The 556640-nt window shown below is 42.2% G+C and overlaps 9 protein-coding genes, 1 long non-coding RNA gene and 1 other non-coding gene across 33 annotated transcripts; 5 read left to right on the top strand and 6 right to left on the bottom strand.

The window, feature by feature from the left end:
• Positions 1–21242: 21242 nt before the first annotated feature.
• On the bottom strand, positions 21243–27683 carry DNAJC28 (DnaJ heat shock protein family (Hsp40) member C28). Of its 4 annotated transcripts, none has more exons than XM_077819125.1 (2): positions 27567–27683; positions 21243–24412 (listed from the first exon to the last, which is right to left on the bottom strand). In XM_077819125.1, the coding sequence occupies exon 2, from the start codon at positions 24375–24377 to the stop codon at positions 23238–23240; it is 1140 nt and encodes a 379-aa protein (XP_077675251.1). In that variant the 5' UTR covers positions 24378–24412; positions 27567–27683; the 3' UTR covers positions 21243–23237. The 4 variants fall into 4 exon arrangements, with proteins under 4 accessions (XP_077675251.1, XP_077675244.1, XP_077675267.1 ...); XM_077819118.1 differs by lacking the exon at positions 27567–27683 and adding an exon at positions 27020–27442; XM_077819141.1 differs by lacking the exon at positions 27567–27683 and adding an exon at positions 27169–27442.
• A 6231-nt stretch (positions 27684–33914) lies between these two features.
• Positions 33915–79246, top strand: LOC144259081 (trifunctional purine biosynthetic protein adenosine-3-like). Its single transcript, XM_077807259.1, has 21 exons — positions 33915–34059; positions 36941–37036; positions 39210–39384; positions 41423–41534; positions 42252–42320; positions 43271–43396; positions 47313–47400; positions 48868–48953; positions 49794–49962; positions 57359–57590; positions 57730–57824; positions 58771–58880; positions 61401–61599; positions 62230–62481; positions 62840–62992; positions 65382–65585; positions 66588–66737; positions 74470–74603; positions 76487–76628; positions 78193–78308; positions 79001–79246. The coding sequence occupies exons 1-21, from the start codon at positions 33915–33917 to the stop codon at positions 79244–79246; spliced, it is 3099 nt and encodes a 1032-aa protein (XP_077663385.1).
• On the top strand, positions 51581–51653 carry TRNAT-UGU (transfer RNA threonine (anticodon UGU)). Its single transcript has one exon. It is a non-coding gene; the product is annotated as a tRNA-Thr (tRNA).
• A 13701-nt stretch (positions 79247–92947) lies between the features above and the next one.
• On the bottom strand, positions 92948–153286 carry GART (phosphoribosylglycinamide formyltransferase, phosphoribosylglycinamide synthetase, phosphoribosylaminoimidazole synthetase). 2 transcript variants are annotated; one of them, XM_077819099.1, is made up of 22 exons: positions 153226–153286; positions 147924–148072; positions 138233–138328; positions 136787–136961; positions 135708–135819; positions 131098–131166; positions 129503–129628; positions 128540–128627; positions 127823–127908; positions 121668–121836; positions 119908–120139; positions 116783–116877; positions 115634–115743; positions 112824–113022; positions 110109–110360; positions 109602–109754; positions 107558–107761; positions 107098–107229; positions 106382–106512; positions 99185–99326; positions 96825–96940; positions 92948–94608 (listed from the first exon to the last, which is right to left on the bottom strand). In XM_077819099.1, exons 2-22 carry the CDS (start codon positions 148066–148068, stop codon positions 94411–94413), a joined length of 3030 nt encoding a protein of 1009 aa, XP_077675225.1. In that variant the 5' UTR covers positions 148069–148072; positions 153226–153286; the 3' UTR covers positions 92948–94410. The 2 variants fall into 2 exon arrangements, with proteins under 2 accessions (XP_077675225.1, XP_077675233.1); XM_077819107.1 differs by lacking the exon at positions 138233–138328.
• Positions 153287–157520: 4234 nt separating this feature from the next.
• SON (SON DNA and RNA binding protein) lies at positions 157521–219267 on the top strand. Of its 6 annotated transcripts, XM_077819069.1 has the most exons (13): positions 158374–158660; positions 159398–159564; positions 162206–173573; positions 173751–175258; positions 178507–178670; positions 180762–180902; positions 189929–190111; positions 200576–200686; positions 201521–201637; positions 210730–210877; positions 215650–215718; positions 215821–215936; positions 218078–219267. In XM_077819069.1, exons 1-13 carry the CDS (start codon positions 158536–158538, stop codon positions 218234–218236), a joined length of 14376 nt encoding a protein of 4791 aa, XP_077675195.1. In that variant the 5' UTR covers positions 158374–158535; the 3' UTR covers positions 218237–219267. The 6 variants fall into 6 exon arrangements, 4 of the variants coding, with proteins under 4 accessions (XP_077675187.1, XP_077675199.1, XP_077675195.1 ...); XM_077819061.1 differs by lacking the exon at positions 158374–158660 and adding an exon at positions 157521–158056 and having other exon boundaries at positions 162206–175258; XM_077819054.1 differs by having other exon boundaries at positions 162206–175258.
• Positions 219268–222468: 3201 nt separating this feature from the next.
• Positions 222469–235121, bottom strand: DONSON (DNA replication fork stabilization factor DONSON). The gene is made up of 10 exons (XM_077819094.1): positions 234825–235121; positions 232040–232120; positions 230196–230399; positions 229590–229768; positions 225932–226110; positions 225708–225828; positions 225501–225596; positions 224027–224225; positions 223259–223465; positions 222469–222879 (listed from the first exon to the last, which is right to left on the bottom strand). Exons 1-10 carry the CDS (start codon positions 235119–235121, stop codon positions 222742–222744), a joined length of 1701 nt encoding a protein of 566 aa, XP_077675220.1. The 3' UTR covers positions 222469–222741.
• Positions 235122–238843: 3722 nt separating this feature from the next.
• CRYZL1 (crystallin zeta like 1) lies at positions 238844–271150 on the bottom strand. Of its 9 annotated transcripts, none has more exons than XM_077818979.1 (15): positions 271006–271117; positions 270506–270803; positions 268966–269037; positions 266042–266119; positions 264483–264555; positions 263287–263331; positions 259815–259883; positions 254995–255128; positions 252324–252435; positions 250024–250044; positions 247786–247884; positions 246572–246693; positions 245988–246093; positions 241069–241114; positions 238845–240366 (listed from the first exon to the last, which is right to left on the bottom strand). In XM_077818979.1, the coding sequence occupies exons 3-15, from the start codon at positions 269029–269031 to the stop codon at positions 240267–240269; spliced, it is 1071 nt and encodes a 356-aa protein (XP_077675105.1). In that variant the 5' UTR covers positions 269032–269037; positions 270506–270803; positions 271006–271117; the 3' UTR covers positions 238845–240266. The 9 variants fall into 9 exon arrangements, with proteins under 9 accessions (XP_077675135.1, XP_077675143.1, XP_077675105.1 ...); XM_077818972.1 differs by lacking the exon at positions 271006–271117 and adding an exon at positions 269970–270079 and having other exon boundaries at positions 270506–270524; XM_077818990.1 differs by lacking the exon at positions 270506–270803 and having other exon boundaries at positions 271006–271150.
• Positions 271048–497136, top strand: ITSN1 (intersectin 1). Of its 5 annotated transcripts, XM_077818952.1 has the most exons (39): positions 271636–272031; positions 317107–317166; positions 319981–320073; positions 321756–321819; positions 345054–345214; positions 349462–349641; positions 350348–350441; positions 354965–355065; positions 357262–357325; positions 365378–365515; positions 366241–366356; positions 368334–368596; positions 369472–369621; positions 369910–370050; positions 381753–381840; positions 382434–382573; positions 395530–395654; positions 402043–402266; positions 407605–407726; positions 421127–421371; positions 425068–425227; positions 426697–426902; positions 427753–427835; positions 439412–439578; positions 443304–443349; positions 454694–454815; positions 458489–458606; positions 462621–462812; positions 474226–474347; positions 475710–475816; positions 477514–477697; positions 479386–479484; positions 481824–481991; positions 489664–489876; positions 490408–490529; positions 492629–492711; positions 492815–492898; positions 493368–493541; positions 494942–497136. In XM_077818952.1, the coding sequence occupies exons 2-39, from the start codon at positions 317139–317141 to the stop codon at positions 495088–495090; spliced, it is 5136 nt and encodes a 1711-aa protein (XP_077675078.1). In that variant the 5' UTR covers positions 271636–272031; positions 317107–317138; the 3' UTR covers positions 495091–497136. The 5 variants fall into 5 exon arrangements, with proteins under 5 accessions (XP_077675064.1, XP_077675049.1, XP_077675056.1 ...); XM_077818938.1 differs by lacking the exons at positions 271636–272031; positions 474226–474347; positions 475710–475816; ... (7 more) ...; positions 493368–493541; positions 494942–497136 and adding exons at positions 271048–271103; positions 280975–281072; positions 463129–464618; XM_077818923.1 differs by lacking the exons at positions 271636–272031; positions 474226–474347; positions 475710–475816; ... (7 more) ...; positions 493368–493541; positions 494942–497136 and adding exons at positions 271223–271372; positions 280975–281072; positions 463129–464618.
• On the bottom strand, positions 335920–356212 carry LOC144265951 (uncharacterized). Its single transcript, XR_013346392.1, has 3 exons — positions 355975–356212; positions 336650–336752; positions 335920–336311 (listed from the first exon to the last, which is right to left on the bottom strand). It is a non-coding gene; the product is annotated as an uncharacterized LOC144265951 (long non-coding RNA).
• Positions 402275–404486, top strand: LOC144265942 (myb/SANT-like DNA-binding domain-containing protein 7). Its single transcript, XM_077819034.1, has 2 exons — positions 402275–403202; positions 403862–404486. The coding sequence occupies exons 1-2, from the start codon at positions 402680–402682 to the stop codon at positions 403924–403926; spliced, it is 588 nt and encodes a 195-aa protein (XP_077675160.1). The 5' UTR covers positions 402275–402679; the 3' UTR covers positions 403927–404486.
• Positions 497137–510483: 13347 nt separating the features above from the next.
• On the bottom strand, positions 510484–519447 carry ATP5PO (ATP synthase peripheral stalk subunit OSCP). 2 transcript variants are annotated; one of them, XM_077818903.1, is made up of 7 exons: positions 519316–519447; positions 518829–518879; positions 514021–514131; positions 512914–513043; positions 512569–512681; positions 511017–511103; positions 510484–510672 (listed from the first exon to the last, which is right to left on the bottom strand). In XM_077818903.1, the coding sequence occupies exons 1-7, from the start codon at positions 519394–519396 to the stop codon at positions 510559–510561; spliced, it is 687 nt and encodes a 228-aa protein (XP_077675029.1). In that variant the 5' UTR covers positions 519397–519447; the 3' UTR covers positions 510484–510558. The 2 variants fall into 2 exon arrangements, with proteins under 2 accessions (XP_077675029.1, XP_077675038.1); XM_077818912.1 differs by lacking the exon at positions 519316–519447 and adding an exon at positions 517766–517847.
• Between the last annotated feature and the right edge of the window lie 37193 nt (positions 519448–556640).

The following is a 556640-nucleotide window of genomic DNA, read 5'->3' as shown; positions in this document are numbered from 1 at the left end:
TTTTGAGGTGCTATTATTTAACATTTTAAAGTTTTTCTCAGCAACCATAACTGCTAGAAACTATTTTTCTTTTTACATAAAAGCCAAGACTTTCATGTAAGTGCATTATTCCTGAGCTGGGACTCTAAGAAAAACATCAAATGTCATGCGATTTGTGATAAAATCATGACAGTTGGCAACACTGACAAGCCCAAGGCCTGGCCTTGTTACACTCCTACACTATCCCTCACTCAGGCATCTCAAAGTAACCTTCCCTTTTTTATTTCTTTATAATTAAGGCTGCATGTCTGTCATGGAGGTCACGGAAGTCACAGATTCCATGACTTTCCATGACCTCCTTGACTTCTGCAGCGGCTGGTGTGGCTGGCTCAGGCAGCACATGGGCCAGTTGAACCGGTCCCTGCTGGGGCAGTCTCAGGCCACAGCTTCCTCCCCCAATCCCCAGGAGCAGCAGCAGGAGTTTGGTGTGGGAGGGGGCTCAGGGCTGGGGGTTGGGGCATGGGAGGGGGTGAGGGCTCTAGGCAGCGCTTAGCTTGCGGCGCTCCTCAGAAGCAGTGAGATGTCCCTCCCTCAGCACACGGAGCTAGGAGCTTAGGAAGGGACATGTCACTGCTTCCGAGAAGCTGGGTGGGGAGTTTGACAGCTCCTCCATTCCCCCCCCCCCAGCAGGGGTTCCAGACCACCCCCCCTGAGTACTCGCGGCACCCCCTGGACCGCCCCCCTCGAGCACCTGTGGCCACACCCCACACGGCGCCCCCCTGGGCCACCACCCCCCCAGCACCTGCAGCACCCCCGGGCTGCCCCCCCTGAGCACCAGCGGCACTCTCAAGATTTAATCAGAGATATAGTACAAGTCATGGACAGGTCATGGGCCGTGAGTTTTTGTTCGCTGCCCATGACCTGTCCGTGACTTTTACTTAAAATACCTGACAAAACGTAGCCTTATTTATGATGTATAAAGAAGCCTGCAAGGATGGTTTTTTTTAAAAAAAAAAAAAAAATTCCCTAACTCCCCTTTTTTAACCTTAGAATATGAGGAATATCAAGTCTGCTTTGGAGGTCTCAGAGGACTGGGAATTTCCTCTTTACCAACAAGAACTTTTATACCATTTGTAGGATACTGGGGTTAAATAAAATTAACTTTTAAAAACAGTGAATAAAACGTATTTCCTTGCACATTTAAGCAGGTTTGGTATGTATGATAGTTGTGATGTCATAATCATACTAATTGTCCAGTCAACCATTCAGTCCTCTAGGGAAAACAGCAGCCAAGACCTGAATTTATTGTTAAAAAAGAGGGGGGGAAATAAAAATAAAAGACCCCAAAAGATGTCAGGCCTTCTTTATATACCGTAAAGAAGAAAAGAGGGCAATATTATTTTTTGTTCCTTTGCAGGTTGCTTTTAATAACTGTAGATTCATAAAGTGAGAAGTGTCCTTTTTCTTTTTTTTTTAATCTGTAACACGGAGAATGGAGCCCACTCTGGAATCTTCAACCATTTGATATTACACCAGTCACTTTCTTGTGGATAAAGCTATAAGAAGCATTTTATTCCATAATACGACGACTGTTATTCCCTTACATTCTGGTTAGACAAAAGGGTCTCCTTTTATTATAATTACCTGTAACTGGAATTCCCAAAATGTCCACTTGGAATAATATCTAGAGACAAATTCTGTTTTCAGATATGTACATATGTATACCTCCCATTAGCTTTCATATGATTTGGGAACGTATATTTGAGGTGAAATTTGGCCTTTCGCAGTTAAGGCTCTACTATCTCCCTTAATCTTTCACACAACATCTCCTTATTTCAATTAGAGTTATACATGTTGAACAAGGATAAAATATGATCCTTAAACAGTTCCTGTATGTTCAAAGGCCTTACTGCACATGTAAACAACCCTAAAACACTGGTGAATATTATCCCATTTTATCAATCCTGTGTCACAGGATTGACTTGCCATTTACAGGATTTATTCTCTGCCCCACCTGTGCCATGTCATTTGGTCCCAGGTGATGGATTTAGGCCAGTGGTTGGGTCAGTGACCAGGCCTAACATGATCATCACAGGACTTGGTGGTGCTGGGAGACTTCAACTACCCAGACATCTGTTAAGAAAATAACAAAGCAGGGCACCAATTATTCAACAAGTTCTCAGAATGTATTGGAGACAATTTTTTATTTCAGAAAGTGGAGAAAGGCACAGTACAGGAGAGGCTGTTCTGGATTTGATTTTGACAAATAGGGAGGAACTAGTTGAGAATCTGAAAGTGGATGGCAGCTTGGGTAAAAGTGATCATGAAATGATGAGTTCATGATTCTAAGGACCCTATAGCCAGCAGCCACATACTGCCCCTCCTCCTACTCCACCATCTGTTTCCCTGGGCCACTTCCCCACCTTCTCCGCCCTTGTATCAGGGCGTCAGTCTGGCAGCCGTCAGGCTGGAGCTCCCTCTTGCTCCCCTGATCCTGCCCAGCATTGCTCTGTCTGTGGTGCTGTCACTCTCAACCCTCCTACAGGGCAGTCAGTCCTCCTCCCTTGGCTACCAGGGAGAGACTGCCTCTGTTCTGCTCAGCAGCCGTTCTTATATGGGCCAGCCTGGCCCTGATTGGCTGCTCCACTAAGCCTTCTCCCTATTGGCTGGCTCAATAAGCCCTCTTCTAATTGGCTGGGTTCTGCGCAGTCTCCCCAAGGCTGTCTTAACCCTTCTTCTGCCTGTGTGGGGCAGCCGCCGCACTACACACACTTTTGCAACATTGCCATCTCTTTCTCACTGACCCTAGTCAGGCACAAATCTCTGCGAACACCCAAAGCATGGTCAGTGTTGGCGGAGGCGGGGGGCGCTCTACATGGGGAAAAGTGCACACTCTTGACTCTTTGCAAGGGTCGTGGTGCAGCATTCTAGGTAACAAACTCTAAAATTCTCCCACACTTTTCCACAGGTGGGGTAATTCTAGCAGACATCTCACTGTTAAGGGTAAGCAGGGAAACGAGGATACATCTACTCCATGCTTGTGGCTTCTGTCCTCCTCCCTATGCTGCTTGCCTATATGCCACTTTGGTCCTTGCACAAGTCATTGCTGAATGGCACGGGAAAGCTTCCCACAATGGGGGAAGAAACAAAGCTGCTTGCCACGGAATCTTCGGCAGAGGATTACTGAGTATCTCCAGGAAACTTTCCTGGAGATCTCTCTGGAGAATTCCTGAGATCTCGGCGTGCACCAACACCATTCTGCTGTACTGATTAGCTACACAGGGAAATGTGCAGCTTAAAAAAACACAGCCAGCCTTCCACATTTCTACACCCTGAACCCATCTCCACACTACACAAACCACAGCCACTTACCAGAAGTCTCATCTCCTGCTTCTTGCTCGCCGGAGAGCAACTGCTGAGACTGGCTAGACACCTCTGGAGCGGAGAACAGTTCCTGGCTGCCTGCCCCACCGGGTGACCCCACTGAGAGCTGCACATCCTCATCTAACTCCACCTTTTTATCAATAACTTCATCCTCTGTGTTAGGTCCTCTTTCTGCCACCTCCATGCCCCCCGAAGTATCCATGGGGCTCTTGGTGATGGAGGTGGGGTTGCCACCAAGGATAGTGTCCAGCTCCTTATAGAACTGGCAGATCTTAGGTGAAGCACCTGAGCACCGGTTTGCCTCCCTCACCTTATGGTAGGCCTGCCTCAGCTCCTTTATCTTTGCTCTGCACTGCAGCGTGTCCCGATCATAGTGCCCATAGGTATCCCAATTCCTACAGCTCAAGCGCAGCTGGGATTGCACAGCTTCCTTTTCCCATATACTCAGCAGATCCAACAGCTCTGCAGTGATCCAAGTGGGAGAGCATTTGCTATGATAACCCGTCATCTGGGAAGATGCAATGAGACCTCTCCACATCGAGCACTCATGTCAAGGTTCCTCCCCCACTCTGAACTCTAGGGTACAGATGTGGGGACCTGCATGAAAAAACCTCCTAAGCTTATCTTTACCAGCTTAGGTCAAAACTTCCCCAAGGTACAAAATATTCCCCCCCGTTGTCCTTGGACTGGCCGCTACCACCACCAAACTAATACTGGTTACTGGGGAAGAGCTGTTTGGACGCGTCTTTCCCCCCAAAATACTTCCCAAAACCCTGCACCCCACTTCCTGGACAAGGTTTGGTAAAAAGCCTCACCAATTTGCCTAGGTGACTACAGACCCAGACCCTTGGATCTTAAGAACAATGAACAATCCTCCCAACACTTGCACCCCCCCTTTCCTGGGAAATGTTGGATAAAAAGCCTCACCAATTTGCATAGGTGACCACAGACCCAAACCCTTGGATCTGAGAACAATGAAAAAGCATTCAGTTTTTTACAAGAAGACTTTTAATAAAAAATAGAAGTAAATAGAAATAAAGAAATCCCCCCTGTAAAATCAGGATGGTAGATATCTTACAGGGTAATTAGATTCAAAAACATAGAGAACCCCTCTAGGCAAAACCTTAAGTTACAAAAAAGATACACAGACAGAAATAGTTATTCTATTCAGCACAATTCTTTTCTCAGCCATTTAAAGAAATCATAATCTAACACATACCTAGCTAGATTACTTACTAAAAGTTCTAAGACTCCATTCCTGGTCTATCCCTGGCAAAGACCAGCATACAGACAGACCCAGACCCTTTGTTTCTCTCCCTCCTCCCAGCTTTTGAAAGTATCTTGTCTCCTCATTGGTCATTTTGGTCAGGTGCCAGCGAGGTTACCTTTAGCTTCTTAACCCTTTACAGGTGAGAGGAGCTTTCCCCTGGCCAGGAGGGATTTCAAAGGGGTTTACCCTTCCCTTTATATTTACGACACGCCCCCCAAATCTCAGCTAAGGTGAAACACTGGCTGGGATTTCTTCCTGGAGCTCTAGGAAAAACAGAGTTAATAAGACACATGCATCTCTAAATATACTACCAAGTACATAAAGACTAACAATATTTTCCACATCTCAAGGACGATTTTAACCAGTTGATTCTGGGAAACTTTCACGGGAGAGTGCATCAGCCACTTTGTTAGAAGCTCCTGAGATGTGTTGGATGTCGAAATCAAACTCTTGGAGAGCTAAACTCCACCGAAGAAGTTTTTTGTTAGTTTCTTTGACGGTGTGAAGCCACTTCAGTGCAGCATGGTCGGTTTGCAGGTGGAAACGCCGTCCCCAAACATATGGGCGTAGCTTTTCCAGAGCGTAGACAATGGCATAACATTCTTTTTCAGTGACTGACCAGTTGCTTTCCCTCTCAGACAGTTTTTTGCTGAGAAACACTACAGGGTGGAATTCTTGATCAGGTCCTTTCTGCATTAAAATTGCTCCCACACCACGCTCGGACGCATCTGTGGTTACTAGGAACGGTTTGTCAAAGTCTGGGGCCCTTAGTACAGGGTCAGACATGAGTGTCGCTTTAAGCTTGTTAAAGGCCTTCTGACACTTTCCGGTCCACTGAACAGCATTTGGCTGTTTCTTTTTGGTTAGGTCTGTCAGTGGGGCAGCGATCTGGCTGTAGTGCGGTACAAATCGTCTGTAATAACCGGCCAAGCCTAAGAAGGATTGAACCTGTTTCTTTGACTTTGGGACAGGCCACTTTTGGATAGCATCCACTTTGGCCTGTAGGGGGCTGATAGTTCCTTGACCCACTTGGTGTCCAAGGTAAGTCACTCTGTTTAGGCCTATTTGACACTTCTTAGCCTTAACAGTTAGTCCTGCCTCCCTTATGCGCTCAAGGACTTTTTGTAGATGTTCCAGGTGGTCTGCCCAGGAATCCGAAAATATGGCCATGTCGTCAAGGTAGGCGACTGCATATTCTCCTAATCCCGCTAGGAGACCATCTACAAGTCTTTGGAAAGTGGCGGGTGCATTTCGCAGCCCGAAAGGGAGTACATTAAATTCATACAGCCCGAGATGTGTGATGAAGGCTGACCTTTCCTTGGCAGATTCATCTAGCGGTACCTGCCAGTACCCCTTGGTTAAGTCCAAGGTAGAGATGAACTGGGCGCGTCCCAGTTTCTCTAATAGTTCATCTGTGCGTGGCATTGGATAGTTGTCTGGGCGAGTTACAGCATTTAGCTTACGGTAGTCCACGCAAAAACGTATTTCTCCATCTGGTTTGGGAACTAGAACCACTGGAGATGCCCATGCACTTTCAGAGGGGCAGATTACACCCATCTGTAACATATCCTGGATCTCCCGTTCTATAGCAGTTTTAGCTTGAGGAGACACCCGGTAAGGTTGGACCCTAATTGGGTGAGCATTACCTGTGTCAATGGAGTGGTATGCCCGTTCAGTCAGTCCTAGGGTGGCTGAGAACGTTGACGCGTAGCTAGTGCACAGCTCCTGGATCTGCTGTCGCTGCATACGCCCAAGGATCATGGAGAGGTTCACCTCTTCCACACCACCAGCACATTTCCCTTCGTAGTAGACACCTTCGGGCCACTCAGCATCGTCTCCTCCGTGGGCTGTAAACTGACAAACCTTTAATTCTCTGGAATAAAAGGGCTTTAGAGAATTAATATGGTACACCTTAGGCTTTCGGTTGGAGGTGGGGAATGCTATGAGATAATTAACAGCTCCCAGGCGCTCCTGGACCGTGAATGGCCCTTCCCACGATGCTTCCATTTTCTGGGCCTGGAGCGCCTTTAAGACCATGACCTGGTCTCCTACTTTGAAGGAACGCTCTCTGGCATGTTCATCATACCAGGCTTTTTGCTCTTTTTGAGCATCCTGTAAGTTTTCTCTAGCAAGGGCTAAAGAGGTTCGGAGGGTGTTTTGTAGGATGGTTACAAAGTCCAGAATGTTAGTTCCTGGAGAAGGTGTAAATCCCTCCCATTGCTGCTTCACCAACTGCAATGGCCCCTTAACCTCACGGCCATATACAAGTTCAAATGGGGAAAACCCTAAACTGGGATGTGGTACAGCTCTGTAGGCAAAGAGCAACTGCTGCAACACTAGGTCCCAATCATTGGAGTGCTCATTTACAAATTTATGTATCATGGCCCCCAAAGTTCCATTAAACTTCTCCACCATGCCATTTGTTTGATGGTGGTAAGGAGTGGCAACCAAGTGATTTACCCCATGAGCTTCCCAAAGGTTTTTCATAGTTTCTGCCAGGAAATTAGTCCCTGCATCTGTGAGGATGTCGGAGGGCCAACCTACCCTGGCAAAAATGTCTGCTAGTGCCTGGCACACACTTTTAGCCCTGGTGTTGCTTAGAGCTACTGCTTCCGGCCATCGGGTGGCAAAATCCATGAAAGTCAGTATGTACTGCTTTCCTCTGGGTGTCTTTTTCGGAAAAGGACCCAGAATATCCACAGCTACTCGCTGAAATGGAACTTCAATGATGGGGAGTGGCTGGAGAGGGGCTTTGACCTGGTCTTGGGGTTTTCCCACTCTTTGGCACACCTCACAAGACTGGACATAGGTAGAAACATCCTTGCCCATTCCCTCCCAGTGGAATGATCCCCCCAAACGGTCTTTGGTCCTGTTCACCCCAGCATGGCCACTAGGGTGATCATGGGCTAAGCTCAAGAGCTTGGCCCGGTATTTAGTTGGAACTACCAACTGTCTCTGAGGATGCCAGTCTTCCTGGTGTCCACCAGAAAGAGTTTCCTTGTATAAAAGTCCTCTTTCTACCACAAACCTGGATCGATTAGAAGAGCTGAGAGGCGGTGGGTTGCTCCGTGCCGCCGTCCAAGCTCTCTGGAGGCTTTCATCTGCTTCCTGTTCGGTCTGGAACTGTTCCCTTGATGCTGGGGACATCAGTTCCTCATTGGATTGTGGACCTAGGCTTGGTCCCTCTGGAAGCGATATAGGGGATGGAGCTGTTTCTGTTGACTGTGAACCGCTCTCCCCTGGTGCACTATGTTGGGATTCAGGCTCCGGCTGAGCCTCTTGGGTCGGGTTATCGGCTGCTGCCAGTTCAGGTTCGGTGGGGCCCTCTGGTGTTGAGGTTGCAAGTACTGGATTCAGTGCTGGCACGGGGTCTGGTGTTGGTTGTTTGGCTGGTTCCGGTTCTGGGACTGGTTCCGTCTGGGTCTCTGGGACTGGATCCACTACTGCTGTTGCAGACATTGGCCTGGGGTCCGGGTCCATCACCTCTGACTGGGTCCTGATAGAAGTTTCCGGAACAGAGCTACGCCTCACGGCTTGTTTAGCCTGGCTGCGGGTGACCGTTCCCACCCTCTTGGCCTGCTTCACATGATTGGCCAAGTCTTCCCCCAACAGCATGGGGATGGGATAATCATCATAGACTGCAAAAGTCCATGTTCCTGACCAGCCCTTGTACTGGACAGGCAACTTGGCTGTAGGCAAATTGAAAGAGTTGGACTTGAAGGGTTGAATCGTCACTTGGATCTCTGGGTTGATTAAATTGGGGTCCACTAAGGAAGCATGGATAGCTGACACTTGTGCTCTGGTGTCCCTCCACGCGGTGACCTTCTTCCCGCCCACACTCACAGTTTCCCTCCGCTCCCAGGGTATCTGGGAGGTATCTGGGCCTGTGGACCTCTGGTGTGATTCCGGTGCAATGAACTGTAACCTGTTGGGGTTCTTGGGGCAGTTGGCCTTTACATGCCCCAGCTCGTTACACTTAAAACATCGTCCAGCTGACGGGTCACTGGGGCGAGGAGGGTTGCTGGAGAACGGGGTGGTGGGACGATAAGGGGTCTGGAGGGTTCTTTGGGAGGTAGGTGGGGCTTTGGGTGGCCCCCGGTAATAGGGTGTGGTCTGGGGTGGTCCCTTCTGGTCTCCGCTCCAACTGCGACCAGTTTTCTTCTTCTCTGCCACCTCCACCCATCTGGCTCCAATCTCTCCTGCCTCAATTACAGTTTTGGGTTTCCCATCTAGGATGTATCTTTCTATTTCCTCAGGAACACCCTCTAAGAATTGTTCCATTTGCATTAGGAAGGGTAAATTTACTGGAGATTCAACACTTGCTCCTGATATCCAGGCATCCCAATGTTTCACAATGTGGTAGGCATGTCGGGTAAATGACATGTCTGGTTTCCACCTTAGGGCTCTGAACCTCCGACGAGACTGCTCGGGTGTTATCCCCATTCTGACTCTCGCCTTGGATTTAAACAGTTCATACTTGTTCATGTGTTCTTTAGGCATTTCAGCTGCCACCTCAGCTAAGGGTCCACTGAGCTGCGGCCTCAGCTCTACCATGTATTGGTCAGTAGAGATGTTGTACCCAAGGCAGGCCCTTTCGAAGTTTTCTAGGAAGGCCTCAGTATCATCGCCTGCCTTGTAGGTGGGGAACTTTCTGGGATGGGAAGTGGTACTTGGAGAAGGATTACTAGGGTTTGTTGGGATATTCTGCTGAGCCTTTATCTTCTCCATCTCCTCCACATACTTCCTCTCTTTTTCCTTCTCCTCCAGTTCTTTGTCCCTCGCTTCCATAGCTCTCCTGTGAGCAGCCGCTTGGTGTTGTTCTGCCTCCCTTTCTTGTTCCTTCTTCAGCTGCATGAGTTCTATCTGTCTTTCATGTTCCCTTTGTCTTTCCTCAGCCTGAAATTTGGCTAATTCCAGCTGTAGTCGAGCTGAGGATTTGGTCATTCTAACCTCTCTGTTTTTAACTAACTTTACACCCGAGGTTTAGAAATAAACAAACAAAACTTGGCTGTAAAATTTTGCTGTGCTGGAATAGAATACCTATTCTCTGATAGTGATTGTCAGCCTACAGAAAAAGACAATTCCCTTGTCTCTGCTCTGGGCCCAACTTAAAGCAAAAAACCTCCAACTACTTGGAAACCTGCTTACCCAGCCCAAAGAAAAAGCAAATGGGTAGAACACACACCCCCTATTTACTTTTAGGAAGAAAAGAAAAAAAAAACCTCTGGGTTGGAAGACTGTGAATTTCCCTGCAGGAGTTAAGTACCCTGCCTCCAGGCAAAGAGAACCTGCAATTCACAAGATAATCCCCTTTTGTCTCTGCTTGGCCACAAAGCAGAGAAAAAACAATCTGCTTTCAGTTTCAACTGCTTTCTGGACTTCCTTTCCAAAGGAAAAAATAATTTCTTTTTAAAATCTGTATTTCTAGTTCAAAAAATCTCAACTGGATCTCAAAATGATTTCAGGTTAATCCCACCACTATGCCACCATGTCAAGGTTCCTCCCCCACTCTGAACTCTAGGGTACAGATGTGGGGACCTGCATGAAAAAACCTCCTAAGCTTATCTTTACCAGCTTAGGTCAAAACTTCCCCAAGGTACAAAATATTCCCCCCCGTTGTCCTTGGACTGGCCGCTACCACCACCAAACTAATACTGGTTACTGGGGAAGAGCTGTTTGGACGCGTCTTTCCCCCCAAAATACTTCCCAAAACCCTGCACCCCACTTCCTGGACAAGGTTTGGTAAAAAGCCTCACCAATTTGCCTAGGTGACTACAGACCCAGACCCTTGGATCTTAAGAACAATGAACAATCCTCCCAACACTTGCACCCCCCCTTTCCTGGGAAATGTTGGATAAAAAGCCTCACCAATTTGCATAGGTGACCACAGACCCAAACCCTTGGATCTGAGAACAATGAAAAAGCATTCAGTTTTTTACAAGAAGACTTTTAATAAAAAATAGAAGTAAATAGAAATAAAGAAATCCCCCCTGTAAAATCAGGATGGTAGATATCTTACAGGGTAATTAGATTCAAAAACATAGAGAACCCCTCTAGGCAAAACCTTAAGTTACAAAAAAGATACACAGACAGAAATAGTTATTCTATTCAGCACAATTCTTTTCTCAGCCATTTAAAGAAATCATAATCTAACACATACCTAGCTAGATTACTTACTAAAAGTTCTAAGACTCCATTCCTGGTCTATCCCTGGCAAAGACCAGCATACAGACAGACCCAGACCCTTTGTTTCTCTCCCTCCTCCCAGCTTTTGAAAGTATCTTGTCTCCTCATTGGTCATTTTGGTCAGGTGCCAGCGAGGTTACCTTTAGCTTCTTAACCCTTTACAGGTGAGAGGAGCTTTCCCCTGGCCAGGAGGGATTTCAAAGGGGTTTACCCTTCCCTTTATATTTATGACAACTCAGGAAATGGAATTTTAAAAATTCCCAGGGCTTCTAAGGGGGAGGGGTGAATGGTTGTTTTCCTGGCTGCAGGCAGTGGAGTTCAAATTGCTGACCAGAGCAATCAGGATGGGCATTGTGGGACACCTCCTGGAGGCCAATTAAAGTGATGAAATGAAGTGTGGTGTCTACACTTGCACTTTGTCAACAAAAATATAGAGGAAAAAGACGTAAATCTCTCCTGAGGGTGGATGTATTTTGTCGCCAAAACCAAGCATTCTCCCCAACAAAAGTCACCTCACAGTGTGTATGAACTCACTGTTTGGGTCGACAAACAGAAGTTTTGGTGACAAAACTTGGTAATGTAGACAAGGTATTAATGAATGCCAGTGAAAATGAGGTAGGATCAGAGGCTAAAATAGGAAAAGAACAAGTTAAGAATTACTTAGACAAATTAGATGTCTTCAAGTCATCAGGGCCTGATGAAACACATCCTAGAATACTCAAGGAGCTGACTGAGGAGATATTTGAGCCATTAGTGATTATCTTCAAAAAGTCATGGAAGATGGAAGTGATTCCAGAGGACTGGAAAAGGGCAAATATAGTACCAATCTATAAAAAGGGGAATGACAGATCAGTCAGCTTCATTTCAGTACCTGGAAAGATAATGGAATACATAATTAAGCGATCAATTTACAAACACCTAGAAGATAATAAGGTGATAAGTAACAGTCAGCATGGATTTGTCAAGAACAAATCACGTCAAACCAACCTAATAGCTTTCTTTGACAGAGTAACAAGCCTTGTGGATGGGGGAAAGTGGTAGATGTGGTATATCTTGACTTTAGTAAGGCTTTGTCTCGCATGACCTTCTCATAAACAAACTAGGAAAATGCAACCTAGATGGTGTGAGACTTGCTGGTTTGAGATCTGCAGCTGTAGTTCACCTGCTGAATAAATTTTCCTCCCAAACAGATCCAGTTTCTTTAAATCTTTCTGTTTGGGGGTAGCACTTGCTTGGCTCCATCTATCCCCCTCATTGGCCGCTGATACAACTAGGGATGCAGGAGGAGGGTGAGAGTATATAAGTATTCATACCCCTTGGCTGGCATGTCGTATTTCTCTGCCCTCTTAGAAGTGGGAGGGAGAGAAGATGGGGTCTGCCACAGGGACTGGACCCATTACCGCCTCATTATTGGATAGGGCCACCTTACATGGTGCTGCTGCAGCCAGAATGTCAATGAAACTGTGGGATGATTCCTTGAGCTCCTCAACCTCTAGTCCCAGGTTGGCCACTATCCTCTTTAGGAGTTCCTGGTGGGCTCTAAAGTCATCTTGGGGCAGCGAGCCACTTGGTCCTTAGGCAGCCTCACTTGGGGAGGAGGAAGAGGCCTGGACCGGAGTGCGAGCTTCCTCCTCTTCTGCCTCTAGTACCTCTATTGGGTCCACATCCTGTATATCAGTACCGGGTTTGGTACAGGAGTTGGGGTCCGGTGATGAGCAGATCAGTGTGGGAGCCCACCTCTTGGATGCAACCAAGTAGGACCGGTGGGATGACGAACCCGGTACCGGGGGAAAACCCCATAGGTTCCAGAACGACCATTGCACAGGCCACTATCCACCTAGCCAGGTTCCGGCAGGGGGACCTGCACCAGATCTGGCAGGATGTTAAGACCTATTACCCAAAATTGGGCCAGCTAGTAAGCTTAGGGAGGACTAATGACCCACCAGAGTTTAGCAGAAAGCAGCATGTTTATTATTCTGATAGCTAAGCTCAAAAGAATTGGGGGGGGGGGTCACACTCACACTCGCACACTCACACTCCCAGGACAGGCATGGGACTGGAGATGTCAGGATCCTTCAAGGTAAGTGTCCCACAGTGCAGCGATGGATGGAGCCCTCTGTGGAGAAATAAGTGGTTTGGGACTATTTAGAAAAGCTGGACATGCACAAGTCCATGGGGCCGGATGCGTTGCATCTGAGAGTGCTAAAGGAGTTGGCGGATGTGATTGCAGAGCCATTGGCCATTATCTTTGAAAACTCATGGCGATCAGGGGAAGTCCCAGATGACTGGAAAAAGGCTAATGTAGTGCCCATCTTTAAAAAAGGGAAGGAGGATGATCCTGGGAACTACCGGCCAGTCAGCCTCACCTCAGTCCCTGGAAAAATCATGGAACAGGTCCTCAAGGAATCAATTGTGAAGCACTTAGAGGAGAGGAAAGTGATCAGGAACAGTCAGCATGGATTCACCAAGGGCAAGTCATGCCTGACTAATTTAATTGCCTTCTATGACGAGATAACTGGTTCTGTGGATGAAGGGAAAGCAGTGGACGTGTTGTTCCTTGACTTTAGCAAAGCTTTTGACACTGTCTCCCACAGTATTCTTGCCAGCAAGTTAAAGAAGTATGGGCTGGATGAATGGACTGTAAGGTGGATAGAAAGCTGGCTAGATTGTCGGGCTCAACGGGTAGTGATCAATGGCTCCATGTTGGCGCCATTACTCCTTGTAGTTGGCAGCCGGTATCAAGTGGAGTGCCCCAAGGGTCGGTCCTGGGGCCAGTTTTTTTCAATATCTTCATTAATGATCTGGAGGATGGTGTGGATTGCACCCTCTGCAAGTTTGCAGATGACACTAAACTGGGAGGAGAGGTAGATACGCTGGAGGGTAGGGATAGGATACAGAGGGACCTAGACAAATTAGAGGATTGGGCCAAAATAAATATAATGAGGTTCAACAAGGACAAGTGCAGAGTCCTGCAGTTAGGATGGAAGAATTCCATGCACCGCTACAGACTAGGGACGGAATGGCTCGGCAGCAGTTCTGCAGAAAAGGACCTAGGGGTTACAGTGGACGAGAAGCTGGATATGAGTCAACAGTGTGCCCTTGTTGCCAAGAAGGGCAATGGCATTTTGGGATGTATAAGTAGAGCATTGCCAGCAGATCGAGGGACGTGATCGTTCCCCACTATTCGACACGGGTGAGGCCTCATCTGGAGTACTGTGTCCAGTTTTGGGCCCCACACTACAAGAAGGATGTGGAAAAATTGGAAAGAGTCCAGTGGAGGGCAATAAAAATGATTAGGGGACTGGAACACATGAGTTATGAGGAGAGGCTGAGGGAACTGGAGATATTTAGTCTACGGAAGAGAAGAATGAGGGGGGATTTGATAGCTGCTTTCAACTACCTGAAAGGGGGTTCCAAAGAGGATGGATCTAGACTGTTCTCAGTGGTAGCAGATGACAGAACAAGGAGTAATGGTCTCAAGTTGCAGTGGGGGAGATTTAGGTTGGATATTAGGAAAAACTTTTTCACTAGGAGGGTGGTGAAACACTGGAATGCGTTACCTAGGGAAGTGGTGGAATCTCCTTCCTTAGAAGTTTTTAAGGTCAGGCTTGACAAAGCCCTGGCTGGGATGATTTAATTGGGGATCGGTCCTGCTTTGAGCAGGGGGTTGGACTAGATGACCTCCTGAGGTCCCTTCCAACCCTGATAGTCTATGATTCTATGGTGCGATGAAGGTAAGTCTTCCTGAGGCACAATGGAACGCAATGCGAGTAACCACTGGCCAGGCGGTCTGGGCGAAGGGCCTTCACTGGAGGTACAAGCTTGTGAGTGCGCTCCTGAGCACATGGCCCCTTCCCCTTTTAAGGACCTGCTCCTCATGGCCTGTGACTAGAGATGACTTGGCCGTGTCTGGTTGGTCACACTCCACCTCGGGCAGTGACCCTGCAGTGGGTGTGTGAGTGTTGCCTAATTAGAGTCCCAGACACCTTGTCTACCTGGGAGCTCTTCTGATCTTCCAGCTGTTCAACTAACCCATTCATCCCACAAGCATTCCAGGAGGGGAGGGGAAAAGCCACTTCACAGGTATTCAAAGAGGGAGAGGAGACAAAAGGGGCCGGGGGGGGGGGGGAAGTGTAACAGACCTTTTGAGCATACAGGTTATACATAGCGTAGTCATACAGAGCATACAGATCACTGCTGCTCCTACAACAAGACCTGTACTGGAGGTGGCTCTTAGGCTGGGCGTAGAGCTCCATCTCAGACTCCGATGAAGCGTCCTCCCAAGTGACCATGGTGGAGTGGTTCCCCTCACTTCCTCTGTGTGGTACCGAGGATCTGAGGACTACTGCCACCTAGAGACGACCTCACTGAAGAAAGCAAGATTGGCTTGCTCCTTGAGGGTACCAAAGATTCCGGTGCCAGGAAGAAGCTTAGAGCATCATGTTCTCTCCTCCTCAGGCTCATCAGCCCCGGTGGTTGTCCCATCCAGGTCAGCAGTACCGTGGCCTGTGCAAAAGCTGACAGAGTAGAAGGCACTGTGATTCTGCTGGTGTCGCGATAACTTCCTGGCATCAGCAGGGAGTCCCGCACCAGACTCAACATCCCTCTGAAGGAGTCGATGGTGCTGCCCTGGGACCGGGGGTTTGAGGAGTGGCCTAATGTGGGTTGCACTCCATTGTCTTCCCCGTTTGCCCTTCTTCGGCACTGGAGAGTGCCCTCTGTTGGAGCGCTGCTTTTTATGTTTCTTCCTTGGCACCAGAGATGGAGAACAGTGCCAGCATGGGCAGTGGGTATTGTAAGCGGAGGTAGGCTGTGCCTTCCCAAACAGCCTAGTGTGGTCCTGCCCACGCTCCACCCCCAGGCCAGGCCCCTTCCTGCAGTTCCCAGAGTGCTCTACCTTGGTTGGCCCAGGGTGGCTGGGGCTGGCTGACCTGCCTCCCACAGGGAGTCAGGTCGGCTGGTGCTGGGGCTGCGCCACGCAGAGCACTAGGGCTGGGAGCGCTGCTGCATGGTGCACCGGGGCAAGCTGTGCTGTCTGGCTTCCCAGAGCACTGGAACCAGGAGCGCTGCTGCCTGGGGGACTGAGAGCACTGCTACCCAGAGCACCGGGGCCAGGAGAGCTGCCGCCCGGCGCACCGGGGCTGGCTGCACCGCCCAGAGCACTGGGGCTGACCGCGGCACCTGGAGCACTGGGGTTGGGGCCTTGCCCCCTGGCTGCCCGGTGCTGGGGCCTGGGTGGGGGTGCTCTGGGCTCCTGCAGGGGAAGAGGAGGGGGGCAGAACAGGGAACAGATAGGGAAGGGTGGGGCCTTGGGCACAAGGGGAGGGGCTAGGGGCTAGCCTCACCCAACAGCCGGGTCACCGGCCGCCCATGAGTGCAAGGAAGTGCGTAGTACTGGAGAAGCGCTTCACACCAAGGCCAAAGTGCTTGGTGCTGAATATGAGTGGCTTGGCTCTCAGGCAGGTCTAAGAGCAGCTTCCATTAAGATAGCCCTCAGTCTAGCCCAGTGGTGGGCAACGTGCAGCCCACAGGCTGCACACGGCCCGCCAGGGTAATCCGCTGGTGGGCCACAAGACAGTTTGTTTACATTGACCGTCCACAGGCATGACTGCCCGCAGCTCGCTGTTCCCAGCCAATGGGAGCTGCAGGTGGCATGGTCAATGTAAACAAACTGTCTCATGATCCACCAGCAGATTACTCTGATGGGCTGCATGTGGCCCACTGGCCATAAGTTGCCCACCACTGGGCTAGCCTCTGTTTTTCTTCGCACAAGGCTTAAAGTCACGACAAATCTGACAGCGCTCTCGTATATGAGCCTCTCCCATAAACTTCAGACAACTGCAGTATGAGTTGCTCATCGGCATAGGCTTACCACAGGATGCACAAGGTTTGAAGCCCGGGGATCAGGGCATACCCGGCCCCAGGGGCAAAGGGAGCCTCTCTATGCTAAATGACGAGGGCTAACTATCTACACTAGAACTATTTACACTACTACTATACTAAGACTAATAAACTAAGTTAAGAGAAGAAAACCACTGAAAAATGCCTTGCCGAAGCAAGAGGAGTTGTTCCAGCCACCGTCGCGGGTGGTAAAGGAACGGAGAGGGTGCATGGCAGTCAGTGCCCCTTATATCAGCACATAAGCGCACGGCACCCAAGAGTGCTAGAGCAATGGTGCACACGGCGCACGCACACCTAACGTGGAATGGACATTAGCAAGCACTCGAAGAAGAATGTATGATTCTATGATTAGTTTTCAAATGATACATCACAAGGCATATTTTGTACAAAAGATTTTTGCAGTTGTGTGTAGGGTGTGAATACAGGGGTGCTTAGTGTCACAGAGGGCTATCCAGGGAACCTGTAGTTCTGGTAGAGCTCCCCTACCCAGAGAGAGTGCATGTGTGCTGGGGCCTGGAGCCCTGATACAACAGTAATAAAGGGGAGACCTCTGCATGGGATCCAGAGGGGACCATGGGAAAGAGGCTCTCCCTACCAGCCAGATGAAAAGACCTAGCGAAAACTGCAGTGATGTGCTGAAACCCAAAGAGGCATGAGGAAGCACCAGGTGGAAGGACCTGGGTTTGGGGAAAGAATTGTTCAGTCCAGAAAGGAACTGAAGAAAATGTGGAGCGAGGGAAAGTCTTGTTTAGATTTAAGTTGACATTTGAATTGTGATGTTTTAATAAATCAGATTCCAAGAACTAGAAGTGCTGTTTGACTCACAAGTAGTTTGGTACAGTTTTTGAGAAGCTGCAAAAGGGAAAACTGTCTGAGGCAATAGCAGAGTTTGAGGCTGAATTGAGGATACATGCTGACTACCTGCAGTAGCTTCCTCTTTGTGTAAAATTACCCGTTATTGATAATTTTTATGCAGTTCCACTGGTGAGAGCACTAGTGTAGAAAATCCACCTTTATTGTAATCATTGTCTTCCAACACTGTGCAAAGCAGGGCTAGATGATACAGTGGTGAAAAGACTGGCATGCCAGCACTTTCACCATTGCTGCTGTTGGATCATATTAAAGAAGTTCTGTATTAAAATCACAAATGAGTTTGATTCCCCATAGTTTAAATTCCAGGGTATTACTAATTAAGAGGTTTCTTGGTTTTTGGTACTGTTTCTCTCCCTATGTGTGAAACTTGCAAGCTGCTAATTGCGTTAGTACATTCTAAGACAGAGTCTCTTCTCAAAGCAATTCACATAGAGAGAGACTCAAAGCAATACTCTGTAACAACAGAAACAGCAACCAGAGACTCCCCGCCCTTTTGTTGTATTAACAATTGTGATTAAAATAGAGCTAGAGGATGTATGTGGATGGATGCTTGGTGTGGATAATAACTGAATGATCAGGGAGGTGCCAGAGAATCTAGTGTCCATCGGCTGAAGAAGGCGTCAAGTGGAAATAACCAGAGGACCCCCCCGGAGGGCAGACTGGAATCCACCCAACAGCCTCAAGAATGGGAGAACCAAAGAACAAGATAACATCTAGCAGCATGGAGCTGTGGAGCCATCAGGAATGTGCTATCTGCTGATTGATTCAGCAACAGCATGATGAAGCAATTCCCATAGACTGGCATAGGAAGAAATTGCTATAAAAATAGACTCTAAAAAGTGAGAACTTTGGGGTCTGACTCTGTAAACCAACTTCCAGGAGCATCAGATGAGCAACTGACAAGGCCCTGCTCCCTCCTCATGTCCAGACCACCTGGCCAGTGGCTTGGCATGAGCAACTCTAAGGCTGGTAACTATGATAACAACCTTGCAGAACCTGTGTGTGTGTGTGTGTATGAATGAATGTGTGAATAAATATGAGATTGAATGGAATGTTATAACTATAACAAACTGCTTACTATGATTCTTCCTGTATTCACAATAAATGTGGTATTTTGCCTTTTCCCCTTTAATAAGATCCTGCTGGTTTTTATTTTATTGGTATAACACTACCACCACTGCAGTTGTTGTAGGTATTCCTAGCCCAGTCCACTGGGCAACCCTGCTCTGGAGCATATAAAGCTGAGTGCTCTCAACCTAGGAGACATAATAATTTAATGTGTTTTGCTGATTAGAATCCCCCCCTCCCCTGTCTTCCTGAATGCACATTTCACACTATCTCCAAAATTCCATAAGTGGGCTCTGATATTGATCCTGTTTTGTGTACTGGATCAAAACTTTCAACCTTAAAAGCAGAGCAGTGAAAAATTTGACTCAAGATGTCAATTACTAACTAGCTTCCTTCCTGCTTCCTGTACACATGATTTAATTAGCTCTTTATTTCTTGCTTTCTAGCCTTTTTGTTCTCAAAGCAAGAGAGAGAGACAAAAGAATAGATTAGCACCAATATATACTGAGAGATCTCTTTAAACAAAAAAAGAGTTGCTGGGCAATTGCCCATTATAAAGGACTTAATATGAACCAGGTTTTAGAAATCTTGAGGCAAAACACTAAATTTGGACTAAATTCAATATTGGAGATGTTAGCTGGCAGTCTCACAAAACAAGTGTTCATATTCAAATGACTGGTGTATCCACAGCAGGATCAGTCAAAAAAAAAAAGAAGTAGAAATTAGAAAGAGGAAGAGAGTAAACAAAAAGGGGAAGAAACTTTAAAGATTACTCAAAAGGAACAGAAACTAGGATGATGGGGAACTAAGAATGAAACAAAGACAGGAGCAACATAACCCAAGGCATATAGAGAGATGTCAAGTGGAAACAAACATAAAATGCAAAGACACTAAAGACAGACATAAGCCCTGATCCTTCAAACGCTTGTTTACATGAGTACTGCCATTAGATTTAGGTGTCTCAAACCCACCAAGGCATTCACAAATCTACCTATTCTTACCATTGTTATCTTCATCTCCTTCCCTCCTTCCTATTGTTTTAGACCTTGTTAGACCCTGATCCTCCCCTCGCTCACCCCCGACTCCCGCCCAAAGTTCCACTAATCTATGGGGTTCTCTCTATGGGCACAGGAATCTGCCCATGCAATTCAATTGTAGAAACAACCTTAAATAAAGCTTTTCAGAGCAGGAAATGAACCTTTTGTCAGTACAGCACCCGACCCTGATTAAAGACTCTGGGCACTACCTCAGCATAAATAAAGTATAATAATTATTACTGGATTGAAGCAGGAATCTTGCCTTATCTTCTACTTGTAAAGTGCCACACCAACTTTGCCACTAAGTAATACAGTAATAGTCCCCTGTCCATGTACTGCACCTTTCGCTACCGTCTCAGGACATCTATCTGAATTCACACCACCACATTCTTATCTTTTCCTCCAAGCATCTGGTGGTGCTAGTAAGGACAGCAGATGGGCAGGACTCTGATTTACTACAGAAAATTCTTTCCCAAGTTTCTCCCTGGCGGGTCTTGCCCACATGTTCAGTCTAACTGGTCACCATATTTGGGGTTGGGAAGAAATTTTCCCCTGGGTCAGATTGGCCAAGGCCATGGGGAGGTCACCTTTCTCTGCAGCATGGGGCACAGGTCACTTGAAGTTTTAAACTAGCATAAATGGTGAATTCTCTGTACCTTGAAGTCTTTAAACCATGATTTGAGGACTTCAGTAACTTAGGCAGAGGTTAGAGGTCTATTTCAGGAGTGAGTGAGGTTCTGTGGCCTGCAAAGAGCAGGAGGTCAAACTACATTATCATAGTGGTCCCTTCTGACCTTAAAGTTTATGAGTCTACGATTCCTTCCTCCACATTGTTCTCTGATACTGTTGCTGTTCTTCTTCCCCTGGTGGCTCACATCTCTTGAACTTTCCTCACCCCAAACAATGTTTGTGGCCACTTTCTACATCAGTTCGTGCTGCTAATCTCAATCGTGGGCAGGTGGAGGCCTCCCCATATGTATTATCCATATGTAAGAAGTGGAAGGAAAAGCTACACACAAACATGTGGAGAAGCAGTTTCAAATATGCAAACACTTTTTTCCCATGCTCTATTAGCTGTGTCAGCTGCTTCCTGCAAGAATGGATACTTGGCAACTTTTCTTGCCCCTTGCTTGTAGTGCCCCCCTGTTGCCTCTCCTCAAAACCTTCTCTGTTGGTTATTCAAAAGAAGGTGAATGGCAGCCCTCAAGACCCAATAATACCATTTGTGCAACAGTAGCTCCAGCAGGGATGTTTGGACTTTGAAACCCAAGCTCTACAATTACTAGAACAGGATTTAGATGCATGGTAATGGTCTAGCAATTCAAAGAAACTGAAATGCAGGTTTGGGTAGGAATGAGCAAAATACTGACACCAAGGTTGATATAGTCTATTCCAACAACTCCATAACTAATTTTTATTTGAATAGTAAGATCTCATATCGACAAGCCTTTCAAGGCACTTTCCATCTACTAATTATTCACATAACTCCCTGTACATGTAGGTAGTCAAGACACTCTTTGTATCTGGAAGTAATATCTTAATTTTATTATTTTTCACAAGTCAGACCTAACAGAGAACTGTCATCAATCTCAAATTAGAGGCCCATTATTAGACCTCACATGGGATGGAGAATTTACTGCTCTCTCGGTAGTTCTTTCTTGGGTTTGTATAATTCAGATACACTTCTTAGATATTATGGTGCTAGGGGCTTTAGAAATGCTGATTAGACAGCGTGATATTAAGATTTTATGGCCTAAAATATGCAGAAAACTGACATTTATATCAGTCTTTCCCCCACATGCCAGGGGCAAGTAAAATTTAATTTTTTTTATCATCATCAAGGTAAAGTGTGGAAAAGCAGATCTTGTGCCTGATAATTTTTCATGACCATTTTGTAAAGCTGATTTAAAGTACAAGGAATCTGTCCACATCTATTCAGTTTGCAGTTGAGAAATGAGCAATTATTTTGTTTGTACTGTTGGATAAGTTTAATTAGAAATGCCAGTCAAATTCCATTGGTCATCCTGACAAACAGAAGTTACAATATTTTTAATAGTATTGTGCGAAAAGGCTTTTATCTGCTGTAATTAAGCCCTAAATTTAAGCAGAAGTCTGCCTGCTCTGAAGTTTCCATTATAAACAAGAACTACTAAGTCACTTACACTCTTCAATGAATAAGCAGGCATTCATACAGCAGTGACACCTAAAATGAGCACACAGTTTGTGAAAGGACAAAATCTTCCCTGAGATGCTAAAATAATGTATTCAAGCATTCCATAGCTTTGAGTATTGCTATTCATAAGACAAAAAGGAAAATGTACCCCTTTCAGCTGTCAGTAGGGTCACTGAAGATTGAAAGGCCCTAAATGTGACCTCTTGAATTTTTCTTTTTAATGTCTAGACGACGATGAAAAATGATTATCCTTATCCTACCAAAACTAAAGGGTGCAGTGCAAGCTTCTCAACTGCATGACCCACCACCAATAAACTCAGCTCAGTGGGATTGCATATGAGTTTGTACACATCATACCAGTCTTTTACTTGCTCTGTCTGCTCATTTCTTATGAGGGGATGGACTATGGAAACAGACAAGAATCCTGGTCTCTGAAAAACTTGAGAGCCAATTTCAGCCTTTTGCCAGATCACAAAAACAGAGAATGCAAGGACAGCACAAAATGAGTGTGTGTGTAAACAAATGCAATAAATTCAGGTGTTGCTAGATCACCTGTCAATGAGCTGTGATTTTAATACTGTTTCAGCTTTCATTCGGAATGGTCAGACACTAGAAGCAACCATCAGGGGACAAAAAGTTGTGGTGGTAAGGATTACATTTTGGGCCTATCAGCTTTCTCAGTGTCCTTTTAACATATAAGAAGTATTCAGAAAACGGAACTAGTAACTAAGCTCCCAGCACTCTCAGGAAAATGTTCAGTCTGCTTATCTAAAGAAATACGTACTAGCTCATGCGAGCAGGGACTCTACTATTAGCCACAATTCCTTATACCAGAAAACAGTCTCTGACATAAATATTTTTTTATGTAAGACAATTTATTACTTAAAAGGACTCTTTTTTTTTTTACCTGCCCACTGTTCCTTGCTGTAAGCATTCAACCTAAGAGGACAGAATGGTTCAATGAATAGAGCACAGGATAGGAAGTTAATAAATATAGATTTTATTCTTGGTTCTGTCACTAACTTGCTGTCATTTCTTTGCACCTCAGTTTCCTAATTTGTAAAGCAAAGATAATGATACTTTTACGAGGTTTAATTCTTTCTGATTTACCCAAATAAAACATTGGTTCAATATATGAAGAAGAATAAGCTTGACAAAAGCAAAACTGGCCAAGAAAAATTATTATTCTTAAGCAGCTTTCATATTGACCACTTGGAGAGCCAGGTCAAGCAGCTAGATTCCTTCTAAACATTATAACATTAAAACAGGTAGGTTTTATATTTTCAGTAAACCTGAAAAATTCTCTCTCAAACTACAAAACATATTAACATGAATATTTAATCAAAACTGGTACATCCATTTTATTTTATTTCAACATAAGATTTATCCACTTCAAAAGGCCAGATTTAAGCCTAAACATTTTAACTTTTTCCTGTTCATTTTCCTTTGTATCCACATCAGTAGTCTTTGTTTTTTCCACGAGGATCTCATAAGCCTTCTGCGCTCGTGCAATTTCTTTGTTTGCATTAAAATGAACCATTTGTCTGTTCAGAATGGGAACAATTAAATTGAAGTCATTAATTCTTTTGTTTAGTTTCTTGATATCTTCTATTAATTGTTCACAAATCTGACTCCATTGTTTCTGTCTACATGGTGTCATTGGCTCGCCAAGTTTATTCCTAGATGCTACTATGTTCTTTCTTAGTTCCTCAATAGTTTCTCGTATTTCTTTCTGCATCAGAATCCATTCTGGTTGGTATCCATTATCTATTAGAATTCTGTTCAGGTTGTGAGTCATAGGATCAATATGTGGACAGTATGAAAATTTCTGCAATGGTTTTCCTTTACCACTGAGGTTATCAAAGTCTCCTTTAGCCATTGATTCCTGGATGAGGTCCTCAACCAAACGGTCAATTGCTTGGGTAATTTTTACCTTCTTACTCTGCCTTATATCTTTGGCTATCATAGTGTTCATAGCATACTGGCTCTCAAGTTTCTGCTTTCGATATTCCATCACCTGTTCAGCTGCACGGTCTACTCTAAACTGCATGTACTGTCTCTCTCTTTGACTCGGAGTCCCAAAACCAACACCTTCCAAACTTAAATACTGCCTGTGCTGTGGTGCTTTGGATTTGAATTTGGTTTCCTCTTCATTTTCACTTTCACTTGATTTCATTTTCTTGGCCACATCAGAAAGCACAGCTCGGTATGCTGCTTCTATCTGCATAAATGTTGCGGAATCAGCTGTGATGGAACCACTGTCTGGATGATACTGTTTGGCAAGATTTCTAAATGAACTTCTTACGTCATCTAGGGAACACCCCTCCTGAAGTTTAAGACGTCTGTAAGAGTCTTTGATGTTATTTTTAGATTTGTAACCTGACAACATTCTATGCTCAATGATATAGGGATAAGGAAATGTTTTTACTTTTTTGGGAATCATTGTTGAAAGTGCCCAGAGATGACATCCAATTTTTTTTGTCAATATGACACAAAGCCACTTCATATTTCTTCAGATGCTGCTACATCCTAAACAATGACCTATAAAAAACAACAACACTGAACATAAAATAAAACTAATGTGTTGAATTTTAAAAGCCAATATTATTTCTTAAAATCTTCTGACATTAACCAGTTATTTTCCTTTACTTTCAAAGATTATCAAAATTCAGATTAATTTTTATGTACAAAGATCTTTATTTTAGACACCAACTCTCAGTCATATACTTGCCTATATATATATATATAGTAACAGCAGATTAGCACTATTTACACAAGAAGAATCCTGTATATACTACAAATGAAAACTCATTTGCAACACAGCTCTCCCAATATCACAAAAGAGCAGTCCTCTTTTGCAGTGTAAATATCCAAGGCTTTACACAGGTACAAAGTTTTAGCATGTTTCTTAAAATACAGTTAGGTCCTCTCTATATTGCAGAGAGCTGTGCTTTATAACTATGTTGAAGACATGATTGTGTAATAACAGACCCCTGCCAATACAGTTGCAATTTAGTCAGGCTCTAAATGTAAACTACCCACCAGCTGGACTCTATATCCACAGTTATGAATGCCACAGGATCTATTTTCCAATGTATATTTAAAAGTTTATTGGACCAGACCCTGGAGTATTTTGCAGCATAAGTTAAAGCCATATTCATATTATTCAGTTATTTAGATGGCAAACTGCTGTTCACCAGCAGGACTCAAATATCCTAGATGCCAACCTCTTTTACTCCTGTTAAATAAATCGAGAACATTAACTTTTTAGTAAGAATAGAAAAGACCAATAATCCCTTAACTTTGATTCTTCTGAGAAGACTGGCTGCTGAAAGCGCTGGGGTCCCAAAGCAATTCTTTTTCAAATACTTACATAAAAAATAATTTTTCACTAAAAATCAACCATAAAAAGATACAAAGCAAGCAAAAACTATACACCTAATACACCACTGAAACAACCGATTATTGTTAATGAGAATCGTCAGCCTAATTCCTTGTACAGTACACCAAGATCATCCTCACTTTCATGGCCACCGCCACCACAAGTCTTTATGTCAGCTTGCATTTTAAGATATAAAACTGGACAGGTTGACTCAATTACTGTTATTTACATTTTCTACAGCTAGCAGTCTATCTATTTGGAAGAACCCTTCTGAAGAGAGGCAAGATTAGAGGCATTCAATGCTGATCATCTGTCCTGAATGCCTTGTAAAGGTACAACTCCACAAATAAAGGATCAAAGCACGGGTTTGAAATTTAAGATGAGCAGGGGGTTGTTTTATTTTCTAATCACCTTGCCTTGTTTTACTTTCTTATTATAAACAATACCACTGTGAATTCTTATGGCTTTGGTTATGCAGGAGGTTGGACTAGATCAGGGATTGGCAACCTCTGGCACGCAGCCTGCCAGGGTAAGCCGCCTGGCAGGCCGGGCCAGTTTGCTTACCTGCCGCATCTGCCGATTGCAGCTCCCACTGGCCGGGGCTCACTGCAGGAAGCAGTGCAGGCCTAGGGATGTGCTGGCCACCGCTTCCTGCAGCCCCCATTGGCCTGGAACGGCGAACCGCGGCCAGTGGGAGCTGTGATCGGCCAAACCTGAGGAAGTGGCAGGTAAACAAACCAGCCTGGCCCGCCATGAGGCTTGCCCTGGCGGGCCACAGGTTGCTGATCCCTTTACTAGATGATCATTATGGTCTCGTTGCCTTAACAAAGGCTGCAAACATGTTAAATAAGATCAGTAGACCATCTCTTAGAACTGAGTGCATTAGTCAGTGGATGAATCCCCTACAACTGTGTGTAACTGTTTTTCATATATTCACATTACTCAAAATAGTGTGTTGAAAGTTTTTATGCCTAGTAGCCACTTTGAGTTGCTGTCAAACTAAACAGATTAGGCTCAAAATTAGACCTGCTTTATATTTATAATCTGATTGGAAAAAAAATTCAGATTCTAAGTATCACTCAAAAATACTTGTACAATCTACTACTCATTACTATTGTTTAAATCTAAAAGTAATACTCAATTGTTGATAATTTTAAATAAAAGCTGCTACGATTGTGTATAACATTGTATACAGTGGAGTGTGGTGCTTTATGTAGGATAGTTATGTAAGACCTATGCAAAATGATATTTTGTACTATCATGCTCTACAAAAGTATTTAACTAAAATGTCATCCTCACTGTTATGGTGATTTTGGCCTTAATCCTGCAATTTTCATCAGAGAAGGACTTTCTTCTCTGATAGAGGCATCTGTGAGAAAAATATTATTGCTGTTTAATAAGCATTCATTAAACGAACATTTCCATCTGCAAACACTCAGGGCAGGTCTACACTTCAAATGCCGCAGCTGCACCAATGCAGCTATGCCGCTGAGCGTTAAAGTGAAGATGCTCCTGTGCCATCAGGAGAGCTTTTCCTGTCGGCGTAGTTAATCCACCTCCCCGAGAGGCAGTATAACTGTGTCAATGGGAGAACTTCTTCCATCAACATAGTGCTGTCTACATGTAAGGATAGGTCAGTATAACTACATTGTTCGGGGGTGTGGAGTTTTCACACCCAAGTGACATAGTTATACACCAATATAGGTCTGTAGTGTACACCTGGCCTCACTTTGCTCACAGCAGTAGAAGGGTTACTCTAGACTCACCGTTTACGGTAAAACTTGATTATCCAGCTCTAGAGCTACTTCTCCCGCCAGAGCAAACAATGCCTTCACAGCAGGAAGTGCCAGTTGTGCAGTCATGGGGGGAACTGCGGGGGGGGGGGGGACCCTAGAGATCAGTGACGCTGGCTCACCCTGGGGCAGCTCTTTCCTACTCCATTACGATGGCAGATTAAGAGCTCCGCACTGCGATCCGACACGCTGCACAGGGCGCGGCCAGACAAGGGCTCAGAGACCAGGGTGATGGGCCACTTCCGGAGCGGGCTAGCCGCAACCCAGGGGCCGGCCGCCTGCGGGCGGGCGCTGCCATGAACGGGCATGACCCCGCTTAGCGGGGGGAGGGTGCGCAGCATGGCGGGGGCAGTGGGAGAACTGACACTAAATCACACCCCCCCCGGGAGCCAAGGTCTCAGCACAGCCCGCCGGTGTCACCCCCACCCCCCCGGGGGCCGAGCCCTGCAGCGCCCCTTGCCCCGCCCCCACTGCCCCCGCCGGTCCACGCCGCCGCTGCTGTCCGACGCCCCCGCCTCACCTGGCCCCCCCGTCCCTGTGATTGGCGCATGCGTAAGGGAGCGGAAGGCAAGCTCACGTTGAGGGGTGGTGTCTGGAAGCGCGGTGGGAGGGGCAGCTCCTTTCACCCCGCGCTCAGGGACGGCTCCTAGTGGCTCTCTCTGGCGGCCCCGCCCCCTCCCATTCCGACGGAGCCGACGCGCGTGCCGCCTGGGATGGTGGGATATGTAGTCCCCACCATAGACAGACGCCTCTGGCCGCCCTGCCAACCCGTGACCCCGCCCGCTCCTGCGTCCGCCTGACACGTGACAGAGTCTGGGGTGGTTGTGACGCGTGGCCTGCGTGAGAGAAGTCGCCGGGGCTGGGCGTGCGCGCCACAGACCCTGGGGTGGGGGGGCGCTGAACGCTGTCCGGACAGAGTGGGCGGTGCCACCATCGGGGAGCGGCCGCGTGCACAGGGACTGGCAGTTAACTGGGCAGTGTGACTGTTCATGCCCCGGCCCCTGGTGATACTGCAACAGACAAGAAATTAACACCCCCCACTCCGACCCCCCCCCCGCCGTCTGTGATGTACAGCCAGCCCCTGAGACGGTGTTTAGCGTGTTCCCCATCCGCAGCCCCAGCCTGAGTCTTCGTTTTCTGGGTCTGCAGCCAGATAACCCCTGAAACTTATTTGAAAAGCCCGCGTCGCTGGGACCTAAATGCCCTACTGGAGCCCCCTGGGAAACAGATCAAGCTGTCAGGACCGGGCCAGCTGTTACCTTATCATGGTTAGAAACATGGTAACTTGGAAAGAACTGAGCATTCCCTATCCCGAGAGAGGTGCTGCGTGGAGGAACTCCCAGCGCTGTCAATGAGTGCTTCAGACTTAGGGTGATGGCCTCAGTCTGTCTCTTTGCTCTCTAACAGATGAACTCTGCCTGGTAGATGCTGAACTTTATATCTTTTAGGCAGTATAGCTATGAAGTGTGGTTTGTGCAGCAGTAGTTGAAGTGAGCTGTAGCTCACGAAAGCTTATGCTTAAATAAATTTGTTAGTCTCTAAGGTGCCACAAGTCCTCCTGTTCTTTTTGAAGCATAATGGTATCTTTTGTGGGGTAGTGGTTTCAATTTATCTGTGGATGGAATATTGGTTTTGAGATAACGTGTGCCAGACTCAGAAGTGATGTACATGGGGGTGTATCATGTTTGTAAATGGGCAGCAGCTGCTTTATGAGAGTGTAAATTATATTTCAGTACTGCTACCTCTTGTGATTTTATTGCAAGTTTTTCAATATTTGGTGTTTTTCTTAAATGTCCCACCTATTGGAGTCAACTGATTACATGATACTCAGCTTTTATTTAAAAAATTAAGTATTTAGCTCTAATGGTTGCAGAGAAATGCTTGAAAAAGTGAAGTAACTGCACCCTTAACAGCTCAGAACCCAGAAGGCAAATAACTCCACCCCGCAAAATTCTCTATTTTTTAAAATTCTCATCATTTTTAAGCCAATCTCATGGGATTTGTTGAGCCCAATTCATGATTTTGAATGCTTGGGGTAAGCAATATTGTACACCCAGTCAGTGAAATGACAGCATCACTGAAGCAAGAAAAGCCACTAATGTAAGTGTGTAAAAGGAAGCCTGCTTCATCTTATTGTCTTTCATCTTTACACACTTGTGATAGAATGTACCTGTTGTGACCACACCCCACATGCTACTGTAATAATCTTTGTACAAAGTATGCCTTGTGAGTTACCATTTTAAAACTCATAATTTTCTGTTTATTATTGTCCTGATAAAATGTGTGTGACAATTGTCTCATGTGAAGTTATAATATTCCACTTTATGATGTTATTAACACATTCCAAAGTGAGGTTAGCAGACAGGTCTGCCTCAAAGGAATGTGTGTTCTGCTTAATTAGCATTTAAGCAGTAAACGGAGTTATCAAGCAGGTCGGGAAACACAGGATGCTCAAACAGGTGAGGAAAAAGCAGCAGGGAATATCCTTCCATATAGACTCTTTTGTCTCCCGAATGTCATCTGGAGATGCATTCACAGCACCTGAAGGACAAAGGAGTCAGTGCTGAACTGGCAGAGGGATCCTGACCTAAGAAGTTTGGTGAGTAAGACTGCTGAAAGTATATGGTGAGAAACTATTTTGCTTGATTCTGATATAGTTTAAGTTAAGCACCATCAGAGTTATAACTTTGACTTATGCCTCATTACTTGTACTTACTTAAAATCTCCATTTGTAGTGAATAAACTTAGTTTATTGTTTTATCTAGTCCAGTGTGTTTAAACTGAAGTGTCTGGGAAACACCATTTGGAGTGGCAGGTTCTGTGCAAATTATTTCTTTTAAAGCAATAACAGACTTTATATAAACTTGTATTATCCAGGAGAGGGGTGGGTATCACAGGACATACATTTCTGGGGGGAAATCAAATACTGGGGGTGTGTTGGGGTCACCTGCAGTATAACCGAGGTTGGTAAGAGCCCAGGTGTGGCTAGCTGCAGCACACACACAGACATAGCTTGGAATGACTTTCATGCTGGAGGCTACAGCAGCAAAGCATTGTAAAGGGCACTCCATGTTAGAGGGCAGGAGTGACACAGCAACTCATTAGTCTGGATTGTACCCTGATATGTTGCTTTCCCATTGCATCTTTGTTCTCTTGGAGTAAATTACACCAATTTATGTTGCTTATGATGTTTTATGAATATGCAATTTATACTGCCACTTACATCCCCTCTGAATCTGGCCCTGTGTAGTTAGTTTGTTCTCCTTTTGTTTGATCTGTGTATGAAAACTGCAGCAAACCTAAACATTTACATGAAGTGGAAATGATGCCATGGAAGAAGTGTTTTTGTTTGGGTGTTAGACATTTCAACAGTTTTTGTGTCTCTTATTGTTCTCTCTGTTTATTATTGTATGTCTGTCTCTCTTTCTTATCCTACCTTAGAAAATGACTTGAGTCAGATAACTGCAGTATGTTGTGGGCAGTTAGAATGAATGCAAATTTTCAGTATCTTCCTCTTATGTGATTGGGTAAAAGAAGACAGGATTTCGGAATTGTGTGGATTCTTGTTGTGATCTACACTGCAGGATCCGTGTGAATGTAAGAAGAAATTATTTAAACATCTACAGACCAAATTCTGCCTCAGCAGTTGTATGCTTGTTTGATCGGATTTCAACTAAGGAATCTCCCACTGTTTGTCATTCACTAGAAGAAAGCAAAAGAGACGTGTGACTTGATAGGTGGTGATTAAGCTTATTGTAATGTGCATGGCTTTTTTTTACTGTGGTGCTAAAATCTGTCCATCAACATGTAGGGAATTGGAAGGTGTGCATATGTGACATTATCCTGTTTGTTAATGTAAATTTATTTATTTTAATGATGTGAGAGGAATGTATTGCATTTTAGAGAGACAAACTTTTATTTCTCACTGCCTCAGTGTGCACCTGCTTTAAGAAGTTCACACAAAGGTCTTGCTCAGTGATATATCAGCATGTTTGATTTATTTTTCTGAAAACAACTGTAGTATTGGAAACATGGTGTTAGTCATGTCTCTTAATGCACTACTGGAAGGTGTTCAAATACTATGGTGGTGAGGATGGTAAAAGAACCTATAAAGAATGGAATAGAACATATTACTTATTGTGCACCTATCTCCAACACTGAATAAACCTCATTTTATTTTCCACAAAGTTAAGTTTCCATGTCATAATTCAGGATTAAAGGAAAAACACTTAACTTTAATATGTGCTAGATATTAAAGTAAATTTTAAACAAATCTAAAAGTGTATTTATATTATTGATTTGAGGTTGTGGGGAGTTACACATGCACATCAAGGAATGACTCTTCAATATTAATTTAAATAATGTCTCTCCCAGCCTCTGACATCAGAAAAGAACAGTTTTTAACTTCTGTACTATTACCAAAGATGTTTGTGTTATTGTTATAGAAAGTTGCCTTGAGATTAATTACTTGAAAAGGGCCATAAAAGTGCAGGAAAATGGCACAGACTGATGAGTACATTGACCAATGTCTCAGTTTCAGAAATTATAATCTTTGTTTTTATAGGGAATATAGAGTTTGTGTGGATTACCAGCAAAAATACAGAACTGATTGGTGGAGAAATAATGCCATATTATTTTTTGCTCTCTTGTGAGAAATCCAAAGAATGGAGACTAGCAAATGTTACATAGTTTTTTGAGGGGGCACCCTGTTTTATATTGTTTTTTAAAGGAGTGAGTCATCTGCATTACCATCAGGAGTTAAAATAAGGGGAAGTGCAGCTCTCCCTCTTTCCTAAAAGGAGCATGGGAGCACACACTCTCCTCCTCGTCCGTCTCCATGGCTTGGAGAGGTTAGCTCCCCAAGAGCTCGTCGTCATTGGCTATGGGATCAGCTCTCATCACACAGAAGAATTTGAACTGGGAGCAGGAGGACGGGGTTGTATCTGGCTGGGGAATTTCTGGAGTCATTAGGTGGAGCAGTAGTGCCTGATGTGGCAAGTAGAGGTGTCTCAACTGGGAGTCCCCATCATATCTCCTCTAAAGTAAGTTCTATTCTTCTGCTAGCTCCCATTTCTGCCAAGATGCCTTTAAGTTGACTGGAAGAAGGGGGGAAGGGAGAGGAAAGCCCCCTCCTTTTTTTTCTTTATGATATGAAAAGAAAACATCTATTTTTTTTAAGCGTGAAGGGGTTTCTGCTTGTGTGTTTTCCCTGCCCCCACCCTCCATTAGAAATTTAGATATATTCTACCTTGAAAGACACTACTGAACTAGTGAAATTATAATGGGTCAAGAAGAGGTTGAAAACTGAATAACTGTGAGGGGAGAGGATTTAATTCAATTTTTTTTAAAACTTTTTTAGTTAACACCTATTTAATTCCAGTGTATACTGAGCATTTGGGATAAATGATTATTTTGTTAAAATGTCATGAACTTCAACCTTTTGCTTATTGTGAGCTCTCTTATCCTTTAATTAGTATTGTAAAATCCCCCCCCCCGCCCCCAAAAGTCTTCCAGCAACAACAGGGACGATCAGACTTAATATTTCTTATATAGCTAAGACCGAAGACGGGGGGGGGGGAGGGGCAGGAAAAAGAAAACTTTTGATAAAGAAGCAAAAAAGGGAAGAACCCAACTTTTAAAATTTTTTGCACGAAGTAAACTTTATTTCAAGGTAATCTAAAGTATGTATTTAGTGCACCTAATGTATAGTACCCTTATTCTGGAAAAAAAATGATGGAAAAGACTTATTATATAAAGTAATCCTTTTCTCTGTAGTTGCAGGATAAAGTCCCCTGAAAGAGAGCACATAAAACTTTTTATGTGGACATTATACTTGATCAGCTCAGTCATTTTGGAAATGTATATAATCAATAATTATTTTATCGATTATTGGTGCCATCTCTGCTAAGAACCAAAATCTCCTTCCTAAAAGGTTACAGTTTACTAAAATCTGTTCTTAAACATAATGCTTTTGTATTTAAATATTATCTCTGATTTTGTTTGTAAGCTATATAGTAAAATCCTCACAGATCATCTTTTCCTGAGAAAGAGTAATGTTGTGTTGGTTGGAAAGCTGACATTTTTATGGTGGTCTTAATTTATTATGTATCTTGTGGCTGTGGTTATGGATAGATGCTATTGACATTAACCAATCTTAAAGGTCATATTCTGGGATTGGTTTTGTTCATGACATTTATGTGTGCCCATTTTAATTTCATATTGGAAAAACTAGATCAGCAGATGTAAAATACATTGCATATTATAGTGTTTCTGAAATACATCAAAATTAATCTGCCAAGAAATACTATTGAGATAATTTTAAATGTCAGTGTATGGGGGTGGGGGTGTATTCAGCACATTATTCTGTCTTAGCAGCATTCTCACTGATTTTTATATTTTGACAATTGCTGTTTTTTAAAAATTACATATTTTAGTGCTCATTAAAGTTTCTGGATTGACATTCTCCATATTGAAGCCAGCATTAAAGGTAAGTTTAAAACCAATATTTGTACAAGCTTTCCCATACTGCCAATGTGGCTCAGTACTTCTGTGGAGGAACCAGATCTAGATGGGTAGTTCAGTCTCTACACGTTGGCCTGTACACTTAAGGGATTAAATCTTGACCCCATTGAAGTCAATGGTAAAATTTCCACTGACTTCAGTTGGTCCATGAGTTCACCCAGAAGGTCAGCACTGTTGCCAATCAATACGATGTGTGATGGTGTATTTTTGTCAACTGAATACCTATATGCTGAGAACTAGACTGAGGCTACGAATTATGAGTGGCTGTTAGAGACATAATTCATATGTTTTTGTTTTTTCCCATAGGACTCTGAAATAAGTACAGTGACTGGCTTTTCACAGACTGATGGCTGATCGAGTGCTTGTGATTGGCAGTGGAGGCAGAGAGCATGCTCTGGCCTGGAAATTGGCACAGTCTCCACATGTAAAACAAGTGCTAGTCGCTCCAGGAAATGCAGGAACAGCCAATAATGGAAAGATTTCAAATTCAGGTAATAGAAAGCAAATAAATGATATTTCAAGCTGTGCACGTATATAGATGTGTGAATATAAACAAAAAATGTTCAATATCATATGCTGAATCAGTAGAAATTGACAGTGTGTCTTATTCTTTTCTACAAAAGATACCACAAATTATACCACATGCAAATAATTTTTGCTGTGTGGTTTTTTTGAATTGTTGGATTATCTGATAAAACACTTACTCCTGGGGGAATTTTGTGCCACTGCGCATGCACAGAATTTATGTCCCCCACAGATTTCTTTGTTTCCCCACAGAAAAATGACTTTCTGACAGGGAAGCAAAGGAAGGCCACTAAAGCTGTCATGCGACCCTGCCCAGCAGTATATTTCAGGTGCCTAGGACAGCTGGCAGAGAGGTAAATCACCATGGGGCAGGAGACAGGACTGGGGAAGACCTGGCTGGTGGCTCCTACCCTGTGCCAGGCTCAGCTGTTTTGTCACAGCTGGGCTGGGGAGGATGGGACTTCCTCTTCCCCTGCACGGCATCTGGGGCCAGTTCAGACCCACCCCCAGATTTCTCCCCCAGCTGCAGAAAATTCTGCAAACTCTCTCTCTCTCTCTCCCCACCCCCCCGCTTCCTGCACTCATCGGGGATCCCTGTATAGAGAGCTACTCCCCCATCCACCGACCCCCCCGTACACCCAGATCCCCTCAATTCCAGACCCCCGCACTCAGAACCCCCACAGTGTGCCCCGCTCCCCCTGCACCTGACCATCCCAACAAGCCACCCGGATCTCTACCCCACCGAGCCCCAACCTGCTGTACCTGGATCCCTATCCCATTGGGTCCCACTCCCCCAGCATCTGGACCCCTTTACCAAGCTCTATCCCCCCCCCACCCCATTCTGAACTCCCCCTACTGAGCCCCAACCACCTTCACCTGAACACCCCTGCAGAGACCCATTACTGTTGCACTCAAAACCCCCAACAAGTCCCTGTACATCCAGATCCCCCCCGGACCCGGATTCCCCCTTGAGCCTCCCGCATCCAGAATGCCCCACACAGAGCCCTCTCAACGCACATCTGGATCCCCCCACACTAAGCCCACTCCACACTTGGATCCTGCCTTGCTGAGCCTGCCTGCCCACACAGATGGGCAGGTCCCTGGGGTATTTCTGGGGCAGGCATGGTCCTTGCGCTGTGTCAGGGTTGGGTGCAGCCTCACTGCTGAATCTGTGTCCCAGGGGGGAATTTGCAGAGTGATATCTCACCTCTGTGCAGCCAGTGGCCTGTGCTCCCCAGTACCATGCTGGAGCCTCCACATTTACTTGACAAGTAACATTTGCAGAATTTTAAAATATCCTACACATAATTTTTAATTTTTGGCACAGAATTTTTAATTTTTTGGTGCAGAATGCCGTCAGGAGTAAACACTGCATCATATGTATTTTGAAAAAGCGCCAAGAATTAAAGTAAACAACACATGAGACTTGAGGACAGCTGGATCTAAATGGATACTAACCACTCCCAAAAACACATACAAAGGTCCAAAAATTAATAGAGTGAAACAGATACAGTCAAATTCACAATGTATTTTAGGTTCTACCTTCTTCAGTGGTAAAAGATTTATTTCACTGTCACTGAATCTGATCGGTATGTGCTTTAATGCTTGTATATGTGAGAATGGTTTGTCTTGTCATTGTGCCTAAAGTACAGATCAATGAGAATCTTTCTACTGACTTCAGTGGTCACTGGATCAGGCTCATGATTTACTCCTGGAGGAATTTTGTGCCAAAAAATTAAAAATTCTGTGTCAGATATTTGAAAATTCTGCGAATTTTATTTATCAAAATAACACGATATAAGCATACCAGTTACAATTATTTTGGTAATTTATTTCAAAATATCTGTCAGCAAGTATGTCTAACAATACAGACCCTCCCCCCAAGAAAAGATTCTGGTAATTTTTTATTTTGATAAATCTATTCTTTACGAGGCATATTAATACAGAACTTTGTGTAATTCATTTAAATTACAATACAGAATTGTGTTTCCTGCACCTGTCGGAAGCAGTGCAAAGGCTTGGTGGAGTCAGGGGTAATGGAGGAGCTGAGGGAGAGGGACGGAGCATAGCAGTGTTGGGAGTGGGAGGGAGGTTTTTCTTTGAGAGGGGATTGTTAGGGTTTGGGAAGCCTCCCCCATGCAGATCCTTGCTGACCCCAAGCCTCTGCCATTCAGTCAGGCACGTCTGCCCCGTCCCCGCACCTCTCATCTCCATGGGTCTCTGCAGCCACCGTCCCCAGGCTCAGCGCTGTCACCCACTAGCTCCTGAGCCCATGCTCCAGTCCCCCCGAGTAGCCATTCTGAACCCCAGTCTGTGACTCTTCCCTCCCCTCCCTCCCCGCAGCCCTGTGTGCCCCACTCTGTCCTAACCTGGCTCTGTGAACACAGTGCTGTGATGAACTCTTACTCCTGGGGGAATTCTACAGCACCGGGTATAGAATTTTGTATTTTCCTGCATAAAATACATTTTGCCTAAGAAGTGCTGCAGTTCCACCTTCTGCCCACCAGAGGCCTCTGTGGTGCTAGAACGCCTTTTTATTTTTAAAATGTGTTAGTCCATTTGTATAAAGATGTTTTTAAAATGTTTACTTGGGCTACCCAGAATAAACATAGCGTGATTAATATTTAGTGAATGTATATTTATCATATATTGTGCATAACCTTCAGTTATCTATTCTGGACTCCGTTTTTAGTTCTTTTTCAGTTTTGATAACGTCTGTAAGGGCTTAGCACCCTCTAAGTTGTTCAGCTCTTCTTTTGCCTATAATATCCTATTCCAACACTGTATTGTCACTGTTTGGGGTTGAATTATAATTATAACTTAATTATATATCTTTATCCTTGTCAGCAGTGTTAGTCAGCAATCATACTATCCTTGCCCAGTTCTGCAAAGACCATAACATTGGACTTGTGGTAGTTGGACCAGAGACACTCTTGGGAGCCGGTAAGGTTAGAATAAATTCTCTTGTTAGAAAAAGCCAAGTGCCTTAAATTTATCTTAAAAGAAAAATAATCATATTGAAGTTCTAAACTGTATTCTACCTTAATTTAACTGAAGTGTAAGAATATTCTAGGTTTTTCCTCTATAAATGTAAGATTATTTTATGTCTAATTTTTGCTTCGTAGCTGTGTACATGTTAGACATCATGTGGGAAATGTGAGACCATCCAGTTACTGCACTATAAGGCTTTGTAAAATAGGATTAAAGATCTCTTGAAATCAAATGATTAAACAGGTAGCTTAATCCATTTGTAAAATAACATTTTGAACATTAAATTGTTCACTATAGCAAAGGACATAGCAGGCTGCTTGGATGGTGCTTTGAGAGGTATTTAAGAACATAAGAATGGCCCTACTGGGTCAGACCAATGGTCCATCTAGCCCAGTATCCTGTCTTCCGACAGTGGTCAATGTCATGTGCTTCAGAGGGAATGAACAGAACAGGTAATCATCAAGTGCTCCATCTCCTGTCTCTCATTCCCAGCTTCTGGCAAACAGAGAAGTAGGGACACCATCTAGTTCTTTTTTTGCCTCTATATAAAACCACATCTTGAATTCTGCATGCAGATCTAGTTGCTCCATCTCAAAAAGGATATATTGGAATTGGAGAAAGTACAGAAAAGAGCAACAAAAATTATTATGGACTTTTCTATTTTGAAAAGAGACTGCTAAGGGGGGATATGATAAGTCTATAAAATCATGACTGGCGTGGAGAAAGTAAATAAGGAAATGTTTATGTACTCCTCATAACACAAGAACTAGGTAGGGGGCACCAAATGAAATGTAGACTTCCATGCTAACCGTGCTCTGAATATTTTCAAATGAGGGATGAGAATAAAAATAAAATGGTAATACACACAAACCCATCAATAATGTAAAGATGTTACAGAATAACTCCACCAAACAAGGACGCTCCACTAGAGAAATAGATTGCATTATGGAATTGGCCACCCAAATACCCTGAGAGAACCTGTTTCCGTACAGAAGAACCCTCCAACACACACCCCTAGTTGTCACCTACCATCCCACATTGGCACACACAGGAAGTATCATTAAACAATTACATCTTATACTTGATGGGGATCACATCCTGAAAGAAATCTTTCCTGAACCCCCTCTTCTGGTCTTCAAACGACCCTCCAACCTTTCCAAGCTCATTATCAGAAGTAAGCTCCCCACAGATCAGGACACTCCAATTCAAAGCAGCACCAGGCCCTGGCATAACAACAGAATCAAAACCTGCAGACATATCTCCACTGCTACGATGATCAGCTCCCAGTACAACACTCCTTTCAAGATCCATGGGTCCTACACATGCCTCTCACAATACGTGATGTACCTTATCCAACGCACTAAATGCCCCAATACCAACTGTGTGGGTGAAACCAGACAGTCACTATGTCTTGAATTCACACAGTAAAAGGATAAAAGACAAAAAGACCCTCTCACCTGTGGGCGACCACTTTTAACAAAATGATCACTCCATATCTGATCTCTCAGTTCTCATCGTCAAAGGAAACCTGTACAACACCTTCAAAAGACGAGCCTGGGAGCTTAAATTCATAACATTGCTAGACACTAAAAATATGGTCTTAATAAAGGAACTGGATTTATGGCTTATTCCCAACAATGTATAACCCACTAACCTGCCCCCTTTTTGGTCCTATGACTGGAGAGTTGTTAACAAGCCACTTCACCTTGAATGGTCTCTTAGAATATGTGTTAACTACTTATGCTAAACAATCTGTGCTACCTTGTTTTTACTATCACACTCTTGAATATCTTTCCCAGACCTGAAGAAGAGCTCTGTATAAGCTCGAAAGCTTGACTCTCGCTCTCCAGAAGTTGGTCCAATAAAAGATGTTACCTCACCCTCCTTTTTATTATTATAGCTGTGGTTTTCAACCTTTTTTTTTTTTTTTTTTTCATTTGTGGACTTCTAAAACATTTTGAATGGAGGTATGGACCCCTTTGGAAATCTTAGACATAGTCTGCAGACCCCCAGGGGTCTGCAGACCACAGTTTGAAAACCATAGTTTTCTAGAATAAAAAGGCCATCTTCAGTAGACATTTGAATATTTGAGTGCATTTATCTTCTGGCACTTCTCAATTACTAGGAATTGTGGATGACTTGATGTCAGCTGGAGTTAGATGTTTTGGTCCCTCAGCCAAGGCAGCTCAGCTAGAGACTAATACAAGCTTTGCCAAAGCCTTTCTGGATTGTCATAGGATCCCAACAGCAAGATGGAAAGCATTTGCCAATCCTCAAGAAGCTTGTAGCTTTATTACCAGGTAAACCATCCATCACTTGAAGCTTATTCACTTTTTCAAGTATCTTGTATATTTGGTCTTACCCGTGGGCAACAAATACAATAGGCCAGGGAAGACTAAACCTCCCCTGGCAGAGCCGCTGCTGAGGGACAGTAGGTTGCAGGTTTTTGCTTCTTATTATGCGCTATTGCAGGTTCCAGGGCAGCTGAGGCAGCGGTATCTGCTATTCAGTTTCCTGGGTTCATCAATAATCACCCTGGATTCCAGAGAGATTACTGATGAACCTGGGAAGCTGAGTAGCAAATACCACCTCCTCAGCCGCCCCGAACCTGCAGAGCGCATATAAAAAGCTCATCGTTTGTCTGCTGGGCGTCTGGAGGTCTCGGGAGGCAAGGCGCACTGCCTTCCCAATTCTCCAGCTCAGGTTGGTCGGCCAGCACACGTAGGGCCAGCCTGGGGCTCCTCCATTGGCAGGGGGAGCGGATTGGTGTTCCGCCAGCCCGGGGCTTCTCTGGCCATGGATGGGGGGGCGCAGGGCTCCTGACATGGGGGAGCAGGACCTCGTTTGGAAGGGGATGGGCCAGGGGGCTAGCCTCCCCAAAGTGGGGGGTCCACGCACCGCCCATGGTTTTACCTCATACTTTCTTTTACTTGTTGATGCTTTATTAGCTACTAGCTGTCATTAATGTACTTTAATAATCAAAGACAAGGATGGCCATTGGGCAACTTTAATGGTACTAAGGGCCACAGTGGCAGTTTTTCAAGTTTCAGCTCAGAGATCAGAGAGGTTTTTCTCTGTTAAACTACATAAGGATAACAGTTGGCCATCCATGATAAAGGAAAAAACTGATCTAAGAAAAATAATGTTATATTTAACTAAAGTTTTCTTCAGATATTTTATATATGGATCAGGCTCTCCTGTGTGCCATCACAGGTTTCCGTGTTATTCCTGGAGCACTATGAAAGGATTCACATACTCACAGCTGAAGCTCGATTTCTTACTCGTTTAAGGCTAGATTGCATATTCCTTACTCATGTTGGTGAGCAGTGATTCTAAGTAGTCCCACTGAAGTCAATAGGATTCTTTGGGGGAGTGGCTCACAATTGTGAAGAAGGGGTTCACAATCTGGCCTTAGGTAGTGACGCTCCATTACCATAGTTCAATTGACCACAGAAGAAAGCTACTGCTGTACAACTGTTCTATTCTACAGCCATGCAGCCCCACAAATTGTGTTTTCTCTTATGTCATGTATAACATGTGGTAGTATCAATGAGAACATGCATTTTAAAAAAAAAACAACCTCTCTTCTTACTAATTTTACCCAAACAAGTTCTACTACGCTATTTTCTATTACAGTTATGCAAAGGAACTTTGATATGTAAACAATAAAAGAACCTTCAACACAAAGAAGAAAAACCATCCCAGATTGGCATGCCATGCATTGCATAATATGAGCTTTGTGTGCTTGGTCCTGCTCCCGTTGAAGTCAACAATTGGACTTTGTTGGAGTGGATTAAAATATGAAAAAGAAAACGTACTATATCAGAATGTGTGTCTGTTTGTATGTTGGTGTTATGAACAATCTGTTCAAATATTCCATTTAGTTTTACTATCCAATATCTGAGGGAGGAGGAAAGATGGATAAAATGTGGTTAAGCTATCTCTCGGAATTGGATAAATCATTTTATGCTCAAAGAATAAATGCTATAAAGTTGAGTAAAATACACGGTATTCCTCATGTAACAAAGTAGCTGAATCCCTGCTTTAAGTGCAAAACTCGGCATTAATTATGACTGTGACCTGCACAGTGAGCAAATGTCAGAGCCTGCACTAGACATCAGGAGTTCTTGGTTGCCAGTCCTGTGCTTAGGCCACAAAACCACATTAAGTCCATCTGAAAATATGACATGTAAGATTGGTACAAGCAGGTACATTTTAATGTATTATTCCTCAGAAAAAGGGGAAATTTTCTAAGTGTTCAGGTTAGAAATTTACCTTTTAGAGGATGCATTGAAGATGTCCGATCCTGACTCTAATGTGCCCTGCCATCACTTATAGCACAGACTTTCCTGCGCTGGTTGTAAAGGCTAGTGGCCAAGCTGCTAGAAAAGAAGTAATTATTGCAGCCAGCAAAGAGGAAGCCTGCAGAGCTGTGCAAGAGATTTTGCAGGTAAGCTACCCTTTATTTAAATACTGTGAGGTCCGATTCTCGCTGCCCAGTGACCTGGAAGAAGTTAATTTGGGGATCTCACTCCGTTCTCTAGACCTAACAGACAAGTGCTTTTCACCACAAAACCCACCACTTTGTTGGCCTGAGAGCTGAGTGGACCTTGAAATTTAATTATTTTCTTAACCTAGGGAGGTCCCTCCAGCTCAGGGCAGGTGTACTGGGAAGCTTACTCTGCTGCTGCCTATGCTATACCTGTTCTCTGGGTAAAAGGAAGGCTTCAGTCACCAAAACTAGCTGTTTCTTGTGACACTGGGCCATTTTCCTGATGCCTTGCCCAGGCACATAACTGGGCAGAGTTCCTCTGGGTGGATTCCTTTGACCCTTTCTCATGGCAATGTGTGTTGACCAGTGTTCTCCCCTTGGTTTCCCCCCTAGATCCCTCATTTTGTATCTGTGATCTTCATCCCTGTTTTTTTGTCCCATATGTAATCAGTTACGTTCTGGGTTCTGTGGCCCCTCTCTGATCTGAGGGGGGGGTGGTCTTTTCATTTCTTTGGTTGTCTCTGCCCACAATCCCAGGATTAACATAAACTGGCTCTTTTCATATATTGTAAGTATATGTTTCCTTCTCTTTGCGATGCTTTTCTTTTTTAAAGAGAAGACATAATCTAACTGATGGATGTCACAGCTAATAACTAAAGAATATTTTTAATGCAGGATAGAGTGTTTGGAGAGGCTGGAGAGACGGTTGTCATTGAAGAACTTCTTGAAGGGGAAGAGCTATCTGTATGTTCAGTTTTGGCTCAATAGTTTGGTCACAAATCCTTTTATGCACTTGTATTGTTGTTACACTTTTTGCCTAAAAGCATGAATTCTTCATTTTAACTAGTTTGTGTTTTATATGGCTACTACATAAATATGTAAGAGATGCAATCTGATGTCAAGTTAGTCAATATACATTCTCAGTACAACTCTATTCTACATTAACTATAAATATGCAGTAACTGTGATCTGGGGGCAGGGGGGTGAATTGATTCTCTAGAGGAGAAAAAAAGTGTTTGCTGATTTTTAATATATTTACTTTGCTGTAATTTTTACATTACATCCTAAATTGTTGTCCCAATGCTTAGTTCACTTTTTTTATCTGTAAATACAGCTGTGGTGCCTTCCTTGCTATAAACTATATGTTACTTCTCTTCAGGATAAAATGTAAGCTTACCTATGTGACACAGGTCTGGATGTTATGTCACAGTTATAAGATGAATTCTCTACACAAGATTTTACTCCATTACCAAAGATAATATTTTGCTCTCTTTTTAAACCCTGATCCTGCAAATACTTACAAACGTGCTTCATTTTAAGCACTTGAATGGTTCCACTGAAGTCAGTGGGACTACTCACATGCCTAAAGAAAGCATACATTTCAGTGGGCTTGTTAGATCAGGACCTTAATGTACCCAGCCCTGATAATTTAGTAGAAGGAATTCTTATATGCAGCCCTCACCAATCAAAACCATTGTCTCCAGAAATCTTTGTTAATACCTAAATAAATAATTAAGACAGGCTACTCCTTGTAGTCAGTGGAGTTACAACAGGATGAATTTGGCCCATTGTTTTCTAGTTTTGAACCTTAAATACTAATGACAGGGCTAAATCTATGGCCTTCTGAGCTGATTTCAGTTAATACAGAACATAACCATTTGAGTACATTCTGTGGTGTTTGTTTTTCTTTACAGTGCTTGTGCTTCACTGATGGTGTCACTGTTGCCCCCATGCCACTAGTCCAGGCTCACAAACGGTTAATAGATGGAGACGAGGGCCCAAACACTGCCGGGATGGGAGCTTATTGCCCGGCACCACAGGTTTAGTGATCTTTTGATTTTATTTTCCAAATTTACTTATGAAATGTAATTAAGCATTGATGAATTTGTTAATAAGGGCCCAATTCTGTTGCCATTATGTAGGCAAAACTCCCTGTGAAGTCAGTGCTTTGTTTGCATAAGGATATGGAGCCCCAGTCCTATTATTCATTCTTGGACTGGGAAATGGTCTCTCTTATGGCTTTTCTGTTAATTTTAGGAATGGTGTGCCTCCCACGCTGTTAGTAACTTTGGAAATGAGCATACACTTTAAAAAGTGGACCTGTGTAATTCCTGACATGTCTGGAGGCTTTCTGTATATTAAACATGACCTTAGTTAATGATTTCAGAATTGTTTTTTTGTTTGTTTGTTTTTGGTAACAAAGAATGTTTGTGACCAGCTGCTTAACACAGTAACATTAACCTGGGGAAGGAACACAAGCAAGAACAGGTTAAAGAATATTTAGATAAGTTAGATGTATTCAAATCAACAGGGCCTGATGACCGAGGATATTTAAGGAGCTAGCTGAAGCATTAACATTGATCTTCAGGAACCTGTGAAGGATGGGTGAGATCCCAGAAGATTACAGAAGGGCAAACATCTTTTGAAAAGGGGAAAAAAGAGGACGTGGAGAATTATAGATCAGTCAGCCGAACTTTGATACCTGGGTAGATACGGAAAGAAATTATTAAATGCATTTTTAAGCACCTAGAAGATAGTACTGTGATAAGTAATAACCAACAAGGATTTGTAAAGAATAGATTGTGCCAAATAAACTGAATCTCCTTCTTTGACAGGGTTATTAGCCGAGTGGATGCGGGGGAAGGAGGAGAAGAAGTAGATGTGATATACTGTATCCTGATTTTATTAAGACTTTTGACATAGTTCCAAGTGACATTCTCTTAACTACTAGGGAAATGTAGGCTAGATGAAATTATTATAAGGTGGGTGCACAAGGGTTGAAAGACCGTACTCAGAGAGTTGTTATCATTGGTTTGCTGTCAAACTGGGAGGACATATCTAGTAGGGTGCTGCAAGAGTCTGTTCTAGATCCAGCACTGTGTTTATAAAATTTGTGGATGACCCCAAGCTGGGTGGGGTTTCGTAAGCACTTTGGAGGCCAGGATTAGAATTCAAAATGACCTTGACAAACTAGAGAATTGGTCTGAAATCCACAAAGTGAAATTCGGTAAAGACAAGTGCGAAGTACTTACACTTAGGAAGAAAAAATCAAATGCATAACTGCAAAATGGGGAATAACTGCTAGTTAGATGGTAGTACTACTGAAAAGTATCTGGAGGTTATTGTTGCTTCATATTCAATTTGTGATCTACTAATAACATTCTTGGGTATATTAACCGGAGTGTTGTAGGTAAGACAAGGGACGTAATTGTCCTGCTCTGCTTAGCACTCCTGAGGCCTGAGCTGGAGTTCTCTGTACAGTTCTGGGCATAGGCGCTGAATATGCTTAGCGCTCACTGGCAGCCAACCTCCCCCCTTCCCCTACAGCGCCTCCCGCCCGCCGGTAGCCCTGCCGATCAACTCTTCCCCCTCCCTCTCAGTGCTTCCTGCCTGCCGTGATCAGCTGTTCTGCCGTGTGCAGGAGGCACTGGAGGGCAGGAGGAGAAGCGGGGATGGGGCATGCTCAGGAGAGGGGGCAGGAAGAGGAGGGGTGGAGGTGGGGTGGGGGTGGAGCTTGGGGGGAAGGGATGGAGTGGGGGGCGGGGCCTGGGGATGAGTGGGGGCTGAGCACCCCCAGGAAAAGGAGGAAGCTGGCAGTTGTGCTTCTGGGGCTACATTTCAGGAAAGATGTGGACAAATTGGAGAGAGTCCGGAGGAGAGCAACAACAATAATAAAAGGTTTACAAAACCTGACCTATAAGGAAAGTTTAAAAAAACTTGGCATATTTAGTCTTGAGAAAAGAAGACTGAGGGGAGACTTGATAAGTCTTCAAATATGTTAAGGGCTGTTATAAAGAAGACTGTGATCAGTTGTTTTCCATGTCCGCTAAAGGCAGGACAAGAAGCAATGAGCTTTATCTGTAGCAAGGGAGACTTAAGGTAGATATTAGGAAAAAACTTTCTATTATAAGGATAGTTAAGTACTGGAATAGGTTACTGAGGGAGGTTGTGGAATCTCCATCATTGGACGTTTTTAAGTATAGGTTAGACCAGAGGTTCTCAAACTGTGGGCCGTGACCCTGTTTTAATGGGGTCACCAGGGCTGGTTTAGACTTGCTGGGGCCTGGGGCTCAAGTCAAAGCCGGGGCCCCACCGCCTGGGTCTGAAGCCCAAGCCCTGAGTGGCAGGGCCCAGGTTACAGGCCCCCTGGGGCTGAAGCCTTTAGGCTTCAGCTTTGCCCCTGCACCCTGCCAGGGGTGGTGGGGCTCAGGCTTTGGCTTTGGGGCCCCCTGCCTGGGGCAGCGGGGCTTGGGTGGGCTCAGGCTTCAGTTCCCCCTCCTGGGGTCATATAGTAATTTTTGTTGTCAGAAGGGGGTCACATGGTACAATGAAGTTTGAGAAACTCTCGGTTAGACAAACACCTGTCAGGGATAGTCTAAGTATACTTGATCCAGCCTCAATGCAAGGCGCTTGACTCAATGACTTCTTAAGGTCCTGCAGAAATAACAAAGTATGTTGCGTGAAAATAGGCATATAGCAAGAGAATGTTATGGTTTTCAGGAGAAAAAGACAGTGTTGAAAAGAAATGTCGTGTGATAGACCAAAGAGAAAGAGCTTTAACCAGAGAAAGAGCTTTTTAATAAATAACATCTTGGTGCTATCTTACATTTTCACTGTAATTTAAATTCAGGCACTTCTTCTGGAAACATGACAACGTAACTGGTATAAAATAAATGGGTTATGTTCAGTGCTTTTTAAGAGACTCAGATGAATTAATAATAAGAGGAAACATACCATAAAAGGCTTACGCTCTCAATTCTTATCCTTGCAACAAAGCCCGTTGCCAATTGTGCCCACATATCTATTCAGGGGACACCATCACAGGGCCTAATAACATCAGCCACACTATCAGAGGCTCGTTCACCTGCACATCCACCAATGTGATTTATGCCATCATGTGCCAGCAATGCCCCTCTGCCATGTACATTGGTCAAACTGGACAGTCTCTACGTAAAAGAATAAATGGACACAAATCAGATGTCAAGAATCATAACATTCATAAACCAGTCGGAGAACACTTCAATCTCTCTGGTCACGCAATCACAGACATGAAGGTCGCTATCTTAAAACAAAAAAACTTCAAATCCAGACTCCAGCGAGAAACTGCTGAATTGGAATTCATTTGCAAATTGGATACTATTAATTTAGGCTTAAATAGAGACTGGGAGTGGCTAAGTCATTATGCAAGGTAGCCTATTTCCTCTTGTTTTTTCCTCCCCCCCCCCCCCCCAGATGTTCTGGTTTAACTTGGATTTAAACTTGGAGAGTGGTCAGTTTGGACGAGCTATTACCAGCAGGAGAGTGAGTCTGTGTGTGTATGGGGGTGGGTTTTTGGAGGGGGGTGAGGGAGTGAGAGAACCTGGATTTGTGCAGGAAATGGCCTAACTTCATTATCATGCACATTGTGTAAAGAGTTGTCACTTTGGATGGGCTATCACCAGCAGGAGAGTGAATTTGTGTGGGGGGGGTGGAGGGTGAGAAAACCTGGATTTGTGCTGGAAATGGCCTAACCTGACGATTACTTTAGATAAGCTATTACCAGCAGGACAGTGGGGTGGGAGGAGGTATTGTTTCATATTCTCTGTGTATATATAAAGTCTGCTGCAGTTTCCAAGGTATGCATCTCATGAAGTGAGCTGTAGCTCACGAAAGCTCATGCTCAAATAAATTGGTTAGTCTCTAAGGTGCCACAAGTACTCCTTTTCTTTTTGCTCTCAATTTGGAATTGCTCCTCAGATTCCTGAAGCTCTTCTAGAGAAAATTAAAGACTCTATCCTGCAACACGTTGTTGATGGTATGAGACAACAGGGAACAACATATGTAGGTAAGTGCTCACCTGAATGATAGAGTAAGCACATGCCAAGTAATTCTGTTGAACTACTTTTGAACTCCAAATTATCTCCATCAAAGAAGAATGCACTAGTTTCCCATCCTACTTTAAATCTCTCCAGCACTGAAAGTTTCAGATAGGCAAAGTAAGTAAAATGCTGCTTGAGAACCCATTAGAGTTTGATTTAAGGACATTCACTTTGTATATATTGACATGAGGTTGACAACTTGTGTTTTAACAGTTATAAAGCTTTTACTTTTTAAATCTCAGCATCTTCTGTCATTAAATAATTGTCTGATCCCACTCATAATTTTTCATATCTTTGAAAATGTAAATAGATTACAGTTTATTTTTAAGCTTTTTTTAATCTTTTTTGTTGAAACTATATAAAACTAAAATTGAGTTCTGCTGAGCCTAGCTATACAGTGCCACACAAATAAACAAATTTCAGAGCGGTAGCTGCGTTAGTCTGTATCAGCAAAAACAACAAGGATACTTGTGGCGCCTTAGAGACTAACAAATTTATTTGGGCATAAGCTTTTGTGGGCTAAGACCCACTTCATCGGATGCATGGAGTGGAACATACAGTAGGAAGATACTGCAATTCTTCAACAAAAAAACTTCAAAAACAGACTCTAACGAGAAACTGGAGAACTGCAATTAATTTGCAAACTGGACACCATCAAATTAGACCTGAATAAAGACTGGGAGTGGGTGGGTCACTACAAGAACTAAAAACTAATTTCCCCATGCTAATTTTCCCCCTACTGTTACTCACACCTTCCTGTCAGCTGTTTGAAATGGGCCACCCTGATTACCACTACAAAAGTGATTTTTCCTCCTGTTGATAATAGCCCACTTTAATTGAATTGTCTCGTTAGAATTGGTAAGGCAACTCCCTTCTTTTCATGTGCTATGTATATATATCTTCCTACTGTATTTTCCACTCCATGCAGCTGATGAAGTGGGTCTTAGCCCACCAAAGCTTATGCCCAAATAAATTTGTTAGTCTCTAGGGTGCCACAAGTACTCCTCATTGTTTTTACAAATAAACAAAAGTCTCCCCTGTACAGGAGGTATTCTTTGGGAGGTGTTTGTGCATTTTTCAAGGCCCCTTTACACCTTCAGGGTGGCTGCAATTAATGGGCTTTGTCAGAGGGCAGAATCTGCCCCTGTGTGTTTAGACTCTAACAACACTCAAATGTTTCTGAACTCGCTCTGTCCCTCTCTAGTATCTTCAGTAATCTATCACGGAATACATTTCTTATGGCACTGCTATGCAGTTTGCTGGATTTTTATGGGATTTTAAAGGGATTGCCATAGAATACAAACATTTTGCAGAACCCATGGTGAAGATTCCCTACAGTTTACATAAGTTTATCCCACATTTCAGTTTACTGCTTTTAAAGAAAGTGAAAAAACTGCTTTGAGCTAGCTTGTATAGTTCTGCTTTCTGTTCAGGTGTGCTGCAAACAGGATTAATGCGTACTAAAGATGATGTGAAAATTTTAAACTTTAACTGCCACTTTGGTGACCCGCAGTGCCAGGTGAGTGAGAGATGCTGGAAAGCTAAATATGCTCCATGTTCCATACCAGAATCTAATAACTTGCTACTAATGTAATTTACATAATTTAACAGGATGTATGTCATATCTACCACAAATATGGAAATTTACAAAAGAGCATCTTTGAGAATGTAACAGTAACTATTAGAAATTTGCTTGTTAGCATTTATCTTCTGTGAAATGTTCATTGGCTTAGTTTGCAATTTGAGGTTATTGCTCAAATTGTGGTTTTCTGAGTAGTAAAGGAGCCCAGACAAATTTGTGCTAAGTAGTTTCATACTTGGTCTCTACAGGTGATGGTTGCTTTCTGCCTGTTGCTAACAATGGATGAAATTTTCTTAGTGATAGTAAATTTGCCAAAAATGTGTGTTTGGTATACTGAAACTATCTGAATTCAGGTTGAATTCAGTGAACAGTTTCAGCTGAAAAAACCCTGAAAATAAAATTCTTGGAAATGTCAAAATGAGCTGTTTAGACAATGTAGTTTTGAAACAAATGTCAAAACAAAATGTTTTGATACAATTTTTGTTTTAAAACTAACCAATTTTTTTGTTTTCAGACTTTTTTTGTCCAGCCACCAAACAGAAAAATCAATTTTTTCTCAGCTCTAGTGTCTGGGAATAATTGCTGTAAATTAATGTTCACTGATTTTATTTCCAAATCTGCAAATGTAGCAAAATATTTCCTGTTCTCCAACACATTTTTTGCTCACTAAGGTGAGCTTCATGTGAGTTTTAGTTTTTGAAGAAAAGCTTAATAAGTTTTTGATATTTAACAGTTAACAAAAAACATTTAACTAAATTGTTTAGCATACTTTTGCAGGTAATTCTTCCACTGCTTAAAAATGACTTTTATGAAGTGATTCAAGCAACAATTGATGGCAAACTCTGCAGCTGCATGCCAGCTTGGTCAGAAAACCGTACTGCTGTGTCTGTGGTTATGGCAAGTGAAGGGTACCCAGGAGACTATGCCAAAGGCCTGGAGGTAACAGGTAACTTCTTCTTAAATTCCAGACCAGGACTACTGCAAGGGGCCCAGTGAGTTTCATTTAGCAGAGAGCCATATTGTTACTGGTCCTGAGGAGGCACATGGGGAGAAGGGACTCCTTGCACCCGTGCATGGGGGATAGTCATCGTCACAGAAATGTAGGTTTACACACCTGTCCAAAGTACCACAGGGGCTAGCAGTTTCAAACAGCGCTCTCTCTAAGGACCAGACTGTGGCTTGGGGTTGGGATGAGAAGAGGGTTCTAGTGCAGTGGTTTTCAAACTGTGGGTCGCGACCCAGTACTTGGTCGCGGAATGTAAGGCACTGGGTCACAGCGGCTCTGGTCAGCACTGCTGACCAGGCCATTAAAAGTCCTGTTGGCTGTGCTGCCTGGCTAAGGCAGGCTGGTCCCTACCTGTTCTGACCCCACGCTGCGCCCTGGAAGCAGCCAGCAGCAGGTCTGGCTCCTAGGTGGGGAGGGGATGCGCTGCCCCCGCCCTGAGCACCGGATCTTCACTCCCAATGGCCAGTTCCCGGCCAATGGGAGCTGGTGGGGACAGTGCCTGCGGGCGAGAGCCGCTTGTGTGCTTCTGCCTAGGAGCTGGACCTGCTGCTGGCTGCTTCCAGGGCACAGCACCATCTGCGGTGCCAGGACAGGCGGGAAGCCTGCCTCTGCACCTCTGCTGCACCACTGACTGGGAGCCACCGGAGGTAAACCTGCACCCCAACCCTGCGCCCCAATTCCCTGCCCAAGCCCCACCCCAGAGCCTGCACCCCCCGCCCAGACCCCTGCCCCAGCTCAGAGCCCCCTCCCACACCCTGAACCCCTCATTCCTGGCCCTACCCCGCAGCCCTCACCCCTGCACCCCAACCCTCTGCCCCAGCCCTGAGTCCCTCCCAAACCCCTCATCCCCAGCTCCGTTGGGTCACGGGCATCAACAATTTTCTTCAACTGGGTTGCCAGAAAAAAGTTTGAAAACCACTGGTCTAGAGCTCTAGGAGTTCCTGGTGGAATTCTGGCTGACCAATTCAGAATTTCTCCAGAGACTTTGTGGGGAGCACAAAATGGAGTGTCACCTTTGCACATGTGCTCTTGTACTAGCTCAGCTTTGCTGGCTTGTAGGTAAGGTGAGCCAGTTGTCTCAGCCAGACAATGCCATGCTAAAATTGGAACATCGCCACCTTGGCCTGTGTAATACTGAAAATTATTAACCTTTATAACAGGAGCAGAGTGCATTTCCCCTACACCAGTGGTTCTCAACCAGGGGTATATGAACCCCTGGGGGTACTCAGAGATCTTCCATGGGGTACATCAATTCATCTAGATATTTGCCTAGTTTTACAACAGGATACATAAAAAGCACTAGTGAAGTCGGTACAAACTAAAATTTCATACAGACAATGACTTGTTTATACTGCTCTATTATACGATCCACTGAAATGTAAGTACAATATTTATATTCCAATTGATGTATTTTATAATTATATGGTAAAAAGGAGAAAGTAAGCAGTTTTTCAGTAACAGTGGGCTGTGATACTTTTGTATTTTTGTTTGGTCTTTGTAAGCAAGTAGTTTTTAAGTGAGGTGAAACTTGGGGGTGTGCAAGACAAATCAGACTCCTGGCTCCATAGTTCAGGGGTTAGAACACTGGTCTTGTAAACCAGGGGTTGTGAGTTCAAAGCTCACTGGGGCATGTACAGTAGCTTCTAGCAGTGTCTGTTGTCCCTCAGCAGTGAGGTGCTTTCCTTAGATATTTATTATGGGGGGGGGGAAGGGGGAGGGATAGCTCAGTGGTTTGAGCATTGGCCTGCTAAACCCAGGGTTGTGAGTTCAGTCCTTGAGGGGGCCATTTAGGGATCTGCAGCAAAAATTGGGGATTGGTCCTGCTTTGAGCAGGGGATTGGACTAGATGACCTCCTGAGGTCCCTTCCAACCCTGATATTCTATGATCCTATGAAAGGGGTACAATAGTCTGGAAAGGTTGAGAGCCACTGCCCTACACCATATCTGGTCTGCAAGTCCTTCCTCTGCACCAGCTAGCAAGCCTGAGCAGTGCAGAGAGGAGTCCATGTTACAAAGCTCCCACTGCACCATATGTTCCTGAAGAAATTGTGTCTGAGTCAAAGAGTGCTGCTGTTGCATTCCCCCTCCTCATCCTCTTCCCGTGCAGCCAGTGTCTTTATTTTGCTTATCCCCGTGGTGCTCTGAAGAAGTGTATATTTCAGTTACAATAACCCTAAATCTACACATGAGTAATAACAAAAAACAGTACATGCAAAGAAATCCCTGGTTAAGTTTGACACTTTATTCATAAGCCATTGCTTAGTGTGCATACATTTAACCCCCTGCAACATCTAAACTCTTCAGGACAGAAGGAAATGAGAATCTTTGCATATCACAACTAGAATATGATTGCCCTATGTGTTTTTCTGTTGCTTACACTGTATGTAGAATGTGAAAAACATATGCCAGAATAAACTGTTCTCTTAAAACGTTAGGCACAGGAGTTAATTTGAAATCAGAGTCATGAAGCACAGCCAGCTGTCGTTAAGCTCTGACCTTCACTGCAGTGCAGCCTGCATAGCAATGTGACACATTATAATTGCAGCAAGTGGAAAGGGTTTCTTTTGCTGGTAAAAACACTTCCTTGCCTATTGTGAAATTGGGAGTGTCACGGAGTCCCCGGGTGATGCTCTGGAACTGCTCCCTATGAAGCCAGTCAGGACTCTGGGGAAGTCTCCTTTCTGTGAGCAGACTGTCTTCAGGACACACAGCTCACACCTTCCTGGGTCTGACCTCAGAGCATTCAGCATCCTCTGCCCCTCCGTGCACTTCCCACAGCGAGTCCGCCCAGGCAGGCTCTTGGGAAAGCCAGAGGGTCCTGCACCCCAACTTCGCAGTCAGACATGACTCTCAGCCAGCCAGTAAAACAGAAGGTTTATTAGACGACAGGAACATGGTCTAAAACAGAGCTTATAGGTGCAGAGAACAGGACCCCTCAGCCGGGTCCATTTTGGGGGGCAGTGAGCCAGACAACCACGTCTGCACTTCACTCCTAGTTCCCAGCCAGCTGCAAACTGAACCTCTCTCCAGCCCCCCCTCCTCTGGGCTTTGTCCCTTTCCCGGACCAGGAGGTCACCTGATTCCTTTGTTCTCCAACCCTTTAGCTCTCACCTTGCACGGGGGAAGGGCCCTGGCTATCAGTTGCCAGGAAACAGGGTGTCGGCCATTCTCTGTGTCCAGACCCCTGCACACACCTGCCCTCTAGGGCTCTGCAACGATCATACACCTTTACCCCACCACCTAGATACTTAAGAACTGCATAGGGGAAACTGAGGCACCCCCACACTATTCAGAGGAAGAACCTTAAGAACAGTCCCGCTTCGTCACAGAGAGTTGCTATGTTGGATTTTTCTGCCTAATGATGATAGTAGCAAATTTCTCCCTCAAAAATAACCTCAACAGTAAACCCCCCAAATCTTCTCCCCCCACCCAAAAAAACCCCCTTATTTTCTAGTATGTATTGAAAGAACTAAAGGTTTTTAACTTGCTTAAACAATGACTAGGGGTGAGGAGACAACCATCTACAAGTATTTGAAGGGTGCAGATTCTGTGGAGGGCGAGGAATGGTTCAAGGTGGTCTAAACAGTATAACTAGATGTAATAGGATGAAAATTAAAATACAGGATGAATATCAAGAAAATATTCCAAATAACGAGTTCTTCTGGCATGTGGAATAGTATCTCAAGGGAAGCCTTGTCTCTAGCATCGTTTAAAATTAGACTGGACAAGTTCTTCAAAAACATGGTGTTGAAAACATCTTGCCATGGCAGGTGGGTGAGTTTTAAATGTCCTAATACATCTCTCTTATTCTATGAACTGCTGCTCTTGAGGGCAGACTCAGCAGGAAGGTTTAGGATAGAATGGGCATGTGAAGTGAGCTACTCTCTCACCCTGGAAGTAATCTTTTCCGGATACACACATTGGTGAGGAAGTGTGTGGAGAAGAAGGATAAAGGAGTTTGAGGCGCAAGTGGTGTTCTCGTCCATCCTCCCCGTGGAAGGAAAAGGCCTGGGTAGGGACCGTCGAATCGTGGAAGTCAACGAATGGCTACGCAGGTGGTGTTGGAGAGAAGGCTTTGGATTCTTTGACCATGGGATGGTGTTCCATGAAGAAGGAGTGCTGGGCAGAGACGGGCTCCATCTGACGAAGAGAGGGAAGAGCATCTTTGCCAGCAGGCTGGCTAACCTAGTGAGGAGGGCTTTAAACTAGGTTCACCGGGGGAAGGAGACCAAAGCCCTGAGGTAAGTGGGAAAGAGGGATACCGGGAGGAAGCACAGGCAGAAATGTCTGTGAGGGGAGGGCTCCTGCCTCATACTGGGAATGAGGGGCGATCAACAGGTTATCTCAAGTGCTTATATACGAATGCACAAAGCCTTGGAAACAAGCAGGGAGAACTGGAGGTCCTGGTGATGTCAAGGAACTATGATGTGATTGGAATCACAGAGACTTGGTGGGATAACTCACATGACTGGAGTACTGTCATGGATGGTTATAAACTGTTCAGGAAGGACAGGCAGGGCAGAAAAGGTGGGGGAGTAGCACTGTATGTAAGGGAGCAGTATGACTGCTCAGAGCTCCGGTACGAAACTGTAGAAAAACCTGAGTGTCTCTGGATTAAGTTTAGAAGTGTGTGCAACAAGAGTGATGTAGTGGTGGGAGTCTGCTATAGACCACCGGACCAGGGGGATGAGGTAGATGAGGCTTTCTTCCGGCAGCTCACGGAAGCTACTAGATCGCATGCCCTGATTCTCATGGGTGACTTTAATTTTCCTGATATCTGCTGGGAAAGCAATACTGCGGTGCATAGACAATCCAGGAAGTTTTTGGAAAGCGTAGGGGACAATTTCCTGGTGCAAGTGCTAGAGGAGCCAACTAGGGGGGGGCGCTTTTCTTGACCTGCTGCTCACAAACCGGGTAGAATTAGTGGGGGAAGCAAAAGTGGATGGGAATCTGGGAGGCAGTGACCATGAGTTGGTTGAGTTCAGGATCCTGACGCAGGGAAGAAAGGTAAGCAGCAGGATACGGACCCTGGACTTCAGGAAAGCAGACTTCGACTCCCTCAGGGAACGGATGGCCAGGATCCCCTGGGGGACTAACTTGAAGGGGAAAGGAGTCCAGGAGAGCTGGCTGTATTTCAAGGAATCCCTGTTGAGGTTACAGGGACAAACCATCCCAATGAGTCGAAAGAATAGTAAATATGGCAGGCGACCAGCTTGGCTTAACGGTGAAATCCTAGCGGATCTTAAACATAAAAAAGAAGCTTACAAGAAGTGGAAGGTTGGACATATGACCAGGGAAGAGTATAAAAATATTGCTCGGGCATGTAGGAATGAAATCAGGAGGGCCAAATCGCACCTGGAGCTGCAGCTAGCGAGAGATGTCAAGAGTAACAAGAAGGGTTTCTTCAGGTATGTTGGCAACAAGAAGAAAGCCAAGGAAAGTGTGGGCCCCTTACTGAATGAGGGAGGCAACCTAGTGACAGAGGATGTGGAAAAAGCTAATGTACTCAATGCTTTTTTTGCCTCTGTTTTCACTAACAAGGTCAGCTCCCAGACTGCTACGCTGGGCATCACAAAATGGGGAAGAGATGGCCAGCCCTCTGTGGAGATAGAGGTGGTTAGGGACTATTTAGAAAAGCTGGACGTGCACAAGTCCATGGGGCCGGACGAGTTGCATCCGAGAGTGCTGAAGGAATTGGCGGCTGTGATTGCAGAGCCATTGGCCATTATCTTTGAAAACTCGTGGCGAACCGGGGAAGTCCCGGATGACTGGAAAAAGGCTAATGTAGTGCCAATCTTTAAAAAAGGGAAGAAGGAGGATCCTGGGAACTACAGGCCAGTCAGCCTCACCTCAGTCCCTGGAAAAATCATGGAGCAGGTCCTCAAAGAATCAATCTTGAAGTACTTGCATGAGAGGAAAGTGATCAGGAACAGCCAGCATGGATTCACCAAGGGAAGGTCATGCCTGACTAATCTAATCGCCTTTTATCATGAGATTACTGGTTCTGTGGATGAAGGGAAAGCAGTGGATGTATTGTTTCTTGACTTTAGCAAAGCTTTTGACACGGTCTCCCACAGTATTCTTGTCAGCAAGTTAAGGAAGTATGGGCTGGATGAATGCACTATAGGGTGGGTAGAAAGCTGGCTAGATTGTCGGGCTCAACGGGTAGTGATCAATGGCTCCATGTCTAGTTGGCAGCTGGTGTCAAGTGGAGTGCCCCAGGGGTCGGTCCTGGGGCCGGTTTTGTTCAATATCTTCATAAATGATCTGGAGGATGGTGTGGATTGCACTCTCAGCAAATTTGCGGACGATACTAAACTGGGAGGAGTGGTAGATACGCTGGAGGGGAGGGATAGGATACAGAAGGACCTAGACAAATTGGAGGATTGGGCCAAAAGAAATCTGATGAGGTTCAATAAGGATAAGTGCAGGGTCCTGCACTTAGGACGGAAGAATCCAATGCACCGCTACAGACTAGGGACCGAATGGCTAGGCAGCAGTTCTGCGGAAAAGGACCTAGGGGTGACAGTGGACGAGAAGCTGGATATGAGTCAGCAGTGTGCCCTTGTTACCAAGAAGGCCAATGGCATTTTGGGATGTATAAGTAGGGGCATAGCGAGCAGATCGAGGGACGTGATCGTCCCCCTTTATTCGACATTGGTGAGGCCTCATCTGGAGTACTGTGTCCAGTTTTGGGCCCCACACTACAAGAAGGATGTGGATAAATTGGAGAGAGTCCAGCGAAGGGCAACAAAAATGATTAGGGGTCTAGAACACATGACTTATGAGGAGAGGCTGAGGGAGCTGGGATTGTTTAGCCTGCAGAAGAGAAGAATGAGGGGGGATTTGATAGCTGCTTTCAACTACCTGAAAGGGGGTTCCAAAGAGGATGGCTCTAGACTGTTCTCAATGGTAGCAGATGACAGAACGAGGAGTAATGGCCTCAAGTTGCAGTGGGGGAGGTTTAGATTGGATATTAGGAAAAACTTTTTCACTAAGAGGGTGGTGAAACACTGGAATGCTTTGCCTAGGGAGGTGGTGGAATCTCCTTCCTTGGAAGTTTTTAAGGTCAGGCTTGACAAAGCCCTGGCTGGGATGATTTAACTGGGAATTGGTCCTGCTTCGAGCAGGGGGTTGGACTAGATGACCTTCAGGGGTCCCTTCCAACCCTGATATTCTATGATTCTATGATTCTAAGTGTAAGGAAGCGTGTACGGCCACTGCCTGTCCTGTACTTGTGCAATGAGGCAGAAAAAGAATTTCAGCTGCCAGCGCTGTCACCAGCATTATATTTTATTTAAAATAATGAGATCTAATTTTGCTTTCATTTTTGTAGGACTTCGACAAGCGAGAGAGCTAGGGGTGGAGGTGTTCCATGCAGGCACAGCCATGGAAGGTGATAAAGTGGTGACTAATGGTGGCAGAGTCCTTACGGTAACGGCTATCAAGGAGGATCTGATGTCAGCACTGGAAGAAGCCAACAAAGGAGTAGCAGCCATACGGTTCAAGGGTGCCATTTTCAGAACGGACATTGGTTATCGGGCTATAGCTTTCCTCCAGCGGCCTGTGTATGTAAGCAAGGGCACTAGCAGAAATAGATGCTTGCCTAGCCCACAGCCATTCATATTGTTCTGATTCTGTGATGAGCAACAGTGATGCAGAAAATGTCACTATAACCTCAAATGTGCCCCCTTTTCTCTTTTTCAGAGGCCTGGTACATGATGATGTAAGTGTATACACTCTAACCAGCAGTGCTTTGATTAATCAATCTGAACCACCAACTGCAACTGGTAGTAGATCAGGTAAGGTTAGAACAGTTCTGCAAACTTCCTCTATTTTGAATGAAACCTGAATTTCTCCTAAGAAATGAACAGACTGACCTTTCCACTCAGGCGAAACACCTGGCACTGGTATCGCTAATGAGGCAATATCACTTGTATGCAATTGAACCAGGGGTTTAAATCATCTTTACCAAAGAGAATTATCATTTTCTTCTGTCTTTCTTGTTTGTTAAACAAGGGGAATGACATTTTTTCAGTTACATCCCTGGCTTGACCTTGACACACTAGACAAGGGGAACTTGTGGAATGAGAGCTTGCTGTGAAGTGAAATGTTGGATCATCAATTTTTTAAGATAGTATGAAACCAGTAAAGTTTGGGAACCATTACACTAGATTACTGTAGTATAACAAACCTTGCAACTAGCTTTTTAGTAGAATATTATGTCAGTGTCCACTGAAGTAATGCTGTATTACCACTAGTCAACTGTTAACAGTAGTTCTTGTACCAGCTTCATATATTGTTTTAACAGTGTATGATATGCAGACAGGTATCTGTGATCTTGCTAATGAACACTGAATTTTGAGGTCTGCTGTTCACGCTGTGCCTTTTATTAGTAACAGTCATGTGGTCTGAGGAAGGCTTTCTGTTACATAATTAGTTTTTAAAGTGAAATAAGAAAGATTATCAGGTAACAAGGGATCAGTTGGTAAATACTGGTCACGAGTGATTTTTGCTGTAGATACACTCTAATTTACAAAATAATAGGCTGTAAATATTAGTTATGACAACGTGAAATATGTGATTTCAGGATCTGTACTTCATATGATTGTACATGTTTCTAGTTTAGTCGGTGAGACCAGTAATAAGTTGTCCAAGCTGTAATGATTTTCACTAGTAATGCTTGTTGTTGTTTCTTTTCCTTAGAATTACCTAAAAGTTGTCCTGGGCATTTTTTGTACTTGGCAGGCAGCCATGCAGATCTGGGAGGCTCTACTGATCTCTTTGACTTGAAAGCAACTGGTTATGATGATCCTATCTTGGTATCTCGAGCTAAAGGCATTGGAACTAAACTGCAGGTAACCACTGGCATGCCCATACCAGAGCTCATGTTTGCTGAGAATTTTAAAAACAGCACAATATATTATATAGCTTACAACTCTGAGCATTGTAAAGACACTGGAGGTATGTCTACATTGGAATAAAAGACCCGCAGCAGGCCCAGATCAACTGATCTGGGCGCAGGCTGCAGGACTAAAAATTGCTGTGTAGACGTTTGGGCTCAGGCTGTAGCCTGGGCTCTTGGACCCTCCCCCCTTGCTGTGTCCAAGAGCTTTGGCTCCAGCCTAAGCCCAAATGTCTACAGACCAAATTTACAGCCCCACAACCTAAGCCCTGTGAGCCCAAGTCAGCAGACTTGGACCACCTCTGGGTGTTTAATTGTTGTGTAGACATACCCTACAAGTCCACGCTAGTCAAATGATATGAGATGCTGCTATCACACACTCATAACAAATATCCTACACCCACCACCACCTGTCTCCCTACAGCCTCACCACCACAAGTATGTTGCACTTCCTAGATTAAGCTAATTGAGACTTGCGTATATGTGCGTGTACGTATTTGGGAGTAAATGAAAGTTCTAGAACAGCCATGATGATATTTTGACTGTTGAATGTTTCCTACTGGGGAAGCCTAGTACCACGCTTTCTCCCCAACAAATCAGCAGAGGACTGTCCCCAACTCTGTCTTACATTCCCTCACTCCCGAGACTCTTCCTTGGCTGACAAGAGTTTGTTAATGCCCATCAATGCTGTTTGCTAGCTGAACCAGAGGGATTGTTACAGTGTGACAAAAGATGCTGAATAACTTAACTCCATAGTGCTCCCAGTCCCCACTGGTCTGGGGTGAAAGAGTCCTGGCTTTGCAAACCAAACCCAGATTTTGCATGTGAACCTGATCCAGCACCCATTGAAGCCAATGGGAGTCTTTACTTATGTTTTCCGCTCAATCTTTCTGTACTGAATTGTTTTGTACTGGTGTAGCTACATGAGTGCAACTCCCTACTGTAGATAGGGCCAAACATTCAGCCCTACACAGAAATTTTTTCTGCTCGTTTCATCCAGTGTAGCTATCAGTTACCAGGGTAAGTTGCACTGATGCAAGCCCTGATTTGCATCAGTGCACTGTGTCTGCATTAGCAGTTGGCACCAGCGTTAACTGCACTGCCATAGCTACACCAATGTAAACAAACCCATCTGTAGTTACACTGGTGTAAATTTCCCTACTTTAGAGAAACCCTCAGTGACAATTGTTATGGGAAGCAGAGATGAATGTATACAAGCAATATGGTAATCTTAAAAATAAATAAATTCAAAGTCTTTCTTGGGGAAACCAGACTTAATTTTGTGTGTTGATAAATTGTATAATCAATTGCTTGACCATGCTTTGGTTCATTATTTCGTTATGAAATATACTCAAGGCCAAATAACCAGCGTCAGTCAGGTTTATTAATATGGTACAGGAAAAAGGTTCTATGGGGTACCAGTTTCTGAAGAGCAGTCCCATGCAGGTATGTTATATGCACCTTATGAAGAAAGCGTGCTCCCCAAGTTACACGCTTCAGCTGGTATTATTGATGTGGTTTTGCAAATTTTACGTTTCTTTACACATCACTAAAATCCAACTGTTTGATCCAGTTCCCTAACTTGTTGTCCTGTTGCTTCCTTATTGTCATTTTGGATACTAGCATTCCAGGTATTGTACTAAGACATAGGAAACTTGTCAAAATCAAGATACATACATTCATGCCGAATGCGTGCTTCAGCAAATGCGAGATGTTATGGGATACTTAGCATTAGTGAACAGGATTATGGGATAGGCCAGTTTAGGCTATATTGCTGTTACAATGTTTGTGCTTAATGTTACTGGTGTTTAATACCTACTAATATACATATGGTTCAGGAAATACATATTATTAACATGATATATTTATATCTAGCCAGCATGTATTAGTAAACAGTATGACTTTTAAGATTCCATTCAAGGCCCTGCATTCCAGTGGAACAGTTCCAAGTTGTCGTCCGTGACAATGAGATGGGGCTTCTTTATCAGAGAGGGTCAGTGAAATATCACTGGAAGGAGGAAGTCTCATCCCCTTTACACCTAATAAAGCAAAAGAAAGTTATTTAATGATGCTCTTTGAGTTTTGTTATGTTGTTAAATGAAAACAATAAACTAAGTAGTACAAAACGCAAAACCATGTTTGATGGATTAATTTTATATAGATATTGATAAGCACATACTGTAGTTATCATGAAGAAACTGATGGATGCCCCATCACTTTAGGACAATCTAATATTGGACTCGGCACACAATTTTAAAAAACTATATTGAAGGGACAAATTCTGCACAGGCAGAGAGCCAGGAGGTGAACTAGATGATCTGACAGGACTTTCCCATTTCTGATTTCTATAGTGGACAGCGGAGGTGATAAGAAGATTGTCTGCTTTTCTTTCCTCTGATGTGGCAACCATGTCAGAGCTGCTGTTTGCTTCCTATCACAGCTATAAATTGGTCCTCTCACTGTCTTGTTGCAGATTGCACAGATGTGTAAGAAACATGACACCCTTGGCCAGGACTTGGTTGCCATGTGTGTCAATGACATCCTGGCTCAGGGAGCAGAGCCCCTCTTCTTCCTCAGCTATTTTGCCTGTGGGAAACTTGACACTGAAGTGGCTCAAGCAGTTATAGCGGGAACAGCTGAAGCTTGTAAGAAGGCAGGATGCGCTCTCTTGGGTACGAGCACTCACTTCCTGTATGGGATTTGAAGGTTCTGATATAAAATTATTACTGCCATTAGTACGCAGACACTGAGCCTGATTCTCCTCCCTCACTTAATCTGGTGTAAATGGGAGCAGAATTTGAGGTGCTGGATTTTTAGTGCACTAAAAAAATGTCCAGTCCCTCTCCAAATAGAAATATCCAGTATGGGGAACTTCCCCTCCCCGCCCAGAGGTGCCATTTTGATTTTGTCCCAGAAATCTGTGCTCAGATAATACTTTTCCCCTTCCCACTTTTCATTTTTGTAACTCTGAGCTTAACTTTTTGGTGGTCCTTTGAAGTAAGAAACACTTTTCTGGATTTGTTTTGAAACATGCAGTTTAAGCTGTGCCTGTCTTTGTAGCAACACTGAATATGTCCCCAATATGAAAACTTGCATCCGATGAAGTGAGCTGTAGCTCACGAAAGCTCATGCTCAAATAAATTGGTTAGTCTCTAAGGTGCCACAAGTACTCCTTTTCTTTTTGCGAATACAGACTAACACAGCTGCTATTCTGAAATTTGAAAACTGTCATTTATTCCACATTAGAAATGAAATGCGGATGTGTTTACAGTTAGTGCTGCCTTCTTTCTACCTTCCCCTAGGAAGAGAGACTGCTGAATTGCCTGGTATATATTCGCCTGGAGAGTACGACCTTGCTGGCTTTGCAGTTGGTGCAGTGGAACGAGGCCAAATGTTCCTGCAGCTGGAGAGAGTTGCTGAGGGGGATGTCATCATTGGACTAGCTTCTTCTGGGATTCACAGCCATGGCTTTAGCCTTGTAAGGAAGATTCTCTTAATGTCTTCCCTGCACTACTCATCTCCAGTACCTGGTGGATGTGGTGACCAGCCATTAGGTATAATAATATCTGCTTTTTAAAGGTGAACCTTCCTGGAAGTGAATCCAGTTCAGTTATTTTCTTAAATAGACACTGGCAGGGTTTTTAGATCTCAAGATTGAATTTCCTAGTTATGGTTGCCACCAACCCAGTTTTAGGCCCATGGTCCAGTTCCTTGGTTTCTGAGATCTTTCATCCATTTCCCCACAGTGTGGTGACACTTCTTGCAGTCTTCCCACGCTACTCTTGGCAGGTCCTATGTCCCAGAGATAGCAAGAGGAATGCTGATAAAAGCATAACTTCTTGTATTGCCTGATAAAAGTGCTTCTGCACTGATTTTTATCTCTAATGAATTTGTAAACTTTTATGATCACAGGAGAACTATTGCTAACTCCAACCAAAATCTACAGCAAGGCTCTGTTGCCTGTCCTTCGTTCAGGGCACGTGAAGGCCTTTGCCCCTATCGCTGGTGGGGGGTTACTGGAAAGCATCCCCAGAATCCTACCTGAATCATTTAGTGTATTTTTGGGTAAGTGTAAAAAAACCTTTTCTGTTATAGGTAAATGACATCTAATACAGACCTGTTTTTTTTTTTAAGCCTGGTCTTAAGGAGACTTAGGGTATGTGTATATTCCACAAGCAGAGGGGGAGGGAGCAGGAATCCCAGTTGTGAATCTCGGGGCGAATCTCAGAGCCTGAGGCTACAGATTTGGCCTCATGCTACGGTGCTAAAAGTAGCAGTGTAGACATTTCTACTTGGGCTGAAGCCTGGGCTCTGAGACCTGCCCACCATGCTGGGTATTGGAGCCCAGACTCCTGCCCAAGCAGGAACAGCTACAGTGTTATTTTTAGTGCCATAGCGTGAGCTTGAGTCTGTGGACCCAGGTTCTAAGACTTGCTGCTGTGGGTGTTCTTTTGCAATGTAGACATATCCTTAGAGGTGAAGTACCATAGGTCCACAGCCTCTGGGTGGCTTAATGGGCACAAAGCAGGGGCACGGTCTATAAACATCTTGCTTAAAATGTTTGTTTTATAGTTTTAACAAGTTTCAGCAAAATCTGTAGCTGTTAAGGAGCATCTGTTTCTAGGAGGGGCTAAGAATTCATTAAGATAGCTTCTGCTTCTCAAACTGCGTACTCAGATTGAACGTTAAGCGCTTGGTAAGGGAGTGAAATTGTACACTTTGGGCTACTGTCTATATATATCTAATATAGTGTTCTGGAAAGGCAGTAGCTTCTCGGTTTCCATTACAAGTCTGATCTTGGCCACCAGCCAAAAGTCCACAGAACTGAATGTCAGACAGAAAATTAGTACATAATGTCTGTAGCTGAGAGAAAAATTTCTCTCAGATTTTAAGTAAATTGGACAAAGCATCTATAAATTACAAGATATTAAAAATATAGGTGTTCAGCAGAGTCCACAAAATCTTCTAACATTCTCTGTCCTTTAGTAGAATGAAAATAGAAAGGAAAGAAATGAAAACGGAGTATACTGTTTTCATTTAGTTATGCCCACGATCTAAGATTAGATGATAAAATTCAAATTTTATATAGTTATGTCAGAATGGTGTGTTGGCTCTGTCATCTTAAAATAGGCCACCAATTGACTACAGGAGACAAACTTTCATTTAAAAAAAGAAAAGTCTCTCTAGTTCTCTTCCCGTGGAGATAAATTTGCAAGGGAGGCTTGTCAATAGAGAAACGGTCTAGCAAAGCTGGAGCTAATTAGACAAGTTTGTAAATTAAGACACTAAAAAAAGGTATTCATCACAGTTAGAATATTCTGTCTAAAATTTTTGCCAGATCTCAGCTTGAGAGTGAACAGTCTGAGATAATTAAAATTAGGTCTGTTGGGTTTCTCTCTATTTGCAATATGGTGCATGGGACCAAGCTTCTGAACTTTACAATCAAGTTTTAAAGGTTACTAAGTGTTCAAATAGGAACATGAGGGCACAGCGGGCTATGACCAACATTGCACTGCTCCTGATGAACCTTGGGAAAATCAGTAGGGTGCTGATAAACTTTACAAAGTATGCTGACTGCTGGCTCAATGGCAGTGCACCAATTCACCCTTCAGTGCACACAATTACCTATCATAAAGTGTATGGCAGTGTTTCCCAAATGGTAGGTCCTGATAGAAAGTTTAGATGAGTCGTGAGGCCCTAGGTAAATATACACTTGTTCCAGCTTGATGTAGAGGGGAGACCTGGGAGGTTGGAAAATGGCCCTGCCCCATGCTGTCACTGCAGCAGTGGCTCCTGTCCTGCAGGGCTGGCCCAGCTCCCCACCCCAAGCATTGAGACCCAGCACAGGGTCACAGCCCCACTCAGGTTTGGCCTGGTTGTCTCTCCCCAAACCCGAGTGACGCTGCATCCCTCCCCGGCCTAGCTCTGTGAGACAGGAGGCACCATGTCAGTGTGGGATGGGCTCGCCCTCTAACCCCCTTTTCCCCACCTCCTGTCCACACAGGGCCAGTATTAGGATTGTGGTACCAGGGTGGAGGTTGCATAAATGTAATGGTGTGTCACAAAGAAAAAAAAGAGAGAGTGCAGTGGTGGGTTGCTTATTAAAAAGTTTGGGAACCACTGGTCAGTAGCAAACTCCTCTACTCTCTGAATTCAGTCACTTTGAGCCACTTGCACAGCACAAGGCAACCCCTGCACTTTCCACAGTGGATGTAAATGGCCTGGGGCTTGACGTTTCTGACTGATCTGGGACAAATGTCACTTTGCTCTATCACTGTTCATCTACAGCAGTATGTTTTCAATAGGCTGTGCAATGCAGTTCCCATAAGCTTTAATGTGTGTTGCACAGGAAGATAGCTGCCCAATGGTTTTAAAATGTAGAAGATATTATCGATTATACAATGGTTTATATCCAACACTTTTGCCAATCTATAAACATTTCAATCATTTTCAGATGCTTATAGTTGGCGGATACCTGAAATCTTCTCCTGGCTCCAAACAGAGGGGAACCTTTCAGAAGAGGAGATGGCCCGAACGTTTAATTGTGGGATCGGTGCTGTCTTGGTGGCAGACAAGGAGCTGGCTCAGCAAGTTCTGAAGGATGTACAGAGGCATGAGGAAGCCTGGCTGATTGGAAATGTAGTCCCAAGCCACACAGGTTACTGGATCTCTTAACTTGAAATAAGAAAAATGGAATTCCATTCATTAGGGCCTGATCCAAAGTCCACTGAAATAATGAAAAGCCATTAATTGATTTAAATGGGGTTTGGACCAGGCCCTTAGAGATACCCTATTTAAGCTGTATACCGACACAAAGTAGATCATTAAGGATCTAATCCTGTGAGGTTCTGAGCACTTATTAGGAGACAACATGCTTTCACGTGCACTTCTCCTCCACTCCACACCCTGTAGAACTGGGTCCTTCATTCTTCAGTATAGATCAAGTGAGAAGTAATTTGTTACTAGAGATGAACCTTACTAAGTCAGTGGACAGAAATACCTGAGAAATTGCTTGAAACTTAGGCAAATCTCCCTACAGTGTCTACAGCCATATAGGGACTCCTAATGTTATGGCTGCAATAAAAGAATTATTTCTTTGGGTCATATTTTACCAGCATTTTGACAACAAAACTCCCATATGACGATAGCAATAGTTATTTTGTGCAAAGTTTGAGGGTAGAAGATGGCTACTGTTACATGCTTGTATGTCTGCCAACTGGTAGTTAGATCATCCCCAGTTAGGTGAATCTCCATTAAGTAACTCCATCCACTTAGATGTGCATGCAGTGAGACTTTCACCAGGCCCTTTATGAGCCGCAAGCTGCAGCTTTAGTAAGGGAGACATGAGGAAGTTTTGGTTCAGTTGAGATCACTTTTAGCATCCCCTGTAGGGCAGCACGAGGTTGGGAGGAAGGGAGGGTAAGATAAATGTTTGATATGGGATGGAAGAGATCTGTTAATACATCTTTACTATTTTAGGTCCCAGTCTTGCAAACTGTTACATGTGAGTAACTTTCCACATGAACTCAATGGGATTAGTTAAGTTATTCACGTCTATATTTCAAATATTGCGTAAGTGTTGATGTTAGCATAAATTATCACTGATAGGTTTGCTTAGTTGATTCTAAATGGAAAGGTATTTTGATATTTTACTTTGAAGGATCTTCTCATGTCAAAGTCAAGAATCTCCTTAAAGCCTTGCAGTTAAAGAGATTCCAGTTTCTGCAGAATGCTGCTGATGTGGACAGTCACCTGCATGTCGAGCCCAAAAAAAGCAAAGTGAAAGTAGCTGTTCTCATCTCTGGAACAGGTGAGTTTGCATTTTTCATCGCACACAATGACATCCTAACACATGAAAGGCCAAATTCAGTCCCACTGTAAGCATTTGCATCTCCATTTACTTTACTGCAGTTGTACTTTCTTAAACCAGGGCTGAATTTGACCAAAGGTCAAAAAGATGTTCTGTACTAGCCAATGAAAAACATTACTTGTATGTCACAGGGTGGGTGGCCCTTCTATGAGGAGATAAGTCTTAGCCCATCTGTGACACAGTTGACTTGCCATCCCACACTGAGAGAATGAATTAGTCACATGACAGCCAGTCATGAGACTAAAGCAGCGTTCTGGGAGGGTAGAAAAACAGAGACCTGTGGACAGTCAATGGGGGACTGCTGAGTGAAGCTACAAGAAGAGAAGTCTCCTGCAGTGATCCCTGAGGAAGGAACTTGGGGCTGGGTAGAAAGACCCAGCTGGAAGATTTGTTTTCCGTTTTGGGAGAAGGCCAAAAAGGCAGGCCAGGGCTTGTCTTCTCCGTTGTCTCCAAGAACAAAGGAAGAGACAGTACCTCAGGGAGGAGGGGCTGTGCCCAGCTTAAGGCTCAGTGAAAGACTTTTTTGTGTTTGTTTGGAACTTTTTGTTAAAACCAGATCCCAGGATGGGCTGTTATTGGACTTGTGAAAGTCTCTTTATTTTGAGTTATTGAGTATCGGAGGGGAAACTGAGGCAGGGGACCACAGAGCCACCCTTGACCACAAGGGAGCATGTGGGAGGCAACTGACCTTGTTGCACACTGCTAATCAACAAATTCTTTAGTCCTTTTCCATTCGAGTGCTTGTTAAAGCAGATAGTACTTTCATGCATCCAAACACTTTGATGAAACATATGAGAGGATGCTAGTAACACATTGTCGCTACCTTGCCAAATCAAATAAAACCCATGTCAGTAGTGACCACAAATTATTATCTAATGGTTGTTTGGTGAACTGATGTGGTGCTCTGTCTGATTCTCAGTGGACAGAAACCACCACCACCACGCCTGGCACTAGCTGGTCCCCCTACTGTCACTCTCAGGGCTGGTCTCCACTTGAAAAGTAGATCGACCAAGGGCAAATCCTGCTCTTGTCCATGTCTGTCAGGGTCAGACATAGCTGAACCATTATAGTTTTGTTGTGTGGAAAGGGGCAAGATTTGGGGAGTCTGCACCCATTGCATACCAGAGCCCAGCTCAGTGGCATGTCTTGCTGTATCCCGGTACCGGGGAATGGAGCAAGAGTGGATAAGTAGAGGGGGCATGCAGTAGTGTATGGGGCTGTTGCTGGTATGGGGTCCTGAAAGCAGTCTGTGGAGGGACTTAACCCTCATTACCTGTGAGGCAAGGGAAAGAACCCAGTTAGTCTTGCTCTGAACTTGTGGGTAACTAATTGCCTCCTGGCCAGAGGAGGAGGAGTCTTGTAAGTAGACTGAGGGAGGTTAGTTGGGGAGAGACTGCTGAGGAGACAGGCCTTTCTGGTGTAACCCTTCTGCCCGTCAGAGTTGGCAGCAACAAGGGCTGGGTTCACTATCTAGGGGATCCATTCGAATAACACAATGCAAACCGGCTCGAGCCCCCACCCAGTGACCTGGGACAAATATATACCACCCCCGCTGGGCGCCTCCAAGAGGCAATACTTCCCCTCTCGCAAGCACATAGTCTGAGTGTAGCAAAAGCCTTTTAATAACAGAGAGAAACAATGTGGCATTATGTTGGGGAAACACCACCAACAGGATTCATAACACAACCCATGAGCAAAAAGAAACCCACCCCAAGCAAATTGGGGCATGCCCTTTTCCCTTTGGTTCTTGAGTCCAGCAACCCCAAAGTCCCAAAAGTCCAATGCCCCAAAAGTCTCTGTCCCTGGTCAGGGCAGCCCTAGAGTTCGAAAGTTTATCTGCGGAGCTTTACCTCCCAACCTGGGTGGAAATGGGACGGGGGTAAGAGGCACCTTACATGATCTGAAGCTGACCGCCCCATAGCTCCATAGCGGCGCTCCGCTCTGCCAGCCGCCCCACGAACTCCTTCGCTCAGCTGTGCTCCGCTCTGCCAGCCGCCCCACGAACTCCTTCGCTCAGCTGCTCTCCGCTCTGCCAGCCGCCCCACGAACTCCTTCACTCAGCTCCACGGCCCACAAGCAGCTCCTGCCATCCACAAACTGCTCTGCGTCGAACTGCTTCACCAGCCGTCCCGCAAACTGCTCCACAATATATCTTCAGGCTCCCCCACTACTTGACACAACACTCAGTGATTTCAGCTCTTAGGTGAATTCAGCTTGTAGTAGGGGAGCCCCAGTGCTGGTGCACTGTCAGCCCAAAATGAGCTCAGCAGCCTATAACTAGACTTCTAATGAAATCAAAATTAGCTCTGATATTCCACAGTGGAGAGAGGAGGAAGTGCAATTAGCATGTAAGGCCCTCACCAAGGGGCCCATGCCACCAAGTATTAATACTTGTCCCCAGCCTCTCTCCCTTCACACAGTTTTGGAACCCATGACCCTTGCCTAGCGAGTGCTACTTAGTTGATGGTGAATCCCTCCATCATAACAAAAGGCCACGTACAGTTCCAAGCACAGTTCCCATAATCAGGGTAATAACAATTTATTCTTCCTGCCCCAATAACAGAGACACTGGGGATCCCACAGCAGCCAAAGTGACCATTTGGGTAGCTATGGTCTCATTCTAGGCGTGGTGGGTGTGCCTATGCAAATGAGATCGGCCCCTGAAGTTCTTTTCCACAACTTGCCACACCTCACCACCAGATGTCAGGGTGGAGCTCATCCTGACACTGCTTACACTGGCAAGAAAACAAACAAATAAAAAAACCTCACCCCCTATCCCAGGGCTTCAAATAGGTTGGATACAATGGAGGGAGAATGCTACAGGAGCAAGTTAAGCTTCTGCAGGAGAAGCCCTGTGGTAGGGCCAGTAAGGGAACGACAGTAAAGCCCGATAGGGGCATAAGGGCAATTTTTTTGAAGACTCATTTGGATTAGTTTGTGCTACCCTGGAAAGAGTTTAGACTCTTATGTGACTTGAATGAAGGGCCAAGTCATACAACAGCCAGAGGGGGAGTTGAGAGAAGATGGGGGCAGAGAGAGGCTAAGGAACTAGCCACTATGGATGGCAGGGGGTGCAAGAGGCAAAGTCCTCTGCAACACTGCTTCCAAGGCACGAGGGGATGGTGGGACACACACGCAGCCAGAGAGAGACGTGGGCACGGTGGATTCCTTCCTCTCTGCCCCACCATTAAACTCCCTGAGCCACACCTGGTTCCTTGAGTTGGTGTGTGGAAGGGGTGTGTTTATCCCTTAAGGCCTGACCGTAAGCAAACAATTCTTAAAAACTGTTTCTAAAAATAGTATGTGCATGAGATACAGCAGCCCTGTGACTGTGGTTAGTTCACACAGAGTTTACCTCTTTTAATATAAAGGTTTATTGGATTGTTTCATGTTCATGTGTCTGAAGTGGAGAGTATAATCCTTTCAGACAGAAATAATGCTTTAGATGCTGAACAGTACTTAGCACACCACAAGGCCTTGATCTCTTAGGGGCTTCTGGGAACTCCAGTAATGTATGTATGAAGTGGTGATGTACGTGGAGCCAAGACAATGCTGGTGCATTAAAATACATAGATAATATAGAGAAGTGGCCATATTTTTTAGTAGGCATCATTTACTGCACCTGTAAAACTTACATGTGCAAACAGCTATGTATAAGCGGACATTTACATGCACAAAAAGGAACTGATGCATCCAAATAGGACACTTACCTGAACCAGGCACTGTCAGCATGTATGAATGTGGCTTGTTCTGTGTGGAAATGGATGTGCCTACACAAATGTTGTGGGCTTAATAATGGCAGCCCATGGAAATGTTGAACATAGTTTATTTTGTGGACCCCAAAGACATAATTTGTTGTATTAAGTTGTTAGGATTTGTGTTCATAGTTCCTATCTCTTTGTAACAGATATTCTTTTTTGAGTCGTGTCCCTATGGGTGCTTCAGGTGTGCATGTGCCTCTCAAACCTTTGATCAGAGATTAAGTGTGGGCAGTGTGCGTTTAGCCTATGCATGCACCCCATGCCTCCTCATGCTAGACACCGAGGCTATTTTGGGATGCGCTCAGTTACTTCTCAACCACCCTGGCCTGAGATAGATCCTTAGCATGTCAGCCTTGAGCGTGCTTCAGCTGTCTTTTATTGTACTTTTCTATAGTTTTGTTACTATCAGTTAGTCGTTAATAATTGTTATAGTTAGTTGGGTAGAGATAAGTGGTGAGAGGTGTGTTTTGCTCCTCTCTCCCCCCTCAGAGAGACTTATTTTTCCTGGCAGGGCATACCTGGCTTGCCACGCTTCAAATACTGTCTCTCTTGCAAAGAGGCTACACCTGTTAGAGACAGCCACTCGAAGTATATCCATTGCTTGGGGGAGTCCCACCTCTCCCAGAAGTTCAACGTCTGCCTGGCCCTCAAGTCCAGGGCAAGGAAGAGCAGGGAGAATGAACTGAGACTGTTGCGGATGGAACACTCCCTTTGGCGAGCTTCTGAGTCAAGTCAGGAGACACCCCCTGCCCTGTACATCTGTCTCTGGACAGATCCAGTGTCCTTCAACCACAGCACAGCCTTCCCTTAATAAGGGGAAGACATTGGAGGCTTCAGGGAAGACCTCTAAAAAGAGAGGCATGGAGGCTCATCTTAAGAACCCAGCTCCAAAAAAGCCCAGGTACCCACCAAGGTCTACAGTCTCAGAAGCCTCAACCTCTTGACTCTGCACCATTGAGTTGAAGGACCTCTCCTCCAGTTCTGGCTGGGCTGGAAGGACTTTGAGCTTGAAGAAGAGATACTGCTCCAACAGGGTCTCTGTACCCACCAGTAGAGACAAGGAGGGCAAGTGTAAGCGCTTCAGATTGGCACTGTCTGGCTGTTGGTACCTACCCATTTGGCACTTCAGTACTGAACGAGCAACTACACCAGACATCATCTGTGCATACGTCAGTATAATCACCATCAATAGCACCCTTGGCTTTGGCTACCAAGTCTTCACCTACTGCATCAGCACTGATCTACTTGCTTGTAATGGATGAACTGGAGGCTTCACTCATAGGTACTGAGAATCTCTGTATACCAAGACCCTGATCTCCAGACCACCATCCTCCAGTACCGCAGGACTCTTCAGCCTTTTCTGCGGGTGCTCTTTCATTGGATGATATTGAGGATGAAGGAGACTTCTGGTTCGTCTCTTCTCTCTCTGTTCAGGATTCTCCAACATATCCTTTCAGGAACCCATTCTTTGACAGCCACAAGGATGTTTGCACTTGTCATAAAGGGTGGTGGAACCAACCCTGCATGCCACCCCACTCCCATATGGGACCTCCAATGGCCATACTGGGACCCCGGGCTGCATATTGGTGGCAACTCACTGGACCACCAGTACCACCTCATAAGAGGCCACAACTGTACATTCCTCTCCTCCCCTACTAGCCCGCAACCCCTAGGAGGAGACATTGAAGGAGCAGAAGGCAGGGGGGAGGCCATTCCTGAAACGCCTATTTCAGTGATGCTGGTTCTGGTGGGACCCAATTGAGAGTGCCAATGCAAGACAAATTGCTTAAAGCACAGGACAGTTACAGCCCAAGGCTTGGGTTTTTCCGCCTCTAAGGCAAACCAAACCAGCCAGACAGAGAGGACTTTGGTTTTATGGTTTTACCCCACTGGCTAACCACAAGTCACACAAGCAATTCCCTTAGACACTGCAGTTTCCCACTATCACCACCAGTGCCACTCGTTATGGGGACAAATGGTTATGAAAACCAATACCCCAGTAAAAGAAAAAAGGTTCTCTTGATCCCAAAGGACCAAGCCCCAGACCCAGGTCAATATACAAATTAGATCTTACCCACAAATCATGCTGTTGCCAATCCTTTAGAATTTAAAATCTAAAGGTTTATTCATAAGAGGAAAAAAGATATAGATGAAAGCTAGAATTTGTTAAATAGAATCAATTACATACTCATTTACCTTCTGAGACCTCCATTTGAACCTGAGGTGACCTGTTCTCTGTTCCATTTATCTATGAAGAGGGCCTTTTTAGTAGCCATCAGGTCAGCCTGTGAGATTGGGGAGATTGGAGCTTTGATGGCAGGTGTCCCCCCGCCCCCATGGTATTCAAGGACAAAGTGTCTTTACGTCCACATCCTAAATTCTTACCCAAGGTTCTGTTGGAATTCCACTTTAACCAATCCATTCATCTACCAGTATCTGTTACAAAGCCACAGTTCTCTGCAGGAGTCCTGTTTTCATGCACTAGATGTTAGAAGGGCATTGGCTTTCTGTTTAGATATGACCAAGCAACCTCAAAAGTCACGTAGGCTCTTCATCTCCTTCGCAGATAGATCCAAGGGGTCCACGAGCCCTGGTTAGATTATTGAGGTTAATATCTGGATGTATTATTGCTTGTTATGATGCAGGCATTCATCCCTCAAAGTGTGATAGCTAAGGCTATGTTTTAGTCACGGGTATTTTTAGTAAAAGTCATGGACAGGTCATGGGCAGTAAACAAAAATTCATGGCCCATGACCTGTCCATGACTTGTACTATATATCCCTGACTAAATCTTGGGGGAGGGGAGGGTGGCCTGGGGGCTCTGCGTGCTGCCTCTGCCCTGAGTGCTGGCCCCGCAGCTCCCATTGGCTGGGAACCACAGCCAGTGGGAGCTGCAGGGGATGCGCCTGCAGGTGGAGGCAGTGCGCAGAGCTGCCTGGCTGTGCCTCTGGCTAGGAGCTGAGCAATGTTCCTGCTTCCGGGGAGCCCCCCAAGGTAAGTGGCACCTAGAGCCCTCACCCTCTCCCGTGCCCCAACCCCCATCCTGGAGCCCCCTCCCACACTCAAACTCTTGCTGCTGCTGCAGGAGAGGAGCTCGGTGGCCTGAGACTGCCCCAGCAGTGGCCGATGCAGCTTGTCCAGGGGCTGCCTGAGCTGCTCAGGCGGCTCCTGGCTAGCTGCACCGGCCACTGCAGAAGTCCTGGAGGTCCCGGAAAGTCACAGCATCCACGACCTCTGTGACAAACTCACAGCCTTAGTGATAGCACATTCAACCAGATCATAAGCAACATCCGAAGCGTTACTTTAGAACATGCCAGTATCTGAGATATGTAGGGCTGCTACATGGGCTTCAGTACACACGTTTTTTTGAAACATTACGCTTTAATCCATGCTGTCAGAGCTGGTGTGGCACTTGGTACTACAGTAATATCTTCAGTTCTAGACTTCGTGCCAAAGCTCCCTCTTCCCACTGGAGATACTGCTTGGAAGTCACCTGAAGTGGAGAACCCATAGGGAGACTGCTTGAAGAAGAGGTTACTCACTTTGTGCAGTAACTGCGGCTCTTTGAGATGTGTCCCCCTATTGGTGCTCCACTACCTGCCCTCTTCCTCGTTTGCTTCAGACTGTTCCATATGGGACATTCGGGTGCAGAAGGAACTGAGGGTGGTTTGCCCGTGCAACCCCATATAGCCTCAGTGTATGGCACGAGGAGGTATAGGGCATGTGTGTGGGCCAAATGGACCACTGCTAATGGAAATCTCTGATCAAGGGCTCAAGAGGCGCATGCAAACCAGAAGTGTAGCACCCCTAGGGGCACACATCTCAGAGAACATTAGTTAATGCACAAAGTGAGTAAAGTCTTCTTCAGCCTCCTGTTTATAAGACTACTTGTTCTTCTCTTTTAATTTGAGGTACAAACCTTGCAGCACTTATTGCATATGCAAAAGAACCAGCAAGCTGTGCACAGATAGCTCTTGTCATCTCTAACAAGTCTGGAGACGTGGAAGAATTGAGAAATGCAGCCCGGGCTGGGATTCCCACCAGGGTAAGGACATCCATTTCCTTTCAATCACCAGAGAAACAGCTACTGCTTTTACAAATCTGGAACAAGTTTTCTATAATAATTCTTGCCCCACATTTATTTAAACTTTTTTATGTTAAGTTGTTAGCCAAGTATAAAACAATGACATCAGATAACTAAGATCAAATCCAAAATCATGAAGGACCTGATCCAATGCTCATTGAAATCTGTGGAAATCTTTCCATTAACGTCAATGGGCATTAAGACCCCAATTCAGTAAAGGATTGAAGTGTGTGCATTGAAATCAGTGGGACTTCAGATGTGTGCTTGCTTTGCTGAGACCCATGCAGCTTACACCTTTAACTGCAAAGAGGAAGAAGAAATCAATAAAATGTCATTTTTTTGGACCACATGTGCACACTTTCCCTTCCAATGCTGCATTTATCCATCCGCTTCTTGAGCATGTAGTGAATATCGGCATAAGAAGACCTCTCTCTCACACCGTTCCCAATTACTTTCAATAGCAAAGTGAGTCTGATTCTGTTACTATTATTCAGATTAAGTAGAACCTCACTGCCCAAGGAGTCCCATTGAGTTCAATTGCATACCATAGGCATACAATGGAAAAAGAATTACACACATTGAGAACAGTGATACCATCTAGAGACTTCTGTCTTAAAACAGTGAGCCAAAAACATGTTCTTATAATAATATTTAAGATCCTGAACCATTCTCTGTTCATAGGGCTGTGGTCAGACAGTAATGAAGGACATAGTAGCATTTAGTGGTTCTCCCATGCATCTGAAAGTTTGAGCTAGCTCCCCCAAACTGTTAAACTGGAGGCTCATTAAATTTTCTCCAGCAGTATATAGGCTCATATCTGAAAACGTGTTAAGGGCCTTCAAAAGGTTTTCATGGGGAAGAGGAACACTGCTACATCACCTATATTGTTGAAAGTCGTCTTGAATGAAATTGAAACACTTCCCTTGGGTATCTGGGTTTTGGTCTGGAGTAGGGAAGAACAAAAACTTTGCTCATCTTACACACAATGTCTGATCAGTCCAGTGTCTTTTAAAATAAACTCCCTGTTGCACAAGTCAATGACTGTAAAAATTATGGTGCTGCTTTTGGTGAAACCATATTGTTTTAAAGTAAATCCATTCACTTTATACGCATTCTTTATGTGCATCTGGATTCAGGATAGGAGTAAGAACTTTATCAATCATATCTTCTCACATGAAAAAATCACTAGAAAACACCCTTTTAAGGAATACTGCTGCACTGGCTGGCAGGTGAACTTCAATGATGCTATAGATCAGAGATTGGCAACCTTTGGCACGCGGCCTGCCAGGGTAAGCCCCCTGGCGGGCCAGGCCGGTTTGTTTATCTGCCGTGTCCACAGGTTCTGCGGTTCGCCGCTCCCACTGGCTGCGGTTCGCCGCTCCCACTGGCTGCGGTTCGCCGCTCCCACTGGCTGCGGTTCGCCGCTCCCACTGGCTGCGGTTCGCCGCTCCCACTGGCTGCGGTTCGCCGCTCCCACTGGCTGCGGTTCGCCGCTCCCACTGGCTGCGGTTCGCCGCTCCCACTGGCTGCGGTTCGCCGCTCCAGGCCAATGTGGGCTGCGGGAAGCGGCAGCCCGCCCCGTAGTCCCCTGGCGGGCCACGGGCCAAAGGTTGCCGATCCCTGCTATAGATCTTTCCCATTTCTGCTTCCTGTGATTCTGTGAATTGCAAACACAGATTGATAGTACACATGAGCACTAGCAAGGCTATAATAACTTATTTTAAAATACTGGTATATTTTGGCATGAGCCTATTTTGATTTTCCTTTGTTCTCAAAGTAGTTACCCTCATTCTTACACACTGAGTTACTTTAGTGTTTTGGATTTGGTTGTTTTAATATTTTAGGTAGTTGACCATAAATTATATGGAAGCCGCTCTGAATTTGACTGCACAATTGACAGAGTCCTTGAAGAATTCTCTGTTGAACTGATCTGTCTCGCAGGATTTATGAGAATTTTATCCAGTGCTTTTATCAGAAAGTGGAATGGTAAGAAACCAGAATAAACAATTGTTAGCAATAGCTGTAAAAGAGGCATGAAAAATATCAATGCTTGGGGCCCATTCAGGAGCCTTGGGGCCTATCCAGTATCGCACACCATTACCACTACAGGGGAAGATTCTAATGCCTTTTGTCATATGGAGTAGCACAGTCTTCTGTATACAGTTGTATTTAAATCAGTGGGGAGTATTTTATGCTTTCATTCATGTAATTCATTCACTCAAATCAATGGGACTATGCAAAGGGTAAGATACTACCCAAAGAGCTAAGTTGCGCCCTGGGTATTGGGGTGGCAGGAGGGCAAAGAGGTATCCTGCATCATTGTAGCAGCAAAGGAAGGAAAGCAGGGTTTCCAGAGTCACTAAACTCCTCCCACCCCATGCAGGTGGGGGAAAAGGACTGGGGAGCAGGTGGAGGATTGGTTCTGTTCACTGCAATGCACTTGGTGGCATAGCTGTGCCAGTGTGTCAAGGGGCACATGCTGTGCTGGGTATAGACCTGGGGCAGTTACTCCTTCCCAAGAATAGCAGAGGAACTGAGAGTGAGACTGAATTCTCAAGTCCCTCCTGAGCTGCTCTATGAGCAGCAGAACAGTGCACTGCCCCTTACTCTGGGCTTGAGGTAAAACCATGATGGAGCCTAGAGTGAATAAGGCTATTAGAATCTGACCCACAGGGTATATCTACACTGCAACAAAAGACTTGTGGCACAGCCGTGGCTGGCCTAGGTCATCTGACTCAGACTGTGGGGCAAAAAATAGCATTGTAGATGTTTGGGCTTGGGCTGGAGGCCAGGCTCTGAGACCCTCCTCCTCGGGGGTTTTTGGAGTCTGGGCTCCAGCCTGAGCCTGAAAGTCTATACTGCTATTTTTAGACCCACGATCCTGAATCAATTGATCCAGGCTCTGAGACTTAGTTCCATGGGGTTTTTACTGCAGTGGAGACGTACCCACAGAGGCCAAGTTTCCAGTCACAGATGCCTCCGCCCAGCAGGGGCTGGGAATGCACACTCTCGAGCTGTGGAACCCTCTGTTCTGTTAACAATGGCCCAATTCCTGAGGCCTCAGTGAGAGTTTACTCACTTTTTATTCAGACCTTACTCAGACAACCAACTCTCCCCGTCCCCACAGGGAGCGATCTGTGTCACACTTTCCCATCTCTGTCTGCACTGGTACAATAGCAACCCTGCAGAGCGGGGTCTCTCTTTCCCAGCTCCCCTTATGCACAGAGTTGTGAACTGGGTATGCAACTGTGGCCATGGAGGACAAGTGACTGCAGCAGCTGCTGTACTTCGTTATCCTTGTCCCTGGAAATGTAATATTTCCTAAACTTTTCCCTCAGATCTGGCCCTTCTTAGCCCCACCATCTATGCTTTTGCATTTTAACCCTCGTGCACCCTTAGTAAGTTCTGATTGCTGGTTGGAGCCTTCCAGATTGTTGAATGACACCTGGTGCTATGAGCTCTGGCCGACAAACGTTTTATTACTTGACTATCATCTATGATTTTTATTTTAAAAGAACTTCAGCTTAATTTTTTTTTAAATGATTTTTAGGAAAAATTTTGAACATTTGTCCATCACTATTACCTTCAGTCAAAGGGGGAAATGCCCATAAGCAGGTGCTACAAGCAGGAGTCAAAGTCACTGGCTGTACGGTACATTTTGTACTTGTAAGTATTCTCCTGCCTCTAAGAATTATTCTAACTCTAGGCAAATGATTATTGTATCACAATAACAAATGCATAAATGTTATCCAGATAACATGAGTGTAATGAACTTGGACCTGGAAATACTGGAATTATTACCAATAAAATAGGAAGAGTTGGAAGTTAAATTTCTGTAGGAAGATTAGCTTATGAATAGGAATGTGCAAAAATGGGCCCCAGTCCATTAAAGACCCAATGCATGCTTTACCCAATGCATGTGAATAATCCCACTGTTGCCCTTCCCAAGTGATCCATCCCTTTCAATTGCCTTATTTCTATTGCCCTGTTCTCATTCCCTCCCTCACCCTTCTTCCCTTCACAATAAAGGCTTGTCCCAGTCTTTTCTATCCTGAAAAACTGTCCATCAACTATCTTTTTGCACCTCCAACTTAACCCCCCCCATTTCTCCCTTTTATCCCCACTCACTGAATGTGTGATCTGCAACTGATGCATTGAATCCTTCTCCTCCATCCCTTCAGTCTCCCTTCTGCCATCTTCACACTACTGAAAATGTTCTCACTAAGGTGCCTAGTGACCTCTTCTTGGTCAAATCTCAAGGCCTCTACACCATCCACATCCTCCACATAGACCTTTCTGCTACTTTGGATGCTGTCAGCCATCTTCTCCTAACAGATTTATAAATATCTCCCACTTAGGAGGAAGCTAATACAGGAGCAATAATTCTCCAGGAACCTGTCTCTGTGAACACAGATGATACCGAGGAGACCTTGTTGGAAAGGGTGAAAGAAGCAGAGTGCCGAGCCTTTCCCGTTGCCTTGCAGCTGGTGGCCAGTGGAGTGGTGCGACTAGGAGCAGATGGTAAAACCTGCTGGAAACAAGGAACCCATAGCTTGACGCATTATGAAAAGCAAGATTGCATTTCCTCCAGTACTACGCTCTAGCCACAACAGTACAATAGGAAAAGGAGTGCTTGTGGCACCTTAGAGACTAACCAAGGTACCACAAATACTCCTTTTCTTTCTGCGAATACAGACTAACACAGCTGCTACTCTGAAACAGTACAATAGGCTTCATTCAAATGAATGAACGTTCTACTCATTGCTCACTGGTTTTTCTCTGTCTGTTGTTTCTTCTGTCCTGATTTCAGGCAGACCAGTTTCATATCTTCCCTTTACAACCGGGATATATCTCCCCCAATCTAAAGTTTGTTACAGCTCCTTTGTTAAATCAGTGTTGGAATCTAAATTACCACCTCACATGTTGGGTTCCTGCATGTTCAGCTGTTTGTTAAAGGTGTGTGTGTATATGTGTGTGTGTGTGTGTGTATGTATGTGTGTATATATATGTATATGTATATATATATATACATAAAGCAAAGAATTTAAGGTGTGAAAATAATAATGGTTTATAAGGGAAATCTAGATGAATTCTGTTAAATACCAGTTTTGTCAGCATCTCCTTTTGATTGTTAATCTGATTCCAGAAAACCATGAGCTTCACAAATCAGCCCTATATGAATTGGGGCAAGCTACTGCTAAGCATTCTACCCCAAGCGTGGATCCAGTCAGATAATTCGGTCCCTACTTGACAGGTAAGGGAGATGGAAAAAAATTAGGCAACTTCTTAGGGGAAAAGTGCTAATTTTGTAGAAGGAGGTTGGTGTCTCTGTGAGTATTCTCCCCCTTTCATCGCCATAGTTGGAGGCTCCTGGGTGTGTGTCTGTCTTCTCCCTAGTGGGTCTGTAGCTCTATGTGATGGGAAGTGAGCCTGGTTGTTATGGCAGAGAAGGAGAAAAGAAGTGTTAGTTTGATCAGTGATCCACTCCATCTGCCTGTGATGTCAGAGCCAAAAATTAGCACAACTAGGTTTAGACATTAGTCATGTTTCTAGAATTAGGATCCAAGCTAGTGGTACTAGCAGTTCCTGGGACCCTGCTCTAAAATAGGTAGAAATGCAGCCAAAAAGTTGGAAGTGCCCAATTTTATGGAAAACCTTGAATTGTGTTTTCTGCAAAATTACCTAAGGCACTCATTAAATGTGGAGTGAGCTGACAAGCAGCAGATCCAAAAGCCAGCTGTAACAAGGGTAACTGACTTTGAGGGAAGGTTTTACAAAATGGATTACATTTTTACCAAGCAACCTTTATCTTGTTTAAGTTCTCAGGGAGAAGCTATTTTCCCTGATCTTTCCTTATCATGTAGGAGCATGTTTTGAAGGTATGTCAAAGCACAATCCAATTTCTTGAGCGGGAAGGGCAGTTTCCAAAGATTTTAAAACTTTACACAGGAGATTACCAGTATATATTGAAGAATCTTTTTGGATCTTGTTAAGGATAGTGAGAAGGACCAGAAATACACATTTTCCAGGTTTCTGATAGCAAGGAGAAAGAGGATGATTTCTCCTTTGAGTGACTGTGTGCACATACATTCCACTGTAAGGGCTTGTCTTCACTGCTGGGGTAAAACGATGTAAGTTATGCTACTCCAGCTACGTCCATGGGAGACGCTCTCCTGTTGACTTACCTTAATCTTCTTAGGGAGCTGGAGTACTGGGGTTGACTGGAGAGCACTCTTCACTAGACCCACTAAATTGACCCTGCTGCATTGATTGCAGCAGTGTCATCTCCCTGTAGTGAAGACCAGCCCTAAGTGTGTGCATGCCCAATGTACTTGAGACAGACTTTTGCCACCCATTCCAGCAGACAGTGCACAGGTCCCCCACTATTCTCCTTCCCTGAGCTGAGGGTATAAAGGACATGATAGCCACCCCTCTCCATTCCTTCTTACCACTCATGGCGGGAGTCAGAGCTCCCTGTCGCCCCTGAGATTCAGTTAGCCAGCCCTTTAGAGGCATTCTTGTATTATATATATTTAGTGTTAGTAAATACCAGATCAATTAACTGGGCAAAGATCCCCGATTTCAAATAACATGCCATGTGCGTGGCCATGATCCCGGCTAGCGACAGACATAAAAGTTGCCTTATCTGCTTAGGCAACAAATGTGAGGCACAAATGGCTTCTTTGTACCTCCTTCCCAACCAGAACAAAGAAACAAAGGGATTTCTGCCTTAAAGTAAGTCTTCTGGTAAAGGCGATGCGTCCCTCATCAGAGCCCAACCCTGATCCTGAGAGGACAGAAGGTTGGTCTGTGAGGAGTGCCCCATTGGCAGCCTCTGCTTCCAAGCCAAAATCTGGAGAGAAATGTTACTCGTCATGTTCTGTGGCCTCCTCAAACTTTTCCAAATCCTCCTCCTCATCCTCAGAGACTGACAAACCATCAAAGTCTCATTCTTCCTCTCACAGAAAGTCTCTGAAATTTGAGGTCTGGTCATAAGCACCAATACTCCCCAGCATCATTGATGGCCCTGCTGGTGCCAGAGTCAAAGACCAATGCCTCCTGCCTACCAGAGAGATCTTTGAGGCCAGTGCTGTTGGGTCCGGCACCACCAGCGTTAGCAGCTTAGCACTCACCTCTGATATTGGTGCTGTCGATGCTGCAGGCATTCTTCAACTATCTTTTTGTCTCTTTCTCCCCTGGACTTTCTCGTTACATCAGCTGACGCCAACCTTAATGCCTTCAGCTTCATCGGCACTGCCAGCACCAGCAACTTTGCTTACCACCATGGTTGCGGCAGTTCAATCTACTTTGTCTATGGGTGCTGCGCTGTCAACACTGACTCACCTGTCCTGCATTCTGACTGCCTTGTCTACCAGCACCATTGGATACATCTTCGAGTGCACTACCTTTGGGACAACACCATATGGTGCTGGTGCTGAGATCTTCCACTGATGCCTATGGGGATCGCTCCACCATTTACTGAAGAGTTTTGTGTTTCCTCCTCTTCAGACTCAACCGTGAGAGAACCATACCTCAGGCCTTCATACAGACAACATTGTAGAGAGACTCAAATTAGAGCAAGAACATTATTATAAAGATGTCCTAGTATGGTGCCATCCACCGTGGGCAGTACAAAGACTGGACAGTCCTCCTTGGCCTCCTTGGTCATTTTCAAGACTATCTAGGTTCCTATTGGCCACTCAATCAAAAGAGAGTCCCCTCCTCATGTACCTAATAGTGCCTAGAGACAATCCTCTTCCAAACACACAACCACCGGGTCTGTTGAAGCCAACAGACCCAGAAGAAACTAAGGATATTCCTGCCCTCCACCGCCCCAGTATTTCTTCCTTTTCTCCAGAGTCGACATCACCTATTCTTGGAGGACTTTAAAGTTTTTCAGGACCTCATTAGGAGCCTGGCCACATTTCTGGGGCTACAGGCAGCACTCATGCAAGACAATCTGCACAAACTATTGGATGTCTCTCAAATTCCCACTCCATAATGTATTGCCCTTTCCACAAATGAAGGCTTGTTGGATCCCCCAAAGACCCTCTGGCAGACACCAGCCTCTATACCTCTCACTGTCAAATGGGTGGACAGATACTCTAATTTTGGCTAGGGGACTATTTCTTTACAGAGTGGCAAACAAGCATCTGACACAGCCTCACCCTAAGGCTACCCCCCAAAAAATAAGGAATATGAGACTGGACCTCTATGAGCCTTCAAATTAGGGTGTCAAATTAGGCATTGTTGTCCAAATATACCTTATTAACAGGTCAACAATTTCAAAATTTTTGGACAAACTATCTCAGGAATACAGGGATCAGTTTTTGGTCATGGTATCAGAAGGTTATCTCACCGCTTGCATGTCCCTCCAAGGAGCGATTGGCACGTCAGTGCATCATGTTCAGTGGCTATGTAATCCTTCTGCCAGGGGGAGCCAGCCACAACCAGGGCTGGGTTCAGTATCTAGGGATTCCTTTCCATTGATACAACACAGAACCGGCTTGAGCCTCCACCCAGTAACCTGGGAAAATTACAAACCACCCCTGGGCGCCTCTGAGAGGCAATATTTCCCACTCGCAAGCACAGAGTCTGAGTGTAGTAAATAAACTTTTAATAAAAGGAGGGAAGTAACTGGGTGTTAATTTGGGAAAACACCGCAAACAGAGTTCATAAACATAAACCATGAATAAAAGACCCAACTCCAAGTAAGTTGGGCAGTGTCCTTTTCCCCTCTGGTTCTTAAGTCCAACAACCCAAAAGTCCCTTTCATGTGCCCAGCCCTTCTCTGCACCCCACTCACAGTTTTTGTCCTTGGTCAGTGCAGATCCAGAGGTGCATCTGCAGAGTTCACCTCCCCCCTGGATGGGGTAAAGAGGTACCTTACTCGCTCCACTGCTTGGGTACTCACTCGCTGCCCACCACCCTGCTGGCTGCACCTGCTCACTGCTCTCACTGTGCCTCTCCATCAGCTGCCCTGCTCGCTGCCTGCTCTCGCCATGCCATCAGCTGCCCTGCTGGCTGCTTGTCGCAGCTCTTCACTGCTGCCCACCATGCCTCTCCATCAGCCGCCCTGCTGGTCATTCATCACGCCTCTCCGCAGCACCAGCCACTTGTTCACCAGCTGACTGTCAGTCACCTTCTGCTGCCTCTCTGCTGTGGCATCTGCACATCAGCTCTTTGCAGTCCAGGCAGAAACACCGCCCCATCTCAAGTGATTTCAGCTCTCAGTGATTTTTAGCTCTTAGCAGGCAGAAGCATAGTCCTACCACAACTGATTTCAGCTCTGATTGGACATTTAACATAACAAAGAGGCTCGTAATTAAGCCTATTCAGCTCTAGCTCTATTCTTTGAACAGTGGGGTGGAACAGCTTAAATCAGTCTAGGGAGGGCCCTTGATAAGGGTGTGCAGCCTGCTGGCTGGGGATTCGTGTCTCCACCCCTTTTACTTTCACAGGGCTCTGGCATTCCACCCCCTGGCTTAACGATGTCCTTTCAGCTAAAGGTGACACCCCCGTCTCCCCAATATGGGACAGGTTAAGCATAGTCCTGCTTCCCTGTATTCCCACAGTAATTACAACATTTTGGTAACAGCATTTCACTACCCCTGCATTCAGTACTAATATGATTTGTACCCAACACCAGCCAAAATTGGTTACTTTGACACGGCTCTATGTGCTGAATATCTAAGCTGAGCAGGAGCAAACTGTGTTTACATAAACACACTCAAGTCTCTCCCCCTCCCAGCTAGCTGTCAGGGAAGCATTCATTCAGACCTGGCTTACATCTACATCCATTTCAAATGAAACACTCTTCTTGATGGCAGGCCTCTGGCACCCCCAAAGAGTTGCAAAATAAAATCACTTTAGATAAGCTATTACCAGCAGGGGAGTGGGGTGGGGGGAGAGACCACCTTTTGTAGTGGTAAACACCCATTTTTTCATGCTTTGTGTGTATAAAAAGATCTTCTATACTTTCCACAGTATGCATCCGATGAAGTGAGCTGTAGCTCACGAAAGCTTATGCTCAAATAAATTGGTTAGTCTCTAAGGTGCCACAAGTACTCCTTTTCTTTTTGCGAATACAGACTAACACGGCTGTTAGTCTGAAACCTGAAAATAAAATACAAGATCTACCATTTGAAGATGCTAAACTGTTTTCCCAGAAGACCTATGATATGGATGCAGATGTTGAAAGACTCTTGTGTGACCCTTCATTTGCTGGGTGGAAGCAGTTTAAGTCCCAAACCCAGTACAGACCCTACTATCAGCAGAGACTTCAGGATGTGTCTAAAAGAAGGTCCCTGGATTGGTGGTTAGAACCTTTCCTACCAGAACCAACTGTGACATTGGCAACACATGTCCACCAAGCACTGTGGGGGAGGGTCATTTGGGTCAATTTCAGGCTCAAGTACTTTAGACACCTTAGGAAATTTCATTACAAATAAATGTGATGGAATTTCACACTATTCACCAGACCTGCAAAATGTTCATTTCCACCATCAGAGGCTAGGTGGTTCAGGTTCTCACAGTACATTGCTAGATTTTTAATCTGAGAAAGCAGGGAGGTGCAAGGTTGTCTCATTTTATGCCAAGAAGCAATCTACTTGTGGTACTTTAGTATAAAGGACAATATCTCACTAACGGCCTTTCAAGAGTGAGGAGCACTATTCCATATTGCCTCGACTGGAACTTCATAGGCCACCATGAGTGGTCAATAAAGACGGTCATTCTGCAGCAGGTCTTCCATCAGTGGGGATGCCTGGTAATAGATCTCTTTGCAACCAGTGCAAGAGGTTCTTTTCCAGAGTAGGTAACAGCCTGGGTTTTGTGACCAGGTGCCTTTCTTCTTCCCTAATCAAGCTATCTGCTATACACATGTACGTGTTCCCTCTGATTCTGAGGGGGATCAGGAGGCTAAAAAGAGACAAGGCAACTTTAATCCTCATAACCCCTGCCTGGCCAAGGCAGTACTGATACACCAATCTACATCAACACTCAATTCATCCACCCACACCTCTGCCTTTAGTCCAGGATATCTTGTCTCAAAACCAAGGGAATCACTGCACTGCAGCCTACAGTCCCTTCATCTTTACAGCCACGGTGCTGCCTGGTGAATAACAGAAACAGTTTCATCAGAGCCACATATGTAGCAAAATGGAAAAGGTTTTTATCTGGGTGGAATCTCGTCAGTTATCACCAGATTGTACAGAAATTAGATTTATATTGGACTACTTATTGCATCTGAAATTCTCTGATCTCCATCAGTTTAGTGGGAATCCATTTAGCAGCCATTTCTGCAGGACACCCACTAGTGGAGGGGTTTTCCATCTTTTCACATGGATTGCTTTCTAGATTGATTTATTTATTTACTTAAATTCTTATCCGTGTGTTACTCTACGTCTGATCCAGTATCTTTATGGGACCTGAATTTGGTATTATCTTTTTCGATGGGTTCCACCTTTTTGAGCCCTTGGCAACAACATCCCTGCCACTGCCATCAATGAAAACGGTCTTTCTGGTAGCAATTATTCCTGCAAAGAGGGTGTCAAAGCCCTGGGCACTTATAGTGGGGCCTGTTTTCAAAGTATTTCACAAAAACAAAGACTTGCTTTGGCCATACCTTAAGATTTTGCCTAAGGCGGTCTCTGCATTCCACCTCAACTTGATCATTCATCTTCCAGGGTTCTTTCCAAAATCTCATTCTACTAAGGTTAAAGAAAAGCTTAATTCCTTGGACGTTTGGAGAGCTCTGGCACTTTACCTGGACTGCAAAGTCTTTCGGATCCTGTCTTAGACTCTTTGTAGCCTATGCTGAGAGGATGAAAGGGTTACCTGTTACAGTCAAGCAAATTTCACATTGGATTTTTGACTGCATCGAGCTTTGCTACAATCTCGTGAAGGTCCCTCCTCTACTGAGGATAACAGTGCACTCCGCTATGGCTCATTCCACTTGGCTAGCCTTTTTGGAGCAACATTCTTGTGGCTGTCACTTGCAAAGTAGCAATGTGGTCATTGTTGTATATACTTTCTCCAGACACTGTGCCATTACTTAGGCTTTTTGAGACAATGCCAACTCTGGCCATCTCCAAGTACAGTAGTCTGAAGTTCTACAATCTGTAAAGAAAGTGCTGGTGAATCACTTATGGTGGAATGAGCATGTGCATAGCCACTCAAAGGAGGAAAAAATGGTAATTTACCTGTACAATGATTTGTACCTATTCTTCTAGATGTTTGGTCAAATATACATTCTATAACCCTCTCACCTTCCCTGCTACTTCTGGAATTGTAGGTGTGCCTAGTGCACTCCTCTGTCTACAGTGGACTGTATTTGTGCACAACACATCTTGAAGAACATCAGTCACTGTACAGGTAAGTAACCATTTTAGTGACACAGGAGTCACCAGACTTGATTTGCAATGGAAGCTGAATCTCCATTTTCACAATGTCGAGCCAGTGACAGGCTTGGCAGTGCGGGCTTCTTCCTTTAATTAAACACTTTGCCCAAGTAGGCAGCTTATTTTAACTCTGTCAGAGTAATGGGCCATGTTCAAGTAAAATAAATCAGTGGGGAGGCAAGTCAGCCAAGAAATTATTGGAGAAGTTGGAAAAAGAAACAGCCAGAATTGAGCCTTCTGATGAAGGAGCCATTGATTGATTAGATCAGATCATGGACATTAATATCCTCTATGGTTCAATGAATAAACACTTTGTTGTGGAATTGAGTTTCATGTCCTGTACTTTTGGGGGCATATCGTAGGTCAGGCTCTTGGCTCTAGTGAGATATTCCAAAGCCTATGGCAAACTCCGTTATAATTTACATTATGGGGAGGGGGTATTTCATTTAGGTTTTGTATTTATGCTTGTACTGTGGTGAATGCGCTTTGGTAGCGGGGGAAGGTTAAGAAAACTATTCCCTACTGTTACCTCTTGTCTGCCTTTTAATATATAAGACATTTATGATTTCGGTATAGCAAATGATGGAGTTTTATTGTTATGATTACAACAGTGAACTTCCGTTTTCATGTTATCCGTTTCCTTTCTCCCAGCTTATGCTTAGGGCAGCTGGCAAATGCTTTTGATAGACACAGGATAAACATACATGATTATTGCTTCTGCTCTCTTATGGTACTGAATTGTATAATCTTGTTTAAACATATTCAAATCTAACAGTTATAACTAGAGCCTTACTCTTCTTATTTATGTATCTCCGATACTTCTCTGTCCCACCTTGCCATAGTATCCAAGCAACTCACAGTCTTTAACTTATTTTTCTTCATAACACCCCTGAAAGGTAAAATGCCCACTTTGTACAGATTGAGAACTGAGGCACTCATTGCCAGACTTTTAAAGGTATTTAAACACCTAATTTCCATTGAAAGGCCATCTGCTTCTTTAGGCACCTAAATATCTTTGTAAATCTAGTCTCAAGTGACTTGCCCAGGATCAAAAAGGACTAGGGTGACCAGATAGCAAGTGTAAAAAACCGTGATGGGGGTGGGGGGTAATAGGTGTCTATATAAGAAAAAGCCCCCAAAATCAGGACATCTGGTCACCCTTAAAAGGACTCTATGTCGCAGAATAGGGAACTGGACCCTCTGAGGCCTATAGACTGCACGTGTAGCATGGGTGAATTTCGCCATTTATTTTCTGCTAATACGTTAGAATAGTCTTAGCATCTACTGTCAAACTGTCTGCACTCTGACAGAATGTGAGCTGCAGGTGAGTCTTTGAGTGGCAACTCCTCCTCTCTCCTTGACTGATCAGCAGTGAGCTGGAAACCCTACTCTACATGTCTCCTGATTCCGACCCTGTGGGGCATGCACTAAGGTGTTTTGTTTTTACTGGATTAAGTCAGACCCTTTGTGGCCTGCCCATGTGCCTCTCCACCAATTAGTCTTGATCTCGGTCATCGGCTCACTGGTGTGTGAGTCAACTGGGGGCTGTGGGAGGTGCGACCTCTAAGCCCTGACCAACTAGAGAGTGTAATGAGGCTGGAAATTTGTCCTCTAGTTCTTAACCATTGGCTAGTTGGTAGCAGTATCCTAGAAGCCCTTCAGATGTGAAGGAGGCCATTTTGTTTGAAGAGCTCAGTTCCACTCCCACAAGACCTATTTACTTCAGCTCCAGTGGTACTTGAGGAGGAGGGGGTAGTCAGGGGGAGCCCCCTGGCCCAGTTGCTGTTAGAGATCCCAGAATGCAACTTTGGAGGCCTAACAGGCAGCCTGACGCCATATGTGCTGGAAGTAGGGGTGCTGCAGCATCCCCTGACTTGAAGTGGTTTCGATCCTATACAGGGTTTACACTTTGGTCCAGTGGCTCTCAGCACCCCTGCCTCATGCTTGAGTCAGAGCCCATGAACCCAGAGCAAGCCCAGAAATGTTTGGGGTTGCCTGCTGTTTTAACCATTGGAGGGGGGCAGGACATGTCGTACAAGGCTGAGGTGTCTCTGCCAAATGATTTGAGTCACGGAGCCAAGTTACATAGAATAGAAAATGTTGAAAGGGCTGAGGAGGGTAATGGGGATAGGAACCGATTGCACCTATGCCAGGGGTTCTCACACTGGGGGTCGCGACCCCTCAGGGGGTCATGAGGTTATTACATGGGGGGTCATGAGCTGTCAGCCTCCACCCCAAACCCCACTTTGCCTCCAGCATTTATAATGATAAATGTATTTAAAAGTGTTTTTAATTTATAAGGGGAGGTCACACTCAGAGGCTTGCTGTGTGAAAGGGAACACCAGTACAAAAGTTTGAGAACCACTGACCTATGTAAATCTAAAATGGGGCCTTACCTGTGTGTGGGAATGGGTGGGGGCGGGAGGAGGTTCTCTCAACAGCTGAGCAGTACCTTTCTAGAGAGCCTGAGTCTGGACAGCATAGATCTGTGGATATGGAAGAATTAGGCCAAAACTGCTTTTGTCCAGCCCTGAGACAGGGTGTTTAAGAGACTGCTGAGAGTGAAGCTGAAATGGGGAATATGGCTGCAGGGATAGTGCTAATTGAGCCTGTGTGACGACATGAGCATGTAAGAGCTGTGTGTGTTGTTGTGTGGTTCTGATTTGTTTTCTTTAAAAACAAACTTTACTCACAAAAAACCCACACACCTAAAAAACACCCTAAGACCTATTTTGTCAGCTTCAAAGTCAGCAGGAAGGGGGATACAGTAATAGTCAAGGTTGCAGTGCATGATGGTTTACTGTTTAATAATGTAAGAAGATCCTGTAGTGCTCTATTTCAATTAGAAACGGGAAAATAAAAACCCAAAGCAGCCCTGTTGTGTAGACAGGGTTTTCACCCACAGCTGTGGGGGTGCATAAATTCATCATGTACCCTAATCAAGTATATATTAAGAACTGAAGTATCAAAATAACATGCTAACTACAGATGTTAAAGTTCGATTGAAACAAAAGGTGCTTGGCGATGTCTTATTTATTTATTGGTGACCATCTCGTTACAATAGAAAGCATCTTGGTCGGAATAGCTGCTGGACTGACAGGTATATTGTATAATTCTGAATATACCTGATATCTAGCTGTGTCTGTGTGTATAAATAAACACACACACACTTTATTGTAGTGTGATCCATTTAGTGGGGAAACAGCAATTTCAAGCAGTAATTCACCAGAGCAAGGCAAAATTCCATTTTAACAGTGCATATGTTTTATATTGTTTTTAAACAGGGCTGTACGTGTGTTTCTCTAAACATGCAGTTTAAACAGTTAAGGAATATTATCATCTTAAATGTTGTTGATCATTAGGCCGAAGACCTAAATACAAGTGTGTAGGAGGGCGGGGGGAGAAATAGAAGAAACAGATACCAGTGTGCCTTTATTCTCCAGTGTGCAAAGGGCATGCAAGCTCTTTTTAAAAAATGGATGAACACCATCTGCCACTGAGGGAGCAACCAGCAGGTCTAGACAAAGGTAAGATGTGCTGGTAAGTCACAGTGAATTGCAGGATGACTACAAACCTAAATCCCCAACCTTGAGGGAGAGGGTGCCCGCCTCCAGAGAGGTGATGGCTGGAGGCCTGAGACCAACAGAGGAGTCCTTGAGCAGACCACAGGAGGCAGAGGTGTAGTTAATCTCAGCACTGTCATTTATAGTGGCAGTGTGTGCAATTTGTGACCATGGTGAATTACCAGTAAGTGCTAAGAGCAGCAAAAGCAAATATTGTAGAAGGAAAAATGTGTCTTGTAGCCTTTTCAGGAAAAGGCTAGTGAAAAGAGACAGCAAAATGAGTTATGAACAGCTGAAGAAAAAAGCCAGCAGAGGGAGATGGAGCTCTTGGAAGCTGACAAAGGCAGAGTTTGCTGACCTATGTATATTTTGAAAACCAGAAAAGCAACGATGGTCCAGAACTGTAAGGGACACAAGCATCACTGTTTCTGAACTCCATGTGGGGGAAGTTTTGACAGAGATCAAACTTACTCACTAGGAGATCCCTTGTGAACTCTGAGTACACACATTTAAGCAGAAGGTTTCTTTGCCATGTGTCAGTTTAATGTTCAGATCCATGCCTTCAACAAGTTTATCTTAAAAAGAGGTAACTGTAGAGCTGCTCGGGCAGCTATCTTCCTGCTCTGAGCTGACAGGTTCATCCACCTCCTCAACCCTCTGTTCTTGCCCTTCAGCTCTGCTTCATATTCTTCAGATGTGTCTTTGTAAAACAGGCTTGTGGAAAATTGTGTGGCAAGGGTGTTGTCACTGTAATTGAGCACCGATGCTGTAAAGGCTCTGTAAGGCTAACTAATATTGCTCTGGCTTATAAGACTATCTCCCAGAGTGACAGCCTGCTGGTTGAAAATGGAGGCCTTGAGGTAATTTACTAGTCCCACCTTGGGCCCCTCATTGGTTTGTAAAAGATGGAATCAATCTTGCAACAGAAAGATACAGTAATGTATTTAAATCCATATAACCTATCCAATTCCTGGCAAAAAAGTCAAGCAGGGAGCTTCTGCAATGGCTGATAAGAGATGGTGCTTAATGGTATATATTTTTTTTCTATGCTGGTCTGCAAGGGGGATATTTAGAATCATTCTAGTTTGAATTTGATGCATTCTTCAGCCTGATAGTGAACAAAAGTCATGTTGATTTAAAATCTTTTACCAGGTGAGGAGTGCCTTCCGTTCGCACTAGCTTCCTCTTGGCCTTTCACTTCTGGCTAACCCAGCATTTCAAAGCCTCTGAGCTTTGTTCATATAATCCACTAATTCAGGTATGGGTGATTAATAGCCTTACTATAGGAAGAAATGCCCTTTCTTAGCCCACAAAGGTGATTTCAAAAGGCTTGTTGGGTGATGCTGTTTCAGATTGTATTTCCACTAACTCTACCTCCCAGGCCCCTGGGAGATTACAATATAGTTAGTTAAAACTGCATAAATTCAAACTAGGGGTTTGTGGAAAATCCCCAAAGCTGGCATCACTGTGTTGATGTAAAAGTCACCACAGCTCTTTTCTCCTTGTACAACTAGAAGGTTGGAGAGTTGAGATGAGGCTTCCAACCACCTCTTAAATTTAGTGGGCTGACCCAACTATTTAACCAGAAACCATTTTTTCTCCCCCTCCCCTTTCCCAGCTCAAACTTTTTCAACCCTGTAAAACCTATCTTGTTCAGGTTTAACTTTTTTGGTAATTCTTGAGACCAAAAAGAATTGGTCTTGTCCTTGTAATCTTTTAAAGCCCTAGACAGGCCTCCATCCCTTGATTAAGGCTTCATCCCCTATGAATATTTCATCAGTAAACATCCGTTGATAACCTTTTTCAATGCTTCTGGCTTTATATAGCCTCATGGGGCCTGTTTCTGAAAGGGGACCCAGACTGTTTTATTTTAAAAACTGTCCCCATAAACCATTTTTCACAGTACCTGCATTTGCAGGATTTACCTCAGCCAGTCTGGTACAGAGAATTCTGTGAATATTTTGGCTGTAATGCTTGATAAGCTCCAGTAACATCACTATAGAGAGAGGTGGTGTGGGCTGTAAATATCCTCCCTCTTCAGGTTCTGTTAAATCGTTCTGCCATCCCAATGAAACCAAAGGATCAGCCATATGCTGCTTTCACAAATTGTTTAAAAGTTCTTTCCCCGGCTCAGGCGGTAGTCTTTGGAGAACGTACCCATCACCAACAACAGTTTGAAAGGTCTTCAGAAATTTTACCACCTGTCTTGTTTTTTAAGCCTAAGGTTTATCACTCTTAAGAGGGACTTAAAACCACTGTCATTTGGAGACTTGCTGCATATCCACCTGCTCTGCCTACCCTTGTGTATCCACATCTGAAATAGTTTGTTCCCTTTTAAACAGAGAATGTTTTAAAATAGTTTCTGCCCTTAATGAAAGCAAAAGAATCTAAGGAAAATATTTAAATGACACCCCTTTAACGTTGCTTTTTCTCAACTTTATTAGAATTGGATTTGAAATAACTGAGCAGTTGAAATTGTAACGCAGAAAGAACAGGAGGATGTCAACACAGGCTGGTAACCAACGTTTGGTGTCACTTAATGTATTAGTGACAGGAGGTTTCTGGTTTTTTTTTAAAAACTATGTAGGAGCAACTGAAGGAAGGTGCCTCTAGCTTGTGGGAAAAACAGATTTAAGTAAACTGTATAGTGACTAACATGTTTGCAGCTGCTAAAAACATTTAAAAAAAAAAGGGGGGCTTGTACAGAGGTAAGAGTTCAGCCATAATAAAAACATTCAAATATGCTTCTGAGAATAAAAAAACATTGGAGGGAAGAGGGGTAGGTAGTGAGAATAAAAAACATCAATCAATATTATTCTAGCTTAAACAGATGTTCCCAGAATTCCTGAATCTGGCTGTGACAGGATTGGTAAAGAATTTCATATAGGATTATGAGCACTGACAAGCATCTCATTCCCAATTCTACATTGGAAAAAAAAACAAAACCCCTCTGACTCTAAACTTGCTTACCTCTAGTGGACTATAGGTATGAAATGAGGACCCTAAAGTCAGACCCACTTACCCACAGGTAAGTGTTCATCAGGAGTTTCATTCTGTAAGTCATCTGGTGGATCACAGGTTCCACCTCTAGAGTTACTTGATATGTTGAGTACAGACCAGGTGCAATACTCCATGAAAAATACAATTTGCAGGAGCAAAATCCACTTCAACATTTTCTTTAAAGAAAGATTTTGTTATGAGGGCCACTTCCTTCCTTCCGGTGTGGCCAGAGCAATGCTGATCCATTACCACCACAGTAGCACCCACTTTCACCTCCATTCTATTGGTACTAACAGTTGTCCTGAAAAGACTTTTCACAGCCTCTGTCAACAGGCTCTTTTGCTACAATTGTGTCAAACAATTCAGGGACTAATACTGACTAATAAGCTTCAACTACTATGATCCTTTCATAGGGAAAGCCAGAGATGCTCAAATCTCTGATTCTTTGGCTATGCTAGTCTAAGACTACCAAAAGTAGAATAAAAAGTGTGAAATTATGGACAGAGGTCAGTGGAAAAAGCCATCATCATTGATGTGGTAGCTGATAGTGAGAGCTATGGTAGTCTTAAAAAAAAAAAAAATTAAAATCCCCTCCCTTCCCATTTTTGGCTTTCTCAGTCTTTACTTTGGAGCAGTAGCACTTGAGAATTTGGAGATCCTGCTGGAATGCCATGGGAAACATTACACTAAAATACACTCGATGAACAGAATAAAAGTAACTGTCCAGTTGCTAAGTTCTGCCTTCTGAATTATTGTCATTAGAACTTTAGTACTGTTGTTCCATCACTACAGCCAAGAGTCTTCTCAATTCCGCTGTTCTAAATTCCAGGTGATCTTGCCACTTTCTCCTAGGCACACTGCCTTACTGGCCACCAGTTGCAAGGCAGCAGGGAAGGCTCTGTGCTCCGCTTCTTTTACTCTTTCTGACAAGGTCTCCTCTGTGTCTCCAATCTCCACGGGAACTGCCTCTTGAAAAATTATAGCTCCAGCATCAACTTCCTCCTGAAAAAAGAAAATCAGAATACTGTAAACTGAAAGAGGGGGAAGAGAAGACATACACGTAGGACAGTTATTTGCTCTGGTTACCTTATACATAAGTGGTACCTACTTTCTGTGATATGTGAGGACTACAGAAAATACAATGGGGTCATACCTTGGTCTGCAGGGAACTGATGGGAGTCTGTTTCCAAGAATAGAAGCATGTAGGTCAGGGTGAATGCCGTGAAAACATCTGACATTTCTGTGAGGCTGAGGAATAGCGTCCCACAGAAAGCAGTGAAAGCCATGGCACTTAAGCCATATAAAACTGGACTAGACAAAATGCAGGTATATTTACAACAGAGAATTATCTTGCATTGACAAGGAGATGGATTAAGTGAGCCAAAAGACTTTTCCACCTCTAAACTATTTATTTCCCACGTGATCAGTAATGTTCCCTGCTGTCTATGAATTGTCTCTCAGGGATTCCTTCACTTGTGGAAATGCCACAATGATATACTATGGAGGGACAGAACCACATCCGTGTCTGGAAGAACCGAACTCCTTGCCTCCTCCCATGCCACAGTGCTGGCAAGAGTAAGAAAATAGATTTCTTATGCAGCTATAGGAGTGGGAGGATGATTTCAAGCATTTAATGAGGGAGCTACGTCCTGCTACTTTCAATCCTGATAAGTAAATGGGGGAGGGGGGGGGGAATCTTGCTTCTAAACTAATTGAATTGTGCAAATGCATTCTCCACAAATGGTGAGAAGTCAAGGCTCATCAACCCTATGGAGTTCATAACATACTTCTAAGATACCAGGGAGGGAGAGGTTAACTTGTAAATAAATTTTTCAGTTAATCGTCAAGAGAGGACAGAGGCATTTTAACAGGGGTCCAGCTGAGCAATGTTTTCTGTGGAAGCCAACTCTTCCAAAAGCCCCAGCCTCTCCTAGCATCATACAGGCCTACCACTGCTAGTTGAATGATCCAAAAAAAAATTTTTTACATGTTTTTAGCAGCTGCAAACATGTTAGTCACTGTACAGTTTACTTAAATCTGTTATTCCCACAAGCTAGAGGCACCTTCCTTCAGTTGCTCCTACATGGTTTTAAAATAAAAAACAGAAACCTCCTGTCACTAATACGCTAAGTGACACCAAATGTTGGTTGCCAGCCTGTGTGTTGACATCCTCCTGCTCTTTCTGCATTACAACAGTTTCAACTGCTCAGTTATTTCAAATCCAATTCTAATAAAGTTGAGAAAAAGCAACGTTAAAGGGATGTCATTTAAATATTTTCCTTCGATTCTTTTGCTTTCATTAAGGGCAGAAACTATTTTAAGACATTCTGTGTTTAAAAGGGAGCAAACTATTGTTTCAGATGTGGATACACAAGGGTAGGCAGAGCAGGTGGATATGCAGCAAGTCTCCAAATGACAGTGGTTTTAAGTCCCTCTTAAGGGTGATAAGCCTTAGGCTTAAAAAGCAAGACAGGTGTCAAAACAGAAATATCAGCATCAGGAAATTAGGTGTCCAGGTCTTCTGAATTTCTTATGGGAAGTCAAGAGCTGGGCCTAAGACCGTTGCTTATCCTGCTCAAAGCAGGTCTTGACAACATGGTGGCAATATTGCCAACTCCAAGTGTTAAAAGAAAAAAAATTATGACTTTTACAAAATTAATGTAGTTAGGGTTCTTTTCTTTGCCTGCAGGGGTGTGGGCTTTTAGGTTAAAGTCACTCCACAGTTTCAAGCTTTTCTCTGCAAGCATGAGGGCTGGAACAATTTTTTTTTGGGGGGGTAACGAAAGCGGAGATTCTCAGGCGTCCCTTGATTCCAACAACTGGAGCTTTAAGGAGAACACTAAACAGGGTGAGGCTCATGATCAAAACATAGGACTTGGAAACACGGTAGTGGGTAAAGATGTTGCTGATCACCAAGGCCTTGCTTGTGCTAGCGCTCCCACTGATATGACAACTGGTGGAGCAACACTACTGTTACCAATGGTAGGAAGCTGCACAGAAAAAGCAAGCGTAGATAAAGCCTGAATTCTAGTATAGTATTTATTTCCAATTCCCCCAATGCACAACATTCTAAAGAATTCCGCTCACTGTACATCTAACCATTTCCACAAACGAAGAGGAAAAGCAGAGATCATTTTGACACGGGTATTATTCCAACCAAGATTATTCACTGCAAATTTTTCAGAGCTGCCCATTGCTGTTAGAAATGGCGTACTTACAGCTACAAAGTGCACAGTACAGCCACTGATTCGGACTCCAGCTTGTAATACCAATTTATGGGCATTTGCTCCTTTAAAAGAAGGTAGTAAAGATGGATGAATATTCAGTATTTTTCCTAGAAAAGAATAAATGAAATCATCATTATCTCTTAGCTCTCAGCCCTCGTTTCACAAGTTTAAACAAGTAAATGCCTCCTTACTAACCAGAATGCAAAATGCTCATAAATGCCATGTCACGGCAGCCCAAAACTCATCAGGAATCTATGTTCTACCCGATCAGGGTTGGGAACAATAAAACATTTGCACATACATAGTACACTTCTCCCAAGAATCTCTGCCCTGACTATCGTTTATTTATAGCTCCTTCTTTTTGGTGGTGTTCTCTTCCCCGGTGTCATGGTTTGTTCTTCATCTGACTACAGACACATTCCTATTGCTCATAGTCCTTAATACCCACTCAAGTTAGTGACTTAAAATATTGGCCCATGGTTGCAGGGAGTGTCACACAAGCTTCCATGAAAGTGGTGAGATTTCTGCCTAGGTTAGTCTCCTAGCCCCTAAGGACTGTTCAGTCTTAACAGAAGGAACTGCTGCCTACACAGGAGCATCCCCCTGCCCGTCCAAAAAGCAGAAGCTTGTGTGACACTCCCTGGCCTCCTCAAAACTCAGGATTAAGGTGGCCCCCTTCTCCATGATAGTAGGGTTTAAAAGGGGCTGGCAGGGGCATTAGGAACCAATTTTGCTTTCTCACAGCAGACTGAAGAGCTCCCTACTCACCAGCCGCTAAGGCTGACACAAGGGGTGACCTTTCATCATGTTAACAAGGTTGTATGTTTGGTGTGATGGCTGGTTTCTGGATGCTCTAAAAGGTCCCTTGGACTGATTCTTGTTCACATGTTCAGGGTCACTTCAATTGCTTTGCTTGGGGTTAGGAAAGAATTTCTATCCCTGGCCCCACAAAACCATTAGCTGAGGTGGTGGAGGGGTTTTTTTGTTTGTCTTCCCTCCCCTTTTTCTGTAGCAACTGAAGTTAAGGGTGAAAGCTATGCACCTGAGAGCAGTGGGAGCATGTCAGATAAAGACACCCTGATGGGAACTTCAGCTTAAGAGCAACAGGTGTGTAGGTGACCTATCTGAGAGGTTCATTTTCATAACACAAAAAGGCGACATATAACCTAGGACTCTAGTTTTGGGGCGATCCCATCATAGTAGAAATCACTTGTAGTGGCCTCCTGTCCTGAAACTTGGGCACAGGTTTGGGAACAGGGGAGGCTAAGGAAAGGAATCGATAGCACAGAGCCGGGGAAGACATTACTACCTTGTGCAGATATTGTGCAGGGCATCCCATGAATAAGCATGTTTCTCCCCATTATTGGCTTGGTTGGGGATTTCCGAGCATATCATGTTAAAATCCTAGGCACATGATGAGTACTCAGGCCTTACACTTATTTGGGACCAGAGGGACGACTAAATGACATTGCAGCTTGAGCTATTTCGATAAATGCTACAGCCTCAGCCTTTGAACAAACTATCAGCATCTCATGGCTTATTCCTGCATCGTCCCAATCGTCATCACCAATGATGGGATCAGCAACCGGTTGGTTGGTTAGCTAATGATACACAACTGGTGTGTCACTTAAACTGCTTTAAGTTTCTAACTCCCCGTGCAACCAAAGAGGGTGCTTTAGTTGCAGTTTTGGGGAGAGGGAAGGTTTCTGTTCCAACCATAGGTGACAGGTATCATAGGCTGGGGGAGGCTATGCCTCCCCAAACTGCCTGGTGTGGTCCTGCCCATGCTCCGCCCCCAGACTCCCTCCTGCAGTTCCCAGCGCTTTGCCCCGGCCCAGGCTGGCTGGGGCTGGCTGGCTTGCCTCCCGCAGGGACTCAGGGCAGCTGGTGCTGGGCCTGGGCCTGCAGTGCCTGCCTGGCACTCAGACTGTGCCACCAGGCCCTTTGGGGCTGGCCACCCAGCGCACTAGTGCTGGGGGTGCTGCGGCCACGCCACCTGGCCGCCCGGTGCTGGGCTGGGGGCCGTGGTGGGGGTGCTCTGGGCTCCTGCGGGGGAGGGGAGGCAACAGTGGAGGGGGAGGAACATTGGGCACAACGGGTGGGGCCAGGGGCTAGCCTCCCCCAATGGCCAGGTCACCGGCCACCCATGGTTCCAACCTTCAGCAGTTTTGTACCTTCTTAAAAAATCCAGAATATAGTTGATAAAGGTTTTACTATTTCAAGTGGTCAATCATCTATGTGCACTTGGCTTGTTTTCTCTATATGTTTGCCAGACGAAATACAATGGTTAATTGCAGCTGCAAAATGTCTCCTGTTATGTTTAGAAGTATGTCTTAAAATAGTGTATTTACCATCCCACTTTTTGACAAAGGGACCAGACAAAATCCGCATAAATCCTGCAAGACAGATCAGTTCAACTGAGAATTCTTCAAGGACTTTATCAACTGCATTATCAAATTCTGTGCGACTTCCATACAATTTATGGTCAATTACCTACAATATCCAAAAAAGGAGAGAAACAGACATGAATGTGGGATTAACTGACTCTCTCATAAAACAAGAACATGCTGAAATACTACGCTGTGATCAAATAAAAATCTAAAACTCCATATATGACCAAAGAACGGTGTCCAGATACAACAAGGATGGGCACTTTAGAAATGCACGTAAGTAACCGTAGATCAAATCCTATAGTTTTCAACTCAGACCATATTCAGCCAAACTCATGTTGAAAGCAGTGGCAGTTTTGCCTGCTTAAACTCAGTTTAAGGCTACAGGATTTGGACCATTAACAATTAATTATTAATAATATCCTGAAAATTATAACAAGCACCCTAACTCTTAGACTGGCTTAACCAGCTTCAGCTGATATGAAGCCTTAAAACAATCTACAGGGTTTAAACCCATGCAAACCTTAGATCAGTTTAAATTGCAAACAAGATTCTCCCCTCCCCCGACCCATTTACAAAACTTAACATAGGACACCACAAAAGGCCAGAGGGCTAATTATAGTCATGTTAAGAAGGAACAGCTGGGTAAGGATGTACAAGGATGAGGATTGCTCCAGTTAAAGTTTTCCTTGCTAAGGTCACACATGCCATATTTAAATGTGAATAATTTTAAAATGAAACTACCAAAACTATTTTCTTAAAATATCCATAGCTTTAAAATAATGAGGCCTGTTAAATACCAATGAAATGTACCAAAAACAACTAAGTTTAAAGTCAGCACATTAGGTTTGAAAAGTTTATGCTAAATTGGCTGTGCAGTTGTTCAGTGCATTGGCAGTGTGGTTGAGTGGATAGGGCTGGACTGGCTTCTATTATTGCTTTGCTACTGACCTATTGTGTAACCCTTGACAAGTCACTTCACCTCTGTGAGGCTCTGATTCCCTTCCCACTCTGTCTTATCCATTTAGATTGTGAGCTCTTCAGGACAGACACAGTCTCTTAGGGTAGGATCCACAAAACACTCGCCGATCCCTGGAGACCTCTAAGCTCACTCGGCACTTATGTTTTTCAGGTCAAAAAAGGTCCCTGGGTGTCTCAGGCTCTGGGCAGGCGCACTGCTGCTTCCCTCTAGGCATCTGGACACCTATCTCCTGCTCCTCTAGAGTGATTCACGACCCAGAAAATAAGTGACTGAACGCCTAAGTCACAAGCGGGGTCCAGTGCTGTAGGCAACCTCTGAGCATGCCCCCACACCAAGTGTGGTTCAAAATCTGGCTGAGGAGGAAGCAGCGGTGATGCCATGCACCTGATGACTTTTAGCCCAGTGGTTAGAGCACTTGCTCAGGATGTGGGAAACCCTAGTTCAATTCCCTCCTCTCGAAGGGCAGGGGGGAGGATTTGAACAGGGGACTCACACTTCTCAAGAAAGTGCTATAACCCCTGAGCTATGGGATGTTCTGTTGTGAAGCTCTCTCCACCTCTCGTGTTGAAGCTTTTCCACTGTAGATAAATAATTAAAATGATTGGAGCACAAGGACTGGACCCCAGGTCTCCTCCCTCCCTCCCTCCCCAGCAAATGTCCTAATCGCTGGACTCCAGAATCATTCCTACTCTCAATCTGGCCCCAGGATTGTCCTCCTATAAATAGTCATTCGGCCAGAGAATGAGAACGCACGAGAATGATGCTGTAAGTCCAGTGGTTAGGGCACCCATCAGGGAAGTGGGGGACTGACTCAGGGCCCAGTGCCCCTGCTCCAATCACTCTTGCATTGTTTATCCAATGGGGAACACCTTCCACAAGAAAGGTAGAGTGCCCTGCATCAGATGATCCCATCACTTAGTGGTTAGAACACTCTTCTGAGAGGCGGGAGTCCCCCTTTCAAATCCTTGCTCCCCCTTTGCCACAGAGATGGGGACTGAATGTGGGGCTCCCACTTCCCAGGTAGAGTGCTCTAACGATTGGGCTAAAAGCTATAAGGTGTGCACCGCCACTTCCTTCCCCTCCCCCCATTTCATGTGGAATGAGTCAAGTGCCTACATCATTCCTGCAAGAAACCCCTTAGGCACCTAAGGTGCCTGACTCTACATGGCTGGTTCTCATCCGTGGATCTCTAAGTAGACCTTGATGCCTCCCTGCAGCCTGGACTTAGGTGCCTGTCTTCAAGAGAGGTGAGGGGCTTAGCTCTTGTCAGCTTCTCCCACTGGCTAGCTTAGACAGCTCCCCACCTAATATGCTGGCTTTTGCAGATTGTGTTCTGAGGTGCCTTTCTCTCCCTATGCATTGGATAGGGAGCCTCAGTGCCTAAAAGACAGTTACCTGTTCCGTAACTGGCGTTCTTCGAGATGTGTTGCTCAGGTCCATTCCGTATTAGGTGTGTGTACTTGCCACATGCACTGGTGCCAGAAGTTTTCCCTCAGCAGTATCCTCGGGGACCAGCTCTGGCACCCTCTGGAGTGGTGCCTACATGGCGCGGTATAACGGGCCCTGCTGGTTCCCTCCTCTGCTCCTTCTTAGCGGAAACTCCAGCAGTGGGGAAGGAGGGCGGGTCGCGGAATGGACACGAACAACACATCTTGAAGAACAGCAGTTATGGAACAGGTAACGGTCTTTTCTTCTTCGAGTGCTTGCTCATGTCCATTCTATATTAAGTGATTCCCAAGCAGTACCCCTGGAGGTAGGAAGGCGTTCATGGACGTGTTGATTGCAACACAGCTCTGCCAAACCCAGCGTCATCTCTGGCCTGCTGAGTGATGGCATAATGCACTGTGAATGTGTGAACAGAGGACCACATCGCAGCTCTGCACATGTCCTGGATAGGGACGTGCGCCAGGAAGGCTACTGAAAACACCTGCGTCTCGTCAAGTGGGCTCTGACAATCGGCGGCAATGGAACCCCTGCCAGGTCATAACAGGCCCTTATGCATGAGGTGATCCAACTGGAAATCCTCTGCGAGGACACCGGAAGGCCCTTCATCTTATCCGCTGTAGCGATGAAGAATTGAGTCGATTTATGGAAAGCTTGGTACGTTCTAAGTAGAAAGTCAAGGCCCTCCGGACTTCCAGGATGAAAGACGCCTCTCTTCACTGGTCTTGTGCGGTTTGGGACAGAACACTAGGAGGAAGATGTCCTCGTTCATATGGAAGGTAGAGACCACCTTTGGCAGGAAGGCTGGGGGGGGCCGCAACTGAACCTTATCTTTGTAGAAGACCGTGTACGGAGGTTCTGAGGTCAAGGCTTTAATTTCTGAGACCTGTCTTGCTGACGTCACTGCCAAAGGAACATGACCTTCGATGACAGATGGGAAAGGGAGTAGGAACCTAGTGGCTCAAAGGGCGGGCCAGTGAGCCTAGAGAGGACCAAATTAAGATCCCACTGCAGGACAGGGGCCTGTACCTGCGGGAAGAGTCTCTCAAGTCCCCTCAGGAATCTGACCATTATGTCAAGGGAAAACACTGTCTGTCCTCAGATTGGCGGGTGAAAAGCAGAGATGGCCACGAGATGAATGCTAATAGAAGAGAGTGTGCCAGGCCCTCGTTCCTCAAATGGAGCAGGTAATCCAGGACAGCCTGTATGGAGGAACACGGGGGAGAGATGTCCTCTTTGGACGCCCAGTGGGAAAACCTCGTCCACTTGGCCAGGTAAGTCAGTATAGTTGAGGGCTTCCTACATCCCAGGAGGACCTGTTGGACCCCTTCCGAACAGGTCTGTTCCTCCAGGTTCAGGCACGCAGCATCCACACCGAGAGGTGGAGGGACCCGAGGTTGGGGTGTAGGAGTCGACCGTGGTCCTGTGACAGCAGGTCCGGTGGGTTGGGCAGGGGCCAGGGAGGGGCTGCCGACAGGCTCATAAGCGTGCCGAACCAGTGCTGGCGAGGCCACACTGGAGTGATCGTGATAACCTGCGCTCTCTCTCTCGGTCTTCGCCAGGGCCCTGCTGATGAGCGGAATCGGAGGGAATGCGTACGTCAGGCTCCCTGACCATGACAGGAGGAAGGCATTGGAGAGGGAGTCCTTGCTCAGACCTTGCAGAGAACAAAACTGGTGGCACTTCCTGTTCTGTCTGGTAGCGAACAGGCCCACTTGCAGAGTTCCCAACCTCTGGAAGATCATGCAGGCTACCTCTGGATGGAGCGACCACTCATGGTGAGAGAAGTCCCTGGTGAGCTGGTCTGCCAGTGTATTCCTGATGCCGGGAAGGTGACAAGCTTCCAGGTGGATTTTGTGGCTGATGCAGAAGTCCCACAGATGGAGCGCTTCCTGACAGAGAGATGACGAGCGCGCTCCTCCTTGCCTGTTGATGTAGAACATCGAGGCTGTGTTGTCTGTCAGGACTTGTATCACCTTGCCTGACAGGTGTGGCAAGACGACTTCACACGCCAGCCAGACTGCTCAGAGCTCTTAGACGTTTACATGCAACCGCATTTCGTCTGGGGACCGCATCCCCTGAGTCTGGAGGATGCTGATATGCGCCCCACAGCCAAGGCCTGAGATGTCCAACACCAACTCTATGGAGTGTGGAGGGCTGTTGAATGGAACCCCTTCCAGGACTGTTCTGCGGTCGGTCCACCATCGCAGCAAGAGAAGTATCGCCTGGGGAATGGTAACTATCTTTTCCAAGGGGTCTTGGCGACTGGGAATAGACTGTCGCCAGCCATTGTTGCAGGGGTCGCATCCGGAGCCTGGCGTAGCGGACCACATAAGTGCACGCTGCCATGTGGCCCAGAAAGCGCAGACAGACCCTGGCCATAGTCAAAGGGAGAGCGGAGATTTCCGTGATTTGATTAGTCAACGTGTGGAACCTTTCCAGTGGCAGGAGCGCTCTGGCACAGGTAGAGTCGAGGACTGCTCCGATGAACTCTATCCTCTACACTGGCGCTATCGACTTTTTGTCATTCACCAGTAGGCCCAGACAGCGGCACATGGCTTGAAGCACCGCGACATCCCTTTGGACTTGAGACCTGGAGCTGCACTTGATGAGCCAGTCATCCAGGTTCAGGTAGATCTGGATACCCCAGCGCCTGAGGTAAGCCGCTGCCACCGACATGCACTTGATAAACACTCTTGGTGCTGTCGCCAGGCCGAATGGCAGGACCACAAGCTGGTAGTGGTGGGGCCCCACTGTAAACTGGAGGAAGAGTCTGTGTCCTTGAAAGATCGCTATGTGTACGTATGTGTCCTTCAAGTTGAGAGCAGCATACCGGATCCAGGGAGGGGATAACAGAAGCCAGGGAAACCGTGCGGAACTTTAGCTTCTTTAGGTACTTCTTGAGGTCTCGCAGATCCAGGATAGGCCGCAGACCGCCCTTGGCCTTTGGGATTAAAAAGTACCAGGAATAGAACCCCTTGTTCATGTACTCGCAAGGAACTTCTTCCATCGCACCCAGCTGTAGCAACCCCTTTACCTCCTGGGTGAGGAGACTCTCGTGAGAGGGGTCCCTAAAGAGGGAGAGGGAAGGCAGGTGGGAAGCAGGGGTAGAAAAGAACTGGAGAGTATAACCCTGTTCCACTGTGCTGAGGACCCATCAACCTGAGAGGGAAAGGTGGTTAGAGAACACTGGGAAAGATGGATCTGGGGACTAGTTTGGTAGGTTGCCCTCGGGTGCACCCTCAAAATGATTTGGCCCCCTGCTTATTCTGGGTCCAGCCCAACTGGGCAGAGGGTGGCTTAGATGGCACTTGTAGCCCTTGGCTCATTTCCCCTGGCCCTGTGGCTGCTGTGGTTTGAACCGCTTACGCGCTGGGGCTGGGGCGTAGAGACCCAGAGTCTTCAGCGTGATGCAGGAGTCCTTGAGGCCATGCAATTTGCTGTCTGTTCACTCCGCAAATAGGGCCCGGCCATTGGAGGGCAGGTCCTGCATTGACTGCTGGGCCTCAGTGGACAACCCAGAGAGGAGCAGCCAGGAGGCTTGCCGCGTGCAGATAGCAGAAGCCATGGTGCGAGCAGCAGCATCAGCAGTGTCTGACGCCGCCTGGAGGGCCACCCTGGCCGCGGTTGTGCTCTCATTGAGGATTGCCCAAAACTCCTTTTTGGAAGCCTCAGGGAGCGACCCTTCGAACTTGGCCATGGCTTGCCACATGTTGAAGTCATATCGGCCCACGAGGGCTTGGTGGTTGGCCACTCTCAGCTAAAGGCTGGAAGACAAATAATTCTTATGTCCGAAAAGATCCAGCCTCCTGGACTCTTTATTTTGCTGCGATCGATCCACCAGGAGTCGATTTAGCGGGTCTAGTGAAGACTGCCTAAGAGACAGGTGCTGTGACACTTTGAGCCTCGCAATGCCTCAGTCCCTTTGTGGATCTCACCCTTACTGTATATTCGTACGGCATTAGCACAATGGGGTCCTGTTCATAGCTGTATCCCTTTCTGTGGCGAGGGGAGGGAGATACTACCTCACCCACCTTGTCTCTCTAATGTCATGCAAATAGTAATAAAAATAATAATAATTAATAATTTGTTTAAGCATCAGATCCTGCTCTAGTTGAAATCAACGGCAGAACTCACATTGGGCCCGATTCTCCATTGTTTATAATTGATAAATATTTTTGTAAACCAAACAAATACACTAACCCTGAACAAGGACTCTCTCCATGCTATTTTTAAACTGCAGCCATGTTGGCTGTAGCATTGTCTGAAATGTACATATTTTCTCACCATAGCTGAACTTAAAAACAAAAAGAAAGGCTTTTGTTCAAACTTTAATAATAAAAATAATCACCTTTGGGGAGACCCCAAGCAAGGAAAATATTCGCTCTGGAAGTGAAAGGCAGTAGGTAGGTAGGTTGGTGGAGGTGTGGTTTTAATTTTAAGTGTTTTGCAACATTAACAATGGCAGGGGTTTCTAGGAACATCCTACAACAAATCCCAGTAAGACCTCTAGGATGGAAATAAGACATACTATTATCTCCATCCTACAGATAGGAGACAGAGAAGTTAAGTGACTTTCCTAAGGGCACAGACAGTCAGTGGCATAGAAGGTTTCTGTCTCCCAGTCCTGTGCTCCAGCTCCACCTCTCCCCTATAAATATTATTAATCCTTGGCTAGCTTTCCACAGCAGTGAGTTAGTAAAATCTGATTCAAAACGTAAAACATTGCTTACTTTTGTAGGAATACCAGCTCTTTCAGCTCTTCTTAACCCTTCCACGCCTGATCTGTTAGAAATGACGAGGACTATCTGTGCATAGCTGGTTGGCTTTTTTGTGCTGGTTATCAGGGCTTCAAGGTTTGTGCCTAAAATGAAAAAGAAGAAATGAAGACCAAGCATTTCTTGGAGGGTAAATATGAACATTCTGAGACAGCTTTTTAAAACAGTAACTTAGGAGGAGCCTGAACCAATGGCCCCTGAAGTCAATGGGTGTCTTTCCATTGACCTTAGTGACTTGGGGGTGTGTGTGTGAGAAATGGTTTAATAAGTTACGCATTTGTAAAACATACTTTCCAGTGCATGAATTATGCTGCATGAAAGTTTGGTCTGTTTGAAAATACAACACTGCATCCCTCTGATCAGCTGGTTGATCACCGAAAGGTGGTATAGATGTGTGTAAGCAAAAGTTACATACGTAGGTGTATCTCACAAACAGTTTGCAGCCGTGGGTAATGATCAGAGTATATCCAATTCAAAATGGCCTGGGCAAAAATCTTTTCTGCCTGCCCTGAGGAGCTGCCCCTTGATGTCGATCTCTAGGCACCTGACTGAAAGCTCACTGAAGTTCATGGAAACACTTCCAATAACTTGAAGCAGTTTTGGTTCAGGGCCCAAGTTTCTTTTTCAACAGCCTGTGTTGTACCTTGTAGCGAAGAATGCAAAAGCCTCACCTGTTCCAGAGATGAGAACAGCCACCTTCATTTTGCTTGTTTGGGTTTTGCCTTGGATATAGTTGTGCAAAAACTGTAACCTATTTGTTTGCAAGGCTTGAAGCAGATTATTGACTTCAACATGGGCAGATTCTTAATGGGGGGGAAAAAAAAAGTGTTACATGTAAACAGAGAAATATAGAGGACATAAAAAGGACTTCAGCACCTCTGAAAATTAGACGAATAGCATTTCTTGTTTCTCACCACTTCAAAGCTAACACTCATTTATCAAACACTGTTAAGCATGTGTTATATGTACTGTAACTGGAGTCTTCAGGACTAGCATTTTAACACACCTATGGAGCAAATGCAACAGAGTATCTATGGACCAGATCCTCAGCTAACATCAGTGGAGCTTCACCAATTTACATCGGCTGGGGATCTGGTCCTACTTTCCTCTAGGTAAATGAGAATCCAGTACCTGTGTGTCGGGAGACGACTTTCCCAATCAGCCAGGCTTCCTCATGTCTCTGTATGTCTTTCAGAACCTGCTGAGCCAGTTCCTTCTCTACCACCAAGACTGCGCCGATCCCGCAATTAAACGTTCGGGCCATCTCCTCTTCTGAGAGGTTCCCCTCTTTTTGAAGCCAAGAGAAGATTTCAGGTATCCGCCAACTGTGAGCATCTGAAAATGGCTGAAGCTGTAAATTGCTTGTTGAAGTACAAAACAAGTGTTTAATAGCAATGATTGTCTTGACACAAATACTCAAGTTCCTAGAATATCGAGAGCCAGAATTGCTGGACGTGAATTACAAATGCAAAAGTGATTAGACCTGGGGCAGTCTTAGGCCCAGTGATCTCTGCTACGATGCAGAAGAACTGGATTTAATTCCCAGTCCATGTCTCTTACTGCCTCAGTCAGCAGGGTCTGGAGTGTTGGAAAACATGGTTCAGCCCATGGAATGTAGGAAATGAATTACTCAACTGTGACCCATTAATTAATAATTAGGTAGGGGCTTTGAGGATACTTCAGAAGGTGCTCTTTTAGTCATCCTCTCTTCGGAAGATGACAGCTGAAATGGTAGAGAGGATATAAAATGAGGGAGGGACCATCAAAGTCCAACAGACAAGACCCCTTTCCCCCATGGCAAAAACTGATTGGCCCGCAGCAACAGCATTGCTGAACAAGCCAGCATGATGGAGTTAAAAAGGGAGTAGATTTCTTTTTGCCATATGATATTTTAAATGTTATGTCCTGGTTTTCATACATCAGTACTCAGAGTTTAGCATACAGAAGAGGCAAACTATAAAAATAAAACACAGATCTGATGATCTCAGTCTGTGGAAGAAAGCACAATCTATTATTTGGAACAGGGAACTGGGAGTCATGCGTTCTCTGTTTTATTCTGCACCTGGCACCAACACAATGTGATCCTGAACAAGACACTTAACTTTCCTGTGCCAACAGTTGCTTGCTTGTAAAATGGGAATACCATCATCCCACTGGGGACAGGACTCAGGGCAGAGCGAAGGGTGGGTGAAGAGGGCGCTTAGTCCCTGCCCTTGGGGTTGCTCTGGAGCCTACAGGGTTGGGGCGTGAACAGGCTGGAAATTGCTTCCCCCCTGCAACTCCAGAGCTTAGCTGAGGGGCGGAGAGGCTTCTCTGTGCCAGCGCTTTACGGGGCTTTGGCACAAACAGGGCCTAGAGGGTCTTGGGCTTTCCTGGGGCACTGGCCCAGCCAGAGGCAGTGGGGGAAGGAAGGAGCCTGCTGGCCAGGCTGTTGATGAGCTGAGCTCTCTGACCAGTGGCTGGGGATATGGAGGAGCAGCGGGCTGGAGGAGGAGGGGACAAAGGGGAAAAACAGCAAGAGGACAGCGAGAGGGGGAGCACATAAAGGGCCAATGAGTAAATAGCAGAGGCAACATGTAATCAGCCACCGCCTGGGGCCTGCCTGCCTGCCTGCACCAGCCACCGCAGCGTGCAGCCAGTGCTGGCAGGAAACCGGATGGGGGGCGGGGCCCTACTGGCCAAGAGCTGGCACACAGCGTGGGTTGCCCTGACGGACCAGTTGGGGGAGCAGCCGACCCCGTGCACAGCATCTTCACCCCACCACTAGTCTTGCACACACACCCCCATCATCAGCCACTGGATCCCGCCCCCAGGCAGCTAGTGAGCAGGGATCCAGCCAGAAGCAGGACCCACCGGGTGGGGGGGAGAACAGAAAATACAGGACAGTTTGCCCGTTTTTAAGAAAAAGCTGGGACACCTACAGGAGGGCTTAAATATGGGACTGTCCCTTTAAAAACAGGACATCTGGTCACCCTACTACAAAGTACTTTGTAGGTATTCTGAGCGAAAGGGAAAATTCAATAAAGATCAAGTAAAAAAATAAACTGTGTTCTAGACATGCAAACGTTAGACTCAAGGAAAGTGTCAGTTTACCTTATACCACACGACTGGGCTTTTCAGGTCCATCCCCACAACTGTGCATTTTTTTAATATGATGTCCATTTTGCTTCCTTACCTAAAACTACACCAAATGATCCTGGGAGAACTCGGGGGATATTTTCCAACAGACCTCCTCCAGTGATGTGGGCGTAGGCCTTAACACGCCCTGAACGAAGGACAGGCAACAGAGTTTTACTGTAGATTTTAGTCGGGGTTAACAATAGCTCCCCTGTGAATGTAAAATGAAACAGACTGATTACAACACAGAAATAAATGTCAATCAAATTAAACCAAGGAAGCCTAAAAATATTCATTTACCCAGATACTGAAAAACAACTGCTATATGATAGAGTAAATGGACTTGGAAAGAGAAGAACGCTCTGCTCTAACGCCTGTAGTACACACCAGTGTTATTACCCATCTGCCCCTCCACTTAATTTGTTTCAGAGTATTTAATTTAGAGAAAAGGGAAAGAAGAATATAGTCAAGTAATAGTGGAATCATAAAAAAAGTTATGTTGGGAAGACAACCATGACGTTTTGTTACATTTCAGGAGAAGAGGTATTCGTATTAGTGATGGTACCTAACGTCTGGTCACCAGAGCCAGCAACTGATGGAGACGTGAAATCTAAAGACGACTTTTCTACAATCTTCCTTACAAGGCTAAACCCATTGCTGTGAACCCCAGAGGAAGCTATTCCGATGACAACATCCCCCTCAGCAACTCTCTCCAGTTGGGGGAGCATCTGTCCTTGTTCCACAGCACCAACTACAAAGCCAGCGAGGTCGTACTCCCCAGGCAGATACATGCCAGGCATTTCAGCAGTCTCTCCTCCTGCAGGGGACAGGGAAGGAGAAAGAATAGGGGTGAAAGACATTGTGATGAATATACATATGATTTTTAAATGTTTCCAACCGGATGCGAAGGAATGCAGCGGTGTAAATAGGCTACATTAAAAAAAAAAAAAAAGGTATAAAAAAAAGACAATGAAAAAAATTAATTAACACCAACATTTGTCACATGGCTGTAGCTCTGGTCATTGGAACTGACAACAGGCAAATTGGAATGTTGTCAAGAAATCCTAATTCCTGCTGGCCAGGGTTAAAATTACTATATACCTACATTTGTTTATACAGATTTTTTCATCGGGTTTGTTATCTAAGTGCTAATATGGCTTCCATCACAGGAGTATCTGAGCACAGAGACCACCTCCTGAGCACGGAGCCTTAGTGAAAACTAAATCTATTCCTTTATACAGCAAAATATAAATGCTTAGATTAGCACTCTGAAGAATAACAGACAGGTTTAATTCCCCTCTGGGGTGTGGCTATGCTACACTAGGAAATGGATCCAAGGACGCTGAAAGCATTAAATAATTGACTGCTTCACTCGTCTTCACAATGGTTTAGCATATCCTTGTTTGGCAGAGCCATGCTGGCACATTCACACATAAAATGCCTTACTAACCTGGTTGGACCAGTCCACTCTGAAGTGTCGATCCCACAGTGCCCAGGACTGTTGCTGGGAGCAGAGCTGTTTCAGTAACTTCTAAACACATGGTACTGCATTGTGGGATGGAGTTAGCAAGGCTAACTGAATCAGTGCAGCTGCAATGCTTACGGCTTCCTGTCCACACTGGAGCGATACCCTTGTAGATTAGCTCAGGTATGACTGAAATGGTGCAAAGGCCTTTTCCTAGGTGTTGCAAGCATTTCGTACATGTAAGTTTTGCAAAGTGCATGGCACAGCTGCAGTGCATGGATGCAAAGGGTCATAGAGCTGTTTAGTCTGTTGTAACTTCTTTTTTGCCTAGTATAGACAAGACCCAAGGTATTTAAAAGTAGCCTTCTCATGTAACAAAATGTCTGGAAAAAATAGTGATTTTAACAGGTCTGAAACAGAGACAGTGATAGAATTCTACCATCCTAATGGCTACTTGACTCAGGGTCTCGGATATTTCTGAATATGAGCACGCAATGATACACAGTATTCCCATTTAAAACTTAATGATTAATCTCCACCAATTAATTTGTAAGTCTCCAGCTTCCTTTCTAACCTCACTGTCAGTGACTATGTTTGCAGTTGTGTACTAACTGTAATGGAAATTAAGCCCTGAATTTTAAACAATTTAGTCAATGCATGTGACAAGTTTTGATATTTAAATATGAGTGTATTTTAGATGCAGGGTTTGAAGTAAGTAGCCCATTTGTTCATATACTGGTATGAAGTAATGAATTAAGAAAATTTTGATTGGCAATACGTACATTGCCTGTTTTTCACGGACAAAGCTTGTAAAAATACCTGTAAAATGAGAGATCCCCATTAAGAGAAGTGTGAATGACTCTCTTCTTTCTATTTTTCAAAGATTGGGAAAATGGTAACTATCATAATTTTTAAAACATATGTAATGCAAGATGAGCTTATCTGATTTTGCCATCTCTAAGTGGTACATGAGAAGGTTTGTTTTGAAAATGTATTAAGCTTTGCTCCTGTATTTTTACTAGGGAAGATAATTACTTCTAAAAGGAGGAGAAATGTAAAAACAGAAAGAGGGAGCTGAACTTTGCTTTGTAGTTTTCATTCTTCTAAACTGCAAGCTTACGTTCTATTACTTTATAATGTAAGGATTCATATTAAATACTTGGATAACACAAGATTCAGCTAACAGAATTTGAAACATTAATGAGTTGAATGACTTTTAAAGGTTATATTTTTGTGAAAGTCACAAGTTAAAATGAACCATTATATGACTTTTATGTAACAGTAGCTTCAATATTGAATAATAGGATATGTACATAATTTACTAATAAAATATGATCACCTAGTGTATAATGACAGTTTGAGGGAAAATGCTTAAACTTACATCTTAACATCTTGGGATAAACTGATTTTGTGAAAATTTGGATACTGCAAACACAGAGTCTTCATCAGAAAACAAACATGCCTCTTCAGCACATTTATAAAGTGACTTGAAATATATAAATAATTCAAATATGTGAACTATTGGCAGGAAGGGCTTTATGGAGCTCATTTTTATGAAGTTAAATGAAGAGACAGGGAAAGAAAATTGTCAAAACATGGATTCCTGACCTACTCATAGCTTTTGTGAACAAAAAGCACCTGCTATGAAGGTGGATGGAGACCCTATTTCATAAAGCATAGGCAGTTAATCAGAGTCTCATCGAGTTTCGATTTATGAGACCTTTCAAAAATGTGGACACAAAACATTAAAAAGCAGTTTAAAAAAGGTGCAGCACACAAATTTTCAAATGCCATACAGGAAGTGAGTGCTCGTACCCAAGAGAGAACATCCTGCCTTTTTACAAGCTTCAGCTATTCCCGCTATGACTGCTTGAGCCACTTCAGTGTCAAGTTTCCCACAGGCAAAATAGTCGAGGAAGAAGAGGGGCTCTGCTCCCTGAGCCAGGACGTCATTGACACACATGGCAACCAAATCTTGGCCAATGGTGTCATGTTTCTTACACATCTGTGCAATCTGTAACAAGACCGAGAGAGACCAGTTTGTAATTTTTGCATGAATTAAAAGCACAAGAACGGAGATGTTTCCCTGACAATGGCAAGGGAAGGCACAAACGTCATATTGTTCATGTGAATACTTTCTGAAAATCCTCTAAAATTGTCAGTTCCTTCAAATTAGGGTGTATCCTTTCTCTAAGTTGCTTATTTTTGTGGGGAGGGAGATTCTCTATGTTTTTCACAATATGGGTCACATCTTACTAGAGAGGGTCTCATGGACACTTCCCCTGCCATTGGCAACTGTCTAACCTCCCTGTGGCAACTACAGCAATTGCTTACGTGACATTAGAAAAGAATTTCAGAGGTTTCAGCAGTCTTTAGTGCAATGTAGCAGCTGAAAACAAGGAAGAAAGACAGTATCATGTGACCGTCCAGCTCTCCCCAGACCACTAATAAGTAATACACGGACCACCAGATTTCAAGAAGTGAGAGAAGCTTTTTAGGGGAAGAGAATGAAAGATAAATAAAACTGAGAAGACTTGAAAAAAGATACTCTTCACTTCTAGAACACCTCTCATAAAAGGATCTCACAGTGTTTTGTAAACATATGCGAGATAAGCCGCACAGCACCCACCTGGTGGAGAAAGAGAATATTATCATCCCCATTGTTGTAGACTGAAGAAGTTGTGGCAAAGAGTGGTCAATGCCATAATTATCGACTTTGTGTGTCTAAAGCTTGGAGCCTAAAAATCAATAAATAAGCAGCCTGCTGTACTCCCAGCTCCAAACGTTACAAAAGCATAGCTAAAAATCATGCAATTTTAAAACAACTCAACTTTGGCTGTTTATTTGCCTACTTAGTTTCAATCTTTAGGTTACATTCATGTCACATTTTCAAGGTATACACCATAACCACCAGGGCTAGAATCTTACTGTAAAAATAATTATCAGGATTGATAGTCTCTCATAATCCCTTGCCTCCAGGACCTGGGGATTTAAGCAAAATACCAAACAGCACGAGACTTGTGATAAAATTGTGAGAGTTGACACTACTGAGACTGATTTCCAAGGCACTAAACAACCATAGCTCCCATGGAAGTTAACAAAGGGTGCCCACGAACCCTTGATATGACCAAATGACATGGCTGGATTTTAGTATGTCAGACATCAGCTGCAGTGATGGAGTTAGTGTGAAATAGCAGGTATTTCACAACTTTGCTTTTCTGGACCAGGCACAACAAGTACAAGAAACTCGTCCCCTATTTCCTAAGCAAAAGAATAAAAATGACAACCAAGTTCAAAATAGCTCTGATAAAACTGGATCTCTACATTATTAGTAGTAGTAACAGTAATGCAGTAGCACATAGAATGTCCAATCAAAACTGGGACCCCACTGTGCTGGGCACTGCATAAACACAGAGTAAGAGATGGTCCCACCCTGAAAAATTTACCATCTAAATAGGAGACAAGATACAACAGGTGGATTTAACGAACAATAAGAGTAAGAAGGGCAGGGTTCAAAAGAAGAAGAAGTGGGGAGAGCACAGCTTCCTAGTAATTGCCTTTTCCTGGCTTGGGTAAGGAGTGCTCCCACACCGATCCTCCTTAGTTGATGGGGAGAGATTTCCCCCCTCCTGTTTCAATCTACATTAACCACTGGAGAATGGCACTGAGGGAGCCCATTAAGATCATGCAGTTATACAGAGCAGGTAGATAGTGCATAATGTCGTTCTGAGTCAACGGGAAAGTACGTTTTGGTGGCTTTTTTTTTTTTTAAACTACAGTTTATTTCCACTTTAAAAATAAAAATTAATCTCAACTAAGTTTATTTTTGTTACCACTCTCTATTTCCATCTTTTCCAACTGCCAATGACTTGGACATAGAAAGGGATCCCTTGATTTTAATAATAATAAACGTTTATGAGAGCACTGAGATTTGGAATATCATTCATTTACAGCTCAATGTGCTACATTCTTTGTGCACCTGAAACTCCCAACAGGAGTTTTGGGAAACATGGTCCCAGTCTTTAAATCTCTGAGCTGGGAGCTCAGCTCCAAAAATTTCTCTGGTGTGAACAAGAAAACTGATGGGCACAGCAAAAACTCCAATTCATGCTGTCCAGCAGTAGTCGTTCTGCTCTGTTGGATACAGATGTTAAAAGACTATGGGCCAGATACTCAGCTGGAATAAATTAGTAGAGCTCAATGAATCTGACTTAAGATCTCATCTTACAGAATGTTCATTTTTTTAATTTAATTGGGGTGTACAAAATGCACTCAGAATGAAATGGTCCAATCAATGTGCACAAATATACAACGGCCTTTATATAGTCTTATTGTCTGGCTCTGCGATTGGACACTGTGTAGTAGAGATGGAGGCCCTGAGGTATTTAAATACGTGCCTAATTTTAAGCATGAGCAGTCCCTGACTTCAATGGGGCTTCTCACCTGCTTAAAACCAGGCATATACTTAGCTGAACAGGGGTCAGAAAGAGGATGCTTTTTGAAAGTATTAATGTGTATTCTTCTGAACACAATAAGCGTCCCCCATTAATAATCTCGGCATTGATGTGGACAGGTGTTTTGCTTTTAACCAGGACATTCCTTCCTGCACAGGTGTTTCCAGTTACCTTGAGTTTTGTTCCAACACCATCAGTTCCAGACACCAAGATAGGATCTTTGTAACCAGCTGCTTTCAAGTCAAAGAGACCAGCAAATCCTCCGAGCTCTGCATTGCAGCCTGCCAACCAGAAAAAAAAAAGACAAGGGAATTAAACTTACACTCCAATGGGATCCTGCCGGATCCTCCACCCACTGAAGAGATTCCTTCTGAAGCTTTAGTCAACAGAAGGGATCACAAGAGTCTCTCTTCCCTTCCCTGGCTCCCCAAAGACCAAGTGCACCTCTACAGCAGTCTCAGCCTCTATTAATAGGCTGATAGGGATTATTTGTCCCTTTTTGTACTTAAAAAGCTTTCTGTAAAAGCAGATAAGAAATGGCTGTAATAGTCTGAAGCCCATTCCTCCCTGAAGAAAGTTGCCAACAGGACATTTTTTCCCCACTGAGATGCAGTACCCATTTTATAATGTCTCTACCTACAGTGCATTATTACTGTCAAGTACATCTATGTTTAGCTTCCAGCTGTTAAGATTAGCACACATCAAAAAAACTAACAATGAAAGGGGCGAAGCTGGAAAGAAAAGAATTAATAATGCAAATTATTCACAGCTTTGGTAAATGTGAAAAAGATATAAAGCTATTTGAAGGTCCTTAGTTAATTTGAAAATTGAAATAAACTATATTAAAAAAAATGGCTGTATTCATTTCAGACCCATACTTTGTTATACCACCATTAGTGACTTGTTATGGCAAGGCACGTTTCTGAAACCAGCATGAGGAGGATCTGACCTGATAAGAGTTATCTGAGGAGCACATGGGTGTCTTGTATGCATAACTGAGGTAATTCCATGTACGATGTATGGGGAGCTTTACACTTTCAGTGAAAGGTCACAGGCTTTCAAAACATTTATTGTATTCAATTCTGTTGAACTCAAGGGGAGATGAGAATGTGCTACACCTCTCAGGTAATACGTTTTACAGGGTCATTTTGACAAGTGATTCTGTATCTTTAGGGATTTCTGCATTTTGAATATCTCTTGGATGTTTGCTCAACCTTGAAATTTTCAAGGCAGGACACACAAACATGAGCATTTGTGTCTGACATGTATGGCTGTCAAGAACTGAGCGAACCAGGAATAATGGTACAAATCTGAGCTTACCTCGCCTTGTGGTGGCTGCTGCTAAGGGTTTGATTTTCTGAACCAAGGTATTGCCAGCTGCGATGTCTACCCCACTGTTTTTGTAAGTCAGGCCTCTAAAAGATTGTTAAAAAAAAAGTTTAAAGTAACCAATTACTAATGGCATAAATGTGTTTGCCTTTTAGAGTATTTACTTTCCTACATTACTGTGATGCTGTGAGATTTAACGTAACCAATTACTAATGGCATAAATATGTTTGCCTTTTAGAGTATTTACTTTCCTACATTACTGTGATGCTGTGAGATTTAATTATATAGAACTTGATCCTGGCCTTAGTGAACTCAATGTGAGTTTTCCTAGTAGCATCATCCCTTTCATGTTTGCACAGGACTTTGCTAATATAGCGTACGCTGCAAGCATGATTAGAATAGCGTGAAACAATTCAGCAGTAGTGACACAACATTTACTATACCACAAACTTCAGAACAGCTCAGTAACTCCAAAGATTGATGCATTGCACTGCTGTTTTGAGGCTAAGCTCATGCACTTGGCTGAAGATAGGAACCAGGAGTACTGTGCTGTGTGATATATGAACACTCCTAGCCATCATAAGGACAGCATCAGAGACCAGAACATAAGCCAACTGGCTACATACCAAGATACAATTCGCACAAAGAGGACATTCAAAGGAGGGACAAGGGGCTTGGTTCTGCAGACACTGGTCCATTGGCTTCAATTAGATTACTCACATGCTAAAAATTAAGCATCCGCTTAAGTTCTTTGATGGATCAGGCAAGCATGCTCAGTGGCTTGCAGGAAACTCAAAATAACATCCCATAATAGCATCCCATACATGGACCAGCACTGCTCTATGAGAACATATCCTTCAACTTCAATTGAAGATTAGTCCTTTCTGAATCACTCTGGTGGTAGCAGCATAAAACATAGTGCATCTTTTTTTTTTAATTAATAAGCAAGCTTCCTTTTAAAAAAATGTCTAGCACAAGATTGCTTAAAGAATGCACATTTTTTAAGGCCCAATATATTAAATATACACATACATACATACATGCGTGTACACACACACACACACACACACACACACACACACACAATAAAAGGCACCCAATGAATATTTGGTTATAACTTGTACCCCAATTCAGGTAATGCATAACTGTATACACATTGGAATATACAGGTTATTAACTGGGATATAAATTATTACTCCCATATTCACAGGAAGGACGTTTTATTTTTGGGATGGTCATTGTAGTTGCTTTCAATGCTCAGTTGCAGCAAATGTATTTGACTCAGATTGAGCAATCTGAATTCTTACACGGTCATGGGTATGGATGAGATGGCCTAATAGATATTTTAGCTCTCTAATTTTTGTGATTCAGTGTTCGGTTTATTCTCAAGGTGAAGCCTGATACTGGTTGAGGAACAGAGATCTGTCAGAATGACTGCCCTCTTCCCACGGAGTCTTATTAAGAAAAACTCCCTACAAACAGCTGCATACACACACATTTCTGTTCAAACATACAAAGGGAGAAACATTAAGCATTTTCAGCTCCTAAATATATGCTGGGTTTTGTTTTTGTTTTTCTTAAAAAGAGTATTTTATTTTCAGAAAATGCTCTGATTGCATTATAGCAGTGGTGGGCCGCAGGTTGCCCACCCCTGCATTATAGAGTGAAATATTACTGCCCAAGGATTGATCCTGCCAGGTGCTGTGCACCTTCCCTGAGCTGCCCCCTCAGGAGCAGAGGCCTCCCAGCACCTTGCAGAATAAGTTCCTAGAGACTACTGCTGCACTTTATGGCCCAATCTTTGGTCCTTGTGACCTGTGCTCAACACAGGAGCCAAGGTGGGGCAAAGGCTGTTTTGCATCACCTATTTGTTCTGCCAGTACTTGGGATTGTCTGGCATCAGTCTGGCCTCCAATACACATTAAAGCAGTCTCAGGGCCACATGAACTTACACTAGCTCCCAAAGGGCTGACACATGAGCCGGGGATCATAAGAGCATAGAGGAATTCCAGCCATGCTCCCTCTCTCTCCATGTCCCCTAAGTTCAGTGCTTTACAGGGTCAGGCTCCTAGTGTCTGTTCAAATACACTGGTTTCTCATGTAATACGAAGATTTGATTATAATATTTTACTACAGCATTTTCACCAGTTATATGCTTTCACATAATTAAACAAATTCTCCAATGGTGTCCTGTACTCTCAGGAGAAAGAAGACTAAATACAAGCACTGTTTCACACTTTATTTATTTATTGATTATACACAGATGGCTTTACAATATACTAATCAAACAGTACACTAGTAGCAAAATAGAGACTCTTACTAACACAGCCTCTCATACTTTGCATAATGGTCTATTACCAAAAGTTATTATGGCTGTTAATGAACTCGGGAAGAGGCAGATGGAGAAAAAATGCTCCGTATCTGGTAACATCTGTTAAAAAGTTTGCAAGAGGTTCTTGACTACATCAAAAGGCAACCAAGAGACACTGCTCAAAAGAAAAACAAACACAAAAAACCCCACCTTCCCAGGATTAATAAACCTGTGTCTCACAGAACTATTTCAAAATAAGTTACAAATTATAAATGGGCTGTTAGTTGAAACCCAATAAAGCAGGAGTTCCAAAGCTTCTTGCTCCTTTTACATACATTTTAATAACCGTAAAAATGAATCCAAAAAAACAATCCACTAACATTTCTCCCATGAACAGAAGAGAGGACTCTAATGTTAGACTAATGGGTAAGATGAATTTAGTGCAGGAGAAAGTTACTGTTGTAAGAACCTTGGAAACTGAAGTCCTCGATAAACAGAACAGGCATAGTACAGACAGCAGCAGTGCAAGTTACCTTAAACTTGCTTTTTAGTGTGGTTTACCCCAGACCTGGAAGAATCAGCTCTAGGTTGAGAGAGTAATTCAGTTTCCAAACCCAGTCAGTTGCTGCCGTCTCTGCTGAGATCACTACAGAAATGCCAACTGGAAATTGCTACCTGCATCTGGGTACATCAGAAGCTAGCTGGAGACACCAAGTTAGGTGATCTTTTGAGTTACTGATATCTTTTGATCAATTCAGGTAGCACTAATAACAATCAATTTCAGGCAGTGCCTTCAGATATATACCTGGAATTGCTGAGGAAAGCTATAGCCCGATAACCAATGTCCTTTCTGTAAATGGCACCCTTGAACCGTATGGCTGCTACTCCTTTGTTGGCTTCTTCCAGTGCTGACATCAGATCCTTCTTGATAGCCGTTACCGTAAGGACTCTTCCACCATTAGTCACTACTTTGCCATCCTTTATTGCCGTGCCTGCATGGAACACCTCCAGCCCTAGTTCTTTAGCCTCAGAAAATCCTGTAATATTTTACAATATAAATATAAAGCATCAGTCAGTCACTTCAAATACTTTGATCTATCACTAATTATTAATTATTTGTATTTCAGTAGTCCCTAGGAACCGCAATCAAAGATCAAGATTGATTGGTTATTTGGGCCTGCACACTCTGGTAACTAAATACATATAAAGAAGCTAAATCCTGTGGACAGACAAATGTGTTAGCTAAATGCCCTGGGACGTGGAAGGAGGCATTTAGCTGAGACATCTGCTTACAGATTTAATTTTTAGTTGTATTTTGCATTACTCTACTCTTAGTTATGACTGTGAGTGACCAAAATAGATCAGCACGTCGCTCGGTTGGTACACCCCGCCGCGGAGTGTCGGGGCACGTGTGGTCCAAAAAAAGGGAAAAGGCTGTACCACAGCCAGTTAGTTATACTAATGACCTTTACTAGGGCCATGTTAAGTTTGGTTTCTAGAGGCTGGTGTCAACAGGGCAGCCCTTCTAGTCAGGGCAGCATGGCCTAATGGCCAGAGTCAGCAAACAGCCAGTCAGTTCCACTTGGGGCAATGTGGCCCAATGGCCAGAGTCAGCAAACAGCCCTTCTACACAGGGCAGTGTGGCCTAATGGCCAGAGTCGGTATAGTAGCCCACCTCTGAGAGATTGCATGGCCTGTTGGTGGAGTGCGGCACCGCTCAGGGGGGCATGGCACTCCGGGTAACGGGACTTGGGACCTCCCTGCCCCTCCGAGTCCCAGCGCAGGGCCCTGTCGGTGGTGGGAGTGCTCACCACCGAGTCAGCAGGGATCCTCCTGAAACATGCTGACTGGTTCCCTGGTTCATTCACCGTCAAAAAGTTTATGTTCCCTGGGCTGCTTCTTATCCTTTCCCCCTCGTCAGAGCTCCCCTGTTCCTCTGGGGTCCTCAAATGGCCAGGCTCCCACCGGTGCAGCCCCTTCTCAGGGCTTGTCGGGCAGCCTAGAGTCTGTCTGGCACTCTTCGAGTCAGGGCCTACAGCAACTCCCTGGAAAGAGCTCGCAGCCTGCGTCCTTCCCCTCCAGCAGCCTGCCTAGACTGAACTGGGCTGCTACCTTTTATATGCTGGGGCCGGTGCAGGGTAGGTACGCCTGTCACACAGCACCAAAACAACAACAGGCAGTGATGAATTTAGTACTTCCTCAGGTTTCACAGCACCTCAACAACATATTCCATATTTAAGAAACATAGGAGGACCAAAAAAAGAGGATGTTGTGAGTGGGAAATGCTGCAATTTTGGACACAATGCTTATAGTATGAGAGTAAACTCTCAGTTTTCCTCCCCAGTCTGAACTTTATATGAAAGGAAAGACATTCTATTTGACTAATGAAAGCTAAAAATCTAACTTGGGGCGCAGAAGGAGTGGAGGGGGGTGTTAAAATTCAGTTGTCTCTTGCTGATGCAGAGTCATAAATTGTGTAGTTTCCAAAACTCTATAATACATAGATTAATCTGCGCAAGGCATACAGGGGAAAACTTCTTGCATAGTTACTCCTGATGTCTTTACCTGTTATTTCCAAGCCCTTGGCATAGTTTCCTGGATAACCTTCACAAGCCATGACCACAGTCATGGCTGCACTGTCTTCAGACCAAACAGGCATGGAGCTAGACAGCTCTCTCTTGATCGTTGCTTGTATAACTTCATACAAATCACTCTTCAATAGTGGAAGAATTACCTACAAAAATGTAGACAAGTTAAAGAGACACTAAGGTTGAATTAAGTCCCAAATTCAGACTTTTTAAGAACATTGTGTTCTTTATAAAACACAGTTACTTTTTCTGTAACTGGTGTTCTTCGAGATGTGTTGCTCATGTCCATTCAACTTAGATGCGTGTGCTTGCCACATGCATCGGTGCCGGAAGTTTTTCCCTCAGCAGTATCTGTAGGGATCCAGCTCTGGTCCCCCCTGGAGTGGCGCCCGTATGCTATGGTATATAGGTCGCCGGCAGTTCCCCCCACCCTCAGTTGGATGCCGGTCACTCTGCCTGGAGACTGATCTGGAGTGGAGTCTTAGGGACCCGTGGCGCTCGGATCCGCGACAGCTTGGAGCCAGCGATCTAGGTCTCGCGCTTGACGAGTGGTGCTGGGATGAGGAGCGGGACCAGGAGTTGGAATGGGCCTGGTGTCGGGAAGTGCCTGCATGCGGTGATGCCCTCCTAAGGGGATCAGCAATGGTTTGAGGAATGTTGACATTGATCCCTCGACGGGTCCCTGGAGCAGTACCGCGGTCTCAGAGATATTGGGTGCTGGGACCGGTACTCCTGCCGGGGGGCGCATGACTCCAAAGGTCTGCACCCAGTGGCTAGCGAGCTGTGCCTCAATCCTTTCTGCCCGTGCCCAAGGTCTGAGGACCAAATGGGGCTGGGCTGCGTCTGCCTTTTGTGGTCAGATGCATGGCAGCTACAGCAGGGCGAGTGCTGGCAGGCCGTACCCTGCGATAGGGAACGATGCCACTGAGATGGGGACCGAAGTAGTCCAAATGCAAGTTTACCCTGTGACTAGGGAACTGCAGGAGCCGGTGTGGGCAGCACCGAGAGGGACATGCTTTCCTGTGTTGCCTGCAGGGCCTTCGGAATGGACGGCACCCGGAGCTGATTGAGGCCTCTGTCACTATCCGGGGTAGCTGGTGGGGAGCGGGTTGGGCTACATCGCTCCACAGGAGCTTGGGCCTGAGATCCCAATGTGGGCAAAGAGTTGCCCGGCATGGGACCTTGCTCACACCCAGCCTTATCCTTTCCCTTGCGGGAGGTTGGAGACCGGCCTCGCACCGCCTTCTTGGTCGGAGCCACGGATGGGGACTGGTGCTGACCAGTGGACGGTCCTGGTGGGGCGCTGCGTACCGAGGTCACGGTAGTTGGTGCCGAGTCGGAACGCTGCTCCAGTGCTGGGGTGAGGGCTGATTCCATAAGGAGAGCTCTTAAACGAATATCCCACTCCTTCTTAGTTCTTGGCTTGAAGGACTTGCAAATTTTGCACTTCTCATGAACGTGTCCTTCGCCCAAGCAACGCAGACAACTGCTGTGTGGACCCCTAATGGGCATGGGCCTCTTGCAGCGATCACAAGGCTTAAAGCCTGGGGACCGGGGCATAGTCCCATTTGGGACCTATGAAGTTTCTACCTATAGCTAAGGGATTTATAAATGCTAACAGAAAACTATACACACTATAATACAAGATTCATAGATTCAGACTTGAAGGTCAGAAGGGACCATTATGATCATCTAGTCTGACCTCCTGCACAATGCAGGCCACAGAATCTCACCCACCCACTCTTGCAATAAACCTCTCATCTATGTTTGAGTTATTGAAGTCCTCAAATCATGGTTTAAAGACTTAAAGGTCCAGAGAATCCTCCAGCAAGTGACCCATGCCCCATGCTGCAGAGGAAGGCGAAAACCCCCCAGTCTGCCCTGGAGGAAAATTCCTTCCTGACCCCAAATATGGCAATCAGCTGAACCCTGAGCACGTGGGCAAGATTCACCAGCCAGACACCCAGGAAAGAATTCTCTGTAGTAACTCAGATACCATCCCATCTAACATCCCATCACAGGCCATTGGGCCTATTTACCATGAATAGTTAGCGATCAACGAATTGCCAAAATCATGTTATCCCATCATACCATCTCCTCCATAAACTTATCGAGCTTAATCTTGAAGCCAGATAGGTCTTTTGCCCCCACTGCTTCCCTTGGAAGGCTGTTCCAGAACTTCACTCCTCTGATGGTTAGAAACCTTCGTCTAATTTCAAGTCTAAACTTCTTGATGGCCGGTTTATATCCATTTGTTCTTGTGTCCACATTGGTACTGAGCTTAAATAATTCCTCTCCCTCCCTGATATTTATCCCTCTGATATATTTATAGAGAGCAATCATATCTCCCCTCAACCTTCTTTTGGTTAGGCTAAACAAGCCAAGCTCCTTGAATCTCCTTTCACAAGACAAGTTTTCCATTCCTCGGATCATCCTAGTAGCTCTTCTCTGTACCTGTAACAGTTTGAATTCATCCTTCTTAAACGTGGGAGACCAGAACTGCACACAGTATTCCAGGTGAGGTCTCACCAGTGCCTTGTATAAGGGTACTAACACCGCCTTATCTCTACTGGAAATACCTCGCCTGATGCATCCCAAGACCGCATTAGCTTTTTTCTTGGCCGTATCACATTGGCGGCTCATCGTCATCCTGTGGTCAACCAATACTCCAAGATCTTCCTCCTCCTCCGTTACTTCCAATTGATGTGTCCCCAGTTTATAATTAAATTTCTTTATTAATCCCTAAATGCATGACCGTACACTTCTCATTATTAAATTTCATCCTATTACTCCAGTTTACAAGATCATCCAGATCCTTCTGTATGATATCCCGGTCCTTCTCTAAATTGGCTATACCTCCCAGCTTTGTATCATCCGCAAACTTTATTAGCACACTCCCATTTTTTGTGCCGAGGTCAGTAATAAAAAGATTAAATAAGATTGGTCCCAAAACCGATCCCTGAGGAACTCCACCGGTAACCTCCCTCCAGCCTGACAGTTCCCCTCTCAGTAGGGCCCGTTGTAGTCTCCCCTTTAACCAATTCCTTATCCACCTTTCAATTTTCATATTGATCCCCATCTTTTCCAATTTAACTAATAATTCCCCATGTGGCACCATATCAAACGCCTTACTGAAATCTAGGTAAATTAGATCCACTGCATTTCCTTTGTCTAAAAAAATCTGTTACTTTCTCAAAGAACGAGATCAGGTTGGTTTGGAACAATCTACCTTTTGTAAAACCATGTTGTATTTTGTCCCATTTACCATTGACCTCAATGTCCTTCGCTACTTTCTCCTTCAAAATTTTTTTCCAAGACCACGCATACTACAGATATCAAACTAACAGGCCTGTAGTTACCCGGATCACTTTTTTCCCCTTTCTTAAAAATAGTTACTATGTTAGCAATTCTCCAGTCATACGGTACAACCCCGGAGTTTACAGATTCATTAAAAATTCTTGCTAATGGGCTTGCAATTTCATGTGCCAGTTCCTTTAATATTCTTGGATGAAGATTATCTGGGCCCCCCGATTTAATCCCATTAAACTGTTCGAGTTTCGCTTCTACCTCGGATATGGTAATATCTACCTCCATATCCTCATGCTACCATTATCCCTAAGCTCCTTATTAGCCTCATTAAAGACTGAGGCAAAGTATTTGAATTAGCTCATGATCACTTGAACCAATGTTGTCCCCTACAACCATTTCTTCTATGAGGGCCTCACTATTCACCGAAACCAAATCTAAAATGGCATCCCCTCTTGTCAGTTCAGCAACTACTTGATGTAGGAATCCATCAGCTACCATATCTAGGAAAATCTGAGCCCTATTATTATTACTAGCACTTGTCCTCCAGTCTGTATCTGGGAAGATAAAGTCTCCCATGATCATGCAGTTCCCATTAGTATTTACTTCATTAAAAACATTAAAGAGGGCTCTATCCATATACAAATTAGATCCCAGCGGTCTATAGCACACCCCAAGTACTATCCCAGGGGAGGTTCTCGTAGTTTTCTTCCCCAATGTGATTTTTGCCCAGACAGACTCTGTCTTATCCATTCCATCGCTTCTTATTTCTTTACATTCTACCTCATCATTGATATACAATGCTACTCCACCACCTTTTCCTTTATTTCGGTCTTTCCTAAAGAGCACATACCCTTCAATACCTGTTGTCCAGTCATGACTGCTATTCCACCATGTTTCTGTTATCCCTATGATATCTGGTTTCACTTCCTGCACCAATAGCTCTAGTTCCTCCACTTTGTTACCTAGGCTCCTCGCATTAGTGTACAAACATCTTAATTTTTGCGGTTTGGCTTCGCTCACGTTCTTTACCCGATTGGGCACAGACATTCTACCGCCAGTATGACCTATTACACTGGTATCCACACTGCCCTTCCTCCTTATGTCCATTCTCCTACCCACGGCTGTATCCTTTCTTACTTTGTTTTCTTCCCTCTCAATGTTCAAATCTGGCGTGAAGATTACCAGGACATCTCCCAACCATCTCCCCCAAATTCCTAATTTAAAGCTCTCAATCAGTTGTGCCATCCTCCATCCTAGAAGTCTATTTCCTTCCATACTCAGGTGAAGTCCATCCCGAGAGAACAGTCCTCTGTCCATGAATGCCTCCCAGTGGCCATACATCCCAAAGCCCTCCTTATAGCACCACTGCCTGAGCCATCTGTTGATAGTTATAATCTTGTCACACCTTTGTTGCCCTTCTCTAGGAACAGGCAGAATCCCACTGAAGATCACCTGAGCCTCGATTTCCTTTAGTGTCTTTCCCAGCTTGTCATAGTCCCTTGATACGTTCCAGTGAGAATCTATCAGTATTATTTGTTCCCACATGAAGGACAATCAATGGATTCTTTCCCGCTCCCTTCAGGATCCTCTTCAACCTCAGGTCCACATCCCGTATCTTAGCACCTGGAAGACAGCACACCCTTCTGCTCTCTGGATCAGCTCTGGTTACAGGCCTGGCTATTCTTCTCAGTAAGGAGTCCCCGATCATGTAGACCTGCCTTTTCCTGGTGATGGTGCGATTCTCTGGTCTTTCCCCTGTTCCTTCTGGCTGCAAGTCCTTTCCATTCCTATTCTCCCTTGTAATCCTCTTCAACCCATCCTGTATCCTCCTGGGGCTCATATTTGGTGTTGTCTCCATTGACTCTTCCCCTTTTCCTATAGGGCTAGCTGCTCTTCTCTTCTTCCTTGCCCTTCCACCTTTAGTGACCACCTGCTGTGCCCCTTCGTTTTCCAACTCTACATACTTGTTCTTGAGCTCTATTTCTCCTTCACTAGCCCGTCTTCCTCTGCCTGGTTCTTTTAGTCATAAATAAATATTTTTTAACAAAGTAAACACTCCCCTGAAGTGTTTGCTACTCAAAACATTGTACACAAGAATCAGAAAATGAGACTAACTAGAGACTGAATATGAATGAGAGTGAAAGTGGCTGGTCTATTTATGTCATCCATATGGAGTGAAATGTAATTGAACGATCCGCATTAATGATGAACTCTAAATTACTAAAAATAATATTTTTTAATACCAAGAAAATCTATTTATAAAATAAGGCAAATGCTTACATTGGTGACCCGACACTCATATAAGTAAAGCCAAAGGGAATACATATGTATCTCTCACCAATGTGAATAAAGAGTTCACAATCTGGTCCTACATAACATTTAATCTGACAGTATCTCTTCAAAATTTTAACACTTTAATGTAAATTCAAATCCCTTCTAAAGACTCACTTCTTATGCAATTAAGATATATGATGCCTAGAACTGAAAATAAAGAAAGCAAGCTTTAAGGTATGCCATTCTCTAGATCATTAACTGAGTAGGTCTGGGACTCAACTATGTCGTTTGTTCAGTACTGAAAACATTTTTGGCACATAAACACATAGTAATTAATAATGTGGAAAAATACTAATCTCACACTGCTTTGAAGGAAATTGCTATATAAAACTCAAAATCTAAATTTTCTTTTTAAATCTTAAAACAATTAGGTAATTATGCATTCGATCTTTGGTTAAGTTTTCTCTATTTATAATCAGTGCAAATAAAGAAGCATAGGTAAAAGTGTGATATTTTTTCCATACTGTTGAACTATTTTCAGTCACTCACCTGACATTCTGGGTCACCAAACCTGCAATTAAACTCTAGAACCTTAGGCCCATCATTGGTAAGCATTAATCCAGCATATAGCACACCTAAAATGACAAACCACATTAAAACTAGTCTAAGTGACTGTACAGGCCATTTGTTTCAAAACGGTTTATAATGAATGTTGCATTTGCAATGCTATTATTAGGGGGCTGCCAGACCATGTTCACTCTAAACCTTAACTTCAAACAAACATTTGGGGCAAAAATTCTCCAAAATATCCTGCAGAATTTTGTCCACAATTATTTGTCTGCTGTTCTTTTAATCCAATCACTTGTGGATGCAAATAATAGAATGAAGACATGCAGTTACCTCATATGTGCAGAGACACAGAAATTCCATTACCTGCACTCATGAGTGATTGCCCTGTCAACATTACAGGCACAAATAATTGTGGACACAATTTTGCAGGCTACATTAGAAAATGTTGCCCTTCCCATTCTTGCTCATTTGGGGCCTGATCCATCTGACTCAACAGAAAGAAGCCACTGACTTCAGCGGGCTTTGGATCAAGCCCTTGGAACCAAATCCAGCTCTCAAAGAAGTCCAACTATTGCCATTAACTTCAGTGGGAGTTGGACTGGGCCCATAGCGGGAGAGTGAAGAAGGGAAGAGGGAGTAAGTTATGTTTGCTGTTTGAAGACAAACATCTAACAAAAAAAAAAAGCTTCCACCTACCAATGTAAGGGATGCCCTCTTCTTTCATCCCATCAACCGCTTTCTGAAGAATAGTATCTCTGATTTTCAGTAGCAAATCTTTGGAAATCTAATAAAATATTATTAGAAATTAATGTATTTTTTCCTAGTGTCATATATGTGCTTTTTTTCTTCTTTTCTTTTTTTTTTTTTTTGCATTGCTTTTAAGAGCCGTGCAGCAGTATTGCAGGTGTCTTTCACACTTGAAATTCAACAAGACAAAGCCAATATCTAGAAAGAGCATACAGCACTACGGACACTGACTCCAATCCCACAACATTTACACACATGCTTAACTCTCCACATGCGAGCAGTCCCTTTGACATAATGGAACTCATTTGCATAACGTTAAGTATGTGTGTAAATGTTTCCAGGAAGGGGAGGTCAAGACAAGTTAAGGCTGGAACGCACACAGGACATCACTGACTGAATCACTGTCAAATAAAATCAGCATAGTTATGTTATGATAAAAGGTTTACTTTTACCTTTACAACGGAAAAAGAAGTCAGTTGACCAGAATGTCAATTAAAAGAAAGTAAAGTATTTCCCTTTGCAAAGAACAGTTACTGCTCAAACAGAGAGACCAAATCATAATGAGACATATGGCAAAGGCAAATCATTCTAACTTAAATAAGAGAAAAATTGATCTTTAACCAGTTGGTACAGGTGACCAGGATTTAACAACACCGGCACAAAATGCAATATGGCAGAAAATCCAGACTTCCACCTTCACAATTAAAATGTAATTCAGTAAGGATACACCACTCTTTAGTGCGAGACATTTAGTAAATCAGTCCTGGTGAAACAATCCCTTGTGTCAGACTGTCATCTCCCTCTGCTAGAAGCCCTCTCTCTCCAATCCTGTTTTCCATGATAGAACAAATAATACACCCACACTTTTAATATTAAACTCCATCAAAACAGCTTCCCAATATCATATTACACCTGTGGTGCTGGGCAATAAGCTCCCATCCCTCCAGTGTTTGGGCCCTGGTCTCCATCCATTAACCGTTTGTGATCCTGGGCTGGTGGCATGGGGGCAACAGTGACACCATCAGTGAAGCACAAGCACTGTAAGGAAACATGAATAGTTACATACTCAAATGTATATGACTAAAACTAGCACCACTGGAAATGGTGAACATAAACCCAGTTTTCAGGCTTATAAAACCTGATTGTAAAAGCAATAAACTCCACCCCCCTAGTAATATAAAACACACATTATCATTCTAAGCACTTCTCCCCCTTTGCCCCCGCAAAAAATATCAACTTGTGCTATAGAACCCTTATATACAAGTTATTCTGTAGGAACAGCAGAATGACACTGTGGAAGCACACAGATGCGAAAAGCATCTGGAATGCTCCATTGCAGAGGTTACTCCTGAGGAAGGGAAGCATTCCATAATTCTTTTTCCTTCTTCTGTGATCACAAAAAACAAACTGACTTTCAAAATTACGTAGCTACCATATGCTTCCATGCTTTGTAGTGTCTTCAGAGAGCTCCCCCTGCCAGTCTCTTTTGGGAATTAAGTGCTGTCACTCACTGTTTGGGCAACTGCAAATATTGCTCACTCAGGACTGCTTACAAGAACCTTTTATAATTCCATTCAGAGGCAGGCAGGGGTACCCTTATAACACTAAGCAAAAAGAGCCAAACAACATATGTATTTCAGACTCTACAAAATTGTACTCACCCATGATGGATTATTTTTGACAACCAAGTAAAATACTATTTTTTGCTTTTTCATAGACTCGTAGCCTCTAAGGTCAGAGGGGACCATCATCTAGTCAGACCTCTTGCACATTGCAGGCCACAGAACCTCACCCACCCACTCAAGTAATAGACCTCTAACCTCTGGCTGAGTTACTGAAGCCCTCAAAGAACTTTCAGGTAAGTTTTCATGTTCTTGAACTGAAATCCTCTGATGTCCTTTTGGCTAATTAAGAGTATCACCTTGTACATACTTAACTTGAGAGAACCACCAGTCTAAGCTCCCCTTAGTTCCAGACCAGGTCACTCTAAAGAAGAAGACCATCTGATATCTGCAGTTCTGTTTTTCTTCAGGCAAGGCAGGATACTGACGTGGCCTCCGCTATGACTGGTCAATAAAACAGTGATGGCTATTTTTCATATATATCACATCACCCTCCAAAGCTCAAGTGTGCCTCATCTAATATAAGCCTATTTTAGCCCTGAGTGAGAAACCCAAGACCATACTTAGATTTCCTATGTTGCAGCGTTAATGCGAAGTTACACACACCATCTTTTAGAAACTGAGTCTGAATTCTCATTTACACTTAGGACTGTATACACCAGTCTGCCAGCGTTAAAGGGCCTTAAAGTGGGTGGAACTAGAATTTATGTCCGTTTCAGGCTTCTCTAGACTGCCAGAATGGTGTAAAGGGGCCTTACTGTTAACAAAAATTCAGGCCCTGATACTGGTTACTTGTACAGTATCTTCTAAGTAACTTGGTACAGTAGGTCCCTAAAATGTTCCTTCAGAAACCCAAACTCTTAAGAGGACGAGACGCATACTTACGGAAACCTCTTCTCCTACAAGAAGTTCTTCAACAACAACAGTTTCCCCAGCAGCTCCAAAAGTCTTATCCTGCATTAAAAATCATCTTTATTTCTTCTGTCTCCATTTCAAACAACCTTTGTAATCCTCCCAAACCAGCAAGGAAAAATACATCTGGAACCATCTGTTCTGTTTCCATTCTCCACATCAGACATGTAGGCAATATTGAATGCTCCCCCCCCGCTTTTCATAATACAGACATGCTCTTGAAAGTTTATAAACGCAACACTAATACCACTTGGGTTATTGACTGGCAATTCCGCATACCTTTTTTGTTTTATGTTTTGAACCAATATTATTTCAGACTGGAGCAATGATTCTCAGCCTTGTGGAGCAGAAAAGCCACTTTGTTCAGAACACATTACAATGGAATGCGAGAACATCGCTCCACGGAAATGTTTGCATGCTGACCACATATTAATGCAGTACACTGCCAAGGCAACTTTGTGGCTCTCTGAGGCCATGTCTACACTACCACTTTTGTCGGTATAACTTATGTTGCTCAGGGGTGTGAAAAAATTGACATTAGCGATTATCTTCGAAACCTCATGGAAGATGAGAAAGATGCCAGAGGACTGGAAGAGGGGAAATATAGAGCCAATCTGTAAAAAGGGGAATAAGGACAACAAAGGGGAATTATAGACCAGTCAGTTTAATGTCAGTGCCCAGAAAGATAATGGAGCAAATAATCAAGAAATCAAATTTGCGAACACCTAGAAGATAATAAGGTGAGAAGTAACAGCCAATGTAGATTGGTTAATAACAAATCATGTCAAACCAACCTAATAGCTTTCTTTGACAGGATAACAAGTCTGGATAGGAGGGAAGCAGTAGATGTGGTATATCTTGAATTTAGTAAGGCTTTTGATACAGTCTCGCATGACCTTCTCATAAACAAACAAGAAAAATACAACCTAGATGGAGTTACTATAAGGTGGTTGCATAATTAGTTGGAAAACCATCCCCAGAGAATAATTACCAGTTGTTCACAGTCAAGCTGGAAGGGAATATCAAGTGGGGACCCTCAGGGATCAGTCCTGGGTCCGGTTCTGTACAGTATCTTCATCAATGATTAAGATAGTGGCACTTATAAAGTTTGTGGACGATACAAAGCTGGGAAGGGTTGCAAGTGCTTTGGAGGATAGGATTAAAATTCAAAATGATCTGGAAAATCTGGCAAAATGGTCTGAAGTAAACAGCATGAAATTCAATAGGACAAATGCAAAGTACTCCACTTGGGAAGGCACAATCAATTGCACAAATTCAAAATGGGAAATGACTGCCTTGGAAGGAGTACTGCGGAAAGGGATGGAGGGGTAATAGTGGATCACAAGCTAAATATGATGCAACAGTGTAACACTGTTGCAAAAGAAGTAAACATCATTCTGGGATGTATTAGCAGGAGTGTTGTAGGCAAGACACTAGAAGTAACTCTTCTGCTCTCCTCTGCACTGATTAGGCCTCGACTGGAGTATTGTGTCCAGTTCTGGGTGCCACACATCAGGAAAGATGCGGACAAATTAGAGAAAGTCCAGAGGAAAGCAACAAAAATGATTAAAGGTCTAGAAAACATGATCTATGAGGAAAGATGGAAAAAAATTAGTTGGTTTAATTTGGAAAAGAGCAGACAGAGGGGGGACAAGATAACAGTTTTCAAGTACATAAAAGGCTGTTGCAAGGAGGAAGGTAAAAAATTGTTCTCATTAACCTCTGAGGATAGGATAAGAAGCAATTGGCCTAAATTGGAGCAAGGGAGGTTTAGGTTGGACATTAGGAAGCACTTCCTATCTGTCAGTGTAGTTAAGCATTGGAACAAATTGCCTAGGGAGGTTGTGGAATCTTTATCATTGGAGGTTTTTATGAACATGTTAGGCAAATGCCCGTCACGAATCATTTAAGGACTATTACTAGTCTGCCTTGTGTGCACGGGACTGAACTAGATGACCTCTCGAGGTCCCTTCCAGTCCTACACTTCTATGAGTCTATGTGCTTAGCTTTACAGGTATTCCACTGGGATTTAAGCACATATGTACAGTTAAGCATATGCTCACATGCTTTGCTGAATCAGCACCTATAGCTGAGGCTGCATGTTCAGTTTCAAGGACCTTTTTCTTTAGTTTGCCTTAGCCAGTTTAATCATAGGAGTACTATTAGAGTAAATAGTTAGAGTCCTGCCAGTTCTGTAATATCAGGGACACAAAAGGGATGAAGAAAAAGCAAAGCCACAAGGATGCAAGCATGAAAATGGGATCTTATTTATGCCCATAGAGATTGTGCCTGGAAAGAGAATGCTTTCCGAAGGAATAAAATATTGTATTAATTCATACACACCCAAATAGTGCAAGGACAATATGAGAAGGGATAATCTCAGACAACTGGTGGATAAGGTCCCATGGCAAGAAAATCTTGGGGGAAAAGGAGTTCAGGAGAACGGGTAGTTTCTCATGGAGACAATATTAAAGACAACTGCAAATTATCCAGATGCAAAGGAAGGACTGGAAGAATAGTAAGAGGACAATATGGCTCCATCAGGAGCTCTTTAATGACCTGAAAAATCAAAACGGACTCCTACAAAAAGTAGAAACATGGATGAATTACCAAGGAGGAGTAAAAAAGAACAGCACAAGCACGAAGGGACAAAAATCAGGAAGGGTAAGGCACAAAATAAGTTATACCTAGCAAGGGACATAAAAGGGAATAAGTAAAGCTCCTTTAAATACATTCAGAGCAAGAGAAAGACAAGGAAAATGTAGGTCCTCAATTTAATGGTGAGGGAGAGCTAATAACGGATTACATCAATAAGTCTGCGATGTTTAATGCCTATTTTGCTTCAGTCTTTGCTAGAAAGATTAACGGTGACCAGATACTCAACACAACTAATATTAACAAATAGGGGAAAGACAAAACAGGGAACAGGTTAAAGAATATTTAGGTAAGTTACATGTATTCAAGTCATCAGGGCCTGATGAAATTCATCCTAGGGTTATTTAAGGAACTAGCTGAAGCAATATTGGAACTCTTATCAATTATCTTTGAGAACTCATGGAGGACAGGTGAGGTCCCAAAGGACTGGAGAAGGGTATACCTAGTACCCATATTTAAAAAGGAGGACAAAGAGGACCAAGGAAAATATAGACCAGGTAGATACCTGAAAAAAATTATTAAACAATTACCTGGAAAAAATTATTAAACCAATCAATTTGTAAGCACCTAGAGAATAACAGTGTTATAAGGAACAGCCAGCACAGATTTGGGAAGAACAAATCATGCCAAACCAACTTAATATCTTTCTTTGACAGGGTTAATGGATAGGGGAGAAACAGTAGACATGATAGATCTTGATTTTAGTAAAGCTTTTGACACAGTCCTATATGACACTCTCATAAGCAAGCCAGGGAAATGTGGTCTAGATTAAATTACTATTTGGTGGGTCCACAACTGGTTGAAAGACCATACTCAAAAGAGTAGTTATCAATGGTTTGCTGGGATGGTGCATTTAGTGGGATCCTGCAGGGGTCAGTCGGGATCTGGTACTATTCAATATTTTCATTAATGACTTGGATAATGGAGTGGAGAGTATGCTTATAAAATTTGCAGATGACATCAAACTGGGGGGGGGAGCGGGGGTTTACAAACACTTCAGAGGACAGGATTAGAATTCAAAGTGACCCTGACAAATTGATGAATTGGCCTGAATTCAGCAAGATGTAATTCAATAAAGACAAGTGCAAAGTAATACACTTAGGAAGTAAAAATCAACAGTACAGAATGAGGAACTGGCTAGGTGGTAGTACTGCTGAAAAGGATCTGGGGGTTAGAATGGATCACACTGAATATGAGTCAACAATGTGATGCAGTAGCAAAAAAGGCATATATTCTGGGGCGTATTAACAGCAGTGTTGAATTTAAGACACAGGAGGTAATTGTCCCTCACTACTTGGCACTGGCGAGGCCTCAGCTAGAGTACTGTGTCCGGTACAGGATGCCACACTGTAGGAAAGATGTGGATAAGTTGGAAAGAATCTGGAGAAGAGCAACAAAAATTATAAAAGGTTTAGAAAAGCTGACCTATTGGGAAAGATTAAAAAACTGGGCATATTTAGTCTTGAGAAAAGAAGACTGAGGAGGAGGGACCTGATAACAGTTTGAAAATTGTTAGGAGCTGTTATGAAGAGGACTGTGATCAACCGTTCTCTACGTCCACTGAAGGTAGAATGAGATTTAGGTTAGATATTAGTAAAATCTTTCTAAGTGTAAGGACAGTTAAGCACGGAAATAGGGTACCAAGGGAGGTTGTGGAATCCCCATCACTGGAGGCTTCTAAGAACAGGCTGGACAAATACCTATCAGGGATGGTCTAGTTTTATTTTGTCCTGCCTTGGCATAGGGGGGCTGGACTTGCTGACTTTTCAAAGTCCTTTTTAGCCCCAAATTTCTATGCATCTATAAGTTGTGTTAGGCTAATGTATGTTCCATGTAAATCACACAAAAATGCCTGTGACATTTTGCTATCGTTACTAACGAACAAAAATCTCATGCAAAATGAGTATTTACATAACATTGCAACTCACCTGCATGATTTCATGCACAGCTTTGCAGGCTCCCTCTTTGTTAGTAGCCACAATTACTCCTTTGCCAGCGGCCAGACCGCTAGCTTTTACAACCAGGGCAGGGAAGTCCGTGCTTTAAAAAAAAAAAAAAAAAGAGAGAGAATGACTGAGGGATTCCATAATAACCTGTCAGCCTCTGATGCATTTTCAAGTCCAAGCCTCCTACCTTCATAGATTTGGAAGGTTGAAAATAAGAGTTCATATGTTCATATCACAGTAGCCATTTAACTTTGATTGAATAAAACACATAATCAAGTGTCTTCCCCTGCCAACCCACTTCACTACACTATTTCTGGTTGCCATTTCTTTCCACTGTTGTCTGACACTACTTTTCTGACAGGGAAAATAAGTATATTTTATTTCTGTTAGCACTGCAGACCAATACTGTTACTGAGCGAGCGGGTCTGACTTCTGACTAATGCAGTTGTGGGCAACCTGCAGTTCGTCAGGGTAATCCGCTGGCGGGCTGCGAGACAGTTTGTTTACATCGACCGTCCGCAGGCATGGCTGCCCACAGCTCCCAGTGGCCGGAGTTCGCCGTTCCCAGCCATTGGGAGCTGCAGGCAGCCATGCCTGCGGACGGTCGATGTAAACAAACTGTCTCGCTGCCCACCAGCAGACTACCCTGACAGGCCACAGGTTATCCACCACTGGAGTAGTGGATCATCAACAGGATTGTTAACGAAGCTTCAGTTGCAAAATTTGCATTACTAATAATACAGCATTAACTGGAAAGAACCCATTATGATTTTCAGATCCCAATCTGGATTTGCATGGTTGGCAAGAAAAACCTCCCACACCTTTTCCCTTGTAATCTGAGCACAGTTGAACTGCCATTAAAGAGAAATAAATGTAGAACTCATATTGATGCCATTTTTGCAGGGTTACTTTTGGAGTGTCTTTTAAATATATGGACATTGTGCCACTACTGAAAAGAATAACTGAATGATTAGTGGGTTGCCAACTTTAGGTGCTGAACATATTGTAAACACATTACTGTAATGATAATAAAAAAAGACTAACTATGAAAGGTTGTTTACCTGGTAATAAAGCTACAAGCTTCTTTCGGATTGGTGAATGCTTTCCATCTTGCAGTAGGGATCCCATGCCGGTCCAGAAAGGCTTTAGAAAAACTCTTACTGGACTCTAGCTGAGCTGCCTTTGCTGTAGGACCAAAACATCTTACCCCAGCTCCTGTCAAGTCATCAACAATGCCTAGCAATAAAGATATTTAAGAGTTACTATAACTACAGTACTGAGCTGGTTTATAAGATTTACAGGTTAATAAAGTTGTTGCTTCGTATTACCACTTTGACATATTAGTTAGTAACAGCTACAAACACTGTGCCATGTATAGGATACAATCATGGGATTGTGGCCATTTTACCCCATGGATCTCAAGGGCAGTGTTTGCCGTAGCTAGCAGGGGACGATCTGGGCTTTGGGATTCCTGGGTCAGAATTTGTTGTTGCAGCATGTAACTGCAATAACACCACTTTAACAGGTACAACTCCTTTCCCCCTTTATTAGAGCCCGAAAACTCCATGGTAATAATTGGGGGAGAATAATCGCATGAGGTGGCAATTTTTGATGATGTGAGAGAATCAAACTGAAAACTTATAAATTCTGTAGATAAGTCTCTATGTGCTGACTTGCAAATCAGTCAGTCATTTTCAGAAACATTACATTTAAAAAGTTAGTTAAGGTTGCTAAGTGACAACACTGACATATCATTTACAAAACCCAAGCACTTAAAAGAAAAGATCTAAATAGTTAAGGACATCATAAATTTTAAACTACTCGAATAAGAACCTTCAGAAATGTGCATTTCATCAGAATACAACCACCTGGAACTTCAAGGAACAATGGGCCTGTACCTATTCTCAATAAACACATTCGGAGACTTGCTATTGACTTCAATGGGAAGAGAAGAAGGCCTAATATTCCATTAACCTAGGGGACCCTGAAAGTCCCGTGCCCCCCCCGATATGAAACTGGCCCTCAAACAAAAACAAAACAATATAAAACCAAAAAATACACTGAGAATATTTCTTCAGCACAGATTATAATAATCAGGAGATTCTGGTTTCTATTCCTGACTGCCTGCATGACTTTGGGCAAGTCAATTAGAGCCTGATTTGCAGAGATACTGTGCCCACCCACAAATCCTATTAACTTCAACAAACATTGCAAGTATTCAGCACCTCCAAAAATTAGACCTTTAATCACGCTGTGCCTCAGTGCCATATCTGCAAAATTTGAATATTAATACCTCCCTACATCACAGTATAAATCAGGTAAAGTTTACAAGGTGCTCAGATACTATAGTGCCACAGAAAGCCTCTAAATAAACAAACAACAACTATCCTCAGCAGTGGTAATTTTTTCCAGCACATCTGATGCAATAAATTAAAACCCATAATTCCATGAACAGTTATATGGCAATAAGTGGGTGGAACTTTAACAACAATTTATTTTAAATTTACCAGCAGCAAGAGGAACTTCTGGGCCAACCACCACAAGTTTGATCTCATTGTCTTTGCAGAACTGGATAAGAGCGGCATGATTACTGATTGAGATGGCTGTCAAAAGATGCAAGAGAAATTTAAACAGAGAGTATAATGATGAACAGAAGATTTACATATAAAATAAAAGAGAAAGCTTCCAAGAGACTAAATATCAAATTGTGTGATGAAAGCTCTGCAAAGAGGCAATATTATCCCACGACTTTTATCCAGAATAAATAAATCCAACGTCAACAGTGGGCTGAGTCACCTGAACTCACACAGTTCTGAGCTGGATTGGTCATTTGCAATGCGAGTGACAGCAGTCTGAAGCTACTCTCGCCATTTGAGAAAAAGAGAGCAAAAGCATACATCCTCCTTAGTCCTGGAATATTTTGCTTTAAGCCTTTTTCTCTTTTCATGATGTAGTGTTGCTAACGAGGATGCTATGCTGCATGTTCACAGGACGGGAAATATACTGAGAAAGGTGAGAGTTTTGCGGTAGAGAGTTTTGCGGTATTTTAGGTTGCCACAAAAACCAAATTAAATCCACAGGATTATATCCTGATTGTTTAAACCCTTGAGATTAGCAATACTGCCACTGGCAAATAAAAGCATCATGTCAGATTGCAGCATCCCCTCTATGTGCACACCCCAGCTCCAGGTGAGATTCTCTCTTGTGCCCAGCTTCTACTAAATGCAGCCAAGTAAGGGGTGCTCTGTCAGAGCGACCTGACTATGGGTTTCTGATTGTCTGTCCCAGCACTGGCACAGGTTAGAATAGCTTGGGGAAAAAAATCAAGACATTATACTACTCCCTGTATTGTCTTCCTGCAGGACTCAGCTAAAAACAGACATTATGACATACAAAACGTTAGCAGAGGATCCACAGCATGTGCGAATGTCCCACCAAGAAAGAACAATGAATGAGTCATTTTGTTCACGTATTATTCCAAAATGCTCCTGTTTACTGTGGAACATAATTTTCATGAGGGTGTAAGCTGAAAGAGAATATTTTTGTATTCTTTCTGAAACCATTAATTTGGCATAGGACTATTGTATTCTATGCTGAAGAAAGGAACAGAGGCCAGAGTTTTCAAACCTGGGTGCCTAAAGTTTGACTCCTAACTCCATATTCAGGCACCAAAATAAAAAAGTCATCAGAAGTGTTGTACACCCAGAAATCCCAGTGAAGTCAGTGGGTGCTCATCATGTTTGCGAAACAAAGCACTTTTATTCAGGTGCCTAAATATGGAGTTAGCAGTCTCACTTCAGACACCCAGGTTTGAAAGTTTTGGCCACTATGACGAAAGTTTGGGAAAACTGGTATTAGATTATTTATTTATTTATTTAAAAAGATCTGATATCCTTTTTTACCTCAATGACTTGCAAAATAAGTTACCCATTAAGCCACTTTTTTAAGAGACAGGTGTTGTTTAACTGCGATAGTACTATAAACCTTTTGTGAAAGAGAAATTTTTTTTTAAATGTTCATTATTTCCTTTGAAAAAATCACGAGACATAGGATTTCAGTGCTAATTAAAGGGCATCTTGTGCATCCTGCTGTACATCACTGCCAAAGAGAGGGAAGGATAGACTTCCAGGAGCAAAACTTGATTAGACTGAAGTCAGTGGCAACACTCCCATTGACATACATGGGAAAAGGATTAAATCCCCATGCTTTAGAACATAATAAGGCTCACATGCCTCTGTGTAATTATTTCTTATTTTCTCACACATGCTGAAATCTAGACTGAGTTCCTGGCCCAAGCAGCAAGTCTTGGCTCTACAGAGATGCAAGGGGAGTGGGCGGAAGTGGGATGAAGCCTTCCCCCCCAGGCCACAGAATATGAATTCACCCCTCCTCACAAATCCAGGTTATGCCCCTTGAATGCCTGAAGGGGCTTGGATTTACCCCTTAACACACATTCATTGCAGCTCCAGTCCAGCGAAGTACTTAAACGGCTTTTGAGGGGACTACTCAAGTAGCTAAAATGATGTTCATGATTTGTTGGATTGGGGCCAGACTCTCCAGTATGTAGATAAATGCATCTTTTTTTACTGGGAAAGTGACAGAAAAGTGTAATAATTCTAACAGTATTCTTTAAATGACATATTTAATTTAATCATCTGGACCTCATGCAAACTGACTTTAACTTGATTTAACACAGGGACAAACCTCTTTGTTTAACATTGTGGATGCAGAGGGATCATATGATTTCCATGGGAATGCTCATTCCCTTCCCCTCACCCTCAAAAACAAGCAACAGATTTGTTCTGTTTGGTTGATGACACTGCAAATGGAAAAATAAGATAGAGAAAAATAAATATGGCATTTCATTGGTTGAACCCTGAGGTGGAAGTTACAGAGCAGTGGTTTTCAACCTGTGGTCCGCAGACCTCGGGGCGGCCGCAAACTATGTGTAAGGGATCCACAAAAGGTTGTCGTTACCACAGAACAATGGTTTTCAACCTGGGGTCTGCAGACTATGTCTAAGATTTCCAAAGGGGTCCACACCTCCATTCATATTTTTTTTTAGAGGTCCACAAATGAAAAAAAGGTTGAAAGGCCCTGATCAGAGCATTTATTTTACATTCAGAATGTGTGAAATCTGTCATGGCTCATGTTTCCACAGAAGGTGGTAAGACATACAAAAGCAGATTTTAGTCGCATGCTATACAAGGATAATATACCGTATGTATGTGTATATAATGCATATCTACTGCATTAATTTTCATTTTATGTGTAATAACATATTTTAAAGTATACAGTTTATAATATATTAGTTGAAATATATGGAAACATAAGCCAGTCATTAAAATATTCTCTGCAGCTGTGTGATCTAATGGAGTAAGTAATTCTGGCTCCCTCTCCTGGACTGAGTAATTATTCCTGCTCGCCCACTGAGCCCTGGTCTACATTAGGACTTTAGGTCGAATTTAGCAGCATTAAATTGATGTAAACCTGCACCCGTCCACACGATGAAGCCCTTTATTTCGACTTAAAGGGCTCTTAAAATCAATTTCCTTATTCCACCCCTGACAAGTGGATTAGCGCTTAAATCGGCCTTGCTGGCTCGAATTTGGGGTACTGTGGACACAATTTGACGGTATTGGCCTCCGGGAGCTATCCCAGAGTGCTCCATTGTGACCGCTCTGGACAGCACTCTCAACTCAGATGCACTGGCCAGGTAGACAGGAAAAGAACCGCGAACTTTTGAATCTCATTTCCTGTTTGGCCAGCGTGGCAAGCTGCAAGTGACCATGCAGAACTCATCAGCAGAGGTGACCATGATGGAGTCCCAGAATCGCAAAAGAGCTCCAGCATGGACCAAACGGGAGGTACGGGATCTGATCGCTGTTTGGGGAGAGGAATCCGTGCTATCAGAACTCCGTTCCAGTTTTCGAAATGCCAAAACCTTTGTCAAAATCTCCCAGGGCATGAAGGACAGAGGCCATAACAGGGACCCGAAGCAGTGCCGCGTGAAACTGAAGGAGCTGAGACAAGCCTACCAGAAAACCAGAGAGGCAAACGGCCGCTCCGGGTCAGAGCCCCAAACATGCTGCTTCTATGATGAGCTGCATGCCATTTTAGGGGGTTCAGCCACCACTACCCCAGCCGTGTTGTTTGACTCCTTCAATGGAGATGGAGGCAATACGGAAGCAGGTTTTGGGGACGAAGAAGATGATGATGAGGTTGTAGATAGCTCACAGCAAGCAAGCGGAGAAACCGGTTTTCCCAACAGCCAGGAACTTTTTCTCACCCTGGACCTGGAGCCAGTACCCCCCGAACCCACCCAAGGCTGCCTCCTGGACCCAGCAGGCGGAGAAGGGACCTCCGGTGAGTGTATGTCATAAATATAAGGGGAAGGGTAAACCCCTTTGAAATTCCTCCTGGCCAGGGGAAAGCTCCTCTCACCTGTAAAGGGTTAAGAAGCTAAAGGTAACCTCGCTGGCACCTGACCAAAATGACCAATGAGGAGACAAGATACTTTCAAAAGCTGGGAGGAGGGAGAGAAACAAAGGGTCTGTGTCTGTCTGTATGCTGGGTCTTTGCCAGGGATAGACCAGGAATGGAGTCTTAGAACTTTTAGTAAGTAATCTAGCTAGGTATGTGTTAGATTATGATTTCTTTAAATGGCTGAGAAAAGAATTGTGCTGAATAGAATAACTATTTCTGTCTGTGTATCTTTTTTGTAACTTAAGGTTTTGCCTAGAGGGGTTCTCTATGTTTTTGAATCTAATTACCCTGTAAGATATCTACCATCCTGATTTTACAGGGGGGATTTCTTTATTTCTATTTACTTCTATTTTCTATTAAAAGTTTTCTTGTAAAAAACTGAATGCTTTTTCATTGTTCTCAGATCCAAGGGTTTGGGTCTGTGGTCACCTATGCAAATTGGTGAGGCTTTTTATCCAACATTTCCCAGGAAAGGGGGGGTGCAAGTGTTGGGAGGATTGTTCATTGTTCTTAAGATCCAAGGGTCTGGGTCTGTAGTCACCTAGACAAATTGGTGAGGCTTTTTACCAAACCTTGTCCAGGAAGTGGGGTGCAGGGTTTTGGGAAGTATTTTGGGGGGAAAGACGCGTCCAAACAGCTCTTCCCCAGTAACCAGTATTAGTTTGGTGGTGGTAGCGGCCATTCCAAGGACCACGGGTGGAATACTTTGTACCTTGGGGAAGTTTTGACCTAAGCTGGTAAAGATAAGCTTAGGAGGTTTTTCATGCAGGTCCCCACATCTGTACCCTAGAGTTCAGAGTGGGGGAGGAACCTTGACAGTGTACCTTTTAAAATACTATACATGGTTTAAAAGCAAGCATGTGAAAGGATTACTTTGCCCTGGCATTCGCGGTTCTCCTGGATGTACTCCCAAAGCCTTTGCAAAAGGTTTCTGTGGAGGGCAGCCTTATTGCGTCCTTCATGGTAGGACACTTTACCACTCCAGGCCAGTAACACGTACTCAGGAATCACTGTACAACAAAGTATTGCAGTGTATGTTTGCTGACGTTCAAACAACATCCGTTCTTTATCTCTCTGTGTTATCCTCAGGAGAGTGAGATATAATTCATGGTCACCTGGTTGAAATAGAGTGCTTTTCTTCAGGGGACACTCAGAGGAGCCCATTCCTGCTGGGCTGTTTGCCTGTGGCTAAACAGAAATCTTCCCCGCTGTTAGCCACAGGGAGGGGAGAAGGTTGAGGGGGTAGCCACGCGGTGGGGGGAGGCAAAATGCGACCTTGTAACGAAAGCACATGTGCTATGTATGTAATGTTAACAGCAAGGTTTACCCTGAAAGAGTGTAGTCACTGTTTTATAAAATGTGTCTTTTTAAATACCGCTGTCCCTTTTTTTTTCTCCACCAGCTGCATGTGTTTCAATGATCACAGGATCTTCTCCTTCCCAGAGGCTAGTGAAGCTTAGAAAGAAAAATAAACGCACTCGCGATGAAATGTTCTCCAAGCTCATGCTGTCCTCCCACACTGACAGAGAACAGACGAATGCGTGGAGGCAAATAATGTCAGAGTGCAGGAAAGCACAAAATGACCGGGAGGAGAGGTGGCGGGCTGAAGAGAGGCGTGATGAGAGGAGGCAGGATTCAATGCTGAGGCTGCTGGAGGACCAAACCAGTATGCTCCAGTGTATGGTTCAGCTGCAGCAAAGGCAGCTGGAGCACAGACTGCCACTGCAGCCCCTCTGTAACCAACCGCCCTCCTCCCCAAGTTGCATAGCCTCCACACCCAGACGCCCAAGAACTCGGTGGGGGGGCCTCCGGCCAACCAGCCACTCCACCACAGAGGACTGCCCAAAAAAAAAAGAAGGCTGTCATTCAATAAATTTTAAAGTTGTAAACTTTTAAAGTGCTGTGTGGCTTCCCTCCTCCACCACCCCTCCTGGGCTACCTTGGTAGTCATCCCCCTATTTGTGTGATGAATGAATAAAGAATGCATGAATGTGAAGCAACAATGACTTTATTGCCTCTGCAAGCGGTGATTGAAGGGAGGAGGGGCGGGTGGTTAGCTTACAGGGAAGTAGAGTGAACCAAGGGGCGGGGGGGTTTCATCAAGGAGAAACAAATAGAACTTTCACACCGTAGCCTGGCCAGTCATGAAACTGGTTTTCAAAGCTTCTCTGATGTGTACCGCGCCCTCCTGTGCTCTTCTAACCTTCTAAGACACCCTGGTGTCTGGCTGCGCGTAACCAGCAGCCAGGCGATTTGCCTCAACCTCCCACCCTGCCATAAACGTCTCCCCCTTACTCTCACAGATATTGTGGAGCACACAGCAAGCAGTAATAACAGTGGGAATATTGGTTTTGCTGAGGTCTAAGCGAGTCAGTAAACTGCGCCAGCGCGCCTTTAAACGTCCAAATGCACATTCTACCACCATTCTGCACTTGCTCAGCTGTAGTCGAACAGCTCCTGACTACTGTCCAGGCTGCCTGTGTACGGCTTCATGAGCCATGGCATTAAGGGGTAGGCTGGGTCCCCAAGGATACATATAGGCATTTCAACATCCCCAACAGTTATTTTCTGGTCTGGGAATAAAGTCCCTTCCTGCAGCTTTTGAAACAGACCAGAGTTCCTGAAGATGCGAGCGTCATGTACCTTTCCCGGCCATCCCACGTTGATGTTGGTGAAACGTCCCTTGTGTTCCACCAGAGCTTGCAGCACTATTGAAAAGTACCCCTTGCGGTTTATGTACTCGGCGGCTTGGTTCTCCGGTGCCAAAATAGGGATATGAGTTCCGTCTATGGCCTACCACAGTTAGGGAATCCCATTGCAGCAAAGCCATCTACTATGACCTGCACATTTCCCAGGGTCACTACCCTTGATATCAGCAGATCTTTGATTGAGTGGGCTACTTGCATCACAGCAGCCCCCACAGTAGATTTGCCCACTCCAAATTGATTCCCAACTGACCGGTAGCTGTCTGGCGTTGCAAGCTTCCACAGAGCTATCGCCACTCGCTTCTCAGCTGTGAGGGCTGCTCTCATCTTGGTATTCATGCGCTTCAGGGCAAGGGAAAGCAAGTCACAAAGTTCCATGAAAGTGCCCTTACGCATGCGAAAGTTTCGCAGCCACTGGGAATCGTCCCAGACCTGCAACACTATGCGGTCCCACCAGTCTGTGCTTGTTTCCCGAGCCCAGAATCGGCGTTCCACAGCATGAACCTGCCCCATTAGCACCATGATGCATGCATTGGCAGGGCCCATGCTTTCAGAGAAGTCTGTGTCCATGTCCTGATCACTCACGTGACCGCGCTGACGTCGCCTCCTCGCCCGGTATCGCTTTGCCAGGTTCTGGTGCTGCATATGCTGCTGGATAATGCGTGTGGTGTTTAATGTGCTCCTAATTGCCAAAGTGAGCTGAGCGGCCTCCATGCTTGCCTTGGTATGGCGTCCACACTGAAAAAAGGCGCGGAATGATTGTCTGCCATTGCTCTGACGGAGGGAGGGGCGACTGACGACACAGCTTACAGGGTTGGCTTCAGGGAGCTAAAATCAACAAAGGGGGTGGCTTTACATCAAGGAGTGTTTCAGGCAGGACTTCACGGAGGGTTCCAATAAGAAATAGTGCACCTAAGTTATTGTTCTTATTGGAAAAAGGAGGTTAGCCTGGCCTCTGATTGATACATGGCTAGATTTACCTCGCTGCACCTTCTCTGTGAGTGACTGCAGTGTGACCTAGAGGAATGAGTCCCCTAGACGGGGGAGAAGGGGAAGCAAATGAATACAGAACAAATCTGGTGTATTTCTTGTTTTGATCCACTCCATCTATCTTTTACATCTTTGGCTGGCAGCAGACGGTGCAGAAGGACTGCATGCCATCCACATCTCATGGCTGCTCGGCAAAAGATGGTACAGTACGACTGCTAGCAATCTGTATCGCCTGCCTGCTCACCATAAGACGGTTCAATAGGACTGACTGCAGGACTAAAGAGAATGACCTGGTCAAGTCACTCCAAATTTAGTCCCTGCGCCCATGTCTGCCCAGGTGCTCCCCCGACGTGGCCAGGAGCACCTCGGACATGACGGTGACGGCTACCAGTCGTACTGTACCGTCTGCTGCCACAAGGCAAGGGGTTGCTGCTACTGTGTAGCAATGCCGTACCATGTCTGCCAGCACCAAGGAGACATAGGGTGACGGTTACCTGAGCGGGCTCCATGCTTGCCATGGTATGGCGTCTGCACAGGTAACTCAGGAAAAAAGGCGCGAAACGATTGTCTGCCCTTGCTTTCACGGAGGGAAGGAGGGAACGGGGGCCTGACAATATATACCCAGAACCACCCGCGACAATGTTTTAGCCCCATCAGGCACTGGGATCTCAACCCAGAATTCCAATGGGCAGCGGAGACTGCGGGAACTGTGGGATAGCTATCCACAGTGCAATGCTCCAGAAGTCGACTCTAGCCTTGGTACTGTGGAAGCACTCCGCCGAGTTAATGCACTTAGAGTATTTTCTGTGGGGACACACACACTCGAATATATAAAACCGATTTCTAAAAAAACGACTTCTATAAATTCGACCTTATTCCGTAGGGCAGACATACCCTGAATCATTGTGTGACTTTAGGAAAGTCACTTAAGCCAACATTTTCAAAAGTCACCACCAATTTTGGATGCTCAACTTTAACTCAGGTCTGACTTTTATAATTGATGACTACCAACAATTCCAATTCAAGCCAATGGACGCTGTAGGTACTTTAAAACCTCTGAAAAAGGTACCTAGAATTGACCTAACCTCATTACGTCCTGACATGAAAAACATGGATAAGAACATTTTCTTACCTACAGCATTCACCCTTAAAAACTTGCTAATTCTCTCAGATAATTAAATAAGCAATATCTCAACACAAACCTAACATTCCTTGTGGGCACAAGCGTGACCCAGATTACACACCTGTGCAGAGGAAATAAGGAAGCATAAGGGGAATAAGGCAGCACCAGAGTGGGATACCTGTGTTATAGGCAGGCTAGGAAGGATTTGATTTTTAATTGGAAAACGTCAATTTTACTGTATACACACACGACAAAATACTTCCATCATCATAACAGAAATTACCAGATAGGCGAAGTAAGAAAAATGCTGCATGAGAACTTATTGGAGTTGGATTTAAGGTGATTTACTTTATACATTTTGACGTGATGTTGACACTGTGTGCTTAACAGTTATGAAGCTTTAACGTTTCGAATCTCTGCTGTCATTAAATAACGATTATCTGACCCTCCCCATGGTTTTCTGTAACTGTGAAAATCAATACTTAAAAAAAATCCTTAAAAATAAACATTGATATTATCCGTCAAAATTATGAGCAGGCTTGGCAGAATTCAGGCATTTGTTTTATAGACAGCAGCCTCTGCAGGGCCTCTTGCTACACAAGAGGGTGGGTAGTGTCTTGACTCCACCTCCCCAAAGCAGCACCAGCACAGCTGAGCTGGTGCAGAGGGGGAAATAATCTGCACAAGATAAATTACAGTCTGAGTAAAGCTTTTTTAATTACTTCTCACCCTATCCAAACATCACCTTTATAAGCATTCAGGGTCTGAAACATAAGAACTCCTATAACACTAACAGATAGAACCCTACATTTATCAATGAACCAGTTTAGGCTCAACTATTGGTAATACACATTAAAAAAAATACTATTTTAGGTTCTCTTTTTCGTTTATTACCTGAATTTGAAATCTTTCCATTATTGGCTGTTCCTGCATTTCCCGGAGCGACTAGCACTTGTTTTATATGTGGTGACTGTGCTAATTTCCAGGCCAGGGCATGCTCTCTGCCTCCGCCACCAATCACAAGCACTTGATCAGCCATCAGTCTGTGCAAAACAACCAAAGTAATAATATTCAGGTTAGGAAAGCAACAACATCACTGCGTGCACTCAGCAACTAACACCTTTAGTCTGCAGAGCAGCAGAGGAACTCACTGCAAAGGCAGATGCCTTTTTTGCCTGTTTCACATGATTGTTGTCCTGCAGGTTTGTGTATAAATGTGGTGATCAAGAAAGCAAGGTAATGATAGCACTGGCTCAACCAAGCACAGCACAAATGCCACAGAAGTTTTTCCATGGAGTTCTGCCAGTGCACATCAACATGAACCTCCTATACTATTCCTGGTTCTCTCCTTACCAGACTACCCACTGTACCAAAATTACACAGTAGTTTTATGACATGGATAAATGTTCACTACTGACCCGGCTGTGATTAATCACAGGACATTTTATACTTGCAACCTAAATAGGTTTCTGAAGAATGTGAAAATGTCAAAGGTAAAGTCCCTTTGGACTAGTGAAGAATTATTTGCTAATCTGTCTAGTGGTGTTGCTAAACTAAATGGGAGAGCTCAAGACTTCTCACAAGTGATGTCTGAGAATCTTCTCAATACCTTATATGAAAATGAAAGGGTCAGAATGATGAAACAGGGAAATGTCTTCCAACCTCGATCTTCTTCAGGACAGAGCAACCGTATTCCAAACAAAACTTTACAGACAAACACATGAAGAGCAGCATGTCCTGATAAAACAAAAAGCAGCCTGACCCTGCAAGGAGCTAATCCGGGGTCTGTTCCAACGTTCCCCAAAAAATCAGTGGAAACACTCCCAGTGATTCATTGAGAGTTAGCTGGGGGAACCCCCAAATGAACTAAGACTAACCAAGCCCACCTGTGCCACAATTGTTTTCCTGCATATAAAAGCCAGGGCCAGTGTTAGGGGACAGCAAACAGGGCAGTTGCCTGCGGCCCCACGCAACCACATTGCTCAGGCTTCTGCTTCAACCCCGAGTGATGGGGTTCAGGGCCCTGGGCTTCAGACTTCTGCCATGGGCCCCAGTGAGTCTAATGCTGGCCCTGTTTGGTGGCCTCCCTGAAGCCTGCTCGCAGCCCCAGGACCCCTGGTTGAGAACTTCTGATCTATAATATCCACAGCAGACCAGTCTATCAGTTAGAACTTGAAAAAGCCATCCAGTAAAGGACAATTCGTCTAAGCAGAATGCCAGTAGCTACAAACTAGTGTTGCTAAGCCTGAATGTAAAAGGTACTAGTGGCAAAAAAGAGGTTTTTTTTAAAACCATAATACATACAAGGCAGTTGTTTATACACATATCAAATAGACAGAGTTAACAGTATTATTAAATAGTGAAAATAAATTTTTAAAAGCCTTTCATGCAGAGGGAAGCAACCACAACCACTTTAATTTAATTCTTTTTAATGCTTAACAATAAATTTCACGTGGTCAATAAGGGGGTCTTGTGTCTTTGCTGTCCAAACCATCTTACATTCATTAGGAGGAAGAACATCGATTAAATAAGAATTTTATTCAAATTGAAAAAACAGCACTTTGTTGTAATCTTAGCAAACATGGCACTTAAATCCCATTTGTCTTCCTGCATTTCTTCCATGAAGAGGTTGGTCACCAACCCACCCATGTACATGTGTACAGTTTCACCCAAAGCAGCGCAGATAAACATTTGGCACAGTATTCACGTTGGATATGCATCCATGCAAGCTCTATTTACAGAAGGCTAAAGACCAGAACTTCTATGTAAAAGGGTAAGAAAGAACTGTCAGAGAGCTAGTCTCCCCGCAAAATTCATAGATTCTAAGTCCAGAAGGCACCATTGTGATCATCCAGCCTCATCTCCTGTACAACTCAGGCCACAGAAATTCCCCTAATAATTCCGAGGGTATATCTTTTAGAAAAAACAATCAACCTTGATTTAAAAATTGTCAGTGATGGAGAATCCACCATGACCCTTGACAAACTGTTCCATGGTTAAAAAGTGACCTTACGACAGCTGTGACTGATAGCAGGTTTTCAGCCCATCAGCAAGACAAGGTATGTGCCTCATACCCAAATCAGCCATATTTCATGAGAAATGTAGTTAGTCTGCTGAAAGCATGACTCAAACCCTGCTACCTTCTCTCCATATAGCAGCTACCTAGTTTTGCTCCTTTCAAGGGCTAGACACTAGAAACTTGTCTTCCCTGGGAATTGTTACTATTCAGAGCATGGCTTCCACTACAAAGGGGTCACTTGGTTTAATATCATGAATATATATGAAAAAGCATGTTTTTAAACCTAAAAAGTCTTCATAGCAAATTATGGGCAGAAAGATCCCAGACATTTTTCAGAAGATATTTCAATTCTATATGATATAACATTTTTAAGTCTTGTACCAAATAGAAGACTCTTTCAGAGACCGAACATTTTAACAAAAACAAAAATAGAGTTTGAAGAATAAAGAAAACCCCTGAATAAATCATGAATTGTGGGGGGAGGAGAGAAGAGTTCAGAAAATTAAGCATGAAATACTTCACCATTAGCTATATAAATTTAGTTTTAAAAAACATATTTTCAGGTGCTCTAAACCGGTAGCTTTCCGAAACGACATGCTGATGAAACAGACACTTCAGATTTATATAAATATTTTTAAAATACATTGATTGCAAAGTGACGTGTCCATTTAAAAGCTATCTACTCACTTTCATGAAAAAAATTAATGTTTTTAAAAAATTTCACACTGGTCCTAGAGATGGTCTAATCAGCCTGTGATGGAATGAAAAATCATCACTTATAGTAAAAATGTTTGATGTGAAAGGTAAGCAAGTAAAAGAAAAAAGGGAAGAAAGGTTAAGGGGCTGGCCACAGTGAAGGATAATAATCTAAGAGGAAAACATTTTTTTCTTATTTAAAAATAATATAATGTATTAGACAGTTATCTCTTATTCCTAAATGAGTCAAATCCAATAAGCATGTTCCCATGGCAGCGTATGGAACCTCAGAGCACAAGAATACAGACTTGAAAAGCAAGGTTATCACAAGAGCCACAGAAATTAAAACACATTCTTTAAAGATTTATTCTGCAAGTTACTCCATTTGTGCTTGACACAGAGGCTGAAACCAGGACGGAGAATGTACTTAACTCTAGATAATGCTGATCTGAGAGAAGGGACACTCAGTAGCCAGACACACAATGACAAAAGAGAAAGTCAATCTCCAGTTAAATTGATGAACCCAGTCCCAATGCCACCGCCTTACTGACTACACCACACCAATGAGATAAAATAATCTGAGTTAAGAGTACCTTGAGAGAAGCTCAGCCCTTCACACACACACACAAAATAATAAAAAAGTATATAAAAAAAAAGACTGCATACGCTTAATTTTACACACATGAATAGTTCCATTGAATCAGGGGGATCTACATAAATAGCCTGATTTTCACAGCACTGAGCACCCCCAGCTTCTACAGAACTGCATTGAGTTTCTGGATGTTGAACACTTCTGGAAAAAAAAAACAAAACACAAAAACCAGACAACTTAATTATGTACGTAAATATGGATGTTAATTTAGAAGCCTATGAAAAGTTTGGCCGAGGCTCTGTACCTAGAATCTTGGAAAGAAGATCACAGAATTTAAACTTCATGTGTAGAGCAATGGGGATCCAGTGACTAATGACACCTATACCTCCTACCTAAGGCTTTTCAGCTATAGATCTCAAAGCACTTTATAAAAGGAGGCCAATTTCATTATTCCCATTTTCTAAAGGGGGAAAATGAGGCACAGAGAGCTGAAGTGTCATCCAGCAGGCCAGTGCCAGAAGTGGAAATAGAACCCAGATCTCCTAAATCCCAGTCCACTGCTTTCTCAGCAAAGTGACTCTAGAGGAGGGTGACATGGCTGAAGCAACAGATGAGAAAAATGACTTTGGCAGGGAGAAAAAAGGATTGGCCTTTTAGAAGGAACTCAAATCATTCGGTCATAACAGTTATACCTTGTCTCAAAATTCTTCCTAAAGTACAAGCAGTCACCTGAAGCCATATTCCGCTCCTAATTTAGGGAAACACACACTGGAAAACCAATACTAAAAATCAATGGGAATTTTGGTGGCCTCATCCCAACAGATACTCAAACCTGTAACCCTAATTATATTCAGTAAGAGGTCAGAGTGCTTTCAGGATCCAGACCTAGGTAAAGATTGCAGAATAAGGCCTAGAGAGAATAAAGGAAAGGAAAGAAGCATTTTCCTTCCTGCATAAATATTTTCAACATATATACTTACATATTTAAAGTAAATATACTTTAAAAAAAGATAACAACAAATGTCAGCAAATTTAACCACTAATTTCAAGCTTCCCTAGCTGAATTTAAAGAATTTAAGAGGACAATGCCAATTTTGGTAGTATCCCAAATTTGCAACTAAGGGAAAGAATAAAAGTAGGTTAAAAATCAAACCAAGATAGGTCAAAAGTTTAATATTCACTTTGTTAAAAGCCAAAAACTAAAACAGTGTAGCATTTATATAATACTAACATAACAAGCCAGTATGTGTGCATAATGAAAGAAACAAAATTTAAATTTCTAGTTTCTGAGATGCAATGCTGAGCAAGAGTAAGAACAGCTATTTTTAAATTCATATAAATAAAAAAAATCCTATTGCCCTTATAAATAATAAAACAAGCAGTAGAAGAAGCAATTTGCAGTTGCAATAATTACAATGCTATAACCAAAAAGAAAAGGAGTACTTGTGGCACCTTCGAGACTAACCAATTTATTTGAGCATAAGCTTTCGTGAGCTATAGCTCTATAACCACAGTTTTAAAATTAAACGCACCCACCCAAGTTTGTTCTAGCTATACAAGAACAAATGTTGCTCGTCTTACTCATGCAAGTCATTCAGTTGAAAGGGAGGGCTCACATAAATACAGTGAGCACGGGTTGACATTCAAAATGCTGTTCCTACAACAGTGAAGAGGAAAAGCCATTTTACGGAAGATCAAACAGCACAGACCAAGCACATGGCCATCTCTGAGATCACAGAATAAATCTCCTCCTACAAATTTGTCTCTTAAAACATTATTTCTTTCAAATGCCTCATTGCAAAACCTACACATGTGCAACTCCGCTAGCATGAATGCACAACGTGCATTAGACAGAACACATTTCTAAAAAAAACGAACGAAACACTTACTGTAGAAAGAGAGCAGAGCACGTCCGCCTGCCAGACTACTAAACCTTTTGCAGCAATTTCGGCAAACGACAGACCAGTTCCCAGAATTCTTAGCAACATCAAATGTTCATGCTTGATTAACCCTTTAGGTAGAAGAAAGGAAAAAGCAATGAATGGGAGGGATTGTAAACGGAGGAAGAGAACTTTTTATACTAATAAATCAAGAAAATAAGAAATAGAAAACTGATAGTGAATGCCACTAACAGTTCACAGTCTATCTGTGCATGAAGCTAGGGATTTTACAGTCATTTATTTACAACAGAGGGCTCTTTTGACACATGCAGGCCTTGGAGCTACAAAGAGCTCTGGACAGGAGGATCGATGTGTCTATGGGGTGCCCCATTGACTTCAATGCAGCTCTTCATAAATGTAGTGATGTGCTTATGTAGATCTGATTGCAGTATCCGGGTGGCAGTCTAATAGACTGTGAAATAATTTCCCACGGGAAGTAGTTGAGCCTCATCCTGGCTGCATTTACAACTAGATAGGACAAACACCAGAAAATGTACAACAGTGAATAATTTTGCATTGCAAGGTTACGGACTACAGCTAATAGATATTTTTCATCTCTAGATTATTTGATTCTATGATCTAATGGAGGAAATATAACATCACTGTATAGTGTAACATTGATAGTTAAAAGAAAAGGAGTACTTGTGGCACCTTAGAGACTAACCAATTTATTTGAGCATGAGCTTTCGTGAGCTACAGCTCACTTCATTGAGCTGTAGCTCACGAAAGCTCATGCTCAAATAAATTGATTAGTCTCTAAGGTGCCACAAGTACTCCTTTTCTTTTTGCGAATACAGACTAACACGACTGTTACTCTGAAACCTGTCATTGATAGTTAATTGGGTTAATTGGAAGATACCCTACTAAGACTAGTACTGTTTACTATTTTACTAGGGCAAATGCTCTTGGGAATATTATAGTATTAAATAACAAATAATACCTTATGCTTATTATATATATCAGCTTTAATTATGAAGAATTGTGTGGGTGCTGTAGCATGTTAAATTTAGCATTAAAATGGTACAAAGGCATAGGTGCTGGAACTAGGAGTGCTGATGCACCCCCTGTCTTGAAGTAGTAATAACCAATCCAAATACAATGTCTTCCGCCTTCAGCACCTCCATTATAAAAATTGTTCCAGCACCACTGCGCAAAGATGTTATTCATCTTGCTGCAGTTTCTTTGCTTTCCAAGAGTTGTAATATAGTTGTGAAGGACTCACTCTTTGCTGAATTTTGCTCATATCTTCATAGGAGTACGTAATTCCTCTGAATGCAAATAGTGTATGCATGAAAAATTATATGCTCTGAGAAGGCACAGTATCATGTTGCATCAGATCTTTTTAAATTATGAGTATCAAAATAAAATATCAGTTTATTAAATACTTTTACATATATGCGTAACTCAAAGAATCATTGGTTTAAAAAATAATCCCACAATCAAGCTCTGGAGTAGTTTTTGTCTTTTAAGTGGTACGATTGACTTCAATGGAACTATTATGGGGAGAAAAATTATTCCAGAGCATAAATGATTGCAGTATTGGACCCTAAACTGGTCAACAGTAATTGACCCATATATAATCACTATGGCCTTGTATGAACTAGAAAAATTATATTTTTTTAATTTAAGTTTGCTCAATGGAACTAGTTCAATTCAGTTGAAAATCTCATTTACCACCAATCTAGATTAAGTTGTTACACTGTCTACACTAGTGTTTAGCCTGGTTTTCAATTGAGCTACACTACTTTGATTGCGCTAACTCAATTGAAACAAACATCTTTTTTCAATCTAGCAAGGTCTACGTGAGCGAGGTTTGAAATAAATGATTCAGTCTGAGAATTTTTCACACCAATGAGATTTCTTGGTAATCCTCTCATTCTTGTCTAAAGTATGTGTAATATTGTCAGAGTAGTATCAAATGCTTTAATTCTTATTTATCAAAGGTTTCAAATGGAATGAACAGAACATGGCAATTGTCCATCTATGCATCCCATTGTCCAGTCTATGCATCTAGCAGTCAAAGGCTTAGGGACACCAAGAGCACGGGGTTGCAGCTGTGACCATCTTTGCTTATAGCCAAGCTTATAGTTTATAGCCATATTTTTTTAATCCAGTTATAGTTTTGGTCATGACAACATCCCCCGGGAGTGAGTTCCACAGGTTGACTGTGTTACGAATTACACCTGGTAGGACACGCACACAACTGCTGTGAATTATACCTTGTAGGACATGCACACCAATGCTACGAATTACACCTGGTAGGACACGCACACCAATGCTACGAATTACACCTGATAGGACATGCACTCCAATGCTACAAATTACACCTGATAGGACACGCACACCAATGCTGCGAATTATACCTGATAGGACACGCACACCAATGCTGCAAATTATACCAGATAGGTCACGCACAGTTCGAACCTAGGCTGAGGCACAGAAACAAAGTCCACAACTGCAGAGTTCCCAAAAGACACTACGTTTATTACGCTTGAGCGTGGTGCCCCCCTGCTAGCCAGGGGGGGACCCTGAATACAGATTTTACAAAGGTTATATACTTTTTAGCAAAGCATGTTGCCCTCGTGCATCGGAAACCTTAGCCAATAAACAAACCCTTGTCTTATCTACCACCTATCCCTGCTTGGTGCATTCCTCGTGCTATACCAGTATGTTAATTACACAGCATGGTCCTAAAGCCATGTATCAGTAACTTTTATTATCAGGATGGGAGGCCTCACATCAAGGCCAAGAGACAGTGAGTTAGAGACTGACAAAAACGAGATACTGGGAGTCAAGCCAGGCTGGAGACAAGGAGGAGGATTTTCACAGGGATTCAGTGTCTAAGGATCACTCCTCCTGATGTATGATGTGCTGGCATTTAAACAATGGTGGGCCCCAAACCAAAATGGAGTCACATGTGCTAACTTTTCCTTAACAACTGTGCATTGTGTGAAATACTTCCTTTTATTTTAAACCTGCTGCCTATTAATTTTATTTGTTGACCTTCAATTCTTGTGTTCTGCAAAGGGCTAAATAACACTTCCTTATTTACTTTCGCCACAGCATTCATAAGTTTATAGACCTCTATAATTGTCTCTTTTCCAAGATGAAGTCCCAGTCTTTTTAATCTCTCCTCAGGTAGAAGCTGTTCCATACCCTTAATAGTTTTTGTTGCCCTTCTCTATACTTTTTCCATTTATAATTTTTTTGAGATGCCTTGCATAATGACAGGTTTCAGAGTAACAGTCGTGTTAGTCTGTATTCGCAAAAAGAAAAGGAGTACTTGTGGCACCTTACAGACTAACCAATTTATTTGAGCATAAGCTTTTGTGAGCTACAGCATCCGATGAAGTGAGCTGTAGCTCACGAAAGCTTATGCTCAAATAAATTGGTTAGTCTCTAAGGTGCCACAAGTACTCCTTTTCTTTTTTGGGATGGGTGACCAAAACTGCGTGCAGTATTCAAGGTGTGGATGATTTATATAGCAGCGTTATGATATTTTCTGTTTTCTTATATATTCCTTTCCTAATGGTTTCTAACATTCTATTAGCTTGACTGCCACTGCACATTGAGCGAATGTTTTCAGAGAACTATCCATGATTATTCCAAGATCTCTTTCTTCAATGGTAACAGCTAATTTAGACCCCATCATTTTGTCTATAGTTAGGATTATACTTTTCACTATACATTACTTTGCATGTATCAACATTGAATTTAAAATGCCATTTTTGTTGCTCAGTCACCTAGTTTTGTGAGATCTGTTTGTAACTCTTTACAGTCTGTTTGGACTTAACCATCTTGTAACTGAAAACACAGTACTTTTCAGTTAGCATTGGGGCACATTCTGCACTAACACATATACTGCATATAACCACTGTCATCAAAGGTCTGCATGGGGGCAACAAATAGCACTGAATTTGTCCCATGGCACAGATTATAAATAAGACCTCAACAGCAATTGATTTGCTGACAAATTAGTGTAGGGTGGCTTTTCCACGAAAGCTTATGCCCAAATAAATGTGTTTGTCTCTAAGGTGCCACAAGTACTCTTTTTTCCAGAAACTGTCACACATGCAGCTTGTCTTGAGGAAATATACAATGTATAGACTTTACTTTGGGTAAATTATTATTTGAAAAATTAACGTTGTCACCCAAGAATGCAGAATCATCACATAACTGTATGCCATCACACGATTTGGCTATTTTCTCTCAGACCAAATACGGAAAGGGGTAAGGCTGCATCAGTGGAACACCAAAATATGTGTGTGAGAAAGTGCTTGGGGGATAATATCCCGTTTCTAGTGATGTTCTAGTAAAACATTGCCCAAACCAGGCATTGTCTGGCTAACGGAGCCGAGGCAGACGCTGACTTTCAGGTTGGGGTTTATTTATTTATCTGAATTTAGTTCTGGGTTCCGGTCCCCCCGCCAAACCTGCAGACGCAGGTCAGATCCAGGCTTCCTAAGAGCTGGGGTTTCCCTCACATGTCTCTCCGTAAACACGCTCTGCCCTGTGCGTGACTTTACACAGCTGCTGTGTGTGTGTGTGTGTGTGTGTGTGTGTGCAGCCACCAGCGCACGGAGCCGTGCCGCACCCCCGGCTGCAGCGGCGACCCGCCGTCTTTCTCTCGCGCACGGGAGGCGCAGGGAAGTGCGGGGCCTGGTGCGGCGCGCTGTCTGAGCCCCATGGCGCAGCTCCCACTGGCGGCGGCGGGCCCGGCCGGAGGCGGCGGGCTCGGGCTCCAGGCGGTCACGGCCCCGGATCCCCGGCCTGCGCGGAGGTGAGTAGGGCCGGGCAGGCGGGCAACCGAGCCCCCGCCACCCGTCTACAGGCGTACGCGATCCTGGGGCAGCCCCCGCCCAGGCCGAGCCCGTTTACCGGCCCGGTGGGGGAAAGGGGGGTGCGTTTCATCCCGTGGGGGGAGGGGCAGCGCGGCCCCGAGCCCGCCAGCGCTCTGTGTGGATTTTGGGGGGGGGGGGCGGACTCGGTGCAGCAACATGGCTGCCGGGGCCCATCCCCCTCCCCAGGCACCTGCGGGGGGAGGGGAACGTCCACGGTCCCCTCCCCCCCACTAGAGAGAGGCTGCGCTCTATGGTTCCCTGTGGGGGCAGAGCGGCTGATTGACGTCCCGTCATGCCTCTGGTTCCACAGAGGGCGACCAATGGCGGGAGGGCATAAAGGGACCGCGTCCGCGGCGGGGGCTGGCCCGTGGCTTCTTGCAGTGGTGCATTGTGGGGTAGTGGAGGACCCGCGTTGCGGATGGAGGGGGAGTCGAGCCGTGGGGCTGTCATGGCGACTAACATCGAGCAGATCTTTCGGTCCTTTGTGGTCAGCAAGTTCCGGGAGATCCAGGAGGAGCAGGAGCAGCAGCAGCAGCTGGGCGGGTAACGAGCCGGCTCGGGGCCGTGGGAGAGGCGAAGTGGGACGGGAGCCTAGTGTGAGCGGAGTCGGGGTGGGGGCGGGGAGAGGTGTCTGGGGGCAGTTGCGGGATGGGGGCAGTGGGTGGGAGGGAGGATGGGGGCAGGGAGGGATAACTAGGGGACAGTTGGGGGGGAGGGGCAATCTCGGGACGGGGGAGGGGCGGCCGTTGCGGGTCACTCGAACATACGGGGCCTGGCCCGGCGCTCAGCGGCGACATCCGGTTACGGGGCCACCAGGCCGCTGCCCCTCCGGGCGGTCCAGCTTTTCAGTGAAAATAACAAGTTTGGATGGGCTAATTTCGCAATGCTTTGATGCGCCTCACAACACGTGCACGCTGGTGTGTTTTCAGTCTGAAAAAGAGTGCTTGGTGGGATGGGATTTTTTTGTGGGGGGGTGGCGGGGGCGGGGAGAGAAGAGGGAAATGAAATTTCTGTGTTGTGAAAAGGCCTGGGATGAAACAGTGAGAAAATATTTTCCTCCCTTTGGCATAGTTCTAGTGGCTAACAAAGTATTTTGTCTAAGAACGCAGTAAGTAAAACAAACCAAAAGATGAATATTTCACTAAAGTGCAAGGCCTCTTCAGGAGGCCAAAATATTCTTTAGAAGGTTTGGCTGTAAGAAATGTGAATACATTACCTTTTAAAAAAATAAAAATAAAGCTCGAAATTACTTGAATTTTGTTAATATTTTTCTTGGTTAGTGGAAAGGTAGAAGGCCAGCAGAATGGTGAAACAATCCCAGCTGAGCAAGCAAACACTTCAGATGACACAGTTACGGGTGCTGGGAGTCTTCAGAATGATCAGATAGTTCAGAAAATAGAGGAAGTACTGTCTGGGGCCCTTGATACAGAGCTACAGTGTAAATCAGGTAAATGAAAATGCTTAAACATTGCAAATATGTTTTTCTTCAAGGGGACACTATAAAGAGTAAATCTAGTCAGTTTTTTGAAAATTAAATAAAAGTTTCCAGTGCTACTCTTGCCATGCACTTCCCTGATACTTTTTTAATGGTTTTATGATATTTTACAAAGGATTTTGTCTCCCCCTCATAGTGCTGATAAACCTACACAAAATTGGTCTGACAAACATGTATTCTATAAACTCTGAAACTGATTATCCACATAGTGCTGTCAAGTGCACAAATTAAGAGAAAAGTAATCTTCCCCTCTTATTTCTTTGTTATAGTAGTAATCAATTTTATTTGTGACAGTAACAGAATAAAAAAAAAATCAGAGAATATAATTTTTTTTCTTAGTTGACAAGTGCCTCTTTAAAGATTACTTTTGAAATAAGGCATGTGACAATTCATAAGTATCTTCTTCAAGGTATTGTTGTGCAGTTCTAACTCTGGCAGAACTTACTGAAACTAATGGAAGTTTTGCCTGAGTAAGGTCTATAGGATTACTCCTTACATCGTTTATCAAACTACAAAATTGTATGGCTAGGTATATTAATCAGATAGCAAGGTATGAAATAAAGTAATTCCTTGGTGGTGGTATTAGTGAATAATGTACTTATAATTGGAAAAAAACAGGCATTCAGCTTTCAGTTGCTTCAAATGTAATACACTAAATAAAATGGCTGTATAGACCCTCTGATAACAATGAATCCAGCAAAAACGAGTCCTGCAAGCATTGTCTACATTTGAGTAGTTACAGTGATTTCAATGGGATATTCACATGAATAAAGTTACTTGTGTATGTAAGTGTTGGCAGTATTGGGGTCCTGCTTGGTTACAAAAATGCATTTTCATTGTCACGGAAATGAGAGGACTGCTGTGCACTTGGTAAGTATATATTCTAAGTGTTTCCACAGAAGACAATGTAGAACTTTGTGGTTGATCTTTGATGTGAATAATCTCAAAGGCTACATTTGCAATTTTTTCTGATGTTCCTTCTTTCCGTAATGTACTATGGCTTTTCTACATTGAGCATTTTCAGAAATCTTCCTTGCAGTTGGTGTAGAACTGGTGTTGGTCGAATAGTACAAGGAACAGGAGGCGCACTAGTGCAAACTGGGCATTCGTGTTTTTAAAACTTGTCTAATTCTTCTCAAAAGAAGACTAGATAATTTGGTAGTAAAAAGACTTGCAACCATTATGTGATAATGCTCCCATCAGTAATAGTAAAGGTGAAGCTACAGCAGTGATTTGGGATTTATTGAAAAAGTTGTGCAGAAAAGGACACTGATCCTATATTATTGATACTCTTCATGGCATTCAAAGGAACATGGATAGAAATACCATTTTTTAAAATTAAAATACTTAGCTAATATAGTCCATAGTGATAAAAACACTCGTGTGTAAAGTTACATGCATGTTTTCTTGATCAGGGACATATGCGTTTTATAGTATGCCCATCATCATAGTATCTGAATGTTTACTTTTTATATCAACTCTTTTATTCCAAGATCACTTTCTCCTTTTAAGTATTGTTTTGAGGATAGAAGTAAATCATAGTCCTGTGATATAGCTTAGGGTTGCTGAGTTGCTGCAACGTACAAAAATTTTTTTTCAGTGCAATCATTTTTTTAAAGGAACCCGGCAGACTAGAATTATATACTGTATTAAAAATGATGTGCTTACTAATAACACTTTAGCGCCCAATTCTGCAAGTATTTACATGCTTACCTCACATGCCATTGGTTTCAGTGGCACTACTCAGTGCATAGTTAAGCACATGTGTAAATCTTTGCAGGATTGAGGCGTACTTAAGTGGGCTTTAAGATGTTTGTATACCTCACTATTTAAGTTCTTTGTGTATTTCTCAAGTTCTCTCAGACTTGGTAATGAAAGCTAGTGAATTTGAATTCAGTTTTATTTGTAGCTTCTGATCATTTTTTTGCTCGTCTTCATGTACAAGCAAATGCTGCAATGTGTGGTTGCAAAATTTTTATTTTATTTTTTTAAGAAACAGTGTTTCAGTTGGAATTAATAAATAACCTTGAGAAATTTTCTTAAATGTTTGTTAAGGCTTTTTAAACATACACATTCAATTTTAGGAAAATGTTGACCTGTCACTTAAAAAAATCTTAAAGACATGTATTTTAACAACTAAAGTAAAAGTTTTGTTGAAGTCTTTTTATTGGATCATGCAAATGGCACATTTTCTTTCCAGTTGTGTAATTTTGTAAGGTGTGCTATTTTTTTCAGGAATAGTCTTTGCACATTATAAGTGTTTTAGCTACTGATCAAAGGTCAGTTGCTATCACATCATCTTAACAGTCTTATTTGTTGTTTTAAGTGTAGAAATCCTAGCAAAAAATTGGCAAGAGGCAGTTTGAAGATTGGTTTAATGTTTTTGAAAGCTAAATTTTTGTTTTTTACCCAAACATTTGAAGCTCCTACTGAGGGAAAATGTAACTCGTGATGTATATCAGGAAAAAAATGTTGACTTCAGGTTGTGTATAACTTTATGTGCACCTGTGCCCAAATACTGGTTTAAAATATTGATATTTGAATGTCTTTTTATAAAATTAGTTTTAAATAAATTTCTCTATTTTTTTTTTAGGTGTAGAGGAAGATTCAGTGAAAAATAGCTCTCCCTGTACAAAAAGAGGCCCCACTGACGAAGTAGAAGATGAAATTCCAAGAAAAAAGTCAAAAAAGAACAAAAAACACAAAAGCAAGAAGAAGAAGAAGAAGAAAAAGAAGAAAAGGAAGAAAGAAAAAAAACATAAAAAGCAGCCAAAGGAATCAAAATTAAGTGCACAGTATGGAGAGCAGGCAGATTTACAACCTGCTTCTCACTCAAAGACAGAAAAATTGGGCTCAAAGTTGATCACACGGCATGGAGGACATGCAGATTCAGATCTTGGTGGTCAAATGCAGCCAGAAGAATTGGGCACAAAATTGAGTTCAGAGTACATGGGACATTCAATTAAAAGACTCACACCTCTTTTGCTATCAGATTCTGAATCATCTGTGGAAAAACTTGGGAGTGAAAAAACTAACTTGGCCTTGACTGATACACGCAGTACATTCAATTCAGAAACCAGCAAATTGGATACCCAGGAAGAAAATACTAGTACAATGAAAATTCAAGAGCAAGCTAATGTAAAATTATTGGTGAATAAGACTCATGAAAGTATATATCATATAGCTTTTAATATGAATGCAAAGGATGAACCTTTACCAGTTAAAGACACTGAAAATGGTACTGTGTCTACCAACAGAACTGGAGTTGCTGGTAAATCTGAAATTGAAAAGGATTTGGAAGCTGCTCCAGCCTCTGAGATAACTGAAGAACTAAAAGAGTCAGAAGCTACTCTGGAATCGATGGGCATGGTGGAGGTGAAAGAATTAAAAACAACCTTAGAATCTGAGACCATGGCAAAGATTAAATGTTCAGAAGCAATTCTAAAATCTCTGACTATGACTTCAGATGCCCCTCTAGAATCTGTAGCCATAGCGGAGCTGAAAGCAACTGGAGAATCTGTGGCTATGACAAATGATTTGGTAGTAACTCCAACATCTGAAGTTGTAATGGAGATGAAAGCTTTGGAAGAAACCGCAGGATCTGTTGTCTTGACAGATATGAAAGGTTTGGAAACAACTCTAGAAACTGTGGGTGTGGCTGAGGCAAAAAGTTTGGAAGGAGGTCTAGAATTTGTGACTGTGCCAAATGATTTGGTAGCGACTTCAAAATCTGTGGCCGAGGCAGAGGTGAATGATTTGGAAGCAACTCCAAAATCTGCGTCTGTGGTGAAGGTGAAAGATTCAGAAGCTGCTCTAGAACCTGTGGCCATGCAGGAGGCAAAAGATTTGGAAAGAACCCTAGAATCTGTTGCCCTGGGGAAAGGTTCACAAACAACCCTAGAACCTGTTGGGAATGCGAAAGATTCGGAAGCAGCTCTAAAACTTGTGGTGGAGATGAAAGGTTTGGAAGGAACTCCAGAATCTCTGCACATGGAGGAGGTGAAAGGTGCAGAAGGAGCCCTAGAATCTGTGGCTATGGCAATAGATTTGGAAGGAACCCTCAAACTTGCTCTTGTGGGAGAGGCAAAAGATTCAGATGCAGCATCACTGTCTCCGCAAATGGAAGATATGAAAGATTCAAAAGGGTTCCTAGAATCTGTAGCCATGACAAAAGGTCCAGAAACAATCCTAGACCCCGTAGGGGTGGCAGAAGGTCTAGAAACAATCCTAGAACCTGCAGAGGTGGCAGAGGAGAAAAATTTGGAAGGAATTCCAGAATCTCTGCACATACAGGATATGGAAGATTTGGAAGCATCCTTAGAACCTGTAGTCATGAGAACAGGTCTGGAAGTGGCTCTAGAACATGTGGCTGTGGTGAAAGGTGTAGAAGCAACTCCACTTTCTATGCAAATGGAAGAAGTGAAAGATTTGGAAGGAGCCCTAGTAGAATCTGTGGCAGTGACAAAAGGTTCAGAAGCAGCCCTAGAACATGTTGTCTTGGCAGAGAAGAAAGGTATGGAACCAACTTCACTATCTCTGCAAATGGAAGATGTGAAAGATTCAGAAGGAGCCCTAGAATCTATTGTCATGGAAGAAGGCTCAGAAGCAACCCAGGGACCAGTGACAGAGGCAAAAGACTTGGAAGCAATCCTAAAATCTGTTTTGGAGGTGAGAGGTTCAGAACCAGCACCACTGTCTCTGCAGATGGAAGATGTGAAAGGTTCAGAAGGAGGTGTAAAATCTTTGGCCATGGCAAAAGGTTCAAAACCAACCCTGAAAGCTGTGTCTGTGGGGGAGGGAAGAGGTTCAGAAGCAACTCTGCTGTCTCTGGAAATGGAGAATGTGAAAGATGATGAGGAAGCCTTAGAATCTGTGGCCCGGGCAATAGATTCAGAACCAACCCTAGAACCTGTGGCCATTGTAGAGGCTAAAGGTCTGGAAGCAGTTCTGTCTCTGCAAATGGAGAATGTGAAAGATTCAGAAGGAGCCCTGGAATCTGTGGCCATGGCAAAAGATTTAGAGGCACCTCCAGAACCTGTGGCAGAGGTGAAAGATTCGGAAGCAATGCTTCAGTCTCTGCAAATGGAAGATGTGAAAGAATTAGAAGGAACCCTAGAATCTGTTGTGGTGACAAAAAGTTTGGAAGCAACCCTAGGGCCTGTGGCAGAGGAGAAAGGTGCAGAAACACCTCCACTATCTCTGCAAATAGAAGATGTGACAGAATCAGAAGGAGTTCTAGAATCTATGTCTGTGGTGAAGTTGAAGGCTTTGGAAGCAGCCTTTGAGTCGGTAGTCATGGTAGAGGTGAAGGATTTAAATAAACCTGTACAAGCTGAGTCTGAGGTCACAGCTCAGTTTAAAGATTTGGAAGCAATTCCCAAATTTCTGTGCATGGAGGGAGATTTGGTAATAACTCCAGAATCTGAGATAACATCAGAAGTGAAAAACTTGGAAATAATTGGACAATCCGAATTGCTGGCAGAAGTGAAAGATTTGGAAACCACCCCAGAATCTGAGGCAGTGGCAGAGTCAAAGGATTCAGAAACAACTACAGAATCTCAGGTGGTGATGGAAGTGAAAGATTTGGAAACCATTCCACGATCCCAAGTCATGACAGAAGTGAGTGACTTGAAAATATCTCCACGTACTGAGGTGGAGGTGATGAAAGGTTTTGAAACAGCTACAAAGTCTGATGCCACTATAATGGAGGTGGAAGATTCTGAATCAACTCTGGAATCTAGGGCAGTAGTAGAGGTGAAAGATCCGAAAGCCACACCGGAATCTGAGGCAATAACAGGCATAAAATATTCTAAAAAAATTCTAGAATCTGAGGCCACCGCAGAGTTGAAACATTCAGAAGCTAGTCCAGAATCTTTACACTCGACAGACTTGAAAGATTCTGGAAAAACTCCAGAACCTGAGGTGATTCTGCAAATGAAAGATTCAAAAACAACTAAAAAATCTGAGCCCATCGCTCTGGTGAAAGATTCTGAAGCTAGTAGAGAATTGCTACATATAGTGGTAAAAAATGTGCAATCAACTCCAGAATCTGAGACTGTGGCAGTCGTGAAAGATTTGAAGGAAACTCTAGAGTGTGAGATGGTGGTGGCAAAAGATTTGGAAACAACCCTAAAATCTGAAGCAATCATGGATGTAAAGCATTCTAAAGCTGCTCCAGAATCTTCGTATAAAGCAAAGGTAAAGGATTCAGAAGCAGTCCCAGAATCTCTCTACTCATCGAAGGTGAAAGTTGCTGAATTAGCTCTAGAATTGGAGGCAGCAGCAAAGGTGAAGGATTTGAAAGAAACCCTAGAATCTAAGGTCATGGTAGACGTGAAAGATTTGGAAGCTGCTTCAGAATCTGTGATCAGGATGAAGGTAAAAGATTTGGAAGAAATTCCAGAACATTGGCAACCAGTGGATGTGAAAGTTTTGGAAGCATCTCCGGAATCTGAGAAAACAGCGGAGGTAAAATATTCAGAAGCAACTCCAGAAACTCAGGTGTTGACAGAGACGAAAGATTTGGAAGAAACTCTGGAATCTCTGTACACTGCAGAGGTGGAGGAGTTGGAAAAAATTACAGAATCTATGCCAATGGTAGAGGTGAAAGAATCTGAGGCTGTGATGGATCTGAAATTCTCAGCAACAACTCTAAAATCTGAGAAAACAGTGGAGGTGAAAATTTTGGAAGATACTCCAGAATTCTTGACAGTGGAAAAGATAAATTCAAAAGCGTGTCTCGAATTTCTGCACTCTGAGGAAATGAAAGATTTGGAAGCAGATGTAGAAGCTGAGGCTTCAACGGATCTGAAGGATATGGAAGGAACTTTGGGCACTGCACAGGTGAAATATTCAGAAGCAGTTTTGAAATCTGTGGGCATAGCAGAGAGAAAACATTTGGGAACAACTGTAGAAAATCCTAATGCAGTGCTAGATTTGGAACTGGTTTCAGAATCTCAGCTTACTGTGGATCTGAAATTTCCAGAAACTCCTCAGATTCCTGAGTTAAAAGTGGAGGTGAAAGATTCTGAAGCAGCTCTAGAATCTGAGACTATTACAGAGGCAAAAGACTTGCAAGCTACTCCAGAGTCTGTGGCCACAGTGGAGGTGAAAAATTTGAAAGCAGTTCCAGATTCTCTTCACGCAGTACACATGAATAATTTGGAAGCAACTCCGGAATTGGTGGCAGCTGCAGAGATGAAAGATTTGGACGCAGTTCCTGAATCTGTGGTGGTGCTGGCAGAGGTGAAAGATTTGGAAGTAGTTTCAGATTCTCTGCATACTGTAGGTGTGAAAGATTTGGAAGCAGCTCCAGAATCTGTGGCGATAGTAGCAGAGGTGAAGGATTTACAAGCAGCTCCAGAATCGGCAGCAGTGGTGAAAGATTTGGAAGCAGCTCCAGAATATGTGGTGATGCTGGCAGAGGTGAAAGATTCAGAAGTAGTTCCAGTTTCTCTGCATACCGTAGATGTGAAAGATTTTGAAACAACTCCAGAATCTGTGGTAGTGGCTGAAGAGGTGAAAGATTTGGAAGGAGCTCCAGAATCTGTTGTGACAGCAGCAAAATTTAAATACTCAGAAACAACTCCAGAATCTGTGGTGGTGACTGCAGAAATGAAAGATTTGGAAGCAGCTCTGAAATCTGTGGTGGTGGCAGAGGTGAAGGATTTGAGAGCAGCTCCAGAATCTTTGGCAGCAGAGGTGACAGATTTGGAAGCAGTGCTAGATATTCTGCGTCCTGTAGATGTGAAAGATTCTGAAACAGCTCCAGAATCTGTGGTGGTGGCTGAAGAGATCAAAGATTTGGAAGCAGTGCCAGATGTTCTGCATACTGTAGATGTGAAAGATTCTGAAACAAGTACAGAATCTCTGCTGGTGTCTTCAGAGGTGAAAGATTCAGAAACTGCTCCAGAATCTGTTGTGACAATGGCAGAATTGAAATATTCAGAAACAAGTCCAGAATCTGTGGTGGCTACTGCAGAAGTGAAAGATTTAGAAGCAGTTCTGGAATCTGTGGCAGAGATGAAGGATTTGGAGTCTGCTCCAGATGCTGTGGTGGTGGTGGCAGAGGTGAAAGATTTGAAAGCATCTCCAGAATCTTTGGCAGCAGAAGTGACAGATTTGGAAGCAGCTCCAGATTTTCTGTGTATTGTAGATGTGAAAGATTCTGGAACAACTACAGAATCTGTGATAGCGGCTGAAGAGGTGACAGATTTGGAAGCAGCTCCAGATTTCCTGTGTACTGTAGATGTGAAAGATTCTGAAAGAACTCCACAATCTGTGGTAGTGGCTGCAGAGATGAAGGATTCTGAAACAGTTCCAGAATCAGTGGCAGAGGTAAAATACTCAGAAACAAGTCCGGAATTTGTAGTAGTGGCAGCAGAGGTGACAGATTTGGAAGCAGCACCAGAATCTATGGTGACAGTGACAGAGGTGAAAGATTTGCAAACTGTTCCCATTTCTCTGGTGTTGGTGGCAGATATAGAAGATTCAGAAGGAGCTAGTGAGTCTCTGCATGCTGTAGATATGAATGATTCAGAAGCAGCTCCAAAATCTGTGGGGTTGGCTGCAGAGATGAAAGATTTGGAAGAAGCTCCAGAATCTGTGGTGGCCATGGCAGAGGTGAAAAATATGGAAGCACCTCCAGGTTCTTGGTATACAGCATATGTTAAAGATTCAGAAACAACTCAGGAATCTGTGGCAGTGACAGCAGATGTGAATGATTTGGAAGTAACTCCAGCATTTAGGGCGGTGGCTGCAGACGCGAAAGATTCAGAAGCAGCTTCAGAATCTGTGGTGATAGCAGCAGAGGGGAAGGATTTGCAAGCTGCTCCAGATTCTCTGGTGGTGGTGGCAGAGATAGAAGATTCAGAAGCAGCGAGTGTTTCTCTGCATACTTTAGATGTGAATGATTTAGAAGCAACTCGAGAATCCGTGGAGGCTACGGCAGAGATGAAGAATTTGGAGGCAGCTCCAGATTCTCTGTATACGCTGTACGTTAAAGATTCAGAAACAACTCAAGAATCTGTGGGAGTGAGAGCAGAGGTGAATGATTTGGAAGCAACTCCAGCCTTTGGGGCAGTGGCAGCAGCAGCGAAAGATTTGGGAGCTCCTCCAGAATTGGTGGCGGCTGTGGCAGCGGTGGAAGTTTCGGGAGCGCCTTCAGAATTGGTGGCGGCTGTGGCAGAGGCAAAAGATTCCAGAGTGGCTCCAGGATCTGTGACTGTAGTGAAGGAAAGCGATGAAGATCTTTCTAAAAAAAAGAAAGCATATGAAAAAAGTAACAAGAGTAGTGATAAAAATAAACAAGATGCAAAGAAATTAAAAAGGAGTAAATCTAAATCTCTTTCACGATCCAGGAAGCGGAAAAAGAAGTCCAGGTCACGTTCTGTCTCTAAACATTTGAAATGTAAAAGAGCAAGGTCTAGGAGCAGAAACTACTCAGATTCCAGAAAGAAACGTTCCACATCTTACGACAAGTCTAGATCCAGATCTGTTGAAAAAGGAAGGGGCAAAGACTCTTCCTGGAGGTCCAGACGCAGGCGCTCCAGGTCCTCTGATGGTCTCAAGTCAAGATCCAGATCCATTGATAAAAGGGAAGGCAAAGACTCTTCCTGGAGGTCCAGACGTAGGCGCTCCAGGTCCTCTGATCATCTCAAGTCTAAATCCAGATCTGTTGAAAAAAGAGAGGGCAAAGATTCTTCACGGAAGTCTAGACGCAGACGCTCTAAGTCATCTGATCGTTTCAAGTCTAGATCCCGATCTGTTGAAAAAAGAGAGCGCAAAGACTCTTCACGGCGGTCTAGACGCAGACGCTCCAAGTCCTTTGATCGTCTCAAGTCTAGATCCCGATCCAGGTCTGTTGGAAAAAAAGGGCACAAAAGCTCTTCATGGAGGTCCAGACGCAGACGCTCCAAGTCCTCTGATCGTCTCAAATCTAGATCCAGATCTGTTGAAAAAAGAGAGCGCAAAGACTCTTCACGGAGGTCTAGACACAGACGCTCCAAGTCCTCTGATCGTCTCAAGTCCAGATCCAGATCCAGATCTTTTGAAAAAAAGGGTGGCAAAGAATCTTCCTGGAGATCCAGACGCAGACGCTCCAAGTCCTCTGATCGTTTCAAGTCCAGATCCAGATCTTTTGAAAAAAGAGGTGGCAAAGAATCTTCCTGGAGGTCCAGACGCAGACGTTCCAAGTCCTCTGATCGTCTCAAATCAAAATCCAGATCCAGATCTTTTGAAAAAAGGGGTGGCAAAACATCTTCCTGGAGGTCTAGACGCAGACGCTCTAAGTCTTCTGATCGTCTCAAATCAAAATCCAGATCCAGATCTGTTGAAAAAAGAAGTGGCAAAGGGTCTTCCTGGAGGTCCAGACGCAGACGTTCCAAGTCCTCTGATCGTCTCAAGTCAAGATCGATATCTGTTGAAAAAAGAGGGGGCAGGGACTCTTCATGGAGGTCTAAACGTAGACGCTCCAAGTCCTCGGATCGTCTCAAATCTAGATCAAGATCTGTTGAAAAAAGAGGCGGCAGAGACTCTTCACGGAGGTCTAAACGTAGACGCTCCAAATCCACTGATCATCACAGGTCTAGATCCAAATCTGTTGAAAAAATAGGTAGTAAAGAGTCTTCACGGAGGTCTAAACGTAGACGTTCCAAGTCCTCTGATCGTATCAAATCTAGATCCAAATCTATTGAAAAACTGGGAAGCAAAGAGTCTTCATGGAGGTCCAGACGCAGATGCTCGAAATCCTTTGATGATCTAAAGTCTAGATCTAGATCCAAATCTGTTGAAAAAGGAGAGAGTAAGGAATCTTCATGGAGATCTAGAAGTAAACGTTCCAAGTCCTTTGAACGTCACAAATTGAGATCTAAATCTGTTGAAAGAATAGAGGTACAGGAACCTTCGCAGAGGTCTCGAAGTAGCTGCTCCAAGTCTTCTGAGTGTCACAAGTCCAGTTCCAAATCTGTTGAAGAAATAGAGGCACAGGAGCCTTCACAGAGGTCTCGAAGTAGCCGCTCGAAGTCCTTTGAACATCACACATCTGGATCCAAATCTGTCGAAGAAATAGAGGGAAAAGAATCTTCATTGAGGTCTCGAAGTAGCCGCTCTAAGTCTTCTGAATGTAACAAATCCAGATCCAAATCTGTTGAAGAAAAGGAGGCTCAGGAGCCTTCACAGAGGACTCGAAGTAGCCGCCCAAAGTCTTTTGAACGTCACACATCTGGATCTAAATCTGTCGAAGAAATAGAGGGAAAAGAATCTTCACCGAGGTCTCGAAGTAGCCGCTCCAAGTCTTCTGAACGTAACAAATCCAGATCCAAACCTGTTGAAGAAATAGAGGCTCAGGAGCCTTCACAGAGGTCTCGAAGTAGCCGCTCGAAGTCCTTTGAACATCACACATCTGGATCCAAATCTGTCGAAGAAATAGAGGGAAAAGAATCTTCACCGAGGTCTCGAAGTAGCCGCTCCAAGTCTTCTGAACGTAACAAATCCAAATCTGTCGAAGAAATAGAGGGAAAAGAATCTTCACCGAGGTCTCGAAGTAGCCGCTCCAAGTCTTCTGAACGTAACAAATCCAGATCCAAACCTGTTGAAGAAATAGAGGTTCAGGAGCCTTCACAGAGGTTTCAAAGTAGCTGCTCCAAGTCTTCTGAATGTCACACGTATAGATCTAAATCTGTTGAAGAAATAGTGGTTCAGGAGCCTTCAAAGAGGTTTCGAAGTAGCCGCTCCAAGTCCTTGGAACATCACATGTCTAGATCCAAATCAGTTGAAGAAATAGAGGGCAAAGAATTTTCACAGAGGTCTCGAAGTAGCCGGTCCAAGTCTTCTGAACGACACAAGTCCAGATCCAAATCTGTTGAACAAATGGAGGTGCCGAAGCCTTCAGGGATGTCTCAAAGTAGCCGTTCCAAGTCTTTTGAACATCTCCACTGCAGATCCAAATCTGTTGCAGGAATAGAGGTGCAGAAGCTTTCACAAAGCTTTCAAAGTAGCCTCTCCAAGTCTTCTGAATGTGTCACGTCTGAATCCAAATCTGTTCAAGAAATAGAGGCTCAGGAGCCTGCAGAGAGGTCTCGAAGCAGCTGCTCCAAGTCTCCTGAACTTCAAAAGTCTAGATCCAAATCTGTTGAAAAAATAGAGGGCAAAGATTCTTCACAGAGGTCTCGAAGTAGCCGCTCCAGATCTTCTGAACGTTACAGGTCTAGATCCAAATCTGTTGAAAAAATAGAGGGCAAAGATTCTTCACAGAGGTCTCGAAGTAGCCGCTCCAGATCTTCTGAACGTTACAGGTCTAGATCCAAATCTGTTGAAAAAATAGAGGGCAAAGATTCTTCACAGAGGTCTCGAAGTAGCCGCTCCAGATCTTCTGAGCGTCACAGGTCTAGATCCAAATCTGTTGAAAAAATAGAGGGCAAAGATTCTTCACAGAGATCTCGAAGTAGCCGCTCCAGGTCTTCTGAACGTCCCAGATCTAGATCCAAATCTGTTGAAGAAATAGAGGTGGAGGAGCCTTCACAGAGGTCTCGAAGTAGCCGTTCCAGATCTTCTGAACGTCACAAGTCCAGATCCAAATCTGTTGAGGAAATAGAGATGGAGGAGCCTTCAGAGAGGTCTCGAAGTAGCCGCTCCAAGTCTTCTGAACGTCACAAGTCCAGATCCAAATCTGTTGAGGAAATAGAGGTGGAGGAGCCTTCAGAGAGGTCTCGAAGTAGCCGCTCCAGATCTTCTGAACGTCACAAGTCCAGATCCAAATCTGTTGAGGAAATAGAGGTGGAGGAGCCTTCAGAGAGGTCTCGAAGTAGCCGTTCCAAGTCTTCTGAACGTCACACGTCTAGATCCAAATCTGTTGAAGAAATAGAGGTGGAGGAGCCTTCAGAGAGGTCTCGAAGTAGCCGATCCAGATCTTCTGAACGTCACAAGTCCAGATCCAAATCTGTTGAAGAAATGGAGGTTCAGGAGTCTTCACAGAGGTCTCGAAGTAGCCGCTCCAGATCTTCTGAACGTCACACGTCTAGATCCAAATCTGTTGAAAAAATAGAGGGAAAAGATTCTTCACAGAGATCTCGAAGTAGCCGCTCCAAGTCTTCTGAACGTCACAAATCTAGATCCAATTCTGTTGAAGAAATAGAGGTTGAGGAGCCTTCACAGAGGTCTCGAAGTAGCCGCTCCAAGTCTTCTGAAAGACACAAGTCCAGATCCAAATCTGTTGAGGAAATAGAGGTTGAGGAGCCTTCACAGAGGTCTCGAAGTAGCCGCTCCAGATCTTCTGAACATCACACATCTAGATCCAAATCTGTTGAAAAAATAGAGGGAAAAGATTCTTCACAGAGATCTCGAAGGAGCTGCTCCAAGTCTTCTGAACATCACAAATCTAGATCCAATTCTGTTGAAGAAATAGAGGTTGAGGAGCCTTCACAGAGGTCTCGAAGTAGCCGCTCCAAGTCTTCTGAAAGACACAAGTCCAGATCCAAATCTGTTGAGGAAATAGTGGTTGAGGAGCCTTCAGAGAGGTCTCGAAGTAGCCGCTCCAGATCTTCTGAACATCACACATCTAGATCCAAATCTGTTGAAAAAATAGAGGGAAAAGATTCTTCACAGAGATCTCGAAGTAGCCGCTCCAAGTCTTCTGAGCGTCACAAATCTAGATCCAATTCTGTTGAAGAAATAGAGGTTGAGGAGCCTTCACAGAGGTCTCGAAGTAGCTGCTCCAAGTCTTCTGAACGTCACAAATCTAGGTCCAAATCTGTTGAGGAAATAGTGGTTGAGGAGCCTTCAGAGAGGTCTCGGAGCTGCTCCAAGTCTTCTGAACGTCACACGTCTAGATCGAAATCTGTTGAAAAAATAGAGGGAAAAGATTCTTCACAGAGGTCTCGAAGTAGCCGCTCCAAGTCTTCTGAGCATCACAAATCTAGATCCAATTCTGTTGAAGAAATAGAGGTTGAGGAGCCTTCACAGAGGTCTCGAAGTAGCCGCTCTAAGTCTTCTGAAAGACACAAGTCCAGATCCAAATCTGTTGAGGAAATAGTGGTTGAGGAGCCTTCAGAGAGGTCTCGGAGCCGCTCCAAGTCTTCTGAACGTCACACGTCTAGATCGAAGTCTGTTGAAAAAATAGAGGGAAAAGGTTCTTCACAGAGGTCTCGAAGTAGCCGCTCCAAGTCTTCTGAACGTCATAAATCTAGATCCAATTCTGTTGAAGAAATAGAGGTTGAGGAGCCTTCACAGAGGTCTCGAAGTAGCCGCTCCAAGTCTTCTGAACGTCATAAATCTAGATCCAATTCTGTTGAAGAAATAGAGGTCGAGGAGCCTTCACAGAGGTCTCGAAGTAGCCGCTCCAAGTCTTCTGAACGTCACAAATCTAGATCCAATTCTGTTGAAGAAATAGAGGTCGAGGAGCCTTCACAGAGGTCTCGAAGTAGCCGCTCCAAGTCTTCTGAAAGACACAAGTCCAGATCCAAATCTGTTGAGGAAATAGAGGTTGAGGAGCCTTCACAGAGGTCTCGAAGTAGCTGCTCCAAGTCTTCTGAACGTCACAAGTCCAGATCCAAATCTGTTGAAGAAATGGAGGTTGAGGAGCCTTCACAGAGGTCTCGAAGTAGCCGCTCCAAGTCGTCTGAACGTCACGAGTCCAGATCCAAATCTGTTGAAGAAATAGAGATTCAGGAGCCTTCACAAAGGTCTCGGAGTAGCGGCTCCAAGTCTCCTGAACTTCAGCACTCTAGATCCAAATCTGTTGAAAAAATTGAGGGCAAAGATTCTTCTCTGAGGTCTCGGAGTAGCCGCTCCAAGTCTCCTGAACTTCAACACTCTAGATCCAAATCTGTTGAAAAAATTGAGGGCAAAGTTTCTTCACAGAAGTCTCGGAGTAGCCGCTCCAAGTCTCCTGAACTTCAAAAGTCTAGATCCAAATCCGTTGAAAAAATAAAGGGCAAAGTGTCTTCACAGAGGTCTCGGAGTAGCCGCTCCAAGTCTCCTGAACTTCAAAAGTCTAGATCGAAATCTGTTGAAAAAATAAAGGGCAAAGTGTCTTCACAAAGGTCTAGAAGAAAACGCTCCAAGTCTTCTGAACGTCACAAATCTAGATCCAAATCAGTTGAAAAAGTAGAGGGGAAAGAGTCTTCACAGAGGTCTAGAAGTAAGCGCTCTAAATCCTCTGAGCGCAAATCACAAAAAAATGATAGCGAATTGCGGTCTAGACGAAATCGGTCTCGGTCGGTAACACGTAAAAGACTCTCAAAATCTAAATCTAATCATCGGTCTCGGACACGCTCCCTGTCACGTTCAAGACACAGGAGGAGGACTCGGTCAAGATCAGTGTCAAAAAGGAGACGGTCTTTATCAAGAGAGAGACACAAAAGATCTCAAAGGAACAGATCAAGGTCTGCTGATCGACGAAGGAGGAGATCAAACTCAAGGGATCACCGAATAGTGCTCAGGTTACGGACCAGAAGTCGAACACCTATTCGACGAAAACGGTCTAGATCAGTGGGAAGAAGACGAAGCTCTAGCAAATCACCAGTTCGACTAAGGAGATCAAGATCACCTGGGAGAAGAAGGTGCTATAGCAGATCACCTGATCGTCAAAGAAGGTCCAGGTCATCTGATAAGTTTTCAAGCAGATCACCTAAACGTCTTACAGACTTAGGTAAGTAATGCTCTTTTCATCAATCATTTTCATGGCTGTGTAGTGTTGACCTATGTAAACTTCATCCTACCTCTGATGAAGATAATACAGTGCAACCCTAGCATTCATCAGGAATCTCTTCGAAGTAATTTTAAGCAATTGTTTAATAGACTTTCTGTTGGCATTGAGTATGCACTTATAGGGGATTCAAGTGTGTAGTCTGATTGAAAATGCAGCAGAAAAATGTGAAGGGTACAGGATTTTACAGGTTATTCCACATAGGCAGACCCATGATGAACCCTGGGGTTATGAGTCTATGCAGGTGCACAAGGATTTGTCCACACACATTGTAATCATAGGATCAAGGCCTTAATGTTTTTGTTAAGATGCAGTGATTCATCAGATTTGTTTTTTTTCCAAGAGCCTATAGCACATTATTTAAGAAAGTGGAAAACAAAATATACATGTGGGAGTCCTCTACGGTCAACATAATGTTTCTTTGCCAGTCATATTAATTCTCTTACCTCATTCACAGCTTCTGTGTTGCTGTTCAAAACTACTTCCTACTTATATGAAAACAGGCAGGACTGAGCAAGTAATCTGGTTAACAAAGGATGTGAGCTAGAGGATTCATGTGATGCACTCCAAATTTCCATGGGGGTTGAGGAGGAAAAATCTAGTAACTATCCCTTGCTTACTCCCCTTAGGAGCTGAGCTTGCCTGTATTGAGACTAGTTCTTTTAAGGTAGAACCCTTTAAGGATGCTGGGCTGAAATTTCTGAGTATATTGAATAGATCTACTCACTTTGCCACCATGTATAGGTTGTCAGGGTCCCTATATTCTATTCTGTATCACATAGTAAGGTGGCGATATATGGCTACAACTAGCTGGTTTCCAAGTTGTTAAGCAGCAATCCATTATGTTAACTACACGTTTCCACATAAAACTGGCGACTGAGGCAGCCTTAGTCAGAGGCAAGACTCAAGACACCTGGGATGTTATTCCAGATGCTGGAAAGCTGTAGTATGGAAGTTCATTGCTCCTCATTGATTGCTGCCTGCATCAGGAATGACTTCCAGATCAAGATGTGGAAGACGACTTACCTAGAAATGTGAGGAACTTAAAACTCTTTATTGAGGGCATGACCGTAACCTAACATCACATATATGATATAGCACTGAAAACGGCTCTTCAACTGTGTGGCAAGATGCAACAGATTTTGAGAATCTGATATGACTGGGGATGTCTCCTTACAGAACAATGGAGACCAACCAAAAATTAAGGCTAAAAGCAGTAATATCACACATTGTTTTCTTGGGTCCTCAGCCTCTTTCCTGCCACAAGGAACAGAGCTCCAATTTATTATCCTTGGGGAAGAGGAGGAATCCCCACTGTGAAGAATTGTAGTGAGGAGTTGATATTTCTTGAGTTTCTTTTTTGCTATTGGTTATTTAGATGTAATAGTTATTTTGGTCAGTAGCTGAAAGAAACTTCAGTATACTCCCACCCTAAAATAAAGAAGTCACTTATATATTTGCTTTATCTGTTCCTTTCCATTCTCCCTGATCTTTTGAATAGTTTTGTTTCTGTTCCTTATGTGTGTGCTCTGCTTCCTGATTTCACCTTGGGCCACATCTTATGCCCCTCACTTCACTCCTTTGTATTCTCCCTCTCTCAGCCACATTACAGGTGCCAGAGTAGCTTTATATTCAAAGCATTTAGGGAGGGAGGCAAATTCTTAAATTGTTCCCAACCCCAGCTAGTCTCATTGCTTGAAGAAATGAGAGGATGAAGAGTTGAACAGCTCAGCATGCTGACTTGTCCCCCCCATTCCACATTGTTTGAGCTAGTGGAGGGAGAAAATATCTGGAAACAAGAGCTGGTTTAGCATGAGCAGAGATGTAGCCCCTACTCAGCATGTTCAGCTTTTCCTGGTGGAGTGAGAGTATTTTTTGGGGAGGTGAGCTTCCGCTGTTGCAAATTCACTTAGACCTTCATTTGGAGGCCTTTCTGTAGCTGCAAGCTATGAAGCTCTGTGATCTTCTTTTTGATTGCTTAAAAAGTAAGGGGAATCTCATCCTGATATGCGAGGGTTTACCTGTGTAACTCTTTCCTTAAGGTGGTGATACTTCATTTATTTGGTTGTTGCAGGATTTTTTGAAAAGCAGTTTGAATCACAATTATTAGAATATACAAATATGCTTTGTGTATTTCCATTACCTGACTCCTCTACACATTAGAAACCACATTTATTATTTTCCATGAAAAAGCAAAATCCTGTCATGTTTAAAAATTTTTAATATGTAGTAATTTTCTTAACAGTTTGAGATATATATTCATAGTGTTTAACCTATGACATAAAATGCTTGTTAACTTCCTGATTGTTTTGGTTATAGTCTGTATATTTAATATTGTCCTTTTTAGTTGACTTTCAGTGTTTGAGATATTATTTCAAGGAATGGTTTAAAAGTGAGCTGCAAAGGATTTCAGAAGAATTGGGCTTGTGTCCCATTTTCGTTTTTTTATGACTTTTCTCCCTCACTTTTACTTGAGAAATATCAGGAGTGTCAACTCTGGTCTTCCATAGTTTTTGTGGGAGGACCTTTCCCATGTCTTCAAGGATGAGTATTGTGAACTTTCACCTTAATATAAGAGGCAATGATGTTGACTCTTTAAACAATATCTTCAAAATGTTAATTAGTCAATTAAGTTAAGTAGGCATTGACCAAAACACACTCTCACACAAAATCTGGAATTTTAGGTAGTCTTAAGGACTTCTTCCTTCCCTTCTCAGTTCTTATCTTTCATGTTTTCTCACTCTCTTGTAAAGTTTTTGTTTCACTGTTTCTCAAGTCTCACAGACCTGAATTTCTAAAGTAAGGACCAAGCAGAAAAAACTAACACTTTTTTTGGTGGGGGGGAACCCTTCAGGCCTTCTTTTATACAACATAAAGAAGCAAAAATAAAAAAAATGCACAGATGCAGTTTTTTCCTCCTGTGCAAGTCTCTTTAATTATATGCCTCCTGTGATATGAAGGAAAAGTGAATGGAATGTTCCATGTTACTTTTAAAAATACACAACATATTATTCACACTTTATATATGTATGTGCACTGTTTTTATTTTCATAAAGTTTGTTTGGCCTGGTGGAAAAACAGATTTACTATTGCAACTGGTCCTAAAATTATTATATATGTATATCTATACATATACGTTGGCCTTCAGAAATCTTTAAAGGCCCACTAATTAATATTTAATATTCTTATAGACAAGGCCCAGCTACTTGAAATAGCCAAAGCTAATGCAGCTGCCATGTGTGCTAAGGCTGGTGTCCCCTTACCACCAAGCCTACTGCCTATTATAGCTCCAGCAAAGAAGGAAGAGAAAGTTACTCAGAAGTCAGCAAGAGATACAATAAAGGAGCTCACTGAGGTAAGCAAATTAAATTTGAAAATAACTAACCAACTGCTACTGTTAATAAGTAGGTGTCTGGACAAGCTATAATTCTATATGTTTAATTCTCATGAAAGTCTGCTTGTAGGAAGACTGCAAGATTGAACCCTAATTGTTTAGTGTGTTCTCTTCACAGCTTATATTAATATGGAAAATTTAATATTTGTTGTTTTACAGCATTCAGTCACTGACTTTTATAATTTAAAAATATAAAAATTTCACAATTTATACTCAGTCAAATTCTATCCTTTACTGCACATACTCAGCTCCTCTCAATTTTGGTGAGACTTACCTATGCGTACCCAAGGACAGAATTTGATGATTAAAATTATGACCTGTACCACTTGCAGTATGTTAAAGTTCTTTTTAATCAGATCACAAAAGAAATCTTTGCACCTTGTTTCTTCTGTCACAGGAAACTTCATGCAGTCTGATTTTGCCTAGTTCTGGGATATGTTCTCATGTTTTCACACTGAAAAATTTCTATTCAAAGATGCCATTGTGACATTTTAAAAACTATCACAGTTCTGACATCTAAGCTTTTTTATAAAATAAAATCATAATTTTAGTGTTCATGGAAAAGATGCCATTTCACATAAATAAAGACTGAAATTTGACTATTCACATATTAGGTATAACATGGTATAGTGGCAGTGCAGGCTTCCCCACATTGCCCCACGACACAGATGTGCTTCAACCTTGTCTTGGAGGGACTTGACATAAATAGTAGCACAGTCTCCAAGTCTATTCAGTTTTTGGTTTCTGCTGAGACTGACAAGAAGTGTGCCATTGCAATGGTAGTTTTTGTGATATAGCTTCTTCTCAACTCCAAATAGGCCATCAAACAATCATCAAATGGTTACAACTTCTGATTGCTATTGATACGAACTGGAGTTGAACCAATAAGTTATAGATGATTGGATCTAAATCTTTTTACCAATCTCCTGAGCCATGTAATGTCTCCAATTTGTTACTAATATATAATGATGAATGGTCACATAGCAATAACACATTGCCACTGTTTTCTCTGCTCCTTTTCATGACAGAAAAACACCATTAATTATTTTGGCTGTCAGAATTTCCAACTTTATAATGTTCTCAAACTCACTTCAAACCAATGCATTTACAAATACCTTTGGAGCAAAAAGTACAAGCCAGTCTATAAATAATAAATAGTAATTTGTTATTAAATGCTAGTCCACCAGTTGTTTTCAGGAAGCTGTCTCTTCTCTGATATTCCAGTCATACTGTTACTGCCTACCCTAACGTTGCTTTTACATATTCCTGGAAGAGTAACAACTTGGACTGCCACACAGATTTGTTCTTAGCACCTCCCTACTTACTGTACGTTTTTAGGTTGCACTTCCACAGTACGCAAAATGGGATTGTCCTGTTCAGTTCTTGTAACCTGCAAAACATTTCAGAGGTGTCCCAATCTTTCTTTTAAAACCCTTGCACCTGGGAAGATTTCTGCACTACCAGTGAAAACCAGTAATTGTTTCTTGGGTTTTTCCTTGCAGTCATTTTGTGTGGAAATTTTGCAGGCCAACTAAATAAGTGAGCTGTCTATTATTATTTTATTTTATTTTATTTTACTTTATTATTATTATTATTACTACTACTACTATTATTAAACATTTATGTTGTGGTGCCTAAAAGCCCCAATCAGGAGAGGGGCCCCACTGTCCTGGGTCCTAGTGCTGATACAAGCACACAGTAAGAGACAGTCTGTGCTTTTGAAGAGCTCATAATTTTAGCCCTGGATCCTGCAAATAGCTCCATGCAGCCCCCTTTGATTATAGTAGGGCTCTGGATGGATGTAAGAGTAGAGCTCAAAGCCTATCTAGACAAGATGGACACACTTCAGTAGATAGATGAGGTACAAATAAAATGGCAAAGTTGACTTTTTTTAAATATTTCCCCAAACGATCAACTCCTCCTTTATAATTCTTTTATTCCTGATTTTAAATATTTATTTCAATGAATTTGTCAGAAAGTCCTATTTCTTGTAGAAATAAGGAATGTTTCTGTCCAGATGTTCAGATTGATTCAGAATTTATTTTTTGGTAGAAATGCAAGAAGATTGCACAAAGCACAGATGACGTGATCGTGAACAAGCCTCATGATTCTGATGAAGAGGAGGAAGAACGCCCTTTCTACAATCATCCTTTTAAACTCAATGAACCCAAACCTATTTTTTTCAACTTAAATGTAAGTACTTTCATCAATTATAGATTATAAGTTTTAATTTTGTTTTATTTTAGCAAACTTATGTAGGTACGGGAAAAACAAATTCGGTGACCCTTATCAATGGAGGAAATTTTAGTTTATTACAGGATTATAGTTTTAATCTTGATATGGATTTGCAACGGAATGTTAACAAAATTTCAACAACAACATGCCTATTTGAATGCTATAGTAAGAGACTGGTCCAAAACCCAGTGAAGTTCATGGCCAAGTTAAGAGAAACTTTTGGTGCTAGATTAAAACTCACTGTTTTTCTTTCTAGAGATATTGTCTGATTAAAATTAATATATTTAAAAACAACTGATTTCCTTTAACTAACAGTTTTTTAAAGCTAATTTTTCAGTATTTATAGTAGAACCTGAGAGTCACAGGCACCTTGGGAATGGAGGTTATCCGTGGCTCCAAAATGTTCGTAACTCTGAACAAAACGCAGCTCCAGCAGTTCACGCTCCACGCCAGGCTCCAGAGGCAGCTAGGCACTTCCTTGCAGGCAGCTTCTTTCCCAGCCTGGGCAAGCTTGTTCCCCTCCCGACTGGGGTGTGGGGGATGGGAGGGTGAAAACAGCACCTATGGCTTACAGGAAAGCAGCGCAGACCCCAGTGCTGCTCCTGCTCTGGCTGCCTTGGGCTGGCAGCAGGGGCTCACAGCTTTGCCTGCGAATTTCAGTGTCTTCAACTCCTAGCTGTAAGTGGGTGTCCGGCATATTGGGGTAGAGGTGGGGACAGACACCTGATGAGCCTATCTTTAAGATGCAATACAGGCAAAATACAGTATTTGCCCCCCCACCCCTTTTTTTTTTTTTTTTTTTTAAAAGAATAAACTGGGCTGATAATGAATGCTGTAAATTATTGAGGTTGCCTGACGCTTTCCATTATAGGATCATGGTTTCGGTTGCTTATAACTTTGCCAAACTTTAAGCATTTGGGCTGAAGTTTTTCATGCCAGATGGCTGCCTAAGGCTGAATATTTTTTTCTGGAAAATTTCAACCAAAATAGTAAAGCTGTTTCCAAAAATGAACCTAGGGAAAATGCACTTTTTTTGCCCATGTTAGAAGATTCTAACAACTATGTGGGTTTTTTGTTGTTGTTGTTTTTTGAACAGCTTTAGCACCCCTATGCTTTGAATCAGAGACTTGAAATTTAACAAGGATTTGACCTTTTTATTAGGGATGTGCCTCTTGCTATGTCCTTGAAAATCTGACCAAATATGGCCACGTTATAACCCTTTGAAAAATCTTACTTCACACATGCTCAGTAGAGATTTCTTCATATTTCATCTAAAATCTCTGAAAATTTTATCCTTACTGAGACTGCCTGAATCTCTCTCAGCTCCTGGTGCTGACTAGGCTTCACAGGGTGTGGCGATCAAAGTCCTGAAGAATATAAAATACCGTACAATTAAATGAAATATGTTTTTAAGGCTGGTATTATTTGTTACCCAGATAAGGCTCAGAATAATAAATTAGGCAATGTAACTGTGTAGAGACAGATACATATATACAGAAAACTAGCATGTAGCCTTTCATAATGCTGCTTATTTAATACAGCTCTCATGCTAGCAGCAAGTACTTTATAGTTTAGAATGCAAATAAATTTTTGTTACGGTTTCATGTTTTCATATGCTCAAAATGTTCTGAAGTATTCACCTTTGGGGTAAAATTTTCCCTGTTTGGCTTCTCCCCAAAAATGGATTTTTTTATTTTTTGAAAGATTGGAGAAAATACCTTCAGCTGTTCTTTCAGGTTTGCGTGAGTGGAAAGAAAATGAAATATAGGGCATTTTTTCCACTTTAAAACATTCTTGAATATGTGGAAAACTTGTGACTGAGGTTTGACATATAAAACTTGGCATGTGTATAATTTAGGGCTGTCAAGTGATTAAAAAAAATTAACCACAATTAATCATGCGATTAAATAATAATAAATACCATTTATATAAATATTTTTGGATGTTTTCCACATTTTTAAATATATTGATTTCTATTACAACACAGAATACAAAGTGTACAGTGCTCACTTTATTTTTATTTTTGATTACAAGTATTTGCACTGTAAAAATGATAAAAGAAATAGTATTTTTCATTTCCCCTAATACAAGTGCTGTAGTGCAATCTATTTATCATGAAAGTTGAACTTACAGGTTATATACAAAAAATAACTGCATTCAAAAATAAAACCATGTAAAACTTGAGCCTACAAGTCCACTCAGTCCTACGTTTTCTCAGCCAATCGCTCAGACAAACAAGTTTTTTTACATTTGCAGGAGATAATGCTGTCTGCTTCTTCTTTATGATGTCACCTGAAAATGAGAACAGGCATTCGCGTGGCACTGTTGTAGCCGGCTTTGCCAAATGTTTACGTGCCAGATGCGCTAAAGATTCATATGTCCCTTCGTGCTTCAACCACCATTCCAGAGGACATGCGTCCATGCTGATGATGGGTTCTGCTAGATAACGATCCAAAGCAGTGCAGACCAACGCATGTTCATTTTCATCATCTGAGTCAGATGTCACCAGCAGAAGGTTGATTTTCTCTTTTGGTGGTTTGGGTTCTGTAGTTTCCATGTCGGAGTATTGCTCTTTTAAGAATTCTGAAGGCATGCTCCACACCTTATCCCTCTCAGATTTTGGCAGCCCAGATTCTTGAATCTGGGGTTGAGTGCTGTAGCTATCTTTAGAAATCTCACATTGGTACCTTCTTTGAGTTTTGTCACATCTGCAGTGAAAGTGGTGTTAAAACGAACAACGTGTTGGGTCATCATCTGAGACTGCTATAACTGCTATAAACATATGGCAGAATGTGGGTAAAACACACAGCAGGAGACATACAATTCTCCCCCAAGGAGTTCAGTCACAAATTTAATTAACACATGATTTTTTTAACAAGCGTCATCAGCATGGAAGCATGTCCTCTGGAATGGTGGCCAAGCATGAAGGGGCATACAAATGTTTAGCATGTCTGTCACTTAAATACCTTGCAGTGACTGCTACAAAAGTGCCATGTGAAAATCTGTTCTCACTTTCAGGTGACATTGTAAATGTACATTATCTCCTATAAATGTAAACAAACTTGTTTCTCTTAGCGATTGGCTGCAAAAGAAATAGGACTGAGTGGACTTGTAGGCGCTGAAGTTTTACATTGTTTTGTTTTTCAGTGCAGTTATGTAACCAAAAAAAAAAAAAAAATCTACATTTGTAAGTTGCGCTTTCATGATAAAGAGATTGCAGTATGGTACTTGCATGAGGTGAAATGAAAAATACTGTTTTATCATTTTTGCAGTGCAAATATTTGTAATAAATAATATAAAGTGAGCAGTGTACACTTCGTATAGTTTGTTGTAATTGAAATCAATATATTTGAAAGTGTAGAAAAACATCCAAAATATTTAATAAATTTCAATTGGTATTGTTTAACAGTGCGATCAAAACTGATTAATTGTGATTAATTTTTTTGAGTTAATTGCGTTAACTGCAATTAATTGACAGCTCTACTATAATTACTGAGGACTATTCACATTGGTTGGTTTCATTTTCATCTACTAAAGTTAGGAGCATTTAAAAAATGCATATTGAGCACATGCAGTAGCTTTCTGTTATAACACTGGGAGGTGTACACTTAAATGCAGAGAGCATGCATTCTCAGCTTAGGAACGGCATGCTTTTCAAAACTCGTTTAAAAGTTTAGTCTGAGTGCTCCTTGTTGATCTGCACCCTACCAATTCTTGTCTAACCTTCACCTGCTTTGTACACCTTTCACAAAGCTTGAAGTGATCTAAATGTGTGGATCAATTTTAGCTGCCTAATGTGATTTAAAGGTTTAGATCAATTTAAACTGCAAAAAAAACATAATTTATTGAAATGGAGGAGCTGGAGTACTATCCAGGTGGGCATAGTTAAGCTCTTAAAAGTCTGGGATAATAAAAGTTAACCTTAATTCTGCCTCTTCTTTAAATTCAAGACAATACGTTATCTTAGGTGCATATATCTAAAGTGTATTTTTTCAATTGATAACCTAATTATGTGATTGCCTGCTATTTGCATAAAGAGGCAGAGTCAAGGTTGCATGGTTAACCTTAATTTTCATGTTTCTTGATTTTTGTTTGCCTTAATATTGCACTAATATATTTTTTTCTATTTATAATGTATGTTGTCTGGAAATAAATTTAAAGGTGGGTGATTAGGACACCAACTGAAGCAAGATTGTTTTACAGTCCCTCTAACTCTCCACTTACCAGTATCAAATATATTTTTAGCCAGTTTAGAATTAACGGATATTTAAACTGAATCAATATATTGACATTTTTTTATATGGATTAATATTCATTAAACGTGGTACTTGTGTAGATCACCTGCTGTCTTAAGAAGTTTGTTTCCTGGTCTTACAGAGTGTTTCCGGTTTATTTTTGCCAGGTTATCTACCATGACCAGGTGTCTGTGGAAATAGTGACTAGTTCCATCACAGACTAGTATAAGAAGCTTATTAAGAGGTAGCTGCACACTGCAGATGAGTGGCGTCCACTTTCTTACACCATCGTTTTCTGACCCTACAAACTGCATAACACTTCTTTTTTAGTACAAACAGAGCAGAGATGGCGGGACTGTTGAAATGTTCTGTTTCTACAAAAACACATTTTTCTCCTTGGTGAAATTTTTCACCAGATCTTGGAACTGAAAGGTGTAATCATTCTTTTTGACCACAGCTGGTAACCTTGTCTTTTTTATATTTGTAGCAGATGAGGTATGGAAGGATTTGACAGGTCCTCAGGAGTTCTGATTAAAGCTAGAAACTCCTGAAAACAGATGAGCCCTTTTTATTTAAACAGTTTTCCAATACAGCATATTTGAGGTTGGTGTGATGTGGTTTTTTTTTTTGTTTTTTTTTGTTACAGATATTGGTAGGAACACACTGACTGGCTTTAAATGAATTCGTTTTTAAATCAACTCGCATGGAGTTCAGCCACTCTTAATCTGTTGACAGTTTCAATAATCTCACTACACACCTTAGTTTCTTTTGAGGTTGGAGGAAGAAGTAGTGGTTGCCTTCTTTACATATAAAGCCCTCAATCCTGTAAACAGGATTTGGGGTTTCTGTACATGGGAAAGTTTCACCAGTTATACAGGTGTAGTTTAAACCGGTATCGTTATACTGGTATAACTCCCCATCTGGACACTCTTATTTTGGAGTAGGAATGGCTTTTTTTGGCTTAGTTTAAATCACTTCCAAAGTGAGTGTCCAGAATAAGTCTGTTCACACAAGGAGTTATATCAATATAATCAGTGGTTTAAATTTGTACCCTACTTTTTACTGGTGTAACTTCTCTGCATAGAGAAGCTCTTACTCATGTGTTTAGGTGTTCACAGGATCAGGACCAAACACCGGTCATGTGAGGGCTGAGCAAAAGATACTGACATTGCTGCCTCAGTATTGAAACTAGAGGCTTAAAAATAGTTAATAAGGGAGGGCTAAGTTTTTGATTGAGGTCCACTGTGAGAGTGAAGAACAGTGAACAGAGTACATCCTCCATCACTTGCCTTCATTTTAAATCAATCTACCAAAAGCACATCCTTGTTTACTGGGGACATTCGGCACGTGCTTCTAAAGTTGCTGAATTTTAATAGTCCTCTGCAGGTCAACTTTTATATAAAGAATCATATACATTATATACTATCTATGTATCATCATGTGTGTGTATCTTTGGGTCCATCGGCCTGCACATACATTTTGTGTGTGTGTGTGTGTGTGTGTGTGTGTAAATAATTGGCCAAAGACTAAATTTTCATCAAGGGTTTCTGATGACCACCTAAACAGAATGTTCCAGTCTTTGTGGTTGTCCTCAGAAATCCCAGGTGACATTTCTGTCTATTTCCTGGTTATCAGTTAACATATTGGAATTGTTTTAGATGAAATATCTGGTTTTCTATCTATACACCAAAAAGCATATGTATGTATAATATCCCATCACTTTTATTATGATTGTGTGATGTCTTACCTGCTGTATTATGATAATTTCCAGAAATAGAATACTGTATTGTGACATTCACACCAGACAGAGATACTCCTTTTGATTTTCTTGTTTGGAGATCCACATTTGTTGTCCATACTGATTTTTACTTATCCAGCACTCCCAGTCCCTGTTGGTCTGGGGAGTAAGAGAACAGTCTGTTCTCCTTTAAACAGAATCTATGCATGAATTTTTTAGACTTTTTGTTATTTCTGGCTCTATATAGTATTAGAAAACCTGATTATGCTGAAATGCAAGCCTTCTTCATCTAAGGAAGACTTTTTGACCGCATCACTAGGAGGCTAAAGAAGGGCACACTCAATCTTCAGCACCTTCTATGCCCAGGATTTTCATTAGAATCTGAGTGTTGGCACTTCAAAATGGCAATGTCTAAGTGTTTGGACTTGCTTCATAATCATTTACACACTGTTCTGGAACTTCTTTCAGGTACTGAGTGGGGGGTGGGAAATGCTGAAAAAGTTCTATGGCAAAATGGAGGCAGTTCTACAGTGGGTGAGTGACTTGAAGAAAGCTTCTTCAGATCATACAGATTTAATTAGTTTTATACAGGACAACAAAGCATTTCAAAATAATACTGATGGACAGAGGAAGAGTTTAATGGACTGGGTGTACCAGAGAAAACTGGAATATGCTTACTGAATGTCTGTCTTCTCTAAAAGACTTACCAATGTTCTAGGATCTTTGTTGCCTGCTGGAACTGTTGCCTTCATGCTGAGTGAAAGGCATCCCACTTAAAACAAACAAAACCCTTTTTCCTGGTACTATTTTCGAATGCAGAAATCCTCAGTTGCAACACAGACTGCTATAAATAGCAAGGAACTTAGAAATGCTGGAATTCGCATCTTCTCAAACTAAAATCTTTTTGGATTATATGTCAGCATTATTACAATACAAGAAGAGTTTTTATTACCTTAAACATAGCTCAGGGAACTCTGGGATTTTATTTTTGCTGTATCCACAAAAAACTGTTCCAGGAGTGAGGTGGTCAGCCATGTGTTTTGTAAACCTGAAGATGCTTCTGGTAATATATTAATTGTAGATGATAGAGTAGCTTTTTGACAGTACATTGTATTCTGTCTGAGAACTCTGATTCAGTTTAATTAGATCCCATGGTTTCATTGCTGTTAATCTTTTGTTTTTGCTAATATAATAGTATTTGGTTTTCATTATTCCTTCTGGGAGATTTAAATATATATGCAGTACCAGGGGAAGAGGGTGAGGGGAGTTCTTTATGGCAATGTGTTCTCTCTTGCACGTGTGATCAGATATTTAGAGGGACTGTACCTTGTGGGCACTTCCTGCCTTCTCATCTAGAGGTGGAGTCTGTTAATAATCCCTCCAAAACATCAATCCATCATCTGTGTACAACTCTAGCAGGTTTCTCTTTGGCTAGGTTTGCCTAAGATTTAATTGATCAAGATGATGTTACTATACTACTACAAGTGTACATAGTAATATGCAGTAGGTGAATGGTGCTCAGCCGGCCCCTGCCATTAAGAGCTGATAATGTAAAACCATAAGCAGAAAAATAATATGTTGCAATACACAGATAGAGGGGAGACCTGAGAGCATGGGACTTGGAATTAAGAACTCCGGAATCCTAATCCTTGTTTTGACACAGATATCCTTTTGTGGCCTAGGCAAGTCAGGTAGTGTTTCTGACTGTTTCCCCAAGTGGAAAATGGGTCTAAATCTTACCTACCTCACAGGAATGTTGTGAGGAATAAATAAAATTGTAAAGCTATTTGAAGATAGAAAGCACTATATTAGTGCTAAGTATTATTAGAACAAAGAGAAGTATATCATAGATGAGTTTTTAGAATTTTTTTTGGAAGAGAGAGACGGCGCTGTTCGGGAGTCAAAACTAGGTACATTCTTTCTGATATACTAATTATAATTGTTCTTTACGTACATGCTTTCCAAACAATGGTTTACAGCTGTTACTTTGTATAAATTTAATTGTAGAATTATAGTAAATTAATTTTTTATGTACTTTAGATGTTCTTTTGTCCTGTCTTCTTTTTATTTTGGATAAACTGTACACCGTTGAAATCAGTGATACCTGCACACTTCCTCTGTGTTCGTTTTATATATGTATATTCTGTGTAAGCGTCACGTGGCAGGATCTAGCATTGACAGTGCATCTAGGTCTTGGTTTCTTGGGCACACAACATTTGATCTTCTGTTTTTGTATGTTTTATTCCATAACTAAGTATATATAGCATTCTACTTTGAGACTCCATGTCAATAAAACACAAGTGCAAAATGTCTCATCTCTATGACAAAATGGGAATATATTCTCTTCCAGAACCAAGTAAAGATATGATGATGCTATTAAATGGTACTTTGAGTTGCTTAGTTTTCAGTTTCTTTATTTACCTGCATTTTCCCCACATTTAATGCTTAAACTGTACATGTGCCAGAAGATTTAAAAAGCAATCATTTTAATTGAGTGAGTACAACAAGTATTCCATTAATGTAGCTGAAGCATTTATTTATTTTTTATTTAGTGAAATGTCATGATTTTCTAATGTGGAGGGGAAGGGTCCAAAATCACATCTTGGGTTTTTCACAGAGCAATCAATATTTTCTTCGCTCTGTAGAATTGGGCATTTCCTGTATTGTTCTCATCATCAGCAATAATCATTTTAATTTATTTAGCACCTTTACTCCATAATAATTCTAGCACTGTTTATGAACTGAAAGAAAAACTACCCATTTAGATGTCACTTCACTCATCATATGTTTGAAACAAGGATCCAGTTTTAAATAACATAATCCCGATTTTAGTTCAGACACTGTATCTTTAGAGTTTTCATTTTAATTCCAGTTAAGGAGGGAAAATTGAAATAGTGTTTGGCACTTAGTGTTCACAAAACCCCTACAGTAATTGTTCCTATGGAATAGGACCTTGTATGCGTATTGTGCTTTATTACTTCCTAATCGCAAAATGCTTCTTTTTCTTTAAGACCACTCCTATCGTAAAACCAGCACCAAAAAATCAGGTAACTTTGACAAAGGAGTTCCCTGTCTCATCTGGGTCTCAACACAGGAAAAAGGAAGCTGACAGTGTCTATGGAGAATGGGTTCCAGTTGAGAAAAGCAAAGAAGAAAGCAAAGATGATGTTTTCCCCAAACCAGCTCTTGCACAGGTAGGGAAGGGAAATAACACATCTTATTTTACAAAAAGAAAGTTGTTACCTGCTCGCTCTGGGATCTAGTTGTAATCTTTGTAAAGAAATTGTTCATATCAGTAGTATTTGCCCTTTTAATGACTAAATCGGCTATCCTATTTTGGTTTTTGGAGATAGGCTGTTCATATGAGTGCTAATTATTGCAGCATATAGTCAGCCATGGTATTTCCGTCTGTCCATGGGTGACCTCTTAGTTTCTGTGAAATTTAATCTTTCACTTAAAAATAAAAACTAAGCTTCTAGCCCTTGCCATTGCCAAGAAAACCTTCCAAGCTTAGTCTTCCTGAACCAGAGAACCTAAAACAATAGTTACCAATGGCCTACCAATGTTAAATCAACATCAACTTGAAATGTAATCAATTTAAAAATATGATTTGAAAGTAGTTTTCAGTACTACATATATATATATCTGACTGTGTCTGCCCATTTCTGTAGTTTTACAATCACATTTTCCTAAATATTTGTCTTCTCTTGTTTTTTATGTAAAACCCACAAAATGTAAAGGAGAAATTGACTATGTATAAAGTGGTGCTGTCAAATACACAAAATAAACAAAGTGGAAACAATAGAATAGTGAAATAGTAAAAATTTTATTTAATCACTTTCAGTCAAAGTAATATTTTGTGTTTCTTGTAAATATAGTAGGCAAAACAAATATTTCACCTGCAAGTGTTGGTTTTTTTCTTTTTAAAAACAAAAGCCTGTAACATTTATTTTTTAATGCCAGAACTCTGTTAGCTGGCTGTTTCTTACTGAATTAATATATTTTTAAATTTGACAAGTTCAGTATTAAAGGACTATGTGTGAAAAGCTTCATTGAATGTATTTTAGTACTGGTTCAGAATTACATTGAAATGCAGTTGTTTTTTACTATTTATTAATTTAGGAAGTATTAACAGGTTTAGAATCCTTGCCATGTAAATATCAGGAGCAAAAGAAAAACATTACAACAATGAGCTTTTGTTTAAAGAGACATTATACCAGAATATAAACATCCGATCTCTATTTAGGAGGACTTTCCCATATTACAGAGTGATCATCATTACAATACCTATGACATTTTGTTTTTAGTTATTTTATTTAATTGAGTAAAATCTCCGATTACACATATTTAACAGACCAGGATGTCTATCAAATGTAAATATTAAAAAAAAATTGAACAGGTGTGGTGGGGGTTTTTGCAGGTCAATGTACTTTGTCTGAGTATTGAATAAAAGGTAACTAAATATCTAAGTATCTATTTGTCCTCTGTCTATTTTGCTGAGTACATAACTGGTGTGTTAATTTTTCTATAATAACCGCCTTCCATATTTTTGAGACATTCCTCTACAGTTGGACTATTTTTCTTTTTCCAATGAGAGTCTATCAATAACTGAGGAGCTACTAGCAGATGAGAGATTAATTCTTCATTACTTTTTATGTGATCATTTCCTCTAGGAAGTCACATGAGGATTACCAAAGGATCATTTGGTAATAAATATCCAAAAATATTTGGTGATGGATTGCATCCCAGTATTCTCTGGTGACTGGGCATGTGCACCATATATGCATAAAATCTCTTCTTTCACTATGATTTCTCCCAACATTTGTTCCCATTCAAGTGTGTGTGTGTGTATGTATGTATGTATGTATGTATGTATAACCTGACTGGTGTGAGGTACCATTGAAACAGTATCTTAAATAAATTTTCTTAAATAAATTTTTTTTTATTGTGCTGAAGACTGAAGTTGTTGGTACATTTTTCCAGATCAAACATCATTCGTCTGGTATAATTTTTCTGCCCAGGTCCTTTTCCGAGCATGTCATATATGGACATTTTTTGTTAGGAAAGTTGTCTGCAAAGATTGAATTAGTTATAACCTATTTGTTTCCTAATTGACCAGATGCCACCACTTCTATTAAAGTTAGGTTTCTGTATAAAACATTTTTTTCTAAAGAGTTGAAAGAAATATAATGTCTAACTAGAAAGTACTGTTACCATGGGAGAGTGGGCCAGTTAAAGTTAGTTTTGATCTCTAAATAAGTTAGAAACGTTTCTTTGCTCAGTAGCGGGTGAACCATATATATTCCATGGCTCTCCCAATTTTTAAAGCTCTCTGGTTCGTAATTTGGGTTAATATCTGGATTATTTGCAGTGGGTATCATTTGGCAAGATAAAAGATCTTCTTTTATATCTAGTTCTATCGCAAATCTGTAGAGTAGACTTACTATAGGATGTGTATAAATTTCTGGAGGGTGTGATTTTTTTTTATTTTTTTTTTTTTAATTTAATCCATGGTAGCCTAGTGATGCACACACCACCACAATGTTCTTGCTCTGTAAAGTGTTTGGATGGGTTAAAGCACCTCCTGTCCACTACTGCTTTGGGCTGGCTGGCTTGATAGTACCATAGATTATTTGGAACCAGCTAGTCCATCCTGTTTTAATGGGTTTGTACAAAGTTTCTGCAGTTTCTTTTGGTCTTATTCCATATACATTTTAACAAAATCCTCTGTATTCCTGCTAGGGTTTTATCTGGAATCATCAAAGAAATATTTTGAAACAAGAAGAGTATCCTTGGCAAAATGTTAATTTTGACCCTAGCTGTTCTTCCCAACCAAAAAATTGCATACTTCCCCAAGCATGCCGTTTGCTGAAGTTGTGTTTGACATTTAAATCATAGAATTCTTCAAGACTATTTAAGATTTGAATTCCCAGGTGTCTTCTAGAATTCGTTGCCCATTTGTACCCAAATGTTTTCTGAAGGAATAGCTTTTCAGAGTTGGACACATTTATAGCTAGGTTTTCGGATTTGGCAGGATTTACTTCAAATCTAACCCAAAGTCATAGATTTTTTTTTTTTTTTTTTAGAAACTAATTTTAAGGAAATATTTGGTTCATATAAAAATTACATTATCTGCATTTAAAGCTATTTTCTGATGTGTTCCTGCAAGTTTTATTCCTGTGATAGATTCCTTGTTCCTCATCGTTGTGTGAAAGGCTCCATGAGCAGTGCAAAAAGTAAAGGAGACAATGGACATCCCTGCATAGTCCCTCTGTATAATTCAAACATGAGATTTAACCCCAATAACTCGCACAGCTGCTTTGGGGCTGGTGTCGAGTAGTTTTTTTCCATTTAAGGAACTAGGGGCCAATGTCCCTATAGGACAGGGCTTGAAATGGAAAGCTCCACTCTGTTCTATCAACGGCCTTCTCTGCATCAAGTGATAATTAAAAAAAATGGATCTTTTCGTGATCTGGTATTGTGGATGATCCCAAGAACTCGCTGAATAATGTATGACGTTTGTCTATCCTTAATGTATCCACTTTGATCTGGATTTACATAAGCTGAGAGCATGGACTGCAATCAGTTAACTAGTATTTTTACTAAAATCTTTGTCATGATTCAACAGTGATGTGGGCTTATAAGAGCTGCTTAAGGTAAGGTCTTTTCCAGCTTTAGGGAGAAAAACCACAGTAGCTTCGTTAATAGGTTGTGGAAGTTTATCCTCTAACAACATAGCATTGAAGGTACCTTTCAAGGGACCCACTAATACCTCCTTAAATAAAGTAGAACCCCGTTTATCCGACCCTACGTTACCTGGCTCTCCGTATTAACCAGACAACTAGCGCGCACAAGTCCGGAAGTGGGCGATCTCTCTTGTGGCTGCCACATGGCGCTGCAGTCCCGCACTTTCCCATTCTCCCGATTATCCGATCTGGCCCCAGTTCGAATTAGATCAGATAAACTGGGTTGTGCTGTACCTTGTAAAATTCTTATGGAAAGCCATCTGATCCTGGAGTTTTACTACTTTTCATGACTTGCTTTTGCCACTCAGATTTTTTCTTTTTATTTCTTTATCTAAAGTTTATAATTTTTGTTTATCTTTGGCAAGCCTGCTACTTCCAGATATTTTTGAATAACTTTAGAGCTTGGAGTATCTGAGGTAAGAAGGTTTCATAATAAAAAGCAAAAGTAGCACATACTTACGCTCCCTGATGAAATACTTTTTTCTGATTGTTTTTAATTGGTGAAACAATATGTTGGTCTTGAATCACTTTTAGCTTTCAAGCCAATAGCCTATCAATTTTATTTCCTTTTTCAGAAAACATTTGCTTTGTATACCTCAGGGCCATCTGTCATGAACACATTCAATTTTCACATATATGTTAATTGTTCATACACTTTTTTGGAACCTGTGTTTTTGATGAAGGTCTTGTAGCCTTTTTATCTCCTGTTTTAGTTCTGCCGTTTCTTGAGCTCTTTCTTTTTTTCAGCTGAGAGGCTCTGCATATCAGTTGGCCCCTAACCAGTGCTTTACGTGCTTCCCAAAGAAGGCCTCTTTTTGTATTGTCTGTATCATTTATTTATACATCTTGAAGAAGCAAGCAGTTCATTTTCCAAAAGGTTAATGTTTGGGACCCATACCAGCTATCAAATATTGCTTCCACTGGTGCATATTCTGACCTAATGGTGCCAATTTCTGCAGATCTTGTCAGCTTCATTAAGGATTTAGAGATTAACATTCAGTCTAGTCTAGCATATAACTGATAAGTGTACGAATAACAGTATCTCTTTCCCCTGGGTGTAGTTCTGCTTTCTTATCCCCTTTCTCTTTTTATCAGATCTGTCCCAGAAAGGATTCATGTATAATTTCCCCTTCCCCAAAGTGTTGCAGTATTTTAAAGAAGTCCTTAAAAAAGGTTTTGGGATTTTTTTTGCTTTCAATTGGGAGCATACACTAAACCCATTGTTATTAATAACACAGCAATTGTGCTGTTCGACAAGATAAGCCATCCCTCCTTTTTCTTAAATTGAGTATTAATCTGAAAAGATATACGTTTAGCAAATACTATGCCCACTTTTTTTTTTCTTTTTTCTTTGGCTGAAGCAAAAAATGTCTGAAACCAGTTACCTTGCATGCCCATAATTTTCCCCTCCTGAAAGTGAGTTTCGAGAGAGAGAAAATAATCTGAGTAGTTTTTGTTTTTAAATTCTTTCAGGGCTTTTTTTCCTTTTAATGACATAATTTAGCCTTTTATCATTCAAAGACATTACTTCAAAAGAAAGAGCCATTCTTGTGATAATTCCCCTCATTTGCCTTATTTAATTCCAGAAATAAAATACCAGCAGGGCTTATAAATCAGCCACCAAATGATTGCTTTGCTGAATGCTAAATCCTCATACTCTCTCCATGAACACTTGGATTACTTCTCTTCAATCCAGAGGAGGTAATTCTGCCTTTAGGGATAGATTACCGTCTGATCATTTGAGTTACACAGGGGATTTACACAGAACCCTGCCAAAGTCTCCTCCCATCCCCTCTCTATTTGCTCCAATCTCCACCATACCTGGGACCTCCCTTTCTACAGCCCCTTATTGTCCTTTGTCCTTTATTTTCTCTACTTTTTAAAATAAAAAACACAGCTATCACAGTTATGATCACCCCAGTTGAAGCACATTTCATACTATTCCCCTTCTAACATAAACATAGTTAGTTTACAACAGTTCATTCTTGATGACTCCCAAGAAATCCCTTGTAGGTTATTTGTCAGGTATCTTTGTTCTCCTGTTCAGCTTCACTTCTGCCATTGCAATATGTTCTCTAGAGGCTCTTGTCTTTTCTTTTCCTATCTTCCTTTTTTGGGTTTCACCATCTGTCAGGATTCTAACGGCATTTTATCCTTGCTTTCTACCTCTGGAGTATCTGCTTGTGTGTCTGAGATTTGGAGTTCTATTCCAAGAGTATATTTCCCCCCTTGTTTAAAGTCTCTTACTGTGTGTTGCAAGTTGAAAGAGAATTTAAATGGGTATCCCCATCTGTAGCAAATATCTTCCTGCCTGAGTGCTGCTGTAATTTCTCCCAGTGCTTTCCTCTTTTTTTAAGATTGGGACAGAGAGAGTATGGAAAAATTGCAGTTTGTGGCATTTGAGTCTTAGCTTTGAATGCTCTCTGGCTTTTTTCCTAATTAAGTTTTTTGTCTGATAATGGTGAAATTTCACAATTAGATCTCTGGGCTGTTACGGTTATTAGACTCAGTTGGGGGCAACAGTGCTGTATGTGCTCTCTACTTTCACCCCTTGCAGAGAGCTGAGATTTAACAAATCCACAGTTGAAGTGTTTACATATTGGCTTCCTCTTTCAACGTTTTCAGGCAGTCCCTTAATTCTGAGGTTATTTCTTTTCACTCTGTTTTCTATATCATCCAATTTAAGATGCCTCTCTCTCTCTCCCCCCCCCCCCTCCCTCCCTGCCCCTCATCAGTGCCATGAAGCTCTGGAGCTCTGTCTGTCACTTGCTTCTTCTGGGCCATCCCAGTGCATTTTGTATCTGAATGATTTGTTTGTTAGATTATACACTTCTTGTAGCCAGGACCTTATTTTCTTCTTTACATTGTGCAGTACCAAGTACACTATTATTGGAGCTTAACTAATAGATCTAACAAATGTGAATTGGTCCCATTCGTCTCACTGTGTTAACAACTGTGAAACCTAATGGTGACAATTCAGATATCAGTCCACATTGGCATCAGGAATCAGAAGATCATGCCTAATTTGTGTGGGACATTTTTTAATTTACTGACCTAGTTTCAGAATAAGCTATCAAAATTGCCCCCTGCAACTAGTTTGCTGCTGACCATGTTAGCAGAAGTATCCAACTAATGTGATTATCCAGTATGGTTGGAGATGGGAAAAAAACATATGGTCCTTAGCTTTCTCCCAGCTTCAGGATTTCTCTGGAAAAGATGAATGCTGGTGGAGAGAGAAGAGTAGACTCTATGTACTAAAGATGCTGAGCCTATTGGGAAGTTTAGTGGCAGCTAACAAAGGAAGCATGTGGGGGGAGTTTTATTCTGCAGTGAACTCTAAAAGTCTGAAAATGTTCCATGAGAACATTTATTTACTGATTTACTTATTTGCTGTAGATTTGTAAAACTGAGAGGCACCTAGCTCATATTCTGCACACCCCTCACTAATTAAAAACATAATCTCTGCAGCCAGTGTAACAAAAAATCCAGCAGCATCCCCACAAAATATAGTTTGGCATATCTGTCTGCCAAAATAGTCCTCAGTGCTGCAAGATTTTGCATAATTTCTGTGGGGACAACATTAGTGTTGAAACTCAAATGGAGAGCAAGAGTTCTACAGAGGGTAAAGCATTGAAGTTGATACTATTGTTTAGTCAAGTAAAACAGTATCTTTCCTTATTTGAAGCATTTTCCGAGACCCAAAGCTACCATAGAGTAATACAAGCCACTACTGTCTCAAATATGGTGACCAATCATGAGGGGAAATTCTTTCTAAGTAGGGTGTCTGCTAATAGGCCCAGATCTAGCAAAGCACTTAAGTGCATGTGTACCTTTAACTGTGTGAATAGTCCTACTGACTTGAGTGCAGTGCTCACATGCGTAAGTGTATTGCTGGATTGGGGCTTTAGAAAGGAAGATAAAATGTTAACATTAAAGTTTATTAATGTTTAGCTTGTAGTCAGGATTCAAGAGAAAATTATTCTACTCACCAAAATTTAAGTAGCACTGTCAACACAAAAAAGTACATGTTGTACACAAATTTATTAACACCTTAGATTATAATTACTGGAATTTGTTTTGATTAACATTTTCACTGTTTATGCTGCTTGTTTATGTTCTGCAGTTCTCTGCAGAACACAGGAATTGTTTTACGGGTCCATCTAATCCAGTATCTGACTTGCCAGTACCAGATTCTTCACAGGTAGTTTGTGCAACAAACTACCCCGTGCACAGTTATGGAATAACTTGCCCATATGGAAAGATTCTTCCTAATCCCAGACAGTGAATGATTGTCGTCTTTTCCCCTTAAACATGAAGGTTTATATCCCATGTATAAAACTTAATTATCCTGTTTTATGTAATTCTAGATGTTCTCATTTTTCTCATTTCTCTTTTTCAAATCCTCCTAAATTCTTGGCTTTAATGATTTCCAGTGGCAGTGAGCTGTCAGTTAATTGTGTCTGTGTAAAGTATATATTCATTAGTTTTAAATTAATTTCCTTTCAATTTTATTGAATACCCTCTTATATTATGTGAGAGGCTAAATAGGAACACCCAGTTTACCTTGTCTGTACCATTCCTTGTACTGATGATTTCTGTCATGTCTCCTCTCTAAAGTAAACAGTCCCAGTCTTTTCAGTCTCCCTCATTCGGAGGTCTGCATACCAATCACCTGTCTCTGGACCTTTCTCTTTCTCTCTTTTTTGAGATATGGTGATCCAAAATGAACAGAGTATTCTAAGTGAGAGTGTACCACTAAAGTATATAATTGCTTTATACTGTTCTTATTTTTTATCCCATACTTGTACCTCTTAACACTTTGTTTTTGTTTTTTGACCACTGATGTGCATTGAGCAGAGGTTTGCCTGGAGCTGTTCCAGTTGGTTCACCCATGTCTCTTTCCTGAGAGTTTCAAGAACTCACTAATGTCTATGACAGAAGTTCTGATTCCTCTTCTATTAAAAGGCATTCTGGTTCATCTGTTTTTGCATTTAAGCTTCTTTCATTGGTGTATAGAAATTTATAATTTATTTTTTGCTCTGTATTTGTATTTAACTCCTTAGTCTGACATTATTTTCCAGAATTTTTCTGTGATTTCAGAAGTTCCACTGTAACTTTTATCCTACCCTTCACCTGATATACAGAGAGATTTAAATTATTAGCATTTAAGCAAATGTCTTTATCCTGAGTGCCCCCACTGCATGCATTGTATTTCCATTAATGCCTGTCAGTTTTTGGAGGGGATTATTAAATAATTTTCTGTGCCAGCAATCTGGTTCTACATTGGTTAATTGTATTTTAATTTTAGGTGCTCAGTATATCAGTCTAGGTTTCACACTTCAGGGAGAATATGTAAAAACAGATGTCACTGAAGTTAAGAAAAAAAATTCTTGTGGTCTTCAATTTTATAAAAGTTTGATTTTTTACAGAATTTAAACTTGGGGCAAATGTAAGTTGACTGTGTCCCTTTAGTAACTTTACATGAATTTGTCTGCTTGATGTGTGGTATCTTTGGCAGAAGAAATTTTTTGTTTCACAGAATCATAGAGGTGTAGGACTGGAAGGCACCTCTAGAGGTCATCTAGACCATTCCCCTACCGTCAAGGCTGGACTGTGTTTGTTTGTTTTTACTCTTCAGGAAAAAAGTGCCCTCCCTACTACAATCTGGTATAACTGTTTTGTTATACCAGCAGAGTTTTTCAGTTTTTGAGAGAAAAATAATTGTTTTCCAAAGCTGAACTCTTTATCAAAATCTTCAGGACGTTTACTGGTATAGTTGCCTTTGGTAATAGTTTATGTATAGGAACAAAATCTAAATAAACCTTATTTTTCTATGCTTTCAAAGTGAATTAACTTCCAAGACAATACCAGAATTTGGACTCATGTATCGGAATGCGATATTGGTTTGTACTGATTTTTTTAATATGGTGAGATCAGCCATTTGCTACCACCTCTTTGCTTCAGGTTAAGTGGTAGGAAACAGCAGTGTGTCATCAATAGGCCAGTCCCAAACCACTCTTCTTCACTGTGAAATTGATATGTACATGGCCTGCCCTCTTAAAATTTTGTCCCTGTTTCTGTTCAGTAGTGTGTTTTGGATGCCTTTGGGTTTTAGGTACAGCCCAGAATAATTTGCATTAGCTGGAGCAGCACATCCTTTGAAGTCCAACTGCAGCTGGTGGGGAAGAATCCTAATCAGGTTTAAGAATTAAAGGTGCTTGCTGTCTGTGAATGAGCAGAAATAAGTACATCCTTTTGAAGAAATGAGAAGCAAAGTGGTTGAGAGAGGAGAAGAGGTCTTAAGTAGATGAGTGGGACTAAATCCAGGTTGATAAAAGTGCATGTGATACAAGTATGAAAAGTTGCATTACATTGGAGAAATAATAGTGTGTATTAAAACATGAATCCTAACAGGAACTGCTCTTTATAAAGAAATTCTGCTTACATTTCTGTGGGACCTGACCGTTTACCTTTAATTAATTATTTCTGCATTCCAGTTTTGACAATATTAAATGGATTTATAGCATTTTTTAAAAATACTTTTCAGTTTTATATATCTTTGCTCTATTTCTCTTTGTTGAAAATAAATGTAAAATTTACGCTTACTAGGCTAACGATTGATGACCAATTTATGAACATGCTAGAACTGCAAAAAGTAATGCCACTATATTGTATTTTATCCCTACACAATTTCTATTAATTTTATAAAAGTCAGATTATACATGTTTAACAAGCAGTTGTCAGATTAATTTTTTTTGTTGAATCTGTTTTCCATTTCAATTTACTACTTTCAGATGTATAACACAACTTTTTAGCATATCTCCTTATTTTACAATAAACGCTTCTAGAGCAAGAACACATTATTATGGTCAATCTGTTTTAAAAAAATAAATAAGCTGTATTTCTTCCTAGACTGTGGACATCTCTACGGCAATGAATGAACGAACAATGGCTCAGAAGAGGCTTACAGAAAATACATTTGACTTAGAGGCCATGTGCTTGTTAAATCGTGCACAGGAACAGGTGGGTTGCGCTGTTTTTTCTTTATCAGAGTTTTGTGAAGTCAGTGAAAAATGATGCTAAGCTTCTTTTTAGATCAGGCCACTTTCTCTATAAATACCGAAATATGGATTTTAGGAGTCTGACTTTAGGCACTCATTTGAAAATTTTAGTTTAAATTTTTACCACAGAGTATTTATTGTTGGTGATACATAAGCCGGAAGTAAACTAACTTGATTTTCAGATTGCATGGCTGGAAGTTAAAAGGTGATGAGAATTTTATTTGTAAACACATGCCCAGAACAATTGTGATGAGCACAGTATAAAAAGCTAGGCAGAGTTCAAGTGGGAGTCCTTGAGAGAATGCTATTTTAAAAAACGATCTTTCATAGTAAAACAGTACTTTAAATATACCATAGTGTTGGATATATAAGGCATACTATGGTTTACCTGGTGATATTTCTGTTTCACATCTCTGATTAAGGAATTGATCAGAAATAGTTTTTCCTAGTCCCGAAAAAGATTATAATTATGGTGGAAAGAGGTTGGGGGCGACAGTAGTAATTTTTGTACTTGTCTCCAGAACAAGTACTTTACAAAAGTGATGAAAATAGTTGTACTATGGTGGTAAAGAATAGGGGGATGACTTGTTCATGGTCACGCTGTGGTTTAAATGTTTTAAAGTAAAAATAGTTCTAAATTATAGCCGTCTAGTAACTTTGTATTTTTTAAAATTTTTTATTAAACCGGGGGCGGGAGGTAAATGTTCTGTTTCATAACACAAATGGCATGGATCTTTACATTTGGGGGGAGAAGCTGCAGATTTTTATTTTGTTTTTATGCTGATCTATCTTGTAGATTGATGCCTGGGCGCAGTCAAACTCTCTGCCGGGCCAATTCACAGGAAGTACTGGAGCACAGATTTTGTCCTCAGATGAGTTGTCCAACAGTGGTCCCCAAGCCTGGATTAGAAAGGTAGATGATATGCAGACAGATATGTCCAAATATCACATGATAAATAACATTGAAATTATTGGAAGATACGAAAAATGGCACACTAAAGTTGTTAACAGTCTACTACAATGTACTTGGAAAATATGCTATACCTTTAACTGAATTAATTTACTATATGCGTTCAATCTAGGCATAATAACAATGCATATCTATCTAGCTATGCGTTAAGGTGTTCATATGAACAGGTTTTCTGATGCCTAGAGAGCTTGATAGGTGCATTATGGAAATTTAAAAAAAATCTGGCTGGTATTTGAAATAGATTGGTTCACGCATTCTATTACTGTTGATGTGCTGAAATGACATCCATAATCTTGGGTATGGTTGCAGTGGTAGGTCATCAATTAAGCTAATCCGTTTGGAATGTACTGGTCAGGGCCTGATCCTGATGTAATTGAATTCAGTGGTGTTTTGGCATTGACTTCAATGGGAACAGGATCAGCACTTCTGTCCCAAGATGAATTGTTCTGTTTGGATTAGTTCCATCCATTTACTTTCTTGCCTCAGTTTGCATTATATAACACCATTTCTGCAAGCCAAATATTTTGAAATATTAAAATAGGGGTTGCAACTGGTTTATTGATCTAGTATCATCAAGCACCTAGATATTTGTTAATAAGAGAAATAACAGCCTATCACCTGAGCAAAATGTGTCATACATTTTTATGTTTTTGTAAATTTGTTAATATTTTATATTTCGTCTTTGAAAATCAGTGTTGAACGAGTTCTGTTTCAGTGAATAAAACTGGGGAATCTATGAGATTTCCATTTTTACAGGCAAATAATCATGAGTAACAGCACTCACTCTGGCAATGGTTGCAGTAGCTGAGTTTGTTACAAAACTGATTTTGCTCATTCTATAATCCACAAAAAAGTAATAGGATTCTCAAAACTAGTAAGTTAGGTTTGAAGCTTAGGCAGAAATTTGACTTGAACTGAACAAGAGGTTCTTGAATTATGACACTCTAAAAATAGAAAGTGTTCACTAGAGTTCAGAACTCTTCCCCCTTTCCCCCCACCCCCCAAGTTTTTAGGAAGACAATAGAAAGGAAAGAGAGATACTTGTTAGATGGAAAATTTTCTGGGATCTTGATGAGACTTAGGGCTGAGGACCAACTTTAAATTAAGACTTCCATAAACTAAATGTTGTTTTGAATTTGTAACATTGCTTCAGAATATCAGCTCCAGTGATTGAAAAATAGAGTATCTACCTTTTTCCTGGCAGAGAGAGACTTCAAAATGAAAACCACTCAGCAGAGAGGCTTATGAGTGAGGAGAAAAAGAGAACTTTTCCACTTAAAGGCTTGTGAAAGAGGCCAGTAAGCCTTCCTAAGGCTCTCTGGGGTTCTCTTTTCCTGCGTACCTCAGGAGATACCCAAGACAAGGCAGGAGAATGCCCCTTTGATCTCCTCTTTCCCAAGCCCCCCGTTTTCATCCATCTCTCCTTCTTTGACATTCTCTGATGGTCTTCTGTGGCTTGCAGTAGCAGGACTGTCCTTTAACAAAATACATGGAGTGGAGAAGGCAGGTGTGTTTTCCCTCTGCCTTTTTCTCCTGTACTCCTGAGCTGCTTCTGAGCATGTCATCCTTCTCAAAAGATATTCATGTCTCTGCGGGGAGAAATATGTAGACAGGGCTGGCTCCAGGCACCAACTTTCCAAGCAGGTTCTTGGGGCGGCAATTAGAATGGGGCGGCAGTCTGTGTCCCGCGGCAGCAATTCGGCAGTGGCTGCTTGGGGCAGCAAAATTGCTAGAGCCGCCCCTGCATGTTGACTGTTGACCTCTGGCTTGAGAAAGCTTCAGATGGGGATGTGGAGTTCAGTAGCAAATGAGCAGGCAGGGAGAAACACTAGCACTTCTGTCCTTTCTCTAATCAATAGACATCCTGTGGTTTGAAGCAGCAGAACTCTTCTCTGGCAGACCATAGGATAATCCATTGGGTGGAGAAGTCAGGGAGGCACTCGTGCTTCCTCCACACTTTCTCCTGCATCGTTGAGCTGTTCCTCAGATTGACTTCTTTGCTCCTTTCAGCTTACCCATTCCCCATGTATGGCCACCAAAATTTTGGGGTTGAGAGGTAACCACAATCACAAACCCAATCTAAAGGGCTCTGGGGGCCCACACAAGTCTCTTAAAGCTTGCAAGAATTGTGGGACTGTTGACAAACCTCACAAAGCTTACTTAGAGGGTTGATGAACTTTACAAGGTGGACCTCAGCTCTGTGGATGAGATGGGAAAATCTCACACAAAAGGCAAAGCAGGCACACTGTGTTTTGAGTGCATATTATCTTTCAGGAACGGTAGTTTAAAAAAAAAAAATGAATGAACTAGTAAATACAGAGTTCAAGTTGCATTTCTCAGGCAAGGCACCTGAACGACCTTTAACTCTGCTTTTGTAGTGATGCCCTGAGAAATTAAACGCATGCTCAGTTATCCATCGTACCAAAATGTTAAATTTCTGTTAGTGACCACAAAAAGTAGAATGTCTTCTTCATAGCTGTGTAGCGATACTGCTGCTTTATGGCTGTCCTTACAGCTATACACAGCACGCACAAAGAAATGTTACATATTACTGTTACAAATAGCATACTGAAAGCAATCATGCCTGTCTTTACTAAGGGCCCTACCCTGCAAGGAGCTGGAGGCATGCAGCACTTGGCAGAATCAAAACTGTCAGTAGAGACAGAGTTAGTGTGTCTCCATATGCAGACATCGCACTTAGTATGACAGGCATGTATGAAACAGATTATAAAACCAGTGTGTGGTGTACATTTTTGATCCTCTAAATGCAAAGAAGATAATAGGCATTTCTGTGAGGCGAGCTAAGTTAGTTGGGGTTGCTTGTTTGAGAAATGCAACCTTAACTCTGCATTTCCTGGGATTTGGGTTTCCAAAAATTTAATTAGTATTTTTGGAAGGTAGTATGTAGTCAAACCGCTGTGTATCTGCAACCTTAACTTCACCTTAATAAATTTTTGTGTGGCATGTAAGTTAATTTACTTAAAATGGTTAATATGGCAGATTGAATAACTGTGGCATTCCAACTAGCAGCATTTTTATTTTCTTTCGTTTTAGCAGTGTGACTGATTCATAATGTTTGGACATTGGGTTGTTGAACAATATTCCCAAAAGAACAACATTCTGTAGGTTCCATTTTATCCCATTGATACAGTTGTGACCAATATTATTTTTTCTGAAAAGTGGATTTCTGTTTATCATCAATGATGTAATCAGTTCACAAATGTGGAAAATATTAACCTGTTACATATAGCATATATAGGATAGATTCTCTCTGGAGGCTGATGATTTGCAACAAAAGAAAACAAAACAAAACAGAATGTTGCTGTACAAAATATCATTTGAGGGGAAGTAGGTAAAATATTTTGGTCAAGCAAGTTCTTTTGAGGCTTACTCTTGTTTAGACTTTCCCAAAGCCACCAGTTGCTTCTAGATCAATAAACGCTACCACATGTATTGTACAACAAATACATTTTTTCCAAAACTAGGTGTTTTTTAGGTTTGTGTTTTGTTAACTGGGTTCTTTTTTATAACACATTGCGCAGTGTAATGGCTTTTTTGTTGATTTGTGCTATCTCTGTAAAACAAGGCATTTTCAGGGCTGTTATAAAGCTATATTTAGGGCTAGACATTCTGAAAAGGTAAAATCCTTTCTTCCACATTCCCTGGTGCTCACCACAAGTGAGTATAACTCCCTCCTCCAGTAGATGGAGACAAGAAAAAACAAAACTCTTGTGATATCACCTCCTCTTGAATGGAGAGTTGTCTGGCCTTCTCTGATCTTACAAGAAGTGGAGGCAGCCTTTCAAGTTATCACATGCTCATCACCTTCAGGCTTGTCTGCTACACTGTGCTTTGCTTGGGGATGAAAGTAAAGGCCAGGTGGTTTAACAAGACGCTCTGATGTGGCTTATGCTACGCAGGCTCCCTGTCCAGTACTGAATCCATTACAAGTCCCTGGATTTAATTTTCAAAGGCCTCCGAATGGACTGGCTCTGAGGCTTCAGAGACTTCCTTTCTCTCTGGCTCAGCACAACAGTTATGAACAGCAGAAATCCTGGAGGTGACAGTGCTCAGTTTTTAGGAGGAAGGGGATAAGGCTTCCTTTGTGGTGGACTCTTTACAAAGGAGTTTCCTCTGAACATAAATCACTGTAATCAGTACCTTCCCGGTGGAATGGAAAACCAGTATCTTTGCCAAAGTCTTTCCAGCTCTAAGGGATGATACAGCATCACTTCCAGAAGATACACAATCAAAAATACTCTAAAGCTTTATATTCTGTACAATCTAAAATCAAAACAAAAAGCCCACCAACAAAACTAAGCACTCAGTAATACCTTTGTACAAACAGAGGTGGTGAATAGTCCTTCAAACTAATAGGTGCTTTTCAGAATTTTGTTGGTACCCCCTTTGGATGAATGGGAATATAGAGGCCTTTTACTCCAGAGTCCAGGATTCATTGGCCCTGGGAGCAGGTGTTAACTCTCCCTTGTAGGAGTTTGACCTGCTGTATATCTTCCCTATACGTCTCACCATAGTCAGTCCTTCAGAAGATAGCCAAATTCAGGGAGAAGATCATCCTGGTATTTCTGGACTGGCTGGAATTCCTGGACTGGCTCGGGAGGTGGTAGCACAGTAGCTGGCTGGATCTCTTCTGTGATCACCCACTATGTTTCACTGTGGGTACAATTCAGCATGGAGAATCCCTTGTTCTTGAGTGAACCTGCATGAAGAGGGATTTATCGGAACTGCTTGGTAAGTGTTCAAAAGCAGATTAAGGCATATTTCAAGCTTGATGCAAGGCCAGAAGATTTAAGTTCAGTTACTAGTGAAATTCTGTTCTGTTTTTGAAAGGCCTGGAATATTGGCTTTTGGGGTCCACGCCACTCTAATACTAAGAGGCAAAGTTAGAGCATTCTTCTATGATGCACTTTTGAAGATAATGTTTTTTAGGACAGCTGACAAGCTAAAACTGAGATTTTTTTTTTCTCTGTCCCGATAAGATCTGTATTTCGTGCCAAATGCCCTCTCTTGTGCACCATTAAAGAGGGGTGAACATTTCTTTTCAGTTTGCCTTTTTGTTAGGAGAGAATGAGTGCTATAAGTCCTTTAATTCAGGGAACCCTGCCTAATTTTTTATCAGGACAAGGTAGTAATTAGGGTTGCTCTCAATTTCCTTCCAAGTTGGTTTCTCCCATCCACAAGGCTGTTCCTTCTCCTTATTCTGACTGGCCCTGTGAAACACTCACTGTGAAGGCTTTGTGTATCTTAGATATCTAGTGGTTAGAAAGTCAGATCCCGTGTGGTAGTCGTGTTTTTGAGAGTCCCAACCATAAAAGGCTTAGCAATCTGCAAGCTTCAGTGTCTTGTGTGAGAGGAACCATTGACCAGGATGAAGCAGCTCTGTTTTCTATGAAGACTTATTCCTTCAACATCATGTCTACATCACTGACAGAAGAGGAGGAGATTCTTCCCCTCCAGAACTGTGTGGAAAGGAGCCGGTTGAGCATATTTACATGCTATCTCAAATCATTCTGGACTTGATGTTTTAGGCTTTGCTGCTGCCATCTTCGGTAGCCAGGTCCTGCTCACTGTAATCCCTTACTCTATTTTTTGTAAGGTATTCGCCTTTTGTCTTGTTATTGACATTCCCACTTATCTCTGGGCTTTGTTGGCATAGCATAAAGCTGTAAAATTGTAATCTTTTACCTGTTAGTTTGGTTTTTAAGCCCTCCTGTGCCAGCCCAGGTATCCCACGCTTGTTCTTATTTTGTTGTTGGAGTTGAAACTGTTCTGAAGTTATTTTCCTATTGTAGTTTTAAGCGTTAAGCATTCCAAACTATTTGAGCAGGATCTGCCAGCCAGCCTCCTTTGTAGGAGAAGTAGTGTCACAAGAGCATTGCTCTTTGTTCATCCCCATCTGCTGGTAGGAGGAGATGTACCCACTTGTCTGGCCTGGCATAGGAGGGCTTGGAGATTAACAGGTGAGAAGTTGCCATTAAACTGTCATCTTGATGAACAATTTCTCTTGTAATACAATTTGTGAATAGAGATTGGGTAAATGGGAAATATTTTTTTAATCTGTTATGAAACTCATTTGACAATGGTAATGAAAAGAATTAGGAACATAGGATTTACTGTACCTGATGATCCTATTGGACTGTCTAGTCTGGTATTCTGCCTGTCTAATTTAAAATAAAAAGGAATTTGAATCTTCCACATGTCCTGCATCACTTGATTTTTTGATTTTTTTTTTTTTTAACACTTTCAAAGTTCATTACAAATATGGCGCTCTTACAAATACCCCTGTGAGATAATGGGGTGGATGAGTTAGTACGGTATTATCTTTGTTTGGAGAGAAGGAAACTGAGACAAAGAGCTGAAGTGTCTTTTCCAACATCACACTGTAAATTGGTGGCAGAGTGGACTTGGAGCGTAGTCATTTCAAGTACTTTGTTCAGTTTCTAGACCATACTGTTCCCTCTTAGTTCCATTCATTATCTAATTAAAAAAGTTAACATTTTATAAATGTCATTTTTCACATTCGCTTTAAAGTGCAGTTTCACTCTGAATGTAACTGTATAAATGGCATTGTATGGCTTCATGTTTTTCTTTTATGATTTCTATTTCAGTTATCCTCCATTTATAAGTAAAAGTTTTGTTTTGTTTTTCCTCTGACCTGCAGTACTTGTTCTCTTTAATTGGAATGTGAGACGAGCTGAACTCTTTATTTCTGGTAGTGATGTGTGAGAAACCAACTTTCTGCAGCCTGCAACGGGGTTGTGCAGGTGTAACTGTTTGCAGTGTAGTAAAAGGCTTTGTTAATGAAGCACAAGAAGGAATAGAATTCAGCTCTCATTCTTAACCCTGTTAGCTCTGTTGTGGCAACAGGAGTGAAAAGCAGTAAAAACATGGTCTGCCACTAAAATCAGCAGATATCAATACAAGATATGAATACACAAGAAGCAGATCTGAGTAAGAGGATGCCATATTTACAGTCATTTTGAAGTACAATTGCACTTTAAAAGTTTAGAGAAAGTTAGATTTTTTTCTAAGTTTAGGATTTGTTTAGGCTTTGATATTTCTGTCTAAGGTTGATGCCTTCATTTTAAGCCACGAAATGGGTATATTTTATGTCTTTTTTTTCCAAAATTAATTTGAAAATGTAATGGGAAAGCTCTATAACATGAAAGTGACTTCATCAAGAACTTGCTCCTACTCTGGTTGTGAACTGAATACACGTTGGTGATAATGAAACAGATGTTGATGTTGAAAATTCTATCATTGCAAAGCAGGTACAAAAGAGGAATCGGAACCCTGGGTGACATTGACTGGGGTTTGTATCATACTCTGCATGGTTGACCTTTTCTTATGAGAGGTTCCTGGAAAAGACAGGGGAGGATGAAACTGGAAGTAAGTAAAAGCCATTCTAGGTGTATAGAGTGAGGCAGCTGGTATCGAACATCAGCTAACTTGTCTCTGCGTACACATAAACTGCATGGCCTGCACCGATTGAAAGTTGAACTGGAGAGGTAAACTTAGCCTCTGTCTACCCTTCCTTCCGTCAGAGCACCTTGTTGTTAAACTCAACATCCAGTTGCATGGTTTCTAGGGATTTGTTTTGTTGCTTATATAGGTAAATATTTGGAAAACTATTCTTATTATACATGTTCATGAATTTTTATTATTTAACTTCTTAACAACAGGAAATGTGGGGGGTTATGATGCATATGTCCTTGGTATGTGCCATAAGTGCCTGTGTTGAGAGGCTAATAGTTTTTATTAAGAATATATATATTCTAAGTCTCCTGGAAAAGGAAAACTTCTAATTCTGCTTATATTTGAAACCAAGGAAATATCTGTCTTCGTCTCTTCAAATCTGGGAAATATTGAGTACGTCAAACACAGTTTAAAAAAAAAAAAAAAAGAAATAAAGAAATTTAAAAAGTGTTCCGTGAACTTACCACTATTTTGAAACATAGGTAAAGTTACTACAAAAATACTAGACATTGTACCTATTACCTACTGTGTGAGAATAACTGCGTTATCAATACCAATGTGTAAACTTGTATATTAAGTCAAGCAATTTGCTGCTGTGATGGAAATGACTGACTTACTTGGGTCAGTGGGTGGGGCAGAAGAGAGATGATAGTTCACAGAATAACCTGTGAACTTTCACCCCTCTATATGGAAACTTGTTTCAGGGTCAAATCCTTGTAGCTGCCTTCTTGCCACGGTCAATGCCAGCCCTACTATTCACAACACTGCGGCCATCGAGGCCTAGGTACGTAAACATTTAAGGAGTTTTTAAAGTTCTTTACAACAAAACAGATTTTTAAAAGTTCTATTTGATAAGCTTACGACACTTAACAACTATTATGTAATGATGATTTGAGACAATGATATTACAACTACTGCTGCTAAACTGTGTGGCTAAGTACCTTATTTTTGTTCATTTGTTTTTAAAGAAACGCCTGTATCTGTTCTATGTGGATTTTCAGAGTAAAATGTGTGTCTGCAACTGCTGCGTAATAAAGTGGGAAAGCATTATTCATATTTAAAATATGCCTAAACAGTATTTGAATGTTATTACTATATTTACTTGTATTTTGTTCAATAACTAGGTACACTTGGCACAAATGTTGCTAGTTAAACAATTAACACTGCCTCCTTTCACAAGATAAGAAGAGATACATTGGAACCAAAGTAATGTGTTTAAAAATAAACGTTGGTTATCATTTTATTACTTACATGTTTGAAACAGGTCAATGTTTAAAATTGCCATTTTTGACTTAAAGGATCTCATTAAAATTTTCTTAAGCTGTTCCTAGTTTGATATTTTGAACAAATTATGTGTCTAACTTGTGTGTTATGAACTCGGGTTTATACAAGCCATGTAAATGTATGTAAAGCTAAGGTATATTCACTTGAATTGATCAATGAAAGGTTGTTATAAACATTTTTGGAAGCTCCCAGTTATTTTTTTTAAAATCGAGTGCTAACTTCAGGACTTGTTTTACTTTTCTTTCTTTGGATAGGATCAGTTCTTAAGAGCAGCCCCTGTAACTGGAGGAATGGGAGCCCAGCTGATGAGAAAAATGGGTTGGAGAGAAGGAGAGGGGTTAGGAAAAAACAGAGAAGGAACTGTGGAGCCTATCCTAGTGGATTTTAAGACCGATCGAAAAGGTAAACTCTTTCCTTAAACCTTTTAAAACACTATAAAACTGATAATGGTTTTCTTTCTATTATAGCAAAGAATAGAATGATCATAGTATATGGAAATTATTTTCACTGTAATATGTAAATTACTATAAAATATTACAGTAAAAATAGTTGTATTGATGCTGGCCCCTTACACCCTAGCCTACATACATTTAGGCATGAGCTTAACTTTAAAGCCATAAATACTCTCATATAAGTCAATTGGGGCTCCTCTTCCATTTAAAGTTAGACACATGCATAAGCCTATCTGCAGAATCAGGACCCTACTGTGACTTACATGAGCTGCCCAGATTACACAATTGGGTATTTTGCACATATACACAAACTTGGCAGCAGTTTTATTTCACAATGCATGCTGAGGTATGCTGTGATTCAGAAAGAACGTTTTCAAGCTCTTAAAGTTAACATTTTAAAATGTGTTGCAAAATTCCAATTGACTTCAATAGAGCCTGGATTTCACCCATATTGTTTCATAATGTGCATTGGTAAACCAGATTAACATTGGCTTGTAGTTTAAGTAGAAAACTAAATATTTATCTGTTATTCCCTAACCTTTTTGAGCTTGCAATACATTACATAGATCACATTTAAGCTTACAGACATTTGGAGCAGAGTTTTCATTCAATCATAGTTTCACTCAGGAAAGAAACAAAGCACGTAAACTTAAACTTTATAGGCCTGATTTTCATAAATGCTGTTAAGTCAGTGAAAACTGCAGATGCTAAAAACCAGACCCTGACTGTCCACATTGAGATTTCCCAATAGTGGAATACTCTCAATCAAGCATTGAAAATAAGGTGTTAGAATCGTAAAAATTGTCTGTGTGGAGTCAGGAAATGGAGATCCTCAGAGTCTCACTCTTTCGTTTTACAAGTATAAGAATGAGATCCTGTCTAAAGTTTATAGCTCCTTTAGCAGTCTATACAATGGCTTTATAACTGAGCGATGAAACAGTCCACAAATACAGAAAAGGAAGCCATGAAAACAAATGAGTTTTACATATTAAAGTGTCTAAACCTGCTTTACAACTATTCATTTCTGCCAGACATCTTGCCAGATTGGGGAGGGAGGGAGAGAGTTTGGAGAAGAATTAGTTGACCGAGGTTCCAGGAAGAACACTTTTTCTGGAATGCCTTCAACTTGTTGAGCTGCAGCACAGCGTTGTTCAGCAGCTCTGTCCTCTAAACCTCTCATTGCTGATAACAGTTCTTTGAGTTTTACGTGGGTAATGTCGCAGGCATCAGGGAAGAACTATATAGATCTATAAGCTAAACTAAAATTCCTTCAAGGTCATTTCTCTTTTTCTGAGCATCCTGCAGAATGGGTTATCTGACAGGCTCACATCCATGATTAGGAGTACTAACCTTATTGAGTGTCTGGCAGCCTCTGTGTGGTATCTGATAACATTTCTTAACATCTGTAGAGTTTGACATTCAATCCCAATGATTATTTATATTGTGGTAAAGCCTGAAGACCTGAACCAGGACCAGGGCCTTGTTGTGCTAAGTGCTGTACAAACAAATAGGCACATATATTCACTGCCCCAAAGAGCTTACTGTTTAGTAAGATGGCCAGAGAGGTGGAGAAGAAGAAAACAGCATACAAGCAAAGTTATTAGTAAGATCTTAGTGAGGAGAGCTCTTGCCATGCATCTTCCCTTTCTTGGTATAGGTTCACCGACAAATACTGATATCCTTGCAGTGTGATCCCTGGGTTGTTTTAAAACTCAAAACGGGCTAAAAAAGGATTAAATTATCAGATAAATAATCCTACATCCCTTCAAGTCTGTAATCCTTTCCAACAGGCTCCCTAAAAAAAATCAAACCCAGATTGATAGGAAGAAGTGCCAAAATTTCGCTAAACCGACATGGGTGCTTCATGTTAAGATCATGTACGCTATAAAGAGGCAACTTGGGTTGTTAAAAATAGGTAGCTGAAGTGATTCTTGTACATTGGGAGGGCACTGAAGTGCATTGGAATGGACTGATGCTGCTGTTTATAAAATGTCAAATCTGTGCCATGTGCTGTGCAAACCAATATGAAGAAGATGTAAGGGAAGGGTTGAGGACAGCCTTGACCAATGTGTGTGTGTACTGCTGAAAGTCAGACTGGAACTTTATCTAGAAGGGGTTAGTGTTCTGGCTAGAAAATTTAAATGGACAAAGTAATTTTCTTCTTCCCTTCTTATAAAAGAACACAATTTTTGAAATCTTGTCTAATGTTATTCGAAAATGGCGAGTGTTTTGTCTTCTGGGAATTCACATCCAGGAACAGTCCATTAACTATGTTCAGTAAAAGCTATTTTGGGACACAGCAACAAGGTGTGAATCCAGAGCTTGCCATCCTTTCCCATGGCTCTGCACTAGACTAGCTACTCTTGGGCATGACCTGAACAGCTTCCAGCCACTAAGCTACTCTTTTGCTCTGTTGGCTGCCATTAAGCTGTGAGAGCTCCCTTCTCAGCCTCTGAAAGGTGTAAAAAAACACTGCTTCAATTAACAGTGGAAAGCAGAACATCATCTTCCCATTAGTTGGTTCAGAGCCATACTGCTTAAGCTGCCAGATGTGAAACATAATGTGCTGTAGGATCCCTCCCTTCATTGTAACCTCAGTTTTGTAATTATTTCTTATGTAAATAATTTTCAACAAGATAAAGGAAGAAACATCAGAGTTGTTTGAATTTGGAGATAACTTTGGGGCCATAATCCCTTGAAATAAACTATGTTTGAAGTTCTGAGCATGAAGGTATGGTGGTAATGAGGATGTGAGCTTAAAAAAAAAAAGGCGGTGAAAAACTGCAGTTATGTCCCCTTTACTCCCTTCATTCCCAAAAGCCAGGAGAGGAATCAAGTTGAAGGTAAGAAACAAGAAAAATAAAAGGAGGGGATTGAAGAAAAGGAAGTTCAGGGCCATTGTTGTTCAAATATTTTATTTTTACATGTATTTAAAAGTGTCACTCGAGAGGGAGAAAAGGGATTTTTGAAATTCATGAGGATAAAATGTTTTGTTAAAGGAAAACGGTGGGTCACCGTACACATTTCCTTATGCTATAGGCAGATTGATTGTTTTATTTTACCCTTTAAAATCTTGGGATTGGAAGGTTGGAGTGGAGGACATGGCTCACGAGAGGATGTCTTGTACAAAGTAATTAACAGAATGAAAGTTTGATAGCTACTGCCTCAGAACTATATAGAATGTTTTTTTTAATCACCTACTTATTTTTGTCCTTTCTCCTGAGAACAGACAATTGGAGCAGGTTAGGTTTTCCATTGACTTTCAGTGGGACTTGTACTCCTACATCACTTAAGCAATTTTGATAATCCCACCCTGTATTTCTGCTATAGGCTTGGTCTGTACTAAAAAGGTATATCAGCTTTGCTCTGTCAGTTAGGGGTTTGGAAAAAAATCACACTCCTGATTGACAAAGCTACGCTGACAAAACCCCCATTGTAGATGCAGCTTTATCAACAGATGAGTGCTTCTTTCGAGGTACCTAATGTCATTCAGGGAAGTGGTGTTCCTACACTGACAGAAAAACTCCTTCTGCAGTGTAAACTGCATCTGCACTGTGGTCTATACCAGCATAGTTTCTGTAATGTAGACACAGCCATAGACAATGCATAAGGCTAAGATTTTGTTATGGTTATTGTTTAATAAAAGTCACAGGTCACGGACAAGAAACAAAAATTCACGGAAGCCGTGACCTGTCTGTGACTTTTGCTGCTGCAGCTCCATGGTTTCCCCCCTCTGCCCATGGTGGTTGGGAGCTCCAGGGTAGCCATATTTCCCAAAGAGAAAATGGGACATCCCCAGCCGCTCGCCCAAGGTCCTGCCACCCCTGTGCAAGGCTGTCACCCGTCACTGGAACCTTGAGGAGGCTGTCAACCTTTGCTGAAACCCTGCAAGGGCCCTGCTGGCTGCCAGCTCCAGTCTTGCAGCCCCTGGGGCTGAAGCAGAAAATGTCAAGGAGGTCTCTGGAATTCACGGATTCCGTGACTTCCATGACATAAACGCAGCTGTAACAATGCATCATGTTTCTCCAGATGTGATTGACTTCCGTGTAAACGGCTATGAATCCAGACACAAGAAAACTCTGATCATTGTAAACCAAGAACAGCACATATGAGACAAGGAAGCCATTGTAATTAACAAATTCTCTCATATGACTAAATGACACTGTAGCGTGAACTATTATTGACAAAGATTTTTTTCAACAAGCTTGAAGTTCTTTAATTTAAAAGGGAAATGTTTCAACTAAAGTACATGGGGGGTGGAGGGGGGGGAGATTTTGAACATTGGGTGGCTTGCAGGAGCCCTGCACCTGTGCGTCTCTTGAGTTTTAGTTCAGCTTCTGCCATGCATTTTCCCCAAAGGTGACATGAGCAGTGAAGTACTGAGCTCTGTGAGGGGGAAGAGTGCCTTCCTTAGCATGCTTTGTGCTTCCTGGTGACTGGTAGACTAGTTACAGTCTCGATGGAACAGTTAATGGAACAAGTTGAGAAGAATGGCATGGTGTGAAGAAAAAGTACTATTGAAATGAAGGGAAAGATTAAAAGGCTTTTGAATGTGTGACTGCACCACAGTCGACGTTGTCCTAGATGCGTGTCATTAATGCATGCTGTGGGTTAATGGAATGAGAGAAACCCAGGCTCCAATAGCAAGAGTTCAGTGCTCACATCAGGTCTGTAGGAGTAAAAAGTAACACAAGATATAAACATGGTCCATATTTTGTTTAGGCCTTGTTGCAGTGGGAGAAAAGACACAAAAGAGATCGGGACATTTTAGTGTAATGAAGGATCTTTCAGGTAAGGCCTTTTTTTACTCCTTTAAAATATATAATTTAAGGTAACTTGTCTAGGAGTAACATTGGAATTAATTTAGAAATAAAATATGTTGTTATATTTAAGGTAAACATCCAGTTTCTGCATTGATGGAGATATGTAATAAAAGAAGATGGTCACCACCTGTATTCGTATTGGTGGATGATAGTGGGCCTGATCATCGCAAACATTTTATCTTTAAGGTAAGCTTGAATTCCCTTTTCTGACATGTCTAGTACTCGGTTAGAAATGATAAATCTAGAATTATTAATTTCATTTTTTTGTATTCCAGTAGTGCCCCCAATGTGCTGGGCATGGTCCAAACACATAGGAATACAAAGTCCTTATTCTAAAGGGAGCTTACAGTTTAACCCCAAAATCTGCAAACATGTATGCATGTTTGTAACTATGAAGAGGCTAAATGCCAATCTTCCCACTGCCAATTTAAATGAGTTAAACCAATTTGGAGTCAATCCTACCTGCCATAGTTCCATGAATAAGCTTTAGTGGAACGGCCCTTGTGAATAAATTGAGCAGGATTTAACCCTTTTTTATTGTTTAGTCCAGCTTACTCTTTCCACTTGAATCTTGCATTAGTGTTTGCCATTGAAAATGACTACTCTTCTGCTAAAGAACTGACAGAAATAGATCACAAAAACATATTAGTGTCTTCTCCGCTCCTTCTCTAGGAGAAAAATTCTCAAGCATTGTGGAAAAGATCACTGCAGGAGTCCAGGCCATAGCATCTTGTCCTATACTTAATTTCAAAAGTTTGCATATACAAAAAAGAAATTCAGGCATACACTTTTTCTGCCTTAACGGTAGTTTCTTATCAGTTATTTTTATTTACCCCCATCAAGTAAAACCTGTGCTCCGTAAACTATTAAGCAGTATTTTAGAGCTACATTTCTGAACTTATCTGGCTCCTAAAATGGAATAAATTAGTAGTTTTAACAAAACAAGAGTTCTCGCACTGCTCTATGAAGTTTGCTAAACACTGGTTCTGTTGTCCCCAAGGACCAGATTCCAGAGAAGTGGGCCCACCACTCAGAGTGCATTGCTACTAATCACAGAGTTCAATCACAAGACGCAAAAGCAAACCAGCAGACCACAACTGCCTGGAGGGGATATAGGGAGAAGGTCTCTCAGCCACATTAGGTCACCACCTTAGTCTTATTTAATAGATCTTTATTAAATACATTAACTAGCAACCTAATTTGCTTTGGAGCAGGGACTGTTTGTACAGTGCCTAGTACAATTGCACCCATTCTTAGTCGTTCCTTAGGTACTACTGTAATAAACATGATTAATAATAATAGACATCATATACTCATCCCCTTTGAGGGAAGCGGTTCCTTTCTGTATCACATGAGGGAGCTTTTGAATCCTTTTTAAAGGTAGTCTCAAGCATCATTTGTTGATATGATGGTAAAAACACCAAAGCCCTGTGGGTGCAACAGCTTTCGCTGGTGGAGCTGTAATAGTGCTAAATTACAACGGAAGTTTGCTATGTAGACTCCCATGGAGCCACAGTGTACCTGGTATAACAGGCTCTGCACAGGGAGTGGGAGGAAGAGTTAGGTGGGGCAGGGTTTTTTAAAATACTTGGATCTTTGCATGCGGTGTAGTTATTGCCATGTCAGTCCCAGGATATTAGAGAGAGAAGGTAGGTGAGGTCATATCTTTTAGACCTGAAGAAGAGCTTTCACCAACAGAAGTTGGTCCAGTAAAGGGTATTAGTTGGCCCTTTAACATTTTCCTAATATGTAGTCTATCAGTGTCTTGTATATTTAGATTATAAGCCTCTTTTGGGTAGGGACGATCTTATTTTGTGTTTGCAGTGAGACTCTGATCCTGAGTGGGGGCCTTGGTGTTACTAGAATATAAATATGAATAACTTACTACATCTGAATTATACCCATATCTAAAACGACAGAAAGGGAAGTGAAGACACAATTTCAAGATGCAAAGTGTGCCAGCATGAGAGAAAAATGTAGAGAATGGGGAAAACTTAATGAGTGTTTTTGTACTTCGAATAATAGTGAAGAGTTCACAGATTGATGTTTTTGAGGAACCTTAATTTCCTCATCCTCAGTGCAGCCCGATAGTTTGTACTTGCTTGTCTTTCAGCATTAAGATCCAATGGAGTTGTTTATAAATATCATAGAGACTTCAGCGAGGACATGCATGCATGTTGCAGGTGATGCTGGCAGCGGATTTTGCATACTTTTAATAGGAAGTTTGCGTATCGCTCTTTCTGGCTCTTATAAAGAACTTTTCCAGTACTAGTAACAAACAACTGGTTAAATCTCTTATTTTATTGTATGTTTTTTCTCTTAAACAGGTGATGGTCAATGGGCATGAATACAGGCCTAGCTTTCCCAGCCTTAATAAGAAGCATGCTAAAGCCACAGCAGCAACTGCGGCTCTCCAAGCGATGGGACTTGTACCAAAGGACAGCATGCCCAATGCTACCATCTTCAGGAGTGCCTCACACCGCTAGATATTGTTTTTTATATTGACATTATTTCAGATAATTTTATTCTGCACAAGAAAGGTATTTCCCCGTTTCATGTTGTAAATAAATTGGTGATTCCCACGTTGTAAAAACTGTACAGACACCTTCAAGATTTTCTTTTGTACCATCAAAAATGTATTTAAATCATACTTAGTTTTTGGTATGTTTATATTGTTTACATTAGTGATGTAATTATTTCTTAAATGACTAAATTCAACAGGCAGACTCTGGAGGGCATCAGTAATCTAAACCCTTGTTTTAAAACTCATGCAATTTCTCTTTGAAACTCATGCAAGTTCTCTTCAATATGGAATGTTAACCCTTTCATACTCTTTTTTGTACTATCATGCAGTTTTCCCTGGTCTTGGTAAAGCTACTGTTGTAGTACTTTTGCCTATAGCCAGTACAAGGCTGTGCAGCTTATCGTAGTCTAGAAAAAGGCTGGTATGTACTGCTGGACAGATACTGGGCCAGTAATGTTACCCCTCCAAGAAGGTAGGTAAATTGTGGCACTGTTGTACAATGCTAACATTACCACTTCTCTCTGTCTTGTTTGGGGTTTAAGTCAATGGTGTACTGCAACTGGTCATATTGCTTACTTTTTAAGACTAAAAAGAAAAGGCAAATGACCTGGCTTAAATGAGAGGGAGGAAAGTCAAGCGATGAAATTGATGAGAATTGCAGTGTAAAAGTCTCTCTCCCCTGCATGTTCTGGTAAGGAGATATGAAATTATCTATTCCAATCTCAAATTAACACACTGCCTGATGTTGATTGTATGAATTTGTGGTTAATGTGAATTTTAAGCTATAACAAATCTACAACTGGATGGGGGGTAGAATGATACTTCAATTGTTGTACCCAACTCAAGTCAATAAAGCCGCACAAGTTCATAATCTTAATCATTGGTCAGTAAACAGTAATTAAGATCTGTGCCAAAGCAGTAATTTAGAGAGTATGTATCAGAGGGGGAGCAATAGTGAAATGTTTTCAGTTGTTTATAAAGTTACCAAGCTAACTTTTGGCCTCATGTTTTCTGTGCTTGTACTCTATCACAAGATAAGGGTTTTGTTTTGTTTTTTTAAGTTTGATTCAAAATTTTGGCAGTTTTTGCTAACGAAGGTGTGTAGGAAAAATAGGCACTTTTTCTCTTTTTAAAAATAGCTCTAAACTGTTGACAGTGGGGGGTTTGCAGATTTGCAGTGGGGGAAAATAGTTCTCATGTCTTACATGGCTGAGTTATAAATCTTAGAAAATGGCCTAGTAGTTTGCGCATGCCTAGTAGTTTGTATGCTTAATTATTTCTTTAAATTTTTTTCCCCCCTCAAAGCTTGTATCTTGTCAACTGCACACACCTCCACAAATTCACAGGGACAAAATGGAGCTCCTCTTAGCATCAAGCTGTCCTTTGGTCTGAGGGGAAGGAGCTTTGCTCTAGGAGCCAGAAGATGAATTCTAGTCCCATTTCTTCCATGGATTAACGTCAATTCTCTATCCTTTGCACCTTTTTATTGAACAAAATATCAATGTCCCATGTCATAGAGTGACTGAAGGCTAGAAGTGTAGTATAAAGTCACCTTTGTCAAAGCTGGGAATAGAACCTAGCTGTGTAATATGGCAGATGAGTTCCATCCATGCTTGTCTGTTGGCAAAATACATAAAATGTGTGCTTTGCTAGGCTATTTGTGAATTGGGACTGTTCCTCCATAACCACCTGTACAAAGTGCTTTGACAAAGAGCTGAATAAATACTATGAAGGTAAAGCACTGCTTAAAAATAAAGTAGCATGCATGAGTCCCAACTCCATCCCCTGCTCTGTTAATTCACACTCCAACTCTGGAAGCCTTATATCCAGTATTCTGCTATCCTCTAAAACATAGTGGCAACAGGGGGTTGATTGATTTATTTTTTTTAAATTCTAGTTAAATAAAAAACCGTATGTTCAAAGACCATTTATGTTGCAAAGTGAGACACTCAAATAGGAAATGCTTGAATTAAAGATAATGCACAGGTAAACTTAATTACTTAATCATGCTTCCTTCTCCCTACCAGGCCCCTAACCTCATTAAATGAATGAAGCTGTTGGTTATGGGACCCCTGCTTCATTTGCTGCAGAAGTTAGAAGGCCTGTAGTGAAAGTAGCCTAGAAGATTGTGGGAGGTGACCACTAAATGTGTGTGTGTTTGTCTAGTTGACCACTTGATGCTTATAAGGTATTGTTTTCAGAAGTGCTCAGCGCTGTTCCAGCTGTAGTCCATTGGAGCTGTGGATATACCTGTGAAAAATCATGCCCTAGTTCAGGAAGATGAGCCTTGGTTGATTCCAAGATGATCTGCACATCAAGCTGGATTAGAAATGATTCAATGAAAACTTGTACTCTACTATAATGTGTAAAGGAACACTCCAATATAAGAGGGTTCAAATTCACAAGCCCCAACACTAACCTTTTTGCCCAACGCAGAAAATGAACCTTTTCACAGGAGCTGGTTTAGGTTAAATAGTTCCATATAAAAGTCTTAAAGGAATAAGGAAGCACTGCAAAAGTAGATACTAGAATTAAGGTAACCTGTGCAAGCTTAGTTCTGCTTAAAGGTGGAGAAATCAATATAGATGGCAGCAAGTCCTCTACAACCAGGGAAGACTTGATACACCTGGTTTTAAAGTTTAAAACCTCTGCTTGTTTTAACAACACTTTCAGGCATTTATGCATAAAATGCCAAAAAAGCATTATCACCTCTTTTAAAGTAACTTTCAACTAGTTAAACTATTAAGAGTTGTTTTAAAGTCATACTTAAAGGCCTGTGCCTAAAATGCATTCATTTTACCATCAGATTTGCTCATCTAAGTATCATAATAAGTTAGTGAGGACACTTTATTAGAATTAAAGGTTAATGATGTTATTGGAGTGGAGTGGTAGATCACCCCAGCCTACATGGATTGAGATAACAATTACACAAAGCTAAAACCAAGAGCTACAGTGACTAATTGACTTTCCAACTTCCATGGGGCAGCCTCTTCAGTGTTCTACATATTGATCTTAAGAGCTCATGATCTATCGTGCAGGAGCCTGTTTACCAGAAGTCTATGTAGTAAAAAGCATTCTACAGCACTTCAAGGATGTGTGTCAGTTTCTTAGAATTACTTTCAGCTAAAGTTGGAGGACAATATCCGCTATCTACATCAACCTAGAGCACTGATACTCAGACCTCTGTGGTTCAGAAGCCACATTAGCAATCAGCATTACCCAAAAGAGGTACAGTAGTGTGAATTCATAGTGTTTCTTTTACTATAGTACTACATATTGATATTTAAACAGTATGACAGGGGAAATAGTCATTTTGCTGTGAGGAAAACAAACTGCGTAAGTATTATTTCATCAACTACAACTGGTTAATATAGTAAAAGCATCCTGACAGGTTAAAGTCACTTGTGACTTGTCAGGCTCAGTCTGGTATCACTAGTAGTGTACTTTTCATTGTTGAATCCTTTCAAAATGTACTCAAAGTGACAACTTACCTGTCAGGTGAACATCTTAGTCTGTATTCTGCCAAAGCTGAACCATTACATAACGAAACAGCAGACTGATATTTAAATTCTATTGCAGGTAATGTAATAAATAGCATGTCAGAACAAAGCTATTCAGTTTGTTACTGAACATAAGTTTATTCAACGGATCTTACCAATAGCATTGAAATCCTTCCTTTTAGATGACAGTTGTGCTTCCTTTGAACTTTAGATGCTTCCAGTTACATTTAGTTACTGCTAAGAATAAACTGTACTTGGGAGGGATACCACTCTTTTTTGCTTTGTTCCATAGTGTAAAGGAGTTAAGTTCTCACTGGAAAAGATAAGTGTCACAACTTTTTATACTTAATATCTCATTTTATATCTTTAATGAACGGTAAAGGTTTAGGATTACATATACTCATTTAGCTATCATGGTTTAAGCACGAGGACAACTACTGTTTAATCCAATCATTGTCTCTAAGGTGCCACAAGTACTCCTTTTCTTTTTGCGAATACAGACTAACACGGCTGTTACTCTGAAACCTGTCTCTTTTTAAATACTGAAACAAGTAATAATTACTGACCTCCAGTGTCCACTAGCATAGGAGCTACTTCACCTTCTGTAGAAACTAGAAGTGGTTCCTCTAACAGTTCTGTACCTTAAAAATGGTGGAAATACACTAACCCTCACTCTTAATGCCAAACAGGAGAAAACACAAGATTACCTTGTTTATAAAACATTTTATTTAAAAACATTAAAGACAAATTCAGGTTTTGAAAGAGGCAGCGTTCTTGCTGGACTGTTCAGAATATTTGTTTTTCCACTGGAAGTTGTCTTATGAGTGATGGTGTGCAACAGAAGTTCTTCTCCACTACATCCAAAAGCTTTCGCAAGTAGGCGATTCTCCCTTCCTGGTACACAATAGCTTCTGTAGAGTGTTGACCAAAGACTACTAGCCTCATTTCATGAGCCAAAATAGCATACTTAGGATTTCCAGGTGTAAGCATAGTCTCTCATTTCTAGGAGTCTTATGGAAGATTTTCCTAATGTTGGAAGTTGAATCAATTGATCCAAGGTTTTAAGATGCAATCCACACTTAGTGAGGTCCTTGCACATAGTTTCCTGTGGAAATTCAGTTTCACAAAAGGTGTGCAAGATGCATTGGTTTCAAACTACTAATTCTATTTTATACCCATTTTTGTGCCAATGACCAGTAGATTTTGAAGAGCTGCCTAGTCTAGCGGTGGAGCAGCAGATAGGGACTGGGTTAAAGCCATCAGTTTAATATACATGCTTTTCCACTGTTATGACTCAGAATCCCAGCCTCCTCCTTACCACTGATAAAACCTTGTAAACTGGTTACTCTAAAGTGGCTAACAAATGGGTGTTAGCCATTATCCCAAGCCAAGAGCAGTTTTTCCCCCCACATTCACTAGTCTATTGTTTCTAGTGATAAGAAGTACTAACCCTAACATAGAAGACACCATTTCAGTCTACTTACCTTATTTAAGATTCTCTCTATATTAGTGTTAAACACAGCTGTTGGCTCATGGGTGTATAATACAGCAGAAAAAGCTCCCCTCTGTGCAGATTTGAGCAGCATGGTCAAAGTATGCAGACAATGAGGCATGACAGGACCTGTGATCTCCAAGCTAAATATATCATTATAACATGAGTGAACCGGTGTTTTCACATTGATGCTTCGAGCCTGAAGACAATAAATTACATATTCAGTGTATGAAATTACATATTCATATTCACATCAAGATTAGTGACAATCTTATTTTTCATCTACTTCAACATTAGCTTTAAGTCAAGGTTCTCAAAGTGCTTTATGAATTAGATATTAAGTTATTCAATATCTCTACAAGGCATAAGCTATAGTATGATTTTATTATATAATATACTAAACCCTCATACACAAGGAAACTACACAGTATGGTAGGTAGAGTGTGCAACTGCATGGGGAATGTAATTAGCGACCTTAGTGACTGGGAGTGGCGAGTATAGTTTTAATCCTGTGTCTTGAAGGTGAGACTATGTACGACTAAGGCTCCAAATCCTTTAAATCTGTGCTACCAACCTGAAACCCCAATAGAGAGGTTTGTAATTAAACTGCTAATTCAACATCAAATTATACAGCACAAATGGCACCATTAAGAAATATCGCTGGAGGAGCAGTAACCACACAAAGATATGCGAAGGAACAAAGCCTTCCCTTCCTGAAGACAGACAGCACCAGAAAGTCATTCTTTCCTTGGCTCTTTACCTTGAGCGTTTGCATTGTTGCACCTCGAAAAGCAACTGGGGACAACAGTGTTGGCGGGAGCCCTGCTTGAGGGCCTGCAGCAGCCACTAAACTCTTACAGTTTATCAAGAAGTTCAGCAATGTGAATGTGTTTGTTCCTTTCACTAACGCAACAGATTCAGGCTTGTGATCCACTTGCACTTCATTTTTCTCTTTACGGCTATGTTGATATGGGTCAAAGGAAACACACAAGAAGTTTAAGGGCATCAAATACACCAGACCAAGAATTAAAGTCAAGTAAAAATTCACTGAACAGCAGTCTATGCTAATTTACATTTGCTCTGGAAAGGTAAAGAACTCAAAAATAGTTTAGGCCTAAACTTCATTGAAATCATGAGGCAAGGAATGTTTTCCAGATTGTTTTGTAATTAAACTAAACAATTTTCCTTTAATGACCTGTTTAACAGCTCTTCAGGGACAGCTATTACTAAAACAGTTTTCTTGTGTTTATTAGGAAAATTGGAGTGTGAAAAAGTACTGTTCCCAGTTTTAGGTTTGTACTAGTACATTGTAAGTTTGTGTAGACAAATATCTTTAACCAAACCGTCCGCTTGTCTAGTAAGTCTTCCTACTGAACCATTCTGGGAGGTAACAAACAGCTTATGATCTGTAGGGGTGAAGTGTCGTTGATATTGTCACACTGGTCTGTACTATATAGATTACTGAGAAGGCAGTTGAACAAAGAAAATTTGACCTCGCTTGCCATGTATGGCTTTACAAGTGAAGTATGCTGATTATTCCTTGTCTTGGCAGAAACAGGTGGAATTGGTTCTTATATCAAAATATAAAAATGCATCAAATACAGAGACATATGCCGTAATAGGTTGGACATGGATGTGCAGAAATACCAGTTGACAGAAAACCTAGAACTGACATTTGTTTACATCATTTCATCACAGGCGCCCACCCTGTAGCTGTATAACAGGTACTATATTTCTGTTATGCTACATGGAATCTATACCGCCTAGTCTTGGGTAAAATTTATAACCAGATAAGCTTGAGACAGAAACCAGTTTTTCCATAAAAAGCAAATGTACTTTAAACACACATGTAAGAGAGAATGCAGTTACTATTACTCTCAGCCTAATCAGAAGGCAGATCAGTAACAGGTATATTTTCACTCATTACGTTTTATAATGTGATAGAATCTACATTAATATTTGGTACAATTAAAAGTGTAGTCGCTTAGTGATCCTGTAACAATATTTGGTGCTTTAAAAAAAGCAAAGCCAAAGTGTTAAAAGTACAGAAGGAGATACACTTTTTACAGTAAGTGTTCATAAAATGCTGTATCACTAACTGAAAATTCTACAGAATCATCATTATTGCACAGTCATTGATGGACTACGATTTAAAAACCACAGATCTTCACAGAGAAATGAAGTACTCCAATGCATGTTTTTTGATATAGTATATTCTGGTACTCAAAGGATACAGTTGGATAGAAATTGCATCTGGCTTTTTAATCTGGTCTTGGACTCCCATCTCCTCAAGCCAAGAGAAACTTTCATCGTCACTCACTCCTTGTTCCCTAGGAAAAACAGATTCAGATGGTTAAAATACTCCACATTAATATCTATTAAATTGTCTAGGCAGTGGCAAGTGCATTTAAATTCTAGACACAGACAGTTTTGTTACATACTCTCCATCTTCAGTGTTTTTGCCTGTTTCAGGACTGTTAACTTCTGTATCCAAGTTTGTTTCAGAGTTTTTCTGAGTCTTGCTCCTAGTTTCTTCTACCAAAGGTAAAGAAAATTCTATGCCTGAGTAGGAAAGATTAGCAAATGAATGGTTTATATACATAAATACCATACAAAACTCATGTTCTAACACAGTTAAATCTTATTGGAAGGAACTCTGCCTTACCTTCATTTCTCATGGCTTCCCTTAAACCCCTGGTTGTGGGGGAAACAACAGCTGTGATCACATCACTTCCTGCAAGGCCTGCTGCACGAAACAGCACAGTAAATTGGTAGGTACAAACATAGAAATAAGGACACAGCTTGGCTTTGAGAAGATTATATAGGGAAGTAAAACTGACAGACCTGCGGGTTAGAGGAAAGAGAAGTTATAAAATTTTAATGACCATCCTGTAAGACATTTTTTAAACTATTGCCACCTGCTACAACAACCACCTGGATCTCAAATAGGTTGAAATAAAATACTCCATAAAATGTTTAGTTTTACGGTATTTTAGATAACATGCACCTTGTATGATCAGGTTTGAAGGAGGTGGTCTTGGAACACCTAAGGCTAGATTTTCAGGAGTTATCATCCACTGTGCTGAGCTCTTTTGATAAAGTCTGGCCCTGATTGTGGGTGCTGAGCTCTTTTGAGAAGTTTACTCCTTAGTGTATTAATTCCCATAAAGCATTAATGGAAATTTGCTAATAGTTTTGCAAAATTCTCTCAGATCAACAGCTAGGCTTGGAAAGGCATTCAACACAACAAGTTAGCTGTAGAGTCTTAAGACTGCCTATTGAGCGTATTCAGCTCCCTTTACTATGATGGAAGGATTTTATAAGAGCTTTGCATGTCTGCTTTATGTAGCCATGAGAAAGAGAGGTTGGTTACTACAGTAGGACTTCAAATTTTACAAACACCTATCTTATGAATGATCAGTTTTATGAACCATTTTTCCTGGGGGGGGGGCAGGGGGAGGGCGAGTTAGCGGGACAAAATTAATCATGAATGAAAGTGGTGTCTATGAAGAACAAGTCAGTATCTTTTCACATTTCAATGCATCAGAAGTTGCTTTGCAGTGGTTCAAAGGCCAAGAAAGCAATGCACCATACTGCAACTTATACACTGTACCTATGGTAATTTTGAGATGTTCACTTTTAAGACCTCCTCAATCCCCACTAGTTTTTAAGATATGGATTCTATTGTAGTAACTATTGTTCAAGAGTTGCCTCTGTATTTACACCTGTAGAAATATGGTGTCCCTGGTGATAAGGTGTGAAACTGCCTTGATAGAGTTGTATGCAGTGCTGTTATAGCTGTTTGGACCCCAGAATATTAGGGAGACAAGGTGGGTGAGGTAATATCTTTTATTGGACCAACTTCTGTTGGCGAAAGAGACAAGCCATTTCACCTTGAATGGTTCCTTGAAATGTGTGTGTTAACGATGTATGCTAAACAATCCGTTCCACCTTGTACTTAGCTGTGTAGTAAGTTTTTCAGACCTGCAGAAGAGCTCTGTGTAAACACAATAACTTTTATCGGACCAACTTCTGTTGGAGAGAGACAAGATACTACCTCACCTACCTTGTCTCTTTGATAAAGTTATGTCCATTGGGAAAGACAATGAGACCCCTCACATGAGGGTCATCAGCCTACTCTACACAAGGGAGTGCAATCCCCCATCTGCCTCAGTTTCTTCCCCCAAACCAGAAAGGCCTGATGTTAATTAGAATTCCAAGGTAAAGAGGAAGGTGGGAGGACTGTCAGTGCAAACCCAGAACAGTTATCGGTAAGTAACCTTTCTTCCTAGAAAGTCTCTGTGCATTCCCCCTCTGGGAGATTAGCAAGCAGTGCCCCATCAGGATGGCAGACAGTGAGGAGTTTTTAACTAAAAAGGACTGTAGCACTGTTCTCTCAAACTAGGAATTGGAGTACAATGCTAAATCCAAGGAGCAGTATCTGGTGAAAGTGCATCAAACCCCAAGTCGCTCCTATGCGTGACTCCACCCTGGGAACCTTCGTAACGCTTGCTACTGACATGGTGGTGGCTCTCATGGAGTAGGTCTTTAAACCAGAAGGTACTGGATTCCTAGCTAATATCTATACATCTCCTTAACCAGTGAGAGTCTGTTTGCTAATGGGCTTTCTTTGGCATCTCTCCACATATGTGATAAAAAAACCCATTAGATTTTCGAGAGGCCATGGTCTTTTCTGGAGAGCAAAAGAGCACCCTCACTACAGCAAGGGTATGGAGGTAAGTTCCCTTGGGTAGGTATGGGGTCTGTTACGAACAACATGGTGAAGGGAAAACATTGATAGATGGGAACCTCAGATCACCTTAGACATGAAGCTGGGATGGGCCTAATGGCACACTTGTCTTTGACCACCAAACCTTTACACTGTGGTCCACAAAGCCCTAAGCTCACTAACTCTCCTAGCAACTGTATCTGCTCTCAGGAAGGCCAATTTGATCTACAAATGCTTGAGACACTTACACTAAAGGTACACGGGAAGGGCCCATTAGCTTTGTTAGACAAGATTTAGGTCCCACAACAGCAGAGGCTCCCTAAAAGTGGTGGGGGAAATGCATTCACCATGCCCTTCAAGAAACTGGAGATTGTAGGGAGAGAGAAGACTGGTTTGCCCTTAATCAGAGAAGAGTCCAAGTTAATGGGCGCGGAGATGCCTGGCTCCAGAGAATTGTGGAGAAGAGGTGACAGTCGTGTAGTTAATCTCCAAAGCCCTTGTGGGTTGGAAAGTATGAAAGAAGAAAGATGGTCCTTTCATCTCACAAGAGGGGCAGAAGTAGATGAGCTTCCTCTTCTATTGCCTTTTCCCAACAGGCACCTGCGTATAGGGGTATCTGCAGTGGAGGAGAGATTGGCATCAATGTCAAGGGCAGCAGTGCTGAGTGAGGAGTAGGCTGTGTGGCGGTCAGTTCTTGTGTCATCGCCAAGGCTCTACAGTGCTGGGCAGTGCCAGTTTGGTCTTGGGTGCTGCTTTTGATTTCCCAGCAGCGCTGGATAAAGGATTTGCTCCTAGAACAAGGCAGAAGAGATTCCATCTTGGGCCCACGATAGAAGGTAGCAGAGAGGCTGGACTGGCAAAGTGAGTCTTGTGTCAGAGAGCCTCAGCAAGAAGACCGGTCTAGGTACCTCCAACAGGGCCAGAGTATCAGGCTGTAGACATTGAGAAGCCAAATGAATCTGGAGACTCAAATGTCTCCCCATTCCAGTGTGGGGAGTGAAGGTGTGGGAAACTGCACAGTAGGTCATCGAGTAAATCTTGGTTCAGCTGTGGAAGGCACCAGACATGAGTGACAGTCTCTAGTACAATTTGGAGGTACGCCTCTTGAAACCTTTATGGGGCTCTGGCCTTGACATGACCCTAGAAAGGGGCCAAAGGCTCTTGAGATAAGGGCAAGCTATGTATACTAAACTATACTATCCTACTATACACCATCATCTTATTTTCTTGTAAGTTTGACTAGGGGAAGATCTAGCCTGAGGACAAAAGCAAGGTCTGTTTGCTTTCTCTGGTGGTGGCAAAGAAACTGAGGCCTTTGGGGTATGCACACACAATCCCTTATACAGAGTAGGGTGATGATGTCACCATCATGTGAGGTCTCTTTGGGGCACTGCTTTGAGGCAGTTCTGCAGCTCAACAGAAGGGATGCCACATTCTGTATTTGCAAATACAGCGACCCTCAAAATGATAAATATTCTTTGTGAAAGAAAGCGTTTTCCACAGGAATGAGGACAACAAATACATAATTAAATTAAAATACAGTAATCTAAGTGTTTGGGTTTACCAAATCCAGAAATTCGTCAGTTCAACGTACCACTCGCTCATTAGAACTTGTTGCAGTGCTTCATCATGTGACCAAAAACTAGTCTTTCCAGCTATTTTCCTGTCTGCTCCAATACGAGGGAATAGCTGTAGCCCTGGCAGTGAAGGGTGAAGCCAATAAATAAGACTTTGCTGGAATGCACAGCGGAGTTCCGTGGACAGCTTTGGTTCCTAGATTCCAAACACAGTGTTTAATAAGATTGGTAATATCTTTCTTCTCAGAGAGCTGGACAGTCTCCCTTTCCGGCACTTCAAGCATTTATTTTACACATAAACCTAAGGCCTTGTCTACTCTAGTGAATAGCCCCAATTCAGCAAGTGGTAGGCAGCAACTAGGGAACTGCACCAGTACTGTTTGCACCGTTGTACACCCAGTTGAAGGTATAAACCTTAATTTAACAACTTCACAATTGTTGCAAACCCTAACTTTCCTTTTTCTGCAGTAGGTGGTCAGCACTGGTGCAGTTACACCAGTTGCTCAATAAGGGATATTCCCAGTGTACACAAGAACTTAAAAAAAAAACCCCAAAGCCCAACAATAAATCCTCAACTCCCAGTATCTCCATTATATTTAACATGATTACAGGAGAATGATTACCTGTATGCTTTGTGGGAAATTGACTGATGTTGCTCTACAGTGCTGGGCAAATCCTTGAGCCTCTTCTTGTGCCTTTAAATGCTCTGCCCAAGTGAAAGGTTGAGAAGAAGTGAACAGAAGTCGAGTTTTAATACTCCAGTCTGCAGGAAATTCTGTGCTTGGTGAGGAGGAAACATCAGGTATGGAAACAGGTAAATGAAGATCCTTACAAAATAGAAATAATGTAAAGTCAAAATACAAGAAAAATATTTTTCATCTAAAAACTATCAGCCAGTGTTTTTGGAAAGCATACAGAACTCATGCTTCAAGGCATAAGTCAACCACTGACATGGGTTAGGAGAAGCTTTTTCCTCATGGAAAAGGTTATTTCATCATTGGCCACTATGGGGGTTTCTTGCACTTTTATTTAAAGCACCTGATACTGGCAAGCATATAAGATACAGGAATTGATGGACCACAGATAGGAAAATTATATGAGCTCTGAAGTACAGTAGACCATGCAAAGCATGGAAGTCCTTGCAAAAACAACTTTTACCTTTATTACACTGGACAGAAGCATTCCTTACACAGTGATTGCTATGACAGTAAATATAACAGTACCCAGTACTTAGTCATTGCAGAGGAACACACATGCAAAATTTAAGTTGTTCCTTGTTTACAAGTACCTTAAACTGTTAACATTTATGATCACTTTAGAAAAATGTATTTTCTATTTCAGTTTATATCCATTAAAATAGACTAGCCAAAATAATTGTTTTGAGTCACAATCACTTTCCAGCTCAGATATACATACTCTCACAATACCGCAGTGTTTGGGTTACAAACTGCAGGAGAAGGTTTTTATCCAAATAAAAACAAGTTGATTTCACTAACATTTTAAGAGACTTGTCTATGTATTTCTGTTTTATTATTATTATGTACAAGTTTAAGAAGATATGAATTCCATGCCAGATCAGACCAGTGGTCCATCTAAGCCAGTCACCATTGTTGGTGACTGGACAGTACCAAATGCTTCACAGAAGGTGCATGAAATCTTTTAGGCAGTAAGGGATAACTGTTGCCTTAGAGAAAGTTTCCTCCTAACCCCTGATAAAAGTTGGCTGAAATCTAGATTTTGACCATCAACTTGAAATCTAATGAGAAAAGGTGGGGGAGGTAATATCTTTTATCAGACCAACTTCTATTGGTGAAAGACATAAGCTTTCGAGCTTCCACAGAGCTCTTCTTGTTCTGAAAGAGCTCGGTGTAAGCTCAAAAGCTCGTCTTTCCTACCAACAGAAGTTGGTCCAATAAAAGGTATTACCTCATTTACCTTGTCTCTCTAATATCCTGGTACTAACACAGCAACAACACTGCATACAACTGGAAATCTAGTCAGCTTCAAAAAGTTAGTTTCAGGAATTACACCTTGCTTAAGTCGGTTATCAATGTTTGTAGTTTTACATTTTATTATTTTTTTTAGGGGTTTCTCTCTCTTCTGTTACAGCACTGAAAGACCAATAGGGACAACAGGAGACGTGAATGACTATACAAGCAGACAAAACTGTTTTAGACGTTTCTGTGAGAAGCGCAAAGTAAACAAATTGAAATAATTTTTCTAATCTCTTTCCGCTACAGTAAATGTACATGTGTCAAGTAACAGTAGTAAAGATTTCAGAAAAAATATGAATTTTAAGTTGGTGTCAACTTAATACTGAACTTCAAGGCATTCTAAGAAAAAGTCCTACAATTGTAACATTCTAGTAATGACACTGAACACAAACCTACAGAAAAAGACAAAATTTAAGCTTTTTGTGCATGATGAAATGTTGAACACCCCAAAAACAATATTTATGGCTTCCTACATTTGTTAATGTGGTAACATCTGCTCTTTCAGAACACTCTTCTTTCCAGGTGGATTTATTTTCTTGAAGAGGATCTAAAAACTAAAGAAAGAGTTATCAACTTAATCTAAAGTACAGCAAAGTTGAGAGTTAAATTGACAATTTTGTTTTAAGGCTGATCTTTAAGTGTAATTTCATGAGATATTTAAAACTGACCATTATAAATAGCACATATTAGAATATTTCACTCTGGTGGCAACAAATAAAAGGCATTTTGCAGATGTAAATACATTTGTAAGTTTAGTGATTTTCTTAAATTGTACTCCAAACGTATTGGAAAGTTTGGGCTTTGAGAGTCCCTTTCTTCAGCCAAATAGCTTGAGAATGATTAAAGATTGCACTGCTGAACACACACATCCTCCTTTGTGTTAGTATAGTATGAAGTACACTAAATGAGAGCAACAAGCAAATTTTCCTGTTCCTTTAATTGTTTTATACACAGGTACAATACTTTTGTGCAACACCCCTCCCCCACAACCTTAACAGATAATCTAGTGGAACCTGCTTCTCCCTACCAAAAAGCATTTCTTAAATTGTATAAAAGTGGCTTTAATTCTACATATGACTGAAAGCTTTAAAAAGCCTTGTAAGTAGTTCACAAAACAGCATTACCCCACTAGACACTTCTCCAACCATTACTCATAATGGAGCCTATCTGGGGGGTAAAGTTAGATTTACATGGCCACATGACACCAGGACAGGGTGTTAATCTGTAGGAGAATATATTTCTTTCCCCTTCTGAGATTTCACTAGGTCCAGGGGTATGCAGTGCTCTCTGGGTGTGGATTTAAAGTGGTTGACAACTTTTTGCCCACCAGTTTGCTGCCCCCCTTCTTTTTTGGGAGGGGGCGGAAGCGGGGAGAAAAGAGGGCAACCAAGTGGCTTTGACTGATTTTTTTTTTAAAGGACAAAAGCAAAGGTGTCTTTTAGGTCCCAACCAACGCTTGACTCACTTTTTTCCCTTCAGAGGGAAAAAAAAATTCCAACCAGGGATGAGATGGTATTTACTAGAGGTGGACTTTACTAGGTAAAAAGAAAAGGAGTACTTGTGGCACCTTGCGACTACAGACTAACACGGCTGCTACTCTGAAACCTTTACTAGGTAAAATCACGGTATTTACTGCCCCAGGAAAAACTTGTTAGTCCCAGTTGACGGCATTTTCTATTTTAAAAACCTGTTTAGCTAATGCATACTACCTTATATTTAGTTTTAGTTACATATTCAAATTGTCAGGTTTCAGAGTAGAAGCTGTGTTAGTCTGTATCCAGAAAAAGAACAGGAGGACTTGTGGCAACTTAGAGACTAACAAATTTATTGGAGCATAAGCTTTCGTGGGCTACAGCTCACTTCATCGGATGCATAGAATGGAACATATAGTAAAATATATAAACATACAGATAAACATACAGATGCATAGAATGGAACATATAGTAAGGTGTGTGTGTGTGTGTATATATATGTATATATATATATACACACACACACGTTCCATTCTATGCATCCGATGAAGTGGGCTGTAGCCCACGAAAGCTTATGCTCTAATAAATTTGTTAGTCTCTAAGGTGCCACAAGTACTCATTCAAACTGTGATTACATAAGTCACTATATTAATTTAGGGTTGTATAAATAAAAAGTAAAACTGCAATGGGCTTAATATATGCAATTATAATACTGAACATCAAAATGTCTGTATACACTTTGGTTTGGTATTTTCTCAAGGAAGTTGTACCTGTCCACTCATATTTCAGTTTTCAATATTATATAAACAAAAATCAAAAACACTTGATTGTATGAAAATGGCAATAATGCAGTGTTGTAGGCTAGAAGCATTAAGCAATCAGATGCATGCAGAGTTTCAGACTATCAGTCCAGGTCCATTTGGCCATCCAGCATTCTGTAGCAGCTTTCTGAGCCTGTCAGTTACTAATGGATGTACCCAAAGTTTGAAGAGATTCATTCTACCTTTACCAAACTGCTGGACCCTGATGCAATTCTTTCCCCCAGTTTCCTGATTTAAACTGGATTTAGGCCAGTATTTACCAGCACCCGGTCCTAAACTAGTTTTTCCTGGGAAATTGCCAGTGCTGATTCTAACCCCACTCCACCGCACCCCAAAACCTCCCATCATTTTTACAAAAATAAAGGCATCTCAGCCAACTCTAGCGCTATCGATAATTCCTAGCTCTTTTTATCCGCAGATCTCAAATGGTACGTCAACACAGCCATAAGAGACCAGTCGCACAGCCACACCTGGCCTGCGTCAGCTGACTCAGGCTGGCAGGACTCAGATTAAGGGGCTACAAAATTGCAGTGGGGATGTTTCGGGCTTGGGCTGGAGCTCAGCCTCTGGGACACCCTCCCCAGACCAGGTTTCAGAGCCTGGACTCCAGCTCAAGCGTCTACACCGCAATCGTGCAGCCCCGGCAGCCTGAGGCCGGGGAGCCCGTCACCCTACTAGGGGTCTTCTACGGCATTGTAGACCTACCCAAAGGGCTTTGCAAAGGTCAGCCGACCACCCCAGCGGGGGGGGGGGGGGGACTCAAAGCTCAGCGGGGTGCAGTGACCAGGAACACAACTCCGGGCTCCTGAGTCCCAGCCCACTGCTGCGTCCACTCGACCACACCGGCCCTCTCAGCGCTCCCCGCTCCCCCCCCACGTCTGCTAGCGGGGGCCTGGGGAGCAAACCCGACTCCACCCAGCCAAGCCGCTGGGGGCGAGGGCCCTGTAGCGCGGGCGGGTCGGTACCTGCCAGAGGGGGTGTTTGGGGGTCCGGCTCCCCGGCGGGGGCCGTGGCTCCTGCAGCGCGGGGAAGCCCGGGGGGCGGTGCGGGCCGGTGCCGGGGCGCGGCGCGTTGTCCAGGCTGGAGAAGGGATTGCGCCGCCCAGGTCTGGGGAAAGGGCGAGGGGTGGGGGCGGGGGCCGGGTCCGCCCGGGGGCAGGGCGGGGAGGCGGCCTCGCTCCTCCGGGCCCTTTTCCGCTTCAGCCGCAGCGTCTCCGGCGGCCTCTTGAAGCCGGGCGAGTAGCCGGGCACCGCGGCGCACATGGCGGGGCCGGGCCGGGCGCTGGCGGCGGGACCCGGGCTCCGAATTCTGGCGCGCAAAGCGGCGAGCCCCGCCCCGGGGCGGACCGGCGCCTCCGAGCCTCCCCCGGCCACGCCCGGGGCTGACGCGAGCGGCGACTCTCACTTCCCCCAGCGCTGCCTCCCAGCGGCGGCGGACGCCCCCGCATCGGTAACATTTGGTTCACGTTTGAAAGTTTTCTTTGCATCCAGTCGATGCTTTTCTAAACGAATTAAAGCTTAAACCCTGGCGCCCAGAACAGTGGCTGGGGGTAAGGTGTACAGTATACCCTGTAATTTGAATCTTGCATACACCCAGGACATTTGCGTGCATTTTATACTCACACCCTATGTGCGCCTCTCTTCTCTGACCCAGCCATACGTATACCATCTGCACAGTGTACATACACCACACACACGTGTACCTTATGCCAAACCCGCACGCCTACAACTACTACTCACTGTATGCACATCTTGTTAGTACCACACACCTATATCTCACACCAGTCATGTCCTGAGGTGGGAGCGACAACTCTTTTCTTTCATTGCAAAAAGTGTTCACAAACGGGTCATTTAAAATATAAACAGAATGATTTTTTTTTTTAATTTGCAATTTCAAACTGGAATCAATGTCTATACATTTACGCTTTTGACCTGCAGGGAGTGCTGCAGGACTGATGTCAACACTGGGAGGGAAAAAAAATCACTAAAAGTACCAAGATGCTGTTTTGCAACAATCCTGCATTTATCCGATATGTAAATAAAATGGTTGGCATGGCCTGGGCAGCAGCTGTATTTATCCGATAATGGGAGTCTGGCAAATTCCAAATGCTTCAAACAAGATGGGCGGAATGTGAGCCTAATCAAGCTTTAGAAAAAAGGAAGGTCTCCTACCTCATCAAGCACCAAGGGAAACAGGCTGTACTTAAAGGTAGAGGGGAAAATGGTCTACCAGATATTAAAACAGGAGGGTATACACTTGTGTTCTTATATTATACTACCACAAATATTGTGTAGGTACTGGCTAAGTAGAAGCTGTTTACTACTCCTTTTGCTTGTCATATACGTAATGGTACTCAAAGGGAGAATCTGGGTGCCACTTTTCACCAGCACAAGCTATTTTCATCTGCTCCTGTTACACTTCTGCAGTTCTCTGTCTGACTTTAGACTATATTTCCAAACTGCACCAAGTTTTTCCATTCCAGTGAAAAGTCCAACCCACACTAATATTAATGATGATCTCTTTAAAGATATTAGGAAGACAGCTCACTCTTGCCCAAGGAAAAATGTGTATATAAGAGTAATACAGAGGAAAGAAAGATTTATTTGAAGATATATCAAAGCTATTAATTACAGGCTATTTCCACAGTAACCTTCAGGTTTACTAGAATGGTATATGCTAAAAGAAGCAGAAATGTTATCTAAAGGGATAGAACAGGGAGGAGTCTTTCACACCTGGGCCTTGTCTACACAAGTGATTTTCCTGGCATTAGTTTAGCACTGTTGCCACTGCACTGTGGAGTGCGCTAGTGCAGACCCAGTGCAGACATTTTTATCACCATGTCAAAAAACCTACAGCCATTCAGAGACTGAGGCCACAGAAACAGGTGGATTCAACGCTCCTTTGGACAGACTAAAGCAAGTGTATTGTGCTGACCAAAGCTGCTACAGGAATATCCAAAGCAGATGCCATTCTGCCTACCAGGTCTTAAAAGGCCCTGCTGCCCCTCAGAGGAGAGGAGAAAGCAGTCAAGACAGCCTCATCAGGAGCTGTGGTATAAGTAGCAGCTTAGAAGCCAAACTGGTTCTTCCTCCAAGAAAGTGTCCAGATCCACATCAGGCAGCACTTCTGACTTAGCAGACTAGACAAGGCTGAAAAATCCCTTTAGGAGCCTTCATCTTCTTTAGTGGAAGAGACTTTCAAGGGAGGACAACAGGAGCTGCTGGGTGCTCAACACTTTTGAGAATCAGGTCTCTTTATTCAGATGCTTAAATAGGGATTTAGGAGCCTAGCTTTAGGCTCGTATTTTTGGAACTCGGCATAATAGCTACACTAATAGCTTTAGACTAATTTTAGGTTCTATACAAATATATCTAAGCTAACACTCCATATAGAAAGAGAATGAATTAATTTCGTAACTGCTCATGTTGATGGAGGTGCTAAGGCAAAGGTGGGCAAACTATAGCCTGCGAGACTGTCCTGCCCAGCCCTTGAGCTCCCGGCCGGGTCAGCCTAGGCCCCAGCTCCTCCCCTGCAGCCTCAGCTGGCCAGGCTGCCAGCGCTCTGGGTGGCGGGGCTGCGAGCTCCTGTCAGGCAGTGCAGCAGCGTGGCTGGCTCCGGCTGGGCGGCACAACTGCCAGATATGCTGCTCTGAGCAGGATGATAAGGGGGTGGGGAGGTTGGATAAGGGGCAGGAGGTTCTGGGGGGGTGGGGTCAGGGGGAGGTTGGATGGGGGAAAGGTTTGGGGGTGGCAGTCAGGGAGGGTTGGATGGGGCTAGGGCAGTCAGGGGACATGGGGGGGGCTGGATAGGAGGTAGGGTGCCTAGGGGGCAGTTAGAGGTGGGGGGGGTCCCAGAAGGGGATAGTCAGGGGCCAAGGAGCAAGGGGTGTGTGGATGGGGGGGTTCTGAGGGAGGCAGTCAGGGGGTGAGAAGTGGGAGGGAGCAGGCTGTTTGGGGAGGTACAGCCTTCCCTACCTGGCCCTCCATACAGTTTTGGAACGCCGATGTGGCCCTCAGGCCAAAAAGTTTGCCCCTGCCTGAGCTAAGGGATAGTTAAAAGGGGTGGGGCATTTATATCAGCAGTTTATTGTACTTAGGGTTTGAGGGACATGCACATACACCCTCACAGTCACTTACTGCTTTAAAAGTCTCCAAGGATATGTGTGTTGGCATGCCACTCCTACACTGTAGGTCTGTGGAGGAAATGTCAAGAAGGAGACTCTTCTGTCATTCAATGGACCTAGTTCATTCAAATTCACCAAAACAATTTGCAAAATGCTTCCCCCCAGCCCAATGTATGAGACCAACAGCTAAAATGTACAGAGTACAGTAAAACAAACAAACAAAAAAACCGAACAGACTGATAGTTCTAGGAACTAGAAGTCTCTCAATTTTTTTTCCCCCCTTTGCAATTTTATTGTTACTTTTCTAGTTTTGTTAAACCGAATCCAGTTTTGTCATTACATTTTTATTTCCATTCCCTCTGTTCTCACTCCTTTTATGTTTAGGCATTGAAACTGAAATGAAAGTGGCAGGAGAATACATAATAAATATAATACACTACTGGATGTATCCTGGGTTCAAGACTGATTTCAAATGAGAGAGATCAATGCCTTAATGTAATTTTACATGTGTATGTTCTGTATGAACCAGCACCTGTTCTCAAGATTGCATTGTAGCATAAATGGAAAAATTTGATTTTTTTCATACTTCTTATAATCTGCATTATAGGATTTACTGAGGACATGTGATAATCCCAGGGAGGAGAAAAACTGACATACTGTTACAGTCAAGAGAAAAGGTGGGTGAAGTAATAACTTTTATTGAACCAAATTCTGTTGGTGAGAGAAATAAAAACTCTTAAGGTTACACAGAGCTCTTCTTCAGGTCTGGGTAAAAAAACAAAAAAAAAAAACCACAAAATAATTCCCAAATTTGAAGCAGAGCTCTGTGTAAGCTTGAAAACTTGTTTCTTTTGCCAATGGAAGTTAGCCCAATAAAAGATATTACCTCACCCACCTTGTCTCTAATATCCTGGGACGAACGCAGCTACAACAACACTGCATATACTGTTACTCAAGATTAAATCTAACAATGTAATACCTAGATTTCAAAGGGCTAGTGCTCACAGTTTGAACCATCCCCTCCGACAGTGATATTTAAATGAATAGAACAGTTGGTGCTTCAGATCTCAAGCAGTAACAAGCAAGGAAGCTGTAGGCCTCACTGAAAGAACTGTAGGTTTTTTCCTGGAGGATGGATGCTGATGTGTGTGGTAGTGGAAAGGAGAATGGTGTTGGACAAGCTGATCTCATCAACATTAGCGTATGACTAGTTAAGATTAAAGAGCAAAAGTGACAGGGTGTAAAGGAAAGAACACAAAAGGTGTTTTAGGAATGATGTCAAAGATGGAAATCCAGTTTACATTTCCTACTCTTTAGCCATATAAAAAGGAACAAGTCTATGTGCAATAAAGAAAAGGAGTACTTGTGGCACCTTAGAGACTAACCAATTTATTTGAGCATGAGCTTTCGTGAGCTACAGCTCACTTCATCGGATGCATACCGTGAAAACTGCAGCAGACATTATATACACACAGAGATCATGAAACAATACCTCCTCCCACCCCACTGTCCTGCTGGTAATAGCTTATCTAAAGTGATCATCAAGTTGGGCCATTCCTTTTCTTTTTGCGAATACAGACTAACACGGCTGTTACTCTGAAACCTGTCAATGTGCAATAAAGTGCATTGAACATAAACATGAATTGAACACTAAAGCAAAAGACTGACCTCATATCTGTGTAATCTTTCATTCACATTTATCTATCTTAATTTTATAGCTAAATAAAAGTGTGATGTTATGGTCATAGAACAGTAATTCAAATCTTAAAAGGGACAAGATTAACTTGAAAACAAATCAGTTTGAAAAAAAAACGTTACAAGTTGTGCCTGCCGCTAGAATCCCTCCACCAATTTTTCTAGTTTTACTACTACATTTTCCTATTTTTTAATATTTTTCCTCTTCCCTGTTTAAAAAGAGTATGTCAAAGACTGAAGCAGACTACTATTCAGGTGCTAGCAAATGCAAAAAGTAAAATTGAACAAGCAGAAAAAATATTTTTTCTTGAACTCCAAAATAATCTTAGATGTTACTTATAACAGTAATAGGAGCGAAAAAAATCAGACAGATGTGATTTTTAAGTTAATAGTATCTCTTTAGAGTTGTTGATGGAATCATTCTATTAGATTTGATACAGAGAAACTGAAAGTCTCAGTACCAAAACATTCACAGCCCAGACACTATCTTCAGACACTAGTTACAGAACTATTTGAAGTTGCACACCAATTTACTTATCAAGTATATTACATATCTGTCTCGCAGTCTTAGAAACAAGGATATTGTGCTTCAGAATTGGATGACTTGTCTTTTTCTTGCTTGATTCTTCTGAACTATTTCCATAGAAACCTTGGCTTCATACAATGGGACTGGTTCATCCAACTGAGGCCTAAAAGGGAGCAATCTGTCAGAAGTGTCTGGTGTTCATGCTCAGATCAATAAGAAACATTCCAATACTATTGCTGTAGACTTTACATTTTACAACGTCAACTTTACTCCTTAAACAAAATGAAAATGTTATAGCTCTGCTAGGATCCCTGGAAGAACTGCAGAGCTGTAAAGCAAACAGGAAACACAAGTTTAATTCAAGATAGCCTGAATTTCTTTTTGGCAGGGGGGCGGGCTACTCTTTCCACTCTCTGTGTAAGCAGTGAGGGATCTCCCTTTCCCCCCCACTTATGGCAGTCTCAAATTCTATTAACTCCATCATTCTTCTGACAGAGGAAGCCTAGAAAGATCTCCATTTAGAGCCAGCAATACTCTTCATTCAGGTACTGTTGAGCACCACAAGGTATTCTCTCCCCACAAGGAAAGAATGTGCTGCCTCTGTTGGATTTCCAGACAGTGCTGATCCAGGGAGAGAAAAAACAGGAATTGGACCCAAGTTTTCCATGTGGTAATGCAGCAGGCTAGCCACACGTATAGACCATAAACAGCTTCATATAACTTATTCAGTAAAATTTCTCACAATGTAGTTCTTTGAGTTGACAGTACAGGTGGCAAGAGTTTTCTGAAGAATAGTTATTTCTCAGGTTAAAAACTCAGTATTAATCAATCAGAGTTTGTTTTCACTATGGTACTTCTGTCTTACCTGAAAATACTATTTGATAACTTTTCCATTACGTCTTCTAAGATACGTATCTGAGAGGGCTGTTAAGGTAACAATATATACACAAAAGACTGATCTTTAAGTCCACAGTTCTGCAGTTAGATTTGCCTGGGGTAGATCCAGGCATCTGTGCAGAGCTCCCAGGGTCAGGGATTAGATGAGATGATTTAAAGACTGAAAATAAAGTTAATCTGAGGTCCACGTTTGATTATGTGTTACAAATTATGCTTCCTAAAACAAAATAAAGAAGGCAGGTAGACGAATGCATCCTCTAACAAATAGAACAGGAGTTGATCTGCCACAGTACCTAGGAGTTCTAGTGCTGTATTATCTGTATGGTGCTAAAGCACTAGTTACAATGTCCATCATTAAACAGAGCATGGCACTCTTTGGAGAATAGGTATGACAGGTTTTGGTATGAGTAATCTGTATGAATGATGGATAGCTATTTGTCTGAGGTAAAAATCAAGACAAGTCTGGGAGCAGAAGAACATGTGAAGCAGAACATATGGATTTACTAAACTCTCAAGGACATGCACAGTGTATAAATGCTGTGCACATTTTCAAGAAATCTATTTTATTTGAACTAATCAGCAATACTCATTACAATGGGAAAAAGAGGGTTTTACTAAGACTGTCTACTTTACAGACCTTACAGTGGCACAGCTGTCCTGCTGCAGTTGGGCCACTGTAAGATCTCCCATGTAGCTGCTCTAAGCTGATGGGAGAGAGCTCTCTCGCTGGCATAATTAAACCATCCCCAATGAGTGGCGGTAGCTATGTCAGTGGGAGAGTGTCTCCTGCTGACACAGCGCTGTCTGGACCGGTGCATTTGTAAGTAAAACTTATGTCAGTCGGGGTGTGTTTTTTCCCATACTCCTGAGTGACGAAAGTTTTACCGACCAAAGTGCTAGCAGAGTCATAGTCGTAGTCTTCAGTATTTTTGTCAGTCACCAGAAAATGTAACTTGGATTCATTCAATTTTAAGAGTAATCAATTTAGTACTCAAAATGTAAGCCATTTCAGCCTGATCTTCATGTGATCTCTTCTGATTTTTTTTTCCTGCAGTATGTTTACAGTGCCCAGATCACATACATATGTTCAATGTTTCTATATAACAATTCAAGGTAATACTGTTATTCTGTTTGAACAACCTGTGGTAAATAAAGTACGCTCCTTGATTATAGGAAAACATAAGAGCTGACAAAATAAATCCTGTTTAGTTAGTTTAAGAGCTAAGAACACAAACTGTATTTCTCAGAATTATTAGTCATTTTTAAATCAGGAAAATTAATCGAGCTACACTGAAGTGGAATGTCAACAAATAACTTTTTAAAAGAATATTCATGATTACTTGCTTCCCCACCCCACACATCAATGTTTGTGTAGATAAGCCTTTTGGTGTGCTTAATTTTGGTTAAACTATTGTGCAATTTAGTTGGGGGGAGGGGGACTTCCTTTGCCCCAAGAGTCTCAATGTAGTTAACTCCCTTTTAGAATGCAGGAACTTAATCCTTACATTCCTGTTCTGCTGAACTGCAAAAAATGATTCAGCAGATCTCATGATCTGCAGCGCTGTGCAGAAGCAAGGAGGCACCTTAAAAGCATCATTAAATTTGCAACAAAAGGTATAGATATTGTTTTTTATATAAAGAGCCACTCATCTCTCCAGCAGCGTGCGCACACACACACGCACACAGCTCAACAGAATGTAGGTACATAGAATTTGCAAATAGGGTACAATTTCTTAAAGTACAGTTCTTATGAAGACAAAATTATAATAATGAGGTATTAAATATTTCAGTTTAGTCATTAGAATGCAACAGTTAAGATCTGTAGATGAAAAAAGTAATGCCTAGAAGAATGGAGAACAAGTACCATATATACTCTATCATGAGCTGGTTTGTTTTTAAGCCCCCCCCCCCCAAGATGGATAAGTAAAAATAGAAAAGTTTTATGACCCATTCATAAGCCGACCCTATAATTCAGAAGTTGGCAAACTTTGGCTCCCAGGTCATCAGGATAAGTTGCTGGCGGGCTGAGATGGTTTGTTTACCTTGAGCGTCCACAGGCATGGAGGTAAACCTAAGTAAACAAAGCGTCTATTGCTTACCCTAACAGGCCGGGACAGCAACTGGTGGGGGAATTTTTTGCGGGGCGGGGGAGGAGAAGCTGGGGGTCAGGGGAGTAACCCACATGACTCCACCCCTAGCCCAGGACCCCCCCATCCCTTCCCACCTTATCTGGGGAGGGCCAGGGAAGGATGTCTCTGACCTGGCCAGAGCTGCTCCGGCGGGTTGGGCAGCGCAGCCACAGCCTGCTCTGGTGGGCCAGACCGGGCAGCATGGCCGCAGCATGTTCCAGCGGGCTGGGCCAGGTGGCATGGCTGCAGCGTGCTCCAGTGGGCCGGGCGGCGTGGCCACAGCCTGCCAGCCCTAGAGCTGCAGCTGCTGCAGAAGCTGGGGGGGGGAGAGCAGCACGGCCAGAAGCAGAACACTCTGGCCCCGCCTTTTCCCTTCTGGCTCTGCCGCCTCTCCTTGCTTCCTCTGTTGGGGAGAGGGGCTGTGTCCCACCTCTCCCTCTCTATACCCATTCATAAGCCTACCTCCTTCTCTGATGCTTCCCTTTTTTACTAAAAAATTTGGCTTATGAACAAGTATATACGGTAAACCTTACTATCTAAAAGCATAGACAAGATTTGATTTAAGGTGCCAGATTCTCAGCTGGTGTAATTCAACACAACTACATTGCCTTCTATGGGGTTATGCTGATTTACACTGGTTGAGGATCTGGGCCCTAATATTTTACTTTCTTCAAAATATTTGTTTTAGTTTTCTGTTCTGTTTTTCCCAAAGTACAGTAACTCCTCACTTAATGTTGTCTCAGTTTGTGTTGTTTCGTTGTTACATCACTGATCTATTACAGAACATACTTGTTTAAAGTTGCGCAATGTTTGCTCATAATATTGTTTGGCCGCTGCCTGCTGGGGGCTTGGAACCAGGGTGGACTGGCAGCCCCCCCGCCCCGCCCCATCAGTTCTCCTCCATCACCACCCCTAGTAGTTCCCACCTGCCGGCAGGCCCCACAAATCAACAAATCTCCCCACCTTCCTCGCGCCTCCCACCTACAGCAATCAGCTGTTTCACAGTGTTCAGGAGGCTCTGATGGGCAGGAAGGAGAGGGGAGGAGCGAGGACACAGCATGCTCGGGGGGAGGGGTGGAGTGGGGGGCAGGCGTGGGGCAGAACCAGGGGTTGAGCACCCCCTGGCACTTTGGAAAGTCAGCGCCTCTGCAGCTGTGCACGTGCCGTCTGGAGAAGGGAGTGGTGCGCTCTAGTGGGATAGCGTGGGTTCATCATCATCACATTCAGTTTCCACAGAGAAGTGTTTGCAGCCACTGCCGTGTGTCTATTGTGTCTCCTCCCTCGGTGCCGACTTAGAGTATGAGGCTACATTAACAATAACGTGTTAACCCTTGAGGGCTCAGCTGAGTGCTAGTTTATCATTTAGCAGCAAGGCATTCCCTGGGAACTATCCCAATTGATCTCAACATGGTTGCTTTAGGAGAAGCTCATTAGCAGGTCCCCAGACAATCCTCTGATTAGAAGTTGTTTAAAACGTGTGTGTGTGTGCGCGAGAGAGATTGAGCTATATGTCTTGTCTGGTGAAAAAATTTTCCCTGGAACCTAGCCCCCGCACTTACATTAATTCTTATGAAAAACTGGATTCGCTTAACAGTTTCTCTGAAAGTCGCATTTTTCAAGAGCATAACTACACCTCTACCCTCATATAACGTGGTCCACGGGAGACGAAAAAAATCTCATCGCATTATAGGTGAGACCACGTTATATCGAACTTGCTTTGGCTCCCCCGTTCTTGTTCCAACTACTCCCTCCAGAGACCCCTGTCCCTAATCACCCCCAGGACCCACCCCCTACCCAACCCCCCTGCTACCTGTCCCCTGACTGCTCCAACCCCTTTCCACACACCCTGCCCCCTGACAGGCACTCACCAGCAGTGGCGGGAAGCGGAGCAACGCGGCCCCAACCTGTTCCACTCCACCAGCTCCCAGCCGCGGTGCTCTGCTTCCTGCCGCCGGTGAGTGCGGGGAGGTGGGGAAAGGACGCCCTCTGCACTCACCGGTGGCAGGAAGCGGAGTGAAGCAGCCCCAGCCCACTCAGTTTTCCTTGCCCTGGCCCCAGCCGTGTTGCTGTGGGCGGGGGTTGGGGAAAAGGTCCTGCACTCACCTGTGGTGGGAAGCGGAGCGTCGCGTCTAGAAGCTGGTGGAGTGGAGCGGGCTGGGGCCGGGCTGCTCTGCTTCTGCCACTGCGGGTGAGTGTTGGGGGGGATCCCTTCCCCCAAGTGACACGGATGGGGCTGGGGCAAGGGAAGCAGAGCGGGCTGCTCCCGGCCCCCCACTAATCCCCTGGGCCACTCAGACTGCAGGGCCCCTAAAAGTGCCCTGCCATAGCTCCCAGACCCTGGAGGGGGTGTGGGGGGGAAGGCCCTGACCGCCCCTAAGACCCTCTGCCCCTTATCCAACCCCTCGGCTCCGGCCCGGCACCCTTAACACGCTGCTCAGAGCGGTGTGTCAGAGCTTTACCGTGTTGTATGCGAACCTGTGTTATATTGGGTCACGTTATATCGGGGTAGAGGTGTATATAACATTAAGCAAGGAGATACTGTATACACTTAGAGGGAATCTACATTAAAAAGTGTGGTCAAAGCAATAATTTATATAAGAAAGTGATATTCCAAACAATGGTTAGGATGTTTCTGAAGTAGTAAAACATTTAACCATGATTAAAATTTAGCATATGCTTAGGTGCCTTGTTAGATCTCATCATTTTTCCCCCTCAGGCAGATTACTAGTTAGTGTCTAAAATCACCATTAAAGGATATAAAGATACTTCCCTTGTTGCACATTTGACAAATTCCATACTTCATCATTCAGAAAAGAGACTGTGGCTCCCTTAAGGAACAAGCAGTGGCTATCTGGAGGGTCCAACTTAAACAAATTATTAGAAACATCAATACATTTTCTCAAATGAAAATGGTATGAACCAATCAGATTAGTGGATGGTTGATTTATATTTACTGCTAAAAGATGAAAAAACCCTTCCAAATCTATCAGAAATTAACTGATTCATAATAGTCACAACAGTAATTTTTTTTTTAAAAAATGGTACTTTATGACTGGCAAATCAGTTCAATACTTTGAGCCAAACAACATGAACCCTTCAATAATGGTGTGTCCATGCTATTATAGTAATTTCTTTTCTACACCATCACCACTGCTCATAGAAATAAAGACATTTATTAATGTTGTTGCAGGATAAATACTTCCTGCTGCTTTGGAAATAAACATCAAGGTTTGTGTGTGCACAAACTGACTGATATTATTTTAGCAGTGGGAGACCATTCATCTGAGAGACAGTTCTAAAATACTTTGTGGTTAAGAGTAACTTGCAGTATTTTGTCCTTACCTGGAGGTTTTTCTCTGTGGTTACCCAGTGTCCTCCAGCACTAAGAAGTGTAATGATATCATGTTTGTGTGGCAGCAGTTGCTGTTTTAATGTTGACTCATCTTCTTTACTGTATAATCTCACTTAAAAAAAACAAAAAAAGGAATACAAGTTATGTACAATGCCTAACAAAATAAATTTTATGTTCAGTTTCCGCTTTATCAGAAAAATATGTTTTGCATGTATAAGAAACAGAATCTCATGAAGATTTCTCACTGAAAAGCACCTGGTTTGTTCATTTTACATTTTCCTTATTCTTGTTTTTTAGTTCAGTCTTAAATGGACTCTAAATGTATTTTTAATTGGGGGGGGAAAAAACGGTTTTTGAGATACACAGTTTGCAAATCAGTGTTGTAGAATACAGACAAAAACAGATGCATGGCAGTGATTTAAATACAGCTGAAATGTTTTTAGTGAAATATATGCAAGAGCAGAACCTCTATGAAGCAATACCAGTAATATATATTCCTTTTAATAAAAAAGAGCTCAGTGGAAGTCTTTCTAGAAAAGTCCCACAAATGTTTTAAAATACCATTAAATAGTAAGAAAGTTTGTCAACTGTAAAGCAAGTAGTATTCTCAGCACAGGAGGTTTATTCACGTTCACTCTGGGCTTTCACTGCTCATGCAAGGTGCTAACTGACAGCACTGGAGATTTATGTCCTTACTTTATCCACTAAACAGCAAAAACAGTGGTAGTACAAATTTCCTCCATGCTGATTCCTTTTCAGTTATTTCAAACAAACAAACAAAAAAAAATATATCGGGCAGGATTTAGAAGATGAATTTTATTTATTTTAATGATCAAAAAAGTCACAGTTTTAGTCATTCAGCATCATATACTGTCCATGGGAAATAATTTGCAACATAACTGTCTAAGGAGTTTTGTTTAAAAGTAACAATTAGTAAAATGTTCACTTAACAACTATTACTAATCTGTATGACTGTGCAGTAGTATCAGATACTTCCATTAAAGGGTGACATGATCGCATACACTTAAGGAGATCTGGCATTCTACCCAGCAGAGGCACAAGTACATTTGCACATTGTGGGAGAACAGACACACAATCGTTGTCTATTATGTAGGTGTGTTTTTTAGTTGAAGTGTTTTGCAATTTGTCAAAAATAAAAATATTTAATACCACTCAGCAGAGCAATTCTGTAGCAGCTACAAACCTCCAGCATCTAGGACAATATCCACTCCCAGCCCGCCTGTTTCCTCCAAACAGCTTTCTGCCACATCAGTCTTACCATTTGAGACATTAATGACTTGAGCTAGACAGGACAGGAAGTTTGGTCAGTTACAGTAAGAATCTAGAATTTAAACCCAAAGCAGAACACATGCAAATGGAGTTTCTATTCTTTAAAATGAGCTATGAACAAAATTGCAGCAAAGCAAAGAAATCCAGCAGTTTCTAGTCTCCAAATTATTTAAGACCAGTGACTGAATTTACTGAAACCAAAAACACTAAAGTATATTTAACAGCATTTAAGCTCAAAATGAAATATATAGTGGTGTTTATGACAGGACAGCATAAAAAAAAAAAAATCTATCCGTGATGAAAATTAGATTATATTAGGATTCTGAGGTAGTTAGCTATACCAGAGGTTCTCAAACTTCACTGCACCAAGACCCCCTTCTGACAACAAAAATTACTACATGACCCCAGGAGAGGGGACTGAAGCCTGAGTGGGTGAGGGAACGAAAACAGAAGCCCAAGGGCTTCAGTCTCAGGAAGCGGGCTTGTAATCCGAGTCCTGCTGCCCAGCACTGAAGCCCCCAGCTTTGGCCCCCAGCAAGTTTAAGCCAGCCCGGGCAACCCCATTAGAACAGGGTCACGACCCACTTTGGGGTCACAACACACAGTTTGAGAATCACTGAGCTATACTATAGAAGCAATATGCACTAGAACAGTGGTCCCCATGATGTGGGGCGTGGAAGAATGTTCAGGAAGGTGTGGCTGGGCCTGGGCCAGCCTACATGGGGGATGGATAGGGAGTGTCTCAGCCCCACTCTGCCCCCTGCTTGGCTCTGGCCCTGCCCCCAACCCCACCTGCGACTCCACAAGCCCGGCTCCTGGCCCCTGACCGTGGCTGGGCTCCTGGTGGGGGAGGAGGAGAGAGGGGTGCGGACAGGTTCCTTTGCAGGTAAGGGGGGGAGAAAATGTAACAAAAAATATTGGGGACAACTGGACTAGAGGAATGATCGGAAAGTCATCATTTTTAATCATGGTTGTGTCATTGACTTGCTTTGTGGTTTTGAGCAAGTCACTTCATAGCATTGCATCATTATCCTCATCTAAAATAACCTTGCAATAATGATAACACTTAATTACCTAACAGAAATGCTGTGAAGGTTAACATGTTACATTTTTGTATATAGCTTTTAACCTGTATGGTGCTATTATACAATATCGCATTAAAGAATGCTTTCTGACTTTCTTTTCAAAGCTTTATTGAAGAAAATGGTGTTTATAAGGTTTATGTTGCACCAACTATCCAGTAGCTCAGAGGTGGGCAAACTTTTTGGCCTGAGGGCCACATCTGGGAATAGAAATTGTATGGCAGGCCATGAATACTCACAAAATTGGGGTTGGGGTGTGGGAGGGGGCGAGGGCTCTGGTTGGTGTGGGCTCTAGGGTGGGGCTGGGGATGAAGAGTTTGGGGTGTAGGAGGGTGCTCTGGGTCTGGACCGAGGAGTTCGGAGGGGGATCAGAGCTGGGGCAGGGGAGAGGTTCAGGGGAGCAGGCTCTGAGCGGTGCTTACCTTAAGTGACTCCCAGAAGCACTAGCATGTCCCTTCTTCGGCTCCTACACAGAGGCGCAGCCAGGCGGCTCTGCACGCTGCTCCATCTGCATGCACTGCCCCTGCAGCTCCCATTGGGGTGCTGGAAGGGGCCACTGGAGCGTGTAGGAGCTGGAGCAGGGCCATGCCGCGGCTTCCAGGAACCACATGGAGCAGCCCCCCAACCCTGTGCCCTGGTTAGAGCGCCGGAGTGGGGCCATGCTGCAGCTTCTGGGAGCCGCGTGGCACGGCCCCTGACTCAGTGCCCCGGCTGGAGCAGGGCAAGCCCCAGACCCTGCTCCCCAGTGGGAGCTCACAGGCTGGCTTAAAATGGCTCGGCCCGTGGGCCATAGTTTGCCCACCCCTGCAGTAGCGTTTCCATACAGTTAAAAAAGTAAGACTGAAATCAGAGCTTTCAGTTGCTGGAAATTAAGAACAATTAGGGTATAGAAGTAGCCTATGTAAACTTTTTTCCAGCTTGTAGAATAAAACAAACATTTCTATTTAAATAAGCTGCATAAGTAAAGTTTTTGCACTTTAAATTAACGTAACTGAAATAATTACAAATAAAATTGGAGGTATATATCCAAACCATAATAGGTTAAACTAAAATTTGCAAAGTGAACTTACCAATTAAAGGTTGCCTCATGCCTTTTTGATATTAAGGAAGAAAAAAGGAGAGAAGAAGAAGGTGTGAAGCAGGCATTTAGAAGAGTCAGTAAATGAAGAGAACAATCACACTTAGTTAGGAATTGTAGTGAGGCAGAGTGGCCTCCCTTCAAGCCTGACTGTTACTGAAAAATTGCTTACTTTCTCATTTTTACCACATAAGTATAAAATAAATCAATATGAATATAAATATTGTACTTATATTTCAGTGTATAGTATAGAGTATAAACAAGGCATTGTCTGTATGAAATTTTAGTTTATACTGATTTTGCTAGTGCTTTTTATGTAGCCTGTTGTAAAACTAAGCAACTATTTAGATGAGTTGATGTACCTGCTGGAAGACCTGCGTACCCCGGTTGAGAATTACTATGCTAGAGTATCAGTTGTTTCAGGGGATGCATCTTGGGTACCCTACTATTTATTTCATTGATTAATCACAATGATGCCATGACAGAGCATAATTCAACATGATATAAAAAGAAACAAATAATTTTGAAATATATCTGTTACAGAATTTTTATTAAACATCTATTTTAAAAAGTGGGTGATTGGTAACCAATTGTGTTAAAATGTGAGGTGACAGTCTAGTTATTTGGAACCACTTCATTCACATACATAACATTTAGTGCTATATTCAATGAATATTTATAAATTTTGCCTTAGGTCAATGTGCTCCAGCCTATAATTCAAATGTGTTAGTCACAACCCTGTTTAAACCCACTTCTTGCCGGCAAGGTGCAATAACCATTTTTCAACCAGTGCAGACAAGGCTTAACTGTGTAATAAATCATTTTACAAAATCAAAGATCCTCCATAGTTTATAGAAATTTTAAAAAACCCAATATTTATTACAAGGTTCACCAAGTCTTTCTGACCAGCACAATCACATTAGCTCTCTAGTAGCAATATATGGTTCTGACTAACAGTTTCAGTGTACCTTTGACAGGTCTTTAGTCCTTCCCTCCTGCTTCCACTGAACTTAATGATGAGTAGTGGGTAATAGCAACACTTTTCATGACTTGGTGCCACCATTTATCCAATACCTGCTATTACAGCGTATGAAAGTTGTCCAGTATCAAACACCTGCTGTTTACTATACCGAGAAGGCTCAGAGAGAACCATGACATCACACAAGACATCACAGGGAACGCATAAAAATAAATTTTGCAGCTGATTACTGTAAGTACACATTTCTTTCTTATGTTTCATCAGTACTCTGCTAGAAATACATTATGCTCATACTTATGTTCATATTCTGTCCCGATTCTGAAATTAACATTAGAACCCACTAGTTTAACATACTTCCTCTGTTTTGCTATTGCCTTTAGTCAACAAATTATTGAAAGCATGTGAAAACAGCTTCCTGTATATAGACCAAATATTACCTACCTATCAAGAGAAACTTTTACTAAATTTACACAATTTACACATTTTGGAAAAAGCAAGATTTTATGCTTATATTGTCTTTTTTAAAAAAATCTAAAAATACACATTAGATCTATTTTCCCCTGTACCCCTAATCAAAAACAAATCTTTTGACTCCCAAGAATAGCATCCCAATACCTTGCTCCAAAAAATCCTAGTGTATGTCACAATAAACTGGGAACTGAAGGAGTCAGATGAACATGCACTTGGAGCCTAATCTGAAACCCACTGAAGTCAATGGAAAGACTCTGGCTCAAACTTCTGGAGGATTAGATTCCTAACTACAGAACTTCATTGATTTTCTGACAAAGAAATTATATCAGTATCATGAAACTGAGCTCCCTCTTGTTTCTATAAGAACTTAAAACTAATCCCCATAGTTTGTTTCAATTCGGAATTCTGATTTAGGCAGCTAAATACTATACCTCGGGCTCATGATTATGTTGGAAAGACTTCAGGTACAGAGATTGAATTCTGTGCGACTGATGGTCAGGTAACAATTTCTCTACTCTTGAGCAATGTTATTTACTATAAGAAGAGACTGCCCAAGCAGTCTGACTAAAACCAGGCATTAAACTTATATAGAAGTGTTTTTGCTAGATAAGAAGTACTGGGAAATAGCCAGCACCACAAAGGATGTGAAGATCAAAAAGTCCTATTAAATACATCTAAAAAATATATGTTAAATTAGACTAAACTTTTACACTATATATGAGACTATTTTTAAGTTTGGATTTTAGATTTCAGTTGTTAAAATAGATTGAATTCAAACTGAAAAAATATATTTCAAATCATTGTTCCCACAAAAGTGTAGTGAGAAAGACTATAAAACTTACCCACAGGAGGTCTAAGCCTCTCCAAGTACTGCTCGTCTTCAAGACTATATGCTGTAGAAATTACTTTGGCTCCTCTGTGCTGTGCTAACTGAATAGCTATTGTACCAAATGGCTGCAGGGAAAAATATACCAGTTTATTTACAACCACAGTAATGAAATGTAGTTTGAAAACAAGAGTTTTATTACAAAGGTAGTTCTAGAGCTATCAAAGGAGGACACCTTGAAACAGGCTTAATATTTTGTCTTAATGAAATATGGCTGGAAAAGTATTTCAGATCCCTAGGGGTCTGCTCTTGCGCTCATTGAGGACAATGGAAGTCTTTTAACAGACTTTAGTGGGCTTTGGATCAGACTCTAGGAGATTGTTAATCTCCTTCCAGAGCAGCTGTAGCTTGAATTCCAGCTCTAGTGTATAAAGTATTGTAAATGCAGCTGCAATTTCGGAATATGTCTGTAGAAGAGAGGAAGTCTTTGCATTTGGTTGCTACTTGAAGGAGGACATGCTCTCTAGAGAGGAGTTCCAAGCACTTGTTATCTTGTATATGTTGCAAAGCTATATTTCATTGATGGTTCTTTGCTCAAGTGAGCCTAACAGCTGCACCAGCAGTTAAGAGGGCAGGTAATCAAAACTGAACAATGTAAGAGAAATTGAAAAGTGGTGGTGGGGAAAGAGGTCAAACTACAGTTTTCTTCCATCTACAGTGGAGGGATCAATATAAAGAGCGTGTAAAAGTAGAGCAAAGCAAGGAGGAATTCCCTCTTTACTCCCCACACAACATGGATAGGATTGTACAACTGGCCCGATGTATTTAGGGGCGCCCCTTCTTATCCTTGTGAATCATCTACGGAAAGATAGAGGAAGCGGATACCAGACTTGATTAGTCCAATCTGTCATTGCAAATGCTATGTTCCTGGGTAAATTCCTTGATAAAAGTAAATTACTAGGGCTGTTGATTAATCGCAGTTAACTCACGCAATTAACTCAAAAAATTAATCACGATTAATCACAGTTTTAAGCTCACTATTAAACAATAGAATACAACTGAAATTCATTAAATATTTTGGATGTTTTTCCTACATTTTAAAATATACTGATTTCAATTACAACACAGAATACAAAAAGCGTACAGTGCTCACTTTATATTTTTTATTACAAATATTTGCACTATAAAAATGATAAAATAGTATTTTTCAATTCAGCTCCTACAATACTGTAGCGCAATCTCTTTATCATGAAAATACAACAAAATACGTTGTGAATACAATGTTACATAACTGCCATTAAAAACAAAACAATGTAAAAACTTTAGCGCCTACAAGTCCACTCAGTCCTACCTCGTCAGCCAATTGCTAAGAGAAACAAGTTTGTTTACATTTACAGGAGATAATGCTGCCCACTTCTTATTTACAAGTCACCTGAAAGCGAGAATGGGTGTACACATCGCACTTTTGTAGCCAGCACTGCAAGGTATTTATGTGCCAGATACAAATATTTAGCTTATGTCCCTTCATGCTTTGGCCACCATTCCAGAGGATGTGCTTCCATGCTGATGACGCTCGTTACAAAAATAATCTGTTAATTAAATTTGTGACGGAATTCCTTGGGGGAGAATTGCATGTCTCTTGCTCTATTTTACCTGCATTCTGCCATACATTTCATGTTCTAGTACTCTCGGATGATGACCCAGCACATGTTGTTCGTTTTAGGAACACTTTTACTGCAGATTTGACAAAACGCAAAGATGGTACCAATGTGAGATTTCTAAAGATAGCTACAGCACTTGACCCAAGGTTTAAGAATCTGAAGTGCCTTCCAAAATCAGAGGGATGAGGAGTGGAGCGTATTTTCAGAAGTCTTAAAAAAGAGCAACACTCCAATGTGGAAACTACAGAACCTGAACCACCAAAAAAGAAAATCAACCTTCTGCTGGTGGCATCTGAATCAGATAATGATAATGAACATGTGTCAGTCCACACTGCTTTGCATCGTTATCGAGCAGAACCAGTCATCAGCATGGGTGTATGTTCTCTGTAACGATGGTTGAAGCATGAAGGGACATGAATCTTTAGTACATGGCACATAAATATCTTATGACACCAGCTACAACAATGCCATGTGAATGCCTGTTCTCACTTTCAGGTGACACTGTAAACAAGAAGCAGGCAGCACTATCTCCTGAAAATGTAAACAAACTTGTTTGAGTGATTTGCTGAACACGTAGGAGGACTGAGTGGACTTATAGGCTACAAAGTTTTACATTGTTTTATTTTTGAATGCAGTTTTTTTCTTTGTACATGGTTCTACATTTGTAAGTTCAACCTTCATGAAAAAAAAGATTGCACTACAGTACTTGTATTAGGTGAATTGAAAAACTATTTCTTTTTTTTTTTACAGTGCAAATATTTATTTACAGTGCAAAAATACAAATAAAGTGAGCACTGTACACTTTGTATTCTGTGTGGTAATTTAAATCAATATGTTTGAAAATGTAGAAAAACATCCCCAAATATTTAAATAAATCTTATTCGATTATCGTTTAACAGCACAATTACATGATTAATCACAATTTTTTTAATTGCTTGACAACTATAAATTACTATATAGGAGTAGGAAATAATCTGTTCCTAAATTATTTTAAAGATATGCCTTTTGGATGTTATTGTTACCTACACTTGCTCCATCCATTACTAGTACAGTTTTTCCAGGAGAAACATGGGAAAGATAATGTAGAGCTGTGTATGCTCGTAGGCCATCACGAATGGTCCCTGCTGCTTCAACCCAAGGGACTTTTTCTGGTTTATGAACTGTGTAAAAAAGAACAAACAAACAAACAAACAGAGAGGGAAAGAAAGCAATAGGTTTTGTAAAGACTTAACATTTCAGTAAAAACTATGTTAACAAGTTTTTATCTCTAGATTCTTAGTCATTTTCTATAAAAAACAGAAGAAGCGACAAACACCAGTCATTCCCTCTAAACCAAGCTACCTACATAAAAACGGCCATACTGGGTTAGACCAAAGGTCCATCTAGCCCAGTATCCCGTCTTCTGACAGTGGCCAATGCCAGGTGCCCCACAGGGAATGAACAGAACAGGTAATCATCAAATGATCCATCCCCTGTTGCCCATTCCCCAGCTTCTGACAAACAGAGGCTAGGGACACCATCCCTACCCATCCTGACTAAACGCCACTGATGAACCTATCCTCCATGAATTTATCTAGTTCTTTTTTTAACCCTGTTATGGTCTTGGCCTTCACAACATCCTTTGGCAAAGAGTTCACACGTTGACTGTGCATTGTGTGAGAAAATACTTCCTTTTGTTTGTTTTAAACCTGCTGTCTATTAATTTCATACAGTGACCTAGTTCCTGTGTTATGAGAAGGAGTAAATAACACTTCCTTATTTACTTTCTCCACACCAGTCACGCTTTTATAGACCTCTATCATATCCCCCGTTAGTGGTATCTTTTCCAAACTGAGAAGTCCCAATCTTATTAATCTCTCCTCAAACGGAAGCCATTCCATACCCCTAATCATTTTTGTTGTCCTTCTCTGAACCTTTTTCAATACATCTTTTTTGAGATGGGGAGACCATATCTGCACACACTATTCAAGATGTGGGTGTATCATGGATTTATATAGAGGTAATATGATATTTTCTATTATCATCTATCCCTTTTTAAAATTGCCAACTTTGTTCACTTTTTTGACTGCTGTTGCACACTGAGTGGATGATTTCAGAGAACTATCCACAATGACTCCAAGATCTCTTTCTTGAATGGTAACAGCAAATTTAGACCCCATCATTTTATATGTGTAATTGGGATTAGGTTTTCCAATGTGCATTACTTTGGATTTATCAACATTGAATTTCATCTGCCATTTTGTTGCCCAGTCACCCAGTTTTGTGACATCCTTTTGTAGCACTTCGCAGTCTGCTTGGGACTTAACTATCTTGAGTAGTTTTGTATCTGCAAATTTTGCCACCTCACTGTCTACCCCTTTTTCCAGATCATTAATGAATATGTTGAATAGGATTGTTACCAGTACAGACTGCGGGGGGACACCACTCAATTCTGAAAACTGACCATTTATTCCTACCTTTTGTTTCCTATCTTTTAACCAGTTACCAATCCATGAGAGGACCTTTCCTCTTATCCCATGACAGCTTACCAGCCTGTAATTGCTGGGATCACCTATGGAACGCTTTTTAAAAATTGGTGTCACATTAGCTATCCTCCAGTCATTTGGTACAGAAACGGATTTAAATGATAGGTTAAAAACTACAGTTAGTAGTTCTGCAATTTCACATTTGAGTTCCTTCAAAACTCTTGGGTGAATATCATCTGGTTCTGGTGACTTATTACTGTTTAGTTTATCAATTTGTTCTCTATGCCAGACTTTATTCCAACTGGGTTGGGATACCTTCCTATCTCAATGTCAAATTCTCAACTGAACTTTTAAAATTACCTGCGTTAGAAAGAAATATCACTAGACCTGGAATTCCTAGTTTATAAAGTGATTCAATTCTTTTACTCTACCAGGTTCCCCAGCACCCAGCAGGAATGCAAAAGTCCATTACACTTGTGACATTTTGGTGCAGAACAGTGGTAGAAAGTAGAATCCCCAAGCGTTGCTATCCTGTCCTCTAGCTCTTCATTGTCTTGTTGCAGGTTATAACATTACACTGTAAAATATAAGGCTGCAAATGCATTTGATACCCATATATTATAAAATGAGTTCAGAAAAAAAATAAGTTCCAGCCTGTGTTGAAATAGAACCACAAACACGAGTGGGAATGTACTGGTTACATTTTTCTGTTTCTGGCTTCTCAGTGTGAAAGGTAGTACAGAGAACCTCTTACTATTTTTCCTATTTTTTTAATTTTAATTTGAACTCAGGGAAGGATTGCTGCAAAGCAGCAAATGGCTGTCTCCACTCTGTGGAAGAATCCAACTGGCCAACATAACAACAATATGTGCAACAGCACTGCACTATTATCTTTATGTAATGGAGGAGGAGAGAAGCAGTGAGAGACAAAAAGGCATGCTTTAAAAAGTGAAAGTTAAATCCTAGTGAGAAAAATAGAAAGGAGCATAAACTCTGGCAAATGAAGTGTAAAAATATAATTAGGAAGCCTAAAAAAGAATTTGAAGAACAGCTAGCCAAAGACTCAAAAAGTAATAGCAATTTAAAAAAAAAAAAAAAAAAAAGTACATCAGAAGCAGGAAGCCTGCTAAACAACCAGTGGGGCCACTGGATGATCGAGATCCTAAAGGAGCACTCAAGGACGATAAGGCCATTGTAGAGAAACTAAATTAATTCTTTTAATCAGTCTTCACGGCTAAGGATGTGTGGGAGATTTTCAAACCTGAGCCATTCTTTTTAGGTGACAAATCTGAGGAACTGTCCCAGACTGAGGTGTCATTAGAGGAGGTTTTGGAAAAAACTGAGAAACAGTAGTCAGTGACCAGGACCAGATGGTATTCACCCAAGAGTTCTGAAGGAACTCAAATGTGAAATTGCAGACTACTGACTGTAGTTTGTAACCTATCATTTAAATCAGCTTCTGTACCAAATGACTGGAGGATAGCTAATGTGATGCCAAGTGAGTTTCATCTCCCTGAGGCAGTGGAAAGACAGCGTGTAGGTAGAACCTGGACTGCTTTTTAAATATGAGGAACAAAAGATTCGAGACTCAGATGGCACAGCTTCCCCTCTCCCCACAATACTACTTGAGGAAAAAGTGATTATTGGGTTGTCCAAATATCTCTGTTGATGCACTGGAGGAGAACTCTAGGATTATCCGAGACACTGTGTGAGTCAGTTCGTGACACTGCACATAGTAAACTATACAGGAAAACACAGGAAATCTTAAAAGGGTCTCCTTCTGTAGTAAGTATGTATAGTTCACCAGCATATACTTGTCACTTTTATATAAGTCCTAATTTTGCTTAGCCTGTGTGTGATGGGGCGTCTGCCCCACACTAGGCTCTAAGGGGTTAATAGAGCCCTAGAGAGGCTGTGCAGGAGGCAGCCAATCAGAGAAGGGATGAAGGGAGCAGCCAATCAGGGCCAAGCAGACCCATATAAAAAGGGAGCTGCAGAGCAGAGGAGGGCAGTTCTCTGCTAGGGGCCCAGGGAGGATGGAAGGACTGTGTCTCTGTAGGTCTGAGAGACCTGCTAGCGCCCTGGACAAAGCATTGCTGCCAGCAGGGATCGGGGAAGTGGGAGACAGCTTCTGGCTGGCTGCTGAGGTTTGCAGACTGAGGCCTTGAAGCAAGGGTAAAGAGGATGCTGGGGCCACGAGGAAGTGGCCAGACAACTCGCTGCAATACCTACTAAGGGCAGTCGCTGAACAGTATGTGACTGTCACTGAAGAAGACGTAGTGGTCCATGGAGAGACGTGGGTCCTAGAATAGGAGTGATGGTGGTGAGGCACCATCACGGGTGGGTGCACTGGCGAACAGAGCTACTACCCATGACAGCCAGCAGGAGGCACCAGAGTGGTGAGCACAGCCCATTACACTGTGGTTTTAAGTGTTAGAGTAATAAACCTTTATTTTAAATATTCATAAACCTGTGACTGTTTTACAGACATAAGGAATCATAACCAGGAGGGGATTTAACCTTAAAGTGATCTAACCTAGATAACACTCTACTTGGTTACATCCAGTACATAGGGATCAGGGAAACAATATTTTCCTCAGAATAATTTACACAGTTAAAGTGGAGTAGGGGGTTTGGTGTCAGTATAAACAAGTTTACATTATCCTTTAAAGAACCCCTACCCTGCAGAGCGGCTAATGTTTGTTTCTCCATGGATGGAGTCAGAAGAATAGAAAAATTGTTAAGATACAATTTCTTCAAGATAGATACCTTGAGCAAGTCATTTCACTAACCAACAGGTTGTGGCAGAGCCAGAAATGGAATCCAAGTGTTTTGACTTCCAGTCCAGTCACTATCCACTAGACAATGCTGCCTCCAGGCAAACAGAACCCAAAGAAGGAAATGTTGGTGTAATCTACAATACCATGTTTTCCTTTGGAATCCCACTCTAGTCTGTTAGCATACATTCCAGGTGTTCCTTTCATCCTAAAGCAATAATGATTCAGGATCAAAGGTCAAGGCTAGGAGAGAAGGTAATAAGCAAGAGTGGAAGTTGTTTTTCAAAATGTTTATCTGTGGGGTAGGTAGGGTAAATCAGTGGGAAAAGAAAAGTGAAGCAATGAGGAAAGTTAAGTGAAATAAGAGATGAGTCAGCTTGTGTACTTGAGTCAGAACATAATGTCACTGCTGCTGTTGTTCAAAGAGTCTGAGTACACTGTAGTCAAGGTTTCTATGAAAGGCGGAGTAGATAATGGGACATCTGAGTGCTGCTATTATACATACAGAGCAATGGTTCCAACTCACTGGCTGTCTATAAGAGACTACTTTGGGTTTTACATCTGTAATCCTCTTAAATATTAAGAAGTGTCATGATCTACTTACCCAAATAATGCTCATGAATTATAGCAACTTCACAGAGACCAGACTCTTCCGAATCCAGGGGCAAGATTCCTGAAAATTTTCAGCCAAAACAAAACTTCAATTCAATGCAAGTGTATATTACAGATGAAATAAGTTGAGTGTTCCCAGATGAATCATTAGTGCAGCTTTATCTACATCACAGTTCCTCTTTTCTCATTTCTATATAATGCAGTTGAAAGCATCAGTCTGGATTATTACAATGCTTTAGGTAAAGACAAATGATTCAATGGTGCCACATGTTCAAAGTGGTACTCCAGCATTTTCTTTTCTGGATGATAAAGTGGTATTCTGCTGATAGTACTTTAGCTCCTTGTCTGCTCACGAATGAGCTCATCTCACACTGTTTATCTGCTTCTGTGGTGTCTGTGATGAGCACTCCTCTTTTGACTCTACCTGAGTGCATTACACATTACAGGAAGAAGAGAGATCTCACACCACAGGAGGGCCCAGATAGGGTCAGATGTTGAAAGCATCGTGGACATGGGGCAACATCATCAATTTAGTACAAGTTTCTATTGATTGGTAGGTATTAACATTTAGTTTTTAAACAGGAAGCTGTTTTCACATATGCCTTCAGCTATGGTGCTTGTACATGACTGAAACTCATTATCGAGACACTTCTCTAATTAAATATTGCTCAGGTTTAGTAGCTGCCAAAATTCCCCCCTTCACAAGTCCCATTTATTTAATAAAAGGCTAATCTAGCATTCTTGGTCTTACATTTAACTACTGCTCTAAAAAGAAAGATATCTTAGCAGAATATTCTCTTTGTCTGTGTAATATATTCCGATTTATATGATTTTACCTACTTAATCTAGTCACTGTCATCAGTCTCTTATTTTCATATGAAAAATTCAATCAAATTAAAAAGAAAAAAGGAGACAGTCCTCCTCCAAGTATAAACTCTTAGATTTTAAAATTAAAATAATTCAATAATTGGTATGCTTATGGTTATATACAGACCATGAACTCATTCTTGCAACCTTTACTCATGGGAATAGTACCAATGAACTCAGTGGTATTTACTGCATGATTAATGACTGATTTACAAATAAGGGCTACAGTATCAGACCCAATCTATTTCATTTGTTAACCTCAGGGAGAAGTACACACTGGCACTACTACACACGAAGATCTAAGCAGCTTTGGATAATTCTAGTAATGACACTACGATAACTATTCTATAGTTTTTAAAAATCTGTTCAATTTTATTCATAAACTAACACCATAGGCAAGTAAACTGTTATGCAAAATCCACCATCCTTTAAATCCCCTGCCTATTAAGTATGGATAGGAACATAGCAGCAGCAATTTGGAAATATATTTGTCAAAGTTTTATTTGTGTAGGGAAAAGTTTCTTAAGTGGACTTCAGATTGTTGTAGCATCTTCAGTATGTGATGAATAAATTGAAAGTTGTTTTGAAAGGGAAAGTCAAAAGACTTCAGTATTTGAAAATAAAACTAAAGATACTTTCAAGTGTATTTTTCCCTTGAGTGTAATTCTGGTTCTGTGGAGGTAAGTGGTAATCAACAAATAGCAATTTTGAAAAATATTATACAAACTGCTTCTCTTTTTCCAGATACAGGTAAAAATAGGCCTGATTCTACTATTTTATATGCCAGTTTCACACCAGTGTAACTCCATTGTCTTCAACTGAGTTACTCCAGATATACATCAGCGTCAAGTCTTTATTATCCACACCACTTCAAAAACTTTTCAGAGCTTCATTTGACCCTTAAAGCTGAAAAGTACTGTAAAGAGATCTGTGTTTTCCTCCAGTGATTGGGACCAGTTATGTTTCATGAACTAGATCACAAGGTCAATAAAATACACAATTTTAAAAAGTACTGAACACGTATGGCCCCAATTCGGTGATATATTAATCACCTGTGTAGTTCCGCTAAAGTCAATGGGACTACCCAGCCACTCAGAATTAACCCAATTCAAAAAAGAACTAAATAAATTCATGGAGGATAGGTCCATCAATGGCTATTAGCCAGGATGGGCATGGATGGTGTCCCTAGCCTCTGTTTGCCTCAAGCTGGGAATGAGCGACAGAAGATGTATCACTTGATGATTACCTGTTCTGTTCATTCCCTCTGGGGCTCCTGGCATTGGCCACTGTCGGAAGAGAGGATAGTGGGATAGATGGACCTTTGGTCTGACCCAGTATGGGCTTTTCTTATGTGCATACATTTTACAGGATCAGGGCCAAAATATCTGCAAGACACTGGGCTATAAATGTTTTAGTTGATTAGGCAGATCTAAATTTTTTTTAGAAACTGTACATTACTACATCATTTCTGAAAGCATAAGAATTGTTTATTATTGAAGTAGTAAATATGGAAAATGTGAACATTAATTTTATTTCACTACATTTGAAACTAATAATGAAAAAGGAAAATTCAGGAAATCCTGGAAAAACTTCAAGTGATTTAGGACTTTTGACCTGGAGATTTTTTCTTCTTTTTAAATTTGTTAATATTATTTTGGGGGGGAAATAATGATTAGCACTTGGGTAACTTTCCCTAGTGGGAAGCCCATAACAAATCAGAGCAGGGCTCCCATCCACTTTAAAAAAATTTTTAAACAAAAAGTCTATTTTCATTAAAATTATTTTTAAAAAATGAGACATGAAACTGAGACAAAATGTGTGAATTAAAAAAATGAAAGCTGCAGAACTAAAACATCTTGAATCCATCTGTTATTTTTAAAAGGCCCTGGAGTTAGCAAAGCACCCAAGCATGCACGTAATTTTAAGCAAATCAGTAATTCCACTGAAGTCAATGAGATTACTCATGTGCTTAAAGTTAAAAGTGTGTTCAAATGATTTAGAATGTCAAAGTGAACAACCCTCAGTGAACTAGGACAAAGAGCAAAGATCAGGTCACTAAAAGTTTCTGTATGATTCTTTTTTTTTTTTAGCAACTTTTAAAAAACAGCAATAGGGATATAAAATAATGAATTATACCACCTTGTATGTCCACGCAAATAGACTAAAAAAAAATACACATGTATGGCATAGTATGTAATCTGTACCACCAGCACAAATTGTCAGTGTATTTATTCAAATTGATGGATTGAAAGTGCACCTCTGTGGGGCAGATTCTCAGATGCTGTAAGTTTTCATAGCTCCACTGAAGTCAATGGCACTATGACAGTTTAGATCAGCTGAGGATCAGTCCCTCTGTGTCTCATTCAGACCATTTCCAGAGCAGAAAGTCTTCAAATAGGACTAAGCTCAGGAAAGTTTTATTATAGTGAAAATAAAACTGTTTCAATTATCTTGCAACTTATATGAAAAATAAAAAACACACAAAACCCACAACCAACATGTCTATTTGTAGTGATAGCATTGATTATAAACCTTAACACTTTAAGAATTATTTCAAGAAACAAAAGTTAACTGATAAAGCACAAACTTTAACTTACCTACTACTTCATCATCTGGCTGAAAGAAGGACACTTTGCTTCCAACTTATGAAATACAACATGAAGGAGAGGGGGGAAAAGCATGAATATAAATATTTAGAATTGAAAACTGTGTATTTGAGAGAATACTACAGACTAGCAGTAGCTTACAAAAACAAACATGTTCAGACTATTTTATCTGTTAGGCAAAATTATAGGTGGCTTCATTTTCAGAATGTAAACATTATTTAACTTACGCTCCAAGCCCACAAAACATGCGTAAGCACAAAAATAAGTGTTTGTAGTACCAAGTTGTTAAACAATGCATCAAAAGTGGACACGAGTGAAATATCTTGAATTCCTGAAAATTATTTTGTCTTAGGGTTAGACTATATCAACATTATGGTGACTATATCAACATCACCATAGCTATGCTGGCATAACCCCGTAGCGTAAATGCACCCTACACTAACAGAAGGGGTTTTACTGTCACTGCAGGAACGCTCCTCCCCAAATGACAGTAGCTAGGTTGATGGAAGTATTTGCCCATCAACTTAGCTGCTTCTACAGCAGAGGTTAAGTCGACATAGCTATATCAGACAGGGGTGTTTTTCTTCACATGCCTGACTGACATAGCTATGTTGACCAGGCCTTAGGATATGTCTACGCTACGAAGCCTATGCCAGCATAGCTATGCTGAGTAGTTCCCTAATATAGGCAGCCTACACAGAGAGAAAAACTCCCGTTGGTGTAGGAACATCACTTCTCAAAATGACATTAGCAATGTCAATAGAAGCCCTCTTCAGCAAACATAGCTGCATCTGGCACTAGGGATTTTATCAGCATAGCTAGGTCAGTCGCAGTGTGGGTTTTCCACATCCCTGACCAACACAGCTCTGCAGATTAAAACGTATGTGTAGACCAAGCCTTAGCCATTGCAACAAACACTTTTACAAATGTCAGTTACAACATCGCAAAGATATTCATAAATTCTACTGTAAAGTTTACCCTTGAACTGATTTGCAGGTTTTATGTTTCAGTCTAAGTATTTTTACTATATTATACCATTAATAGTTTGTCAAAAACATATAGCCAAAGTGAATATTCGCTCCGGTCACTAAGGCTGTACAATTCAGACAATTTTTAGTGGTCTTAAATGAGTGGCCATTTACTTTTTCTCCCCCAAAGATGATCATATTATAGATTAGTAGACTCACCCTCCAACACCACTCCAGCAATTTCCCTCCCAACAGGCAGAAATTCTTTCTTCATCTTCATTTCTGATAAAAGCTAAATCACATTAATGGTTAGAACTTTCCTGCCAAGACTCTTAATTACTGCCTATGCTCATAAATTAGGGGCCATAAAGAGAGTAAAGCACTCCGTTTCTTAAAGATGAAAATCTGGTCTTTGATCCAAACATTATTAAAATAAAAATCCTTCATTCCTCGTTTAAAAAAAAAAAAACAAACTACACACTATATAAAAGTTTGTTCCCATTTAAATTAGTTAAAATATATATAGCCAACGTACTGAACAGCAGAGCATGTATATCAACAAAAAACAAATTACACCTCTATCCCGATATAACGTGGTCCTCAGGAGCCAAAAAAAAAAAAATCTTACTGCGTTAAAGGTGAAACCACGTTATATCGAACTTGCTATGGAGGGCTGGGTAGGGAAGGCTGTGCCTCCCCAAACAGCCTGGCCCCGCCCCCATCCGACCCCCATCTACTTCCCAGCTCTTGACTGACCCCTCAGAACCCCCAACCCATCCAACCCCCCGCTGCTCCCTGACCGCCCCCCCTCCCAACCCCCTGCCCCTTATCCAACCCCCCGGCCCGGCCCCCTTAACACACCACTCAGAGCAGCGTGTCAGACCTAGACACGCTGCCACCAGGCACCGACTCCAGGGCTGGAGCACCCCCGGAGAAAAAACCAGCAGCCTCCCCCTACCCCAACTCAGCTCCACCTCCTCCCCGAGCATGCCGCCGCCGCTCTGCTTCTCCCTCCCTCCCTCCCAGGCTTGCCGCAAGTCAGCTGTTTGGCGCAGCAAGCCTGAGAGGGAGGCACGGAGAGAGAAGCGGAACAGCAGTGCACTTGGGGGAGGAGGCAGAGAGGAGGTGAGCCCCCCGGTTACTTGCTGCAGCCCTCCCTGTGCCCCCACCCGCCCCAGCTCACCTCCGCTCCGCCTCCTCCCCTGAGCATGCCGCCGCTCCGCTTCTCCCCGCTCCCTCCCAGGTTTGCGCAAGCCGGGGAGGAGGGAAAATGCTTTACCACGTTATATCTGAATTCGTGTTATATCGGATTGCGTTATATCGTGGTAGAGGTGTATATTAATTTAGGCTCCTATTTGGGTTTTAGTAAGATTTTTCACATTCAGGTTACATTATTGTTTGTGAGTCTGATCCAACCTTTGCTGACATAGTTGGTTTAGATCCTATACACAAAGCAATATACAAACAAACAGTCATTATAGCTGTCAGACCACCTAGAGGCGTACAGAATCATCACCCAGAAGAGAAGCGATGATTTTATTACTTTATACAATTTAGAACCGACAAGTTGATTCTTCCCAAAAAAATTAGGGGCCAAATTACAGGTACCTTTTAAACACCTGAAGCAGATCAACCACAACAATGAACTAAAATAATACGGCCACAACCTCAGCTGGTGTAAATCAGCATAGTGCCATTACATCAGCTGAGGATCTGGCTTATAGTTTTCAGATAGCAAAAGTAAATTCCCCATGTCCTTATAAAAGTTAAACAAATACCTTTATATCTGTCCAGCTCAGAGCACAGGCTTTAACCTGTATTTTCACATCATTGTCTCTTGCAACAGGAAGATTTTCCTAGGATAAATTTACAGACATTATTGTCTGTAATACAACAAGAATGTGCTAACAGGATGATTGCAAGATCTTGGGAACATTTATATCCAATGAGTCCAATATCCTGACTATAAAATAGTTCAGAAAAGTCAGGAAAAGTCTGTCATATCAAAGGAAAATAGGAAACTAGAGACCATAATGGATTTACATACTGTATATCATCAGATTTTACTTTTGTGTACTTTTGTGTTATGAACATAAGAATACCTTACTAAACCTCACTACTAAGATAACAGGGAAAAAATGTTTTGCCAGCTAACTTTACAAACCTGCATGCTATTCCTTTACATCTGCTAATGTAAGCTAAAGAAAAAGCAAGCAAAATGGAACTATTTTGAAGTAGATGGGGAGAATCTTAAGACTAGAATTTTTTAAGACTCAAGTGTTAGGCCCAGTCCTGCCTCACTTAATCATGAGAGTAGTCACATGCAAGTAGCCCAACTAAAGTCAAAGGAAATATCTGCATGAGTAAGGATTACAATTTTAGGCTCCACAAAGGATAGTCACCATATATTACAACAGGAAAAGTTCATTTGTTTAAAAGGTTCATCCCCTCCCATCACATTCCACCCTGGATGTCCTCCTTAGCACTTCAGAAGTGAAATTCTGGTCCCATTGAAGTCAACAGGAGTTTTGCCATTGCCTTCTTTAGGCCTAGGATTTCACTAGAGCATGGATCGGCAACTTTTGGCACGCAGCCCATCACGGAAATCCGCTGGTGGGCCAGGACGGTTAGTTTACCTGCAACGTCCGCAGGTTTGGCCGATCACAGCTCCCACTGGCGAAAGGGGGCGCGGGAAGCGGTGTGGGCTGAGGAATGTGCTTCCTGCAGCTCCCATTGGTCTAGAACAGCAAACCATGGCCAATGGGAACTGTGATCGGCCAAACCTGCGGATGCTGCAGGTAAACAAACCGGCCCGGCCCGCCAGCGGATTTCCGTGACGGGCCGCATGCCAAAGGTTGCCGATCCCTGTATTAGAGAGTGTTTAGATTTTCCTTAAAATGTTTTTTGCTTTAACTTTTCCCCTGGGCTTATCAATTAGACTGACCTCCAACTTTTTTTTCTGAGGAAGACTGAGCTGAACTTTCTCTGGCTCTTGCTTACTCAAGATCATCCCACAGCTCCAGGTTGCAAGGCTTTTTGCTAATCTGGGGGAGGAAGATGCCAGCTCAACAACCAAACCGGGTTCTCCCTCTCTGATGTGCAGAGAGCTACTGCTAAGCCACAAAACCATTCAAAAAAGATGAATGTTTAACTGAGTTAGATTATAACTTTTTCTGAAGCCAAAGGGTTTCCAAATAAAGCAAATTTACATATAAAAATACACTAAACTTAGCCTGTAAGCTTTTGGGGCAGGGACTGTCCTTCAGTTAGGTGTGCCTAGCCCAATGGGGCCCTTATTCCTAACTGGGGCCTCTAGTCACTACCACAATACAAACAATGTAGTTTTTAAGAGAGATTTATAAAACATAACACTCTCATAAGAGCAAGAAACAGATGAGGTGGTGTATGCCTCTGTGGGGACTCGGATCATGGCGCTCTTCCTCATTCATTATTTGGAGACAACAAGATCATGGGGTGAAGGCCAATGGTGGCCTTTCACCCCTTCCGCCTGTGGCCACGGCCCCACCCCTTTCTGCCCATTCCCCAGGCATGGCCCCGTTCCACCCAGGGACCCTCCCCCATTTTGCCCCCCCCCGCAGCCTCCCAACGTGTTTGCTCCTTTCTGCCTCCAACACCACTGTGCCCCCAAGACTGGAGCAGCTCTGTCCCTGGAGCTACAGAGGACAATGAGAGCTCCCCCAACCCTGAGGCCATGGCAGGTAGCAAGAGCTCCTCCAGTCCTGGGCCTTCCCCCGCCATCCCCCACGCTTCTGTAGGGGACCAGGGTCGGGGCACTGGGGCTTCTCCCACCCCACCTGCCCCACACTTCTGCCAGAGAGCAGAGTCGGGACGGGGGATTGCCCTGCAGCTTCTGCTGGGGACAGAGCTGGGGGGTGCTGGGGGCTTCCTCTGCTGCCCTGCGGCTTCTGCCAGAGTTGGGATCCAGGAGGTTTCTGGGGGTTTCTCCTGCTGCACCCACCCGGCGCTGCTGCTGGGGAGCAGGGTCAGGGCACGGGGGTTTCCACTGCCCTGCCTGGTGCTCCTGCTGGGGAGCGAGGTTGCAGCGCCGGGGCTCCAGGCTTCCACCACTCGGAGGCAGATTTCTTCTGGGGGTCCCAGGTACGGGCCCCCATCAGCCCAGTGGCTAATCCACCACTTCTCCTGACATTCCTCTATGCTCCCCCAACATATCCTCACTAGTTGGTAGTCTGTTTTGATGGAGACTGGCTTTCCTTTCCCACAGAAGTTTTACTTTTTAAAATGATTATTTAATTATAATAGTGTTTAAAGACCCCAGTCAGGACTGGCACTCCACTGTAATAGGTGCCGTACAAACATATACAGAGATAGATTTTAAGCTTGTCAGAATGTGGGCTAAATGGGCAAGCAGACAAATAATACAAAAGCAAAACAGTGTATGTTGTTAGTTACTTTTTTTAATTTTTATTTACACTACAACCATCCCTCTATCCAGGTGCCTCAGCTAATATAGTTTGCCACTACTAACCCAATGCAGTAGATTGACGATTCCTATCTAAAATAAATAGTTTCATTTTGACACTTGGATAGTTTTACATGCAGATATGAGAACATAGCTGTGAGAAAGCAAAAAGGATGAAAGATGCTTAATAATTGATCCACATAGGAACATATTCCCTTCTCTCAGCACATGATTAACAGTTCTTCTGTAATCTGAACTCACCCTTTCCTGGAAGACAAATACAATTTCCTCTCCAGATGAATTCTGCTGACAATACAGAGCCTTCATAGTGACCTGAAATAACATACAGAGGAATCTAAAATAACCAAATTTTAATGTATGTAGCACTTGTAAATTGATTTAGTAGCAAAGACTACAAGCATTTTTGTTCATCTAGAGCAAAAGTTTAAGATACACAGGAGGATTAGAAAATAACCCTACTCCCAATGAAGTTAATGGTAAGTTTGCTGCTGAATTCAATGGGTGCAGGATCAGTTTCTAAATCGGACAAATACAATGTACACAACAACAGTACTAGTGCAAGATATGAAAACATCAAGCTTGCCTATACTAGAAATATGGGTTGAAGTGAGGTCAGTGTGTATTGACTGACCTAACTACAACCTCTTTCATAGCACAGATGCACTGCAATGCTTTTTACCTTGATTGAACAGGTGAAAGGTTTTGCATTCTTTTGGTGAAATGTGTTGTCTTGAGTGGAAAGGAGGTAGGGTGACCGATGTCCCAATTTTATATGAACAGTCCCGATTTTTGGGTCTTTTTCTTATTTAGGCTCCTATTACCCCCCACCCCCTGTCCTGATTTTTCACGTTTGCTGTCTGGACACCCTACAAGGAGGAGAGAAACCTAGGACAAAGATTTCTTTTTCTCTCGCACAGACTGGATCCTACATGTCAGGAGGAATGACCCTCTCATGTTTGGGAGAATTATTCATGATAAGCACATATTTTTCCAGACTATACACAACTGCCCCAATTCCACAATTCATTGCAAACAGGAATTCTGCTGCGCTTGTGCAGAGCCCCCCAGTGAAATCACAAACGTATCTTCACGCAAGTTAAAAAAAAAAGCATTAAACTCAATGGGACTCCTCATATGTACAGTTATTTAAGTGTACTACTATTCCCAAGATAAGACCCTTAGTCAGTGCAGGGATTTAGTGATAAATACTGTCAAATCATACCAATTTCAGAGTGTTAGGTTACCTTTATTATTAAAGCTGGATTTTCAGGGGCGTTGCGCTTCCTGGTTTAAGGGACACCGCTCGGCCGCAGTGCTGCGGCTCTGGTGACACCTGGGGTCTTTCTTAAAGCTCCTGCAATCAGGGGATTACAGCCGCCTCTCAGCCTCCGCTTTTGTTTTGTATTTTAAGTAAATTTCCAACCATTCGCAGCCCCCAAGGAAAGGCCAGAAAACAGGGACACTGACGGCCCAGAAGCCCCCCGGTGTTTGCTGCCGTCTAGAACTGCGGGGGGGGGGGGGGGGGCTAAGCCCATCCCCTGATTGGGGCGGGTCCGAGTCAGGATTTTTTAACGTGGTGGGGCGATGCCGGGTCTCAACAAAACAGGGACGCGAGCAAGAGCGGGGAGGGGGAGGGCTGGCGCCGCGGGGGGGGAGGCGGTATCACAGACCGGGCCGGTGCGTATCCCGCTCCCCGCCTGGGGCAGCGACGCCCCAACCCCAGGCCCGAGGCAGCCCCCAGTTGCCATGGCAAACCGTGAGTGACTTCCGCCGCTCTCACCTCCGCAGCTCCCGCTCCCGCAAGGACCGCTGCGCAAGCCCCGCCCTCTCACCCTCGCGGCCGCGGACACCCCGAGACTGGTCAGCAGGAGAGACTCGCGATTGGTCACTCGAGGTGAACGGGGCGGGGCCACACCGCGAGCCGTATCCACGGCACCTCGGCAGGATCCGCGGAGACCACGATTCCCAGCAGGCCTTACGGCTCTGATCGGACTACAACTCCCAGCATACAACGCGCCCCCAGTTGTCGGCGTGCTGCTCGAAGGTGCTGGCACTGCGGCTCGAGCGCGGGGACATGTCTGTGAATTAAAGCCCAAGCACCGCCTTTTAAGATTCCGTTCATGCAAATTGACACAACCCCGCCCACTGTTGCCCCACCGCCTCTCCCCTGGGAGCGCGTCTGATTGGTCCCCTAATTTATCCTCTAAACAAAAAGAGGGATCCCCACTAGCCCTGTTAGTGGGGGGAGGTCATACAACCTTGTGTCCTGTACATACGAACCTGCTAGTGCGAGGGGGACGTGGTTTATTTATGATTGGTCGCTCTGCCCTCTCGCTCAGGTTGCCTTTGTCTTGGTGTCAATCTTCGCATTACGATTGGTCAGTATTTGCGTCAATCTTCCTAGCGGGGCGCGTTGCAACTGGGGAGCGCCGAGGGGAGTAGGTCGGTTGCGCCGTAGTACGGTGGCTGTGAGAGCGAGGGTGACACGCTTCCCCCCTCCCCCCGCCCGCCCCGAGAGGGTGGCTCAGGAGGAGGCAGCGGGAGGGGATGGTGTGTATCGCGGAGGCGGTGGCCGCTCCGGCTCCTCCACCGCCCACCGCCTTCGCCGTGGATCTGACCAGGGCCCCCCGGCCCCCACAGATATGAGGTGAGGGGGCGGCGCGGCCGGGGCCCGGCGAAGGGTCACCCTGGCAAGGAGAGAGCGAGCGGGGCTGGGGGACCCGGGCTCCTGCCGCCTCAGCCCGGAGCCCCGCCGGCCGGCCCGTCTCCTGCCTCCCTCACCCCGGCTCCGTCCGTCCGAGCTTCTCCCGCCCTGTCTGTCCGTGTGTCCGTGTCCGTGCCCGGCCCCTTCTGCTGTCCCCTCCCTTCCCGGGTTTTGTCCCTGCCCCGCTCCCGCCCCCGCCCCCGCCCGTCTGCGCTCCCCGCCCGGTCCCGGCCCCCCGTCGGCGCTGCCCTGCCGCCCCCGGCCACCCGGAGCAGCCCGGCGCTGTCGGCGGCGCTGGGAAGCCGGAGCCGGGGCGGCGCTGGCCCCGGGAGCCAGCGTGTCGGGAAGCGGCCGGGTCCCTGCGTGTGGCTCTGAGGATGGGGTGCGCGCGGGGCGGCGCTGCGGGGCAGGGGTTGGCCGCTGTCTCTGGGGTGTGCCGGTGGCCCACACGCCTGGCTGCCCAGCGAGGCTGAGCGGGGAGACCCTGGGTGAGCTGGGCGTGTGCTGGGGGCGCCGGGGGCCCTGCAGCCGCCGCCGCCGGGGCCGGCGTTCCTGTGCGGGGCTGATGTGAATGGGTCTGTCTGGCGCAGAGACGCGTTTCGGTGGGTGTTGCGGCGCCTGGGGTAATTCGTCACGTCTGTTAAAATATTTTGAGATAGTTATTAAAATCTTGCTGTTATTCCTTTATTCGGAGTTGCGTTTCTGTGGAGAAAGCGCGGAGATGCAATGGAGGGCATTTTGGGAGACAACTCCCTGGTGTCTGATAGAGCCTGCTTGTTTCTGGTATTATGGACATAAATCAAAGCCATCGCTCCTAGAAAGGATCTGTATGCATGTGTCTGTCTGTAATGTCTAGGAATCTCCATGACATAGGGAAAGGGAGGATACTATTGCAGCCTGCAGGCAGTGTAGTGCCCTGTAATGCCTTAGTAATGATTGTGGGATTTTGGATCTCTGTTTCTTTCCTTCCTAACACGGCTGTTACTCTGAAACCTTTCCTTCCTCTTGCCTCTCTTCTGTCTCTCTCTTTCCCCCCCCCCCCCCATTTGCTTCCTGCCCCCTCAACGCACACAGTTCGATGGTATTAAGTGAAAGAGGAATGCCATCCCTTGTAGCTTGAAAAGGGCACACAACCAATCGGACAAGGGGATGTTGTCAGAGGCTCAGGAAAAAGAAACTTAGGCTATTACCAGCAGGAGAGTGGGGTGGGAGGAGGTATTTTTTCATTCTTTGTGTGTATATAAAAAGATCTTCTACACTTTCCACAGTATGCATCCGATGAAGTGAGCTGTAGCTCAGGAAAGCTTCTGCTTAAATAAATTGGTTAGTCTCTAAGGTGCCACAAGTACTCCTTTTCTTTTTGCGGATACAGACTAACACGGCTGTTACTCTGAAACCTGTTACTAGTGCATGGTCGTTTTCCTGTTCCTTCAGGTCTATTTGTCTTGGATTAGGAGACAACTTTATAGATAACATTTCCTGTGGACGTCTTTTGTTCTGTATCAGCCGCTCCTTTTATTGAAAGGAATGCTTTTGCTATTTAGAAAACAGATTAGCTTCTATGAACTTCTTCGGTCAGTAGGCTATGGATATTATGGTCAGAAACACTTTAGTATTGTTTAGTAATAGCACCAGCAGTATTCCAGAAGTAGCCGTGAAGTATTCATAAAAGCCATTGTTTGTTTTTTCTCTTATCCTTTCTCTTGCCAGTTCGTTGAGTACCATTTGTAACAGATGAATGTTTCAAATTGTATTTAAATATTTTAAATATTTAAAGGGTAACATCTGCATAGTTTTAGGTGAATTGTTGAAGTGTGTTTACCAATGTTGTAGTTCTGCCTTAGATGTAGGGAAAAATACAAATATTTAATATTCTTGGAAGCTCTGCATAATAAATGAGGAACAAAAATGGTTTGCTAGTGTGTGTAATATGTTTTGCTGTTTTCACGTTACCAACAACTTCAGCTTATTTTTTTCTTAGAAGGGTATATTTTTTTTTATAGGTCAGCAGTATTCACAGACTAGTGAAGCAACTGCTAAATTCTTTTTTCCAGTTTAAAAGCAACCCCCCCCCCCACTTTAGTCTTGTTGGGGAGATGGGAGCATAGGGGAAGGGAATACATGACCACTAGGGTCACATTGCACACAGATGAACAGTTTCTGCTGGGTATTATGCCCAGGCTTTTTGAGTTAGGCAAGCAGCTCTTTCCACATATTGCTTCAGAAATCAAACTTAATTCTTTCAGTTCCTCTGTTCCCTTTACAGTATCCTAATACTTTAATTCAAGATAAGATCTCTTTTAATGCTACATTTTCTTGAGAATTCTCTTAGTAATTGTTCTACAGAACACGGTCTGAAGGTTTAGGAACACGAGAGTTTCATTTCATTTCATTGCCATGTTGGATCCTCTAGGCAAAGACTGTATCTATACTAGTGAACCTACAGTGGCACAGCTCCACTGCTGTAAAATCGCTTGCATAGCCATGTTATGCTGACAGGAGAGAGGTTTTCCGTAGACATAATAAAACTGTGAAAAGAGCGGCAGTAGGTATGTCAACGAGAGAAGTGCCGACATCGCGCTGTGCACCTGGGTGTTTATGCTGGCAAAACTGTCGATCATGGGGGTGTTTTTTCACATCCCTGAGTGACGTAGGCTTTGCCCAAGTGGCAGTGCAGACATGGCCTAAATAAATGACATTTCCTCTCCTGTCTCTTAATGTCCCTAATTATGCAATTAGTTTACTGTTGGGTTCAGGAAGAAATCCTCATCTGAGGATTAGTTTATATCCTAAATGATTGTTTAATAGCTCTTGTTGTTGTAGTTGTATCTTTGCTAATGGAATTGCAAATTCTAACTTCAGTTTCTGCAGAATATTCACTGGAGAAGTAAGGCTGTACAGAAGTTTCATTTGCATAATTTAAAAATACCAACCCTAAAATCAGTTAAAATGCCAGCAACAGCACAAAGAAATTTAGAGAAGATCATCACAGGGAGTTACTTCACCTATGAATGTAGAGTTCACACAGCAGTCTGTTAAAGAAGGTACGGAGTTTTAAAAGTTGTATGGAGATGTTCATTTAACAGAACAAATTGTAAACAGATAAAGACTTGTTCATTAGGTGTATTTGGGTCCATCATGTAGAGAGAGGTGGTCAGTATGACAGGGATTGACCTGGATTTGCAAAACTTATGCTCACCAGACGTGAAGCCTATTGTGATTTGAAATATTACTTCATTATACGTTACTGTTAAAATGGTAAACTGCCAGAGAGTTTGAGTATTTGATTATTGTAGTGAAAAAAGCTGCTGAACTTTTAAATGGTACCTTTTTTTTTCTCCACAACATGAAAGTGGCTGGCAACAATAGGTGACTAGAAATCCTGTGTGTTATAAGATCTAATAGTGCAGTACTTTATTACATTCTGTCTTGCAGTATGCAGAACCAAAACCCAATGCTTCAAAATAGCATGATGCTTTTTTAAAATAAAAATTTAAGACTGTGGCAAGCCTAAGCCAAACATTTTTGTTGGATAGCAAGTCTGTGTAGAGATATCAAGTGGCTTCTGAGTCACTAATCATAAATGTTAATCTACAATATTTAATTTGATGATTCACCTTCTTGCACAATAAGTATTGTATGGTGCACACAGTTCCTGATTTTGTGCTTAGACATGTAAACCCCATCCAGTTCAGTGGAGGTATTCCTACATGTAAAGTCATGTGCATAAGTGTTCGTAGGATCAGACCATAGACAGTGTTTCTGTGTAGGAATTCATGTTTAGGAAAGTCTGTCTGTCTGTCTGTCTGTCTGTGTATACATTCTAGTGGCAGGGTGCATTGTCTGTTGATTTATAAAGATTTTTATCTTCTGGTATTTAAACTTTTATTAGCACTTATATACACATGCAAAAGTGTCTGTACCATCCTCCCTCATCAACATAGAAAATGCCCTTTATCTATATGCAAGAAAAAATGGCTGGAAATTCTGTATATGTAGAGGGGTGAGGGAGAAGGTTCCATGTCATTCCCTAGAGGAAAGATTTTATTACTAATGAATTTTGTGCTCTCCCACTGTTTCATCATGGGGGGGACAAGTTTTCCTTTTGAGGTCTGTACAGCAGATTTTGTCTTGAATAGTCTAATCTCCCTGCATGCCTGGAATATCAGAATTGAGATTCTCTGTAGATCTAAGTGGAGAATTTTTCCCATTGGTACTTGCTGCCTGAAGGCTTTTTTAGAAGTCTTTGTGTATTTCTGTCATTATGAGAACCTCTGTGTTAGAGTAAACATTTTATTCATGTTTAATGTAGGATTCAGAAATTACTAGTGGCCTTTTAATGCAACTTTGTCTGACACTTCATTTTTTTTTCCCAAAGGTGATGTGGTATTGTTATGCAAGTAGCAGAGCTATCTTTCCTGATATGCTATTAAAGCATAGGACTAGGAATCAGGTTTTATTTAAAATTCTGTCATAGGCTCCCTGTGTGATCTTGGAAATGTTGCTTAACTTTACTGTGCTACTGTTTTCCCAATCTGTAAAATGGGGCAATGCTTCCCTATGCCACTGGGATGTTGTGAGAATTAACTAATGTTAACGAGACACTCAGTATAGTGGTACACATCACAGAAGTGCCAGTGAATAGATTAAAAAAAAAAAAAAATCTTTAAATATCTACTCTTGATGGGCAAACACATAATGGTTAGCAGTAAAACTGCAGGAAAAACTCAGTGAAATGGTGCATTCTCAAGTTGGTTTTCTATTATAAAAATGTCATAAGTACATTTACCTATGGAAGTAACATGTCTCTTTATTCAATGTGCTGTCTCTGAGATGGTTGACCTAATTAGTGCTAGTGTCTTTACTGAATTCTTTTTCTTTCCCCTACAAATCTTGCTTGCCACTAGCTTTCTGTAAGTGTATTAAGTGTGCATAAAATACCTGTGTATGTTTTGTAATTTTAATTGAATGTCTTGGTAATTCACTTTTTGAAACTTATGTCCATGCAGGTACTTCAGAATGACTCTTGTGTTTAAGGTGTGTTCTGTCATAGCTCTGTCCATTAATATTCTAGATAAACATTGTGTTAGCTTCAGTTTCTCAGTGAAGTTAATCTTTAGCTTTGGTCTCCTCTTCATCTGGTTTGCTGTAAATAATAAAGGAAGCAAAATTATAAGCTAGTATTTTCTGTTTTCAACAAACTTCTGTTACACAATTTGAGTAATAGCTGTTAATATGCCAGAAGAATAAGCAGGAGGCCTGGATTCGAGCCACAGAATGGTGTGTTCCTTAATTCATTACTTTCTATATGCAGAAAGAACATGCTCTTAAAATGTCTCATGATAAAATTACAACAGTGATTTGCCAGACTGTATATAGTTTGGTAATATTTTCAACAGATATATGTTCTTTAAATAAATCACTCCTAGCTTATTCTATTGGAGACACAAAACAACAAAAGTGGAGTTCATTAACTGGTTACAGTTTGCTGGTACAAATTTCTGGCTAGAGCCAGACATCCTGTAACCTCATATTGTGTGGGCTTCCTGACACAGCTTTGTCAGTTCACTTCAGTTTTTAAATTCTGTGATTCTGGTCCTGGCCTTTTCTGAAAGAAGCAGTTGGATTAAATTGCACAAGATTGTCTGAGTGTTGGATTTGTGTAAATATTTAAGAGCTGTGTTGGGGACATCTAAATCACATTTTTTATTTTCATTAACCTCCCACTGACATCCCCAAACAAGACTGTTGAGACTTAAAGGACAAAAATAAACATTCTGGTTTAGAACTGAAGCTGTATAGATGAGAAGCGCAGTCGGGAAAGTAACTGAAATATTTCCCTGATGGATGTTGTTGTCTAAATAGACAACCTACTCTAAATTCTCTATTACTGAGGGACAATCTTCACTCATTAATCTATTTTGCTTTTCACAACGAACTCTCTGCACAACTTTTCATGAGGGATGTACCTGAGTATTTGGATTCTAATATCTAAACTGTATTGTTAAAATTATAGTAACCAAAAATTTGGGTTATTGCTGATTATGCACTATATGTATCTTACGACTTTTAAAACAAACTCTGTATTTGTGGATAATCTAAGCACTAGAACCAGATGTACGGACACTCTTTTCTTAACCTGTGTTCTATATAATTTTTTAACATTATCTTTAATTAAAGGGTTTATCAAGATAAAGATGTGAACTAATGCAGAAAACAGATTTCTAACTTCTCAGCAGAATTGACAGCAGAAATTCTTGAACTGACCATTGTAGTAGAATTTGGAGACCACTACATTTGGGACCTCAGAAACAAATGCTGTTTTTAGTCTGGTTTTGTGATCAGATCAGGTTGAATTCGGATCTTAAGTAGAAGTACGCTAACCCTTCTTCATGCTGAACCACAATTGACTTAAAAAGAGTACTAGTTTTGCTATACTTTCAGATAATAAATACACAAGTAACTCAAACTACTACATTCCTAGTGAGATCCTGGAAGCAATGTAAGAAACATCCCTGTGCAAGTTACGTTGGATATTAAGAACCTATATTTGTTTTATGATGGAATTACAGGTCCCTCAGTTAAGCACTCAGAAATCAGAAAATTATAATGCTGAGGTTGCATATGCATAACCCATTATTCATATGCATTATGATTGTCTTATATTGTTATGCTATTTCTCAAATACAATTAATAAAGGCGCTAAAACCTAAATACCCATGCATGCAAGAATGGAAGCTAATACAGTCTTCATTGACTTAGTTTTTAGATAAACTACCTTCTCTGCGAGGTATATTAATTTTGACAGCTATCATGTACGTCATTTTTTCATTTATGTTCCTCCTTAGATACTCAAAGAAGGAGGCAGTTTACTAGGAAGCTAATTACATCCATACAGCACAGAACAGCCTTTCTTAAGTGCACACTTCAGAAGATTATCAAAGTAGTTGTGCAAACGGAGCTGCATAGGTGACTTTCAAAGGTTAAAGCCAATTTTTGCTGGAACACAGACACTTTATCAACCAGGGCTATTTCCATATCAAGCTTAGCTTACTATCCATGGCTGCTTCAGCTGTAGAGCTCTTTCAAAAGTCTTAATTATCTTTATAATGGGAATGTCTAATAGGATTTTTCTCTCTCCCTTATTCTGCCACTAATATTGTATGTAAACAGCTGAGAATTTTTTTTTCCAAATTTAAAAAAAAATCTCAGAGCAGAGATGAAATCAAGAAAATCTTGACCTCCATGGTGATCACTTTGTAAAGCAAATAGCAACTATGAATGTGTTTTAGGATGGAAATTCTCATGCAAACTCAACTACAGTGTTTGCTGCATCTCTTGCTATAATAACCAATAATCATGATTTAACCTCTTCCACTAACTTGTTACATAATATACTCTTGATCTTATGATAGTCCCATTGTCGGTCACAACATCAGAGAAATCCACTTAGAAAACATGAAAATGAAAGAGAATTGTATCCTAATGAACAGTCTTGCCCCCTACCCCCCCCCCAAATCTCTTGCTTCATAAACACTGTATCAATACATTATAGCACTTCCCCCACCATGTGAAACTGAGTTCTAGAACCTTCGTGTTTGTATATTAATTGATGAATGATTGAATCTCTGCAGATTCCATGTAACAATCCACTCAAATTTTGATATTGCTTCTTCATCTCTTTTAATCAAAGCCTTTTAGAATAAGTAACAGTAGCAAATGTAACAAGATTTAAGTGGTAGTGAAGTGCTTTGAGTAGCAGTTAGGAGCTAGAATATTCTTAAGTACAACTTGAAATATACAAGTTTCAGATGTAGACTGTATTCAATTTCTACACTAATTAAAATATGGTGGTTTGTAATAGCCTAAAGATAAATTTTTATAGGTCATTCGCAGTATCCTATTCTGCATAAAAATAAAAATAGAAAAGATTTATTCAATTACCCAGTCCATTATATTAAACAGTGTTTAGATTAATTTGCTGTGTTAATCCCTGATCCCGCAAGCTACTCGTGATGGATGTGTGCTTGCACCATGTAGAGCCTGAAGTCAGTGGAGATATGTGCCAGTGGATGTGTCCACCTGTGGAGAGACCATTGCAGGATCAGGGACTTAAACACTGTATATAGATGCTATATGAACTTCTACAGTAAGTAAGGTGAACTTCTAGCTGAACTGTCTGGATTCTATTTTAAGCAGAAGAGGTGTGGTTAAAATCCATTCTCTCCTTTGCTCTGATGCCTGCAAAGTACTTCTCAGCTGATTTGTTGAGATGACTGCCATTATGCTGACCGATACAGTTAGGGCTGTTTCCTTGTGCTCCCTCTGTCTGTATCTGTGTTTTCTCTTGTTAAACTTTTGATTCTTAAAATCTTTAGGACAAGGACTGACTTTCATTCATTCTCTTTGTACGTTGCCTACTTCAGTGAGGACCTGGTCCATGACTGAGACTTCTAGGGATTACTGCCATAGAAATACATTTGTAAAGCACTCTTGAACTTCTCAGGATAAAAGCTACTGTAACGTTATATTTTTCCTTCTGTATCAACTTATGGGAAGTTTTATTAATTTATTAACATAACAGGAACAGCTAGTTAGACTTTAGTGTATTAAAGTCCAGTTTTTGCTAAAGCCTTTAAAGACTTCAGGCATACTATTTAAATTCCTCTTTTTTAAAAAAAATATCTGATCCACTCTTGATGTTCATAAGGACCTTTTCAGGAAGAAAGAAAAGAGTGTACACACACAGTGCTTTCCAATGCACAAAGTAAACTAGGGGGGAAAATGTGCAAACTCTTTCCAGTTATCAGAAATGTTTTTCGGGGGGGGGTGTGTGTGTGTGTGTTCAAGTTGTCCCCTTTAAAATGCAATATTCTGTTTAATGCCAGACCCTTTGTTCTATTCAGCTTGCTCAGATTGCAAACCTGTTTGCATATTGAACTGGAAAGAACATAATGAAAATGTTTCTGTTGGGATTAAGTACTATGGGAAAAGCTTTTGCAGAAATTCAAAAGAACTCTGCTTGTTGAACACTTTGTTTTAATTGTTTTATACAGGGGAGTTGCATCATGTGCACATTTAACTTACACGAATTCAACTATACACTTTCGGCAAAAAAAAAAAAGAAAAATAACAAGATACCTGTAAATAATGCAGGCGATTCCACCCACCATTCCACTCAATGAGCGTGTGCCCCGGAGTGAGCCTGCCACTGCCCACCCCAGCACCAGCAGGGGTCCTGGGACTGCCCTACTGCCTCCTGGCCCAAGTTTTAGTTAGGGGTATATATTAAAAGTCATGGACAGGTCACAGGCTATGAATTTTTGTTTACTGTCCATGACCTGTCCATGACTTTTACTAAAAATATTCATGACTAAAACATAGCCTTAATTAAAGTGAATCACTTACATTGTAAACCCCTCTAGAGAGGTACCTTCCCCTAGGGAGGTTGGCTCATACTGGGTTTCCAGAGACTAGAAAGGCAAAGGAAATTTGTCTGAAAAATGCTGCATTTAAACTGACTTGGGGCCTTTTTCCTGATCTAGAAAATGGACTTCTCTTCAAGGTGGGAGAGGCAATCCTTGCAGAAGGGATGGAAGGACTTGACCTACTAGGGCCCCATAAGACTGATGGGTGATCCCTGGTAAGCTTTCAGCATGTGTATAGAAACTTACTGTTTTTTTATGTTTTCTCTGTAATGCTTTTACCTTAAGAATAAGTGTATTTGCTTAGAAAGAGCTGTGTAGTAACTTGTAACTGCTGGCAATACACTGTTCATAGCCCTTGGAGAGAAAGCAAAGCACAGGCTCTGGCCTTTAGGCAATTTGGTTGCTGGGGATAGCTCAGTATATGGGAGAGAGCTGTGCAGCCTTAAAACACCACCGCCTCCTGCACTCAGAAGGGAGTGGAACAAGGGTCCCTACCCAGAGACATGTGACGGCAGGAGAACTGAATGGGTACTCCTGGAGCAGACCTACTTGGAATGGGAACTTCTGGAGTCATTAGTCATCCTCTTGTAAAGCCTCTATCCACAGCTGAACGTTGAGTCATCTGGCCCACCGCAATAACTGGAATCTGCTCTTGAAGTATTTCATATATTTGTGTCAAACATCCCAGTGCTGACTTTAACAAGTTGTTTGCTGCATCAACACACAGGTCTGATTCAGTCTCTCTCTCAAAGGTACATTTGATGCTGCTATTAGACATTTAAATCATACAAAACTGCAGAAAATTACAATCTGCCGTAGATGGCATGATTAGCATAGCAACTTGTTTGTATGTTTTTTGGGGGGGAGGGGGGAGTTTAAGCACTAAAAGGCTAAAATAGTATCCCAAGCTGCTGACAGTTACACCAAGTTCTTTTTATTTTTTTTCAAAATCTCATTACAGTGCTAAATTTGGTGGGTGAATTTAGTATTTTAATTTTTTCTCCTTTTTGTTTCAGAATAGTTTAAAAAATAAAAATAGATGGAGGGCTTTACTAAGGCACTGGATCAGAACTCATTTATTGTGGATGTTTGCAGTGCAAACAGATATCACTAAGAAAATGGGCTTGGGTGGATTTACTTAGTGATATCTGTTTGAGACAGATCTTCTTTTTAACTTTGTACTCAATAGTGCAGCTTGATTTCCTTTTGGAAAAGTTCTGGTAAGGTTTAGTTTTAATCTTGTCTAGTGCACAAGACTTGCCCAGTGGGTGGGGGAGGGGAAAGATGGGTAAGGAGGCTTATGGAGAATGTTAGTGAAAATATGAGCTGATTAGTAGTTGCAATCATATGGGTAATTAAATCTGGTTCATTAATACTTAGGAATCCTAAATCTGCATTTGAAACTTGTCACTACCATAGGCACTGAAGGAAACCAGTTGTATGTATGGTCAGCTATAAGACTTATTATGGGCTTGTTGCAAAACATGTTTTGTCGTCTTAAAATAAACAAGTGAATAACTTGTATTACCACTTTGTGCCTCTAACTTCAGCTCTCAGCCTGGCAATAAAAGGGTCTTGGCATAATTTCTTAAAAAGCTTCCATGGTCCTCTCCAGTCACTTTGTGGCGATTTAGTGCAAATAGTTCTAAGAGTGCCCACAAAATCAGATGCTAGCTTCAAACTCGTAACTGAAGATCCTTCACACAAGATGGATCAAACCTGCCATTCTGGTCAGATAAACATTGAGTTACTACTTGAGTAACTGGCACCTGCACCAATGGTAATTGACCACTAAGTCAATTACTCTTCAGCCAGTAGATTTTAAACTTCTCTTGAGAAACTAACTAAAAAACAAAACCCACTACCTTCAATAAAATCAAGCCCAAGTGGATCATCTGCTGGAAATCAAAGCTACTGTTTCAATCTCTACTTTCAGAAATATTCTTGGGTATTTTACTCCATCAATTTTGTGGGTCTTAGACAGTATACCACCTGACCTAGTGAAGGCAGCAAAAACTGATTCTGAACTGATGCAGGGAGAAGAATGGGGGAAGTAACTGGACTGAAGAACAGTCTCACTGGTAAAGGATTGTTCTTTGTATCGGACATCATGTACTAGTGTCTGACTCTTCACCTGTTAGAAAGGAAAGTATTTCCTTTCTTACAGGGCTATGAAGGTTTTGACAAATGGTCCTCTAGTTGAGAAACAAGTGGCAGTGTTGGGAAACCTGAATTAGTCATCAAAGGGAATGGAGAAAGTTTGATAACAAGCAATTTTTTGGTTCTACAGTAGTACTTTTGGTATATGGTATCTGAAAAAATGCCTGACTCTGGAAGAATCACTGGGAACATTAGTCACCTGCCCAGACCAGGGCTATTAGTTTTAAGATACTGTGGGAGAACAATAGAAAAGCTTGAAAATGTTTTGGGAAAAGTCTTTAAAACTGATCTTAAGCCTAATTTGAGTTTTTGCTCTAATGCATGGCCGTGGAGACCCATTCTATAAGGTGCAATTTACACCTTAGTTGTCAGAGTGAAATGTGGGGAAAGTCTGAGGTCAAGAAGGAGATTTTGGGTCAGGTGTTCCACCTTCTGAAAACATAGGATTTTCCTTCTAGAATCCTGATGGTCATTGGGTCCATTTTCTAGGGTTGAAAGGCTTAGTTGGGGTGCTTGCAGGCCTGTGGCAGAGAGGCCATGTGTAAGGGACTGCGGAAGACTCTGTTACAGCCTAGCTAGGGGAAAACAGCTTTCTCGCGCCGATGGTCATTGTAGGACACAGAGAACCGGCTGTAACCAGCCCTTGGACGGTTCAATCGCCGCATATGGCCCTTTGCCAGTTAGAGGAAAACCCCTTAGGAAAGTACCTGATTATATATTCATGATATGTTAATGTGTAGTGCTTTTTCTCTGCTTGTTGTCCGCCCCTTCGTCGGACTCCATCCCAGACATAGCTCCGGTGTACTGGGTTCCCCGCATCCGTGACAGCAATGCTTGGTGTCCCCGTTGCGGGCGTGTCACTTACTTTCAGTAAAGCCAATAACTCGCTACTTTGCTGCGCATAGGCCTCGTTCTTCCGGAGCATTCCTGCTAGGCCTTTTAGTGCCCAGAACACCATGTTTTAGTATACAGATGCACATCAATGTGCTTGAGACAGAGGCAATCCAGAAAACTTTCAAGGAATTCATACAGTACAGGGACATCCTGGTAAAATTGTTCTTTTCCTCCTCTACATTTATTGTTACATCACCATCACAGTACCAGAAGTGCTTAACTGAAAGAGTAACATCTGGTAGGCAAAATGGCTATGCCAGATGTGTGCCCTTACTTTGGGAAGACCCTGTTACATTGTATCTTGAAGTCCTCTTGTGCCCATAGCTTCACCTGTCTCTAGATCTGTCTTGTCTTCAGGAGTAATTCCAAACTGTCCTAGTTTTGATAGTTCTTAAAACTTCAGTGGATACCTTTTTATCTATCTTGGGTGCAGAGACTAACATACTCTTCCCTCCCTCCCTGAAAAGGTAAACTTCTACTTGTTGGGAAGGTGTTTGGAACTTGTGTTCATATCATTTTGGTTTGAAAAATACTTTGGCAGCATCTTGCTTTGAAGCATTATGGCTTTTTGGATAAAGTCAATGATTTTGGCAAAGTAATGGTAAATGTACTAAGCGCTCTTTCTCTCTCCTCCCCTCACCCTAATCTGGGGCAAGAAGCCAGGGGGATCTCTATTACTATTTTTCAATGGCTTATACTAACAGTGCAATAGGTGGATACTGTGACCCTGGGCAGTCTGAATTTGGTTACTCATATTTCTGGCGGGACTACAGCATTTTAGTATTATGGCTTACTTTCTCTTGCACCTCTAGATGATTTGTCTGTAAACTTAATTGTTTTAGCATTGTAGGAACACTCATTCCACAGTTAAGGTTGGAACTGGGTTTCTGTTTTAAGCTTGACATTTAATGTTGCTGTAAAAAACAACAGTCACATCTGCCTTAGAATTGGTAGGTATCATATATATGGTAGATTCCTTCCCTGCTTCTTGAAGTGAATGTCCATGCTAACAAAGGGGATCAAGAAAGACCGCTCAGGTGTTACTGATAGCACCCTACTGGTTGAGAAGGCTGTCTTTTTTTTTTTTTTTTTTTTTTTTGTGGATCTGATCAGCATGTCCACAAGCAAACCTGTTTTCCTGTTTATACAGAGAGTATCTCTCCCCAGGCCAAACCTATCACTAGAATCCAGATGGGCTAAACCTGAGTTCTTTAAATGAGAAGAGAGTATTTGTACAGATTATAAACACGATCAATAATCTGGGGTTCAGGATATGGGCAAGATTGTCTGCGTACCTCATCTTTAGCTATCCTTCTAGAATTCCTTTAAGATGGCCTACCACTTGGAATAGCTGATTTAACCAGTACCCTTCAAACTGCAAGCAAAAGAACTAAGCACACACCTGACTCCACACTAAGGAGCCATTCAGGCAGTATATTTTGTCACAAAATAAAATAGTGCAAATTATTGTCACCTTACAGACATTAAAAGAAAAGGAGTACTTGTGGCACCTTAGAGACTAACAAATTTATTTGAGCATAAGCTTTTGTGAGCCACAGCTCACTTCATCGGATCCAATGGATAAAGGATAAAAAAGGATTAAGCAATGATTGCCGTGTCAGAAGCTGCAGGTTTTTGTGAGGTTAATAATTTAAGACCCTATTTCTGTTTTTGTTTTAGTCTATTCAAAACAGAGATAAAGGTGCATTTTCTAGTATTCAAATTTCCAGACACATAGGCAAAGCTTGAGAACCATGGGTTAGAGCACACATCCTGCATGTTTGTTTTAGTCCCCTCTTTAACTTCTGTCATATTCATGCTTTTTGTTCTTGAACCCTGAAGAATACTGGCTTAATCATCATAATAAAAGTGAGATTTGTCTGCATGAACTGAAGTAAAAACCTGAACTGTTGCCATGTATCAAAAATCTTGTAGCTTAATACCGTTGTCACTGACCTCTCACTGTAAAAAGTGAGCGTGAGTAAATGGCCTAAAAGATGTCCATGCATCTCTTGGCAATGCTCTTTGGCAGGCCTTACTGAGGATTACTTGCTGCTGCTTTTTTTTTTTCCTCTGTAAACATATGCTGGAAAAAATTCTAGTGAACAATTTGAAGGAGTGTTGTTGTACCAAAACAAGGTTTTGCATTTAAAGGAACACTGTCTGAAACACTGTTTCTAAAACTGATACACGCAAGGGCTAAGCAAATGAGAAATAAAACCTGTTTGCATAGCAAATCTTGTCACCATATATGCAATTTTTTTGCTAGCATTTGAGAAAGGGGGCATTTACTTGTTTCCCCCTGGTTTGTGTACACTAATGTGGTAACATAAGTATACTTGTACTGCTTTGGAAACCTACATGTATCTGTATAGATCCATGCCTTAAAGGAACCAGTAACTGATATAATCAGAGAGCTGTTGTAGCTTTAGAAATGTTAATATTGTATTAAATTTGTGTTTGAATGTTGTGACTTTTTTTTTAAAGGGGAAATATGCAGATTGTCTAACAATAATGGCCTTGTGATTCTTTCCCTGCCCCAATTCTACCTCTTCATGGTATCTGGTGTGATGGTTGACCATAGGTAGGCTTGGCAGAGGTGGAGGGTTTTTTGCAGTTTATTTTTAAGAATTTTTTAATTGATTTTAAATTTTCAGTTTTGAGAAATTATGGGGAGCAGTGTCAGAGAATTATTTAACAAGTAGATGTTGAGATTTGAACAGTTAAGCTGCATAACTGTTAAAACACACATTGTCAACATCGCATGTCAAAATATGCAAAGTAAAGATATCCTTAAATCAAACTCTTAAGTTCTCAAGCAGCATTTTTCTTACAATGCTTATCTGTATATTTTTATGGAAATATTTTGTGTATGTGTGTGGTGAAATTATCAAGATGTACCAATAAAAATCAAATCCTTTCAAACCGAATTTTAGGTTCTAAACAGCATGTAGCTAGCTAAAAACTGCCAGTATGGTCAGAGCACTTGGCCTATGTATATTTTTATCATGGCCATATTAGTTATACCGTGTATATGTCTGTCTGATTCAGAACCCATTGTAACCTATATGTATGGCATCAGAAGACCCTTGAACATGATTTCTTATTGTTTTAAAGGCAAGCTCATCTTGAGGCCTACAAAAGTTCATACTCTCTTCTCTGTAGCTATAAATTCAACTTTTACTCCAAAGAGCCTATTATTTCATTGTGTTGCTACAGTTGTTTATAGTGCACAGTGTTAAATTCAGACTTCCTGAGGTAAGTGGGCTTCAAATTAGAGATGCTGTCAAGTTCTTGAGGTCTGTCACTTGATCTGCTGTTTGTATAAGACTAACAGTTTGCAGTGTTGCCAACTCAAGATTTTGTAGTAATTGTTATGATATATATTTTACTTAAAATCCCAGCTTCTTGAGACAAGTGACTATATGAAAATATTAGCTTTCAATGTAACAATTTTTTCTAGTCCAGTGGTTCTCAAACTGTGGGTTGGAACCCCAAAGTGGGTCACGACCCTGTTTTAATGCAATCGCCAGGGCTGGCACTAGACTTGCTGGGTGGGGCCTGAGGCCAAAGCCCGAGCTCCACCACGCAGGGCCAAAGCCTGAGGGCTTCAGCCTTGTGCAGCGGGGCTCAGGTTATAGGCACCCTCCTGGGGCTGAAGCCCCTTGGGCTTCAGATTTGGTCTCTCCGCCCAGGGTGACGGGGCTCAGGCTTCAGTCCCCACTCCTAGAGTCGTGTAGTAATTTTTGTTGTCAGGAGGGGGTTGCGGTGCAATGAAGTTTGAGAATCCCATGTCTAGTCCATGTGGTTGCAGAGGAAAAAAATCGAAAATGTGACCCAAATGCCTCCTAAAATCTCAAATCAACAAAAAAAGAATTACAAAAATTATTAGTCATGAGATTCTTAAGCCAGTCTTGTGATTCTCTGGGACCTGATTCATGATTTTTGAGCACTTGGGGTTGGCAATACTGACTCTACGTTGTACTATGGTATTACAGAGCTAGCCAGCTAGCATGAGTTGAGAAATTAGCTTGCCTGTGTAACTCTGCTCTGCCTTGCCAATAATACTGTTTTCTTATCTATTCCCCGCAACTACATCCATTCATTTTTTCCATGTTGTACCCAATGAAGAACACACCCTCCAAGACACTATCCTCCATTCATGTCTCAAGACTTGCTCCTTCAGTGGTGCCCACAAGAAGTGAACTAACTCTTTAAAAAAACCACTTCTAATTGAATCACTAAGATGTGCACTTAACAAAGCTAAATAATTGTGATCTTGTTGTAACCCTTCTCCACCCTCACTCTTTTACTGTGAGTTGCTTCCTTCCATAATGTCCTATATAAACTGTTTGGGGCATAGTTGATGTATTTTTACATGGACTAAAGTGCCAAGCACAATTTTTGGGCTGAAAGAGTAATAGCAGTGATACCACTCACCATAATGGTAAATAAGATCGTAAATGTTAATACACGTGGGCCTGTGACCTTCAAGACATATGGGGGTAGGGATCAGGGAAATGCAAACAAAACTCAGGAAATGGAAGCTATACAAGTATACAAAGTATGACCTCATAGTCTTAATGCACCAAGTTTCCCCACCCCTTAATTTTAAATCCCGCTTCTGCCACCAGTGTTTAGCTATGTCAATATAATGCACGGAGTGATCCCTGTTAGGGTGTTTGCACTCCCCTTGGTTGACTGACCAACTCAGAGCAGTAGATCATCTCTCTTGAGAGCCCCCTCCTTCATGTCTGAGAACAAACCATGCAGCTGGCTCTACAATCTTGTCTTCGCTGGGGGAAAAGGTGTGTTGCTAACTTGAATTAAAATCCTAGTGAACTCAAGTTCACACACCATTTTTTCCTAGTGAAGACAGGTTAAGGTTCTGGAGTTGGGCTATGTGCTGTGTGAGACTTTAGAGATCTTGTTCAAGGATTCCACTAGGGAGGCTTTTCAAAAAATGAAATTCTTTGGGCTCCAGATGAGATTACAGTAGAACCTCTGAGGTACAAACACCAGAATTATGAACTGACCATTCAACCACACACTTCATTTGGAACCAGAAGTACACAATCAGATAGCAACAGAGACTCTTCTCCCCCCCCCCCGCCCCAAGCAAATACAGTACAGTAATGTGTTAAAAGTAAACTACTTAAAAAAAAAAAAAAAAAAAAGTAAAGGGAAAGCAGCATTTTTCTTCTGCATCGTAAACTTTCAAAGTGGTATTATGTCAATGTTAAGTTGTAAACTTTTGAAAGAACAACCATGGTGTTTTGTTCAGAGTTACAAACAATCTCTGTTGCTGAGGTATTCGTAACTTTGAGGTTCTGCTGAATGTGAATAGTGATACCATGGAGCAGACCTAGCAGAATATAAAACCCTCCCACCACTATAGGCAGAATATAGTTCTTACCCCTGAAAGGCTGACCTGAACATTAATCTTCTTTTAAGACCTCTCTCTCAGCTCTGGTGTGTTTTTGTTTGTTTGTTTTTTCTATTTCCTTTGCTCTTTCTCCTGACTTCCCCTTTCAGGTACGTCTATGCAGCAAAAACAAAACTAAGGTGCAGCAGTGAGTGTCCGAGCCTGGGTCAACTAACTTGGGCTTGCAGGACCCAATGTATGGGGCTAAAAAGAGCAGTGTAGATGTTTTGGGCTCTGGCTGGAGCCTGGACTCAAACCTGGGGCTGGGGGTGGGGGCAGAGGGGAAGATCTCAGAGCCCAGGCTCCAGTTTTAGCCTGAACAGCTACACTGCTATATTTAGCCCTGCAGTGTTAGCCCTATGACCTTGAGTCAGTTGACCCAGGCTCTGAGACTTGCTGCCATGGGTCTTTCTGTTGCATAGCCATACTCTGTTCTTTTGCCACTTACGTCTGTCTCCTCCCTGACCACCTGAAGCCTTGGTGAGTTGATCTGCTATGCCTCTGACATCCTCCAGATTTTTCCATAGCACACTTCTTCCACCAAGTCTAAATACCATAGTAATCTATTTTGATGTTTCAGGTTAAAAACTTAATTTAGAACTTTCAGGCTTTCTAACTGTGTAGCTTTCTCAAATACATGTTCCCATGTATATTTTTCCTTAAATACCTGAATTGATAGATATGTACACCATTAACTATAGCTTAAAGTGTAAGGTTCAGTGTACCTTTTCAGCAGGGGGAATGATCTTATTTTCCTTTAAAACATTGAATTGCCCAGTGGTGGGAATTCCTATGTAGCTCGGCATGTCTAAATTAAACTATTTGGAGATAATGAAGATACCAGAAAGGCTTAGGAAAAGTCTATCAAATGGGCACAATAACTCAAATTTTGAAACTCCCCATTATCTGCTAAGTGTCCCTGTGTGATTTGAAGCATATAAAATTTTGTGGATGGGCATGGTTTTAGCAAAGTTAGATGGGGGACAAAAGCAAACTATATCTGTTTTGAGAACTTGTTGTAACAAATCATGTCAGCATCTGTTGTCCACTTTGCTTGTATGTTACAACCTACAGACAACAGATAAGGGGTCTGATGCAAGTATTCTTCCTCCATTTGGAAACCCTTACCACTCTTTGAGAACTAACGCAATATGAAAAATAAGTGAGCTACTACTTTACAAATGTCCTCTCTGAGATTTTCATCTGTATATGACACTGACCTCTCCTCTCATTACGTTTTTCCTTTCTCTTGTGGGAAAGAAAATCTGTCAATTTTAAACATTGGAATTTTGGGAGGTGCTCGGATACCATGGGCGCCATATAAAAATCTACCTGTATCTCTCTCCTATCCAGCTTGACACCACAGGGAGGCTAAAATGCTAACTGAATCACACAAGTTTTATCTGATCTACTTTTCAGAAAACTGAGCTTGTGCAGTTACCGAAAGTTTTGTAAAACAACTCTACCCCTAACTTCTCTAGTAATCAATTTTATCAATGACCATAAACTATAAAGTCATAATTACAGTATGTGGGTCACTTCATAGCCTTGAAGTGGTATACATAACTTTTACAAATTCTTATAGGCAATTTGTGTAATCATGCCGTTAAACAAGAAAAAAAAAAAAAAGTGTTGAACACTGTCTTGCAGGAGGCATTCAGCATTTCGTGTGATTTGGTCCCTTGATTCGATTTGGAAGCCAGTTATCCAAATGTCACTAAACAGAGACCTAGTGTAGCTTAAATTTAAAAGGCTCATGCCCCATGAATCTTGGGAGGCACCTCTGCCCCAACCAGGCTAAAACTGGCTCGCTGGGGACTAACAATCCAAGACTCGTTGGTTTTGAGAGGTGCGGTTAGTGCATGTCTGGTAAGCCTTCAGTTTGGGGGAGGATGGCAGACTGTGCTATCTCACGTGGAGCACAGGATGTAGGAAGGTGGGGAGATAGGGAATTATCTTTGTCTCTAAGCACCTGGCTATATGCCGCACCCTTTTCTTATAGATCTCTTAAAGTCAGCAGGGCTCTTTTTCTGCAGAGCTTACATATTCAGGAGTTTGTTAGGGAGAAGCAGGGGCCTTGGATATGTGTGATGTTCCTCTCTGGTGTTATCTGGACCGGTGATCTGTTAGGTCATGCCAATCCTTGACTCTGGGAGTCAGCCTTACCCTGCTCTGCTGTGAGGACCCCCACTCCCAGGCTGTTCACACACAGCCTCTGGCATGTAAGCTGCTCCCAGCTACTTGCAACCAAGTGACACTAGCTGATATCTCCGGTCCCAAACACAGTCCAAGGAACCTACATCTTGCAGGGTCCAGTTATACCCACTGGATGCTGCAAGCTTATGAGTTTGTGAATTTAATGAAGAAATTGATATGTAGCAGGTTTGTTATCCCAAGGGGAATCTGACACGCTTCAAACCAAATGCACTGCTTCAGGTAGAATAAACAAATTTATTAACTACAAAGATATGCTTTGACTTAAAATCACTTTAAAAAAAATCTAACAAGTCAGATTTAGTCAAATGAAATAAAAGCACAATGCATTCTAAGCTGATCTTAACACTTTCAGTGCCCTTGCAAACTTAGATGCTCCTTACCACAGGCTGGCTGGTTGCCCCTCAGCCAGGCTCTCCCCTTTGATCAGCACTTCAGTCAATTGGTGTGGTGTCTGTAGATGTAGGTGGAAGAGAGAGGAAGAGCATGGCAAAGTCTCTCCCTTTTATCATGTTCTTTATTCCCTCCTGGCTTTGCAGCCTCCTCCCCCCTTTCAGAATCAGGTGAGCATTACCTTGTTGCAGGTGTTTCTCCCCCCGCCCCCCCCCCCCCGCAAGGTACAGAACATCACAAGGTATTCTTCCTTCTCCACCGCCTCCCAATCTCCCCCTCCAACCCCCCCCCCCCCAAAAAAAAAAAAAAAAAAAAACCAAACCAAAACCAAACCAAAAAAACCCTCTCAAAGCCTGATGAAGCTTGGTCATCTGAGCTAAAACTGAATCGGTCATCTGACAGTCCTAAATAGAAATGTCCATCTCAGTTTTGGGCTTAGTGATGGGTTGTCAGCCCTCTTCAGGAACTTCTGAGCCTGACAGGGCTATAGCGGATGACTAATGGACCCCTACAAGTGTGTAAGGGTTTGCGAGGAGGAAGCCCAATGATCTTTGTAAATTTTGTAGGAGGGTGCGATAGGCCCTCAACAAGCATGCTAGGGCTTACAGTGTGGATTGGGGGCCCCAGTGAGCTGATTGTGGAGGGAGCAGTAGAGTCCCAAGGTCTGCAGGAAGAATCAAATGTGCCCTCATTTTTCATGTTCCCTATCCTTCCTCCTGTCTCTGCTGGCACTTTTGTCTGTGCTCCCCACACACCCTGTAGATCTCCTAAACTCTATAGGAAGTGAGAAGCTGAGGAGGCATTAAGTGAAGGTTTTTTCATAATTTTAATAGTGAACAACCTGCCATTATCCCAGATGGGAATGTACATATGGCAGGGGAACATGGAATGCTTTGTGCATGGATTATAGTGTTGAGAACATCAGTAGTAGCTGTGAATGTACATATAGGTGGGCATTAATCAATTAACCTTTAACAGAAACATTAAAAAATGAAAATTTGAGTTGTAATGTGTTAAGACACTAGCAGGCTTGTAATCATAATCCTGTGTTTTCACTGTGTGAATCTCTCAGAAGTTTGAAACTGAGATTTGTTTCTTACTAACTTTCTAGATCTGCTGGGTTTCTGAAACTATATTCTTTTATCATGCAACAGAACTTGTTTGATCTTCTTAGATCAGGGATTCCCAAACTTGGTTCGCGGCTTGTTCAGGGTAAGCCCCTGGTGGGCCACAAGATGCTTAGTTTACCTGAGTGTCCACAGGTACAGCCGCTTGCAGCTCCCAGTGGCTGCGGTTCACTGTTCCCAGACAATGGGAGCTGTGGGAAGCAGTGTGGGCCAGGCCACAGCTTCCCCACAGCTCCTATTGGCCGAGAAGGGCGAACCACGGCCACTGGGAGCTGCTAGTGGCCGTACCTGCAGACACTCAGGTAAACAAAGTGTCTCGCGGCCTGTCGGGGGCTTACCCTGAACAAGCCGTGAACCAAGTTTGGGAACCCTGTCTTAGATGAAGGCAACCTCACAGCACACTTTAACTCAAAGTGCCAAAATCTTAATTTATTATTACTGCGTTCCAGGGTGGATTGGTTCTACTAAAAGCAATTTAAGTCACTTATTTTAGTCGTAATTTAAATAATCAAGCAGGAAACCTTGATTTAGATAATCCGTTTTTAACTGTGTTTTGCATTTGTACTTTTTAGTTATTTTCCTAAAGACAGATTGATTCTCATTAGTTGGTAACCATTAAATCAGGTTGATTTTCACCTAAATACAACCTTCATATTAAATTTTGTTGTTTCTTTTGCTAAACTGGGCACTATATCTGCACACATTTATTTAGGTGATTACATTGCATTTATTCAGGTTCTGAATCTTTACTATTTTTATTATGACGGAAAATTGTGAATGATGCATTTCTTATTTACTTGATGATTAATTTATTTACTCATGATTTGTGCCAAGCTCTATTTGGATGGAAATTCAATTGAAAATACTGTGTATCTTTAATTTTTTTTATTAACTAAAACTATCTTAAATGTGCTAAATACTTTGATATTTTTTCTTATGCAAGTTTTGCATTAAAAACTGATTTATTAAACAAAGGAAGTCTCTGTAATTAATGAATTGAACTGATTGTTTCTGATCACCATGCTGTTAAAGATTTTAGAACAAGTTAATCTGACCCTCTCACATCTAGGTTTTTATTCATAGTTTGGAAGAAGAAAAAACCCTTCCCTGCTTTTCAATCCAAATTTGGTTCTTAACTTTTAATGACCTACTCATCGAACTGGACTAGTTTAGTAAACAAACAAAGAAAATATTTCCTCTTTATCTGTAGGAAAGGCTGCTGCTGTGAAAAGCAGATTTAGTGCTTCAACAAACTGTTTCCAGGTGCTTAATCAATGATTTCCACCAGTTCAGTGGTTTGACTTGGCAGCAAATATGTACTGCTTAATATTTTTTTTATTTAATTTAAGCCTTAACATAAATTGTCAATTTCAAATTTAATTCTAAATAGGCTTATTTTTTAAAATTAACCCATACTTTATTTAAATTGGATTTGTATTTAATTTTTTTTTTAATCCACCCTGCAGGAGTCTCTCATTTCTAGGTGCTGAAAACAGATTTATTGGAATGCCCAAAAGGAACATAAATCTAATGGACCTAAGATTTGAAACCTACAGTAAACAAGCCACCAACAGCACTAATTCCTTTATCCTCTTATTGAAAGGAATTTGTCCTTTAAAGGGATTGACAAAGCTTGCCACTTCCTTAATGGGATATATGGAGGCCACTGCTACACATCACTCAAACACGAAGGGCTGATATTATCTAAGAGCTTCATATTGTTTCAGTTCAGAAAAATTTCCTAGGCATGTACTAATCAACGTGAAAAATGCATGTTACCCCAAAGTTATGACCACTGTTAATTAAAGGAATAGATCTTGTCAATATAGTAATACGTATGTTGTACCATTTTTCTTTGCTAACTTCCTTTTTATAGATGATAGTTTTTTCTGCATTATTTTCAGTGCTCCCTCCCCTCCCTTATCTCTATCTATATTATGTTCTTTATCCCTCCAGACCACTTGCCCTGCCCCCTCTCACATAGGGCCTGAAACATTTTTACTTACACCTAATAGAAGTACAGGAGACAACTGACTGGGGTCCCTGATCTGGTGTAAAAAAGTGGTATGATTTCTACCATGATGCTGTCTCCGAGATCCAGCCTCACTAGCTGGATGCTAAAAAAAAAAAAAAAAAAAAAAGTTGTGTATTCTGATTAACTTTGAAGCCTCTTTCTGTTTTTACCAGCAGTTATTGTCATTCCCTCCTGAAATCCTTGTTGCTGCTGTGGAGAAGGTGTTAGTGGTAGGTGTCAGTTACTAATCTTCACAGATCTTGGGTCTTTCGGAGCTTTTCATTGAATATCTTGAGTACCTGCCTCTGCTGCTACTCTTAACTTCCACAGGAGCAAAATTGATATGATTCTTGTCACTTCCCCTAGTTGCCTTTCATTCGGACCAGATATGTCAGTTTTCACTTTGCTGCAGCTTGGGAAATCTCTGAACAGCAGGAGAGGCATTACAGGTCTCTGTAGATGAATGAAGATGATACATTAATTTATGCTTTCTTCACATATGGAAGCTTTCTTTACAACCCTAAATGATTTGAAACATATTTAAAAAACACAATCTTAAATTCTGCAGAATTAATGGAATGCACCCCCACACTCTCTTGGGAAAGGTTTTTAATCACTATGGGGTGAATGAATCTGTTAAGCCTTGTATTTCTTTCTTTGAGTATAAACTAGGTTTGAAGATGACCTAAACTGGTCTGTTGCCTTATGCCATTTCATATTACAAAAGCTGTTCCCCAAACACTATTTCTCTCTCTATCCCTTTGCATGTGGCTGTTGCCAGGTTCAGAAGTTAAGCTGAATTGTTTTTGCTCTGCCATAAAACTTGATCTTTTTTAAACAACTGACAATATTCTAACAGGCATCCCTAAAAGATGAAGCAAATAGAAAATTGATTTGTTTTTTGGCACTTACCTTGCTCTACAGCCATTCTTCACCCATTTCATTGCAGGAGGGAGAGAGGGAGGTGTGTTCCAAAGTAACACTGTAAACAGGACAGTAAATAGATGATATATCAGCAGTATCAGTTCAACTTCAATGCACTTCTCTTTCAGCTTATCACTGCAGATAGGCAGAATCAGGAAAAAGTAATTTTTTTAATAGCTTTCTCAACTCTTCTAGTGTAATCACGAGAGTATGAACTTCTAAATGGGACAATACCTGATCCCATGTTCCTCAGTGGGTCACTCGCTAAGGGCTTGTCTATACTACCCGCCGGATTGGCGGGCAGTGATCAATCAACCCCCCGCTAGATCAATCGCGTCTTGTATAGGCGCGATAAATCGACCGCTGAGTGCTCTCCTGTCGACTCTGGTACTCCATCAGAACAAGAAGCGCAAGCGGAGTCGCCGGGAAAACGTCAGCTGTCGACTTATCACAATCTAAGTATGTCAACTTCAGCTACGCTATTCATGTAGCTGAAGCTGTGTATCTTAGATCGACCCTGCGTGGTAGTGTAGACAAGCCTTAAGGTTCTGAACATGCTGCCACTTAATATCAGAGGTGACATTGTCATACTGTCTGGTATAAGAAAACACTTTTTTCACACACAACCAGGAACCTGACTCTGCTTCTTCAGCCACTTATGAATACATGAAAACTAATACTACAGGAAGCCACAAGAGAACCCAGTATCATTTTTTTCCCCAGCATTAAGCTAACAGATATATTTATATTAAAATTGCTGGTTTCAGAATAGCAGCCGTTAGTCTGTATTTGCAAAAAAGAAAAGGAATACTAGTGGCACCTTAGAGACTAACCAGTTTATTTGAGCATAAACTTTCGTGAGCTACAGCTCACTTCATCGGATGCATTCAGCGGAAAATACAGTGAGGAGATTTATATACACAGAGAACATGGAACAATGGGTGTTATCATACACACTGTAAGGAGAGTGATCTCTTAACTGAGCTAATACCAGCAGGGGAGGGGGGGAGAATCTTTTGTCGTGATAATCAAGGTGGGCCATTTCCAGCAGTTGACGAGAATGTCTGAGGAGCAGTGCTGGTGGTGGTGGGCGGGAATAAACATGGGGAAATAGTTTTACTTTGTGTAATGACCCATCCACTCCCAGTCTCTATTCAAGCCTAAGTTAATTGTATCCAGTTTGCAAATTAATTCCAATTCAGCAGTCTCTTGTTGGAGTCTGTTTTTGAAGTCTTTTTGTTGTAATATTGCAACTTTTAGGTCTGTAATCGAGTGACCAGAGAGATTGAAGTGTTCTCCGACTGGTTTATGAATGTTATAATTCTTGACGTCTGATTTGTGTCCATTTATTCTTTTACGTAGAGATTGTCCAGTTTGACCAATGTACGTGGCAGAGGGGCATTGCTGGCACGTGATGGCATATATCACACTGGTAGATGTGCAGGTGAACGAGCCTCTGATAGTGTGGCTGATGTGATTAGGCCCTATGAATGTGTCCCCTGAATAGATATGTGGACACAGTTGGCAACAGGCTTTGTTGCTAGGATAGGTTCCTGGGTTAGTGGTTCTGTTGCGTGGTGTGTGGTTGCTGGTGAGTATTTGCTTCAGGTTGGGGGGCTGTCTGTAAGCAAGGACTGGCCTGTCTCCCAAGATCTGTGAGAGTGATGGGTCGTCCTTCAGGATAGGTTGTAGATCCATGGTGATGCGCTGGAGAGGTTTTAGTTGGGGGCTGAAGGTGACAGCTAGTGGCGTTCTGTTATTTTCTTTGTTGGGCCTGTCCTGTAGTAGGTGACTTCTGGGTACTCTTCTGGCTCTGTCAGTCTGTTTCTTCACTTCAGCAGGTGGGTATTGTAGCTGTAAGAATACTTGATGGAGATCTTGTAGGTGTTTCTCTGTCTGAGGCTTGGAGCAAATGCAGTTGTATCGTAGAGCTTGGCTGTAGACAATGGATTGTGTGGTGCGATCTGAGTGAAAGCTGGAGGCATGTAAGTAGGAATAACGGTCAGTAGGTTTCCGGTATAGGGTGGTGTTTATGTGACCATCGTTTATTAGCACTATAGTGTCCAGGAAGAGGATCTCTTGTGTGGACTGGTCCAGGCTGAGGTTGATGGTGGGATGGAAATTGTTGAAATCATGGTGAAATTCCTCAAGGGCTTCTTTTCCATGGGTCCAGATGATGAAGATGTCATCAATATAGCGCAAGTAGAGTAGGGGCATTAGGGGACGAGAGCTGAGGAAGAGTCGTTCTAAATCAGCCATAAAATGTTGGCATACTGTGGGGCCATGTGGGTACCCATAGCAGTGCCGCTGGTTTGAAGGTATACATTGTCCCCAAATGTGAAATAGTTATGGGTGAGGACAAAGTCACGAAGTTCAGCCTCCAGGTTAGCCGTGACATTATCGGGCATAGTGTTCTTGATGGCTTGTAGTCCATCTTTGTGTGGAATGTTGGTGTAGAGGGCTTCTACATCCATAGTGGCCAAGATGGTGTTATCAGGAAGATCACCGATGGATTGTAGTTTCCTCAGGAAGTCAGTGGTGTCTCGAAAGTAGCTGGGAGTGCTGGTAGCGTAGGGCCTGAGGAGGGAGTCTACATAGCCAGACAATCCTGCTGTCAGGGTGCCAATGTCTGAGATGATGGGGCGCCCAGGATTTCCAGTTTTATGGATCTTGGGTAGTAGATAGAATATCCCAGCTCGGGGTTCCAGGGGTGTGTCTGTGCGGATTTGATCTTGTGCTTTTTCAGGAAGTTTCTTGAGCAAATGCTGTAGTTGCTTTTGGTAACTCTCAGTGGGAAATGGCCCACCTTGATTATCATGCACATTGTAGGAAGAGTGGTCGCTTTGGATAAGCTATTACCAGCAGGAGAGTGAGTTTGTGTGTGTGGTTTTTTTGAAAAAAAGGGGGTGGGGAGGGTGAGAGAACCTGGATTTGTGCTGGAAATGGCCCAACTTGATGATCACTTTAGATAAGCTATTACCAGCAGGAGAGTGGGGTGGGAGGAGGTATTGTTTCATGGTCTCTGTGTATATAATGTCTTCTGCAGTTTCCACGGTATGCATCCGATGAAGTGAGCTGTAGCTCACGAAAGGTCATGCTCAAATAAATTGGTTAGTCTCTAAGGTGCCACAAGTACTCCTTTTCTTTTTGAATGTACTAGTGTCTTTAAATATTCTGCTAGAGGCTAGTGGCTGCAGCAAGTGGTTATATAGCCATCATGAGGAGAGGGCTCTAAAGGTACATTTTGCCTTGTACCCTCTGCAGTGTGTATAGAATTCACAAGATGAAACTGATTCGCTCATTTTTTTATGCGCTAACCCTTTTACATTAAGATCTTTGTTTCAGCCTTAGTATGGTATCTCTCACTGTCAGAATTGTTTTTTGAGGCTATGTGCTTACTACAGCTTATGTCACTCAGCGGTGCAAATAAGATGTCTCTCCTACCCCCACCCCCACCCGAGCGACGCAAGTTACACCGACAGTGTGCTGTCTGTGGGCTGCTGCAGGCTCTGTAGTGTAGCCATAGCCTTAGTCTCCTTGGACCATAAATGTCATGCTGAAAACGTATTCACTTTGTTACTTCCTTCGTAGTTCTTCTGCTGAGTTCTCTCCCGGCCTTTTATGTGGCATATGATTGAAGGTCAAAATTTAATAATCTTTGCCAGAGTGAGTGGACGCATGCTTTCATTCAAGGAATTAAAATTGACTTTCTGATTCAGAAAGCTTTTTGTGTGTTTATGCTTTTCAGAATGCTGTGAATGAGAATTCAGCTTTTTATGTAGGCTGTAAATATTTCCCACAAAAGGGGCAGGATCATCAACATCTGGAACACTGTTTTAAAATAAGTTAGTAAGCTCACTGCAGTATAGCCATTTAAATTCTTCCTTGTAACCAAAAAAGATTTAACCTCTGGTCTGTGCAAATGGACATGGCCCAGTGTAAGCAGATATAGATGTGAAGTCAAAATTGCTATATATTTGCATTCAGTGATTAAAAATTCATAACAAGTGTACTGTTTCTTGAAGGAAAACCACTGTTCGTTCTTTGTAGTTGGTATACAGTCTCCTTGCAGCTTGGGGGGGGGGGGGGGGGGCCAGCCTGTATATTGCTGGTAGATGGCCAAATCCAACCTACTGAAGTCTGGTAGTCTGTTCTGCATCAGTAGCTTCATAGGACAAGCTAAGCCTTTCTTTGCAGAATGAGGATTCTTTAAACCCAGCTTACTGGAAAAAGTAGAAAACATTGCTTCTGAGTTCTCTTGTCCAGTATGGCCCTCAAACTGGCGTTAGGTTTATCCATAGATTCTGTTGCGAAGTAGTGCTGCAACTCCCTCCTCTTGCAGGCTTAGTGAAGACAAAATATCCAACAAACATCCAGAAATGGAAATTATTTTTCTGCACCTTAGTAGCATAAAGAGACTTTTTTTTCTATTTCACTCTTATGCTAAAGAGCAAGCCTTCTCTCGAAAGGATCTACACTGTGGCACAGGCCACTCAGTGTTGAGGAATGGCCCCCTAAGCAGCAAGTCAGTTTCCAGCTCTTGCTGACAGTCAGGGGCAGCAGAGGCATACATACCTTCAACACCTCTGCAACCCTGTGTGTCAGCTGCTTCTGGGTTTGTCTGCTTTGTTTCATTAAAGGGAATTTTGGATGTTGGTGGGGGGGAACACAATGGTAGTAAGTAGACTGTGGGGTAAGGAGGGGTGTAGAATAACCAGGGTTGGTTAAATATTTTTGGCAGCTTGCAAAATTATATGAAAGGGAAAGGTGGCAATTTCAGTTACAGCAGAGCAGTAGCTCTGCTGTAATTAAGTTTTAAGTTTAAATCTCCATGTCAGCACAAACTAACTAATGCTCCAAAAGTGTGAAAAGCACATATGCTGCAGGACTAGGGGTTTCTGGAAGCCAAAGGTTTGCAGACCATCTACTATCACAGAAACTGGGTAGCTCAAGGTGTGAAAAGGTGTTGTCTTTGCTCTCTACGTGAATTCTGCGGGGTCTCCTTTTAGGAAGCTTTGCCCAGACATCAAAATTTCTGGCTTAAGTGAGATATTAAAATCCACATGCAGATTCTGATTGTTACTTCCATAGTATTGTTCAAGAAATTAGCATTAATTAGAGATAAGAGGAAGATTCAGGTAAGCAGTTAAGATTGTAACGTTGCACTCCATATGTTTTATGGAAATATGCTAACTAGTGTGAATATAATGTAACTGGAATATGCTTCATGCAGAAGGTCTCTTATAAGGCATCATTACAAAACTTATAATCTACTGAGTGTGTTCATCCTATTTGTATGAATGTATCATTCTTGTATCTAAAACTAGAAATGTGTAGTATTACTCTGAGGTCCTATTGTACTTATGCAAAAAGTGTGGGCCATTAATGATGGCTTAGGATCTTGATGTCTCCCGTTGTCTAGGACAATTGGTTGTGAATGGGTTTATTACCTGCAAGCCTTCCTGTGTAGTGAGGTGGGTAATGAAGAATGAGGTCTTACAGTGACATGTGACCATATCACATGATACTGGAATCCATCTTAAACCTGGTGCTTTTCCATTTAGAAGGAGAGATGGGAACCCAGAGAGACAAAAGATTCCTGCATTGTGCCAAAGATATAAAAGGGGGTGGAACAGAACAAAGGGGGCTGCCAGTCATGAGAAATCCTTTAGTTACCACCTGAGCTGGGACTAACTAGGACTGTACTAGGGGAAAGGATTGGGCCCAGACTAGGAAAGAGTCAAGTCTGTGAAAGAAGCTTATTGGAACATCTCTGAGGGTGAGATTTACCTCTATTCAGTTTCTTAATGTATTAGGCTTAGACTTGCGTATTTTGTTTTATTTTGCTTGGTAACTTGGTAACTTATTGTTCTGTCTGTTATTACTTGAAACCACTTAAATCCTACTTCTTATACTTAATAAACAAAAGTGATTTTCTTAACCCAGAGTAAGTGATTAATACCTGGGGGAGCAAACAGCTGTGCATATCTGTGTGTTATAGAGGGCAATTTATGAGTTTACCCTGTCTAAGATTTATACAGAGTAAAACAGATTTATTTGGGATTTGGATCCCATTGGGAGTTCTGTGTCTGGGTGCTAGAGACAGGAGTACTTGCTGAGCTGTTTTCCGTTAAGTCTGCAGCTTTGGGGGCATGGTTCAGACCCTGGGTTTGTGTTGCAGCAGGCTAGCATGTCTGCCTCAACAAGACAGGGTTCTGGAGTCCCAAACTGGCTCAGAGGTAGTTTCAGCACATCAGGTGAGAGTCCCAAGGTGGTCTCTGTGACCGAACCCATCACATAGATAATATAATCATGCCTCTCAATCATTTCCTGAACAGTGGGACTGAGTGTGATCAAAGGAAAGCAAGTTGCTCTGTCACTTAGTCCAGGGATTCTTGATACACATTCCCTCTAACACGAGTCGCTTATAATATTTTTAGATTTTTAACATTTTTGAAGCAGAGCTAGGGAATATGGGGGATCGGCAGTGAAGGGTAGTTGGGGAGGTGAGGGAGAGGAGTTGGGAAGGGTACCAGTTGAGGGGCTTGGCTTCACTGGGCTGTGCTCTGGCACACCTACCGAGAAAACAGCACATTCTTTGACTCCCTACAGTGACAATCCCTACAGGATTGTCCAATCACTGTCTTTGAAAACCCAGGTTGACTAGAGCTTTGATGAAGAAATTGGTTTCCAAAAGTAGTTTCTTTGCCATTCCTCAGCTAATAAAGGACCCTCCTCAAAGGGACCCCTTCTATCTGAGTGCTCAGAAGTGCTGGCAGAGCAGAACTATAAGGAGGAAGATTGGCCTACTGGGAGGTGGTGGTAGGGAGTGAAGCGTAATCATATGTGCCTTCCTCTACAGTACAGATACCCCTCCCCTCCCCATTCCTTCCAAGACCGAAGGAGGATGCTCCCATTCTCTCCATTTCTTCCCAATTGGAGAGAAATGAAACCAGCACTTCCTACCCCATTTGTGTTTTCCCTCTGTCACTTCAGGAAGTGGGGAAGGGATATTAAGCTTTGTTCTTCCTTCCCCTCCCGCCGGTGCTGCTTTTCTGGGAGAAGTGGGCAGTCAGCAGTGCAGGAGTATGGGGAGAAAGGGGGGTAAGTTGTGCATTGAGGGATGCATGTGGGCTTCTGTTCTACCTTCACATCTGTGTCCCCTTCAAAACATGTCCCCTTCAAAACACAGACATATAATGTTGAGGCTAGGGTGAGAAGCTGGGAATGGGCATATGTGGGGCTTGGCCCAGTACATAGCACCAAGATATTTGGGAGCTAAGAACAAGCATGCTCTGAGCATGTGTCAAGTCCCTTCCCAACATCCTAGAGCTGGGTTTGGGGTAGGGACTCTGCATCTCTGCTCTCCTTTCCTTTGTTATGTTCAAGTAGACTATGAGCAGTTCATGTAGCAATTACCCACCTCATAGCCCCATTATGCTTATTGGGGTATGCAATAGCACAGAGCAGGGTAGAACCCTGTGTTTAGGGAGTCTTGAAACAGCAGGGGTATGTGGGTGATCAGAGCAAGTAGCACAGCAAAGGGAATATTGGAGTAGTTAAAACATTGTGGAGAAATAGGGGAGGTCCCAACAGTGAGGGAGGAACGTGGGGGTGTTGGAGTAGTGCATGGATTTGGTGCAAAAGAGGGGGTTATGGCTGTGTGGTAGGAAATGGGGGACTTGCTCTTTTTCACCTACATTGTTCCTGCATCTTCAACGATTGATCACATGCCAGTGACCACCGCTCCAGGGAGAAGAGAGAGAACTGGCCTGTGCTGGAGAGGCAGTGAGGTGCAGGAGACTAGGAGACGATGCAGGGGCAACGAAGGGACTAACATGCAGCCAGTGCATTCTGTGACTGGGGTAATCACTGCCAAGAAGCTGGAGGCAGTGGAGAGGAAAGCTGGGCTGTGGTACATGGAGATGCTGAATTTTTTTTTTTTTTTTTTAAATCCAATTGTCACAGATCCTAGGGAGTGCTCCCCGCTGGCCACTTACTAGAACTGTAAGGGGAATCCAAGTCTCTGCTGCTCTGGATCCCCTGGGGTGTTTCAAGCTCCTGGTGTATGAACAGAATACAACCACTGCCCCTATATCGGGGTCCCTAGGCACAGTGGCAAGGCACTGACCTTCTATCTGGCACTCCCCTCTGAGTATTGGAACCTGCTGTCCAGCTACCTAGTTCCACTGGGCGCAGTGTTGTTCCATCAGACTCCCTGCTGTGTAAACATGCCTTTTGCCTAGGACTCCACCCCAAAGGCATGAAGTGTCTAGTTTAATTTCATTCACGCCCACAAAGATTACATGAAAATAGTTGTACCTATCCAGGAATATGCTTGTTTCCTGTTGGTGGAGGAAGGTAAGTCATAGCTATCTCAAGTGTTATTACTCTGTTGACTCATATGGTGGTTAATGGATAGTGCACAATGTGGGAGTTAGACCTCTTTCATATCCCTGTCAGGGACAAGTATTTTATGTAATCTTTGCGGGCACTATCCATTAACCACTATACAAGTCAATGGAGTAATAGCTATGACTTACCACCAACAGGAAACAAGCCGATTAAAAACCACATCCTTCTCAAGGAAGTCAAAATTAAGGCAAAATATCCCTTGGCAGGATACTATTTGAGGTAATCACAGACTTACAGGATTATAAGAACAGCCATACTGGGTCAGACCAAAGATCAATCTAGCCCGGTATCCTGTCTTTTGACAGTGGCCAAGGCCAGGTGCTTCAGAGGGAGTGAACAGAACAGGTAATCATCAAGTGATCCATCCCCTGTCACCCATTCCCAGCTTCTGGCAAACAGAGGCTAGGAACACTATCCCTGCCCATCCTGGCTAATAGCCTTTGGGGGACCTATCCACCATGAACTTATCTAGTTCTTTTTTGAACCCTGATTGTTTCTGTAGGAAACAGTATGTAACTGTAGGAAAGTCTCCGGGCCAAACACAGAGTGTGAAAAAGCCAGTGTCCACCAGAGTCAAAAGTTTTTCCTGGCAATTGTGGGGGTCTAAACTTATCAATTTCTGTGTAATTTAAAATTCTGTTTATAAACCCCCCAAAAAACAATATTTTTATAAATTACTGATTACTTTAGATGTCTCAACATTTGGGTGTCCAACTTGAGACGTCTTTAAGGAGGCTGAGTTAGCACGTGGGTGTTCAGCATTTACTGAAAATCAACCCCCCTACAGGGAGTCTTGATGTGAGCAATCAAAAAAAAAATCACTGTTCAATCTTGACCAAGTTTTTAAATGTAAATCTCTTCAGGAATTTGAAGAGCCTCTAGTGATGCCTGACACTTTTGCCAAACAGCAGAGTGAAATTAACAAGGCTAATCAGTTTTACTTCTTTCATTCAAAACCCTTTGGGCAGCAGTGAAGTTTTTAAGAGTCATATCACTTATCTACAGATGTAGACTTGTAAAATTAACAAATTTACAGCCATTAAAGATAACTTAAGACTTACGTCAGCATTCTTCAGCGAACTCTGAACTGTCATTTATTGTCAAAACCCTGTTACCAGAGTGTCCACGTTATCTGATAAATCCCCTTAAAAGAGCATCTGCATCCAGAGAATGAAAAATAAAGGTTTAATTTAATAACTTAAGTCCTCCATTGAAACACTACTAATAGTTTCCCAAGTTATGCTGTCAGTCCATTTTTTTCAGATTCTAATACCCTGATCTGAAATTGTGCAGCCTTCACTTAAGTAACTGAGCGCTAAATTGTAAACTGCTTTCTAACTTTGAACAGTTATTCACACAAGTAATCCTGTTAACTTCACTGGTGAGCAAGGGGTTCATATTCAGGCCTTTTTATCAATACACTAGGACATTTTTAAAGGGGCGGGGGGGGTCAATAGATTCAGTGTTTGAAAAGAATCATGGCTATATGTATTTCTTATATCTGAGAATCATACAGATGTAGGACTGGAGGAGACCTCAAGAGGTCATCTAGTCCTGTCCCCTGCACAGAGGAAGGACTAAGTATTATCTAGACCATCCGTCACATGCGTTTGTCTAACCTTTTCTTAAAAACCTCCAATGTTGGAGATTGCACAACATCCCTAGGTAATTTATTCCAGTGCTTAACTACCTTAATTTTTCCTAGTATCTATTCTAAATCTTCCTTGCTGCAATTTAAGCCCATTATTTCTTCTCCTGTCCTCAGTGGTTAAGGAGAACAGTTTATCAACTCCTTTTTATAACAACCTTTTATGTACTTGGAGACTGTTATCATGACCTCCCACAGTCTTCTCTTCTCCAGACTAAACACACTCCATTTTAAAAAAATCTTTACTCCTAAGTCATGTTTTCTAGACCTTTATTTTTGTTGCTCTCCTCTGGACTTTCTCCAGTTTATCATCATCTTCCTGAAATGTGGTGTCCAGAAGTGGACACAGCACTCTATATTTGAGGCCTTACAGTGCTGAGTAGATAATACTTAGTCCTGCCATGAATGCAGGGGACTGGACTAGATGACCTCTCGGTCCTTTCCAGACCTACGATTCTATGGGTAGAGTGGAAGAAGTACTTCTCACAGTGTTATACAGCCATTTGTAAGTAATCCTCACACCATTCCTCAGAGGGAACAAGAATGGTTAATCCCTGTTTTAAAAGATGAGAGAACTGATAGGGTAGGTGTCTTGCCCATGGTCAGAGTAGGATAGTACCATAGTTAGAAATCGAACCCATAACACCTGACTCAGCCCTGTGCATTAACCACTAGAATGTGTTTTCTCTCAGATGAATAGTGGAACAACATTCCAAGTAGCATTATAGTATACAATCTAAAAATGAAAGTTGCTAATTAGTATGTGGCGGCTCAGAAGTGACCGAACCAAAATTCTTTTGGGGGTGGGGGTTTTCCAGTATGCTGGTCCAAGAGGGAAAAGTGTTTGACAGTTTCATATTAGTGGTACTGCTACAATAGCTCCTAGAGGCAAGTCAGAATCCTCCATTGTGCTAGGTGTTGTATAGACATAACAAGACCGTCTCTGTCCTGAAGAGTTCAGTCTAATTTTGAGACATAAAAAGTGGGGTTAACAAAAAGCAGGCAAAGATAACAGTGATAAGATCGTTTGGATATACAGGCTACATAGTGCACAACTAGATGAGTCTTATCGGGGTTTTTTTGTATATGTATAGTATACAGGTGTGATAATGTGGGAAATCTATGTACAATTTATTAATTGTTTGATATTGAAGAGTCTGTATTTGCATTAGATGGCAAACTCCATTTTGTTAGGCTGTTCTTTGCCTTCCTGCTGTCTTTTTACCCATATAAAATTCTAAGTGTTGGTAGCACAGGGTTAACCATGAAAAAATCGTTAAACTTTTTGGAGTCGTTACACAAGATAGAAAATAGGATTTAAGATTTTGCATTAATTATGGTTTCCGAGGTTAAGAAAATGTTGGACATGCTAGAAGCGAGTCTCTCTAGAAAATTTTCTTTATAAGTTTGAGTAGCGTATGTTCCATCAATGCACTAACAGAGCTGATCTCGTAACAACAGTGGGGCAAGGGGTAAATTGGGAAATTCTCAAAATTACTACCCCTATTAGGGTAGCACATCCATGATCCATTTAAATGTAGAATTGATCACTCTCTTCATTTAAGGCTCTTTGGGAAGTGGTGGTGAGGATTAGCGGGGAACAATGATAAATCAGAGCTCCTCCTCCACACTGTACCCCTTTTATGCCTGTGCTCTATCCAATGTTTCACACGCCATATCTGAATGCCAATTCAAATACCCTAGTTCTCCACACATACACACTTCACCATGGGAAAACTCTGTGTTGCTCTTCTCCATTATGTCACCCACAACACCTTGGCTATTCCATTCACCCACCAATCCTGATAATCCTTCATCTGCCTGAAGGACATAATTAAGTTTACTAGAATGCTGCTCACGTAACTCCATTATATGGGTGTGTTAATGAATTATCAAAATTATTTGATATAAAATAAAAACAAATTTTGGACTAACAATGAGCAGTCATAACTGTTGGCTAATCAAATTTGTGCAATAATCTATATATATTCTCTGAACAATGACAGGAGCAGCACTGTGCCAGGATGCCCTGAGCAGCTGTCCTTCCTTACTGCAATTGCTCAGCAGCTCCCCCACTGCCCGCATGCCACACCATAGTACAGGAAGGAGAACAGTTAGCATCTTTCGCTATTTTGCCTGCTTCCCTGCTAGGTTGTTGGAGCTGCAGGGAGATTGGGATAGGAGTTTTGGGTATGTCTGAGCCTAGGTGAGTGCCTAGGAAAGAATGGCTCTCTTCCCCCACATAGCCATCCAGGAGTGAAAAGGAGAAGCTGAGAACCAACAACCAGTTATAGCTCCCTGCATCTCTGCCCCATCCTGGGGTCCGCTTAATGCGCTCCAGTTGGCAAAATGTTCCCAAGGGACCACTTGGTAGATAGCAATGTGCTCCAGTCACTCACCAGCTCCTGCATGAAGGGTGTGAACTGTAGGAGCTGGCTGTGCCATCTTTAAGCCATATTGGAGTCTCATTCACATTGAGAAGTCACCAGCAAGGGATGTGTGAACAGCTTCCACTTTTTGTACCACCAGAATACTGCAGAAGGAGAGAAGCAGAGCTCAGAATCTACCCCGAAGTATTGATATGTGGCCTCTTGACCTTTTTGATATAATATGTTTTGGTCCTCAGGCTGTAAAGCTTAGACTTCATTGCTGAAGTATGATTTTTTCTCCCCTTCTTTTCTTTGCAAAATAATGCTGTCCCTCAATCTGTTCTTCCTGTTGCCTTGCCATCAACAGCATCCCAGACTCCAGTGACATGCTGTTTGAATCCGTTTGGTTCCAGTGACATAAAGAAAACACCTTGAACAGAGTAGCTGGGGAGCTGCACAAGAAGTTGAATGGAACAGTGCCAGCAATAACATCCTTAACACATTAGTTAAAAAGAAACATGTTGATACTGACAGCCCAGATAACAACTTTCTCATGAAAGGTGACACGTTTCTTTTAGCCAGTAGACTGCTATGTTTTCCAATAGACTTCTTTCCTGCAAGCTTTTTTTCTTCGCATCATTAAAAAAAACTTGAGTGGAGATGAAATCAAATCTTTAGGCAGTTGTTTTTAACAAATTCATTGTCAGTTATGTGAAGCAAAATATATCTTCAGTACTGCCCCGTGTACCCGCTAATAACAGGTTGATGCCCTTGTACCTGTCCCCTCCATGGGAATGTTGCCTATGAAAGTGCCAGTATGAACACGCCTAAGAATGTAATCATGTTCTGTTGCTGCACAGAACCTGTAGGGGAAACATGCAGCTGTGAGGTTAATCTGAGTTTAATAGTGTAAATTTCAAAGCTTGTATGCATTGTTTCTGGAGTGTTAGGAGATCTGGTGCTGGATGTGGTGGCGGGTTTTCTTTTTTCAAAATTGTCTTACTAGTCAGAAATAGTGAGTTGTAGTAGCCTGCACATTTAAGTGGATATTTTCTATCGTTTGAAACTTAAATTACAGGTATGTTAGGAGAACATGTAAAACTTGCAGTTCTCTCCAGACTGAGACTAGACCAAAAAGGATTACTCAGGGTGGCCAAGGGTTCTTTCTTACTCCTCCCAGGAAAACTTTAAAATACCTGCTTTTTTTTTTTTGATTTGACACTAACAAAGATTTTAGTCAAAATAACAGATTGCCTAATATTGTTCATAAATTCTATACTAGAATAACTTGGTAACCACAAGATTCCCCCCCACCCCCCCCAAATTAAAACCAAATAGCACAAAAGCAAAACTACAGCATTTGCATATCCCTTTAAAAGCATACACAGTTTGTGTATATATGTACAAACACACAGTAGATATAACTATGCTACACACTTGACAAATACATAAGACATAACTCTACCCCAAAAAACTTTCCTCCTGATAGTTTAAAAAAAATCCCAAACCACTCAGCATTATAATACAATGAAACTTCTAACTCTAAGAGTTATTCCCTCCCTTTATACATAAGGAATGCTGAGTTTTCAGACCCAACTGCATGTACTGTCAAATCTCTGAAGGTTGCCCTAGAATTTCCTTGGATATAAAATCAAACCTCTCTTTATAACAAGTAAACATTATGCTATCTGTCAACAGCAAACTTAAATTGCAATATCTTTCTAGGGTAGGGGTGGCCAACCTGAGCCTGAGAAGGAGCCAGAATTTACCAATGTACATTGCCAAAGAGCCACAGTAATACATCAGCAGCTCCCCATCCGCTCCACACCACCACCCCCCGGCCCCTGCTCCCAGTGCCTCCCACTCAGCTGTTTTGTGGTGTGCAGGAGGCTGGGGAAGGGGGGGCGGGGATGAGGGCATGGCTGGCTCAGGGGAGGGGGTGGGCAGGGGTGGAGTGGGGGCAGGGTCTGTGGCAGAGCCAGGGGTTGAGAAGTGAGCACCCCCTGGCCCATTGGAAAGTTGGCACCTGTAGCTCGAGCCCTGGAGTTGGTGCCTCTACAAGGAGCCGCATATGAACTTCTGAAGAGCTGCACGTGGCTCCGGAGCCACATGTTGGCCACCCAGTTCTAGGGTATGTTGATCTCTCTCTTGTTCCCTTTTGTTTGCCTCATACTGTATCTCATATATGTCTGTCAGTCTTCAATCTAATTTTTCCAATTGTTCAAGTCTAAATTTCAGCTCTTTCTATATTCATCTCTCTCTTCTTTTCAAGACATTTCTCTGCTTGTGCCCCGCACTACTTGTTTCACTCACAGCCTACCCCACCCCCTTCTTTCTGGTATTCTCTCTATTTGGTACAGCTTTATGCGTTCCTAAGCATCGAGCAGGTCGCTAGTTGTTAGATTTATTTTGTCCATCACTGGTGCATGCAAGGATGCAGTGATAAGCTCGCTCTTCCTGTGGAGTTCCTGAACTACATGTGAGAGATTCTCGCCTTTCAAATGACTGAACTCTGCAATGCTTGCAAGCACCGTGCTGCCCCAGTAGTTATAATCATTGATTTTTTTTTTTTTTAACTTGTAAAATGTGAGTAGGTGAAATGGATTGTTAGTTTGTGTTTTTGTTCCTTTTGCTCTGGTTCTGTCTCTTATCAAGTCTGCTCTTGTGTTCTGGCTGGTTGTAGTTTTCTCTTTTCCCCTCTTAGCCATCGACCTCTGGTTCCCTTTTCTTTCTACTTCTTTTCTTGTCTTTCTGCAAACACTCCCACACAGTAAACAGCTGAGGGGTGCAGGAGCAGCTCCTCTGTTTTGCAGCTCCCTTTCTTCTCAAAGTTTTAAGTGAGTATAAAATTTTCTGTGCCACACTGATTCAGTAGTACATCTATGGAGCTAAGACACGGCTGGAAGACTTTGCATAGGAAACTGTTTTAGCATCTTCTGTTAGCTTCAGAAACCAAATCCAGAATACTTGGGGATGGGAAGAGAGAAATAGAGGCATGGTTTTGTCTGCAGAGTACATGATACTGAAGCAAAAGGTTAAAGTGCTAATCGTTTATAGTTGGAAGGGCTTTGGAAGAATTACTGTTTTATTGACTAAACAGTTAAACGTTAAAATCTAAGTTGTACAATGATACATAATACTGGTTTGCATCAAGTGCAATGATTTTAAACTACTTAGATGGTGAAGGAATTGACACTAATCTTATAGTTTAATTGCAGTTTAGAAGCAGAATTCAAAGTTAGTCAATGTTTATGGAGTGAGATAAGTGTAGTAGTAACTTTCACAGATAGATAACTGATCTATAATCTATTTATCTTATCTTGAGACTAGTCATAGAATCATAGAATATTCGGGTTGGAAGGGACCTCAGGAGGTCATCTAGTCCAACCCCCTGCTCAAAGCAGGACCAATCCCCAATTTTTGCCCCAGATCCCAAATGGCCCCCTCAAGGATTGAACTCACAATCCTGGGTTTAGCAGGCCAATGCTCAAACCACTGAGCTATCTCTCCCCCCAATCTTTGTCTGCGGAGTGTGGTGGAGGTTCAGCTTGCCCCCTGTGGCTCAGGAGGGTGGAGGTGTGGGGTGCTGGGCTCCGGTGCACCTGGAGGGCAGATCGGGCGGAGCAGGGCCTGTGGTTTCCGTTCCGCGTTGCTTGGTGCTGGGTCATTGCACAATCCCCAGCCACGCCGCACAGCGCGCCCGAGAGGGAGTGGGGGGACCAGGCAGATGATCCAGTACCAGGGGGGAGAGGATATATGGTTGTGGGGAGGGAAGGCCTTGGGCTGCACTGGAGGAGTACAGAGCAGGGGTGACACTCCAAAAACCTGCAGCAGAGGGATGGACAGATGGAGAGGGATAGAAGAGGCAGCGAGCCTAACATCTAAAAGGGGAGTGGGGTCGAGTGATTAGAGTGGTGGGGGGGGGGGGGGAAGAGGGGCAAGCCAGGACTCCTGGGTTCTCTCCCTGGCTCTGACTCTCTTGTGTAATCCCTCAGCAGTTACCCAACCCGCCCGTGTGTGGGAGCGAGGGGGTGGGGCCGGGTTGCAATGTGTGGGATGGCCTGGGAGATCCGCTAAGAAAGATGCTTCCGGTGGGTTGTGTGTGGAGGTCACTGCCCGCTGCTGGATAGACTCCTCTAGATCAGAGCCATGGGCCCCTCTAGCCCAGTCTCGGCCTGGGTCAGACCCTGGGAGGCCATCCTCACCTGTTGCCACGGCTATGTCTATTTGTCTCCTGGAATGGTCCATTCCCATGGGTAGCAGTCCAGTGGCAGTGAGTTCCACAGGCCTTGGCACATGCTACATGGGGCGGGAGGACCTTGTGTTGGGAGCAGTGGGAGTGAACTCTGTGCGGTTATGTCTCTGAGCAAGATTGTGAATATTCCAGTGTGGGGGGCGGTGATTGTCCCTCTTTTGGGGGTGGGCTAGCGTGTGCCCTGGGTGTGTCGGGGCACAGATGTCTCCCTAGGGCCAGCTTGGATGATTTCCCATCACGAACCGTCACCATGCTGGTTCCCCCACACGCGGGTGGGCAGTGACGGGCAGGGAGGGGAACAGATGTGATGGATTCGGAAGGAAGCACTTTGGGAAAATCAGTCAAGGGCCTGAGCAGAGGTGGGACACAGACACAGTTACCCCTGCAGCACCCAGGGAGGGGAGTGGGGTCTAGTGGTCACAGCGGGGTGGGGGCCGAGCGCCAGGACCCCTGGGTTCTCTCCCTGGCTCTGGGAGCAGAGTGGGGTCTAGAGGTTAGAACAGGGGGACTGGGATCCAGGACCCCTGGGTTCCATAGTGGCAGCTGTTTTTTCCTGTGTCTCCCTCCCTAGAGATCCCAGCCCAGCCCCCTAGTGGAATGTGAACGGGAGGGAGATTGCCCTGCCACCTCAGAGTCATGATTCGAGCCCCTCCCGCCCGGGGCTCTGACATCATGGAAGCACCCCCCATCACGCCCCAGCCCAAGTCAGAAAGTAGGAGCCCCTCCCCCCATGCGGAAGAAACTAGTGGGTTTCTTGGGGGTCTTTGGCAGAGGTGTCCAGAGGGGCTGGACATCCACCAGACCCCACCCTCCCCATGGCTGCAAGGAGAGACCCCCCTGCACCCTCCTGGACAGTCCCCTGCTAGGAGGGGCCCAGGGCACCCAGAGAGGGTCAGGAGGTGAGATGGGGCTGTGGTGGCAGGGAGGGGGCAGAACTGGGGGCTGGTGCCGGGTCGGGGGCAGGCTACACGAGGGAAAAATCTGCGGCTTTGTTAAATATTTCCCAAGGCTGTGGCTGGATACAGGTTTTTGGAATGACTTTAGGGAAATATTTTGTTTCCAGACAGACTACAGATACCAAATGATGGTACTAAGATGCTCCCCCTGCGCCCATTACCCCAGGGTCCGAGCCTCTTTCCAACCTGCAGGGTAGTTCTCCTCCCAGGCTCCTGCGAGGGTGGGAAGCGCCACCAGCCCCATTTCCTGGATGGGAGAACTGAGGCCCAGAGAGACTGAGTGATGTGCCTGAGGGCACCCAGCAAGTGTGGGGCAGAACAGGGGTCTGGGACTGGATTCTTTTTCTTCAGGAAGTTTCTGCCCTCCTGTCACGGAGTCCCCGGGCGATGCTCTGGAACTACTCCCTACGAAGCCAGTCAGGACTCTGGGGAAGTCTCCTTTCTGTGAACAGACTGTCTCCAGGAGACACAGCTCACACAACTTCCACCTTCCTGGGTCTGACCTCGGAGCATTCAGCATCCTCTGCCCCTCCGTGCACTTCCCACAGCGAGTCCGCCCAGGCATGGGTGCCCCAGCATCTCTCCCATTCCTTGGTGGGAGTTACACCAGGCCCTTCCAGTTTCTCGCCCTCCCTTAGGTCGGAGGTGGTCGATAGCACTCGCATGCCACATGTGGGAAGATTTATGCGGCCCGTGCCTTTTGCCACCCCAAAACCCCCAGGGATCAAACTGGGATCGGGTCTTCTCCCAGTGCTCTAGTCTGGAGGGCTGCAATTCAGGCTCTCTTGGTTAAGAGTCCCCATCTTGACCTGGGCCACATACTGTTCACTTACAGAACTAGCATGGAGACATTCCTTTTCTCAACAACCTTGTCTCCCCAACAAGCTGGCCAAACACAGCCACTTGGTTAGAGGACTGTTTAACTTTCTTAACAGCTTTCACTCCATCTGAGACCTTCTCAAAGCTATCCACACTGGATCTTTCAACAGGAAAGTCAGTGGCTTCATTCACAACAGAAAATTTCTGGCTGTTAAGAACTGAAACTTTCTTGATTTAAAAAGAAAAGGAGTACTTGTGGCACCTTAGAGACTAACCAATTTATTTGAGCATGAACTTTCGTGAGCTACAGCTCACTTCATCGGATGCTTGATTAAGTCACTTTCACACCCTTCAGTTGCAGTAAACTGCTTGCAAAGACTCCATGAGGATTCCTTTCCCTAGGGGCTTTTCTATGCAACAATTCACCCTTCACAGAAATTCTGCCCTTACCCTCTTCACCTAGGGCTTGCTCTAGAGGAACACTTTCCTGAGCAACAACAGACTCTTTCTGGGTCTCACTTATATCCAGAATTACCTCTGGCCCATCAGGCGGATTCCTACACAATCCCCTTTCAGGTAAACTGACAGACTTCCTAGATAAAAGGTTAGAAGCATTCTCCTTCCCTTTGCCACACACAAGCTCAGGAATCTTTTCCTTCTTGCTACAGGTTTCCACAGCCTTAGTAGGTAACACAATCAAATCATCTTTCTGCTCTCCTTGTGCCCTGGTTAGGATCTCACTCTGATTAGACAGAGTTGCTGCATCCTTTCCCAGCCACACACTAGCAACGGGCAAAATACAAGCTCCAGAATTGTCTGGTCTCTGGGATTTTGCATAGACACTAACTGGATGCGACCTAGTTACAGGGCCATTCTCCCTAGCAGACACAAACTTAGGACCATTCCCTTCCTGGGCTTTAGTTGAATCCAGCACCAACTCTGAGACAACTGCACTATTCTCAACCATCACAGGCTGAAAGGCCCCTTCTGTCTGCTCCACAGACAAAGAAGAGCCCGAGACACATTCTCCTTTACCAGACACACAGCTTGGGATCTCACTCCCCTTGTCGCAGACACAGGGCTGTTCACAGACAACTGCTTGGAGACCGGGGTAGCTCCCTCCATAGGCAAGTCAATACCCCTGACAGACACAGGCACATTTCCTCCACCCAGGTAACAGGTAAGGTATAGGGACACTCTCTTCCTTTGTCATTTCTTCTCCTGCTTCCTAAATTACAATTAGATGGGGAACTTCGTTTTCATTACATTGTTTTCACTAGTAGTACTGTGTGTGGTGGTGTTGGGTTTTTTTTTTTTTCCAGTGACAAAAGTGGAGGTAAACACGGTATGTATTAAGTTTAGGAGTGAGGAATCAGCAGAATATCAGAAAAGCTTAAAGAAAGATCATTATCAAATTCAGACAAAAGAAAACTGCTGTTGCAAGTTAATGCCATTCTTTTGGTGCTTTTGTATTTTAATGGTTTTGATAAATTTCTGCTGCTGTTTAAGCAGCCTAAATTATTCTCCCTTCAGTTCTGTTTTCTTTTGCCTTTCTTTTTTTGTCTGGAAAACACAGTGGAATCTAGTAGGACAGGAGGCAGCTCATTCACTGTTTTGTGGCTCTGTCACTGGCCATTGTCCCTCTGGCTCAGTTCATGTCACTTTTTGTGTGGAGTAAGAAAAATGCCCATTTAACTTTTTTTTTTTTTTTTAAAACTCAGACACTCTGGCATTGCTTTAACTTTGAAGAATAAGCAGTATTAAACAAGTGAACATTTTCAGTGGATGCATGGATGATTTAGTTGGGGATTGGTCCTGCTTTGAGCAAGGGGTTGGACTAGATGACCTCCTGAGGTCCCTTCCAGCCCTGATATTCTGTGATTCACTGGAGTTCCCACCAAATAATCCATTTGTGCCTTGTAATTTCCCTTTTGGAGTTGTGTTTACAGTAGTTTAACTTGCACTCTTGTTAGGTTGAATTAACTTGTTTACAGAGTAAGTGCTATGGCTGGGTGCAAAATAGTTTATTTGCATTCTAGTCTTTAGTTTCAATTTTTTTCTTATGTACTTGTAAAATCGCAAGATACTATATGAGTCTGATTGGTGCATCTGAAAGATTCCTGATCAAACAAGATAAAATTAAAATGGCTCCTTGGAGAGAGTGTGCATTTTCATCAGCTGTGGAATTAGATGTCATATTCTTGCACTTGAATACGACAGAGATGTTATACCCAGTGGAAGTAATGTTTTGAGCAACTTGTTCTGCTGTTGCTAGAATCTTGTCTGTTTGTATGGCTGATTTAACCCTCTTCCTTACTACATCACTCTTCCATTATAAATAAGGGTACTTAGATTTTGTGGACATTTTGTTACAAGAGAAAATGTAGCTCTTCACTAATAAAGGCAAACAGGAGAAATGTGTGGGATGTTTCAAAAACAGCGTACATTAGTTTCTCCTCAACTAACAGTTTGTTTATTTTTACATTTATACAATACCACATCTTAGTTACTCTTATTTTTCACATAGCAATTGACTATATAACTATAATAAAGTGTATTTTTAAATAGAAGATCTATTATAATATATCTTTGCAATGAAGATCTATTTATCTTAACATACTTCCTTTCTGTTTTAGGCATCTATTAGCAAGCTAAAAGTGACTGAACCATGGCTCAGTTTCCATCACCTTTTGGGGGTAAGATTTTTGTAGTTTGATTTGTTTTGTTTTTAAATCAGAAAAATTACATTCCTTTCCAAATGCATTCTAGATAGTAATGTCTGAGAGACCAATTCACATAATGTTTAGCCATCTGCTCTTCTGGCACTCTAAGGTGTGACAAAGTGGGTTTTTCCTCCTTATTATGTTGTATGTGAGCCTATGTGAGTCTTACTGTTTTGCATGAATACTGTGTGTACCTCAGTTTTCCTGTGTATTGCACCAATGCCTAGGTGGTGGGAATAAGTGTGTGACTTCTGCTGAGACTCTCGGGGGCAGGTGAGGTGGCTCTAGCTGCTTGCATGTAAGCAATAGATGGTGCCCTTTGTAACCCGAGACCCAGGAGGGGGATGCGACCAGGTGACACTTTGCCTGGGAAGCGAGACAAAGACCAGGAGGACGGGCCAACAGATGTGTCAGAGGCCAGCTGGGCAGTCTGTGGTTGCGGATTCAGAGGGGGGATGGACTTCAAGTAGGAAAGGAGTCAGGCAGGATTGGAAAAGAACTGTCCCCAGGGGCAAGAAGCCCTCCATCCTGCCCCCAATCTCCTAATGGGATCAACACTAGATGGGCAGCATGCTAGCTGGAAGATCACGCCTGAGTCTCAATAGCCCCCACTAGTGGCTCTCAACCTTTCCAGACTATAGTACTGTACTCCTTTCAGGAGTCTGATTTGTCTTGTGTACCCCCAAGTTTCACCTCACTTAAAAACTACTTACTTACAAAATCAGACATAAATATACAAAAGTGTCACAGCCCACTATTACTGAAAAACTGCTTACATTCTCATTTTTACCATATAATTCTAAAATAAATCAATTGGAGTATAAATATTGTACTTACATTTCAGTGTATAGAGCAGTATAAACAAGTCATTGTCTGTGAAATTTTAGTTTGTACTGACTTAGCTAGTGGTTTTTATGTAGCCTCTTGTAAAACTAGGCAAATACCTAGATGGATTCATGTGCCCCCAGGGGTACACATACCCCTGGTTGAGAACCACTGGCCCATACCGACACCCCTATAGTTACACCTCTGACTGTGGAGCTCAGCTGCATCCCCCCTCTGCTTTCATATAGATTGCAGATGGAGGGCACTGAAAACTGTCAACACCAGCTTCCTCCCACTGCCATAAAACCCATCTATCAACCCCTTCCTTCCACTCATGGACCCCTACACATATGCCAGGCTGAGACCTCCAGGGCTAGTCTTAAACTCTGGACTATACTGTTTGTGTCCTGTCACACAAGATAGATAAACTGTTTTATGAACAAGTTCTGTTGAAATAATGTTTGGACCATGTTTATATGAAGTTCTTAAACAGGTGTACATAGTCCTTGAGAATTAGGCATATTTAATTGGGAGTTTTCTTCTCTTGCAGTCTGATCATTTTGTCAATTACATTTTCTGTTTCAAAAAGTAAGTCTGGAACTTAGTGCTCTTTCACTTTTTGATGAATGAAACTAAACGATTATCTTTTAGTGTTCCAGTGTCTGACAACGTACCTTTAAAAAAAAAAACACCACCACCACCACAGATTTGTTAAAAGCTTTAAAGTACTGGCCCAGGTAAACTTAGGCAATGATGTAGAAATAAAGAACAAGATCTAGACAACTTGTTTTTGCAAGTCTGTATCTTTAATGTCCTTTTCAGGAGAACTCTATTTTGTTAGCATTAGATGTCTTTGCTTTCCTGAGATTCTGGCCAGCAGTAGTTAGTTATTACTGCTTCAGCAGAGCTAATAAACATTATATGCTCCTGGAAGTGTTGAAAGACAGTGTTGTATTATCGATTCAAAAATTATGAAGACCAACCTTAGGTGCAGTATTGTGTAATAGTATCTTAAATTCTTCAAGTGAGAGATGAAGTGTTGTAGTGTTGCTGTAAGTATAAGGAAAAGTAACCTAGAGGACAAAAGAAAGAGAAACAAATGCCAAAGTGGTTCAACTAGACAGTGGAAGTAGATTCTGCACATCCGTAGTGAAATCTGGAGAGGGCATTCTTAATGTCACTGTATTGTTTAAAAAAATTAAAAGTAGTTTAATGTGAAACTTACTAAATATTGAACTACAAACTTTAAATATGCTCTGGAGGATCCAAATAGTACAAAATACTCCTACATGTATGCATTTCTCATTCATTCAGGAGTATAGTGTGGGTGTTCTCTTCCTACCTTGTGCTTCTTTGTTGCCTATTTTATGTCCTCTTGCATGTTCACATCCTTCCTGGATGAACACCTGGCATTCATTTCTAGTTCTGTGATGGTACAAACCCATTTAGTGCACGACTGTTGAGGGCTTGTGACACCTCTTCACTGTTTGGTTTAGAAGAGACTGCATCATGTGCTGCGCTGCATGTGCTATTTGAGTGGGATTAGTTTCTTAAATAAGCAAAACCACATGAACTTTCCATGTTTTCTGTCTTTCATTAAACAGACATCTTTTAAATGTTGTGATCACAAATTGCATTACATGTTGTGTGATATTTTAGGTTATAAAATTGCTGAAGCATTGTTTAGGAGTTCATTTCAGTCTTGGTGGTTTGTTATGGTAAGACTGTACATATGGCTGCCTATTTAAGGATATGTATGAATGCAACTGTAGATGAGTTGGATTTGAGATTATTTTTAATCTATTCTAATACTTAAATTTTCATAGGCAAATTAATTCTGCTAGTACCACCAAGTCACAGGATTAAAATGTTAAAACTTTGTGTATTGAAGACTTGAGGGGGGAAAAGTAGTGTATCTTTTATGTACTTGTTTCTGACTTCTATATTTTCTTTCTACACCAGGCAACCTGGATATCTGGGCCATAACTGTGGAAGAGAGAGCTAAACATGATCAGCAGTTCCATAGTCTGAAACCAACATCTGGATTTATCACTGGTAATTAGATAGTTTTCACATCCAATTCCATTTAATAATATCTAGAATTCATAGTCAATAAGTATGTACAAAAATTCATGGGAAAAATGCAGGCAAGATTTTATTCATACTGTTTTTCAACTCTCTTGTATCTCTCTGTCACATCAACTCCATCCCTTTTTGAATATTGCTGAAAACCTTGTATCTTCTCCCTGGTCTATACCACTTGATTTTTCTCTTGTCATTCTTGAAGTCAGTCCTGGTTCTCTAAAGCATTGCTACTCTATCTTGTAGAACTGCTTGTTACTACACAATAATCATTGTCATAGACTCAGAACCACAGAATCATAGTGTGATGACTTGATGTCACTTAAGTTTGGTGACTGGCACCATTGCGATACCTTGTCATGTTGATTGATCAGTATATGCAAAAGACAGTCTAATTGTAAGTTGCACCTTTTTAAAGAAAATCTGTTTAACAATTTAGTTAAACCAGTGCAAACCTCTGTATGGACAGCCTTTTATATCTGTTTACAAGTGGCTTATATCAGTTTAGCTTGTGAGGATTAAGCAATAAATCCACACACATGGCTTATACAGGTCTTTTAAACCACTGCAGATTGGGCTTAATGCCACAGAGTGATATCAAGATCTTGTTCTGTGGCTGCTTGGTGGCTCTGTTTGGATCTTCCCTTTCTCACTGCAGCTACACGTGGAAAAAGAGAATGGAGGGTGATGTGTTGCCTCCCTTGCTATCTACCTGTTAGGAGGCATTCAAGAGTCTCTGATCAAACCTGTGGTCTTGAGCGTCTCATCTGTGGTCCTAAAGAGCCACATGTTCCTCTCCTGGCACAGGTTGATTATTGCTGCCCCTCATATGACATTGTACAAAAATCTGGTGTGGTTCTGGGTGTAACTTAATTTTGTAAAAAATTTGATAAGTAATACTACTTGTAGTCTTTCTACTCCTTTCCTTCATAGATTATAAAATTTCCTTTTCAGGGACCTAATCCTACTGCACCTAATCCTAATGTGCTGTCTTGTCTTTCCCATCCTTACTCACCTACCTTTACCAACCTGGGCTGAAAATGGGAAATTACCTCAAAAAATTTGCTATTGCGTTTCTCAATGGCTAATTAGTCTCAAATGATAACTGAAGAGTCCCTTACTCAGTTTGTGCTGACTGGTCTGTATTGTACCTTAAATACCCATGAAAAAATTGAATGTTTTATGTTTGTATTGATGGGAAATAGTGTTTCCTGTGGAGAAAGTGTGTGCTTCCTTGATTTCACTAGGCAGATGACTCCAACAAAGAAAGAGCTTTTAAACATGGATTGGGCAGCAGGAACCATATGTTTCCTATTGTCCATCTCCATAGATTTTCCTGGAAAATTTTAGTGTCAAGTTAACTTAAAATGGAAGCAACTGGTGCAAATTTAAATATTAAAGCATGGGGTGGATATCTCCCCAATAGATACCCTTGATTCACCAGTACCTAAAATTAATCTGTAGTATTGCTTGTAGCTTGCTAAGTAATAAACTGAATTTAAATAATATTCTGTATTATATCATGTTACAATATATACCTTTTAATGTTGCTCTCTTTTGAATGTTTTGTGTTGTAATTTAACTTTTAGCGCTGTCTTCTCCTGGATATTATTAGCAGTCTTTTTGAAATGATGCCTTACTAATTTATTTTACAGGTGATCAAGCTAGAAACTTTTTTTTCCAATCTGGGTTACCTCAACCGGTGTTAGCACAAATATGGCAAGTATATTAAAAAAAAATCTTCAACTATATTGGAGCAAGGAATTCAATTACACAACCTTTACACTTAACATGCTGCTATTTAAAATCACTTGCTTTGCTCAGCCTAAAAGTCAACAAGACAAAAGCCTTTGTTGCTATGATCCAGCTGTGAATTTTTTTTAAAGTTACTAATATATTTAGTATGCCTCTTGCTGGAGGTGGCCATCTTATTGAAAAGTGATATTTGTAACCAAGCGGTGGTTTGGTAAGAAATGTAAGAAGAGACCATATAAAATGTTTCCAGCTTTGTTATTAATATAGTCATAAAATGCAACAATTAGGTTTTTTTTAAATACTTAAGATACTAGATATACTAATGGGACTGTTAAACCAGACCTGCACAATTGTCATAACATTTATAATCTGCATAAAATCTACTCATCATAGTTCAGTGATAATGGAGTTTAAGGTGGGAGAGGAGGAACAATGATTTTTTTTATTTCTGGGTGAGTGAACAAATTTGCAAAGCTGTGTTAAACTGCTAATAAACCCATTTGGAAACTGGCATCTAGTTTCTTCATGTAGGGCTTTCAAATTGCTACTGTTCCAAAACTTCGACTCAGAAATGCTAATTTTAATGAAAATCTTGAAGAAAATATATTTTCTTGCTAATTGACTTCCCTTCGAAACTGAGCAAAATGAATGTGATTTTTTCGTTTGCACAGTGCACTGGCAGTGGGGGGTGGGGAGAGGAGGGATCACTGTGTTGACATGGTATCTACACAGATGAAAGTTAACATTAACCAGTAAATACAATGCGTTGTTTTCCATGGTGTCTCCTTATTGCAGCCACTCTTATACTAGTAGAAATGTCTCCGTATTCCATTCCCTTAGGGAAAAGAGTGGCTCTCTATGAAAAAGGAGAGTCATCTTGCAAGAAGACAGCTGCTTTGGAAATGAGTATCTGCCCTCTTGCTGCTTTATGACAAGGCTTGAAAGAGAGGGTGTGTGGGTGTTCTTTTGTTTCATTTTTGGTCTTCGAAATATAAGGCAAATCACATTTGGCCTTATTTTGCTGGAAGACTTGTTGAAGGTTTCAAGTGTCCATTTAAAATTTCTCTCCTCTTAATTAAAGAGGATGGAATCTTTAGTCTTAAGACATTCTTTCTCTAAAACTGTTCACTAGGCATTCGTTTTAAATGTGTTGTTAAAACTAAACAGTTGTAAATAGTCTGAGGGCCTGTCGAAATAAACATTCAGTGCGAAGAAAGCTAGGGTGTAAATCTATCTGTGTGGACCCTGCTACTGTGCATTCAAAAGTTCTCTCATGTGCATTGACCTACTCCTGTTTCAAAGCTGAGTAGATCAAAGTGCACTGGGCAACTTTTAGTGCACAGTAACAAGGTCCACAGGAACAGCTGGTGCCTGGAACTCTCGTGTGCTTTAGATTTGCTGTGCATTTAGCTGTTCGTCTAGATATACCCTGACTAAAAATCTCTTCCCCTCTGAGTTATTTAAACTTTGTCTATTGAGAGATTATCATTCCACTAGTTCTGTAGTTATAGAGACTAGACCTGATTTTTGTAACTTACAAAAAACAAGAAGCAGAAATAAAACTTTAATATATTAAGGCACCTCTCTAAATCATAAGGTAAGGGAGAACCCTTTTTTCTTCTTCGAGAGGTGTCCCTGTGGATGCTCCACTGTAAGTGTTAGTGTGCTCCTACACCGTTGTTTGGAGATTTTTACAGCAGTACCCATATTGGCCGTGCATGCACAGAGCCTGCCTCACATACCAGTCTTGACTTAATAGTGTGCATGTGCGGCTGAACTCCTGAGTTCCTTCTCTACCATCCCCAGCCAGAGTCAGACCTACAGTAGACTCATTAAAACTTTCTCTCAGTCTACATCCTTTTTTCCCTTAGTTTAGCATTCTACTTACTAGATATGTTCATCCCTAAAAAAAATTTGTTCCCGCTTGTTCCTCTCAGCCTCCAGCGGACACTGATATGCCTGGCTCCCCAGGATTTAAGCAGTGCACTATGTGCAGGGATGCCATCCCTATCTCGGATGGTCACTCCCAGTGTATAAAATGCCTGGGGGAGTCCCTCATTCTTCAAAAATGTGCCTATTGTTCCAAATTAAAATCCAGGTCACGTAAAGACAGAGAACTCTGCCTGAAAATGATTCTTGGGCAGAAGTCACTCGGACCTGCTTCTGACCCAGGTACAGACTCCTCAGTGAATCACAGCCCTCCCGCCTCCAAAAAGGACAAAAGAGAAAACGCCCGCCTACCTTACCCAGAAGGGAAACATTGCAAGCAAAAAGGTTGCCGAGCAGGTCTATTTCTTCTATGCAGACCTTCTCTCAGCTCAGCACCTTTGATGTGCTGGGTTCCTCCGGCATCACACTAATCCCGCCTCTGGCTGCGGCGACAGCGCAAGCTCTCGGTGCCGAGGCTTCCGGCTTCCAGTTGCCTGCCTCTCTCATGGCACCGTTCGGCACTGCAATGGACATGGTGCCAGCACAGAGGAACAGACCCGGGCTGCGCTTACCTCCCCGGCACCACCAACCTCAGCACATGCATTGAGCGCTACGGTGTAGAGAACGTCGGTGCCGAGCAACCCTCCAGTGCCGGAGGCACTCCTAACAGAGGGGTTTCCTCTCACACAGGCTCTCCGGCACTGCGGTTGATTCATTCACCAGACCTGCAGGAGTCACCTAACCTACAGTCACCTCTACTTGGCACCTTTTTTTTTCCCCGGATATTCACATGTGGTCCGGATAGCTGTCTCCTGCTGTATCTCCCTTTTCTAGTGATGAGGATGCCATAGTGCAGGGAGACTTTTCACCATACCAGTTCTCCCAGTCAGACCCAAATCAGCACTGGTCACACAAAATCTAGGTCTTTGTTCATCAAAGACCTCCCTCCCTGGTATACGAACCCATGGATGGCACCACCTATGCCCTTTCCCAGTCAGTGGCAATACTGAGGTCCATGGGCAACATATAAGCGATCCCATTATGATAGCCAAGAAGCCAGAAATAGGAACAATACCACCTCGCTGCCACCAGTGTATACAGCTACAAATGAGACAACAACAACAAGCTGTTATTCCACACTTCGATGAACATGCTATACATGCTTTCCCAACCCTTCTGGAGCCCATATCCACACAGGAGGAGGCTATACTGGCTGCCCCACCAACACTGTCGGATGATTTCTTAAAATTTCAAGATCTCTTCAAAAGAGTCGCCAATGAGTTGAGGATTAATCTAGAGGAAGTTTCTGAAAACCAATATGGGTTGACTGACATTCTGCAACCTACCTCCACATCCAAGATTGCCTTACCTATAAATTCAGCCATTATGGATCCCGCCAAAACCATATGGCAGACACCAGCCACTAGCACACCTACCTGTAAGCGAGCTGACAGGAAATATTTTATTCCTTCCAAAGGGTTGGAGTTCTTTTTTACTCACATAGCCAAACTCATTGGTAGTAGAGGCAGCTAGCCACAAGAACAAACACCAATTTGCCCGTTCTACCCCAACTGTTAAAGACAGTAAAAGGCTGGACCTGCTTGATCGTAAAGTGTATGCTTCGTCCACATTACAATTCCGGATATCTAATTATTCTGTCTCTGAGGGACAAATCATCTCCTGTGCCTCACTACAAGCTGTGCTTGATGTTGCTAATACAGCTGCACGGTCCACTGCTACAGCAGTCATGATGCGTCGAGCTTCATGGCTTTCATAGTCTTCTTTTCTCCGCGCTGTTCAGAATACCAACGAAGATCTCCCTTTTGATGGTGGAAAACTATTTGCCAGTAACACCAACAACGTACTTCACTCCATGAAGGACTCGAGAGTGACATTACAGTCTCTCTGTATCCAAACCTCTGTGTCGGGTTCCCTCCCCACTCTGAACTCTGGGGTACAGATGTGGGGACCTGCATGAAAGACCCCCTAAGCTTATTTCTATCATCTTAGGTTAAAAACTTCCCCAAGGCACAAATCCTTCCTTGTCCTTGGATGGGTACTGCTGCCACCACCACGTGAGGTAGACAAAGATTCAAGAAAAGGACCATTTGGAGTTCCTGTTTCCCCAAAATATTCCCCCAAACCCCTTCACCTCCTTTCCTGGGGAGGCTTGAGAATAATGTACCAACCAATGAGTAAGGTGAGCATAGACCAGACCCTTGGGTTTTTAGGACACTAAAAACCGATCAGACACCCTGCAAAATAGGAGGAGACAATATAGATACCAACCTTATCAATGTCCATGCTACCTGACGTATACTCAACAAAGTCATAGACCATATGAACAACAACATCAGCGACCAAGATGTTACAGCGACCATTGCTGTAACAATTCATCGGCTCCATGTCAGCCCCCTCCCACAAATAAACAAATTTGAAGATGTGGTTGAGGATATAGAAAACATCATCCCTACTTCAGTGCCTATTCCCTTTCTATCTTTGCCCCCCACCCCCCTGTCCTTTTTCAGGGACCCCGCTCACTAACAACTGCTCCGCCAAGAGGTGCATCACCTCTTCCAATTAGGAACAGTGGAACCAGTGCCCGACCAACACAGAGGAAAAGGGTTGTACTCCCATTACTTTCAACAGAAAAGAAAACTGGGGATGGCGACCCATTCTTGACCTCAGATGCTTCAACAAATTCATTATTTAAAAAAAAAAACCACCTCAAAATGGTGACTCTTGCAACCATAATCCCAGCACTGAAGCAGGGAGATGGGTTTGCAGACCTCACCCTGCAGGGCGCTTATGTTCATGTGACCATACATACTGCCCATAGACATTTTATTCACTTTGTTCTGGGCTCACAACACTACCAGTACAGGGTCCTACCTTTCGGCCTCTCGCCTGCGCCTCATGTCTTTTCCAAACTCCTCGCAGTTGTAACACCTCATCTCAAAAGGCATGGAATCATAATTTTTACTTGCCTCAACAACTATCTTTTCAAAGCCAGGACCCTCCAAGAAGCCATTCAGTCCACACAACAGACAATCCAATGTTTCCATGCTCTTGGCCTGCAAATGAACAAAGAAAATCTACACTCACACCCACCCCACAACTGGAGTTCATAGGAACACATTTCAACTCGCATAAAAGAATAGCACCTCTCCCACTCCACCTTCTCAACGCCATCAACAGTCCACAGGTGACTGCATGAGATTGCCTACAACTCCTAGGCCACATGGCCTCTTGCACTTTTGTTGTCAGGAACGCTCGCCTCTTCATGAGGTGTTTCCGAAGTTGGATGACCACTGCCTACAGACCGAATGTCCAATGTTCTTCAGAGTCAAGGATACCCTCCACTGGTGGACATTGCCTCACAACCTTTGCTCCGGGGTCCCCTTTCTGCAGGACGTCCCACCAGTTATCATAACTACGGACGCATCCCTTATGAGATAGGGAGTACACATGCCCCACGTAACCGGGCGCAGACTCACCGGCGGCGCCTCTTGCTGGTCGTCTCAGGGAATTAGCGTTCCAGCCTCCGGAGCGCCCTCTTCAGTGTCTCGCCTTGCTGCTGGTTCCTGTGTCCCTCCCAGGACCCCGGTGCCCCTTTCACTGGGTGCTGCCCCCTGGCAGTACCCCACAGTTCTGGGTCTTCCCCTCCCAGAGGAACCCCCAACCCACTATCCCTACCTTGCCTTAGTTGTAGGCTCCTGCCAGTCTCCAGCTAGCCCCCACGCCCTGGGGCAGACTGCAGTATGAGCCACTCATCACAGGCAAGGTTGGGTTTGGACCTGCTGCCTCTGTCTAATCTTGGGCTGTTCCCTGCAACCCCAGTACCTGTTGGACCTAATGCTAGGCTACAGCCTGGGGCTCCTGCCTGGAGTTCCCCCAGCTCCTCAGGCCCTTCCCCAGCCCTGCTCCAATCTAGGTATTCTGCTTAGGTCCCTGCAGCCAGGTCCCTCGCTCTCAGAAGCTAGAGAGAGTGTCTCTTCTGCTCCTGGCTTCCCTGGCTTTTATAAGGCCCACTGGGTCTGTTAGGGGCGTGGCCCCCAGCTGCAGCTGCTCTGCCAATCAGCCCAGCCCTTCCCCTGCATCAGCCATCTCCCAGGGCTATCTTAAACCCCTCTGGGCCAGAGCGGGTGTCCACCCCGCTACACCCCGCCCCAAACCCTCACGCCTGGGGGAAGGGGGGCCTCTTGGCCAGGGCTCCCCAGAACTAGCCCTCCAGGGTCGCCCCTCCAGGCTCACACACCACCTCTCTGAGGCCTCCCAGGCCCGGGAGATCTCCCGGACCTGGGTCTCCACCCTCTGGCGGGCCCGTTCCGCAGCCTCAAGTCACATTCTTAATTCCGGGTCCCCCAGAGCCTCTTCTGTCTCTGTATTGATCGCCGCTATTCCCTGTCCTATCCCAACCTGGGTCCCGGCCTCCTGCTGGGCCTAGTCCGTTTGGGTTTCCCTGTCACAGACCTCCCTGGTGATGGTCTGGGTCCCGCCTGCTCGCAGCTCTTCCCCTGCCCCAGCCCTCTCCCAGGGCTATCTTAGACCCCTCTGGGCCTGAGCAGGTGTCCACCCCGCTACACCCCAATACACTGTCCAGGGGCTTTCGTCTCCTGCCAAGAAGTCCCTTCACATCAACGTCTAGATCTCTGAACGCTATGCAATGCCTGCCTCCAATTTCTTCCCTTCATACAAAACCAACGAGTCAGGATAATGACTGACAACATTGCCTGCATGTTCTATGTAAACAGGCAAGGGGTGGGGTGTGTGATGCCATTCCCTTTCTACAGAAACGATGAAACGGTGGAACTCGTGTCTCAGACACAATGTCTGAATATCAGCTGCATACTTACCTGGCTCTCTCAATACCACCACAGATGACCACAGCAGAAGATTTCCCACAGACAACGAATGGGAACTAAACGAGGATATAGTACTAGACATATTTCACACATGGGAATACCCAACCACAGACCTTTTCACAACTGCAGCAAATAAGATATGCCCAACATTTTGTTCCAGAGCGGAACTAGGCAAACACTCCTCAGGGGATGCGTTCATGTTCCCATGGAACACCGACCTAACATATGCATTTCCCCGATACCACTCATACACAAAGTACTGATAAAAATACGAACAGACCAAGCCAGGGTCATAACGATTGCCCCAACATGACCCAGACAGGCATGGTACTCTTTCCTTGTCAAGATGGTGCTTTCCGCACCCATCCCACTACCCCCTGCCCGAATCTCTTGTCCCAACAACACGGTCTACTACTCCAACCCAGTTTAACCACGTTATACCTCAAGGTTTGGCTCCTTCATGGTTCTCTCATGCCGAGCAAACTTTCTCGGAGCAGGTTCAAAATGTACTCCTTCATAGCACAACAAATTCTATATGCACCACCTACCTTCATAACTGGACAAGATTTACACAGTGGTGGGCTGCCACAGAAACCGCTCCTTTTTTCCATGCCTCTCCCACTAATCCTCAACTATCTGTTAGAGATTAAACTTTCTGGATTCTCCCTGAGTTCCATCAAAGTCCATTTGGCCACAGTTACAATGTTCCATGGTGCCACCAACAGTAGGCCTATCTTTGCTCACCCCATTACTAAGCGATTCCTTAAGGGACCCCAAACCCTATACCCAGACATCAAATGGCTTAATCCACCTTGGAACCTTCTCCTAGTCTTAAACTTAACATGCCTAATCCAAAAACCATTTGAACCATTAGCGACATGTTCCCCCTACATCTCTCTATGAAAACTGTATTTCTAGTAGCAATTACCTCTGCAAAATGCACAGGAGAAATTGCAGCACTCATGGCTGATCCACCATACGCCATATTTTTTAAGCACAAAGTCACCCTGTGCTTACTCCCCAGAATTCTACCAAAGGTGCACTCATCTTTCCACGTCAGTGAGCCTATCCATCTCCCTACCTTTTTCCATAACCACATACAAATTCCTTTGGATCTACAATGCACACTTTAGACCTGCGCAGAGCTTTGTCCTTCTACTTGGACAGGGTTAAAACCTTTAGGCATTCCGACAAGCTATTCGTCCCCATTGCAGAATGCTCTAAGGGCTCATCAGTCTCTAACCACAGACTTTCCAACTGGGTTTCGAGTTGCATTTGGCTCTATCAATTACAGAATGTGACTCCCCCTACTTTTATCAGGACTCGCTCCACCAGATCCATGGCAGCCTCAGTGGCCTTTCTATGTAATGTCGCCCTTAAGGACATTTTCAGAGCTGCCATTTGGGCTTCTGAAAATACGTTTGCAAAACATTATGCTCTTACACAGGGACCCATCACCGATACACGTGTGGGCAGAGCTGTTCTATCTACTGCATTTCTTCCAGATCTGAAGTCCCTACCTCCTTGAGAGATACTGCTTTTCAGTCACCTACAGTGGAACACCCACAGGGGAAGAAGGAGAAGGAGAAGAAAAGTTACTCACCTGTGCAGTAACTAACTGTTCTTCAAGATGAGTGTCCCTGTGGGTGCTCCACTCTCCACCCTCCTCCCCTCTACATCGGAGCTGGGACGGCCTCCATTGTAGAGAAGCAACTGAGGAGTTTGGCCGCGTATGCACACTATTAAGACTGGTGTGTGAGGCAGGCTCCGCGCATGTGTGGCTGATATGGGTACTGCTGTAAAAATCTCCGAACAGGGGCACACCCACAGGTGACTCATCTCAAAGAACGTCAGTTACTGCACAGGTGAGTAACCACCTCTTGGTCACTTCTTAATTAAGTGGAATCTGCATTTTAGGTTAGATAAGCTAATTTGCATCTAATTCCAAGGACGGAACAGTGAATAAGAGGGTGGGATCACAATAGCTAGAGCAAGAATACCACTTGAAGAAAAACTTCCCTCCCCATTAGCCTCTTTGGATGAAGCTAAGTAAATATCTGACTGTAGATAGTCTAGCACAGATTACTGCTGTTTTACAAAAATCCTAGGAGTTAAAAAGGAACTCTAAGTGGCTCTTTCCACAGAAACTGAAAGCATGCTTAAAAATCTGATAGTTTCCTTTGTCATCAGTTGAAGCATAATTGTGTGTAAATAGACAACAGTTCTCAGCCAGATCTTTGGCCTGTAATGCAATGGCAAGAAGGCAATTATATTAACAGCCACAATAGTTGTTCAAAGCAATCTGAGATGTAAAGAAACAAGAAATTTTGACCTACCCCGATTTGAGGGGTAGGATACTCCAAAGAACATCTTTGTGTGGTGGATTAAACGATCAGTAGCATGGTTCCCAAAGGTCTTGTGTTAGCTTCAAATCTTTGTGCTTATTCATGTGGATCCATTGTCACTTTTAGGTCTGAGAGACTTTCGGCTTCCATGGAGGAAGAGTGTACAGCACTTACATAGGAAAAGCTTCAGGAGGTGTCACAAGATCTATTTAGTGGATTCATCTGCCTCAGTCTTTAGCCCAAGTGCTCTGTACGCTGTTTCAGACTATAGGTCCAGATCTTTCTATGTGGGAAGAAAACTATTTACAACCTTAGTTCTCTATCTGTATTCTCTATTTCCCAGTCTAGTTGGAGTTCACCACTGACAATACCCTCGGTTTGTTAGGACTGTTATTTTTTATGAAGTTTACAGAATCTATAGGAAAAAGTTAAAACAGTAAGCAACTTAAGGCCCCCAATGCTGCAAATATGTATCTTTACTTGTGTATCTTTACTTGCCGCAGGGGCGGATTTACCAGTAAACACAGGGTGCCCTGGCACGGGGCCCCCCAACAACAGGGGGCCCCAGGGCCAGGCACTCAGGCAGCTCAGCACCAGCACACACATACACCCCTCCCGCGGGGGGGTGCTGGGCAGGGGAGCAGGAAGGAAGGCTCCCTTGCAGCCTCAAGGGAGCAGGCGGGTGGTGTGGGTGGCAGGAGTGCCGCAAACACGGAAGGACTCAGGAGGAGCACAGGGCGGCCGCGCAGCCAGCCGGAGAGAAGCGGCACTTTGACGGGGAAAGCGCTGCTTCTCTCTGGCTGCTGGCTGTGCGGCTGCCCCTGCTCCTTCCGAGTCCTCCGCCCATGTTCGCAGGGCTGGATTCCGAAAGGGGCTTTAGAGCTGCAGCCTGGGGCCCCCTTAGCCAAAGGCTCTGCAGCCCCTGCGTTCCAGGATACCCTGCCTGGCAGGGGACGGCCCCCAGAATTGTGGCCATGGGGGCGATGCCGCACTGCGCGGAGCCACCTGTACCCCCCTTGCAGCAAACAGGAGCTGCCCCAGGTAAGTGCTCTGCACTCCCTGCCAGCCTCCTCCCCCACCCTGAGCCTCCTCCCCCACCCTAAGTATCGCCCAGACCCTGCACCCCCAGCCCTGAGCCCCAGGAGGAGAATGGAGAAAAAAAGAATGAAAAACGGGGTTGGAGGGGAGATAAGTGAGACTGCTCCCCCCACAGTTGGGGGCCCCAGAAATGAAGCTGAGCACAGGGCCCCACTAACTCTAGATCCACCACTGACTTGCCTAATTATTTCCAAGGTCTTCAGTAGGGCTACTTGCTTGAGGGAAAGTTTTGCATATGATAGTGTTGGCAGGATTGGGACCTAACTCATTAACTTGTTAGATTCATGGCTCCAAAAACCAAGTCTGATGTAATGCAAAGTCACATCTGCTTTTATAGATTCTTTTGTTAGCTAAGGAAGCATTGTCTGGGGAAGTACAGCTATGAGGCAGGAATTGCTGAGGGTTTGGCCTTGTTGACTGATAGTTCCGACAGCCTTCAGATCTGTTACAGGAGGAGTAATGCATTTTAAAATTGTCAAAGAGATATCATTTCATAATTTTAAAAAAATTTGGCTTGCATATTTTTAAAAATATCTTCAAGTATGATTTTAAAAGGTGTAGTTCTCTTTTAAATTTGGTGAAAATTGGATTGCTATTTTGAGTAATGAAAAATCTGTTTTCACTAAAATAGAATGTCAGGAAAAGCTACCTCGTTGAAATGGTGTTTAAATATTTTCTGCCCAACAGAGCTATTCTGAAAATATTTTGAAGTTGCAGTAATTTGTTTTTAGACATGAGACTACATGAAGGCTGTATTATAAAATTTAAAATTCAGTTCTTAACAAAACATCTGTGAGCATGTTGGAACTTTTCTAGTGCAAGGCCGAGGAACTGCTATGGTTTATCATGACAGTTCCTCTGCTGATCTACTTTTTTCAGGCTTTGTTGTCTGTCAAGCCAGTAATCTATAAAGTGTCTAAATAGTCTTTGAAATGGGACCGTAATGATTCAGAAGGCAAGAACTATTTTTAACTGGGCCATAATCTGGATTTCTTCCAAAACCCACAATCCCTCCTGAAATCCTCCACCCAGTCCCCTCATCTCTAGCTTAGTTTAAACTAGTACTGGAAATAACCAGTGCAAGCTGCTGCTTATTATATTCAGAGTTCTATTTCTGCAGCGAACATTAAAATAGTTGGTAGATTTACCCTCTTCTGACACCTTCTTTCCTTCTAATAGTCTCATATTTGTGGAAGCTAGAAGAATGATGGGAAAATATGATGGTAGGGCAGACCCTGGGATTTTACTATTTAATGTATACAGTAGTTTAGTGATACTGAAGACTCAATTCCTGCTGTTGTGTTTGGGTTTCATAGTTTAGGATGAATATGGGAATTTAAGGCTAGATTTAATCCAGATCTTCAGTTGCACGTAGAACTTCCTGGCTGGAGTGTGTAGCATTCTAAAAATAACCTTTAGAAAGATATTTTTATAGTTTAATAAGCCATGCTCTAAGCAGCACAAATCCTGCCTGCCTAATCCTTGCCCTCACCATCGATCTCACAGATGGCAATATTGCAGAGATTCCACGGCAAGGTATGGGAAAGATGGTAGTGCTGCTTCTACCAAAGTGTAGGCGGGGAGAGATTCATGAGAAGAGGACCCCTTTTGCACCTAGATTTTGGGGGTCTGATTCAGCCTTTTGCAATTATCCAAGTAAAAATATCTACAGTTATGAACACAGGCACATTTTATAGATATAATAAATCTGTAATCAATTTACTGTTCTATGGTGGTTTCCAGCCAGGTCTCAAATAAATGAATTAATGTACATTAAGTTCTTCCTAATTTTGTTATAACCGGATACTTTGTGTTTTGTGGAACAGTGAAATGTAGGTGGTAGTTACTGTCAGCTACTCACAGCACAAGGCAATGTTTACACAAAAGTAGCATTGTAAACTCAGAGTATGTGGTTAGATTCTCTTAAAGTGATAAGAAACATGAAGTTTCTCTGTTAATTGAAAAGAGCCTTTCAGAGATTAGCTTTGTATTTCTGCTAGCACACTGTAATCATTTAAATGTGTGTAAATAATGCAGCGTTGTAGTTGTACTTCATTTTCCTGAAATTTGTGTGAAGTTGAATAAAGTAGCAAAACTGTTGAACTACAGCAAATGAGTAGAATAGCAGGAAAGACATTAACTAGAGATGAGAGATTTTTTTTGACTAAATGGGTAGATAGGAGTTTTCTCATTCAATGAACATAATGGGAAGTGTGCATATCTTGCTTCTGATTATTATTAATTGCACATAGAAGGAAACTATGTAGAGTAAAAATGTATTGCCCAAAATGTGGGAAACTACTAATGGAATAATACCACCTAGCTAGGTATAATGCTTTCCATTAGTAGATCTCAAAGTGCTTTCAAAGGAGATCATTATCATGTAATGTCTGAATGAACCAGTCACATACAATGTGATGATACTTAATAGTATTCTCATGGTCAGGTGTGTGGCAGATTGAGGAGCTCTTCCTACTTTTAATAGCCGAAAACCTCCTGGAGTAGTTTGTAAATAAAAGTTGATTATGTAGTTGTAGAAGCCTTCTGGGCAGAACAAATAAGCACTGTTACAAAGGCATTTGCTTAAATATCTCTCCCCCCCCCCCCACAGCTATTGTACCACTATATCCCAGCATCAGAAATCACTTAATTGCCTGATCTGACAGTGCCAATTGGATGGACTCAGCAGAACTGACTTCTACATATGAAAACTGAGAGAGATGTTTAGTGGGGAAAACACCAGTTGCTCAGAGTGTGATCAAAGAAATCTGTCAGAGTAGCTTTCTTCAGGCAGTCTTTCTCTGATTGATATTTATGGTCAACCACCTGAGACCACATATACTAACCCCCGCCCCCCCCCCCGCACCAGTTACAACTTGGGGTCTGAATAAAGGATGACTAAACCCTGAAGAAAACTTTAATCAGAATAAACATGCTTTTCCTTTGAGTATTCTTGTAGACTGAGTGGCCTTTTTATTTGCCTTCAAAAGGTCTGGTGTTCTTTTTGTAAACTTTGTAATTTTGTAAACTTAACTTAAATATTTGTTACTGCATTCCATCATCTTTAATACTTAGCAATTTATAAGTAAGTTACTACACCTACGGTATTCATGTCTTCCTTTCACTCAAATGCAAAAGCACTGGAGGGCAAGTTATAGCCTTTAAATCTCTGGATTCCTGGGTAGAAATTCTGACAGATCAGATGCCTTTGACCTCAACCTTAGTGTCTGTGAACATTTCAAAGTCACTATGTAACTTGGTATAATTTTGATTTTCTTTCTAATCAAGCATCTTAGGAGTTGAACATGACTGCTATAGGTCAGGATCAAGGTGCATTGGTTGAGCTATGTCAGTCTGAAAAAGTAAATAAGCACATTGGTGAGAGACGTCTAACAAACTGGGTCTTCCATTACAAGAGCTGGATGATACTGGGGACAGCAAGAGAATTCAACATGTTGTATAATAGCATCTCTCTTGGTGGTATCCTCTCCAGCCACTGGGAAATGTCCACTCTGATCTTCTTGTCGAAACTTAAACTATGCATTTCTTCAACAAAGGAGTGATATTTTAGTTCAGTACAGCAGTTGTGGGGTAATATGCACAAGGCTGAAGTCTAAAAGTAATTCGCTATTTGAAAGGTTTCAGAGTAACAGCCGTGTTAGTCTGTATTCGCAAAAAGAAAAGGAGTACTTGTGGCACCTTAAAGACTAACCAATTTATTTGAGCATAAGCTTTTGTGAGCTACAGCTCACTTCATCGGATGCATACTGTGGAAAATACAGAAGATGTTTGTTTTTATACACACAAATCATGAAAAAATGGGTGTTTACCACTACAAAAGGTTCTCTCTCCCCCCACCTCACTCTCCTGCTGGTAATAGCTTCGCCGCTCATCTGGTCCACTCTCCGCAATGGTACCTGTGGAGAGAAGATGAAAGCGGTTAGTTACCTGTCCGTGTTGCTGGAACCCGGACATTCCCCCTTCTTCTTCTGGAGGTCACATGTTGCCAAGCTTCTTCACTGGCCTCTTGGCTCCGCTGTGCAACCTGCTCTAAATCTTTAGAGCTTTGTGCCCGTAGAAGCATATCCTGACTTTTGTCCAGAAAATCCTCAGTTTCTCGTATGCAACGCAGGGTCGTTATCTGTTGCTCCAGACCTTCAATCTTCTCTTCCAATATGGAGACCAGCTTGCACTTTGTACAGACAAAGTTGCTTCTGTCCTGTGGAAGAAAGACAAACATGGCACATCCAGTGCAGGTCACAACAGCTGAATCCCCCCTTCCATATCACCTTCCTACTGTGAGCTTCCTCAGAGAAGTTGGCAAGATGTAAGCCTCACTGGGCTCACTCCAGGCGAACTCCTGTTGTGTGCTGCTCTGCTGTTCCCCGCTGCTCCGCCGCCACTCAGCTGGTTCGGGAAGCTCTGGCTATTTTTAAACAGCCAGGCTTCCCTAAAACAGACAGCCCCAGTGCCCGCCCCCTGCAGGCTACCAGCCAATCAGGCACTCACTCAGGCTCTCACACTGCCCTCCCAGCAAACACACACTCGGATACTCACCAATCCCAGGCAAACTCCTGCTGTGTGCTGCTCTGCTGTTCCCCACTGCTCAGCCGCCGCTCAGCTGGTTCGCGAAGCTCTAGTCCACTCTCTGCAATGGTACCTGTGGAGAGAACATGAAAGCGGTTAGTTACCTTCTGCGGAAGTTCTGCGGAAAAGGACATAGGGGTGACAGTGGACAAGAAGCTGGATATGAGTCAGCAGTGTGCCCTTGTTGCCAAGAAGGCCAATGGCATTTTGGGATGTATAAGTAGGGGCATAGCGAGCAGATCGAGGGACGTGGTCGTCCCCCTCTATTCGACATTGGTGAGGCCTCATCTGGAGTACTGTGTCCAGTTTTGGGCCCCACACTACAAGAAGGATGTGGAAAAATTGGAGAGAGTCCAGCGAAGGGCAACAAAAATGATTAGGGGTCTGGAACACATGACTTATGAGGAGAGGCTGAGGGAACTGGGATTGTTTAGCCTGCAGAAGAGAAGAATGAGGGGGGATTTGATAGCTGCTTTCAACTACCTGAGAGGTGATTCCAGAGAGGATGGTTCTAGACTATTCTCAGTGGTAGAAGAGGACAGGACAAGGAGTAATGGTCTCAAGTTGCAGTGGGGGAGGTTTAGGTTGGATATTAGGAAAAACTTTTTCACTAGGAGGGTGGTGAAACACTGGAATGCGTTACCTAGGGAGGTGGTAGAATCTCCTTCTTTAGAGGTTTTTAAAGGTCAGGCTTGACAAAGCCCTGGCTGGGATGATTTAATTGGGGATTGGTCCCGCCTTGAGCAGGGGGTTGGACTAGATGACCTCCGGAGGTCCCTTCCAACCCTGATATTATGTGATTCTATGTAAAGTGATCACTCTCCTTACAATGCGTATGATAATCAAGGTGGGCCATTTCCAGCACAAATCCAGGTTTTCTCCCCCCCCAACACTCTCCTCCCACTCTCCTGTTGGTAATAGCTTTTCTAAAGTGATCACTCTCCTTACAATGACAGGTTTCAGAGTAACAGCCGTGTTAGTCTGTATTCGCAAAAAGAAAAGGAGTTCTTGTGGCACCTTAGAGACTAACCAATTTATTTGAGCATGAGCTTTCGTGAGCTACAGCTCACTTCATCGGATGCATACCGTGGAAACTGCAGCAGACTTTATATACACACAGAGAACATGAAACAATACCTCCTCCCGCCCCACTGTCCTGCTGGTAATAGCTTATCTAAAGTGATCATCAAGTTGGGCTATTTCCAGCACAAATCCAGGTTTTCTCACCCTCCACCCCCCCCCCACACACAAACTCACTCTCCTGCTGGTAATAGCCCATCCAAAGTGACAACTCTCTACACAATGTGCATGATAATCAAGTTGGGCCATTTCCTGAACAAATCCAGGTTCTCTCACCCCCCCCCCCCCTTTTTTTTTTTTCCCGGGGAGACACACACACACACACACACACACACACACACACACAACTCACTCTCCTGCTGGCAATAGCTCATCCAAACTGACCACTCTCCAAGTTTAAATCCAAGTTTAACCAGAACGTCGGGGGGGGGAGGAAAAAACAAGTGTGTGGTTTTTTTTGTTTTTTTTTTTTACAAATCAGATGTCAAGAATTATAACTTTCATAAACCAGTCGGAGAACACTTCAATCTCTCTGGTCACGCAATCACAGACATGAAGGTCGCTATCTTAAAACAAAAAAACTTCAAATCCAGACTCCAGCGAGAAACTGCTGAATTGGAATTCATTTGCAAATTGGATACTATTAATTTAGGCTTAAATAAAGACTGGGAGTGGCTAAGTCATTATGCAAAGTAGCCTATTTCCCCTTGTTTTTTCCTACCCCCCCCCCCGACGTTCTGGTTAAACTTGGATTTAAACTTGGAGAGTGGTCAGTTTGGATGAGCTGTTGCCAGCAGGAGAGTGAGTTTGTGTGTGTGTGTATGGGGGGGGGGGGGGGGGGTGAGAGAACCTGGATTTGTGCTGGAAATGGCCCACCTTGATTATCATGCACACTGTAGGGAGAGTGGTCACTTTGGATGAGCTATTACCAGCAGGAGAGTGAGTTTGTGTGTGGGGGGGTGGAGGGTGAGAAAACCTGGATTTGTGCTGGAAATAGCCCAACTTGATGATCACTTTAGATAAGCTATTACCAGCAGGACAGTGGGGTGGGAGGAGGTATTGTTTCATGTTCTCTGTGTGTATATAAAGTCTGCTGCAGTTTCCACGGTATGCATCCGATGAAGTGAGCTGTAGCTCACGAAAGCTCATGCTCAAATAAATTGGTTAGTCTCTAAGGTGCCACAAGTACTCCTTTTCTTTCTCCTTACAATGTGTGTGATAATCAAGGTGGGCCATTTCCAGCACAAATCCAGGGTTTAACAAGAACGTCGGGGGGGGGTAGGAAAAAACATGGGGAAATAGGCTTGAATAGAGACTGGGAGTGGCTAAGTCATTATACAAGGTAACCTAAGTTAATTGTATCCAATTTGCAAATGAATTCCAATTCAGCAGTCTCTCGCTGGAGTCTGGATTTGAAGTTTTTCTGTTGTAATATCGCAACTTTCATGTCTGTAATTGCATGACCAGAGAGATTGAAGTGTTCTCCGACTGGTTTATGAATGTTATAATTCTTGACGTCTGATTTGTGTCCATTTATTCTTTTACGTAGAGACTGTCCAGTTTGACCAAGGTACATGGCAGAGGGGCATTGCTGGCACATGGCATATATCACATTGGTAGATGTGCAGGTGAACGAGCCTCTGATAGTGTGGCTGATGTTATTAGGCCCTTTGATGGTGTCCCCTGAATAGATATGTGGGCACAGTTGGCAACGGGCTTTGTTGCAAGGATAGGTTCCTGGGTTAGTGGTTCTGTTTGGTATGTGGTTGCTGGTGAGTATTCACTTCAGGTTGGGGGGCTGTCTGTAGGCAAGGACTGGCCTGTCTCCAAGATTTGTGAGAGTGTTGGGTCATCCTTCAGGATAGGTTGTAGATCCTTGATAATGCGTTGGAGGGGTTTTAGTTGGGGGCTGAAGGTGACGGCTAGTGGCGTTCTGTTATTTTCTTTGTTAGGCCTGTCCTGTAGTAGGTGACTTCTGGGAACTCTTCTGGCTCTATCAATCTGTTTCTTCACTTCCGCAGGTGGGTATTGTAGTTGTAAGAATGCTTGATAGAGATCTTGTAGGTGTATGTCTCTGTCTGAGGGGTTGGAGCAAATGCGGTTGTATCGCAGAGCTTGGCTGTAGACAATGGATCGTGTGGTGTGGTCAGGGTGAAATCTGGAGGCCTCTAGGTAGGAATAGCGGTCAGTAGGTTTCCGGTATAGGGTGGTGTTTATGTGACCATTGTTTATTAGCACTGTAGTGTCCAGGAAGTGGATCTCTTGTGTGGACTGGTCCAGGCTGAGTTTGATGGTGGGATGGAAATTGTTGAAATCATGGTGGAATTCCTCAAGAGCTTCTGTTCCATGGGTCCAGATGATGATGATGATGTCATCAATATAGCGCAAGTAGAGTAGGGGCATTAGGGGACGAGAGCTGAGGAAGTGTTCTAACTCAGCCATAAAAATGTTGGGATACTGTGGAGCCATGCGGGTACCCATAGCAGTGCCGCAGATTTGAAGATATACATTGTCCCCAAATGTAAAATAGTTATGGGTAAGGACAAAGTCACAAAGTTCAGCCACCAGGTTAGCAGTGACATTATCGGGGATAGTGTTCTTGATGGCTTGTAGTCCATCTTTGTGTGGAATGTTGGTGTAGAGGGCTTCTACATCCATAGTGGTCAGGATGGTGTTATCAGGAAGATCACTGATGGACTGTAGTTTCCTCAGGAAGTCAGTGGTGTCTCGAAGGTAGCTGGGAGTGCTGGTAGCGTCAGGCCTGAGGAGGGAGTCTACATAGCCAGACAATCCTGCTGTCAGGATGCCAATGCCTGAGATGATGGGGCACCCAGGATTTCCAGTTTTATGGATCTTGGTTAGTAGATAGAATATCCCAGGTCGGGGTTCCGGGGGTGTGTCTGTGCGGATTTGTTGTTGTGCTTTTTCAGAGTTTCTTGAGCAAATGCTGTAGTTTCTTTTGGTAACTCTCAGTGGGATCAGAGGGTAATGGCTTGTAGAAAGTGGTGTTGGAGAGTTGCCGAGCAGCCTCTTGTTCATATTCTGACCTATTCATGATGACAACAGCACCTCCTTTGTCAGCCTTTTTGATTATGATGTCAGAGTTGTTTCTGAGGCTGTGGATGGCATTGTGTTCTGCATGGCTGAGGTTATGGGGCAAGTGATGCTGCTTTTCCACAAATTCAGCTCGTGCATGTCTGCAGAAGCACACTATGTAGAAGTCCAGTCTGCTGTCTCGACCTTCAGGAGGAGTCCACTCAGAATCCTTCTTTTTGTAGTGTTGGTAGGGAGGTCTCTGTGGATTAGTATGTTGTTCAGAGGTGTGTTGGAAATATTCCTTGAGTCGGAGATGTCGAAAATAGGATTCTAGGTCACCACAGAACTGTATCATGTTCGTGGGGGTGGAGGGGCAGAAGGAGGGGCCCAGAGATAGGACAGCTGCTTCTGCTGGGCTAAGAGTATAGTTAGATAGGTTAACAATATTGCTGGGTGGGTTGAGGGAACCATTGCTGTGGCCCCTTGTGGCATGTAGTAGTTTAGAAAGTTTAGTGTCCTTTTTCTTTTGTAGAGAAGCAAAGTGTGTGTTGTAAATGGCTTGTCTAGTTTTAGTAAAGTCCAGCCACAGGGAAGTTTGTGTGGAAGGTTGTTTTTTATGAGTATCCATTTTTGAGAGCTCATTCTTTATCTTTCCCTGTTTGCTGTAGAGGATGTTGATCAGGTGGTTCCGCAGTTTCTTTGAGAGCGTGTGGCACAAGCTGTCAGCATAGTCTGTGTGGTATGTAGATTGTAATGGATTTTTTACCTTCAGTCCTTTTGGTACGATGCACATCTGTTTGCATTTGGAAAGGAAGATGATGTCTGTCTGTATCTGTACAAGTTTTTTCATGCAGTTATAGATTTCCACTCCATACAGCTAAATGCAGGGCCTTGCATAATGACAGGTTTCAGAGTAACAGCCGCGTTAGTCTGTATTCGCAAAAAGAAAAGGAGTACTTGTGGCACCTTAGAGACTAACCAATTTATTTGAGCATAAGCTTTCGTGAGCTACAGCTCACTTCATCGGATGCATACTGTAGAAAATACCGTTGGGGTGTTGGGGGTGGGGGGAGAGAGAACCTGGATTTGTGCTGGAAAAGGCCCACCCTGATTATCATACACATTGTAAGGAGAGTGATCACTTTACATAAGCTATTACCAGCAGGAGAGTGAGGTGGGGGAAGAGAAAACCTTTTGTAGTGGTAAACACCCATTTTTTCATGATTTGTGTGTATAAAAACAAACATCTTCTGTATTTTCCACAGTATGCAGCCGATGAAGTGAGCTGTAGCTCACGAAAGCTTATGCTCAAATAAATTGGTTAGTCTCTAAGGTGCCACAAGTACTCCTTTTCTTTTTGCTATTTGAACTCTTCAGTTGATTAGTGTCTCAACTCTTACTGTTTTGAGTTCTTCCTATCTGGTTCATCATATAGTTTTTTTGTTTGTTTGTTTTTAAAATATTCTGTACAGCATATGTCTGGTTGCTTGTGACAAATATATTTGTATTCCCAGTAGAGTAGCAAAGGACAAAAAGACTTCAGGGAAGTTAATCAAACTCTTGGTTTACACACCAATATATAGGACTATAGGAGACATTTGAACTTGGTAGCTGGCAGAAATGGACAGCCCTAACGAATTAGGCTATGTAGCAAGTTTACTTTGCTTTTTAACTTTTTCCAGGAGCAGTTCTGTTCCTTCTAGCAAAAACCCCATCTTCGTTATAATCTACAAAGTTCCTGTCCTCTTGCCTACAACCTGTCGGGGGGGGGGAGGTTCTCTTGCCTACAATAAGGTTCCCTCAAACCTCTAACATTCTCAGTCTGATTATAAGTATCTTGTATTTTAACGATCTTTGGGCTACTTTACACTGGCAGCGGCATCGCTTTAACGTGACTTGTGTAGTCATGGCAGAGCGCCAGGAGAGAGGTCTCCCAGCGCTCTAAAAAAAACCACCTCCACGAGGGGCGTAGCTATCAGTGCTGGGAGCCCAGTGCTGGTGTACTGTCTACGCTGGCATTTTACAGTGCTGAAACTTGCTGCGCTCAGGGTGGGTGTAGACAAGCCCTTTGCTCATACAGCAGGAGATACTGATTTCTTATCTCAATTTCTGGCAGTTAAGTAACTGTTGTTTCAGGGAGGCCCTCATCATGGTGAGGTTGTGGGAGGAGGAGGACGAGATGAGCTATAGCTTACCCTCTCAAAAAAAGCATATTTCCTCCGTTAGTCCTGGTTGGTTTTGCTCATCTCATCTCTTCATTCTGGCTGTTGGGAACTACTTACTTAGCTGCCATATCACTGCCACAACAGAGCCTTTATAACTAACAGCTGAAGCTATATCATACTAGCAACTTTATAAGTAATGACCGAAACATACATACTCAGTTCTGAGGATACTACTGATTAGTCTTTAGAAATCTCAGCTGGTTAACCAGGCTGATTAGAGTCCCAGAGAGTTAGGCAGATCTTACATCCAGCTGCTGAACAGCAGGCAACATTCATCTGGAATAGTTGAGTGAACTTCCCTGGGTGAGGAGTGAGAGATAAAGGCATCAGGGGGCCAGTCTCTCTAGCAAGTGCTCTTGCCTCTGGAATTCTCTTCCACTAGAAGTATGCGTACTAGCTGGGCCACATTCAAGCAGTGCTCCAGTTTCTAACTGTAAATTCCGGAGCCCTTAGCATACAGAGATGGCTTTCTCATTCCTCTCTGTAAGTTTGTAGTGCCAGATTTTTGACTGGTGTCAATCAGCATTTTTCCTAGCCAAACAGGAAAAAAAAGCTTGGTTAGTTTTGTACCAAAACTGAATTAGGTAGTTTGTTTTTTCTCATTGTAATGAAAAACAGAAAATTTTGTTCAAGTCAAATGAAATGTTTTGAATGTCAGTTGACATCTTTAAATTTTTTGTTTTCAGAAAAGGTTTTCAGCAGAAATTACTTGCCAGATTTGACCTGAATTCACAAATAGTTTTGGTGCCCCGAAAAAGTCAGTTTTGGGGTGGATTTATCATTTGCAGAGCCAGGTTACATGGAAGACAATGGAGCTAGGCTGATTTGCACTTGCTGAAAATCTGGCCCATAGCATTATGGAGGGCTGGGAGTTTCCCTGTGCTTGGCAAAATATTGCTTGTCATCTCAACGATGTCCAAGATGCTTTGAGAGTACACTGATGACACTGATATAGCAATAAATTGGCTTCAGCTCCTGTCTTACAAATTTTCTCAGCTTTGCCTCTAGTCATGTGGGCACAGTGTTTACCTGCTCAGTTATTGAACTTCATTAATTATTGCCAATCCAGGAAGGTGCTTTTGATGACCCTTAATTTACTTACATAAATGCTTTTCTTGCTGCTGATTTAATTGGAAATAAACTCAGAGTTTGACTGTCTAGCCTCCGAGCTGGGCATCTGATCACAGTATTGTGTTGCCATGTCCATGGCCTATGATCAAAATATATATGTTTTATTTTTAGTTTGAAATAATCCTAAAATGTTTGTACTGGAGTTAGAATAACTTTTATTCTCTCTAAGGAAAGCAACATAGTATAACTCTTAATTTATAATTGCTTAAATCATTAACATGCATTTACTTGTTTTGTTTTGGTTCCCAGTTGCAGGAGCTAGTGTTGTCCCTCTTCATCCCCTCCTGCCCTCCCCACCCCCTGCTGTGCACTGTTTTCTTAAACAGTCCACTTTTTGTTTCTTCATTTGATGTACTGTAAAGTCAGAGACTACTCTACATGAAAGCCTATTCAAAAACTGGCCCCAATGTTTTATACTTGAATGCTATTGTTTAACTGAAAAACTCATTTGTATACTCAGCTATAATGGTGTTTAGTACAGAGCATGAATTTAAAGAGCAATTTATTATAGGACTAGCTGAAGTACAAATTTGTTGACTGAGTCATTTGGATCCCTGTGGTGCTGTGTGCAGTACCATGTCACTTTAATTTGTGCAATTTAGCAAAGTTTCTATAGAATTACACTAATCCTTTCTTTCAGCTTACTGTACTATAGTTCCTTTATGGAGTAAAACATAACTTAGAAAATCACAATTTTATCATTCAAAGGAAGAAATAGAGACGTTTTCAGTTTGTTCTTTAAATGGTGGCTTAGTAACCCTGGTTCTGCTCTGCAGAATTCCTCTTTAAATGGGAATCAGATGATTCTTGAGTTTCTTGGTATATGTGGGTTTTTTCTTTGTTTGTGGGAGACTTCACAAGGTCATAATTTAAAAACAATTGTAAATCCTGCTTATTTGTAGGGCACTGGCTGACATGAACAATGATGGGAGGATGGACCAGATGGAATTTTCTATTGCTATGAAACTTATCAAACTAAAACTACAAGGTTATCAGCTCCCCTCTGTACTCCCTTCTGCCATGAAGCAGCCTCCTATTGCTGTTCCTGGTGCACCAGGGTTTGGTAAGAGCAAAATTTGTTTCTAGTTCTGTGGTATGATAACCTCTATAAAAGTTTTGTTTGGGGGGTTTATATTTTGATTTATTTCAATTTTCTAAAATTGAAAAAGGTACTACTTAAAATCAAAACGATATATAGTTTTAAAACAGCCTAATGAGCCTGGCTCCTTAGCATCCAGGCATAATCAATAACAAGTCAGTTTCCTACTCCATTGCAGACCCTGCTCTGCTCCCTCTGTACTCTCACCATCACCAAATATTAGGAAAAGCAGATGAGCCCTGCACCATGCTGTGAAGATCAACAGAGCTGGGCTGTTTCAGACCAAGGGGAGGGAGTGAATTCCGAAGTTGGGGGCCTTCAGTGAGACCACCTTGCTGGCAGTTTCCTTAGGTCTTCGTTAATGGGTTCCAGCTCTAACACCTCTGCCACAGTTACAATCAGCGATCTCGATTTAATTTAACCAAAATAGTGTGGAGCAGTCCACACCTCTTTGCCTATGCAAAGAGAGGCATTAATAGTAGTAGCCAGAGTGGCTACGGCTGCTCTTGGAACTTGTAACTGGCATTGCTGAAGTGGTCATGACTCCAAAGAAAGGATTGGGTAACACAGGATTGAAATAGATGGCATAAAATAAATGGGTGGGTAAAAACCTGGGTCCTAATGCTTAACATGTTGAGTTTCTTCTGCATTCTGGTGTTGAGAGCCACTTTACATGTAACCTTTAGTTTGCAACGTCTCCTGGTATTTAGATGCCTGGTAATTGTGATCACCATAAAGAGTGAATTAAATAAATAATGTATTTGGTAAGTGTTGCACCAAAACTCTCACCTTTTAAAACCTGCATATCTGCTAATTAGTTATGTTTCTCCCCCCTCCCTTCCCCCAAACTTTTGCCGTTTGGTTTATAGAACTTTATCTGGGGCCCTAATGCTTGAGCGAAGTTCAAAAGAACAAATATTGGACTTAAGGAAGAAAAAGCATAAAAGATTGAAATTAAATTATGAAGCAAGAAACCCAGCGAATAATCAGGTTCTCTTTTCCTAGCCCGCTGTAGACACGCTCCCAGCTGTGTGCATGCAGCCTCACCTCTCCCCCCGGCCGAATCGCTGAATCTCCTTGACCGCCACTTGTCGCCTGTGCAGCTGTGCTCACACCTAAAATACCTTCTCGCTGTGCTTTACCCTATTAGCTTTGCACTGCCTCGTTTTGCCGGTAGGCTGTGAGCAGTTCTGAAACTCATTCTTTTTGGACGGTGGCTAAATGTAGATGTTCAGTTCTCTACCCACTAGTGTTTGACAGTGTTGCTCTTGAGCTAGCACACAGTGAACAATTTTCTAAAGGCAGGTTTCAGAGGAGCAGCCGTGTTAGTCTGTATCCGCAAAAAGAACAGGGAGGACTTGTGGCACCTTAGAGACTAATACATTTCTTTAAGCATGAGCTTTCGTGAGCTACAGCTCACTTCATCGGATGCATGCAGTGGAAAATACAGTGGGGAGATTTTATATACACAGAGAACATGAAACAGTGGATGTTACCATACACACTGTAACCAGAGTGATCAGGTAAGGTGAGCTATTACCAGCAGGAGAGGGAAAAAACCTTTTGTAGTGATAATCAAGATGGGCCATTTCCAGCAGTTGACAAGAACGTGTGAGGAACAGTGGGGGGAGGGGTGGAAATAATCATGGGGAAATAGTTTTACTTTGTGTAATGACACATCCACTCCCAGTCTTTATTCAAGCCTAATGTAATGATGTCCAGTTTGCAAATTAATTCCAATTCAGCAGTCTCTCGTTGGAGTCTGTTTTTGAAGTTGGAGTCTTTTTTTGTTGAAGAATGGCCACTTTTAGGTCTGTAATTGAGTAACCAGAGAGATTGAAGTGTTCTCCGACTGGTTTTTGAATGTTATAGTTCTTGACGTCTGATTTGTGTCCATTTATTCTTTTACGTAGAGACTGTCCGGTTTGGCCAATGTACATGGCAGAGGGGCATTGCTGGTACATGATGGCATATCACACTGGTAGATGTGCAGGTGAACGAGCCTCTGATAGTGTGGCTGATGTGATTAGGCCCTATGATGGTGTCCCCTGAATAGATATGTGGGCACAGTTGGCAACAGGCTTTGTTGCAAGGATAGGTTCCTGGGTTAGTGGTTCTGTTGTGTGGTGTGTGGTTGCTGGTGAGCATTTGCTTCAGATTGGGGGGGCTGTCTGTAAGCAAGGACTGGCCTGTCTCCCAAGATCTGTGAGAGTGATAGGTCGTCCTTCAGGATAGGTTGTAGATTCTGGATGATGTGCTGGAGAGGTTTTAGTTGGGGGCTGAAGGTGACGGCTGGTGGCGTTCTGTTATTTTCTTTGTTGGGCCTGTCCTGTAGTAGGTGACTTCTGGGTACTCTTCTGGCTCTATCAATCTGTTTCTTCACTTCCGCAGGTGGGTATTGTAGTTGTAAGAATGCTTGATAGAGATCTTGTAGTTGTTTGTCTCTGTCTGAGGGGTTGCAGCAAATGCGGTTGTATCGTAGAGCTTGGCTGTAGAAAATGGATCGTGTGATTTGGTCTGGATGAAAGCTGGAGGCATGTAGGTAAATATAGCGGTCAGTAGGTTTCCGGTATAGGGTGGTGGTTATGTGACCATCGCTTATTAACACCGTAGTGTCCAGGAAGTGGATCTCTTGTGTGGATTGGTCCAGGCTGAGGTTGATGGTGGGATGGAAATTTGTTGAAATCATGGTGGAATTCCTCAAGGGCTTCTTTTCCATGGGTCCAGATGATGAAGATCTCATCAATATAGTGCGAGTAGGGGCGTTAGGGGATGAGAGCTGAGGAAGTGTTATTCTAAGTCAGCCATAAAAATGTTGGGATACTGTGGGGCCATGCGGGTACCCATAGCAGTGCCGCTGGTTTGAAGGTATACATTGTCCCCAAATGAGAAATAGTTATGGGTGAGGACAAAGTCACAAAGTTCAGCCTCCAGGTTTGTCATGACATTATCGGGGATACTGTTCCTGACGACTTGTAGTCCATCTTTGTGTGGAATGTTGGTGTAGAGGGCTTCTACATCCATAGTGGTCAGGATGGTGTTATCAGGAAGATCACCGATGGATTGTAGTTTCCTCCGGAAGTCAGTGGTGTCTCCAAGATAGCTAGGAATGCTGGTAGCGTAGGGCCTGAGGAGGGAGTCTACATAGCCGGACAATCCTGCTGTCAGGGTGCCAATGCCTGAGATGATGGGGCGTCCAGGATTTCCAGGTTTATGGATCTTTATGGATTATGGATGTTTGGAGTTCTAGGGGTGTGTCTGTGCAGATTTGTTCTTGTGCTTTTTCAGGGAGTTTCTTGAGCAGATGGTGTAGTTTCATTTGGTAACCTTCAGTGGGATCAGAGGGTAATAGCTTGTAGATGTGGTGTTGGAGAGCTGCCTAGCAGCCTTTTGTTCATATTCCGACCTATTCATGATGACGACAGCACCTCCTTTGTCAGCCTTTTTGATTATGAGGTCAGAGTTGTTTCTGAGGCTGTGGATAGCATTGTGTTCTGCATGGCTGAGGTTATGGGGCAAGTGATGCTGCTTTTCCACAATTTCAGCCTGTGCATGTCAGCGGAAGCACTCTATGTAGAAGTCCAGTCTGCTGTCTCGACCTTCAGGAGGAGTCCACTCAGAATCCTTCTTTTTGTAGTGTTGGTAGGGAGGTCTCTGTGGGTTAGTATGTTGTTCAGAGGTGTGTTGGAAATATTCCTTGAGTCGGAGATGTCGAAAATAGGATTCTAGGTCACCACAGAACTGTATCATGTTCGTGGGGGTGGAGGGGCAGAAGGAGAGGCCCCGAGATAGTGTGTATGGTAACACCCATTGTTTTGTGTTTTCTGTGTGTATAAAATCTCCCCACTGTATTTTCCACTGCATGCATCTGACGAAGTGAGGGGTAGCTCACGAAAGCTTACGCTCAGATAAATTTGTTAGTCTCTAATATGCCACAAATTTTCTAAAGCAAACTCTTATATTTCTTTGGTTAGCATTGCAGTCACATAATCCTGTAATATACGTACACTATAAAATATTATGTTCTTGTTGCCTTTACTAACTAAGAGCTTGGTAACCCTGGAGTTTTTCAGAGTCTTTATCCTCACTTCAACCTGCTGTCTAATTCTAGGTTTACTGCTGTATAACTCTGCAGTCTGCAAACTCCTTAAATTATTTTCTGATACAAATGGTTCTAAATTGGAAAAATGTCTACTTTTTCTTGTGTGCAGGTATTGGGGGCATTGTCAGCATGCCATCTCTTACAGCTGTAGCCCCAGTACCGATGGCGTCCATTCCAGTAGTAGGAATGTCTCCACCTTTAGTATCTTCTGTTCCTAAAGCAGCAGTGCCTCCCCTGGCTAATGGAGCTCCTGCTGTTATACAACCTCTGCCTGCTTTTGCTCATCCTGGTATGCTGCATACTGACACTATGTATTTACTTTTTTCTGTTAAATTGTTGAGCAATTTTCTTTGTATCCAAAAAGAGAGAATATGGTATTAGTAACTGTTATTATTTTAAAGAATTGCTTTATTTAGGGAATACACTTAAATTGGGTCAATTCAAATAGGATTAAAAAAAACCTTAAACCTTCAGTAGAAGAAATCTAGGTTTATTATATTTTAAAACTACTTAGATTTTTTCAGATATTTCTATACACAATCCAACAATAACCATGAACAAAATGTTGGCACTCTAGTAAAAGTACAATTAAATTAGCTTGCCCATCATCCAGAATTGATACCTACAAATTGGTACTCCTTACCTATTTGTAACCATTAAGATAATACTGTTCTTTGGATTACTTTCAAAATACCAGAATATGCAGTATTCCAATTTTTATTTTATAAAGTAAGCTGCTCTTTTAATGTATCAACCAGATTTATATTAAGCATGCAAATACAGGAAGTCATGAAGGTGATGTGTGTTGTATTTTTTGTGGGGCAGAGGAGAGGTTACTAATTTATTTTTGTATTGGGAACATTGCCTAAAAAACCCCCCAAACTGATTTTAAAATTATAATACTTGTTTTGTGGGGTTAGCAGTTAGTTGTCTATCATTATGAATTGTACAGATATGTTTCAAATTTACTTTTATGATTATTCTTACTATTACAGCCACATTGCCAAAGAGTTCTTCCTTTAGTAGATCTGGACCTGGGTCACAGTTAAACGCTAAACTGCAAAAGGCACAATCATTTGATGTGGCTAGGTAAGTTAGTGTGGAGTGTGTGTGCATGCACATGTGGAATATGCTCTAGCAGGCAGTACTGCCTTAGACTCGAATAGATTAATACCACCCTTCATTCAACTTCACTTCTGTAATTCAGAAAATCAAGTCTTGTCAAGTTATTACTTCAAAGGTTTTATAGAATATCTTCATTAAATGTGAAATACTAGATTAGTTACAAACCAGTGAAATACAGCATTTTTAACTGTTGTAAAAGTTTCAAGTCACATTACAACATGAGGCTTTTGAGTGGGTACAGAAAAGTACATGCCTAAAGTGAGCCTAATCTGGTTCGTTTCGTATCACTAGGCCACTCCTTTTGTGCTACAGAAAGATAACACTTACATTTTTCTTAGAAAATAGAGAAGTAGTTTCAGAAGTAAAATATTAAAATGTGGGAGTGCAGTCCAGAGACTAACTCTTTCTTGTAAGTTTTTTGGTTTTATATTTTTTGTTATATGTAAGAATTTATTAAAAGACTGGTCCAAGGAGACATAAAATATTGACTTAAAGAGAACTTTGATGGGGGAGAGAAGCTAATCGTTGCAATATAGTGTTGAGGACTGAACAGTTGTTCAACTCCCTGTGGATTTCAGGGAAGAAAATAATTGCTGCTTCACATACCATTTTTAAGTGTTAAAATTTTGTTTGGCTTTTAATCTTAGCTCTCCAGGTAAATTGTGTTTGGAAGTTTCTTTTGTGTCACAGTGTTAGATGCTAAATGTCACTATTACTTGTCTGTAAATGAGATTTAAAAATGCCTTGCAACTCAAACTTTTTTTTGTCTGAGTATTGTTGGGACCAGTGGAAGCAGTATGCTGTAATCCCCACACGGGGAGTGGAGTGGACCGCTTTCACCAGTGTGACGTAATAGTGATTAGCTCCATAGAGACTGAAATCCAGGACTCCTTTGATAAAAGAACTGGATATTCCTTAAGACAGCTATCACAGTGATAAGGCAAACTTCACCTCTGACTCTCTGGTCTCTTCTAGAGCTGGGTGGGATATGGTTTTCCTTTCCTGTAAAGCCTTTGAGATTTCAAAAATTTTCCTGTTACATATTGGGATGAGCCTGAGACCTTTTGAAGTTTTGAGGTGAAGGAGAATAGGACAATGGGCAGACTATTCAGGGATCGATATCTCTGAATATCTCCTGTTGGAGCTGTTCCACTGTGTATAAAAAGTATTCACTGGGCCAGAGTGACACTAACTTTATAGTCCAGCGAATAGGGCAGCCGCTTGGGATGTGGGAGACCCAGATTAAAATCTGCACTCTGAGTCAGACAGAATGCCCTAACCATCATGCTGTTAGCTATTCTGAGGTGATCGGGTTCTCTCATTTTGATCAGAAATTCCATCATTTAAACAGATATGGTTCTACAAAATTTTGGTTTTGATGAATTGGCATTTTCTGATGAGAAAACATTTTTAGTAGGGCTGTCAATTAATTGCAGTTAATTTGTTTTGAGTTAATCTCTTGAGTTAACTCAATTCAAAAAAATTAATTATGATCACAGTTTTAATCACACCGTTAAACAATAGAATACCAATTTAAACTTATTTTAAATATTTTTGGATTTTTTTTATATTTTCAAATATATTGATTTCAATTACAACACAATACAAAGTGTACAGTGGTCACTTTATATTATATTTATTTGCACTGTAAAAGAAGATAAAAGAAATAGCATTTTCCAATTCACTTTATACAAGTACTATATTGCAATCTCTTTATCGTGAAAGTGCAACTTACAAATGTAGGTTTGTTTGTTTGTTACATAACTGCACTCAAAAACAAAATGTAAAACTTTAGCACCTACAAGTCCACACTGCTGATGACTGGTTCTGCTTGATAACTATTCAAAGCAGTGCGGACTGATGCACGTTCATTTTTCATCATCTAAGTCAGATGCCACCAGGTTGACTTTCTTTTTTGATGGTTCAGGTTCTGTAGTTTTCCAAATCAGAGTGTTGCTCTTCTAAGACTTCTGACATCAGATTCCACACCTCTTCCCTCTCAGATTTTAGAAGGCACTCCAGATTCTTAAACCTTGGGTAGAGTGCTGTAGCTCTCTTTAGAAATCTCATATTGGTACCATCTTTGTGTTTTTGTCAAGTCTGCAATGAAAGTGTTCGTAAAATGAACATCTGCTGGGTCATCATCCAGGACTGCCATAACACGAAATATATGGCAGAATGCAGATAAAACCACGGAGCAGGAGACATACAATTCTCCCCCAAGGAGTTCAGTTACAAATTTAATTAACGGATTTTTTTTTAAATGATAGTCATAATCATGGAAGCATGTCCTCTGGAATGGTGACCGAAGCATGAAGGGGCATACCAATGTTTAGCATGTAAACGGGGCATGTAAATACCTTGCAATGCCTGCTACAAAAGTGCCATGTGAATGCCTCTTCTCACTTTCAGGTGACATTGTAAATAAGAAACGGGCAGCATTATTTCCCATAAATATGAACAAACTTGTTTGTCTGAGCAATTGGCTGAACAAGAAGTAGGACCGAGTGGACTTGTAGGCTCCAAAGTTTTACATTTATTTTTTATTGCAGTTTAAAAAAAATCTAACATTTGTAAGGTGCAAATATTTGTAAACAAAAATATAGTGACTACTGTATACTTTGTATTCCGTGTTGTTGTTGAAATCAATATATTTGAAAATGTAGAAAACATCCAAAAACATTTAAATAAAATGGTATTCTATTGTTTAACAGTGCGATTAAAGCTACGATTAATCATGATTAATTTTTTTAATCATTTGACAGCCCTAATTTTTAGAGTTCTAGCCTGAATCTGTTGACCTGTGCTGTAGTGCTTTTTCCCACCATGGGCTCCAAAATGCAGCGTAGACATACCTTCTCAGACTTGAGCCCTGGGCTGCTGTTCTTTGTGATCAGTCATGATTATCTCAGCAGGCCTGACTTATCTTCAGTGCCTGCAGTACCGTTCCCTCTGGGAACAGTGACCGTGCTTTAAGAAGGCTATCTACCCACTGGTTACCAAAATATTACTTACTTAGAACCAAAATGTTTTAGAGAACAGATCTTAAAACAATAAACTATTCGCTACGTGTTGCTGCCTCTCTAAAGCTTAACATTGCAGGGAGCAGGAAAAGGTCCATTTTTCTTCAGACTCCCTCCATAGATCTGCTCTCTGCATTAGCCTGTCCCCTTTGACACCCTCTCACAGCTGATACCTCCTCCAGTCTTCCCTTTTTGACTGTTCAGTGTTTGTTTGGAGGATACTTGTCTAGATCCATTGTGTTGCTTTCCGGCTTGTTTTTCCCACAGTCCCTTATTAAGCTGCATTAGTACAGGAAAATCTTATAACTTGTTATACAATAACTTCACTGACCAGTTCACATACAGTGTTCATAAAATTCTCTTAATATTCTTAGATTATTACATAGCAGCTCCATATCAGTCACCACAGCTATCTAGTACTGGGAATAAACAGGAATAGATTGCGGGGGGAGGACAAATGCATACAAATATGGTGGCTTTTCAGTGATCGATATTTTAAAAATCTTTTTAATTCACCTTTCATCACTTAAATTAAGACATTAATATTTTGTATTCCAGTGCAAAATGTAGAAGATGTACTTTAAGATTAAAAGGATCTGACTAGTTTAACAACTTCAATTTAAAATAAATATATAGTGTGAGGAAAGGGGGAGGGGGGAGATAAGGGATGCAGACTGGCTCAGGCAATGTTAGAATGGAATATAAGAGTCACTACCAGTTTAGTGGTTTCAGCCCTTCTCAGCTCAGTAGGGAAAGTAGTTGCTATGCAATCTGTTCAGTGGCCTATGTGAAAGAAATTGGATTGTCTCAGTCCAATTCTTACTGTGTCCTAGCGTCCTGGCATGTTTTGGCAGACTTAATAGAGGACCATGGGTTAAATGGAGCTGAAGACTGAACTAACATTTCATTCCTATACCTGCTCTCTCCAGTTCTTAGTACTGAGACACATTTGCAGCTAGCATGGGGAAACTGTCTCTGCAAATAGCTGACCTATTTAAAAATACTTGTATTTTCCGTTAGCTCTGTTTGTTTCTTTTCAGCTCTGTTATCAGCCTCCGGTTGGTTGGTTGCTAGGCTGGAAAGACACCTGGTTAAGGTTAGCATAAGATGAGATGCTGTTTCTACCAACTACGTGGAGAGTTTCCCACCATACAATTGAACAAAGATTTTTGCATATTTTGGATCTTCCAAAGCACTGAGACTATTTACTTTTCTACCTTTCTGAAAAAGCAAAGCTATCTATGACAAGGATGATTATTTGGCCTAATTTGGGATAAGAAACATGCTTTTAAAATGCTGAACTGGGTAACTGTTCTCAACCACCACTTCAATAGTATGTAATCTTTTTGAAGTAAGAGCTGGGAAAAATTGTTGAAAGAACAAATTCAGATGTAAACCTTGAACTTCAATCTGTCCTCCTGTAGCTTGAAATATGAGTATTTTTTTTCTCTCTCCTAATTCCAGTGTGCCTCCTGTAGCAGAATGGGCTGTTCCTCAGTCATCAAGACTGAAATATAGGCAGCTGTTCAATAGCCATGACAAAACTATGAGTGGACACTTAACAGGTATTAGAACAATTTTTATATTCTTTATTTTTTTGCTTCCATTTGATTGATCTTTGACAACTATGTGTCTGTTAATGTGGTGCTTGAATTATGGAAGGTGAGTGAAAGCAGAGTTTGCATCCTGAAATGAGTAACTTTCCAAATGGGGGAAAAAGCTTATTTTCTATATTACTGTTTTCCATCCGCCCTTTGATTACAACTGAGAGCAAACATATGATCATTTGTGAGTGGTTGCTACTTAGGGCTTGTCTACACAGGGAAGTTAGAATGCAGCAAACTAGGGTGTGAATTTATGGCACACTAGCTACTCTGCCCTATCTCCCCAAGTGGACATTCTGACTGCACTAAAAGAGCCTGCACGAGAACGCATTTAGTGCGCAGAATGTTGATTTGGGGAAGATAGTGCAGAGTAGCTAGTGTACCGTAAATTCACACGCTAGTTTGCTGCATGTTAACTTCCCTGTGTAGACAGGCTCTTAGTAAAATGGGCGAGGGTTGGGGAAGGGAGTTCAAAAGCCATCTAATGCCCCTGTGTGACAGGCTTCAGTTGGTCCACTGAGCCACTGTGGGGGGGTGGAGAGTTACTGCCTCACCAGCAGGCCTTGATCACACCTTTCTGTCACTAGGGAATTAGCGGAGGGAGGTGTGCCGGCAAGAATCTGTGGCGCACCCCTCAGGCAGGGGAAGTGCCGGCAAGAGTCTGTGGCGTTGTCGGGATTCTGCTACCCTAGGCGGGTTGGTTGGGGTAAGGGAACGCAGGCCCACCCAACTCCACTGCATTCCAGCTCAGGGCTCTGACAATGGCGGGACCCTCTCCTCCCGCCACTGGGTGAGCGGGGAGCCATCCGCAACACGCTGACCAAATAGACCCACCGCACTGTGCAGTTCTGCCCCTGGGCTACTTCCTACCAGGTCTCTTGAGCGCGTCCCTCTGGTCCCTCCAGCTCGTCAGGGTATTCAGCTGCTGGCAGCTCCAGCTCCCCCTCCGTGTCAGGCTCACACTGGCCTGGGTTACTGCCTGGCTCCTCCAGGTACTCGGCAGCTGGCAGTCCTGGTAGCCCCAGTCCTTCCTCCAGGTCAGGTTTCTCCTGGCCCAGGGTCTTCCCTAGCTCGGCAGCAGGGTCTGAAGGGAACAGCCAGCAGCCTGTGTCTGTCTCCCTCCCTGGTGCTGCCCTGACTGGGCTAAGGGCCCCGCCCTTTGTACTTCCTGTTCCATCCCTCCCCTTCCAGGGGTTGGAGTAAGCTTGGTCTGGCCCCACCCACTCAGGTTGGGAGAGTGGCTCTTTACCTTCTGGTTCGGAGGGAAACCACCCTGGCTCCCTACACCCTGGTACAGGATTATGAGAGGTACTGGGCACCTGCAACTTCCATCAGCTTCTTGCTAATTTTTTTCCTCTCCTCACTCCTGCTTTCACACTGATTGATTTATTGTCAGGGTGATCCCTTCTGGCCTTAAACTCTAACTATGACTCTGAGATCCATGCCCCAGAACTTACTTAATTTTCTTTTTGAAACTTATCCTGCCGGTGTAGTTGTATAGGGCTCCTGATCTCCACTGACCACCCAAAAAGGAAAAGCCTTTGACAATTGTGGAATTCTTCTTGTCCCCATTACTCCTTGTTGACAACCTACCAAGCAGGTGAAAGTGTTGAGTAGTGATTAACACTATCAGCTGGCTGGTAGGCTGTCATGGCTTGTAGGCTGTCAAAGAGGAGCTTTTCTCTTCAGACCACACACACAGTTGCCTCTGCCCAAGAGAGAACCCACCCCAAATGGGGGGAGGCACTGAGCATGTACAGGAGTCCTCCCTCACCCTTATGTCATCCCAAGAGTTTATTGCGAGGTATGAAATTGGTTGTGACTCCTGCAAAGGGCATGGGTGGCTGGGTCAAGCTTTGTGTGCCCCTTTCATGAGAGACAGTTTCCTCATGATAGCAAACTGCCTGTGCAGTGGGAAAGGGTACATCAAATGTGGGATTATTAATCCTAGCAGCATTCCTTAATCTTAGATATTCTTTTAAAATAACTTCCCTCTTGTGCACCGTGACAGTTTGTTCTGAGCAGTAGTATGTTCAGCTCTAACGCATAGGGAACTGACATTTTTCAGGTTAGCCCATCAAAACTGAGTTCTGCTCCAGAATAATGTTCTCTGATTTTTTGTTTGTTTGTTTCTTAACCCTTGTTCTAATTTGTTAGGTCCACAAGCAAGAACTATCCTTATGCAATCAAGTTTACCACAGGCTCAGTTGGCTACAATATGGTAAAGATAGTTCCTTTAATTTTTCTCAAATCAGAAACTGTACTTATCACTCTGGATTATACCCTTTCCCCCCCACCTCCCCACTAACTTGTTAAATTTTGCAGTCTTTTTCTTTACACAAGATATACATTAAAAACTGCATACTTGTACGCATTAACATTACTATTTAATAAAGGGCATTGTCAGAGGAATTAGATTAGTTGCCACTGAATTTTTCTAATGTCAGCTAATTCTTACAAAATATAAAAAATGGTTCATAAAAAGAACTCTTCAAGTTTATTTTACATTAGATACCTATGGTAATCCTCACCTTCTGTGTGGGTTGAAAACATAGCTGACATTTTTACTTGGTTTTGTCTTTAATTGTTTGTAAAAAAACCACTTTGTTTCTCTTACCTGTAGTGAAATTATACCCCGGAACTTAATACAAAAAAGTATTTTTTTAAAATGTGTAGTAAAGAAAACTGTAGCCTCCTAAAATTGTCCTTTATCCCTAGTTGTGTCCTGGCAGAAGTATTAACTCTTTGAAAAAAGAAAAGGAGTACTTGTGGCACCTTAGAGACTAACCAATTTATTTGAGCATAAGCTTTCATGAGCTACAGCTCACTTCATCAGATGCATACTGTGGAAAGTACAGAGATGGCATATATCACATCCACCAATATGATATATGCCATCATGTGCGAGCAATGCCCCTCTGCCATGTACATTGGTCAAACTGGACAGTCGCTACGTAAAAGAATAAATGGACACAAATCAGATGTCAAGAATTATAACATTCATAAACCAGGTTTCAGAGTAACAGCCGTGTTAGTCTGTCTTTGCAAAAAGAAAAGGAGTACTTGTGGCACCTTAGAGACTAACCAATTTATTTGAGCATGAGCTTTCATGAGCCAGTCGGAGAACACTTCAATCTCTCTGGTCACGCAATTACAGACATGAAAGTTGTGATATTACAACAGAAAAACTTCAAAACTAGACTCCAGCGAGAAACTGTTGAATTGGAATTCATTTGCAAATTGGATACTATTAACTTAGGCTTGAATAGAGACTGGGAGTGGCTAAGTCATTATGCAGGGTAACCTATTTCCCCTTGTTTTTTCCTACCCCCCCACGTTCTTGTTAAACCCTGGATTTGTGCTGGAGATGGCCCAATTTGATTGTCATACAGGTTGTAAGGAGAGTGATCACTTTAGATAAGCTATTACCAGCAGGAGAGTGGGGTGGGGGGAGAGAAAACCTTTTGTAGTGGTAAACACCCATTTTTTCATGGTTTGTGTGTATAAAAAGATCTTCTGTACTTTCCACAGTATGCATCCGATGAAGTGAGCTGTAGCTCACGAATGCTTATGCTCAAATAAATTGGTTAGTCTCTAGGGTGCCACAAGTACTCCTTTTCTTTTTGCAAATACAGACTAACACGGCTGTTACTCTGAAACCTGTCATTAACTCTGAGTTTCTTCTCTTTGATGTGCTTTAAAGGAGTGTCCTTTGTTTTTTATCTCCGCATTCTTATCTGCCAAAGTAGATTGCCTTCTATTAACATAACCAACCAGGTCTCTCATTTCTCCTTCAGCCTGAGTAATCTCTTGTACCTTGCTGTGTAACTGCATAGTGGCTTTAGTATTTATTTATTTGCCTTTTTACTACTCTCCTAGTATTTTTTGTTCCTGATTGTTCAGGGTCACCTTCTGTGATTTTTGAAATGGACTTCATGCCACTTTTGTGTATTTTAATGAATTAATTGCTCTCTGCTGCCTATTTCTAATTAACTTCCTCTCTTGAAATTCAGTGTCTTAAATCTCTGCTTGAAATTCAGTGTCTCACTACAGTGCTACCACATGATTTCCCCTGTGCTAGGATGTCAACTATATTTATTGTCATTGTTGCATAGTGGCTGTGCCATACTTGCTTTATAGGGTTTGGCTTAGATATTATTCAGGACTTACAGTAGCCTCTTCTCTTTTGTTTCCTAACAAAGTTGCTATAAGAAGCAATGGCAACCCAATAATCCAGAACATTACTAGCTGTGACTGGGGTCCCAGTGGGGGCCAGCAGAGGTCACTTAGTTAGGGTGAACTCCAAAGAATGGGGTAGATAATCCCCAAAGCTGGTGGATGTTTTCAATACTTAAATTTACCAAGGCAGCATAAAATCACTTCTTTATTACTTCACTGGTTGCCAAGAAGTCTCCTCCCCAGGAGTTCAGAAACCCCAAGGATCTGTTTGTATCTGATCTTCCTGAGTCACCACTACTCAGACACAATTTCCCTCCACTTCCATCCTCCTCTCCAGAATCACAGCATTGTTCCCTTTCCCCTCTGGGGATGGCACCGCCCTTTCCCAGCGATGCAGAGGAGAAGGAGTACTTTGTCCCACCCTCTTACTTGGGACAGGCGCAAGATACATCCTCTACATGTCCTCACTATCCACAACCAGACCAGGGCCCTGGTATGGACTGCCATGGATTTAACCCCACGTGCTGCTCCCTCCACATTGGCCATACAGGATCCTTGGGCAGGGCACAGTTCGGGAAGCCTCCCATACAGCAAAGCCAGAGGTCTACACATTCACCATCTCCATCGGTCTCTCGACCACCAGAGACTTAACATTTCCCCATAGCAGACAAGGAGGAACACCAAGAGGCGGAAGTTCCGCCACCACTCCACTGCTTCTCTTCTTCCCCCAATGAGGCTATCATGCCTCCACCCCCTACTGCAGCAAATGACTTCAAACGCTTTCAGGAGTTGTTTCACAGGATTGCAGACTCCCTCTAGATTCGTTTGGAGGAAGCCAAAGAACAACAGCATAAACTCCTCGACATCCTGCACGCATCCTCATCCTCCAAAGTAGCCCTTCCTGTCAATGAGGCCCTTCTCGCCCCCTCCAAGGTGCTCTGCAGACCCCAGTGTTGTTATCCCACCAATCTGAAAGCAGGCAGACAAAAAAAATTACATTCCCGCAAATGACATGGAATCTTTTTTCTCACCCCACTCCAAATTTCTTCATTGTCTATGCCGTACACAAAAAGGGACACCAATACCAACCTCAATCCACTGCTCATGACAGACTAGAAGCGGTTGGATCTATGGACGCACAGCTTATTTATCTGCTACACTCCAATTACGATTATCTTAACTATTCCAAAATACAGGAACTCTAAGACCTTCCTGATGGCAAAAAAGAGCAATTCCAGGCACTTGTATCCAAAGGACACTTCTTGGCCTGTATGGCTTTACAAGCCCCCTTGGACTCTATGGATACCACTGCCCATTCCATCATGACTGCAGTAGTCATGACACGGGCATCATAGCCACGCCTCTCCGACGTTCCTAAGGAGGTACAAGCCACTGTCGAGGACCTACCCTTTGAGGGCCCCAAATTATTTGTGGAGTGTATGATGAGTCCCTACACTTCCTTAAGGACTCTTAAGCAACTCTCTGCTCTCTTGGCATTTACTCACCAGTGCCAAAAAGACACTCAGGGAAATACCAACTTCCTCCATGATCCCGACCACAGCAATACACCCCCCAACAACAGTGCGATACTCAACACTGTCAACAGAAGCCCCCTACCAAGCACAGACATGACTCCTCAAGGGGCAACCTCTCACATACCTTTGGCCAAACAACAATTTTGAAGCTGTGTTCGAGGCCCTGAGAAGCCTCCCCCTATTCCAGTGAAAACAACCATCTCCAACATCCCACCAGTTTGGCGATATTCTATCCCCTTTTTTTCCATCATGGCAGCTACTTACCTCAGACAAGTGGGTTCTAGGGATAATCAAGGAAGGATACTCCATTCCTTTCCTATCTACCCCCCCCCCCACTTGCCGTCCCTCTTCAGGGACCCTTCTCACGAACGCCTTCTATGAGAAGAAATCACCTTCTGCAACTGGGAGCCATAGAGCCGGTCCCATCCCAGCATAGAGGGAAGAGTTTTTGTTCCCATTATATTTTGATCCAAAAGAAATCTGGCGGATGGAGACCAATCCTAGACCTTCGAAACCTAAATGAGTTAGTCAAACTGCAGTGCTTCAAGATGGTTATCTGTTCTACCATTATCCCAGCACTTGAACACGGGGACTGGTTCTTGTTCCTTAACCTCCAAGACTCATACTTTCACGTCACAATTTACCCTGCCCACACACGGTTTCTCCAATTCATCCTGGGGACTGATTACTAGGGCTCAGTGTCTGTCACGGAGGTTGCAGAAGTCACGGGTTCCGTGACTTTCCACGACCTCCGTAACTTCTCCAGTGGCCAGTGTGGCTGATCCCAGGGTCTGCTAGCCCTGGCAGTGGTGCCACTGACCCCAGGCGCCACCCTGTCCCAGCAGCAGTACCTCCCTCCCTCTCACGCCCTCTCACCCTCCCCAAAATTTAGTCACAGGTATTTAAGTCATGGATAGGTCACAGGCCATGAATTTTTTTATTGCCTGTGACCTGTCCATGACTTTTACTAAAAATACCCGTGACAAAGTATTGCTCTTCAAACTCTTGACAGCACCTAATGTGTTCTCCAAAGTCCTTGTGGTAGTGGCTGCCTATCTACACAAAGAAGGCGTTATCTTTCCATATTTAGATGACTGCTCTTCACAATGTCTGAATGACAATGGACCTTTTCTTGAGCCTCAGCCTTCACATAAACCTGGAGAAATCTACACTAACATTGGTGCAACACCTGTAGTCTAGCGAGGCACAATTGGATGCCATACAAGCCAGAGCCTTCCTCCCAGCTCACAGATTTTTAGTTATAGTTGATCTTGTATTCACGGTGAGAACCTGTCCCCAGATCTCAGCCAGGGCATGTCTCCAGCTACTTGGCCACATGGGAGCAGCCGTCTTCATGGTAAAGTACGCATGTGTTATATCTCCAGGTGTAGCTACATAGTCTATGTACCTCACAGACACATCCTTCACAAACTCCTATCCATACCTATGAAGGTCAAGGACCAACTAGTCTGGTGGACACAGATCAAAAACGTCTGTGTTGGGGTACCTTTCCTTCAATTAGCGCCGTCCATGATTCTAACAACCGACTCCTTAATTGATTGGGGAGTGCACCTTCACACTCACACAGTGCAGGACAGATAGTCCTTAACCAAATCCACCCTACACATCAACGTCCTCGAGTTATGAACAGTCTGCAGTGCCTGTTGATGTTTTCTCCCACTAATAGTGTGATGTGCTATCAGAGTCATGACTGACCATATGGCCTGCATGTTCTACATCAACAGGTAAGGTTGAGGGAGATCCCTCTCTACGCTTAGAGGCATTGAAATTATGGAACTGGTGTATCCAACACTGCATCACTATCATAGCTGTATGCCTCCATGGACACGAGAACACCATTGCAGACTCACTGAGCAGGAGATTCTCCCACAGTCACACATGGGAACTAGATACATGAGTCCTTCAGCACATCCTCAACCGCTGGGGATTACCCTCCATAGGCCTCTTGGCCACACCAGCAAACTCCCACTGCCCTCAGTTTTGCTCAAGATGGGGTCGAGGATGCGGATCCCTGGAAGATGCATTCCTTATCACATGGGATACACTGGTACTCTGTGCCTTCCCTTCCTTCTCCCTTCTGTTCAGAGTACTCCACAAGAACCAAGGGGACAGAGCCAGAATCATGCGTATAGCTCTGACATGGCCACCCCAGATCTGATATACTTACCTCATTTGCATGACAGTATGCCCTCCAACCACTCTGTGTCCAACTCAGTGACTTCTTTCACAGGATGAGGGTTGCATCCTCCATCCCAATCCACAGCTACTCCCACTGAACGCACGGCTCCTCCGTTGTTCCGGGATTCAGAAATAACCTCTTTGGAAGCAGTTAAACATGTACTTTCGAACAGCAGGCGCAATATGACTAGATGCACTTACCTCCACAAATGGACTAGAATTCAATCCTGGTGCACCTCCTATTAGGTTGAGGCACTGAGTGCTCCATTACCACTTATCCTGGACTATGTTTTGTACCTTTAAAAGATTGGGGTTATCCACAAGCTCCATAGGTGTGCATTTGGCAGCCTTCCCAACCTTTCACTGCGAGATAGATGGCCACTCCATCTTCACCCACCCGCTCATTAAATGATTCCTGAAGGGACTCCAAAATCTTTCCCCTCACATATGGTCTCCAACCCTGGCTTGGGACTCTGGTCACTAGACCGCCATTCAAACCAATGACAACTTACTTCTATGTTCATTTATCATACAAGAACAGTATTTTTTGTTATCACCTCTGCCTGGTGGATTGGTGAAATTTTTCATAAAGACAAAGTTACGCTACACCCACATCCAAATTTTTTATCTGAGGTACCATCTAAACCAACCTATCCACCTTCCCTGCTTCTTTCCAATGCCACCCAGCAACCAACAGGAGGCAACATTGTATACCCTGGACATCAGATGAGCAATAGCTTTCTACCTGGTCAGAACTAAACCTTTCAGGAAATCACCCTGTTTATTCCTCCCAATGGCCAAAAGATAGAAAGGCGCAGTCATTTCTAAGCAATGCCTTTCCAAGTGGATCTCACAGTGTATACATCTTTCTTACTAATTACACAATCAATAACCTCCCCATGAAACTAGAGCACATTCCACTCACTCATTCTCCACCTCGATCGCCTTTCTTAACAAAGTAGCCACATGCACATCAGCGGACACTTTTAGCCGTCACTACACCATTACTCAGGACGCCGCATCAGATACTCTTCTAGGACATGCTGGCCTATCATCCACAGTAAATGCCACTCCAAAGCTCCAGCTTTCCAGCTGCGGGTACTGCTTTATAATCACCTACAGTGGAGCACCCATAGGGACATCATTTGAAGAGAAGGTTACTCACCTCTGTGCAGTATCTGAGGTTCTTTGAGATGTGTGCCTATGGGTGCTCCACTCCCCATCCTTCTCCCCTTTGCTTCAGAGCTGAAAGATAAGCTCTGCAACAGAGAAGGAACTCGGGGGTGATCAGGCCGCACAGTGCTATATATATGTCCCACTCACAGTGTGCATGTGCAGTCCAACAGGCACTGCTGATGAAGATCTCTAATCCCAGGTACAGGGGGTACTGCCACACCTACAGGGGAGCACCCATAGATAAAAGGAGAGACTTGCACTCCATGAGGGAGGTGATCTTGCTCACTTCCCTGAGGCTTATCCTCTGGAAGTAGAACCAGTGTGATTGCGTGCAGGAGGCAGCATTTGTGAGCCCATGCTGGCGATGGCCCCACTAAGGAGATCAGTGGCACAGACATGGATCAGTGGTGGGTGGGGGAGGGAGGAATAGATTAGTGGTCTTCCAAATTCTGCCCACAAATGAAGCCTTATACACTTGAGATGTCCACAACACTCCATTCTCAAAGATGTCTGCAATATGAGCCTTGCCTGTATGCTTTGAATCAGCATCCAATAACTGATGAAGTTACAACTCTGAAATCTAATGATGAAAATTTAAACTCTTAATATGAATAAAGACATTTCACACTCGTGTCAGAACTGGTTTAGGCCATCATCAGACATCATTGCCGTGGTTTATATTTGGTTAATGTTCACGTTTTCTTTGCATTTGTCAGTGCTGGATCTTAACTTCTTTTAAATGAAAGCTTAAATTCCAAGAACATGGTAGCAGCCTCCAGGAAAAAGTGCTGGTGTGCCAAACCACCATAAACAAGTCCAGTCTGACCCTCGCTGCACTGCATTGTGCAGTGGATATTTGTGGGAGGAACAAGACTCTACCTGCCAATCTTGCCTCTTATAGTGGGTGCATCAGCAATTCTAGGCCTGAAGGAGTAGAAACCATGGACCGGATGTGGATGCAGAGATTATAAATTGGGGGAAGAGGGGTGGCACACTTGATTTCAGCCCAGTCATAAGATATTTTAAACTTAAATGGGGGGAAATAGTTGTCAATTGTCTAACAATAGATATAAGAAAAAATGAATCACTGGTGAATTGATAATATAGAAACCATGCCACTTAACCAGTATTTGAGTTTAAAAATTATTTTAAAACTGATTTATTTGGGTCTTTTCATTAAACAGGAATCTTTCAGATATTGACCAAGATGGAAAACTTACAGCAGAAGAGTTTATTCTGGCTATGCACTTAATTGATGTGGCCATGGCTGGCCAACCATTGCCACCTGTACTGCCTCCAGAATATATTCCACCTTCATTTAGGTAAAATGGTTATAAATGGTGCAATTTCATTCCTAAACTACTTAATCTTGGCTTTGTTTGAGAAACCTGTTTTGATCTTTCTGTTCAGTTGTGTGAAAGTCGAGGATAAGAGGCTGGAAAAAGCTGCTACTTATCCCATTATCTCTGCATTGCACAGGCAGCATGCAATACTCTCTCACTGGGGAAATGTCTGCTGTAGCTTTTATTATTGGTTACTGGGAAATGAAAACGCTCCATCACAAGAAGTTACTTTAAGAGTACAGTTCTTGTCAATAAGTGAATTTTAGGAAAATAAACTGAGAACTAAAGCAATTTGAACTAAAATCTCTTGTAATTCAGCTACCCAATATTACCCTCCCTTTTACTGCACCACAAGGAGATATGTGAGAATTCAAAACTTGCCCTGAACTTCTACTATAGTAAATTCTGGTTTGTGGTCCAGTATTATTTATGGATTCCAAACACTGAGTTACTCTACTTCTTTTTCCATTTTCCTTTTCCAAGGCAAAATTGCAGTGAGACGGCACCTTTACATATGTTCACTGTCTCAGGAACTTGAAATTTAATCTTACAGATAGCGATTCATAACTTATTGCACACAGTGTTTTTTTAATTAAACTTTGAGCTTCTGTATCTCTGCTTCTTGAGCTCTTGCCTAGACCATAGTTGTCAAACATTTTGGCCATAATTGGTTTACACAATTTATAACTATTTTTAATTGGCAGAAGAGTACGCTCTGGCAGTGGCATCTCTGTGATAAGCTCAGTATCTGTAGACCAAAGGTTGCCAGAAGAACCAGTGTTGGAAGAAGAACAGCAACAACTGGAAAAGAAATTGCCAGGTAAATGAGTTTGCAGTGTTGTTGTAGCTGTGTTGGTCCCAGGATATCAGAGACAAGGTGGGTGAGGTAATATCTTTAATTGGACCAACTTAGTTGGTCAGAGACAAATTTTTGAGCTACACAGAGTTCTTCACGTGAGTGAGTGTAAGTTTAGATATGCTCTGTCCTGTTAAAGCAGAAAGCACTATCAGCTGCTCACATATATTAATAACATTAAGATTTTTTTGTTAAGGTTACATTGTGATGCGAGAAGCATGGCTGAGATATTGCTGTGTCCAACTGATTCCCAGTTTCTGAAATGGCTTCTGTGGGCCATTGTCAGCAGACACGGGAACAGTTTTCACACCGCTTTATCTTGCAGACTGGCCCAGACTGGGGCTACTGCAATAGTGGTATAACGTTACTTTTGACCCCCCCCCGACTTGCATCGAGTGCATTTTGGCCTGTGTGGAGGATCAGGACCATAGTGTGTATATACAAGTCTGTTTTATTGTAATCTGTGTACTTTATGCTTTTATACATTTTTAATCAGTTCTGTTTAAGAAGGTATCAAGTTTTCTGAACATTAACTAAATGGCTTCTGATATTAAAACATCTAAAACTTTATTGAGGAATTCTTGGCTTATGATGGGGTTGATACTTAGTTGTTGGTGTGAAGCAATAGTAACAACCAGCAGCCAGCGGGGCTTATCCTGCATGATGAGTTTTTAGAGCATATTTCTAGTTGAAATGTTCACTGCATTCTTTCAGAGAACTAGAGAAACAAAACTTGTTTCCACCCATCCAAAGTGTACTCCGTTTTCTTCACTATGAACTGCACATCTGCCCGAATGCCCCTCTGACAAAGGAGGACTGCACTCAGCTAAATTACCTCAATGAATCTACTCTATACCACTCAGTGGCAGCAAGATGGTGGCCCTGGTAGAATGATGTGGGGTATTGCCACCCCCTCAACAGGCTTCCTGTGCTGTGCCTCTAGGTAGTGCCAATCCTGGAGTGAGAGCTCTAACTTGAATCCTCAAACTGATGTCTTGTGTGGGATGTGTTATCACTATATCACTGGCCTAACCCTGAGGCAACTAGTGACTGAACCAAACCCAAAGCTTGGTGTCGTATTTTCACTCATGTCTTAGTGTTGTTTTATCAGAAAAATATCTTGAAATCATGCAGTATGTAGCTCACAGAAAAAATACCTTTTTAACTGCAGTTAAATTGCTCTTAAGCTGTTATACTGCATCTCAAACTTAACTTACCTCTTTCTGTGTCTGCTCTATTATAAATGAAGTGCTGTAAATAAAATGATAATCAGTGAATATATTAAGTGATAAAATGTGAGGCTCAAGGTGAGCACAGTAGTTTAAGAATTGTGCTCTTCACTGCCTGGATTCAACTGGACAGTTTTTCAGAAGTTTTCCTAAATAAATTAATGAATCATAGCCTGCACTTTCTTGGCTTAGTAATAAGGTAGCTTCCACCTCAGTGGTGCTACATGGCAGTGGTTTCTAATCTCCTTGGAAAGTCATAGCTTTTACTAAACTAAAACTTGGACTTTTGGTTCTCAGTGAACAACACACACTTGATAGTATACGATTCACATATGTTGAGGGGCTCCAAATCCTAGAGTATGCAAGATGGGGGGGAATGGACTGCCTAAACGCCAGTATACACATCTGGATAGAAGCTGGGCTTGTGGCACAGAGGAGCCCAAAGGGTAGGCCTGGAATTCATCCTTCAAGTAAGGATGAGGGCTTTGGTGGAGATGGCAATATAAGTGCCAGTGACAACATCAAGAAGTATTCATTACAGTTCTGCTTATCCGTAGTTGAGAACGAGGTTGGAATACTGTTGGACACTTGTTGCATGTAGCAAACTGTTCTTGGCTCACCAGTCTGTTTTCATAGTCCTTTTGTTTGGTTGCTTGGTTTTTTTAGACAAAGCAAAGCTTAATTTCACCATTCACATTTTCTTGTGTTGAAGTTACGTTTGAAGATAAAAAACGTGAGAACTTTGAACGTGGCAATCTGGAGCTCGAAAAGCGGAGGCAGGCCCTTCTGGAGCAGCAACGCAAAGAGCAAGAGCGTCTAGCACAACTGGAACGGGCGGAGCAGGAAAGGAAAGAACGTGAACGACAGGAGCAAGAACGTAAAAGACAACTGGAGCTGGAAAAGCAATTAGAAAAACAACGTGAATTGGAACGTCAGAGAGAAGAAGAAAGGCGGAAAGAAATAGAAAGGCGAGAGGTAAATGGATACAGAGGTAGTAGTGTTTCTGAAAATTGTCTTTTGATCTGAACAAAACCGAAAAAAGTATGTTGGCAAGTATTTTACCATACTTTCTTTATTATAAAAGTCTTTACTTGTTTATAATTCCTTAGAAACTAATCGGTTTGTTAGTGAAATATTTTTCTTGCTACAATTAAGGAACAGACTTCAGTTTCAAGTTTCCTGGAAGTAGATAGAGACAACTTTAGCTAAATCTGGGATGTTTTCTTGTGAAATGTCTCCCATCATACTGAATGGATCAGACAGTTAGATGTAGCATAAAGTGTTCTTGACCTCCAACCTCAAAACTTTCTGCAACGTGAAGTGATCCTGCTTTCAATGAAGGAGCAAAGACTTCTGCCTGGGGTTGGAAATTCTTCATGCTTCTGATGCAGTCAGTACATGAGGTGAAGAGAAAATTCAATGGCAAGCTTAGGAAGAGCTGCTGTGTTTTGAAATCACCAGACTTTAACTGTTTTTAAAATTTAACGGAGCAGCACTTGACCTTCTACTCCCATATATGTTTGAGAAATTGTGTGTGATTATTCAGAGTTTATTGAAATGTCAAATTAAATGTGGGTTAATTTATTAAAATGGAAGGAATATTTGTATTTCAAAAGTAGCACCTTTGCTCATTGTGGCCTCAGTTGACCAAGAGTGTTAAGCACATCCTAACTTTAAGCAGTGGGATGATTCTCTTGTTGTTAAAGCTAGGCATATACTTAAGTACTTTTTGAACAGGGGCATATATTAATGCTTCCAGTGTACACTATACTAGAACTATTCTAATGAGGGAGTAGGGTAGATTCACAGACTGGGCATTTCAATAGTAATTGTTTTTTTACATACTATAGGCTGCAAAAAGGGAACTTGAAAGGCAAAGACAACTTGAGTGGGAGCGTAATCGTCGGCAAGAACTACTAAATCAAAGAAACAAAGAACAAGAGGACATAGTTGTGCTAAAGGCAAAGAAAAAGACTTTAGAATTTGAGTTGGAAGCTCTAGTAAGTGAAGATCTTTTTAAAATGTTGTAGGTTTAAGTATTTTATTATATATGACCAACCATTTCCAAAAAACTTGTATTTAAGAGAAAAAATGGAGGGGTGATTACATTGTAAATGAAGTACAAGATCACAGTAACAAACACTACAGAATCTTGATTAGTTTCCATAATTACATCTTGGTTTTTATTCTACAACTAATCGACTACTTTTAGTTTTAGAAAGCATATAAATTCCAGATTTGCATGATGAATTATTGTAGTAACCAAAATGTATCTCTTCTTGCTGAAGAATGATAAAAAACATCAGCTGGAGGGAAAGCTTCAGGATATCAGGTGTCGATTGTCTATCCAAAGACATGAAATTGAGAGCACAAACAAATCTAGAGAACTGAGAATTGCAGAAATTACACACTTGCAACAGCAGTTACAGGTGAGCATGTTGGTGATTCTTATGTTTAGCCTTTAGGCTTGTTTTATATCCTCACCCATCTGGATTAGTGTCCTGACCAAACTTCCCCGCCAAACATTGCATGCTACTTTGTCATTCCTGAATAGTTCCTCTAATTCATTTTTATAGTGTCTTTCATGCTAAAAGATCAAGTCACTCTTAAAACTATGCATAGGAATTGCTTACCACACTGGAAATTAGCAGCAATTGATTGAACATGCACAGCAATATCTCAAAAAGAAAAGGAGTACTTGTGGCACCTTAGAGACTAACCAATTTATTTGAGCATAAGCTTTCGTGAGCTACAGCTCTCCATCTGATGAGAGAGCTGTAGCTCACGAAAGCTTATGCTCAAATAAATTGGTTAGTCTCTAAGGTGCCACAAGTACTCCTTTTCTTTTTGCGAATACAGACTAACACGGTTGCTACTCTGAAACCTAGCAATATCTCACACTCTTCAGATTGGAAGAAGTGATTAAATTGTCTATCTGAAAATGTACGGGGAATTGAGGGAGGTGGATTTTTTTATTAAAATATACATTTATCTATAGGAGCCCATCCCATACATTCAAATATAAGTACTACCCATAAGAAGTAGCTACCAAACTCCTCCAACCCTCAATCGAGCACCCTCCCAAGTTGGAATTCATCAGCACATTGTGGCGAACAACAGTCTTGTGAAAAGCCTGTATAGCAAACAAAGGCATAACAAGATCAGGAGGCTGGAAGATGGAAAACTTAAGATGGAAGTAAGAGTGAAAGTTTTAATGATAAGGGTAGTTAATAATTGCAATAAATTACCAAGGATTTGGTAAATTCTCCATCACTTAGAATCTTTGAATAAAGATTGGATATTTTCTGAAGATAGCTCCAGTTTCAAATACATGTTACTGATAGCCCCAATTCAACTAAACATTGAGTGAAATCCCAATGCCTGTGGTATGCAGGAGGTTAGACTTTTTTATTCCTTCTATGAAGTTGTGAAAAATGCCATTGGACTGTAGATAACAGAGGTGTTTAATGCCTATTTGACTTCAGTCTTCACTAAAAAGGTTAACGGTGCCCAGATGCTCAACACAACTAATATCAACGGCAAAGGGGAAGGAGTGCAAGCCAAAACAGGGAAAGAACAGGCTAAAGAATATTTAGATAAGTTGCATGTAACTTAAGTCAGCAGGGCCTGTTGAAATTGATCCTAGGGTACTTAAGGAACTAGTTGAAGCAATCTTGGAACCATTAGCAATGATCTTTGAGAACTCTTGGGAGGATGGTTGAGGTCCCAAAAGACCAGAGAAAGGCAGGTACTATGTTTGCCTATCTTTAAAGGACCCAGGGAATTATAGATCAGACAGCCTAACTTTGGTGCCTGGAAAGATACTGGAACAAATTTGTTAAACAATCCATTTATAAGCACCTGCAGGATAATAGGATTATCAAAAATAGTCCCTATGGATTTGTTAAGAACAAATCATGCCAAAACAACCTAATTTCCTTCTTTGATAGGGTTACTGGCCTATTGGATGGGGGGGAAGCAGTAGATGAGATGTATCTTTATTTTAGTAAGGTTTTGACACAGTCCCACACGATATTCTCATAAGCAAAGCAGGGAGATGTGGTCTAGATGAAATTACTATAAGGTGCATTCACAACTGGTTGAAAGCCCATACTTAGAATTAATGCCCTAAATCTGCAGCAAGGAAGATTTAGGTTAGATATTAGGAAAAACATTCTAACTGTGAGGGTAGTTAAATTCTGGAATAGGGTTCCAAGGGAGGTTGTGGAATTCCCATCATTGGAGAGTTTTAAAACAAGTTGGACAAATTTTTGTCAGGGATGGCCCAAGGTTTATTTGGTTCTGCTGCCACAGAGATGATTTCTCAAGGTCCCTTCCAGCTCTACATTTTTATGATTCTATGACCACAAGTGTTTGGGACCGTAGTAAGTTAAATGGTGGATGGGTTTGGATATTTATATACGTGGGGAAAGTCCTTTTTTTTTAATAGAACTTGTAGGATGAGCTCCCACAACATAGAATGGATACTTACAGATATTTTATTTACGAATATTTGCTAAAGCCAGAAGGAACCACTATGATCACCTGATCCAAACTCCTGTGTAACACAGGCCATAGAACTTCTCTGAAATAAATTCAAATGTATGGACTCTCATTCCCTAAATTTTACATCTCAGTCAAGAGAAGTGAAAAATCTTTTCCTGTGAACATCCAGTATTCAGATTTATTTTAATGAGCTTTTGGTATTTTACTAACATATCCTTGCTGTAGATGGAAAGAGAGTAAAGGGGGCACTGACCTATGATTTTTGATACTCAAATGTAGTATATTATTCTGTTTCTTTAACAGTTAACATTGTCATGTTTAAATAAATGAGAAAATAATTTAGATTCCTGCAGAGGATCTCTGGTGAAATTCTGCCCTCAGCATGTACGTACACTTCCTGACTTTTGCTGGAAGCTGTGCATGTATATCTGAAGGCAGAATTTGTCTCTTCACTACTTTTTAGTTCAAGTGACTTCTTATTTTACACATGCAGACAGCAGTGATGTTTTGTTAGAAAGATTTTATGTTCCTGGTGTGAAACCAAGCTATTTTCCTGTATTTTAAAGTTAGAAAATAGTGTTGTTTTAATACTGAAATTACCAGGTAAAATATACAGTAGGGAGTTTTTTTGGTGGGTTTTTTTTTTTTATAGTCTAGTCCTGGCAATTTAGTTTTTCTTTTCTCGCCTGTTTTTTCTCCTTCACCATCCCAAATTTCAGACAAGCAAGGAGTGATTTGATATATATGTTAAATGTTGTGGTATTCATTGTACTATTAGTTAGAAACTCTAGTTAAATTGTAAGATCTTTAGGGCAAAGATGACCATTCTGTGTTTTGTTCAGCACCTAGCACAATAGGGTCCTGGTCCATGATGGGGATTTTTGGTGCTTCTGCAGAACTACTACTATTAATTCTTAATTTCAAAGAGGATGAATTGAAATTTCAATTGTGAAGATGTAAGGTTAAAGCTGTCTTAAAACTCAAACCTACAGTTACTTTTTTCAAGCCATATACAGCATAGTCTGTTCACTCGAATGAAGTCAGCACTTGGAAGTTAAATCTCTCAATTTTATGCTGACATTGTATCATTTTAGTTTATGGCTTTCAATTTTATATTCTTAAGTTTAAATTTTAAACGTCTTAAATTTCCTTTGGAGTATTATGTGGTACACTGTTAGACCCTTCATAATAGTAGCCTTTTTTTGATTGTAGTAATCATTGTAATAAAATAAGCTTCAGTTTAGGGATGTCTGTGACACTTACAGTGCTAAACTTAATTTGACGCAAGCAATGACAAAAAGTCTTTCAAAACTTTTTGGCAAACTCAAGCATCAGTAAGTCTACAGCATCTTAAAATCTGCTGCTGTTTACATACTGCAGTAATGGCTCAAATTAACAAGTAGCAGCTAACTGAAGGAGAAACTGGCTGCAAGTGAGGAAATTCATACAGTATAATCCTTTTATGTAACATAAGGACTACTTAAAAAAGACGTGCATAGAGCCTAAATTTCATGTAAAAGTAATGACCACTTGTATTTCCCTTTACCCCTAAACACTTAAGCTGTTACTAGAAATTGTTTAAAAGAATGTACCACAAATCAAAGGGGTGTACAAATTTAGATAAGTTGTGTGGTGAAACTGTTGTGAACCCGCCCCCGCCCCCTCCCCCCCAATAAGCAACCCAAATCCTTGCAAAGCTTTTTAAACATATGCTGCCCCTGGTGTCCTGGGAGAATGTGAGGCCACTGGGCAATCAAGTTGCTAAAGGAGCACTCAAGGAAGACAAGGCCACTGTGGAAAAGCTAAATTTGCATCAGTCTTTACTGCAGAGGATGTGAGGGAGATTCCCACATCTGAGCCATTCCTTTTAGGTGACAAATCTGAGGAACTGTCCCAGACTGAAGTGTCAATAGAGGTGGTTTTGGAACAAATTCATAAATTAAACCGTAGTTCCCCTGGACCTGATGGTATTCACCCAAGAGTTCTGAAAAAACTCAAATACAAACTCCTAACTGTGGTATGTAACATATTGCTTAAATCAACCTCTGTACCAGATGACTGGAGGACAGCTAATATAACACTGATTTTTTTTTTAAAAGGCTCCAGAGGTGATCCTGTCAATTACAGGCCAGTAAGCCTAACTTCAGTACTAGGGAAATTGGTTGAAACTACGGTAAAGAACAGAAGTGTCAGACATATAAATGAACACCGTATGATGGGGAAGAGTCAGCATGGCTTTTTGTAAAGAGAAATCATAACTCGTCCATCTATTAGAATTCTTTGAGGGAGTCAACAAGCATGTGGACAAGGGTGATCCAGTGAACTTAGTGTACTTGGACTTTCAGAAATCCTTTGACAACATGCCCACACCAAGACTGTTAAGAAAAGTAAGGAGTCATGGGATAAGAAGGAATGTCCTTTCATGGGTCAGTAACTGGGACAAAGATAGGAAACAAAGAATAGGAATAAATGGTTAGTTTTCATAGTGGAGAGAGGTAAATAGCAGAGTCCCCCAAGCATCCGTACTGGGACCGGTGCTGATTAACCTATCCATAAATGATCTTGAAAAGGGGTAAACAATGAGATGGCAAAGTTTGCATTCGATACAAGCTTATTCAGGGTAGCAAAGTCTAAAGTAGACTGCGAAGAGTGACAAAGGGATCTCACAACCCTGGGACTCTGGGCAACAAAATGGGAGATGAAATTCAGTGTTGATTAAATGCTAAGTAATACATATTGGGAAACATAATCCCAACTATATATACAAAATGATAGGGTCTATATTAGTTTTATCACTTAAGAAAGACCTTGGAGTCATTGTGGATAGTTCTCTGAAAGCATTTGCTCAGTATGCAGCAGCAGCAGTCAAAAAAGCTAACCATATTAGGAACTGTTAGAAAAGGGATAGAATCTAGATAATAAGACAGAAAATATCATAATGCCATAATATAAATCCACAATATGCCCACATCTTGAATACTGCTTACAGTTCTGGTTGCCTCATCTCAAAAAGTACAGAAAAGAGCAACAATGGAACAGCTTCCATATGAGGAGAGGTTAAAAAGATTGGGACTGTTCAGCTTAGAAAAGATGACTGAGGGGGGAATATGATAGAGATCTATAAAATCATGAGTGGTGTGGGGAAAGTAAGTAAGGAAGTGTTATTTTACCCCTTCACATAACACAGATACCAAGGTTGTCCATTGATAGGCAGCAGGTTTAAAACAAACATGAGGAAGTACTACTTCACACAATACACAGTCAGCCTGTGGAACTCCATTACCAGGAGTAGATGTTGTGAAAGCCAAAAGTTTAACTGGGTTCAAAAAAGAATTGAATAAGTTCATCAAGATGATCAGGGATGCAGCCTTATGCTCTGGGTGTCCTTAAACCTCTGAATACCAGGAGATGAGGCTGGATGACGGGATAGATCACTTGATAATTGCCCTAGTCTGTGCGTTCTCTCTGAAGCACCTTTCAGTGGCCACTGTCAGAAGACAGGATCCTGGGTTAGATGGACCATTGGTCTGACCCAGTATGGCCATTCTGATGTTCTTACGACAAATGCTATTTTAGGTAATTGCATTTTTTCTACAGACTAAACTGAGTTCATGTTCTCTTGCCATATACTGTTTCTATGAACTGTAAACAATTCTTTCCTTCCACATTGGAATTGGCTATATTTTTATGGTAGGTAAAATGGCTTGTTTATGTAGCTTGTAAAGAACTTTTGCATCCTTTAGAATGAAAGGTGCTGCGTAAATTTTAGATATTAATATGGCTCTGGGTAAGGCTGCGAGTTTGTCACAGAGGAACGAAGTCACGGATTCCATGACTTTCCAGGATCTCTGTTACTTCTGCAGTGGCCTTTGCAGCTGGCCTGTGGGCTGCCTGAGCAGCTCAGGCAGCACCTGGGCCAGCTGCACCAGCAGTTGCTGGAACAGTCTCAGGCCACCACCACACCCCCACCCCCGCAGCAGGAGTTTGGGTATAGAGGGGGCTCAGGGCTGGGGCAGGGGGTTGGGGCATGGGAGGGAGTGAGGGCTGCAGGCAGCATTCACCTCAGGGAGCGGCGACATGTTCCTCCATCAGCTCCTAGGCAGAGGTACAGCCAGGTGGCGCCACACGCTGCCTCCGCCCACATGCGCCGGCCCTGCAGCTCCCATTGGTCGTGGTTCCCAGCAAATGGGAGCTTCCAGCCCCACCAATCCCTTCCCCCCGAGCACCTGTGGCACTCCCGGGCCACCCCTCACCCCCACCCTACCCCAGAGCACCCAAGATTAGTCAGGGGTATATAGTACAGGTCATGGACCGTGAATTTTTGTTTACTGCCTGTGACCTGTCCATGACTTTTACTAAAAATACCCATGACTAAAACGTAGCCTTAGCTATGAGTAGTTGCATTTTCATGAGTTCATTAACTGCTGCATTGTTTGTCTGAACTGCACATAACACATGTATCTATTAGGAATTGATATGTGAGAGTCTTCTGGTTTGTTTGATACTGTTTTTATAGGTTCTTATGATCCCCATCCCCGTAACACTTGAGCACCTCTTAGCTTTCTAAAAACAGAAATACCAGTAAGAATTGTTTTTGTACTGTTCTCTCGCTCTTTCCCCTCCCCCATCTAGCTCTTAAGGTGTTTTGTTTGATTAGTTGTTTGGAGGGTGGGTAACCTGTGTGGGTGTTTCTTTGTGTAGAAACAAAGGAAAAGCTGACTCAACCAAATGAGTGGAGAATGATTAAATAACTGAAGTCACTCTCTTAAAAGATAAGAATGATCACAGACCTAAGTCCAGCTCTTGTGAAGGTTTTTTCTTCTGTATCAGTGGACTTCCTCCTTTAGCTTACAGCTTTCTGCTTTCAGAGCAAAGCAAATTTAACACATTGAAGATTGAGCCCTAGTCATCAGGATTCTCTCCTCCCTAAATCCCCTTGAAATGGGGTTTATTTTCACCAAAGTCAAAACTGATATTTCCGTAACACTTTGGTTCTTCTCTACAAAGTGAGAAATATATAAAACAGAGTAAAGAGAACATTTATAAAGTGGAGATAGAAAATAGAGTAGTAATGGAAGAGTTGAAAGCTTGAAATGTGGCAACACACTGTAAGTGGATTGAATGTTAGAAAACTCTGTAGAATGGAGAAACAACTGAGCTACTACAATATTTTATCACTTAATTCATGAGTCATTAACATAGGCGCTGACTCTGTAGGTGCTCTGGGGCTGGAGCACCCACAGGCAGCCAAGTTCCTTCCCAACCCGAGTGTGCCGTGCCCATGCTCCTCCACCTACCTCCCAGCACTTCCCGCTGCCAAACAGCTGTTTGACGAGGCTTAGGACTTTCCGGGGGGAGGAGCAGGGACGAGGCACGCTCAGGGGAGGAGGCGAAGAAGAGGTGGGGCAGGGACGGGGACTTGGGGGAAGGGGGTGGAATGGGGATGGGAAGGGGGCAGGGACTTTAGGGAAGGGATGGAATGGGGGCAGGGTGAGGGCAGTGCAGGGGCGAGGCCAGGGGCGGGGGTGGGGTTGAGCACCCACTGGGAACAGTGGAAGTCGGCGCCTATGACGTTACTGATTTTATCACATGCATACAAGGCTTGAATGCATGCAAATGTCCTTAAAATGTTACAGTGAAACTGATGTCATAAAGTTAGTATAAAAGGTATCACTGTAGGAGATCCGAAGGGGAGCAATTTACCTGCTTTTTAAAAAATAATTGTTTGCCTAACTGTATTAGTTCTGAGTGGGGGAGAAATTCCTCCCTCCCTGTAAATGTACCCTATGCAGCATACAACTGCTTTTTGCTTATCTCAATCATTAGTTTGCCCTCTGTTTAATTCCATTAAAATTTCCAAAACAAAATCAACTGTGTTGAAAATTACCTACTTTCTAACCTTCATTCAAACCACTCGTGGTTTTAGGTTTGGGTAAATGGTTACAATCTGAATTGAATCCTGAGCATCCAGCAATGCAATTAATACAGAGCATTAACTGTTTATAAATGCTCTATTCACAATGATTGGAACTGAATTACCATCATACCCTTAAAAAGAAAAGGAGTGCTTGTGGCACCTTAGAGACTAACAAATTTATTTGAGCATAAGCTTTCGTGAGCTAGAGCTCACTTCATTGGATGCATTCAGTGAAAATGAATGCATCCGATGAAGTGAGCTGTAGCTCACGAAAGCTCATGCTCAAATAAATTTGTTAGTCTCTAAGGTGCTACAAGTACTCCTTTTCTTTTTGTGAATACAGACTAACACGGCTGCTACTCTGAAACCCATCATACCCTTATTTGTTTGATTATTTTCTTTTTAGCTTAAAGGTACCCAAATCATGGCCCTTCAGTATCAGCTTCTCCCAGTACACGATCCAACATTAATGTCATATTCCTCAAGTGTTGCTGCTTGAATGATTTATCACTGTATGATCACAAACCTGTAAATAATGGTGACTAATCAATAGGAAAGAGCAAAATTGCCTTGAGAGAACCTAGAAAGTAATCAGAAATTGCAAGGACATTGAGTCAATTCCTCAAAAATATTCATAAATATACATGACCACCTCATTTATAGAGGAGAAAACAAAAAGCATCTGATTGGCCTTTTTTTAAAGGAGGTTCCCAGACTCTTAATTCAAAAACTTACAAAAATCAATAGTAATAATTATCTTCATAAGATGGGGTGTCTCTCCCTTTAATTTCAGTTGGAAATCAAATGGTGCCTAATGTTTGAGTGAGATACATCTGGCTGACATTTATGATACCACACTCTTAATATACAGTGGTCAATAAACACATTTGGAAAGTCTTTGCTAAATGATCCTTTCTCCAAGTTTCTTGGGAGTGAAAAGCTGAATTAATTAAAATAGTGACTACTCTTCCAACTACTGCAAGTATTAAAAGTAGGGCTGTTGATTTAATCACAGTTAACTCATGCGATTAACTAAAAAAAAATTAATCGCGATTAATCACAGTTTTAATCACACTGCTAAACAATAGAGTACCAACTGAAATGTATTAAATATTTTTGAATGTTTTTCTACATTTTCAAATATATTAATTTCAATTACAGCACAGAATACCAAGTGTACAGTGTTCACTTTATATTATTAATTTTTATTCCAAATATTTGCACTGTAAAAATGATAAAAGAAATAGTATTTTTCACTTCAGCTCGTACAGGTAATGTAGTGCAATCTCTTTATTGTGAAAGTGCAATTTACAAATGTAGATTTTTTTGTGTATGTGTTACATATCTGTACTCAAAAACAAAAAAACAAAAACAACAATGTAAAACTTTAGAACCTTTAAGTCCACTCAGTCCTACTTGTTCAGCCAATCGCTAAAACAAACTAGTTTGTTTACATTTATGGAGATAATGTTGCCTGCTTCTTATTTACGTCACCTGAAAGTGATAGGTATGCACATGGCACTTTTGTAGCTGGCATTGCAAAGTATTTACGAGCCAGAGATGCTAAACGTTCATGTGCCTCTTTATGCTTCAACCACCATTCCAGAGGACATGCTTCCCTGCTGATGACGCTCCTTAAAAAAATCATGCGTTAATGAAATTTGTGACTGAACTCCTTGGGGGAGAATTGTGTGTCTCCTGATCTGTTTTACCAACAATCTGCCATATATTTCAAGTTATAACAGTCTCAGATGATGACCTAGCACATGTTGTTCATTTCAAGGACACTTTCACTGCAGATTTGACAAAATGCAAAGAAGGTACCTATGAGAGATTTCTAAAGATACCTACAGCACTCGATCCAAGGTTTAAGAATCCGAAGTGCCTTTCAAAATCTGAGAGGGATGAAGCATGCTTTCAGAAGTCTTAAAGCAACACTCCGATGTGGAAACTACAGAACCTGAACCCCTCCCCTTCCCCACTCCCCCCAAAAATCAACCTTCTGTGATGGCAGCTGACTCAAATTATGAAAATGAACATGCATTGGTCCACACAGCTTTGGATCATTATCAAGTAGAACCTGTCATCAGCATGGATACATGTCCTCTGGAATAGTGGTTGAGGCATGAAGGGACATACAAATATTTAGCGCATCTGGCACGTAAATATCTTGTGACACCAGCTATAACAGTGCCATGTGAACGCCTGTTCTCACTTTCAGGTGACATTGTTGTCTGTAAATGTAAACAAACTTGTTTGTCTGAGTGATTGGCTGAACAAGAAGTAGGACTGAGTGGACTTGTAGGTTCTAAAGTTTTACATTGTTTTGTTTTTGAGTGCAGTTATTTTTTTTACATAGTTGTACATTTTGTCATGAAAGTTGAACTTACAAGAGATCACACTACAGTACTTGTATTAGGTGAATTGAAAAATACTATTTTTGTTTATCACTTTTACACTGCCAGTATTTGGAATCAAAAATAATAATATAAAGTGAGCACTGTATATTTCATATTCTTTGTTGTAACTGAAATCAATATATTTGAAAATGTAGAAAAACATCCAAAATATTTAATAAATTTCAATTGGTAGTCTCTTGTTTAGCAGCACAATTAAAACTGCAATTAATCGTGATTTTTTTAATCACAATTTTTTGAGTTAATCATGTGAGTTAACTGCGATTAATCAACAGCCTTGCTATGTAGTTATTTCAATACCATCATATATGTGTTCTTGTAAGCAAATGCAAATCTTTTACTGGGCTCATGAAAGGATTAACCAGTTGTGTGATACTTATGTAGAAGGCCATGCTATGTCGTTTATGGTGGTTTGACAAATCTGTCAGGTAGTTAAATCATCAAAACTGCTGCTGAAGTAATTTGCTTAAAAGAAAGTTTGTTTTCAAAGATACTGAGATATTGATACTGACAATTTTTGTTTATTAAGCCATTTCGTATCAGGGTTCTGTAATCTGTTCTGACAACTTGATGTTGGGGTCAAGGCACTGGAAAAGTATGTAGTGCAATTGACAATTATCATCCCCTAGAAATAACAAAGATTATACATATTCTGCCATAAGAAAAATCTTCTCATTCGCAGGCCACCCTACAATTAAACTTTTATTTGTGTCTCGCTTTCTGGGTTCCTGTAAAGTGACTGAAACAAATAATGGACTGTGATCTCTGCTGGAATGCTAAGCAGAGATCTGGAACTCTAGTATTCTTATTTGATAGTCTACAAGTAAGCAGATTTTGGTGGTTATGTGTTTGTTTAAAGGAAGATTATTTATTATCTTTGAATGATTAATAAAATTATCAATCCTTAAATCTTCCTCATCTTGATGAAACTTCTAATTACTCATTTAAATGACCCCCAGACACTTCCGAAGGGCCCAATTCAGTACCCAACTAAGTTGATTCTTGTTCCCCTATGAAAATTTCAGTCAGATCTTGCTTTGGAACTAGTTGAGATCAAGTTTGTTTGTTAGATGGGGGCAGTTTCTAAAGTAATAGATTTGACTTACTGGCTTTTTTAGGGTATAGGATGTACCTGTATGTAATGGTCCCACACAACAAGTGCTTTGATAATATTTGACTGAGTGATTGGAGCTGAAAAGAGATACTTCACTGAAGGTAAAATGGTATAATGTGAAGCTAGTGCCTATTCCTGGTTAAAGTCAGTAGCTTGTTCTTTTATTTTTTCCCCAAGGAGTCTCAGCAGATGCTTGGAAGGTTGATTCCAGAAAAACAGTTACTCAATGACCAACTAAAACAAGTTCAGCAGAACAGTTTGCACAGTAAGTATGTATAATATATATCCAGGGGTGAAAGTAATTTAAGGGACTTACCGATATGCAGGGCCGGGGTCCCCCCTTGGGTGGAAGGGGCGGGGGCCTTTACATCCCAAACCCTTTAAATTGCTGCTGCTACCCCGGGGCTCCGGTGGCAATTTAAAGGGCCTGGGGCTTCGGTAGTGGTGGCCAGGAGCCCCGGGCCCTTTAAATCACCACCGGAGCCCCATGGTAGAGGTAGCTGCGGCGGCCGGGAGCCCCGGGGCTCTGGCAGTGATTTAAAGGGACAGGGGCTCCGGCCACTGCTGGGAGCCCAGGGCCCTTTTAAATTGCCCACCTGGAGAAGCTGCCCCCTGCCAGTATTGTCAACTGTGTACAGGCTCTTGCTGTACGCCATACCAGACAGTACTGGCTTACTTTCACCTCTGTATATATCTATATCTATCTAAAAATAAGTTTGAGTCTATTTGCACAACATATCATTTGTATCACTGATAATTTTTTTATCTTGCAAGAGAAATGCTGAGAAACGGTACAGTGTGTGACCTAAAGACGTCTGTGTAAGAAAATATCTCATTTGACAATATGTTTAAAAACAGGAGATTCTCTTCTTACCATCAAAAGAGCCTTAGAAGCCAAGGAACTAGTACGCCAGCAGCTTCGAGACCAACTAGATGAAGTAGAAAAAGAAACCAGATCAAAACTTCAGGAGATTGATATTTTCAATAATCAACTGAAGGTAACCTATGTTAATCCCTGTTTTCTAAATGTTTGGTTGATCATGGGCAGAAACATTTTACTCAGTTTTTTTAATCAGAGTTTTAATGTTAAGATCATTTTACTAAGTGACAGCATTTTGAAATATATTGTACTCTCCTCCTTTTAAGAAGACAAAATTTGGATAAATTGGCATTACTGTACACTCTGAACAAGAGGTTCCAGATTAAATCTGAACCCACTTGAGAATAAGTTCAAGTGATCTGATCCCAGATCTATGATTACACTTGAAAAAACTACCAACCTCTACCCTCCCCATCTATAAACAGAGGTTCTGGAAATATGGTGGAATTACTGCTTCTGCAAATTCATACACCCTTCATTTTAAACATACCTGTAAAGTGACTTGACTTCGATTTCTATGCAGAATTTTTCTGTCACACTTGTTCCTGACTATAGTTTGTTTTTCTTTCGTCTCTTCATACTTTCACTTCTCCTGTTTTTAGTCAGTTCACAGATTGATTAGTCAGTTGTTGAGACTGTGCTTTATCTAATCACACAGTAAAAGCAGAGAAATGGCAACAGCTAGGAGAGGAAGAGCTTCCTTCAAAGATAGTGCTCAGGACTTCTTCCTGACAGTTACATTCAAAAAATGGAAAATGATAACCTAATATGAAGGAACTTTTTATCTCACTGTTTCCACGGATATTTTTAAAAAAACAGCATCCAGGAGAAGATACCGTATTTCCTGCAACATACAACTAGTATATTGAACATTCTCCTTTTTGTTTTCTATATTTGCAACAAGAGCAAAAGTTTTATGGCTGATTCTGGTTTGAAATTAGATCTAATTAGGAGAATTGTCTTTCTATTAAGTTAATTTGGCTACAGATATGAATTGCATATCTTTTGTGTGAATATATCCTAAAATAATGTTAAATTAGATTTCTAATTCACTTTATTCTTGAAAAGGAAACCACACTAATCACCTGTCTGTCAGTAGTTGATACAACACAATGTTTTGAGAGATAAGGTAAACTGAATAATTTAACAAAAGTATTTAGTGTGCCTTTTCGCTACTGAGACCATAGGTCAAGTCTTTTCTGATGTTCTAATGTGTTTAACAACATAGTATACGATTGTGGCTCATCCTGGAGGTGCCCAAGACTGAGTTGCCTTGTTACTCCCCTCCCCCACCTCCAAAGAGACAAACTTGCTGGTGCTTAACTGAGCATCAGCTCCCTGACAGCACCAATCTGTAAGCCACACAAACGATCCCCTCAGGCCAATGTCGGCCCTTGCTTTGCTTTACAGGTTAACGATAGGTGCATCCCAGTCACCACCTCCTTTGTAGCATTCCCCTGTGATATCTAGACCCTGTCACCAGCTACTCACAGAAATACCAGTTTTGCTATCATCAAAGGGGTGGTGTAAATGCCAGCTTCTTTGATTCAGTTGAGGATCAGCCACTGTATAACATCACAGCACTGAGGTACATTTATGGTGAAAACCATCGTAAGTTTATTATCAAAGAGAAGATTTAAGAGAGTAAAGATAATGGAAACAGGTTACATATAAAGCGAAATCAATACATGGTTTCTAGAGACTACACTTAACTTTAACAGGCTATCCATCAGTCTAAAAGCAGTCTTCAAAACGTTTCCAGCCAAAGCTGTTTGGGATCCCATTTTCATTAATGTAATCACTCTGCCCCAATTACTTCAAGTGCAGGAGAAAGGAGTATCCTGTTGCCTCCTTATATTCCCCAAAGTAATTGTTCTTCACTTCCTCCTGTTGAGTTTGTATGCAAATAGGTCTTCCATTGTGCTGGCCTACAATGCTTAATTTACATGTGAACGGAGGCAGACAGGTGAATATACATTTTGTCAGAAACCTGTATGCCAACTCTGCATGGATTCAAATGTTAGACACTTATTTTGCATGTGTGTGTGTAATTTTATATATATAAATGTCTTACATGGTATTTGTACCTACCTTTCACAACGATATTAGTGAACCGTGTTCCCCAGCTTTTACTGAAGACCTCACATGATCTTTTTTGTGGATAAATACTATGAAAGCAGTATGTACTGTAGTGTAGGTGTAGTGAACTTGTCAAGCCCGTTAAGCGTTGCTGTTACAGAACAGTGAATCTTTTGCCAGTTGGCATTGAGGGGGGTTCTTAAGGTCACAACTGTAGATTGCACTACCATTGCATGTATTTTATAGTATTTTATATTCCCTGATAAGAGAAGGCCTATGGTGACCAGAGTAGTGGCTAAATTATTTGAATTACTATAACTGTTTCCTTGTGTCTTTGTGGTCTACATAATCATGTAACCATGAGATAGAACACTGGTGGTTTGGCTGGCAGTTCTTGCACTCCTCCTAAAAGTCTTACTTCATAAAGGTCCTTCTATTCAATTTCTCATTGTGGCTGGGGCTCTTCAGTCACTTATTCCTTCAAGTCAAAAATTCGTGAGTGGACACACTATGAGTGGGTTTTTGAAGCTCTTTGGAATATAATGTCACTCAGAGTTGGGTTTTCAAAAGCAGTATCTTAGGGCTTCCTTACTGAATACCTGAAAATCTTCAGGTAGTTGGGACTGCATGGTTGAGGCAACTGGTTTAAAAAAAAAAAAAAAAGATAGTATGGAGAGTCTTTAACTTGTAACCAGTTTGAATTTGGTCCGGGTCCATAATGTATGAAATGAGTTGGCTGTCTTAGGCAGTCTCCTAGTACAGTTTTTAGAGTAGCAGCCGTGTTAGTCTATATCCGCAAAAAGAACAGGAGTACTTGTGGCACCTTAGAGACTAATGAATTTATTAGAGCATAAGCTTTCGTGAGCTACAGCCCACTTCATCAGATGCATAGAATGGAACATATAGTAAGAAGATATGTATATACACATATACAGAGAAGGTGGAAGTAGCCATACCAACTGTAAGAGGCTAATTAATTAAGATGAGCTATTAGCAGGAGAAAAAAACTTTTGTAGTGATGATCAAGATGGCCCATTTAGACAGTTTACAGGAAAGTGTGAGGATACTTAACTTAGGGAAATAGATTCATCATGTGTAATGACCCAGCCACTCTCAGTCTCTATTCAAACCCAATGGTATCTAGTTTGCATATTAATTCAAGCTCAGCAGTTTCTCACTGGAGTCTGTTTTTGAAGCTTTTCTGTTGCAAAATTGCCACCCTTAAATCTTTTACTGAGTGGCCAGAGAGGTTGAAGTGTTCTCCTACCTGTTTTTGAATGTTATGATTCCTGATGTCAGATTTGTGTCCATTTATTCTTTTGCATAGAGACTGTCCGGTTTGGCCAATGTACATGGCAGAGGGGCATTGCTGGCATGTGATGGCATATATCACATTGGTAGATGTGCAGGTAAAGGAGCCCCTGATGGTGTGGCTAATATTATTAGGTCCTATGATGGTGTCAATTGAATAAATATGTGGTCAGAGTTGGCATTGGGCTTTGTTGCAAGGATAGGTTCCTGGGTTAGTGTTTTTGTTGTGTGGTGTATGGTTGCTGGAGAGTATTTGCTTCAGGTTGGGGGGCTGTCTGTAAGTGAGGACTGGTCTGTCTCCCAAGATCGGTGAGAGTGAGGGATCGTTTTGTAATAGGTTGTAAATCTTTGATGTGCTGGAGAGGTTTTAGTTGGGGGCTGAAGGTGACGGCTGGTGGCGTTCTGTTATTTTCTTTGTTGGGCCTGTCCTGTAGTAGGTGACTTCTGGGTACTCTTCTGGCTCTGTCAATCTGTTTCTTCACTTCAGCAGGTGGGTATTGTAGTTCTAAGAATGCTTGATAGAGATCTTGTAGGTGTTTGTCTCTGTCTGAGGGATTGGAGCAAATGTGCTTGTATCTTAGAGCTTGGCTGTAGACAATGGATCATGTGGAGTGTCCTGGATGGAAGCTGGAGGCATGTAGGTAAGTATAGCGGTCAGTAGGTTTCCAATATTGGGTGGTGTTTATGTGACCATTGCTTATTAGCACAGGAAATGGACCGCTTGTGTGGATTGGTCTAGGCTGAGGTTGATGGTGGGATGGAAATTGTTGAAATCATGGTGGAATTCCTCAAGGGCTTCTTTTCCATGGGTCCAGATGATGAAGATGTCCTCAGTGTAGCACAAGTAGAGTAGGGGTGTTAGGGGATGAGAGCTAAGGAAGCGTTGTTCTAAGTCAGCCATAAAAATTAACCTTTCCAGACTACTGTACCCCTTTCAGGAATCTGATTTGTCTTGCGTACTGCCAGGTTTCACCTCAGTTAAAAACTACTTGCTTACAAAATCAGACCTAAAAATACAAAAGTGTCACAGCACACTATTACTGAAAAACCGCTTACTTTTTTTTTTACCATATAATTATAAAATACATCAATTGGAATATAAATACTGTACTTGCATTTCAGTGTGATACTTGACCCTGTTTTACACGTGTTAACCTTGTCTGAAGCCTGAACCCCAGGCAGCAGACCTGAAGCATGTAATTTAGCTTTGCCGGGCTCCCTGTGGCTTGGGAAATTGCCCTGCTTGCCACCCCTTAATGATGCCCCCATTCTTGCGATCCCCCTAAACCTGTCCAGTGACACACACACACCTTCCCCCCCCCTCCCCGGGGGCTGCAACCTCTAGACTGAGAGACACTGATATAGATGAGTTGAGTACTTCCTGGAAGACCTGTGCATACGCCCGGGGGCGTGCATACCCCTGGTTGAGAACCACTGCCCTAGTGCCCGTTCATTACTTTTAGATCAGATTTGAAGTGCATTAACAAGAAAGACTGACAGTGGCGAATGCTATATATTATTTTCGGGAGTGTGTTATGGAATAAGAATAATGAAGTCAGTGGGAGCTGCTATATGTGTAGCATGGTTGAAAATCAGGCCACCTATTTGATGCCTCAATATGGATTTGGGAGCCTAACTTTAGGTACCCCGTTTTGAAAATCTTGGCCTAGTCTAGTCTATTCTATCTAGTTTAAATATATGTTTGGGTATGATATAGGTCTACCTGGATCCACTCTTTTGCATAGAAGTGTAAAAGAGTTCTGGGTTAAGGAAGGCTTATTATGTTACTCTTTTTATGTAATACAGTTTGTGCATATACGTTGTTTATATACAAACCCTCACTTTCACAAAGGCCACAATCATTTAGAAACCCTGTAAGATAGATCCGTTTTTTTAAAAAATCAATTTTTGGCTGCAAATATTAATTTCGATAACACTGAGATTCACATATTTAGCATGTGTGTTAATACAAGAGGTGAAAGCCAGTAAATTAGTGTAGCCAACTGATTTTAGAATAGGCGTACATTCCTGATATATTACTCTCAGTGCCAGAAAAAATGTGGCACACAACTAAAACAATGTTCTTGAAAAAAGTCTGTCTTTGTGTAATATTCCATTTGTTTTTGGTCCTGGTCTAGTCAATGTGTACTGGACAAGTGTTGCATATGAATGACTGTTTATATTTGAGCATTTCTTTCTTCCAATCAGTGGCAATGGAAGATGCAATGCTGCAGTGCCTGGCAGTTCTCCTGGGCTGCATCAACTACTTAGACTTCTTTCTAAAGGTCTCCATGTCCTAGACAGGCAGTATTCATCCATCTCAATCTAAGAACCACCTCCAGTTATGTGCTTTGCTTTCCCATAAACAGATGAGTGTGCAGTGTTTAAGTTAGTATTTAATAAGAAGTTCTAGAACAAAATCTTAAAAGTTTAGATCCAAATTTGAATTTCAATCTAATCTTTACTTATTGCCTAGATAAAAAGTAGTATTTCTTGTGTGCCTTCACTTACAACCAGTACAGGGTACTAGTGAGTATAACATTTCAACATTTTAAAACAATGAATCTCCTTGTTTCGACCATTGTGTTAAGAAACTTTAAACAGAAACACTTATGCTGCATCATACATAGTCTATTCATATAGAGCACTGCATTTTGTGATGCTGGGTATTATACAAGAGGCTGTTAAAAAATTCATCTTCATTAGATGGTAGTTTTTTCCTGGCTGCTGATATGGGGCATAAGGGAGGGGGAATGTTTCTGTTGAGGATAGCACAGCTGCTTCAGGAGTGTTGATGCTTCATGGGATGGGGTGGGAGAGCCCCTCAGTGAGTAGTGGGACTAGAGGAGTGGTGGCCAACCTGCGGCCCGCGTCGCTTCCCACAGCTCCCATTGGCCAGGAACGGCAAACTGCGGCCACTGGGAGCTGCGGGCAGCCGTTCCTGCAGACGGTCAATGTAAACAAACTGTCTCGGAGACCTCCAGTGGATTACCCTGGTGGGCCACATGTGGCTGCAGGTTGCCCACCACTGGACTAGAGGTTGCCTTCCCCTTGGATCTAGAGGGCTGGGATGCTCCACCTCTGTCTGCTCCACACAGCCCTTGATCCTTTCCCCTCAAGGGCAAGATTTGGTGGAAGCTTCACAGGGTAATCCTTGGAAATTTCCTGGGCATCCTCTTGCCTCTCTGTGGGAAGGCAAGATTTGGCCCTAAAACAAGAAATGCAATAGTTTAAGGTTTCCATGGCAACTTTACTTGCCAACATTATGTACTCACTGTCCTACGTATACTTAATAGTCTGCCTAGTTTTCCGAAATACCTTGTGAGTGTCTTAATGTTATCAGAATCTTTGCTGTTATACTTCTTGACTGTTTAGATTTGCAACTTTGACAGTGCTCTAATTTTTCAAAATATTTATGTATATCTGTGATTTAGTTGCTTATTTTTAAACCGTGTCTACTTGCACCTTTTGGATAACACATTGGTAATCTTGCAAACACCACGCAAGGTGGATGAAATATGGACTCTTAAAGTTATGAATATCTCAACAAATGTATAGCTTTCTAACTTACGACTTGTAGTTACCTATCTTTTTATAAAAAGACTGTATTTTTTAGCTGTATATTTAGCAGAGTTTCATTCACCTGACTGTTGAAATGGAGTGGTATTTTGTTTAGTTGGTATCTTATATAGTACTGTGGGAGATGCTGATTTTTTTTTTTTTAAATGTCATGCCAAGCAAGACAGTACAATACATAAAATGTAAATCCTGGTCATTTAATTCCCATTTCATTAGAGCTGATGCAAGAAGGCAAATAAGTCCTTTTCTTAATTATAGTTTTATCTTCAGATAACAGTTGTAAATTACCATTCGCTACTGGATACCCAATTTTATTGGGTATGTTGCTTGTTAAGGTTGCTTACATACCTCATATTCAAAATTTTTTGCTCAGCAAAATATAGAACTAGTGTGCCAGCTTGGGGAAAAGAAAATGGTGAATTTAAATGCCTTTAAAATTTTTTTACATTTTAAAAACTGGAGATCCTACATAACCAAATGTATAGCTATAAAAGAAGATAAAATTTATTTTTTTATTTAGAACAGTGAACAGAAATTCTTTACCTGTTGGGACCAGACATCAAACACTAGGGGCTCTATTTTTGCTGCAGCAGTTACTGCCCTGGCTGACACCTACTCAGATTCTTCCAACTGAAATGGAGACATCACTCTTGTAGTGAAAGCACCCAATTCTGGTCTTAGCAGATAAAGGTGGCAATGGTTTTCAACTCTTCTTCTAAAACGTGCTTAGTTGTTATAAAATTAGCTTAGTTGTAAGGTAAGCCTATATATGTTTTTAAAAAAAAATACAGTAGAACCTCAGAATTATGAACACCAGAGTTATGAACTGACCAGTCAACTATATACCCAATTTGGAATCGGAAGTATGCAATCAGGCAGCAGCAGACACACCAAAAAATAATCAAGTACAGTACAGTAATGTGTTAAATGTAAACTACTAGAAAAATATAGGGAAAGTTTTTTAAAAAGATTGGACATGGTAAGGAAACTGGTTTCAGAGTAGCAGCCGTGTTAGTCTGTATTCACAAAAAGAAAAGGAGTACTTGTGGCACCTTAGAGACTAGCCAATTTATTTGAGCATAAGCATCCGATGAAGTGAGCTGTAGCTCATGAAAGCTTATGCTCAAATAAATTGGTTAGTCTCTAAGGTGCCACAAATACTCCTTTTCTTTTTGGTAAGGAAACTGTTTCTGTACTTGTTTTAATTAAATTACAATGGTTAAAAGGAGCATTTTTCTTCTGTATAGTAAAGTTTCAGAACTGTATAAAGTCAATGTTCAGTGGTAAACTTTTGAAAGAACAACCATAACGTTTTGTTCAAAGTTACGAACATTTCAGAGTTACAAACAACCTCCATTTCCCAGGTGTTTGTAACTCTGAGGTTCTACAGTATGCAGTCCTGCAATTTTGATGCAATCAGAGCTCCAACTGATGTGAATGGGAGTTCAGTGCAAAGAGTTCTTGCAAGATCAGGTCTGTACTCCTTTATGGATTTCATAACTTGGTGAACTTTTAAAAATAAATTACTAAATAGAAACTCTCTCTAAATTAGACTAGAACTCTTTCTGAAGCCTATGGATGGCTAAATGGCTCTCGTTCTGTTTTAAATGTCTGTTAAAATAAATTAGCCTTAGTGCAAATAGTTGGGCTTTATCTTCTTTAATTTTTTTTTGTTCTTGTGGGTTTTTAAAGTTTGATAGCTTTAATGCTCCAAGGATTTTAGTTCCACTTCTTGGCCTAATGACTTAGTCCTGTTTTATAACTACTTAAGATCAAAGAAGAGAATTGTTGGAATAAAGAAATTAAGTGAGGATGAGGAAAAGGGGCACTTGGAATGCTGCTGTGTTCTTAATAGCTAGCCAAAAGTATTGTAACTAGTAACAGATTTCAGAGTAGCAGCCGTGTTAGTCTGTATCCACAAAAAGAACAGGAGTGCTTGTGGCACCTTAGAGACTAACAAATGTACTTGAGCATAAAATAAAGCTTATGCTCAAATAAAATTTGTTAGTCTCTAAGGTGCCACAAGTACTCGTGTTCTTTTTCTAGTAACAGATGATCTTCAAAGCTGCCACTGTAAAGCCATTCCACTTTCTAAGTCCTTTGTTCAGTAGCAGTAGAGATGTTAGCTCAGGACTGATAAGCCAAGACTTAAACTGCAACTTGGAAATTGAGCCACTTACGAAACAAGTGTAAGTGAGGGAAGAGGGGGCGGGGCAAGAAAGGGAAGAGGTGCATCAAGGGAGTTCTTAGCTGAAAGCAGCTCCCACACGTAACTAAACTGAGCGTGCCAAAGTCCCTATCCACACTTGAAATGACAGCAGCAGCAGCTTGTTCACCTGGAAAAACAGCTAGACCAGTGGTTAAAAAACTCTAAATACAATGGAGCAGAATAAAATTACGTATTTAGTGGAGTGGCATAGTGATATGGGGGTGAAGTGGCTTTATTGACATTACAAATGGATGAATTTTGGAGCTGATTACAAATCAGATAACTGTTCTTATCCATGGCTGACCTCTATAATCTGTGTTTCCCTCTTGATGAATGTTTATAAATCCCATTACTGCTAATGTTTATGTGAATTATGTTGAATATAGTTCGGCTTCATACAGGCATAATATCTTGATGCTAATGGAAATTATGGGTGTGCATAAAGAGAGAACTTTCTCTGTGGTTACAGAAAATAAGTTAGTTTGGAACAAAGGTAGAATCCTTAACGCTGCAAAATACTGTAAACTGCAAAATTAAATAGGTGAGTTAGTTCCGTAAGGTGAGGCACTACCTCCAGCTTCAAGTGCCCTCTTCCTCTACTAAGCTGTACAAGGTCCCTTGCTCCCCTTGGCTCTCACTGTCAATGCTTTTCTCCTTTCAAATCCTCCTCCCGCCCCCCACAAAAAAAATTGTGCTGTACACGAGTGCTTCTAGCTATGTGTGCATGTGCAGGACTTGAAAAATTTCCCAAATCCCCAGATCACTTTAGAATTAAGCCTGTTGTATGTTCTGTAATGCCTATCCTAGACTTCAGTTAGCCTTTAAGGTTCACTGTGACTTTCTAAGTAGAGCTGGTGGAGAATTTTCCAACGGAAGTGTTTTGTCAGAAAATGCTGATTAGTTGAATCTGAAATGTTTCACAGAAACATAGTAGGTTTGGCGACCTTTCAGTGAACCGCAGGCAGGGTTCAGATGGAAACCTGCCTGGTTTCCAGCCATCTCTTGGTCGGCTCTGGGGAGCCCAGGCTTTCAGAATATGTGGCTCTTGAACAGCTGCACTGGGGGGGTGTCTCCTGCAGCCTGATGAGGCAGCTACCCAGGAAGTTCTGGAAACAGCTAACTAAAATTGATGTGATTCTCCTCAGTTTCACTGTTGTTCAGTGGTGGGCAGCATTGAAATTGACAAAAATCATGTCAATTTCATTCTGCAGCTTCTGGATCTTGTGGGGCATATTTTGTTTCAAAAACACCACCTGTCTATTTCTATAGTGAAAATTTTATGGAATCTCCATCTCGTGGGAAACTTTTTGAAATGTCGAAAATTCTAGCAAACCAAACATTCAAAATTTTGGCCCACTTTATTTCTAAATAATAGCATCCGCACGGTATTGTTTTGCCCAAACTGTCCACTTTTACTCTGTGGGTTGTTTCATTAAAGTTGTAATATATGAGGATAAAAAATAAAATTAAACTGAGAGCCAGGTCATTATATTCATTTTAACTTTCTTCTTAGTTTCACAGATGTATCATGAGCTTTGTAGCATCTTGCAAATGACACTTGCTACTGTTTATCACAATCTGGTTATTTTGATACCTCTTTTAAAATCTAACCCAGCCTGCTCTGCTGTGTGATTGCAGTTATGGATTAATGTATGTACTTGTTTCAGTGACATACAGGTGTTTTCAATCAAAAAACATTCTTTGCAGACTTAAAAGGGAATGGAAAATTAATGAATGACTGTCACATTTATTTAGGTGTTTTTAAGCTGTAGGTGAGAAGTCACTAATGATGTTGCAAAGTAACCTGCTCATTTTCTTTTTCATTGCTGCTTGCCGAATCGCTTCTGACTTGTCAGAGTTCAGCTGTCATTTTTACTGCTTTTATACACTTTCCAGTTCTGTTAATATACAAGGTCCAAATGTGAGAAAATTAAACACCTTACGTGAAAGATTTATTTGGGAAAAAACTTAGTTTGTGAAATTCTGACAAAAGCAAAGATTAAGTGGCCCAGTATATGAATAATACCTGGGAGAGCACATGTTACAAGTTTATCCTTTATCTCTTAGGACTGAAAGTGTATAAGAAATATAAACCTATTTGGTCTGGTGCAAGTTTCAATATGTTTCACTAAGACATGGAAATTATTAAGATATATATATATAAAGTTCAGAGTTCCCTGCCATAGAAGCTGAATAATTTATGCTTATTTTTATATACGTGAAGACTACAGTAGATTTTTCTTCATAAACTGGAAGTGATTATTTAAAGATGTGCAACTAATTTTCAAGGGGAGAGACAATTCTCAAATGTGTTTGGATAAAGACATTCCCAGTTCTTACAACTAGTTAAAGAAACACTGACAAGATGATCAGACCCCAAAGTTAGGTGTTGTACAAAGATGTTCATAATATAATTTCTGTTCATGTTAGTACTGACTTTTTATTATTTTAAACACACTGCATTCATTCATTATAACCCAAACACTTCAAGCAGTTCTTTTCATCCAAATAATCAAATTTGTGCAAATTAATATTCCTCTTTCTAGGCTTGAAAGGATTAGATCTTATTGGTAAATGTTGATTTCACCATACGCACACCAACTACTGAAATAAATATTTCCATTGATGATCACAATTTACAGATGGGCAAAGAAAGAAAAATGCTGCTTGAGAATTTGAATTGAAAGTAAGGGAATTTACTTTATCAGCGTCACATGTCAAAACATACAATTTGTGTTTTAACAGGTATAAAGCTTTAACTTTTTGAATCTGTGTCTGTCATTAAATAATTGTCTGAACTCCCCATAATTTCCCTCAAGTGGGAAAATTTAAACTGATAAAAATAACAAAACCCTTAAAAATAAATGTCAGTGTTAACAGTCAAAATAATTTTAAAATAAATATAAAAATCAAATTCTGCCAAGCCTATCTGTTTCAGTGCCTGAATTCAGCTCTGAAAACACTGCTTGAAATATTCCATTTTTTTTGGAGAGAAAATAATCTTGAAAATGCTTCAGCAGTTCATATGGCAATGAAATACCCTATGAATCTCAAACTGAAATCTATACATTGGAAAATAGTTGCCAATATTTGTAAGAACAATTCAGGAGTTAATTTTAAAAAAATTGTCATAAGAAGGTAAGAAATCTGACAAATTTAGCAAAGCTGCTAATAATTTATTAATAAAAATAAGGCCACCATCAAGATAAAGAATATTTATTTATGAAGAAAATCCTTTAGCCATTTACAACAGCATTTAAGAAACAAGTCAGTCTCTTTGAACTCTTTATCACCTCTGGGAATATGACTAAAAGTGGAGAGAGAATAAATGTTTGGAAAGCTCTGTGAGCCATACTTTAGATAACTGCCAGATAAATCGTAAATATTAAAAGCCTGAGCAGAGATTTCCAGCCTTTTGTGAAGATGTGTTCTTGCTGCCTGATTCACTTTTTAAATTAATATATTGATTATCACCTTATGAATGAAGGAAATAACAGCTCTCTATATATTGAGGAATGACCATTCTGATGTCGCATTTTACACATTTATGGCCCTACATATCAGAGACAAAATTTCATGTTTATTCAACCTCACTTATATAGCTGTATTTAAACAAGATTCTGTAACTTAATGAAAAATCCAATTACTATAGCAAGGAATGGAAACTAAAGAATCTATGGTGTAAACAATAAAATGTCAGCATTATCACTTTGAGGGCTAAATCATGGCAACCTGTAAAAATGTCTGGCCTGTTGCCAGTTACATGATTTTCAAAAATTTGGGTAATAATATTTAAGAAGGTTTTGGGTCCTTAACCATGAGAAATGTGGAGCCATTTGTTGTGATACTGATATGTAGTACATTATTACATGCAGTATATTTATTGGTTGCTGTAGGAGCTGAGAGAGATGCATAACAAGCAGCAGCTTCAGAAGCAAAAGAACTTAGAAGTTGAGAGGTTGAAACAGAAGGAGCAAGAGAGGAAGACAGTAGAACTGGAAAAGCAAAAAGAAACCCAAAGGTAACAGTTTTAGTTTATGCTAAATACAAATTTTATTTAGAGTCATAGGTGTGCATAGTGTTTCACATACAAGTAAGATAAACTTCCTGTTCCTGAGAATTTAATCTAAACTCAGTTATTTACTGAGCCTCATCAGTATGTTGGCAGCTCTATGAAATGGGGAGAACTCAGGTCCTTAGCCAAGATTTTTGTTTCAGCCCAAAAGGAGACTGCACTTGAAAGGGGGAAAGCCTTGCATCATTGAGTCCAAAGCCTAATGTGGAGACAAACTCTTACGCATGTATAACCACACCCTTGCTGTTGGTTCTTCCTAGAACTCTCAACCAGCAGTAATGTGTGGAGATGAGAATTTGGCAAAGAAACTAGACTGTTTGGTTTTGTTTGTTAACTGAAATGCTTCTCCAGTCCACAGATTCTTTTTTTTTTTTAATGACCATGCTGTTTGGGAGTCTTAGGGAAAAATCAAAAAAAGGGTTTGATATGCTTCTATGCATTGAATTTTTCTGATGATGTAACTTACACATTTTTTATTACACACAAGACTTAAATACTGAACAAGGAATATTTTTGTTTTAAGAATAATTTTTTTCCATGTATATGGTATAAAGACTAGCCAGCAGCTCTCTTCCGTAAGGGAGAAGTTTAATTAAAACACAGTAGAAAATTTTAATATGATACAGCTGTTTTAGCTGTTTTGAATTTTGTTTTCAACGTTCTTTTGAAACCAATCACACACACACTGTGGGAGTATTAAACTCTTGATCTAAACAAAAGCTGTTAGTCAAGTGTTTAGAACAGAGGACTGGGAGCTAGCTAGAAAGGCCTTAAATTGTAATCAGGGCCATCAGACTGTCTGAGCATCCTGGGGCAAGTCACTTAACTATGTTCCTTCTTCCCCACTCAACCCAATTTGAAAAATTCAGTAAAAAACAGGATCTCGCTGAAAACCATATTTGCAAACAAAAGACTTTTGAAAAAATTGTTAAAATTGGAAGTGTGTTAATGGAGTCCAGTTAAAAGCCTCAAATTATTTACATAATGTTCTACATTGCTTTAAAATCTCTAACATTAGTACTAGAGCTGGTTGAAAATTTTCCAACAGAACAGTTTTCTGTCAGAAAATGCTGATTCAATGGAACTGACACATTTTGCCCAGTGTGCCTGGTTTCTTGCCAACCCAGGCTCCCTGCTTCCCTGGCAGTCAGCCTGGCTCCGAACTTGGGAATTGTCGTTCCAAACTTTGGAGCCTGGAGAGCTGGGACCAGAAAATGTTGAAAAATTCCATGTTGGTTCTTCTGAAATGTTTTTTTAAAAAGTCCCTCCCAAGAAAATATTGCATATCCAACTTTTTCTGATTCAGAAAGAATTTTTTTGGAAATGCAAAATTTTCCAGAAGATGGAAATTCTAGGCCCCATGCAGTTCTAACGGGTATGTCTGGAGACAAACAGTTTAGGGTTCCATCTGATTCCCCAGTTACATAATCATTAATCATTCGCTTTTGCCACCTGTCTTTTACCACCACCAACCTTAACATTGCCCCCTAAAGTTTTCTGAAAGCTCAAAATAACAAGTAAATAGAAAATAACTGATTTGTCTCTTGATAATATTTTAAAACTCCCAGTTTAATCTCCTGCTGCCTTTCAATGGAAGAGAAAAGATGACAAAAATATACAAGTGAGAGAAAAGAATGGAATGTAGATAGAATGGGCTGGAGAATAGGTGAGACAAGTAAATAAATGGAAGAGAGAAAAGCTAGGAGAGACATCTACATACCATAGGATAGTGGGAGTGTTTGCTGCTTTTATTGTAGCTAGCAGGAGACATCCTACATCTTTGTACTGTTGTGGGAAAAGGATGGGGTTTTGAGTAGTTTGCTAACTTTCAGTTTACTCTGCATTTATAGTTAAATCAGAGAAAGAATAACTTACAATTCCTCAGCATGTGCACCCAACCTTTGGATGAACGAGGGCCTAGGAGCCACAACCCCAAGTTTATATTAACTTGTTTTGACTTTATTTGAAATGATGACAACTATGCACTGAGCATAGCACAAATAACTCAGTTCTGTTTCTTTAGCAGAGGAGTCTAGAACAGCACCTGCAAGGTGAGAGGGTCCCAGAGCTTGGGAACTTAGAGGTCTACACAGCAATGGAACAGCCCTGCAGCCTGGGCCCTGTGAGCCTGACTCAGCTGGCATGGGCCAGTCACGGTTTTTTCTTTGCTATGTGGACATAGCCTTAGGGGATTGTGCAGGAGAAGAAAAGTATTTGAGTAATATGATTCAGAAATGGCCCTAGTTTTGGGACAGGAACCTTCCTAAAGTGGAGATGTGGTGTTGGGGAGAGAAGAGAAAATAGCTAAAGTCTGTTTTCACTTGTTAATTCCTGATTTAAGGGCCAAATCCCAGAGTAACCCAGTTGCGCACTAGAAAAATCTGTGAGGCTAGGGTACGGGAAGAATCATTTTTTCATAAGCAACAGAGCTCCAACAGCTTCTATGCTTCTATGCAAGGTCTGTGTCAAACTCCATTGCATGTTTTGCTGCAGGAAGCATCTTCCCAATCTCTTCATATCCCTTTCGCCTTGTCTTCCCACATGGAGCAGAAGTGCATTGGTTCTGCTAACAGTTAGACCTTTAATGCCCACCAGGGGGGTGAATCATGCAGCTCCTCTATAAAGCCATTATCCTCTGCTGGTCCCATCCCCATCAGTTATATCAAACTTGATTTTGAGTGGTGAGTCTTAACCACTGTACTAAAAAACATAATTAAAAACTCACAACTTTCTAGCTAAAGCAGTATTTACTATCAATGATTACAATATAAACCATATAGAACCCTCTTTGAACAAACTAAGTACACTTAACACCATTAAATGCTGCATCATGCTGTCTAGAGAAGATTTTCCCTGAATGTTTCTATATAGCGCAGTCTAATAGTATTATAGCAAGACTTCTGAATAATAGACTCTAAATGTTTTGCAAGAGCACTCACTAACGAGGATACACAGACTAATGTTTGAAACAAATGGCTGAAAGGGCTGCAGCTTTACTATGTGAAGTTAAATGACATAACTGGAAGCCAGAAAGCCCTGGCAGTATTTGTAAGCTGGAGAAACAGTATTTCCTTTTACTATTGTTGGTCTTATACCTTATTCCTAACAATGTATTGATGCTGGTATTATATAACTCTTCTGCTATCCCAAGCAGTCTAATACTACTGCCAGTATTGAGGCCTAAACACAGCCTGCTGTCCTGCACAAACTGTTTTGGTGAGTAGCTTCATACCTTGCACAGAAAGATAAAATATTCTTGTTGATTCAAGTCGAATCAGAATATGATGGTGGCTGTGCTGGTTAGGCAGCAACCCAGTCTTCAGTTGGCTTGGAAGGTAACTCTTGACCACTTGCAAATTTAACTGTGTTGCCAGGACTCTGGTGTAAATATCGCAGTCCTCTTAATTAAACAAAATGGTGTGCTGTACAAAAGGCCAAGTCCATAAATGACAAACCCGTCATCAGCAACTATCAGTGATTCCAGAAAGCAAGCATGAAATTGCCAGAAGAGCAAAATGTCAGAGGTAACGTGTGTATGTCATAGTCTTGCAAAATTCTGTTTTTATACTCTGAGGGAAATATTTTTTTTGGCAGACAGAGTGTCATTAGGTTCAGTGTCTGTTTTAGTTTTAATCCATCTTTGCAAAGGATGGGCTGGTAGAATTTGTGCCTGGGATGCTCAATTTTTATGATGTGTGCAAGGCTGATCTATAAAGTGCAAGGAAAGGAAAGGAGGAACATCTAGGCAATAGGCAGAACAGGAATATAGCAGTTTCCACTTGCTGCCCCTTTAGCACCCTTTCCAGGGTGCTAATCTGTTCTCTTGGCCAGTTTGACTCTGAGTAGGGATTGGTAAATGTCTGCTAGTGAGAGAGGATGAGCATGACTGATTGGCTAGTTCTCTTTCATGGCTCCTGCATTGTGAAGCCCCGCAAAGCTAATGTTCTATACAGGGGTGTGTGTGTGTGTTGGGGAGAGGGGTAGTGAAAAAGAGAAACGATCATGCTGATTTAAAGCAATAATCATTCTGAATGTTCTGTCCTCTAGGCTGCCTAGTGCAATGCAGGAAAGGCGCGCATGTTGAGAGAGAAGCAGTTTTAAAGGCACAAATCCAGACTCTTGTATAGGGTTTCCAATTTTGGTTGAACGTATTCCTGAAGGTTTCATCATAGAATCATAGAATATCAGGGTTGGAAGGGACCTCAGGAGGTCATCTAGTCCAACCCCCTGCTCAAAAGCAGGACCCATCCCCAATTAAATCATCCCAGCCAGGGCTTTGTCAAGCCTGACCTTAAATACTTCTAAGGAAGGAGATTCCACCACCTCCCTAGGCAACGCATTCCAGTGTTTCACCACCCTCCTAGTGAAAAAGTTTTTCCTAATATCCAACCTAAACCTCCCCCACTGCAACTTGAGACCATTACTCCTTGTCCTGTCCTCTTCCACCACCGAGAATAGTCTAGAACCATCCTCTCTGGAATCACCTCTCAGGTAGTTGAAAGCAGCTATCAAATCCCCCCTCATTCTTCTCTTCTGCAGACTAAACAATCCCAGTTCTCTCAGCCTCTGCTCATAAGCATGTGTTCCAGACCCCTAATCATTTTTGTTGCCCTTCGCTGGACTCTTTCCAGTTTATCCACATCCTTCTTGTAGTGTGGGGCCCAAAACTGGACACAGTACTCCAGATGAGGCCTCACCAATGTCGAATAGAGGGGGACGATCACGTCCCTCGATCTGCTCACTATGCCCCTACTTATACATCCCAAAATGCCATTGGCCTTCTTGGCAACAAGGGCACACTGCTGACTCATATCCAGCTTCTCGTCCACTGTCACCCCAGGTCCTTTTCCGCAGAACTGCTGCCTAGCCATTCGGTCCCTAGTCTGTAGCTGTGCATTGGGTTCTTCCGTCCTAAGTGCAGGACCCTGCACTTATCCTTATTGAACCTCATCAGATTTCTTTTGGCCCAATCCTCCAATTTGTCTAGGTCCCTCTGTATCCTATCCCTGCCCTCCAGTGTATCAACCACTCCTCCCAGTTTAGTATCATCCGCAAATTTGCTGAGAGTGCAATCCGCACCATCCTCCAGATCATTTATGAAGATATTGAACAAAACCGGCCTCAGGACCGACCCCTGGGGCACTCCACTTGACACCGGCTGCCAACTAGACATGGAGCCATTGATCACATGACATCATCTTTAATTAATTAAGATTAATCTTTAATTCCTGGAGGGTTGGCAGACTTGCTCTTGTAACAAAACTGTCTTCAGGAAATTTAGTATATCCAAAAGGTTTGTTCAGTTGACCTGTCTTGTTTAGGTATAAGTATTTTGAAACACAAAAATATAGCCTTACATTTCCTGAGCAGATATAAGATGGCTTACTTTGCAGTATTGTCACTTTAAAACCTGAAGTGCCTAAATTTAAGCTCTAACACTTCAAGGATTTTTATATCTTCAAACGAATTATGTGAATTTTTTCTACAGTTTGTCACTCTTAGAATGATTTTCTGTGGATTTTATTAATAGAACTGTGCAAAACTACAGAAATAAAATATAAAATATTGTTGAATTTGCAACATAGTCAGGGAATGCGAAACATGATTCTCATAGTAATACCAGCTCAAGACAGATTACATGTTAACATATTCACATCTGATTACTAGGTAGATTTAAATGGATAACTTCACAGTAATGACTGACTCTACATTTTTAAAGAAATATCTTAGCCAAGTTTGAGAGGGTGAACGCTAACAGTTCTAGATCTCCAAGATTGCTGCAAGACCAAGGTGTTAATTTTTTTTTTTCTCTGCTTGCAGACAACTCCAGCACAAAATTAGTGAACGATTTACCATTCAGGAGTCCTTGGTACTCTCATTATTTCACTGTTTGCCTCTTAGAGGTGCTTCTGCAGAACTCCGATTGTAAACCCACAGATTTCATATGCATGGCTGAAAATATAGGGTTATATTAAGAACTGAGTTGCAACCTTACCTGTCAAATTGTTATAGTATCTTGGTGCTAGATATTTTTTTGGGCAATTACTCTGATTTCTGTTAAATTTAGTTTTTTGTAGTCTTCTCTTAGTTGGCTGAGAGTCACTAGCATGGCTCTTCCTCATTTGATGCTGACTCTACTGGCAGGGTTTTCAAAATGTCATGTCTTCTGGGATTTTTCATCAGTAAGGAGATTCTGTGGGATGGGTGTTCTTGATAGTTCTATTAATGATGATGGGAAATATGTAAGCTAATAACATGAATCACATATTCATAAGGAAAACTAAATATTATGTTTACTTCCCTTTGTCTGCTTTAAAAAAATTGTAATTGACAGACGAATCCAGGAAAGGGATAAACAGTGGTTTGATCGAGTGCAACAGGAGGAAGAGCGGCAAAAAAAACTTCAGGAAAATGAAAAGCCAAAAAGGGAAGAAATAATCAAGAAGACAGACAGTGACGATAAGGGCAAACAGGAAATGCAAGATAAACTGAATAAGCTTTTCCATCAACATCAGGAGCTAGCCAAGCCAGCTATCCAGGCTCCCTGGTCAAGTGCAGGTACGGAAGAGTAAGGAAATCTATTGCATACAGCTGCTAAAGCATAGCCATGGTCTACACTACGAGTTTAGGTCGAATTTAGCAGCATTAGATCAATTTAACCCTGCACCCGTCCACACAACGAAGCCATTTTTGTCAACTTAATGGGCTCTTAAAATCGATTTCTGTAGTCCTCCCCAACGAGGGGATTAGTGCTGAAATCGACATTGCCAGATCAAATTTGGGTTAGTGTGGACGCAATTCAACGGTATTGGCCTCTGGGAGCAATCCCACAGTGCTCCATTGTGGCCGCTCTGGACAGCACTCTCAACTCGGATGCACTGGCCAGGTATACAAAAAAAGCCCCCCAAACTTTTGAATTTCATTTGCTGTTTGGCCACCGTGGTGTGACCACACAGAGCTCATCAGCAGAGATGACCATGGAGTCCCAGAATCGCAAAAGAGCTCCAGCATGGATCAAATGGGAGGTACTGGATCTGATCGCTGTATGGGGAGACGAATCCGTGCTATCAGAACTCCATTCCAAAAGACGAAATGCCAGAATATTTGAAAAAATCTCCAAGGGCATGAATTACAGAGGCTATCACAGGGATCCGCAGCAGTGCCGCGTGAAACTTAAGGAGCTCAGGCAAGCCTACCAAAAAACCCAAGAGGCAAACAACCACTTGGGGTCAGAGCACCAGATATGCCACTTGTATGATGAGCTGCATGCAGTTCTAAGGGGTGCCCCTACAACTACCCCACACCTGTACGTGGACTCCTGCAAGGGAGTCTCACGCAACAGGGATGAGGATTTTGGAGACGAGGAAGATGATAGCGCACACCAGGCAAGTAGAGAAACCGTTCTCCCTGACAGCCAGGAACTATTTATCATCCTGGAGCCAATGCCCTCCCAAACTGAGCTCCCGGACCTCGAAGGTGGAGAAGGCACCTCTGGTGAGTGTACCTTTGTAAATATAATACACGGTTTAAAAGCAAGCGTGTTTAATAATTAATTTGCCCTGAAGATTGGGATGCATTTGCGGCCAGTACAGCTACTGGAAAAGTCTGTTAACGTGTCTGGGGATGGGGCAGAAATCCTCCAGGGACATCGCAATGAAGCTGTCCTGGAGATACTCCCGAAGCCTTTGCAAAAAGTTTCTGGGGAGGGCAGCCTTATTGCATCCTCCATGGTAGAACACTTTACTGCGGCAGGCCAGTAGCACGTAGTCTGGAATCATTGCATAAGAAAACATGGCAGCATGTTGTCCCGATGCTTGCTGGCTTTCAAGCAACATCCATTCTTTATCTCTCTGTATTATCCTCAGGAGAGTGATGATATTCATGGTCACCTGGTTGAAAAAGGGGAATTTTATTAAGGGGACATCAGAGGTGGCCGTTCCTGCTGGGCAGTTTGCCTGTGGCTGAAAAGAAATCATCCCCGCTGTTAGCCACACGGTGGGGGGAGGGGTGAAGCGATCATCCGAGAGAATTGGGCATGGGGGAGGATTAGTTGGGTTTGTGCTGCATGTTAATCAGAAAACATCAGCCCCTCCTTTTAAATGGCCAATGTGTCTTTTTTTTCAATTTTAATCTCCCTTTTTTTCCTCCTGCAGCTGCAAATGTTTCAACGCTGCGACTAGCATCTCCATCCCAGAGGCTAGCGCAGATAAGAAGGTGAAAAAACCACACTCACGATGAAATGTTCTCTGAGCTCACGCAGTCCACCCAACCTGAAAGAGCCCAGCAGAATGCATGAAGGCAGACAATGGCAGAGTCCAGGAAAGCACAAAATGAACGCAAGGACAGGAGGGATGTGCAAGAGGATAGATGGCTGGAGCAACAGGAGAGGTGGCGGGATCAAGAGGAAGGGTGGCAGCAGCATGATAAAAGGAGGCAGGATGCAATGCTGAGGCTACTGGAGGATCCAACTGATATGCTCTGGCACATGATTGAGGTGCAGGAAAGGCACAGACCGCCACTGCAGCCCCTGTGTAACCAACCGCCCTCCCCTCCAAGTTCTGTAGCCTCCTCACCCAGACGCCCAAGAACATGGTTGGGGGGCAAAAGGGCTTCGGGCACTCAACCACTCGACCCCAGAGGACTGCCCAAGCAACAGAAGGCTGGCATTCAATAAGTTTTGAAGTACAGTGTGGCCTTGTCCTTCCCTCCTCCCCTTATCCACCACCCACCCGGTGCTTCCGTCCTCTCCCAACCCTCCCGGGCTACCTTGGCAGTTATCCCCCTATTTGTGTGATGAATTAATAAAGAATGCATGAATTTGAAACAACAATGACTTTATTGCCCCTGCAAGCGGTGATCAAAGGTGGGAGGGGAGGGCGGTTGGCTTACAGGGAAGCAGAGTGAACCAAGGAGGTGGGCTTTCATCAAGGAGAAACAAACAGAACTGTCACACCGTAGCCTGGTCAGCCATGAAACTGGTTTTCAAAGCTTCTCTGATGTGCAGTGTGCCCTGCTGTGCTCTTCTAACCTCCCTGGTGTGTGGCTGCTCGTAATCAGCAGCCAGGCAATTTGCCTCAACTTCCCACCCCGCCATAAACGTCTCCCCCTTACTCTCACAGAGATTGTGGAGCACACAGCAAGCAGTAATAACAATGGGAATATTGGTTTCGCTGAGGTCTGAGCGAGTCAGTAAACTGCGCCAGCGCGCTTTTAAACATCCAAATGCACATTCTGCCACCATTCTGCACTTGCTCAGCCTGTAGTTGAACAGCTCCTGACTACTGTCCAGGGTGCCTGTGTATGGCTTCATGAGCCATGGCATTAAGGGGTAGGCTGGGTTCCCAAGGATAACTATAGGTATTTCAACATCCCCAACAGTTATTTTCTGGTCTGGAAAGTAAGTACCTTGCTGGAGCTGTTCATACAGACCAGCGTTCCTGAAGATGCGAGCGTCATGTACCTTTCCCGGCCATCCCACGTTGATGTTGGTGAAACGTCCCTTGTGATCCACCAGTGCTTGCAGCACCATTGAAAAGTACCCCTTTTGGTTTATGTACTGGCTGTCTTTGTGGTCCAGTCCCAAGATAGGGATATGGGTTCCGTCTATCGCCCCCACCACAGTTAGGGAATCCCATTGCAGCAAAGCCATCTAGTATGACCTGCACATTTCCTAGAGTCACTACCCTTGATAGCAGCAGCTCAGTGATTGTGTTGGCTACTTGGATCACAGCAGCCCCCACAGTAGGTTTGCTCACTCCAAATTGATTCCCGACTGACCGGTAGCTGTCTGACATTGCAAGCTTCCAGAGGGCTATTGCCACTCGCTTGTGAACTATGCGGGCTGCTCTCATCTTGGTATTCTTGCGCTTCAGGGCAGGGGAAAGCAAGTCACAAAGTTCCATGAAAGTGCCCTTACGCATGTGAAAGTTTTGCAGCCACTGGGAGTCATCCCAGACCCACAACACAATGCGGTCCCACCACTCTGTGCTTGTTTCCTGGGCCCAGAATCGGCGTTCCACAGCATGAGCCTGCCCCATTGCCACCAGGATGGCCAAATTGCTGGGGCCTGTGCTTTGAGAGAAATGTGTCCATGTCCTCATCACTCTTATCACCACTCTGCCATCGCCTCTTTGCATGCTTTTGCAGGTTCTGGTTCTGCATATACTGCATGATAATGCATGAGGTGTTTACAACGCTCATAACTGCTGCGGTGATCTGAGCAGGCTCCATGATTGCCATGGTATGGCGTCTGCAGGAGAGCAGAGTTGCAGGGGAAGCGGTGGTTGGATGACCAGTTTTGCAGACCTACTGCACTGTCTGCTGCCAGGACACAACAGTTGAGCGGGCTGCACGCTCGCCGTAGTATGGCGAGACAAGAGCAGCCAAGCAGATTTGCAGCAGAAGCGGCCCTGCGAGACCAGCAGGAGAGCAGAGTGCCAGCAGAAGCGTTGGATGATGACGGTCATATAGAGGACCTGCGAGGTGGATTCATAGCATCCGAAGAGCAGAGTGGCAGCGGAAGCAGTGGATGACGATGACGATTAGCAGTCCTACTGCACCATCTGCTGAAAGCAGTATGGCACCCGCACAGAAAAAAGGCGCAAAACGATTGTCTGCTGTTGCTTTCACGGAGGGAGGGGCTATTGACGACATGTAACCAAAACCACCCGCGACAATATTTTTGCCCCAACAGGCATTGGAAGCTTAACCTGGAATTCTAATGGGTGGCAGAGACTGCGTTAACTGTGGGATAGCTACCCACAGTGCAACACTCTGAAAGTCGACGCTCGCCTTGGTACTGTGGACACACTCCACCAATTTAATGCACTTAGTGCATTAGCGTGGGGACACACACAATCGACTGTATAAAATCACTTTATAAAAAATCAACTTCTATAAATTTGACCTAATTTCATAGTGTAGACATACCCATAGACGACGACTCCTTACAGCCTGTCTTCTTATTCCATATGTTGTATATTCTGAATTGAAACTAAGTCACTAATCTTGTTTAAATAAATGGTTTAAGGTTTACATTGTCCACTCTGTATCACATATCTCTTCTGAGTGTTGTTGCTCTCCCTACAAGTGTGGAATTTAATAGAAGTTACATAGGGAGTGAAGGGGACTGGATGAGATGCACCATGCAGCTTGGAGAAGAGAATTTAGCTGTAAGCTGGTGCTTGTCTCCAACAAACTATTATTTCTCAAAATAATGAGATAAAATAATGTTGCCATGCTTCACCTTTTAGAGGCGAAACTGCATTTCAAAAATCACTTCCTTCACCCCATGTACAGTTTGTATGGTAGTCTATAACATTTCCTTCAAAGTAGAGGCAGTATGTAACTAGCTAGTCCTATACAATTTAAAAAAACAAAATCAAATTGTTTGGGAAAAAAAATTAAAACTGGTTAAGGGGGAATAAATACACTAGATGTTATCCATCAGCCATATAGTATTTGCCACATGCGGTTTAATGAGTCTGTAAAAGGTCACTATATGGATAATGACCATCTATACCAGGAACTTACTGATCAAGTTAATCCATTATGTCAGTGCAATGCTTAAAAGCAAAACAGGAAAAGTTGTAAAATCATTGTACATGGTTTTAAATGCAGGTATTTTCTATATAAATAGCTGTGTGTTTCATAAAAGCCAAAAGCATATTATTTTAAATAGGTGGTGCTAAAGGAGAAAATAGAGATAAAATGTAAGTTTAATTATTTGTTTATTTCCCTTTATGGAAAATGGGGATAGTACTTACTCTGCCTCTCAGGGCATTGTGATAATTAATTAACACTTTACCTCTCATTTTTTTTACCTCTCTTCTTCTAAAGTGTTTCACAAACATTTTTGTTTAGTTTTTAATATGTATTTTTCTTCCTCTCTATATAGAAAAAGCTCCACTAACTATTTCTGCTCAGGAGGATGTAAAAATAGTATATTATCGAGCGTTGTATCCTTTTGAAGCCAGAAGCCATGATGAAATCACTATTCAGCCTGGTGACATAGTCATGGTAAGAAGAGTGTGATGTTGCTTGAAAAACTGTACTTTGTTTTACATCTCTGCTTCTATTTTTATACCAGTATTTTATTCAACCTAACTTTGAATTTACATATACCACAAGTATTACAAGTAAGTTGTAAAGACTGAAATGTACAGTATGTGCTACCGTTTATTATCTCTGCTGTTAGAATAATGAGAGAAGCAAGGTGGGTGAGGTAATATCTTTTATTGGACCAACTTCTGTTGGTGAGAGAGACAAGCTGTCGAGCTTACACAGAGCTCTTCTTCAAGTCTGGGAAACTTAGGCCAGTCCTACGCTGCAGACCTATTTCAGTATAACTATATTGCTCATGGGTGTGGAACTTCTCCTATTGACTTAGCTACTGCCAGGGAGGTGGATTAACTACAAGGAGAAATTGCCTGTTAACACCCCTCTAAAGCATGGGGAGGAAAGGGGGGTTGTTAGTGGGTTACAGATTGTTGTGCTAAGCCATAAATCCAGTGTCTCTATTCAGTCCATGATTTTTAGTGTCTAGCACCCAGGCCATCTTTTGAAAGTATTGTGCAGGTTTCATTTGAGGATGATGACTGAGAGGTCAGATATAGAGTGATCACTTGGTGAAAAGTGTTCACCACAGGTGATGTGGCATTTTTGTGTCTTATCATTTTTCTGTGAATTCATTCGGGAGTATAGTGGCTGTCTGGTTTCAACCACAGATTTTCTGTTGAAGCATTTAGTGCACTGGATGAGGTACACAATATGTTGTGATAGGTATGTGTAGAACCCCGGGATCTTGAAAGGTGTATTGTGGAGAGTGTTGATCATTGTAGCAGTGGAGATATGTCTGCAGGTTTTGCATCTGTTTTTCTGGCAGGGTCTGTTGCCACTTTCATTTGTCCTAGTCTGTGGGGAGCTTGCTTCTGATGATGAGCTTGGAGAGTTTGGGGGTGGCGGGGTTTGTTTGGAGGTTTGAAGTGGGGGTTCAGGAAAGATTTTTTTCAGGATGGGCTCCCATGTAGTTGTTTGATAATACCCTGTATGGGTTCCAGTATGGGGTGGTAGGTGACAAGTAGGGCTATACAGTCTGGACGGGGGGGAAGGGGCAGTTATTTCTGTGTTTGAAGTAGGTTCTGTTTAGGTGGTCTGTTCCATGATGTGATCTACTTCTCTGGAGCGTCCTTGTTTGGTGAAGGCGATTTTGAATGTATTATTGTGTATATCCTGAATGTATTATTTGTGTATATCTGTGGTTTGAGTGCCTAGCTGTAGATTTTAGATTTCTTGGTGTGTTTCGGGTGGTTACTGGCTCTATGAAGATAGGTATAATGATCTGTGGGTTTCTTGTATGTGGTTGTTCGTAGGGTTCCATTGTTGGAAACTGATCATGGTGTCCAGGAAGTTGGTGCTGGTGTCGGAGTGTTCCAGAGGGAGTTTAATGGACATTTGGTGGTGGTTGAAATTGTGGTAGAAATCTATGAGGGAGTTTGTCGTCTATCCAGAGGATGAAAATATCATGAATGTATTTCAGGTTTTGTGGTGGATTTGTCCAGAAATTCATGGGCCATCTTGAAGAAGAGGTTTGCATATTGGGGAGCCATATTAGTACCCATGGCTGTTCCCATGGTTTGGACAAAATGTGGTGGTGGTGAATGTAAAATTGTTATGAGTGAGGATGAAGTGGATGAGTTTGGCAGTGTGTTTGGGATGCATATCTGAGGGTTGTCCATTGTCTTGTAAATATTTGAGGCAAGCAGCTATGCTGTCATTGAGGGATGTTGGTGTATAGGGAGGTGACATTCATGGTGACAAGGCTGGTGTTCTGAAGGAGGTTGTTAATGTTGCAGAGTTTGCGGAAGAAGTCGGTTGTGTCCCGGAGGAAGGTGGCCCTTTGTGTTGTGAGTGATTGGAGGATGGTTTCTCGGAGTCCCAATATTACTTCAGTAAGAGTACTGTGGCGAGATATGATGCATCTGCCTGGGTTTCCTTGTTTGTATATCTTGGGAAGCATGTAGAAAGGGTTCACGGGGATGAGTTTGTAGAATTCCTCTTGGAGTTGTTTGGGGAAGAATTTGATGATATCCTTAAATTTCTGGGTTAATTATGGTGTAGGGTAGTCTAAGTTCTTTGTAGTCGATAGTGTCGGAGAGTTGTGGGTTGGCCTCAATGTAGACATCATGGTTGAGGACTATGATGGTACCCCCTTTGTCTGCTGGTTTGATCACTGGTGGTTAGATTTCAGGGACTGTATAGCTGTCCTGTTGGCAGTGGAGGGATTGTGGTAGATGTGATGTGATAAGATTAGAATCATAGGTTTTAGGGTCAGAAGGGACCATTATGATCATCTAGTCTGACCTTTTGCACAACACAGGCCACAGAAGCTTACCCACCAACTCCTGTAACAAACCCCTAACTTATGTCTGAACTATTAAAGTCCTCAAATCATGGTTTAAAGACTTCAAGGTGCAGAGAATCCTCCAGCAAGTGACCCATGCCCCACGCTGCAGAGGAAGGTGAAAAACCTCCGGGACCTCTGCCAATCTCCCCTGGAGGAAAACTCCTTCCCGACCCCAAATATGGCGATCAGCTAAACCCTGAGCATGTGGGCAAGACTCACTAGCCAGACACCCACGAAAGAATTCTCTGTAGTAACTCGGATCCCACCCCATCTAACATCCCATCACAGGCCATTGGGCATATCTACCGTTAATAGTCGAAGATCAGTTAATTGCCAAAATTAGGCTATCCCATTATATCATCTCCTCCATAAACTTATCAAGCTTAGTCTTGAAGCCAGCTATGTCTTTTGCCTCCACTGCTTCCCTTGGAGGAAGGCTGTTCCAGAACTTCACTCCTCTGATGGTTAGAAACCTTCATCTAATTTCAAGTCTAAACTTCCTGATGGCCAGTTTATATCCATTTGTTCTTGTGTCCACACTGGTACAGAGCTTAAATCATTCTTCTCCCTCTGTGGTATTTATCGCTCTGATATATTTATAAATAGCAATCACATATTGTCTCAGCCTTCTTTTGGTTAGGCTAAACAAGCCAAGCTCTTTGAGTCTCCTTTCATAAGACAGGTTTTCCATTCCTTGGGTCATCCTAGTAGCCCTTCTCTGTACCTGTTCCAGTTTGAATTCATCCTTCTTAAACATGGGAGACCAGAACTGCACACAATATTCCAGATGAGGTCCTGCCCAGTGTCTTGTATAATGGTACTAACACCTCCTTGTCTCTACTGGAAATACCTCGCCTGATGCATCCCAAGACCGCATTAGCTTTTTTCATGGCCATATCACATTGGCAGCTCATAGTCATCCTGTGATCAACCAATACTCCGAGGTCCTTCTCCTCCTCTGTTACTTCCAAGTGATGCGTCCCCAGTTTATAACAGAAATTCTTGTTATTAATCCCTAAATGCATGACCTTGCACTTTTCACTATTAAATTTCATCCTATTACTATTACTCCAGTTTACAAGGTCATCCATATCATTCCTGTATGATATCCCAGGTCATCCAGATCTTCCTGTATGATGTCCTTCTCTGTATTGGCAATACCTCCCAACTTTGTGTCATCCGCAAACTTTATTAGCACATTCCTGCTTTTTGTGCCAAGGTCAGTAATAAAAAGATTGGTCCCAAAACCGATCCTTGAGGAACTCCGCTAGTAACCTCCTTCCAGCCTGACAGTTCACCTTTCATTGTCACCCTCTGTAGTCTCCCCTTTAACCAGTTCCTTACCCACCTTTCAATTTTCATATTGATCCCCATTTTTTCCAATTTAGCTAATAATTCTCCATGTGGAACCGTATCAAATGCCTTACTGAAATCTAGGTAAATTAGATCCACTGCGTTCCCTTTGTCTAAAAAATCTGTTTTCTTCTCAAAGAAGGAGATCAGGTTGGTTTGACACAATCTACCTTTTGTAAAGCCATGTTGTATTTTGTCCCAATTACCATTGACCTCAATGTCCTTAACTACTTTCTCTTTCAAAATTTTTTCCAAGATCTTGCATACTACAGATGTCTAACAGGCCTGTAGTTTCTCGGATGGCTTTTTTCCCCTTTCTTAAAAATAGGAACTATGTAAGCAATTCTCCAGTCGTACGGTACAACCCCTGAGTTTACAGATTCATTAAAAATTCTTGCTAATGGGCTTGCAATTTCATGTGCCAGTTCCTTTAATAATCTTGGATGAAGATTATCTGGGCTCCCCGATTTAGTCCCATTAAGCTGTTTGAGATTGGCTTCTACCCATTTGTCATCCTACCATTAACCCTAAGCTCCTCATTAAAGACTGAGGCAAAGTATTTGTTTAGATATTGGGCCATGCCTAGATTATCCTTAACCTCCACTCCATCCTCAGTGTTTAGTGGTCCCACTTCTTCTTTCTTTGTTTTCTTCTTCTTTATATGGCTATAGAACCTTTTACTATTGCTTTTAATTCCCTTTGCAAGGTCCAACTCTACATGGCTTTTGGCCTTTTTCCTCAGTTTATCCCTACCTGTTCTGACCTCAGTAAGGTAGCTTTCCTTGCTAATTCCTCCCACCTTCCATTCCTTATAGGCTTTCTGCTTTTTCTTAATCACCTCTCTGAGATGCTTGCTCATCCAGCTTGGTCTACAACTCCTGCCTATGAATTTTTCCCCCCTTTCTTGGGATGCAGGCTTCTGATAGTTTCTGCAACTTTGACTTGAAGTAATCCCAGGCCTCCTCCGCCTTTAGATCCACACGTTTTTCAGTCCAATCCACTTCCCTAACTAATTTTCTTAATTTTTTAAAGCTAGCCTTTTTGAAATCAAAAACCCTAGTCACAGATCTATTTTTGTTTATCCTTCCATTTAGTTTGAACTGAATTAGCTCATGATCGCTCGAACCAAGATTGTCCCCTACAACCATTTCTTCTATGAAGTCCTCACTGCTCACCAAAACCAAATCTACCATGGCATCCCTTCTTGTCAGTTCAGCAACTACTTGGTGAAGGAATCCATCAGCTATCGTATCCAGGAAAATCTGAACCCTATTGTTATTACTAGCACTCATCCTCCAGTCTATATCTGGGAAGTTAGTCTCCCATGATCACACAATTCCCATTAGTATTTACTTCTTTAAAAACATTAAAGAGGTCTCTATCCATATCCAAATCTGATCTCGGTGGTCTATAGCACACGCCAAGTACTATCCCAGAGGAGGCTCTAGTAGCTTTCTTCCCCAATGTGATTTTTGCCCAGACAGACTCTGTCTTATCCATTTCATCACATCTTATTTCTTTACAGTCTACCTCATCATTGATATACAATGCTACTCCACCACCTTTGCCTTTATTTCTGTCTTTCCTAAACAGCACACACCCTTCAGTACCTGTAGTCCAGTCATGACTACTATTCCACCATGTTTCTGTTATCCCTATAATATCTGGTTTCACTTCCTGCACCATTAGCTCTGGTTCCTCCATTTTGTTACCTAGGCTCCTCGCATTAGCGTACAAACATCTTAATTTTTGCGGTTTGGCTTCGCTCACATTCTTTACCCGATTGCGCACAGACATTCTACTGCCAATATTACCTATTAGATTGGTATGTACACTGCCCTTCCGCCTTATGTCCATTCTCCTACCCACAGCTGTATCCTTTCTTACTTCATTTTCTTCCTTCTCAAAGAGAAAATCTGGCGTGGAGATTCCCTGGACGTCTCCCAACCATCTCCCCCGAATTCCTTATTTAAAGTTCTCTTGATCAGTTGTGCCATCCTCCATCCTAGAAGTCTATTTCCCTCCTTACTCAGGTGAAGTTCATCTCAAGAGAACAGTCCTCTGTTCATGAATGCTTCCCAGTGGCCATACATCCCAAAGCCCTCCTTAAAGCACCACTGCCTGAGTCATCTGTTAAGCATCATAATCTTGTTACACCTTTGTTGCCCTTCTCTAGGAACAGGCAGAATCCCACTGAAGATCACCTGAGCCTTGATTTCCTTAAGTGTCTTCCCCAGCCTGGCATAGTCTCCTTTGATATGTTCCAGTGAGAATCTAGCCGTATCATTTGTTCCCACATGAAGGATAATCAATGGATTCTTTCCTGCTCCTGTTAGGATCCTCTTCAGCCTCAGGTCCACATCCCATATCTTAGCACCCGGTAGACAGTACACCCTTCTACTGTCTGGATCAGCTCTTGTTACAGGCTTGTCTATTCTCAGTAATGAGTCCCCAATCATGTAGACCTGCCTTTTTCTGGTGATGGTGTGATTCTCCAGTCTATTCCCTGTTCATTTTTCTTAAAGCACATTATAATGCGAGGTATAGATAAAGTTGATGGGCAAACTATCAGTCTTAGTATAATAATTCAGCTCTAAATGAGTTTGGTGGCAGGGAAGTCCAAAGTGACTGAACAAGTTTGCAAAGCCAACTAGTCTACAGTGAGACATTTGGTCGTCAAGACAAATAAGTGACACAATCATAACTGTCATAGTCACTTCTGAGGATGGTTGCTATACCTGGAAGTCAGAACAGAGTATTAAAGATTTGTTTGGGCTTTAAAGCCTATCTAAAACTGTAGTACTAAAACAATGCAAACTATTCTAATTCCAATTTTAAAAACTCAACTATATTAAGAGAAGGTTACGCTTAAATTAATGCTATGTTAAACACTTACTCTGAGTTAGGAAATGACTACATTAAGGTCACAATCATATATGTTGTGTTAAACTTTAATTACATGATGACTGTTTCTCCAATAATATATTTTTTCTACAATTTCTGCTTTGTCATAATGATCCAGTATAGGTTTTTACTTGTTCATACAATAACTTCCCCTCTTAAGAATTTTTCCCTACTTAAAAATGGCTGCATTGTTTTGCTGAAACACTTTAAAAAATATTTTTTCAGGCAGGAACAAAGTAGAGAAAATGTCAGTCTGACAAAAAGAAAAGGAGGACTTGTGGCACCTTAGAGACTAACAAATTTATTTAGTCTCTAAGGTGCCACAAGTACTCCTTTTCTTTTTGCGGATACAGACTAACATGGCTGCTACTCTGAAACCAGTCTGACAAAAGGAAGCGATAAGCAACTGAAAACGTTGGAGGTGTAAATGGAATGGAAATGCTTATTCATCTTTAATTGTAGTGGTTGGTACTACTGGAATAAAACTCCCTAAAAATATTGTTTTGTTAGCCTTAAGTAATACTATGGAAGTATAACTTGCACTTTTTGTAATTCCTAAATCTTTTAAAAATTGTAATTGCAATTGTCAGTAACTATAGTTATTGATGTTTAGGAATCTCTGAATAATTGGAATAAGCGTTATTAATATTGTAACATGCAAATGTCATTTTACAGTTTTAAAAAATTCTCAATGAAAATATGCAAAAATCTTTTGTAATTCTAATTTATGAAAAACTATAGAGAGAAGCAATATGACCTTAATTCACTGCTTTATCTTCCTATCATAATGAGTTCTCTTTTTAAAGAACTGTCCTACTCTGGAAAACTTCAGTTGGGTTTTGGAAAAATAAACTTTCTAAATTGTCATATCTTAATGATATTTAGACAGTAGTAAAAAGAAGCTCTGATCATCCTTTTCTTCCTTTTGATTTATTCGGCAATATCTCATGACATCATGAACACTGGATTGTGGCATTACTGAGTGACTTAGGAAGGGGCCCAAAACCCAGTTGAAGTGCAATAATTTCACTGAAATTTTGTCACTTATCCTTTAGTAAAGAAGTGAGGTTGGCAAGTCATCAGTCAGATGAGCAAGTATGCAGGCATGCGGGGCTCTGTAGGTTATTGAAGAATGGAATATTCCAGTTAATACTTTATCCGGGAATAAAATGTTTGCTAGAGGGACAGGCATACACTGAGCTTTGCTTGAGGAAGTCTAAATATCAGTTTACTAAATGGCTCAGGGGACATAATGAAATGTTGGGAAATCAGTATTCTGATTTCAGGGAACACTTCTGAATTTCAGATCATGTTTTGGATAATCTGCATTCACCTGTATATGACTTTAGACTTTGCTTTTAATTTATATTATAACAGGGAAAAACTGGCCTCTGGCCTTGGCTTATTTTTATTTAAATATCTTTAATTACTGTAAGAGCTAACAACTGATTCTAGTGGGATTGCTCTCCTGCTCTTTAGTAATTGCTTACTTTGTGAAATGTGTTATAATTCTGCCTTACTTTCAAATCATTGCTTTCCTGCTGGAGGTTAAAAGGGAATGGGTAAGTATACTGTATGACTGTTAGAAAGTCTGTACAATCTTTTAATACATTTTTATAAATATAGCTTTGTTACTGTCAAGTTACATATTTTTTCAATTTATCTGGGGTAACATTTCTGAGACTTAAGTCCCGTTGTTTAAAGTTACTTAAGCTCTTAAGTACCTACATCACTTAAGCATTCAAAAAAAATGGCCATGTCATGCTTCTAAAAGGTGTAAGTCAATTATAGTTTTTGGAGAGTAACAGTTTGCAAGCTTGTGGCACCTTAGAGACTAACCAATTTATTTGAGTATGAACTTTCGTGAGCTACAGCTCACTTCATCGGATGCATACCGTGGAAACTGCAGAAGACATTATATACACACAGAGACCATGAAACAATACCTCCTCCTGCCCCACTGTCCTGCTGGTAATAGCTTATCTAAAGTGATCATCAAGTTGGGCCATTTCCAGCACATTTCCACGGCTGTTACTCTGAAACCTGTCAGTTTGCAAGCTTATGTGTTAAGGTATGTCTAAGATCCTATATGGGCTGGCCTTATGACCGTTTAAATGCAAGTTAAACTCTGATTAAACTTTCAGCTTGTCTAGGCCAACCAGCATGGACTGGGGTAAAATTAGCCGATAACAATCATGTTCTAATGTAGGTGAAGGCCTATAGTACTGTGATTTGGATTGGTCCATGGTGACTGGTGAGCACTATATAGCTACAACTGGGATCCTTCTTCACTTGTAACTACTAATATTTTGAGGGAACACAGTTAAAGCATGTTTCAGAGTAACAGCCGTGTTAGTCTGTATTCGCAAAAAGAAAAGGAGTACTTGTGGCACCTTAGAGACTAACCAATTTATTTGAGCATGAGCTTTCATGAGCTACAGCTCACTTCATCGGATGCATACCGTGGAAACTGCAGAAGACATTATATACACACAGAGACCATGAAACAATACCTCCTCCCACCCCACTGTCCTGCTGATAATAGCTTATCTAAAGTGATCATCAAGTTGGGCCATTTCCAGCACAAATCCAGGCATGGTTCAGTCTGACAGTGCAGACAAGATTTAGGCTGTGTTACCACTTTCCTGAACCATGCTACCGCCTTGGACTTTAACAGGGCTGCAACATGGTTTGAAGAGTTGGTTGAAACACTGTTTTCCCTGTGAGACTGAACTGAGCTTTAACTGGTCTCCAGCTCTCTAGTAATTTAAATTCATTTTCCACCTTTGCTGTAATGTATGTGTGGAACTGCAGGACCAGTGTGGAAGGGGGCATTTAATTTTTAGGGTGTAGACAAATCACCAAAGGGTTCAGGAAGTATGTACCAGATACAGATGTTGGCTCTCTATAATACTGGGATATTTTGTTATATATTCATGGTCTGCCATAGAATCTGAATGCATGATGGGAATACAGGTGAGAGTTGAGTTAAAGTACGTTAAATAAACTTTTTATTTATGTTCTTTCTGTTGTTTAACTTTTTCATTTTTACCTTTAACTTGGAGTTTTTGGCTTTCCAAGTGTTTTAAAGTTTAAACATTTTTTTAAAGATTATTTTTGTATAAATTGAATTGATAATTATTTACAGCCTTACCTTGCATTTGTCTTGGATTGATAATACTTTCGAACCTAGACAGCCCCTTCCATTCCAGGCTCCCTCTCAAACTGATAAATTTCTAACTTCTATTTTATTACCACTCTATATGGAGGAATGCTGTTCATCTTTCCTTTTGGGTGGATATTTCTCTAGCGGAGTGGATATTAATGAGTTAATTTGTTTTCCTTTGGGTTGGGCATCTTTCCATCCCCTCCCCTAGCACCAAGCTGAAGTTCCTCAGCAGATTCTGATGGCACTAACCATATCCTATATACTTCAGTGTTTTGGAATGAACTTGCAAGTAATTCCACGAAGAACACTCGGATTATTGATCTTAGTGGCTTGGGTATTAGAGGAACGTAATTCAGGATCAAATAGCTCAATTTCTGCCCAGAGCCTAAAGCAATTTCATAATAGTGCATAGTAGTCTGTAGTCAGTTTTGTCAACTGATGGCAATGGAAATGATTATTGTTGTTTGTAATATGTCAGAGCCTATGCCTGTTGTGATGGGTACTGCACAAACATAAGGAGATGGTCACTGCCTGGAAGATCTTTCATTCTGAGTAGTAGCAGGGGTTTCATTAATCTCAGAAGCAAATCTAAGATGAAATTCAGCTTTCAGGAAAGTAGATTTTAAAAAGAAATGGATAGTGTTCTGGCTGATAGAATATATGGCTGAAAAAAGATATATAATGGTAGCATTTGTTTTCAATTTGATTAAATGCCAGAGGTAACTGGATCTTTTAATTTTTTTTTTTTTTGTCATTGAGTGTTCTTCCTGTGAAGTCTTACAAAAGCTTCTTCTTTGAAGTTATACAGTGCTATACTTTAAACTTTTAAACACCTACCCTCTATAAAGCTGGGAAATCATAATTTTTTGTAAAGTGTAAAAGATGGCTTTTCATGCTTATAGAATATTTCAAAAAATGAATAATTGAAGAAACGGAAATTTCATCTGCATGATTGGACTATTTAAAGAATTTGTAGAGTTTTCAATTCTGCTTAAAGAAACCTTTAATAAATTTTTACAATCATTCTTGTATATTTCTCACCTACTTGTGCAAAAATTTTTTAAGTCATTTAGGCAACTGTGTCAGTGTGGTCCATTTTTAAGAAGCCCTTTTTTAACAGGTTAAAAAGACTGATTGTGACCTATTGTTGCTGAACTTATTTATTATTGATTTCAATCATCACCTTGGCAATTCCCAAAGATTGCAAATGATGTGCAAATGTTACTACAGTTTGAATTATTCAACTTGAAGAGTCGTATGCTGATATTTACTCCCCCCCCCACACTCTATTTGGCAAGATTCGGCCTCTTTGGCAAGATTTGGCCTCTACTGTGACCTTCCATCACTCCAGAATGCTATCTCAACATAGTATTTAGTGCTGCTACAGTGTAAATTTTGCTCTGCACTGCAGCAAAGTCGCATTGGACTAGTCAAGCATGCAGTCCGTTTATTTCTGTTTGCTGTGAATTAATAGAACTGAGGCAGAGATAGGCCCAACACAAAGCAGAAATAATGAATTGTTTTATGCGAACTGAAGAGTATGGGATATGAACAGTAGCAGACAGGCAAAAAGTCAACACATCGCCTAAGGCAGAGTGATCTGTCAGCTGTAGAGGGGAATAGTCTAGAGACAGTTGCAACCAGAAGCGTTACTATTTCAAATTAAGTAGCTTCCATGCAAAAGAATTTTTCCATCCTTACTCTAGATTTGCAGAAGTGTCTGCAGTGATTCTGTAAAGTGATTCCTTGGAATGATCCCAAGTCACCTTCTGGCTACATCCTGATCCACAATGTGGGAGCAAATCACATTGCTCCTGTTCTTGAAGAGCAATGGAGATTTGCAATGTGCACATAGGTGGGATCCAGCTGTCTGTGCAGGCTTTGAAAGCCAGAACTGATCTGTGCTCACTCTCTTTGGAAGTATTCCCCTTTAGTCTCACAAATGTTGTATGAGGTAAAGCACACCACGCTATTGTGAACTGCACTGGCTTCACTGGCATTCAGATGGGTCCGCAGGCATCACCAACGAGCTTTTCAGGCTCTCAAAGGTGCATTCCACTACCATTTTGCAGCTACTCTATACTTGCATTTTCTTTTTCTTAGGTCAGCAATGTTGGGGTACAGCTTTGAGCCACATTGGGAGCGGGTATGCGGGGTCCCCCAAAATAACTGTGGGGACAGAAACACCGTACACAACCAAGTTTTTTCTGGGGCATGAAGTCCCTTCACAGTACAATCCTGACCTCCTGAGTACCCTGGTGTCATGAACCTTTCCTGTGTCCAACATAGGTTTTCATGAACCAACCTTTGTGGTCCACCGAGCCTTGGAGAATGAGTGAGTGAATAGTAACCTTTTTGGTTCACGTATTCACTAGCTCCTTTTAATGGAAGTATTGGAATGTGTGTTCCTTCGATGGTGCCTACAGAGTTTGGAAACCACATCCTCTGAAATCCTGCTATAATTTCAGGGACTTTAATTATGGCAGCCACTCATGGGTAGATTGTAGTTTTGATAGCATGACAAACCTGTAGAACTGTCACCCTGACAGTTGAATTCTCAACCATGAACTTGTTTGCAGTTGACCAGCAGCTATGAGGTATTGTCAGCATCCAAAGGGTAATAGCCACCTCCTGTACTGGTGTGGATTTCTGAAACTGAGTGGTCTGCACTGAAGGGTTGGTGCAAGCAACTTGCACAACTCCATGGAGATCTGCTTCCTCATTCGGAATTTCTGCAGCCCCTGGTCATCATCCCAGGTTTCCCAGATGATGTGGTCCCACCACACTATGCTGTTTGTCTGGAACTAGGGTCAGCAGTCCACCCCGGGGGTATACTGTTGCAATCCCAGCATTCAACGCATCTGTTCCTTGGAAGCCTAGTAGATATTTGTTTGCCCTCTTGGTCAGTTGTCTTCAGCATTTCAAATTTTTCTGACCCATTCTATCCATTATCTGGTACTGGCCTGCATGAATATTAGTCCCACAAGCAGTAGCAGGAGAAGAACCACATTGTGGACTTGCTCCTTGGCTTCAGCACAGTTTGGCAAAAGGGAGAGGTGAGAGAACACGCAGCAAAGCGGTTCCCAGAGCATCTCCTATGACACAAAGGACATTGGGACACTGTCCCTGAAATAGCACTACTGTCATGTACCAAAAAGGGGCAGCATGGATGCAGGTATATGCCTGTACACAGCATATACTCTTGCGCAACCAGAATATGTGGCTTCTGTGGGGATACAAGGTACATGTTCTAGCACTATATGGACAAGTACTCAGGGAAGTGCACAAGTGTAGACGTAGCCTGAGATTTAGGCAGTCTTTTTTTCTTTTTCTGTCCCATGCAAATATTTGAATTTGGGAAAGTATTAATTATGAAAAGGATGACTTTGCATGACGGTACTCATACCATTACATATTTATGTATGCTGTATAAAGAACAGCTGAATATTTAAAAAAATTATCCAATTTTGTAACAAAATTTTGAGTTTACAGTAACTGGAGAAAACTAATCAACTATGAATGGCAGCTGGATTTTTAAGTAAAAATGTTTCTAATGTTTCTGAATCTTGTTATTTAATGTACTTACAGGTGGATGAAAGCCAGACTGGAGAACCTGGGTGGCTTGGAGGAGAACTGAAGGGAAAGACTGGATGGTTCCCTGCAAACTATGCAGAGAAAATACCTGACAACGAAGTTCCAACCTCTGCAAAACCAATAGTTGACACTACTGTTGCACCTAAAGTTTCTTTGCGTGAGACACCCCCAACTCCGGCAGCTCCAGCTTTGGCAGAATCTACTGCAACCACCAACAACTGGGCAGACTTCAGTTCAACGTATGTTTGCTGGTGGTTATCTCTAGGAGTCCAAACCAGTACTGTGGGTTTTCAAGCAGTTAATTTGTGTCCAGTTAAAATTCATTACATTTCTCATCCACTGAGATTGTGTCAGTAGTTAACCTGGCAAATGAGATATTTTCAGGAAACTAGGCAGCACACTGTAAATCAGGAAGGATTATTCATCTTCGGTAAGACAGAACTCCCATCATAATTGTTTTCCCTTTAGTAAACATTTTTTCCTCAACTGGACAGGCCACTAAAGTTTTTTTTTGTTTGTTTGTTTGTTTTTTTGTTTGGTTTTTTTTATTTTAAATTAGGCTTTCCAGTCCAAAGGCATGCTTTCACCATATCCTCTTAAGCAATCAAGAAGACAAGTACAGAAGCTTGCCCATCTGGCACTTTTCCCTGACCACATTCAGAATTATATTACAGCAGAAATCCCAGCATAACATTCTCCATTTGTTTATATACCAAATATGTGAGAGAGCAGAGTTGACACCTTCTCTTACTTCATTGTTACCAGCTTGTATTTTACATTAAGATGCTGCTGCTGCTAAAGTCAACCAGTTTATTGTTATACAGTAGTACTCCCCTGGTGTGCCTGATGCTGTACACGTGTAAGACAAGTTTCATGTCCCAAAGATCATATAAACAAAATGGATGTAGGTTTTATCAGGACAGGTTAGTCTACTATGTAAATAATTGGTTAATCATTTTGTTTAAGGAGATAAGGTGTTTTACAATTAGAAGTATGTATTTTACTGAAATATTTGAGTACTTAACACACATTGCTTTAAAAAGATTTTACCCAAGAGATCACAATAGTTCTGAAAAAAATACCACCAAGTTTAAATGATTTTATGTTGCTCTCTGGACAACTTTTTTTCTGAAAAAGCAATAATATAAAAAAATTAAAACTGAGCTTCCCACTTATTTTTATTTTTTTGCTATCTAAACAAAAGTAGCTCAAGACAAAACTATTCTAGTTTTAAGTGAATACTATGCATTTTTATAACCTTGCATAAAAATCATGGTCTGATTTTGTATTTTATTTTCTACCAATTAGTCTCTACTCCAGAGCTTATCACGTATGATGTTTGTACAGTGCTTAGCACAGTGGGGCCCAATCCGGCTTTGGCTCTCGGGCACTATTACAGTGTAAATGCTTAATAATAATTAATGAATATTTAATTAAGGACACGAGCCAGGAATAGAAATTCACATTTAAGGTGGACACTCTCTTTATACTGTTAGTTTCTTTTAATTAACCTAATGGGTTTGTTAAGGCACAGATGACTATGTGACAACATATAACCAAAATCATGGAAATCAGTTAGTCTCTACATTTTAGTGGCAGTTTTCCATTTTGCAAGCCACTGATAGTGATGGGACTGAATGAACACCTCAATCTGCTGGCTGATTATTTTATTTAAAATTGGCCCAGCCGTTGGTGTGGTGACTGTACAAAACTAAATAAAATCCATACTAATTACAACTAGTTTCCAATCTAAAATCCTCCAAGCCCACTGAAAGTAGGACTCTCCCACCACTTTCCCCACTCACTTAGTTGTCCTTCCCATAAGCAGCCTGGGAAAATAAGTGTGCTTGGCAGCATTATCTGACAGCAAGGGGAAAAGGGTAATGTTTCGGGGGCCGTGGAGACAGTAAACAAAATGGCTGGCATTAATTGGACAGTCCAATTATACATACCTAAGGTCCCTTCCTAAAGATCCAACTGGGTCTCAAAGAGGTCCTGGCTCTGAACGATCCCAGCCTCCCTGTCTTCAGTGATTTCTCCTCATCTTCCAGTTCAAGGGAGCCACCCACTGCAAGTTGTGAGCTGTCCACTGTCATTGGCAGGAAGGGGGGTGGTTCCTGGCTTGGTCCGACAACAAACAGTTTGTTATACGGGCCTGTCTAAGGGGCAACACCAGACTTCAGTCTGTGCGCCTTTGTCTTCTGGTAAGCCTGCTGCAGCTCTTCCCCATTGCCTGGCATTGGCCCTCATCCCTGCTATACCCCTGGGCCTCAGTGCCCTTAGCGTACGCTTCCCTTGTACACCTCTTTATTCCTGTGCAAATTCTGTCTCTGTGACCGCATGCATACTTCTCTACCCCACCTTCACATCAAGGAAATCTAGGTTCTTTTTCTTAGACTGTACAGTGGCGTGAGGATAAAGTAGAATTATGCTTGTCCAACCTTGGCAAGTACACTTGTACTAGCAGGAAAAAGAGGCGTTTCCAAAATATATCGGTGACTTTAGGGGGTGGACTTGGTGTCACTATGATGCCTCGGCAACATTGTTCAAAAATTTGACAGAATGGGCACTGCTGAGGGGACAGGTGCTAGAGGACTGTTTGTACTGGTACAGGTACTTCTGCATCCACACAAGCATCACGCCAGTACAACTATACTAGCAGGGGGCTTGTGTCACTTGAGGAACTGGTTTAACTTGGCTGGTAAAAGTTTAGGGATTTTTTTGGCAGGACTCAATACTGTGCTGACAGAAGGCAAGTTTTGCTGTTACTACTTTGTAGTGTAGACCAGGCCAGGAAGTGAACAAAGTTGAGCTCTGGCAGACCCACAGGGGTGAAATGTCCTGTCTCGGTCTCACTCTTCCCCTCCTCCCCCCACCTGTTTACTGTGTAGAGCTGTTAACTCATACATGTCAGCTGATGTCAACTCCTATATTATGATGAGAGAGGTAGCTGGGACTCAACTATTCAGGGCTTTTTAGACTTTAAGGTTCTACACTAGCTAGTGAAAACGTAGACAATTATCTGTAACTTTGTAATTACAGAAGGAAAAAAATTCAATTAAAAATTAATATATTTAGTTCATAGATCTTTGTCTACTTAAAACTACAGATGTGCACTGAACTTTAAAAATACATAGTTTCGACAGTTAGCACCCAGAGCTTGCACGCTGGGGGAAAAAGAAATTGGACCAATGAAGTCTAAACAATAAGGAATAAGGCAGGAGATTGAGAGCAGATAATCATGGTTAAATGGTAATGAAAAGGTGGTTGAAAGTGGGTTCTAATAATCATTTTATAGGATGAGAGGTGATGTTCAAAGGATAAGTGATAACATGAAAAAAATCACTCAGAGTTGACAAAGGAAGACTTTAAAAGTCAACATTACACCTGATGGGGCAAAGGAGTAAACAGAAGTGGAACTATTAGAGCCTTAAAAGTGAGAATGATGAGTATGAATTTGATGCAGAAAGGGAGGAGGAAGTCAATGACCCATCTAGATATGTGGAGCAATCTGCATGGAGCACCAGGAGAGTAAGATTAATATATTTTATCAAATGTGTAATTAAACTAAATCTGCTGTATAGTATAGAGTGCCCTGCAGTTGAAATGTTATTGTATAGGACGTGAGTAAAGGGGGGTGGGGGTGGAGGGAAGTAAATCGTGTGAACAGCTAGCGTTAGTGAACAAGAAGCAGCAAGTGCATGTGACGCTTACCTTTTTAAGGGGAAATATGCAGTCACAGTAAATCCACATATGGGAACTTCAAACACAGTTCAAAGACACTTTACACCTAGCAGAAAATCAATTATAAGGGATTCTTCTAGAATACATACACAGTGTCTTCATTTGAAATTTTTGGTGTGAGCAAGTTTTCAGCAGAATGCAATAATCACTTCAATCAAAAATGAAGATTATATAGTCTGTCTTATTTTCAGGTGGCCGACCAGCACTAGTGAGAAACCAGAGACTGATAATTGGGATGCTTGGGCAGCTCAACCTTCTCTGACTGTTCCAAGTGCAGGGCAGGTGAGGCAGAGATCAGCCTTCACCCCAGCCACTGTTACCGGATCATCGCCTTCTCCTGTCCTGGGGCAGGTAAGTGGCTATATCTGCAGAAATCATACTTAACCTAACGTTTTCGCTTTCACAACGCAATGACAAAACAGTAATTGACCAGCCCTTGCAACATTCCTCTAAGGGAGGTAAAGTATTTCAAGATGAAGACGTCAAACAAAGCCATGTGGGAAGTGCAATTTGTCATTCTAGGAGTTCTCAAGTAGAGCTGGGTGAATTTTTTTGGACACAAAATTTGTCAAAAAAAGTTCGTTTTGGACAACCTCAAACTATTTGTGAATTTGACACACATTCACCAAATAGTTTTAGGCAGGAAAAAAGTGTTCTGGTTAGATTCCCAAAATGTGGTAAAGAAGAGTAGGAGGTGATGGTGGTGTCCCACTTTATAACTCTTATCCCAGCGATTACTGCACTCAATTGGTTTATGGGGGTTAAAACCCGAGTTTTCTGCTCTGGAGCAACGATTTGAACCCAGGTCTCCCACTCCCAGCTTTGTGCCCTAACCAACTGGGTTGCATCTCTCTCATTTTTTCCTTCTGATGCTGTTCCATTTTTTATTAAATGCTTGAATAAATTGGGCCAGAAAGAAAAACTCTGTAGTCTGGTGATGAGGATAGTCACCTGGGAGGGGAGGGATCTGGACTCAAATCTCTGCTTCAGAGTGGGGATTCAAACCTGAGTCTCTCACACCTCAGGTGAGGGACTTAGACCAGCGGTTAGAAGTTTTATCAGGAGACCAGCATCAACACCCTTTCCTCCTCCAATCGTTTTGTGAATTTAGCTCTTAAAAAATGTCTGGAAACAAAATGTTTTGGGTCAAACTAGCTTTGATTTGCATAATTTTTGTCTTCATTTTTAAATTCATTTCAACCCAATTCGCAAACTTTTTAAAAAAATTTTCCAGAACTTCCAGAGAACCGAAAAATCAGTTATTCTCCCAGCTCTATTCCTGAACCCAAATCCTGTGTTCAATCTGTTAGATCACAGTGCCTCAACACTGGCTGAAAAATATGTAGTGCTGGTACATAGACATAGCATTCTGAGATGTGCTAGATATGTAAACCCCGAGAAAGCAAGTAGAATGCAAGATGGCATAATGAATAAGTTATAGCAAAAAGATTCTCTTTATGTACACTTTTTTTGTGAGATTTACTATAAGCCCTTGGGGCAAGGCTTGTTTTTATATTTACAGTGTGTAGAAAAATTATTAAATATCTTACAGGAGTGTATGCACCAGGCACTTTTAATTAATACAAATATAGAAATACTGGTGGACTGTGTTAATATATCCATTTGTTTGTATTTTTTTTTTAAATGATCTGTTTGGCTTTATTTGAGTAAAAAGCTTATTTTAATTGAAACAGTCAACACATAGATCTGTGTCTATAAATGAATGTTGTAAGTGAATACCTCTAGTTAGTTAGTTAGTTTTAGCAGCCTTCTTTGCAAAAGACTCTACATGATTCACTTTTCTTTTCTTACCACAATAGGGTGAAAAAGTAGAGGGCCTTCAAGCACAGGCCTTGTATCCTTGGAGAGCCAAAAAAGATAACCACCTCAATTTTAACAAAAATGATATCATCACAGTTCTGGAACAGCAAGACATGTGGTGGTTTGGAGAGGTCCAAGGTCAAAAGGGATGGTTTCCGAAATCATATGTGAAACTCATTTCAGGCCCCATAAGAAAGTCGACAAGGTATTTTGTTTGGTTGCTTTTGTTAGAATTAGCAGCATTTTTATTTAATAATTAATATTATGTTGTTCCTATTTAAAATGTGTTTACTTGTATGTTTGTTTTTAAAATGTTGGCTCTGAAAAGTGACTTTATTAAAATGGCATTGTGTGGCCATATTTGTGTCTCTGGTTTCAGATCGGTGTGGCTCAGTTTACAAATAAAATGATGAGCTTTGGTTTTTGGCTTCCTCTTCTTTAACTTCCAGTCCTACCTACAAACTCAGCTTGGGATATGAAAGCAAAGCTGGATTCTTCCTGCATCATGTATCGCCAACAACAATTCTGCATTTAGAATTTAGCTAACAATTCTGTTGATGCACGAGTGGGAACAGAGTTCAGGTTATTCTCCTGTAGCTGTTTTGGCTACACAATGCCAACAAGACGAAAAAGTAGCAAAATCTTATTTAAGTTGATAAAATAAGTAGAAATTGAAATATGTATGGAGTAGGGCTATTGAGTAAAGAGGTGCCACTTTCCTGTATTCACTTTACTAACAAACAGTGTTTTGTAAGATTGTAATCTAATACAGTACATCATGTGAAAACAACGTTCTAGTTGATAATGAAAACTAGAATGAATTTTACATTTTTCTATTGGGGAGCACAGCAATTTTTGCTTTCAATCCAGTTATATGATTTCAAACTGTATTTTGTCATGCTGAGGTTTAAAACTTAAAATTTACTATCATTTTGCTTTACAAGTTGAGATAGTTTGTTCATGGATATAGCTTTTAATGTATTTTTTATTTAAAGCATTTAGTTTGTTTTTGTTAAATTTAGAGAAATTAAAGCATTTAATATTTTCTCTTTAAGCATGGATTCTGGTTCTTCAGAAAGTCCTGCTAGTCTAAAGAGAGTAACATCACCAGCAACTAAACCTGCTATGTCAGGTGAAGGTAAGAATTTGAAATGAATGGCATTAGTATCATCTTACTGTATAGTTTAATAAAAGAAATTCTCTAGTAATAGGTACAAGTTCAGAGCCAGATCCAATGGGAATTAGTGGTACTCAGTACCATTGCAGGATCAGGCCCTGTTACTTTACAAAGTGAGAATTTGAATTACCTCCAGAATTAATTATGACTACAAGGCTATGTCCTGCATGTTTTGTAAAACTGCTCATTTCCATAAGAATAATATTTTTCTAATTAACTTAGGTACATTAATTTATGCAGTGTCATTTATAAGCAGTCAAGAATCAGTCCCATATTTCTGATTGTTTCTAGCCTTCTGTCTACAATAGGAAGGGCCCAGCATTTGAAAATGCATAAAGGATGTATTTTCTTTTAAGATACACTGTGTGCGTATATGCAGTATATGCCATGTGAAAACATGCGTACATGCTTCAGGATAGGCAAGGATATTAATTAAATTAATAAGTTGGCTTCCAAAATTTTAGTTTTTCATTCGCAATGTTTCTTTGTGAATAAATTGAATCCTGCAGTGCCTGTTTTCCTATTTAAATGTGGGATATACCAAAACTTTCCACCTCTTAGGAAGGGAAGACAAATCAGTGCTGATCCCGTCATGAGGAAAGGGATAATTATCCAAACAGGCATGTAGGTACTGTAAAATTTTTAATAGTTTTCATTTGTGCTGTCTTATTTGACCCAGGAAGATTAGATTTAAATATAAATAAATAGCAAATAACAAAGACTGCACTAAGTGACTTGAGTTAGATATTGGTATTTTTTTGTTGTTCCCGTGTCATTTTGAACATTAAGTACCTTCCATCAATGAATTATTATTAATTGAAAACCATATGAGTACTTACAGTAGTCTACAAGTTTGTACCTATTTTTTTCATGACAAGGTGCTAAATGGGCCAGACCTTTGCCATCATTGGAGCCCATACCGCTGCCAGCACAGGTGTGGCTGGAGTGATACCAGGAAACAGATACAAAACTTTTTTCTTCAGGGATATTGTTGATAAAACTGCTGTCAGCATAACAAAATTTTCATAAGGTGTGTTAGCTTGGTAGAAGTTGGATTCAGTTATTAAACATGTAGGGTCCCTATTTTTTTAGTATTAAAAGTAATATTGACACGAGGGGAGGTTTTTTTGTGGGGGGGTTGCATTTAAATGTTAATGGGTCCAGCAATAGTTGGGCTAGTTCAATTCAGTCATTTTTTTCACTTAATTATTGACATATCATATCTGATTCATGATTGAAAGGGATTACTGGAATTAATCTGTTTCAGAATTGGTTACTTAATTGTCAAAAAAGCACATAAAGCAAGGTATAGGATCTGTATGTATGTGCACATGTGTGAAACTAAATATATTTTACAAAATAGTAATATCTTTATCAGTCTTTTTAGCAGTGCCTTAATTCTTTATTTTTTAAAACATCATCTGTACAACTGTAATTTAACAGGAATCATTTTGGGCAATTTTTATCACACACAATGTAGTCTGTATTTTGCCACTGATAAAAATTCCACCGTGGAAAGTGGAATTATAGAAGGATTCTAAAATTTGGCTTGCTTGATTTTCAAAGGCTGTTTGAAAGAAAATACAGAACTGCTAAAACATCTCCCTCCCATCTTGGCTCTATAGCTGCAACCTGGGATACTGTATGTCTTCTGTCATACCGTTCTGTGTTTTTCAGTTTGATTATCTGAATATTTTACACACTGTGCTAAAAGCATATACTTTCAAAAATATTTTTGAAAAAAGTTTTGTATGGATTCGGCAGCTTTATAATTTCTCTAGGAAAGGAAACTCCTATATAAGTATTCTTCAGAAGCAGACTTTGATGAAAGCTAGTTAGGATTTTAGTTCTGAGGATAGTATTTCAGTCTACACTTATTCACCAACAATTAAACATGCCATGCTTGCCACTCTTTTCCACAAGCAGAGTGTGTAACCCAGAATATTTTCAGAAATCTCTGGTATACCTCTGAGCAGCTCCTTTTTTTACAGTTGAGTGAATTGTGTAATGTGCATACTACTTCAGAAAATGTTACTGATTTGTCTGATTCTTATTTGCACTCCAAACTGTAAAGGTTTTCATTGAGTTCTGTAATTAAATTACACATTGCATTTCTCAACATCAGTCTGCTTCAGTGTTTTTTGCTCTTGAATACCAAGTAGCTGACCATGTTTTAACAAAATTATGTATTTCACAATTATCTTAGCATTTTCAAGCCAACTGTTGTGTAGGATACAATGAGATTGGCTGTCTCCATAAGAAGCTTCAAGTAATGAAAGAATTCATTGTTCATGAGAGCCAACTGACATATGTAAAAGGAAGACTGTATCAGAAGTTCAGAAACTGGGATTTTGTATGCCAGGACTGAAAATACTAGTTCTCAGCATAAAATTGAACCCATAAAATTGAACCCATATAAGTATGCTTATAAAGCAAATCATCATCAAGTGCTTGCACATGTCCATTCCACTTTAGGAGTGTGTGTGCTAGGGCACTGAAGCTGGAGAATTCTTCCCCAGAACAGTATCCATCAGGACAGCACATGTTAGCCAACGGTATAAAAGGATGGAGTCTCCCTGCCCTCTCATCCATTCCTTTTTACTGCTCACGGTCGGTAGTTGTAGCATGTCTGAGCCTCACTGTCTCCCATGCTGTTTTTAGAAAAATATTTGCTGGAGTTTTTTTATTGTAAATAGTTTAGTATAGTTGTAGTTTATAGTTCTTCTTCAAGTGCTTGTTCATGTCCATTCCAACCAGGTGTGTGTGCGCCGCGTGTACACCAGCTGGAAGATTTTTCCCTTAGCAGCGTCCATAGGGTCGGCCTGGGCATCGTACCTTCATGGCGCCCAATATAGCACCCTGCCAACCCCCCACCCACTCAGTTCCTTCTTACCACCGGTGACAGCTAGCTGGAACATCGCTCGCTCCTTTAGCAAGCGCTTTAGCAGTATCTTTACAATTCATACTGTATAAATAGTTGTTTTTCTTTAGTTAGTTAATAGTTTTTCAATAGTAGTAGTTAGCTTGTTTGGGAGGTTCCCCCTGTCAACATTTCCCTGTTTCTAGGATATGCCCAGGTCTCCAGGGTTTAAATTCTGCAAGGACCGCGGCAAGTTTATGCCTAAGAGTGACCCTCACTCTTCCTGCCTGCGGTGCCTTGGAGAGAGTCACCAGAAAGAAAGATGCCAGATCTGTAAGGGTTTCTGACCCAGAACCCTCAAAGATCGGGAGCAGAGACTTAAACTTCTGCTAATGGAGATGGCATTATGGCCACACTCTGACCCCGGACCTGCAGAACCTGCACCAAGTACGTCTTTGTCAGTGCACAGTGCTCTGGCGCAGACGGTGCACAAACCGGTACCAGCCAAGGACTCTTAAGGCTCCTCGGCACCATCACGGCTTGGGCCATAAGAATCCTTCCTCGGTGCGGCCCCGCTCTCAATCCCCAATGCCGCTAAAGAAGAAGAGGCCAGAGGGGGGTCGGTACCCTCAGCCAAAACCCAAAGGGTCGGTGGCGTCCATGAGTGCCTTGGGACAGACCGCCTCCTCCCTACCACCTTCCACAGTCTCGTCGACTCCTGCCCTGGCTGGGGTCCAGTCAAGTCCGAATCCTCCTCATCCTGCACAGGCGCCGGATTCAGGTTTTCCCTTACCTCGACAACTGGCTGATCAAAGGCCACTCCAGATCCCAAGTGGAGGATCAGGTAAACTTCATAAGAAGGACCTTCCTCGAACTAGGTCTCCTTCTCAATGAGGCCAAATCCACTCTGTCCCCGGTGCAGAGGATAGAGTTTATACGCATGGTCCTGGACTCGATTCAAGCCAGGGCGTACCTCCTGGAAGCCAGTTTTCGGTCGCTAGGGGACATTATACGGGGCCTCAGGCATTTCCCCATGACCACAGAAAGGAACTGTCTGAAATTGCTGGGGCACATGGCTGCATGCACCTACGTAGTGCAGCATGCCAGTCTCAGACTTCCCCCACTCCAGTCATGGCTGGGGTCAGTTTATCAAGCAGCCTGGGATGCTCTGGACAGTGTCATAACATTGCCCCCCCCGTAGTGGACTCCCTTCTGTGGTGGCTCGACCCACAGGTCATTTGTGCGGGAGTGCCTTTCACCAGCCCTCAGCCATCCCTCTCATTAGTGACAGATGCCTCGGATCTGGGCTGGGGAGCTCATTTGGGAGACCTCAGGACTCAGGGCCTCTGGTCTCAGGTGGACCTCACTCAGCATATCAACGTCAGAGAGCTGAGAGCAGTGCATCTGGCGTGCCAGCTTTTCAGAGCCCATATAGCTGGCAGGTGCATTTCAGTCCTCATGGACAACACCACGGCGATGTTTATATAAACAAACAAGGGGGTGCTGGGAAGCCCTCATGCGTGGGACTTCTGCGTAGAGCACTTGATACACCTGCAGGCTTCATGCCTCCCTGGAGTACAGAACGAGCTGGCAGACAGTCTCAGCCGAACTTTTCATGGCCACGAGTGGTCCCTCTGGCCGGATGTAGCAAGCTCAATTTTCCGTCTCTGGGACTCTCCACAGGTAGACCTGTTGACCGCACACAGCAACAGGAAGTGTCAACTGTTCTGCTCCTTCATGAGTCACAACCCGGGTTCCATCGCAGATACCTTCCTTCTCCCATGGGGGAACCGTCTGCTTTACATGTTCCCACCAATACCGCTGGTCCAGAAGGTGCTCCTCAAGATCCACAAGGACTGGGTCATATTGATCGCTCCGGCACGGCCACGCCAGCACTGTTTTATATTGCTTCTGGAAATGTCAGTGACAACCCCGCTCACCTTGCCGCTGATCCTGGACCCGATCACACAGGATTTCGGCCGCCTCTGGCACCCAAACCTAGAGTCGCTCCACCTCACAGCCTAGATACTCCATGGCTAAATTCTGTGGAACTGACCTATTCAGATCAAGTCAGGCAAGTTCTCCTTGGCAGTAGGAAGCCCTCTACAAGGGCTACTTACTTTGCCATGTGGAAGAGGTTTTCTCTCTGGTCGGAGCAACGCAATCAGTCACCAACACTTGCCCCAATATCATTCAGACTGGACTACCTCCTTCATCTTGAACAAGAGGACCTGTCCTTGTCATCAGTAAGGGTCCACTTGACTGCCATCTCCGCCTTCCATCCGGCTGCAGACGGCTTCTCAGTTTTCATGAACCCTTTGGTCAGCCATTTTCTTAAAGGCCTTGACAGACTGTACCTGCAAATGCGCCAGCTTGTCCCAACTTGGGACCTTAACCTGGTCCTCACCAGGCTTACGGGCCCTCCATTTGAGCCGCTGGCGACGTGCTCCCTGCGCTTGCTCGCTCTCTCTCTCTCTCTCTCTCTAACAAGGGGCATTCCTTGTGGCGATAACCTCAGCTAGGAAAGTCTCAGGGCCCTTACATCTGAGCCCCCTTACACAGTTTTTCATAAGGACAAGGTCCAACTCAGGCCTCATCTGGCTTTTCTCCCCAAAGTTATCTCCCAGTTCCACATGAGCCAAGACATCTTCCTCCCAGTGTTTTACCCCAAGCCACACTCCTGCGATTGGGAGCTTAGGCTTCACTCATTGGATGTACGCAGAGCACTGGCCTTCTATATAGAGAGAACTAAGCCATTCCTCAAGTCCTTCCAGCTATTTGTAGCCGTGGCGGACAGTATGAAGGACCACCCTGTCTCATCCCAGCACATCTCGTTGTGGATCACATCCTGCATTCGGGAGTGTTGCAACCTGGCGAAGGTGCTCACCCCGCCGGTCACCATCCACTCCATCAGGGCTCAGGCCTCCTCAGCTGCGTTCTTGGCGCAGGTCCCCACCCAGGAAACCTGCAGAGCAGCAGCATGGTCCTCAATACACACGTTTACGACACACTATGCGATCACACAATGGGCCAGAGACAATGCAGCCTTTGGATGAGCCGTGCTCCAATCAGTAGATAACTCCGGCCCCACCCCCTGAATTTTGGCTTGCGAGTGACCTGGTTGGAATGGACATGAACAAGCACTCAAAGAAGAAAAAATAGTTCCTCATCTTCTCATAACTTGTTCTTCAAGATGTGGTGTTCGTGTCCATTCCAATACCCACCCTCCAGGCTAACCCTATGGATGCTGCTAAGGGAAAAATCTTCCGGCTGGCATGCACGTGGCATGCACACACCTGGTTGGAATATACATGAACAACACATCTCGAAGAGCAACAGTTACGAGAAGATGAGTAACTGTTTATTAGTAGCACTTGTTTATGAAAAACGTCTTGTTTTTTTATCTCATTTTTCTTTGAGCTTTTAGCGTGGTACTGGGGCATGCATAAGTCCCTGGGATTTAAGCGTCATTCTGGCTGTAGCAAATCTATACCAGTCAGAAATCCTCACTCCCTGTTTAAAGTGTTTTGGAGAAGTATACGTGAAGCATAATAAATGCCTTATCTGTGTGGGTCTTTCAGACCAGGACTAAGAACTTGAGAGATGTTTGACTTTGAGATAGGGAAACAATTTTCCTTCCCTCTTTGGACCCCAGCTGCTCTGTACATGGGGATTCAGACTTGACTCTGTCTCAGAGCACATCACCAGATTTGGTAGCATCCGTGCATCAGAGAGACCTAGACACACGAATACCCATTTTCAGTACTGAGCAAGCTGCAGAAGAAGTCCACCATTTCAACCTCTTCTTCATCTTGAGGGCAGGGTCCCCAACCGACTTGCACAAGAAGAAGACCGGTATCGAGGTTAGAGCTAAGGCAGCTCCCACTAGGCACTCCTAGTACAGCATTCTAGCAATGCAGAGTCATCGACTCTGTCCCTTCACGCAAGACCGTAGAGGCTGACTCCATTGCCCGGACCTTCAATGGCATCAACTTCCTCTATGCTGCATCCTACTGTATCAATATCGTGAGATCTGAAGTGTTTGCAGTGGCCAGGGATCTCCTCTGCTTATTGGTGTCAGACCCACCACTGATGCAGGATGAGGCTCAGTTACTGAGTAATCCTGCCCCCCAGGACTGGGATATTTCTTGGCATCTGCACATTTGGTGCTGTATGGGACTGCACCTTTGTTATTACCATCAGGGTCTCGAAGTTCTGTTGTGCAGCAGAGCACACATATGATCCCTTCAGCAGGAAAGCCTCAGATTCTTCCTCTAGTACCATCCCCCTCCCATCAGGTCTTGGTCTCCTGCTACTCTACTTGTTACTATGCTGCCTTGGCATTCAGAGTGTGCTAATTTGTCCTTTGAGTCAGAGGCGGGATATTGTGCTTCACAGTCTCTTTTCAGAAGGGCTCAAGCATCTTCCATTGCATCTTGGCTGCAATCATCTGGCATTCCAACCAAAGTCTATGAAACAATGGAGGATTTGCCCTTCATTCTCTCAGAAGACTGACTACAGTCTGGATTCTCTTTCAGAGTCTAGGGCAACCTTAAAGTCTTTGGACTTTTATACACCAGTCCTAAGAGAAAGTACTTCTGCTTTCAGGTCCAGCAAAGGTACCTGTTCTACCCAATAAGGTAGCCAGACCAGTCCAGGGGATGCCATAAGTCTCAGAGGAAGAGACCACCTTCTGCTACCTCTAAACAATCTGTAACATCTAAGCAATCTATTTGATTCAGTAGTTGAGGTCAGCAAGCCACTCTCTTAATTTCTCCTGCTTTTGGCAGCAAGTTGTCCCACTTCCTAAGCATTTAGACCCCCATTATAATCTATCGATTGGGTTCTAAATGTGATGGAACTGAGATGTACCCTGCAATTCACCTCTATTCCCCTTCCCCACACACCTCACCACCCCTTTTCAAGGGCCATTCTCACAAGACTGTACTGATTCAAGAAGCCAATCTCTATTACAGTTAGGGGCAGCAGAGTCAGCATTATGGGGAGGGAGTCTGTTCCCACTATGTTCTCGTTGGAGAGTCCAAAGGATGTCTCAGACCTTGTTTAGAGCTGCAAAAACTCAACAGATACATGAAAAAAGATAGTTTTATATGATTACCCCTACATCTGTTATCCCAACCCTAGACCCCAATGACTGGTTCACTGCCCAGGACTTAAGCCTTGTCTCCACTTACCGTGGCTCAACCCTGTGGTGACTGATCCACCGGGGGTCAATTTAGTGGGTGTAGTGAAGACCTGCTAAACTGACCTCTGATCACTCTCCCATTGACTCCGGAACGAGAAGCATAAAGTAAGTCGATGGGAGAGTTTCTCCCATCGACCCAGCATGGTGTAGACACCTCAGTGAGTCGATCTAAAGTACATCGACTCCAGCTACGTTATTCGTGTAGCTGAAGTTGCGTAACTTAGGTCGATTTAGCCCCATAGTGTAGACCTGCCCTTACAGGATGCCTGCTTCCATTTGGTCATTCACCAAAGCCACAAAGTTTTTAAGACTTCTTGTAGCAGATGCTCGTTATCAGTTTATGATGGTCCTCTCTGGCTTTTTGTCAGCCCCTTGAGTCTTCACAAAGTGCATGGCATTGGCTGCGACACATCTCAGGAAGGCAGATGTTTAGGTGTACCCATATCTGGATGACTTAATGGTTCAAGCTTGGTCCAGACAGCAAGTAATGGTAGCCATGAAGAAGTTCCAATCCCTCTTTCGCTTGTTGGGCCTGTTAGTCAAGAAAGATAAATCAGTTCTCCTTATACAGAGAATCAAATTAATAAAAACATATTTGATTTGACGGCAGTGAAGATTGTATTCATCTCAGGGCAGGTTTCAGGTGATTTTGGACCTGGGCAAATACTTCAAGGCTTCATATGATAGTGAGGAATTGCCTGAAACTTTCTGGTCCCATGACCGCTTGCACATATGAAATAGCATGCCAGACTTCACCTCAGTGTCATGCAGAGGTTGTTGTAGACTGTCTGACATCCATCTCGCCATCCGTCTCATCATCCACTGGATGTGCTGACTCTCATACCTGCAAGTGCTTTGTCATTTCCAGACTGGTTCTTGGCTGGTACATTTCCACCAGACTGGTGGATGGACTCTGCCATTGTATCCAAAGAAGGGTTTTTTTTGGCCCAACCCTGCCCTCCATGACCCTAATCCTGGATGCTTCATCTTTCGGTTGGGGAGCTTATGTAGGGGATTTTCAGACTCAGGGACTGGACAGATCAGTATCTCTCCCTCCATGTCCGTGTTCAAGAGCTTTGAGCCTGGCCTGTCAAGTGTTTGTTCCCTGCATCAAAAGTTGTTTTGTACAGGTTCTCAAAGACAACAGTGCTGTGATATTCTGTCTAAATGAGCAGGGAGGTGACAGGTTAGACAGACACCCTGTGCCAAGCGGCAGTGAAACTTCGGTCTTTTTGTATCAGGAATAAGATTATGCTCAAAGCACCTCACCTTCCTGGATCTCAGAACTTCTAGTGGATCATCTCAGCAGATTATTTAGCAAAGATCACAAAGCAAAGTGCATTTTTCAAATTTGGGGAAATAGACTTGTTCGCCACTCAACAGAACAGGAAGTGTCACCAGTTCTCTGTACCAGGGCAGGGCAGAGGCCAGGGTCTGTGTCATATGCCCTCCTGCAATCCTGGAAGGGGAAACATCTTTACACTTTTCCTCCCAACCCTATGGCGCCAAGTGTTTTGAGCAAACTCTGACAGGATCATGCCATCCTAATTTTGACCACACCAGCATGCCCCCATCAGTTTTGGTTCTCGGACCTGTTGAGTCTTTCAATTCAAGATCCCACACCTCTCTCTTAGGTCTCGGGGACATAGTTTTGCAGGACCGTGGCCAGACTGCATCCCAAACCTCGTAGCCTATACCTTACTCCTTGGATGCTCAATGGCTGACTTCCCAGGTAGCTGTCTGTTCCCTTGGAGTGCAAAATATTTTGAATAGCAGAAAACACTCCCACTTATACTCACCTCAAGAAATGGAAGAGATTCTCCATGTGGTCGCAGCAGGAAGATACCTCTCCTTCAATGGCTCCCCTTCAGTCTGCTGTGGATTACGTGCTTCACCTAAAGGTAAAATGACTTTCTACCATTTCCCTGAGGGTTCATCTGGCAGCTGTTGCCACATTTCATCCTCCGGTAGATGAAAGATATGTCTTGTTCCAACCCTACAACTGTTAGGTTCTTGAAAGGTTTGGACAGGATCTTTCCTCCTATTAGGACCAACACCATCTGGGGATCTGAATTTGGTTCTTTCTGTTTTAATGGGGCCTCCTTTTGAACCTATAACTGTGATTTGTTTTCTCATCTCTGAATTAAGGTAGTGTTCTTGGTGGCTATTACTTTCGACCAAGAGGGTAACAGAATTTCAGGCTTTGCTGGCTGTTGCTCCTTTTATGTTTATCTTTATGAAAGTTAACATGTGTCACACCCCAAATTTCTCACAAAAGTGGTGTTGAATTCTAAATAAGCTTATATACTTACTAACCTTTTTTCCTAAAACCTCACTCTCTAAGATGAGGAAAAACTCCATTCTTGGGACTTCCATAGGGTGTGTTAGCCTTTTACCTGTTTAGAATATCTCCTCAAGTATTTGTCTCCTTTGCTGACAGGATGAGGGGGCAACTTGTCACTTCGCAGAGGATTTCTTCCTGGATCTCCTCTATTCATCTGTGCTATGATATTGCTGAGGTTCCACCCCTCAGAATTTTAGCATACTCTATGAGAACACAAGCAGCATTGGCTGCTTTCTTGGGTCACGTTCCCATCAGTAAAATTTGCAGGACTGCACCTTGGTCATCTATACATATGTTCATCACACATTATGCTCCCTTCCAAGCCTCAAACCTTGAGGCTAGATTTAGGAGCATGGTGTTGCAGTCCGATCTCCTATTCCATCTAGAACTGCATGTGGGTCACCTAAAGTGGAATGGACAAGTGCAAGCAATCGAAGAAGAAAAAAGGGTTGCATTACCTGTTCAGTAGCTGTTCTTCAAGATGTGTTGCACATGTCCATTCCACAACCCACCCTCTTTCCCTTCTATATCAGAGTCACAGCAAGTACTGGCTTCCGGAGTGAAGTAATTGAGAGGGGTTAGGTGGCTCCACCCCTGTATACTCTTGGCTAGCAACATGAATGTTCAGAGAGTGCATGCTCTGCCCTGATTGGGACCACTATGGGAAACAATTCTCCAGCTTCGGTGCACTGGCAAACATATACGCACCTCTAAAGTGGAATGGACATGTGAAGCACATCTCGAAGAACAAGTTTGGGTGGAGGTTTTTGTTTTGTTTTTTTAACTAAAAAAAAATAGATATATACTTAGGTCATGTTAGAGGTTTACCAAAAATAACTTCATCCATAATAGGATTTTTTTTTTAAAGAATAGAAGGCTTTAAAGAATTTTAAGTAGTCTTGAAGAAGATCTAATTTAGAAATTTAAATATTAAACCTCATTTGTGAAGGAAGGGAAAACGTTTTGGAGTGAGGTGTTGCCTACACAGAAGCAATAGAGCAGAAAGCTATGAATACCTAACCTTTGGACAGGTCATAAGGTGTTACCTTCATAAAGATAGACTTTTTGAAAATTATACTTTGATTCATCAAGCATTTCCCATTTTTTTTGAACAACTTCTCCTCCAGAATATATTGCCATGTACACATATGAGAGTTCGGAACAAGGAGACTTAATCTTTCAACAAGGAGATATGATTCTTGTGACAAAAAAAGACGGTGACTGGTGGACAGGAACATTGGGTGACAAATCTGGAGTCTTTCCTTCTAATTATGTGAGACTGAAAGATTCTGAGGTAAAGAGATATGAAACATTACAAAGTCTATCCTTTTCGTGTCTCATTTGTCCACTTTATAATGTTCATTTGATGATTTCAAGTCAGTGAATCATATGGAGGGTTTTTTTATCTTACAACTTTATTGGACATGAAAAAAGCATTGTTACGGTGAAATTTGAAAGAGATATTCCTGTATAAACTACCATGGAGTACCCCAGAGGTTCTCAACAGGGGATTCACAAGCCATTTCAGGAGGGCCACGGGGCCCTGTGGCTAAAACCCAGAGCCTGAGCCACAGCACTCCGTGTAGGGCTGAAGCTGGGAGCAGCATGGCTGAATTTTGAGTCCCGGTGCTCCCCCTGGGGCAGAAACCCTGAGCCCATAGGCAGAGTTGGAGGGATACAGGGGTGTTACACCGTCCTCCCCCCTGAAACTACAGTGCAAGAGCAGGGCAGCCCCAGGGAAGCTCTAGCCCCCTCCACCTCCTTGTCTCCCCACGCCCTGGCCAGGTTGGAGGCGCAAAGCTTTGTCTTCTGCTGCTGCAGGGGGTTGAAGCTGCTCCTCAGCTCCCAGCCCCTTTTGCTCACACAGCTGGTAAGAGCTGCCTGGGTGAGCAGACCCGGCTGCAGGGGAGCCCTCCCGACACACAGCCGCTAGTTACCCCCCTGCCTGTAACCTGAGCTGTTTTCAAACTTTTTGAGCTGAGCCCCCGACCTTTTGAGTTATAATTTTTGGTTGCGCCCCACACCCAGACAGGCTGGGTGGCCTGCTGAGGTGAGTCAGGTGGTGTTCCCTTCCCAACCCCACCGTGTGGAGTTGTCTTGAGTCCCGCTGGCCCCAGCCTACCCAAAATAGAAGTCAAACTACACCTATTCCGGCACCCCCCCAACCCTGGCTGAGAGCCCCAAGTCCCCCATCTCCACTGGCCCCTAGAGTTTTTATAGCATGTTGTGGGGGGCCTCAGAAAGAAAAAGGTTAAGAACACCTGGAGTACCCTGGCACTTACCGTTATTAAAGGCCCGTATGGTATCATGTACAGCCAAATCAGAGTAATTATTGCTGTTTTCCAGTTAACAGTACTATGACCAAAGAGAATGGGCAGTAAGATATGACTTGAAACAATATAAAAAGGGGAAATATCCTAACATAAAATATTAATCTTTTCTTTCCAAAGCAAGGTATTGTAATAATGAACCCAAGGGAACAAGCCCAGGGGAAAAACTAATCTTACCCAATAGCCATATTCTGGTGAAGTTAGATTCATATCAATTTAATTCCAGAAGTTCTGAAACTGAATGCACTCCGACCACGTGTGTAGGCCCTGAAAGGGGGAATGTGTTTGTCAATATTGTTAGCTGGGGTGGACAAGGGCGGAGATTCGCTTTTCTTTTCTGGAGATGGTATCTTGTATTAAACCTAAGAGATGTTTTCTCATGCACATTCTCATCTATTTGAGAATGCAGTTGTCATCTATCAGTGAGTGTTAGCTGGGTCATTATGTGGTTGTCTGTATACACTTAAGTTCCTTCTTGCAACAAGATGAGAAATATACTGTATTCTACTGACTTACTGCACTTCTCTTCAACATAAAAATATTATGGGCAAGACTTTAAAAAATGGGGGTCTAAATTTAGGCTTCTAAACTCTTATTTGGATTGGATTTAGGTGCCTAAATAAGGATTTAGGAGCCTGTCTTTTGGTGCACATTTTTTAAAGTCTTGACATCTGTGTTAATGAGATATTACTGTCTCTGTGGGCTATATATATATAATATGGAATATTAGTGCTTATGTAGTCATCACTTAACTTTTTTCACTTTTTGGAAGGACTGAAGAGTGATACTTTTTTATCAGTAGTACAGTATGTAGATACTGAAAGGGCACTCATCTTTTCTATTAAAATAGAAAATACAGTTATCTCTTCTGTGATAAGAACAGGAGTACTTGTGGCACCTTAGAGACTAACAAATTTATTAGAGCATAAGCTTTCGTGGACTACAGCCCAGTTCATCGGATGCATAGACTGGAACATATAGTAAGAAGATAGATAGATATATACACACACACACATACAGAGAAGGTGGAAGTTGCCATACAAACTGTGAGAGGCTGATTAATTAAGATGAGCTGTTATCAGCAGGAGAAAAAAACTTTTGTAGTGATAATCAAGATGGCCCATTTAGACAGTTGACAAGAAGGTGTGAGGATATTGAACATAGGAAAATAGATTCAATATATGTAATGACCCAGCCACTCCCAGTCTCTATTCAAACCCAAGTTAATGGTATCTAGTTTGCATATTAATTCAAGCTCAGCAGTTTCTCACTGGAGTCTGTTTTTGAAGCTTTTCTGTTGCAAAATTGCCACCCTTAAATCTTTTACTGAGGGGCCAGAGAGGTTGAAGTGTTCTCCTACCTGTTTTTGAATGTTATGATTCCTGATGTCAGATTTGTGTCCATTTATTCTTTTGCGTAGAGACTGTCCGGTTTGGCCAAGGTACATGGCAGAGGGGCATTGCTGGCATGTGATGGCATATATCACATTGGTAGATGTGCAGGTGAATGAGCCCCTGATGGCGTGGCTAATGTGATTAGGTCTTATGATGGTATCACTTGAATAAATATGTGGACAGAGTTAGCATTGGGCTTTGTTGCAAGGACAGGTTCCTGGGTTAGTGTTTTTGTTGTGTGGTTGCTGGAGAGTATTTGCTTCAGGTTGTGGGGCTGTCTGTAAGTGAGGACTGGTCTGTCTCCCAAGATCTGAGAGTGAGGGATCATTTTTCAGGATAGCTTGTAAATCTTTGATGATGCGCTGGAGAGGTTTTAGTTGGGGCTGAAGGTGACAGCTGGTGGCATTCTGTTATTTTCTTTGTTGGGCCTGTCCTGTAGTAGGTGACTTCTGGGTACTCTTCTGGCTCTGTCAATCTGTTTTTTCACTTCAGCAGGCCCAACAAAGAAAATAACAGAACGCCACTAGCTGTCACTGGGCTGAGGGGCCCAGTGGGAGCCGCGATCGGCAGAACCTGCAGACGCGGCAAGTAAACAAACCGGCCCAGCCTGCCAGGGGCTTTCTCTGAACAAGCGGCATCCCAAGTTTGGGAAACACTGCAGTAGATTAAAGGATAAATCTAATCTCCACTGTTCATTATTTATGCAGTGCACTTTAAGAATAAATAAAACATGGTCCTGTTCTTGGATCTGACAGCCTAATGTTAGATATAACACAAGTGAGAGCAGCATGCAGGGGAGAGCAGAAGAGGGGTGAAGGTTTCAATAATATTACCAGCATTCAGAAGTACTGTTTTTCTGGGCAGACTTTTCATAACTCTGATGTGCAATAGGATTTTTGGATTTTCAGAGGTTGGTTCTCTATCTGGTTTAGCTGGAGCAATTTCGCCCACTGTGAACTCTGACTCAGATTGTATTATCATCTTCCCTTTAGATTGATAGGGTTCATGATCTGTCACACACCTGGAAACCTTCCCAGATTCTCCAAACTAAAAACACTCTTTCCTTCCTAAACTAGTGAAGATGTTTGTTTTTAATTATTCATTACTCACTATTACAGATAATATTTGGGGTGACAATCCATCTGAGAATTGCTACAAGGATAGATCCACTCTAGGACAGTCACTAACTCTTCAGAGCCTTCTTTTGGAAAATGCTGTAGCAAAGCCATTTTGGTAGTCAAGAGAAATAAACATATGAATATGTGTAAGTTTTATATTTGCCTTTTTATTTTAAGGTCCCTGGAACTGCTGGAAAAACGGGAAGTTTAGGAAAGAAACCTGGTGAGTTACGCAGTGTGGCAACATTTTATTTCTCCTAAAGGTTATATTTGCTTCTAACAAAGAGTAAGAAACTTAAATAGGAATGAAATCTCCTTTGAAACAATTTAATAAGTTGCTCATTCTTATTCTTCCCTCTTTCCCTAGGTATAGCCCAGTATGTTGTTACCTTTCTTTAAACATTTGCATCTGCTTTAGGGTTTTGTACAGCATCCATCACGGCAGTATCAAAGCACCAGGTGGTTACAAAACTCGCCAAAAAACTGTTGCCTGAAAGTGAATGTAAATTCACATAACTTGGGGATAGTGCATATAACAGGGCAGTTGATCCATGAGGATTCTGCAGTTTTATGTACATGTCTGATAAACATGGTGGTGAAGTACACATCCCACTTCAGATTATGGCATTCTGCCTGGAATCCTGCACAATTTGCTTCCCCCAGCAACCCACAAAACTGAGGGTTGGCCCTGTCTGTTGGTCAGCATGAAGGTTTCAGTGTTTCTAAATGCCCAGCCAACAGGAAGTGAAAATTCTAGTGAGATGGTTGAATGTTTTCAGTACTTTCTCTAAATAAAGGAGCAGCAAGAAGACTGGGCATTCTTGGCAGAAACTGGTAGTGGGTGGGGACACAGGGACAGCTATTTTCTGAATTTTCAGAAGCAATACAAAACTGATTAGACATGTCAGTGTTTATACAGAGAAGGGTCGTGTCTTCAAGCTGTATACGCACTGTGCTAAAAGGGGCCTAACTTTCTTGAGCTGGCTTTTGATTCAGTTGGAATTCTTCCCATGAGAATTCAACACTCAGAAATAATAAAGAATATATTCAGAATGCAATAGAGCTGTTTGTTTGTTTTCTGAAAGATTTCTAAGAGCCTCCTCTTTAACTTCCCGCTTCTCCCATGTAATAGGTGAAAATCTGAACTTGCAGGTATGGCATAACTTGTGTGAACTTGTAGCAATAATCCTCTATGTGTGTGGGAAAGGGGATATTCTGAAACCTCTAGTCTGAACAAATAATTCAGTTTCTGTATTTAAATGGTGATTTGTAAGAAAATAGGAGTAGTCTCATGTTCTGGCAGACAGATGAAGAGAGAGCCAATTTTTGCTCCCTCCAGCAGACTTGTACAGAATAATACAGTAGATTAATATCATAATTATAGCTTGCTATAGTGGAAGATGTGTATTTCTGAGTTTTATCAGTTAAAACTAATTTTGATAAACCCCACATCTAGTTTCTCTCTTCCTGCTCTCTTGCCCCTGAATAGCTTTAGCTAAAATCCAGAGGCCCACAGAGTTTCTCCAATAGCAGTATATCCAACTTTTCTGCGTAATAGCTTTACTACTTCACTTTTGTAGAGTAAAATGCATATAACTATCATCAGTTCTTCTCCAGCTGTAATCCTGTCATTGTCCAGATAACTTTAAAAATGCTGTCTGCAGCCTCCTGCTGGCACACTGGACATGCTGCACCTTCAGCCCAGCTTCCAATTCTGATGTCTGTCCTACTCTCAGCCACCAATTCTTCAGCCTGCTCCCTTGATTCTATCCCTTTTTGACTCCCTTGCCCCCACCTCAACTGTCCCCCTCTCTCATCCTCAGTGAGCCACTCTTCTGCATTTAAACATTTCATCATTTCCCACAACCTCAAGCCCCTCAACATCAGTCTGCCTCTTCACTCTGAACATTCAGTTCAAAATTGGATTAAACAGTGTCTCCATTTCGTATAAACTGCCTTCAACCACCTCCACTTTAGGTTACCAGGAAACTTTCTGGACAGATCTCAAGGCTTCTCTTCCATTCTTTATTTCTCAATTTATTTGCTGCCTTCAACACAGCTGACTGCTCCTATTTTATGAAAATCTCTCCCCGTACCTTCCAAGACTCTGCGCCTGTGATTCTTTCTCTTCAACTGGTCCTCTTCTGAGTTCCCTAGCCGACTAGCCTCAGGTGTCACTTCTTTCATCTATGTGCTGCCCCAGTATAACCTCATTCATTCTTAACTTCCATTGTTACCATTGCTGGTGGGGAGATAGATCTAGGAGTCAATCACCATTTCCTGCTGCTCTGTGCAGAAACACATAGGCAAGTGTGTGCATGTGCATGGAAGAGTCTGCTCAGTTGCAGATTCACCTCTCCATGGCTGGGCATGGTGTAAGGGCTCTCCTACTGCTTTGGCACACCATGCTGACAGCAGCTCTGGCTCTGGGCTGTTCTCTCTTCCTGTGACTAGACCCTCCAGCCAGGCCACTTCTGGCCTGCTTCTTCTGCGGAAAGCCAAGGCCAACATGCCGATAGTCTGGCAGCCTAATTCGAGAGATTGGGTCCAACTCAGGCTTTTGGGGCCTGCCCAGCCCTTGGCTGTGTGGTCTTCACACCTCGCCCTAGGTGGGCTGGTAGCGAAACCCAGCTTTACCCTCTACTCTGGGTTCCAGCCCAGTGACCTTGTACGAAGCAGATGATGTCTGTCTGTTCAGACCCACTTCTGTATCCCTGGGCTGCTTCCTGAGCAGCTAAGCCTTTCCCTGGCTGACTCTTCTATAGGTCCCAAGACAAAGGGGAGCCAAAGTAGTTATGAAGAACAAAAGGAAACTAAAAAGTCCATCCCTTACCTGTCCCAAGGAGGCTCTGACATTTTAGAAGTCTATAGTTAGGTTCAAGCCCCAGCTGGTCCTTCCTTCCAGGCAGCTTATTGACTCAAAGGTGTAGCCAATTGTTGACTGCACTCATGGTTTGCTCTTAAAAATTTTCAAGAGACCAAATAACTGACTTAGCCAAATGTATTGTCTAAAGACAAAAGAGTACAATACGAAAAGGAGAAGCAATTGTTATCTTGCAGCGTATTCACCTTACACAGGAAGTGTGCTTTAAAAGTACATATTCTTCTCTGAGTGCTGTCCCTGTGGGTGCTCCGCTCCAGGTGACGGTGCGTCCCAGCGCCGTTGATCGGAGATCTTCGGAAGCAGTGCCTAGTCAGGATGGACGTGCTCAGCTGCTGTCTCGGGGTCTCGTTAGAGTCTGTGCACACATCCTGTGCCCCCCTCAGTTCCTTCTCAACCGTCCTTGGCTGAAGGCAGGACTCGGGGCAGTGCTAACACTCTTCCCTGGTCTCTGAAGGAAACAATCACAAAAATATAGAAATAGGTAGTTAATAACATCCCAGTTGTTTCCCTTCCTTTAGAATAATTACTTAATTTAAAAAAAAACAAAAAAACCCCACTTTTGTTCCTCAAGCTTGTCTCCCGTGGAGATACTCTCCCCTGGCACTCCAAGTTCAACAATGCCAGGGGCTTCAGGATTTAAAAAGTGTCTCCCCTGTCAGGACTCTATGCCAAAGTCCAATGGACATTCACGCTAGATGAAGTGCCTAGGTGAGACACACGTCCCTGCTAAGCACCTCCACTGCACAAGCCTCAAAACCAGAGCTTGTCGTGACAGAGACCTGTGGCTGAAAATTATTCTTATGCGGAAATCCCTGCAGCCGCCTCCGGAGAAGGGCACTGTTAAACTCTCTCCCTCATGCTCCCCAGCCAGGTCTGAACCTATTGGGAGCACGGCTTCACCCTCTCAGGCAGAGAGGCAAGAAGCCCAACTGTCTCCAAGCAGAGACTTTCACAAGGGTAAAGGTTCTCCTGCAAGATCCTTACCCTCAGTGCTGTTAGCGCCGAAGGCAGGAGCCTCTGACCATCCCAGCACTTCAGCAGCTTTCGCGGAGCGCAGAGCCAGGGACCCAACTTCCTGTGCAAGGAAGATCTCCTCAGCACCGGCCTCTTCAGCACCAAAAATAGACCTGGTGCCGACAGCGCGCTCTGCTCCTGTGCCGACAAGAACATCGGCACTGAGCCTGCCTGCTGCTCACATAGCAGCAGCAGACCTCCCGCAGGGCGCACACAAGAGACCCGCAGCACCGGGGAAAGCTAAACAAAAGTCTGTGCATGCCTCTGAGCAGAGACCTCGCGCAGCGCACTCAGACCCAAGGGAACAGCAACAACAGTTGCTGAGTCAAGATGACCTTTCAGTGGCACCTGAGCCTAACTCTCCGCTCCTGGACACACAGTGCTCACTCTTTGACCAGCCACTGTCCCCACCTGATCTGGCCGCCTTCACTGACAGCAAGCCTGATATGCAGCAACAGCAGGAGTTCTCCCCACCTGCCTCTCCTCCTCCACTGAAACCTTTTACACTTCAGACCACGGTGAACAACCACCAGCTTCAGTTTCCCTACTTCGCCCCACCGTGGGCTGCACCTTATTTCTCTTATCCAATGCATTTGCCTCATTGGTACCCTTGGCCAGCTCCTACTGCCACTCAACCTCATGCTTCTTGCACGAGACCACAAGCTCCTTCTGTGCCTCCATCTCCAGCTCCATCTACTTCTAGAGGACCTGAACCCCCCTCGGAAGATGTGGGCCAGGGACCATACCCTGATTCGCTGACTCCTAACTCTCCATCAGCTCCAGACAGAGCCCTCATGCCTCCGCCTCCACAGAATGTGGACGACCTGAAACAGTTCCAGGAACTTTTCAAGAGGGTGGCACTCAGCCAAGACATACCTTTAGAAAACATCCAGGAGACACCACACAAACTCCTCAAAATCCTTCAACCCTCTGCACCCTCAAAGATAGCACTTCCCATAAATGACGCACTCCCAGAACCAGCTGATGCTCTCTGACAGACCCCGCCTCTATCTTACCAACTTGCAGAAAGGCTGAACGCAAATATTATGTTCTTGCTAAGGACGTAGACTTTTTATTCTCTCACCCACAACCAAATTCTCTTGTAGTGGATGCAGCGACCCACAGGACAAAACAGTCACACTACTGGCCCACCCTGCAAGACAAGGACCTCAAACGTGTTGACACCCTGGGTCACAAGGTTTATACCTTCTCCACTCTGCAATTCAGAATTGCAAACTACTCCACCCTACTTGCAAGCTATGACATTGATAACTACAATAAACTCTATGACTTTACTTCACATGTTCCAGAGGACAGGAGAGCAGACTTTAAATCAGTCCTTGTCGAGGGCCAATTTGTTTACAAAATGGCCCTACAAGCATCTCTAGACATGGCGGATACAGCTGTCCATACTACCACAGCTGCTGTGGTTATGTGTAGAGCTTCCTGGCTCTCTGCATCAGGTATCCCCAAAGACCTGCAGACCAAAGTGAAGGACCTCCCCTTCAGTAAAGACAAACTTTTTTTCCAAACAAAATGGACAAGGTCCTTCACACCATGGAAGACTCTAGAGCAACCCTACGCACCCTGGGCATCTACCCATCAATTCCCAGGAGACAACGGTATCAACCTTACCAGAGGCCACATACGCAACAGTGTCACTGGCCTCAGAACAGACCCCACAACGTGCCTAGAAATTGCCCTAGATCTCCTAAGCGCAGACAAAACCAAGCGCAAACAGCTACTTCTCACCCTCCGGGAAATAAACAACAAATTTGAAGCGTTGGTCGAGGGTCTGCAGGACCACTCCTTAACTCCACTGCCTACTTGCCCATTTGGCCACGGCCTCCAGACTTTCCACCATGCCTGGCAGAAGATTACACAGGACCGTTGGGTCCTAGAAATAGTTCAGTCCGGCTACTCCACCCCTTTTATATCCCACCCTCCTACCCTTCCCCATCCCTCTTCAGGGACCCCTCTCACAAGCACCTACTTTGGGTAGAAATGGATCATCAACGTGATCCATGATCAAGTGGAACCTGTGCCGACACAACCTCTACCTTCTGACCAGAAAAAGACAGGGGGATGGAGGCCTATACTAGACCTATGCCAACTGAACAAATTCGTAAGCATACAAAAATTCAAGATGGTCACACTGGGCACAATAATACCTGCGCTGGAACAAGAGGACTGGTTCACAGCCCTCGACTTACAGGATGCCTATTTTCACATATCCATTCATCCGTCCCACAGATGCTTCTTATGCTTCACAATCGGACACGAACATTTCCAATACAGGGTACTCCCTTTTGGACTCTCCACAGGACCGAGAGTATTCTCCAAAACCCTAGCCATAGTCGTGGCCCACCTCTGCAGACATGGGATTATACTTTTCCCCTACCTAGACAATTGCCTCATCAAGGGCAACTCATATGCCGAGACGCTTCAAGTTACCCATTTCACCATCTCACTCTTCCACACTTTGGGTCTACAAATAAACGCCCAAAAATCTACCCTGATGCCTACACAGCAGATCAAATTCATTGGCGCTCACCTGGACTCAGTTCGAACCAGAGCCTCACTACCACACACCAGATTCCTCACTATCCTACACTTCACACGTACGCTCTCTGTTTGTCCCAGGATACAGGCAAGAATTTGCCTGCAGCTCCTTGGACACATGGCAGCCACTACCTTCGTGGTCAAGTACTCCAGGCTGCACATGAAATGTCTTCAGGGTTGGCTCAACTCAAATTACAAACCCAGCAGGCACAGCCTCTGCACGCTACTGACTCCTCCAGCGAACGTATTAGCTTCCCTGCAATGGTAGACGAGACCAGAGAACCTTTGCATGGGCTTTGCCTTCCAACAGCAATCCCCCACGCTCATGCTCATCACAGACGCTTCCCTAATCGGCTGGGGAGCACATTTGAGGGGACACAGGGCACAAGGCCGCTGGTCCGTGCCAGAGACGCGTCTACACATAAACCTCCTAGAGCTCAGAGCAGTGAGACAAGCCTGCCTTCACCTTCTTCCCCTCATAAAGAACAAATCTATCTGGATCCTAACGGACAATATAGCGTGTATGTTTTACATCAACAGACAAAGGGGAGCACAATCGCACTCCCTAGGCATGGAAGCCATCCGATTATGGAATTGGTGCATACAAATTGTTGCATCATACATACCCGGCTGTCACAACACTACTGTCGATGCGCTCAGCAGACACTTCTTCAGAGAACACGAGTGGGAATTGCACCCCGCAATACTACAACAGCTCTTCTCCCAATGGGGCACCCCGTCAATAGACCTCTTTGCCACAACCCAGAATTGCAAATGTCACCTCTTTTGCTCCAGAGCGGGATTCGGGACTGCATCCCTCGGAGACTCATTCCTCATCCTGTGGAACAACTCTCTCCGATACGCCTTTCCACCAATCCCTCCGATACACAGTGTCCTTCGCAAGATCAGAGACGACAAGCCCCAGGTCAGACTCATTGCCCCAGCTTGACCGAGACAGTCGTGGTCCTCCATGAACTCTCCCCAACAGACCAGATCTCCTTTCCCAGGACAACGGACAAATTCTTCACCCCCAGCTCCAGAAACTCCACCTGACAGCATGTTCCTTCATGGTTCCAGACCCATGAATTAGCCTGTTCTGAGCAAGTCCGATATGTCCTCCTGCATATTAGAAAAGACTCCACTCGTAAAACTTACCTGCAGAAGTGGAAGCAGTTTTCCCTGTGGTGTTCAAACAAACAGTTATCACCCCATATCGCAACCCTTCCTAACATCCTGGACTACCTCCTAGAACTAAAACAGAACGGACTCTCGCTCAGCTCCATCAGGGTACACCTAGCGGCCCTTACCACCTTCCATGATTCGTTAGACGGATATTCACTCTTTGCCCACCCCACCATAAAACACTTCCTCATGGGCCTACAAAATCTCTACCTTGAGATTTACTCTTCTGCAGCTGCATGGAATCTCAATCTCATTTTTCACAGTCTTATGAAACCTCGATTCAAGCCCTTAGCTACTTCATCTCTTCTTCATATGTCCATGAATGTAGCCTTCTTGGTTGCTATAACATCAGCAAGGAGGGTAGGGGAAATAAGCGCCCTGATGGCCTACCCTCCCTACACAACCTTCTCCAAAGACAGTAACCCTGCGACCCCACCCTAAATTTCTCCCTAAGGTGGTATCCACCTTCCACCTTAACCAACCAATATACTTACTACATTCTATCCCAAACCTCACGTGACTCCACCCAAGGCAACGCTGCACACCCTCGATGTCAGACGAGCACTGGCCTTCTATTTAGACAGGACTAAACCATTTTGTAAGTCCTCCCGCCTATTTGTCTCCACTACCAAGCAATCAAAGGGTGCAGCCGTTTCTAAACAACGACTTTCCAAGTGGATCTCTGACTGCATCAGATCCTGTTACCGCATTCAAAATGCTCAACTGCCCAAAGGCATCAGAACTCATTCTACTCGAACCATGTCAACATCTGTTGCTTTCCTCCATAATGTACCTATTCCTGATATCTGTAAGGTGGCCACGTGGTCCTCTGAACACACATTTACTAAACACTATGCTATCACACAGGATACCACGGCAGACACCATAGTGTGCCATACAGTACTGTCTACAGTACTCACTGTCGCAACTCCAAAGTCCCACCAGCCTTAGTAGGTACTGCTTCATATTCACCTGGAGTGGAGCACCCACAAGGACACCACTTGAAGAAGAAGAGAAAGTTACTCACCTTGCAGTAACTGAAGTTCTTCGAGATGTGTGTCCCTGTAGGTGCTCCACGCTCCGCCCTCCTCCCTCTACTCTGGAGTTCTGTACTGACTTCTCCACGGTAGAGAAGGAACAGGAGCGGGGGGCTGGGGCGCACGTGAAGCTTGCTCAGGCAGACTCTTAACGAGAAAGCAAGACAGCAGCTAAGCTCATGCGTCCCGACCAGGCACTGCTACTGAAAATCTCCGATCAACGGCGCTGGGACGCACCGTCACCTGAAGTGGAGCACCCATAGGGACACACATCTTGAAGAACTTCAGTTACTGCAAGAAGAAAAGGAGTACTTGTGGCACCTTAGAGACTAACAAATAAATTGGTTAGTCTCTCAGGTGCCACAAGTACTCCTTTTCTTTTTGCGAATACAGACTAACACGGCTGTTACTATGAAACAAGTTACTGCAAGGTGAGTAACTTTCTCTTTCAGCTAGCAGTATTTATAGTATGATTTTAAAAGTTACAAAACTTTTTACGTGTCACTAAAATCCAACCCCAAGTTCGTATCTGTTCCTTAACTTGTTCTGTTTTGTACTTTCCTTACCTCTATTTTGGATACTACGTCCCAAATCAGTTGGGCATAGAGGTACATCCCAACCTGTGCTAGGACATGCCACTACACGTATCTTGGTTTTGACAGGCTTCCTGTTTTTAATTCCAAAGCTGACTTCAGCTTTGGAAAGTGTTGTCGGATATTTGATATGGGTGAACAGAATTGTGGGGAGATCGTAATGTGTTCAGTTAACATAACTTCCCAGCACATGGTATTAATGATGTGTGTGTGTGTGTGTGTGTGTGTGTGTGTATTATATTAATATTGTGCATGTAATACCCATTAATGTGGTGTATACTATGCCTAACATATATGTATCGGCTAATAGTTTCGAGCAACCTCTGGTTAGGCTCTTGCCCCAGCTAGCCTTTCCTTCACAGGGCTAGCTCAAGAGGTCTAGTCCCTCTCTGTCAGCCACCACTGAGCACAGCTTTTCCTCTTTTATCTCCTCCTTCCAGGCATGACATCTTGCAAGGGTGTAACCGAGAGGGGCTGATTGGGCTCACAGGCTCTCATTAATCCCTTCTTGGTCATTGTGGGAGCTGTCTTTCTCTTCCGCTGAATCTCCAAATACCAGTGTGACTGGGACAGGTTATGTTAGGCCATCCCAAGACTAAGACTGGTCTGTGCAGAGATGGCTTTTCATGCAAACACTGTGTCACAAATAATACAACACAAAATATGCCTCTTGAAAACTCACAAAAATATTGCACCATAAATAAATGTCTTAATCTAGGCATACTTAATCTCAAACAAATGGCAAACTCAGTACACTTCCTGGGAGACCTACTCAGCCTAACTCAGTTACCACATCACCTAGCTAGCTCCCAGACTCATTCTAGCCATTGCCAAGTAAAAACTGCCTCTGTCTCCAGCCTGTAGAACAAAACACACACACAAAAAAACCTGCTCAAAACCTGCCCGGAAAAAGCTTCCCACTGAGCTCCCATCATTAGAGACCATTCATCTGTGAGCTATCTGGGGCTCTAAGTCCTCCTATTACTCCACCCCAATTAGGCCTAAAAAGATCTCCTGTACAAATGCCCCTTAGTTCCTTTGGCTCATAGGTGGCTACTCAATCACAGCCACGTCAAAGACCTAGCTTGTCAAAAACTAAACTCTCAAATCCTCTTCCACTGTTGACAACTCCACTATCCTCAGTTTACCACTGGGTCCCAATTGTTATAATATTTAGCACCACCTCCCTCTCTCTTTCGGGAGTCCTGTCATTAAATCCTGCCTTGTTTTATTTTCCAAAACGTTCATTTCCTGTCTGCTTCCATTGTGACAACATTTTTGCAGGGTTTGATTGTTGCAAGCCTTTCTCTCTGGCCTCCCGAAAACATGCCTTCCCCTGAGAAGTCTGTCCAAATAAGTGCCACCAAAAACATTCCTTGCAAAATGCTTCCATCATTGTCAATCTCTCATTGTTGTCACTGGCTATCTGTTGCCTTCCTTAATCAAACTAATCTTTGTTCTTGCCTTCAAAACTCACCACAGCATACCTCTCTGCTCTTGTATCCTTTTGTTCCACTCAGTTCTCCTTTAACCCATACTACTGCTCTCTGTGTCAACCTCCTCTTTCTGCCATTGTGTACAGTGTTGCCAACTCTCACAATATTTGAGTATTTTATATAGGCCTCAGCTCTTGGAGCCATGTGATTGTGAGGATCTCACAGTTTTTTAAGTTTCTAGCTGGAAAATATGAATGGTACAGGTTCAAAACCCACAAGGCAAAAAAAAGAACCCAAACTCTGTTCTTTAAAATCTTATGATTTTGGGGGACTTGACTCATTTTTTGAACCCTTGAGGTTGTCAATACAGTTTCTTTCATGTAAATCCCTATACCTGGAACTCCCTCTCTGACTCCTATCTGCAACACCTCCAACCTCTCCTCCTTCGGGTTTTTTCTCAAAATGTGCTACTTCTGGTAGCCATGAACAGTACAGTCTATCTTTTTTTTTTTTTTAAGTGGTGTGTGGCCCTCATGATAAACACTACTTCCCAAGTGACTGCAGAATCTTCATCCTAATCTGCCCCCAACCAACCCTGTACTATTGTCTTCACACATCGTTTTGTTCCTAACTTATGTGTGAACTCTTTGGGGCAAGGCTCTGATATCTGGTAAACTGCTGTCCATATCTGTGGCACAGCATAAATGGAAAGTAAAACCAATTTGATGGCAAGAAGTGCATAGTGGACCTACTGTACTAATGAGATATGGCACAGTAAATATTGCATGCTAAACTTGGGTACAGGTTCCATTTTTCAGATTAACAGTAAATAGAACTTTTTTCTCTTTCAATTTAACAGAAATTGCCCAAGTTATTGCCTCTTACACAGCAACAGGACCTGAACAACTTACCCTTGCTCCTGGTCAACTGATACTCATCAGAAAGAAGAACCCAGGTGGCTGGTGGGAGGGAGAGCTCCAAGTTAGTGACTACTACTGTTTTTGTAAAATTCCACATCCATATTTTGCTTTATTTTTCAAAGGATGGACAGATCAGTACCTCGGGGGGGGGGAGATTATTATGCAACCAAAATATTTGAAGCATACACCTTCACATTAGTTCTTTAAAATAAAATATAAAATTATCTAAGGTAATAGCAAGGCATTTTGCCATGCTATGGGTAATAGAAAGATACAAAGGACAAATTTGGGGCTAATCAACTCTATTTCTTCCACCGGTCTTGCTAAATTTCTTTTGGTCTAAACTCACCATTTAAACTGGTCATTTTTTTCCGTTGAAAAGATTAGTGGGTCTCAGAGTGATAGTCAGTTAATTTCTTCACTGTCTGTCCTTTCTTCACCGTTAATCTGCTCAATAAATTAATCAGTAAGGGTATGGTTGCCTAATGTTTAACATAGGCGTATTTTTATCCACTATGTGTAACAAAATTAAGTGTGATTAGGAAAAATTAAAAAAAAAATTGCTTTTGACTTTAATTTAAAAGAAAACTTAAGTGATCCATTATATTACCTAAACTAACTGACTCAGTTTTTCTCAAATGAGAGCATATCTTGTGTGTATATTAAAAGAAATGTTTAAAGCTGGTTTTGGAAGTTTCAAGTTGGCCGCTGTTTCGCCGCTGTTTCAAGTTCTTCATTCAGTGGGACTGTTTTGTCACAAGGGGGGGCTATCACTTTTACGAGCCTTCTCTGCAAGGCCCAGTTTAATGAAAAAAGAAAAAAAATGATTAACTTTTGCCAGTAAAAAGCACTGGATGTCAGAAAGTTTTAAAGTGATAAGATGCTTTAAAAATGGTTAATATTGTTAATACTATTAAAATAACCAACAAGTATGTTTTGTTTTGTTTTTCAATCTTTAGAACTTGCTTCAGGTCAGTTCTGAAACTTTGACTTCGGTGCTTTTTAAAAACAAACCTAATTTTTTTTTCAGGCCCGCTTTGCAATCAAACTGATTTTTGTGTCTATGTGGTGACAATATTATTCGAAAGAGCAAAATTATATAAGTTTTTGTAATGCATATGCTTGAGTTTATCCAAACCTTAAATATTCACTACCATCTCCTCCCCTGCATATTTCTTTCCTGGTGGTTCTTCTCTCTCCCTTTGGGAGATCCCCTCACAAGTTAATTTCATCAGCTTACTACATCACTCTTAATTTATAATGTAAAAGGTTCAAACAAGTTTTATTGCTGCCAATAAAAAAATACTTTAAAAATAGAAAAGTTAAAACAGGATGCCTTTAGCAAGACTAACCACAATCAGCAACTAACAAGCAGTGTAAATGTTGAAACAAACATTGGACTTTTATTGTGTGAAAAGCCATCTTTACCGTGAGTTCCCATAGTACCTAACTGTAGAACAGGTTTAACATTTAGGGTGTTTTTTTAATGTTTCATTAAATGGCTTAAATTGGGATTAAAACAGATTTAATTTTGTATTTAATTTTAAAAGCTTTAGGAACTGCTGTGAATACATGCTGCAAAACTCCATGCCTGCCAGGGACTATACTAATGTCCTTCTCGACTCTCATCATAAAATCAAGCCTGTAGTTGAATGAGAAGTCAGATTCACAAATTACAGAACACTTTGTATATAACCCAACCAATGCTGCAGGACATCTAACACAGCTTTTAATACTGCAACAATTCTTGCTGTAACTTGGCAACATCAGAGAGACACCAGCAACCTAATAGTATTTTATCTGAAAACGTTTTGCCTATTGTTGCTACAAGTACTGCTGAAGAGTACTGTAGTGGAATGAAATTAGGAGGGGGAGGAAATCTATTTTTTTCTGTAGCATGTTTAGTTTGCTCCTTTGACAGCATTTTATAGTCTGTTTCCTGTGCTGGTTGCCTGGCTCTTTCATGCAGCATCTGGGAAAAGAGAAGCATTAAAAAACAGAAGTATGGTTGTAAAACATGAGTGGCAGGAGGTCTCAGGAGATGGTTTAGTATCGAACTACTTTTAATTCAATTTTTAAAAACATGGCTATGTTTCCAGTGGACACTTTTTCTTTTAAACTGCGGAAGAACCTATTTAGTTTGATTTTTGGCTTGAAATAATGTTTGTTCATAATTGTCCATCAAAAAGAAATAGAATCTTCACTGTAGCTCGTCTGAAGGAGCTGGATTAAATATTAGCCAGAGTGACAATAAAGATAAAATAAAATCAAATGCTGTAGGACTGTTTTTTCCAAACAGAACAGAGATGTGTATATATATATAAAATAAATATATATAAAATCAGGCATTATATTCTGTTAGGCTTAAGGAGATCTTCCAGGACTATTTGGCTGTTAATAATCTATGCAGACTTTGAATCAGATCTAAAAAAATTAGGTTAAATTGGTAATCCAAGACGTAATACTGCACAGATGGCTGCTTTCACTAGAACAAAGATATTTTTGTTATGCTTTAAAAGGCAAACTTCAGTATAATATTAGAAATACTTACATCTTCATCCAACTACAAAAAGTAAATAGCTAAAAAAACACACACAAATCTTAAAAATAAAGAATTAGCACTAAAATTAGAAGCTGCCAATTTTACAGTTGTTGGTCAGAAAGATTTAAAAACCATTTCCCAGGCTTCTCTTCTGGTTCTTAGCTGGAAAGAAGAAGTTCATTGACAAAATAATCTGAGATTGTTCCTGTGAAACATCTAGCCCAGTTTTGCAGACAGGAACACTGGCATTGCAAGATCTGGATCAGATCTGAGTTCCATCTAGTTAAGGGTTCTGTCTCTAATTAATAATGCTCAGTACCAGATATTTCAGAGGAAGGAGTGACAACCCTGCAGTAGGCAGATATGACCTCCACATTGTCTCATCCTGATTTCCCTTAGTTAATTTGGTTGAAGCTCTGAAGCATGAACTTTAATATCCCTTTCAAAATTTGTTATTAATTATAGCTGGAGATTCTTGATATCCATATAAACGTCCAGTCCTTTTTTTTTAATCTTGCTACGCTCTTGTCTGAATAAAAACGTGGAACGCATTTCCTATTCCACAGCGTTTGTCATTATTTTTGTAGCAATTGGTAACTGTTTGTGTATGTATTGTATGTTTATAATACTACGGCTATAGTTTGCTGTTCTCCATGTCCGCTGAAGGTAGGACAAGAAATAATGGAGTTAATCTGCAGCAAGGGAGCACTACGTTAGATATGAGTAAAACCTTTTTAACTATAAGGGTAGTTAAGCTCTGGAATGGACTTCCAAGGGAGGTTGTGGAATCCCCATCGCTGGAGGTTTTTAAGAACTGATTGGACAAACAGCTGTCAGGGATGGTCTAGGTACTCTGGTCTTGCTTTAGTGAGGGGGCTGAACTTGATAACTTCTTAGTCTTTTCCAATCCTACATTTCTATGATTCTGTACTCTAATTTTAGCTTTTTAGAAATACAATGTGGGAGAAATCAATGTTTGCCAAGTAGAAAAGATACTTACATGAGTATCAGAATGTTTCAGTGCTCTTAAAAAAACCCAACTGTCTATATGTTCTTTAAAATCATTTGGCCTATTTCAAAGTGGTCAGTGTAACTTCAAATATAAAATTAAAATGTAGACTGAGTTACCCTGGCCTGGTCTGGGGGTCTGTTGATGTGCTTAACCCTCTGAAAAGAATTATTTTCTCATTAGGCACGAGGGAAAAAACGACAGATAGGATGGTTCCCTGCTAACTATGTAAAACTTTTAAGTCCTGGTACCAGTAAAACTACGCCAACTGAGCCACCTAAATCAACAGTATTACCTTCCGGTAAGTAATGCAGTAATATTCTCAAAATATTTGTTCATCTGTGTCACTTGTGTAGTTTAGAACTGGACATTTCTAGGGAATTAACTGTTATACTAGTCACTTGGGTTTCAAAGTTCCTTTCTAAAATATTTCATTTTTCTTATAAAGAAACGGAGTACTTGTGGCACCTTAGAGACTAACCAATTTATTTGAGCATGAGCTTTCGTGAGCTACAGCTCTCTTCATCGGATGCATACCGTGGAAACTGCAGCAGATATTATATACACACAGAGATCATGAAACAATACCTCCTCCCACCCCACTGTCCTGCTGGTAATAGCTTATCTAAAGTGATCATCAAGTTGGGCCATTTCCAGCACAAATCCAGGTTTTCTCACCCTCCACCCCCCTACACACAAACTCACTCTCCTGCTGGTGCCACAAGTACTCCTTTTCTTTTTGTGAATACAGACTAACACGGCTGTTACTCTGAAACCTGTCATTTTTCTTATGAATTTCTATACAATTTCTTTTTCATCTATAGAGTATTTTCTCATCTAACTTTGATCATATGCCTTTAGGGAAAGAAGACCAGTTGGGTTAACATGGAATATATCTGTCATACATATTTGCTTATTTTAATGCTAATGAAAGGATACAGGACTGGTAGCCCTAGAGACTGAAATATGCTGTCCACTAAAGATCCAGCCCAGGCAGTAACAAACCGTCCTACTAATGTATGTTAACTGTGGCAGGACCAGGTTTAGGGGTGAGAAGATAGCTCATTCTTATGTCCTGCTGAGTTTGCCAGTTTGGGTGGTACCTTTGTGGTAAGGACACTTGCCCATTAGGATCTGAAGTGAGACAATCAGTTTGTTCCACATAAGCCATTGAACGATATCCAGATGGTAATGTCTTCCATTGTTGTTGACTTGGCTTGGACTTACATTTGTACAGTACTTCCCTGAGCTATTCTCTAACCATTATCATTCCCTTGAGCGAAAAGGAGTCTATTTCTAATTGACTGTGTATAAAACATTGGACTTACACACTGACGCACCAAGCGTGCCGTCTGTCTTGATTTTCTGTCTCCAAATGTCTAGGAAAAGTAGTCCTAAGTATTTAAATGCTAGGGAACTAGATAAATCATGAAATTATAATGGAATACTCGAATGACTGAAAGCTGTCATCTGATATGTTCAGAGACCTATTTGAAAAGTATGAAATAAGTTTTTGGTGAAAGCAGGTGGCCACATCAGAAAAGTCTGCATCCCAAGTGGCACTAAATGGCCCTCTTCTTGGTAGACTTAGCAGGGAAATAAAAAAGTCAACTGGCATGAAGACTGATCTATCCTCTCACCACTGGTGAGGTAGCTCCCACCAGTTCAGGCGTGGGGCACACAAGCAAGGCATTGCAGAGGCACTTGTATTTTCTGTATTATAGGGCTGACAAGCTAGAACCTTTCACAAGCGCTAAAAATGTTCTATACAAATACATAAACATTCCAGTAATGTCTTTCATTATTGGTATCATGAATATTGGACACACCATCAAACATGATTGTATCAAATACAACTTTATATTGATTTTGGAGAGTGTGTGGAAGAAAAGAGACTGTCTTGTCTTTCCTTTTGTAATGATGATGTCCTCATTTGGCATGTGGTCAGTCTAATTGGGTGTCTTTATGGACGAAGTCTGGAGGTATGGGCTGGTGGAACCGAATATAGAAAGGTTTTTGTGCAAAGGAGCCACTTATGGCTGTGGGGAGTAGAACTGAGACGAATGTTCATAAAAGGAGAGTAGTAGTGGCCAGAGTAGTGCATAGAGAGGGGTGTTTAAAATGTGCAGTAGCACATGATGTCTGGAGTTTGAAAGGGAAGGACTATCAGAGGCTGGTACCAACAACAGTTTGATATGTAGCCATTTTTTCCTCTTTCTGCTTGCGCTGCCACTATACTTGTTGTTGTTGGGTTTGTGTATGTGCGTTCATCATAACATAACATGAATTGTGTGACTTTGGACACCTTTTTAAATTCTGTTGCATGGACACTTTTTGTCTATTGGGACCTTGAGACTTTCTTAATTTCTCACTGCTTTATATCTGTCCCCTTCGAAACCCGTGATGTGAGCACTGTCCTCCTAGTTTGAGAAATGAGCAGGACTCCCTTCATAGCCTGTGAGTGCCACTTCTGTATTGCCACAGGTAAAGAGGTTATTTTATAGAAATACTAGGAAACCTCTTTCCAAGCATTCCTACTTATTTTAAACAATTAAGTGTGCTGCTTCCATGGTATTTGTAGCTTGTGCTGACGTGGAGACAACCAGACAGGAACCTGGGCTCTGATTCTAACCCATGTAACAGATGATGTGTTTAAGATAATCCCTGGGCCAACTGCACATCTCTCTCTCTCTCTCTCTCTCTCTTTTTTTTTTAAACAGAAACAGGGGTACATCTGCTTTAGGCTACTTTTATAGCTGTCTGTGGGTTTTGGAGCTGCTGTCACTGCTAGGAATGCGAGCAAATTGGGATCATTCCTAGGGCTTTCCATCTGAGATGAGGGTACAGTAGAACCTCAGAGTTTAGTAGTTTACATTTAACACGGTACTGTACTGTATTTGCTTCTTTTTTGTCTCTGCTGCCGCCTGATTGTACACGTCTGGTTCCAAATGAGGTGTGTGGTCGACTGGACAGTTCGTTAACTCTATTGCTCATAACTCTGAGGATCTGCTGTATATTCAAAACTCAACTAGCAAACTTAAGTGTAGTGGGATAGGACCAAATTCAGACTTTATTTGGCTTGATACAGTATTAGTTGGGACAAATAACAATGGATGACAAATTACATTTTTTCTGCTTAAAAAACAGAATGCTAAAAATGTATAAATGTTAGAGGAACTCTGCACTGAAATGTGTACACTGTATGTAGTCAAATGTGGAAATTAGCTTGGATTAGTTATCTGACTCCTCCTTAGCGTGATAGGCAAAGCAATAATTAAAAGGAGTCATAACAGTCTCCAAGTCTCTGGAGAAGTAAACAGGAATTATTCTGAGTTGTACAAGTGCTATCACGGAGTACTGGGAGGAAATTAAGAAAGAGAAAATTAATGCTGAATATCATGGAGCTGTTTCCTGACACAGATCATTACACTGTCAAAATGATCTTTTGCGGGGGAAAATACCAGAAGCCCCATTGCTTGGAACGTAGAACACAACAGAAAGGAAAAGGAAATAAGTTGTTGTTCTTTTGTTTAAAAGAGAACACAGCCCTACCTGGCTTGGGAGAATTGGGCCAGTTTTCTAATTTTCTTTTCTATTGTGATTGTGTGGAGCCATTGTGTCCTGGGAGCCACTCAGACATACTGAGTTCCATGATAAGAAAATAGAAAAATATATTGCAGGCAACAATTTTGCCCTGGCAAGAGGATGGGTTAAATGACCTAACAAATTGTCTGATTTTTTTTTTCCCTCCCCCAATCCCCCTTCCACACCCAGTCTCTAATTTCTGATATTCTAAACATCTCTAGCAGCATTGGCACCAGTCAGCTTGCTTTCTCCTGACTGGAGCTGTGTTTAGTAGGTGGCTTTCTCCCCCTTCAAAGAGAAGTTATAATACTTCGAAGAAAGAGTCCATTCCCTAAATTTGTAAAAGTGGGAGTTCGAAAATGTTATGTATGCCACAGTTATTTGTCAGCTGACCAGTTCTAGCTGAGAGAGTAGGCTTTGTAATGCTAGAGAAGATCCAGAACATGTGGGATTGATTTGTCTCCTCATAAAACCATTGTAGAGCTTTTGTGGGTAGAATAACCATAAAACTAAAGTTAAATGGCTGTAGAAAACTAATATCTAATCCTAGAACAAGTTTTGACTTTCTGAAAGTCAATCTTAATATGTAAACCCATCTTATTATTTGCTGAGTATTTTCTAACCAGGGAAGTAGTGCAGGCAGTAATCATTATTGTAACTTGAAGACACTTACATGTGATATTTTACTGAAATGTTACCGATGCCATAGATTTGTTCATTTATCTTACAGTGTGCCAAGTAATTGGCATGTATGACTACACTGCACAGAATGACGATGAACTGGCATTCAACAAAGGCCAGATCATAAATGTCCTGAACAAGGACGACCCAGATTGGTGGAAAGGAGAAGTGAATGGACAAGTGGGTCTCTTCCCATCCAATTATGTGAAACTGACAACAGACATGGACCCAAGCCAGCAATGTAAGTGACCTGTTTACTATCTTACTGTTACTGCTTATGTAGTATTTTAAAATGTAACATGCAGCATTGCTGTGATTCTGCTCTGGTTTGCAGAACTCAAAGCTTGACCACTGCTGCATTTGCCAAAGTCTCTTTGAAGACCTTCTGTAAAAGAAACCTTATTTTGTGTTTTGGTTTTTTTAGTTCCATCCCCTTTGTAGCATGTTCCCTTTTATCATTTTTGCATCATGCTGTTTACATGCCTGACTCATTTTCCTAGCTTGAATTTTGCTCATTGTTTTGTTTTGCTTATGTGTTGTTTTCCTCCTTTTTCTAGGAATCATATGTTGTCCATCCCCCACTCAGGCTTGAAAGTCCTCAAAGAGACCCACTATCCCATATCACTGCCCAGAGGGATGATGGGAGATGCAGCCTTGATCATGTGACTTCCAGCATGATCATCTACTGCCTTCTGAGTAGAAGAACACACTGCAGAGCAGTTTACCTCATTTTACATTAGTTGCATGTAATCGCAATGTTTGAGTTAATTATCTACAGATATAGAAGCAAAATTACAAAAAAAAAAAAAAAAAAAAATACACAGGATAGTGGGTCCTTTTGTGGCTTTCATAGTTACCAGACTAATTTTTTCCACCTTTGCACAGGTGCTTTCAGTAGTTTTACAAATAATTTTAAATGTGTATTTTAGCCTTTTAAAGGTAAAGAATAAATAAAATTTCTGCAATGCAATTTTGTTCTTGCAAAAAGACCCACTATCAAGGAATGCTGCATGTGCTATTAAAATTGTTCCAAATGTCCATAAATCTGAGACTTTATGTATCTTTTTTTATTGTTCACTAGTCCAGTGTTATCTATGTCTTGTTTTTTTCTATTACAAAAGAACAGAAAGAGTTAGATCAGTTTAAGGAACTTTAACACATGCCCGATTGGTATTTTGTTCCAGTTCTTATACTGTTTGTATCATGTGTTCCTTGTTGAGTGTGTAATACATTGTGGACAGAAGAAATTAATTTCCTTCCAATGCAAGAGATACTATCCTTGCATAATGCTGTAATCCTTATTGCAATTGACTTTATTTTGCACAGTTATTTGTAGCTACAGTACGAAAGCATCTTTGTTTTGTTTGTCTCAGATTTGTGTGGTTTTTGCATTTTCATATCCGAAATCAGTTGAATATTACATTCATGTGGTCTTTGAAAATTAACATTATTTTTTTTCAACCTGTTACATGAAGTTTTATTACCATCGTTACTTTTACATGACTATGGAACATCATCTTTTGAACAAGTAATTATCTTGACAAGAAAGAATGTATAGAAATATCTCCCTGCAATTAATTTCCAATGTTTACATTTTTTAACTAGACTGTGGAATTTATACAAATTAATATTAAATGGAGCTTACAGTCAAGTTTATGTAGTAGATGTGCTGTAGCCTAAGCCATGTTTGTCTTTCAAACATTAGTTATAAGCTCTTAATGAAATGCCTGGTGCTCTCTGCACCGGGGGCGGGGGGGGAAGAACCATGCCTCAAGCACAATATAGCCGTTTTACTAATGACTTTAACGTTTAGTCATGTTCTGTTCATGTATTTCTAAATTTCATGCTGGCGGTGTCGTAGAGTTCCTTCCTTCCCCCTTTTCATGTGGTGCAAAGAACAAGTGAAGCTCCTTATTCAATTGCACTTCAGTATTTTCATTGATATGAATGTAAAATATATAAATATATAAAAACCTGCAGCTTTAACAACTGTAATACAGCCTTTACAATTAGTCACATGTATAGATAATTAAATTCTTCGTATAAAAAGCTAGACCAAAATGTGTTTGTCTTCTTGTTGCTGTGTACAAACAGAATTTGACAAGTGGTATTAGTATGTGTAACAACTTAACCATACATGAATAAGCTGAAACTCAGCTTTTAATACAGAGGGAAGTTGTGGTGTTTCCTTTGCATACTGAGACATGCTCAAATTGATCACAATTAATTACAACTTTTCAAACATGGCTCCTGATCGTAAGTGTTTTCTAAATGCTACATTGAAACCAATCAACATGCAAGTCTCATCTGTCCGTAGAGAGTGGAGCAATTATATTATGTTACCACATTGACTCTCAAACTTAATTTTAAATCTAGGATTTAAGCTTCAAATTTGCTTGTTAGTTTGCTACACAGATTTTCCTTCTCCTAGAAGTGCATTCAGCACTGTTCAATATAGTGTATTTCCTTCACTGGTTTGCAAAAATAGATGCTCTGTACACCAGCATAACTTAAAGTAAATATTTTGCGTAGCACTCAAACATTTTCATACTGTAATCATGCATGCCAATGTCACTTTAGTGGAGGCTTTCTCAGCATTCCCATTATAAGATAGTGTGTGAAAAGATGTGTAACTTGACTATAAACATTTGTCCTAGAACGCAATATTGTCCTGTATAACACCAGCTCCTAAATGGATTTTCTCCAAATTTGGGCAATATCTTTGTAATTACAGTACTTAAATGAATATTTTTTCTTTTCTGTGTAGATGTAGTGGTGTCCGGTGGTTTTTTGTGCGTGTGCTCTTTTTTAGTGTTAAAAAAAGAAGAAGAAGAAGAAGAAGAAGAAAAAAATCAAGCGGGCAATATTTTTAAAAAAATTTTCATAAGAAATTTTGATACACTCACTTATTATGCATGATTGACAAATCACAATGGCACCAAAGTTCATGAGATTAATGATCCATGAACTGAAGAGTCTAAGTTTGCTTTTATAAACACATTAATGTATAGTGTGCCAAGAATCCTTGTTCTGAAGAGTGCTGTATACCACTTGACACGGGCAATAGCTTATAAAGTAGTCCATTGTTGCGAATAATCAACTCACTGAATAGCTCAAAGTACAGACTAATGTGTCCTGAAAAAGACGTTCAAGTGAGCCATTATGGTGTATGTTAAAGCACATGAAGGTAAAAGGTATCCATAATATTTGTTTACTCAATAGACTATAATAATTCAAGGGAATTGTATCTGCTATGTAGTTACATTATTTGCAAAGGAATTGTAGTATCAGAATGAACTGTCATACACATCCATTGTTATCTTTCTAGATTTTCAAATTTCTACATTAAGTAAAAACAAAATCAAAGGGACTGTAAAGGCAAAAAGCTTAAATTAGATCCTTTAATATTACACCATTGAAAGCAAAGACTTTGAGTTATTCCTCAGAATCCAGTTTTGATTCTTCTCCCTCTTCATTCACCCAGTCCATCTAAAAATATCTTTAGCCTCCTCAACCACACAAAACCCAAAAGGCTATTGAGCCTGGTTCTGCAGCTTCTTCTTAGTGTATATGCAACATGCCTCAGGTGGCAAGCAGATGTATCCAGAAGAAACCTTAGCCTGCCATAGTGACTCAAATGCCAAGCTCCACAGCCACACTGAGATTCAGAGCTTCCTGTGATGAATTACTCCCATGTCCTTGTTTCTTCAGTCCCATGACCTGGGACTGCAAAACCAGCAGAAGTTAATCCCCCTCTAGGAGGAAGTAACACCATGATGTACACAGAGGAGGGAGGGTGCATGGCCTGTCAATTATTCAACAGGTTTTTAATATAACCACAATTTAGAAAAAGAGGGAAATCCTGTCACTAGCCTCATGCTGCAAGGCTCCGGAAAGCCATTCTAGGTATAGAAAAGGTTAATCCTCATGTTGCATTGAAGCTTTTCTTGTTCTTTCTGGCTAACAGCAAAGCTACAACAACACTGCATACAGGGAAGGAGCGGTCATTCAAAGGGACAATGATGAGATTGGGTTTATGGCCCGTTTTAAGTCTTTTCTGCACAGTTCATAGGCATTTAGTCATCTGAGGAAGACGTGTCCTTCATGAAAGTGGTTGGAGAGGGACTTCCCAAGCATGCTCGATGGAGCTGGCAACAATTTTCAGCACTGATTGCCTTCAGCAAGACTTCGTTCCTTTGATGTGGGTTGTCTGGAGTATTGTACTTACTTTGGCATTTTTCAGGTTGTAGAAGAGAGATTTTTCTACTTGGAATAGGGATTAGTCTCTAACTTCTGTTTACTTGAGTAAAAGTAGCTTAAGTGTGTAGTTTAACAGAATAACTATGACTGTGTATTTAAGTACTGATATAGGCAACAAATTTGCAGACTTTGCATCAGGCCTCTTACCTGAATTATCATTTTGATTTTCTTTATTCCTCTTTATTTTAGAAACTCCTTAAAGGAAAGCTGCATTGATTTTGCTCAGCACAAACTAACAAAAACTAGTCCGGCTGAAATCCATACAAATTTGTTTGTAATCCTCTTGTGATAACTAGCATAATGCCATGAAATGACGCAATGTTGACAACAGTATAAATCAGTTTCCATTCTGCTGTATTATTGAATTAACAATTAGGTGAAAAGTATTGTTGTTTCACTGTATTCATATTTGTAAATTTATATTATCAATTAATACTATAGTAAAGTTTGTGAATCTAATGCCTCTGGAAGGCATTGGTTTGACCATATGGGATACTTAAAGCCTCTATTTATCCTAGCTACAGAACAAGAACTTTGGGATGATTGCTAATGTGAGGTTTCCATTCACTCTCCATTCTTGCCCTTCATGCCCCTTCAATTGGCTTAAACTCTGACCCTGCAGCAGCTGTAGCTAGTGGTGAGAAGGAAGTTCAGCCCTGATAGTCCATTTGCTTTTTAACCTCTCTGCTCAGACTGTCAAGGGTTTTGGTTTGTGCCCACAGAGTATTGGACTAGCACCTCCAACACACAGGTCAACATAATTCCTTGGTAACTTGTGATGAGATGGTAACGTCTTTTGGTAACTACCAAGCTGAACTGGATTCAGATCAGTGACGGAGGTAAAAGGCTCCACATGAAAAGATCACATTCCTCACAGCCATATGCAGGATTATTTATACTGGACCGCTCCTCAAAGTCACACAGCAATGTGGTAATTCTGGATCCTGACCTCTTCCTCAGAAGGAGGAATTCTGTATCAGTTCCCCTTCTTTTGGTGAGAAAGTAAAGCCAGGAAAGCAAGATGACAGGGAGAGCTTTGTCCTGAAAGAAATAATTAAGTAACAAGTTTACTTCTATGTCTGTTTCTGAGTTTTTGGAATATGGTTCTTCTAACTCCATTGAGGACTGTTCGGGACCTTAGTAGGGATTCAAATGTGTCACCCTGTGAAAGTTACCTCTTGCTCTGTTGTACAGTAAACTTCGGTAGTTGACATTCATAGCAAATTTCAAGACTGTTAACTGAGAAGCTCACTCTTGTTGCTGAAGACAGTGTAAAGTTGGACTGGGCTGCTCTTTCCTGTTCCAAATCAATGATGGTATTCAAGTGCAAGATGAGTTCCCCATATTTCCTTGTCATTAGCAAACACTGGTCAGAGGCCCATGATGAGCAATATTTGGTCCTGGATTAGTGATATGATTTTCAGATCCCCTCAATGCTTTAAATAATTGCCAGAAGTCAATGGAAATCTGCCAATTCATATTTTTAAATGCACATGGGATTTTATTATTCCCATGGCAAATTTTGGGGAGAAATAATTTAGTTATATTTTTTTGACGTTTTAATAGTTTTCCTATTCCCCCCCTTGAGTGCCTAACCAGCCTTTACCCTTCAGCTTCTTGTTACAGGATTGAAGCAAATGCTTCTTTCTTCCCCAGTAAAATAGTGTAAAAAACCACAAAACATTGAGAAAGGCCTTTGTAGCTGCAAAATGAGGGTTGACAGTGACGTACTAGAAATGTGTTCTGTTGATTTTCATAAGGCCAGACTGACTCTCATTTACACTTCAGAATTTTAACAAAAATTAACATGACTGTTGTGAAAAATGTGTATCAATCAGACCTACCACCTCTAAAGAATTGGGTGTGAGCAAGTGAAGGAGACATATGTCGTCTGTGACTTGTTCTGGCAGAAAGATTAGCCCATGTAATATTTTGTAGGCTGGCCCTTTAAACCTATTGTTCTTAGGTCTTTTTTCCCCTAATGCAAAATTTCAATCATTTTTAGAGAGGTCCATGTACTACCAGTAGATGGATGTGTGGCTAGTTAAGAAAGCGTATACCCTATGCAAGCTCTTCAAGGCATGGACCGTGTCTTGTACGCTTTCAGCACTTTATAAATAAAAGGTATATCAAGTAATGATACTGAGCAATATTCTTCGCTGGAACACAGCTATTTGGCCTTTTTGCCTCTAGAGGGGAGTACCATTGCTCATTCTGCTGTGGCTGCCTGATTAAACCTTCAAAAATTGTTAAAAATGGCCATAAAGGAAGATTTGGACCTTGTTTAATGAAGCAGAATGGTGAGGGGGAAAAACGAGGGGTAGACAAAAGCATCATGGAATTTTGCACCCCTTCTGTCTGTCAGTAGGTAGCCTCCCTCCTTATGTCCATTGGAATTGGGCTAATCATGCTTCTGTAGTCCTGGTGAATATCAGGTAAATAGGTGAGAACAAAGATCTTCTTCAGATTTCCTTTTGTCGCACTTCTGGGAGGGCTAGTGCCATCTGGCTACCAGAGTTCAGATAAGCAGGTCTGATGACATGGTGGTTAAAATGCTGTCGGGCAATTTACTCTACCACTACTATAATCACCATCACCATTTTACAGTCTTCCTTAGGATTCTCTGTGCAGAAGGGTTAAAGAATATTTGTTTTAAATGGAGTACTAGATTTTATTTCTATGATACGCTGACTGTAGTTAGGCAATGGTGGTGGTGTGTTTTTACAGGTCTATAAAAACATTCTTTAACAGACAACATAGGGTCATAGAAGTTTGAGCTGGAGAAGACCTATTTGATCACTGGAGTCTACAACCCCTTGTGATATTGCCCCCCAGTGGAGGATGCACAGTATCAGATGTTTGTACTAAGTTGATGATACAGCAGGAATGGTGTCCCTAGCCTCTGTTTGCCAGAAGCTGGGAATGGGTGATGGGATCGATCACTTGATGATTGCCCGTTCTGTTCATTCCCTCTGGGGCACCTGGCACTGGCCACTGTCAGAAGACAGAATAGTGGGCTAGATGGACCTTTGGTCTGACCCAATAGGGCCATTCTTACATCTGAAGTTAGCCGGTAAGCTCAGAAGAAAAGAAGAGGCAAAATGGGATTGTCTTAGCCAATCAGAGTGCACAGATGCTGTATAAGTATTGAGATATAATTATTTTCCCCTAATTATGCAGAGCCTTGGCATTTTTGGGCAAGCCTATGAAATAATTTTGTATTGCATCCACCTCCTTGAGACACAGTGGACAGGAGTCAGTTGTGATCTCACCACTATACTGTGCTGATGTAAAGACTGTGGTTAGATCTGGGATACATTGTTGTTGTTGGGGATACATCCCAAACATAACTGACTCATTTTGCATTAAAGGGGTATGTGCACATGTGGAATAGTTAGGTCTCCACCAGATTCCTGTTGCAGAAGTAGAGCCCCGCTGCTTGTTCCATTCATCTGTAGTGATTGGTTTATATCCATTTTTGTTTTCAAGGCTGCCTTTGCAAAAAAAGGGGGCAGGAACTTTCCTTTTGTAAATGAAATCAGCGATTCTCCTTTACAATTCTAGAATTCCCCAAGTCAGAGGGCCCTGCAGTCACTGGAGACCAAAGGCTTTCCAGAGGAACAGTTGCGCACTGTCTCATTCCAGGCATCCAGTTTACCTAATCCTCTGTTTCTTTCTCAGCTATACGGTGTGTCTGAATATCTGTGCATTGACTGATACTCATTAACCAATCAGAGTGCAGGGATTTGCATAATTGCATGATTATTTCTTATTAAATATTGTGAATATGCAGATATCTCTCTCTCCTTTAATTGGCAATTATAAACTCTTTGCTCCACTAATTGCTTAAAAGAAAAACCCCAGTGAACCCCACTTGCCATTGACTTCAGTGGAACCATGATCAGACCTTTCCTCTTTGTTCCTGTTCCCCTAAAACCTTTCCTTCCCCATAGGCCAACATGATTCATAATTAGTTTACATTTGGAGGATCTTAACCTCTTCCTCCAAATTCTGATCTGAAATAAAAGATATACTGTCTTTTGAGAAGAGCCTTGCTTAGGTTCCATATGGATGGGAAGGGGTGGCGATGGAGAGAATGAATGGAAAGAAAGGGATAAAATGTCTAACTATTATTTTTAACAATTTACTGTTCTGTCCATATTTACGGCCTGATCCTAGAGCCCATTGTAATTGATGGGCTTTTGTCCAGGACCTGTAAGCTCATCAGGGCAGGGACTGTCCTCTTACGTTTGTGTAGCACCCAGCACAATGATCATGATTGGTGCCTCTGGAAGTTACTGTAATACAAATAGTAGCAATAACATACAGCAATAACAGCCATTTGGGGGTGGGGGAAGACTCTCTTTAATTTACACTGTGAATATTTAATTTTAAGTTTCAGAATAAAAGAGTAATAGCCCAAGGATGTTTCTTGTTAACCTGATGATAACCATATCTCTTTCCTGATCTATGCCTTCAGTCTGTTTATTTAACTCTCAATACAGTTATTGTCTTACACCTTCAAGTTGTTCAAATGAACTCCAAGTTTTTTTAAAAGGACTGTTCCATAATCTCTCTTCAATATGATAAAGTATCTTTTTTAAAAAAATCAGGAAAATTTCAAGAAGTGCAGAGAAGGAGTTCAGCAACACACTTAAGTCTTATTTCAACAAGGTATTTAGATACTGGACTAACTTAAGCACATGTGTAGCTGCACTGGTGACTACTCATGCTTAAAGTTAGGAACCTGCTTACGTTCCTTGCTGAATGAGGGTTTTTGAGATAGACGTGTTCCATTTGTCAGTGGCAGCAGCACCTGCTTATCCAAGGCAGTTTATGGTTCCCGCAAGGAAGGAGCTCTTTTAGTTGGTTGAATTCATAATATTATTACAGCTGCAAGTGGAATTTAGACTTTTAGAAAAGTATCTTTTACAATCTCCGGCTTCCCTGAAAACTAGTTGTAGCCGTTTCATCTCACATTTTAGTTTGAAAAGGAACCCAAAGATTGTTTGTTTTTTATGTCGAGGAGAAAGTTCCTAATCTTTATGCATCTAAAAAAACCATTCTGCATTGGAAAAGTATTTTCCACTTATTCTGCTCTGATTGAAATCAGGTTTTTTCCCCAAATATTAAATGTTCAAAAGGAGACCAATTGTTGAAGTTCAAAGTGGCCTATTTAAAGTTCCCATTGGCAATCTGACAAGCTACTTGAAAAAATATTCCTTTTTGAGATTTTAAATGTTTCGTATAAAACTTTAGTGGTTGGAATAACACTTCAAACCGAGGTCATCAACATATTTGAAGAGAAAATCTCTCCAGTCTTAAAAAAAACAAAACAAAACACTTAGGTAGGCTATTCGTATTTGCTGAGGCTGGCAACTCCGTAAGAAAACTAAACTCTGGTTACGAGACCTGTGTTGTACTGTATGTACTAGAAAATTTCTCTGAAAGCAGCCATTTATAAAGCAGGATTGAAGCTTTTGGTTTTTGAACAACTCCCAGAGTTTCTAATATTTTGTCACTAGGCCAGCGCATGATTTCATTGATTATTCTCACCGTTACCTTCTCATTTGATCAACAAAAGTTTAAAGAATCTCATTTAAAGAACTACAATATGCAATATCTTAAAGGACCATTGTCAAAGTGTTTAGGCCCCCAAAATGATCTACTTTAAAGTTACTATAGTCCTACAGGATGCCCCCTTGGCTAGTCATATCTAATTTTTGTTTTTCAAATCTACCACTCCAGTAAATTTTTTTAAAACTGTTTATGTAGAACCCATGAGTGTGCTCTGCTGCTAATCAGCCAACAGAGGGAGCGCTAGCTAAAGCAGAGGTTCCCAAACTGTGGTTCATGGACTTCTTAATAGCGATCCATAGAAACTTGGCTGGTGACAGGGGGCTGAATTTTCCTTGTTTCCAGCTACTAATTTGCATTTAAAAAGCTAAAAATATAGTAAATACTCTCCTAGTATTAAGGTTACATGGAAGCAATTTCAATAGTTGCCACAAGGAAGTAATATGATTGAGAATAGGAGGAGAGGTGATTCACACTATGAAAAATATGAGAATACCTTGCCTAAAACAATACTCTCCTCAAAGTCAGGTCTAGGTATGTTGGTATCATGGATGATGCTGGTGAACAAATAAATAAATAAAAAGCCTTGATCATTCTAAACTCCATGAAAAATTTTGCAATAGCAAGTTCTTCTGTCAGAAAATGCCATTTTCTCAAAACTGAAACTTTCCATGGGAACAGGTCAATTTTGATACATTTTCATTCAGAAAAAAATCAAACCCAAGCATTTTAATACATTGAAACCTTCCATTTTGACATTCGTGGCCCAGAATGTTTCAATTTTTTGTTTTTAAATGTATTATATTTGTATTCTATTATAAATGGAAAGACATCCCCCCAAAGCCCTCCACTGACTTCAGTAGACTTTGGATCAGATCCCTAGAGACTTGGATAGTCAGTTTTGAAAAGAAAAGTGAAGTAAATTAAAATAAAATAAAATAGAACACTACTGGATAGAATGTACACTTTGAAAAGAATGACAGACTAAGGCTTTGTCTGCACTAGCACTTCTGTTGGTAAAACTTTTGTCGGGCAGGGGTGTGAAAAAGGCACCCCCCCTCACTGACATAAGTTACACTGACAGAAGTGCCGGTGTGGACAATGCTATGTTGGTGGGAGATGTTCTCCTGCTGACATAGCTACCGCTGCTTATTGGGGGTGGTTTAATTATGCAGATGGGAAAGCTCTCTCATTGACATAGAGCGGCTGAATGGGAGACGTTATAGCAGGGCAGCTGCAGGGGTACATCTGTGCCATTGTAAGCTCTCTAGTGTAGACATAACCTAAAATGGAGCATCTTCTCAACAGAACCAACTCTAAACCAACTCAAATCTTGCAGTGTATGGCTATTTGAGAGAATACTTCTCACTGATATTGTATTTATTGTATTCCCTATCACAGCAGTTAAGATCCACCTTGATGCTCTAGCCTCCCTGTCCCTGAAACCTGCTCCCTCTTAAGCTCACCAAAGTTTAGTTCAGTCATCCTCAGGCTACAGGCTTTTGTTTTACCCAGGCTTTCATTCATTTGTTTTATTAATTGTTAGATTCAAGATGATGGAGTTGATGAACAAATAAGTAATAGAACTATGACTTTTTTTTTTATTGAGCCTCGCTTTAGAGGCAGCTCAAGCCTTTCGATTTTTCAAGTAAATAAAAGATGAAACATTTTCAATTTTGTGCTGTTGCATGTTGAGAGAATGATAAATTAAATGAACAGGTGTCTGTTATTGTTAGTGACGCATTAGCTGAAATATCATGGTTTGAATCTATTTCCAAATAGCCCTTACTAAATTCTGTCTCCTTTGTGTTTTCCAGGGTGTGCTGACTTACACCTCCTGGACATGTTGACACCTACTGAAAGGAAAAGGCAGGGATACATCCACGAACTGATCGTAACAGAAGAGAACTATGTAAATGACCTACAGTTAGTCACAGAGGTAAGAAGAATGGCCAAGGTTTACAAAAAGGAGAGCTGAAAAGTAAGCTCCTAAATCCACATTTAGGCACAGAAACAGTGGCTTGATTTTCAAAAGTGCTGACCACCCACCACTTCATACTCGCCTGAGTGGGAACTGTTGGTTGCTCAGCACGTTTGAAGAGCAGGTCACTTATTTAGATGCGTAAACATGGATTTGGGAGCCTAACTGTAGTCCCCCATTTTTAAAAAATAGTGACTCGTAACTTAATCATGCGAAGTTGTAGGTTTTTGTTTGAAAATTTGTCTGACTTGCTAGGAATGATCTGACTTGAGTTTTTAGTAGGCATGAGCAAGTTAGTCTCTTGTTACCAGCACTGAGACATCATCATTTAAACCTTCTGTTTTAGTACAGTCTTTTTACTCCTGATTCTAAAAGTTTATTTCTTATGTATAAGGTCTTAAGACTTAGAGGTTTAACTCATTGCAAAACAGATTCTACAGCCACGTTGGCACTTAGTTATCTGCTTTTCTGTGCCTAAATTCAGTTTCTTAATAGTTATTATGTGCATCTTTCATGTAGAGAAAACGGAAGCCAGACAGACATCTAAGGTGAGCCTCTTAACTGAGGGAGAGCCCTTCTTTGCCAAAATGGTCAAGATACGCAAACCTGATATGTGGTTAGATAAATAAAATAAATCAGTGAATAGTTATTTATTCAGTTCTGTGACTGCAGCAAAAAATCTGGAAAAAAAATAAGTTAATTTTTCTTGTCAAAATGAAATACTGAAATAATTTTGTTCAGGTTTATTCAAATAGACATTTCATTTTGAAAAGAAATTAAATGTTTTTCTATTTCTGGGGTTTTTTAGTTTTTTTTTTTTTTCTTTTGGCTGAAACTATTCGTGGAATTCAGTATGAATTCATGAATAGTTTTGGTGACTCCAAAAATTATTTTTTCGGTGAATTTTCTGTTTGCCAGGAACAAATTTTTTTCCAGCCCTAATCAGTAATAAATTGGGCATCTGTAGAGTAGAGTCCAAAGTAGACTTCTGTGTAATTTATTACTGAGATATTTTGCAAGTGACCACTAGTATAAGAAAATGCCCAAGGTTAAAACAGAAATAAGCCATCTTGTTTAACATCACTAATGCAAGTTTAGATTATGCCTTGTGAAGTGATACACTGTTCACAAACATCTTATCCGGAAACATTATGGCGCTCTAAGGCCGACAATATGTTTGAAATCTGTTCTAATGAAGATTAAATGTTGAAAAGATTAAGTATGCAGACCTCTACATGGAGATTATGAACAAGAAGCTTAGTCACTTTGAACAGATTTAACACTACACTTTCTAAATTGCTTCATTTTCCGCATCTGTAGATCTTCCAGAAACCACTGATGGAGTCTGAGCTGCTAACAGAAAAAGAGGTTGCTATGATTTTTGTTAATTGGAAGGAGCTGATTATGTGCAATATCAAACTACTGAAGTAAGTTGCTTTTCTATAAAATAACTGTCCTTTCCCACCCCCTCTTAATTATTTCATTGTGTGAAAATCATATTTGCTACCAGTGAAAACAGCAGCAGGTTGCAAAAAATCAAAACATATAATATTATTGCTTTGAATTCTTTTTTGAGAAAATCAACTAGTTTGTTCATATTTCATAGGTGAAAAAGTATCATTTTACTGCCTAAATAAATAAATCTGTTTTGCTGTGAAAATGGTCAAAGTTCGGTGCCAAAGAGGAAAAATTCCCCTGGAGCAAATTTGTGAAAAGAATTTCATTTTAGCCCACAAGGGAGACTTTCAGCTTCAGGCTCCAATTCAGCAAACACCTAAGCTTATACTTTACTTTAAGCACATGCTTAAGTGATGTGCTAAATAAGGATGTACTTAAGCACATGCTTAACTGCTTTGCAGAATTGAGACATCAACTATTTTCATCAAGAAAATCTGTGTTTGCTGGTAGACCTGGCCACATTTCACCCTCATTGATATTCATAAATACTCATGTAAATACTGGCAATAAAAATGGCAGTTTCATTTAAATCTAACATCCTTCTTATTTCTCACTTGGTCCACTGCTCAGAGTTTGCTGATGGTAGTGGGTGGTTATGCTCCAATTGTGCAAGACTCAAAACAACATGCTTTCATCAAAGTCACTCACGCAGGACTTCTCAGTGAAGGGTTTTCCTCGAGGATCTCTTGGCGACTGTTCACTTCAGGATGATGAGTTTGTTTTGCATGCAGTATAATGTAATGCTAGTATATTTACATTACTCTCCTCCTAAGTGACAAACCTGGAAATCAATTTAAGTCCAGTGAATGTGCACTATTTTTATGTTGTCTGAAGCAACTTGCATTACTTCTTGTGTACATACACCATATGCTGTACATGGACTAAAGTTTAGTCCAGATAAATATTAAAATGACAGTATATAAACTCTTGAAGTACTTAGTCTCAGAAGAAGCCTTTGGATGCAAAGACATATATACCAAATTCAACTGTCCCACCTTTTATATGGTTGATACAAACTTTAGATTCATGGATATTAGGCCAGACTTTCTCCTTCTGCATATGTCTCCTTTTTGATACACATCTAAGATGCTAAAATATTGTTGTCCAAGTCATTTAAAAAGAGTTGTCTTTATTTAATATTTAAGCCATTTTTTGGCCAAATTCTTAACTGGTATAAATCAGCTTAGCTCTATGGACTTCAGTGGCTGTATGCCAGTTCACACCAGTAGAGGATCTGGCTTTATTTGTGGTTTCTTTCAGGCATTAAACTGTACCACTTTCCAGCATATTGGCTGATATGATGAAGGAAAGAAAATGCTTTGAACAGAACTGTATGTTTTAGAGGGTGTGGTCTCATTGTAGGTTAACAAAACAAGGAAATTGCATTGCTTTTTTTTAATATTAATTCTCAGTTGGATTTGCCTCAAGTTAATTTTGAACAGCAGTTTAATGACCACAAGAAGGAAACCAGACTGGTGGTTGAAAGTCCAATATGATAGTATATTTTTACAATATGGAATAAATCCTGTGCTGGTCTTCTGCTGTTCTGTAACCCTCTTCATTTCAAAAATGAACTATCAGCTAGTTCATTTCAGGGGTCAGTGGCAATCCATTAATGGTCCAGTTACACACACAACATGCCTAGCATCTTTTGCTTTGTGTCTAGAGCACTGCGTGTTCGTAAAAAGATGTCTGGGGAGAGGATGCCAGTGAAAATGATTGGCGACATTCTGACAGCACAGCTACCACACATGCAACCTTACATCCGGTTCTGCAGCTGCCAGCTCAATGGGGCAGCACTAATCCAGCAGAAAACAGATGAAGTCCCAGAGTTCAAGGAGTTTGTTAAAGTAAGAGACAAAATAACCACTGTGAATTTCTTACCTCCAAACTGCAGCTAATCGTTTTGCTGCTTACAAAACAATGCTATGCCGTGGACAAGTGAAGAATCTTTAGGCCCGAATGTTCATCGAGGAGCCAGATTTGGTCAAAACATCATAGAAGATGAAGTTTTTATTATTAAAGTGTCAGTACTATTACAGTAGCACCAAGAGGCCATGCTGAAATCAAGGCCCCAATGTGTGAGGCGCTGTACAAATACATAGTAAGAAACTGCCATGACTGGGCAAGATGGACAAAGGGTGGGAGAAGAAAAAAAGGCAAAGAAAAATAGTGTTTTGCTCAAGGTCACACAGCAGCTCAGAGGCAGAACTCAGCCTCTTGATTCAATCTAGTGCCCTGTCCATCAGACCATGCTGCCTCTGAGGTAGAAAAGGCTTATTACAGTGGGACATCCAGCCCATCTCCCTGCTTAAGGTAATATTGTTCCCACTTGAACTTTTCTAGTGTTTAGTCCAGTCTAGTTTTAAATGTTGAGAGATGGGGCTTTCACCACTTCCTTGGAAGAGTATTCTATAGCCTAAAGCAGCTCACTGTCAGGAAATGCATATGAATAGATGGCTAAGAGACAGCAGAAAGAAAAATGTAATAAGCGCTTGTCTACACTTGAAATGCTACAGTGGCACAGCCTGAGTGCTGCAGGTAATCCACCTCTCTGAGAGGCGGTAGCTAGCACTTTCTACACTGGGACTTAGGTTGGCTTAACTATGTCACTCAGGGGGGTGGATTTTTCACATCCCTGAGTGAAGTAGCTGGGTTGACCTGGCTTTTTAGTGTAGACCAGGCCACACGCTATCTATAAATGTTTGGAGAATGAAACTCCAAGTACTGCATGATGAATTATTATTCAGTGTGATACCTGGGGATCTGACTAAAAGTAATGGAGTTACATTAAAAAAAGAGGAAACATAGATTAAATACCAGGGGAAATGTCCTGACAGTGCAATGCATTGGGCTGCGCAGTAATCTGCCGAGGGAAAAAGTGAAAGCCCCATTGCTTGAGTATTTTAAAAAGGGAATTGGCAAAGCACTAGAAAATGTTCTGTAGGGGACAAGGGTGCTTTGGAAGGGGCATGAAATGGATTATCTAGTAAATTGTTTCAATATATAATATCAGTGAAAAATGTTGTTAAATCTCTTTATTCACTGAGCTGTCAAACTTCTCAGGTTACTTGTGGAGGCAATCTACATAATTTCCAGTGTGTATGGCACTTTTTTCTTTTGAAGAAAGAAATAGTGGAAATGTCTTTTTGTGGTCAACATGATGACATGGGAGATAATGTTGTGATGATTTCCATTCAAACCCATTAATAAATAATGTCGTCATTCATAAGCCCTGTCCCATAAGAAGGAAACTTACTTCAATCAGAATGTTTATACAGTCTGAGAATATAGGTATCTCTAGGGATCATAAAGCTGTTCTTATCTCTGACCTATTCTACCCTATTTTGTAAAAATATGAGAAATTCTATTGCTCTGAATTTGTTTGTTATACTTCTTGTTCTGACTGAGAACAGGTTTATGTGACACATGCTATTCATTTATTGACTTACTGTTTTATCTTTTACCTTTTTTTAGGAACTTGTCTTCCACTGTCATAAACAAGCTGGCTAACAACATCTTACCTTTCATATTTCAGAGGTTAGCAATGGATCCTCGCTGTAAAGGAATGCCGCTGTCAAGTTTTCTGCTGAAGCCTATGCAAAGGGTAACAAGATACCCGCTAATAATTAAAAATGTACGTTTTTTTTTGCAAACATACTGGACTGTATTTAGTGTTGCTTGGCTTGTAGCTTATTTGTAGTTAAGTTTCCCTATGTATGTCCATTCTTGCTGTTCTCAAGATGCTAGACACATCTGGTATGATGGGGAATATGGGCCAAATTTGTATTTCAGTTACACTGGGATAAATCATCAGTAACTCGGCTGACTGCAGTGGAGTTATTCTGTATTTACACTGGCATAATTGATGGAAGAGCGTAATTTATATGCCAAGGAACGGGAGGGTTTAGCAGCAAAAGCTGGGTGGTGAGTATACAGTAAAGGAGTGGGGAGGGACTGACTTGTCTTACACTCTCTTACTAGCTGTTTTTCCTGCTGTACATGCCTTCCCCTCCCCCTGGGCTTGTGAGTTATTCATTTTGCACAGCCATTGAAGCCAGATTGGTGCAAGTTACATTACTGTACAACTTCATCCATTTTCTGTCCAACTTTCATCTGATGTCTAACTCACATCACCATTACCATTACTACTGAATTTGGCCCAAAACTTATCTAGGAGAGAGACATTATACCAGGCCTGAACAGTCAGATTCCTTCAGCAGCCCTGAATCCTCCTCTGTATATGTCCAGATGTAATGGGGTGGCACCCACCTCTCGTGAGCGCCCCGTTCTGGTCAGGTGTGCAGTCTTTCAGGTCTGGTGACCCTTGTCAGTGGTTTCTCAGTGATTCAGCCCTCCGGCTGAGTCTTTCACACTATCTGTATGTGAATTAGAACAGACCCTTTCTGGAGTATACAGTGCAACAGGGGCCTATCTCAGTACCCCTTAATTGGTGTCTCTCTAGCCGTCCCCAGGCTCAGTCTTTAAGTGCTCCCAGCCCTGGTATGGGCGTGCCCCCAGGGCTTCCTCCCTGGGGCACTACCTTCCTGTGGTGCTCCCCGGGCTCAGTCCTTACTCAGTCCCAGCAGCCAGCCAGGAGCTCCTTCTTAGCTCCTCTGGTCCCTGCCCACACTGAGCTGTTCTGCTGTTCTTTTAGCCGGCCAGGAACATGGTCCTCTCTTCTCCAGCTCCAGGCAGCAACTGACTGCTGCTCTGCGTTTTTCAGCTCCTTTTATATGGCCCTGCTGGGCCCTGATAGGCTGCTCCATGCAGCCTCTCTCATTGGCTGCTTCCCCACAACCACACTTGGATTTCTTGTCTACTCTTCTCTAGGATGGGGCGTGGCAGGACCCTGAGGCCTCCAACAGGAGGCTTCGGAGCCTCATCCACCCTGTCACAACTGAACATACAGCTCTAGGGCCCTACCAAATTCATGGTCACGAAAAAATGTGTCACGGACCGTGAAATCTGGTCTCCCCTGTGAAATCTGGTCTTTGTGTACTTTTACTCTATACTAAACAGGTTTCACGGGAGAAATCAGCATTTCTCAAACTGGGGATCTCAACCCAAAAGAGGGTTTGGGGGGTTGCAAGGCTATGGTAGGGAGTTTGCGCTATTGCCACCTTTACCTCTACACTGCCTTCAGAGCTGGGCAGCTGGAGAGCGGTGGATGCTGGATGGACGCCCAGCTCGAAGGCAGCGCCACCGCCAGCAGCAGCGAGGGTGACAATACCAGACCAGGCCACCCTTACTTCTGCACTGCTGCTGGTGGCAGTGCAGCCTTCAGAGCTGAGCTCTCAGCCAGCAGCCGCAGAGCTTCCTGCAGCCGGGGGAGGTTCCTGGAGGTGGGTCTGACCCAAACGCAGAAGAGGCCCTTGCAGGGTAAGAGGAAGTCCTGTCCTTCACCAGCCCAGCCAGGACCAGCAGTTGGAGCCCAGCATATGGTAGGAACCCTCAACCAGGGTGCCCAACGCCCTGCCCGTCCTCCATTCTGGGCCAAGTGCTTAAAGTGGCTTTGGGTTTGCAGTGGGGGGGATGACCATGGAAAACCACCCTGCCATCCATGGTGCCATGGGTGGTCGCCTATGTGGCCCACTTGTAAGGTCGCTATTCCTGCCCGCCCCAAAAGTGAGGACCCCTCCATACCATGCCTCCCTCACTTCTGTGCTGCTGTTGGCAGCGATGCTGCCCTCAGTGTTGGGCGCCCAGCCAGCAGCCTTCATGAAAAATTTTGCTAAAAGACTTGTCTTATCAGCAATAGAACTGGCCACAATTGGGATGATTTCTTTGTAAAAACAAAACAGTTTTTTCACTGAAATTTGAATTTTTGAGGAAAAAAATAACCAAAACATAAAAATTTGGAACATTTTGACCAGTGCTAAAAAAAATAAATAAAATAAAATGTAGAGCTGACAAGATGGGTGGATTTACAGCCAAAGGTAACAAAAGAAACTAAGCTGTTTTACTTACCTGTAGATAATAGAAAACACTCCTGAAAATCACCCTGACCACAGTCACTTGAAGCATGCTCTGGAGAAAGCGGAAGAATTGTGTTCCCAAGTAAATGAAGGGGTGCGTGAGAAGGAAAATTCAGACAGGCTGGAATGGATCCAGGCTCACGTTCAACGTGAAGGCCTGTCTGAGGTAAACATTGTAACACATATTGAAGTACATAGCATGGTCGTGTTTCATGTTTACTCACCAACCAAGACAAAACAATGATTTGAACATGCCATTGCATCCAAAGATGAAAAGAATATTGTCATCACTTAATCTTTCATATCTTTTTTTTTTTTTTGCCCTCCATGGGGCATCTCTTATATTCATGCAAACTATCCATTTCACTATTGATTTTTTGATTTCTTCTATTTGGCAAGCAATGCTTTTGTTTCCTGTATTTGGAATGGTGCCAGATTTAAATATTGCCATTTTGTTCAACTGTAATTTCAATTTATATAGTACTTTACAATACTAATATTGCTATCTTGCATATACAGTATATACATCCTTCCATTATGAAAGACTACTACACTATTCTGTATCGCTTTATAAATGGAGCTGGTTGAAAAAGAGCAAGCATCTTTTGTGATAAAACTTCATCTAAACTTTGAAAATTCAAAAAATGTTGACCAAATCTATTTATAAACTTTACAGATAGGAATCACTTTGTCTTGTCCATCACCAACTGGTACATTACAGGTGTCATGCTAAAGTCTCTTCAATGATGTCATGATAAAACATTTTGGTTTTATAGGTCCTATAAAAATAGTAACTTTTTTTAAAGTTCTGGTTGTGGCACCCCTATTCCTGGTCAGGGTAGAAGAGGCAGAGAGAATATTGCTTGATTTTCAAACCCCACAGTTTGCCGTCCTGGCAATTTGAAAAATCATCTTCTGTTTTATGAACTGAAGAAATGTATTTCAGCTCATTGAGGAACAATAAATGGGGAGCTGCATGATGCTGTTTTTCTGCCATCACAGTGGAAAGACCCACAGGCCAGTTTAAGAAAAGTGGTGCAGTTGGTCACAGTTTTAATAAGCGGAACTATTGCCCAACAGCAAGTGAAAGTAGGGAAGAAGGGGTGTCCTTCTGCTCCCCTAACCCCACGGTCCCGCCCTGGCACACCCAAAAGACCAGCTAGCCAGTTTCTGACAAATATCAAGGTGAGAGCACCCCACCTTCTGTGCTGAGAGATTGGGCCCTCCCACAGTCATGCCTTCATCACTTCCTAAAGATTGGCTTGTTTCTAATCTGAGGAAGGAGTCACTATACGTAACATCTGACCCCTTAGGGTGGGGTGGACCATGAGACACCAGAATGCCAACAAGTGCAAATAAGCCTAAGAGTTACACATTACCAAAAGGAAAAACTGAAACTTAACTACTTCTTCTAGTGATTGCTCATATTGATTCCAGTTAGGTGTGCGCACGCCGTGTGCACAGTCATCGGAAAGATTTCCCTTAGCAGCTCCCATCGGGTTGGCTGTGGAGCCCCCTGGAGTGGCGCCTGCATGGTGCCCAATATATGACCCTGCTGACCCAACCCCCCATCAATTCCTTCTTACTGTCCATGATGGCCGTTGGAACAGAGTTCACTTGCTCAGCAAGGACTTTCCTTAGCATTTCTCCCTAGTTAGTTGTTCTAGTTACCCATTTTAGTTTACATAGTAGATAGTAAGGTTTGGGAGCGGGATCTTTCCCCAATCCCTAACCACTCCTCGGGCTCATTAGTGACCCCCACGACTCTTGCTTAAAGTGTCTGGGGGAGGCACACCAGACTGAGAGGTGCAAAATTTGCAGGGCTTTTTGTCCGAGAACTAAAAAGGAGTGAGATTTCCGCCTCAAGCAACTTCTCATGGAGTCTGCTCTGCTGCGGACCGCCAGGACTCAGCACCGAGCACGTCCGTACGGACTGCTCTGGCATCGGTAGGTGACACGCCAAGGAAGGACTCTAGTACAAGAGACCCTCAGCACCTGTGCTCCCCGGCACTACAGCCAGGAGCAGCAGCCCAGCACTGCTTGACTTCGCTGGTGCCCCACAAGTGGCATAGGAAGACCGAAAGGGGGTTCTCACTGGCTCCAAAAGCCACAGGACCATCAGGGTATGCACAGGCATACCCCAGAACAGACTCGGGGCCAAAATAACAAGAGTCGGTGCCATTGACTTCGGTGCCGCAGAGGGGACCGTTGGGTCTGGCACGCAGCGACTCTTCGCAAGGGCAGTGTCAGGCAGAGGAGTTAGAGCCACCTGCCACCCTGGACACTTTTGAAGCCACCAGACACTTAATTGAAGTGACGGCTTCACAGCCCCCGGTTCTGAGGGACAAGCCTGCAGTTCCAATATGTCCAGTATCGTCTAGAGGCAAGCCAGCTATGATGCAGCGATCACAGTCCCCAGCTCAGCACCACCTGCGGCACCACTTCCAGTCGCTATTACTGCAGTACCGCTCCCCGGCACCGAGCTCCGTAAGAGCATCTCCGGCACCGGTGCGACACTCCCCCTCTCCACCACTGAGGGTGGACCCGCACCGATCCCTGGCTCCGAGAGCAGACCGGCATCGACCCATGGTACCATTCCCTCAGGCTCAGGCTGCTGCCAAGGTGAGTCCAGCACAAGACCAGCTGCAGGGTCAGGCTACATCCACCTCGACTGTAGCTGCCACAGGGGCAGGCGCTGACCAAGAGGAGGTCAGGGAGCTGGAGGGACAGGAGGACCTGGTACCACCTCTGATCACCTTGTCTTCATCCCTTGATGAGACTGTGGCAGGGGCTTCAGCTTCAGGCCCTTGACCACAGGGTGCATCAGGACCTTCTGAGGCGGATTGCCCGTAACACGGGGTTGCAAGCGGAGGAAGAGGTCAAGGCCAAGGACCCCATGATAGACATTCTTACTCTTGAAGATCCATCGCTGGTAGCTCTGCCATTAATCAAGACAATTCAGAGCAACATCAAGACTCTGTGGCAGACCCCAGCCTCAGTTCCACTGACCGCCAGGGGTGTGGAACACAAATACTTCGTTTCTTCCAAGGGCTACGAATATCTGTTCTCACACCTGCAGCTATGCTCTATGGTCGTTTCAGCAGTTAATGAGAAAGAGTGGTAGGGACAGCAAGGGCTGGCCCCCAAATATAAGGAGGCAAAAAGGATGGACCTTTTCGATAGGAAGGTCTACGCCACTGGGGTCCTTCAGCAGAGGATAGCTAACCTGCAAGCTATCCTCAACAGATATAACTTCAACTCATGGGCCTCCATGCTGAAGTTTAAAGAGCTGATCCCTGCGGACTCTAGGGCCAAATTCTCTGCCATTTTCAAGGAAGGGAAGGTGGTGGTGCAGACCTTGCTGCAGGCGTCCCTAGATTCTGTGGACTTGGCCACCCATACCCTTTCCTCAGGTATAGCCACGAGGAGGACCTCATGGCTTCAGGGATCCAGGCTTACCCCCAGAGGTAGAGCAAAGACTCCAGGGTGTGAGTCCATGAAGTCGTTGGGAATGCACACGCTGGCAACCCAACGTAAGCACTTCAAGCCCCAACCGCAACAACAGTGCCCACATTCTCCTCAGCCGAGGCGGGATTTCTATAGATGAAGGGGCAGGAATGGTAGGTGCAAGCCTTCTGAGCCCACTTCATGGGAGGGCTAAGGCCAGTCCAAACCTTAGAGCCAAAAGGCTCTAAACAGGCCTTTTGAAGGTGTGACTGAGGACAGCACACCTGTCTCTCCACCGGATCCTTGCCCGTTTTCTGACCCATCTGTCCCACTTCTACTGTGTTTGGTCCCAAATAACATCAGACCACTGGGTTCTTCACATGGTAGAAGTGGGATATTCTCTCCAATTCCATCCTTCTTCAGGGACCGTTCTTACAAGCAACTTCTTATCCAGGAGGTGCAGTCGCTCCTCGCTATAGGGACAGTGGAGGTTCCTGGGGAGCTAAGGGGTAAGGGATTCTACCCCCCTATTTCCTAATCCCCAAAGCAAAAGGGGGGTCTCGACCCATTTTAGACCTGCGAGGGTTCAACCAGTTCATGGTAAAGTTGAAGTTCCGCATGGTCTCCCTGAGCTCTATTATCCCGTCCTTGGATCCAGAAGACTGGTACGCTGCAGTTGACATGAAAGACGCATACTTTCACATAGCCATTTGGCCTGCGCACAGACGATTTCTGCAGTTTGTAGTCGACCACAAACACTGTCAGTTCACAGTCCTCCCATTCGGTCTGTCGACAGCCCCCCAAGTGTTCACCAAGTGCATGTCAGTCATAGCAGCCTTCTTCTGGAGGAGCCAGATGCAGGTATACCCATACCTAGACGACTGGCTGCTCAGGGGGCATACCAGGGAGCAAGTGGAATCTCAGGTCTGCTTAGTCAGATCCACTTTCAACAGACTGGGACGACTCTTCAACGTGAACAAGTCAACCTTATCACTGGCCCAAATAATAGAGTTTATTGGAGCGGTGCTGGACTTGGTGCAGGCAAGGGTGTTCCTGCCAGAGACCCAATTCCAGGCCATGACAGACATTATCCAAAGCTTCAGGCGGTACCCAACTGCCGCCGCAAGGGGATGCCGGAGTCTCTTTGGCCACATGGCAGTCTGCACTTCCGTAGTCCGGCATGCCAGAGGCTCAGGCCCCTTCAAGCGTGACTCACCTCGGTATACCGCCCGGGACGTGACATGCTGGTCTCGGTAGTGATGGTGCCAGTGATGGGATTCGAGTCCCTACACTGGTGGCTCAACCCTCAGATGGTATGTGAAGGTGTCCCCATCAACAGCCCCCCTTGTCCCTAATAATGGACGTGTCAGCTCTGGGTTGGGGGGCACCTCTGGGAGATCTCTGAACACGGCCTGTGGTCGCAGGATGAGCTCTCCCTCCATATCAATATCAGGGAGCTCAGAGCAGTGCGACTGGCATGCCAAACTTTCCAGTCCCAGGTGCAAGGCCAGTGTGTAGCAGCGATGACAGACAACACCACTGCTATGTTTAACATCAACAAACAGAGTGGAGCCCGTTCCTCCCCGCTATGTCGGGAAGCCCTCCAGCTACGGGAGTTCTGCATAGCCCACTCCACTCACCTGGAGGAGTCCTGTCTCCTAGGAGTGCAGAACAAACTAGCGGACCACCTCAGCAGATCGTTCTGCAACCATGAGTGGTCCATCCATCCGGATGTCCTTCATTATCTCTTCCAAAGGTGCGGGTTTCCCCTGGTCAATCTCTTTGCCACCCGGAGCAATAGAAAGTGCCCAATGTTCTGTTCCTTCCAGAAACACAGCCCGGGTGGAATCACGGATACATTTCTGCTACCCTGGGGAGACCGACTCATGTATAGCTTCCCACCGGTCCCACTCGTGCACAAGGTGCTGCTCAAGATCTGTAGAAACAAAGCGCAGGTAATTCTGCTGGCCCTAGCATGGCCCTGTCAACACTGGTACACCACGCTTCTGGAGCTATCAGTGGACACCCCAATCTTGTTACCACTCTACCCCAATCTGATCACTCAGGACCACGGTCGCCTTCACCACCCCGACCTCCAGTCCTTCCATCTCACGGCCCAGAAGCTTCATGGTTAAACCCCATGGAGCTCCTGTGCTCAGAGCCAGTAAGGGAGGTTCTACTTAGTAGCAGGAAACCATCCACCAGGGCCACTTATCTAGCCAAGTGGAAGAGGTTCACTTGCTGGTGAGCCCAGCAACACACACCTCCACTCCAGGTGTCTATACCACTCATCCTGGAGGATCTTCTGCACCTCAACCAACAAGGCCTGGCAACGTCATCCATCAAAGTACACCTTGCTGCCATCTTGGCCTTCCATCCAGGAGTGTCTAGGTGTTCTCTATTCACTAATCCTATGGTAGGACATTTCCTAAGGGTCTGGAACAGCTACATCCACAGGTTAGACAGCCTGTTCCTGCGTGGGACCTTAACCTAGTCCTCTCCAGACTAATGGGGCCCCCGTTCGAACCGTTGGTGACTTGCTCCCTTCTCAATCTGTCGTGGAAGGTAGCATTCCTGGTGGCCATCACATCAGCTAGGAGGGTGTCGGAGTTAAAGCCCTTACTTCTGATCCTCCATACACGGTCTTCCACAAGGACAAGGTGCAACTAAGACTTCACCCAGTGTTTCTTCCTAAGGTAGTGTCAAAATTCCATACTAGGCAAGACATTTTTCTACACATCTTTTATCCTAAGCCTCACACCAGTACCCAAGAGCAGAGGCTACACTCATTGGATGTTCGGCAGGCGCTAGCATTCTACATTGAGCACACAAAGCCATTCAGGAAGTCGAACCAACTATTCGTGGTGGTGGCGGCAGACCGGATGAAAGGTCCCCCAGTCTCATGTCAAAGAATATCTTCCTGGATTACAGCCCACATCCGCACTTGTTACGAGCTTACCAAGGTCCCAGCTCTGGCTATTAAGGCACATTCCACAAGGGCACAAGCCTCAGCAGCAGCGTTCCTGGCCCAGGTCCCGATGCAAGAAATCTGCAGGGCAGCAACTTGGTCCTCAGTGCATACATTCACCTCGCATTATGCCATCGTCCAGCATGCCAGAGATGATGCAGCTTTTGGAAGAGTGGTGCTCCAATCAGCTATTCCTTAACTCAAACCTCACCTCCGGGGTGGAACTTGGGAGTCACCTAACTGGAATCAATATGAGCAATCACTCAAAGAATAAAAAATGGTTACTCACCTTCTCGTAACTGTTGTTCTTTGAGATGTGTTGCTCATGTCCATTCCAAACCCACCCGCCTTTCCCTCTGTCGGATTAACCAGAAAGAAGGAACTGAAGGGGGGTCGGGTCAGCAGGGTCATATATTGAGTGCCATGAAGGTGCCACTCCAGGAGGCTACATAGCTGACCCAACAGGAGCTGCTAAGGGAAAACTTTCCAATGACCGTGCACACAGCATGCACACACCTAATCGGCATGGATGTGAGCCACACATCTTGAAGAACAACAGTTATGAGAAGGTGAGTAACAGTTTTTTATAAGAGCTAGTGGATAATGTGCAATTAATCCAAACTCCTCTCCATAGCCACTGACTAGCAGATAACCTGCTAAACCAAGCATCATGGACACAAAAAGAAGAAGCACCGTGGTTATCCAGAAGCCCGAGTATGAATTAGACAGCGAAATCCAAACACAGGAGCAAGACCATATGCCAGCTGCCCCCCTCCCGCAACACACACACATGCTAAATCTTACAGCTGCTGTGGTGATGGATCAGCCAATAGGGAGGTCCATTGACTCCATCTGCGTTACAACCACCAATCAGGAAAGAGCCATCAGCTTTGTTCCCTCCCCCACAGAGATACCAGTATGCAGCAGGAAAGATAAAAAAGAGGCCCAAGTGCTTTTGTCTTCCTTGCCCTCATGATGTGCTGGCCTGGTCAGACTGAAGAGCCCCAGATCAACAGAAGAGCGGCCATACTAGGTCAGACCAAAGGTCTATCTAGCCCAGTATCCTGTCTGCCGACAGTGGCCAATGCCAGGTGCCCCAGAGGGCATAAACAGAACAGGTAATTATCAAGTGATCCATCCCCTGTTGCCCATTCCCAGCTTCTGGCAAACAGAGGCTAGGGATACCATCCCTGCCCATCCTGGCTAATAGCCATTGATGGACCTATCCTCAAATTAATAGTTATTTTTCTATCATCTTTCTATGCCTTGTGCTGCTCGTACTGTGAGACTGAGGCATTACCCATCATCCCTGTGAAATGAAGTGAAGCAAATGTCAGAACTCAAACCTGTATTTGATCTCTTCCAGGGAAGCCTCAATGGTTTGATCTAGTACATTGCATTGTTCTTCTTCTTCTTTTCTCAGCAACTCGTCTTTAATTCTGTTACAAACTGCTTGGGACCACGCAAGTTTCTTCACAGTGGGAAACTCTACAAAGCCAAGAGCAACAAGGAACTGTATGGTTTTCTGTTCAATGATTTCCTCCTGCTAACTCAGATCATAAAGCCTCTTGGTTCCTCTGGTACAGACAAGGTCTTCAGCCCCAAATCGAATCTGCAGTATAAAATGTATAAAACTGTAAGTATTGCTTTTATGGCAGCCAAGCTGTTGGTGTTTTAACAGTTCAGGAAGGTGGTGGTTCCCCACTTGGAAGTGTGGGCAATGGCACTGTCTGTTGCTGTATAAGAAAGAAAGATGCTGTCAAGTACACTTGGGACTCCAGTCCTGTGGTGCTGGTGCTGGACAGGCTGTAAGCTTGATCTGTATAAAAGAAGGCACTTTTGAGCACCCTATTAGCTGACTTCAAGTATTCCAGCTACAGAAAGAGGGAAGTGATGCAGAGGGCAGTGTGCTGCTTGCAGGAAGGGAGAACTTTGAAAGAACTCTGTGACTCAAGTAGAAGCATTCACAGGATCTGTCTGTCTGTCACTTGTCTTTGGCAAGAGAAAGGGTGAATGAGACACAAGCCCTTTGAAGAAGGGAGTTTAAAAAGCGGGGGGTGAGAAGGGATATTCTGGGCACAAACAAAAACAGTCTGTATTGTGTTGAGCATTCCACTGTGTTCAGATATAGTGCTGTATTACTCTAGCTTTGCCTAATATTTCACAGCCCATTTTTCTAAATGAGGTACTAGTAAAATTACCCACAGACCCTTCTGGAGATGAGCCCATCTTCCATATCTCCCACATCGATAGAGTCTACACACTTCGTGCGGAAAGCATAAATGAAAGGTAAGTCACTGCAGCCTCCTCACGGCTGACTGTAAAGATTTTGATGTATATGTATATGTTTTGATGTATATGTATATGTATATGTACATGTATATGTTCATTGTTGTGTGTATGTTCATTGTTGTGTGTACACACAACAATCACCATGAAAATCTTCATAAATGTCTTTGCAAGTGGGTAACATTACTCAGGTGTCTGTAATATTCCCTGCACTTAGTATGGTGAATGTTGCAGTAATTATAATGACTTGAAAATGGGACTCAAATAAAAAAGTGATGTACCCTTCTCTAACGTGACCCAGACCACTAGGGAAATGGTTAACAAAGGGAAAACTCAATCTGACATCATTCCACTTCCGAGTTAACCGATGAAGTGAGACAAGTGAGGGCGGTTCCACCTCTCCTGATACTTTTTGTTTTAGTCAGTCTGTCTCTGCAAACCTAAGAAGACACCACTGCGCCAGGTCACATTTGGAATGTTTTCTGTAAAAACATAAGGACTCGAAAAGTAACTTTTGTGAAAAAGTGAAAGCCTCAGTCCTGCAGACGCTGATGAGGCAATAAGACAAGAGGTGGTGTGGTGTGAGTACAGGCTCAGTATGATCCTTGCTTGCAAAGGCATCATCTGTACAGATTTTAATGCATGTAAACCTGGGTAAAACATCCTTCGCTCCCTGGCGGCCCAAGCTGGGGGCATTGTGGAGCAGTCACATTTGGGCCGTGGGAGGAGTGGATACCTGACCTCACTCTCTAGAAAAGAGCTCTGGTGAATGCATGGAGTTGCAGTGAGCAGGACTTCAGAGGAGCAATGCACATCCCTTCTCTGTTGCCACAGGACAGTACCTCTGCAGGAAGGGGAGTGGGAGAGAAAGGGGAGGCAAATGAGGGACTCATGGAACTCAGAGGGGGACCTCCTAGGAGGGAGAACAGACAGGAACTACATGATATAGAATTGTGATTTCTAGGCTTAAAAATTGTTCGTAAAAGTCCATACCGTGGCAGGATCACAGTAGTTCTCCTGGGTGTTTTCTGTATCTCCATTTCCATACCATAAATTAACGGAGTGGGCCAGATCCTCAGCGATGAAAATTGACCTAGCTGGATTAACTTTAATATAACAACACCAGTTTACACTAGTTGGGGATCAGGCCCCATGTTTCACATAGTGATCTGTCACAACAATTGCCTATTCTGTACTGGAGTGGTTAGTGCAGCCAGCCGATATCTCAGCACTCTGAATATATTTTCTACCAAATCTGAATGTGATTTTGCACTGTATAGATGATGCAGAAATAAACATTTTAACACTTAAGATCACTGACACCTAGAGGTTTGGGTTTTTATTAACAGCGACTTAAATACTGCATTAGCTTCAGTAAATGATGAATTTGGCCAGCAATTTAATCTTTGCTTGTAAATATTTAGAACTGCAAAACCTAAGGCTAAATTCTACACTTGATGCATGCATGGGGCCCCCATTTGCCTACACCTCAGACTTTCTTAGATAGCATATTACTGCTCCTGAACTCTGCTCATAACACCAGCCTTGATGCTCTCTCGGTTTCTTTCTTCCCACTCTTTTCTCTGTGCATTTTTCCAAGCTAAGTGAGTGAAATGACCCTCCCCATCCTGGTTTACAAAGCCACTATCTTCTCCTCATTCACATCCCTTCTAAAACCTCCACGGGCCAGTTTTTCAGCTGGCATAACACAGCGAACCACCAGTGAAGTCAGTAGAGCTCCACTGATTTACACTGCCTGAGCCTCTGGCCCCCAGACATTGTGTAATGCCCAGTTAGTTTATTGTAGTAATGCAGGAGGAATGGGAGGAAAAAATTATCCCCACCTCTTGATTTCCCACTGTGTCCTGGCCATTGTGATTCTGCCTCTTAGGCCTTTTTACGTATAGACCTTTACACCTCTGCAGAGTCACAATGACTCACAGATGCAGGGTTCCAATCTAGCATATACCAGTACAGGTCCAGACCTGTAGATTGTGAGGGCTCTGGAGCGGGGACTATCTTTATTTTTGTGTGCTAAAGATAAATAAAATAGTAAGCATAATGCTGTGGGGTAACTTTTTGTCTCTTTCCTTCTGAAGGACTGCCTGGGTTCAGAAAATTAAAGCTGCTTCTGAACTTTACATAGAGACTGAGAAGAAGAAGAGGGAAAAGGCCTACTTAGGTACAGTGTGGAATACGATGCCTGTAGTTTTTCATGGAAATGTCAAAAGCCAGGGGCATACTAATGAATTTTGTCATTCCTCTCCCCTCGCACCCCTCCACAGTTCGCTCCCAAAGGGCAACAGGCATTGGAAGGTTGATGGTGAACATTGTGGAAGGCATTGAGCTAAAACCCTGCAGGTCACATGGTAAGGACCTTACCAGTTTTCCTAGTGTGTGTTATAAGAAGGATGCTTCCCCTGGATGTTCTTGTCTGTCTAACGCTAAAGAAAATGTAGGCCCAAAATGGAGATGATGTGAAGCGAAGCGGTTTTAATGAACCTAATATTCACAGAAACGGTTACTTGCAGGACAACAAAACTTGGGCAGTCGTCATGTATTTAAGTATTTTTTTACAAGCTTTCTTAGTGTCACTCACACAAGACTCAATCCCGCAGGGTGCTGAAATCATGAGGAGCTGAGGGTGCTCTGGACGGGCCCACAGGGCTCTGCATCTCAAGACGGGCCCCCAGAGATGCTCTTTGTTCGTTAAAGTGGTGGCAGCCCAGCAGCCTTTTCCTAATTAGATGGTAATGGAAGGTAGAGGGTTTAGATGGATGTTAAATCCATGCCCATCAAAATGTGATCACACCCCTGCATGTGCTTTATTACTTTCAGGAAAGAGTAACCCATACTGTGAGGTGACAATGGGCTCTCAGTGTCACATCACCAAGACTATGCAGGACACTCTCAACCCTAAATGGAACTCTAACTGCCAATTCTTTATCAAAGATCTGGAGCAGGATGTACTCTGCATAACCGTGTTTGAGAGGGATCAGTTCTCCCCAGACGGTAAGTATGAAGCTGCTACACTTCTGGTGATATTGTCCCTTCTCCCCACCTTTCAATTTATTAGGAGTTAACTGAGTGCTGATGTAAACATTTAACAGCACAGAAGCGCTCAGTTTATAGCTCTGACTTGCCTCTTAAGGTATGTCTACAGTGCAGTTAAAGCTGTGATTGCACATACGCAGACTTGCTTTAATCTGGCTAGCACAGCACAGCTAAAAATAGCAGGGAAGACACAGTAGCATGGGCTTCAGCACAGAAGGGAACAAGCCTGCCTGGAACACTGGGGTACACACTCGCAGTCTTAACCCGTACTGGGGTCTGGGCTGCTGTGTCTTCATGGCTGTGTTTAGCTGAGCTAGCTAGACAAAAGCTAGCATGTGTATGCCTACCCAAGGGCATGTTTAAAGCTATGGCATTACAGTGGCACAGCTGCATGCTGACATACCCTTAAGTGATGCATTGTCCTGGTGCTGGCCCCTTTTCACTGAACTGAGGTGGATTTCACACTAAAATAATATTTCACCTGGATGATATGTTGTTCTCCCCTTTCACAACTGTTGCCTTCATTTTTTTTTGTGATTTAAGGGTTACATACTTGTAATTACTGATCCCATGAATGATATAGATGATCCAATCCAATGGTTTGACATTTTTGGTATTTTGTTTGGCATGTATGATTTTTGAATTGTAATACAAGAAGGTAGGCATTGCCAGACTGGATCAGACCTGTGGTCCATCTAGTATTCTGTCTTTGGCAGTGCCCAGTACTATATGCTTCAGAGGAAGGTATAAGAAACCCACAGTAGGCAGATGTGGGGTAATCTGCCCCTCAATATTAGATCTCATCCTGATCACTAGTAGTTAGAAATAGGCTTAAGCTTGGAAGCACAAGGTTTAATATTCCTTCCAAAAATTTTATCATCAATAACCATGATAGTGCTGGATATTCTTTATATCAATATAGATATCCAATATTTTAAAAACTTGCTGAATTCTTGGCCTCAATTAGTTCCTGTGACAATGAGTTCCACAGTCTAATTATGTGTTGTGTGAAAAAATATTCACTTGTCAGGTTTGAATTTGTCACCTTTTAATTTAATTGAATATCCCTTTTGTTTCTTGTACTTTTACCTGATGTTGTTGATTTAAATGTATTCATTTAAAAAAAAAAGGTTAGATGGAATATAAAAGCAAATTAGAAAAGCCAATTTTAGATTCAGGAGATGTTAAGGCTTTACCTATATTAGCCATTAAACTATTGTTGAAAGAGGGCATATTTTTTCCTTATATTCCCAATGCAGATGGAAGCTAGTGCCGCCTTTGAAGTAACATTTTGTCAGAAAATGAAGTGGAAAGTGAAAATATATTTCACTCTGAATATGCTGATTTTTGTGTTTCAGACTTTTTGGGCCGAACTGAAATCCGTGTGGCAGACATTAAGAAGGATCAGGGCTCAAAGGGACCAGTTACAAAGTGTCTCCTCCTGCATGAAGTCCCAACAGGAGAGATTGTAGTCCGACTAGATCTGCAATTGTTTGATGAACCTTAGAGGAAAATGCACCAGTGTTTCACTTTAATCTGAGTTCACTGCAATAGGTGTCTGCAGAAACTGTCTGTCTAGAAATCCTTATTCCTTTTATATGAAACTACTGCTTGTTCTTTATGTGCAAGGGGGTTATCAAAGCAAACAGGAAAATCTATGTGCCTTGATAATCCTTGCTGAAAATTGAATCCCAGTTTTGGGAGTAGATCTCTGTCTCTGTGTGGAACTTCATTATAGTTTTCAGGGTTTCTGAAGTAACATAGTTGTAACTTGTACTCCAAGCTGAAAGGTGAACAAACCATGTAGGTTGTTGCACTTACTCCAGTTACTGTAATGTTTAATTTAAATGAAGAGGGCACTGATTGTATGTTTGAAGGCTTTCTGTAAACTTCCCCATAGGAATTTTGTGCCTATTGCCCCACAAAGTGGTGTATAAACATGACATGAATGAACACTTACCAGGTAAGAAGATCTCTGATTTTCTTTAGGATTGTTATGGTGGTATTTGAAATGTTGTTGTTTTTAAATATATAAATATATATATAAACACAGAAGGTACCGTTATTGCACTCTCAAAATAAGGTTTAAAAGAAACTTAAACAGCGCACAAGCCTTGTGCTAGTGCTCTCCACAGCGGTGAATTTCACCCTAACAGAGTGCCATCGTTTCCTGGAGGGTTGTAAATGTTTAAACAAATAAGTGAAGGAGATAGAATGTTGTACTGTACCACTTCTTTACTACTGCTGCTTAATTGTGTGAAAGCTGATGGATGATCAAGTCACCAGCTCTGACAAGAAATCACTGCTCTAGCTCAGGAAGCTAATTTCTACCCTGTAGAGTCTAGTTTGCAAAGCAATCAGTGGTGACTGGTTATGAAATTGTACTGTGCCTAAACATATTTGACATCTTGGTTTTGAAATCAGGACAGTAGCGTACTGTAGCTCACAAAAGGCGTTCATTGCAAACCAGGTTCATTCCGAGTTTGTTGGCTATATTAGATGTGACCAAAAAATAAAAAATCTTTGTTTGTGATTGTGCAAAGTGACCCCAAAGTAAAAGGGGTCTTGTTGTCATCTTGGGGGCAGGGCAGAGATTGACACACACAATTCCCCACACATATATAGGCCCTAATTCAGCAAACCTTCCCTGTTCAGCAAAGAACCTAACTTTACATATGTGCTTAAGTCCCATTTACTTTAAGCATATGTTCAATTGCTTTTCTGAGTTGGGACCTCCAAGGACAATAGAGCCCCATAAGAGAGTAAAGTCCATCATTGTTCTGCTTAGAGTCCTTTTGTTCATTACCTAGGTATCATGCATAAACTGGTATTTTTGTAATGACTTTATTTCAGAATGAGCTGTCAACCCCTTCATTGGCATGTTAATGTTCTTGTGGAGCTTGTTGGTAGGTTTTGATGTTCTTTGCATGTCGTTTTGGTACTACTTCCCACCTTTCCTGTATAGATGGTGTTCTCTGGAGAGCACTACAAGTCTTCATGATTTCCATTAGGAAATTAGGATATCTTCATAATGGATAGCTAGATACAGTATGGTAATAAGTGTAAACTGTGCTGGGAAATGTCTGTGTGTTATAATTTCCTTCAAGACCACTGTAATGTTTCAAGAAATTGAAAAACAAAATCCTGTATGTTGGAAGGACAATGAAGTTTACATTTCATACTTTTAAAAATCTCTTTATTATTTATTTATTGACGATAATGTAGAATTTTGTATCAGAAATGACAGACATTCGTATGTATTTTTTGAACAAAACAGAGATACACACTTTAGTTAGAAACTGTCAACTGACCAAGTTTTAGAGGAAGTTTAACTTCAAGGCATGCATTTGTTTACCACTAACTGGCTGAAAACACAATTAAAAGAACTTTAAGTTTCTATTTTTCAATGTTGTTAAGAAAAATGTTTCAATTAAAATCTGTAAATAGAACTAAACCCATGGTTTCCTATTTCCATATCAGTACATTTTATTAAATATAATGTATATGAAAATACACATTGTTGTGGTAGGAAAAAAAGTGATAAAATCTATTAATGGAGTAACATTAAATGTCATTGTTCTAACCTTTTTACTGCTGTCCTAATTTTACTCACCAGCTGTAAATAAGTTCAATGTTCTAATTCATGGTTTACAAAGTAGTTACACTTGCAAGGTCACTTTTAAAGGGCTCTTGTCACCCAGCATGAATTCCTGTGACAAAATTGGAACATCTTGGGTTTAAAGAAAAATCTAAGCTATGATTTTGAAAGGACCCTAAGGGAGGTACTCAAATTCTGTTGAAATTCAGTAGGAGTTGGACACTTAACTTCTATAGGTTTCTATGAAAATGCCAGCCCTAATCTCTAACATGGCCGATCACATCTTATTTTGTAATTGTAACAGGTCTGAGAGCTTGTCTGGCTAATATCACTTGTCTCAAACAATAGCCTAACCTTGAGGCACAGGGATGTGTGCGTCTAATCCATATTAATGCAAATTGGAGACATATAAAGATGATGATGGGGTGAAGCATGGGGGTTCACCAACACCTCTCTCCCTTAATCACATGAGCTACAAGAACCTAATCCTAAATCCCTGTGCATCAAGGTTACCAAGTTCCCTTACTGTGCATCGAGATATCCCTTTTCTTTTTCTCTCCCTGTCATGCTCTGGGCTGCAGTTCAGATCAGTGAGAGATTGTGTCACTGCTTATATTATAACCCTGAGTTCCCCAAAATGCTTCTGCTACTTTTGACTCCCAGCCTGAGAGACACGCACGCAGCCAGCATGCCCTTTGTGCGATATACAGCTGTGATTCAGCCACTTTGAATCCAACAGCCAGCCAGCAGTTATCACAGCCACACTTTTGTCTTTCCCAGACTTGGTTAAGGTTAGCAGATGACCCCAACAGACCTCCAGTCCTAAACTTCCCCAAAGCCATGTGCTCTGAAATGTTCAGCCCTCTCCTGCAACATTCAGAGGAATAATAGAGTCCGCTTTTTCCTTTAAAGAGACAATCCCAAACCACTTGCTATGTTAATTGGAGTTAACGTTCACTTTAATTCAAACACAGCATTGCTGGTTTGGATTAATGGTGAAACAAGTTGATAAACAAAAGAGGATTTTAAGTAAGTTCAAGTACAAGAAATAAAGTTAGAAATTGTTACAAGCAAATAAAAGTGAAAACACATCTAAAAGTCTAAAACAACCTGGCAAGGTACAGGCTTTGCTCAAGATGGCTTCAGACACAGAGACACACAGGGAGACAGAGACACTCACACAAAATCTTTCTTCTTCCAGCCATGGCTGATTCTCCCTCAGTCAGGACCTTACAAAGAAGTATAAGATGCTGGCTTAATTTGTCTTCCTAGTTGAAAAATCTTTGCCCAAGCAGGTCTGTCACCTATGTTTAGTCTCCAGAGACTTCAACCCACCACCCTGGATTGCAAGATGCATCTTCCTCAGCTTGCAAGAGCTCTGTTCCCATGTGTCGGTCTAGTGATAGACACCAAAAATGGCTTCTGTCTTTGCATATATCTTCCATTGTTTCAAGAGGCAGGATGACCTCAGGTTGTTCTTCCCTTCCTGTGGGCTTCCCATCCCCCTGTGTGTAAATGGGGCTTCCATTGTTTTGATTGCACCATCCTTAATTTACATTGGAAATGGTAAATAGCTGCCTTCTCTCCTGTCTTGGGGGGAACCTGTTTTTCCCTGTTTGGCCACAGACTTTAAAGCTTAAATATTATAAGTATCCCTATTTCCTCATACAGTGTTAATACATACATTTCACAATATTAATCACCAGCGTTGTGTTAGCTTTCAGAAAAGATCTCTTGATACATTTTTACAGTACAGTAATATTGGACACAGTCAGTTGATTCAATTGCTTATCACTTAAGCCCCCCCTCACCTGTCTTTATAGACCAGTAAACCTTTGAAATGGGTTCTTCCCAGAGTTACCCCTCAAAGTAAAGTTTATTCAAGTTGTGAGGAAGGCGACATGGCATTGGTGGTGAAGGAAGTTCTGTGTTCTTTCTTCCTCCACTTTTTAAGCTTAATAGCTTTGTTTACCTAATACATAAAAATGGACCTTCATTGTCTTTGCTGAAGACTGGGCTGGTCAGAGAATCAGATATGCATTCCTTTATCTAAGGCAGACTTGTTTACCAACTCCCCCTGACATGCCTGGTTTAACCACATTTTAGTCATAATTCCAGCGTATATTTGTAACTCTTAATACTCACTGTGTACATATATTTACAAGAATATTAATGATCAGCAAGTTATTAGTTTTCAAATGGTACCTCACAAGGCATATTTTGTACAGAGATTATTATTATTATAATAGTGTGTTGGGTGTGAATACAGGGGAGCTTAGTGCCACACTCCCATTCACACTAAATAGTCTGTAATATAGTGGTACTGTCAGCTTCTGAAATGGAATTGTTTTTAGAGGGTCAACCAAAAGCCCTAAACATCTATAGATATTGATCAGTAATTATCCATTTTTCCCTATTCAGGAATTAGACAACCTTCCACATTGTTTGTAATGATTCTATGACTGCACGGGACTTCATGCTTGTCAGCTATTCTACATGGCATGACTGCACAGCTCTCCAGTCATCAAGGATTTTATGCTCCCAAAGCACAAACCTCTGTCACTTAAGGTAAATGAGAGTCTCTGTTGGCTGGAGTACCATTAGGGCTTGCCCTAGAGAACAATATAGTCACGCAGACATTTGATTAAGACTGACATTCTGTCTAGTAGGGGGATAAGAGACACATTGATAGTAGCCAGTACCTTACATTGTATGGAAAATAATTACTGTACAAATATTCCCTGATTGTATTTACAGAGAGGGCTGGCAGTACCATGATATTTGAATATTGACCGGTAATCTTAGGAGGGCAATATTGCATCATGCAGTGCCACCTTAGTCTGTGCTATTTTCAACACTTAATATTTATATTTCAATAGCACCCAGAGATCCCAGTTGTGATGAGGGCCCATTGTGCCAGTCACTGTACAAACACAGGTGGACGTAAGCCCTTTAAGGCAGGGATTCTAGTCTAAGGCCCCAATCCTACAATATGATAAATGTAGGCAGACTGCTGCTGACTTCACTAGCACTCCTGGTGGGTGTCTGTGACCCCTGACACAGGTCAGATTCTAGGATGGAGTCCTGCAAAGGTTTCTTTGAACTACGTGCTTTTGATTTTGTATTGCGCCTGAGGAATTTTGCCTTTTTCGTTGATGAGTCTTCAAAGAGACTTCAAACCTGTAGTGGAATCATGGCATTCAAGCCTATCGTGCAAAATAGTTTACTCTAAGTTCACAGCACCAGCGGAGAGATTTCATGAAAGTAACACAGAGCCTCCTGTGCCCCACAGATGCCTATTCCAGTAACTCAAGAGGAATTCCAACTGTGGTGCCTCTTCATGCCGTGTTTGGTGCTCTCAGCTGCCCCTTCTCCTGCACCGAATCTGGGGCTCTGCCCAGCCATATGCATGATGGCAAAGATTCCACTCTGCAAGCTTCTGAAGTGCTCTGACAGTGAGCTGTTCTCTGTATAATGGACTTGTCCGCTCCCAATATCAGGGGGAGTCATATTCACGAGAGATTTGCTTCTGCCCACCCCAGTTACTGTAGTTGTGATAAATCTCTCACCCCTAGACATGGGGAACAGGCATGTCAGCCTGCCAGTTGAAGATCTTGAATCTTTAGCGCACTAGACAGAACTATCCCCATCCTTAGCGTTCTTTGCTCAGGCATTGAAGCTCCTACTCCTTCACTGCCCTCCCCCAGGGACGGTGAGGTCTCTCCTACTGTCCTACCCACACCACAACAGGTGGAAAGTCTCACACTTCCTGTCCGCTTCCCCTTGGTCACAACTTCCAGTTTCCTGCTTCTTAACAGCCAGAAACCCTACTTCCTACCTGGTCCCTCCAGAGACTCCTGGAGTTATACACATGGCATTATTCAGTGCCCTCAGGGCTAAATAGAAACAGACCATCAGACGTTAAAAAAAAATAAAATAAAATAAAAACAGTTGGCAGCACTACGTCTTCCAAGGAGCTGAACCTCGGAGGCAAAGCCCATTGACGTCAGTGGGAGTTGCAAGTGCTCAGTGCCTCTCAGAATCAGACCTAGAAAAACAGAGCTCATGTGTCTGAGGCATGTGGCATGGCTCTGCATCATGCAATTTCCATATATCAGCACAAGCTCGCTGATCTCTTGTCAAATCAGCTAGCTTGGGGCAGGATCAGTTCACTGACTCCTGCATCCACTCACACCTGCAGGTACAGGTACTGCACGGGACTTCTTAATGTGCAGAGACCCAAATTACAGCATGTTGGAAAAAACTGTATTGTAATTCAAGCCTGAGAGCAAAATGGTATTTTGTCTTGCTGAAGGGACCATAGGAAAAAGTGTTAGGAAACTCTGGATAGGCCAAGTAAAATAACACACCATAGAAATGAAGGTGCAAGGAGCTGTTTTCTTGTCCAGACACACAAGGTGTATATCATAGAATGTATGTTAAATTTTACTAATATTTTACGCAAGAAAAAAAATCTTCCTATCTAGCCAATACTTTAATAGGTGCTTTTGTGTAGAAGTTATCTGATGATTGGCTACATGGCAATGATACACTATGCTTGCTGCATGTTTTAACCATTTATATGATCAAGCTAGGTTACATTTTGAGTTGAGTGTCACTGAGCCATCATATAAACACCCACTCTAAAACCTTGTAGAGATCTTAAAGAATCCAAAGGACACCAGCACTTTAAAACTGGCATTTAACTTTCTTGAAGGTGGTAAAGTTGTTACAATTTTGCATTGGGTGAAAGAGCTTTTTGTTTGATCAAAATGCAAGCTGTTAAAACAGGCAATTATACTTCTGAGTGAAAAAGGAAAAACGTGCAAGTTTTTAAAACCATGATTCCTTGATATGATGAAAGAATGATATGATAGCAGAACATTATAGCAGGCAAGGAAGGTCTGATTCATTGCTCTATTACATCAAGTTTATATTAACTTCTACAGAGTTACACTGCGATAATGAAATAATGAATCAGGTATGGAGTGCTCAGCATGACACACTTAATTTACCTGCCATTGCCTTATAGATGGGGTTTGCTAAGCTGCCCAAGGGAGTCTGGCATGCAAATTCCATAGGAAGTCAATGGAATCTGGGCATCTATTTCCTTTAGGTTCCTTTGAAAATCCCAGCACATACAAATACAACAATGGCCATCATTAAAAGATGGATCCTTATTACTACCTAGTGGAGTACTGTGTGGGCGGTATCTGCCATTCTAAATATACAGGTAAATACTGCAGTGAGGGCAAGTGTCCCTTTATTTAACAGAGCCCACATTACCTTCCGCTAGACAAACAAGCTCAGTGATCAGTCAGAATCAGCACCTCTGAATGGAGTCATTTATTTCACAGAAAATCTTCAGGGTGAGTGAAATTGCAGTCTGTATGTGGCAGAGTCTTGAAACAAGTTGAGACTTTCATTCTCCTCCACTATCCCCCAGTTCACTAGTGGGTAAAATATACCACTGTGCAGGGGGTCAGCACAATGTACGGTCGTCTTTAGCCCTCACAATAATGCTCTTGTGGGACTGAAGCAGTTTGTAGGCTTTGTCCTGCCCCTTGTTTGCTGACTCTGTTTTCTTGGTGAGATACATTTGCTTAGAAATAACATGTAGTAGCAGTTTCTTGGTCGGTGGTGTAATGCTTTTTTATAGATCTTTTCTAAACATAATACTGTGACATTTCAGCACATTCACTGCCTTCACTGAACAAATGATCTTGCTTTGGGTACAGCCGTTAAAAACCATACTGAGAGCGCCCACAAGAGGCAAAACCGTGTGTTTGTAGTTTGGCTTTATACTGTAATACAGAATCGCAAGGTAACGTAGTCATAAAGGGAAGTCTCCTTCACTCCTGTCCACTCTTCACGTATAGTAAGTGCCTTCATCCTAACAAGGGGAGAGCTGGGTGTCTCCCAACACTTCCTCAGGATGAATCCTGGTAACACTAGTGAGTTACAGGAAGTAACCAGACCCACATCGTGAAAAAGATTAAAATTGCTTAGTGATGGTGATGTATTGTCAAAGGCAGAACGTCCTAACTAGTGTAATTTCAGAGAGCTCAGAATACAAGAGCAAATCTTTCAAACTGGATTCTTCTAGCACTTCAGTATAAAAACTCAAACCCAGGACACTGTAGGAAATCTTCACTATTAGCAAAGTTGGCGCCCACCCCCATAATAATAAATAATAATAAACCACTGGTAAAGCTTGCATCTGTAAGTTGCTCCCAGCAGGCAGACTCCTGCATCCACTGAGCCGCATTGAATTCAGTGGAGCTCCTTGAAGGATCAGGGTCTTCAGGTGTTACTAAGGGCCCTCAGAGTAATCTTTCTGGGAACCCTGAGGCATGGACTTGCATGTCTCCTGTGCTAAGAGGAGACACCCTAGTATTTAAAGAACTCTCCCATAATTCCTTGGACATAAAGTACTGCACTAGGGCTCTTGGCTTTCGTGGTGTGAGCCAGACAGTCCTAAGGAGCACCCAAGAGTCACATAAATATCCTTTTGGGCCCATGCCATTGCTACAGGAAGAATTGGATCCATGATCTTTCCGCAAGCATCAATGTGCCAAATATCCGTTTCTCACAGGACTGACTTCCTCAGCCTGTTTGAGTGCAATGTCACTAAAATCATTCTCCTATTTATACCAGTACCAGCAGGGAGGACAATCGTTCCCTTAAGTGAGGGCCCGATTCATCTCCCATTAAAGTCAATGGCAAAGCTCTTACTGGCAGTGACAATTGGGTTAGGCCCTTAGTGCAGCTTTGGGTACAAATACAGTCCACTCACATGGGGCATGAGGTGCATTCTTCAAAGCACAATGGGGAGTTTGCCTGAGCCACTCCCTTCCCTCTTGTATTTTGTTGAATGTAGGTGGAGGTCATTGAGCCCAGGGGACGTTTAGCTCTCTGCCTGGATTCCAGCAGGATGCTTAGGGTACGGCTATACTGCAAACAAACAAAACCCAAACCCATGGCAGAGAATCTCCAAGCCTGGGTCAACTAACTCAAGCTCACAGAGCGTGTGCTACAGGGCTAAGAAGAGTGGAGTAAGCATTCCGGCTCAGGCTGGAGCCTGGGCTCCGAGACTCTCCCCCCCACTCTGGGCTTCAGAGCCTGGGCTACAGCTTGAGCCCAATGGTCATCACTGCGATTTTTAGCCCCATAGTGCAAGCCTGAGTCAGCTGACCCTGGCTCTGAGACTCGCTGCTGTGGGCCTTTCTTTGCAGTGTAAACAGAAGCGTACTCCAAGGTGCTAGATGATGGATGGCTAATTCCTAGGCCAGGGGTAGTCCATTATTTTTTGTCAAGTTCCACATGCCAGAAAAACATTTTTCACACCACAATAACAATGATAATAAGTAAAAAACAAAAAGATGTTGAGGTCCATTCAAAATCATCTAATGATCTGGATTTGGTCTGCCTATTGACTACCCATCCTAGGCTGTCTTCGTTGCAGACTCCAAAATAGACTCATTCACGATGTGGGAATGTTTAGCATCTGGCTAAGCCTTTGCCTATATTTCTCCACAACAGTCCAGTGTTCTTTCGTCCTGTGTAGAGTGCTTGGATATTCTAAGTCTCTTGTCGCTTAAACACATGCATTTGGAAAGTGGTCAGTCTCCCACTCTATTTAATCTACACAGAGGCACTATTCAAACCACCAGTGATCTCTGTATATATTGCTACCATAGGGGCTACTTTCTAGGCTACTTAATGGAAGCTCATCTGTCAGCCCTGCCATCTACAATGACAGCTCTATGGCCCTGGTTCAGCAAAGTACTTTAGCATGTGCTTGGATGAATAAGGATGGGATTACTCCTGTGGTTAAAGTTAAGCAGCTGCTTAAGTTCTTTGCTGAACAGAGACAGACTTAGACATGTGCTAGAGTGCTTTGCTGGTTTGGGGCCTCAATTATACAGTCCGTTCAAGTTATCTGACTCCCAGAGGGAGGGAAGGTTACAATATATAGCCCTGCATAGAACAGAACATCAGGCTTCTGCTGAGTTGGAATCAAAGCATTTCATATTCTTGCAGTTTTGATCTCAGCTTTCTCCCTTTTTACAAGCTGCTATTCATTGGGTTTGTAACCACTGACTGCTAGAGAATTTTCTTTACAGTGTGTATCATGATTGAAATCTTGATCTACAGCAACACACTTAAAAATAATGAAATAGATAATTTTATAAGTTGATTCAGGAGCCAAAAGCCCTTTCTATTTACCAAGTGTAATGACAGTGCAAATGATATGTTTGCTCCAAAAGGTGGCATAATGTTTGGGACCTGACTCAGGCACCTTGAATGAGACAGCAAGTTATTGTACTGATAAACTCTACAAAACTTTTGCTAGACATACCTAATTATATATTTTATCCATGAGTTTTTATGAGGGAATGTTTTTTAATGTTCATTTTACAAATGTTTACCTTGAAAAGCCCACCTTTTGTTACACGCGAGTAGCATTGGGTGGGGGGGGGGGGGAGAATAATCATTATGGCTAATACGACTTTTGTAATGTTATCAAAATTGAGAGGTAACAAATATGGACTTTTCCAGCATCACTAGAGTCTAAACTCATATTGCAGTGCGCGCCACTGTGGAATTTCAATCAGTGCTAATCTATCACTTATTGGGGGGAGAGGGATAACTCAGTGGTTTGAGCATTTGAGCAGGGTTGTGAGTTCAATCATTGAAGGGGCCATTTAGGGATCAGGGCAAAAATTGGGGATTGGTCCTGCTTTGAGCAGGGGGTTGGACTACATGACCTCCTGAGGTCCCTTCCAACCCTGCTATTCTATGATACCAGTCAAAACCTTTGAAACACAGAAAAGTTGGTAATCGTGTCGAATTGCTGTAGCTTTGAGAGGGTTTGCCCTGTACAGTATATGCATTCCACATGAAACTTGGCATTGTGTTCATGTGCATAGGCACGCAAATCTATTTCAATGTATATATAAATACATACACATATATATGTGACTATGTGTGTATACAGTAATAAAAACATGGCTATGTTGTCAAATATTACATAACAGAAAAAGGAGTAGACAATTTTTTGTTTTAAATATTTTAAAGTGTGAACTGTGTTTGAGATTATTTTTCTGTGTATATAAAGATATTTTAGGACCTAACTTAAGTGCATAAAAAGGTGTAGTAGAAATATGTTAAACTAGCATAGTTGTTTGACACAGTAATTAGAAGAGGTTCTGCTGAGCTTAATTCCTTGCACTTCTTTAAAGCTGTAAAATACGTAGTTAGCAATAAATTCTAGGACCTCAAAACATCAAGCAAGTAAAAGGGAACTGTTATGTGACCAGCGATCTGATGGGACTAACAGCCAGCGGTTCTTGAAGGTTGTAATGGGCACAGATGAGAATGGTAGCAGCATATGCAAGAGAAGAAATATGGTCAGAGCCTAAGAAACTAGATTGGAAACTAAAGAGTAGTTTTCCCCAGAGATTTGTGGTCAGTCTGCACTACAAAAGCTAAAGGATTTGAGTTGCAGCCTTAGCTCTGCTAAAGTCTGATCTTTCACCATTTATTAATCAAAAATTGTCCAGGGAAGCTCTTCTTTAGTCGGTGTCACAGATCCAGCATGACGGGGGTAGAAAGCACTATCGCCCACTTTTTTGGTAGCATTTTGACCATGGGCTTGTTGCAAACTTCCCAAGTAATGACTAGCCAATGCAGCTGGGCTTTTTAATCTGCTGTTCATTTGCTTTCACTTCAGTCATTTTAGTGCTGGTGAAAGATGGTTAATCAAAGTATTTTAACCCTTTCTAAGCTGCTACTTTGGGCTTTTCTAGCTGACGCGTTGGTGCGCAGCAAGCTGGGGTGTAAAACTACAGCACACTAAGGTGCTGTGCACCGATTGTCCGTACTAGTGCACACCACAGCTTCCCAGTCTGCTTTGACTGACTCCCCTTTTGGTAGCATCTGAGGACTCCTTCAGTACGTTCACCACACAGTGCCAGTTCAGCTGTGGCCATCCAGGCAGGGCTCATGGGATGCGATCACTAGATTCCCACCGTGCATAGAATCTTGTTTCCTGAATCAGGCATAGGTGCTGGTGTTTGCAGAACAACCCCACAGCAGTCTCATTGTGTGGTGCACAGAGCACCACCAATGAAATTTACTCCCGTGCTGAAGCCCAGCACAAGGTCCATATATTACTGGCATCCAGTTTCAGTGGGGCATAAGCCTGCGCTAACTCACGGCATATGGATGCATTGGCATCGTTGTGGAAAATGAACCATGTGTTGTGTTTGGATCAGAACAGCCTGAGGCTACCGTTATTCAAGCATGCGCATGCAGGGAGAGTCAGCCAGCCTAGCTGCTCTACCCAAACAGGAACACACAGAAGTTTATCTAGGTTACAGGCAATATTCAATTACTCACATTTCCACATTAGTATTTTTCCAAACCTTGGCAGTCTAATACCTTATTAGGAATAGAGCCAAAACCAAGCTTTTCCTGTTGTTGACAGGTTATTCTTTTGCGGTTAACAGGTCTCCTAATCCTAGCTGCTATGGTTACATTTCTTAATCTGGGCTGTTGCAATTGCTTTACAATGGAATTTTCCTCACTCTCTTCTCATGCCTTCTGACCACATACACCGTTAGCTTGACCAAAGATTAGGCCTATCCAATTTTTTCTGTACAGCATCCTTATTAATTGATGAAATTACAAATCAACCCTCTCTTGCCTTGAAAAAATGCATCTTCTTGTGAGGCCAGTTTGCCCAGTAGAAAGACAGGTTTTGGTTGAATGTGAGGTAATTTGCTGTTTTCCTACTGTGGCTACTATTTAAATATCAGCATTATGAAAGGAAATACAGTGTATCTGTAATGTTAAAAGTTCTTCCCCAACTAGTTTACAGTTCACAAAGGATTAGATGCTTTTTAGAATGCTAATTCATGATTAATAGGTTTTGTAGAATACCCTATTCCTTTCTTCAGTTAACTGGAAAAGGAATTTAGCTCTAAAACCTTTACAGACTTTATCATGGGTACTTTTTACTTTGTGTTGGTAGGTTATTGAAAAAGGCAATCCATAGTATTTTTACATAAAATGGGGAACACCCTCTTGGTGGTTGTGTTGTTGCTTGCTAGTACACTTGTGGACAAGTAAATGGTATTGTTTAGTTTCCTTTAAAAAAAAGTATTGTACTGTTCATCAGAGCCTACAAATTCATAAGGTATTATAAAATACTTGTGCTGCCTGTCTTTGTCTTAGATCTGGTTAAACAGGGAAGTTGTATTTTTCTGAGGAAAAAAAATTATTTGTACTGTTAATTTAGATATCTTTATCCATTCCATGCTTTTTTTTTTTCAACTGGTCATCGTAGGTAATAATGGAAAATACATAATTAGACACCACTGTTCCTTTATATTATGAAAGTCTCAAACATGCTTGGATGAACATTTTTGAATCTGCTGTTTCCTTTGCTCCACTTGTTTAAGTTATTCCATTTATGAACGAGGTCAAAGAACAGAGTTTTTAGTATTCCTTTTGTACAAATTACACTCACTTCCACTACTGTATTCAGTGAGATTAACACTGCAAATAAGTTTCTATTCTTCTTTTTGTTTGACAAATTACTGTATGTATGTGAAATTACGCAAGAATAAACCTAATTTTTTTTAACAATGAATTGTGTATGTTGTCAAATGTGTAGAAAAGCTTGAATCAATGAAATTTTTTTAAAGACTTACACGATAGTATTTGTATTTCCTTGCATATTACTATTTTTTTTACTAAGGTTTGCAACATACAGCACACTTCATTCAAGGCTTTCTTATCTATAAATAAAGTGTCCCAGCACCTCTGGGAAATAGGTATTTTGTCCCCATTTTACAGATGTGGAAATTGACAGGTTTCAAGTTCAATCCACGCAAACAGTGGAAATGCTAATAGGATCCCTATTCCTCACCCTCTGTTTACTCCTAAATTACACTTCAGTGTAGGGTTGGGACCCCAGTTAGCACTTTAACTCAGCTGCAGGATTTAGTGTGCTGCTGTACTCTCTGATTTTATTTTCTTTTTCTTGGGGGCCTTACTTTGTCCTAATAGGTAGACATGGCTGGTTCTGGATTTCTCAGAGGCACTCACTGCAGAGAAAAAGGGAGCTCCCTCAGCCTACAGCTGAGTGTGTGTGGAATTGATAGGTCTAGGTAAAGAACTCCTGCAACTCAAGAAGTGCAGCAGTTTCAGCAGGGTGTCCTGCTTCTGACTCACTTCTCTCCTTCTACCCGCTCCAAACCATTTAATTTCCACTTGTGCTTTTATTTAAATAGGAGAAAAGGAGAGTGGCTTGTACAATGGGTTGTAGTAGGAATTAGCACATCTGCAACAAACTCAGAATAGTATTGCCAGTTTCATGTCTTCTCTGAGGAGCACCAGTCAGGCGCACCCAATAGATACCTTAAATAGGTGATCTCACAACTGAGGTAAGTATATTTAAAATCTGTTTCCAAAACCATTTAAGGTTACTTACATAAAAAAAGTCATGGATTTTTGGAGGGTAAACCTACTATTTAAAAAAAACTGAAATCTGAGGAGAATTAGTAGCCAAATAAACCTTAAGTCCAAAGAAATGCATATTACAATGCAGCCTTACGATTAGCCATTTGCTTTTAATTTATCTTGATTTTGAATATTTTAAGGGATACTTTAAGTGGGAAGTCTCAGTAAATGTATCAACAGATTTTTAAACAATTGTACATTCAGTAGTTTAACAGGCAACCTGTATAACAAACAATGTATGATAAACTTAAGTGGATGAGTTTTGGCTGAAACACCTATCAAGTATATAATTTTATGTACTTGGCTGTTGTGAGAACTCATTGATAACGGGTCATTGTTTAACATTCCATCAGCTTCATAACAAAATGTCTGTTTTCAACTAATGGCTGTTTAAGCATTACACTGTTCCTGTTTTTGAAAACAGACTGACTCATGGAACAGCAAATGTAATCTGGTGGCATTTATAGAGCATTCATCCTTGTAGTGCCCTGTATGAACACTGTTCCTGGATTAAAAGACAGCAGCAATAACTAATGTAGTGCAACTCAATAGTTTGACCAATTGGTCAACTTTTCCAGAAAACGTTCTCCATTGCCTTCAGAGTTACATAGCTAGATTCAGGCCAAGCCCATTTTCCAAACCAAGAGTTACAGGGTGGCTAAATAGCGCTCTGTAATTGATGCTCTTTACAACCTAACTTTGGAGAGGTTACTGCAGCTAATGCTGCATTTCAGAGTTAATCACCTTACTCTAAACAAACACTACAGCATATTGAAGGAGAAATATTTTATTGTTTCCATATAATAGATTGATGGGTTTCACCCTGAAAAACAGTTGGATAAGATGTTACACAGTATCTCTCATGATTTTGGTCAGTTTCTGAATCTTGGATTTTGTTGACATGTCAGCATACTTATCCCCAATGCTGACAATCATTCCACCCAGGATTGATGGATCAGTCTAGGAAGAAGAAAAAGTTACACACATCTATTAAATGAAAATCCATTGGCCAAATATTCAACTGACAATCTTTTCTACGCAGTAAAGAAAAAGTTGTCTAATTAATAGGAATCTTGTTCTTGCAGTTACTATGATGGAAGTTTAGTAGTTATTAAAAATGCCACTGCATTTAATCAAAAGCAGAGTTTAATATGTGTATCAAATTTTACTAAACCAAGAGATTGTAAAATGCGTAAAAAATATTTAGAATAGATCTTTCAACGAAGTCTGTACCTCAGATCTGCCTGTTGGTTACAGAAATTGCTTCACTTTATGCAATTTATTCACAAGTCATTAGTCCTTACCTTGGTCTCCAATTTCAAGACTTCTCCTTTAGCCAAGAAGCCACTCAAAGCTGTTTTTAATTCAGCAAGGCTAGCCTGATCCAAGGGCTGGGGCAGGGGAATAAAAAAAAAAAAAATCAAACTACAGAAAATAAAGGGTTGTATTTAAATATCCAATGTCCAAAATACCTGAATTTTCTATTCCCAAGCTTAATACACAAGCTGGAGGAGGGACTAAAGGAAAAAAGAGCACTGAGCGACACTTTTGGGTAATAAACAGTGAACGTGAGAAAGCATAAAAAGTAGCATTTGTTTGGTGTGCCTTGGACCAGTTAGTTTTAGTTCTACTTAATTACATGAATAGATGTTTCTGATCAACAAGACAGCTGTGTTTCGGTTACACAGGGAAGGTTTATTTTCTGCTGCAAACATGTACTAAAGATTGAAGATAGGAAAGGTGGTTAAATTACTGAACTGGGACTCTACTCGCTGGATTGCAATTCTCAGCTTTGCCACAGGGCTCCTGTATGACCTTGGGCAGTCACCTCAGTTCCTCAGCTACAAAATGGAGAGGATACTTTCCTATCTCACAGGGCTATAGAAAGGATACAGTCAGGAATGTTTGTAAGGCATTCAGCTACTCTGGAGATGGGGACCAGACTGGAATCAGAGCAGATTTTCTCTGGAATCAGAGAACAGCAACAGTTGTAGATTCTAGCTGTGCTGCTGGTAAGTTATTGAAAAAAACAAATTGTGACATCAGTGTCTTTAAAAGCCATAAAAGAGCAGGAATGGGCACAAGAGCGGTCATTTTAGCCACAGAAACTTAGTGCATAGACGAGAACTTGTGCACCCCAACACACATGCAAGCCTTTTCATGTGTCCAGTAAGTCATTAACTAGGCTGTTCTTTCAGCACACAACAATGCTAGTGTCTGAAGCTGTGGATGTTGAGAGCGCCGTGTGCTTTGTAAACAAGAAATGGAAGCATTGAATATATTTAGCCTGACTAGGAAGCTAATTACAGCCAAGTCCTAGGTTTTCAGAGACTTACTAGGAAAAGTCATTGGCTGGCAACCTAGGAGGAATCAAAACTCTGACAGGACTGGAAGTATTTAGTTACTGCCCACCAGACAAGCTAGTGACTAAGTAAAAATGCAAGATCCACTGGCTCTCCAACCTGAGGCTCAAAACTTGAGCAGCCTCCCACTTCCATTTCCCGCAGACCAAGAGCAAAAGGAGCAGGTTTTCCGACCATTTCTGAGAAATTCCTCCTGTGGTTTTCCTCAACCATTTGTCGCTCACAGTTAATTATGTAAGCGCTGGGAAACAACTGAAGTCAGTTAAGGAAATAAATGCACAACAGTTTTGTTTTCTGGTCAATGGTTGCTGGGGATCTGAAAGCCTGTGTACAAGTAACTTCCATTCAGGTATTGTGGTGAACAGGCAGTGCTCTTCATTTCTCAAGCATAGCCAAGCTCAACCTCTTCAGGCTGCTTAGAGCAATTAAGCAAAAAAAATTGCAGCAACCACCAATTAAGCCCAATCCTGCAGTTCTTATGTTTCTAACTTACATTAGCAGTGGTGATTGAGCAGAGCACTTCTCCACGGTATGCACTCATGATCTTTCCAAAAGCAGAAATTACATCTGGAGCCTGTTGCAAACGACCATTTTCAGCAAGCAATTCTGGAAAAAGAGACGTTGCAATGTTTAAACCAAGTTAACTATGAAAAATATATCCAATACAAACTGAGTTAAGAATGCAAAAGAGCAAACCACAACAAATACCAAAATGCTTCAATAGTTTCATTTTACATAGACACTTAAGAAATTAAGACAAAGTAAGTAAGTTTGGTCATGAAAAATTAATATTTCCTAGTGTAATGCTCAGACTATAGTTATATCAATGACTACTTACTCATGAAATTGATGGTGATCGGAGACAATTTCTCTTTTACTAAAACATCACTTATGGTTTTTTGTTTAATTACACTCTTTATATGAGGATTCACGACAACACTAGACAATTTGGGGTCGTTCAAAAGTGTCTAAAAAAGATAAAACATAGGTAACATGATCACCAGTAGAAAACCTTGTGCACCCATTTTTACACACATCCTTGGAAAATGCACAGGTTTACATTAACTAAATGAAGAGGAACATGGAAAGTTTCAAAGCAGAGTAGAAACTTCTACAAACTTCTAATAAAAAGCTTCTTATAAATCTTTCCTGACTTACTGAGCTGGATATAGAAGGAGAAAATCCCTCGCGCCCAAAGCATAGAAGAGTATGATGAAAAATCCCAGGGCAAGTCTAAACTACAGAATTACTGCAATATAATTATGGTGCTCAGAGGTGTGAATAATCCACACCTCTGAGCAACGTAATTATACTGACTTAGGTGCTCATGTAGACAGCACTATGTCAGCAGGAGAGCTTTTTCCCAACATAGCTACCGGCTCTTGCAGAGGTGGATTAATTATACCAGTGGGAGAGCTCTCTTTCGTCAGCGGAGAGCGTCTTCATTAAATCACTACAGTGGTACAGCTGCAGTGTAGACCTGCCCCCAGGAACTAAAAAGCTAGCAAGTGAAGATAACCAGAATATGCAAATGTGAAAGTGACAAGATTGAAAAAAGCCTCCAAAGACTACATCTACACTGGAGACTATGTTGTGCTCTAGCTGTTTTGTATGGACATTCCTGGTACAAGCTAAAAAGGTATTTAGTTTGCATTAACATAATCCTCTTTCAAACAGGACTCTTCACATTTTCTATTAAGGCAAGGGCCAGTGTTGAGAACTAGACCAGAAAAGCAACAGCATGTGTTTAATACTAATCATATATTCTATATAAAAATGTGATGTTTTTAAATTTGCAATGTTTAGGATTCGTTAAATACGGAGAAATCCCTTCTCTATCATTGAAAAGGGGGGGAAACAGTATAAGAAAAGCCATTTCCACAACACTTAATTTATAGCTTATTTTTAAATTGTTTAGAGAAGTAACTGTATAAGACCTACTTACCGATATTCGACTAAGCTCCTTTTCTACCTGGTCCAGTTTCTTCTGCTTAGAAGCAGCAGAGTAGAGAGCAGTTGCATAGCGACCTTCCAGTCCATAAACCTGGATTGGAGGCTTGAAAAACAGAAGAGTCAAATTAGTGACTCCTAAGGCTTGACAGTTACTAACTCAGAGCAGGTTTAACATCAGGAGATGCACAACTTTCCTCTTGAAAAACAACCTACCCTTAAAGGTTTTGACCTACCACAAATACCAAAAAAAAAAGTGAAAAATGAGAGCTTTTAGAAGCCCACTGTTACCTAGTTGCATTTTTTTGCGTATTCATGGGATAGGTGATCTGAACGGCTTAGCTCCCTGTGCTTTTTGGATGACATTAAACAAAATACCATGGAGGGCTGCACTCTCTCTGGGGTTAGGCCCCCTGGCTCCACTGCCGCCTGGAACCGTACCTCTGAACCTTCTTTCTCCGTGAGCCCCCTCAGGGAGTCCACTCACACTGGACCACGAGGCCTCCACACCCAGAGGGAGCAATGCCACCCCACAGTGACTCTCAGCCATCGTAAAACAGAAGGGTTTATTGTACATCTGAACACAGCACAGGGCCCTCAAGCCTAGAAAGTCTCAGCACTGTGCAACCAGGTGGCTCAGGCTGCTCTCTGCCCCCAGTCCAGAAGTGACCTCCTTCCAGCCAACCACCCTATATCACCTTCCCCACAGCCTCTCATCCGTCCTCTTTCTTCGGTCCCAAGCAAACAGACCACCTGGACTCTCTCTCTTCCGTCCTTTGTTCCCACTGGCCAGAACCGGCTACCTTTCTGCCCAATTTTAGTGGAAGGGTCAACTAAACTCCCAACAAAGTCAACAGGAGTTTGACTGGGTCCGACAACAGATAGTGTGTGACAGCTGCTAATTATGTCACTGCACTAAACCAGGATTTTCAAGAGAGACTAGCAATTTTGGGTGCCCATCTTGAAAGACCTTGAAGGGGCTTGATTTTCAGAAAGTAGTGAACAACACCTACTATCAGAGTTCAGACCTGTTAACGTGTGTTAAGCTAGTCACACAAAAATCACTGGTCACTTAAAAAAATCTTGACTCCTGTAGATAGGAACGGTCCATCAAGCCCACTATCCTGTCCTCTGACAGTGGCCAATGGCAGGTGCCCCAAAGGGAATGAACAGACAGGTTATCATCAAGTGATTCATGCCCTGTCACCCAATCCCAGTTTCTGGCAAACAGAGGCTAGGGACACCATTCCTGCCTAACCTGGCTAATAGCCATTGATGGACCTATCTTCTAGCTCCCTTTTGAACCCCGTTATAGTACTGGCCTTCACAATACCCTCCGTCAAGGAGTTCCAGAGGTTGACAGTGTGTTGCGTGAAAAAATACTTCCTTGTGTTTATTTTAAACCTGCTACCTCTTAACTTCATTTGGTGGCCTCTTGTTCTTGTGTTATGAGAAGCAGTAAATAACACTTCCTTATTACTTTCTCTATACCACTCGTGATTTTATAGACTTCTATCATATCCCTCTTTAGTCGCCTCTTTTCCAAGCTGAAAAGTCCCAGTCGTATTAATCTCTCCTCATACAGAAGCCGTTGTATACCGCTAATCATCTTTGTTGCCCTTTTCTGAACCTTTACCAATTCCAATAAATCTTTTTTGAGATCGGGCGACCACATCTGCACGCAGTATTCAAGGTGTGGGCGTAGGCAATATGATATTTTCTGTCTTATTATCTATCCCTTTCTTGATGCTTCCCAACATTCTGCCCGCATTTTTGACTGCTGCTGCACATTGAGTGGATGATTTCAGAGAACTATCCACAATGACTCCAAGATCTCTTTCTTGAGTGGTGACAGCTAATTTAGACCCCATCACTCTATATGTATAGTTAGGATTATGTTTTCCAATGTGCATTACTTTGCATTTATCAACATTAAATTTCATCTGCCATTTTGTTGCCCAGTCACCCAGTTTTGTGAGATCCTTTTGTAGCTCTTCGAAGTCTGCCTGGGACTTAACTATCTTGAGTAGTTTTGTATATCTGCAAATTTTGCCAATGTTCTTTTTCCAGAACATTTATGAATATGTTAAATAGGACTGGGCCCAGTACAGATCCCTGGAGAACACCACTATTTACCTCTCTCCATTCTGAGAGCTGACCATTTATTCCTACCCTGTGTCTCCTATCTTTTAACCAGTTACCAATCCATGAGAGAACTTTCCCTCTTATCCCATGACTGCTTATTTTGCTTAAGAGCCTTTGGTGAGGGACCTTGTCAAAGGCTTTCTGAAAATCCAAATACACTATATCTACTGGATCTCCTTTGTCCGCATGCTTGTAATAAACTATTAAAAATAATAAAATAAAATATTTAACTCCCTTTTCTCAATAGCTCTTTGGGATGCCTTTGGTTTGATCATTAAGTTTAACTTCCTATTGAGCTTCTCATATTTAAAACAATATGAATTAGTTACAGTGTTAAAAAGGTTGTCTTGTTGTCACTCAAATCACTTTAAGCAGGAAGCCCTGGTAAAAAGCTTTTACCACCTTTAAAAGGAATTCCTGCTTTGATAGAAGAGACTTATTTCTACTACTGCTGCTACACTGGAAGCTACAGAGATGCAGCGAACCTGTACTGGACATACCCCATAGGACTAAGGGGGCACACTGAGAAAAAGGATCTGTTGTCATACCCCATGCCAAAGGCTAGGGCAGGTGAAATTCATGCAAACTAACTGTACAGGTAACCAACAAAAATGAAAAGCTAAGAACTGGCAAACACTTCAGGCATTCTCCCACACATCAGCACTACAAGAGGAACTGAAACAAAAATAACCAGCTTGAAAAGAACACATTTGCATCATTAAGTAACCAACAGACATTCCAATTAAATAAAATTACTATCCATTATGCAAACAAGTAATCAAGGGGCTTAAACCTGTTTCAGAAGAGATGCCTCAATTAACTGCAGCTTGTGGTTTTTCAGGTAAATGAGGCAGAGACACTCTTGGGACGCTCATTCTGTGCACAGACACAGCCAAACCAGCACACGCTGAACCAACAATACCACACTTGTGCCTCCTGGGAAGCTAAGTTAAGGGGACTGCATAGTTGAAGACGTTATTACACCTGCCTAGGAACAGTAAAGCCTGGGCATAACAGTAGAGGACAAATAGCCAACATAAGCCCGCTGAAATTGCCCCGGGAAACTCCCTGCGCGACAAGAAAAGGAGTACTTGTGGCACCTTAGAGACTAACCAATTTATTTGAGCATGAGCTTTCGTGAGCTACGGCTCACTTCATCGGATGCATACCGTGGAAACTGCAGAAGACATTATATACACAGAGACCATGAAACAATACCTCCTCCCACTCCACTCTCCTGCTGGTAATAGCTTATCTAAAGTGATCATCAAGTTGGGCCATTTCCAGCACAAATCCAGGTTTTCTCACCCTCCGCCCCCCCAAACACAAACTCACTCTCCTGCTGGTAATAGCCCATCCAAAGTGACCACTCTCTTTAAAATGTGTATGATAATCAAGGTGGGCCATTTCCAGCACAAATCCAGGTTTTCTCACCCCCCACCCCCCTCCAAAAACCACACACACAAACTCACTCTCCTGCTGGTAATCGCTTATCCTTGCAACAAAGCCCGTTGCCAACTGTGCCCACATATCTATTCAGGGGACACCATCAAAGGGCCTAATCACATCAGCCACACTATCAGAGGCTCATTCACCTGCACATCCACCAATGTGATATATGCCGTCATGTGCCAGCAATGCCCCTCTGCCATGTACATTGGTCAAACTGGACAGTCTCTACGTAAAAGAATAAATGGACACAAATCAGATGTCAAGAATTATAACATTCATAAACCAGTCAGAGAACACTTCAATCTCTCTGGTCACGCAATCACAGACATGAAGGTCGCTATCTTACAACAAATAAACTTCAAATCCAGACTCCAGCGAGAAACTGCTGAATTGGAATTCATTTGCAAATTGGATACTATTAATTTAGGCTTAAATAGAGACTGGGAGTGGCTAAGTCATTATGCAAGGTAGCCTATTTCCCCTTGTTTTTTTCTAACCCCCCCCCGACGTTCTGGTTAAACTTGGATTTATGCTGGAAATGGCCCACCTTGATTATCATGCACATTGTAGGGAGAGTGTTCGCTTTGGATGAGCTATTACCAGCAGGAGAGTGAGTTTGTGTGTGTGGTTTTTGGAGAGGGGTGGGGGGGGTGAGAAAACCTGGATTTGTGCTGAAAATGGCCCACCTTGATTATCATACACATTGTGAAGAGAGTTGTCACTTTGGATGGGCTATTACCAGCAGGAGAGTGAGTTTGTGTGTGTGGGGGTGGAGGGTGAGAAAACCTGGATTTGTGCTGGAAATGGCCCACCTTGATTATCATACACATTTTAAAGAGAGTGGTCACTTTGGATGGGCTATTACCAGCAGGAGAGTGAGTTTGTGTGGGGGGGGGGGGCGGAGGGTGAGAAAACCTGGATTTGTGCTGGAAATGGCCCAACTTGATGATCACTTTAGATAAGCTATTACCAGCAGGAGAGTGGGGTGGGAGGAGGTATTGTTTCATGGTCTCTGTGTATATAATGTCTTCTGCAGTTTCCACAGTATGCATCTGATGAAGTGAGCTGTAGCTCAGGAAAGCTCATGCTCAAATAAATTGGTTAGTCTCTAAGGTGCCACAAGTACTCCTTTTCTTTTTGCGAATACAGACTAACGCGGCTGCTACTCTGATCCCTGGGTGACCAAACCCTTGTCGGCGACCCTACCTTTACCAGCTGGGATGCGGGCCTGGCCAGGGAGGTGCTGAAGAAGCGCAGCTAGAAGAAAAGAGGGCGGGGGGGTGGGGGGTTAACGTGTAATTTTCCGCAGTAAGGAAGTGAGCCGGGAGGAAAAACACCCGCGAGCCGGAGCCGGGGCGGGGCCTGGGGCGCTCAGAGCAGGGGGCGTCTCACCATCGCTTGGGCCACGGGCTCGCCGGGCGACCCCCCCCGAGCCGCTTTTCGGGCCCGAGCGAGCCTCGCGGTCACAAGCCGGCCCCGCTCGGCCCGGCCCGGCGCCCCAGCAAGGAAAGAACCCAGGAGTCCGGGACCCCCCGCCCCCCACCAGGGGCTCCCCGGGCCCGGCTCGCGGGGGGAGAGGAGGGAGGCGGGCAGCGGCCGCCAGGCCCGGCCGAGGAGCCCATAGACCCCGGGGCGGTGAGGCCCGGCCCCTTCCCGCTCGGGTCCCCGCGAGCCCGGCGCTGCTGTCGGTCACCTTCCCCGAGAGCCCCGCGGCCGCCGCCATCGTCTCCTGCTGCTGTAGGTCAAACCTCGCTCGCCGGCGGCTAGGACGCATGCGCAGTACTACACCGACACCCCTCCCCCGCCGCGGGGCACGCTGGGAAAGCGAGTCCTGGGGCCCCGCCCGCTCCTGGGGATTGTAGTTTGTCAGCGGGCGCTGCCGCCACCGCACTGGGGTTGGGAGGTGGAGGAGGCGGAAGGGACGAGACGGGACGGGACGGGACGTGACGTAAAGCGGTGGGCGGAAACAGCCTCAGCCCTGGGCACCATGAGTCCGGACCCCCGGGAACATGAGTTGGACCCGGAACCCCGGGACGTTCTCACCCCGCCAGCGTGGTGTACAAACGGCTCCTCGACGGAATGTTCTGCTTGGGTTGTACTGAGCGTGCGCCCATCGACTGAGCATGCTCCGTGGCAGCAGTTGAAGCCCCAGCCCTCGCCCTGCCCTTACTCGGACTCAGCTTCCGCTGCCAGGCCTTTACAGCAGGGGGCGGGAGCTGAGCCCTGCGGGGAGAACAGAAGAGCGGCCATCCGGGGTCAGACCGAAGGCCCACCCAGCCCAGTATCCTGTCTTCCGACAGTGGCCAAGGCCAGGGGCCCCAGAGGGCATGAACAGAACCATAATCATCAAGTGATCCATCCCCCGTCGCCCATTCCCAGCTTCTGGCACACAGAGGCTAGGGACACCATCCCTGCCTGTCCTGGCCAATAGGCATGGATGGACCTGTCCTCCATGAACTTATCTAGTTCTTTTTTTGACCGCTGTTATGGTCTTGGCCCTCACAACCTCCTCTGGCAAGGAGTTCCACCGGTTGGCTGTTTGCTGTGTAAAGAAATACTTCCTTTTGTTTGTTTTAAACCTGCTGCTTATTAATTTCATTTGGTGACCCCTAGTTCTTGTGTTATGAGAAGTAGTAAACAACACTTCCTTATCTACACCATGTTCTCTACACCAGTCATGATTTTATGGACCTCAGTCATGTCTCCCCTTAGCCGTCTCTTTTCCAAGCTGAAAAGTCCCAGGCTTATTAATCTCTCCTCATACGGAAGCCATTCCATACCGCAAATCATTTTTGTTGCCGTTTTCTGAACCTTTTCCAATTCCAATATATCTTTTCTGAGATGGGGTGACCACATCTGCACACAGTATTCAGGATGTGGGCGTACCATGGATTTATACAGAGGCAACCTGATATTTTCTGTCTTATTATCTATCCCTTTCTTAATTGTCCATCCTCATTGTCTACCATCTCTGACAGAAGCATGGAACCTACACATCTCTGCACTATTGTCATGAGCATTGCAAGTCAGGATGTGCCATCCTGCAGTATTAGCTGAGCCTCAAGAATAGACATGGGGGAGATGATTCCATGCTGAACAGATTGCTGTGGGACATAGCTACAACCAGTTCAACCTATTGGTGACATTTATGGAGCAGTTGCAGATGGTGGAGTACTGGTTCTGGGCCCGAGAAACAAGTTTCAAGTGGTGGGATCACATTGTTTGTAATGAGCAGTGCCTGCAGAACTTTTGGATGCTCAAGGCCACATTCCTGGATCTGTGTGCTGACAGTGGAGAAGTGAATATAGATTACGCTGCGGAAACTAGCAACACCAGATTGCTACCGGTCAGTCAGAGGTCTCTCAACTAAATACAAGTTGGACTGGATTTCTTTATTATAAGTAAACACATATTGTAAGAGACCATTCCACGTGTTCAGTGGCCTGTTACACCTCTCCAGTCAGAAGAGAACAAAGCAGTGTTAGTGGGTTACAGAATGTTGTATTTTACAACTTTCTTAAGTTACCATAGCAATATTTGTGAGTTGATGATTGCGATAGCCCCAATGGCAGAGGTCCCCAAATTGTGGGGCGTGCCCCCCCCCCCCGGGAGCATGGAGGACCATCCGAGGTGGTGGGGGGCTGTGCAGCAGAACTGGGCCAGCCGGGGGGGGGGAGGGGGAGAGGGGAGTGCCACCCAGCCCCTCCCTGCCCCCAGCTCTGCTCCAGTCTGGCCCCCAGTCGTGTCCCTGGCTCCCAGCCCCGGGTGCACCCCACCCTGTCCCCAGCCTTGGCTGCTGGCCGCAGCTCCGTTCCTGGCCTGTGGGCAAGGCTGGGAGTGGAGCTGCACTTGGCCGCAGGCCCAGCTTCAGGCCCCCACCACAGCCCAGCTTCAGCTCTGCTCCCGCTCCCAGCTGCGGCCCTGGCCCCCTTACCCCTCTCTGCATTCTCCAATCCCCAGAGCCAAGGCCCCACTCCCAGCCCTGGCTCAGGGTGGCTGAGGGCAGACGGGTAAGGGGAGCGTGACCCTCAAAAGTTTGGGGACCGCTGCCCAAAGGTGTGAGGACACAGTCTGATAGGCTGCAAGAAAGATGTTTTCAACTCACTTATAACTCTGTGATGTTGTGTGTCTTTACGTGTGCAGAGTGCAGGACTATCAGTATCCCCAGAAACATCCAGAAGTAGGGTGTTGCAGTTATTAACTATGCTTTTTTTTTCTGTATTTGCATAGACAGTTTTTGTTGTGGGCAATCCATCTGGCAGGTCACGATAGCTGAGCCAATCAGGTCTCAAGGGGGGAAATGTTATAAATAAATCATCGTAATACAGCCATGTCACATTAGTGGCTCTTTTTCCATGCAGGAGCAAGCACATGTCTGCTGCGAGGTCTGCATTTGGTGCTAAGACTGAAGAATTTTGAAAAGAAGGAGGAGCTGATGTTGCTATCAACAATTGAAGAAGCCAGATGTGTACAGTATATATTATGTCCACATTTTACAGACATAGGCCTTTTCCTCGCTGCTAAAAAAGTGTGATTTTTTTATCACCTTGCAGTAACAAAGGTGTTTGAGCTATTCTGAAGTAACAACACAATGAGGACATGGCACTTGAGTTTTAGCGGTGAGGGAAAAGGCTCAAGAAAATGTCTCAAAAATAAGATCAGAGAGCAATGCACTGATATGCATGCGCCATGGTACAGAAGTGTAATTTTTGTGTTGAAACCTTGTGTACAATGACAAAAGGGGGAAGACTGTATAAAGCACAAAGGTAGATTTTCTGCCTATTAGCTTGTTTTCAAAGGGAATTCATAAGTATTTCAAATACTATTTATAATGCTTTACCCCAGTTTCAATGTTTTCTTTGCTAGTAAACTGTATGACCTTCTCTGCAATGGAAAGGGAACAATAACAAAAATACTCAGACTTTCATTCAGGGTTTTACATACAATAACCCTGAAATTCAACTCTGTAGAATGCTTTCTAAAAAGTCCTGAAAACACAGAAACGTGGGCTTGGTCCTCTGTGCTCCAAAAAGTTGTTTTTTTATCCAGTGTTATGTAATAGGTATTGTGATAAATAGGCAGCTTGTCATACAGTTAAAGTGTCACTTATGCTTTTCTGAGCTATAAACATCATGGACATAAGTTACTTTAGTTTTACTATGAGATAACATAGGGTTGGTGAACCCATACAAGAGTGCACTGTTGACCTTGCTTACTTACCTTGTGGTAAACACCTGAAGTGTCTCCACTTACCATTCTCCAGTGAGATAACTATCCTGCATGACCACTTCTCCTTCAGCATTTATAATGAATCTATGATTTGAAAATATCTGATAATTGCTTAAGTGCAACACTTGATGTCATCATCATGTTTCCATCTTCTCTGATTAGCAGAGGGACACTTTTCCATGCTGCAAAAGGAAGAAAGGTTGTCATTGTGCACACTATGTAAAAAGCCCTACAGCTCTTTGAACAGTATCATTACTGTCCACGGGGTGGCTATCAAGAAGTAGTCAAAACGAGAACTGTGCTGACCTCAAGATACTATTAGCCAGGTATGATAAAAGACATTGCAGATTAGGTATGTAAATTAATTAAACGAAATCCTGAACTATGTAGTTTAAATCGAAATACAAATTTGAAATTTACAATGCAAAGAATGATATTTATACATTTGGTGTGAAAATGTAAATTCTGTTCCCTTGCAATAATCTTTTCATACATGAATGTTAATGTCATCATATTATTCTGTCCAAACTAGGTTAAATGATGTCTGCATTGCCAAAAAGTGAGAAAGGAATTAAATCTGGATATCACCTTGAAAAGCATAAAGGTGAATTTTGGATTCTGAGACATCTACAACAATCTTCTGAAATTTCTTTTACATCCTTTCCATTGTCAATGCATTAGGAATGTTCTTAGCGCACACTGCATATACATGATATAAAGTCTTATCCACTTCCTTAAAAAGCAGTAAGAAATCTTTTAAAGAGAGAGTCAAAGATCATTATTTATTGTAGTGGGGTGGCTGCTCCACTCCAGGAGAGCAGGGGTTAAAAGCAGTCCTTGGAGAGGGCTGTGGCTGGGACCCAACTAGAAAAGGCGTTAAGAGCAGCTAGAGCTGAGGCCATACCCTGTCAGGCCACAGCTTGCCCTGATCTGAGGGCTAAAAGGAGGAGCTGGGTCAGGCTTACTCCAGCCTTGGCCTGAGAAGGACCTAGTTGCCTGGGAGAGACAGGAAGCAGAACAGTGCTGGGGAAGGGTAGGCAGAGCTGGGGAGCTCTGGGCTGGCAAGTCACCAGGCTGAGGCCTTGCTGAAAGCCAAAGGAGGTACTGGGGCTGCAGGGAGACAGCTGAGCCAAGAAAGGCAGCAGGTCCAATGATGAGTGGCCATTACAGACTGTAGTTTTCCCCAGAGAAAGGGGACTATATGATGACTGGCAGTAGCCACTGAGACAAGGTGGGTATAGGGGACTGGGGTTCCCTTGGGAGGGGAGACCCAGAGTGTGGGGGTACTGCTGTGGGCAGAACCCCAGGTAAAGGGCACCGGGGTCCAGGAATAACATGGGGGCCTGAGGCAGGAGAGATGCCAGCCAGCAGGGGGTGCTTCAAGTGCTGGAATTGAGCTAATTCCTGGATGACCACCGGGAGACACCGCAGTGGTGAGTCTGCGACCTGTTATGTTTAGCATATCCATTTTTATTATTGCTATACCATGAAGCCTTGAATTTGTAACAACGAGTTCAATGCGTATGCATGGCACAACAGTGCAGCAATGACCTCTATTGCTCCTTGCACTGGCATGGCATATTTCTGCAGGTTTATTCTTGTATCATTTTTCCTACCCCTATTCCTGTATTTCTTTTTTGTTTTGTTTTTTAATGGAAATTAGATTCTGATTGTGTGGTTGTGGAAACCACATTACAGTATTTACTCTGCTTACTACATATGGGCTTATTGAAAAAAATTAATAAGTGAGATCCAAAGTATGACTGTAACTGGTACCTTTGCATATAGGTCAGTCAGCCCTGGGAATTGGTGGGAATGGATTTAATAGAGCCATTATCAACAACAAAGAAGGGATACCAGTATATACTGACAGCCACAGATTATTTTACAAGATGGGTGGAAGCATTTCCCCTCTGAAATAAGTCAGCATATGAGGTGGGAAAGAAAATGTGCAAAGCTATTATTCGATTTGAATGTCCACAGTGGATACTGTCAGATTGCGGTTCTGAATTCAATAATAAAGTAAAAACTTATTTTTGAGGTGATTTTTTTTATTATTTCTTCAACCACACTATCAAGTAACAAATAGTTGAGGGTGAATATTAGCTTCATTGCCCTTGTGGAGTTTTGGGTTTTTTTAATATAAATTGTTGCTGATGTTTTCTGAACACCCATTCTACTTTTTACAAACCCTGTGGTTGGTCACCCCATCAGGGTTGCTATAAACATTTTTTTGGTGTCTTCTTACTCACCCCCCAAAAAAACCCCAACATATTATTCCAGGTAATAATACTAAAATATGGGATAGTAAACCACAGTAATTACAGCTAAAATCAATGGCAAATTGAGGAAGGAACATACATATAGACCTGTCCAAAGGCAAGTTTATGGTATAATTTATTTTCTTTCAGTTGACCTGGATATTTGCAAAAAAAAAAAAATTGGATTAGAATGTAGTTTCACCAGACCATTCACAAACCAATAGATTTGATGGATTGGTTTGTGGTTTCATCCAAAGGTAACTTTAGGGTGGGAAATTACAGTAGTAAAGGCAAGTAGAATGCATCATGCCAGAAGCTGCAAATTGGTTCTAAATCTTCGAAGTCAACTACATTGCAAGTCTTTTTACCATATCATATGTAAAATGAAAAATAATCATATCAATGCACTGTGATGGTCTCCTCCTTATGCCTTTTTGATTCCATATAATCTGTATCAGTCAAGACATTGTTTACTTTTTTTCCTCACAAACTAATCAATCACCATTTGTTACAGAGCATTGCAGAAGTTGGCTGATAACACTGGAAGTAATTGGTATGAATTTCTTGATGACATTTTGTTTTTTTGTGATCTAAACCAAACATGACAACAAAAAGTCACCCTTTTGACTACTGTATGCCTTGGAAGTAAAATTTCTAGACCAAGTCTCAGAAAATTACACAGTAATTGTAGTTAAATACCATCAGCTTTTATGTAAAGAATCAAAGAATAACATATTCTCTTCATAAACCCCTTCTCCATTTGTTTACAAAGCCACCAATTTTCAAGGAACTCGCTGAACAATACTACAAAGAGTACAGCATAAATTTGAAATCTAGAAAGGATGCTGACATTGCACTGGCTCCTAGTAATATTTCTAAAGCACAAGAAATACACCAAATGCAGTATGCTAGAAGAAAGTTATAAATATGGGAACATAACATTTGAGGTTGGGGACTGTATTATGTTACTGAATGCGAGAAAGAGAACAAGAAAGGAAGGTCCGCTGCAACCTACCTATCATGGACCATACAAAATTACCATTTTTGTAGGTAAGAGTTAAACTGGAAACCATCCAGGGAAACTTTTAGAATCTGTGTATAGTATATTCCACTTAAAATCCTTTAAAGAGCCACCAACATTAGGGGTGCTGAAAACAGATCAGAGGAAAACATGGAAATGGAGACTGCTGTGGATGACATTGAAAAAAGTCCCCTCAGAAGAGATTGGAAAAATGGGTAGTGATGTACCTCACAAGCCTCTTGACAGCAGAATGATCAACATGGAGGTTACGGACACGGAAGAAGAGGTGTGTGTAGGGGAAGAAGTTGCAAGCAATGATTCAAGTGGTGTTGATAACCTGCTTATGGAAGATGGGGAAGACAAACTATGGTTTCGCAAAGGTAAATTGCTTACTACACTTTTTTATTTTATTTTTTTTTTAAAATAATCATTTACATTTATGAAATACGTTAAAAAATTTAATGTGAAAATGGCAGCATTCACTATGGTAAAACAGAAAAATGAAACTGTATTATCGTGCATGTAATATGTATTTTTTTTCTAGTAAAACTTGTACAGACCCACAAGGTTACACTGAGACTGGAGGCCAAGGTGAGAAAAATCAATTTGTATGACTTTTCATTTCATGGCCTGAAGCCAAGAAGCTGGCTGGGTGACTAGGTAAATTTAACTAGCAGTAAACTTGGGTGGTGACTGGATTGATTCATCAAATATTTTTGAAATTTTTAATGATTCTTTCATCTTTTGTAGGTTGTTGATACATATTTTTGTTATGTGATCGAGAAAGCAAGTGGAATGGTAGGCCACTTATTGTGATGCTACATGGAAATATCAATAATTAAACCATCAAATGAATATGTGGTAAAACATATTTAAGTCCAGATAGCCTAGAAGTGTGAATATAAACCTCTCATTGAAGCATTTTGCTGTAGTTACTGCTGCCAAATATACTCAAAAGTATTTTGGAGTGTATATACCTGAGATACAATCCTTCTCATGTTGAAGGCCACCTTAGTTTTGCTACTCAGTTCAGTGAGGCCATGACTTCAACAGTGGTTTGGACACTGGTTAGTCAGCTTTCAAAGTAAGTCAGAGCACATGGGGGTCTTAAAAATAAAAGGGTTTTAATCCATCTTATGTAACTTATTTGTAACGGTACCGATCTCTTCCATGTATGTATCTATGAACTACATCACGTTCTTCATGTGTCACAAGGATTGATCCATTAAAAACTTGCTTGTATGTCAGCAGGCATGAGCCATCTTTTTGGTAGTTTCCACTAGCCTTCTGTCAGGCGGAGCAACACAAATGCCACTGAAGGTAAATGTTAACAAGTTTTCATGCCCAACATGGGCAAAGCACATTTTCATTAAGTCAGTTAAACACTTTCTTAAGAAACAGTAAATACAATGCTATGTTGGGGAATGAGTAATAGTAAACGTACTGAAATTGGGGAAATGCAGTATAATCTACATTGCATTGTTTGCTTCATTGCAAGTATAACTGCATTTTTAATTCTTCTTCCAATGAACACAGAGTGGAATTATGCAGCATGATATATTATTGCTTCATTTCAACGCATCAAATCAGTGGGTTATTGTGGTAAGATGTTTTCCATTGTTATGCTTTGGGATTGTCTACACTAAATGTAGTACTACATAACCGGATTCAAACACAACTATGTAGCAGTGATATAATTTCCTGTACTGTGGGCTTTCAATAAGTTTAACACATACAAATGGAATGTCAATGGAAGTCTTGAAATTCTGAGGGCTGCAGTTTAAAAAATTAAAATACTAGTGTGAATGTTATGTTGGTAATGTAAATTTAAAGAATATAGTCTAGTGTTTTAACCAAGAAATTCACACTGATTTTTCTCTTGTGTTAGTGAGACATTACAAATGAGAATATCTGCATGCAACATTTTGAAAAATCATTATAAAATTATCATATTACCAATAACGTGTATTTATACTTACAGATAACATTAATGGAAACAAAAGAATTGTTGTTTGACCCCTTGTGTGATGCGACAACATAGGAAAGAACCTTCCTGAGGAATTGGTGGTGATCTTGTTTGTATTTTTTAGATACATTTATTGAAAATACTGTTAGTGTGAAACTACATGTAAACTATGAAAATAAGTAAGAATGCTGAGAATAATATCTTCCTGATAGCTACAAAGAAAAATGGAAACAGAAGGTACTTGTACTCACTGTGCTTAATAATAGACATTGAGGGAACTTGTGCAATTTGAGCATGGCTAACTACTTCATTGAACGTGGGCACAAAACACTAGTATTTAGCATGAGTGAGAAGGTGGTGTTAGTAACATGGGCCATACCATGTCAAGATATATAAGACTGATACAATAATATGAAACCCAGTGTTTATATATGAGCATTAAATCATTACAACCATTCATTAAATAGAAAAAGGATTAGTTCCGCTGAAGTGAGCTGTAGTTCAGGAAAGCTTATGCTCAAATAAATTTGTTAGTCTCTAAGGTGCCACAAGTACTCCTTTTTCTTTAAACATCTACAGTCGCTGTAAGAAAAAGTGAAACCCACTTATACAGTCAGCTACTGTACTCCCTACAAATTTCAAATCGCTCATCTACCAAGTAACTGGAAAATCCACAATGGAACTCTGGAAAACATTGTGGAACACAAGAGACAAACTGATGGGCACAACTATGTGTGGACCACTCATCCTAAAGGTATTCAATAACAAATCTTCATTATTATTTGTTAATGATGTGTAATTATGATGGGTTTTCTAATTAGAAGTTATTAGTTTGCAGAAATGTATTTACAGCATAAAGACCTCAGTACTGTAGAAACCACATGAGGTTCTAACTAGCTTTAGAAGAAAAATAGCAATTATTTTAATAGGTAATAACTTTGTTACATATACCTAGTGAGCCCGTAGAATATGGGAAGATAACAGGAAGAGTGGAATAATGTTATATCACAGACAGTTATCTTAATACACCTACAGTGGGGTATATCACAGGTTTGGCTCTGCAGTGATGACTCTGTATGAATAATTTCTTTAAGTACTGAAAAATGTGGAGGGGGGGGTAAATAGCTGATATTGATAGAGCAGTGAAATCTAAGTGGATGTCTTTATATCCACCAGCAATAAACTAAGAGTTTGAGAAACATAGATTAGGGTACTGATATAATTTAAAATGACACCCCCCCCCCCAAAAAAAAAGAAATATTTGTAAACCAGTTAATTGAAATTGACTTTAAATAGAAATCTTGAGTTTATTCATTAGAGTTTTGGTCCTAACATAATTTTAGTACTGTACATTGTATTGACTTTTCAGAGAATATGGAGTACTGCAACTTTGTCACTTGCAAAAAAGAAAATGAAGGCTGCATGATGGTAAGAAACTAAAAATTTTGAGGAAAAAAACACCATATGTTGGAGCAGATAAGTAAGCAGAATGACTTATAGTACAAGAACAAAAGTCATGGCCTGAGATCTAGCCAGTTACATATAGACCCAACATAATAACCTGCCTTAGGATCAGGATTCTTGTAGTAATTCCACAGTAGTGAATATTTCCACCGCTGCTGATAGCCATATCTTGGCTAATTATATTGTTCAAGGAATATTTTTAAATTATATTTTAGCATTATTCTGTGATTTCATTTTCTCATCTATTACTTATCAGAAATCCAGTGTGACTCTTGTAAGAGGTGAGCACATCCCTCCTGCCTTCCAGAGGGAACCAATGAGGAGAACCGATTAAGAGAGGAAAAAAATACAGCTGCAAAAAGTGTGCATAGGTCAGATGTTTACAAAAAATGTAATTTGTTTTGTGAAGAGAAATATTTTGGCTTTCCTGGAATAACACAACTGGAATATAAATGCGTAATAGAGAAGTTTAATTTCACTAAAGAAAAGTGTTAAGTGTATTTATAAACATGCTTAGATGCTTTTTTTTTTTAAAAAATGTTGAAATGAAAAATAAGCAATTCTTGTGTACATACCTTGTTATAATAAAGCTTTTAAATTTTGAAAAATACCTCTTTGCCTACACTTACAGTGGCGATTTTGTCATACTCTGGTCCAGGGGTAGCTAATTGTGATGGACCATTGATACCCTCTTCGAATTTGCTATCCTTGGACCAGAGGATGACAAGAGTGAGAGGCAGAAAACTGTGTACTCAGCAATTCTGGATCTTGGTGTATGGAGATTGGAAAAAATAAGGGACTTTCCGTGTAATAAAGGAACTGCTGGCAACCCTACCTATAATTCTCAGCATGCAGGAGCTGGGGCTGTCAGAGCCCTCCAGCAGGACTGAGGTCCCGCAGGACCTGCTTCCATAGTAGTGGGAGTGGGTAAAATCTACTTTGTTGTGTGGGGGGGGTTGGGTGTGCGCCCCCCCCCCAAAAAAAAAACAAACAAAAAACCCCAGCCTGTGGTAACTTGCAGGAAAACAAATAGAATTTCAGCAATGGAAAGCAAGCTTTCCACCTTTTATTTTTTAAAAAAATAAATAAATGTTTTAATACTTTAAGCAAGGGATAGAAAGAGATTTGATGTCTATTATAACAGTGTTTATTTTAAAAAAAACTTTAAACATGGTTTAAGCAAAATTTGTTTTTTTAGTGGTAAAATTGTGTCTGAATTCTGTTCATATATATATTAAACAACCTTTTGTGTGTGGGTTTTTTTTTTTTTTTTTTTTAGTAGTGTGGGGGGGGAAATCTAAGGTTTTCGTTAATGGGAGTAGGCTAAAAATGCAAGAAACAATGCAGGTGGGAGTGGGTACTGCAGGTGGGACAGGAGAAGAATTAAAAAATGATCCCATGCAAGGCTCTATTGTAACTCAAATGCCAAATATGGCAAGACATGTGAGCGAAGGTAGCAGTGCTTGATAGATTAGCCGCTCATGCATGCTGTTGAAAATGATTATCCTCAGAAGAGTTCTGTGTAATCTCAAAAGCTTCTCTCTCGCCAGCAGAAGTTGGTCCAGAAAAAGATATTACCTCACCCACCTTCTCTCTCTAATATCCTCAGATATAAAGAGTTGTAGGGCTGAGAGTTATTGAAAGCAAATGAATCTCCTCTCTCTCTCTCATTCGCTCTCTCTAACTTTATGTGCCCTTCATTTTGTGTCTATGCCCAACATTTCATCCCACATTTGGGCATGTGCAGGTAGAGCAGTTAAGGAGAAGAAAGCTGCCCCTAATGCAGGGATCATTTAACTAACCAGTATAAAATACGCACAAACACTGGCGTTCATGAATCATCACCATGTGGTGAGAGGACTGGGTGATGTTTGACCTGGCATACAATGTCATTTATCTACCACAAGTGACCTGTCCCTATGAACCACCTCCATGGGCTGTGACAAGGGAGGCATGCATCGCCTCAGTCAGACTCACAAATTGGGAAGCCCTACCCCAGTAGGAAAGGACCATGAGCAATCAAACATCAGCCCCACTTACATGTCCTGGCTAAAGGATAGCGCCTCAGTTTCATTGCTGCATGGGGCTGTTGAAACCATGTGTCCTTAAATGGATCAGTGAATCAAAGTCTACCCTCCTCAGACGTTCTTGTTAAACCCTGGATTTGTGCTGAAAATGACCCACCTTGATTATCATACACATTGTAAGGAGAGTGGTCACTTTAGATAAGCTATTACCAGCAGGAGAGTGGGGTGGGTGGAGGTATTTTTTCATGCTTTGTGTGTATATAAAAAGATCTTCTACACTTTCCACGGTATGCATCCGATGAAGTGAGCTGTAGCTCACGAAAGCTTATGCTCAAATAAATTGGTTAGTCTCTAAGGTGCCACAAGTACTCCTTTTCTTTTTGCGAATACAGACTAACACGGCTGTTACTCTGAAAGTCTACTTGTATTGATTTTAGCACATAATATTGTGAAAACGCTATTGAAATCTAATGAGCTAGGCTAAACTGTCTTCTGGGGAAAACAGAACACGCTTGTGGGTAAAGCACAGGATAGGGATTCAGGAAGCACAGCTTTCAGTTCTCTCTGCCACAGCCTCCCCATGTGATCTCTGGTGAGTCACTAAGGTCTTAACTTGAGAGATGTTGCACACCCCAGATGTCACCTCTGAGGACAGGAACAGGCTTTTAATCTCTCCGATTCGTCCTTTCCTGTAATATGGGGCTAAAAATGATTCCCTGCTTCACAGGGCTGTTGTGAGATTTCATTTATTCACTCTTATGGTGTGTTATAAGATGGAAAGAGCTATAGAAATGCAGAATATCATTATTAACGTAAAAAAACTGTAGTCCATGGGACTCTAGGGCAGACTTGCTAACACTAGATGTTGCTGTTGTTACAAATTGAGCCAAACTAGAAAAAGAGCATTAACAAAATTCTCTTTCAGACCCAGCCTTGATGAAAAACCTGCGATAATGCCTGGACAATAATACCACGAAGCAGTGATGCTTTATTCCTTTAGGCAGAATTCTGCCTGTTACGTACATACAACATCCCTTGCTGTTACTGGGAGAGGTACAGGTGTAGCTCAGGCTTAATGTCTGAGGAAAATAATTTTCTAAAGCAAACATGAGGAGGGGGGTGTCAGCAAATCTATCGCACAGTGCTGCCATCTGTTGTGTTTTTATCATGAATCTTGAGATATGTAGTGTTTTAGTTAAAGCCCTAGCTCCTGGTAGACCAGGGATTACTGGAGAATCTCAGCTTTCACTGGTTTTAAAACAGCATGTTCCTAGCTTTTACGGTATCAGAAAAAAACTAAAAATGAGACATATGGGCACCCCAAAGTTCAGAAACCATCAGGCAAATTAAAAACAACCCCTCCATTAATTATTTTTAAACAGCACTCCACTCATCTAGATACAATTATACAGTCAGGGCCTTACTCAATTTCCCCCTGCCTCTTTATGTGAAGTTTTTCAGGCAGCAGCAGGGGAGAGAAAACATTTTAAAAATGATGTTGTAAAATGTGATGGTAAAACCACAAAAATTGACTGATGAATTCAAGGGCAAGTTTAGAACCTGACTTTATTTTTATTTTTTACAACTGACTAGATTTCAAACTGACAGTATCTCTTCATCACCAGAATATTCCACTGCAAACTTTCCCAGGGATGTTTGCAGGAAGCCTGCACACTTTTCTTGCCTCAATCTTGCTGTTTTGCAGGTGAGCAGCCATGGTTTTATTCTAATTTAATTTATTAACTGCTAAAATTTTATTATAGAAGTGTTATTGAGTACTTATAATACTCCAGTTTATGTATATGTTACTGTAGAACTTTGTTGTAAAGGGAAAAATAATTAACAAAATATAGCCGGATGTTTATAACTTTCTCAACAAAAATATCAAGACTGTAGTTCATTTAAGTTAACGTTTTAAAGCTTGTTAGACTCATTTAAAGGTAAGCCACAATGAAATATCTGGTTTTGTAAATTTGTTGTATGTGAAATGGTAAGTGTGAGCAATCATCTACAAAATCTGATGCACTATAAATGCAGGTAATTACATGCAATAATTTGGTAATTTGAATATTTTAGAAGTTGTGCATGAAAAAATAACTATAAAAACAACTGGTCTTGTATGAATAACAGCAATAAATACTGCTAGAGATGCCTGCAGGCAATGTGAAATGGTGGCTGAATTTATTACTTTGAACATTGATACCGGAGACCTGAATCTAGTGGGTGAAGCACTGGACTGGCACTCAGGCGAGCTGGGTTCTGTTTCTGGCTTTGCCACTGGCCCACTAGGTGACCTTGGGCGTGTCACTTCACCCCTTTATGCCTCAGTTTCCTTCTCTGTAAAATGGGGATGATACTGGCCTCCTTAGTGAAGCACTCTGAGATCTACAGATGAAAAGTGTTAGATAAGAGCTAGGTATCATTATTCTCTTCTCACATGCACTGCTGTAAACTAGGTGTAGTTCCATAGAAGTCACTTGAGTTATGCCCATGTAAATAAAACTGTCCTCCTTTTTTTTTTTTTTTTTTTTTTTACACCAATCAGACTGGTAGCACTATTATTATTAGTAATTTGTTTTACCATAACACTTAGGAGCCCAGTCATGGACTAGGACTCCATTGTGCTAGATGCTGCTCAACACAGAACAAAGAGCTCACTATCTAAGTATGTGTGCTGTATCACTGCTGTTGGACGACAGGAAGATAAATCTATTTTTGAAAAACTAGCCTAGGAGTCTGGAGTGGTACCATGTGCAGTGAATTATTGGTCTTGGTCCATTTGCTAGTGAGCAGGTGTCTGTCACAAAAGCCACTTCAATTATGGCAGTCTCAGCAAAGAGGCCATTGTTTGAATGTGCATGAAAAATGAACTGCTCTCTGTGCCCTAGAGGTGGTTATGAGACACCTTGGCAGAGTAATGTTGCACAGCTGTTGCCATGTTGCGCCTGTTAGCAATCTGAAAAGGAGGACTTGTGACACCTTAGAGACTAACCAATTTATTAGAGCATGAGCTTTCGTGAGCTACAGCTTACTTCATCGGATGCATACAGTGGAAAATATAGTGGGGAGATTTTATATACACAGAGAATATGAAACAATGGGTGTTACCATGCACACTGTAACCAGAGTGATCGGCAAACCTGGTGGCTGAACTTTGTGACTTTGTCCTCACCCGTAACTATTTCACATTTGGGGACAATGTATACCTTCAAATCAGCAGCACTGCTATGGGTACCCGCGTGGCCCCACAGTATGCCAATATTTTATGGCTGACTTAGAATGACTCTTCCTCAGCTCTCGTCCCCTAATGCCCCTACTCTACTTGCGCTATATTGATGACAACTTCATCATTTGGACCCATGAAAAAGAAGCCCTTGAGGAATTCCACCAAGATTTCAACAATTTCCATCCCACCATCAACTTCAGCCTGGACCAGTCCACACAAGAGATCCACTTCCTGGACACTACGGTGCTAATAAGCAATGGTCACATAAACACCACCCTATACGGGAAACCTACTGACCGCCATTCCTACTTACATGCCTCCAGCTTTAATCCAGGACACACAACACGATCCATTGTCTACAGCCAAGCTCTACGATACAACCACATTTGCTCCAACCCCTCAGACAGAGATAAACACCTACAAGATCTCTATCAAGAGTTCTTACAACTACAGTACCCACCTGCTGAAGTGAAGAAATAGATTGACAGAGCCAGAAGAGTACCCAGAAGTTACCTACTCCAGGACAGGCCCAACAAAGAAAATAACAGAATGCCACTAGCCATCACCTTCAGCCCCCAACTAAAATCTCTCCAACACATTATCAAGGATCTACAACCTATACTGAAGGACGACCCATCACTCTCACAGATCTTGGGAGACAGGCCAGTCCTTGCTTACAGACAGCCCCCCAACCTGAAGCAAATACTCATCAGCAACCACACAACAAAAACAGTAACCCAGGAACCTATCCTTGCAACAAAGCCCGCTGCCAACTGTGTCCACATATCTATTCAGGGGACACCATCATAGGGCCTAATCACATTAGCCACACTATCAGAGGCTCGCTCACCTGCGCATCTACCAATGTGATATATGCCATCATGTGCCAGCAATGCCCCTCTGCCATGTACCTTGGCTAAACTGGACAGTCTTTACGTAAAAGAATAAATGGACACAAATCAGACGTCAAGAATTATAACATTCAAAAACCAGTCGGAGAACACTTCGATCTCTTTGGTCACTTGATTACAGACCTAAAAGTGGTAATTCAAAAAAAAAACAACCTTCAAAAACAGACTCCAACGAGAGACTGCTGAATTGGAATTAATTTGCAAACTGGATACTATTAACTCAGGCTTGAATAGAGACTGGGAGTGGATGAGTCATTACACAAGTAAAACTATTTCCCCTTGTTTATTTCCCCCCACCCTTCTGTTCTTGTCAACTGCTGGAAATGGCCCACCTTGATTATCACTACAAAAGGTTCAACCCTCCTCTTCCCCCCACCGCTCTCCTGCTGGTAATAGCTCACCTTAAGTGATCACTCTTGTTACAGTCTGTATGGTAACACCCATTGTTTCATGCTCTCTGTGTATATAAAATCTCCCCACTATATTTTCCACTGTATGCATCCGATGAAGTGAGCTGTAGCTCATGAAAGCTTATGCTGAAATAAATTGGTTAGTCTCTAAGGTGCCACAAGTCCTCCTGTTCTTTTTGCAGATACAGACTAACAAGGCTGCTACTGTACTCCTTTTCTTTTTACTCTGAAACCTGTTAGCAATCTAGCACTTTAAATGACTGGGAAGTGCATTTTAAAGGGGAAAAATATTTGTCATCCTTAAATTTTAAATTTGGGCCAGATTCTGTTCTGAATCACACCAGTGTAAATCTGGAATATTCAAGTCAATAGTATCTCCAGGTATGGGCCCCAATCCTGCAAACTGCTCTGTGTGGGTGGATCTCTCTCCCTGCATATAGCCCAATTGAAGTCAACCGTATTCTGCACAGGTATAAGGATGCGTCCATATGAAACAGTTTGGCCTTAGACTGATATATCAGAGAGCATATATTAAGGATATATACTGAGATTGCATCTTGTTCATTACCACAAGAGGGAAACCAATACCAATAATATGACTTTTGTTTTTAACTGTGGAAGTTGTGGAATCATGTTTGTCCATTTCAAGTCTACTGAATATCTCCTTCCCTTTCCTTACAGCAGTTTTGCAGTCGAATCTTTCAACCTGGCATATGCAAAACACCAATGAACACTATTTCACATTCCATTTGTTAAATGTGGTGTGAAATTAATTTCCTGGATTTGTCTGGCTTGTCTGAATTGCATAAATAAAGCTGTTAACAGAAAGTTGTGATGGAGCTGACTGTGTTGTTTTCATAGTGGAATTAAACTGCTCATATACAAACAGGAAGAAACTTGTCTTGTCTCAAGCCTGGTAAAATAAAGACTCTTCCTCCTTATCTGGCTAAGTGTGAAAAATTAAATAATAATTTAGGAGTCATGGGCAAAAATATTCTTAGTTGTTTTTCCCTACCCCCAATAACAATAGCATTCAGATAGTGTTCTGAAAACAGGGCTTTAGGCTTCAGCCCTTGTTGAGACATTTCATAATGCATTCTGGGCCAAATTCTGATCTCATTTATCCTACCATAAACCGAAGCAACTCTGCTGACTTCAGTAACTTAAATGACGTAATTGTTTTGTGCTGGTGTACCCGTACTAGTAGCCCTTATTCAGATTCTGAGTTGTGAACATTAATGCAACATAATTTACTCCTTTTCTTAACACAAGAACTAGAGGTTACCAAATGAAAGTAATAGGCAGCAGGTTTAAAACAAACAAACAAAAGGAAGTATTTCTTAGAATCATAGAATATTAGGGTTGGAAGAGACCTCAGGAGGTCATCTAGTCCAATCCCCTGCTCAAAGCAGAAAAACACCAACTAAATCACCCCAGCCAAGGCTTTGTTAAGCCGGGCCTTAGAAACCTCTAAGGAGGGAGATTCCACCACTTCCCTAGGTAACCCATTCCAGTGCTTCACCACCCTCCTAGTGAAATAGTGTTTCCTAATATCCAACCTAGACCTCCCACACTGCAATTTGAGACCATTGCTTCTTGATCTGTCATCTGCCACCACTGTGAACAGCATAGCTCCATCCTCTATGGAACGCCCCTTCTGGTTGTTGAAAGCTGCTATCAAACCCCCCCTCACTCTTCTCTTCTGCAGACTAAATAACCCCAGATCCCTCAGCCTTTCCTCATAAGTCATGTGCCCCAGCCCCCTAATCATTTTTGTTGTCCTCCGCTGGACTGTCTCCAATTTGTCCACATCCTTTCTGTAGTGGGGGGACCAAAACTGGACACAATACTCCAGGTGTGGCTTCACCAGTGCTGAATAGAGGGGAATAATCACTTCCCTCGATCTGCTGGCAATGCTCCTACTAATACAGCCCAATATGCCGTTGGCCTTCTTGGCAACGAGGGCACACTGCAGACTCATATCCAGCTTCTCGTCCACTGTAATCCCTAGGTCCTTTTCTGCAGAACTACTGCCTAGCCGGTTGGTCCCCAGCCTGTAGCAGTGCATGGGCTTCTTCCTTCCTAAGTGTAGGACTCTGCACTTGTCCTTGTTGAACCTCATCTGATTTCTTTTGGCCCAATCCTCCAATTTGTCTAGGTCACTCTGGACCCTATCCCTACCCTCCAATGTATCTACCTCTCCCCCCAGCTTAGTGTCATCTGCGAACTTGCTGAGGGTGCAATTAATCCCATCATCCAGATCATTAATAAAGATGGTGAACAAAACTGGCCCCAGGATCGACCCCTGGGGCACTCCACTTGATACCGGCTGCCAACTAGACATCGAGCTGTTGATCACTACCCGTTGAGCCCTACAATCTAGCCATCTTTCTGTTCACCTTATAGTCCATTCATCCAATCCATACTTTTTTAACTTGCTGGCAAGAATACTGTGGGAGACCGTATCAAAAAGTTTGCTAAAGTCAAGATATATCACATCCAATGCTTTCCCCATATCCACAGAGCCAGTTATCTCATCATAGAAAGCAATCAGGTTGGTCAGCCATGACTTACCCTTGGTGAATCCATGTTGACTGTTCCTGATCACCTTCCTCTCCTCCAAGTGCTTCAAAATGGATTCCTTGAGTGCCTGCTCCATGATTTTGCCGGGGACTGAAGTGAATCTGTCGTGCTGGGAGCTGGGGGGATTTGGCTCTGGTGCCTTTCTCTGTGTGATTCATGAGTGGGTCTGGGAGCATTCATGCAATATAGCTGGGTGTGGGTCTCTTTGCGGTTCCACTGAGTGATAACAGCTCCTGGAGGGGTTTGCTGCTGGTCACTAGCAAGGCATTGTGAGGGACAGCCCAGGCTGGAGAGAGTTAAGGGGGCACAGTGGTCCTATGGTCCCAGGTTGCACCCTGGGGATCCCGTCACAAATCTTCTAGGACCTCTATTCCTTCCCTCCACAAGTGCAGGAGAGAAAATCAGGGCAAAACTATGAAAAGCCACAGACTATTTTGTAGTCACAAACATGCCCTTGCATAATTATCTAAGCCTCTACATTTTTCTAGTAATATTTTAGGAGCATCTTATGACCTATTGGATCTTTTGCTACCATCCCCTTTGCCCCCTCACAACAGTTGTGTTTTAAAAGGTTCTTCTTTGAAAGATTCTACTTGCTTGAGATAGATTCCTCATGATTAAAATGGGGAATGTGGCTGTAACTGGCTATATCTCTCAGATGAGTTGCAGCCTTTAAATTACATCTTTTGAAGATAGCCTTCCAAGCAACCCCACACCTCCATTTCTCCCCTCCCTCAACTACTGTTTTAGTCCCCAGTCCTGTATACACTGGTGCATGTAGTTAGCTCTAAGCACAGGAGTATTCACATTGCCTTCCAGTGGGGCTACTCACATGAGCAAAGTAATGCATGTGCATAAGTGTTTGCAGAATCAGGTGCATAAAGGAGCTGGCTGGGTTAAAAATAATAGGCCATTTTATCCCTAGTTTAACTTCACTGACATTAATGGAGTTACACCAAGAATGAATTTGACCCAGTACATTAAAAAACAACCCTTCTCCTCACATCCCAATTTCCTTATCTATATTGATGGCATCATAAAAATTGGAAGCATTTACTTTTACTAATTTACTTTTCCCCATGTATGCAGCTTGGACAATGAAGCTAAGCTACCAGGGCAATTTGCATCCCTCTGCACCAGAAGGCTCTGCTCTGCCCCAGGAAGGAGCCCCCAATGGGTTGTATGGAGTGATGTTGTAGCTGTGTCGGTTCCAGGATATTAGGGAGACAAGGTGGGTGAGAAACACCACCTGCCACCCTTGGGGAAGACAAGGTGGGTGAGGTAATGTCTTTTATTGGACCAACTTCTGTTGGTGAGAGAAGAAGAGCTTCAGGTTATGAAGAAAAGCTCTGTGTAGCTCAAAAGCCCGATAAAAGACATTACCTCACCCATCTTGTCTCCCCCAAGGGTGGCAGGTGGTGGTTCTCCTTAGAGCCATTGAGGATGTGCCAGGGGAGCTCTACAGAGTCCAGAATCGATGCATTTCCCAGTGCCTAAGCCATCCCCAATCACCTGGTGTTGAGGCTGTGCTGCCTAGTTGCTGGCCACCAGCAGGGCAGGACTTGCAGGAGCCTTGTTCTGCCACTTTCCCCTCAAGTCTGACTAGGTACTGCTCTGTGCCCGGGGGTTATTCTGGCATAACCTAGGACTGAATCTAGGTCAGTGTTTTCATTTTGTTTCTAGTCAGTTCTGCTTTCTGGCTGTCATGCACTAACACCACTTTGTTGTGTATGGATTGTAAACGCTCCAGATGAATATTCACACTTAAGCAAAACAGATTTTATGTAAACAATTAAAAAACAAAACATTTCTATCACTATTAGACTTAGAAAAACATCTCTGTGTAGGTTTTTGTTTCTAAACCAAGCTTTAAGTTAGCATCTGAGCTGCCTGACAGGAACCCTTAACGTTTCAGGAGGTGCTTTGCTACCATTCTCTTCCCTCCCTTCCCCCGCCCCCCCCCCCACACTTTTCCCCTGTCTGTCCCGTTCTGTGCTGCCAAGGTGGTCTAATAGTGTAAGGGGGCCCCACTGCCGACTCACCAATTTAGTTCTGTGTGTCCCTGCCGCAATTGTAAATCCCCAGCCCTCAAATAGCTCCCAGTGCAGCCCTCTGTGCTGTTTGCCAGCATTCAGACTGGCAATAATATTTACAATACCTACTCACTCGTGTGGAATAGATCTCTAACTATCAAATGTTGTGGAGTTGAAAAAAGAAAACTCTAGTATCTCGGACTCATGACTGCTTTGACAAGATCTATAGTTATAATTGTGAGTCATATCATTGTGAGCTGACTCTATGGTTAGGCTGAGGTAATAGCCAAGACATGGGATTAAGAGAACATCATGGGATTAAGCTGTAAAATTCCACTACTCTCTAAATCAGGTTTGGAAAGAATTAAGACACCAGAGATATTTTTTGGTGGAAAATTATTGCAGAGCTCTGTGGGCAGCATAATGTACCTTTAGAGTACATAGAGAATAATAATAAAGGAGACTTATTAATAATCAGAGACTGCTGTAGTGTTCCTGAGCAAAGTGTACATCTTTCTGCATAGCTGTGTGTGCAAAATGTCACGTCTAACCTACCCCATCAGCCACTACAAGCAAATGCAGGATTGTCTTGGCCGGTGCTGTGTTGCTTAGCAACACTTCGAAGCAGCATGCTACACATCATGCACAGAGTTGCCTACTGCGTTGTACCGGGGCTGATTTCAATGATTTTTTTTAACTGTAAAAATATTAATTTGCAGCTCACAAATAGAAACAGCACCAAGGCATTATGAGGTGATGTCCCTTCTTGAAGTGGGCATGCACAGCTCTTGTTGCCTTTAACAGGAATCACAGGTAGCCCCGGGCTAAATTTAGCCCTATGTATGTAGAATGTGAGTGTAATTCATGAGATACAAGTTCTTTTCGTGCTGAGGTGGAGCACACTTTGGAGATAATAAATAAAGAGGATGACGTATGAAAACAGCTCTCAACGTGATGTGGTGCAGATTATGTGATATTAAATGAGTGAACATTCAAATATATTTTTAAATAGCCCTTTTTTGCCTTAGATGCACAAATCCTGGTGAGATGTTCCACGTGTTCTTATATAAATGGCAGGGAGGCACACACAGGATTTTGGTGTGTTTTGGGGATTTATAGCATCCCAGAAGGGAGCTGCTAACAAAATTCCATTTATTGTTGCTCAGATCAGTTCCTGCTTCTGATGCGTACGAATCAAGTGGAGGAGACTGTCTAAGAAACCCTATGCTGCTGGAGTGCCTCGTAATGAGATTGCATAACATCACGGTTCCATGGCCAAAAGAGGAAATCCAATCTGATTTCATGAGAAACTGAGGTATTGGTGTGTAAAGGCCAACAGCAGAGGCCTGTTCTTAAGGGATGCAGAGAAACTGATGTTAGTAGAAATTTCAGGTGCTCAGCCCTCAAGATCAGCTGCTACTTTGTCCTAGGGCTGTAAAGGGACATCTCCCTGGGAATTGTACAGTGTGCAACAGGATCTTGAATAATACTGAAACCTCTGGGTACAGAATACACTTCACTGGACAAATCATTACTGAAGGTCTCTCCAGGTAGTAGAGGAAAGGCTGACACAGAGAGCTGATTAAGCTCAGCAGATCATTTCTGGAATTTGGGCCTTGAGGTTTTCTTCTTCACATTAGACAACTGACTTGGAACATGGGGAGGATAATGCTTAAGCCAAACAAGGAGGGAAGCAAGAGGTGGGCTCCTTGAGATGCTGTTTCATCAAAATACACAAGGATTTGTGAGATATACAGTTGCACATCAAGAATGCATTATGCACACAACACACCAAAACTCTGCTTTTCATTTACACTTGCAGATGTGGCAGTACGGGTGGAATAATCACTACAATCTTTTTGTCTTATCCTTATTTCTCTAGAGAGCAGTAGTTTAATTTTAGGTTAACCCACACCACATTATGTATTGGTTTACGGTATGTAAATTTATGTGTTGTAACCCATAATAATCCACAGCTAATCATACTGCTCTAAGGCAGAATGGCACATGTTTAAAGGCCTCTCACAGATTTCATTAGTACAGTAGAGAAGACACGAGCAGCCAGTTAAATTTTGAAATCGGTCTCCAATGAGTGGCCAAGCAAAATGAGGCCTGGAGCTCAACCGGACGGTGTTTCTCTGTAACACAATAATGGTCCCTCAAAGAAAGATGGATTTCCTGACGGTTGAGAATTGCCACAGGGAAAGTTCCCATCTCCTTGCTATAAAACAGTGTTCTCCACAGAAAGTGACAGGGAATCTTGGTGACAGGCAGGGACCACAAGAAGACTAACCACTAATGAAAATAGAAAAAGAATAGCCTAAAATTTTCTTTTCATCGATTTTCATTATAAACTAGCTTCTGCTTTCAGTACCATTAATGTCTCATTATCACTACCCTACTCACAGAGCTACTGAGCACTAACCCCACCTACTGCTGCCTGTGTTTGCCTCAGATGGCTCATTATTTTACAAATTAGAGAATGTGCTAACAACGGAAATGTTGGACCATTGTTCTGCTCATCACCTGGCTCAAAACAGGATTCCCTAACTGGGTTTTGTAGCTATACAGCAGGATAATCAGAGGGAGGAAGCCACTGCAGGCACTGCTGATATTATTGTGACACTAAATTCCCTTGCCAGTTGCTTTTTTTTTTTTTTTAAGAGGAAATTTAATTGATAGTGGCCCATTTCTCCTCTTTTCCCTTTGATTGTCGTATCCTCCTTGTTCTTTTCCTTCCATCTTTGACAAAGGATATAATTTTTTTTCTCTTTTTCATATCAAGACAGATGGCACAGTCACCCTCATTCTTTCCAAAAGACCAATGAAAGCTCGAAGAACTGCTCCATAAATGTTAAGGAAAAGTTAGCACATGTGACTCCATTTTGGTTTGGGGCTCACCATTGTTTAAATGCCAGCACATTATACACCAGGAGGAGTGATCCTTAGATACTGAATTCCTGTGAAAATCCTCCTTTTTTGTCTCCAGCCTGCCTTGACTCCCAGTATCTGGTTTTTGTTAGTCTCTAACTTCCTGTCTCTTGGCCTTGATGTGAGGCCTCCCATCCTGATAATAAAAGTTACTAATGCATGGCTTTAGGACCATGCTGTGTAATTAACATACTGGTATAGCACGAGGAATGCACCAAGCAGGGATAGGTGGTAGATAAAACAAGGGTTTGTTTATTGGCTAAGGTTTCCGATGCACGAGGGCAACATGCTTTGCTAAAAAGTATATAACCTTTGTATAATCTGTATTCAGGGTCCCCTCCTGGCTAGCAGGGGGGCACCACACTCGAGTGTAATAAACTTAGTGTCTTCTGGGAACTCTGCAGTTGTGGACTTTGTTTCTGTGCTTCAGCCTAAATTCGAACTGTGCGTGACTTATCAGGTAAAATTCGCAGCACTGGTGTGCGTGTCCTACCAGGTATAATTCGCAGCATTTGTGTGCGTGTCCTACAAGGTATAATTTGCAGCAGTTGTGTGCGTGTCCTCTCAGGTGTAATTTGTAACAGTTTTGGCTACCACGGAGGGACTCTAGGCTCGCCCCAACAAGCGAGACTACACTCCTCCTCTTGGACAGCTCCAGCCGGCACAGGGTGAGTTCACCTTTGAGAACTCTGAGGAGGGGGGTGTGAGCCGTCGCTTAGGCGATAAGGTGGCACATTTGGTGTCCTTTTGGTAGCCCATTATGGGTTCTGGGCAGAGTGTAAGTAAGGGGACCCCTTTGGTTGAAATTCTCGAGAATTGGGGGACTATTTCTGGTACCCATGGGTTAGGTTAAAAAAAAAAAAAAAAAAAGCTGTAATCTTGTGCAAGGTTGAGTGGCCAGCACTAACAACTCAAACACCTTTTGACTGGCCACCGGATGGTTCCTTTGCTGGGGAAAAATTAACAGCAAAAAAACAAAAACAAAAACAAGGTGAAGTGCTAGTAACCTCTCCCTTGTCCAATGACAAAGCTAACCTGCATTCAGTATTTGCTAAAGAAACCAAAGCACTACAGGGTGACGTGCTAATAACCTCTCCCCTGTATAATGCAAAACCATGACTGTTCCAAGAAAAAAGAAAAAACGCCTGCTCTGCTAAAACCACCAAAACCCAAGGATTCCTGACTGCAAAAAACACTGAGAATTGGCCTTAATGGCAAAAACGGAGCATTGTACATTGGCAGGGAGGAAGTTGCGGGATTTATTCTTGGGAATGTGAAGTAAAGTGGTCGGGTGGGTTTATTCCAGAGGCTGGAACCTGTGCTTGTAGGCAAGTATAAATACCAAAAATGCCTTACAGCCACGAACATTACTCCCACCATCTGCCACCACTCCTTTGCAGGTAAAGGTTCCTGGATCCATCATAGCTATGTTAAGTTGGTGCTGGGACCCCCACCTGACCCTGACAAGCCATTGGATGAGCCACTTCACGAATGAACACTACAACCAACTCATGGACTGAGCTTTCCAGCTACTGGGACCTTCACAGCCCACCAGGACTTTTTGTGTTCCTGTTTATTGGACTTACATTGGGGGTAGTGTTTTTTTGTATGGTACAGGGGAGGATGTCGACATTGGTATGGTTTGCCTGCGGGGGTCCTCTCCCTATTCCCAAGTCCAGTACAAGGATGGGAGGGCAATAGCTTCTTGAATTTAACCCGTGCTATCAAACAGGATGTAAATCGAACGCAGTGTTGGATTTGTATTCATACCCCCACATATTTAGGTCAGGGGGTCCCGTTGGTAGGGGTACCTATCCCCCTTAATTGAACACTCCAAGCTAAGCTTGGGCAAACACTACATTTAACTGGAATGTTACAATCCAAATATGGTCTATTGATATAGTGGCGCAGGGTAATTATGCTTTATGTGTGTCACGACGTAAGGGCATAGAAAATACAGTTTTTGTAGGGAATTTTGTGGGGTGCAAGGACACCACCCAAATCAGCTCTGGTGCAGGAGGTCCCTTTACCTACTCCAGAACCCCGTGGCCAGTCCCCTAGGGGTCTGGCTGGTATTGGTTATGCAATCACACAGCCTATAAGGTTCTCCCAGCAGGATAGTGTGGTACATGTACCCGCCGTGACAGTACACCAGAACCTGACCCGGGAAGAAATCCGCAATCTAATATGAAGGCACAAACGAAGTATTCCTTTAAACCCCCTTTCTCAACGGCCCAAAGGCTTTCACTCCTTTGTGTGTTGGTTTCTGCCATGGTTAAAAGTAAGCAAGCTAAAAAAAGCTATAGTTAATATTTCAGCTGCTTTGGAACTAATGGCAAATGCTACTGCAGATGCTCTATCTGCCCTTCAAATTGAAGTCACCCAGCTATCCCAAACTACATTGCAAAACCACCTAGCCCTAAATTATCTCCTTGCAAATCAGGGCGGGGTTTGTGCTCTGTCAACTCAAGCTGTTGTGTATGTGTAAATCAGCAACATAGGGTGGAAACTAACATCCACGTCCTCAAGCAACAGGCAGCCCTATTCCACCACATCAGCCTCGACACTACCAACGCAGGATTCCAGGAGGTCTGGGACTGGCTCACCTCATGGCTACCAGATGTGGGGACTTGGGGACGGCGTATTTTGTATTTACTTTTTTTGACTGTTATTGTTTTTGCATTATTTTTTGTATGCCTACAATGCTGCAGTATGTGCTGTCGGCAGTTGCTAACCCTGCAGCGCGGTTACTCAGCCCCAATATAGCTTACTGATGTACAAAAAGAAAGGGAGGACTGTTAAGGAAAAGTTAGCACATGTGACTCCATTTTGGCTTGGGGCCCACCATTGTTTAAATGCCAGCACATCATACACCAGGAGGAGTGATCCTTAGATACTGAATCCCTGTGAAAATCCTCCTCCTTGTCTCCAGCCTGCCTTGACTCCCAGTATCTGGTTTTTGTTAGTCTCTAACTCCCTGTCTCTTGGCCTTGATGTGAGGCCTCCCATCCTGATAATAAAAGTTACTAATGCATGGCTTTAGGACCATGCTGTGTAATTAACATACTGGTATAGCACGAGGAATGCACCAAGCAGGGATAGGTGGTAGATAAAACAAGGGTTTGTTTATTGGCTAAGGTTTCCGATGCATGAGGGCAACATGCTTTGCTAAAAAGTATATAACCTTTGTATAATCTGTATTCAGGGTCCCCTCCTGGCTAGCAGGGGGGCACCACGCTCGAGCGTAATAAATTTAGTGTCTTTTGGGAACTCTGCAGTTGTGGACTTTGTTTCTGTGCCTCAGCCGAAATTCGAATTGTGCGTGACCTATCAGGTATAATTCGCAGCATTTGTGTGCGTGTCCTACCAGGTATAATTCGCAGCATTTGTGTGCGTGTCCTACAAGGTATAATTCGCAGCAGTTGTGTGCGTGTCCTCTCAGGTGTAATTCGTAACAATAAAACAGACTTTTGCAAACAAATAATCTAAATCCACCATAGGCAGTTTTCATTGCTTATTTGTACATTGCCCATAACTTTTTTGTCAAGTCAAAAAAGACTGCGTCTGTAGTTGACTATGTGTGTGCATGCATGTGTGCTCTTGCACACACCGCAGAACTATGATAAAAGAACACTAAGGTTGAAAAGTCAAGCCCTTAAAAGTTAGAAAATACCAGAATTAAGGTTGCCTGGGCATCCTTAATTTGCCTGTTTTATGTGTGTGCATTGTGACAGTCTTTATTACATGACCATAACTTATTTTGTCCACAGGACCCATGCTGCATTGTGTGTGCAGGATGGATGCTGCTCACTGAATGGATAGTTGTGACTTCAGTTCCTGTCTTGACAGTGATGACTTCAAAATCTACCTCCCCTTTGGGACAGAGACGTCTCATTTCAGGTGTCTGTACAAAAAATAGTAATATAATAATAGAAATATTATTATTAAGTTGCTCCAGCTTCGGCTTCAGCCCTGGATGGTGGGACTCGGAGCCCTGGGCTTCTGCCCCACATGGCGGGCCTTCAACTTTCCACCCTGGGCTCCAGCAAGTCTAATGCCAACCCTGCTTGGTGGACCCCCTGAAACCTGCTTGTGGCCCCCCAGCGGGTGCCAGACCCCTGGTTGAGAATTGCTGCCCTACGGAATATTCTCAAGTGCATTTTCCAGTCCAGTTCTAAATTACTGGGTGTAACGGCTGGAGTAATTTTAAGACAACAGGTTTTCACAGGTTGGACTAATTTGAACTTCAGTCCCAGTGTATTTTCTATATTTTCCAAGATATTCAGTCATTTTGGACTCTTGCTGAAAAAAGAATATAATGAAGACATTAAATTTATAGCTTTTTTAATGTCTTCTGAAGAGTCTGCAGCTCGTACTAGCGCTAGTTGGAGTAGATGGCCTCTGCAGTTTGTATAGGAGAGATTAGAGTTACACTTTTCTCTGAGCAAAGCTTGTACTCCACCATATCTTCCAGAGAAGTTTGCAGCTCCATCAAATGCAGAAGCAGCCATCTGTTTGGGGTCCAATTGATAAGCATTTAACTCTAAGATGTGGGTTGTCACAGATGCAGCCGATGTGTCTTTTATAACTTGAACATCTAGACCAGTGGTTCCCAAACTTGTTCCACCGCTTGTGCAGGGAAAGCCCTTGCTGGGCCGAGTCAGTTTGTTTACCTGCTGCATCCGCAGGTTCGGCCGATCACGGCTCCCAGTGGCCGCAGTTCGCTGCTCCAGACCAATGGGAGCTGCAGGAAGCGGCGAGGGCCGAGGGATGTACTGGCTCCCACTTCCCGCAGCTCCCATTGGCCTGGAGCAGCAAACCACGGCCAGTGGGAGCCGCGATCGGCCAAACCTGCAGAAGTGACAGGTAAACAAATCGGCCCGGCCCGCCAGGGGCTTTCCCTGCACAAGCGGTGGAACAAGTTTGGGAACCACTGATCTAGAAATGCATCTACTGGCCTACCACGGACATCAAGATAACGTACACAATGACTTAATACTTGATGCCCATTTGCATCGGTGCATTGATCAGCCATGTATGCAAATTTTTTGAATATGGTGAGAAAGTTCTTCACTTTTTCAACTGTTGAGTCTTTCACTATTTCACCACATGCTTCTAGCCAGTCAGTTGAGTTTGTTGCAGAAAGATAATGAGCATTTGCTGGTCTTGTTCGGAACCAGTGTTCAACTTCAGGATAAACAAGTGACAATGCACTTAACATTGGCCTCCCGTTTGTAGTGTGTGGTATCTCTTGCTTAAATAGAAAGTATGATGCCACAGCCATGTTTGTTCTCATGAACTGTGTTGTGTCTCCAGCATTCTTAACAGCCTCATTAACACTCACTGGTTTTGTCCTTTGTCAGTGGAGACTCAGCGTTCAGAGGTGCTTTCACATGAGCTCACCTCCCAGGTGGGGGTCAAGAAGGCACCTTGCTCGTTCCTCCAGCTGCTCACTGTTCGCTCTGGCCACTGTTGTTCGTTGTGCCACCGTTCACTCCATTGCTCTGTTGCCAATGGTCCTGAGCCATCACCTTCTGCTGCCACCTGCCACTGTGACCTCTGCCAGTTGGTCTCTTGAGGTTCCACCGGCTCTCAGTGATTTCAGCTGAGCTCTCAGTGAGGTTCCCCCACTGCTAGTGCAGACTGGGCCGTCTCTTCCACAGAAACACTGTCCCACAGCCGGTCTAAGCACTTAGACCCGATTATCAGTGATTTCAGCTGTAGTGGTCACTAAATAAAACAAAAGACTATCTATCTATGGAGCCTAATCAGCTCTGTCTTTAAACAGCGGAGCGGGGCAGGTCAAATAGTACTTGTGACTCAGGCAGACCATCAAGCTAAACACCCGTCCCCACCCTCTCTCTTGATGCCCTGAATCAGCACCAGGGCCGGCTCCAGGCACCAGCGAACCAAGCAGGTGCCTGGGTCGGCAAATGTAAAGGGGACGGCAGGACGTCGGGATCTGGGGCGGCAATCCGCCCTCGGTGGCGGCGGGAATTCAGCAGCCGCTCCGTCACAGCGTGTTTTGCGCTCGGCAGCAATTTGGCGATGGGGATGTGACTCTTTTTCGGTCACCGGTGGCAATTCGGTGACCGCACCTTCACTCCGGCTCCGTGTTCGGCGGGCAGGATTCTGCCTCCCTGTTCGGCGGCAAGTTTTTGTTTTTTTGTCCCGCTTGGGGCAGCAAAAACTGCTGGAGCCAGCCCTGATCAGCACAGGCTAAATACAGTTCTATTCTACTGCCCTTTACTCATACAATAAGAACAACAACAATTTTCATTCCCCCCAGCCACATTCAAGTGATTTGTAACCCAACCCCAACTAAAATCTATCACTTGGGCAACACAGCTCTGTTTAGGTAAATTAGATGTGAATGTAAATACAATCTGGTCCTGAAGTCTTTCCCTCCAGCCCCCAGCTCATCACTGTCTGTCAGGGAGAGCTCATTTAGACTTTACTTACAAATCATAATTTGAAATTATTAGGTTGGCCAACATCACCGAAATGAATGCACTGACATTGTCATAAAAAACAACAGCTGTATAAGGAAGCTAGTCTATGTTCATTCTTTTCAAATCTATTATACTTTTTCAGATACATGTCTTTTATCATACACCTTATATTCTTTTAAAGTGTGTATTAATGTTTAAATTTCAATTCAAATTTCCGAACAATCACTAAATTGGCAACACTGCATGTAACTAGTTCACAAAACTGGGGGAGAGGGGTGTTGGGGAAATTCAGGGGGTGTGTAGGGAAATCTTTGACTAAAACAGTTGCAGATAACATATGGACAAAGAAAGGAAATCTAGAGCAATGATTTTAAAGAGAACCTATTTATCATTAATAAAAATGTAATAGTTAAAAAATCATCCTCCATTTCTGTTGCTTGCAACTACATGTGCACATATTAGTGCAGGGAAAGTACATAGGAGTTTGCACATGCAAAACTGAAGAACAGGATGTAGCCCTGTAACAGGGTAGCTGGCCCCTTAAATGAAACTGGGCTCAGCACTCCTGTTCCAGTCCACATGCTCCCACTTGGGCCAGTGAGGAGGGTGGGGTAGCATTGGGGGGTGGGGGTGCAGCTGGGGAGACTAAGAGGCCTGGTGAGCAGAGGTGCAGTCCTGATTTTGATGTACAAGTACCCCACCCCTGCTGCCGTGATCTTGCACGGATGGTGCGTACAAGGTCACGCTGCATGGAGGGCTCCATTTTGTTTCTATGTAAGTGCCAGAGTGGTGTTCTGGTGCGTTCCAGCCCCACTACATCCCTGCTGCAGAAGGAGACACAGAGAGATAAACTAAAAGGGGATCTTGGAGAGCAGGAGTGATCTAATAAATGAAATATAGTATGTGACCACAGAGTTAGCGTATGCTTGGGTGTGAAGATAGTACGACAGTAGTGCCAATATGTGTTGGGATGCCTGGCAATGAAATGGCAGATAAGGGAGTGAAAAATGCTTTAAAAATGGAGAAATTGATATTCAGATTCCTTTGAGTAAGAGACATTTAAAAGTTTTGTTAAAAAAAGATTTAAAAAGAAATGGCAAGTATTGTGGACCCGAGGAAAAAAGGAAGAAAGTGCACCCTGAAATAGGGGATAATACGCTACTCCAAAGTTATGAAAGGCTCAGTGAAGTGGTCATGCGTCAACTGTTAACTGATCACTGTGGTTTGACTAATAATTTATGTTTATTGAATAGACACAAAGATGGGTTGTGCAATGTGTAAGGTTTAAGAGACAATTAATCACTTGATATGGAAATGCAGCAAGTGTTCCCAGGAAGGAAAGGCTCTTTATGAAGATTTTAGATGCTTGAAGATGACAGAATGTAATATGATGGGTTTAGCGAGAGTATCGGAAAAGTGGGGTAATATTAAAAAAGCACTGCTATATTTTTTAAGGATATAGAGTAGGATATAGAGAGTGTAGTGGCATGAATGTCTGAGGAATATAGTAGGTGATGGTTATAGACTCAGGAGATGAGTCTGCTTTGCCATATAGCATAAGAAGAAGACCCAGAGAGTCAGTACTGCAGACTGGCTCAGTCAGGAAGAACAGGCGATGGGAGCTGCCAGAGAGAGAAGGTGGTTCCTGGGAGAAGACAGAAGAGCAGCAAGAGGGGTTCGCTGGCTGGTGTCCCCAAAGCGAGAGAGCCAGGGCCAGAGGGCTGAAGGCAAGAGGTGCAGCAGAGGGAGACGCCTGCTGGCTCTGAGTTGAAGAACCAGAACCACCAGAGAGGGCTGAAAGAAGGAGGAGCAGCAGACGGGCTTACCAGGCAAGGGTACTTCCAGCAGAGGTTGTGGCAGTTCCAGCTGGGGAGAGCGGGTTTGCACCCCAGAAGGAAGGGTTGGGCTGGCTGTCCTGGCCGAGGAGGACTGACAAAGAGTCAGCTGGCAAAAGACCCCAGGGTAGGCTGCGAAGGAAGCTGGGTTTTAAAGACTACTTGCACAGAGGTGACTATGTTTTGGGACTTTTGGTTATGGACGTTTTCACTGTGCTTTGTTAGTGAACGATAATGGTCTAGAGGGCAAGTTTTCATGGAGTTACTGGGGACTCAAAAGGGAAACTGAGGCAAGGGGCTCTTTTCAGGGCTGCTCTGAGGGGGTGCCTGGGAGGTGGCTACTCATTTACAAGCCCTCTTGACTATTTGTCCCTTGCTACGCTAATACAGTTGACATAGAAATGGGCTCAAGCTGCAACATTTGGGGACATGCTGATTTGGGGGATGTTGATTTGGCCATTTGGAAAATTCCAATCCACCTTTGGCTTTTGAACACACTAGGGGTATTCAGAGCTGCTGTTGTGATTCTGGCATATCTCTGGTTTGCTGACTATGCACTGCCTTTATTTCACCATCAACAGGTATGTTCTGTAATGCACAACAGGAATGCCGAGAGATGGTTCAAACAAGCTAAATAGCTCATTTGCAGGGCAGTGGTTCTCTAGAGATGCCCTGTGTACACTAACTGAGGCTGCATCACCTGTAAAAGACAAAAGACACATACCTGTTTTATTATGTTTTCCCACTTTTGGATTACAATAACAATAACAGCCTCCGTGCAGGGACTTTGCTGAGGATTAATATCTGGCTCGGGTAATAGTGCTCAGCTGTGCCTTGGTTCATGCGCTCCTCCCAGCAGGTGTTAATCCCTAGGAAATGCCTTAAACCTTAATTGTTACTGCTTCAGTGTAACCACTGTTCTCTGGGAGAAAAGTAAATGAACCTTTGGAGTTTCAGAATGTATGTGCCACTTTGAAATAGACTGAAATCAGCCAGTTCTAGCCTGATCAGCCTTTAACAAAGATATGGGTGCTTCATTTCCTGCCCCCGGCCGCGTATAGTAGCAGTGTGTCTTTAATAAATATCAAGAGAAACAGGAAAATCACTTTTCGTTCCTCCTCCACAAATCACAGTTGACTCAAGATGTATCTGGTTCTTGCTACGATGACTGGCAGACCAGGTCCCAGTGCTTGCCAAGGCTTTAGGCCTCAGCTGAGCACTGAAAATTCATTGGTGGAAACCAGACTGTTTCACCTGTGTGTTAGTAGGCTTAAGATGGATATTGAACTGATAACAATGTATTTAGAATGTAGACTTTATGAAATGCTTGTAAGTCGCTGCATGCATTCATCTGAGTTATAATATCTTTATCACATGTTATGAGGTAATATTTAAGTTTTTGCTTAATGACTGTAAAAAATGTTTGCCCAGAAACTGTGAACCCAGTCAGAAGGGATCATCTCCTAACCATCAAGAAGGCCTGTTGAAACTAAATGGGCCATTGTGTGATATCACAATACAAAGATGTAGTTAATTGCCCCTTCACACTCATGAAGAGGATACATGTAAAAGGCCTCCTCCCGTTGGGTTGAATTCTCCTGATGTCAATGGGCCAGATTTTCCCTTTGTTTGACCTGAATTCATACCATTGTAACTCCATTGACTTCAGTGAAATTATTCTACATTTACACTCCCTTAACTGAAAGCAGAATTTGGCCCTCTGACTTCAGTGGGACTACTCAATTCAAGTAAAAGCTACTCACAGGAGTTTGCAGGATCAGGAACATACTATATAGTTTTCAGAGTAGCAGCCGTGTTAGTCTGTATCCGCAAAAAGAAAAGGAGGACTTGTGGCACCTTAGAGACTAACAAATTTATTTGAGCATAAGCTTTCGTGAGCTACAGCATCCGATGTATCCGATGAATGCATCCAATGAAGTAAGCTGTAGCTCACAAAAGCTTACACTGTATAGCGGATCAGGAGTACCCTGTCCCCACTGTATAAATGTTCTCTGCCCCTCTTCTGGTCCTAGGATGTTGGCTTGCATTTGGTCTTTCTTTACTCTGACAGTTAGAAATATCTTGAGCATAAGCTGTTTTCCATACAAAATATCAGATGAGAAATACTGCCAATCTAGGATCCAAATCCCAAGCTCCTCACCCAATCGATGCCCAAAGTGGAGGGGGGACTAAGAACCTCAGGATTTTGCCACCATACTGTACAGTTTTTCAAAACATTCACACAGATCTTTTGAATGTGCTCCAATCTTTCCAGCACTCAGGTCTGACGTTATGCATTCCTCACTATGTTAAACAAACCCTCTTCTTGATAACATATCATGTAGACCATTAGTCTTTTGACTCAATGAATGAGTGATTATAACACTGTTGCACAGATCAAAATCATCACTGTCTAAAATGTCTCTCTTCATAATTGGTTCCTGGCTAATAGCCTCCTTCATCCACATTCCTATGCTCAGGAGGCAGGGCAATGGGGAACACAGGTGGTTTAAGACACTTTTATGCCTCTCATATTCTGGACCCAGGCTGCTTTTATACTGTGCTGGCTTGTAAAGGTCCTCAGGGAGCGTTATGTCAGCTGAGAATAGCTGATTGCAGCAGACTCCACTCCCCTTGGCACAGTTCCTATGCCTGGGGCTGTGAGTGTGGGGGATGGTGTACAGCTGCTCTAGTAGCTCTGGAACCCTTTTCTCTGGTGAGTATTCTCCAAGGGCCATTTCCACTGGGTTTGTTTGCCCCTTTACATTACCAGAATAGCATAAAGGGGCCAGATCCCAACACACTCTGGCCTTCATGTTTGTAAAGTGGCATTGGGGTTAATGCGGTAATCCTCATTTTCCAGGGAAAACAATTCTTTAAATCTTCTTCTGATGAAGATAAAAGTGAGCATTGCTCTTTGAATCTTGTGTACATGTCAGATGCCTCAAAAAAATAATCAATCTTTCTTCAACTGTGCTAATTATGGGCACACATAGTTTATAAAATGTTTTCCACTGCTGACAGAGAGGGAGAGCCACAAGGATGGATGAGGGGGGGAGGAAGAGCACAATGTGGTTTTATTGCTCCCTATATTTAATCCACTTGGTTGTTCAACCATCATGTATTTAGATAACTGGGACTAGGCTAGGGTCCCTGTTTTTTGGCAAAGAAATGGAAGCAGGAAAAACTCAGTACAGCTCAGATTCTTCTTTTCCCATTCCCTTCTTTCTTCCCACATCTTGCTCAGTAACAATTAGCTACAGAAATTTTGACACATCTTTCAAGAAGTCTCTACGCTCATTTGGTCTTTTTCTAAAAAATATTTCTTTACCAGTAGTAAAACAGAGCTTGGTAGCCACTAACCAGTGATCAGAGCGCTAGTCTGGAACCTGGAAGACTTGGGTTCAATTCTTCACTCTACCACAACGAAATCAACGATAAGACTCCCATTTACTTCACCAGACTCTGTATCAGACTCCAGAGCCTTCAAAATATAAAGAGATAGCTGGGGTAAACATTTGTCAGGGAAATTTTTCCTAATTATCATACCTCATAGACTCAGACTTTTTAAGGTCAGAGGGGACCATCGTGATCATCTAGTCTGACCTCCTGCACATTGCAGGCCACAGAACCTCACCACCTACTCCTGTAATAGACCCTAACTCTGGCTGAGTTACTGAAGTCCTCAAATCATGGTTTAAAGTCCTTGGTCTACAGAGAGCTTTGGGGCTGGGAAGCTTCAAGGCCTTAGGTCCTGCAATTTTGAGTGGTGCTCCCTGAAAAATTCACATGTGGGCAGAGATTAAATCACATTTTTTAAAAAAAGTTTGTGGGTAGCTGTTTGGGAGTAAAAATTCAAGAACATGAGTCACATGACAGACATGTGATGTGACTCACAGACAGATGTCATATGAATCAAAATCACTTTTTCCTAACACCGAATAAGAAACTTTATTAGAATAAGGAAAATAGTATAATCCCTAAAGCTGCTGTCTGTCTGCCTGCCTCGCTGTAGAATTTCTGCTTAGAATCTTCTCCAGCCTTCTCCTACTGGGATTCCTTCTGAAAATTGAAACAAACAGGACACGTGTCACAGGAGCCACTCACCACTAGTGGCACCTCCTTCTGGCCATCCTGGGGATTAGCTCTGGCCAGGCATTGCAGCCTCCTCTGGTGGTGTCTCTCCTGTCATCCTCTCATCCTGTGAACTCATCTCACTCCAGGAAAAGCAGTGTCATCTTCGTGACTCTGCCCTCCAGCCAGGTCATTCCATGGTTCCCCCTTCCAGGGGGATAACAAAGTCTTTCTGGAACAAATCGTTCTGGGCAGTCCGTTGTCCTTAGCCTGGTCTATGTCATGTCCTTGGTGGCTGGTAGGGGAACCCGGGTCCATCCTCTAAGCCCGGTTTCAGCTCAGAGGCCCTCCAGCCAGCAGCCAAGACCTGCACTGTCCTACTTTGCTGCTTTCTCTCTGATTCTTTTCCTACCTTCCTGGCTTCCCCCTCTCTGGGTTTGCCAGCCATCCAACTCCCTTGTCCCAGGAAGTAACTGTGGACTACCCTCTATAATCCCAACGTATCTCCTTTCTCCCAGGGAGTGACTGCAGACTACCTCCCTGCAGCCTCCTTCTATTGCCAGATGCCTAGCTTTATACTGGCCCTGCCTGTTCC

This window comes from Eretmochelys imbricata, chromosome 1, assembly GCF_965152235.1.
Source record: "Eretmochelys imbricata isolate rEreImb1 chromosome 1, rEreImb1.hap1, whole genome shotgun sequence".
NCBI classification, from domain to species: Eukaryota; Metazoa; Chordata; order Testudines; family Cheloniidae; genus Eretmochelys; species Eretmochelys imbricata.
This window is presented reverse-complemented; position numbering and strand designations above follow the sequence as displayed.

Bases quoted from the DNA above. Each gene is read 5' to 3' on its own strand.
- DNAJC28 (XM_077819125.1), bottom strand. From the start codon at position 24,377: ATGAAGTGGCTTTGTGTCATATTGACAAAAAAAATTGGATGTCATCTC.
- LOC144259081 (XM_077807259.1), top strand. From the start codon at position 33,915: ATGGCTGATCGAGTGCTTGTGATTGGCAGTGGAGGCAGAGAGCATGCT. The intron at 37,037-39,209 runs GTAAGGTTAGAA...CTCAATTACTAG, and splicing joins AGAGACACTCTTGGGAGCCG to GAATTGTGGATGACTTGATG. The intron at 74,604-76,486 runs GTAAGGACATCC...TTAATATTTTAG, and splicing joins GGGCTGGGATTCCCACCAGG to GTAGTTGACCATAAATTATA.
- GART (XM_077819099.1), bottom strand. From the start codon at position 148,068: ATGGCTGATCAAGTGCTTGTGATTGGTGGCGGAGGCAGAGAGCATGCC. The intron at 121,837-127,822 runs GTGAGTGACTGA...ACATTTTTGTAG, and splicing joins TTGGTGACCCAGAATGTCAG to GTAATTCTTCCACTATTGAA. The intron at 107,762-109,601 runs GTAAGGAAGCAA...AGCCATTTTCAG, and splicing joins ATCATTTGGTGTAGTTTTAG to ATGCTCACAGTTGGCGGATA.
- SON (XM_077819054.1), top strand. From the start codon at position 158,536: ATGGAGGGGGAGTCGAGCCGTGGGGCTGTCATGGCGACTAACATCGAG. The intron at 190,112-200,575 runs GTAGGGAAGGGA...ATTTCTTCCTAG, and splicing joins CCAAACCAGCTCTTGCACAG to ACTGTGGACATCTCTACGGC. The intron at 210,878-215,649 runs GTAAACTCTTTC...TATTTTGTTTAG, and splicing joins TTTTAAGACCGATCGAAAAG to GCCTTGTTGCAGTGGGAGAA.
- DONSON (XM_077819094.1), bottom strand. From the start codon at position 235,121: ATGTGCGCCGCGGTGCCCGGCTACTCGCCCGGCTTCAAGAGGCCGCCG. The intron at 232,121-234,824 runs GTACCGACCCGC...CTCTTTCTTTAG, and splicing joins CCAAACACCCCCTCTGGCAG to TTTTTAGATCCTCTTCAAGA. The intron at 230,400-232,039 runs GTAGGAAGCCAT...CTATTTTGTAAG, and splicing joins ATGTTACCACATTAACAAAT to GATCTTCATTTACCTGTTTC.
- CRYZL1 (XM_077818961.1), bottom strand. From the start codon at position 269,049: ATGTTATTTCAGGTCACTATGAAGGCTCTGTATTGTCAGCAGAATTCA. The intron at 246,694-247,785 runs GTTTGTAGCTGC...GTTTTTTTTAAG, and splicing joins TATTGTCCTAGATGCTGGAG to TGAGATTATACAGTAAAGAA. The intron at 241,115-245,987 runs ATATCCTTTAAT...CCTCTCAGATAC, and splicing joins GCAACAAGGGAAGTATCTTT to GTATCTTAGAAGACGTAATG.
- ITSN1 (XM_077818952.1), top strand. From the start codon at position 317,139: ATGGCTCAGTTTCCATCACCTTTTGGGG. The intron at 355,066-357,261 runs GTATTAGAACAA...CTAATTTGTTAG, and splicing joins TATGAGTGGACACTTAACAG to GTCCACAAGCAAGAACTATC. The intron at 475,817-477,513 runs GTAAGTTGCTTT...CTTTGTGTCTAG, and splicing joins TGCAATATCAAACTACTGAA to AGCACTGCGTGTTCGTAAAA.
- LOC144265942 (XM_077819034.1), top strand. From the start codon at position 402,680: ATGACCATGGAGTCCCAGAATCGCAAAAGAGCTCCAGCATGGATCAAA. The intron at 403,203-403,861 runs GTGAGTGTACCT...TTCCTCCTGCAG, and splicing joins AGGTGGAGAAGGCACCTCTG to CTGCAAATGTTTCAACGCTG.
- ATP5PO (XM_077818903.1), bottom strand. From the start codon at position 519,396: ATGCGTCCTAGCCGCCGGCGAGCGAGGTTTGACCTACAGCAGCAGGAG. The intron at 514,132-518,828 runs GTAGGGTCGCCG...CTGTTTTTCAAG, and splicing joins CCGCATCCCAGCTGGTAAAG to CCTCCAATCCAGGTTTATGG. The intron at 513,044-514,020 runs GTAAGTAGGTCT...TATCTTTTTTAG, and splicing joins AGGAGCTTAGTCGAATATCG to ACACTTTTGAACGACCCCAA.